Source organism: Filicampus tigris, chromosome 3, assembly GCF_054856515.1.
Source record: "Filicampus tigris isolate MCC_2025a chromosome 3, RoL_Ftig_1.0, whole genome shotgun sequence".
NCBI classification, from domain to species: domain Eukaryota; kingdom Metazoa; phylum Chordata; class Actinopteri; order Syngnathiformes; family Syngnathidae; genus Filicampus; species Filicampus tigris.
The window spans coordinates 12,063,635-12,497,114 of record NC_141219.1 but is presented as its reverse complement, the minus strand read 5'-3'; the positions used below and the strand labels follow the sequence as shown (position 1 = coordinate 12,497,114).

The 433,480-nt window shown below is 39.9% G+C and overlaps 4 protein-coding genes and 1 long non-coding RNA gene across 16 annotated transcripts; 4 read left to right on the top strand and 1 right to left on the bottom strand.

Annotated features, from left to right (window-relative positions):
- Positions 1-4,661: 4,661 nt before the first annotated feature.
- Positions 4,662-413,450, bottom strand: LOC147149930 (uncharacterized). Of its 2 annotated transcripts, XR_015086294.1 has the most exons (7): positions 413,051-413,450; positions 315,079-315,165; positions 246,600-246,716; positions 94,710-94,863; positions 93,548-93,624; positions 4,995-5,089; positions 4,662-4,739 (listed from the first exon to the last, which is right to left on the bottom strand). It is a non-coding gene; the product is annotated as an uncharacterized LOC147149930 (long non-coding RNA). The 2 variants fall into 2 exon arrangements; XR_015086293.1 differs by lacking the exon at positions 4,662-4,739 and having other exon boundaries at positions 4,945-5,089.
- Positions 42,508-103,047, top strand: spon1a (spondin 1a). Of its 2 annotated transcripts, none has more exons than XM_086026717.1 (16): positions 42,508-43,047; positions 44,172-44,278; positions 52,207-52,340; positions 61,205-61,278; positions 61,624-61,746; positions 65,230-65,378; positions 83,993-84,057; positions 89,706-89,907; positions 94,693-94,833; positions 96,703-96,778; positions 96,877-97,059; positions 97,480-97,650; positions 97,745-97,912; positions 98,145-98,309; positions 100,860-101,129; positions 101,985-103,047. In XM_086026717.1, exons 1-16 carry the CDS (start codon positions 42,816-42,818, stop codon positions 102,146-102,148), a joined length of 2,424 nt encoding a protein of 807 aa, XP_085882843.1. In that variant the 5' UTR covers positions 42,508-42,815; the 3' UTR covers positions 102,149-103,047. The 2 variants fall into 2 exon arrangements, with proteins under 2 accessions (XP_085882843.1, XP_085882842.1); XM_086026716.1 differs by having other exon boundaries at positions 96,874-97,059.
- Positions 122,765-143,812, top strand: syt9a (synaptotagmin IXa). The gene is made up of 7 exons (XM_086026693.1): positions 122,765-123,231; positions 131,361-131,859; positions 132,158-132,713; positions 136,372-136,492; positions 136,587-136,758; positions 136,917-137,046; positions 141,838-143,812. The coding sequence occupies exons 1-7, from the start codon at positions 123,084-123,086 to the stop codon at positions 141,904-141,906; spliced, it is 1,695 nt and encodes a 564-aa protein (XP_085882819.1). The 5' UTR covers positions 122,765-123,083; the 3' UTR covers positions 141,907-143,812.
- Positions 151,009-173,479, top strand: ppfibp2a (PPFIA binding protein 2a). 9 transcript variants are annotated; one of them, XM_086026707.1, is made up of 23 exons: positions 151,009-152,096; positions 153,771-154,952; positions 157,141-157,227; positions 158,652-158,765; positions 160,585-160,716; positions 162,999-163,181; positions 164,324-164,416; positions 165,674-165,785; positions 166,332-166,393; positions 167,009-167,087; positions 167,216-167,340; positions 167,427-167,491; positions 167,576-167,633; positions 168,725-168,836; positions 169,385-169,505; positions 169,621-169,788; positions 170,004-170,154; positions 171,065-171,176; positions 171,261-171,349; positions 171,425-171,547; positions 172,174-172,299; positions 172,399-172,587; positions 172,720-173,479. In XM_086026707.1, the coding sequence occupies exons 2-23, from the start codon at positions 154,905-154,907 to the stop codon at positions 172,942-172,944; spliced, it is 2,574 nt and encodes an 857-aa protein (XP_085882833.1). In that variant the 5' UTR covers positions 151,009-152,096; positions 153,771-154,904; the 3' UTR covers positions 172,945-173,479. The 9 variants fall into 9 exon arrangements, with proteins under 9 accessions (XP_085882833.1, XP_085882835.1, XP_085882837.1 ...); XM_086026709.1 differs by having other exon boundaries at positions 151,009-153,945; positions 154,424-154,952; XM_086026708.1 differs by having other exon boundaries at positions 151,059-151,153; positions 151,917-154,952.
- mafa (MAF bZIP transcription factor a) lies at positions 238,144-315,351 on the top strand. 2 transcript variants are annotated; one of them, XR_015086292.1, is made up of 4 exons: positions 238,144-239,679; positions 246,656-246,721; positions 309,648-310,081; positions 310,587-315,351. XR_015086292.1 is itself a non-coding variant. In XM_086026719.1 (3 exons), exons 1-2 carry the CDS (start codon positions 238,658-238,660, stop codon positions 246,681-246,683), a joined length of 1,050 nt encoding a protein of 349 aa, XP_085882845.1. In that variant the 5' UTR covers positions 238,144-238,657; the 3' UTR covers positions 246,684-246,721; positions 309,648-315,351. The 2 variants fall into 2 exon arrangements, 1 of the variants encoding a protein (XP_085882845.1); XM_086026719.1 differs by having other exon boundaries at positions 309,648-315,351.
- Positions 413,451-433,480: the final 20,030 nt, after the last annotated feature.

The following is a 433,480-nucleotide window of genomic DNA, read 5'->3' as shown; positions in this document are numbered from 1 at the left end:
TCCTGGACTGGTTTCACAAAAGACATATCAAAAGATAGATTTCAAATGACGAGTTTTTCCCTTCCGTGTAATTGCCCTCGAGTAAAACTGACCTCAGCTCTCTGTAGCCATTGAATTTTTTACCTGCTTTTTTTCCTATGCTTTTATTCATAAAGTCTTCACACCCCTATTCAAATGCCATTTTTATCACATAAAAATGAAACCAAGACACATTATTTTAAAACGTTTTCCAACATTTATATGACCTATAACCTGTACAACGCCATTGATTTTTTTTTTCTTTTAGCCTGAAGTGAAAATAAATAATAATCAAGTTGCCCAACTGTGCACATCCTCTACTCGGGGTCAAAGTTCTGGTCAGAATGAACTCATCACATTCAAACTCAAAATGGGAGTCAGCACAGACCTGTCAAGATTGAAATGGTCTCTGATTTACCCAAAACGTTCTAGTAGGTTTTTCCTGACATTTTCTTTCCAGTTTCATTGAAGCAAAGCAGTCCCAAAGCATTTCTAACCTTGATTTAATCAGTCAGAACATTTTTCCCACGTGTTTGTGAGGTTTTTATTATAGTTTGAGGAGTCTCTGAACGTTTCTAACCACACATGGACAATTTGCGGAAGGCTTTTTCAATTCTTAGAACACAAATGAATGAGTGTGTGTGAAAGAACAAGAGAGCCCTGACATTACACCCTTACATTTTAGGACTGACGTAAAATGGTGATTGTGACCCTGTGATGTCCAATGTTATATACGATTAGAAATAATGATGCTCGTATATTTCAACGACACTGTTCAGGAGGGATTCAAATTACAGTAATTCATTCAAAAATAGCATATATTACGAGACAGCATAACAATAGTGGTGAGCATGCATGCCTCACAGACTCAAATCTCAGCCACTGTCTTCCTATGTGAAGTTAGCATGTTTTTTCCTCGGGCTCGAACCCACATCCCCAAAATATATATTTCGGTTGAAAGAAGAACTTGGCTAAATTGTCCAGAAGGGTGTGAATGTGAATGTCAATGGTTATTTGTTTATATGTGGTAACCAGTCCAGGCAGTACCCCGCCTCTCACCCAAAACCAGCTATAGGTTCAAACTCACCCATGATCCTCATGAAGAAAAGCACTACTGAAAATGAATAGATGTTTTAGTCATGCTACATTGAAGCTCATAATTTAATACATTATAATTTCCTTGCAATCCCATCAGTCACATCATTTTCTCTTCATTGTTTACGTCCATTTATTTTGCAGGTCAAAATGGTGCACAGTGAGCGTGGAGTTCAGCATCTGTCCACCAGGGCTCAGCATCGCATCATACAAACCAATGTCAACATGCGTCCTTGGTAATTATTAACTAGAGAAGTTAGTGCATGTCGAATTATTACATTTAAGATTAACATTCAATATTTTCTGTTTGCTTTAGTTTGTAACATGTGTTTATTCTTTGTGTCAGTACAGTACATGATAATTAACATGTATATGCATTTGAATAATCATTTCAAACAGCCTTCTACATCTGGGTGATCCATGTTAAGATTTTGCAAATCAAAACCACTAAAGTAGAGTGAATTTAATACCTGTTTTCTTTTTTTAATCAGGTACCGCCCAGGCCCACTGTGAGAAATTAAGGGTTCAGTGTCTTGCACAGGGACACTTCCACGGTGGACATTGGACGACCTGCGCTACCAACTCAGCCACACCTACTAGCAAGTCCAGCATGTTGCTGTTGCACTGCTGGTAGCTGGTGACACCAGCAAAACCACCACGAAAACACAACAAATACAGTTTTCTGGTTATGTTGGGGAGAACCTATGCTAGCCTACTATGCAGTTTTTTTTGTGTTTTTTTTTTTTTTTTAACAAGGATTTCACTCTATTCTCCCGCCGTTTGACTTTGGGCTTTAGAGGGATCATCGGAGCGGGATGGTCCATTTTTCACTAACAAGCTCAATTTATGCATTTTTTTTTTTATTTGAAAATGATATATGCTTGCATTTTCAATGTTATCAATTCATTTCGGAGAACTCGTGAAATAATTAACTATTCTCAAAACACCCCTTTCTTGTCAGCAATATAGTCACTTCGATGTAATGTATGTGGACATCTACTTAATATCTACTTAATATAAAAAAGAATGAACTCTTCATGGCTGATTTATAAGAGAATAAGGAATTGAGCAGCTTACATGCAGTCTCTTTCATGCCAGAACTGTTTTCTTTGATAAGTCACCAAGATATGGCTTGCATGAAAATGAAGTTGTGCCAATTTTTATGCCGAGTGCATGTGCGCCTGTCTACAAAAATAGAGCTCATAGACTGCACTTTGCGTGCTAGACTTGCGTTGGGCACACAATTAGGGCCGTTTGTGCTTTTTGCAGTTGAGTAACTAAAAATCCCCAGTAACTAAATTTTGTGAGGAAAAATGTTGTGTACGCGCCGATGCTCTGTATTTTGTTATCAAGGGCATTCCTAGTGGGATGTTATGGCTTCAGTTGACACTTGAATTCAGAGTTGCATTCATTTTCATTATGGTGACTCTCCACTTTAATTCACTGACATAGGTCCCATTGTGTCTTTTTTCCTCCCCTCCCTGGTAGAGCACTGTAATTGGGCGTGATCTTGCTCTGAAGGCCAATTATCTTTAATAAAAGCCACTTAAAGTAATTATCACAGACATTTGAGCAGACATCAGCGTAGAGCTTTAGAGAACTAGCACAATGTGGCGCGCAAGGACAGGTCAAGGGAAAACAATGGATTTGCAGATAGCTCGTCGACTGTAAAAAAAAAAAAAAGGTTATCTTAGGCTTTATGTTCCTCTGGAGTGGGACTTTCACCTCAGTGTCTAACTGTATTGTGATTGAGGCCAAGCTTTAATAGCTGAAGGTCGATGTAATTCATGAAATGAATCTATGGTATTAAACCGAGTCAGTGGTGGGAGTGGTGGACTCACTTATAACTTAACACTCAAGTGATCTGCTCTTTCTTTTTATCAATTTGCCTTTGGGTTGAGAAAAGTTTTAATATCCTCAGTAAGGACACCATTCAAATGACATGTTAATTCTTTATCTTCAAGAAATTTAGGACAATTCCATGCATTCAACTCACCGAAGCAGTTTGTAGAAGGCTGTTTCCCAGTGCACTAAAGCAAAGGCTATTAAGACATGCTTGAATGAGTTTGATGTGGAAGCTGTTCAAGATGAGACAACGGTTCACCTTTACCAAAGTGATTCTCAAGGCTGAAGCTTTGAGAAAGAAACAATCTGCTCATACATTCAAGCCCACAAGCTCATCTGTGAAACCGTGGAGGTCATGTCTTGGCTTGAGCTCGCATGGCTTCTTCTGGGATGGACTCATTCATATTCATTGATGAGTATAATGATGGTAGCTGCAAAATGAGCACAGGAGTCTACACAAACATGTTGTCTGCCAATATATACAAAGATTAAACCAAACTGTTAGGGAGTGCGTTCATCATGCACCAAGATAATGACCTGAAGCACACTGCCAAAACAGTGACTTAATTTGGGAATGTTTGAGACTGGTTAAGGTAATGCCCAGACTATAACCCATCACAGTATGCATTATTCCTGCTAAATAAGAGGCTGGGGGGAGGAAGCCTTCAAAGCCAACAACAACTCAAAGGTGTGGTGACAGCCTGGCAACGCATCAGAAAAAAACAATGCAAAGGTTTGGGTGTGCCACAGGTTCACCGGATCGAGGCATTTAAAGCAAGAAAAAGATCTGCAAAACAAAAGATTAACCCCCCTCCACACACACACTTTAATCTATTATCATGCCTATCGAACGAAAATGTGTTCCACTACAAATGACACTATCTAGTTTTCATCCAGATCCAGATATAAATACCTCAAAATAAAAGCTGCAATTTTGATTTCTCGACTAATATTCCTGCTTTCATTGTCAAACGCAAACGTTCAATCTACAACAATAATGCAAAAAACGAAGTGGAGGGCAGTGGTTTAGCTTGGGCCACCTCCCTATGTGTTCTGTTCATTTCTTGTAGCTGTAATGACCCGGTCTCTCAAGGCTTTGCATGTTCTCCCCATGCCTGCGTCGGTTTTCTGCGGGTACTTCGGTTTCCTCCCACATTCCAAAAAACATGCATTTAAGTTAATTGAACAGTCTAAATTGTCCCTTGGTGTGATTGTGAGTGTGAATGGTTTTGTTTGTCTGCGTCTGCCCTGTGATTGGCTGGCAACCAGGTCAGGGTGTACCCCGCCTATTGCCCGATGTCAGCTGGGATAGGCTTCAGCACGCTCGTGACCCTCATGAGGATAAATCGGTTCAGAGGAGGTATGTATGTATGTATGTGTGTATGTATGTATGTATGTATGTATGTATGTATGTATGTATGTATGTATGTATGTATGTATCTATCTATCTATCTATCTATCTATCTATGTATCTATCTATCTATCTATCTGTCTATCTATCTATCTATCTATCTATCTATCTATCTATCTACCTATCTATCTACGTGGGTGACTGATCTGCTAAAAATGATAAGATGAATCATACGTTTACATTCAACTATTGAAACGTTCATGTCTGAGTTTTATTTCAGACATTTAGGGTGTATGTGGTTAAGCCTGGTCCTTCATATAATTCTATTGATCGTTTCTCTACCTACACTGGCTGGTGCGTCATATCCTCCAATCCACAAAAGTCGTCCTCCTCCTCGAAAAACGATCACTCCGCTTCAGTGACCTGGTTACTGTAAGAGCAGGTTTTATAGATTGTACATTTAGTGAGACATCTCTTGGCGCTTTCACTGTACCTCCACACTTTGCTGTTTCACTTTAAATTTGTATTTGGCAAAGAAGCGGTTTTTAGATATAGGATTCACACAGAATAGAACAAGCTCGACACTAAACATCAACAGACAACAAATTAATGGCAAGCTCTGTTTTCAGTGTTTTAAAATAACTCTTCACTTTTAATAAAATAACCATTTTATTTTCATTTTTACCTAAAAACACTGTTGTGCTGGCTGGCGACCAGTTCGGGGTGTAGTCTGCCTTCGCCCGTTGACGGCTGGGATAGGCTCCAGCAACTCCCCCGACCCTGTATAGGATAAGCGGATTGGAAGATGACATGACATGACACTGTTGTGCTTTAAGTGCGTTGAATACGATTGGGAACACAAACATCTAATGAGGAAACCCTACTTTGAAACCTTAAACCTAGTTTGAAACCCTACTTTGAAACCCTAACCCTAGTTTGAAACCCTAACCCTAGCTTGAAACCCTACTTTGAAACCCTAACCCTAGTTTGAAACCCTAGTTTGAAACCCTAACCCTAGTTTGAAACCCTACTTTGAAACCCTAACCCTAGTTTGAAACCCTAACCCTAGTGTGAAACCCTACTTTGAAACCCTAACCCTAGCGTGAAACCCTAACTGTGTTTTAAACCCTGACCCTAGTTTGAAACCCTAGTTTGAAACCCTAACCGTGTTTGAAACCCTAAACCTAGTTTGAAACCCTAACCCTAGCTTGAAACCCTACTTTGAAACCTAACCCTTGTTTGAAACCCTAACCCTAGTTTGAAACCCTACTTTGAAACCCTAACCCTAGCGTGAAACCCTATTTTGAAACACTAACCCTAGTTTGAAACCCTAGTTTGAAACCCCAACCCTAGTTTGAAACCCTACGTTGTAACCCTAACCCTAACCCTAACCCTAGTTTGAAACCCCAACCCTAGCTTGAAACCCTACTTTAAATCCCTAACCCTAATTTGAAACCCTAACCCTACTTTGAAACCGTACTTTGAAACCCTAACCCTAGCGTGAAACCCTAGTTTGAAACCACAACCCTAGTTTGAAACCGTAGTTTGAAACCCTACTCCTAGTTTGAAACCCTAACCCTAGTTTGAAACCCTAGTTTGAAACCCCAACCCTAGTTTGAAACCCTACATAGGAAACCTAACCCTATATTGAAACCCTAGTTTAAAACCCTAACCCCAGCTTGAAACCCTACTTTGAAACTCTAACCCTAGTTTGAAACCCTAATCCTAGTTTGAAACCCTAGTTTGAAACCCTAACCCTAGTTTGAAACACTAGCTGGAAACCCTAACCCTAGTTTCAAATCCTAACCCTAGTTTGAAACCCCACTTTGAAACCCTAACCCTAGCGTGAAACCCTAACCCTAGTTTGAAACCCTAACCCTAGTTTGAAACCCTAGTTTGTAACCCTAACCCTAGAGTGAAACCCTAACCCTAGTTTGAAACCTTAACCCTACTTTGAAACCCTAACCCTAGTTTGAAACCCTACTTTGAAACCCTAACCCTAGTTTGAAACCCTAACCCTAGTTTGAAACCATACTTTGAAACCCTAACCCTAGCGTGAAACCCCAGTAGGAAACCCTAACCCTAGTTTGAAACCCTAGTTTGAAACCCTAACCCTAGTTTGAAACCCCAACCCTAGTTTGAAACCCTACATTGTAACGCTAACCTTAGTTTGAAACCCTAGTTCGAAACCCTAACCCTAGCTTGATAGCCTACTTTGAAACCCTAAACCTAGTAAGAAACCCTAACCCTAGTTTGAAACCCTAACCATAGTTTGAAACCCTAGTTTGACACCCTAGCCCTAGTTTGAAACACTAGCTGGAAACCCTAACCCTAGTTTGAAACCCTACTCCTAGTTTGAAACCCTTACCCTAGTTTGAAACCCTAATCCTAGTTTGAAACCCTAGTTTGAAACCCTAACCCTAGTTTGAAACACTAGCTGGAAACCCTAACCCTAGTTTCAAACCCTAACCCTAGTTTGAAACCCCACTTTGAAACCCTAAGCCTAGCGTGAAACCCTAACCCTAGTTTGAAACCCTAACCCTAGTTTGAAACCCTAACCCTGGTTTGAAACCCTAGTTTGAAACCCTAACCCTTGTTTGACACCCTAATTTGAAACCCTAACCAGTTTGAAACCCTAACCCTAGTTTGAAACCCTACTTTGAAACCCTAACCCTAGTTTGAAACCCTAGTTAGAAACCCTAACCCTACTTTGTAACCCTGACTGGAAACCCTAACCATAGTTTGAAACCTTAATTTGAAACCCTAACCCTAGTTTCAAACCCTAGTTGGAAACCCTAAACCTAGTTTGAAACCCTACTTTGAAACCCTACTTTGTAACCCTAACCCTAGTTTGAAACCCTACTTGGAAAACCTAACTATAGTTTGAAACCCTACTTGGAAACCCTAACCTTAGTTTGAAACCCTAACCCTAGTTTGAAACCCTAGTTTGAAACCCTAACCCCAGTTTGAAACCCTAATTTGAAACCCTAACCAGTTTGAAACCCTAACCCTAGTTTGAAACCCTACTTTGAAACCCTAACCCTAGTTTGAAACCCTAGTTAGAAACCCTAACCCTACTTTGTAACCCTGACTGGAAACCCTAACTCTAGTTTGAAACCCTACTTTGAAACCCTAACCCTAGTTTGAAACCCTATTTGGAAACCCTAACCCTAGTTTAAAACCCTAGTTTGAAACCATAACCCTAGTTTAAAACCCTACTTTGAAACCCTAACCGTAGTTTGAAACCCTAACCCTAGTGTGAAACCTTACTTTGAAACCCTAACCCTAATTTGAAACCCTAATTTGAAACCCTAACCCTAATTTGAAACCCTAGTTTGAAACCCTAACCCTATTTTGAAACTCTAGTTTGAAACCCTAACACTAGTTTTGAAACCCTAACCCTAGCTGGAAACCCTAGTTTGAAACCCTAACCCTAGCTTGAAAACCCTACTTTGAAACCCTAACCCTAGTTTGAAACCCTAGTTTGAAACCCTAACCCTAGTTTGTAACCCTACTTTGAAACCCTAACCCTAGTTTGAAACCCTAACCCTAGTTTGAAACCCTAATTTGAAACCCTAGCCCTAGTTTGACACCCTAATTTGAAACCCTAACCCTAGGTTGAAACCCTATCCTTATTTTGAAACCTTAAACCTAGTTTGAAACCCTACTTCGAAACCCTAACCCTAGTTTGAAAACCTAACCCTAGTTTGAATCCCTACTTGGAAACCCTAACCCTAGCTTGAAAACCTACTTTGAAACCCTAACCCTAGTTTGAAACCCTAATTTGAAACCCTAACCTTAGTTTGAAACCCTAACACTAGTTTGAAACCCTAATTTGAAACCCTAACCCTAATTTGAAACCCTAGTTTGAATCCCTAACCCTAATTTGAAACCCTAGTTTGAAACCCTAACACTAATTTGAAACCCTAGTTTGAAACCCTAACACTAGTTTTGAAACCCTAACCCTAGCTGGAAACCCTAGTTTGAAACCCTAACCCTAGCTTGAAAACCCTAATTTGAAACCCTAACCCTAGTTTGAAACCCTACTTTGAAACCCTAACCCTAGATTGAAACCCTAGCCCTAGTTTTGAAACCCTAACCCTAGCTGGAAACCCTAGTTTGAAACCTTAACCCTACTTTGAAACCCTAATTTGATACCCTAACCCTAGTTTGAAACCCTAGTTTGAAACCCTAACCCTAGTTTTGAAACCCTAACCCTAGCTGGAAACCCTAGTTTGAAACCCTAACCCTAGTTTGAAACCCTAACCCTAGTTTGAAACCTTAACCCTACTTTGAAACCCTAACCCTAGTTTGAAACCCTACTTTGAAACCCTAACCCTAGTTTGAAAACCTAACCCTAGTTTGAAACCTTAACCCTACTTTGAAACCCTAACCCTAGTTTGAAACCCTAGTTTGAAACCCTAACCCTAGTTTGAAACCCTAACCCTAGTTTGAATCAATACTTGGAAACCCTAACCCTAGAGTGAAACCCTAACCCTAGTTTGAAACCCTAACCCTAGTTTGAAACCCTAACCCTAGTTTGAATCCCTACTTGGAAACCCTAACCCTAGAGTGAAACCCTAACCCTAGTTTGAAACCCTAACCCTACTTTGAAACCCTAACCCTAGTTTGAAACCCTAACCCTACTTTGAAACCCTAACCCTAGTTTGAAACCCTACTTTGAAACCCTAACCCTAGTTTGAAACCCTAATTTGAAACCCTAACCCTAGTTTGAAACCCTAACCCTAGATTGAAACCCTAACCCTAGTTTGAATCCCTACTTGGAAACCCTAACCCTAGAGTGAAACCCTAACCCTAGTTTGAAACCCTAACCCTGCTTTGAAACCCTAACCCTAGTTTGAAACCCTACTTTGAAACCCTAACCCTAGTTTGAAACCCTACTTTGAAACCCTAACCCTAGATTGAAACCCTAACCCTAGTTTGAATCCCTACTTGGAAACCCTAACCCTAGAGTGAAACCCTAACCCTAATTTTAAACCCTACTTTGTAACCCTAACCCTAGTTTTGAAACCCTAACCCTAGCTTCAAACCCTATTTTGAAACCCTAACCCTAGTTTGACACCCTAACCCTAGTTTGAATCCCTACTTGGAAACCCTAACCCTAGTTTGAAACCCTAGTTTGAAACCCTAACCCTAGTTTGAAACCCTAACCCTAGTTTGAAACCCTAGTTTGAAACCCTAACCCTAATTTTAAACCCTACTTTGTAACCCTAACCCTAATTTGAAACCCTAACCCTAGTTTGAAACCCTACTTTGAAACCCTAACCCTAGATTGAAACCCTAACCCTAGTTTGAATCCCTACTTGGAAACCCTAACCCTAGAGTGAAACCCTAACCCTAGTTTGAAACCCTAACCCTACTTTGAAACCCTAACCCTAGTTTGAAACCCTACTTTGAAACGCTAACCCTAATTTGAAACCCTACTTTGTAACCCTAAGCCTAGTTTTGAAACCCTAACCCTAGCTGGAAACCCTAGTTTGAAACCCTAACCCTAGTTTGAAACCCTAACCCTAGTTTGAAACCTTAACCCGACTTTCAAACCCTAACCCTAGTTTGAAACCCTAACCCTAGTTTGAATCCCTACTTGGAAACCCTAACCCTAGAGTGAAACCCTAACCCTAGTTTGAAACCCTACTTTGAAACCCTAACCCTAGTTTGAAACCCTAACCCTAGTTTGAAACCCTAGTTTGAAACCCTAACCCTAATTTGAAACCCTACTTTGTAACCCTAAGCCTAGTTTTGAAACCCTAACCCTAGCTGGAAACCCTAGTTTGAAACCCTAACCCTAGTTTGAAACCCTAACCCTAGTTTGAAACCCTACTTTGAAACCCTAACCCTAGTTTGAAACCCTAACCCTAGTTTGAAACCCTAGTTTGAAACCCTAACCCTAATTTGAAACCCTACTTTGTAACCCTAACCCTAGTTTTGAAACCCTAACCCTAGCTTCAAACCCTATTTTGAAACCCTAACCCTAGTTTGACACCCTAACCCTAGTTTGAATCCCTACTTGGAAACCCTAACCCTAGTTTGAAACCCTAGTTTGAAACCCTAACCCTAGTTTGAAACCCTAACCCTAGTTTGAAACCCTAGTTTGAAACCCTAACCCTAATTTGAAACCCTACTTTGAAACCCTAACCCTAGTTTGAAACCCTAACCCTAGTTTGAAACCCTACTTTGAAACCCTAACCCTAGATTGAAACCCTAACCCTAGTTTGAATCCCTACTTGGAAACCCTAACCCTAGAGTGAAACCCTAACCCTAGTTTGAAACCCTAACCCTACTTTGAAACCCTAACCCTAGTTTGAAACCCTACTTTGAAACCCTAACCCTAGTTTGAAACCCTAACCCTAGTTTGAAACCCTAGTTTGAAACCCTAACCCTAATTTGAAACCCTAATTTGTAACCCTAAGCCTAGTTTTGAAACCCTAACCCTAGCTGGAAACCCTAGTTTGAAACCCTAACCCTAGTTTGAAACCCTAACCCTAGTTTGAAACCTTAACCCTACTTTCAAACCCTAACCCTAGTTTGAAACCTTACTTTGAAACCCTAACCCTAGTTTGAAAACCTAACCCTAGTTTGAAACCTTAACCCTACTTTGAAACCCTAACCCTAGTTTGAAACCCTACTTTGAAACCCTAACCCTAGTTTGAAACCCTGACCCTAGTTTGAATCCCTACTTGGAAACCCTAACCCTAGAGTGAAACCCTAACCCTAGTTTGAAACCCTAACCCTACTTTGAAACCCTAACCCTAGTTTGAAACCCTAACCCTACTTTGAAACCCTAACCCTAGTTTGAAACCCTACTTTGAAACCCTAACCCTAGTTTGAAACCCTAACCCTAGTTTGAAACCCTAGTTTGAAACCCTAACCCTAATTTGAAACCCTACTTTGTAACCCTAACCCTAGTTTTGAAACCCTAACCCTAGCTTCAAACCCTATTTTGAAACCCTAACCCTAGTTTGACACCCTAACCCTAGTTTGAATCCCTACTTGGAAACCCTACCCCTAGTTTGAAACCCTACTTTGAAACCCTAACCCTAGTTTGAAACTCTATTTGGAAACCCTAACCCTAATTTGAAACCCTAGTTTGAACCCTCGTTTGTAACCCTGACTGGAAACCCTAACCCTAGTTTGAAACCCTAATTTGAAACCCTAACCCTAGTTTGAAACCCTATTTGGAAACCCTAACCCTAATTTGAAATCCTAGTTTGAACCCTCGTTTGTAACCCTGACTGGAAACCCTAACCCTAGTTTGAAACCCTAATTTGAAACCCTAACCCTAGTTTGTAACCCTACTTTGAAACCCTAAGCCTAGTTTGAAACCCTAACCCTAGTTTGAAACCCTAATTTGAAACCCTAGCCCTAGTTTGAAACCCTAATTTGAAACCCTAACCCTAGGTTGAAACCCTAGTTTGAAAGAAGGCATTTTGGGGGAAAAAAATGAATATGAGATGTCGACAATGTGTAATCATAATTCATTATATCGAAAAATATTAAATGTGACAATATGAGGTAACAAGAAGCTCAGATGAATACTGCCTCAGGCTGGAATTGAACCCTGGTCATCCATGTCACAGTCACCTGCACTAACCTCTCAACTACGGTCATCTTGTTGCTGACAAGCTCTGATAACACAAAGTGTTAGCATCATGTTGAATGCTAACGAACATCAAAGGCATTGTTTGATAGGAAATGAGATGACCATGTAAGGTGTTTTTGTGAAAAAAAAAAAAAAACGACCATGTAACGTAAGGTGTTGTTTTATGAAAAAAAACAACCATGGCGTTGTGAAAAGGCGTTTGTGTGTAGTACAACCATGTATTGTAAGGTGTTTTGTTGTTTTTTTTAAAAAGGCAACCATGTTTGGTAAGGCGTTTTTTTTTGGTTAAAAAAAACGACCACATCATTTTTTTTTCAGGCCCCCTAAAGCAAATCAAGTGTGTTCTCTAAATGACTATTTTTGAGAAAAAACGAAAAAAACTACCATGTAGAGTGAGGTGTTTTTTGTGAAAAAAAAAACGACCATGTAAAGGTAAGTAAATGTAAGGCATATTTGGTGAAAAAAAAGACCATGTATAGGAACGCATTTTTAAATAAAAACAATTAAAAAGCGACCATGTATAGTAAGGCGTTTTGGGGGGGAAAAAATGACTATGAGATGTCGACAATGTGTAATCATAATTCATTATATCGAAAAATATTAAATGTGAAAATATGAGATGAACAAGATGCTCAGCTGAAAGCTGGAATTGAACCCTGGTCATCCATGTCACAGTCACCTGCACTAACCTCTCAACTATGGTCATCTTGTTGCTGACACGCTCTGATAACACGAAGTGTTAGCATCATGTTGAATGCTAACGAACATCAAAGGCATTGTTTGATAGGAAATGAGATGACCATGTAAGGTGTTTTTGTGAAAAAAAACCCGACCATGGCGTTTTTGTGAAAAGGCGTTAGTGTATAGTACAACCATGTATAGTAAGGTGTTTTTTCTTTTTTTTAAAAATAAAGCAACCATGTTTTTGGTAAAAAAACCGACCATGTATAGTAAGCCGTTTTTTGTGAAAAAACGAAAAAACGACCATGTATAGTAAGATTTTTATTTTTTAAAAGCAACCATGTTTAGTAAGACGTTTTTTTGTTAAAACCCTAACCCTAGTTTGAAACCCTAACCCTAGTTTGAAACCCTACTTTGAAACCCTAACCCTAATTTGAAACCCTAACCCTAGTTTGAAACCCTACTTTGAAAACCTAAGCCTGATTTGAAACCCTAGTTGAAAACCCTAACCCTAGTTTGAAACCCTAACCCTAGTTTGAAACCCTACTTTGAAACCCTAACCCTAATTTGAAACCCTAACCCTAGTTTGAAACCCTACTTTGAAAACCTAAGCCTGATTTGAAACCCTAGTTGAAAACCCTAACCCTAGTTTGAAACGCTAACCCTAGTTTGAAACCCTACTTTGAAACCCTAACCCTAATTTGAAACCCTAATTTGAAACCCTAACCCTAGTTTGAAACCCTACTTTGAAAACCTAACCCTAATTTGAAACCCTACTTTGAAACCCTAACCCTAGTTTAAAAACCCTAGTTGGAAACCCTAACCCTAATTTGAAACCCTACTTTGAAAACCTAACCCTAATTTGAAACCCTACTTTGAAAACCTAACCCTAGTTTGAAACCCTACTTTGAAACCCAACCCCTAGTTTGAAACCCTAATTGGAAACCCTAACCCTAGTTTGAAACCCTATTCAGAAACCCTAACCCTAGTTTGAAATCTTTGTTTGACACCCTAATTTGAAAACCTAAACCTAGTTTGAAACCCTACTTTGAAAACCTAACCCTGATTTGAAACCCTAGTTCAAAACCCTAACCCTAGTTTGAAACCCTAACCCTAGTTTGAAACCCTACTTTGAAACCCTAACCCTAATTTGAAACCCTAATTGGAAACCCTAACCCTAGTTTGAAACCCTACTTTGAAAACCTAACCCTAATTTGAAACCCTACTTTGAAACCCTAACCGTAGTTTAAAACCCTAGTTGGAAACCCTAACCCTAGTTTGAAACCCTAGTTGGAAACCCTAACCCTAGTTTGAAACCCTAGTTAGAAACCCTAACCCTAACCCTAGTTTGAAACCCTACTTTGACACCCTAACCCGAATTTGAAACCCTAGTTGGAAACCCTAACCCTAGTTTGAAACCCTACTTTGAAACCCAATCCCTAGTTCGAAACCCTAGTTTGAAACCCTATTTGGAAACCCTAACCCTAGTTTGAAACCCTAATTGGAAACCCTAACCCTAGTTTGAAACCGTACTTTGAAACCCTAACCCTAGTTTGAAACCCTATTCAGAAACCCTAACCCTAGTTTGAAACCTTTGTTTGAAACCCTAATTTGAAACCCTAACCCTAGTTTGAAACCCTACTTTGAAAACCTAACCCTGATTTGAAACCCTAGTTGAAAACCCTAACCCTAGTTTGAAACCCTAACCCTATTTTGAAACCCTACTTTGAAACCCTAACCCTAATTTGAAACCCTAATTGGAAACCCTGACCCTAGTTTAAAACCCTAGTTGGAAAACCTAACCCTAATTTGAAACCCTACTTTGAAACCCTAACCCTAGTTTAAAACCCTAGTTGGAAACCCTAACCCTAGTTTCAAACCCTAGTTGGAAACCCTAACCCTAACCCTAGTTTGAAACCCTAGTTGGAAACCCTAACCCTAGTTTCAAACCCTAGTTGGAAACCCTAACCCTAACCCTAGTTTGAAACCCTAGTTGGAAACCCTAACCCTAGTTTGAAACCCTAATTGGAAACCCTAACCCTAGTTTGAAACCCTATTCAGGAACCCTAACCCTAGTTTGAAGCCTTTGTTTGAAACCCTATTCAGAAACCCTAACCCTAGTTTGAAACCCTTGTTTGAAACCCTAACCCTAGTTTGAAGCCTTTGTTTGAAACCCTATTCAGAAACCCTAACCCTAGTTTGAAACCCTTGTTTGAAACCCTAACACTACTTTGAAACCCTAACCCTAATTTGAAACCCTACTTTGAAACCCTAACCCTAATCTGAAACCCTTCTTTGCAACCCTAACCCTAGTTTAAAACCCTAGTTGGAAAACCTAACCCTAACCCTAGTTTGAAACCCTACCTTCACACCCTAAACCTAATTTGAAACCCTAATTGGATACCCTAATCCTAATTTGAAACACTACTTTGAAAACCTAACCCTAGTTGGAAACCCTAACCCTAACCCTATTTTGAAACCCTAAGCCTAGTTTAAAACTCAACTATGAGATGAACAAGAAGCTCAGCTGAAAGCTGCCTCTGGCTGGAATTGAACCCTGGTCATCCATGTTACAGTCACCTGCACTAACCACTCAACTGTGGACATCTTGTTGCTGACAAGCTCTACTAACACAAAGTGTTAGCATCATGTTGAATGCTAACATCAAAGGCATTGTTTGATAGGAAATGAGACGACCATGTAAGGTGTTTTTTGTGAAAAGAAACAACCATGTATAGTAAGGCATCATGTCATCATCATCTTCCAAACCGCTTATCCTATACAGGGTCGCGGGGAGTTGCTGGAGCCTGTCCCAGCCGTCAATGGGCGAAGGCAGACTACACCCCGAACTGGTCGCCAGCCAGTCGCAGGGCACACATAGACACTGTCACTGAGCGGGAATCGATCCCACGCTGCCCGCACACAACTCAGGCGTGTGTACCACTACACTAGTATAGTAAGGCGTTTTTGGGAAAAAAACGACCATGTAAAGTAAGGCATATTTGGTGAAAAAAAAAGACCATGTATAGGAACGCGTTTTTAAATAAAAACAATTAAAAAGTGACCATGCGTAAGGCGTTTTGGGGGGGAAAAAATGACTATGAGATGTCGACAATGTGTAATCATAATTCATTATATCGAAACACAATAAATGTGAAAATATGAGATGAACAAGAAGCTCGGCTGAAAGCTGCCTCAGCCTGGAAATGAACCCTGGTCATCCATGTCACAGTCACCTGCACTAACCTCTCAACTATGGTCATCTTGTTGCTGACACGCTCTGATAACCCAAAGTGTTAGCATCATGTTGAATGCTAACGAACACATCAAAGGCAACCCTGATTTGAAACCCTACTTTGAAACCCGAACCCTAATTTGAAACCCTAATTGGAAACCCTAACCCTAGTTTGAAACCCTACTTTGAAAACCTAACCCTAATTTGAAACCCTACTTTGAAACCCTAACCCTAGTTTAAAACCCTAGTTTGAAACCCTAACCCTAGTTTGAAACGCCTTGTTGGAAACCCTAAACCTAACCCTATTCGGAACCCTACTTTGAAACTCTAACCCTATTTTAAAAACGTAGTTGGAAACCCTAACCCTAATTTGAAACCCTAGTTGGAAACCCTAACCCTAGTTGGAAAACCTAACCCTAGTTTGAAATCCTACTTTGAAAACCTAACCCTAATTTGAAACCCTACCTTGTAACCCTAACCCTAGTTTGAAACCCTAGTTTGAAACCCTAACCCTAGTTTGAAACCCTAGTTTGAAACCCTAACCCTAGTTTGAAACCCTAACCCTAGCTTGAAACCCTAGTTTGAAACCCTAACCCGACTTTGAAACCCTAATTTGAAACCCTAGTTTGAAACCCTAACCCAGTTTGAAACCCTAATTTGAAATCCTAACCCTAGTTTGAAACCCTAACCCTAGTTTGAAACCCTAACCCTAGTTTGAAACCCTAAGGCTAGTTTGAAACCCTAGATGGAAACCGTAACCCTAGTTTGAAACCCTACTTTGAAACCCTAACCCTAATTCGAAACCCTACTTTGAAACCCTAACCCTAGTTTGAAACCCTAATTTGAAACCCTAACCCTAGTTTGAAACCCTATTTTGAAACCCTAACCCTAGTTTGAAACCCTAACCCTAGTTTGAAACCCTAATTTGAAACCCTAGTTTGAAACCCTAACCCCAGTTTTAAACCCTCATTTGAAATCCTAACCCTAATTTGAAACCCTAGTTTGAAACCCTACTTTTTCACCCTAACCCTAGTTTGAAACCCTACTTTGTAACCCTACTTTGTAACCCTAACCCTAGTTTGAAACCCTAACCCTAGTTTGAAACCCTAACCCTAGTTTGTAACCTTACTTTGAAACCCTCACCCTAGGTTGAAACCCTAACCCTAGTTTAAAACCCTAATTTGAAACCCTAACCCTACTTTGTAACCCTAACCCTAGTTTGAAACCCTAACCCTAGTTTGAAACCCTAACCCTAGTTTGTAACCTTACTTTGAAACCCTCACCCTAGGTTGAAACCCTAACCCTAGTTTAAAACCCTAATTTGAAACCCTAACCCTAGTTTGTATCCTTATTTTGAAACCCTAACCCTAGGTTGAAACCCTAACCCTAGTTTGAAACCCTAACCCTAGTTTGAAACCCTCACCCTAGGTTGAAACCCTAACCCTAGTTTAAAACCCTAATTTGAAACCCTAACCCTAGTTTGAAACCCTAACCCTAGTTTGTATCCTTATTTTGAAACCCTAACCCTAGGTTGAAACCCTAACCCTAGTTTGAAACCCTAATTTGAAACCCTAACCCTAGTTTGAAACCCTAACCCTAGTTTGAAACCCTATTTTGAAACCCTAACCCTAGTTTGAAACCCTAACCCTATTTTGAAACCCTAACCCTAGTTTGTAACCTTACTTTGAAACCCTAACCCTAGTTTGAAACCCTAATTTGAAACCCTAACCCTAGTTTGAAACCCTAACCCTAGTTTGAAACCCTAATTTGAAACCCTAGTTTGAAACCCTAACCCCAGTTTGAAACCCTCATTTGAAATCCTAACCCTAATTTGAAACCCTAGTTTGAAACCCTAACCCTAGTTTAAAACCCTAATTTGAAACCCTAACCCTAGTTTGAAACCCTAACCCTAGTTTGTATCCTTATTTTGAAACCCTAACCCTAGGTTGAAACCCTAACCCTAGTTTGAAACCCTAATTTGAAACCCTAACCCTAGTTTGAAACCCTAACCCTAGTTTGAAACCCTATTTTGAAACCCTAACCCTAGTTTGAAACCCTAACCCTATTTTGAAACCCTAACCCTAGTTTGTAACCTTACTTTGAAACCCTAACCCTAGTTTGAAACCCTAATTTGAAACCCTAACCCTAGTTTGAAACCCTAACCCTAGTTTGAAACCCTAATTTGAAACCCTAGTTTGAAACCCTAACCCCAGTTTGAAACCCTCATTTGAAATCCTAACCCTAATTTGAAACCCTAGTTTGAAACCCTAACCCTAGTTTGAAACCCTACTTTGTAACCCTAACCCTAGTTTGAAACCGTACTTTTTAACCTTAACCCTAGTTTGAAGCCCTACTTTGTAACCCTAAACCTAGTTTGAAACCCTAACCCTAGTTTGAAACCCTAACCCTAGTTTGTAACCGTACTTTGAAACCCTAACCCTAGGTTGAAACCCTTACCCTAGTTTGAAACCCTAACCCTAGTTTGAAAACCTAACCCTAGTTTGTAACCTTACTTTGAAACCCTAGCCCTAGTTTGAAACCCTAACCCTAGTTTGAAACCCTAACCCTACTTAACCCTAGCTTGAAACCCTAGTTTGAAACCCTAACCCTACTTTGTAACCTTAACCCTAGTTTGAAACCCTAACCCTAGCTTGAAACCCTATTTGGAAACCCTAACCCTAGTTTGAAACCCTAACCCTACTTTGTAACCTTAACCCTAGTTTGAAACCCTAACCCTAGCTTGAAACCCTATTTGGAAACCCTAACCCTAGTTTGAAACCCTAGTTTGAAACCTTAACCCTAGGTTGAAACCATAACCCTAGTTTGAAACCCTACTTTGTATTCCTAACCCTATTTTGAACCCCTAACCCTAGCTTGAAACCCTACTTTCAAAAACCCTAACCCTAGTTTGAAACCCTAGTTTGAAACCCTAACCCTAGTTTGAAACCCTAACCCTAGTTTGTAACCCTGACTGGAAACCCTAACCCTACTTTGAAACTCTAGTTTGAAACCCTAACCCTAGCTTGAAACCCTGACTGGAAACCCAAACCCTAGTTTGAAACCCTAACCCTAGTTTAAAACCCTAACCCTAGTATGTAACCTTACTTTGAAACCCTAACCCTAGGTTGAAACTCTAACCCTAGTTTGAAACCCTAATTTGAAACCGTAACCCTAGTTTGAAACCCTATTTTGAAACCCTAACCCTAGTTTGAAACCCTAGCCCTATTTTGAAACCCTAACCCTAGCTTGAAACCCTAGTTTGAAACCCTAACCCTACTTTGTAACCTTAACCCTAGTTTGAAACCCTAACCCTAGCTTGAAACCCTATTTGGAAACCCTAACCCTAGTTTGAAACCCTAACCCTACTTTGTAACCTTAACCCTAGTTTGAAACCCTAACCCTAGCTTGAAACCCTATTTGGAAACCCTAACCCTAGTTTGAAACCCTAGTTTGAAACCTTAACCCTAGGTTGAAACCATAACCCTAGTTTGAAACCCTACTTTGTATTCCTAACCCTATTTTGAACCCCTAACCCTAGCTTGAAACCCTACTTTCAAAAACCCTAACCCTAGTTTGAAACCCTAGTTTGAAACCCTAACCCTAGTTTGAAACCCTAACCCTAGTTTGTAACCCTGACTGGAAACCCTAACCCTACTTTGAAACTCTAGTTTGAAACCCTAACCCTAGCTTGAAACCCTGACAGGAAACCCAAACCCTAGTTTGAAACCCTAACCCTAGCTTGAAATCCTACTTTGAAACCCTAACCCTAGTTTGAAACCCTAATTTGAAACCCCAACCCTAGTTTGAAACCCTACTTTAAAACCATAACCATGGTTTAAAACCCTACTTTGAAAACATAAACCTTGTTTAAAACCCTTCTTTGAAACCATAACCCTCGTTTCAAACCCTACTTTGAAAGCATAACCCTAGTTTAAAACCCTACTTTGAAACCCTAACCCTTATTTGAAACCCTACTTTGAAACGCTAACCCTAGTTTGCAACCCTTATTAGAAACTCTAACCATAGTTTAAAACCCTACTTTGAAACTCTAATCCTAGTTTAATTAAGACACACTGTATAATTATCTACACTGATGAGGCACATTCGGTGAACATGCCGCAGCACCAATGGACAGATTCCACTCTTCACGCTTTGTTTTTTCTCACTGCTGCTGTCAGGAATAAGGGAGTGAAATGAGAGCAAGACGCAAATGAAAGCTAGCCAGGCTTATTGAACACGTAAATCACTTGCTGGATAGAGGGTATGTTATGTCATTGCTAATGGGGCTCAGCCACTGCTGTGTAAATCACACAACACATACGCAGGCATACTTCGGTGAGTGAGGAGACTCATGGAAGAAAAGGTGAAGGATATTATTTGCAGTTTTCCATTTGTTTTGTTGCTACTAAAGACATAGGGTTCAAGTAAAATTTCAGAACATGCCCTGTTTGGGTAACTGCATCATCATCATCATTAAAGTTTCACTTGAACGTGTAGCCTAAAGTCTCCGCTAGTTGTTTAATGAAACTCAGAAAAAAGGTAGTCTGATTTAAATTCATGTTGTTTTTTTCTGACTAATGTTCACAGTATGCAACCCGGCTGTGAGAGGTTTAAACGCCACAAATGTAAGGACGTGTGCCTTTTTATATGCTAATGTAATCAAGGTTGACTGTGTGTTAAATGACAACAATACAAAAAGAGCAACAGGCCTTCACAAATGTCCAGCTTTCACATTGATTTTTCTGAAGAATAAAAGCTTTGGTTCCATTATCCCTTACTTTGGAATTAAATGCAACGACAATATATCCTCTTTCCCTGGACCATTCCACTATTTGGGAAGTACAAAAAGCCTCCAGCTGGAATTGTTTTACTTCGGTCAACGTGTATTCTTGGTCCACTGCTTTATGGCCTGATTTTATGTTTAATCCTGCCTTCCTGCATGATCTGAATGCATCGCCTATGGTCGACTGTTCGTACTGTCATTAGGCATTTCACATGTCAATCAGAGTAACAGAAGGTGAACGTGCTATTAATCATTGCTATCGTTGGTGTCTTGTTAAAGGGAATGAATGTAAAAATGCTAAATGTCATATTTACTGCCTATATAAGCCTCGGAAATGAATGTAAAAAATAGGCCTCGGAAAGGTGGACTTTGAAACTCAAACTGACTTAATTTGTCTGTATTCTGCGCAGGATGATTTTGGCTTGGAGGTTCTGGCCCGCTGACTCCTTACACTTTGCTGGCCTTAGTGCAGCAATTGATAAAAATCACTCAGCTGGAAAAAGCTTCATTAGAAGAGGAGAAGGATATTTAATGAACTTTAACCCAATGTTCACATCTGACACATTTCCCGTACTCCCAGTTCTTTCAAGTTAGCATTTCAGCTTTGGCTTTCACTTGCCCTCTGTTGGAATGTCACCACGGTGAACATGCACTGACTATATTCTAGTCATACATTATGAGTAAGGGATCGGTCGTGTTTTTTTTATTGGTGGCGACTTGCGATGTCACTCAGTATGTGTCATTGCATGCAGCTTTTAGGATTATCATCGGGACCAAAGCCATGTTGTGGAAGTGCATAAGTGAAGGAATAAAAGTTATTTTTAAAGAACTGGCAACTTGGTTTGAATTTTATCTTATTTTGTTATATTATCTATTTTTGTGTTGTGAAAACAAATGTTGGTTATCACTCAAACATTTCAAATATAAAGAAACCATGGTGTGATTTTGTCTGATTGCATCAGGCTATCACGGCTTTAATGAAACTAATGTTTGATGCGCAGTCCTGTACGTGACGATTATGTCAGTGTTGGTGTGCGCGAGTTCCGCTCATTTTTAAGGTGAACCTATACGTTTCTTAGTGTGGCATTGCGTAATATCAATCAATCAATCAATCAATCAAAATGTGCCACTATAAAATTTTGCAGTCAACTAACAAAAGCAGCGCTGTAACACATTACAACTGAGGTGGTCATTTTGTATAAAAAATTACTTTCAAAAAACAGTAGCTTGTGAAATGTTGGTGAAATACCATTTGCCGTACCCCAGATGTATGTTACTGAAATGGCAAACTAGTTTAATAAGCACAGGGATTTGACTTCATGGTGTAGCACTAAAACAATGATGTGCATGGGCACAACTACAGTGATAAGCTTAGACAGTCTAGAAAAAAAAACCTTCATTCTTTTATGGAAATGCAATTTTGCAAATTACCACTCCTGCGAGATTTCAACTTGGCTCTCGCAACCTGCTTGTGTCTACAGAGCCCCATAATTATCTTGTGGATTCAAAAAGACCATATAATTGGACTTGCTGTCCATTTTTTGTATCCCCGGCAGCTGGTAATGTTAGTGCCTAAATTGTGACAGGGGCACATATTCTGCTTTGTTGCTTTTTAAATTATGTTATATTACAAAAGGAATTCATTTTGCTTGATTGGAAATCTGAGATTCTGTGTGTGCTTTGTTTTACTAAGATAGACAAGCTTCTTCAGAGCTTGCTAACGATCATCAGGTGCGTTGCAGCAAAGGAGAGCTGGAAAACAGGCAGGGCACCGGCCCACGAGGACCGATTTTGGACACCCCTGATGTACAGTATATTATGTATGACATGGTGACAAGAAGCGCAGTAGAATTCAGGCTTCAAATTAAGACTCGTCCATTTCTAATTACAAGGGATAGCCATTTTACCAAATTTCCTTTATAGATTATGGGGGAAATGATTAATTGATATATTTTCAATGGGATGGGAGATTTGCTATCCGAATGTTCTGAACACCTACTTCCTTGGCAATTTTAATTCAATTTGAACTTTTTTTTTTTTTTACCACCACAAACGTTTACATTTTGCCTCAGTTGCGTCTAGACTCGATTAATCAACAGACCCGCACAATAAAGTTCTTAATAATGAATTAATCGTTACTTTATTATAATACAAATCATATTAACGACACCCGCACATTTTCCAAGGATATTTTATTCAACTACAAACCAGCAAGGAAATTGCCAAAACTACAAAACGATCACAACCAAAAACGGATACGGTATACACGTATATAATGTCCAGCCCAACATGCCCACATGCAAACGAGCCCTCACAGTTTTCAAACGTTTAACAGACCAATGCTGGTGGGGATATTTACCATTGATCTATTTCCCATGGGTAATGCAAGAACTGTTTCTTTCTCAAAGTAATGTTTCTTACACATGGCTGCCTCCCCTTCTTTATTTCATATATTCCTTTTATCTAAATGGGATCCTAAGAGCCCATCATCTTAATCTCACACAAATTCATCCATTTCCATTTCTTTCGACTTTAGAAAAAAAAAAAAAAAACATCAGCTCCTCACCATGTGTCCCCCCTACCCACTCCCCCCATGTGAATAAATTCATTCCCTCCGTGCAGCTCACCCCTCGGCGCAATGATTCGTACAATAGGTGGCCTCCTGCCATTGGGGAGGGGCTGAGTTTTCATTTCCAGAGAGTCCACATGCAGCTTGGAAATTGCAGCTGTATCACACCACCCATCTTGCTGGTGCATGCTGACAAGCCCATATCTAACACTCAAACAAACTAACCCCGCTGAATAGCGTAAAGACGAGGCAGATGCAGATCTGGCTTGAGATTGCGCCGTAGGCAGTTTTATCAAAAGAATGGAGGACACTGCCATGTCCTTGTAAAGCTCGGGATGCTGGCATTTTATGTGCTTCACCTCAATATCTAGTGACAATGTAATATTTTATAATGTATAAGTCCCTCTCAGACTTTTGATAAGCAACTGCCCGTGAGACACTGGGCAATTAGAAGAGGCAAAGTTGGGATTTTCCAGGTTTTACTTCCAGTTGTTTTTTTTTTTTTCTATGCACATTTCCATAAATCATTTTACCCTTCCAAATGGATTTCTCAATGATCAGTCAAACACAGGATAGAATTTATGGCCGCATATGAGGACAGGAACCATCTTGACCCGTGGTCTTTATCAGGTGCTGTATAATCACTCACAATTCTGCACCATTTAGTCATGTTGGAAATATACATATTTTCATGATGGATTTTTTTATTGCCAAATGGCCCTATACCTCAATGACATTGATGGTTGACACATGCTCATCTATATTTTTGATTGCTTTGCAGGGATTTGGAACCTGATATTATTTTTGAATATGGAAGAGATTGGACTGACATAGCAATCCATTCTGACAGCAGTCAAGGTCACTGCTTGATTGGCATACCACCCGTGCTGCTCTACAAATTAACCTGCGGCATACATTACCTCGACTAGTTAGTATGGAACAGGTGGAAAATAGATTACTCCATCTTCTCTGCTCATTTTCTCACGAATCTAATTGAGTATCTTAGAGGTGAAAGGGAGGGAGGAATGAGGCAGAAGAAGACAGTTCACTTACGGCTCATTTGCTTTCTTTGTTTCAAGAATCCATCCGAGCGCAGCCACCTTGACATGGCCAGGAACCCTGAGCTTCAGGATGGTGCAGTGAAGGTAATTTGCTCCCAGAAACTTTTGTGAAAGTTACAACACTTCATCTTGGTGCTGTAAAAACTGTGTCAAACAGCGTTAGGCGTAATAATTGCGGAGTCAGCCACTAACTCATTCACTTCCTGCTGCTTTCACAGCAGAGTTCCCAATTTTGCCAGCTGTTTTAAAATATTTTGACGAAACTTTTGTGACCCACAGAATATTGTGCTCTGTGAAAATATAAGAACTGTAACTACCAGAAGGAAACGTAACCTCCCTTTTTTCACCATAAAAATAACAGAAAAAAAAAACATCTAGGTTTTTCCACTCTTTAGTAATCAGCAGTAGAACGTGAGTTGGTTTCACCAAAAACACCAACTAAAAAGTGGAGAAAACCTTTTCTGGATATAAGAATGTCAAGCTTTTGTGACAACTCATTCTATAAAAGAACACAACCAAAACTGAGAAAGGCTTTAAGATAATTAAGTAATTCATTTACAGGTATACAACCATGAAACACACCATGAGCGACGTTGATTCAGCGCATGGCTCGAGTGTCTTTTTCACATGCAAACTCCATTCACTCCATGAACGACATAAGTTTTCCCTCATCATTGGAATATACTCTTTGTACTAACCACTATACAAACTCTGTTCTGGTGTCAGGTGCCTAAACTTGTCCGACTTCCGAAGTGTTGGCATTTTTCTCTCTAATAATTGACGTGACGAGCTGATATTCACCCCCATAATCTACCTTTAACTTAAAATCCGTGCAGAACTCAAATCAAATGCGATGCAATGCCGCCATCTACATGGATCTGTTAGTCATAACAGTGATTCACAAATCTAAATTTCACAGACAAGCTTGGCAAGACCCTCTTCGATTCCGAAGCCCGTTGAGAAATATACTTGCCGAATAGCATATGTTCAAGCTGTTTTAGTAAACGGAAACGTCCATGGCAGTGAATGCAGTGAACAACAAAAATAATAATTGCTTATAGGGAAAGAAAGGTGATTTTTATAGTTTGCCAGCCATTCATGTGCCCACATAGGGAACATTTAAAAACACGGATGGACCGAGCAACTTTCTTCCTGTCAGGATTCTCTTTTAATAGTGATAGATGTTTTCTTTTTTTTTTTTGTAGTATAAACTCTCTCAACAGCCCCCTGTTGTTTGAGCGAGCGCTGCCTACAGCAAACCCAGCAGGACCACCGCAGTTTTCCTCCAAACAGGATCTATAATGACCACTTAGCACTCCAAACATCCTCGAGTACCACCACTGCAGGCACTCCAAAAATAGATTTTGCATGAACTTTCAAAGTTAATTCCGTTGATTCATTGATGTGTTGTTCATGGGTGGTCACCTGTTTTAATGGCTTGTGTTTTTAATGACGTTCATTACTTGGAGGCATGCTCTGTACAACACTGTAAAAAGCACAAATTGTATTTTTTGGGGCTAAAACAGCAATTTCAGGTGGAACAACTTCAAAATATAAATTATTGACATTTATGGCTACAATGTTAATTTGTACAACAAAGCCAGAAAGTTGTTTGTTACAAACCAATTTGCTGGATTGTTTTTACTTATATGTTTAAATTTGGGGGCAACATGAAGGACTATTTGTCATTATGATTGTAATTTATAATTATTACTCATATTTATTTGTTGTAAATTGTGGGAAAATCACTTTTCACAACAGCAAAACTTAAAAATATATTGTTGAATCGCCCAACTTAAAATTTTGATCAGTTTGTTGCCTTGAAATTTTGAGTTCACTCAATTTTTTTTCCTTTACAGTGTAGAAATATCACTATATTCATTTCACAGGACTACCCATAAAGAATTGGCACAGTTTTTTTCATATTTAGCCATCCATTTGCGAATTAATCAGAATAACTTCCCATTTTTATTATTGTGAAGGGTTTAAAATGTAGCACTTGAATAAGACATACAGTGTAACGTCGAAGGTCTAATGCAGTCTGTTCTGGGATGCCGGTTGCCATACTGTATGTGTTCGAATTTGGAAACAGATTTTCCTATTTAACATTTTTTTAACACATCCCTGTAGCTCTGTGGCTGTTTGGTCATGCAGTAGAGTGGCTCTGTCTGCTTTATCTTTACGAAGTTACGAGAGTTTGCTATACTACATTAAATCTGGATTCACACTTTTTTTTTTTAACCATCGCTGGCGTTATTTGCTGATAACTCAATAACAGTATTGCTTTGGAGCCATCTGGTAGCATCTTGGTGCCAGGGATCTATGGTGAAATAAGATGAGGATCTTAATTTAGACAAAAGTAGACTTTTGCCACTATCTTGTGGCAGCATCAATAGACAATTATGAAGCCTTTTGGGGAGGGGTCAATTAAATGCAGACCTTATTGTGGCGGCAGGTCTCTGTTCCTATCTCTAATAAATAGAGGGGTGTTTACTCACTGTACTTAATCTGTTGTTTGTTTTGAGACAAGGCTATTCAGTGGAGATGCAGTCATACAGAACACAGTTTGAGAGGAGACAAACGGAGCAAAAAGAACAAAACAATCTAGAAAAGCTTGATAATAAAATATGACAACAATAACAATACATACGAGTTGTGTTTTATCTATATAGGAAATGTCTTACACCCTATAAGGAAGAGGTGTGATGAGAAGTAAATAGGACACGACAGCACAGCACAGCACAGGACAGGAGCAGTGAGCCAGGTAGTGCTACCAGTGTGTGGTGGCAGTCACTGTCCAGTGCCAAGCACCCCTTTATAGGATTTGAGTGTAAATGAGAGCACAGACCAGGAAGATATAATTAGAAGACTGTGATTAGCAGTTTGAGAGTGCACCCACAGCAAGCAACTCAATCCCACATTTGTGTGTCTTGGAAAACATGCTCGTGAAAACACTGCAGCACATGTACGTTAGTTATTGTACGTGCACAGCCCAACACCGTCTACCGCAGGGGCGGGCAATTAATTTTGAAAAGGGGCCACTTGAGAAACTGGAACACTTGCAGGGGGCCAAGCCAACATGGTAACCTCAGCTTTGTCTAAATTATTTTTAATGTGGTTGGATTTATTTATGTATTTAAAGCTGTCTGTTTTGTGTTTTATGTCGTGTTTCAATAAATGACTACGTGTGTAGATATGGTATGTATTGTAATAGGAAATACACATTTTAAACAAAATGATAAGTGGTCATCAAAATTACATCTTTAAGAATTCTCAAATTTTTGTGCACCAACTGCCAACTCATATTAGCGGTTTCCTGGTCAGGGAAGTATATTATTATTGACAGCAATGATACAGTGATGACTTATAATACGGCCAGTACGGAAAGTATATGACACTGTATATTTGCGTAAAGAATTATGAGGCCAAATCTTCTTTGCCTTCTTCCCTCCAAGGTGCAGGATATAATAATTTTGCTGGCATTAGGACCACTGTCGTCATTTCTGCTAGTCTCTTTTTGGGGAAAAATAGTTGCTCGAGGGGTCAGAAAAGATGCTAAACATAGACGTTTTAGACGTTGCTAAATTGGCAAGACTTTAGATACAAGTTGTAGCTCTTGCTCGCTAACTCGCTTGCAATGGCGTCCACACGTGTGCACATAAAAATCACAGCTGTCAAAATAAAAGCAGTGCATGTTTGACATTTTACTTTGGCTCATGGTCACTGTGAGGGCCGCTCACAGACTATGGGCAACACGGCGGATAGACGGACGGCGGACGGGTACCCCGGCTGCAGACGGAAGGCAATAAATGGAGCCGGAAATCTTCGTAAAATGCCCAGCTCTGACAAAATGTGTCTAAGCCCTGAAAGTCAAGTACTGAAAACCGAGTATTCTCATTAATGGATTCAGCTCCCCAACAAAGAAGCAATTGATTGTTTCGTGGTGTCACGGTTGCTTCCACATGCTAAATTGAACAAAACAAACAAAAAACAATTGTAAATGAAGTCGTGCTGTTTTACGTTCAAGAACAGGCTTTTGGATTAACCAAGGTGATCTTAGGAACACAACTTTGAATAAATGCCCTCTTTTTCTCTTGCTTCTAGTGAGTGAATTATTTAGTGAATTATCAGCCTACAAAAATCTGTAGTAATAGTAACAGCAATACATTGTATAAATAATATAATCATATTATACAACATATATATAATACAATAAATATATTATATATGTAATATAATAAATAAAGTATAGTAGTGGTAATCAGAGGACAACTGATTGAACTGTCTCAAAATACGGCATGTATCAAATAAATGTTCTCTGTTGTTAACCTTCACCCCATGAGGTGAACATCGAAAAAGGTTCAAAACATCATCATTACAGCTGTAGGTGTTCCGATCAGGTACTTTATTAAACATCTATCCACAGTTTAGAGAAAGAGAGTGGTGAGTGCATAAAGCGTCACACCCTTTTCTAGATACAGTACAGTAGATATCCTGCCATATGGCCCTTTTTGATATGCTAGCCCAACTTTGTGTTGCGTCATGTCACCTTGTAGAACATGATTCAATATCGCTATGACTTGGAGATAAGTGCACCTCATTAGGGTAGAAAATGACATCGGTGTTACCAAAGGACCGTACCTCTGGTTTGATGGGGAGTGATTTTGTCAGCGCTGCTGTGATGAGCTTCATTATAGGAAGGACAATGACTGAGAGAGCGACGTGGAAAATTGATGTAATTAATAACGATTTTCATGGGATTGATCAAACTTTGTCCCATCACACTGTCAAAGTGTGAGATTAAAATGTTCTCTTTGTACTTTCTCCATTGACTGTTAGTATGCAGTTTGCAGTATGCAAAATGTAAAATGCAGAAATGGACTGATGGTGCTTGTCATCAGATATTTGAGATATTTGTCTGCCTGACTGCTTGCCTGCCTGTCAGTCTGTCTGTCTGTCTAATCACACATTGCTAATCATAATCTTACTTCACTGCAACATTTGAACACTGGAATACCCCAAAGATGTATCCTCTGGCCCATTTTATTGTCTTACAATTGTAAATCTATGGTTGCATAATTGTGAAAAGGGCTATTATGGCCCTGTGATGACCGGCTCGCAAACTGACTCTCATCCATAACCAGTGAAGCCAGTAGCGCGTTAATAAGTAACGCATTACTCTAAAACAGGGATGCCCAACCACCGGGCTGTGGACAGGTACTAGATCCATTATTAGGTCAATTTTTGACCCATAGTTGTCTTATTTTTAACCCAACTGTTTTTAGAGTGTTGTCTTGTTATGGTTGATAAAGCACCTGGGCTGCAATTTTTGTTCAGATTTCGAAGTGAATCAGGCCTGTACCAGCATCAATCTTGACTGTCATCAAACTTTGATGTGCTCAATCGTGCCCGATGCTCTCCAGTGTAGCAACCATCAGAAGGAGTCAGCGTAGCCAGCAATCGAAATCCACATCAAACATCCATGCTAGAGATGCTGGCATGTTTCTAAGCAACACACAAAAGCTCAAGCACTCACAGCTCCTAAGGTTTGGAAAATATATCTCTCGTATCATACCTCAGCTTCTTCTGATCCCCGAAAGTTTCCAACTATAAACCATCAGTAATGCTCCCCCACAGAGCTTCACTCCTCCAGTCTCAGGGGGGTTCACTCAACCACACGTACACTTTCAGTTTAGCATCTGGCGCAATCCCTCCTGTTCCACTTTTAGCAGTGGAAATAGAAAACCTGTCGTATATGTTGTCAGGAAAGAGCAATATTTGTTTAGGCTCAAAATAATTCTAGATGATTAGATTAGATTAAATCATTATTATTGACTGTCTTCTACTTCTCACTTATTTGTTCTGCCTAATAAACTGAAGTGAGGCATGTGACATCCATTTTGTCTTCAATTTCAGATGCCAAATATGGATCCTTGCATTTTAAATGTCTAGTTTCCAATCTGCGTGTCTTTTTTTGTTGTAGTAATTCTGAAAACATTATGAACTTGGTAATAGTGATAAAATGATGAGGTATGGATGGAAAATTTGCTGCAGTGGAGAGCTTAGAGATCTACATTCCTGCCATCTCAGATCATTTTGTCTGTGTTTTGGTCCACATCCCACACAGTGACCCGAATCTGCGCAGGGAACCGTCTCACTTGCCAGGATGCTCAGTTCAAACTAATGACACAAAGAATTGAGGGTCAAGTCAGCATTCAAGCCTCCAGGGCTTTTTAGTCCCACCCACTATATATGAGGAAAGAGAAAAAAAAAAAACCAACAACTTTATTTGAAATAAAACTAAGAAGGTTAAACAAACTGCTGTACTTGTGATTGCACTGGCAGTTCACAGGCTTGAAATATATAGATTACAGACTTGAAATATATATATATATATATATATATATATATATATATATATATATATATATATATATCTCCATCCATTATCCATACCGCTTATCCTCACAAGGGTCACGGGCATGCTGGAGCCTATCCCAGCTGTCTTCGGGCAGTAGGCGGGGGACACCCCGAATTGGTTGCCAGCCAATCGCAGGGCACACAGAGACAAACAAACGTCCGCACCCACAATCACACCTAGGGGCAATGGCCGCGACCTTCCACCCTTGACCTGGGTACCCTTCTGGCCTCGAATATATATATATTGTTGACAAAGTATCGATACTTTCGACACCTTATGTTATGTTATGTTTTGCACGTTCTATAACATACTTTTGGAACATTTGAGGTCGTTAAAGTGGAGCTTTGTGAATGAAGTTTTATTTATTGCACTCCTGTGTATCAAGAACAGTCACTGGAACAGTTTATGCACTTTTCAATTGTGACACTTGAATTAATGTCAAATGGCACTTAAGTTAAAACTTTGGAAACACATGCCTCATTTTTTTGAATATATAGTTTTATAATATTTAAGTATCGCAATACTTAATATTGGATTGCAACCTAAGTATCGGATAGAACAGGCATTCAACACACCACTGGGAGATGTACACCCAAACTAACGATGCATCTGATCTGCGTCTCAGACACTACACACACACGCAACCCCCCTCCACACAAAATGCCCCAAGCAGGGATTTTAACACAAAGTAAGAAAGCGGGGGAATGGTTTAATGTTTGATGATCTGTGACAGTAAGAGCTACCCTGACATTTATGTAATAGAAACTACATATTAGTATGAGAGATATATTTCCTGCCTGAAGGTTGCTGTAAACATGATTTTTTTTTTTTTTTGATTTACGTTTTTGACAATGCATATCCTATATTGGCTGTAAGAGCCATGCTTTTTTCTGTTGTAGTAGAACTGCTTTTTAGATGGAAGAATGTTGTAGCATAGAAGTTTACATTTACAGTTCACATATATAATTACCATAAACATCTCTTCTATCCTCAAAGGAGACAGTTTCGAAACAGTTTCCAGGTGTCTTAATAAAATGACATGCTTCATGTATCAAAGTATCCCAAGGATCAATTATTGCAAACAGTTCTCCTTGTACTGTATTTCAGGGTGTACCAATGTGAGTATAGCTATTTGTAACCATGATGACTGCTCTGTGTGAATCCCATTAAAAAAAGAAAATGTCAGATCTTATCCACTGTCCGAGTAGCTGCTGCGCCATAGGTGGACAAACATGGGTTGAGACCAATATTATTTAAATTAGCCCAATTGTTACATCACAGTAGGGCCAAAATCAAAAGAGCTTGCTTACAGACACCTTTTGTGACATAAAAAGTTCACAATGTACAAACTAGGTTGTATAATGCACTCCAGACCCAAATAGCACGTGATGAAAATTGACACAAAAACGTATATTTTATTCATGTGTTTTTTAAAAACATAAAGCGGTATTATTGTACATCAATCATTATGATTTTTGTACATGCATTGGTTTTGAAAGTGGGAATGGTTGCTCCGAGAACCTCAAAGGAGCAATGGTCTCATGAGTTCGCCTCAAAAGCACTTACTTAGAGCATCCGTTTGCTGACTGACCTTGATGTCAATCCCATGCTGCTAGGAGACATTATACACTAACCCTTGGCATGATATGCAAGGATTGCTATTGGGTCCTCTTAAATCTATCTATATTTCTTTCTTTTGCATTTTGACTTGGTGACAGCTTCCCTCAATATTTTTTCATTATTTGTGTGCATTTTTATGCACTTCTCAACACAGTGTATATGGTATATGTTTCACATTTACACAATATTGTAATCACATCCGACATGTGTGATAATGCTTCCCAAAATGCAATTTTTTATATTTAGCCTAATCATCACAGTGATTTATTTACAGCTTCACTGTAAGACACTGAAAAGTGTTTCTTATAGTTGTCCCTTTTAGTGTAGCAACATTTCAAAGTTTCTCACTGTGCATTAAATGCTGTGTTGAGAAACTCGTTTTATTTAGCAATTTTGGCGGAGGGTAGGGGGTTTTGATGTAAGTTATTGTGGCATTGTTTTCAGCGGTGCGCGCAATTAGATGCGACATGCTGGGCTTCCACTGCTCTTAGGCATTGCATTTAAATATTATGTACCGGTACACCAAAGCATCTGAATCTAACGTGTGCAGCTCCCTTGCTAAAGGTCAGCTGCAAAAGGTTGAAACCGTCCTCCAAATGCCCGTAACAATAGTCATCATGAACAAGTGGAACCTATCAGATCCTTGAACCACTGATCACCGGAATTACACCATTAGTTCTGTGTGAAATTTGATGTGCTCCAATGGGAGCCTTTGCAGTGGGATGGAGGATTTTTACATTTGTTCTCCGCAAGTCTGTGAGAGAATGTCAAAGCACTTATGGCAAAGGCAGCATGGATGTTAATGTGACATTTAAGCCAAACACACAGTTGGATGTCTTGGCCTTCACGTTTATATAGCCACTGTGTCCCACTTATGCGTAACCGATCAAAACTAAATGTCTGCCTTTACAAGAATGACGTAACTTACAATCGCAATTTGCTGAATATATTGGCACATATACACATACAATATACATATTACCTCTGCAACCAGTAGAATTTCAAGTATTATTTTAAGTACTGATTTCAATCTGTTGAAGTGTGTTGGGGAGTGCTGGGTTTATTATCAAGTCATAATTAAAGTTACAAATGTTGGGATATTTAGCTTCCTAATTAAGCTAAAAAAGGCTAGAGAGTTCATTTGATGCTAATATATATTTAATAGTTGTCCTCAATGGACCACCAAATAAATGTCTAAAATAATAAATTGCACAAATAAATTCCAGTTTTACAAGCATTGTTGAATGTTGTATTAAATCCACTGAGTTTTCATTGCAACATTATTTTCTCAAATTAAAGTCTTGTGTTTGGGGGTACAATATTTTATGTATGCCTAAGGGAGGGTGAGCTGTTGCACTCTGCTTGGTTAAAAGTAAAACTAACCATACTGATGAGTTAAAGCTACCAAGAAATGGGTTACCATGTCATCAGTATAGCTGTGGTAATAGTAATACAAATTTTATTTTCAACATTTTCTAAGAGCTTCCCCGTTAGAGGTCACCACAGCGAGTAACTCATATGATACGTTTGGCACAGTAATTTTGATCTGAGATGCATAGACAAGGACTGGAAAGGTCTTGCCGAGGGACCCAAATGGATGTTACTGTTGACCTGACTGGCGTTTGCCCCACATGTCCAAAGTCAGCAGTGTTAACCACCGAGTGATCCAGCCACCACAAATATTTTCTAAAAATACAACATTAAATTGACTTCACCATCAGTACACAACTGTCCAAAAAGGCGACCTGCTTGGCTATATGTTTTTCCTGCACCTCAAAAAGACATCACATGACCCTCTGCCTCAACCACAAACATTGAAATGCTTCGGACAAATATAATAAAGATGATGTTTATTTTTGGAATGATGAGCCCAATAACTGCATATTTAAAAATAATCTATTTGTATCATAAGTTTTCTAAGTTTGTTCTAAACTTAAAATTCTCCTTTTATACCCAAAGACCCAATATTGTACAAGCCTGTTGCCTTGTCAATAGTGCTTGAAATTGCTATGGTGGAGTATTGATCTGAATTCAAAAATTTGTATTGATCCCATTGTAGGCTTTGTCATTTTGTTTCCCTGCTAGCCTTGTTGAAAAAAAAAGGTAACAGAATGGAAAAATATAGCTTTCAAAAAGAGTTGGAGGGAAAACTCCAAATTCACCCTAAAACGTAAAATACATGGACTGGTTGCCAGTCAGTCACAGGCATAGGGAGACAGACACTCTCAAATGGGCACTGAGTGGGACGTGAAGTCACGCGAATGAACCACAACACCATCAGTGAGTGGATTAACTCCACAAGTATCTTGCTGCTTCATCAAATGGAACATATAAGGATGTAGCTTTGTGATAAAAGTGATATAAAATTTCTGTCCCAAAGCAACAAATAACTCACAACAATTACCAGAGAAGATGCATACTAAGTATGTAGACCGTTAAATCAGTTACACCTATGTTTAGCGTTTATGCTATGACATCACAGTTGCTCAGGGCTCAGGTAACGACCACTCACGGCTCACCTGTTTTCTGAGGCTTAGCCATGATTGGTCATTACCTGAGCAGTTGTGATGTCATTTTCAGTCGACAGAGGTGACAAAATGGCCGCCCCTGAGATGGCTCAAAGGGGGTGGATTTTGCTGCTAAACTCATATTCCCTAAAAGCAATGTAAATCAGAATGCCATGTTTCAACTAGTGGGCCTGCAGGGAACATATTAAAAAAATATATGTTTGGGTTGAGTTCCGCTTTAAAATCATTCAAAAACCAAAGAACTAAAGATGTTTAAAAACTGTTGTTAAAAAGGTAGGCTACAGAAAAAAAAGATAGCTTAATAAAATTACTAAAATTTGATTTTAAAAATATTTCAAAAGACATCAATCATAGTATAGGGAAAAGAAAGCATCGTTTTTAACCTAGATTTAAAAACATTCACACTTAGGACTGTCTTTACTGCTGTTGGCAGCTTATTCCATTTGTATAGGCTAACCGCTAAACGCTGCTTCACAATGTTTAGAATGTAAGCGTATTGTTTTAAAATATGAATAACCAACACTGTGTTAGAGCTTTCACTCTGTAACCTTTATTTTTTTTTAAAAATGTTATAGCTAAAAATCTTAAGTTTAAAGTTTTTGTCGAGGTTGGTCTCATGCTATGGTAGTCCTTATCTTGCTGCAGTGACAAGTATTTGTTAGGAGGATCAACAGCAACTGTTTTCATAATATATCATAATTTGCGGGGAAATCATGCAGACAATGATTGAATCGCAACAATATTGTCGATGGCGGGTTTATGGTTGTGTGGCATCACGGATTAGCATACATCATCGTCACGCTGGACCAGACGAGATGTACTGTATTGAGGAGGCAGCTATAAATAATGGATAACTGTCAATGTGCTTTCAAGGCATTGGTGAATAATGTCATGATAGATTGCCTTTCATTGTTATATTTATCCCTGTACCTACAAAGCTTTGTGCTCGCTCACCAGTGAGCCTGTTCTCACAAGGATTTAGTGGGTTCTAATACAAAATGTAGGGCGTTGTTACAAAGACGTATTGAGGCCACAGTTGGAAAAAAAAAAGTCAAAATATAACTAAAATAAATAAAGTTATATTTTTGTGAAAAAATTTCAAATGTGCAACAATGCTTGGGTGGCTTGAAAGTAGTCCACTTTGAACATAATAACATAATCTATTAAAGTGACCTAATATGATTCCCTGCCTTGTATTTAGGACGATATACAGAATATGCCCCCCATGAACAATCATCAATTTTGCAGCATTGCAGTTGGTCAAGGCAATACTCCTGTGAGTATGTTTATGGATAAGAAATTTTTGACAATAAAATCCAGATATTATTTTGCCTTTGGTTCTCTCTCAAATGATACAAGAATGGTAGAGTTCTGTGTTGCCCTGCGACTTGGTGGCAAAAAATTTGTTGTCTCGCACCTCATCAGATGGGATAGTCTCAAGCTCACCCGTAAACCTCGTGAAGATAGGCACTACAAAAAATGGATGGATAGAGTTCTCTGTATATTGCACAATGGCATGGTTAATTCAGCATTATTGACTCAGCAGCAGGGGGCTCACTTGTTTAATCAGCGCTCTCTCCAGCTTCACCCTGATTAAATTCTGGCCCAATATGATTTTCCCTTTTGACCTCTATTTCTCTCAAAAACAAAACCGTTTTTTTCTAATAATTGCTCTTAAAGGACTGACATTTTCTTCAAGAGCGTTCTATTTCAACAGAAAGTTCTTTGAAGTTGCTAATAAACACTTGCAGGAACATAGATGATTGATGTTGTGATTCATTAAAACAACAACGTTTACATATTTTATTTCCTTACAGTTTATTTGACAAGGGTTGAGATTTGTGCAGAACTTGGCTTCTACTCATAAATCTCTCATAAATAACAATATATAAAGTTCTATGATTGAGAACAGTTGAATCTAGGAAAAGGGTCAACCTTTGTTTAGAACTCAAAAAATCACTGCCGTAAGAAATATTGGGAAAAAAAACAAATATTCTCTTCCGTGGTCAAGCTGTTGCCATTATACATCTTGTAATATAAAACATACATAATATATTATTACTTTGTAGATCACATACAAGTGTAAAAACAGATTAATTGACAAAATCTGCGTGTCCGATTTATCTTAGATTAGCACTTACTCTTATTTGCCTAAACACATGCAATAATAAATTACCTGCAGTTAATGGGATGCAATTGAACATCTTAACCCTAATAATCATAATAATGATGAAGTGAAAAAATCCCTTGCTGATATCAATATGAGTCCGCTTACCTCACATAACTTCACATAAACTGTTCAAGTGTCGAATTTATACATTTTTTTTCTTTGCGGGAGCAGTTTTACTATTCAATGACTTCATTTGAGGAGCAAAGTTTTGATTATGAGGAGCAATTTTTTGCAGGTTAATCCCAGGGACTTCAAGCAGGGGTTCTATCAAACAAAAAAAAAGACAATATAAAGAATGTTGACATTGTTATTATATTTTAATATACCGGTCATTAACTGTTTTATTCCTGAAATTCACATTGTATATTGCAGCAAACTGTATTTTTTTAGTCAAAAAACATTTTCAACATGACGCAACTTGTCTAGTCAGATTAGAAGCAGCCGAAGCTCGTTGCTAGCTAGCTGGTGCGGCGTACATAGCAAGATTTTTCCTTGACTTCCGACTACCCGCGGTAGGTAACGTGAGTGACGCACGTGCGCCCAGCCCAGGGAAGCTTTTTGGGACTTTTCAACAATTGATCTCAGTTTGACTATTCAATGTGTTTTGATGGGGCAAACTGCGATGCAAAACCGCTTATTTAGAGTTATGACTGTTTAGTCGATGTTTTTGCACTCCTCAGATGTTATTCTTCTCTTAATACATTTTGCCCTTCTTTTAGGATAAATCCCCAAAAGCCAAAAAAGCAATCAAAAAGCAACACACACACACACACACACCCCCACACACACACACTTATACTGTATAGAATATGCTTGACATAACAATCCTTGTCAAATATTAGGTTTTGCTTTTCAGTCATCATAGCGTGAATTCTGATTATTTAATGAGACTTTTTTGACTTTGTTCTTTTTTAACTCACTCTTATCAACCTAGCCAGCCCCAAACTTTTCACATTAAGCCAATGTACTTTTGCGTCATCCTATTTTTGTCCAGTAAAAGGTCAGCCAAAAGTGAAGGCGATTTCCAGCACTGCTGTGGTCTACAAAAGTGCACACAGACAGCTCTGACACACTACAGTGTCAGTGTCGCTGCATCTCAGTCGCTCCCCTGGAGCTGTCTGAGACTAAGTGGACCACTTAATATTAGCTTTTGACATGATGCAGGATCATAGCTGCTTCAACTCAACCGTGTATGTGCATATTTTGGGCTCAGAAATCTTTTGAATCTGACAACTTCTTACACATACTGTATTAAACAACACTGTATCATGCCAGGAGTAATTTTCCAATAAGACCATAAAACACTCAGTCATGAATCATTTACTCATTTGTTCTGGATGCTGGATATGTTAAGTGCAAAGGAACATTTTGCCCATTTTAAAAGTTCTACTCCACAATCACCTTGACAAGATCAGCAGTTTTAACACAGTCATGTATGCATTCAATTCAGATGACTGTGTACAAAATGTACCCTGTCTGTTCTACACAAAATAACACAGAGAGAAAGTAGGGTGTCAAAGGCAACGCTCCCTACATTACAAAGATGGCATCTCACTGTCAAGATCCCTAGGAGAACAAAAAGTTGCAGCGGTGGAAAAGCTCACTTATGGTCATTTGAAGTTTGGGTGTATGTGACACCCATTTAACATTGTTCTGTATGTTCTTTACATGAAAACGGCCATCGCAGCGGTACTGTGTTGACACATTGTCAGCAGTGAGTGACAGCAAGGCAACAATGTCCCATTTACATTTTATATACATATATATTTACATTATATATATATATATATATATATATATACACATATACATATATATATATATATATATATATATATATATATATATATATATACATATATATATATATATATATATATATATATATATATACACATTTTATCTTTATAATATTCAATTCCTATTAATATGACCATCAGTGTCAGAAGAAATCTTGGTTTGATGGTCGTGATTGTTTGCACGTTGTGTGAGCTTCATCCACACCGTGCATCCCTGGGGTTTGAGGTCCAGTTTGAAAGTAGAAGTACTGCAGTACGACTGCTGTTGTTGTAGTAGTAGATGACATTGTTTTTTTTGGGCTTAATCTCTCCTTTTTTTTTTATATTGTTATACAATGAAAATAAATTACACAGTGTTCAGTGTCGATGCCGAAGTTTCGTCATTAGTACAAGGAAATGCAACAATACATATACTTATATTCTGACAACAGCAGGGAATAACCTGAAGGCGTAAAAAAATATTAGCTCAGCGTGGGCTTGAAGACAAAATGCTTTCATGACACCTGCTGGTATTGTGTTCTACTACCAGGAACCTTTTTCAGCATCTCTCCATCAACCCAGCAGTACAATGAAAGAGTGCACACGCTACACATTTATCAGAGCTCACCAAGAACTGCTTGCTTTGTCATTCAACACCCACTGACCCTGTTCAAGACTGAAATAAACTGCAGGGGCGCCACAAGAAAATGTCACCAAGGATAACATAGTCCACCTCCCAAAGCTGGCTATAAACTGAAGGAGATTACTTCTGCACAGTGTGCCACATTCTTGTGCGATGGTTTTTTTTCTTCATGATGATACAAATCATGGTGAACAGTCCTATATTTGAAATGACGGGTAAGTCTGGAAGTCTTACTTTCTCTTCATGTAAATAATAAAGATAATGTCAAAAACCAAACATATTGAACAGAATAAAACTAATAGTTTTGACACATGTATTGCTATTGTTTTTACTGTGTGTTTATTGGTGGTACTGCAGCTGAGACCAAGTTTTCTGACACTGGACATCACACTTTCACAAAGAATAGTCTTGAGATTGTGTATCCTGCACAGATTCAAGACACCCTGCAGCAAATCAACGCCAGATGCTAAACAAGCCAATTATATAGTGTTCATTTCTTTGCAAGCTTCATTTCATTTTGCGTCTGTAAGCACTGAGCTGTTTTTAGACGTTTAAGAGATGAATTCACTTATTTTTGCAGATTGATGACATGGCGGAGGATGACTGTATCTATCATTTTCCCACTCTTGCCATTTTATGGACAGGTTGACCTCTGCGGCACTGGCCAAATGCAAGCCAGATGGCACACTATCATGGCTGCTGAAGGACGACGATCAAAATCTGGCTCCCATCGCTGCGCACATTGTGAATCACTTCGATGCCCCTAAAACTCCTTGAGCTGAACGGAAAGACTCCAATGTGCCCCAAAATGGATAAACCTGGCTGTGTTGAGGAGTGGAGGCCCATCTCACTCACATCAGGCCTGGGGAAAATAATAAAGTCTGCACGCAACAACCAGTGCACCTACCTCCCCAAATCCAGCACCACACATGGTACAAGTCTTGTTGGCCAACTTGGTGGAGCGTTGTCTACTACTATAACATCTGGACAACATGAAGTTGTGCCTTAGTTACTTGGCCTGGCACATGGCTTCTTTAAATGAAGAAGACAGAGGGTTACGTCAAATGGCTTACTTGGCGAACGTTGATGTGAGGGGCCACTCAGGGAAGCGTGGTCTTGTCAGCTGTGTTTTCCTCCTATACATCTCCACTTGGTAGATGGCTTTCACAACACTTTGGATAATGGGTACAAGGACAACATAGGGCTAACTATCTATGAAGGTGTAACCTTGGTGGGATGCAGCAAACATCGAGCAGCACTCCTGAAGAAAGTTCAGAGGAGAGCTCTAATGATCCTTTCCAAAGGCTCCGCTCCAACCACGGCAAATCCGACCACTGCTAAGCAATATGGTACATGCGGGCATCCAACTGATCAAGAGCACGACACACAACCATCACCCACTACACCACGACACCCTCAAACAAGGGCAACCCACACACAAAGACTGCCGAGAAGTCAAAGCAACAATACTGAATTTCCTAACCGACAGACAAAGAGCCCCTACTTTGCCTGCAGCATTCAGACTATACAATATGTCCAAAGACTTGAAAATGTGGCTGTGCTTGTTTCTTTTCTGTGATTTATTTCAATGTCTGTATATGTATATGTATGGGTGCATGCAGATGTTCACATTTTACAGTATCTTCCTTTTTTGTTTCGGTCTTGTTTTTATTATGTTTCTCACAAGGGCATCACATCTTGTGATGTATTTCTCATCCCGCTGTGAAAGCATCCCAAATGCATATATGCTGCAAACATGTGCAGTGTATGTCATTATGCCCTCCCCGAATGTACTTTAATCTTTAGGCCCATGTTAGCCAAGTATGTATACTTGTGAAAATAAAAATAGAACAGCAAAAATATATCAAATAAAGACGATAAAGATAGGAGGGAGATACTTATTCTCGGTTTGAATTTGTGCAAAGTGCAACACAGCAAAGGAATGGATGTAGCAGAATGAAAATGCAAGAGGCATGAATTTCACATTATATTTGCAAGGTTAATTTATACTTGACAAAAAGAATAAAGTGAGTGAGTTTCAACAATTAAATTTTCAACATGCAGGGATGAATAGGCATGTTGCACATCGAGTAGTTGTGTTTTGGTACTTGAATAAGTACTACGTTTTAAAATCAATGAATAATCAATATATATTAATAATGATTTCAATAGCACTTCCTCAGTTTGTGTTCAGTGACTTGTAAACTTCTGGTGGGTGCTGTCTGCTGGAATTACTGAAAGTTACCATTAATGACGTAGGAAGTATGCAGAAGTAGACTCTGAGTAAGCTTGAAAAGGGTTTCATTGTTTTATGTCTCATTGTACCGCTGCAATATTGAAGTTGAGTTTGCTAAAATTGGTTGCTAGCTTACTGTAATACTGCAGGCTGACTTACCGGTGTTGTGTAATATTGTGTGCAGAGACATATGGATTTGTTCAGATATGGATCAGTGGTTTACTGCTGTCTCTTGAGCCATACAGACATGAGATCTACATCTATTGTTTTCTGTAGAGCAATATGGAGACATACTGTACAGCAATTTACAGGTTGATGTTTTATACATGATGTCACTGTGTAACAAATGTATATATATATATATATATATATATATATATATATATATATATATATATATATATATATATATAAGTATATTATATATCGTATTAGTATATACTATCATTATTATATATTAGTACATCGTTGCTGTCCAGTGAAAAACACGTCAAATTTTTCTGTTTCTTTTTTTAAAAATTCACGTTAATAGGATGTAACACGGAAACCCCATTAACTAAAAATAAAATAAAAAAATATAAAAAATGGGCATGAATGTTTTTCCCAGGACAACGACATTATGTATTATATGTATCGAAAGGTGTCAATTCTTTAAAATGTTATAGAGATGAAAATTAAACTTTTTTTTTTTTTTTTAAGAAAAGTACTTTTTTAAGAAATGTGCGCGTGTTTGTGTGTGTGCGCCCCACTTGTGTGTGGCTGTGACAGTCAGACACGCGCGCGCGCGCGCGCGCACGCACGCCGAGTTCAGCATGTCAAACGCATTGCCTCCTATGTGGGAATGTTTGTCTTTGCCGGTTGGTTGGTCAGTAGGACGAGCTGTGGTCGTGGAGAGAGCCGCTGAACACTCATTCCACGCTCGACATTTCCACGGACCCCTGCTATCCTCTTTCCACTCTCACCAGACTCTCCAGTGTGTGCGCCTTCCTCGGACAGTGCACATCGTCGCGCCCCATTCGGTCCTAGCCTTCTGCCGCACACCAAGCATGGATCCAGCCACCTAGCAGACGGCACTTTGTTCACATTTTGGAGTAAAACGGGTCTTTGTTGGAAGTTAGTTTCCCCCTCCCTTCACCCCCGCAAGTTCTCCAAGATTTAGGATGGCAAAGCGCTGGCTGCAACCGCGCGTCATGTTCCTGCTGTGCCTGATCTCCACGGCGGCGTGCAACACGTTCATGTCCACCGAGGAGCCCTCTGACACAGGCGCTAAATCGGACGGCTACTGCAGCCGCATCTTGCGGGCTCAGAGCGCCCGGCGGGACGGCAACAGCGAGTTCAGGCTTCGCGTGGAAGGAGATCCCGAGAGCTACCAGCCTGGGAGCACCTACAGAGGTTAGCGTGCGTCCTCACCTTTAATAGCGTTACACAGATCCTGCGCGGTTTTAAGTGTCTTGATTTCAAGTAGATGACATCAAATCATATGTTATTTCATACTTAAAGGCAATTAAATGTGATTTAAAAATAACAAAATAAGGATAAAATACTTTGAATACAATTAAAAATGTAAAGGTCAAATTAAAACAATATGATTTAGATTATTCAAGAAAATGCAAATTCAACTCGAGCACGATTCAGTCAGTCAACACAATCTGGTTTGATCACACAATTTTGTCGTATCTTTATTCTTGTCTTTCTTCCTTTTGTGTATTAGTCCTGCAAGGGCTTGGCCCAAAATTGTGACAAAGGCCAAAGCACATATGTTTCAGTACCTTGCTCAAGGGTACCTCGGCATAGTGCTTGGAAGCAAATTGACCTTTCTCTTGTTCTAAATTTCATGGTTGGGATGTATAAATATATGGCCCCCATAATTCCCAATTTCTCAAATTATTATTATTATTATTATTATTATTATCATTATTATTGTTGTTGTTGTTATTATTTTTACCTGGAAAGAAAAATCAAATATTAATGTATTCATTGGACAGTGCCAATGATTTTTTTTTTCAAAATGAGTGCATTTTGGGCAGTCCGCAGCAGGTTTTGAACTTGTGACTTTCTACCCCATATTGACAAGTTTCTCTTTCATGCTGCTTCTCGCGCTCCCCTCCCATTTTCTTGTGTTTTTCAAATTTGTATTAGAATTTTAAAATATATCGACTGAAGCTCAGCAAAGCTTGGTGTTGCTCGAAGGTAAAGCAAAGGTTACAGTGTGTAGGGGTTGAGCCATTCTGCTTCCTTGTTCCATTGCTGTGTGGCTGCTTGATACAGCCAGGACACATTTCACATTACAAACTGAAATGAATTTGCATCAATTTGTTTTTTTAACTTTGGTTTTCAACTTCATAAAAATTATTTCATCTTGCACATCTGGAAATGTGAAACCTATTTGCATACTGAATCCTCAAGAAAAGTTTGGAATGTCAGCATGGTGCAGGTGGATCATGTTCCGACGGTTGTGGCATCTGAATCTAAGTTTTTCTCTCTTTCTTTGTGCTGCTTTTATTCACATCATCCAGTGACCCTGTTTGCGACAAACCCCTCCTACTTCAGAGGCTTCACCCTCATTGCCTTGAAGGAGGGTGCAGCAGGAGACAAAGAGGAGGACTACATTGGAAATTTCCAGGTAAGATCCTCAAAAAGTCCTCAAAAAATTCCCATGACAGTTTTTCTCTGTTGCTTTGGTACATTTCTCAGATCAGAATTGGAATTTTGCAAAACAGCAAATGCATTCCTCAAAACAATTCATACAAGTTGTAAAATTTAGAAAAAATCATGGTTCTCCTGCAAAAGCCATTTGCTTTCTCAAAGTCCTTGGTACGTCTCAACAGTGTCGGTGCCATCAGAATAGCAAATCCTTTATGTAATTGCGTACGGATAAGACAGTCAAATTGCTTAGTCATGTTGTCAGTATAACTTTGTACCCTGGATGCATGTTCTGATGTAAATTGACGCTTAAATTTTGACGACAAATTCAGTATTCTAAATTGGAAGTTCCACCTTTGTGTATGTGGAAGGTTGTTTGCAAGAGACTGGGCAAGATTCATACGTCACTTTTACTGTTTGCACTGTAATTTGTTGGCAAACAATTTCAGTATGATACAGAAAGGAAATGACACCACTACGTAGCACAGAGAAATAAAAATAGTCAAAATGGTTGAAATGTGAACATGGGACAATCTCCTGAGGGAAAATTGTATATGCAACTGTAACAATTACAGTGCAGTCAGAAATTCTCAACCGCATCCCAACAATTATCTGCACTTGCTATGAGCTATTTCGGTTGATCGTTGGTTGATCTAATGCTTCACACATTTCACTTTGATAGAACAAGTCAAGATTCGCCTTGGCAAAAAGTCCAATCAAAATGTATACAATTGAGACTTGTTCATCCATTTTGCATGTCAAGACGTACATATGAACTAATACCAAAATGTTGTGGAGTGTGAAACAGTTCAACAGAGACCCATTCTAATAAATTATGACCAACACGACATAAGCAATTGATACTGTCAGCAGAGAATTGGACAGCATCATTTGCATGCATGTGCCAACTTGTTCAAAATTGATGTGACACAATGATGTGAAAATTAAAAAGTTGAACAACAGAGAAAAACTGTAATATAGTCACGAGTCAACATTTCCAAATCGTCTAACAAGCTGAATGTTTGATGTCAATGCCTCCTTTTACTATATGCTGCTCATATTTCCTGTATGGTTCTGTGAACAGGGGGAACATATCGAAGTAGTCTCGTGTGTCGTTTACTGTACACTCAATTGTTAGAGTCTAGATGTCAATTAGCATGTTACTGAGGCACATCCAGCCCGAGGAAGAAGAGGGAAAGAAGAGAAGTGTTGAGCTGACAGAGACAGCGGGGTGCTGTTACACACACCTGACGATGGCGAAGGGGCCAAATAAGTCTTTGCAGTTCTAATGCAGTGCAAGTAGCCGAGGGGAGAATCAGTATTGATGGGCCTGGAAATGATCGTCACGGAAAATGCCCAAATCACTTTTATCGTTCTGTCTTCATTATTAATTTCAATTTAAAATTATATGCATCACTAGCAGTACATGCTTCGTTAAGTACACTTGTACACTTTAATGAAATGCAAACGCTATATGAACATTTCCGCACAAAGTTGTGATTGAGTGGTGGTGCGCAAGGTATTGTTTAACAATGTTTCTTATTGTGCTTACAGTTTACAGTGTTGTCGAAATGCACTTCAATCTTTGGGTTGTTTCTAATATTTTGATTGTCTCTATTAGTCAGGAACTGAGCTAACCAAAATATTACTCTCACACCATATGATTCAATGGATCACTGCAACCACTATATTAACCTTGATATAAAATAACTCTCCGATAGTGTCTATCAAAACTAGGGATGTTCCGATCAGGTTTTATGACACCGACACGAGTGAGATCGGCCGAAAGAAATACAAAACCGTTGCTGGCACAATATCATTACTCAGTCACAAAGATAACTGAAAAACTTAAATTTACCAGCTTTTAGTAACACAGTTTTTAACAGATCAAAATAATCAGCAGTCTCAAAAGACTTAATTATGCAAAAAGTCAAATAAATAACATGCCACCTAAACATTGCATGGTTCAGAATATAATCAAAGTAGAAAAAATAGTCACATGCAGGCTTCACTTGAATAAAGTATTCAATGAGTTCTTAAATTGAAACGACTCAGGAACTTTATTGTCTTGTGCATAGACAAACAGACTTGTGCATTTGTCAATGAGAAAAAAGTCACTGTTAATCTTTTTGTGAATTACAAAATGATATAAGGTATGTTGCCCACAAGTGATCTACAATGTGTCTCCCTGCATGTGGCAATAATGCCACTTATACCGCGCTGTGTCCTCCTTGGCTTTATTCAATGCAGTGAGCCTCGTTAACTCACCATAGTCTCCCAATTGCTTGTTCTTCAAATGTCGGATTAAGTTGGTTGTGTTGAAACATTTGGCCACGAGGTACCTTTTCATCGACAATAAAAGGCTTTGATCGAATATTCCGATCACGTAATTTTTCACGAAAATCGGCCGATCGTGATCGGTGCCCGATCGATCTGAACATCCCTAATCGAAACTGATCTTTGTAGAGGAAGCTTTTAATGATACTGATTAAATTGTGCAGGTGTACCTAATGAAGAAGCCAGTGACTGGAGAACTTAAAGTGTGTTCAAGCATGTGAAAAGATAGAACACATGGAACTGCTTTAAGATAAATCAAAGCAGCCTATCACGCAATGTCTTTGTAATCTCGGTTAAAAACACAATTAGAGACAACCACATGTTTGTGCGCTGGCATGAAATCATTGTTTTGTCAGGCAGAACAGATTTAGCAACATATTCAGAATTCTTTTTTCTCTATTTGTCGAATCTGCAGCCCAATCTGCTGTGCACAATGTGACCACATATACCAGAGTTACACTGCTCTGCGGTGGCACTCTCTTTGAACTTCGCCTCTAAATTTTGAGGACATAAAAAGTAGAATAATCTATTTTTGCCCTGCAGACTGCTCACATCTCATCGCAGGGCTTGTTTCTATTCTCTTACATCTCAGCCTGCAGTTGCTTGATGTGAGAGGACGCTAAAACGTCATACTGAAGAACGCTTCCACATTGATGGGCACAAAGGAACATACGTTGGCCCACAGGGAACAAAAAACATTGAGCTCGGCTTTTTCTAAACAGTGCATCTGCGCCTTGGCGCAGATCCTGAATTTCGTATCACCGCAAGGCTCGCTGCATGTACTTTGTGTATACCGATTTGTCAGACGAGTCTACGCCAAGCTGGGTGGGCCAGCACAGCAGAAGGAGTTTCTTGGAGATGCATCTGATGGAGTGACAATTCAGTGGCAGAAAGATGATCTAAATCTTACACCTGCTCAGACCACATCAAAGTGGCGGGCGCAGGGTGGACAGCTGGTCTAATGTGACTAATCATTTTAAGCATAAATATGTGAACAGAGGGCATCAAACATTCTGAATAATTGTTTTAAATATTGTTATACATTTTAAATCATCCCACTGGCGGCAAAGCATGTGTGTGCATAAATGATTGGGGGTGAGGGGCAGTCTCCAAGTGCCCACCCACCACGGCGCAGATGTGCTTCCGCCACGTCGAGACACTAGTATGCGACTAGTGCCTTTTTGATTGGCCATGATTGAAATCGGATGTGACCACTCCTACAGCGGCGTCTACAGCCTTCCCTCTCACAGGGAAGTTACCAACATCGGGTCAAACCCGCCTCCGAGAGACGCAGAGATACGCCACACGCAGCTTTATGCAGGATTAACTCTGGTAATTAAATAGAGCGCAGTGAGTCTGCAAGTATTATAAAAGCTGTGATGAGTCAATGAGTTGTCATAAGCCAGGTATATTTCAGATGTCACATTGGCATGGGTAATTGAGTTATGTGTGTTGACTGCTTTATTCAGGGTAAAATGTTTGACATCAAAGAAATAACCCTAACCCTAAACCACATGCTCCACCAAGATGGTTCCTTACTGTGCTTATCATTTCAATCAAAGTAGTTATTTCATCCAAACAAAACAACAACCTTGGTTGGAAATGGAATTGGAGGAAGCCGGGCTTTCATTCAACCAATTCTTTGGGGGGATTTGACTTGCGAGCAAGAGTTCAAGATACTAGCGCTGTATGCTCACTTCAACTCACTTCTGCAACAAGCCGCTAGTTAGGTTTTTTTTATTATTAGCAATTAAATGCTTTCTATAATCAGTGTCAGTAGTGACAATTTTTAAATGATAAAAAATAATATAAATTTGTATATTTTAAGATTCAATTCCTATACTGGACATATGCAGACCAAGGTTATTCTAGTTCATGAAAACTAATGTAAAAACTAAAACTAAACTGGAAAAAAAAAATGTGCGTTAACAATATGAAAAAAAAAATGTTTTTAAAAGAAACAATAACTAACGGAAAATACGTTTTATGGTCATAAAAAGAACTAAAACAACTTGTAATTATAGCAGAAATGCCCTTCATCTTCATCCTTGTCAATTAATATCATACATGAGCTTTCAGGGTTCATTTTAAATGTATTTATTTCGGTATTACTGTACGGCTTTCAGAAGAAAGAAGGTCGACCAGTCTTGCACGTTGAAAATACTAAATGACAATATACCAAAACAGAGCATTTAAAAAAAAAAAAAAAAAGGCTAATAAAAATGAACAAACCTACTCTAAAAGCCAAATAAAATTAATATAATTCAAAAAACAAAAGTCAGACAAATAAAAACTAACTGGAGCTGGATTTCCCATTTCTGATTATATCGCGGGTGCAGACCGGTAACAGTTAGAGCTAAGGGGATCAAATTAGGGGCCGGACTTGCCACGGGTTCTGGCAATCCACGCTTCTTGACTGTTGTTTTATCCCTGACTTCATGTGAACAAGCGGAAAAAAAATAAACTGCTATCAAAAAATACAGTACAGTATATTCCTCGATTGTCACCATGTCAGTTAATCTTTTGTGTTTATGCCTTTTGTGAGCCCCACACACGTCTTCCCCAACTGAGCACATAGTTAATTCCTCCATTCATCTCTTTTTACATGGGCGGGCAGGCATCCAAACAAAGAGAAAAAGCAAAAAAATGTCTACACAAGATGGTATTTGACGCACAGCTCTTTGGAAATCTCAGTGTGCCCCGGCTACTGACTTCATGAGAAGCACTTTTATCCAACCCTCAACTGCCATCGTGTGTGTGTGTGTGAGTGTCTAAATCGGTGGGCGGTATCTCACGGGACAATACTTTTCATGAAATGCAGTGTTGGGGGTGACGGTGTCAGGCGGGGGGCATTGGGTGACTTGGTCGGTGGGGATGCTGGGGGGAACGGGGTTCAAGACAAGGCAACATACCCTCAGGAGGCTTTAGCGTAGCATGGATTGACATTAAAATAATAGAATGCACTTGAAGCCGAACATCTTTTTCCCTGATTGAATTGTTCCACTATGTGTTTTTGCAACATTTGGCAGGAAGGAGTCTGTAAACAGAAAAGGTCAAAAGTCCCTGTTTATCAATTGTTTGCTTCTTTTAGTGTAGACTTTGTTTAATTGATACCCATGAGGCTTCACCGATTTTAAAGTGCTGACATCCAGTCAGGTCACCCTGACAGGAATCCTGTAAGGAACCATGGATATGTTGAGGGTGTGTAATCTGACAGGACACAAACGCACGCACACGCACCCACACACACGCATGCACACACAAACTACATATTACTGATACTACTGGGATTGTTGAAAATGTCTTCGCTTTATACTGTTTACACTCCAACGTTCTTTAAGGATGTTCACAATGCACACATTACCATCATCGCCCAACAAACTACCGCAACACAGTGTTGTTTTAAAGATATCCCCAGCCACAGATTCCATCATGCTCACATTAACATCATCATCATCACCATCACACAATTACACACTTATGGCGTGAAGTGGGGACCCAACCAATAGTCCAAATTTCCTTACTTTCTCAAATACAGTTGTCCCACCCACGACCACCTAACACACGGTTGTGCACGTAATTTCACACACCAAGAGCCTGATTCTCTAACAGGCCAAATAGCGTGTTTATTGTGTAGTTTGTCATTATGTAGTTATTGTCATGGCTTTCACCATGGAACATTTGGAAGAGAATCGCAAGCTCAAAACCAAGTTTGAAGTGATGGAATTGGGAGAGTTAGTGAAAGACAAACAACATATCAAGAAATGTATTGCTCCAATAATGTTGGGGAATCCCGCAATAAAGGCGCTGTTTTTGTTTTTTAATTAACTTACCCAGACTGCATGACACTTGGATGTATTTGCCCATGCTGCGTAACAACACGCTTAAAACTTCGGACAGCACCGCCAACAAACTGCTCTGGGACAGGTCAGCATCAATTGTCACAACTGACCTGAAATGACTCAGACGCATGGATAATGTAGAGTTGAAAGCCGTTTAGTCATAGGTGATATGAAGTGACTCCTTCTTGTGACTGTCTCCAAGCTGGCACTTATGTCGTTAGTGGAAGCTCCGAAAGTGCATTGCCGAAAAGTCGATATGTCTCAATAATTTTAGTTTCCGGCATTCTAAAATGTTCATTTGAGTGGGAAAGTTCTCTTGGCAGCCTCTCATTTTGCCTGCATTACATTGGACCCAGAATCAGCCATCACACTTGGTCTCGGGTTTGTAAATCACATTGTGCGTGCTTAATTCATCTCTTTGCATAAATGCTTCCTCGGGCGCGCAAAATGAACTGTGCAGCCAATTGTCAGACACAATCCTGGGTGTGCTTTTTAGTAAATCAGGCTCTAAGTGAGGGCGGACATAATGACCTCCATCCCTCAAAATGTGCTTCTCTCTGTCGTTTATGGAATATGTCCTTGCAAGTCTGCTATGTATGCATACAGAGACACACGCTCAGATATATCAGTCCACATACACACGGTCAAACACACTTTGCACCATCTTAAAATATAGTCTCCAGTGTGGTTTGAAGAGTATGTCCTGTCCTCACACTGATATAAGTCCACTACGCGTATACATGCATATGCGGCCATGCACACACACACACACACAAATGGGCACACCCACATTAAACCTTGCACCATCCATTTTCCAAGGGAATCAGTCATAATGTACACTGACAAAGAACATTCCCTGATGACAGCTTCACGGCAGCAGGAAGTTCTTGCTTTTATGGCCCTGATGTTGCCTCCTCTAAAAGAAATGTCTTTTTTTGCCTTCAGTCAATATTGGATTTGACTTTTTTTTTTTTTTAATGTTCTATACTGATATAGTAGGTGTAATGAATTGGGAATATAGGGCACCGTTCATGTGCATGCTGTCTTGTGACTGTCTTTTTTTTTTTTTTTTTTAATGACACTGAGTCAATAGTGATGATTGAGAACGTGGGAGTTTATTTTCTGATGGAGCTTGTTATTGATCTTTGCAATTAAATTTACTTTATTTCACCAGTAAAATCCATGGAGGCCCAGGAGTTGTTTTCTATTGAGTGTAGCCAACTAGAACAACATGTCAGTACAAATATAAAACATTATATTTCTGTTTCCTCATTATTCCCGCACAACCAATCTTTGGCACATGGATGGGAGCTTTACCTTACGCTTGACTTTTGAAGAGCATGAAAATGAAATGACTGCAAATGTTTCTCCCATTGACCACACTGGTTTTAAATATTCAAATATAAGGATACTTTTTGTGACATGAATCATCTTTTACAAGACTGATGGGCAATTGAACTCACCTCAAGAGTGGTTATGTGCCTATATCGTTTGTGCAAGTAACACCTTCCAAGGGAATAAAGCTATCATTACAAAATGAGTCAGGAAGTATTTAATGCAGACATTAACCTGTATGTTAACAAAGTAGTTGAAGGGCTTTAACGGCAGCTAGATTTATTAACTTCTGTTTAAAGGCTGAAAGTAAATTTAGATGCAACTATTCTAAAAGTGTTCAGGTCCAAATCTGAGTATTATTTTCATCTCATTTCCATGTGTGTTGTTTCTACAGATAATTGATGAGGAGGAAACACAGTTTATGATCAACTGCCCACCTGCGGTGACAGAGGGGACACCTCGCCGACGCACCAGCATCCAGGTGTTCTGGACCGCGCCCCCGAGCGGCTCTGGCTGTGTATTCCTCAAGTATGTATGTCAAGTCTCAGCTTAACTTTATTTATGGAGCACTTTGAAAAACAACCACAGCTGTAACAAAATAAGAGTAAAAGCAAATAATAAATAAAAGGTTATTTTCCCATTCAAGTATAAAGGTAGAACACTTTTCACATTTTTTCCCATTCAAGTATAAAGGTAGAACACTTTTCACACGGGTATTTGGCATACAGAAGATCATTTTTTTTTTTTTTTTTTGTCTTTTGTTGCCCCGTCTACATGTCGGGTGAAGTTATTTGCCCATGAGAGAGATGATCATGAATAATGCCTCCACTGACCACTGACCAGTACGAGTGTGTGCTTGACATCACTTGTGATGGCTGCAAGATGGAGTTTGAATCTTAACAATCAACTGAAATTTTTGAACAGCCGTTTGTCCGTTGCCAAATAACACACATAGGAATGTACACCCTGTAATGGTCACCAGCCAATTGCAGAGCACACTTACCTGTAGACAAGCAATCATTCACACTCACATTCAAACCTATGACAAATAGCTAGCATGCAGTATGTGGTGAAAATTTACCAAGCACGGAATGAACATGCAAAATCTACACAAGAAGGTCTGTACCGAGACAATAACTAAGACATTGTTTTGCAGATGATATAACTTATATGGTATAACACACCATACCACACACTAATTTATTAGCACAAAGATGAATAAAAGATGCAGCAATAAAGAGAAGAATGATATCTACAAATCTAGATGATTTTCCAAAGTTAAAAATCAAAGTGGCATGTGACAATGTCATGATTCACATAGCACATTTTGGCCATGGTTGAATTTCACTTCATTTTTAGTACATACGGCCTGCATTATCCTGCCTGAGCTGAAGTATATGATGTGCATGTAATGTGTTCATTTCTTGCGTGCAGTGGGCATCATTATCTTGACCTTAAAGTTAACAGATCCTTCAAACTATGTTATCATCCAAAGTGCCTTGTTGGGCAAACAAAGAGGACATTGTCCTTTTATTTACGTTCTCTGGTGTTATAGTATTCTCAGGGTGCAATGTTTGGTTACTTAAGTTCTGTGATGTGATGTGTGTAATTTTGTGTACTTATTGTGCGCTTTCAACCCGTCGTAATAATGTGGAGCGTTTGATGGCTGTGTTCTGGTACCTTATCATTAATAAGTCCATCCATCCATTATCTGAACCGCTTACTCAGTGTTGTTACCTATTTCATCCTCGAGAGGATGTTAAGTTTATATTCCTCATAGTAGGTGCAAGCTCTTGGTTGCTTTACATATCAAGTTACGTCATCTCAATACCCCCATCAAGCTCGAAGGCAAGTTGTAATATTTTGATTGCAAAATCAACGTGACTGGTTTTTATGGAATACCGAGAAGTCACTTGTTTTTGTTACAAATCCGGACAAAAATTTGCATAATGGAATTTCGCCATTTACTGTGTAACTGTTCCCTCCCTTGCAGAATGCAAATAGAAGTGTTTCATCAAAACCCAACATCTTATTTACTTCCTCTCCCATAATGCAGACAGTACCATGTTGACATGCCAGTGTTTTTTTCTTTTCACTTTTTATTCTTTTTTTTTTTTGAGCAACAATTCATTTTATCTTATTTTATTGACAGTGAAATCATTATCAATGCCCCAGAATTAAAAAAAAAAAATTCTGTCACATCTGTTCATTTTTAATGTCACCCCACTATCCCCCCCTACTTTTGAGCACTGCTATTAGCACATATCAAGACTTGGTAATAATTTTGTTTCATTACATCATTCCCTCAGTTAAGATGAGTGAAAAGCAGAATGTCATTTTCTTTCCCGCATAGCCTTTGAAGCTGTTCATTAACCTCTATTGGTTTTTACAGTTGATTGACACCAATAAATGCCTCTGTTGTGTGCCTTCAAGGCCCACTCAGAAACAATGTTATTCTAGTTCATCTGAAGACAGATTATGGCAGATATCTTTTTATTAATCTGCGGCCATGGGGAAATACTCAGGGGAAGTTTGATAAAAGATACCTCTAAGATGAAAAACATCTTTTTCGCTGATCAATGGATTTCATAATTGTTATTTTACCTTTTTATTGCATTGTTCTCATTCCTGCTGTTTATTTTTTCAGGAACGGTAGTGATGATAAAATGCATCGCTTATCTCAGCATGACAGGTGTTTCTTTATCTTAATAAATTGGCCTCGCAACACCCATCCATCCATCCATCCATCCGTCCGTCTGTCCGCCCATCCATCCATCCATCCATCCATCCATTTTCTATGCAACTTATGCAGCTTTATGGATATAAAGGAAAAAAACTGAGCCCTGACATTGTGGAAGGAAAGAAGGACAGAGTGAAAAGCTTACAGTTCAAAAAGATACCGCTGGAAATCATGATTACAGGCTGGCAGTGGGTATTTATCACGGCTTCTTCCCTCACTCTGAGATGTCGAGATGAAGGTTGTTGTGTGCCTCTGGGCTGCAACACAACAAAAGTTTTAATAAAGTTGTATTGATCGAAAAGGTGCAACATATGTAATTGTCCAGAGCTGGGAATTTTACTACAAATTGAGCGTCTGTCATTCATCATCTGTCATCCTTCAGCAGCGTGGTACCTTTTCGTCATCTGTCATTTGCCTTTTTTTCTGGGGGGAATAAAATTGTACCCTTCTATAGGCTAGTCCGACTCTAATTTTAAACGGGCTTCCGTCTGCAATTGCAACTAAACTTTCACCAGCACCCCCCTCCCCTACTTACCGCAAAATGCAGTGAATAAACCACACAGGTGCAGTCCACAATTAGTCACAGGAGGATAGTAACACCTCAGCCAACGTTGAAACATGCAAAAAGTATTCCTGGCAAAGAATGGTTTAGCACAACAAGTGATGAGGGTTCATCAAAATAAATATGTTTTTGTTATGCACATGTAACACCTTGCCCCAACACACAAATCAAATAACATTGGCGAAAACAATACAAACATTACTTGCAAATATTGCAGGTTATCTATGGTTAGCCAAAGTAGGGTGCAATACTTAATTTGCTTTCAATTTCGTTTCTGAGCGGAGCTGCACATCTGTCAGTCTAAATGTAAGATGTCATTATAAAAGGAACATATGTTTTTGAAATTAGAAGCATGTCTGTTAAAAGATCCTGTGACTCACATGTTGCCCCTCCCGAGTGGTTTACAGCAGCATAATTGGTGGGCAGTTGCTGCGTTTGAGATGGAAAGATTGAGCGTGGCGGTTTGGTTGGGCTTAAGGTTGCTTCGTGATGACAGAGTCGGACTACGGTGCTTATTCTTGTCCTAACTCCTTTGAGCGACCAGCTATAGTACCGTGCATCAATTTCATATCTGCTGATGCAATATAATACTGTATTTGCAGTTGGGTTTTGTAGACTGCATCGGTAGAGTGGATTAGTTGAAGTGGAGAACTGTCAACATGAATGAAATGTTCACTGAACACTGCCTTAGCAGCAGGATACTCTTCAAACTATGTCGCTGTCATCAGCAGACAACAAAGTGTCCTGACGTTTGTTGTTCAGATTCAATACATTCTATAATAAACATGACCTTAACTGAGTAACTGTGAAGTGTTTAGACAATTTGAGACAGGTGTTAATTTTCAGCTCATGCATCCAGTGGTGTGCTGTAGTATTCAAGGTTGGTTTTGGTCTGTGGACTACTTTAAGGGTGCTCAATTTTATTACTTTGTCTTGTCTTGGAATCTCAGGATTTGGGATTTATTCTCAAGACCAGTCTAGACCAAAACTGCTGGGTCTCAACTTGATTTTCTGTTTTGTGCCCAGTGTAAGTCAAGCACTAAGCGGGGTCCAACTGTGCGCATGGTTAGAGTTTTCTTTCTTTTGGTATTTTTGGACACGCACGCAGGCATAAATGGGTGTTTGCGCAGTTATGGGAGTGAACACAGCTGGCTTGTTTCCAAACCAATGGAAGCAGCTCCCATCATTTTCTTTAAATTCAGTACAGGAGAAGCTTGCAGTCTATATGACAGAAGCAGACTCTCTGGAGTCTATGCGGGACATCGGTGCGTGCAAAGTACATTTAAAAATTACCTCAAGAAGATTTTCATTTGCGGTTGATGTACAGTTGGCCACTGTGAAGTGTGCACTCTGAGACTGCCTTCCACCAACGATTGTGTGTTGCAGTGGGGCATATCTCAGTGCCTCAGTCATGGTCTTCATTTATGTAGCCTATTGGTATGATGTTTTGTATTGTATGTCCGTGGTGTAAATATTGTTGGTTGATGCCCTTACTATTTTGTATAATGCTTAGCGGAGCCTTTACCATCAGACTCATGCTACCTGCCAAAAAACAGACTGCAGATTGATCTGGTTGATTGTAAATGAGGCATTGAGTTGGAATCGGTCCCATGCTAGCTGCACGGTCGGCAGTTAATGCATCATAGTAAGTCATCGCAACTCCCAGATACGAAGCACAGAGCAGCATAGTGATGACAGCTGAATGAATGCTGTCGAGCAATCATTTTCTGGTCATGATGTCAAAGCTGTATTATTGCTGATGTGAAGTTTCATTTTATAAGTGTTAATGTTCAATTATTCAGAGAAGCTGTGACCTACACAATTTTCAGTTTGCAAAATTGAAGCCATTGAAATAAGATTATGCTATCATTGAGTTAAAAAAAAGTCTTAAGATAAAAAGAGATAGAGATGGAAAGCATGCGTAGCAGGTTAGGGTGAGTAAGGATAGACATGGAAATGTGTTAACTGGTGCCAGTTTGTGTGCTGGATAGATGGAAAGAATACTTTGAGGAGTGTAAACTTTAACCACGAGTGGCATTTAAGAGCTTGAAACTATTTTTTTTTTAATTGTTGACAATCTGCGGCTTTTTAAAAAGTGATTTGAGTTGAGTTAGCTGGCACCGCACGTCACCCATATCTCAAGCACTTGCTAGCAAGTCAAAGCAAGAAAATAACAGCTCATATCTTGAAAAACCCAAGCTGTGTCACTTGTATCTAACGGCTCCACTGGACAGTACATCGAAGCATAACCTAAATGACATTCTATTCACTGTCAGAAATAAAGCCAATGCTTCTCTTTTATAAGTCAATGTACTTGGACTGTAAATAATTGCCTTCTACGCATTTCACCAGGAGTCACCTCATCATAAAACTGAATGTGACCTGTAAATGCCTAAAGTGAAACTACTTTACCACAGCTGAACCTGCGGGCTTTATTCATCTTGGTCCTTAAAGCCATAATATGTCATATGTGAGTACAGCAGTCGCTTGTGAAGTTTCCCCCATCAATTTTCTCTCCATTTGTAGGTAGGAGGCAATTTATTCCTCATCTCCGTCTGGTGTGAGATATGCGGGGTCGTGTGTTGCACTCCGATGGGCGGTATTAGTGAGACAGTAAATCAGTGAACATCCTACCACATGCAGGTGTCAAACTCTATACCTCTATCAAATACCGATAGGACAGCAGGTCTCATTAAAATGTGCGTTTTGTGCACTGTTCGCACAGGATTGTTGCACAGTTGTTGTTTTTTTCTTTAATCTACAGGAGGAGCAAAAAGAAAATAAATTAATTCAATTAATATCTGGTTGAAGCCAAGGCATGGCGAAATTAGAATTGAATTTTTCTTCTTCACATCTCTTCAGCTTGTAAAAGGAAAGAGTTTTGGAAAGAAATGATCATTTTAACTCTCTCTCTCTCTCTCTCTCTCTCTCGGTCACACACACATGCAGTCTTTCAAATCAATGCACTTGAGGGGTGATGGGGATCGGGTGCGGTGTGGACCGAGCAAAGTGAGATAGAATTTAAATTGGATGTTAAGTAAGCATTACTCCAGTTGATTGTCTGGCCAGCTCAGTAAAATGGGCGAGGGTTCAGCAGTGTATGGGACTCTCAATGAGATATCTGAAACTGGGATGAAATTGAATTAAAGTATGAACAATTAGAGGAGCGTCGGTGGCATCACTTTCCTCGAATCGTTTTATTTGCATTATAGCGATCTTTTGCATAGAAACTAATTGGGTCACAAACAAATCAACCACAATATTAGGTACACTCGCAAACTCTAATGAGATTAAAAAAAATATATAGAAGTACTTCATCAGTACATGAGTCACTTAATGGAGTTTGCTGTGTCATTCAACCAGTGTTGGAGTAACACAGCACAAAAGCAATGCAATTTCAGTTATCACTTTTTGCTGTCTAACTGTACTGTCACTGGTCAGATTTTGACTCACTCATAATGCATCATTGGCTAAGATGTTGTCAGTTGTTGTAACGGCAGAACAATAATTGTGAAGTCACTTAATGTGTCTTTACAGGTTAATCATTACACATGTTGCAAGAATTACCATCTGGACCTATCCGTCTATAATATATTTACTTTTGAATGAAAACAGTGATTGTGAAGCAGTGAAAACAGTGACTAATAGTTATATATTGGAAGTAGCCTATAAGGAGGACTGGAGGTGACATTTCAGTCTTTGGCCATATGTAATTAAAAAAAGGTCATGATTAGTGTTTAATTTGAAAACAAACGGAAGTTCATTGACAAGTAGGTCTATTGAATATGCCATTTGAAATGTCTTTTATAATTTGTTTTGACATTGTTGTCTTCTTATAGGCCATTAATGTCATACTTAGGAATGTCAATGCCATAGTTCTGCAGCTGGACAAAGTAATTCAGAGAGTAATATACAAAAGCAGTTTTACCATTATTACTAGTATAATTGCTGTTATTTCAAATGACAATAATTACTGTATACTTTTCACACATTGCATTAAACCTAACAAACTGCTGTGTGTATGCAAATGAGTATGTCATTTATGTGGGAGAGATGGTAATTCCTCGAAGAAATGATTAAAATTAATGTGCAATATCAGTGTGCAAGCCCTCTGTCTATTAGGGAAGGAAGTTTATTGAAAGAAAATCCAATATCTTCTCGACTTAATGGAGGAATAAGTCAATATAAGAAAGGTCCACCAATACAGCTTTGCTCATTTTCTCGACGTAGAAAACTGGAATGTAACCCAAAAAATACATGCATATGATGTTTTCACTTTCCAAATGAATATCTCCAAAACACTTTATCAACAATATCTTGGTGTTGTTAAGGATTGAATCAAACAGTGAATTCAGACAGGAATCAAGAGAGGATTGCAGTATCTGGCCATATGTATCCACTTTACTTTTCAAATTTCATGCACTGTGTATATTCTGTCCATGAATGTGAGCTGCGTACAGCTAAACTTAGTTTGGTACTCCGCTTTAATTGGTATGCGACCAGTCCAGCTGGACCATCCAGCCCTTCCATTCACATTCACACACCACATTGTTTGGGGTTCATCCCCATGGAAACGTCCCGGCAGCCATCACTGACTGAAGGGCTTGTGTTAGAATGTTAGATGGCAGGGGCCTTGTGTTCAGTTTGGTCTCTCAAAAGGTTTGTTTGGGACCGATTTACATGTCAAGACCCTACCAGTTAGAGGAACAAGTCTCTTTGACAGCTCAATTTGCACAAGGTCTCGACTTCCATCTCAGAGAGCATTACTGTTGCGCCGTGTATTTACTGCCGTGTGCTTGTATCTCAGGGCAAATATGAGCAGGCATTTTATTTACTGGCATATGGTGGATGCTCAAAACCTCAATGTTTCTCAAATCGAGTACTTCAAACTCAATCTCTAATTTCAAGGTGACTTGGCTACAAAACAAAAACTCAGAATAAGATCAACAGGCACTTACAAATTGATCTCCTTCACCCTTACGTCCCACTGCCCATTTTGTATCCCGCCAGAGTATACATTGCTGCAGATTGTTTTGTGTGCAGAAGAGGTTGTAGCTTTATTTGGATTCTGATCCGATTCAATGTCATTCGAAAGACACTGAACAGCTAAGTTTGAGTTGACCTTAAAATGATTGTTTTAATGACAAACTTGTCTATATATAGACAGGAAGCCCCCAGGTACGAACGCAATGATTTCCAAGAGCCTGTTCGTAAGATCAATTGTTGGTAAATCGAAACACATTCAATTTCAATCAATAATTGCCTATTTGAGGTAATTAAAAAAATACTGTAGTATGATGTCGGAAAAAAAATCACGCTATAGGCGTGTAAAAAATTAGAATCGTTGCGCCAAAAACAGGAAGTCAACTGGAAGTCATGCATGCAAAACTACCTGGGCCCGATCAGACCATTAAACTATTAGCTCGTTTGGGGAATTATGTACACGAGTGCCACAGTAATACCACACTGTAACTTTCCTTTCGAGCAAAATCAATGTGCATACATTACATAGACGGTGGAGGAGGGCGAAGTTATTGTTGGTGAGAGGCAGACTTGTCGTCGTCACCAGAGATTTTTTTTTTGCAGATGTCCTCAATTGACTAACAACAAGTTTTATGGCAGCAAAAATTGGATATTTTTAAGTTCTCAAATATTTACTGAAATAATGGACAAAGAATTTTTGTCCATTATTTCAGTAAATTTTTGAAATCCCAATAGTTGGAAGATTGGACAGTCGCAAAGAAGGGATTTTGTTTTAGAGTGGGCCCACATTTGAGCTATTATTCGTACCCCGCAATACCCATGGACATTACATATATTTTAGGTTATTTTTTAAAATTATTATTATTTTTTTTTTAAATGTACAGATGGAACATTTTATACAGCTTTTACTGTTCTTTACTGTGCCATCTTTTTGAATTCTGCATTTGCCTCACTAAAGTTTCTCTCACAGTTCCTCCAAATATATTTCATAATCCTCAATATCTCTGAATATATGTAATTTCATTTTACACCCTAGTTTTATAACTGTACTTGGTGACGCTTCTGACAATCTTCTCACTGCCCTCATCTCTTGTTGTGCTTGTGCAGGGCAAGCATTGTGCAGAAGAGGATTATCTATTTCCAGGATGAAGGCTCACTCACTAAGAAGATGTGCGAGAAAGGTAGGATTCCCCGCCAGTTCCTGGATGCTTCAGTGTACCTGCGGGAATTCACTTTGGCTCCGCATTTCACTCTGCTTCAGTCTTGCTTTTGATGATGTTCCACTCAGCCGTTGGGCTTTGGCGTGAATGACTATAATTGGGATTGACCCCATGGAGATGTGTGACATTGGATGCTATACTGCAAAAACAATATAGCTCCTTTTCTCACGCCCAACTTTTCCCTTCCTCTGGCTTCCCATGTATAGTACTTAAATTACCAATTTCCTGTATCAAGTATAATGGTCTCGCTGAGTGCCCGTCATTCTTGCTTCCTCGACGTTTTTCCAATTCCTCATTTGAATGCAGAATCCCTGTATGGAGATGCTACAGATAAACCACTGCTTGAATGCTGTGCCTGTGGAACGGCCAAGTACAGAGTCACCTTCTATGGGAACTGGTCAGAGAAGATTCATCCCAAAGACTACCCACGTAAGCGAAAACTAATCTGCTCTTCATCATGTCGCCTCTGTTTTATCATCTTGATCATGAGTCCGCTCAAAAACTGCAAGCTTGCCAGCCTAAGATGTGTGTGTGTGTGTGTTCATAACCTTGTGCCTTACTATCAGGATGTGAATGTATTCAGGGATTACCGCGCCTCTCGTTAAAAGCGGATCAATACACTGTTGGGAGTGGAGTAACCCTCAGATCGAAGCGAACCCTAATTCACTCTCTAAAAGAGAGACTAGTCGGTATGGAACGCATTCTCACATGTATCTCACAATTAGTTTTATTAGGTGCACCTATTACCAAGTTCTTTATGGGGAAATTGTGAACAGGCAGTAAATTGACATGAACCCTATTGGCACAGCAGAAAGCTTCACTTCCCTGAAGCAGTACAGCCACTTCAAAAAGACAGATTTTTTCCTCTGTGCTCTAGTTTTTCATTCAGGCATTTTAATTTCTCACATCTCCCTTTTGTGTGTTTTCTTTACACGCTACCATGCTATCTGCTTTTACGTGCTGGGAGGGTGTTTACTTATGCTAATGGCCCAGCTGCCACATATCTGCAAATTGAATGGAATTGGATTACAAGTGCAGGTGCGCAATTAATTAATCTGATGTAGAGTTTTCTGAAGGTATTATTTAATTTAGTTAATAAAACAAATTCTGAAAAAATCACATTCTCAAACGGTGGTTTCAGTGCTCCAGAAATACTCTTTTGTTTTTCTAAAGACTCAGTAGAAATCCATTCTTTAATGCCAGTGTGTGTGAAAGAACCACTTGTTAAAACCATGAATTTAACATTTGATATATCTCAAGATCCATTAGCTACCATCACGACTGTCAATGTGTGCTCGTGGCGACGGTGTTCAGGTTCCAAATTTGGGCCAAGCCTGATGAAATACAAATTCATATATTCTTAAATCAACAACTCATGAGGTAGTGCTAAGAATAAGGGTTAAACGTCACCAAACAATCTACAAGGAAATCCTTCAAATGGTTTGCTGCAAGCACTAAACTGCTACTGAGTGAGTCAATTTGTGTAAATTTGCATAATGTGTAACTTACCACCTTGCATAGCAGTCTTCCCCATCCACGTGCTGACGTGAAGCAACAAAAAGTGCTCGGAGCCGGGGCTACATAAAGGCTTCCCATTAACCCAGTGCTTTGCAACAATTATTTTCTATTACGCCCCCATTAGGAACAATAAAACATTTTGCACCCCTTCAACTCTTTGCCTTGACTATAAACAGTATCATTTTCTAAGAAATTGTTATAAGTACACCTCGGCAGAACATTTTATCCTTATTATTATTATTAAAATCAACTTACAACAGAGAATAACGTTATTACCATTGTTATTAACAGCAAAAATTTGAAATGCATCAAATTGCCTGAAATAAAAAAAAAATACAATGTGATTGCCACTGCCAACTACTGTAGTGGATGTGCAATTATAACTCATTCTAGTAAGAATATAAAAAGCATGTACCCCGGCGTCAACAGACCCCCCCGGCCGGCATCACAGTGTGCCCCACTAGGGGGCCCACTCCACTATTTGAGGTCTGTATTAACCCATACCCATAGCAGTACCAGTTTGGTTACATATCATTAGAAATGCCACGCGTAGTTGAAGACCCACCAACTGAAGTGAATTAAAACCCCAAAGCATGTGAATGCGCTCAAAGGACAATAGGAACCTGCAGCAGTGGGAACTTGACGTACGTTAAGAATATATCCCAGATGGACAAGTCTCATCCATTTGCAATACTGCTCATCCTGTAAAGGATTGCTGGAGGCTAACTTAGCTGACACTTAAAGTAGCAAGCGCAAACCGTGAACAGTTACGAATCCTTTTGCTTACAAGGTGACATATTTAGTAGAGTATGTCGAAATACCTCAAATAAAAAGAATGTTTTGCAATCTGAGCCATTAATTTTACATGCACATGACAAAAGTGAAGAATTGCAGTAGCCCAACTGAGAATGTCCATCCATTTTCTATAATGCTTATCCTTTTCACGGTAGCACAGACCTGGAGCCTATTAAAGCGGACTTGGGTGAAAGCCAGACTACACTTTGGACTGCTCGTAGGTCAAGAACAGCACACATATCGAGTCAGACAACCATTCACACGCACACTCACAGCCTCAATAAGTGAAACCTGAACCACTACCAGTTTTGCCACAGTTACTTTGAACGAGTAATCTGATTACTCCTTTGAAAAGTAACGGTTACTTTACTGATTACTTGATTTCAACAGTGACTACAAATGCAAAAGGCACATGATGAATATATATCAGACACAGCAAAGGTGAACCAATATGAGTCCTACTTATGGACATGAAATCACAGCATTCGCTAAGCTAACAGCACTGAACTATTCATGCTAACTTAGCATGGAACCGGTACTATCGCCGGTAATACTGTGTGAAAGTGCTAGTTACAAATTAACAAAGTAAGTTAATCAACTGTCACTTTCAATATCAGAACTTTTCGCTCTCCATTCGCTCTATATTTAATTCATTACCAGTATGCTGTCAGTGAACAGAACTTGTCATAAATGCAACGTTTGCGGTGTCACACCCTAACTATTTGATTGGAAATCAGATTTCTACAAATAATATATGGACTGATTGGCCTAAATTAGAGCCTTCTGTAAATAATAACAGATTTGACCTGAAAGGTGAATACCATTAAGATTAGAAGAGGATGGTCATGGCATGATAAAAGCTACATCTGTTGGTACTTTTTTTCAAAATATGCAACATTTAGAAGTACCATAAGTGAATGGCGGGGAAATGTGCAGCGCTCAGCCATATGAAAAGAGAGGCAGAAACTAGCAGCCTTTACTAGACCATATTTGGGTTTAAAAAAAAAAAAAAAGTGGACAGTTGTGAGGTGTGTGGGTCAATGGCCTTGATTCTTGCAGGTACTGTGATATGCTTGATTGTAATACGTACGACAATCGTTTTTGCAAGACACTAATGCATAGGCATGTCTGAAAAAAATGTCTGGTCAAATGATGATGCTATGTCTAATGACTCAGTAGATGTCACGACGAAATGTAGCACAGACAAATTAACGTGATGTACCCAATGACATTATGGAGTAAGAGACCATGTAAGAATGTGGGAGAAACGTGTTGATGATGAAATGAATAAATAATACATGCCAACTGAGTTGTTGAATTCACGTTGGATCATTACTTACGATGCTAAAAGTAGACTAACCTGGGAAAAGAAGAAATCTGGTCTGCTACCAACTACAACAAGGAACATATCCTGATGTCACGTAATTGAGTAAATGGAAAAGCCCATGCTGTAAGGGTGACTAGTACTACTATGACCGTTGCAGAGGCATAAAACTGAACAAATCTTGTTTCTTGAGTTGTGGCCCAGCATGCATGGAGAATAGCTAGGGACAGACCCCGTGTCTGTATGCTCAGCTAATGAGATGACCTTCTTAACAGGTCGTGCCAATCACTGGTCGGCCATTATTGGCGCATCCCACTCGAAGAACTATGTGCTGTGGGAATATGGAGGCTTGGCCAGTGATGGGGTCAGACAGGTTGCTGAACTTGGATGCCCCATCAAAATGGAGGAGGAGATCAGACGAAAGGTATGTTTTTTTTTTTCATGACAAAAATATTGAGACAGCTGTACAAAAAGTGATAATGGAAAAATGTACAGTAGTCTACTCTTACGGCTATGATAGCTTCCACTCTAAGAATAATTGATACAAAATGTGGCAGGCTGTCAGTGGGATATGTTTTCTTCTACTCACCCAGAATAAGATTTGAGAGGTCAAATGCCATTGACCATTGAGATAGGGTTGGGGTCAAGGCTTTGAAGTGTTTCCACACCAAGCTTATACAAGCAGGCCTTTACGAATCTTGCGTTGTGCGCTGACAACAGGAAAGTGCCTCCTGCAAACTGTTCACGCAAAGATGAGAGCATAACATTTCGATTTTGGGAGAAATTGTCCAAAGCACTGAGCCAGTAATTAGGAATTGTGTCCAAACGTTTCCATAAACTTTATTTAAATTCCTCTACAATATTACATATATTTGGTTCAGGTTCAGCTATTGATTTGCTTGGTGCTAAACCTGCTGTATCTGAAGTCAGTATTGAATTAGTGTGACACTGTTGCCCAGACTGGTTAGATCATTGAAACAGCTCCGGTATGCTATTCTTAACCTCCACCTGTGGGTGGGTTAGGGTTAGGGTTACCCAACCCAATGGATATCAAGAGAATATCTTTGATGAAAGGTCTTTTGAATATTACAAAAGGGTACACTCAGCATAAATGTTTTCAAATCAGACAGCCATTGATGAAATTCATGACTGGGCATCTTGACTTTGGACGTAACAAGGACTGGCAGTTATTTTCCTTGATGGGGCTCAAGGACCACTTTTATAGTCGAGGTCTGCATGCATTTTCAAGTCTTGTATACTCTCCTTTCTTGGCCTCGTGTCTTTTTATTATCTCCACAAATAGCACGTTATGTTCTTTCTCCTTTCCCTGCTCTCCGCGGCTGTCTCTCCCACCCAGTTCTAAAATAACTGGAGCTGGCAAAGCAGATGGTCCTGCAGAGTGCTTATTGTTGGCTAATATGGAAGACCTGAAGTCACAGCAGATAATGAGAGTGCAGTGTGCAGTGCGGTCTCTGCCAGTGCTGACTTGCCGGCTGCTATTACTTTTCTTTCAAACAATGTAAAGGAGGTGATTAGGCGCCATATTTAAATGGGGAGCGCAATGGGGAGTTTGGATTTGACAATCTCTGGCCCAGTTTTATTGTAGAAAATAAACTGAATTGATAGAAAAGAAACGTGACCTTTTTCGCTGTATGGTCTGTACCTACTTTTAAAAGTGCTGCGTTGGTGGGGTAGTCAGGAGAAATGTTACTGTTGTATGATGATTGCAGACTGATGATTAGACACTAGAGCCAAATACTGCAAATGCTGATTGGTTCGATATTTGAGAATTCTGTGCTATTATTCATAACCTGAAAGTAGCCATTGCACAATCAACCATTTTCAATGCTCTTTTAATTCAATGCTTTAAGTAGGAGTAAGGCATAATTGTGTGAATAATTTGAAATTTTTATGTAGTTGGTGTTCATGCTCTGATTAAAAAAGGAAAAAATCTGAAGTTATTCACTAGTTATTCAGGAGCTGAGTAGTAATTTTCCCACATTATTTGGAGAACTACTTTTCACTTTTACATGAGTCATATTATTGTACAGTAGACTTTCTCTTACCATAGTTATTGGATACCATAGCCACCTTTGCTCAGTACACAGTAGAGAAGAAATGAATATACAAAAAGTGAGTGTGTGTTATCTTTGAGGAATTTTCATTTTTGACCTTACTGGGTTGGATCCACTGCATTTCACGGGACTCACAAGTTTATTGTACAGTTGAGTGTTTATTTAAATGATTTTTAATTGTTAATCATTAATACTTAAACCATTAATATTTTTAAAATAAGGAGTCCTCTGAATTTCGTCATGCAAACATGTGGCTTGACAAAGAAATAGTTTAGCTATATTACCGTGTCTGATAGATTTGATTTAAGTTGTAACGTTTTAAAATGAATTACAAATAATTAGATTGTTAGATTTAAGACATATCCTTATGAGTTGTAATTGGAATTAAAGAATTGATAGCACTATAAGCTGCTGTTATAGGCTGCGAATGCTGACACACACAAGCTGATTGGCTTTTGTGTCAGGTGTGCCGTCCGGATGGGTTGGGTGGTCGCATGGTCGGTAGTGGTGGTGCAGTCAATGATGAGTGCAAAATTGATATTCATAGCCATGCTTCATTCCAGCCATGGGCCGTGCGAATCAGAGTGCAGACACGCAAAGAGTGCAAATACACACACACACACATACAAAACACACACAAGTACAGACATACACGTCTACTAGACAGAAGGCTTGATTAAAGTCTTTTAATTCAGTAGTTTCCCAGTAGTGCTGGAAGAAGGCTGTTGGCCATACTATTTGCCTAGTCTTCACTTCTGCATGTACAGTATTACTTATATATCTAATACTATAGCCTGGGGCCTGACTGACTATGATAATAAAATACAAATGAGATACACACGTTTCTTTAGATTTTACTCTACGAAAGACAATTTCCCTAAGTGCAAGAATTCTATTTCCGGCATACGAGCTTGGCCCGCTCATTTAAAGCGTATACTATAATGTGATGGCCTGGTAATAAATATAACGTCGCATGCCAGCACCCTCTTACATTTAGCCTACCTATCACATTCTCTGCAATCCAAGTGAGCAATCATGCCTCTGTGCTGCGATTTCCACTGAACATAGCAGACAATTGTGACTTCAATTTAATTCACAGCAGCTATCCACCAGAGATGCTGCTCACATTTGAATTGATTTAATATATCCCATTGACAGTAATGTATGTCAAATACATATCGTACAGTAGGATGCAGTAATGTCACATTACTAGGTGATTTACATGGGGGGATTTTTTTTAATTGTCCCAGCTTACAAACCTCCATAGACATGCATTATTGTTCAAAGACTCTAATCAGAGGACTTGGCAGCAATGAGATTGCCTGTGTACGTGGCTGTCATACCCCCTTTCATGTCTGAGGCGATTTGTAAATGTGAGCAGTCATTACAGGAGCTTGCTGAATCTGTAATGAGAAGTCTAATGAGACTCTCTCCAAAGACCAGACACCTAAGACCTCATGTGGACTATGAAATCTCCCATTTCCTCTCGCAACATGCGACAGTGATTGCAAAATGCAGACGTCGACTTCCTCCATTAAGTTCAGATCCACAGGTGGAACGCAGAATGGGTCTGGCTTAGGATGGAAACTAAACAGAAATTGTAGAATAATTAAATTATTGAATACTGAGTACATATAGGGACGTTGTGTCTGTCCATTAAAAATAATTTCCGTGGTTAGTAAGAACTACTGTTGGGTGGCACTAAGGAGCATATTTTCCATACTGTCCAAACAAAACAATTTACACATATAGGACTCCAAAGTCAAACATAATAAGCCTCTTGACAACCTGCAAATTTGTTTGACCTTCCACCGTAAATACAAATAATCCATTCCAAATTAAAAAGTACATGCAATGTTTAGGCAATGTACATACGAACAAAAAGAACATTGCATTTGTGTTTGGTAGTAGTAATACACTAGCTTGTGCAAAAAGAAAAATATGTATATAATGTGCAAGGATACAGGTGTATTCGACTCTTCATGTGTTGCAGGTTGCAGAGGTATTGCACAGTGTAAACAATGGCTCTAGTAGTTGTTGCTGCATGTGCTGGTGTAATGTGTCGACGCAGGCATATTCCTCTTACTGTACAGAGCACCACCATACTTAATTACAGCGGCAATCTTAAACACATCCCAGTTTGTTGTATTAAAGCTGTTCAGAAGTGCATAATCAGTTGCTAATTTCAAACTGTAACAGTTTTGTTTACTGGGGGGTTCTGCTTGAGGAGCTGCCTGTAGGTGGACAAGAGCAACACGGATAAGTAGTCAGCCACAATTGGTGACTGGGCACAGCCTTATAGGCATCCTTCACATAAACTCGGTCCAGTGTGTTAGTTCCCCTTGCTGGACTTGTCACACGGTGGTGGTATTTTGGAAGAGCAGCTCTGAGGTTACAGTGGTTGAAGTCTCCCGCTGCAATAAACACGGCGTTTGGGTGCGTAGTCTCGTGATTATCAGTGACGCAATGCGGTCAAGCTAGCGCAACATGAAGAGCAGCTCTGAATTCTCTTGGTAAAAAAAATGGGCAGCACTTTACCATAAGCTACGGATGTCGTTCCAGCAGTATTTCTCCATCACCTGAACGTCCGCACACCATCTGTTGTTGATGAAAACGCACGTTTCCCCACCTTTGTTTTTGCCGAGGTAGCTGTGCGGTTTACGCGGTAGATGGAGTGCATCTAAAGCTGGGTAGCTGAGTTGGACGCTTTGTTATTTATCCAGGTTTCAGAGCACAGCAATCCTTGATTTCACGTTGGGTGCTAATCCTCGCTCTCATCTTATCCTTATTGTTCGGCGAGTGGACGTTGGCTAGCAACAGGCTAGGAAGCGGTGAACATGTATCTCTAGCCTTTAGCCTATCATATAGGCTGCCTCTCTTGCTACATCTTCATCGCCTGTCTTGCCAGTTTTTCATCAGACAAAATTGTTCTGCTAGTTGCCACTCTTTCAACAATGTGCACCTTATTTGGACTGAGAAAACATGTAAAGAATTGTTTCGCTGTTCATAAGACAGAAATACAATAAAAAGCTTCCTTTGGGCCCTTAACTGTCAGTGAGCTGATGTTTATGTTTTGTTTGTGCTTGTACACTGATGGTGTAGTTTCACAAGAGCACTACAATGTGCATCCCTAGTGTATCATATTGCTCCTATGTGGACAGACAATGGTGATATTATACAGGTACTTTACATTTCTCTCCTCACCTGTAAGGAGAGTAAACTAAGGGAAGCATGAGTGACCAACCTCACATTGTTTTGAAGTCTTGTTTTATTCCTGTTCAGTAATATAGTAGTAGGAACACTCAGTTACAACTAAAACTATTTGGAAGTATGTTCAGTGCTTTGCATAAAAAGTCCAAACATTTAAATATGAGACTTAGAACTTGCAGTCAAAGTGCAATGTTGCATTGTCAATGACACAAAGTTGCCCATTCCAGGATGATGTCTCTCTGAAGGTTAAAATGTTGAAGGATTGCTTGAAAGTGAACTTCTGTCTGTGGTTTAAGGCTGCCATCATTGTTTGTCTATTAAAAAAAAGAAAAGAAAACGAGACACGGGATGGAATAATTATTTTATCTGAGCTGGAAGACTACTGTGCTAACTTGCCTCATGAGCCCTGCAGATATTCCTGTTTAGTATAACAAAGCACTCCAAAAGCCTACGTGCATGCTTTGGATCCCAGGACGGTCATTATAGTCACTCAAATCGAGCAGTGCAGCCAGAGGCGAGTACAATTTGAAACGGATGAGGGAGCCAACATGTGCAACGTTGGCACATTTAACATTCACGTGTTGTTTCTTTTTTTATGTAGACTATAATAAATAATATGTTTTTCTCATTAAAAGGTATTTTGCTTCCAATCCAGTAGATTCCCATGTATGTATTTGTATGTCAGTTTTCGGGTTGGAGTATGATTTCAGGTATGTGTGTCTTTGGCTGGGTCTTTCATTTGGACTTGGACTTCGGACTAGTTATTAGTGTTGCTCAGGTCTAATGAACATCATAGGTAAAGGAAGGTCACAGGCACCCAGCGACAGCTAGAAGGAAAATGAGTCCAGGGTTCGGAAAACTTGAGGAGCTCAAGAACGTATGAAATGTTGTTTATAAAGCATTTATGTGTAATCCGTGCACTTTTCCTCTACATTGTGTCCTGGGTTATAATAAAGTCGAATTTGGTCTAACAGTTCCTTTATTCTACAGCCACATGAGAATCTTGTCAAGTTCAGTGTTTCGGTGAACCTTTGCATTGTTTTCATTGGATTTCCTTTGTTAAGTCTTGTTTTCCTTGTCCCATACTCATAGGTGGGCTAATGGATATCACTGGTGTTATAACCCACTACGCCATGGATAATTGAACACATACGGTGGAACAACACATGTTGACAGATAATACACACTCACACGCATATATTCTTTATCCTTTGCAAATAAATTACTTTTGTCATTGCTGAGTCAGTTGTAAAAATCCTTCGTGTCATGTCTCTGTCTGTATTATACTGCCCTCATGAGGTCAAGGCCCATACATTAGCAGGAACGGCACGATAATCATGGAATTCAAGCAAAAAATGAAGCTTGCATACACTCAGTGTACACTATTATAAAGTGCTATTTTTTTTTTCAAAGTTAGTAATTTGGGGGTACTTTGGAATGGATTAAAGGCATTTCCACTTGTTTCAAATGGGAAAAACATTTTCAGATGAGAGTGTTATGAGATTGTGTGGTGAAGAAAAGAATTAAACTCGTATCTCATGAAAACACGCCTTAAATTAAAGTAAGTTACAAAAAGTAAATGTTCATTCAAATCAATAAACGAATACCGGTAACTCATGAATGATTTTTCCCACGTGGTCAGATGCCTATCCTTACTCATTCTGAAATCTTAGTAACATTTTACCTATTTTAAATCCTTGAATACGCGCAATACCTACGAAAATGGGGTGGAAGACAGTAGCAGGATCCATTTTATTGGTGCAAAATTGGCAACTTTTTAAGAGACATAGCCATATGCTGTAAATGAGCGTGATGAGATGAAAGAAACGATTACCGCATGTCATTTCCAACCCATCTGCTAGCAACTGTGCTCGCTGCTTAACATACACTTGGTGTGTTCGGCACTAATTGCAGTATAATAAAACGGTCTGTTGGGAAGTTCTTGCAGCAGCAATCCGAGAACAGGCAGATAGAGATCTCAGATTAGACACACTGATTCTGCAGGACGGGCTACTTAAATATGGAGGAGATGTGTTCTGAATATTTGTCAGATCTTTAAAAGATCAAGGCCAACTAAACACAATAAACCTTCATTATAAATCTCTCTGATCTTTTATTCATGAGCTCGACCTGATAAATCTGTTTCCGGTAATGACCGGCCTTGTTATCTTGTCCTTATGTAAATGGGACCATGGCCATGTCTCCTTCCGCTCAATGACACCCCTTCAACTCAGTTTTTTTTTGTAATTTTGATGGAGCCTAAAGTCATGACCAACTGCAAAGGTTCACGCCGGGATATTAAGTGGTCAAGTTTAAACGCACACTCACTAAACACAACATTGTGTACACTTTCACCATCTAATATGATCCATTCACTTCATCAAAAAGTCTTCCTTTACACACTGCCCCACATTTAAGCGTGAATGTGAGTATACATGGTTGTTTGTCTATGCGCCCTGCGATCGGCTGGCGGCCGGTCCCGGGTGTATTGAAGCCAGCCTCTCGCCCGAAATCAGCTGGGATAGGCTACACCTCGTTGCCGACGCAGAGGACGCGCTCTACAAGAAATAGCTGAAACTTCTTTTTACACGTGTAAAACTGTTAAAAATGTTACTGTTAATCATATCATTCACGTGTGCCTGTTCAGTTGACAGTGGTTGACAATTTAAGGCTGGATCAAATTAGTCCACCAAACTGGACTTCCTATGGGGTTAAAAAAAGGTTTGAACCTTGAAGTAAACTCACTTTGGATGTTAGATTGTATTATGAAGAGGTAGTTTAGTTTAACATTTCATTTATTACATTGCATTTTTGGATTTTTTTGGTCAAATTATGATACAAATATATGATATCATTAATTGTGTATATATATATATATATATATATATATATATATATATATACGTTTTGCATATTTGTGCTCTTGCATATGTTCATGCAAAGTAATGTATGCTTGTTTATGCTATGCATATTCTCTCTTCAAGGTAATGTAGAGTTTATGTCTCATGTGAGCTTTGGACTTAATTAAACTGTTATGTATTCTGGTGCATGGTGCTAGAGACTGCTTTTCACAAGGGGCATCCCGTGTGTGATACATAGATGGAATAACATAGTAAGGTTCAGTCTGGATTGGTAGGAAGGACTTTTTGCTGCCCCACAAATAGTCCGTGACCATCGATCTCCCCGTGGAACAAGGATTGTGGACGATAGAAAGGAAGTTATTAAATTGGGGAAAAGGCACAGAGAGTGGCAGACAGTTTAAACTGGATCATTAAAGGTCGTTTGATCAATTCTTCTGGAATAATACCTCACTGCCCTGGGCCTGTCTGTCTGTCTGTCTGTCTGTGTGTGCCTCTGTGTGTGTGTGTGTTTGCGCACATGCGCAAGGCCTCGCGTTGTGTGTGCGCTTCTATGCGTGTGCGCCAGGCAGCACTGCAGACGTCCAGACTGCACTTCAAGGCTCAGCGATCGCCACCGAGGTAGACCGCGGTCAGAAAATCAATTCCCAACTCTCCAGAAATGTAGCGGCCGCTTACAAACCGGCCTACTTCAAGCTCTGCCGATTCCCTTTGCTCTCAGGAAACATTCTACCGTCTCCTCTTGAGCGAAAATCGGTGGGATGAGAGCTTCGTTGCTCGATTCAACTGCAGCCGATTCTGCAGGGCAGCATGAGGGAATGTCAGTGGAGATTTAATTAACACCTGAAGGCTGTGCAAACCTTTGCACGAGGCGCAGATAACAGCCAGCTTGCATCCCGTTGGAATTTTGCACCAATTGGCCGTCTATTAATAGGAGAATGTGCTGCGACAAACGGATCAGAGATGCCTGAACAGAACTTTGATCACAACATCACAGGAGCTTCATCTCATCCAGAGAAAAGACGTCTTTAGACCAAGTTAGACCTTGGCTTATAGGCAGAAAACATCCAATAATTCCAGATAATTGTGTTATCCGTAGGGATATTTGACCAGTTTGGATAAGTGCTCTGCTATCTCAGGGCTGTTCCAAATTCTTTTAGTTGTCCTGCCAAATGCTCACAAATCTGCAGAGTTGTTTACTACTTGTCTTCGGGGAAAACTGAGCATATTTTTTGGGTGTTAAACCACAAAGACAGACAGGATGTCAGGACTTTTTAATCCAGTGATGTGTTACTTAGTTTGGGGCTGATTTGCATAGTCCAGTGCTCCAATGTAGTAAGCTCTCCAAATAATATTAATCGTCCAAAATAAATAACACCAGCATTTGCATGATAATTAGCACTAATGATCTTATTAACATGGTGATTATATGAGGATGTGCTGAGGAAGATATTCCACGGGGGATGTGAAAAGACAAAAGCTCCAGCTGCTTCTGCTTCTTGAGTATGTCCTCAAACTGTTACCACAGTGTTCATTTCACACTGCAAGTCGCAACTTGGAGCTCGAAACTGTTATGTTTGGGCTTTTTTAGTTTTGTTTTCTCAGTATTTCTGCGTCCATCTCGTCAATGATTGTGTCCACCTGTCTGCATTCCACCCCCTTGTATTAGCCAATCAGCTCCCTCCTACCTTGTGTGTCTCGTCCAGGTGTTTGTCAGTATGCTTGTATTTAAATTCCTAGTTTTTGTTCTGTCCTTGTCGGATCATTGTCGTTGTCAGGTTGTTTTGTTTCTCACGGTTTTATATTTTGCTTCTTAGTGTTTCTTTGCTACTTTGAGTTTTGGACTTTTCAAGATTTGTTTGTACTCGTTTTTGTTAATAAATATTTTCTTCAGTACCCCCTGCTTCTCCTGCCTCCCTGCATTTGGCTCCTCCATCCCGGAAACGTGACAGGAGCAACATCATGCCAAAGTTGAGCGCGCTAACTTCGGTTAACGTGATAAGCAGATACGTTAAAAGTTTAACTCGTGTCATTCATCCGATTTTTTTGAGTTTGAGCCTCCACTTCAGGGGGAATGATTCTGATTAAAATTCTATCTTGGAGCTTGGAAATGCCAACATTCATGAACAAATTGAAGGCACTGTTGGTCATGGCACACCAACATCAGGCTCACTTTATGCTCCGTTGTAAAGGCTGACTAACGAAATACTCCTCCTTTGAGGCGGTGTTGGTTGAGTGGGGCATTTCCCTTCCAGCCCCAGTGCTATCTGTGCCCATGACCTCGCTGATACGAACAATAGTTCCACAACTTTTATAGTTCTGATTGACATACACTGTATGAAAATTCACATTTTTAACCATATCTAATTTTCTATACGGTGGTGCCTTGGGGGATACGAGTTTATTTCGTTCCGTGAGCCGTGACTAACAACACTATTGAAATGAATGGAAATCCTTTTAATCCGCTTCGGCCTCCCACACAAATAGACGGATGTTTTTAACAAGGAGGCTTGTGCATCTTTCCAATAAAATACAATTTGGTCCGTATATCAATATATGCGGTATGATACGATTCAATAACATTACATTTTCAAATGGAATGATTTGATTTGACTCAGTAGGATTACGATTTGATTTGATATGGTCCGGCTGCAGCTTTTGTCACATTTATTAATATGTAGCAACATGTTAAAGTTCTCCAAAATCCAGATTATTCAAATTAATTAAATACAAAGGGACAACAAATCATCAGTAACATGAAACTGATTTATACCCGGTGTGCATCTCTCAAACAAGATGATATGATACGTATCTTGACACGTGTTGTGATATGATTCAAGGACAGTCCATTTTAAAATGTAATGATTGGATACGGTTGATTAAATGGATTGATTTTTGATTCAAATCGGTTTTTGTTACACCCCTAAAAAATTGCACTATCATGTACAAAGTAGTAATTAACAAAATAACTATAACTGAATAGAATGTGAAACAAACTGTTGATGCATCATGATTTAATTCTGTGATCCAGCTCAGATTTGGTAATATTGGTAATTTTTCATAGAGGATAAAGAATATATTCCGAGTATTTTTATCATCTGTCCACATGTGTTGTTCCACTCTTTGTGCTCAAATATCCATCCATCCATTATGCAAACCGCTTATCCTCACAAGGGTTGCGGGCGTGCTGAACGGAGCCTATCCCGGCCTGTCTTGGGGCAGTAGGCGGGGTACACTCCAAATCTGTTGCTGAAGGTGTTGTAAAACCCTGATTATTGAGTTAAGGTTCTGACCTTAAAAGGGCTACAAATGAAAATCCGTGTCCCTTCCCAATGAAGCAGGAGGAGAGTCATGAGGACATCTGTGTGACTATTTATCTTTTGGTGTTCGCTGATCTTGCATCAGGATCAAGTGATACTGTTATCTCCTACTTCAATTGCTTTTTCTTTTTTTTTTTTTTAATTTAGAGAAGCATTATCATCTATGGGTGATTAAAACACAAACCTGAGAAGTGTCTGTTTGAAGTCCGTGTATGTTTTAAGGCTAGCAGATATAGTCCAGGCATCTTGTAAGTGCTGATTAATTCAAAATTGAACTGCTCAAGTGAAGCAACATATTCGATCCACCCACCCACCCACTCTCACAAAAGGTGCCATCGCCCCTTGCAGCGGATTTATATAGCCAAAATGGCAACTTGTTAAGTAGAAATAAGAAAACATGAACACGGGTTGTACAATAGAATTCCATTAACCATTCAAAGATAAATCACAGCTCTTCTTTATGCCCCACACAAAGCAGCACAAAGAACAAACAAGCATTGTGGCATTCTTAGCCGGCAGCCATGGTTCTGAAATAGAAAATTTATTTGTACTCATTCTTTGTTGGTAAGATGTGCACACACTGATAAACTATTTGTTAGCATTTCACACACTGAACAACATGCATGAGATGGAAAGGCGTGACAGCTTCATGTTTTGGGATATTTAAAACATACAGTACTTAATGTCATGCACAGTCTAAGATTAAACTATACAATTGTTTAGAATAAACCTGCCGTAATTTGTGTTGTTTGTGTTAGCCTGCTTTTTGACCTTTAAATGTTAGACAGCTTTTAGTGTTAACATTACTTTCGGCATACTCATGTATTTATAGAGTTCAAAACTCTGTTTGAAACAAATAGTTAAATGTTTATAATTACAGTTGTTCTTTTTGGTGCTTAAAGGCGACACAAGTTTTGTCTTTAATGTCGCTGGTCAATGTAAAAATAGATAAATATATGCCTTTAGATAAAGAACGTGTGCCTTACCAACCAACCTTGATGAACAACGGGGAAAATTAGTAACCAATTAATGATTGCTTTTTTTTTTTTTTTACTTCAAATATTTTAGTGGGGTGGGAAAATCCTCTCAGTATGTTCTAAACTCCCATTTCAATACCATCTTGGAGCTGCACTGCCATACTTGATGCTGTTAACTTCTCATAGCTGTGTCATGTTACCTTCCTTCCTTCCTTTCAAAATAGTAGAGACTGATATTTGCATATTTTTAGCCTAACAGCATAATTACCTGAGTCCTATTTGAATGTTTTCAGCAAATTTGGTATTTTTAGCACATTGGTGTTTTTCTTTAATTGATTTGTTAAGAGTAGGTTGAAAATACCATTTGTGCTATTAGGCTAAATGATTTGAAAATTGCACTTAGAGTGGCTTCAACACAAGCGTTTTAGATGTCCTACTAAATTCTCACTGGGAAACACCTTGATTTTCAACTCTGCTCGACAAATGGCTTCCTTGTCACCTGAATATAATATTAAGCTATTTCGTCTTGTTGTAACAAGCAGACATTATTAAACCACATTACCACCACAAATCTGTTTTTGTCATGATGCCAGTTTGACTGCCTTCACTCGCCTAAGAGGGAATTACAAATGTTAAATCAAGCATTGCAAATGAAGGTTCACTGCACTTGTCAGGACTGGATGGAAATTCATGCCATCTGATTTTTTTCCCCCCTCCAAGATAATCGCGTATCCTTTTTGTGTCTCCTCTAATGTATACAAGCAGTTTTCAGCCCTGCATATGATTCTACTGAAGTTTAGAAAGACATAATTATTTGCATATACATTATACCACTCTGCTTAATGTACAGCATACATCGCATGCATGTAAATGGATGTCTCATAACTCACTGCTTAAGACAGCTTTCCCATTAACATCCTTAATTAATTAAAAGTGCCTTGTTATGTTGATTTTTTTTTTTAATGAAAACATTTTTTTTTTAATGAAAGTCCTCCACTGTTAGAAAGGTTGCCTCAAATGTACATATCAGATAAGTAATACATCGAATTTATAAAGCACAACAGCAATATCATATATCCAGTATATCATATGATAGCCTAAGTATATGAATAGATTACCACGTTTTCAGCTTTTTGTTTTTGGTCACAGTCATTGATCTCTCTCAGTAAGTATGCATTGTGATTGCAGCATGCCTGCTTTTCAATGGCCACATAATAACCAGCAGGCCACATCTGAGCTCTTTATTTCTAAAGTGCTGCCTCTAGCTAAAAAGGGGTGTTGTTTCATATTTTTGGTCCAAGTGTAATGGTAACACACTTTGATTAGTTTGATGAACTTAGACTTCTCACCTTCCCAACCTAGCAAATGCAAACATTTCCATCACAAAGGACTGCTTTGGTTCTAAAATGCAAGGTCATGCAACGTGGATGTGTCCATCTTCTTCTAGTCACGACAGTTTGATTAAAACCCACTGACTTGACGAAACATTGGTAAACAAAGACAATATTTCCTAGCAGTTACAACATTTAGTCAATAAAACTAATCATGCTCTCTTTCGGACTCTGCTCCCTGCCTGTCTTGTTAGTGATTTGTGTCTTGTGCAAATATAGCTTGGTGTTTTGATCGCTACAGCTAGGCCATCCTGTGTTGATAATGACCTAACCAGAGGCATAAATTGCTTAATTGAGCAAGCATTAAGCATTGTTTCGAGTAGGGTTGGGCATCGGTTGAAGTTGGGCGATTCCGATTCCAGTTCCTAACGATTCTCGATTCCGATTCCTTATTTTTTATCTTTCTTTTTTTTGGCGTCAAACACCAAACATTCTAACAATGCTACCCCATGTAAGCGGAGGTGTTTAATCATATTAGACGTGCAACCTCCTTTGCACGAGATTATTTTTGTGCGTGTTGCACTGAGCAGCTTGGTCTTTTTTTGATGAAGTGCGGCCACACTTTTGACCTTTGTCGAACATCCATAATTATCACACCCCGCATTATCCTGTAGTCTTCGGTTGCTGTCTGTGCGTTGTCGGCACTTGCTGCTCGCCAGCACAGCGCACTCACATTTCCTATTGGTTGTACTTCGCTCGTGTCCGTCGTTTGCTCCGCGCCGCACGCGCACTATTGGTACTTTGTTTGTTTAGGGCGGCTTCCTCCGCGAGACGGATTAGGAGTCGAAATGTGGCACCGACATTTTAAAACCTGAACGATTCCAGGAGAGCCGAAGTGCTAGTCCCAGTTCCACTCCGTTCCCCGTGCCCAACCCTTGTTTTGAGGCCATTTCCCCCCAAAGATCTCCATCTAATAATTATTCTGTTAACATTGTGAGCTGTGATACAATAACAAAATGTTCTTGTCACGGTGACACAGCTCACGCGCTGCAAGTCTATCTGGTTGGCACTGAAACCTGGCACATTGCTAGCACTGGTATGGTTATACAAGTACGGTAATGAAAGGATATTATAACACAAATACATATACCAATTCAACAATCAGAGATGGTTTTATGTGTCCCTTAACAGAATTTTGACAGTTGACTATTTAAAAAATGTGAATAATATCAAATGGTAATTGGCGCTATATGCTGGCTGAACTACAGTAAGGGTCAGTTTCCCCGAGGTCTGGTGTAATATGCTAACATTTGTGTGATGGCTTTTTTGAAGCAAAACACATACCCAAGCTTAATCAATTGATTGATTCCCAACTACTTTTACATCACATGATGTCATCTCATACATGTATCCATGTTTTCTGTGATTGGTGGAATTCAAACACTCTTCACTTCCCCCCTTCAAATGTAATGGACCATGAAAAGATGCAGAAGGCATGTAAAAGGGTTCAAAGGTCATAAAAGTACACCTACCGCTTACATCATCCTTCAAATGTTTGAGATGAGTCTGTTTGCCCTCTAGCTGTTTTTGAACCACTAAGATCCCTGAGACTGCATAAAGAGTGCATTGCATCAGCGACAAGTACACACACACACACGTAAGCTCAGAAGACTTGCAGTATGTGACACAGTAGGCATTGGCAAGGCCATGCATGCACAAGCATGCATTTAATCAGCCTTTGTGTCAATAAAGGACTCAGGTGCATTCGACACAATTCACATCCATGGAAATGTACACATGTATTGCTTAAGGCCTATACAAGTGAAAGACCATTTACCATCATATTTCTTGTGCAATGCTAGATTTTCACTAAATCCCTCTTTTAAAATATACGCCGAGTGACGAGTATCCAGATAATTATCCTGGCTGAATCACACACATAAAATGACTCTGTTAAGGTCTCAGCAGGGCTCCGGTCAGTCACAAATCCATTAACCAGATGTAAAAGCTGCCACAGCCATGCCAGATGCTCAGAGTAACTATTCTCAATTTGATCTTGCTCTGAATCCTAGATTGAGATGTTTTAAAGCAGCGCTTCAAAGCAAGACTGAGAGGCAAAATGGCTCCCTGTTGGCTTACTGAACAACCACCCGGCACTGCTTTTGTGACTGATGATGGGAACACATGCATCTGTCTGTCTTGTCTTTATATCTGTGTGTATGATGTTAGACTGTTTTATAGTGATATTGTCTGGCTTTTAGGCTGCAGCCCTGCTTTAAATTGGTCTTGAAACGTTTTTGTATAGTGGGATAATAAAATATCGCAAACTATGCCTTGATTGAGTATGGCTAGTCAGGCATTCGCTGTATTTGAAATCCATCACAGATGCTTAATGTCCAAAACATTGTGATTCATTATCAGCGTTTTCGGGTTCCATTTAATTGCAGTAAAAATGAATGTTGGCTTAGTTACGCAGCACATGATGTAATGTTTGGCTAAAGATGTTGTGAAATGTGCTTATCTTAAAATATGGAGCCTTGCTCACAAATTTAAGATCATGCTTCAGATTGCCGGTGTACATTTAGATAAGTGATTGAAAATACTCAGTGTTCTGGTCTTGACAAATAATATTTTATTACTTTGCCTGGTATCCTTGTTTTATTGTACAAATTAATGTGTGAATGTATACCCAGTTGGGCAGATGCATAATGTGCTTGAGCCTAAAAAGTATTCATGCAGATAGCGGACACAACATTTTCTCTTTTAAACACAGTGAAATAGTGGTTAGTATGTGTCTCAGAGTCACGGGATCATGGATCCAGATCTTCAGGTACTCAAGTTTCCTCCCACAGCCTCAAAACATGTTTCTTTGATAAAGTAAAGAAAATACATTCACTTAATGTATTTGCTTTGTGATGCAGTGGAAAAAAGATCAGATTATATTAACCAGATGCACATTTTCAAGAGTGTTAATTATGCAATATAAGCAACATTTAAAAACAGCTCCAAAACCCAAATAATTCTTCTAGTACTAAAAAAATTAACATTAAACGAGTAAAACTTGCTGTAATAATACAGACAGAGCTTCTATCTTTGGAAATGCAACCAAGCAATGTATTCACTTGGCTCAAATTCACAAACGCTGATAATTAAACCCGTACAGCACAAAGCGCTAGGGACATCACTGTAGGCCTCTGTCAGCAGTGAAGTCAGCTTACTTACTAATCACTGAAATTGTATCCTATCTTCTACTTGGCTTGTACACAAGAAGGGGAAGAAATGCAAGGCTTCAAATAAAACAGATAGTAGAAATTCAATTCAATGGGATTAGTAGTAAGCCTTTATTGTCTTTCAAAACTGAAGTAAACCAAAGTAAACAGCCCGACAGGGACAAACGAAAGAAATGAAATAGTAATAGTCAATATATATATATATATATATATATATATATATATATATATATATATATATATATATATATATATATATATATATATATATATATATATCACAATCCATGCCTGCTTACATGTATGTAGCATAAATATTTTAATGTCGCAGCTTTAATGATGTAGAAAAAGAATTGAAAGGCTTGCTTGTTGTGGCTATTGTCATTGGGTTATCGAAGTACATTTTATGAATATTTTATTACTATCGCTTTTTGTAACTCTTTATTGAAAATACGAAGCAATACAAAGCAAAGCAACTATAATGAAATATTGTGATGCTTGTTTTAATTCCAGATGTTTACTGCTGGGAGGTATAAGATGCCATTTCTATCACCACCAGTTTCTTGATATTAATGGTTTTAATAAAAACAAGGGAGTCGCTCAGTAATACTTGTTAAATGGCCAATGCGATCAGAGGCTTGACTGTGCAAAGAAGGTAATGATGTGTTGTATAGAGTCATTAAGTCCATAAATCTGCATGATGCAGGTCATTAAACGCATTAAATGTCAAAGTTGTGCCAAGTAGTAGAAGTGAGTTTATATATGACTGTATATTACACATATACAAATTGTGTCATTTATGTTAGACATAAGTGAAAACTGTGAATACTTGCTGGAGTCCATCATTTCAATATTACCAAGCAGGGAGCTTTTTGTATTATTGTATTATTTAGATGAGCAATTAATGTCTTGTGTAAATGCGGTAAGCGAGCATGACAAAGTACAACATGTTGCTAACTTCTTGACCTGAAAAGGTCGTGTGACACAAGTGCAGAACATGAAATTGGTCCCTTTTAGCAATTGGATCTTCTCTTAACATTTGTGCTTATTGCGCAACAGGCTAGTAGAGGAAGAAAATAATTATCCTTATCATCAAAGCTTTTGATGGCATTGAATACTTAATTTCCTCTCGGGGTGTTTTTGTGTCACACCTGGTTGGCTCTCAAAGCATTATCTTGTGCAGCATAACTATTATCTCTGCTACTGTTAATTTAATTTGAACCCCAAAAAGCAGGCAGTGGATTCACACTAACTCCCTTTAGTTAGTTTTAATTGAACTAAGCTCAAACTTCAAGTTTTACTCAAACTGTTTGTTTCACCCTCATCTGGTGTGGTCAAAATTGTTGTTCCAAAGTAACTCTGACACAGTTGACTTGTAGTGTAAAATGTCATCAAATTGGCAAAATAAACAGGCTGACTGGCCAAATGAACAATTTCATCAAAAAAAAATTATGAAGCCATTCAGGAAAGCACTTATAAAAAGTCTTTGCAAAAGGGCAGGTATTTTGTAAATTTGGCGATGCAAGATACAATCCACTCCAGCAGTGAATGTAAAGATGAAAAACAATCATTCCAGAGAATCATTCTGCACAAAACTGTTAGCAACCTGGTTAGCATCCTAGTGATGAACCCTGTTCTAAACTGTGCTTGTAGCTGAGCGGTGCAGACATGATGGGCCATGATAACATCAGTTCATAGCGTGGTTAGACGGATAAGTGGCATCACCTCCCTCTAGTCTCAGTAAATTCAGATGCATCGCAGGAGTAGTGGGCCTTCAGTAAAACCCTTCAATTTGAAATAGGATTAGTCTTCCATGCTTGCTGCAACCTGTCAGATTTATTGCAGTGGAATTCAATAAATCAGAGCATTAGCAATTCTGGTGATGTAATATTGTTTTTTATTAGGGTTTTATTTCAACTTCAGTCCACTACAACTGACTGTAATTGCTTTGCATTATTAATAAATCGCACTGATTCAATTTAATCATTCGCCAGAGAAACTGAATCGTTTCACCCTGTGTTTCTTGCTGTTTTTTAGGGTGATGATGTCCTGACTGTCATCAAGATGAAGGCGCAGTGGCCGGCTTGGCAGCCACTTAATGTGTAAGTATTGTGTGTCATTTACACTTCTGCACTTAAATAGATTGATCAGTAGATTGAATCTCAACATGCTCGTGGCGGTTTGTTTTGTCTCAAGGTACTTACTTGCCCCTCAAGAGAAAGCAGTGAGCCACGATAACATGAAAGAGTCACATTATTACCTGAGGGGTGTGATATGATGAGGTGGCGGTATGAAACTAACAACCTCTCTTGAGCTTTCTGCCTAAAGATAGTCAACAATAGAGACAGTTGTTAAGATTAGCCACCGTGCAGAAGTAATTGGTCAGTGCACTTCTGAAACGGCGTTCTACTGTACAGGTTGTCAAAGAGCTACAATACACTTGCCTCATTCGTCTAATGATGATGGAAGATGTTGCTATGGACAGAACGGCTCATTCAAACAATAATGACACAATAAAAGAAACTGTCGCTACGGTGTTCTTTTCAAGGACTTTGGACAGAGGAAAACATAGGATTGCTAAATGTCCACTTCTGAAACATTCGTGTCTTCATTCACATTAAAGTCAGTTAGTCTGTGATGTATTTCTTCTGAATCAAGTAGGCTATTGTCAGGGATATAATGTACTTCACTTTGTAGAGAAGGCTTTTGGAGTTTGTTGTTGTTTTTACTTCTTGTTGATTTCTTTGTGACATAGACTCCAAAGGAAGAAGCAGTCTTATCAGAATAAGAAAATGCAAAGAATTTACAATGGAAGGAATTCAAGCATGTGGCAACTCATGCAATATTAAATGGGTCAAATTTTCGGTGCAGTGTTTTTTTATTTATTTATTTATTTGTTTAAACTGTTTAGCTTATAAGACAATTTTATTGTGTTTATGTTTTATTGTTATACTTTTACGATTAAAACCTGTTGTTTTAAATGTTAGGTTAAAAGATTTTCTGTTATCGACAGTTTGACTTTCTATTATTTCTCGTCCAAAAATAAATTGCAAATTTAAAGTTGATCCATGTCCAGAAACTAATTGCGTTCTAAATTGGATGAATGTGATGACCATGGTCAAATCTTTGTAATTATACTCACTGTTCTCAAAAGCCAAATTAATGAATTGTTAAATGGACTCAAACAATAGGCATACTGGTTGGACATCCTACAGTATGACCTATATTTTTGAGGCCAGTTAAGCATCTTCCAAGTTGGACCCAGTACTTGCTGATCAGGACAAACTCATCCCTGAAAATGCCGTCTACCGCATTCTTCCGAGTTCATTAGCTCCTGAAGCTATTTAATCTCTTATTCATGAGAAAAACAAGATGCTTGTTGGCTCAGCGTGCAAAAAACTTCAATGGTAACAACCTGTGCGATGTTGTTTACTCCTCGACCAAAAGGCCAGTAACTTTAATCTCCAAAGGGTATTGCATAGCCAGGAATAGAAGTCAGGATATCCACCAGGAATAATTAGCTTACTCCAGGCTGTATATGCAGCCAATGTGACTGCATTAAGAAACAATAATGGGTGTGACAGCTCGGTTATAGCGGATGGAAGAAGAAAAGCGATGTCCATCTAAAAGAAAAACTGAACCGTCAAACGTATATCTTTTACTCAGACAACGGAGAGATGCGCTTGTAAACCCCCAAGACTTTATATTATTTTTGTTTGTGATATATATTGATGCATTTAATGTTTTCTTTCATGTTTCTTTGTGCATCTCTAAAAAGGAAGGTGGCTGTTTGTTTATCTGTCTGTTCATCTGTAATGCTGGACATAAAAATAGCAAATAGCAAATACTGTTTTAATTCATTTTGACACATTCTAACCAATTCAGCCAGTGTATGAGAAATATTTACTATACCTAAAATATATATATACAGTGGCTGAAATAAGTAATTAACACGTCACCATTTTTATCACTAAATATGTTTTCAAAAGGGGCTATTGACTTGATTTCACCAGATGTTCGGAACAGCCTAAGTAAACCATACATGCAAAGACATCAGAATAAATAATCTTAGAAAAGTTGTGTGTAATAATCTGAAATGACACAGGGAAAAAGTATTGAACGCATGAAGAAAGGGAGGTGCAAAAAGGCATGGAAAACCAAGACAACACCTAGAATTGATCAATAATGAAACAGCAATCTAGCCCCTTATCAGTGCAAATGAATATCAGAAGGTGCAGTCCTAATTGATAGCCTCCAAAAAGGTCTTATTGCCAAGGTGTGAGTAGACACATCTCATAATGGGCAAGAGTAAAGAGCTGTAGCAAGACCATCACAAACTGTAGGAAAACATAAAGAGGGCAATGGTTACAGGCACATATCTAAGCTTCTGAATGTTCCAGTGAGCACGGTTGGGCCCATAATACTTAAGTGGAAAGCCACTCATACCACCATAAATTTGCCTCGATCAGGTGCCCCTCATGAGATTTCTGACAGATGAGTGCAAAAGGAATCCACAAACTAGCGCCACCGTCAAGACACAATCTGAGACCGCTGCTGCCTCTTCGTCCGCCTTGTTTGTGAAGTCACGTTTAATCTCCAGGGGTTTTTGTGAGACTTTCCATCTGACGTGAGAATAAGCGCGAATGAATCGGTTCATGTGTGATGTGTTGATCTTGCCGTGTGGCGGCACACCACACAAGGTACATTCAAAACTGTTATACGGTACCCGTGATTTTTTCTCGTCACGTGTGGGGTCTCTCAGAGTTTGTAAGTCGGCTGACAATTTTAAAATCTTGTCGTGTGAAGTTTAGTTCACAAAACCAATCATTTTCCTCGTCAGTGAAATTCACGGTGTTATGTGTTGAACCACTAGAGGGCAGGCTATGCCTGTTAGGGCAGACTATGCCTGTGAGTGTGATATCTCAATAGAGAACAGTGGTCTTTCTTTTAAAAGAACCCAAGACGACACGTCAGTCTGTACGTGACCCGGTTAGGGACGATTACAGGGACGGACGAAAACCACTTCCGTCCTTGCTTAGTCCCTCATTTTTAAAAAACTTATCGTCCTGTGTCCCCAAAATGGGCATCTGGTTAGGATGGATGGACCATTCCAATCCGTGGGACAGAATGCCCATCTCTAATCTTTAGGATAAAAAAAAAGAAAATCCAAGCAAAAAGTCTTAGCAGAAGAGTGGCCATGTATTGGCCAGGTGCTACAAAATATATAATTCATATGAATTTACGTCGGTGTGCCTTGATTGGAAGGATAAAGTCTTGACGGCGAATACGATGAGAAACCCAACTATGCAATTCATTGGGGGTCACTCCAAATGACCCAATGTGTCCTAAAAAGTTGACTGTTGAATAATCAGTGTAGATTGAAATGAACTTCAATTTGCTGACAGTGTTGATGTAGAATGGGAATTTTATTCAAATCGTGACATTTGAATTCCTTTCCACGCACAGGTTTTTTTGTTAGTCTAGCACTGAGCTTCTTGAATAATCAAAGTAGAGCACTGAGGAAGCCGCAATGAATTTGCGGGAAAGTGCACCATCCCTCTCTCACCTTTCAGAAACAAACTGACAAAACATTTTCACCTGAATCTATACACGCTATATCATTTTGGAATAACAAAAGCAGTTTGCTGAGGTAGTCTGCAGTGATTAACGCCCTACTCCTGTGCTCTGTCTAGCTCTGTCTTGCTCTGTCTCTCCTTTGCTGTCAGTGACTGCTTGTGGAACCCAGGTGGTGTCGAAGATAAATGTCAAGGTTCCTGTACTTCCTGAGAAAAAGGCAACTGAGTGTAGACTCCGGTTGCACGTTCCCAGGGGATAAAGGCTGTTCCTTGCCTTCAGGGGCCTTCATTAGCAAGAGTGCTCAAGGACAGGATTGAGAGCAATGAAGTCAAATGCATTAATAAAATGACAGAGAAAAAGAGTGGCTTGCTAATAAGTGTCTATATGACACTGGGTATTGTTTGACTTCTAATTTGTACATTGTTCTAATTAGTTTAGCTGCCAATCATAGATCAACAGAGACAAGCAGATGTGTTTGTTCCCCATCGGCTAGAGTACAGAGATGCAACAATAAGATGCCATTAATATGTTATGTCTCATAAAACACTCTCGGAAACTGTATTTTTAATCAAAAGGGAGAGAAAATATTTGGAAAGTCTCATTGGATGTGTATTTTGCATTGTCGAGCGCTGTCTTTTTGTCATCTTCAACATGGATCTTGTTATCAGAGCCCTGCTGTGAGAGTACTTCAACTCAGTGTGATGCCAGAATCTATGAGAAAACTATGACAGACAACAGCATGGAGTCTCTGTACAGCAGTTACTGATTGTCAGAGGTTGTGAAAGTGGCAACAAAGTCGTAACCTTCAAGTCTCAAGCAAGTCCGATGTTACTTTGGGGGGAAAAATAATTAAGCAAGTTGAGTCACCACTATATTTCAAGCAAATCGAGTCAAGTCATTACTTGGTTCAAGCAACTCGTACGCTAAGTAAAACAATAACATATGGATCATAACACAAAAAACTACCTTATCTCTAAAATTTAAACTAACGCCTTCAGCGTATGAAATGATTGTACATACCTAAATTATTCACACAAATGCATGTTATTTTGTACTAATCTTTGTGTGTGATGATAAATATTGAAATATGCTGAATGTTGGAGTAAACATTTATAGTCATCTGCTTTAAAAACTGTGTGTTGTTTTTTTCATGTCAGTCTGTTTCTCAAAATCATTTGTGTGTGTGTAAATGGGTGAATGAGAGGCAAACTTTGTAGGTTGTCACTTTATTAAATTCACTCAAGTTGACGTGCATTAGTTTACGGGGCCCTGCCGCAACAAATATGGCGGATGCACTCACAACCAGAATAGTACTCAAAGTGGAGTTTGCATGTCTATGCTTGGATCGCATTTGTAGTGGTTTAGTATCACTTACACCCTCCATGGTTTTCTAATCTATTGCTTTATTGTTTTCTCATTAAATGCATAAATTACCAACATCAAGTTTAGTTATTATTTGACCAGCTATTGGTGAGCTAAACTGTCAGGCTAGCTGGCTTAGCTTCACAGTTCACAGTTAGCTTACTTGCATTTTACAGTTGAAAGTAAATGTCATAGCTGTTGTGTCTCTTATCTTCGAGTTTCAAACCTTTTTCACGGTTTAATAATAATGACAACCCTTGAATCCAAATAGTATATTCCTCTTTGGTGACACTTGCTCAACAAGTCCACCTCAGTCCTTGTCTGTGGCCGGGGCAAACCGTGGCCACCGTCGCCTGCATTGCCAGATTGGTGGCAGGCATGACATGAAAAAAAACCAAAAAACTTTACTTTCAAAAACAAAAGGCAAACTGTATTAACAACAACAACAACATATCTTCAAACAGAATGACTTGACATTCGTTCAAGTCAAAGTCAAGTCAAGTCACATGAATGCCAAGTTCAAGTCAATTCGAAACTTTCAAAGGTTTTTGCCAAGCAAGTCTCATGTCATAAAATGAGTGACTTAAGTCCACTCATGTGACTTGAGTCCTCCACCTTTGCTAATTGGTCACTGCAGTCCTGATTAAAAACCTACATACTTCTTCATTCTGACATTTGAAGTTCTATTTTGGATTTTGACTTTTAAATTTCCTATAGTGGGTGTGGTTGACTGGGTCTAAATCTTATTGAGTTACCTTCTGGGGTTATAATAGAACATAATTAAATCATCATTTCTCATTTTCTTCCGCAGGCGAGCTGCACCGTCCGCGGAGTTCTCGGTTGACCGGACCCGTCACCTCATGTCCTTCCTAACTATGCTGGGCCCCAGTCCCGACTGGAACGTGGGTCTGTCTGCAGAGGACTTGTGTACCAAAGAGTGTGGATGGGCTCAAAAAGTAGTCCAGGATCTCATCCCCTGGGATGCAGGCACTGACAGTGGGGTGTCATATGAGGTGAGTGAGATATAATTGTATGTATTTAAGATAATTATGATTGTTATTTTTGTTGATGTAGTCATGTGAATGATGATAATGATGAGGATGTTTTTTTTTCTTTTTACACGTCCTGTTTAGCTGTTTATTCAAGCAGTATGGTGCCTCTTTTTGCCTATTTAATCCAAAACAGTTTTGCTGTGCCACAGGGAATTTTGATGTACTCCCTCTGTGATTATTTGCATTGTGATGGATATTTATTGGAACGCAGTTGGACAGAGCGAGGTTTGGGAGGGCATGAACAGAGAGAAAATAGTGAACAGAGGAAAAAGCAACAGAGATCTATCAATCTATCTATCTATCTATATATTATATTATATTATATCATATTACATTATATTATTTCCTGTGAGGAAAGGATGCAGTGGGTCGCAAATAGGACAGGAGAAGACAGGACAGGGTTAATGAGCCAGGCAGTGCTACCAGTGTAAAGTGGGTGTGGCCATGCAAAGCAATTTGAGTACAAATGAGATCACAGTCCAGGATTGAATATAATAAGCAAGGCTGTGATAGCAATTAGAGAGTGGCCCCACACCAAGTTACTGAATCCCATACTAGCATATCTTTAGAGATATTCGAGTGAATTAACACCGTCACACATGCACATTAGTCATTGGAGGTTGGGTAGACCCCCCACCCCCATCCCCCACCAACAACACCACATGCGAGCCAATCACCACCGCCACCCATTATCCAGCGCAGCCCATCACCACCAAGCCCCCACCTACCCCCAGGAGATCAACTAGCCACCTTGATCTATGATCATCCACCTATGACCACCAGGTTCCTTATAAGAAATGAAGGGTCCCTGCACTTTGTGTGGCCCGCAGTGTAGTGTGGTGCATTAAAATCGGAGACATGTGAGGCTGGTGGGTTTAAGGTGGGAGGGCTAAAGGTCATTGCTGACCTTCAACCTACCCCACAATTCGAACCACACAGCCCCTTAAAGCATTACTATTATGTATGTTGTGCATTAAGAACTGTAGGATATAGGTGGAGCGGGCTGATTTGCAGTGACTTATTTACTGATTTTCCCAAACAGGAATGTCAATTCTCATCTATTCCAAGCCTCTTTTCAACTCAACTCACCAAAATTACATTTACTGTTCATGAATTTTTTATGTTGAAGTGGGAATGGTTCAATATTTTAAAAATCAAATCCGCACACATGGAAGCGTCCGGGTCGGTATTCTGATCCGCTCTGCTTCAAGTGGACACTCATTATGCCGAAAGCATGACGTAATGCGGCCTTCAAGCTGAAGGTGATCGAACCGGCTCGAACTGAAAAAAGGCAATCGAGCCGTTGCTCATGAGCTTGGAGAAAACAAATCAGTGATAGTTTTTGTCTTCTTGTATTTTTAGGTGTAATATGTGCATCCTATAGACCCGTGCGCTCTCTCAAGCAAATTTTAGAGCAGTTGGATATTGTATATAATTACTTTTACCAGCAGTACAATGGCATATATATTACCAGCAAAGTAGGGACAAAGGAACAAATGATTACATATAATATTAAGTTAGAGCAGATTCCCTAATATATCATTGCGAAAGATCTGACCCATAAAAGATATTATTGCCACCGATAGGACACTGATGTTTGGCCTTTATGGCCTCTACACTCAATTGAGTGCTCTTGTTTCACACTATTTCAGACCTTATCAAACCACTGAAGTCACAAAAACTTCCCCACTCCAATTCTTCCCCCGAATAACCCTGCCCCTCCTCTCCCTCTCTCAGAAGCATTCTGACCTTGTTAGTACATCGTCTTCTTCCACCCGCCAAATATTCACATTCACAATCACTGCCTGCCTCACTTCTTCATACAGTATATGCATTGCCAGTTTGCAACAAATCAAGACAAATCTTTACCCATCAAATTCTCCAAGAACCGACAAGGACACCTTCCTCTCCTGCACTCACCTTGAGGTGCCGTTTACTAAGTGCCTTATGTCAACACGGAGAGATGTCTGTGTGTGCGTGCGTGAGTGCGTGAGCAGGTGTGTGTGAGTGTAATAAACCCTATCTTACCAGGTATGAATTCACTTCTTTCATCTTTCAGCTACTTATATAGTGAAGAATTGAAATTCCTGAATCAATATTTTATTAAGTGCTCAACTTCAAGAACACAACAACAAATTTGTACTGGGCTTTGTTCATACACATTTATATGTTCTGCAGGGCACAGTTTTCGGTTAAGAGAAGGTAAGATAACCCTGAAATGTTAATTCAAGATGTGTTTCTAAATAAATAATCCATGTTTGAAGGTAATTGCAGAAAACGTGCTACGACCTAGAACATTTTAGTACTGAATTGTTGAGACATATCTGTTGACGCAGTTGTGGGATGGAAGATTAACACATTTTCAAAAATCTAAATCAAAACCCAGCTTTATGTTCTATCAATTTCTGGTTTTCTGGACGGCTCCAATGTAATTACAGTGTATCTTTCTACCATTTTCTTTTTTTGTTTTTTGTTTTGCTGTCCAGAGTTGGTTACTCTCTGCTGTGATCTGGCTCCAGTCAGACTGTGAAAAGTGTACTGTCTCACCTAAACTCTTATTCCTGTGTTTCGTATTCGGGTGTTGACTACCTTTCACGATAGCTTATCGGTTAGCATAGCTTCTCTGTCTTCTCCTGTTAATAACTCCTCATCCTCTTTTCGTGGTAATGCTACTTGTCATAAGTGTGATTTAATCGTATTTATTAATTAAATTTGTAGTGGCCTGGTCAGGCCAGCATTTGTAAAGTAGCCTAAGTGGTGACCTGACACAGTGTCATACTGGCCCTGAGCTACCGGGTCACCATTAATGTCGGACCCTGGGCTCTCTGTTAGTTAAAGCAAAATAACACTTTATTTTCTTTTCATTAGTCTTTACTCGTCTTCATGGGATCCTGTTTTTATTAGTTGTTGATTACAATGACCATCTTCAGTGTAATGATTTATTCACAGCTGCTCTCCAACTTGCACTTGTCGTTGAAAGCGTCAGTGCTTAATATACTAGAGTTGTGCTTAGAATAATAGCATTGTGTTTGAAAATGTTAGTGAAGCTCAAAATCTATTTTTTAACAATGGGACTTTGCTGGGTCTTCTTGCAGATAGCTCTGCTTTAGCCAGGCTTCACAAGAAATACAGAGAAATTGTAGAATGCAGTCCAGTCGTCCTTGGTGCAAGTTTGTAAGTGCCAGCAGTTACTTGATTCCATCTGTCGACAGCCTGTTTACCGTCCGTCATCCATCAATCCATCATTTTTTTCAAGCCGAACTAAATGGTAATCATCTGTCGGTCAATCCGTCATGTTATTTTAACCGCGCTTCTGCCAGTAAATATTAAAGCTCCGTCAATCCGTCAATCGTCAAGCCGAAAAAAAAAGGTCCAACAGAAATCCCCAAATCCATCCATCCATCCATCGATGTGATTAAAATGGTAAATGGAGTGCACTATGTACATCATAAATGTGTTGGCTTGCTGGCCAAACAGCTTTACACTCACATACATTTGACATTTCACATAGCCAACACTGATTTGTCAATCTATTGAACTGTTAAATGGGAGCCTGCTGTCGCTTTAACTCTTAAAAGTTATACTTTAAAGATTTGCTTACCTTAACCAGAATCCCTTATCTCATTCTTGCCAAAGGTACTATCCTGGTGTATTAAAATGCTTCATAGCTCTTGCAAACTGAAATAAAGTAGAAATGACAATAAATGAATGTTAGCGGTTGGCAAATAACTCTTGGTGCATTACTGCAACATTCTGAAATGGAGTGTGGGCCTGAAAAACACCATTTCACAACCTCCTAACCCCATGCTTTCCAAAACTAAAAATAGAAATATAAAACTTAAATCACAAGAACTTCTCTGTAAAACTGTCTCTGTTTTTCAAGCTACTGGTGCTTTATTACTTCTTAGATAAGCGGTTTGGATAATGGATGGATTACTTCTAGTCAGCCTGACTAACACATGATTCTCTTTGGTGCATACCGCCACCTGTTGTACATATACAGTCAATGCAGTCTGGACCATGTTTCCGTCTCTCATCAGCAAAACGGGTGTCCGTCAATGATAGATTGTGAGGTCCGTTCTGACTTAGCCAGGTTAGTGTTGATTACACAGATGGCCGAAAATTAACTTTCGTCTTTTTTTCAAGTATCCCGTCTATCGTCTGTCATCATTAAAATGGTCTTCCATCGGTGACGGATAGACAGACTGGTCCGTCGGTCAGATGGAATGCCCACCTCTGGTAATTTTGTTAGTGAAATAGCGGCAGTGAACAATACGTGTCTTTAAGCCAGATTTAAATGTAGCAACAGTTTGAGCACATCTCAGGCATTCCACAGTCGAGACACTCTAAACTTTAAAATGTACTCACACAGCTGTTTTTGTGCCAGTCTTTTGACAGGATTTTGTGGTATGGTAGACCTAATTACATTTTAGAGTGGATTTGGGTGAAGGAACGGAACTTCGAAGTACCTTTCACTTTTCACCGTTATATTCTTCTTGCTCTGGACACCAATAGGTAGCATTTCTGAGAAAAAAGCTTCCAGTGTCTTGCAGTTAACATTTACCATTGAATGCACATTACTGCCACATACAGAGTGCTGTATGCACGCAGTGGCGTGGAATAGCATCTCCTGGCAGTTAATGCAACTCGTGTTCAGCATTGTTATACCACAGCAGAAGTCTAAGATGTAACAAGTGCCACTCTAATTATGTATTTATTTAATTTCCATATGCATGTCTTCTTTAGTCTCCAAACAAGCCTACCGTGCCTGAAGATAAGATCCGGCCTCTGACCAGTCTGGACCACCCTCAGAGCCCTTTCTATGACCCTGAAGGAGGAGCCATCAGTCCTGTGGCCAGGGTCTTAGTGGAACGTATTGCCAGAAAGGTTGGTTGCCAAGCAAGTCACACGGCTGTTCTAAAACAAAAAGAATGAAACAGCGTTATGATGCTACACATGATGAAAGCATTGAATTTCATGGACCAAGTCGTAAATATTTGATTATGATGCTATATATTTATTTGTTATGTGTAATCATTGTGTGATGTAGCCTATTTATGTTCAATAGAAGCTGACTCACAACCTCACTGATTGTGTTCTACCTTAAACAGACCTGATGTAACTTTACAGACACCTCCCAAACATTCTTTTTTGCAATAATCATGTGACCTAACAACACAGCTGATATAAGAATGTTAATTAAGAGGCGGCAGGATACATACATCATTTTTAGTTCTTTCTTGCAACTAAACTTTGTACATTTTGTACCGTCTTTCAAGTTGGTGTGCATTTATTAACACGGAGTTGGGCATTTTAAAACGGCAGTATTTACGACTTGACCATCACAGGTACATCACAGTATTGTTTTATTACCCAAGCCTAATGCACTATCCCGCTCCTACTAAAAACAAATTAGAAGTCACATAAAAGTGGAATTGGCTTCCCTTTATTGTACTTTTTACACCATCAACGAAGAGGTGTTACGTGTTGCACTGGTCAAAAAGCAGAAAGTTAAACTCAGGTGCATGACTAAAAGTGGGACGCCCCACTCTATTGTTCCAATTGAAAAGAAATGTTGTAAGTGTTGAAAGACATTATGAACAGCCAATATATGCTGTGGTGTCAGTATTGAAGTAAAATAAACAACTGCACATATAAAGAAAACGTTGTTATACAAGGTAAACACATTCCCTTTAAAATTGGTAGATTTTTCTAAGTCAATTTGATTTCGTATCCTGGATAATTACTGAGTTCCTACAACTACCAGAGACAAATGGTTTGTGTGTTTTTATGTAATTGTAAGTGGTTTGGATAATGGATGGATGGTTAATAAGATGATTCTGATTCTGACAGTTTCTGGTGATTCTAAATCAAAGAACACTTGTCAACAGCAAATTTTAATCAGAGATGGCTTTATGGGTATTTTTTACGCTGGTTTTTAAACATTCTTTACTTTTTTTCTAGCACATCAGATTTTTTTTTTTTTTTACATATTTTCTTTTTGTTTTGTTGTTTTTTTTTAGTTTGACCCATAAAAGCTTGTGCAATACAGATTTTACAGTGCGTTGTAATTTATAGCTATGATGTTTTGGCAAACAATTACACCTGTTGCTGGACCTAACCCTTCATTCATAAATATTACTTAATATATTAGTATATTACATATTATATTATTATTATTATGACAACCCGATGTGCTCGAGAAAAAACATGGTAAGATTATGAATCAGTGCAAAAAAAAAAAATCCCCTAGAAAAGTTTACTTGCATCTCTGATTTAAAGAATGCATATACTTATGTTGACCAGTATGTTTAGGTAAACAAAACTGAAATGTGAATACCTGACAGGTATTACCTGCACAACATTTGTTACATCGAAGCCACTGGAGGTGAAATAATCTTAAATCCCTGACGTCTGTGTGGTTTACTCACCTGCATCACTTTCTGCGCAAGCAGAATACATTCAATTCCCACTCAGGAAAGGTGTGAATGTGAGTGTGAATGGTTGTCAGTCTCTGACTGGCAACCAGTCCAACAGGATAAATATTGCAGAAATGAATGGCTTGATGTAACAATAAAAGCCCTTGAGTGGCATCTAGAGGCAGGTCTGGGGATTTTACATGTCATATGTAACCACATTCCAGTCTGCTTACTAACAACTTTATGCTGCCATATTCAGCGTATCCTTCTAGTCATAGCCTAGATTACAAAAAAGGAAACGCAAAAAGAGCAGTGAGTGTTATGTTTGAATCTACAGGGGGAGCAGTGCAACATTGTGCCAGACAATGTGGATGACATTGTGGCAGATATTGCCCAGGAGGAGAAAGAGGAAGGTCTGGCTCCAAAGTATTTCTCTTTTACACTAGGCTATCAGTATTGCTTTTGAAGACAGTGTTTACAATGTCTTTTTTTTGTTTTTGGCACCCAGCAGACGACACCCCAGAGACTTGCATCTACTCCAACTGGTCACCATGGTCAGCCTGCAGCTCAGCTACTTGTGAAAAGGGCAAGCGGATGAGGCAGAGGATGCTCAAGGCTCAGCTGGATCTTAGCGTTCCCTGTCCTCACACACAGGATTTTGAGCCTTGCATGGGCCCGGGATGCAGTGACGAGGGCATGTATTTGACATTTCAAGGTCGCTGAGGAACAGAAAAAAAAAAAAAAAAAAAAAAAGCTTTATCTAAAATTTGATCATGGAGTCCTCATTGCAGACACTCAGTCTGAAGGATGACACCTGCCTAAGATGCTTTACAACCACTTAGATGTATCAGTCATTTTATTGCGAGTTATGGATTATTACTTTCTTTTTACAGTTTACAAAGTGAAGAGTTACAACCTTGGTTTATTAGTGTAGTGCTATACATAATGTCAGACATAAATTAGAGAGATCCAGTTGTTTCGGGGGGAACCTTTTAAATTTATGGCAAACTCAGTTAAAGAGACTGTTAAATGTGCTTTGTGAAAGTGACTCATTTTGCAAAGTTTGCCCTCTGTTTGTTCAAAGTATAATTTCACTTTCCGTTTGACTCTTTAGATGCATCCACCTGTATGATGTCAGAGTGGATCACCTGGTCTCCTTGTAGCGTGTCGTGTGGACAAGGCACACGTTCCCGGGAACGTTACGTTAAACAATTCCCAGACGACGGCTCATTTTGCACTCTGACCACGGAGGAGACTGAAGATTGTGTTGTCAACGAGGAATGCTGTAAGATGAAAACACCTGCTAGTTTTGGTCACGCAGTAACATTTCAAAGTTAGATGTCCGTCATTTTGAACACATTTGCCCCGCTTGTCCTCAGCTCCGAGCAGCTGCCTGGTAACTGAATGGGGGGAATGGGATGCCTGCAGCGCCACCTGCGGTTTGGGAATGAAACGAAGGGAGCGCATGGTGAAGATGCCTCCTGCAGATGGTTCCATTTGTGGAGCTGAGGTTCTTGAAGTAGAGAAGTGCACGATGCCAGAATGTCGTGAGTAAATGAGCAAAGCGTCACGGCAGGGCTCCAGACAGCTTTTTTTTTTTTTAAATATTACAAATCTAAAGAATAATCCCGTAAAATTCGGATCCTCACATAGTTTCATTATACATTGCCGACAACATACATACATTTCATGATGGTCTATCGATGAAATATGTATATTTGGTCCCATCAATTCTTTTTTTTTTTTTTTGTAAGATACAATGTGTCTGCCTGTGTATAGATACAATCCCGTGCATGCTGACTATGTGGTCTGACTGGAGCGACTGCAGCGTCACATGTGGGAAGGGTCTACGAACACGCCAGCGTATGCTCAAGTCGCCTGTTGAGCTTGGAGACTGCACCGAAGAGTTGGATCAGGTGGAGAAGTGCATGCTACCGGAATGTCGTAAGTTGGAAGTACTTCACATGCAAGCGCATTATACACTCACTTGGCACTCATTGAAGTTAAGTGTACCCAATACCAAAACAGAAGTCAATGACCCCAGTTGTTTGATGCATTTAAAGTGCATTTATATTCACCTCTTTATCACGTTACATGAGTTACTAATTGAGTTTCCTGTAATAAAAACGTTCATTAACTTAATTTGTATTTCGCTTAATGAGTCATTTCAACAACTTTATTTTTCAGCTGTGAAAGGAAGAGACAGAATCAGAAAAAAACCCAATATACTCTCTATTGCTCCTCTGGACTTGTTCAAACTATCTAAGTCTGCTCTCTCTTGACTTGCCCTAAAAACATCTAACATTGGCTGCCCCTCTGATGAGCTCATTTCGAATCCTTTACAACCTGGTCACTCCTGAAGAAAAACCACAAACATTTGAATTTCTGCCACGCCCATCTCTGCTTTCTGATGTCTCTTCAGTGCCACTGTCTCTAAGCCGTACAACATGGCCGGCCTCACCATAGCAGTGAAATGTAACTAATTTGTACAACACTCACATCAACACATATCTTAAATCTGTGAGAGTCGTCAACTCACCAGTGGCGTGCCGCCGCAAGGCCTTCTCTGCAGGCCCAAACACTATCAGAAGCACAGACCTTTACAGACATTTACAACTTGCATGCAATGGTAATATTTTATTTCAAACTGTCTTTTGTCTTCATTTCATAGCGTGTCTCTCCAGGCTTTTTTTTTTTGTAATTTTCTTTGTCCAGTCAGATTTCAGCGTCGATGTGTTGCCATGCACATATTATATTTTGCAACGTATTCACAATCTCGAGTGCTGGCCTCGACCACACGCACATACACAGTGAAATTGTTGTTTCTTCTTTAAACCAGTCAGATTTTAAATTCACCGCTCAGCACCTTCTAGAAGGCCCGGTGATGAGTTAATTTCTCCGTCCTCTAATTGGTTCAGCTGTGTTTAGCTTCTGATTGGTTGAGTTCTTTTTTCACAGTAAGTTTATCTTACCATGATTATTTTAGAAGTTACAACCGTCAATGTGGGAGTCAACCCAGCTGGAGGTGTGTTTTATACAACCAACGTTCGCAAACTTGCCTGAGATGTAAAACTCGAGATAAATGCTGACCCACAGAGCACAGACACAGGAAGCATGAGAGCAATTCTAAGACCAGTCCAGAGGGGTACTCCACCAGGGGGCACAATTTTCATATTCTAACATTGTAATATATTGTGGATTGGCCTTTTGTACCATTTCCAAGAGTGTGTCAGTCTACTGCAACATACTCAATCAGCTCTAGTTTATCTAGTCTATTTACTAATACGCATAGATTATAGTGACACATCATACCATTACACAGGGAGAGGGTGGGGCATGTTGCCACCCCACCCAGCCACGCAACTCCGCACATGCCAATTACCGCCACTTCCATACGTATTTTAAGTACTCCACCCTTGCTATATCTACTCCTTGTTGCCTCACTTTCCCCACTTCACCCCACTCATCCACGCACATATATTCTGTCTTACTTCTGCTAATCTTCATTCCTCTCCTTTCCAGCGCATGCTTCTAAATGTTCCTCCACCTGCTCCCTGCGTTCACTGCTGATAACAATATCCTCTGCAAACATCATGGTCCACGGGGATTCCAGTTTAAACTCATCTTGTCAGCCTATCCATCACTATACTGGAAAGAGGAAGGGGCTCAGAGCTGATGCTCGATGCAGTTCCACCTCAATCTTAAACTTCTCTGTCACATCCACAGAGCAACTCACCATAGATATGCAACCCTCATACATCCTTGTAGCATAATTATGTACCACGCCAGACTTGCTCATGCAGTACCACAGTTCTTCTCTGGGTACCCTGTCATAGGCTTTCTCTAGATCTGCAAAGACACAGTGCTGCTCCGTCTGTTCTTCGCTGTACTTCTCCATCACTTCCCTCAAGGCAAAGTTATTATTCTGTTAAGCCGGAAGCCCACCCAACACAGGGGGTTTTATCTACCAGTCACAATTTCAGCTTTCCAATTGTCAGGGATAACCTCTCTGTCAGATATGCTTTAAGAAATATTTCATTTTAGATGTTTGAAGTAGCTGGCATATCTATTTTAATGTCTTCAAATTGGTAAGTAACCTTGTGGTGAGATCTGTTAAAAAAAAAATACGAGATGGAAAAACTTACTCTGAAAACAGTTGTGTGAAAAATAACACAATGTGGGGTCAAAAATGGACCCAACCACTATTTGGGTCAATTTGACGCATGCGTTGTTTTGGACAAAACTGCCAAATTCTTTGACTTATTTTGTACAAAACTACCTATTTTTGTGTTGTTTTTGCAGAAAACAACCTGGAAAGTTGGGTCAAATTGACCCACGTATAGTGGATCGGTCCATTTTTGACCCAAATATCAACCCGACATTTTTTAGAGTGCATGTTAGACCAACATTCTCTTCTCTCAACCTCATGTAAATGTAACTTGTTTTCTCGTAGTCAGCTATGCTTACACCAGCTTTGTATTGTTTACTTGTCAGCCATCGACTGTGTCATGTCCGATTGGAGCGAGTGGTCCGAGTGTAATAAGTCCTGCGGGAAAGGCCACACGATCAGGACACGCACAGTGAAGTTGGAGCCTCAGTTTGGAGGGGATCACTGTCCTGAGAGCATCCAGAGGAAGAAGTGTAAGATAAGGAAATGCACCAGAGGAGGACAGGGGAACAGTGATGAGAAGAAACGACGCAAAGAGCAGCGAGAAAAAAGGAGGAGCAAACAGGGCAGGACTGAGGTCGCCTCTGAGCATCCAGGTTGGTGTCTCTCTTCAATTCGTTACCATTTAATCAACTCTATTCATCACAGAAGAGCACTTCAGCTTTAATTTGGTATTCAAATCGTTTGTTAGTAAACAAAGAAAAAAGCCGGCAGCTCTCAGGCATCATCATGTTACTACAAACAGATGTGTTACTAGATTGAAAGAATGAATGAATGAATAACAATTACAGGTCGCTCTTGTACAGAACATTTTTCTAAAGTGTTTGCTTGTTGATGTCTGTAGTCTAAATAATAAACTCATTTGAATATCTACTAATTTTCCTTGGAGGAACAATCTCAAAATGATACTCAAGAAAATTCATTCCCCATGAAGGTCTTCATGATTAAATCACATTTCTCCAACTGAAATCAGATGTTCACAATGTTGTTCAGACTATGGAAGGGCCCTCAAATAATTTTGATGATGTGGAATTTGATTGTTCTGACGTTCATGTCATTGGGGTTGTTGAAGACAGTAGTACAATTTTACTACAGCAACCAGCAGAGGGTGCAAGCATTCAAGAGCCAAGTAGTTTACTAGTTAAAGGCTTTCCGAGTTAAAAGGTTAGACTGGTATTTCTCAGAAATAATCAGCACAGTGCGTTTATTTAATGCTATAGTTTGGTTTTGCATTTTAATCAACCTCTGTTGTTTTGATGACAGTTATAGCACTCCGATTGTTTTGTTCAAAAACCTTCATGGAACACATCCAAAGACAGAATTGCCAACAATTGGAGAAAGTTTGGTTGGATTTGTTGGTCATTTAGGAGCATGCATTGATGTTGTTAGCTGTTCACATCCTTCAATGGCAAACACCTGTCAATCTGTGCCTCTTCCTGTCAATCGTCTAGGATGTAAAATGCGTCCATGGTCAAATTGGACGGAATGTACCAAAGTGTGCGGCGGAGGAATCCAAGAACGGCTTATGACTGTGAAGCAAAGGTTCAAGACTGCACAATTGTCCAGCTGCAAGGACAGGAAGGAGATCCGGGCTTGTAACGTGCACCCTTGCTAGGAAGGACGCATGGGACGGCATTAGGGGGCTGAGAACAAGAGCAGGCATTGTATGTTGTCACACAACGCCCCAGTGCACTCTATTAGGGCTCTGATGGCACTCTAATGTCATATACTATACATCTACTAGTAATAAAAGTACAATTCTGTTCATTTTTGATGATTCTGACTGGGGAAAATGACAGGGCTGCATGGGTGGGATTTGAAGTTCTAAAAATGTCCTCTGCTGTCCACTCTACTTTCCTCGGGGCTTTGCCCTGAGGTGTTACAATTCTAGCAGCGCAATCATAACGGTTTTGTTTTCATTCCATCATCCCGTCGAAGGCTAACAGAAGTTCGAAAGAGGCTTTTGTGTCTTATTCTTATTTTTTTACTTTATCTTCAGGAGACAAACATGATGTGCCACTTCAAACAAGACTTGATTCTTCTGTGCTGTAGCTCTGGTACATTTTTGCAAGATTACTGTGAATGTGATGTGGTACAATTTATCTTGGAACTATTCAGAATTGATTTAATAAATAAATACTTATTATATCTTGTAGATTCTTAGTATTACACGATAGTAATTTAAAGCACAGGTGCCCAGCCATTCCGATGTTTTTCACTGCCCTCTGTTGTTGTTTTAGTCACACAATAATGACTTTTTACCCGACAGTGTTGTTAAGTAGATGCACCACATTTGGAATGGATGTTATTTGACATTCTTGAAGATTTAGATTTTTTTTTTCCCTGTGTTTTTTTTTTTTTTTTTTTTAAATAATGTCTCAAGATTCTTACCAAAGTGTTGTGTAGATGTTTTTAAAATGTTTTCCTCACCCCTTTTCTCTTTTTTCCTCTAACATGTTAATATTTTGGAATAACATTACCTTTACAATAAAAGTAAATGTGACAACTTGTCAACTGGATCTGTGGTTTTACTGAAAATGTTAGTTAGAAGATTTAAAATCTTCTGGGAGTTTATCATAAAACAAGACAAAGTGGTACATGAACACAATCTTATATAAAGTACCTGATTGCAATTCTTGAGTAGTAGTACACGTACCTTAACAGAAAAGAACTTTGGTGGAAGTCACCGTGTAGAATATTACTAGAGTAAGTCAAGAGCATCTGATACTTTGTGTACTTAAGCATGACAACATATTTTCTGATATTCAATTCATTTAGGTATTGGAAGTAAAAGTGTTTTTTTTTTTTACAGTGAATGGTCACAACATTGATTATGGTTTCCTTTAAGTTTTATTTTTGTTTATTCAGTTTACTTTAGTCAAAGATCTGCACGCTGGTGCAAAGTTAGCCTGGCCATTACAAAATGATTAATGGATGTCTATTTCATTTTTGTTAACATGACCTAACCAGATGTTTTTTTGTTTTTTTTTGATGAAAGGTTAAGTTATGGTAATTACTAGGCTGGAGAGGTATATTGATCTTGAATCTTTCAGATACATCTATTCACTACATCTTTTCTTTGTGTGTTGGTTTTAAAGCTTTTAAGCTTTGGACTTGTAATTATTCGTTTCTAGCGGGTTGGATTTGCTCTGCATGTGATCACTTGACCCATGCAAGAAACCAACCTTGTAATTTTGTTTATGACCAAATCCTCAAATTGCCCACATCACGCAGTACATTAGAGCGCTTTCGCCAAACACAACCAGGTTCTTGATATTATTCTTTATTATATGTCAAGTGAGGATAAGCGGTTTAGATGAATGGATGGATGGATACTTAGGCTACTTATATCACTATTATGATTCACACAAAAGATTTGTGAATATGTGCACGCCACTGTGTAGTTTCTTTACTCTCTTTTGCCCACCAAAGGTCCAATAACTTTGTTCAAACATGCTCGCAGAGAGAGAGAGAGAGAGAGAGAGAGAGAGAGAGAGAGAGAGAGAGAGAGAGAGAGAGAGAGAGAGAGAGAGAGAGAGAGAGAGAGAGAGAGAGAGAGAGAGAGAGAGAGAGAGAGAGAGAGAGAGAGAGAGAGAGAGAGAGAGAGAGAGAGAGAGAGAGAGAGAGAGAGAGAGAGAGAGAGAGAGAGAGAGAGTGGTAGGGTGGAGGGGGAGGAGAGGGAGAAGTAGGGGAGAAGTAGGAGAGAAGACAGACAAAGGATAAATATAGAGACGCCTTACAGATTTGAGTCGTTGTTTAGGTATACTGTATACAGTATATGTCTGTATAAGACTGACAAATGTTTCGAATTTATCCGGTCTCATCAGGAGATATGAGTGTCCAGTGCTTATGTCACAAAAAGCCCTTTTCAGATCACACATCAGTCTTGCAAAAGATCTATGGCACAATATCAGTCTGATTCATCAAGGTTCATTGAGGTAGCTATGTGGTTCATAATCTTCTTTCTTGACCCTTATTTAAAGGAATGCAAATTTAAAAAGTGAATTGCAGGCAACCAATTAAAAAAAAAAAAAACAGCAGAAAGGAGAAAGAAAACATTGATCAGGGGCCTATCGGGGCCCCCATATCCCGTCCCCTGATGAAATATAAAAATGTTCCAGGAGCTGCCACTAATGGTGCTCCTGTGAAGTAGCTGAATTATCCTGCTCCCTTCACCTCCTTAAATATTGTATGCTTTGTTTTTACTTAATTTATTCACAGAAGAGGTTTGAAAATGTTTTATGATAGAATATTTTTTTGCACTCATTTATTTGATTACTTGGGTTTTACCACAATTGATTAGGCCATGATGATGTGTTAACAAAAGATACATATTTAAGATAAACGTATCCTCCTGTGATTTATTTAAATTTTCGATGGGTGCCCCTTTTTTTCCCCGCTTGAGCAAAAGCGTTAAAAAGGTCTGCCCACGTTCCTGCAAAGTTCAGTACCTGCTTTTTTATTGGATACATTATTAATAAGCCAGTTGCTGTATTTTCCTTGTTTAACCACTAGATGTCACTAAGAAACAGTATGATCTTATAACAGTCGATTTGTCTGTCTGTATGACGATGATGGAAGGTAATTAATACATATTTTGTGTAATCAGTTGTTTGTTTTGGGGGTGAATTGCACTCAAATGATCCTAGAGATGATCTACTATCTGGTCATTGACTGTGAAGGTTATTTTAAATTTTTCTTACATACACATTTTTCTTACACACAATTCAGTCACCTCTTGTGTCTCTTAGATGAGGGACTATAGTCACCTTCTTAAAAAATGGAATGGTCTTCCTCCTAATCATCTACTTGCTAAAGCCCAACCACCCGAACACGCCCCCCCCCCCCCACACACACACACAACTCCCCACTCCGCTTCATGGCGGAATAGCTTGGGGGGAAGGGATGGTGTCATGCATTCTTCAATGTGGAACTGGGGACTCAGGGTGAAAAATTCGATCCATCGTAATGCCAATCCTGTTTCCATGCCAACCCCACCACACATGTGAAGCCTACACACTCCACACGATTTGGAAACATACAGGGTGAATTATTACAGTCGTGATTGGGCTACTAAAACACACACTGCTGTAAAAATGGAAACAAATCTACTGAAAAGAAAAAAATGAGAATGCATGTTCTGACTTTGCATGTGTTTGTGTCTTAGGGAGTCTTCCTGTAGGCAACTCATTTCAAGCCCTTGCTTGAGGCTGCAGCTCCAAACTGTAGTCTCGATCATCTCAAAGATGACCAAAATCGCAAAAATAGCCACTTACATAGAGGGGAAAAATGTGCTTCCGACTATGCTTAGTTATGTATGTATTTATATTTATATTATATTATAATTAGAAGTTATGTAATTCTATTTTTATACGTTTCCCGTCAATCATTCATCGTCTACAAAATGGGCATCTATCATTGGCGGGTAAGCAAACCGGTCCGTCACATAGGCTTTGTGGTTTAGTTTATAAAATGTGCAAAAGGTGAAAATGTGTGTTTGGCTGTCAGACGTTTAGATGTTTTGGGACGACGAGACGTACAGGGAGAGGCGGGCTTTTGGTGAACCAGTCGTCTTACTTCCGAGTTAGAAAAAGAGCCACCAAAATAATTAATCTTCCCTAACGAATTTGATTGACCAAAATGTGACTTATGTTTTGGCCTGCTATCTGCTTTTTGGTTGATGCTACAGAGAGAATGTCTATCCTCACATTCAAAACCACACAAAAACTTAACATATATCAGTGGACTTTTGTAGACATTACTAATCATTAATGTACTATTAGGCGGCACGGTGGGCGACTGGTTAGCTAGTTCGCCTCACAGTTCAGAGGTCGTGGGTTCGACCCCGGCTCCGGCCTCCCTGTGTGGAGTTTGCATGTTCTCCCGTGCCTGCGTGGGTTTTCTGCGGGTGCTCCGGTTTCCTCCCAGATTCCAAAAACATGCATGGTAGGTTAATTAGACACTCTAAATTGCCCCTAGCTGTGAGTGTGAGTGCGGATGTTTGTCTCTGTGTGCCCTGCGATTGGCTGGCAACCAATTCAGGGTGTCCCCCGCCTACTGCCCGAAGACAGCTGGGATAGGCTCCGGCACGCCCCGTGACCCTTGTGAGGATAAGCGGTATGGATAATGAATGACTGAATGAATAATTTACTATTAGCTTAGTATACTGTATTTACCTTTTGTGAGATCTTTGGTTTGGTGGTGCGTTGCAAGATTTTTCTGATGCAAAATACTATGTGCCTTGGCTCAATATGGGCTGGGAAAAACTGCTAAATTGTTGCGAGGACAATGCTGACTGAAACTAACTTTCAGACAGATAAGCGCACAGATCACTGATATTAAACAAAAAAAAAAAAAACACCTCTCATCCACAAAGGTTAAAGACTTTAAAAGATTTTTGTTTGTCAACTGGCATGTGTCACTTGTTATTAGTTATTGCCTACAAGCGCTGATTTAATTTCATGGCCAGATGGTAGAAAATAGATGAATGCATATGTTAATCAGAGATGAAACGATATGAATATTTCATATCACAACTAGCGCGACCAAAATTATCACGGTTATCAGTTTCAACACAGTACTGCTAAATGAAATGTACGCAAATAAAATATAGATACGTGCACCTAAAGCATGTGCGTGTGTTAGCTTGTTTTTTGATGTTACTGCGTTTGGAACACTGATGTATTCGCTATCAATTTGCCCACTCCTCTCCGTCCAGATTGGTTTGGACTCCAATGAATCAGAGCAAAATGTAGAGAAAACCAGAACATCACACGTCCATCTGTTGCGCCTGCACCAAAGGTCCCTGTGATATTTCCTGTGAAATTAATGATGATGGTGATATGGCGCCTCACTGAACAGTGCATTCGCTCCGTAAACTGGAACTGCAATTTGTAGGAGTAAGATATTCCCTGGTTTTTAATTTCTGTCTGTGTACTCTTGTTACTAGTTAACCACAATTACAGCACAGCACATTGGGTTTTATTTATTTGTAAGGGCAATTTATTTGATGACATCAATGTTTTAGAAGCACATTTTTAATAGACTGGAACAGCAGGTTTTTAGATCACTGCATTATTATACTGCTGATATTGGCTGAGGACCAGTCCAGGATGCACCTCGCCTTTCGCTTAAAGGCAGCCATGGGATAGGCTCCAGCTCACAGGGAACTCTAATCAGGACAGGCAGAAAATGGATGGATGGATGGATGGATGGATGGATGGATTTTGTTTCAGTCAATGTTATAGTGTCCACCCATACACTATAACATTGACTGAAACAAAATCAATAACACAAGACAATTCCTCGACAGATGCGCATGTGATCGTTGGATAAAAGCAGCCCGCTAATGAGGCATGTACACAAAGGAATCCAACACCTGGTCCACCAAACAAAAAAAAACAATAACTGACAGGATACCCATGCTATAATGTTTCCATGGTTGCAGTGTTATGGGATGTTTCACCCTGAATTACTCTTAGGGTTTATTGTCAAAGCCAATTTAGTACAATGGATTAAAACGTGAGATGAAAAGAGGAGCTTATAGTCTTTCGGACTTTACATACATGATCAAAAGCAAATCTTTTTATATGAAAAGGACTGGTCCGAAGTGATGATCATCTGATTTTAAGACCAATTCCCCATTTTTGATTGAAATTAACAAAGCCTGATAATCGGATGTCTTTTAAGATTATCTCGATAGATTATTCTGAGGAGTGACATGTTTTAATGAGCAAGTGCTATAAAATAAAAATAAATCTGCTGTGGGGTCAACACAGTAAATATCTGAATCCAGGTCTCCGTGCTTGTAGTGCGGAACGGAGGGCATGACCAGCAATCAATGAGTGACTGAAATATAAGCACAAGAAACAAGTAATGGCAAACCCCGGTCTCTGGTGTTAGCCAATCAGCTCCCTCCTATCCTCTGTGTCTTATCCAGGTGTTCCTTGTTGTATTGTCAACTTGTCTGTATTTAGTTCCCCGCATACTTTCAGTTCTGGTTGGTTCATTGTCATTTGTCAATAGTCATCAGTCCGTTAACCCAAGTCCTGTCCTAGTGTTTGTTTAGTTTCTTTTTCATCCTTATTTTGGAATCATTCCAGTGCCTTGTGGCCTTTTTGCTTTCTTTAAATTAAGTACCTCATATTACACTTAATTTTTGCCTCCTGATTTTGGGTCCTTCTCCACGCATTTCGTGACATGCTGCCTCTTGCCCTTTTGCCTTTGCAAAAATCGTTACTGATTGACAGAGTTCAAATCATTTTTTACAGGGTAGGTAATAAAAGTGTGACCGGTCCTTGCTCAGTATACAGTAATGTTAGCCCAAAGAGCAACGACAGATCAGTAAATCAATGAACGGAGCTCAGTGGAGGAAAGAACTGTTGATACAAGCTAATGGCTCCCGCACACGACCATGTTATGGCTCCTACCAGTGCTCTCTAATATTGCCTAGTGCCAACCCCCACCCTGCATTTCCATTTTAATCCTTGGGGTATTCTTTACATCAGGCTTTATTACTCCCACTCCTTCAAAGCCTGTTAATTTCTCTTTAACTGACTTTAGTGGAATTCTATTTAACGGCGTGACTCTGAGCCATTTTAGCAATCTAAACTGACAGAGTTGGATAAGCCTATGAGGTGGGCCATCTGCACATACGTTTGTGTCATATGCCGTATAAGAAGCATTGATATAAAGCAGCTGGCCCATGAATACTACCGCTGATTCACTGAACGCATGCAGTGCTCCATTTTATGTCGATAGCTAGAACTGAACCAGATACTGCACACTAAAGATACAGTTGTATAATGGAATGTTTTGATAATTCATACAGTATATAGACTGCATAGCTTTCTGAAAAAGGTGGTAACCTAGATGACTTTAGCCTCTAGAGTTCTACGAAGTCAAAATATTGAGTGCGAATGACGCATGGGCAGAGTTTAATGGAGTCACAGATGATGGCTTTAGAGCACAAATGTTTCACTTGAGTCGTTAGGATCAATTATTTAGACATTGATCATTCTTAGAGCAGGGCTCCAGATGAATATTTATTTACTTGGAGCACATTATGCCTTAACTTAAAATTTTAGGAGCGCTGGGAAAAAAAATGGCGAATGTAGGGCTATTTATTGCTCAAGTTCCATCGCACCATAAACCCTAAGTCGAAGTTATACATCTTAAACTACTGAAACGACTAAAAAGGTAAAGTTAATGTTTAGATCGGCAGTGAAAGTATTATCAGCGCATTTCGCACACACATGTATGCGGGCATCTTGGGGCATTTGTGGGTATCGAAAAGAATATTTGCAGTTCAATTGAATTTGTTTGCCTGATGAAGGTGCAGGCATTGTCTGTTGCGAGTGAACGGTTGTCTGTCTATATACAATATGTGCTCTGCCACTGACTAGCGAGCAGTCCAGGATGTGTCCCCTCTGGCACACAAGGTTTATTGGGGTCATCCTCGTGGCTATTGTTTGTTAGAGTTATGCGGGGTCCGACGTTGAAGCCTTTTTGGGTGGTAGCCCTGTCAGATGCAGTACTGGTCTCATATATTCATAATATAATACTTTAAGTTGACTGATTATTTCATATGCAGCGTCTTTATACTGTACGATTGCATTCATGGCTGTGTGTACCAGCCTAACTCAAATCAATACATTGCGTTTGCCCACATTAATATTGATACTTCCAAGAATAAGTCAATACTAAAAGTATCAAAATATTAACGTTGCACTGACATTCCAACAATGCACAAGCAAAAGGTAGATTTTTTGGGTTACTTGTTTATGCCTGACATTTGCCCCTGTGAAAATGCGTAGTTTTTTGCTCACAGCGTTTGCCTGTCATATTTTTTCTTGTGTCGTCACAACATCCTGTTTCTGCCGGCATTGTTTCAGTGATAGCGGCAGCTGGGCATTTTATAAAAAATTGAGGGTCGGTTATTTGTCATTCGTCTGCAGCCTGGGTACCCTTCCGTCATTCGTTATTCGCCTTTTCTTCGGGGGGGGGGGGGAATAGTACCCAACTATAGGCCGGTCCGCCTCTGATTTTAAACGGGCTTCCATCAGCGATTCTGTCTGCAAGCCTCTTTGCATTTGCATTAATTGCTCATTTTACTTAACAGTAGAGCACATCCGCTACTCTTGAGGGTTATGGTTGCTGATGTGATGCTGCATGCATACGCAAGTGTCAGAATGATCACAACAGAGTTTGTTCTTATTTGCTTCGCCCCCTGCGACAAAACACTGTCTTATCATGGCTGTACAATTTTGCAAACACACAGCTCCTTAATTAGCTTCTGTGTTGCTCGCAGTAAGCCGCCTTAACCGTTCCAGCAGATAAAGTGGCCAGGAAGTTCACCTCAGAAATGCGCACTTCCTGTTCCATCAACTGAAGCATTCTGGCTTTTGAGGTTACGTATATAATCATGCCGTACAGGCTGAGAATATAAGACACATTCTTCCCTTTGCAGTGTGACAGAAAAATATGTTCTTCTTCAAGTAGTCCATTTTGGCACATAAAGAGCAGAATGAAAAGAGAAAGTGGTTTTATCAGCTTGTACAATTTCAGGCCATTACCAGGTGTTCTGCATCGGTGCCAACCCGTATTAGACATTTGGTGAGCAGAACAGTGATCAATCTTTACACCCGAGAAAGGATCTGGACAGCCATAACCAAATACAAGAGTGCTAAAGGTACTCGCGACATTGTTACCGTGGCAACCAATCATGCAGGGCTGTGTGTGTGTGTGTGTGGCTGTGTGTCTGTGTGTGTTGTTTTCGACTGTGAGATGCAGTGTTGCAATGGTGTTGGGAAAGACCAGACACCTAAAAGGCAGGGGTGTGGGGATGTGGGTGATTAGTCACACAGAGCCACAGGAGATTGAGAAGGAACCTGTATGATTAGATAACGTACTACACATTGAGTGAAACATCCATGTTAAGCTTTTTTACTACAACTATAATCAAAAATGTATATCAAATCAAGCACAGAATTGTACTATGACTTCAACATGACGACACGCAGCTAAAATATTTATAAATCCATTACTTCCGGCTATAGTGGCTTGCTCCCCCTATTGCAATACTGTCTGAAGGGAATGTGACTAAGATAGCTATGTTATTCCAAACCCCAAGGACACACATGAAATAACGACACAAGGACAGGTTCCACTTGTTGAAATACTGTCAACATGGCAGCAACGTTTCAAACATAAGGTGGCGTTGCTTAGTGTCCCCTGGTGCATCCAATACAATCCAGAAACATTTAAAAAGCAGCAGACAGCACACACGTTAATGCAAACATGACTACTTGCATTCACGTGAACGCGTATAAACACCACAGAGAGGAGCTCCGACGAACCCTCCGTTCCCCAGAGTCTGCGTTCTCTCTTTCTAATATGCAGCAAGCCAGCTGAGGCTCTGCGAAGAGAAGATGGAAAATGCTATATACACACTGGACCACAAGCCTCATTTGTGTTATCACTCATTACTCAATCAACAGAGGCCTCATAAAAGGAAAACACGTTCACTTTGTCAGGTGAATCGCAATTGTCAAGATAAATATTGCATTTGCACAGTTTCCTTTCAACACGTTAATGCTATGAGCTGTAGAAGGCTAAATGAGTGCACATTACCATTGATGTGTTTTGGATTCAGCTCAGTTTTAAATGACGATGAGTGACTTGAGAAACCTCTCAACTGCGGCTCTATGAAAAACAACAAATAGGCTGGTCTCATGCAGAAATTGACTTTCATATGAATCCTTGTTTCCTTCTGCTTACAGCGGTGCTCAGAGATATGAGTGACCCGACTTAGAGGGTTTTCATTCCCTTTATTTGCTTTGCCTTGAGAGCAAAAACTTGAACAACAAGCGTTGTATGGTGGCGGGAACTCAACTGACTTCACAACAAGAAGCAAATGGGCAGATAGTGAACACTTCTTCAAGAAAGATGCTTCAAACTGTTTATTACCAGCCCATGTTGAAGAACAAGGATAATTAAATGTTGTGTATTCAAAACAACCATTATACATTTGCCTTAGAAAAGTCCACTTAGATGAATGCAAAAAGGCCACAGACAGACAAACGAATAGCATCAGTGTCACAGTGTTATAACCCATTAAGCAACAGATATTTGAACACAAATGATGGATAAAAACATGTAGACAGACAACGCTCACTGACATCTATCCTCTGCGAAGAAGGGGTGACATTACTGCAGCTTACTGAGGCAGGTGTGACAATTTCCTCCATCTACATGCACTGCATGTCTGTATTCTACTGCCCCCATATGGCCAAGGCCTGCACAACAGAAAGAGCCAAACAGTCACAACAAATTATTCAAATTATTTATAACTGTATAATTCATCCATCCATCCATTCATTATCCGATCCGCTTATCCTTACAAGGATCGCGGGCGTGCTGAAGCCTAACCCCAGCCGTCTTCGGGCAGTAGGCGGGGGACACCCTGAACTGGTTGCCAGCCAATCGCAGGGCACACAGAGACAAGCAAACAACCGCACCCACAATCACACCTAGGGGCAATTTAGAGTGACCAATTAACCTACTATGCATGTTTTTGGAATGTGGGAGGAAACCGGAGTACCCCGAGAAAACCCACGCAGGCACGGGGAGAACATGCAAACTCCACACAGGAAGGCCGGGGTCGGGATCGAACCCACGACCTCTGAACTTTGCGGCGGACGTCCTAACCAGTCGACCACCAACTGTAGAATTCTTTACATTCTATTTAACTATGTTATGTGTATGTGTGGTACAAAACTATAGAGTGCTATTTTCCTCATTAAAAACACATGACAAAAATAGTTTTTGGATGAATAGAATTTCCATTCATTTCAACGGGAAAGGTTGATTTGAGATGCGAGTGTTCTGTGTTGTGCGTGGTCACAGAATGAAATGTATCTCAAGGAAGTATTTGCCACCAAGACATAAACCGCATAATCACAACCATATAGATGTAATTTAAAATTTGTTGTCACTTGTAGATTCAAGATTTTCACAACAATGCTTTTAAAACGACAGTAAAAGCATGCTTCTGTACACGACCGAGGTCATGAAATAGATACTCTTGTTTGTTTGTCTATTTTCAGCTAGGATTGGTAAAAAATGAAGAATAAAGCCTTCCTGAATCTGCGTGTGAACATCCGTCCGTCCTCCTCTTTATCTTTCTTTGGCCCTGGCTAAATCGTCTTGAGAAAAGAGCATCGTCCCTCGGGCCCCAGCAGGTTTAACAGGTGTTAACCTTTTTCTGGAATGCTCCTGCATGAGGCACAACAGTGTCGCAGAGCAACACATCTCATTCCCCCAGCAGCTTGTCGGCTGCCAATCACACAGGTGGAGATGATGGGTGGGCAGATCAGGCTCCCTCAATCCCAAAGCAATTTGACTTTTTGCTTCTGAAATGGAAAGAGATCAGTAAAACACACCTGGATAAGTCTTCATTACAACTATTTATTTATCTATTTTGACCGAAGACCATCCTTACCATACTGTACACCCTGTATTCATTTACTGAACGAGCATGCCAACTAGTAGTAGAAAAGTTGTCCAATTCAGACAAAAGAGCTGTTACGGCAAATCCTTACATTTTGACTACCATGACCATATTTAATTTTTATAGATGCATCCCTCCCACACCAGCTGCCTTGATAGGTTGTATGGATTTGGGTTGAGATATGCATTTTTGGTTGATGATTACCATGCCACGCAGCAACAAGGTGGCTCATCATCTTTCCTTGTGGCTTTACTTTGTCGAGTTTTCAAATTCCCCACTTGCGTCTTTAATTTTTTGTCCCGGTACTTTGGTTTCCCCGGCAATCAATACGTAAATATGGTGTTTATTTTCACTCAAACACTTTGATTGATTTACTGTGCAAGGAGGTTCGCTGTGCACTGCTGCATAATGGCTTCTTGTTGCTCCTCAGGCATAAGTTTAACGGAGAATATATGGTTATCGTTGTTAATGTAACAAAACAAACATTTTCTTGTAATACATTGCCGTAACAAAAATTGTCCAGCACGGTAAACGTAAAAAAAAAAAAAAAAAGCTAAAACATGATGGTAGGTTCATTAGACTTTGGGCTTTTGACTTGCTTGTCTATACATGACCTGCAATTAACTGGCGATGAGTCCAGGCTGTACCCCGCCTCTACCGTGATGTCATTAGGCTCAAGATCACCCTAATGAAGATGAAGCAGTCAGAAAATGGATGGAACTGTTGTCCTTCTTTCTTTTTCATTCATGGTTCATCCATCTATCCATCAATCATTATAGTCACATTGATACCTATGAGCAATTTAGAGTCCTTCCTTAACACAGCATTGCATGCTTTTGGGATGCGGAAGGAACACGTGGAATCTGGAGAACATGCAAACTCCCCACAGAACCTTTGATTGTGATGTATGCACCATGCAGATATGTATGATTCAATGGCTGTGTTTATATGCACTGTACAACATAAAGCCGAGCAGTGCGCTGCCACACCAATTGTTTCCGCTGTGTGTTATTTCCCAACAGTGTTTATTTTTTCCTCAACTGGCCCACTGGGCCCACTTTGGCACACCTGTTTCCACTCACCAGCTGATTAACCCAGTGGCATGCTATTTCCCCGCTCAACAGATGCTTGCCACTTGTCTTGGTTTCAACTCGATGCAAACGAATCCCTCCTATGTGTGGCTGGTGATGTTTTGAGGACAGTATGTTCTTAGACAGAGTTGTTGTATGTGGACCTCATTGTATTTGTAAATTCACAATAACATTGTAATGTTTGATTGACACTGTCATATATATTGCATTTAGCAATGTGTTTATTTTGTCTGCAGGTCCAAAAGTGAACTACATCATACTAAAAGGTGACAGACAAAACCTCTCCATTATCTCTTTATAGATACGTATTTTTTTAGATGCAGTGCCCTCCTTAATAAGATGTGTTAAAAGCCTTAAAATGAATTACATTGGTGCAGAAGCATACTCTGAAAATTGTAGAAATGTTTCATCAGACACAGACTCAAACTCCTCCAATGTACGTTCCAGACCTCAACTCCATTGAAAACCTGCAGAATGAGCTAAAAGGGAGAATGCAGAGGATAGGACCCAGGCCGCGGGATGATTTGAGAAATTGTACAGGGGGGGATGGTCAAAGATCCCTCTTTCTGTATTCTCCCATCTTCTGAAGCATTATACAGTACAAACGAAAAGAGTGGGTGCTTTGGGTTTTTTTTTTGGCAAAAGGGGGTCGTCAATTTACATCTGCTAATAATTGTGGCACACATGATTTGATGTAAAATAATTAGTTCTTAATGTGGGATTTTCCTTCTTTAAAAAATATTTATTATTCATATATATATATATATATATTTTATATTAGAAGCTAGAACACATCTTAACCAAGGGTGCCAATAATTATGGAGGGCCGTAGCTATTGCACTGGATTCCAGAAGATTATTTACAATACAGTATATCAGATTTTTTATTTTTTCAAGAACTCTTCACAAAAGCTGCTTAAACTGCCGTACAGGCCTATGCTCCCCCATGGGATTCTAAAAAGGTAACAGTCTGCAGTTACAAAGCCCATTTCCACCTTCAAAGCACTCAGTGCATATTACACAGTAAGTCATTCATTCAGGGATGCCGGTCGCTAAAATGCTCATTCAGACACATTCATACACTGGCTGTGTTTACTTGCACATCCATAGCTCAACAAATGGATATAGTCAACATACAGTATGACCTTGTTTAGATTCTGTTATTTACATGAGTAGCTGATTAAATTTTCATGTGGATAGTCAGCACCAATCTACATTACACTATACATTTCCTCTACAATTTAAAAGTGGCAGTTTCTCCGGAGAAATACTATTGTTTGCCATTACATAGATAAGACTCAGTGTGGATTGACATTAACATTCTATTTACCCGCCATCAGATACAGTTACAGCTTCGCTCCATGTTTCGTCCTTAATAAGTTAAAAGCATACTCAATTGGGCACTGATTTGGCCAGAGAACAGTATTTCAATTATTTGCCATATTATTTTGACATTGTATTTAGGTTCATTAGTGCCATCCCATCAGATTTTTTTAGGCTGAATCTGAAAGTATTGCACAATATGTCTCATGTAATGTTGTCACATCATTGAACTGTGGGCCATCCGTGTAGACAAGCCAGGATTGCATGGCACTCATCGGTGAACAAGATTGTTGGAAAATGGTGACCGAAAAGGTTTACGCGTAACTGCAAGCCTCTGGAGCACCCTACACATTGACCTTTGCAGGCCACCAGAGGCAGCAACAGCTTCAAATACCTGTTTGCTGCTTTGTAATGGCATTTTAGCCACTGCTCTCTTCATGTGATGTATTCGCAGAAACATTCCTTAGTGGGCCTTTATCTGCACCCGCCTCTATGTGCACCTCCATCAACTAGAGAAAAATCCACGTAATTCCGCAGTGTCAGATACAATAATAATGCTATCCTAAATGTAGTGTAGAGTTTATCAGTGGGGTTTATCATCCCCCATGCTAAAGTCCACCTCTTCGGAACATAGTTGTGGTGATATTCCACAAAAATCCTTTCCTGGGAAACATCTATTGGCTGTTCAAAATGCATTTTTCCAGAGTGTATTTTTTTCTCGGACTTAGTCGTCCTTCTTCTCCCTTCCCCCAACACCAAGACTCAGCATTATCTTATTCTCGATACACTCAGTATGATCACTCCTGCAGACTCCCCTGACGCCCTCTGTCTCTGATGCACAAGTGTAACGCACACACGTTCGCATGTACACACTCACAGACTCATATAATGTATGTCTTTGTAAGACCTGTCACTCTTTTCTTTCCTTTCTTTATGCCATTGAAATTGAAATAGACATAGAAAACAACAACCAAAATTTGAAAGAATATATAAATATTCTGTCCATCCTCCTTCTCTGCTCTTTTACAAATGCCATATTTCATATTGAAAACTAGCGAATGATGAAAAATGTTTAAATTGGAGAAGACACGCATTCTATAGGAAAAAAGTACAGTGCACAGTACTCTAAAATCAGTTGGGACAAAAATAACAATTTTGGGGTTAAATTTTACCCAAAAAGAACCGACCCAGACTTGGGTCAATTTGAACCAAAAAAATGGGTTATTCAATGAACACAACAAATTTGGTAAAAACAATGCAAACAATTGGGTTATTCCATTATTTTATTTATTTATTCATTTTATTTATAATGCTAAGGATACTGCCCCTTCCTCAAAAATGTACTGATAACAACGACTGAAAGTTTAAAAAAAAATGTATCTATCTTCAGGTACATCACTCCTGACGTTGACATAATTTCAGCAACAATAACAGTAGAGGATGATGTATATTTGGTCAGAGATGGGCACTCCGTCCTGGGGCCAGACCGGCCGGACGCCCATTTTTTAGGGGTGACACGTTTGAAGGTCTTGATTAAGCAAGGGCAGAAGAGGATTTTAGTCTGGCCCACTAATTGGTCCTCATGCGTGTGACATGGTCACGAGGCAGTCAAAGTTCATCTCAGCCTACTCAGTGTTATGCTTATGTTAACATGGTTGGGAGGTCATTTGTTCTCCTTAGCTATGGTTTCATAAAGTAGAATGCATACGTGTTCAGAATTTTGTTCAGCACATTTATGGTGGAAGTGAGAACAAATCTAAATTAAAAAGTAGTGTTTAGAATTGCGGCAAATTCAAATATTTTGTGTCATGGTGCTTTTTAGATATGAATTGAATGAAGACACGGCAGTCTGCAAAGTGGTATGATTGACAATAAAGTGACAATAACGCTGATTGGCTGTCAGCCAGGAAATGCAAATCATTGCATGAGATATATGAATTTGTAAAATGGTATCCAATTTATTTCAGTTCTTTAAACCAAGCATTGCTTCCTTGCGGTCATCACCAGACAACTGTCTCACACTTTCACACGGGCTGTGATGAGTTGTGGGTACATCTTGAAAAGTGTGTTGAGATATCTTGACCTCTTGAGGAGAGTTGCGCTCAGTTTTCAATCACCCTTGCTTGGAGATTAAAAAGCCGCATGGATGTAAATAAGAAATAACCCAGAATTTTGACCCAACACAAACAATCCAAAAATTGGGTTAATGATATAACCCAACTGTTTTTAGAATGTGGAATCTTATTTAACGGACTAATTGAGGGAAAGGCTTGTCTGTTAGAGCGGGAAAAAAAAAGCAAAAAAAAAAAAAAAAATACGGACTTTTGCGTTTCTGTCTGTGGACAGAATAGTGCACTCATTTCTGTGAAACAACAAATTGTGGAGTTCTTGGTTCTGAATGAGCTTGCTGCCTCCGACACGCTCAGCAACAATTTTTATCCCTCTCACTGTTGGCAAAAAAATGAGAATTACTCACTCGCTCATGACAAGCTACATGATAAAAAAAAAACATCCAGCTTGAACGGAATCACTTTAAACGGTTTGTTAGAACGCCTACAAGTATCCCTATTTTCTCTTCGTCTTACCATGGATTTCCTCTAAAGTGGATTGATGGCTTATACTAATTCCATCCATCCATTTATCTTCTGCTCTCCACAGGGGCTGGATCGAGCCTGTCCCAGCTGACTGAGGGTGAGCGTGAGAAGCAGGGTAAATACAGGACCAGTCACTCGCCAATAACAGGACTGACATATAAAGTAAGCCCTTCACATTCAGGTCAGAAACACTCTAAACTGCTGTTGGTGCCCTAATCGGAATAAATAAATCACCATGAAAATGTCAGAGAATAATGAAATTCCGTGGTCCTATGATAAGTGGCCAAACATTTGCACAGCACAGTTACAAGTCTCATAAAATGTTTCTAATAACATAAACTGTTATTAAACTGAGGTGGGCATTCCAACAGACTGAAAGAAGTCCTTTTGATTCAGGTGAGAAGCTCAATTATTCAGGAGTGGCTCTGCTCCTTCGATTCCCCCGGAAGAGCTGGACAGAGGGAAGTTTGGGCTTCCCTGCTAAATCTACTGATGCTGATTCATATTCACACTGAAATGTTTGCATCGTATTGCAAATTTGCACACAGTTTTGGGACTACCGTAAGAATCTGGAGTATCTAGGGAAACCGGCACTTTCTTCTGCAACCAAACTCACCAATAGACAATTGTGGTGCCCCCTGCCCCCATTGTAAGAAGTGATAACTTGCCTCCAGTTAGAAATCAAATAGACTGCGATTAAACTCTTCTAATCCCGTGTAGAACAGTGAGAGCCAGTTGGGAAAGATATGATTATAGAGACGCTACTCATGCAGTGCCAAGAGGGTCCGCAGGCATCTTTCACAATGGCCTTTTAAAACTCCGTGAACACTGTGCGGTGAGCTTGCTGCATTAGTTCATGACCAAGACTGTGGGTTAGACAGCGGATGAGGAAAATGAGACACCCAGGGAGATGAACAGGATCTCATTACAATTACCATATAACCACTATTACACACTCACCAACCTCACATATTCATAATTGTCAAAGATGGATGGCATATTTTGTGTGATATTGGCTGTGCTGTCACAATTACGAGGCGGAGAAGTTTGACAGTGCCAACAGAGGAGCAACAAGACAAAAAGCACGCAGGGTACAGCTCATTAAACGTGCTTATCGTTGATGGGAGATGGCTGCTGTTTTTCTTTCTTGGTGGAATAAGCATGCAAATCAGAGCACTCTATCCGCTTCTTCTTGTGAGGAATTCAAACTCATAATGTCCCGAAGCTACTATGAATTAAAATTTTGCAACACAAAATCTCTCTCATTCTTTTCTTTTTTTTCTAGGGATCAGAGATGGACTGCATTGTACGTTTATGTGTCGGCACAGTAATTTGGTAGGAACTGGAAGAAAACATTTTGCAAGTGTTGCATTTCTTTGCAAAGATGCACTCCACAAGCATGACATGTCCTGTGACAATCAATAAATGGAAATTTTATGGAGACATACTCCACAGCACAACAAAAACTACAATAATATGTGTTCTTGTAAGAATGGGTGCTATATGTTTTTTTTTTTTATGGAAAGACTGTTTTAAGACAAATGACACACAGCTTTAAGGGCTATACACTGAGACTACCGGGTATTCAATTTGAGTTTGATCATTTGTACTTGGAGACCACATGGATGTTCATCGTATAATTACTAGGAAGATGTATATTTATATACGAGAAAGCTGCACGAGTGGTGAGCACATCTGTCTCACAGTTGTGATAACCGGCCGGGGTTTGACTCTTTGCTTTGTCCTTCTTGTGTGGAGTTTGCATGTTCTGCCCATGCTTGCGTCGGTCCTCCAACATTTTATTTCATGAGCTTGATTTTTATGACAGTGAATCAAGCTGTCATGGTTCAGCTCATTCAGTTAAATATAAGTGAATTCATAATTCATACACTGTATAATAAATTAAGCATCACATTGCGTGACGTTTCTTTCATGTCAAAAGACAGGCACTCAGCAGCCACAATATTAGGCACATCTGCATAGTCTGGTAGTAGTACACAGTACATTTTGTATCTATTATTGGATGGCATACTTCCATGCCACTGATGAGTTTTTCTGTAATGGAAAATTTAGGAAAGGGGGAGCACCTTTGAGTGTCCAGAAAAGCGCTATATACATATGATGCAGTATTATTATAATTTTTATTATTATTAAATGTACAAGGCTGGAATTTATGACAATTGCTGTTGGAATGTAATATTTTTGTTTGGTTTCATCACAGGATTGTGACACTGATGAGACTTGGGCAAAAGTATCTCTTGGAGTGCTGACTGTTGTCAGCGAGGATGAGCAACTCATTTCAAATCAGCGCCACCTGCACCCAATTTCTCTGCCATAATTGTTGAGGGAGGTATTGAAATGGATGACGTCCAGAATCTGCCTGAGGCAATTGAACTTTTGTTTGGATTGTCACATGCTTTACAATGCCAGTCATTGCACTCTAAGATTTTTGCACTCACTGTGAATTAAGATACATTGCACTTGATGACATTGTATTTAACAACAACAACAACAACAACAACAAAAAACATGTATAATTAGAGGGATTTTTTTCTTGGGTACTTTTAATACATCCTTTTTAAATATTTTGGAGTATTATTATTTTGGAAAATTGAAGTGCACTTGTTAACATGTTGGTTCTCGTGGTCTACAAACTGTTATTATAGTTTGAAAGCTGTTTACTGTATTATTTGTACAGATGTGTTTGTTTTAAAAAGTTGAAATGGAAGAAAAATAAAAATAAAAGATTTTGAGTTGAACTTTCAACTGTTATCTTGATTTATGTTTAACTGTAATTCAGATTGTTTTAAATTGGAACCTGCTTTTCATTCCTTTATAAATATTTTTAAACACTTAGATTGCTGAAGTCAAGTTTGCATGTTTTTTTCCAACTAAACATATACCTTAGTCAAGTGAAATAAATACAAGTTAGTGAAACTTAGATAAGTATGTTATATGAACAGAATAGAGTAAATTTAACATGCAATCATTTAGTAGATTAAAATAGTACTTCGAGTAGTCTTTACTACTCTACTTGATTGTTTTAGTTGCTCAAACTCATTTTTAAGTGTACTCTACAAAGAAAGTTTGAGTTAGTACAACTAAAATTAACTCGTTTTTCTTTCTTCATGCTTTTTTAAAGTAATGATAACTAATGGGATTTTACAGTGTATGTTGTTAAGCAAGTTTCTATCTATATAATTATTTTTGCTGTTAAGATTGCTACCTAATGTTTTCGGGTGTCCTGAAAGTATTCATGAAAATAAAAAAAAATAAAAATATAATTCGGCAACGAAATCATGTGTTACACTATTATAACCCTAGTTCAGGGTGAAGTCATCTTGGATAGGCTTCAGCTCCCTCTGACCCTGGAAAGAATACGAGGTAAATAAATGTGATGACTGATAATTGAAGGCTGTTGCATTGTGCAATAGGCTTGCAGTACGATCCCCTATAGACAGGCGGCCCTAATATTGGGTCACATATTTTACCGCATGTTTTAGATGTAGGCAACTGTATAGGCCAAATATGCAAATGAACCCAATGAATGAGCGTGTACAAAGTACAACCCAAAAAATCCCAAATCATCCTAATATAATGTTATGTCATATCATCGTGGAAGCATATTGACACACTGCTCTACTTTCCCGAACGTATGAACGCACCACACGGTTAGCCCGCGGAGGCGCGCGCACGTTCCAGCACCGTGAACAGAGCGCCACGCCGCAGTGTCAATGCGTGAATTCAACCGGTGGCTTTCCAGTGTGCGGCGTAGAGTGACGGCCACAAATGAGTGAACGTCACATACGAGATGCGTTTATTGCACACACGGGACACGCCAATCGCTGTTTGGCGCACTTTCATTTTTAGTGCGGGGGTTACATTTGTGATCCTCCATAGCGTGGGTAGGCGTGCCGCCAGATGAGTGCTCGACTGGTCTGCGTGGAAAAGCAGAGTGTGAGGCGAGCGGTCCACTGTGGTGGTGGTGGTGGTGCCTGAGAGAGCCTCCATGATTTAAGGATGCTGTTGGGAAATGCCTGGAGACAGAGATGACGAGATTTGTCGAAAGGCACTTGAACTCCTCTCAGATCTTTGTTCCAAAGGGGAAGTGCAGAGTGAAAACTGCCTGGATTTCATTTACTATTTCCGCGATTTGGCCAGGCCACGCTACACGGACTCAGGTGAGGATCAGCTCCATTAACGCTATCAAATGAATTGAAATAAAATGCGACTTCTTTAAATGTGTACATTTTAAACCTGAGTTAATTAAGTGTCCGTTTCCGTCAGCAATATTTCTCCACACATTATTTCAATGCATTCATTTTTCTGTTGCATATTACATGTAATAGGGTCATTTCTCAGTATTGCTTTGAATTTTCATTGTATTATAAGGGGATAATCATAATCTTATTAGTCCATGCTGCGCACAGAAGGGTGACATGTTTTAAGATCACAGTGCATTTTCCTGCCTACATGGTGCCGCTTGCAGGAAAGCCGCACTTGAGGTGTTCTATAAAAGTTGGATTCAGATTTGTGTGTGTTTGTGTAATCAAAATGGGTTTATCACTGGACTTCATTGAACTTGCTAAAACGTGTTGCAAAGGAAAAAAAAAGAGGTGCGAATTTTCTCAACATAGGCTCACACATTCAGTCACGTGGGAAAATGAATGGCACGTTTCGAGCACCCAAGCTGCGTGTGTGTGCGTGTGTGTGGAGAATGGAGGCAGGGAGAGTGAAGGCAGGGAGCATGCAGTGTAAGTGCACATTTTCAACAAGTCTGTTTCTCATCATTTGGTTTAAATTATTGGACATTATTCAAGTATGAATTCATTATGGATGGCTGGATATCTGTACAGTATCAGTAGGCTCGACTGATTAAGTTAACAGAACATTTGAATAACTTTATGAGTTTCCGAACAGAACGTTGTTAAAAATGCCGTACATTGATTAGCGCGGACGAGACGGGTGAGATACAATAACGGATATGCCGGGTGATGCCGTGATGATGATAAATCCACCCACGCTCTCATTTGTCGATCTCGCGCCGGGGCCTGGCGAAGTTAGTTTGTCGAAGTTGGTAGTCGGAAATGCTGCCGGAAGCCTGTTAAAAGGACAGTCGGACTGGCCTATAGGCGATTACTATTTGGTCCGGCCGGACAAGGGTAATTTTTTTGTAAAATGCCCAGCTCTGGTTAGCTATAGGAAATTTACGTGCTAGCAATAAATAGCCATTAACTTGATAGTTCGCTATTCCACGCTGACACGATCAGCCACGCAACAAACTCAAGAGTACTGTATAAAGAAAAAACAATGTGATGATTGCAAACCGCAAACACACAGTTTGAGTAAACTATATAGGAAACTGCTTTAGAAAGACCAGTAATACTGCAATGCTTCCCCCAGAAAACTTGCTTAGCCTGGTTGTTGAGAAGCCGACCGGCGTCATAATCGATATTTCATTTCCGTCAGTGTGTTGCCACAGCGGTCCACACATCCGACCACATAGCATACAAGTGTACAGTATTTACATTAGTGCTAATGGTCAATTTCATGTGAAAACATTTTCAGTGGCCAAATGAAACAGGTGATTAAAATATTGCGCTTCAACAAGCCGTGGCCGTTTGAACTCCAAAAATTATTAAGTATGTCAGTAACGACACAGTGCAGTGGCATAGCATTTGCTATCCACCCATCCATCCATTTTCCGAACCAATTATCCGCACCAGGTTCGCAAGTGTGAAATAAAGTTTACTTTGTTTGCTTTGCCTCCAGTGTGTCTATGGTGGCTGCCAGATCAGACAACAATACACGCACGTCCTGGAATCTCATCCAGGATGTGCAGTAAAAAAATCGCTCGAACTTGTCACTTTGTACTGTAATCCAGTGTCGATTAAATCCGCACGATGATCATAACCAGCAGCGAAGTTAAAATCACAGTTAAACAGGAAATGCACAGCTCATTCATCATCACAAGACGTCTAAAGCCGCTTCCTCAGAGGCGGGGCCACGACCAAACTCTGCCAGGCTTATATTACACTGGGTGAAACCCTATATGTGATATTATCGTGTCATTTTGTGTACATGGCAATAGTCTCTCATGATCATGTAATAGTTTGAGAGAAAAACGAGATTCCTGTCCTTTTTGTTGAGTTGACTACAGTGATTGCAAATCAAGTCAGAGCGCGATGCTTGCTGTAACTCAGTAAAACAAAATCCCTGTGCAATGTGCATAGATGTATGAGTAGATGAAACAATACAATGTGAATAAATGAATGCATAGTAATACTTTCCATGAGAGACTGAACTGTATATTCGTGTAAATAGTGCATGATTGGTATTCAAGCAATGCAGTTCCGTCAGGTCGCTGACGGAGGACGGACCGGCAAAAAAGGGTCAAGTGCCCAGCTCTGTTGTTTAGACACAATTAGATTCACTGCATCATCACCATTCATCGTAAACACAGCCACTAGAAACAGAAATGCAATTCAGTCCAACTGCAGGCGAGCGAGAGCTCGGAATTTCACCACAGTACACTATGTGCTGTGCCGCTGCAACATGGTTGACTTCACTCAAAACACTACCGCTTTTGTCCACATGGCCCTGCCATAATCAACGACAATTTAAAGTTACACAGTGTTGCTAAAGTCTTTAAGTGCTGTCAACATATATTGCTGTCAACTATGTTTTTTTTATTATTTTTTTTATGGAATGGGCGGTGAAAGGCCTTGGCCAACTATGGTTTGATTAATCCGGGAAAGTAAAAATAAATAAATAAAATAATAATAACTATGTCCAACAGACGGCAGCATATGATTACTTTTGGAGGAGCTCACCGTGACACAACAATGTGTTAGCACCTAAAATATGTGTCAGACTTTTGGAAATGCAACCACAAGAAGCAGTTTGTAATGATCGTGTTTTTCACATTAACGTGACGATCAAAGTGTATGTCATGTTAAATCTACCTCCCATTATTTGGCCATGAAAAGCACATTTTCATTGTTCTTGGTATTTCATAGAAGAAAAGAATTTCAGATTTCTGAGGCGTCGCGAAAGCTCAAATTATTAGCATGAAAGTAACTGAACTGTTGTGAATAAAATGTAGCTTTTCACATCAAAAAAATGTTTGTGTGAGAGACTGTGACTATTAATTATATTTGTTAAACCCATCTATGGTGTTTTGCAATGTGCGCGAGCATTAAGATGTTAGAAGGCAAGTTGTGTGGATGCTTTAAGCTGAAAAATGCTCAATTTAATTAGTGAACTGCAATTGGGAGTGGAATAAGTCTGATTAATAATGCTTATGAGTCAGCTGTGATTATTCAAAGATAATCAAAGTTGATTTGTGAGATTACACCCCAGTGGTTGTCGCCTACCTAGAGGCCTCACAAGGTTTAAAGTCTTGACGTCAAGAAAACCAAACAGGAGGATGATGCTCGATTCATAGGAGTAGCATGGATGATGTTACCTTAGGTGAGTGAAGAATCTGAACTGCAGCTACGCATTACTTTATAGTATACCATGACCCACATGTCCAGTTTTGTTCTCTTTGTGGGTTTTTATAGAGGCAAACATGGACACATATCACACTGAGGGAATCTTCAGACAAATAAGATCTCAAGAGGGAGGCGTTCTCAGATTGCCTTTTCAGCACTCGGTTGCCTCCTACACTCTTGCATCTTTGAGGGCCCCATGCTCTAAAATTGTTTCACTCTCTTTGTTGTTATACAGTCTCTGAATCCTTCCAGATGCCGATAGATTTTTCTCATGCCGCTCTCTGCCCACATGACGTTATCTTCACATGGCAGGTCTCTGCATTTGTCTACATTCCGCTTCCAAACCTCTCATATTCTGGTCGTATTCACAGGATCTCTGAGTGCAGAAAGGACTCTTTGTCAGATAGTGTGTGAAGCCTTCTGACGGTGCCCACACACAAGTCTTGTTCGCACTAGCCGTTGTGATTTAGTAGGCTCAAATTACCAGAGCTGGGCATCGGCCCTCTGTCCCCGGTTTCCGTCCTGAATATTCAATAGACCCACGTGGTCCCGGCCTGTCCTTCGCCGGCGGCAGCCAATTGGCGTCGATTACGTAATCTTTACGTCACACGCAGGTGCCGCACGAGCAGACGCGCCTCCGAACAAAGAAAAAATATCAAACAAAAACAACTGAGACAGACACACGTGCAGTGTTGTCAGCAGTGAAATAAAAAGAATATGGGACACGTCATTGCGTCTGTTGGACCCTTTTATTTTTTATCGTTTCCTTATATGTGACGCGGTATCGGTAAAGTAAATTCTCGAAGCCAGTTGGCTGACTCCGACCGACTTGGACCATGTGGGTTGATTGAATATGCAGGACGGAAACTGGGGACGGAGGGCCCATGCCCAGCTCTGCAAATGACCTTATGCAATGCTATCATGCTGAAGCCCAATCTTATACTCTTAATTCAATCTACATGCTAATGATTTAACGCTGTCTAGTGTATATCTGTGTCTATCAAGGGTAAGGCAGGAGAGGGTGTTCTGAACAAATTTAATCGTTTTAAATACACATTTTTATTTTTTATTTTCTACAAATAAACAGAGCTGGGAATTCCGTCCCAGGGACGGAACGGTCCGTCTGTCCGTCCCGGATGGATGCCCATTATGGGGACGGATGGATGGAGGATGAGAAGTCTTTTAAAAAGGACGGACTAAGCAAGGACTGAAGTGGGTTTTCATCCATCTACTCGTCCCTAACCGGATCAAGTATAATAATAATAAAAATAATAATAATGCATTCAATTAATATATTTTATTCAGAGGGTATGATGCCCACTGTTATACAATGACATCCATGCACTTGTCTGCGAGGCTCAGAATCTGTCTGTCTGCGCCCCGATCAAATTTACCAAAATCGCATTAGACTTAGACGTGGTCCAACAGACATATGGTTAGACATACTTTCTGCCACCAAATTGTCAGATGCACCGGACACATGTCAAAGAACTCACTCTTGTTGCACCACTACCCCCAGTATGGTGCAAAGCAGTTCTGCCAAACTGGCAAACAGGCACAGCGTTCAGTGCGCCTACACAAAAATAAGGATATACCAGGATTTCCGCATGTGCCGTCTACAAAAACAGAGCCCAAAGCTACCATTATGTTGTGTGAAAGGTAACAAGTGGATCCACAGGTGCATTGTCTCATAGGCCACCCAGTGAAGCAGCATTTTATGGTGCCTGTCACTTTACGTCAGTTTGCATCGATAGATTAACAAAAATACATGATCTCTCATAAAATAAAGATTTTTTGGACCAAATACGTGAAAGTGGATAATTTCATCCACATGGGATGGTTTGAGTGGTTGACAAGATTTCAGGTTTTATGTCAAGCTATACACTGTAGATCCTGATCTCTTGCAAAATAGCATTATATGTAACAGAAGACCGAATGTGTAGGAGAAGATAAGTATTGGAGCAGACAGTGTGACTTAATACATATATGCAGATCCTTTGCTTGCAGTACAGTATCAAGCGTGTGACCCACTGACATATGGCAAATGTTTGCATTCTTCTTTTGGGATGCTTTCCCGGGCTTTCGCCACAGCCTGGTTCAATTGTTAGTTCCCAAGGTTAGTCCCATGAGTTTCGACTTAACAGGTAAATTGCATGCGCATTAGCGTTTACAGTAAGTCTGGTGGCTGCCCTGACCAGTCAAAAAAGTTCCACTGCTTGCATCTTATGAACACATTTGTTGTTTTGAGAATGAATTTTGGTTAGTTAGCCAGCGTAAGCAATAACATTACCTGTACCTATATAACATGTATTACCGTAGTTCTTTTGTTTTATGAGCAGATAGATCCTCTTTCCCCAAACCTCAGCCTTTCCATCACTAAGTAAGGTTAACCTTTGTCTCGTTAGTAATAATGGGCAATAAAACACACTTGGCAGTCACATGTTCTAATACTTTGCTCATAGAAAAAACAAAATGTGCTATCTATTAAGCTTATACTATCTTGATCCAATCTTCATTTTAACCTTTTGATGTCAAGCCCACATGTTTTCAGTCTACAGCAAAAATAAAGTAATTGGCCTCACTGTTTCATTCCTTTTTGGGGGGGGGGGGGGGGGGCGCGGGGGTGGTGTATAGCTTCCCTAATTATCCCAAATCTCTTTGCGAGAAAGACATAAATATGAGGGACAAAAGTAAGACGTTTCCACTAAGATTTACCATTTGACATTGGTCCAAATTAGGATAGTTTGGACTTGACAGACGTGTATTCATGACAGACAAATGACTGAAATGTGGCTCATTATTATGGTAATGGATATCTTTATCAGCATGACTGGTCAAAAGGCTGCTGCTACTTTGACACTTTGTGCCAAACAGTGTACAATAAGTTGGTGAATGCCTCATTATTCTACCAGTGAAAGTGGATTTCACCACTTTGTTCACTATGATTTGGTGAACTTCAGTCATTTTGATGAATTGTTCTTTAAAAGTGGCCTCTTGAAAACCCCATACAAATCTGCTCCAAAACTGTAACTCTATAAACTATACCGGCTTTAATGACCAATAGCATGCAGCAGAGTCAAGACACTACCTGAGTTCAAGTCTGCGCCTCACTGCCCTCCCACAGAACGAGGCGAAACAAGCCAATAATAGGTATTGTCAGAATGATACAGCAGACTGCTTTTATTACAAAAACTGGACAGGAGAATATGTGTGAGCATGAGATGGGAGATGGGAGGGTCAGTTGCCACTTCATCACGATCGCTAACAATTGCCAGCCTGCTTTTCCCAATCATTAGAAACAAATAGCAATCATCTTCACATATACCCAAGCTAGTTTTCCCTGCTGCTTCTCAACAGTTGTTGCCGGGCAACAGTTGAGTCCTGCACATGCAGATTAAAATTGTAATAAAACAATATTAAGAGCCTTATTTATTTCATCCAATAATAATTAAATAGCAATGCTTGTGAGTCCCAGCGAGAGCGGACACAATCTTTGAACAGCCATAGAAAGAGTATTAATAAAGGAATGACCACACAATGGAAAGCAAGCTACCTATATAATACTGCATATATATTATGTTACTCTAGGTCCAGAGGTACCATATGATTTTGCCTTTATACACCACCATAATGGATTTGAAAGCTCAATAAAGCTCAATATCCAAAGAATACCACATCACATTATCACAGACAGTGGAGGTGTTAATGGCGGATTCACATCATTTATGTTACAGCATGATATATGTGCTAATTTCATGTCTTGTGACTATATTTTGCCTGCCAGTGAACATAAAAGGTGGTGCTAAGACATAGCAACCATCATTCTATGCCAACTAGAATTATATGTTATTTTACAAAGACAGATGCTAATTAGAAGTTTTCTTTAAAAGCTGAACAAAAAGTGGTTTTATGCGCAGGAATAAACCGTAGCACTTGTGTCTTGATGCAACAGAGATTTTCATTTTGAAATTACAATCACACTTATGCAGATAACATACAATTATTGTATGTGACAGCTTGTGTTTCAGACTATTATGATTCAGCAATTTCTTTTGACATATTTTATTCATCCCACACAAGACATTTAAGAGAAGAAATGATTCAGAAAACCTTTGATGAATATTTGTTCGCATTTCATCTTGCTGCATGGGGACTAGCACACCCCCTGTTGGTGCAAACAAGTCCACCATTAAACAATGTCATGCTGTCTAAAATAAACAAAGATGAAACACTGTTTTAAAAACATTACTGGTAAGTGTCTGGTTTACTTTAGGTAAATGTTAGTGTATCTCAACATGAATGATAGTGTTTTACTGCCATTTGTGTTTTTGTATAAGTTTTTGATTTTTTTTTTTCTTTTGTATTGATACATGCTGTGAAGATGACAAGTCATTCGTTGTTTGGAAAAGTATTGAGAGTAACAGAGCATATTAACTTCATCTTGCTTTTAAAATTAATATCTTGCAATGCACAAACAAGTTATCAATGGAAACATATTAGCAAACTATCACAAACAACAATGATCTGCAGGATTCCTCATATTACATAATGTGGCGAAGGCTCTGTCCGCAAAACTCAATCATAAATCCTCACTAGGCCGATGAAAAAAGTAACAGTGTATATCAGTCACTCACGAACAAGAAAGGAAGTCAAAAACACAAGCACTAAGGGCACTGAAAAAGAACACCCCTGCATCTGGTGGGACACTGACCCATGCTCCTAATGCAGAACCGCCATTGTACAAGAGTATTGCATAAAAACACAAATAGTCACCTTTTGTTTAAATTCCCGTCACTGCTCTTTGTCTTGAACAGATGTGTCGGTGAGTCTGCTGTCACTGGTCGTAACAGCCTGTGGCTTGGCTCTATTTGGGGTCTCCCTCTTTGTGTCCTGGAAGCTCTGCTGGATACCATGGCGGGAGCGTGGTCTGTCCCCCACGACCAAGGAGCCCCACGGGGGGCACCTCAACCCAGCCATGAGCCCTTTGCCCTCACAGCCTGTGCCGAGGCAGCCAGTTTACACGGCCGTGGACCCCCCGACCCACACCCGCCGTGAGTCGTCCCACTGCTCCATCGCCAAGGAGCCAACGCCAATGGCATCGGTTGTATCTGTGGAGGCTCCAGTAACTCCTGTATCCCCCCCTCCTGTCGCCCTTGCCCCACCGGAGGCAGCCATGAAGATTAGTCACACGTCCCCAGATATTCCACTAGACGCCCAAGAAAAAAGCCGTGAAAACGGGGTTCATACCAACCCTCGCATTCAGAGACAGACTACAGAACCCTCACCCTCCGGGCACTCCATGTCAGAAATTGGGTCAGTTATTTTAGCAGATACTGTGTAATTTTTATTTGTAACACTTGTGTCACTAGTTCTCAATAAGCTATGTTTTATTATAAAAATCATAGGATACAGGAAAAATCTAGGTGAAAGAATGAAGTGTGAATCTTAATGACAAAATTCAAACATGTGTTCAGTAGGAGGTGGGAATGACTATTTATGAGCGTGCGCAATCCGGCGAGTATCTAAATTAGGAATGTTCAGTCTTGGCAAATTAGTCCTATACTTTGCCTTCACTCTAATGATATCTACTGTTGATATTCTTTGCCCACAGACAGGGTTCGATACGCCGGCATATGAACCTGTCAAACCCCGACTTCAATGTAGCCCAGTTCCAAAGGCAGGACTCGCTCACAGGAATGGGACTGGGCCTGGGGCGCCTCAAACCTGAGCTCTACAAACAACGTTCTCTAGAAGGAGATGACGGAAGTCACAGAGGCGGAGGATGTGGGTGCCTCCACTTCATCCTCAAGTTTGACTGTGACCTGGAGCAGTTGATTGTTAAGATCCACAAAGCAGAGGACCTCCCAGCCAAGGATTTCTCGGGAACCTCTGACCCCTACGTTAAGATCTACCTGCTGCCTGATCGGATGACCAAGCATCAGACCAAGGTGCACCGCAAGACACTAAACCCTGTGTTTGATGAGGTTTTCTTGTTTCCTGTGGCCTACTCAGAGCTTCCCACACGCAAGCTGCACTTCAGCATCTACGACTTCGACCGATTTTCACGACATGACATTATTGGTCAAGTGGTTGTGGACAACTTCCTGGATCTGGCAGATTTCCCACGGGAGACAAAACTCTGCCGGGAAATCAAGTACGTCTCCACGGTGAGTAACCCTTTAAAAATATGAAGCGGCTTTAGAAATTCCAACTCCCTTTTACATTGAGATCTAAAAAACTTCAATTCATGATCTTTCCAGCCACAAAATCAGTCTTTTAGATACAGTGCAATCTACTGACACTACTCAGGAAAATCACCAATAATTGCAGACATGAAAAATAATCTTGAATGAGAAATTATTGTGACAAGATCTAGATTTTGAAGTCCTGTGTCCAGGAGCTCAAGTTCGAACTTGAACAAGGTTGTGGCAAACTATGAACCTTAATGACAGTTGGACTTAGAAATCGGGCGTCGGACAACTAGTCTGAATGTAAAACCTGAAACATTGAATAATCTATATGTCGTCAAATTAAAAGGGACTGAGAGAAAAGAGAGAAAACTACCTCTAAAAAGTAAGTCAATTTTTCATTGATTACTGCAGATAATCAGTCTGTGATACCAAACGAATGAAGCACTGATGTTCAAATTAAAAATTGACTAATTTTGCAGCTCTCAGCTGCAAACTAAGAGGAGCAATTTAGAGGTGGCTTTGGATAGATGCAGAAGCACTTAAGCTTCTAATGTTATTTCTTCCTCGCCTGGAGTTTATTTTTTCTGTTTATGATTGAAGCAGTGAAGATTTACGTGTCATTGTCTGTCATTTGTATCTGATAAATCACATTTGGCCTGAGAATTCTCCATCCCAGCAATGACAGCAGTCACTTTAACAAGCTTGTAATAGACTCCCATGTGCTTGCAATACTGTATTTGTATTGACACTCAGAGAGGTATTGATTGAACAGTGTTTATTATTTGTGTTGGTATAGATATGCACAACATCACATTGAGAGGGCTTTCTAATATTTTGATCACCTTATTTAGGTACGCGAGAGGGTGGAAATATCTTATATCTATATCTCTATATCTTCTTTTTTTTAATTGTTCAATGAAAATCTCTCTGCCAGTGTCGATAAAAAACTACATCACGAAACATTACAAACATGAACAAATAGGCCAGTATTTAAATCAATTACGGTCTATTTTTATGCATTCATTTTTCAGTAAGAATAAAATGTCCACTACTGAGGGATTGGTTTCCTCAAACAATTAAATCTCTGAAGAATAAGACTAGCCACACAAGGACCAGAGGAAGCAATGCTGCTCTGTAAAGAAGTCATTAGCAACTGCTTAAACCTTCTTGTGCTTTGTCTCACTGGAAGAAAAAGGAGTAAAAGCTGCCCCGTGTAATTGCAAGATCTCATTTGTTGGAATTACAACCTTTAGCAAAAGCAATCACACTACAATACAATGGCTGAGCATAACTTCTCAAAAAGCCATTGAATGCATTTTATATTTACACAGGGAGCTGTTGCTGGTTCGGAAGTGCCAGTCAAATATTTTGGCCTGCTTAATTGGGCCAAAACAATATCAGTAAGCAGTTGGTGCAATGATCCTAGTAGGGTTTTCCCCCTCAACCGCACTCTTTTCCGAACCATCCAAAACGGAGGGTGTGCTGAAGGCAATTTTAGTCACATTTGCTTACATACTGTATTTGGATGTTGATGCTGATATCAAGTTTTACGAGTAAAACAGTTGATTTCCTGGCCTCATATTCATCTGAATCCCATTTCCTCTACCATTACAGCTGACCTCTAAGAATACTGTTTCTTTATTAGTGCCTCTAAACATAATCTGCACACTGTCAACTTTGTGCTTTCTCCAGACAACACATGAAAGTACGATGCATGCATTTGTGTTTACTCACAGAGAAGCGGCGTAAGAGTGAATAATTATAGCGCGAGCACAGATGGGTGTCAGTGTCAGCTACATTTGTCATCTTCAATTCTCTAATATGACTTTGTGATGGCGGCTGACCTTTCCCCCTGGTGGAATCTCATATCCCGTATTTGATTTATATTAACCTATTGGCTTTTGTTCATTGGAGCATCAATGATATAAGCTCCGACCGATTGGGGGAAAAAAAAAATTGACTGAGATGTTGTTCTGTCAGTGCATCACAAAGACTTGAGTGGGTATTATATTTTGCAATATTGATTTCTGTGCAAAATCTGAAATGATGGTTGCTTATAATGGGTGCTGCCATTTCCCCCATATTGATTGTTAATCAGCGCTACAATAGAATGGCATGCATGATGCATCAGTAGAAAATTACTAGTAGTCTGGTGCTCACTAATCATATGTTGATCTGTTTTCTTTATCACTGCTGAGAGCATATCTCCAGCACACACACAGCACAGCCTGTTGCACACTGTGCACAGTTTGCTTTGTCGCAAAAGCCAACAATTTTTGTAAATACAGGTCATCTCAGCAACGGAACAGGTTGCAGCCATCAGCAGTTTTTGCGTATTCAGTTGAATGGAGTGAAAGTAGAGGGTAATTGCTGCTTCAACATTTCCTGTGACACTGACCATGTGTTTCATTGCCACATTTTACAATTTGTTATTGCAACACGATTGGAGAAAACTTACACTAAAGCACAATTTTAGTCAAACGATAAATGCATGAATGGCATTTTATCCATTTTATTATGACATTTCAGGTGTATCGGTAAAACAGTATGAAATAATAACGTGCAAATGTATACCCCTCCCCCACAAAAAAACTGCGAATACAAAATACAACAAAATTAAACTGCTTTGTTTTGCACAGACCATGACATTTTAAATATTATTCATTAACACAACTTCTTAAAGTATGTTGATGGATTTCTTGTGATGGTGAAAGCAATTATTTCCAACTGCTCATTTAACAAATAAAAATCATTAACTCCAAATTTGGCTATGTTATGTATACTTTTGGACCTATCTGTACAATCTTCAGTCATTCAAACATCTATAGGGCATGTTACTAAACGCAGCCCTCCGTAACTTCATGTCAAACCTCATAATCTATGAACAAAGGTCACACTGATGATGAAAAAGAGATAATAGTACAATGAAAGATGCTGATATAGATTTTATACATACAATAATGTTTAAACAGGTCTTTTAATGTGCTGCAATAATTCAGTGGAGTTATTTAATAAAGGGCCATGAATAATTAAAGCTTATTAAATAACATTAGCTGCTCCTGCAGTAGTCATCAGCACTAGCAATACTGCAAGTGCCTTCTCTTCCCACTTGATTTTGCATCTTAACGGAGAAGATACAGTCCTTTTTGCCTCGTCCATTTAAGCAGGTAGCGTGCCCATGTGATTAACCACAGCAATGCTTTGGCTGAGACTCAAACATCTGGCCATGCATTACTCAACTGCCAAGTGTGTAGCTCCTTGAAATGCCCACTTGCACAGGTGAAATTCCACCTCAGAAATGTTCGGTCTCGTAACAACAATGGTTATGTGAATCAGTTCAAACCAAATCAGACGACAGTTTTTCACCACACATTTTTTGTGAGCTGCTTCCTACCTCTTCTTACAGAGTTATTTTAAGAGCAAGTGATAAGTGGGCTTCTGCCTTTCTCCATTCAAGCAGACTGTAAGTCTCAATCTGTGCAGAAGCATGAACACGCCTTAATTAAAGCACATTCCGAGCCATTGCCCGACACACTTAACCCATGCCATACAACAGTAGTGACAAAGTAATGACCATTTTCCTGTATTCAATATTCATCCTATGAGTGATTAAATTTGATTTGTCTTCTTTTAGGACAATGTGGACCTGGGTGATCTAATGTTTTCTCTGTGTTACTTACCAACTGCTGGAAGACTGACCATAACAATGATAAAGGCTCGCAACCTGAAGGCCATGGACATTACGGGTGCATCTGGTAATTAGAAGTCTAACTCTGAGTCCCAAGCCTTGACTTGTGTCCTGAATCTGTTTAATTATGGCCTGTTTTCTTTTACCCGCCCACCCTCCAGATCCATACGTGAAGGTTTCTCTCATGTGTGACGGTCGCAGACTAAAGAAGCGAAAGACCTCCACAAAAAGGAACACTTTGAACCCAGTCTATAATGAGGCCATTGTTTTTGATGTTATCCCTGAGAACATAGAGCAGATCAGCCTGTTAATTGCAGTGATGGATTATGACCGGTAAGAAATGCCTCCATCAATTCTCACTCTGGTTTCGACTGCTTTGGCTATCGCACAACACGTTAACCTGCTTTCCTTGTTAGTCATATTCGACGTTATGTACTGCAATGCAGTTGTTGACCATAAAATATGCCTTGTCTTTCCTCCTGTGTGCACAGAGTCGGTCATAATGAGGTCATTGGTGTGTGTCGGGTTGGCAACGATGCAGACAACCTCGGTCGGGACCACTGGAGTGAAATGCTCACGTACCCCCGCAAACCTGTCGCCCACTGGCATCCTCTTGTGGAGGTGATGACTTTAATAAGATGTGTCTGTTATGTGTCCCTTGTACAGGTAGGAGGATTGACATTTTCAATGTTCTGCCATTTGTCGAATACTGAAACGGAAAGTCAAGCCAAACATATTTTTCTCAAGAATATGTTCTATGCAGGCCCACTAGTTGAAACATAGAATTCTGATTAATATTGTGTTTGCGGTACTATAGAACATCACAATTCTGTACAAAAAGGTACAAAAGGTGTACAACCTTACCAAAACATTTGGGAGAATTACGCCTCAAAACGTGTACAGAAACTTGGGAGGTAAACCCATTATCACAAAGGACATCATTCATAAAACCACAGCGCAGCTCTCTGTAAACTGTCAAGACACAATATGCTGCAGTGTAAGAATGAATGACATTAACCCATAACAATCTTGCGGCAAACACCCTATAATGGCTAACAACAAAACACTGTTATACAGGTACTGAAGTGTCTTTCAACGAGCCCTGATCTGGATCCTGTTGAACATCTGTAGAGGAAGCGGAGACGTGCAGTCTCAAGAAGGCATCCTTCAAAACAGAAGGAGAGCAGGAGACAACCAAAATAGCTGTTGATAGATGAACAGGTCTCAGTGACAGTTAACAATATTTTTTTGATTGAAAAGGTTGTGCAACAGCACGTTCAGTTTAGGGTATACCATCAATTTTGTCAAGGACAGTTTCATTCGTTTGTATTGTCAAATGATTTCATTGGCCCACAAAAGTGCCCAACCGCCGTTCGTTAATTTTCAGCAATATTGCACAGATCTACTATTGCTTTGGTCAGTTTCACGAAAAACTCACAATGGTCCTTGATGTGGAAATTGTTTTTTTTTTTTTTTTTTTTTTTTTTTTCCTTTCTTCAATTGGCGAGTACCAAAAATCATGCCTAAATGTGTACTATAAATTGTCAGTTTTGATTGACACTGTCAATGAGGTATTTATCTAACAGTTATGTATTGTATATGATTGTTAATTGGCCTTCCTGTTTAAATTTCCAAGTCTGGGATTAATGATAAAGAAACACCGTCATTTCTGGATGATAAAATGCACCTGATTAAATGCCACCAAAGCCAAACTTAGCCATATAAACATGGGATATTTGCAAGGAAAGACATCACAAAAATACATTTTATTTTAAACTTGTATCTATTTCAAACATGTTTGATTGGTAATTTCACTGGTCAGATGTGACGAGACTATGGGTAAATCTATTGACGAATTGAAGCTGGTCAGTAAAAATGAATAAATAAACATCACATTAAAAGCCGCAGCTTTCAAAAAGTCGAGAAAAGGTTGTGGCTTATAGTCCTTAAAATACGGTACAAACGGTACGGAGACTTTCAGTCTTTGTAAAGGTAGATTTTGAATGAATAAGGGCCAACCCGTATTCATTATTTTGTTGGTGCACCTAATGAAGTGGCCAGTGAGTCCACATTGGCAATGTGCAGAAAATGTCCAAGTAAAACAAATTGGAGCCTGGGCTCCGTGGACGTATTTTGGAGTCTAACCTCAGGGAAAACAGGTTCAAGTGTTTTGGCTCTGGGGAGACAGTTTGAAGTGGAGCGAGAAAAATAGCTTTCTCTGCCAGGCTTGGCTTTAATTTGAGAGCCCATGCCTTTGAATTAATTATCTGCAAAATCGTGGAAGTCTTTTGTCAGAAAGAAAAGAGGGCATTTAGAGAATTCATCACCTCATTAACTTGCTTAATGAGAAAGGGTACACTGCTGGTCAGATTCTATTGTCATTGTGAATGGTGGCAAGTGGACCCAAGTACAGAAAAAGCAGGCATGCACTTTATTTCTTAACTAGAACTTTCAACTCAACAAATTTCTCAGAGGTATTGGGACTGAGCTGAAAGTGCCCCAAAAAACTATGGCCCAAAGACTCTAAAATAATGCTTGGTATGTCACATCATATCATTGTGAAGAAAGACATAATGCATATACACCCACTTCGGAGCTGTGAGTGCAATATGGATGGCACCAGAGTAATGTCAATTGATGCTTTTGCTGGATTTCACAAAAATGGAAGGCATACATTTTAGACAGCTGACAAAAGTACAAAAGTACGCTACTAAGTCACAAGGCGCTGCAGGGCACACGCAGACAAACAAACATTCACACACAATCGTACCTAGGGACAATTTAGAGTGTTCAATTAACCTACCATGCATGTTTTTGGAATGTGGGTCAAAAGCAGTGTACCTGGAGAAAGCCCACATGGGGAAGAGGAAAATGTGCAAACTCCACACAGGAAGGCCAGAGCCTGGAATCAAACCCTGCACCTGTGTACTGGGAGGCGGATGTGCTAACCAGTGCTCCACCGTGCCACCCTGGAGCAATACATTCGTTTAAATAACTTGAATATATTATTGTATACTTTTCATATTCCGTTTCAATACATATTTATTTAATTTAATATTAGGAACAATAAAGACACCAGTAATGATAAATTGAGTACACACCTTGGTTGAGCATGTCACTATGGTCAAATTATTTCCAAGAGGTACCATCATTTTTGTCAAGGCACGTTGCATTATTATTATTATTTTTTTTTTTTTTTTGGGGGGGGGGTGGAATAATTCTGTTGGACTATAATTAAAAATCAATTTCAGATTTTGGGGGATTTATTTTCACTTTTTTTTTTTTTAAATAGAGTGGTACCAACAATTTTGTCCACGTGTAGTGTGATATTTCAGGCCAGCAAGTACCATGGTTGAAAAAAGCACTATACCTCACGTATCTGAAAGAGACACTTACTGTATTCGATTGAGCTTAAGTCCTTGAGAGATGGCATGTGGTTCTTTCAAGAAAATGTACAGCAAAATGAGCAGTAAAATCAAAAGAAAAAAAATGAAAGTGAAGAAGACTCACTCCTATAACAGCATTAGTTTGAATGTTGGTCCCATACCAGTCATTCAATAAAAAATGGAATTAATTATAGCTGAACTTGAAACAAGCAACTAAACCAGCTAACAAAAAACCTGTGTCGAACAAGCAAACATGGTAAGACAAGAAGACCAAACAGGGGAGGAGACAAGCTAAAGGGTGTTTGAGCTAATGAAGGGAGCTCAGTGAAACTAGTTGAGACCATGCTCTCAACATCATTAATAGCTTCTCATGTTTTGTCCTGATCAAAAGGCTCCCTGCTTTCCTTGTGACTTGTACCAGTTATGTCATTTTAAATCGTTATCAGCATTCTTATTTTAAATAGCACAGTGGGAAACTAATGAGAGGGAAAGGGGAAGACAATGCCTTGTCATGATTTTGGCCTAAGGCGAGAAGAGATGGATTTTCTTCCACTGGAACTACATCAACTTCCTCTGGTCAGGTTATATGGCTGTTTAATAGAAAAAAAGGTGATGTGCAACGCACTTTTCTGGAATAGTCACACTTTCTTTGGATTAAATATAAAGAGAAGGAAAAATGGAAATATACAGTACCATCTCAACATTTCAAAGGCCTCCCCATCCAAGTGGATGGAAGGTCGGTTTGCGTTAATACAGCAAATAACCAGCAGGTAGCAGTACGGATCCTTCAATTTTGTTGACCTCAACGGTGGCCTAGCAAATGAGGGAACTCTGTGATCTTGTTCAATTATGATGGCATTAAAAGTGCCAGGTTAAGAAGGAGAACCATCACATTCCTCACCATTAATTAATGTTTTAACACTTTTACATGCATACTGTACTAAATGCCATCACAGTACTGAACATGGCCAGTACAAGAGCAGGGGGCACAACACACACTTAAGGGCACAACACAACAAAATATTTGACAAATTCTGTCCTATCAGTTTCAACAAGGCCACATATTTATTAAAATGATTGGCTTGAGACAATAGCCAGCTACTTCAAGTTTGCTGCTCTAATTTACAACCTTTGCTAATACTTGTGGTGGCCAAATTCTGATTGTTGCTTATTTGTAACAGGCACCTTCAGTCTAATCCAACTTTTTCTCACGATACAGTTATGGAAAACCTCTTGTTCCAGTAACCTTCAAGTCTTACCATAGCAGGTTAGCTCTTTTGATAACGCCACATGCTAACAAGCTGAGCCCAACAACGGCATAGAACACCAAGATCACTGGGACACACAAGTTACTTTTGAGCTAAAATATAAGTGGAAAACAGCTAAATGCTGAATGTCTCATGAATGTAAACAGACTCGACCCTACAGCACTGCCTAGGAGCACCTATAGTATTCAAAATACCAGCATTAAAACATGAATTGCACATTTTTCTGAAAGTCATTGATACTTGCACTTAACAAAATCTTCTCAATAAAACACTTTGTAAAAATGCCTTTTCAATTATTGACGCGCAATTTAAAACCTTGCTTCTTGTTTCTTCAGTTTGTTGACTACGCTTTTTGAAAGAAGCATCTCAAGATGTAAATATAGGTACAAAACAAATGCATACGGTAGTTGTCAACAATCACAAATGTGGCCACAATTGTTTTTTTCTGTATATTTACATGGATCATACAGCACATGTTCAGCAATACAATCATCTTCCAAAATATAATAATAATAATATATCTATGTAAGAAAAAAAATGTCAGAACATTTTCAGAGCTAAAGTACTGTTTAAAACACAATATTTGATAATAATCCAAATGCATTTAAAAAAGTATGAGTGGTACCACCTTGGTTGGGAGTTTTATTCAGAGTCTGCTTTATTTAAAGTCAAGTGTTATCTTTGGGGAGTCACTATGTTTGCCTTTGAATATCACAACACTTATACTATTAATGTTTTCATACTGTGCTTTTTTGCAGTACCAGGGGACCACAGGTAGTAGCCAGGGAGGTTCCTGTAACTCTCTGAAGGCACCTCCCTCTCCATAACCCAGAATAACATTTTACGTAACATCTCGACAGGCCCTCGGCTCAGCCTTGGGCTGCTGTGGATTACTGCACACGCACAATGAAAAGAATGGTGCAGCCATCTAAGTTATTTGAGGATGGAGAGACACAACTGGATCAGTTGCATGTTGAATGATCGCATTGACGGATTTTCTTTTCTTTTTTTTTTTTTTATAAAGAAATTTGATGTCTGTCTTCTTGGGTTTACATGAGTCCCAGTTTTTACATTGTCTAGTTATTTGTCTTTATCTGAGGTGAATCTGTAATTGCACAATGTTCTTTACAACCAGTCAAACTGCCTTTCTCCTCTTTCATTTGGTGGTGATTGGTGCATGAGGTCTTGCTTGTTGAGATATCTCCCCTGGTCTGTTTGTTTGTTTGTTTGCTTGTTTGTTTGTTTCCCTCTAATTTGGGCCTATTATGTGTTTGTTGCTGTGTAGTGGAAGTTGATTTCTCAAGAGAGTGTTTGTCAATGAAGAATAAAAATACTAAATATTGTCAATGAATATGATAAAGTCAAATACAGCCATCGTGAATCCAATTTTACCAGCATAATTGTTCTCTATTAAAATGTAAAAAAAATATATATAGATATTGACATTTTTTTTTTCATTCCTTGAAACTCGTGTCCTTGTTTTACCTTCAGAGCAGATTTGAATATCTGTCAAATATACTGAGGCGTATTAGGCCCACACTGAAAGAAAAACAATGATTCAAGATGAACAAATCAATATGAAGTTATTATCCTTTTTAGAGGAAAAAATGTGGTATTACAAGCATAAATCTTCATTAAACCTCAAGTCAACCCCCACAAATTATTCACAAGAATATGTTCTATGCAGTCGCACTAGTCTAAACACAGCATTTGGGTCAATATTGCCTTTGTGGAACATGACTTGTACAACAAAATGCACCCGTTTCCCATCTCAGGAGGCGGCCATTTTGCCACTTTCTGTCGGCTAAAAATGACATCACAGTTGATCAGGCTCAGGTAACTTCCAATCACAATCACCTGCTTTCTGAAGCTGAGTCATGATTGGTCATATATGTATACACACACAGGCATACACAGGCTATATCCAGGCTCGAAAAGCGGTTTCACATTGCAGCTTGTGAGGCATTTTGTACTGCATCAAAACACATCGAATGTATTGCAAAACTGAGAATCAACTGCCTAGTCAGTCTCCAAAAGCTTCGGTGGGTTGGACGCGCACACGCTAAAGTGGAGCAACATGCCAGTCGGAGATCGAGGTTTGCTTCAAATCCCTGGGATTAAAAAGAAGAAGAAAAAAAAAAACTCCTCATAATTAGAAAGTTTCTCCTCAAATGAAGTCATTGATTCGCAAAACTGCTCCGCAAAGAACAAAACATATTTCAAACATTGTGTGTGTGTATATACAGTATGCATACAGTGAACGATTTATCTAAAACGTGGAAACACATCACAGAATACAAACTGACTCATAAGGCTATCTCTTGCAGTGTGCCATCAGATGGATTTCAGCCCTGGCACAATGGACGATATTAAATGTGTTATTCATCATTTGTCAAGATGTTGTTCAACTCTAAAATGACTGGCTTATGGAGGACTTGTTCTCTTTTGCATGCAAACATGAAATGGTTGAAGGTGATGCCGTTGTTGGTCTGGAAAATAATAGCAGATTTTTTTCCATTGTAATCAGTTCAAGGTTGACTGCATATTTGAACATTAACACATTCTTTTTTTTTTCTTCCAGTTCCTAGACATGTGGCCAAACAAATGTTCTTTTATCGTTTTGAGATTGCCACGTCTTTCTACTGTGCCTATGTGGATGTCATTTTTAGGCTAGTGCTGTTCTGTTTTACCTGTTTAACGGAGAGCGATTACAGTAAAGCATTGTAATTGCAATCAGATGGCTTTCATTTATATTTGTTCACACACATCATACGTTTACACTTAGTCTTCGTGACTCATGAGGGTTGGAAATGAGCAAACATATAGTGATACTTGTTTCACTACAGTAAAATGCCATATAAACAAATATTGACTCTTAATACTGCGAGGGACATTTTCTATTTGTTTGATGAGGTCAAAAAAACTTTCACTGACCATAATTAAAAAAAAAAAAAAAAACTATAGGGTAAAGGATACTTTTTTTACAGCATACTGAGTACTGAAGCACTCATGCAAATTAAAATATTTACACTGTAAAATATCAACTAGACAAGGGATTGTGATGAGACAAAAGAATAAGAAATACAAAAGCTATCCTTTGAAAAGTACGAGTTGGGAAATGCATGCAAGAGGGAGTTGACATGTCACTGTTAAAGTTAACAATAACCTTAGAGTACAGCACGACTGATGCTAGAATGAAGCTTGTCATATTCTCTGAACATGTTATATTCACAGACTGTATATTTAAGATACTTTATTAACTGTGGCTGTGGTGCAGAACTACGTTGTAGTGAAATTCGATTATAGCAAATATGATATCAGAAACTCTCATACAACACTGCGGATTACGCCCTCACTTCATACCATTAAATGAATAACTCTTGAGCAATGTTACTTGGTGTACAGTGTTGGGATCACACTGGGACATATAAACTTAATTTCAGAATTAATTCAGAAATGACACATTTCTGGAAAAGCAAGTAAAATTATGAGGAAAATGTCTTAAAGAAGAGGTCAACCCAAACATGTTTTTTTCAAGAATATGTTCCCAGCAGGACTACTAGTTGAAAGGGCATTCTGATTAACATTGTGTTTGTGGAATATGAGTTAAGCAATGATATCGGTTTTTAGCCATCTCTGGAGGAGGCCATTTTGTCACTTCTGTCGACTGAAAATGGCATCACAACTACCCAGGAGCTGTGATTGGTCATTGCCTGAGCCCTGGGTAGTTGTGATGTCATTTCAGTTGACAGAAGTGACAAAATGGCTGCCCCCAGAGATGCCTAAAAACGGTTGGATTAACTCTTATTCCACAATCACAATATTTATCAGAACGCTTTGTTTCAACTAGTGGGCTTGCATAGAACATATTATTGGAAAAAAATATGTTTGGGTTAACTCCCACTTTAATGTAATGGGATGAAATCACAATTGTAACTTGACAACCGTCCTTATTTTAAAGATATGATATGTTAATGCTCATGATATCAAGACTTCTACCTTTAAAAATTGTGCAGGTGCACCTAATGTTGTGGCCAGTGAATGCAAATCCGAGTTCAATTAAAAACCGAGCTTTTTCATCTTTGGCTCGCATTGATTTTAATTATCACAGCCATATCTCTGTGAAGGTATCTTTCGATAGCTGCTTTAGTGCGTCAGATTTCTACATGAATAATGTACATCCCTCATATGAAAGTCAAGGGTGTCTTTATGCCGTGGACAAGTGTGGCCTTTATGCGTCCGCACGAGCTTGTTAATAACCATGAGCTTGACCTCTCCACAAATTCCCGCTTCTGATTGCAACTTTGCTTGCGTTTTCAAAGGGGATAACGTGCAGAACAGTAAGCAAAGAAATAGGGTTGGACGATTTTTTTTTTTTTTTCCCACCACAGGTGGTGTGTTGGTTGTTTGTGAACTTCTCATTAGTGGGTGCTGCATATGACACCCGTCTGCTTTAACAGAAGACGAAGTGAACAGAGGTGAGAGTGTTTCTTTACAGAACATCTCTTTTGGTGTTATAATTATCTGTCTGACATTTACAGTTAGTCAAACACACTGCAGTGGCAGAGAAGTCAGCATGGCCTGTCAAATGTGAAAACTATTAATACATATCATCGCTGTCCCGTGAAAAACACTTCTGTCCATTTCTTTCATTTTTCTTATTTTTATGTGAGTGATGTTTCTGCGTTACAGACATCGCATTAACGTGGAAAATAAGAAAAATGAAAAAAATGGACATACGTGTTTTTCACAGGACAGCGACAATATGCTACATGTCTGCTTACTGACCTCTTCCATTCCGTTTCATTTCCGGTTCTGTGGTCATCATATTGACATAGGCAGTGACATTTTTTTTTTAATTATTGTGTCATGCATGCAATCGAACGCCCAGCCCGCAGGGTCTTATAAGACACCAAATAATCAGGATAACCTGACACCAGGACCAAGAACAACAACAGTAGGAGCAGCAATTTATGTCAAAAACAGTCTTCTTTTCCAGGCATTTGATATAAAATGTGTGATTGTAAAAACATCAAAAATCAAAATGCCATTTAATCTTTTCCTTATCTGACCAATAGAGCATATCAGGGTTATGTCGTCTTCAAACTTAAGAAGAAGCTTGGGCTCCTGTTCCAAAGTTGAAACTCATAAATTCGTCAAGAAAAAAAGCCTAAATATTCATATTCATGAACATATTCTCAGGCAAATTAACTGGCAGCTTATTTTCATATATCCGTTTCCTGAAATGCATTATTTGTGTTTTGTTCTGGTTTATGGCAAGTCTCCATTTATGGCACAATGCGTGTAATATATTTAACATTCTTTAGAGCAAATAAAGATTCAGCCCCCCAAAATTATATCATCTGCATACAATAACATGCTCACTCACATTAAAGACATTCAGCCATAAACCTAAATTGGCTTCCTTTATCTCTAAAGCTAAATAATTCAAAAATAAAGCAAACAGGGTTGGGGAAAGTACATCTCCTTGCTTAACTCCAAACGGTGTCTCAAACCAATCAGTATACATATCATTAATTTCAACACAATCCATTGGATTTCTATAAAATGTCTGAATTGCTTGGTTAATCTTCCTTCCATTAGTTTAATGGCAAGCAAATCCATGTTTACCCAATCAAATGCCTTTTGAAAATCAAAATCAACAAAAGATACAAATATGGGTTTTCCCTTCAAGCCGAGTACTTATAATAGATATTAGAGAATGTATATGGTCAGTACAAGCTCAACCTTTTCGAAACCCATTTTGTTCATCAACATCATATTGCCCCCTTTCAACATAGCTTATAAGCCTATTATTTAATACAGAAGAGTAAAGTTCGTAGATGGTACTGAGTAGACTAATCCCTCTCTAATTGAAAGGTATTCTCAGGTCATTTTTGATGACTTTGGGATTGGCTTAATCATATATTTTAAACATACAGATGGAATTAAATTATACTCAAAGCATTTTTGAAGAGATGCAAAAGAACATCTAAAAGTTTTCATGACTTTTGGATCTCATTTGGAATACCTTCAAGTCCGGAAGTTGTATTTAATTTTGCTTTGTCTATAGCCTCTTTTACTTCCTCCATGGAAATATCACAGTTCTGAAAGATATTTCAACAGTATTCCGATGTCTTCATATTCATCCCCTGCTTATATTTTAACTGACATAAATCATATAAGTCATATTTTCCATCAATGATTCCCATCTTTGGTGCCACACAAAGCCAAAGAAAAGGCAAAACATTTTCAGATCCTGCCAACAATGCCATTATGTCGTGGAAAAAAACAAACAAACATATATACAGTATATATCATGTACAAAGGAAGCCATCACCCTTGAGGCGGTAGATAAAAAAAACATTTTTCGTGCCAGTGGTTGATCGCGACCTCAGCCAACTCAGATAAAGTTAAGAATTAGTTCTCCAGTGCACTTGTGGAGATTTTACTCCTTTAGATGTTCACTGAGCTGAAGTGTCTCAAGATTTGCTGCCCTCAAATGTTTCCCTCTGTGGCTTTAGAGGTGCAATTTTGTACAAAATGTTTAATATGAGAGGCGGCACGTTGGTCGACTGGTTAGCACGTCCGCCTCACAGTTCAGAGGTCATGGGTTCGATCCCGGCCCCGGCCCCCCTGTGTGCGGATGGCATGTTCTCCCCGTGCCTGCGTGGGTTTTCTCCGGGTGCTCCGGTTTCCTCCCACATTCCAAAAACATGCATGGTAAGTTGATTGGACACTCTAAATTGCCCCTAGGTGTGATTGTGAGTGCGGATGTTTGTTTGTCTCTGTGTGCCCTGCGATTGGCTGGCAACCAATTTAGGGTGTCCCCTGCATACTGCCTGAAGATAGCTGGGATAGGCTCCAGCACGCCCGCGGCCCTTGTGAGGAGAAGCGGTATAGATAATGAATGAATGAATGAATGTTTAATAGGCAGTGTATAAATAAAGGACAGCAGAATGTAATAGTGGTTTAAACATCGGCCTCACAACCGGGAGATACGGGTTTCAAGCTCTGTTGAGACAAATGAATTGCATAATTGCCAGGACATAAGGAGAAAGCCTGAATAAGAATGAATTTGAAATTATAGCTCATAAATACTTTTATCCTATCACAACCAGCACTTCTTTACTAGTTAACCTAACGAGAAGTGATGGAGTTTGAAGAAAATGTCTTTGAGATGTTTCCCTTCACATGATGAACATAAAAGAGGAGAGACAATGTTTGTTAAAGATAAATGTACACCCGTTGATGTAGTCAGTAGTCAGTGTTGATAAATCACAGATGTAGAGATCAAACAATTCCACTTGCGGTTCTTCCCATGTCCTGGTTTCCTTCCTTCGCAGTTATAATCGTCTTCTAATTCTCCCATTTGAACTCACAGGTTTCACTGCAAACGTAATGACTGCTGCTTTTAATCTACAGAAACTGTTTTTTTTTTTTTTTTTTTTTTTATGTGGCACGGCTGGTTCATCACATTAACACGTTTCAAATCATGATCTGTAATATTAATAGTGATAACAATCTAATAGTCTGTATCTGTACTGGATCATTGTAAAGCACAAGACTTTTTAAAAGTAGTTGACATTCGTCCAATGATTGTACATACAGTGGCTATAAAAAAAAAGTCTACACACCCCTGTTTAAATGCCTAGTTTTGGGTTTTGGCAGAGAAATCATTTCAAAAGTGTTTCTATCTTTAATGTGACTTATAACCTGTACAAGTCAAATGCAATTTTGTAATGTTTTCAAAAGGGGAAGAAAAAAATAAACGATTTTGGTTGCAAAAGTGTGCACACTCTCATACTGTAAATGGTGCGCACTATTTTATAGTGCCTCTAAATACATTTCCCCCAAATTCTAGATGTTCTTGTGTGCTTTGTTCTTTTGATTTTTAGGAGAAGTCTGACGATGTTAGAAAACTATTGTTTGAAAACTGACTAGTATTCAGAACTCTTCATAATTCCTTCCACCTTGACGAAGACCCTATAAACAATGATGCTACCACCACCATGCTTGTTGTGTATGCATTAAACTAGGACTGTCACTATTGGATATTTCTTTAATTGATTTTTTTTCTATATTTTACACTGGGGAAAAAATAGAAAAAAAAAGTGCTGTATTAGAATTTCATGCTAATTAAAGCTAAAATTGGCATGCTGATTCCAAAATTGCAGGCATTTTTCTAATTGTAAATCAAGTGTTATTTCCACATGAGCTTACCCTCCAGATAAGCAAAATTATACTGATTAGCTGTAATAAAAAGAGCTGATTAGCTACGTGGCAACTTGTTTGTCACAAATGAGACGGTGCAGCAGGGCCGGAGCCTGAACGTGGCTAATGGGTGGGACTGGAAAAATCAGGGTGGGCCTGAACGTTTCTCTCCCTGAGCACAATCCTCCTGTCTCCACACATGGCACATTCAAATAAAACGACAAACTGAAGAATATGAAGTTCAGATGTTCCTTAGACAACCACAATTATGCCATTTTTAAGATTCAATAAAAGAAAAATACAACGAAAGACTAATTAAAAAATAATTCAATAATTTATTAACAATTTAAAACTATATATTTCTTTTCATTAATCCCACTGGGTGGGCACTCTGTCAATCTGGGTGGGCCTGTGCACACCCAGGCCCACCCGTGGCTCTGCCCCTGCGGTGCAGTGAGAGGTGTGTGCAGCCCCCAATAGGTCAGTATTATCCATATCTGCAAATGGATAGCTAGCATAGCAGGAATTTTGAGGATTAGTGCTGTCTTTTCTCTTAACCTTGTAACCATGGGCATACCGTTGTAAGGTATATTTTGTTTTATGCTGTTTTTTTAGTTTTCAAAGTTGTAACTATTCCATATTAGCGTTTTATTTACATGCACATTTATTTTCTAATGTTTAATGAAACGGTCATCCTATAGCTCAAAAAACGTCACGTGGAAAAACTGACATCAGTTTTGGATTCCGCACCCAAAAATTTGTTAAAAAACAGTCAGACCTAACTCAACAAAAATTGTGTTCTCCAGTTCGCCATCGATTAATCAATTAATCGCATACAATTTTATTTTGCATTAAAGTGTACAGTATTACAAAATGTTTTTTCCAATTACCCATATTGTTTATTAACCAATTATTGCTGTTTATTCGATATTGTTTAGTGATTAAAAAGATCTACGAAACAACAATCAAGCAGTAGCCTACCACATACTAGGGATTGATGTAGTACTCGCCAACCTTTTCGAAACTGATTCAGTTACTTTTTCGGTTATTCTTTTCCAAAGTATAAGCGAGTGTTTGCAAATGTCTTACTCTGATTAAACACAAAACATCATTAATCAGCTTTCTTGAAGGACGTAGGAAATCAGAGAATTACTGATGAGAGACTTAAATCGAATTTGAAATATTTTAAGTTCATTAAACAATGGTTCTAAATCATTACACTATTGTTAAAATAGTTGTTGTCCAATTTGATAATGGATTAGTCGTCAATTAATCTATTGAAATGTTGACACCTTTACATGAAACATAACTTTCTGAATTATTGCCAAAAAGCTCAACCTTGGTTTCATCGGACCATAATAAAATCTCACACACATAGAAAATCAGTTACAGTCCGATTTATATCCATTGTACGTGCACTGCAAATGTGGGCTGCATTTTCCTTCAGTCTCAAGCAATAATATTAATATGAAATAATTTAATCGCAAAGAACATACCGGTACTTTCGCTATAACGTGTTTGATGTGCTCTATGAAGAAGAATAAATCCAGTCCATGACATCAGACATTTGTTGTCTTTGATTGTATTATGCAGAATTAAATGAAGGCCAATGTTTCATGAGCCAGAAATAGACGATTTGTTTGATGTTGTTTTAGGTTGTGAGGGACAAAAGCATTCAAAAGCGACTGCAAATCACTCTGTTTCATAACTGTTTGACCGTCTTGTTATACTTGCATGTGGCCTTGGCATCTGTAATGTTGTGCTCTGTTATATTGGTTGAACACACTGCTGCTCTCTGATTACTTCTGGAAATCGTCTCGTGTAAATTCTGCACGTGCACTCTGCAATATTACAAGTTAGGTAAGTAGCACAGTTACACGTGTAGATGCAAAGAGGCTCATGTGAAGATTGGATAGTCTGGTCCCTCGGCCACATATCATCACATGGTCGCCTTATGCTGCTACCCATGACTTTATTGGAGTTTGAATATTATATAAGACCAATGTATGTTCCACAGAGTATTTTGCTGCAGTGTTGCCATAACTACAAAAGGCATCACATGAATTTGCTGACTGCTTAGTATCGATTATGTTTCCCCTGCGTTCATGTTTTTATGGTCATGGTCGGGGAACCAATCAAACTCAAAGAAGCACTCAACAAACGATAAAAAATATATACTGGTTCATAAATGTCCAAAATATTTGATCTCTAGCAACTGATATGTCAAGCTCTTTGTACAAACACATAATGTAATACTCTAACTATGAAGATAAAACAAATCCAACATTTGGACAGATTCATGATGGTGCGATCATAAAAAGACATTGGAGAAACTGTTAAGCCAGATGCTTTGTTTCCAAGTTCACTGTATTCCATTTATGTGATGGAGTCAACTATCAGCATAAAGCAACACAAACTTAAAGTAAAGTACAAGAACAAACAATTCTAAACTTAAAGGAAATACAAAACCAAACAATTCTAAATATGACAATTGGTTTGGCACTTGAATAAGGGCAATGGCAATGGGTTGAGAGTTTGGCCCGCAAAATGAGAGGAGTGTTTAAATCCAAAGTGAGAGTCAGGGTGTTATTTCAAGTGGGGAGTTAATCAGATGCCTTGACAGCCTTCAGAACTTAGAGTGAAGTTGTCTGAGGAGAAGCGCTTCCTCCAGCTCAAAGTGACCACTTAACGCCACTAAATGAGCATCTCTTCGTGCCACTTTCACTGACAACCGGTTGCCATGGCATCAGATGCCTGCAATATGTTGGGGGCTGCCTTCGACCAATGGATGACATTAATGCAGGTAAGAATTTCTACTTTATTATCTCACGCCTCCACTTGATTTTACTTTGGCACACCGCAACAATTTTGTTAAGTTGTGACTATTGTGTTTCATTCAAGCATGTTTCAAACAATTGAATAGTTCTAAAGGTTTACAGAGGGTTTTAAGTGACTCAATCTAATGAGATACAACAGAACAGCTGAATCCAATTTTTAGCATTTAAAAAGATAATAATATGTTGAGGTTAATTAAACAATATGATCTTAGTTTCCTGCATTATGCCACGCTCAGAACTGTTTATATTTTTTTTTCTTGTGTAGCTGAATGAGGTAACCAAAACATACATCTCTCAGCAAGTCCCACACCATAGCAAGTACAACTACCATAATAATGTTCGACCAATATCATTTTTTCTATTATATTTTCATAATGGTGGCCTTTTTTATCCAGCTCTTGTATCCATGTTATTAGACTGTATTGGCGTACCAAACATTGTGACTTTGTATCTTTCACTGCCCATGAACATGCACAGTTGGTCCCCTTGCCCTACTTTCTCAAAGAGGTGATAGATTTTTGGAATTACAGGCTGTTATCTTGAATGATCTCATAATTTAGGGTCACAAGGCACACTTTTAACTATTAGAGACCGTAACCCAGCCGTTTACAAACTGCTGAGACCCTAACATACCTGATAACAGGTTATCACTGAAGATACAACAGGTTGCGATGGCAAGTCTCATCTTCTTTCCTGCTTGTTTAATTTAATTTTAGGATTGGAGCAGCGAAAGCTCTTTCTGCTCAGACGCTGTTATTAAAGCGGCACGCAAATTAGACCTGTAATTTGAGGGCGCATGAGGTGCAAGTGAACTACACTCCAAACAAGCCATGTGATGCCATTTATTTTACAGCTATAGGAAAGGCCACGCTGTTGTGCAATATTGCTACCAACAGGCAATCTCAGGAACTGCACTTATCAAAGGCCGCACCATTAGGTACACCTGCAAAATCCCTTCCAGATGTAAATATTTGAAATAAATAAATTAACACACAAATATATAAATAAATGCATGTACTGCACAAAGATAAAAATGATATATTTTTCTTTAACACAGCGAGAACTAATCTATTATTAATTTTATTATTGCAGATGTCTTATAGAAGTACAACACAGTGCACTGCATCATACTGGGAGGTGTTTTTTGTAAACTGAATACTGGGAATACCTCTCAGTATGATGCACTGCAGTATATACTTGCATTGCCTTAAACAAGATACGGCGGATCAAATTAAACAATAGGACACAATGGCGGTGGTTTAGACTTGTACTGTGTGCTAAGTGCATTTTTCGTGTCAATTGAAGTACTCTATTATATCGTTACAAAGGTAATCGGCATATTAGAAGGAGCTCTCTGTATGATGCAGTGCCGTTCTACACCACTGCAAACTACAACCTCATCAAGTATTGTTGTAATAGCTTCACTTCAGTGAAACGAAAATGAAAATGGAGCATTTGATAAAATTGTAAAGATTTTTTTAAAGCGCTTATATATGTCACTGTTCGATTGTACAGTGCAGTTGTGCCTAATGAAGTGTCCAGTGAGTATAATGCTGTATTATCAATTCGGTATTGACGCGGACAAAAGGAGCTCTCAAGTTACACTTCTGCTCCCCACCTCCACTGTTCCTTTACTTCAGGTCAAATAAAAGAATGTCTCTGTAGTGCCCAGACCCTTACAGCACAAATAAAGTCCTCTTTAAGTCCGAGTCGACCGACAATTTGGGAGCACTGCAGGAGGTCGAGGGAAGGGATGAAGAGCATGTTTTTACTGAGGCCGCAAAGGCCGTCCCACCACAATTGTATAGAGGAAAAGTGAGTATACACACACACACACACACACACACACACACATGCCTATATGTACAGTATATCATCTAGTACAGGAGCAAATCTATCAAATGAAATCATGAAAACCACAGACTACAATTGTAGTCTTGACGTCTCATACTTTTGATTCTGATCATCGACATCTGGACCATCTGGCATGTCCTGAGGAAGTTTAGTGAATGACGGCCCTAATGAGAACCAGAGGCTCCGTTCAAATACAAGCAACCCTATTTTGCTCCCACTCTTCCTTAAGTCCCTTCATCTTTATACCTGTATTTTCTTGCTTTCATTTGCCGCAGCAATTGCTGTGTCTCCAAAATTGGCTTCACTTCACAGTTGAAGCCATATTTTATGCTTTGAACTGTTGTGAAGTCTACACTCGCAAAGCTTCCTCCTTCCTCCTCCTCCTCCTCCTTTATGAACCCCTTCGCTCCACACCACATCTGAGGAGCATGTGCTGCAGAGAACTCCCCCTGAGACGCTCCAGTTTAAGACCAGGAGGTACGTCGGCCGGCGTGGCAGGCTGTGAAGAACAGCAGGAAGGTCTGGAGAAGATGAGAGCAGGAAAAGTAGCGGTATTGTGCATACAGAGGCAGTTTGAGTCGTTTTTGAGAGAGGGAGAGAAAAAAACTCAGGAGGAGGAGGTAGAAAAGAGGTAGGAAAAGAAAAGGGAGTCGAGCCAGTTGGCATCATTTGAGGTATTCAGCTCAGCTCAAAAAAAAAACTGTCCGGACTCAAAAACCACCGAGGGCCTCTCGCGGTGCTGTCAGCCCTGTGGATGGTCTGCGAGAGGAGCGCACAAGTCTACAAGCGTGAGGATTTATCGCTGGGACTCATTTATGACACTGGACTTTGTTTTCCTTCCCGGCTCTGTGCAACACGCAAACTAAATTCTTAATAGCATCCAACAATGACAGCCAGGGCTGCTACGATGGGCCTGTAGAATGGAGTATGATATTGACTTCTACAAACACTTTGCTTGGCTTAGAAAGGTAAGATACTCTCCGGGCGCATGTCTGCCTTTCGTGCAACTCTAGCATGCAAGAGCTATGCTGTCACACGCACACGCGCAAAGACGAATGTATGTGCATGTGAGTTTCCTGCTACTTTAAAGTTACAAAGTCAACATGAAACCATCTTGATGTCATTCGGGAGCCGTTAGTCATCCAACAGCGCCCATTGTTGTAATTATGAAAAGCCTGTAGGAGGCACAGAAGACAATCTTTCACACAAACACTCATTTGTATTTACATTCATTTAGAGTTGCGATGGAAACCTTTCACTAAAATATTCTAATCATAAATGTGACTTGTTTGCTCATGATACACTAACACTGCAGTGGAACTCCCAAAGTTGAATACAAACTATTCTGAGACACTAAGTGACCTGTGGTTTGAAAATTATGGAAATTGAAATAATCTGTTCCATTGTCAAACTGTTGCCTTCATAAAGCCTTTATGAAACGAGCAATGGGAGGTAACGTCTGCGAATAAAAACTTCAATGCAATCATGTGTGCACTCAATAGTAACTTTGATGATGCGTAATGGAAGCACGTAGTGTGTGTGAATCTATCACTGTATAAAATTGCATATCACAAAATGTTTACATTTTTCTACGCAATTTATAGAGCACTAACAACAACCGCAGCAGAAATAAAACCTAAAATAAAAAAATAAAATAAATACATAAATAAATAATAATAATAATAACTAATTACATAAAAATAAAAAAAATAAAAAATAAAAAGCACAACATTAATAATAACATTATATTATTAATAATAGTAACAATTTGATAACAACAATAGTGTGAAGTTGCTGGAATAAAAGAGTGAGGAAGATGATGGAAGTATCCTCTGACCAGTATGAAGGTGGCGGGATGCTAAATTGTAATCTCGCGATCACAGCGTGCATTACGTCACACACGTTTGTTGCAAGATGACGTCTGAATGGTAGCAAACAACTACAGTTTTCTAACAGTGGTTAGTTTGCCCATTAGTGAGTAACACACATACGGAAGGAACGTTTCAAATCTTCTGTCCCGTTTAGTCCGCTCGCTCGCTCGCTACATTTTACTTTATCGACGGTTCTTGTCCCTTTCTGTAGCTCCTCTGTGATGCATTTCTTGCTGAGTGGATGCCGGCCACCTCCACGTTGGGACAAAGCTCCTCAACGTTTCAGCATTGTAGGACAAATTCCAATGGGCAATATTCTCCGATAAATGAAATGAATCTTATTGTGAAAACGGTTTAGCTCCATGAAAAAGAATAAAAGGTGGAAAGAGCAATAGACGAGAAAGTAAATCAAGATGTTGTCTCGAACAAGTTGGCACAGTGCAAAATGAACACTAAAGGATAAACCATGTTGGGAACGTATAAATAAAAGAGGAAATTAGCGGCACTTTTGTGACATGCTGCCGATTAAACTAGAGTAGTTAAACCTTGAGGCAGCAGTTTGACATCTAAAACATTTTTTAACTGTACTGTACATGAGGTGGCCCTTTATTTTGCGTGCTAAAAAGCACTGAATTGAATTATTATGCAAGGTTTTAAGGAGTGTATCAGACTTCAAAGTAAGGAAGCATATAATAAAACTAGCAACTTAGATAAACACCATGTTTGCATTTGGGAATTACAAAGCCTTTGGCTACAAAACGCTTTGCACAGATTATCTACTACAATGATGCATGTTAAAATAAAATACATGAATTTTGTTGTAATGCCTCTTGGAAAAGAGTCTGTTAAAGCCCTTTTTTGGGGTTTCAAACAAAACTATTGCAAACCACTTGGGATTCTTGGCTCAGGCTTGAGGCTGAACTACATAATGTTTCCACAAGTGTGGTTTTGTGAAGATTTCTGAGTAAATGTAGCTCATTGGGCTGCAATCATGCATCCCTTTCCAGTGATCGCTCTAAAATATCCCGAAATACACAGGAAGCCCCGAAGCTTCATCCAAGTCCCCGCTAATCAGATGGAATAAAATATATTGTACAATTTGAATAGAGGATTAGGAGCAGTAAACCTCTTACAGGCGGTGGCAGTGAGAAGCTCTCCAAGTACATTTTTTACTGCAATTTGCTGCAGCCTCATTTGAAGAAAACCAGATTTGACCTTTTGGGGAACTGGTCTTTTTCAGCAATGCATTAACTAAGGTTAACATTTTGACCTGTATATTCCGAAGGTAAACCACCAGTCATCAGACAACACTGAGTCCTACCAGGAGCGTTTATCACGACTGGAGGGAGACAAAGAATCTCTCATATTGCAGGTGAGATGACGTCATCAATGCTTGCAATTATTCCTAGTTTCAATCTTAGATTGCATCTTCTTGACAAATGATTAGTTTTCCTGCCCTCATTGTAAGATTGAAACGACTTCTACAAATAGTTGACTCGAAGCAGGTCAAAGGGTAGAGTTTGAGCTCAGTGTTATTGTTGCATAACTGTTTTGTTTCTCTTCCAGCAGCAGGAACAAAGCTCTATAGTGTAGGTTTGATTCTATTACAACACTAGAATGTTGTGCAAACATTGTAAGATGGAGTTCCGGGAAGTGCTGAATAAGTGCATACCTCAGACAGGTTAAGGCTAGTACGCAACCACTGTACTGTAGATGTACAGTATATGGTTGAGAACAGTTGCCCTATTGTCAGGGGTGTCGAACTCCGGTCCTCGAGGGCCGCTGCCCTGCCTGTTTTCCATCCCTCCCTGCTGCAACACACCTGTTTCAAATGATCAGCTCATCAGCAAGTACCGCAGGAGCCTGATCTTGATCCCGATCGTTTGAATCAGGTGTGTTGGACGAGGAAACCTCTAAGACATGCAGGAGGGCGGCCCCCGAGGACTGGAGTTTGACTCCCCTGGAGGTAGTTCTCATGTACAACCGTCCACTGGGACATCAGCTCCAATTAAACATTACAGAATGTGTTCTAGCTTGCATGATTCAAAACAACAAAATTGTTTATACTCTACACACAATGTCACCACCTAAAACTACACGGTCTGCTGCAGCCTCGTTCCCATTTTACATTCTCTACAACTTGCACAAACAATTCCAACAATGCTCAGGCCAATGAACTCTTGACAGCTTGCACTGAGACACTATGTGTTGTTCAATGAAATATAGGGGTTGACATTCCAACACAAATGAACATTGAATACACACAATAGATGACACACGGCCGTGTGAAAATTATGAGAGGCAATCATCTGTTATTGAGTTATTGAGTTTAAATTATGAATATTTGCAATGAAATATGAAGAGGAAAAATGCATCGTAAATTCTCAAACCAAACTATTCTGGGGATTTTTATTTATTTATCTCTGAAACAGGAAATAATGTAAATAAACGGCTCATATATATATATATTACAAATATGTCAATAAAATGCTAAAAACAAAAATAAAAAATGTAACAAGTAACGACTGGTGTCTTCAACCATTATTGCCTTGTTGAGTCTGGCCCTTCTTTTGTAATACAGCAAATAGCCAGAACAAACAAAAGACACTTCCAGAGTTAATCTTTACTAAATGTGAGTGAGGTCGGCTGTCATCACTTGGTATGATCTCAGAGGTTTCTTCAGAAAATGTGGTTCTAGTCCAAAACAAACAAGCTGTCAGTCATTTCCCTTAAGATGTTCTACTGTGTTGTCCTGGTGAAGTGATCACAACTTGTTTTGATTGCTCACACACACAGGTGGGTGTGCTGACAGACCAGGTGGAAGCTCAGGAGGTAAAAATCAGTGACCTGCAGAGTTCGGTGGTGGAGCATCGGCTCAAACTCGTCGCCACAGAAGAGATGCTACAGCAGGTACCATTGAGCTTAGCTTCCAAGTCTTCCTGCAGCACTTCATTTGACTGACTTTCACATTTTTTTAACACACATTGTATCGGATCATAACATGTGTGAAATGTTGCCCACTTGGCATCCATTGGAGCCTGATCATCCTGGAAAGGGGATTCCCCCATCTGTGGTCCCTTATCAAGGTTTCTCATTTTTCCCCAGATGGGTTTTTGGGAGTTTTTTCCTTGCCCTCCTGGGGGTTAAGATCAGGGGATGTCATTAATATGTTATCAGCTATGGGCATGTGAAGCCCTTTGAGACACCCTTGTGATTAAGGGCTATATAAATAAATTTGACTTGACTTCCACTCATTTTACTGGAAACTTTGGTCAGAACAGAAGCTTTTATATCAACATTCTTGTACTAATGAATGAGCATAAAGATGACCCCAATCAGTCATTCACAACAGATCCCTCCTGCAGTTTCAGCCTCTGCTAATATATTTTGCTCCCTGGGAAGAAATTCCTGTTTAAAATTCCATTCTATGGAGCTGCAGATTACCTTGGAGACCAAAATATTTAGGATGCCCAGACTCATTCCAGGACAGTGTCTCTGAGCCTTTGCCTGATTTTTGCTGGGCTCGACTGGTATGTCTGGGCAGGTGATTAGAGTTGAAATAGCCACACCCCTAACCTTTAACCACAACTTACTTAGTCAGTGCATGCTGTCTCACTCTAAGAGAGCGAAGAGAGAAATAGAAAAGAAAGGCAAGACTGACTAATGGCTTAAGAAGGGAGGAAAAGCTGAAAAAGGTGGCGAGATGGGCGGGAGACCGGGTAGGGGTTGTGCTTCTTGAAGCGAAAGAATCTTCCACTTGCAGTTACTTGCTCTTCACTGGAGCTCTACAACTTGCTAAACTCCATTAAACACACCATGGAAAAGGATATATGACATTGAAAGCGTCATGAGCCTGGGAACTATTCACTACCATGCGGGAAGCACACTTTGCTCTGCTGCAGGCAGACGTTAAAGTACAAGGTAACGCATTGCACACGTGTCTCTTATTTGAATGTTCCTCTGTTCATCTTAATTGTTCATATATTGCCAACCTGTGATCTTACCTAATAACATAATTTCCTGGGATGGATCTCATTGTTGGTGGTTAAATGCTTTGTGTGGAGCTGTATGGGTGCAGTGTATCAAAGGGCAGCCAGGACCGGTTTGCTTGGGACGTGGTCATTATGAGGCTTTGGACCTGAGCCGTAAATCTCTTCCTGGTGACAAAGCTCTAATATTTTCCATATGCCCTTGAAAAAGAAGGGCAGATATTTTCCAAAGTCAATGTTTCAAATACTCTTGTCCACATGGGCCTGCTTCAAATTCTCATTTCGGGGCTTTGAATGATTTAGCACCTGCTTGGAAAGAACCAAATTAGCACCACATCTGCATGGTCTTGTGGAACTCTCGAGGTTGAGAATCACCCACAGTCGCTCACAGCTTTGGCTTTGATTAGCAGCAGTTCAAACCGACATGCTAATTACCTGTTCAAGTCATTTTACTGTTGTTTTTCAGAATGGTTTGCATGTTTATGCCCCCTCCCCCGCTTTCTGCCCACCAATCCTGCTGTGGACTTAGAGTGAGCTGTGAAATAGGCATTATAAATAGTGGTCATGCGTTGTGTATATTTAGCCCCCTGAAAGCAGTGGGTTTGTCCAAGGAGACTGTTATTACAGCCCTTGTAGCTGGCTGTGCCTCGCACCTAATGCCGCCTTTGTGGTAAGTGTCGCATAGCACTGTGTGTATTCTGCGCTTTTATTTGCAGCATGTGTCTTTTGCTGTATGACAGGAGCTCCTGCACAGGACGACGTTGGAGAAGCAGAAGCTGAGTCTTAAGGGGGAGGTGTCCTACCTGAAGCTGAAGCTGACAGACATGGAGGAGAAACAAGGCCATGGAGGCGAGAGGCAGCACAAAGCAGAGGTAAGGCTTTTCAATAAGACGTGCATGATATGTAGAGAAAATACACATTGAAAATAAGAGTTAAGTAAATGAGGATGAGAGAGATAGTAGTTTTTCTTAGACTCAAATAGGTCATTGGGTTCTGTGAAATTCTTAACTGGAGACATTTTTGCAAGTGAAAGTGAGACTGCCTCACGTACAAAGAACTTTATACCCTATTTTCACTGAGCCGTATTTTCAAGGAAGAGCGACTTTAGCTTTAATCACCTGGGACACTTTTGTTTGGAGAACCTTTGGAAATTTTAGCCCACGTCTGCCAAGAATGACAAGGCAACATACGGAAACATGTACCATACGGTGGACTTGAAGTCAGCTGCTGATTTTATGGAAGTCCATAAACACTCTCTGGACAGATGGGAAGGAACATTCACAAAAACTCTGGCACAGGTTGATGCTTAGTAGAAGGAATACAAGTATCCAAGAGGTTTAATTTTTGCTCTCATTTCTAACTGAATTGCGCATATGCTTAAGACTGTTGTGTCTGGTTACCAGTGGGTAAATTGTGCTTTTGGTCTCTGCTATGAAACTGAGAAGAAGTACAATTAGAGCCAGACAGAATGCTGGATGTAACGTTACTGTCAAAACACGGCCAGTCAAAGAGCCTTTGTGTCCTCAGGTGAAAAGAGTTCAGGCATAGTAGAACTGGCATGATAGATGAAGGAACACGTGTGTGGTTTCACAGCCCAGAAGATTTTGTTCCTGGAGGTTGGCAAAGATTCACAAAGTCATTATGCAGAAAGGAAGCTCTTGGGGAGGGAGCGGGGAATCCAATTTGTTCAAAAAGTATGTGAACAAAAGTGTGTTTGACATTCAAGAAGAAAAACAAATGCATAAGTCATAACGTAGAAGAGGGCCACACTTGTCAATGCATTTTCATCTTATACACGTTTCCTTCCAACATATGTTTGGAATCAAGAAGAGGGAGAAAAAAAAAACTTTCTTTGAACACTTACAAGGCCTCTCATGTGCTTTTTACTACACAAACACACACATGCTGAAGCGGCCCCCACCCCACTTTTGAACCAGTAAGCTCAGAGTTAAATTTAGCCATGGAGGGGCTTCGTATCATCTGTCATATCCTCTACACTGGACCCCATGTGAGACTTCCTCTGTCGACAGTCCCGGCATAACTTGAGTGCTGTTTACAAGCACTCTGATGGAACCCTGGCACTAATTTCTTTGAAAACATGTAGAAACTAGTCAGCCCTGTTGCATTAACCACGGCAAACAATTTGGAACGGAACGTCTAAAGCTGGTTTGCTGGTCGATTAATTGATCCGGCCAACATTTTGGAGAAAAAACAGGGGTTTAAGTTTGACCAAAATGCAGAGCCAAGCTACAGTGATGTGTCTTGTCATACAATAATTCTGACATAGATACGTCACAGTCCAAGCTGCTCAGCACAAAATTCTATAAGTGAGGTGTGTTTATGTGTAGCAGGAACTCCTATGTGACCTATCTTTAAAATTACGGTAGGTCTCATGTTTTATTACTTTTAGATTTGACTGTTAACTTTTAGTAACTTTTTTACACTTGTATTACGTCATTAGTCGTAACAAGTTGGATAAAATACCCATCCATCTTTAATACCGCTGTTCCTTATTAGGGTCAGAGGTAACTAAAGTCTATCTCAGCTGACTTTGAGCAAGACGCAGGGTATTAATCACCATGGACCGGTCCCCAGTTAACTGAAAGGCACACACTGGCAAACAACTATTCACATATAGTGACAATTTAGACAAAGCAACTAACATGAATATTTTTCCAAAGTGGGAGGAGGCACGTGAACAAGGGGAGAAAACTTAAACTTCATACAGGAAGGCCAGATCAAAGAGTCAAACCCAGATCTTTTTCGACTGCATCACAGACGCACTAACCAGTACCACAATCTGTGAACTGACAAAATTAATAAACATAATTAAGAAAAACAATATAACCAAAATAACGTACACTGAATCTGAACTAAACGGACATTAGGATTAGAGCCAGTGTGCGTGGATTAAACTGAATGACAAGAGAATGATGGTAGAAAGAAGTGGTTCTAAGAGAAAATGCAACATAGTGTTTGCTGTTATCTACAGCAGATGGATGTTTTTCCACCTGAGTAAACCTCATCCGGAACGTGTCTCCCTTCAAACAATGCGTGATTCAAACAGATGAACACGAATACAGATAACTGCATCTCCTCTATTCCTTCTAAAACGTTCTTTCAATTTTTCTCTCTCCCACACTGCATCCGGCAGAGTGTTGTGAATTTCATTAGTGAGCTGCAGGAGCAGATGTGTAGGTTTCAGAAGGAGATCAATAGCAAGATCCAGGAGAAAAAAGCCTCTGAGAACCCATCTGACAGCGGCTCACCGGCACCATGCTCCGCCCCCTCCACGTCCCCCGAAGATGCCAAGCCCTCATGTTGCACGGCTGCAGAGGTGAAGCCCGAACTAGAGGGGGCTGCAGACGGAGTTGATGAGAGTAGCGCAGATGCAGAGCAGCTGCAACACGGAGGAGAGAGCGTACGCAAACAGTCTGATGCATGACTTGTGACGTTGTGCACGGCATGCTCTGTCTCACTTTGTTGTGTGTTTATCCCTGAGTTCAGACGGAATGAGGGATACGCTCACCAAACAGCAGTTCAGGCTCTTAGGAGTCAAGACACTCATTGGGCCTCATTCAGCAATATACATAGGCAGCGGTGAAGCCGCGCACTCCCAACATGCTTTGCAGCGCTCATGTAAATTGTCGTAGTAGACGAGGCAAGATTCAGCCTTGTCTGCTCTTTATTCTCTTTGCTTTGAGTGTGGCTTTGATGTCTTTGAAGATGAAAGATCAAAGGACCAGGTTAATAATTGTTTGTGATTTTTCATTATATGAAAGTTCGTTTTTATTTTTTAATTTGTTTTTAAATTCATCCATACATTATCCAAACCGCTTATTCTCAAGAGTGCTGGAGCTCTTCCCAGCTGTCTTTGGGTGGGTAGGCAGGGTAAACCCTGAACTGGTTGCCAGGTAATCGCAGTTCAGTTTTAATTATATTTTAGAGCAGGTTTGTTATGTTTTTATTAGTTTTTCTTTTTTTTCGAAAATGCCTTGTCTTAGTTTAGTTTTACTATTTGTAGTATTAGTTTTAGTTTTTTATATATGGAGTATATGTTGAGTGCAGGATAAAAAGAAAAAAAAGGAAATTACAAATCGCAAACGACTGTTTGACCTTCCTTCTTTTTTGCGGACATACAGCAGGGCCAAAATTAATATATTTAAAATGAACTCTGAAAGCTCATCCATATTAAGTGAAAAAGACAAAAACGAGCATTTTTTAAGCATTGTTGTTTGCATCTTAGTTTGTTAACGAACATGTTTTTTTTTTTTTTTTCAATTTTAGTTTTAGTTGTTCCATGAGTTTTCGTTAACTATAATAACCTTGCAAACGGAGCAAATGAACATTTCAGATGACAGGACAGACGGGACTCACAATGAGAACTTGAACATTGGTTCAAGGGAGGCAGTCAGTGGCTGGGCGCGAGCTGTGGCCAATAGCAGCTCTTGAAATAATTTGCATTACAATATGTTGCAGGGCTTGGTGCGGGAACTCAAGACTCTAAAAGACAAAGTGCAACACTTGGAAGATGAGAAGATGGAGTATGAGAAAAGACTCAAAGCAAGCAAGGTAAATCTTGTATTTCATAGTAGAGTCTACACTAGTGATTATCAGGTGATTTGTTGGCAACTGTTAATGTGGTGATAAAATAATGAAATATGCCGAATGAGGGCTTACGTGTCGAATCATCAGATTCAAAAAGGACATACCGGTACTTTGTTTCAGGTACCATTCTGTTACCCAAATCTAATTGGTGTGTGTTAATGGGTGAACGAAAGGCATTCACTTTGTGCACTTTGTAGGTTGTGGCATTTTGAAGATGAGTCAAGCTTGGTTTTCAATGTTTTGTTTTTGAACAATACATTTTATTCACCTCTATAAAAGTGTGTTGCGAACTCGTGACAATAAGAAAATGTGGGTACCAGTGTGACAACATTTGAAAACTGCTGGTCTAGACTATACAGTATTAGTGTCCAAATTCCTTTGCTAACTGTCCACTCAACTTTCCTCAATGCTATCCAACCAATCCAATGTGCCAGGCAGCTAAGTGAGTCACTCTCATTTTATGTGCACACAGTTGATTATGTTTTCTCAAGAACTATTTTAAATAGGCTGTAAAAAAAAAAAAAACATGGCAATAATGATTTCATGACTTTTCATAACGTGTAACTGCTACATTATGCTTTACTGCTGCATTTTTCTTTACTCTCACTCATTGTACACTTTAAAAAAAAATCCTCACTGGTTACCTTTCCTCAGTTATTATGTGTTTTCTATTTATACAATGTGTTTCACGGTCTAAACATAGGAAGCCTGTTCTAAGCAGGCTGAAACAGAGTATTTAATTTGTTATTATGTGGACAAAGATACAGTATATTGAATGCTTTGAAATTTCTACAACAGACTTTTGAGCTAAGAATGCTTGCCCTCTTTCAGTCGTGTGGAAGGGCAGGACTTTTTAACGTTGACATTTTCGGTACTGTTAATACAATATAATAAAATACAATTGTACTTATATAGCGCATTTCATAACAGCTAGAGCTGTAACATAGCACTTCACATACAATACATTAAAAAGACCTTAATACAACAAGTGGAATCAATACATTAACATAAAACACGATCGACACCGGAAAAGAGCAGAACATTTCAGGTCTGAGCAAAAGGCGGAGGACAAAACAAGTGGATCAACATTCTTCCTGCTTAAAACACACTTATACTGTTAAAGTACTGAAAAACGTGTTGTGTGTGAAGGCACATAATGAGCTGCAAAACGTCTTATCTTCTGGTAAGCTTAAGAATCTAAACTGTTGGCTCTACTGACAGGTGGAGATCAGCAGCCTTCAGCAGCTTCTCCTGAGTAAGAATGCTGAGATTGAGAGCTTGCACACTCAGCTTCTGGTCAGACCTCCACTAGCCACTGAGAGCTCTGACAGAGGTAAGCAGAACATCCGGCCCACCAATCTCCAATCCACATATGGATTGAGTAAATAAGACCTATTTGCATTTAATATCTTTTTGACAGTTTTGGAGTCGCTCTTCCTAGAAAATGAGACCTTTTCAGTACAGTATTAAATAAAACTCACTTTGGTGAGATCAAGCCAAGATGGCATCCAAGAACATACACTCACTCTTCAATGATGCCTTCATGGCGCCTGAATCACAATGCGCTGTTTATCATTCTTATTTTATTTACATCCGTCATTCATGTCTGGAGTGCTCCACTTACAAGCCAGTGTTCCCTGCTCACCTACAAGTGTTACTTGGCCAAGCGGAAAATGTCTCAGCTGACTTGAAATGACGCCCAGTCTTTAAATGCCCAAAGATCAAACATTTTGGAATTTCAACCGGAAAATATGCTTGAAAAGTAAAATAAAATACTGGTAGTTGAACCATCACCTTTAATTGTGTTCATTTAAAGTTAAAAGAAGACAAAGCAATGTCTTATGCTTGATGATGTAAAATGTCTTTCTCGTCACTGTAGACCAGGAGCTGCAAAGACTTAGAAGTGAAATTAAATCCTTGGAAGCAGCCAATGATGAAAAGGTAAGTCTCTCTTCTTTATACATCTGTTTGCCATTAAATTAAACAGAATGTGCTAAGTTTGCCTCCACACACTATAGATGAAGCATCACTAGGAAGCATGGAGACTTGCACTTTCTAAATGTTGTCATTGCTCACAGGCACCTCCCTCCACCCAATTATAGTACAGCATTGCTTTTGTATTCTCACTCGTGGGGAATATTGGAACTTAAAGACTTGCAGGCGTGGATCTGCATGCGGCAGGGCTGGTGAACACACACATACACGCCCCAAGGAGAACCATTTCAGGCAAAGCCACACTTAAGTAGGCCTCGATCTGCCAAGCCTAATTTGGGAGAGAGCTGCAGTAAGTGAGCCCCGATGAAGCCAAGCTCGGGCACCACTTCAAAAAAAGACACGTTTGCTGCAGCTGGTCACCACAATTAAGTTTTGAAGTCAGGCCGATGTCAATCCCCTCCCCGGATGCTCTTTTCATGGAGACCATATGGTGAAAAGGACATTGGTGTGGCCTAGTGATCCAGAGCAGCAGGAAGCAGCCTCTGTGTGTTTCTTGAGCTTAGATAAAAATCTAAATGGGTTTTGTTGACCTTGAACACCCTCTCATTCCTATTTCTGGAGGACCGGCGCGTTGAAGAGCTCACTCTGCTCTTAAACCAGTGCAAGCAATTCAGAGATCTGACACACAACACGAGGCAAGGTAATCAAGCATTTCTCTGCTGCATCATTCCCTTCACCGTCTATCATTTTTTGAATCAAAGGCAACCTTTGGAGATAAGGAAATGTCAACACAAACAAAATAGTTCCCACGTTCCTATGTCACTGCAGCTCCACCTGCTGGACGTTCACTTTCCAACGGTAGGACAAATTCCAGCAGCAGTGAGGAAGAGGAGCAAGGTCTGAGGAAGAATGCTGATTCTGCCAGCGCAAAGTCTGAGGATCTCAAGTCTGATGTGGGTAAAAACTAATCCGCCTCGTTTTTTTTCTCGTGTAAGATTCGCTACCGGTACTTATCTTTGTTTCTTTTTTCATGATTCAGGTTTCCGCAAACAGTGCCTCCTCTCATCAAACATCAATTTTGTCTCAGAAGGACAGTGAATGCAGGTATCTCAAGCTCTATCACCCCATTGGTAGTAAACGTTTGGCATGAATAGTTTTCCACTAATAATGTTGCTGATGTCTTTTCAGGCCAGAGACACAGACATCATCCTGTAGCATGGCTGATTTAACACCCGGCCAGACAAAGGTATTTCCATTGTTTGTTTTTTTTACTTCTCATATACATACACAAACTTGGGACACAATCACTCAAGGGCCTGGTTAAACAGTTGGGGCGCGTGGCTCACACCCTTGACTGGCTGCCAGGGAATCACAGTACTAATTGTGAGAAATGCATAAAGAATGAATACATTCCACAAAAGTTAGCTTTGTAAACAACGGCACTAGCATGACTCCACCCCTAAGGTTTCTTTAATCATTCATATCTTCTATCTAAGTGATGCGCATTTCAGTCCATTTCTGTTCCGAAATGTACAATAGTGAACACACAAATGTACCCAACTGGGCTGATTAGCATTATAATCCAAGGAGATGGTTTGTACCTTTTCCATGGTTAAGTGCCAGACTGACCCACACGGAGTCCTCACACATCTGATGTTAAAGTCTATTATATACAAGTAAGACTATGACATCATGAGTTAGGGTCATGTTGTTGAAAGTCCTCCGAGAAGGATGGGAGGGGTTACATTCTCTTGTTTTTTTGGGGGGGCAGGGGGTCATTTTCACTTCCTGTAGCAGTAGTGAACATAACTTCATAGAAACCATATCCAGGAGACCCTTCATATTTGCAGGAGATAGGGACCGAAGCCTGTCAAGAACATAACAAAACAAAAAAAACCACGAGTATTTGATGGTCCTACTAAAAAGTGTTTATTATAGTTTAAACTGTAAGTATACCATTATGATCCCAAATCAGTTTAATATAATTTCAAATCCATCGTACAACACTGCCCTTGAAAATAAATGCTTTACAGATTATTTGATTTTTGAAAAAATGCACCAAAGTGTACATTTGTGGTGAAGACGCTCTTAATTTCTACTACCGACCCAGGCTAAACTTACACAAAGCTTGTCCTTCAGTCGAGATGTACTTGTACTTCACCCTATTCTTGACACCAATTACTAGTCATATATGATAGGTAGGTTTCACAGGAAAAAAAATAAATAAATAACGACTGATGAATTTTACATTGATTATGACCCCATAGCATGTGCACATACAATTAGAGATGATATGTCAGTTCACCATTTGTTTGTATCCGTGGGGCCTACAAACAGAGCGACACCGGAAGTCCGATGCTGCCTGTTCGTTCGTCTCCCACGGAGAGCAGCGCTGAGCTCCAAAGTGAACAATCTCCAGATGACAGTGAGGACGGAGACTCCAGCCAAAGTAAATACACAGATATTAACAATATTATATTACCAGACAGAACTTATATTTGGAGCAAGCCGCTCCCCTCTAACCAGAGGCACTTCTGTACTTTTGATCATGAGTAATTGCAGGGACTTCAGACTGGGAAGGATCAGTGGATGGACGTTTTTTGGGTTTTTTTTTTCCCTAACCAAACACACCCTTTCCTCTTCTCTGATGACCTCAGGCAGCCCGGCTCCACACACCACTCACCATTATAACTCACCCCAATTGATATTGCTGCCTACAAAAATAAAACATACACTTTAGAATGGCCACCCGACACATGCGGATGTGCACACATATGTGTAATAATTACAACCATCACCTGAACACCGTTAATACCTTTTTAAGTTCAATATGTTAGCTTTTTAAATATAGCACAGTACCTGTATATGGATGTGTTATAGTACAAACTTGTAGCCATTTTTAGCACTCTAATGGCGATGCTGTACAATATTACAATAGTTGCTCTTCAGTGCATTAATCACCGTTTGTTCGGATATGTGTTGTTACTTTTTTTTCAGCGAAGTTGGAGAAAGTGAACAACTGCACAGAGACAAACAGCCCACTGGGCCAGCGAAATGTGGGCTCGCCAGAATACATGAAAACAAACCGGAGCCTTAAGAGACTTTGGGGAAAGTGGGTGTGAGAAATGTTTTGCATATGAGAAATAATGAATGATGCATCAATGTGACTTTTGCAGTCAAGACACTTAACTCTTTCTTCATGTGATAATGAATTGGTGGGTGTGATGTGACAGGGGCACTGATGAGTGGGATTTTAATGATCCTCTACCCAGACTTCGAAGAACAAATTCTGGAGGAGCAAATGCAGGTGATCCAGAGACTGGTCCTTTTAGAAGAGGGGGCTTCCGTGCAACAGCAGGACCCCGACTGACCCGTACCCCCGAATCTGCTGACTCTGTACGGTAAGAGTCCACAACATAGTGGGTGTTCTACGCTCTCAGCCACAAGTGAATACTTGTTGTTGGTTTTAAATAATCTCAAATCAACTCAACCCATCTTTATTTACTTACACAATAGCTGCAGCTAGGACAAAGTACTTTACAGATTACATTGAATGAAGCTACATGTTATTTTAAATACTAATTCATGTGCCCATTTGCTCCTTTTTTTCTGCCAGTGACATGAATCTCCCATTCAGCCAGTGGACCAAGGAGCAGGTGTGTGGCTGGTTGGAAGACTATGGTCTGGGCCACTATGTCAACCTCACAAGGCAGTGGGTTGAATGTGGTCAGACACTACTTTCTGCCACACCTCAGGATCTTGAAAAGGTTAGAGAACAGAAAAAGCTAAGATGATTAAAATAACTATATCAGTATCCGTGGGAATAAGGCGAAAGTCAACACAGACATCAGCTACCAGAAGAGTTCTCCCGCCGATGTGACAGACCAGTCCGTCTATCCTCCTATGACAGACGCCCATTTTGTAACTGATAAATGAGAGATGGGAAATTTTAAAAAACGGACTCAGCATAGTCAGAAGGCCATTTTTTCCATCGATCGTCTATTTTCGCGGTGAGGCTTCAATGGCCACGGCGAGGCTTCCGTGGCCCGTTTGTCGGGGTCCTCAAAGGGCCATAAAGATCCAAAAAGTTCCTAAAAGGAGACGCATTTAGTCTGGCTGCGGTGGGGCTCCCATGCCACTGTGAATCTTGCGTTTCAAATATCGCAAGGTGGGAGGTGGTGCTAGTGGTAATTTGTCGAAGTTGGTACACTGATAGGAGGAATGGCCTACAGGCGATTACTATTTGGTTCAGCCAAACAAAATGGCGGATAGACGGACAGCGGAAGGGTACCCGGCTCTAGGCGGAAAGCAATAAACGGACTGCATTTTTTTAGTAAAATGCCCACCTCTGCAGAATAACATTGAGGTAGGTTGAAAAACTAAATAACAAATCAACAGACTTCTTTGTTGGACTGGTTTTACCTTTTACCACATCGACGTTGGTGGCTAGCATCAACCTGAAATTAAAAGGGTTCTTGCTGGGACAAAGAAATCATTTCTAGAAGTTTGGAAAATTTGGCAGGGAATTGGTGGAAACAAACAAAAAAATGTCTATAATGTCTTTCTATACATTGGGGACTGCAATTATTGATATTACTGGTCGTAAAATATGTTATATATAACATCAATAACCATACAAACAGAAATATTGAGATCAAGTGTGCTTTGCAACCTCAGGAGATGGGTATGAAGCACCCTCTGCACAGGAAGAAGCTGCAGTTGGCATTGAAGGCATTCACCAGTAAAATGACAGAGAAGTCATCGGAACTGGACCACATCTGGGTCACCCGTAAGAGTCTTGCTCGTATTTGAATAAGTTCAAAGGCAACAAGTGATGTGTATGTTACCTATATGATACACGTGACTCTCATAGGATGGCTGGATGATATTGGCTTGCCTCAGTATAAAGACCAGTTCCATGAAGCCCGTGTGGACGGACGCATGATACAATATCTCACAGTAGTAAGTCGTGATGAATAGGCAATTCCGCATTTGCACGTTTACATGAAGCTCACGTTGTATTTTATAATTTCCTAGAATGACCTCTTGAGCCTAAAGGTGACCAGTCAACTTCATCATCTCAGCATTAAATGTGCCATCCACGTCCTCCATGCTAACAAGTTCAACCCCCATTGCCTCAGACGCAGGCCTGGGGAAGAGGTAATCACGTTCAGATAGGATTGTGCTACTATTATCGTACAAATGTGTTGTCACATCTCAATTTCAAATCTAAAGAACTGTGTTACATATTGACTGTACTCTCATGCGCTCACTTTTCACATCACAAGTGACAGTCCATTTACCATCTTTCTCAGAGGACATTACTGCGTGTGCCCACAAGATGGAGACACATACATTTTTATTATTGCTACTCCTGACTACGGTCATACAATACGTTTGTATCACTAAGAGTTTCATGGTGCTTAGTCAGTTAAGTAATCACGAGTTGTACTGCATCTCTTAGTCACAAATTAACCTGAATTACGTATTTTACATGGACATTTTTTATATATTTTTTATAATTTTATCCATTCCCAGTGTACAAAGCAAGGTCCATAAATGCATGCTGGTCATCAGTTTTGTGCAACACAAAAATCTTCCAACATCTTATTGAAAGTCTTTCAAAAAAATGGAAGCTGTTAAAAATGAGAGCTAGTGTCTTCATTTTACTTACCTTAAAAGGTATAATCGCCAAGTGCCCTTTAAGTTTGCCTTTATAGCATATGGTGAAAAATAAGTATTGTATAAAACCTCAAATAGGCCTATCCGTTTTTCTTGTTCTTCAGAAACAGCCTTCCCCCTCTGAAGTGGTGCAGTGGTCAAACCACCGTGTGATGGAGTGGCTTCGAGCAGTTGATCTTGCAGAGTATGCACCTAATCTACGGGGCAGTGGTGTCCATGGAGGACTAATTGTGAGTCATTCCCATTTTCACAAATGCTTACGACACAGGCATGCAGGCCCTAACGTAATGTAGCGTAGTAACCACGATTATCAATATGCATCTCTGTAGATCCTGGAGCCTCGCTTCAGCGCAGAGACTTTGGCCCTGCTCCTAAATATTCCCCCACAGAAAACCTTGCTCCGTCGCCACCTGGCCACAGCCTTCTCTGCGCTGGTGGGGACTCAGGCCACGCAGGAGAAGAGAGAGTACGGCAACGCTACAGGCCATGTGCCCCTCACAACTACATCTAAAGTGAAGGTAATGTACAAAGGGTCAAAGGAACAATGAAAAAAAACCACACATTTACATAACGCATAGCAGTCAAAGAGTATATAGTACTGTACATTGACGAACTCTAGCTGAAATGTGTTTGGTTCGTGTGCGTTACAGCCCAAGAAGCTAGGCTTCACCCAGTTTAGTCACCTTAGGAAGAGGAAACCTGACGAATCTGCAGACTACATCTGCCCCATAGAGGGCGGGTTGCTGACTGTGAACGGGATTTCAAGGACGCCCTCTGCCGCACTCAGGGGTATCAGCCCCAACTTGGACAGACAGCCCAAGAAGCACGAGCACGGCGAGGGCAAGTTATGGCGGACTAACACAAACGGCTGCTAAGGAAATCACAGTGGTTATGGACGTGGACAATTTGAGCTCAAGAAATCCAAAAATGTGCATTGCGGGACAGTCTGCAACGCACATCATGTATTTATTAATCACAATCAGATAATTGATGGATGGATAATGCGTGCACATATTTTCTATGAAATGAATATGTATAATGTTAAGTGGAATCTGTTTTCTTTGCATTCCTTTGACAGTTGTTCCAAATATTCCATAATGCTTTAAGGCCTTTTTAAAGGTGTGTTGGATGTATATCTCGAGGTTATGATGCTTTATTCATATTCTACAGCTTTTGCATTAAACTTTGGTGAACATGGCTTTTTCATAATGACAAGCACGCATACACCATCTTGTCTATGTTATCTATAGCATGCTAACTGCAACTTCCCAAGAGTTTTATGCTGAAAATGATCTTGCCGAAAGCCTTTGAGAAGGGGGAATGAAGTATTTTCCCCAGAACTGATATTTTGTGTTGTGTACATCAATCCATGTACGGTTGTAAATAATAAATTATTTCTCTGTTGTTTTATTGGTTCCAACAAGTATTTGTTGTGACTGTGATTGTTGATCATAATATGTTAACATTTAAGGTCAGTACTGCACAAGCCTAGAATATTGGAAGGATTGAGAGTTGTTTTTTTTAAAAAATATATTTATTTAAAGGCCATTTTAAAGACAGCATAAATGCTGCTAACTCAACATCTGGACAATTAGCACTATTACAATAACAGGAAGAGAAAATAGTCCTTCAAGTGGTGCTTTTGCCCCAGATGCAATATTTCCACGGAAAAAAAACAACAACATGTAGTCGTATTACTAGAAGTAGTGGTCATAAATCATCACATCAGAATTGCAGCAGACACGTTGACATTGTCTGTTTTGCTCCCCCAGCCGCTACCTGTTTAAGAGTCCTTGTCAGTCATAGCCAAAGACAGCTATGAGGTCTCCAGGGAAGAGCCAGGGCATTTTTCTTCCTCCTTAGACTAACATTAGCGTTATGTGTGTTTGTAAATTGACAGAGTGACTTGTCATGTTGCAAAAACACGCTGACTTTGCCATGTTTATTTTGGCGCAATTAGGCATCGCACCGCAAATAACTATATTATTCCAAAAGTTAAATGATAATGATTGGCTCCTTTGAGGACAATATCGGGCTGCAGACCACACTTTTAGAAATGCTGGGTTGGAGGAGAGGATCACTGACATGCAACCTGCGCTATGCCACTATTGCCACTGTCTTGCAATTTTAATTGCCGTTTACTTCAGTACATACATGTGTTACGTGAAAAAGTTGCAGCCTTTGAAGTTGTTGCCATCTTAAGTTTAGTCAGTACAATATAAAGCAGTGATTCTCAACCAGTGTGCCGGGGTATATTTTTGACATATATATCCACTTGGTGTAACATGTTTTGTTTGGTGTGCCGTGAGATTTTTCAAACTCAAAATATGTGCCTTGGCTCAATAAAGGTTGTGAATCACTGATATACAATACGTGTTGATACGTTTGAGTGTACATTTTTCTATGGCCAGCAGACGTCAGTGTTGACTGTGAATCTGCCTTCAGTCAACCGGCCAAGCATTGAACGGGGCTGTCCAAATATCACAAGTACACAATTGATGTTTCCATTTAAGTTGTAACATTACGTTTACGTTTACTTTAGTATATATATTTAGCATTTTAACCCATTTTTTTGTTTAGTGTATATTAGTTTGAATAAAGACAATATCAATACAGTATTGTGTTAGCATGAGAGGATGTTTGATCACTCATAACATTCTTTTTCATGAGACTCTTATACAGTATTAGGCTAAATTGTACAAATGGCTGCCTGCTTTTTAAATCCGTATAAATATATATTGCTAATGTCTCATATTATTGCTGCCTATACTCTCTTGGGCGTTTATGTGGAACTATGTACTCTATGTACGTGTTGAGATGCAGGCATTGTTTATAATAGTGTATCTTGGCTAATTTCACTAATGTGACTCAGCCCCCACTATCTGACAGCTTAACTGCTATTATTTGTGTCACCCTCTCTCATAACACTTAGCAGTAAATTGCTGCACGCACGAGACAGCGCTATGAGTGACATTTTACCTTTGCAGTATGATATCTATTGTCTTAATTAAGTGAAAGCGATTGTGGCATTTATTGTTTTCTAAGGCACTTGCTAATGGCAGTGTGGGGGGGGGGGAAGTGGCAAGTAAATCATCACGGTTTACAATACATAAATATTTTTCAAAGCATTTGCTAATGATTACACATTATCCTCCGCTGTGACTGTCAATCATTGGGAATAAATCAAAAATGAAATCCCTGTCATGCTGGAGCCAACTCTTTATTTATGCTGTATCACTTTTGTGCTAAGTTAAAATGAAGGTGGAAATAAACTGTGATATCAAAGCTTCAGTTATGAATATGATGAACATTTCAGTCATCCCCCCACCTGCGTGATGTATGGACTTACTCAGATGTCTTAAGTGGAGCCTAATCATGCTTTTCTATGATGTCATCGCTTGTTCTTGTCATTAATTTGCCACCAGCTTGCCACTTCGAGGAACATATTCCATGGAAGGGCGGTGCATGTGTTGCATACTCCCCATCCAGACACTAAAGCTGGATCTCTCCCCCAGCACACCAGTTTGTTCTGACAGGCCCGCCACAATGATGACGGCCATCACCCTGATGAGGCCGAGCAGCATGCGAGCCGACTCTGACGCGCCGTCAAAACGAGCAGCCGGACGTCAGCGTGGGCCTTTTTCTGCCCCGTTGAACTTCAGGCCGGCCACCCTTAATGTTGCGATGTGCAGATTGGATGGTGTTTTACAATAGATAATCAATAATTAAGGGACTATAAATGTAATTGAAATAAATGATCTTAGCCTTAAGCCCCGCCCCTGCTGTCATGCTGAGAAATGAGTGTTATTCACATATTTGAGGAGCGCCACAACCTTACAAAGGTGGGGATGAGGCAGACACTTTTGTTAATGTATTGGAAGATAGAAGAACTAAACACTTATGTTACAGAATTAAGTGAACTCTATATTAAAGACCTTTTCTAGTGGTGTGTTTCGAATTGTATTAAGACTACACTGAAAAGAAATAAAAAATGTAAATTAAAAAAAAGTTAAAACATGAATTGTAATATATATTAATAGACATAATTTGTTTTTATTATAATAATATTACCACAGTAGCATTGTATTGCACAAATTTGACATTCTTTGTATTTAGTATTTAGTATTTTCCCTTAGGATTCCATAGTAAAGTTTTAACTGTATTCTAGATGAAACAGAAAATACATCCAAAATGGTAGAGCTTTAAAAGCATTTGGGGGATATAAAACATGCACAGCTAAAGTCTCAACCGTCCAAATGGTTGTTGCAGCTGCCAAAACTATCAGAAAAGTGCTGAAACACAAAACAGTTTAGATGTCAAATGAAAGGAAGCTATTTGGTTTCCTGGGGGCATCATCACAGTTGATCAAGACTGACATGCATCACCAGAGGCTTTCATGTCCAATGAGAGCACCTGTCCGACTCTCTGAAAGTGGACAGAGGCATGCCATTGCAAATAACATTTCACATGCAGCGCAAAGCCTTTAGTAGACACAGTGGGAGTGCAGATTGTACAGTTGTACAAATGCAGAAAATATTTTAAAAGATTTCTTGTTAAAAGGAAGTGATTTGAGCTATAGACACAATGTGTGGTCATTACAGGTTTTAAGTTTCTTTTCTTTCAAGACATTTTTTTTTCAGAAAAAGAAAATGTCTTACCGTGCTAAGAGTTTTAGCTATCACACCAGCCTGCACCTGACTGTTAACCGTTTGCCTGTCTGACATGTCAAAAAGGAGATGTTTTTCTTTACCGGCGACTATTGATCTTGTGCCTGTTCTTGTGCTGCTGCAATGATTAGCACCTCTGTGCTGTGTTTCCAGCCACTGGTATATGTTCTCAATGTCAGCGACTTCAATTTGATGGTGGTACATGCCATGCACGGGTTTACAGTATATTTCCATGACAGTCCATCTGGCTCCTTCTCCTTACTGGGCTTCTGTTGCCCGAGGTATTCACAAAGCAGATCGTCCCAGGGGGCTGTCATCTTAATGTATTCTTGGACCGTTTTTTTTACAGCGTACGAACCTGTAACATGTCCTAATTGACTGAATGTTTATTTTGTAGTGCAATTCAGCATGGTGTTTTTTACAGCAGACAAACCCCACATTGTACTGTAGACTCATTTGAATGCATCTCCTCTGCGCCATATCTCACACCCTATGTGTTTGGCTTACTGAATTTAATTTAGTGAGGTAGAAGAGGAAGAAGAGGACACAGGTGTCAATAAAGATAGGAGGATGAACTTAAACTTGATCGCTTGGCAACTATGGGAGTTGCACGGGATCCGGGACCTTCCATGTTTTTTTCTGACAGTATTCAAATCTAATCGAAGGTGGCAAGTCACTTTCTTTTCATCTTCTCGCCCAAGAGAGAAAAAATAGGCAATAACTACCTATAACTATATTTTTCTCTCAGCAAAGGAGTGTAGAAAAAACGCCACAGCGGAGCCGCCCTCCACCTCCAGTCGGGGTACCCTTCCACCGTCTGTCTATCCGCCTATTTGTCCGGCTGGAACAAATAGTAATCGCCTATAGGCCAGTCCGCCTATCATTTTAAACTAGTTTCCATTTGTGTTTCCGTCTATAAACTTCGACCCCACTCGCCTGAGACATTCACTTTGCAGGTCATCCCTGCGGCCCATCCTCTTGAAGTATTCATGGAGGGCTGTTGTTTCCTCCTGGGTATTGCCTGCGCTCGCTAGTCCTCTGCCCCATTATTTCCACTTTGTGTACAGCCTCAGAATGCTGGACATCGGGTGGGACCCAGTGTAAGGAGATTCCTTGTCTTGATGTCAGTGACTTGAATATGTTCCATTGGCCAGCGTATTTTGACAGCGAAGTATCCAATTACTGGCATGGCATTGGTGTTAATGGTCTGGATCTTCTTCCTGCCATTCAGCTGACTCTTCAGGATCTCCCTCACCTTCTTTAGGTATTTGGCTGTATACATAGAATGCAAGCTATATTTAGCTTTTCAATTGAGTCTTGCTACTAGATACAAAGGCTTTATTTGCAGTATTTCAGATAAGATAATAATCATGAAATTGGACAAATCATTAGAAGTAAGTACTGTATGCAGATGTTCTGTATCTGTGGGCAAAGATCCCAGTATGTAAACACACACAATCCATGTTAGCCCCCAGCTGCTTTCGGCTTGAGGAGAGTCTGTGAGTCCCACACTGAACATTCACAAATCATGCTGAAGACAACACTTGGATTACAACCAGAACAAGTTGAATTGCAGCCATTGTTACATTTTTTTCTCATTTTGGCTCCTCTTGGTGTTACAAGTTTGGACAATTGTGTTATAAATTATTTCCGGCCTTATAAAGACAAAGTGAGTGCACCTCTGGTAGGGGAAAACTGTGTGTATCACCCTTTTGTAGGTAATCATGCAGCAACATTGTTGAGGATGCAAAGTTACTATGACTTTAGAGGTGTATTTTTCCTCAAAACGTTGGTCAAATTCTGAACTGTACAACCTCAGGGATTCCAATTTAAGCATTTCCACAGTATGTGCAGTAGTCATGCACACTATGGCTTGGCATACTACTGCTGACTGTTTAGGGGGTCAGTTCTTCCTTTGAGCTATCAGCCCTTGTTTTATGGCACATGAAGTATAGGAGCAATACAATAGAGTGCTATGTACAGTGTGTGCATGGGGGTGTGCATGCGTTTGTGCATGTGTGTGAGTGAACCTCAATCACATCCAGCAAAGGGGCTGTTTGGTGATACGTGAGCGCCTTACCTGGCAAATATTGCATAAGGAAATATGCAGGAAAACAAACCCCAACAGCGATGCTTGATGAAATTAACAGACAAAAAAGGTCTCTAATGAATAGGCACTTAATTACTGCTTGATTAGCATAATTATGCATGTTAATAGCTTCTCAAATGAATTGCACTTGTCAGGAGGGAGGAAGCATCTGTAGCGGCGTCAGTCTGATACATATTTTCTCCTCTCCAACAGCGTTGTCTAACTCTTCCCCTTAAGTGTTCACCATTAATCACCGCACACTCCTTTTCCTTTAGAGTAAAATTTGGCATTTTGGGATAATTGGGCTATTATCATGTGCCTGTCACCTTTACACTGGTGAGCTGCCATCCTTCTTATGTGCTGGCATTCAGGGAAGATGGAAGAGCAGGGATCTTGGACGTATGCTAGGCAAAGATAAGACCAAGTAATCCAAATAATTATTTTTAACCATGACTTATATAAAAACTACCAGATATTGTAATTTTGCACAATGGATTACTAAAAAAAAAAAAAATACAACCAAAGTAGAACCCAATGTGTAGCCATCTACTGTATTAAGAGAAAAGCAATGTGCTGTACACCACTGACTCCTACTGTGAAAATAACCTTCAAGTGGTCAATTTGCATCTTTTATCCCGCAGCAATCGAAACACCGATAAACCAGCGCTCGACATAAAACAAAGATGAGACAACCATGTTGAACATTTCCTCTTGCTGCCACTTAATCGGACTTCTTGCTATCGGCGGACCCAAGAGTAGAGGGAAGACACGGGTGAGACAGGGCAGATCTCAAGGTTGCAGGTGTTAGCCAGGAGCACTTATGGATTGAGGCAAAGGGCAGGGTCTGCGATGAGCTACAACCGCATCATCGGGAATTCTCCTCAGGAGTATGTGGCATTTAAAAACATTGCTAATCACTTTTACTTGGAACACTGTCCCAGGCACCAGCGCAAGAAAGTGATATGCTGAAATTGGCTCAAAGCAAACAAAGAGAGAGAAAATGTCTATTATGAATATATATATATATATATATATATATATATATATATATATATATATATATATATATATATATATATATATATATATATATATATATAAAGCTATGCTGGGCTAAAATGTTAAAATGGGCCATATTAATATTACAGTAATGTTTCTGTAGCCATTGGGGGTGTGGTGGTGATGGCTGTATTGGTTATTAACTCACTGACACTGGGTGGTCTGTCATTCTCACAGACAGCCTCTTAAAGGCCTTAATGGCTCATTTACATTATTGATGAGCCAACCCTGTGTCACCTCAAACGCAGACCATTTAAAGGATATAATTTTATGCAAACTACATATTGATGCACTAATGATCCATTGGCCCTGGTTTTGTACGTTAATAATAGCCAACTGTTGCAGTGAGATGTGCATCTCCAATGAGTGTTACCCCTTCTTCAGCCGCAATCAAACACAGACAAATACGGTTGCAACTGCATTTACTTCTCTGGTTCGTATCATAGTGTTTCGATTCACAGGGAGCCTTCAGATTGAAAGGTCCGGCTGATGAGAGAAGCTGCGGTAATCTTTTTGAACTGAATTAAACTTTTTGTAGTCTCCATGTGCGGCTCGCCATCATTGCAGTAGTTAATAGTATTGCATCACGCAAATGTTTCCTTTCTGGTTTACTGCTGGCATGATAAGATAAAGGATGCAGGTATTCATTACTGTTATGAGGACATCTGTACTTTATATTTAATGAGATCTTATGTTCATGTTTTGTCAAGCTTTGCACTAATAGAATAAGTAATACAGTGAAAAGAAATGTAAAAATAAAGTCTCAATTGTGAAAACCAGAATTTTGAGTTATAAAAAAATGGATGTTATGAGGTCATAAGGTTGTATTCATAATTATAAGGGGAAAATGTAATATGGGAATAAAGTCTACGCACATATTACAAGACAGGTAGATAAGTTGTTATCGTCGCTGTTGGGTCCTTGCATCTCCACAACCACTAATTTTAAGGGTGAAAAAAAAGTTGGTGAAAACCGCATAATCCTGTTGGCATAATCATGTTAAATCACTTATGATTTAATTTGCTAAATGTGTCCACTATTTTATTAAGCTTCCATTGACTAGAATGTTGCATCCATCAAAGTCTTGAATTGAGTCCCCAACAAGAGAAAAGGCTTTAATACAGTTTAACTGCTCTTGATAATTTGTCCTATTGTACCATACTGTAGATGCTTCTTAGATACTTGTTAAGTCCTATCCATCACAATTGTCCATAACAAATATCGAATGATATTCCCTTCTAACTACACAACAGATCTAAAGACAATGGCTCCTGAACATGGGCGGCTGTGAGATGTTTTTGCATATTTTGCTAATAATCAGACTTCATTTTCACAATATAAACTCTTTCTGAGGGTAAAATAATTACATTAAATAAGACATCTCCCAGTGATTGAAACTCATGTCATGTGTAACTGCTTCTCTCTCATTTTTCTAGTACTTTTTCTCAGTACGGATACTGTATTATCCTGGCTTGTTCCTTTAGAAAGGTCAGAAGATACGTGTAGAATCTGATTGTTCAACTGCTCCCCAGAGACATCCCTTTCCTTCAACAAACAATAATCAATAATTTGATCAATCACATTTGTTGCTCACACAATAATGCAAATGCGACGCTATTGTGTGCCTGACAAATTGGGAAGCTTGTTGGCATGCAGGGAGAATGGCTGTCTCACACAGAATGGCGAAAGCGCTGAGAGCGACACGGAGGTATTTGTCTTCCTGATTGACTGGCCTCATGCTTAAACGCTTATCAATCTTCTGATTTCGGAGGCGGCAGTGAAATAATCAACCCCTGGTGGACACACCAAGGGAAGCAGCATTGTAGTACTGTTAAATTCATGTACATCAACTAAAGTGTGCACTTTTTCAAAGTCTTTGGTATAGTGATTGATTTTACATCCTGGACAGAGACACTTGGATCAGGCCTGTCGTTATATGCTGTATATATGACTTACGCATTAGATGGATGTCTCGAGGAATCACAGCTAGATCATCACAATAGACAATTCAAGACCGCAAATACCGCTCACGGTCTCATCCGTTAGCACCAGATTATCTCCCACTGTCCTGAACGTTCTCACGTAAATGTTTCACCCATTAATTCACATGCCCATGCACAGAGGGTTGACATTGTTCAACCTGTGGTCAATCATTGTCGCCCTTGGAGGTCAGCCCCCTGACATGTCTTCTATGGCGGAATCTGCCTCTCTAAATTAAGAGGCCCATAAAACAGCTTCACATTTAGGATCTCAATCACAGGGTGAAGACCCATCACCACCCCTTAGGGCTCCTGTAGCCAGCCGAGCCCCCTTTTAAAATGAATTATTACCTTCTTCCCCCATGTCCACGGATACCAGTCAGATTGATGGCCTAAATTAAAACGTCCCATTTTACTTTTGCTCCTTCCACATATATCAGTCGCCAGAAAAGCCACTGTCTAACAGGCCCAATTCTTGTATTGAGTATGTTATGTTGATTGCTACCTCGAGGATAACGTGTTTTATAATAACGTAAAATAGTTTAGTAGATGTTCATGGAGTTAGAGACGTGGAATTAGGCTTAGTTAGGGGAAGTAGAGGGGATAAAAACAGAATTACCGTTTAACACTACATAGTATTGATTCAATGGTCTTGTCACTGTTGGAATGTAACAGAGTACAACTGCTTTGTTATTTCACTATAGTCAGATGTTGGCGTATCTGTACTTACAACCTGAAGAAATTGTTCGTGGACCATGGAGCCCAAAGCAAGAAAAAAATACTCCTGCCTGTACTAATGTGGTAGGATACCACTAGGTGGAGGTCATGAAAATGAGATGCAGGTAATCTCAAAGTCAAGAGATGGCGTGGCTAACTTGTTTTTTAGCCAACAAGCAGATCTGTCACACACCACTAGAGTGAACTAAAATAAAGTGCATTTAAATAAATGTCTTTGTCTTCCAATACTTAAACTGGAAGTCAATCCAAACATATTTTTTTTCCAGAATATGCTCTGTGCAGGCTCACTAGTTGAGACAAGGCATTCTGATTAATATTGTGTTTGTGGAATATGAGTTCAGTGTCAAAATCCACCCCTTTATAGCCATCTAAGGGGGTGGCCATTTTGTCACTTCTGTCGAATGAAAATGACATCACAGTGTCTCAGGGTTCGGATAACGACCAATCATGGCTCAGCTTCAGAAAAATGCTGAGCTGTGATTGGTTGTTAACTGTACCCCGAGCAGTTGTGATGTCATTTTCAGTCGACAGAAGTGACAAAATGGCTGCCCCCAGAGATGGCTAAAAACGGGTAGATTAACTCTTATTCCACAAACGCAATATTTATCAGAATGAGTTATTTCAACTAGTGGGCCTGCATAGAACATATTCTTGAAAAAAATATGTTTGCGTTCACATCCTCTTTAAGTACATTTGACATCATAAAATGATTTTTGATAGAATGGTGACAGTCTGACTCTGGAAGAGTTTATTTAAAATTCCATTCCATGAATTCTTATGTGAAAATAAAAGTGAGAGTTTAAATATCATCCCAGAAAGAAAAAAAGTTCAACCTTGGTAGTTCCAGTTATTCCAAATTAAACTGTTTTGCAATTTGATATTCACACTAATGGGAGAGCGTGATTATGCAATTTCCCACCATTTCTTGCATTGTATTCTGACAAATAAAAAAACTGCTAGCCTATACTTAGGCAAAGGGGGGGATTGCTGTGGTTGCATATGATTAGAGGCGAGAAAGGTCTGCATAGCAATCACATATTAGAATAATAAACCTATGTCAAAGTTTGTATAAACACAAGAACTGCTCTAACATTTCGAGAAAACTAATACAAAACAGCGACCCCAAATAGGGAAACTTTGAGAAGAAGATATACAGTATATACTGTATGTATTGTTATGCACAAAGATGGCATTGTAAGGTATACTTTGTGGGTGTCAGAGGAGAAAAGGGACTCCATATAAATAGGAAATTAGTGGGAAAGGTGGTCAAAAGTAATTACCTCTCCTTCTTACCACTGTCCATTAGCCCTGACACAATGACACAGGAGGAAAGTAACATCCATGTCAGCTCTGGCAGCCGCCCGTTCTGATCAGATAAACAGTTTTTGTTTTGTTTTGACGCCTGATTACAAAATGATTAGCCAGCGTGCCTGTCTCCTCCTTACCCTTCACCTTCCCTGTTGTTTGATTGACAGATGTGGTGATATGCTGTGGGGTCTCACACCCTTTCAGACACAGACACACGTGCATGTGTAAGAGAGAGCGGATGCATACATTGCGGCTACTGAATTTGTTAGTGGCAAATCGTATATTAAGCTCAAATTGAACAGTCATTCAGGAATATCAATGTCATTGTGCTTGCAAAGTTTATTGCACATACTGCAACAACTGATGTAAAAAAAATGGTCAAGTCAACACCACTTCTCAACAATCCATTGTGAGACACAGGTCAACTGCAATTTGGTAATATTTTGAATCAATTATTACCATATGGAAATAATTCAAAGTTATAGCAAATAAGCAATTCCAGAGTCAAACTGTCATGATCATGAACCCTTTCTTAATGGGGGTGTTTACAATTTGCAAAAACCTTACTTGAATTAGAGTGTAGTATAGAATCTTTATACATCTTATTTAATATATTGGTTATTGGCCAGTGTATCGGATATCGGTGGACTTAGTATTGGCTTTATTTTTTTCCCCCAGTATCAGTATCGGCCCACAAAAATAGACTCTACAAAACTGATACACGATTGTATGGAGGTAAAATAAGAGAAAGTAGTAAAGAGGACGTTTTTAACTTAAAACCTAGAACTTAAAATATGGGGTTGGACATAAACACAAGCGCAGACATGTCAGGATGGAATGGCAACAATGGCTAATCTTTTGAATGAGTTGTCTAGGAATACTTAGAGTAGATTGGTGTGACAACAATAACACCTCGTTTGAATTGGTGTGTTTTAAAGTGGAATGGAAGCGTAAATATACCAGTGAAAGTCCACTGAGTCAAAGCACCTTTTGCGATTAGTGGCATGTCCTTTGCCAAGACATTTCTCTCAGTGAAAATTCTATACACAGTAATAAAAGCACACTTTTGTATGGGTTTTTACAATTATAATTATACTGCCACATCCTTGACGTTAATAATTTACCTGCACCTGATGTTTGACACCAGCTTTACACTGCCATAGATAACAACAGCAGATAAGAATGTCATCAAGTATGTTCATGTTTCACGCTCGAGGAGTGACCCTGGCATTTTACAAACCTACAATGAAAACCAAAGGCTTGATTTTTTTTTTTTTTTTTTAAATAGTGTCACTGACACTTTCCTCTGATTTTTTTGGCAAGCTTTTCAAGATGGAATGGCTTCTTATTGAAAGACATGTGAAGAAGATTGTGACCACTGATGAACTAATGGATTATGGCCATGTGATAGTTTGTTTCGATAAAGATGCCTCAAACACAGGATGTCCTTGTGTTTGGTTCAGTAGCAGTAGAAATGTCCGCTCATCCATGGGGGGTGTAGGAGCTCGCATTTTGATAAGGATGCAATAAAACATGATAAGGCCACTATCTTAAATCTTTGCATGTATTGATTTACTGCTGTTAGTAAAAATTGGCGAGCACCACCATGACCACCGCCACCTTTCATTCTTGGCTAACACATTTGGAGGTATTTTTGAGAATGACATATCTTCTCCACTTCTAGGTTTGAAAGACGTATGCCAACACACAATTTTAGAAAATAAATATTGCATGTACATAAAAATGCATTTGGGTTGGGAAGTGTCATTTAGCCAATCAGAAGCCTAGATAAGCAACAATGATTGTGTATTCTGAGACTTTCGTTCCTCAACACAGTGCAAGATACATTTTAGATTTATATTTGCAAATACTTGTCTGCTAGGTACTGCACAAAATGAAATGAGCTGACATAGGGTGTGAACATAACGCTACTGTATTTCTGGTACATCAGCCTATTTCTTTTGTAACCTATAAGTTACAACATCACGAATGATTTTTAAAAGAAATCAATCCAAACATATTTTTTTCATGAATATGTTCAGAGCAGGCCCACTAGTTGAAACACGGTATTCTGATTAATATTGCATTTGTTGAATATGAGTTCATCAGCAAAATCACCCGTAGCCATCTCTGGAGGGCGGCCGTTTTGTCACTTCTGTCGACTAAAAATGACATCACAACTGCTCAGGGCTCAGGTAACGACCAATCACGGCTCAGCTTTAGAAAACAGGTCAGCCGTCATTGGTCGTTACCTGAGCGCTGAGCAGTTGTGATGTCATTTTCAGTCGAGAGAAGTGACAAAATGGCAACTTTAAAATTGATTTCATTGCTCTCCTACTGTTATCTTTGGAGTATATATTACAACAAATGTCTATCATCATTTCCACCTTATTAAACTCATAAAGGCAACACTTTAACTTTGGACCCAATCAACATCCTTTCCCTGTCAGGATTTTTGTGACCGGATGGCTGCACGGTGCCAATTATTGTAGTTGCTCATTTCTAATGAGGTACATTCATATTTTTTTTTAACTTGAAATATGATGAATGCATGTCTTTAGAATATAGAAATGCATGAGGTTAATGCCTCCAAAATGAAACTTGAGCAGGTGTGGTGTCTGCTTTGTTTTCCTTCTCCCAAAAACATCTCGGAGCATTGCAGTGGTTGTGATAACAAGTGTTGTGCAATCAAACAGATGTTCTTGACGCCCTTAGCCGACAGAATCATGTGTTTCCACACATGCTGCTGTGCCTTGGCCTTTGATCGCTGGGTGACTCAGTAACAGCAGTCACATTTCACAGCATGCTCATGGACGTGCAAAAAACAATTAACCGACTCACTTAGACTTAACCTACTACAGTAATGTTAGAAATCTACAAAACTCTCACTGAAACAATTGTTTTGCCTTCACAAAAGTATATGTTTCCATAACTTGAAATGTGTTTGGTTTACGGTATATTATTTAAAAAAAAAACAGAACTGCAAGTCCACTTGTTTAATGCCGAGGCGTAATGAGAAATGCCATTGGCAGGCTAACGCTATCTATGTGGCAGTGTTATAATAATGCTTTAAGTAATGGATGCTTGAACACACAGTCCAGCAACACATCTAGACATAAAATACAACAGTACTCACAGGCATATATGTTTTATCCTCTGCAAAAAATAACAAATACCACTGTAGATTATTGAGTCACTTACAGTAGAGAAGTGAAACTCTTCTTTGTTTTTCTGCAGGAACGAATTATACTGCCGCCCGGTGGCCAATGTGCACAGAACATAAGCAGCTGCAATTGATTCATTCTAGTTCACAAACTGTTGAATTATTTACGGTCTTAGTTACAGTATGCCATCACTATATGTGTTTTTAAGTACAATATTAGAGAATGTAATGTTCCTTATTTAAAAAAAAAACATTACAAAACGTGTTCTTGTTTTGTTTTTTTTTGGGGGGGGGGCTTTTGGGGATTAATGACATTTCTATTCATTTCACCAACTTTATGATAACAATATGCTTCTAAGCCTCAAACATCTGCCATGCATGAATTCATGAGAGGTCACCAATTCTCATGAGATTTAAATTGAGTGAGAATTTCATAGATTAACTATATGCTATGGGCAAGCATTTTTCTTGCAATTTAGTTTCATTGAAGAGGCGTCAACTCATTTTTTACACTTGTTTGACCTCACGGGTTCTGTCACAGAACCCTGAATATGCCAGTTTACAATGACAACATTGCCTTTTACATACAAAACACACTGATTAGTTACAACAGGTGAACTGGCTACCTGTGTTTTTGGTTCTAGCCATCTGGTGTGCTAAAGAATGGTGTTGACCTATGGTGATTGCTGATGGAAATAAGAATGAGCCAAGCCCCTCTCCCTGTGAAGGCTTCCTGTGGAATCTTCAATATTCATGTTGAAATGTGATGAAGTCATAGCTAAGTTCAGGACGAGCTAAGTTCGGGACCTTCCATTATGCCACAACAGAGACTGGACGCTTGGCTGATTATAAATCACCTTGGAAACACACGCTGATGCAAAATCCATAATGCGAACATCATGCTCGGAACCATATTTAAGTATTCAGGAGCATTGCCGCGATTGCCTGTTAGCATGCGTTTTGCATTTATTTACCAATTAAAAATGCATTTGGTATGGATTTGAGACTACTATGCAAAGCTGCAGTGCTCCTGTAAACAGATTATGGTCCTGGGGGACAGTGTGGTATTGAATGTCTAAATAGGCCTGCTATGATTTATGATAATGCAAAAGAGAACAGGGCCCATAACTCCAACGGGGAATTGGAATATTAACATATCACTACTATTATATTTTTGTAGTTCTTAGTAAACTTGACTTAAATGTAATGCACATCTATATAATTGTATTAGCCCTAATACATTTGTTATAATGACCATTTTACATACAGAATGTGATGCCGTTGATGTGACTTAGCTTGCAAGTGGAAAGAGAGCCATGTACGAGAGCCAAAATAGTTCAAGTTCCCTTCCCTCCAAAGGAATATGGGAATCGGGGCCAGGCTGCACTTCAGCGAGCTCTGATCTCCCAGCTTTAGCATACAGCCATCGCGAGAGACTGCAGCCCATCTTAAACAGCGAGCCCACGAGTGGGAGCGAGGTGTTCATTACGGTCTCTTTCATTTCATTTGACGGCTTGAATGCTCAGAGCAAAGGGAGATTTGGGGCATCACTATATGTGACAGAAGAGCTTACAGAGGTAATCCAGCCTGCTTATCGGGGAATCATCTACTCTTCAAATTGCTCTTATTAACCGGTTTGCGCTTGCAGTCGGTGTAATTAAGCAGTCTCTTAATTTACAGCTATGTGACTTAGTTTCTGTATTCAGCAGAGCAATCGGACTAAATATCTTTTATTCCGTGGCTCAGCTATGTTTCAGTCTTAGGCAGAGCTATTATCCGTTTAGCTGTGGGTTTGCAAAGACTTTAGGAGAAGTAGTCTTGTAGTTTTGTATTACAATAGGCCTCTGCAGCGGTACACCTCATTACAAGGGTTCCTGGCAAAGTCAAAGGGTTTTTCTTTTCTTTTTTTTTTTTTTTTTTTTCAACCACAAGCGGCTTTAGAGAATCACGGGTCAAATTAGTTCTATTATATTCTTATTTGGCAAATATAAGGTTATGTTCACATCATTTTTTATTTCTTTTGGCCTCCAACCCACAAAGAGGGATACATATAGGTTGGAACAGGGGTCACCAACTGCGGTCCTCGAAGGCACCTGTCCTGCAGGTTTTCCATCTCTCCCTGCTGTAACACACCTGATTCAAATGATCAGCTCACCAGCAAGCCTGATAACGATCCTGATCATTTTAACAGGTGTGTTACAGCAGGGAGAGATGGAAAACCTGCAGGACAGGTGCCCTCGTGGACCGCAGTTGGTGACCCCTGGGTTGGAAAATGAAAAGGTTCACATTTAACTGTGGGTTTAAAAGCCTGAAAACGGCACCATTTAAAGCAGAAAAAGGAAAAATCATGTGGTATTTTTTTTTCCTCTAGGTCTCCCCCTGTTGTTATGACGTAGTATGCGTTCAAATAAAAGACTATGTCAGTGGCACAAATAAATGTGTGTGCTGACGAAGAAAGTTTGTCTGTTATAACATCACGTCTGACCATTTCAGGGGGCAACTTTTGTTGTATATCCTTGAAAATCTAGTCTTGACCTTTGACTTCATACATCATGTCTCAGAGTGCAATCAAAATGAAAAGAGCTTCCAATTGGCTATCACTCCATTTTATGGGTGGAAGCTGGAGAAAGGATCTCCTTTTAAGATCCTTAATAGTAAAATAAATAATTCTATAATGGCTCTTTTATGTATATTTGCAAAATGTGAAAAGCAAATAGTCAGTATAAAATGCAGGAGTCAGCAAATGCAGGAGATCACTTCAACAGAGGGCTCTCTAATCCTTACACCATCAATAGAGGAAGACAGAAACACGTGTTACACTATCATGATGGTAGCAAGGGTGTTTCCCTTTGTTGGGCCTGCTTTAGGAACCTTTGAAATGTAATTAGATTTTATCAGTCAGTAAAAAAAGCCTTGTGTCGGGGTCAACTGTATATGTCATGTGATTACGGCATTATATTCTGATAAGGGAGGTATTTCAGTATGAATGAACATGTGGCCTTTGGCCTTCTGTGCTCTTTAATACACCCTAACTTCCAGCTTGTAAAAATAGTGACGTTGGGTCAGTGGCTTAGAATGTCAAACAGAAAGGCTGCAGGAGCCTCTCAAACATCAACGTGAGTAGCCGTAACTGAAGTACCTTGTGTCACAGGCTGCATTTCAGTGAAGGTGCAGCAAGACATTTAGGAACACACGCTGTTGGGTGTTCAAATGACAAGTTGTAACTCCAAAGAGTGTGATAGTTGAGTGAAACATTTGCAAATGTAGGTGCTTGTGGGAAAAAAAAATGGTGTTGGTGCGTTCCTAATTTATAGTAAGATGGCATAGTCAGAGAAAATGTAATGCCTGCATTACAAATTCAAATTTAACTTCTGGCTATCAAATGAATCAGTGGACTGCCAGTCATAAAATACAAGCCGTCTAACCATGCGTTTTCTGTACCACTTGTCCTCATTAGGGTCGTGTGTATAACTTCAGCCTATCCCAGCTGTATTTGGGAAAAAGCCAGGCTTCACCCTGGTCGCCAGTTAATCACAGAGCAGATATAGATACACATATTTTCACACACACATTCACATGCATGGCCACTTTTAAGTCTTTAATTAACCTAACAAACATGTGTTTAGGATGTCAGGGGAAACCGGAGAAACCCAATCCAAGACCCAGATCTGATTATGAGGCAAACATTGCTGTACACTATTTCATCTTGTTGCTTCTCTGGAAAAATATCCTTGAACAATATAGAATGTTCTGGCTTCACCATTTTGGAACCGATAGCTTTTGTGTGGTTGTGCATCCATGGAACATCCTAGCAACAATAAACATTTGTTTTTATTTTTTTAAGGATGCTGTGGCTGCTGTGGTGAATTCACACTTAAAGAATGACTATGTACAGTAAGATCCAGCTATGGTTCATACATTTCACCAGAGGTGGGCATTCCGTCAGACTGACTGACCGGTTCATCAGTCCGTCACTGTAGGCTGTCCATTTTGCAGATGATTGACGGATGACGGGACGCCTTTTAAAATAGACTGAATGACAAATGTAATTGTCACTAACAGTGCTACCGACCATTAGTCCGTCACTGGCGGACGTCAATTTTTCGGACTTTTATGGGGGGAACGACTTACGGACCAATGGACTTCTGACAGACTAACTGACAGACTTAAATGATGAACTGACGATATTTAGTTTGTCACGAAAAATGACAGACTGACGAATGACGGACGGGTACCCTGGCCGCTGACGGATGACGAATGATGGACCAGCAAAATTGACTAAAATGCCCGCAGTTCAAATTTAATATGGAATATTGCATTTAACATGTTAAGGCTCCTTTATCTTTCTTCATCACTTTGTAACTTGTACTTGTGTAGTGATATGTTGGATTTTGTGCTCGCTTCAATCAAGAAGACATTGTGAACCTGGTTCTATTTACTTTCAACTTTTAAGATCCTACATCAAAAGAATTTTCTCATTCCTTTTGGGAAAAAAAAAAATATCTCTAGAGACGTTCTTGGAATCAATCTGGGTATATATGATTTTTATTTAGTATTTTTGGAGCTTGAATGCTAATTGAGAGATAATGTAGAGAAAGGCCAAACTGTAGACTACAGAACCATGAACCAGTCAAAACAAGAGTGAATTCATCAAGAGCAGCTAAAGCTACCCTGCTGGCCAAAGAATTGGATTTGAGCACTAACAACCAAGCAAGAGAAATCTGGTCGCCTCCTGTTGCTTGGAGGACCTTTGACAGTTTTCCAAAGTTCCAAACTTTTCAGATGGGTTTAAGAGTGACACACACATACCTTTTAAAGAACGATTCTTTCATAATGACAATATGATTCATGGCACTACAATGCATTAAAAATATAACAATAAGTCCTCTTTTGGGCACCACAAACCTAAAGTATCATAATATAAATCTGGAAAGGAAAATGACTGAATTAATAGAATTCCATTTTCTCTTTTATGATATTGATCTTACCTACAAAAATGTCCTTCTCACTGGAGTTTGTTTTTCCAAATGTCTTTCTCTAAATTCAAATGATAGGAGTCTCACTGCTTTTTATGCCCCAATAACCATAAACACTAAAATCAATACTAAGAGTTTAGAGGCATTAACAGAAATTAAATCAGACAGACATTTGGTATAGAAGAGTTAGCTCTTAACTAAGATTGTGAGTTTTGCTCTGCAATCTTTTGTGAAGATTACAATTGACTTTGGTTATTAGCTGTATAGTATGATTAAAAGTATCCTTTGATAACACAATTTCACTTGGTTGTTAGCACTACACCAAGTCTACAGTGCATTCTCTGACAAACAACCTCTTTCATTCATCTGTTCGACAACATTTTTGCCCCCTTTTCAGACCTTAATTAAAGCACACTACCCAAGCCTACTTTCCAACCCAGTTGTGGGACCCCTGTGCGAGGGGATTATGGGATTATACCAGTAGGGTCCTGCCTGTGAAAGCCCTCGCTAGCACCCAGCATACAGCTATAGCATCCCCGTGGCAAAGCAGAATCCTGTGCGGAATTCTTACAGGGGCTAATATAGCTATGGCCTTTGTAAGCAACACAGCAGGTGAGCTTCTAAGAGTATGTGTTCATATTGGCTCACCTGCAAGCGTACAAAAATGATTATCCATATATTAAGTGAATTAACTCCACTGAACTGGAATGTTAAAAATGCCCGCGGAGAGGGTGTAGTGTTGGAGCTCAATTCATAATTGGAACATCACTAGTACAATTACAGCTCTTTGCAGGAGCCAGAATTCACTTCCATGGAAGTTCGATGCGTCTAATTAAAACTGCCGTCGTCGCTTTGGCCTGAGTGTCTCAGAAGATACATATCCCGTCCAATTACAAGGACAGTTATATGAGTAAGAAAACCGAGAGCAATTATTCTATCTAGAATAAAACACTTTCTATTGAGTGGTGGCCGTGGCTGATCTAATATTAGTGCTTGTATATAAGCAAGAAAATGAAGAGGAGGGACAAAATGATTGTACTTCCTCAAAGGGTCGTAAAAACAGAGGGTGTCCACCTCCTACTGCTACTCCATGTGTGGCCAACACAGTAAGCATTTTCATGGGATGCACACGCACACACACACACCCACACAATTACTAATGCCCAATATACTATGCAGCGCATGATCATATGGAAAGAGTGTTCTAGCATATGGAGTACAATAGTTTTCATCTGAGATACTAGAGATTCTACCTGACACTGTCACAAAACTACAAAACGTGGGAAGTTGAGTAATGTTCTTATACAACTCTACTCTTATATACAGGACTCAAATTCTCTACATGTGTCCATTTGGCCATTGAACAGATTAGTGATACCGTTTTTACATGATTTTCTTTGGCAAACATTGTTTTCAATTCCAACCAGCTCATTGAAACTGACTTTTGATGATAGGTGTTCAACAAACAGCCTTGTGGCTTTCTAATGTGCTGATTCTTCCACTTTAATAGCAATTTAATTAAAGTGAAATTGAGGTGAATGAGATTTTGACATGCCCTAAATGCACTCACACCATGGCTTGTAAACTGAACGTCGCAGAGTGTTCAAACACATCTGATATAAAGTGACCTTTCTCAGAAGACCTGAGTGCGATGCTGCCTGTCTGTGCGAATGTGCAATGAAACTCCTCTACATTTCCAGTCCACACACATTCATCAGGCCTCCCACTAAGTACAACAGCATGCCTTCACCTTACATTATATTCCCAATTAGTGTGGTCTTCCGAATTAAAATCATTTTCTCTTGTATTGCATTATATTTAGTCTACCACTGTGATTGTTTCAAGTCTCTAAAAGTTGTATTATTGGTTACGACATTCATTTTGAAATGTACACGAAACGAAACTACAATGGATGGTATGATAATGCAAGCCGTATGGTCACAAAAAGCAGTTTGGAGCATATTCAAACTGAAATGTTTTCTAGCAATGAGAATGCCACAAAGCAGCGAAATAGGCCACATTTTAATGACAACCAGTAATTTATTCCATGGTAATCCGTTTAGCAGCCATGCTACATACAAAAAAACAAACTCACAGGACCAACAATGTTCTGTTTCATCACTCATGCTGTTTTTCTATGAACATTTCTGAACTTACCCCCAAGAATTATTTGCCGTTTGGGCAATCTCTTAACTGTTTAATCATTTTTTCAAAAAATCCTAATACATTTTTGTGGAACCTAGACTTACTTGATAAACGATGTATTTTTTAATATTTGTATATTTTGGAGGCCTGTTTTGATGCCAGTTTTATACTGAGAAATTGCAATGGCGTATATTAGTAATTTGTATGGCGTAAACTGAACTTCACATTAACGTTAACATTAAAGTTAACATGATGTTCTTATTTTGGGATTAGACTGAACAACAATGCTTCAGTTGGTTGCAGCAAAGAAGTAAACTCAATTTTAACAGTTATTATCTACAATCAATTCCACAAATCAACACATTATTACATAATTATTCATATTTTTTATGCCCATCAATAATAACCCATTTGTACCTACAACCCGAATGAGATAATGGTATAGAAAATCGAGGGACAGAGTTGGGATATCTGAACTACCAAATCAGTTTCAACCATTCAACCACAATATATTTTACTTACAGCACAAACACAGCCTGCAGCAACACGAATGCTGACAATTATAACCAAACCCGTAAAATTACGCAGTGATCATTATAACATAACCTGATATTCAATATTATGCTCTGTATTCTTAGCATCATATGCCCATTCTAAATAATTTGCTGAGACCAAAATGAGGAAAATGGGTTTCCACGTAAAACAGTATATATAGAGAAAAACAAGAATGTAGTAAGCTGTATATCTGACTAAGTCCTCAAGTCTCCTGTACATCTGGCCGTTAAATTACAGCTGCTGAAAACGAGGAGAAATTTATAGTGATTCTGACAGGGTCTCAGACTGGGCACAGCGCCCAGTCGCCCTACCTCACACAGCCTTGGAGCCCGGAACACACATGGGGGCTATTATTTGTAAAGTAGCTGCGGTGGCATCAGGGAATGATTTGAAAGGGGCACGTGTATGTGTGCGGAACATGCTGCCTGGGTATATTTACTCACCGTTATCACACCCACATATCTCCAATAAGTGGTGAGGAGGGAGTGTGCCCATGTCGGGGAGAAGGTATGAAGAGATTATGATGCTTAAAATGTAAACTCTCCGACACTGCGGCTCTTCTCTAATTGAACAAGGATTATCATTTCAATTATAGTAAAGCACTTGAGTAAAATATCCCACACACATTTATGTCTCTTGACATTTGCTTGTGGGACCTTGTTTATTTTTGCGGGAGGTAAAGCGCATAACTGCAAGTATACGCGTAGCAAGTGAGGTTCTGGAAAAAAAAAAAAAATGTGCATACAGTATATACACAACATATATACAAAAACACCTATACCCGAACATGTGTTAGAAGAATACTCAAAAACACAACAGTTTAGAGACAAATACAAAAAAGAGGGAAAGGGGGATAATATCTCTGGCATGCAACTCTCCACAGTAAAGCCACTGCTTGGTCTTGGCTCTGGGCTGCAGACGGGCCGTCTCCTCACTGTGCCGGCTGAATTAAACTGTGGTTCGGCAGCAAACCTCAGCCAGCCTCAGCAATGTGCTAAACCCAGACGTGACTTATGGCTACCCACCATAAATTTGGCCTCCAGACTTAAAAGTGAGATGTATCCTCACAGACACCACATGAGGTAAGTGAGACAACGTACGGCATAGGTACTGGTGGGATGTGATCTATAGATTTCTTCTTTAGAATCCAGATTGAGCATGGCCAAACCTTGCCAATGGGCACAGCTCACGACTGCAACGGCAGTGCGGTGAGCACAGACCTACGGGGCAGAGATGTTCCTCTTCAGTCCATGACCGCAGTTCCGAGGAACACGCCCAAGTAGCATGGACAAGAACTGTTTAGGAATTTGAGTTTATTGTTAGATAATGTTACCATTTCAAATGCTCCCATTGCAATAAAATTCCACAAAACCCTTCAGATGGAGTTGTAGCATACAATACATCAAGATTGATTTCCATATCTTGTCATTGTTTAGCTGTATTTTTAAATACAGGAAATTAAACCCGCTCAGACTCTGTAATTTTGCTACGGGACACTTCAAGCTCGGCTCATCTCTGCTTATCTCTAGTTAATGCTGCAGTGAAACTGCCAAAGCCCCACTGCATTGAACGCATCAGTCAGAATGAAACACGTTGCATGTCCAAACCGGTCACATATTTCCAGATAAAAAAAGACACATTTTCAAAGATAAGGCCAGCCAACAAGTATATGGACTATTTAGTAATGCTGCGACATGTCTAATGTATCTCCGCCTCCAAAAGCAGAGCAGAGATCCAACTCTAGGTTCAGGCTGATTCAGCATCCAGAGTTTAATCCAACACAAGTCAATCTCTTTAAGTCATCATAGGTTCATCCGTGCTCCATCGTTTACATTTTCCAAATAGTTCCACATCATTTATAGCATTTCACCCAAACACTTTCATCAGCCATCATCGGTCTTGCTTAAAGCTCGCATGCATTTGCGATGGGGTTCGACTTCCTTAGCTAGATGATGAAGCCTGCAAGAGGTACTGTAGGCAGGCCGGTTAGTGCTGAGCTGGCTTGGGGAAAAGACGTGGTAATTAATTCTGTGCAGGTGATTCGTTTGAATATAGGGTAGCAAAAAAAAATAGAATGACAACATAGCAGAAAAGATGAGATTTCATTAAGAATGCTCGTTGAAATATGTCATGCCAAGGTGTAATCTGTGGGACCCAAAGTGTTTGTGTATTTGCTTGACCAAATACAGTAAATAAATACATGTGACTACTGGAACTTGATATGCATACTGATTTAATTTGCAGTCACTAAAACTACAATTGGTGTTTTCGGCTTCTAGGTTGTCCCTTTAGTTGTGAAATGTCATTTACAGTGGACCGTCTATGTAGGGAACACAACCTTTATGCCGGACAGCCAGAAATTTGCTCAGACTTCTAAATAATTTTGAAATAATAATTCCCAAATGAAAAAAATAGAGAAAAATAATATGTTGTACTTTAAAGTGGACCCCCACTGTCTGTAGAGTAAGGGACCAGGCGGGACCGCAAACAGCAAAATCAATGCAAAATTAACAGCAACTATAAATGAAGAATATGAAGAATAAATGAAAAATAAAGTCTTGCAAAAACACCTACTGTATAAACCGCCAGAGCGTGTTTTCCATGAAAAAAAATCAAACAAAAGTAAAACAAAACAAAAAAATACATTCGGAAATATTTTTTTAAAACCAACTAATATTGGAAAAAAATATCTGTGAAAATCTGCAGCTGCCAAGCATGTGTATCTTCTTTTTTTCTTGCTTTTTCTCTTGGCTACATTGTGCATGTGGAATATTTGATTTTCTTGTCTAATCAGATGTCAGACTGTCAATTATATTCACCCAGGGCCTTAAGCATTAGCAATGGGACTGTTTCTTTGAACGAGCAGATTTCAAATGTTTCCTCACTGGGCCAGAGGCCTGGCCCTTGATGATGTCACCAATTGTTCTTTAATCGCTTCATCTGACTAGCGAAACAGGTCTGCAGCGATCTGGATATATTAATAGCATAACAGGTCTGCAGAAATCTGGATATATTATATATATAGATATATTATCTGCTGAATATGATGTATTTTGTTTAAATGTTTTATGTTTGTTTGGCATGGTATTACATAATCGAAGTGATGAACTGCTCCACATGAGGTGTGTGGCACTTGTGGCTGTTATATATAGCTGTATATAGCTTTTTTTTTTTAATTTATTTTTTTTTATTTATTTTTTTTTTAAATAGTATTGATGCTTTCGATAAATTCAATGTGATATTGGTGGTATTAATAGGTGGGTTGAGTTGGATAAGTCCCTACTGAATGCCCAGGTACCAAATATCCATGTCCCGCCATTGAAAAAAAGTCAATTTGATGCGCGTTGAACTGTGGTCCAGCATGCTGATGACATCACACTTTGAGCAAGTTTGATGTCCGTCACATTGACGGAAAGCCCAGCTCTGGGATTTTGCAACATATGGCACCAGGTAAAGGACTTAATAGCTAGTTATATGTATGAGCATGTTATTTCATGATTTTTTAGGATAGAATATGATTTATAACGTATTTTGATTGATATAGTCTGAATATTATGTGTAATTAAACAATATATACAATATTCACCATGCTTTAAAAACGGTAACATTGAGGAAGTTTTAGCAGGAAATTAACAGTAAAATGCAAAGATAACTCAAAGACCCATATGAAGTGACGGATGAGTTTAATCCTTTATCAAACAGACTGCACAATGAAAATTCACTGGCCATTTCTAATGTTTGGTCAGAGAAGATCCACAGGGGTCTCCAACTCTATCGCTGTTATAACCTTGAATACGGAACGTGGCTCTTCCTTATACGCTAGTCGCTCATATTAGTGAAAAAGAAGTCCACTCTGTACTTATTTCATAATCACATGAAGACATTTCCTAACTCCGCTATGTTGAATTAGTTTGTTCTTCACTCAGACCTTTTCTTTAACAGCTGGCTGAAGAAGATTGGATTCCCAACTTATACGCCCTGTTAGTTTAGTGGCCATACTTTTCTGCTGATAAAAAATGGTAATGAAATAGTCACTATAAACAACCAAATTAATAATTAAAGTAGATTTAATTCCATACTTTTGCATGTGTAAGTGGTCAAATATATTCTGGACAAAGACATAAGTGGGCTCATTCCAGAGAGGAGGGTGGGGTGAGGTGTTATCACTTCTTTTTATCTGTGAATAATTAATTCTAGAAGCTAAGAAAATTTAGCTATTCATGACCTTGATAGTGGGCACATTAAAGAGGGGAGCATTTGTTAAACGTGAAATTATATGCAACTAGAAAGGCGTAGCTACATCACCGGAGTCACCCCAGAGTAAACAAATGAGTTCAGCAAGCAGAGGAGGGATTACCATATCTCCACTTAACTTATTTTATCCTGTGAGAATCATCAATATTAAAGGGTAAGGAGAGGGAGAGAAACTGCTGAGGTTGGCTTTTAGCAGCAGGGTGAACCACTGTTTAAGGAGAGAGATAAATGAGAGATCTCCCTGGAATCTACAAAGAGCGTAAACATAGTCTTTTTATCTTTTCACCGTTCATGCTGTCTTCAGTTTCAAATAGTTCAACAAGCAACCATTTTCCCATCCCAACATGTTGCTGAAGTCGTCGGGATTGTTAACTTCTTTATTCCTATTTTCTGTGACCAGTTTTTCTTGCACACGGCAACAAGTTAGAGTTCAATATTGACTCAACAGTTTGTACTCATGTATTGTCATTGCTACGTTTTAAATTATTCAATCATGGCTTTATGACTCTGATGCTAAATGACAAGTGACCTGTGTTTGTGTGCCGTTGGGCTAAGAATGAAGTGCTGTGTGTGCTTGTCATGCCAAAGTATAACATTGTCTGGAGATGGAGTCCGCCGCAGGGCTGCAACAATCAGCAGAGTTTCTGAGTTACTGAGTCAAGGTGAGTGACCTTGCTTGGCAAGAAGTCAACTACTGATATGGACTGTTTACCTCACCTGTCACTGAGGAAAACCAGAACAGAAAACCAGAAAGAATTTGAAAAACTCATATGGCGTATAGTACCAAGGTCAATGGATCCTAATTTAGATAAGTACGATATACTGTACCATCTGACATGTGCCTGAATGTTGCCAAGGTTTCAGATAGTGAGAATATGCAGAAAACGTTGAAAAATGTCTGACGAATGTTTTAAAAACAAATATCGTCAACCTTATAATAACCCACTTTTACATACTTTTGCGTCAGTCTGGCCAATGTATCATATCACTGTTTCCATTGGGCAGGTCAGTTTGGTTGAGTACTTATCTCGTTACCCATACATCCATTTTATATATCACATGGGTATGCTATAGCCTATCCCAAATGACTTTGGCTGAGAGGCATCAGGGTACCTCCTCATGGGTTGGTTACCAGATCTTTGGTGGGCATATCTACAGTAGGCTACATGGGCTTGCACTTCTGAAGCACCTTTCTACCTTAAAGGCGCTTTAAGCATCAGAAGAAGACATGGCTCAGAATCAAACTTTCGGTTGGGGGACGAGCACTCTACTACCTGAGCCATGATACACTCATTTACAATTAAAGAAAAAAAAAACATTCATTCACACCCATGGAAAATTTAGAACTCAGGATTCCCGAATGGCGCAAAAGCGTTAATCAACCAGCCGACGCCACGAATGTATTGCCATTTTTTAATGTAAATGCGAGCGTGACCCTTATGAGGGTAAACCGTTCCAATAATGGATGGATGGTCCCAAAACGTTGAACCGCAACAGTCCCACCACTCTTGGTTGGGGTGCCAGTCCAAGTGGTTTGCTTAGATACACTCCTGTAGAGTGGAGCTAAATGCAGTTCTGAATGGTTGAAAGAATAGATACTGTACTTCAATGAGCTGGTGGACTTTTATGGGAACAAAATACTATGACACATGCTGACTGTTAAAAAATGATGGATCATCTCATCCTGTAGATTTGTTTTTTAGGTCTTTGCTTGCACCAGAAGGGTTTAAATACTACTATTGTCCAAAAAACTATATGGAGGAGGATGGAGATTGGGAATGGCTATTACACCGACACATATTCTCTTCCTGTGCACTTCTAAATTGAATGACGTAAAAAAACACCATCAAGGTCACAACATGATTTTCCTGCATCCGAATTTTGACTTTCTTGTCAAATCATTATCTGTGGTTTCTGCTTGTTTCATTTTGGTGCAAAATACCTGGACCCTAGAAACATCTGCTTGCTCATAGACATATGCCAGTTAGGGCAGATGCAGCCTGAAAGGGGGACTCTTATTATCTGCCAACAACTCAGCCCAACCTCCAGGTGTTATCAGTTATCGATAGTTAACTGTCGTCTATAAAACATTTTAAGAGACTGTTATTACACACAGACACAAAGGAGAGCCTTCATGCAGTGGGGTCACAGGGTATTGTAAAGAATACTTTAAAAGGCTAGAGTTAATGATAGAAAATTTGCCCTCGTGTGTGAAACTGTGGGGTAGGTAGTTGATTCTATGTTGTGGTCAACAAGCAGTCCTCAATGCCTCAAGCCACACGCTGTATGTGTGTGTAGGTGGGATTTGAGAAGCTTTGGGTACAGAACTATTTACAGTGTATTAACCATCATTAAATATTACAAATATGAACCCGCCGATTCTTGTAAAACATGTTTTTTAAGGTTTACATACAATACTTTTAACATACTGTTTGATGAATACAAGAGAGGTAAATGCTTATTCCAGTCAATGCCCTGGTGTGATTATTTTAATTTACTCATTCATGGGGTTTGTGTGTGGGTTTTGTTGTTCTCAGTGTGTGGGCCTAGTCTGGCATGGACACAGTAGAGTGAGGGTTCCTCTATGGCCTCGTGACAGGGAAGCATAATTGGCAAGGTGCTTGATCATGTTGGTTTTTAAACCACTTTAACTACTTTACACCCCATTCTTAACTTTGCATTTGCATGATGTGTTTGAAATAGAATTACGACGTGAACAACTGTTATATATTAAACGGTTAAAACGTATTTATTGTGGTTAGTATTGCATGTGAAATCTCACACACGTCTCCGTTGTTGCACTGACATTCATTTTGAAATGAACTCTACAGAGAACTATACATTTCTTTACTTCTGCGTTTAAAAGCAGGTCAGCTCCCCCTAGGTAACCTCAGTGTATGCACTGATTCCATCAGACTGAAGCAAAAGTATGTTAAAGTGGGTTATTACAAGTCTTGGGTTTACGAGTTTGTTTTTTTGTGTGCATGTATCGAGGGAACAGTGTTGCTGAACTTGCATAAATGCGCATGCAAACAGTACATACATCACACAGAATGCAGCACATTTCCTATTGTTTTATAATAAACATTATAGAAATTCCTCACTAAGTACCATACGAAGTAGCCACCGCCTATCCCAACACTTGTTGGTAAACTTGAGACTACTGTCTTCTTCCACAACCTCTTTCACAGGTGCCAAGTGGCATTTGTGGCCAGTGTATACTACAGAAAACTACTACCACAATAACACGAACTCCATGGATGTACACAACCGCGTTTCCTACCTGTTGAGATCTCATGCTAATAAGAAAATGTGATTTTCTGTGGACAACGAAATCCATGTGGCAGATGGATGGATGACTTTGAATCATATGGGAGACTCCAATGACAGGAATAAAAACTGTTAAAATTAAAACCTTTGTGATGGCGTCAATGATGTCGGGAATTATAGACAGAGCTCATATATTGGATCTCCTTGAATTGCAGGGTTGGGTAGTTAGGGTCTGACCGCCTAAATGTTTGAACATGCAAACCGCGCACTAACTTGATTTCTCACGCAAACATACTGTTTGTGGAACCTGATCTACCAATCAGGCGCACACAGGAGTGCGTCTCCCAAATGCGCAAAATTGATGCGCAGTTCGTTTTGTGCATTTTAGAATATACAAATAGAGGAATTTAGCACCATTGGTGGCGCTAAAGGGGAAGCTAGAGGTGTGTGTGTGTGGGGGGGGGGGGGGGGGGGCAATATAAAATATTATATTCAATATAAGGATAAAAGGGTAAAAGTCAGGCTCCACCACTGTTTAGCACTCAATGTAATTTATCAATCCTGAAGTGAATTATGATGGCTGATTTTACATTAACGTATGTAAAAGGCACACGCAAACCAGTATGTGGTGCCAGGGAAATTGAGAGGAAGTGGTGAGAGCTTTTCTGCTCATGTAAAAAAATGTTAAAATATCACAAACAAAAGTTATTGCAACATAATGTCTATTCAACAATGCAAATTCAATTTAGGAGCTTCTAAATGATCTAAGGGCTGACTTGGAGCAAGTCGCAAGAAGGTGTCATCCATATAATTTATGCCAAAACTGCTTCCAAATCCCAATTTCCTTATGTCTGGGTCATCTCGGCACACAGTGATAGCTGGTCCTGGTCTTGCCAAGATTATTTTTCTGGGCATGCTGTCCCAAGTTTGAAACACAATGTTACGCAGGATGGGGACAAACATCCCTTTCCCACACATTCAGGTTGACTTAAATCAAATAAAATGTGGCTTTTATGCAGTTGCTGGCTTCCCCAAAATTATCACAGTGATTGATTTATTTTCTGTGTGTTTGTTTCTCTTCCACTAAAATTTCCAATTCCACACTTCAAGTTTTGTGCTTGTGGTGTTGTCCGGAATGTTTCATGGTTAAAACCGTCAGAGCTACCTAAAGTGTAAAACCCACCTTTAAATAGAGCAGACTGAGCCACTTTTAAACCTGTTGCCAAGCACGTGCAATCAGTGAAAATGAACACGGAATTCAGAATTTTCGGTTCTTAGTAAATTAGGCCCCGAATGTTCTACTTCTCTTGAATGAAGTTATCTCTTTTTATGCCTTTCTCCATTACACTCCTTTCTCGGTAATCTTGTTTTCACCACTCTTCCAAGTCTTCCATTAATTGCATGGTTGTCAATGTGCCGTTGCCATTCCTGAGGGAGAATCTACCATGAATAGTCTGCCTCCAAGGTCAGTTCCCTGGGCTGTCACCATGTCCCATTTGGCCTGGCTATGGCGGAAAAGCCGAGTGGCAACCACATAATGACTGGTGTCTGAGGGCCTGGCTAATTTTTCATGTTCAAACAGGCGACTGACTCCTTGGCCCAGACAGAGGCTAATATATGGTTTGCAGTGCCCTAAAGGTCTTATAAAACATGGCACAGCGCAGCTGATCTCTTAACACAGATCATACCAAGATGTGTGTGACTGACAAATTTGAAAACTTAGTCCATACACACTTGACTACTAAAACAAAGCGTAAACAATTGTCATCAAAATGCTGACAATGAAATGAGTTATTCTGTCATTGGAGTGCGGTTGGTTTCTTCACTGTAATCCGGATAATATGACCTCCCCATAGGATAGTTGTTCCAGTGTTTTGCTTTAGATCATCCCATGCCCCCTTCAGTAAAACACAAGCTATTTAGATTTTCCTGTGACCAGAGGCAACCAGAAACCCACAGATCGCACTGACGTTCTGCCTGTTGAGGTCTTTATCGTTTCCCATTTCTTCTTCCAGCATCATGACTTCATTCTGCGCTGCATTTCTACAACACCACTCCAAATAGTCTGAGTATGGAATAAACTAGCTTCAGTTTAAGTGATGGGTGGTATCAAAGAAAAGGGAAACATTGGTTTGGGGAGGCAGTGCATCACAATTTAAAAAAAAAAAAAAAAGTTGGCTACAGAAAGTCTTTGGAACATCAAGGATAAAGTAGGTTAGCAGGAAAAGAGTTGCTCGCACAGATGTGTTGGTGCTGTCTAGATGCACTAATTATTTGGTGGTACATAAAGAATAAGACACACATATGAGGAAGAGTAAGAAAAATAGACCACCTATTTGCTGACCCACATAATCCATTATGCAGATGAAAGCAATATGACTGTCTACATCTGCCTGTGTGTGCTGGACCGTGTGGTACAGGTACTGCTATGTGATGTTAAGCTCCCATTGGAAAAAAAAAAAAAAAAAAACTTTCCGTTGGACTGAATGTAAAAACACGTTTCAACATGTCTTATAGCAAAAACTTTACATGACTGCGATTATGTTTTAAAGATCGATGGCATTTGAATATCACTGAGTAAATGTGTTGATGACGTTTCTATCATGCAACGGGAATGGAAGTGGAAGAATACAGATGTCTGAGGGTGAATAACAAGCATAATTTACATGTAGGTGCCAACAAAATGTCTAACTGCAGACATAAGATTTGGGAACATGTGGCGCCTAAGTTGACAGGCAAATACAAAGAAGACTAAGTAACTTTGTTATTTACGAGCAAATTACTAAAAAGCTTCTGGATCTCAGCCTGTTTCCCATCACAGCCTGTCTTGCGCATGACCAAGCCAGGTGCTCACATCATTTTGGAAACATGTAAGAGCTGCAGACGATTTCCACTAATCAGAGTAAAGATGAGCCAACCATCTTTTTTTTATTAACTGTTGAATGACTTTTGCATGAATGTAGCTTTTCTTAACTGTTATTTAACACTAAGACTACCAGGCAGGATTCTGAAACTATTAGAACTTTAAGTGTTGTCATTTTGACGGATTGCGCTTTGTTGCGCTCTGACAATTACATCATTGACTCAATTATTATTACTCGCTGCTTGAGTGTCTAATACAGGTATTTTGTTTATCACAATTCTGTTGTGTGTATCTTTTAATGTAAAATATATCATGTAAATGAATGAGAAACATTTGGTGAAGGGCCTATTGTCCCGTGCGGCTCTCGCGCTGCGTGCGGGTCAGCTATTAGAAAATACAGCTGGTTTGGTTGGATGTGTCGCAAACGGCTTTACTGCACTTCACTTCGAAGAATAGAATTAAATGGGAAGTACGGCACACAAAACAACTCCGTCCCGAGCGCATCTCAGAACAGTTTTTTTCCATGGGGAAATTATGTCAACAAGCACCACATAAGATCATTATTGTATTTATTTTGACTGCCTGGCATGTGCTACTCACAACGTCATGACTATCGCATCTAGCATCCTATTTTACCACACACAACACGGCTCCTCCTCCTCCACGCCAGGGGGATTTTTTTACACAGACTCGCTGCGTGTCAGTCAAGCAAGTCATCCTCAGACTCGTCAATATATTAAATCAGATGTTACACCTCTTCCACTGTATAAGATTTTTTTTTAGATTTAGATCATGGTGACTACCAGCGTTTCTCAATGCAACCTATAGAAACCTGGTGGCGCCGTCCCAGCGCAACGTGCATAAGATTAAGTAGAGCCGTCAAATTGACTGGGACACCGTATTTAAAGGAGTAATGGATCGTAACTATTTTTATGTTGTTTAGTACCATAAAATAGCACCATGGGAATTAAATATACACAGAACTAGGAAAAGTCAAGAGGCCAGGAGCATTTTATATCTATATACGCAGAGTAATAATACATAAAAGTTTGAAAACAGTCAAAATGACTGCTCTTGTACTCCTAATGTTAACAGCTGTTCCCCTTTTACGTTGCTTACACTGTGTTAAAATGTGATATAAAAATATATATTTCTAAGTAAGGGCCTGGTTATGAGGTTTCCGCACAAATGTTACTTAAAACGACAATGATACAAGGCTTTAAAATTGTGATAGTTGACATTATTTAAGTTATACGCGCACGTTTTGTTGCTATTACACATTTCTATACACGTACATGATGTTTGATAAGGAAATCAACCGCCTTTCAAAACCTGAACAAACTGAACGTAAACCATCTTGCTGGAACCACTTAGAGATTCCAGTGCACGTGCTTGTCATTTGATTTGCAATAATTATATAATTTGCATTCATTGATGGTATTTTCTTTTGTGGTCTTCCTCTCAGGCCAAATGGAAGTATAAATATCAGAAGCGCAAATGTAAAGCACCAAATAAGGCAACCAGGTTGATTCATAATGAATAAATAGTAGGTTGGATGGATGGATGTAATCGGTCTGCTATTCAGTTTTCAGAAAATCTATTCAGAACGCTGGAAGTGCAGACGGACATATGTGGCCGGACTATGGGAAGAACAGGTTTTTCGTTGGCAATGCTTGTGCATAGAGACCCAGTAATAGAGTCGTGTTTATGCCAGTGGCTGGAAATCTAATGCAAATGTGACGCAAAAGAGGGCAACTTAAAGAGGGGGTTGGAAAAAGAAAGGTTAGTAACTGTACTTCTGGGTTTGTGGCTTCTTGGTAGCTGCCAACCCAGAGACAAACACAGTAATTCACCCACATTTTAGTCTGTTAATTCACGGTATCTGTAACAGATTGTTGTAACACACATAAGTGGGCTGAAAGAAACTCACACAGGCATTTACTGCAAGAGATTGAAAAGAGGGAAAAACATAGTGTACGGAATGATCAACCAAGAAACAGGCTAGTTCACGATTAATTTATTAAATGCCCTGCATGAATGTTTTATGGCTGTGCAAACCTCAATAGGAACACACTCAATAAATCTTTACTAGTGTGTATTTGGTATGGAATTGCTTTCATTTGTATGAGAAAAAAAAACACCCAAGGCAAAAAGAAACATAATTGCAAGCTGTAAAATGTAATTTAAGGGCCACCATTTTAAGGCCAGATTATCCCAAAGTCTACCTATTTTAAAGTAAAAATGACTAAGTATTAGTTATAGTTTATTTAATGGTCATATATATTGTGCATCAATTTTTTTCAAGCGTACGTTATGTGAATTATACAGAAGAAAGACAAGGAACATTATTAATTTAAACTTGAAGAGAATGGCACACAATTCGCTATAAAGCAGTATGATACATTCATTTTGTGGCGCTTGAATTTTCAAAATATTTCAACAATTGTCTTCTGAAGGGTTATGTACTCTGGCCTATAACAGTGCTCGTTACTTCCACTTAAGCACACGTAACAGAGAAGTCTGAAAACTTGTCATACTTCACTCATTCTTGGTAACCATTATGTATACGTGGCTTGATTCATATTTTCAAGTTAAACATTGGTGTTTAAGTTGGATTGTCTTTTTGTTTTCCTGTATGAGACAAAGTCAGTGGCTTGTCTCATCTACCGACAAGCCCTCCATCCGTCAAGGCTTAAGTAGTTTTCCAACAGTACATTGACCTTGAGTGCATGTTATCGATTTCCTGTGGTGTCACACTGAGAGGGGTCGTTACCACGTGGCCCCCACTGTGGGCTGTGATCAGGAACAGATTCGTGAAATCCCGATGCAATGGTGATAGATTGCCAGTCTCTGGAGACCATCAATCCTCACCTACCGTAACCGGGGTGTCACCTGCACTGAATTTATCATCATACAAGCCACAGATGCAGCAAAGCCTAGCCAGCAGTGTGTAAAATAAACTTTTACACAAATGCATTTTCCTCTATTCATACAACATAATTATGACCTCAGCTAAGATCAAGCCAGTGGTTTACCTTCACCAACACAATCTCGACATCCAATAGGATATAATTTAGATTTGTGATATGAGGATGATATATATCAAGGTAAGACTGGGTTCAAAAACGGATATCAAACCACATATCAAACTTTCACACTGTCTGTCACTGACACAAATGTCTTTTTAATTTCAGAATCATCTCAGGGCATGTAATCAACTGAAGCTCGCTGTTTCAAACATATTTGTCATATTTTCTCCTATTCTTTTACTAGCGTTCTTGTTTCAGAAGCAGAAGTTTACAGCCTGACCACAGTTATAAGCCTCCAAAGCAGCCCCATGTGGAGAAGAACGGCTTACAAGCTTTGCCCACCAGGCACACTCTCCCACAACACAATGCTCCTTTTCACTGAGTTCCACTTGGGGCGTCATACAAACTACCCATTAGATATATAGTAAGAGGCAGGACTCAGCATACACGTGCACGCACGCTCACAGCACAAAGATATATTGCACTTCAAAAAGAGCATAACAGCCAAACTACTCTACTCTGTGCTGCTATCTATAGTGTGATAATTATTTGTCACTCATATCAATGGGAATTACATTTGTAAAGATATAATTGGATGAAACTAGTGCCTTCGTTGGGCAGTGTAAATGTTTTTTTTTTTTTTTTAATGCTACATCTGCTGTAGCAGGGCCATTTTTCCTAATACCACACAGAAATCATCACAAAGATGCTAAAGGTGTATATAATAAGATTGTACTAAAGTATAATTCTTAACAAAAAAAACCATTCTGAACAGGCTGCTGGGGCAAATTAAGGTTGGCCATTTGTCTAAATGTCTATAATTGACAAGGAATGCTGAAGAACTTTGAATGAATGTGTTAACTATAGATTAAAATAATAAGTATATTGGACAACACGAGGGGAAGAAATACTATAAAAATATCAGAAAACCAGCACTTTAAGATATTATGGCATATGTGATGTCAAATACAATAATCCTTGCCATGATCTTGCCCATATCTTTAATGGGTTGAGATTGTCCTCATAAATAGAATGATACCGACATTTTCATATTTTCCTTCATATTTGTGGCTTTATGATGGCACAGTGAATACATAAATGAATGCATGGGATTGGATAATTTGCCGTGGCTTTTCCTGTTTCCACTTGTGGTGTCCTCTCTGCGGATTATTCTTAGAACCAGTGTTCCGCGTATTCTCCATTAATAAAGCAACAAGTCCTTACTCATGTTCTCCACTCGAGCAGCATTTGCATTTCTCGATCGTATCTATCATGGGGAGTTGATAGAAGTCATAAATATGCAAGTGTTTTACTGTGCAAACAGAAAAGCAAATGCTTTGTTATACAGTATTAAAATAAATACAAAATCAAGTTCAGTTCAGTTCCCACTCAGTATGAATGTACTGTGAATGGTTGTGTTTTTGCAATTGACCAAGTCCAGGGTGCAGTCTGCCTGCCGCCGAAAGCCAGCTAAAACATGCTGCAGCTCACCCGCGGGCTTGTGCAGGATCAGCGGTATAGAAAATATATAGATGGGTGAAAAAAAGAGAGAAAACTGTATCAGCTTCAGCAAAGGATCTTTGCACGGTATAACATCTTAATTCCTTTTCTGTAGTTCTGTTCCATTCATTTAACCTATCATAAGACTACAGCAATTGGTTACATTTTCTCAAGGGTCTGAATGTTGACTTCATACCTGAAGAAAAGGTAGCATTTATTAGTTACCAAACCCTGACTGGAGTGTAAGATGGTTCTCTCAAAGAAAGGTTACAAAATATAACAGAAATGGAAGGAAATGCAATATAAAACATTTCGGTTCTGGCCACACTTACCACACTGTGCGAGCATGGCGCAATGTGTGGCTAGACTGTTAATGGCCACTCAGAGGATGGTGAACATATTTTCCTCAAGAGACATAGTGGTTTGGAGGTTTCTTGACCCAAGCTTTGCAGTGATATTCTCTGTCTCTTGATATCCACAAAGTCAATTATTCAACATGTTGCCACTCTCCAGTGCATCTACCCTGATGCTTGTCATGCCACTTAATGCATTTTATAACATTTTTATATTTTAGTTACAATACTTTTCAACCGTCAGCCTGAGTGTGACTTCTACATTACATTGCGTTGGTCCTTACACCCACCTGAGAGTACATACCTTTCTGCTCCATTATAATTCATTCATTCGTTCAATTCCATTCCTTTTACATGGTAGTTGGCAGAAACTCACAACCACTAGTCTGGTTACTGCCATATGTGCGGTGGTTCTTAATTCAGACGAGCGTTTAAGTGTTTGATGATGGATACTGGCTGTGCCCCAAGACTCGTGCACTGTACAATCCAGACATTTTAGAATACTGTGTAAGTCTGGTGTTGCGTCGGGCTAAGCTAGAGTCGGCTGCACATTTTCCGAACTTTTATTTTTTTCACCTTTTTAACTGCATTACTATGGGGCTGTCTTGTTTCCGTTCACACCTCATATAAGTTGGGACCTGGCTTCTATGCACAATTGATTTTACTGTCTGTATTTCCAAGACCATGGTCGTTTTTTACCACCTACAAGTCTTGGATATTGTTTTATAATATGCAGTATATTGAATATTTTTATGTGACTGAGGCCAGGTAGGAAATGGACCAAATCACAAGCTTGAAATTGATCAGCCTCCAAAGAGTACAAACAACACATAACCTTATTCAGGTTTAAATGGAGCAGCATACTACTAAGGAGTCAGATAACCAGAGCTGGGCATTCCATCTATGTGACGGACTGGTCTGTCTGACGGACGCCCGTTTTGCTGACGGTTGACGAATGACGGGAAACATTTTAAAACAGACAGATTAATCATATATGGAAACCCATTTATTTAGTCTGCCATTCATCTGCAGTCCATCAGTGGTTTATTTTTTCACGGCGAGCCTTTGATGGCCATGGCGAGCGTGGGGAAGAAAATAGTGAGTTGTTGGGTTAAACATTAGAGGCAGACCGGCCTATAGATGTGTACTATTTTTTCCCCTGGAAAAAAAGGTGAATGAAGGACGACAGAAGGGTACCCATGCTGCAGACGGATGTCGAATAACGGACGCTCAAGTTTTAGTAAAATGCCCAGCTCTGCAGATAATGAGACTGTAGAAATGGCTTGGAAACATTAGTTGGCCAAATGTCCTTTCAAATCCGTGACACAATTAGAATAGAAAAAAGTATTGGACAATTTAAGGGTCAATCCAGTCAGCTAGTAGAAATGTAAAATTACATAACACTAGCAGACATTAAAACGGACAAGATTTTTTCTTTAGGTGTACTCAAAGGACCCCTAAAATCCTCCCCGTTTCACCCACTCACAATCAATTCTTGATGATCAACTTAGGTTTCAGCATCTTTCACAAGAACACTTCTTAGAACTGAAGTGTCTGGCTGAAGCCAGTTACATCAAAATAGATTTTGCTATTATCATTTGATGGTCTTTTAATGGCAAAACTCTCCAAGGGAGCTGACTGGTTGGTACAGTCTGCAAAGAAAACATGTTTTTGCTAAACAGGACATAGCTGTGCAAGATTGCTCCCATTAAAATGGTACCTTTTAGTTGTAAAGGTTCAAAATGGTAATTGAAGGAGCTTTTCCAGTGCTTAATGGAAGAAAACAGTGTCATTTGAAATACAGAAAACTAGAAAGGATTCAAAGCAGTTTGTGTTGCTTCTTCACAGGTACTGTCAGGACTAGGAGTGGAACGTTTTTTTTTAAAAACGTGCAGTTTGTCAGTTTCAGTTCGGTTCATCTATGTCGCGTTCGGTCCGTTCGTAAAAATCTTCGCTAAGCGATGCTGGAGCCAGTCATATTGCAGAGGGCGTGTCTTGCCACAATAGGCCTCTCCAGTTGGAGTCATAATTGACGCTAGTGTCAACATCGTAAACCACCGCAGCAGAGTCTTTATATATGAACGGAAGAGTACATGCAGTAAAACGAAAGACTTAGAATTACAACTCGCTGGAAATCGTTATGTTCATGACAGAAGTGTTTTGATTATCACGGAAACTTGGCTTAACCCGAGGATATATGATGCTAGCATTCAGCTAGCTGGCCCCCAGAACTGGGAGGCATATACACAAACCTAGACCGCTTACCTGATTTGGATGTAAATACCCTCAAATTAAAGCTGAAAGTCAGCACATCTTGTTCATTTCATTTCATATCCATTATGATGGTGTTTCGAACCAAACATAGAGAATTGTGTACGTCCATATCAATGGGAATGAAGAGATGAAGAACTTATTTTATGTATGAGCTCAGCTCATTCATGTATGATTATCATCATTACAGGGACGGACGAAAACCCACTTCTGTCCTTGCTTAGTTCGTCCCCGTTCAGCCATCTCTGCTTTTAACCTAAATATATACTCTAAGACATACATGTTTTGAGTCAATACATACCAAACTGAACCGAAAACCATGAGCACAAAACCAAGATACAACAAAACCGTAGATTTTGTTTACGGTTCCGCAACAGTTAGGACCCTCCACTGTTTCGTGTTTTGCAACTTTGTTAAATTCACTGGCGAAATACATGCTGCGCTGCTTCTAAAATGTTACACATTGTCATAAATCTACAAAGTTGTGTAAATTTTCTAATGACTGCTACTTCTCTGACCTCATACACTGAGTGTTTTCTGCCACTGAACAGATTACTGTTGACGTGTAGGTGCTAGTGAGTGAAGGATCTGTGCCTGTGGGAAGGAACAAATCTGCAATGGGAGACAGAAGTGTCCAAATGTGAACCCCTCAGCAGAACCCTCTCTAAATGCTATCTAATTAACTGGCTGGTGCTCTCCTGCTTCCGTCCACCTCCAGTCCCTGTAGATAGCCATCAGATGGATTGTGTGAACTTGCCCCTAATCAAGACCTATTTACCACTAATGAGAATACGCTTAATAGTAAGGTACTGTGTATGCGTGTGTTTGGATTTGTAGGTCATCAATATAAAACAGAGGACATTCATAAACTAATCCAAATTTAAAATAAATAAATAAATAAATAAAAAAACATTGTAAAACAACTTTCATTTAAAAGATGGATACATCTATCTATTGCAGTCTGACAATCCAGCCATCAGATTCTTCAAAGCAGCAGAATTTCATGGGTGGTTATGTTTTACATTTATAGGCCTTCTGTTATCATAAAAAATGTATTGTACATTTCGTAACCATGTTTCTCATAATGGCTTGTTCAATTTCTTGGGGTAAAGTCTATACAACTCAAACATTCCCTTAACTAAAACACTTGGCCGCACATTGTATGCTATATGGAAGTCATACCTTAATCAAAATTGTAACCTCAAACAGGCATGTTTAAAAATGCCATGTGTTTATTAGACTGATAGTCAGTGACTATGAGTTTTTAGAAAATGCAGGTTATGATTCGAAGTCAGATAGTGTTCTTATCTTAACATGACAACGTAACATTCTTCGTTGAACAACATTCTTCTGTCACATTTTATATCACACAGTTGCCCTGGGAAAAAAAATAAATAAATAAAATGAGTGATATATGACCGCTATGTGGTGGGGGTACAGGGTTGAGGGGTATCTCTCACAATTGCTTCCCCATTCTCAGAGGATCTCTTATTATCTGTTTAAAATGGAAATATGGGATTCAGTGTTTGGCTCAACCTTAAGTGGATGCTGCAGAGTCTCCTTTCCTTGCTCTTTGTGCACCCAAGGTAGCATAGAGCGAGATGGCCATTGAACTTGCTCTGGACGACCATTTGTCAGTCTCCCTTGCTTGTTTAAGAGTACAGAACTGTCCTTTGAATAGAATTTTCCCTATGTCATCTGTGGTGTGTATTAGACAACATGCATTGGATCCATGGAGCGGCCAAATGCCACAGGAGAAACAACCAAGTCATCCATCACAGTTTTTTTTAAACCCTTCTGCAAGGGGATGAGAGGCTAATGACTGTTTTGCTCCGTTCAGTGATAGAGCGCTGAGGTGAAGAACAACTTTCTCTTGAGCCACAGATTTTTTTCCCATGTATGATTTTGTGTACTAAATTGAATGTGGCTAAATTCAAACATGTAGATTGTGGATAAAGTCTTCGTATACTGCGGTGTTAAGTAAAGGCTTGTGCTGCAGTGCATTCTCTTCCCTCAGAGGCTACTGTGTGGGGGCCAGGAAGGGGGAAGAGAAACGGGAGATTTATGGCCTTCTGTGACGCATGCTGCTCTCAGTCTCATGTTAATGGAAAATGAGATGTATAAGAATCTGGCAGATATATACAGCTCTCTTTAAATCCTCTGCTTGGCAGACAGTGTTTTAATAGCATTACAGTCTACTGTGATAAAATTAAGAGCATACTGCATACAATACAGTATGTAACATTTTCATGAGACTTTCACAACTTTAATACACGGAGCTGTGCATAAAATGAGATTGGGAAAATGGGTATACTTACTGAAAAAAAATGGAGGACACAAGGCTCATCAAATAAAACTTTTATGACTGAGAATTCCTAACTATTCAGACAGACATTATAAACAGTGCACAGCCATTTTTCAGCATTCTCTTTCCACTAAGCATGTACACAGAGACAGCTGTTATGGAAATGGCCTCACAATGCTTTACCTAAAATCTGTGAGAAAATAGCTCGGTTCAGTCATGTAAGTGTTCTCAAACAAGGAGGGACCATTTCAGTTTGCAGCCATCACAGTTGCCCTTTGTCCATCCAATGTGACGTCGACATCATTCCCACATGTTTCAGATGCCTCCCTCTTCCTTGTTTCTTCAATTCTGTGACTGTTTACTTTCCAAAGAGATTTTTTTTTTCTGCCCTCTGTTCTCAGCCTCGCTGCCCACTGCTCTGTAGGAGAGGAATTGAGACTGTAATAGCTTCACAAATATGTGAATGTCCAGATTGACCGTGGCATTTCAGGTGGTGGCATGTAGGATGCATGATGCTGTTAACCCTGACATTTGTGTATTTCGTCAATGGATACAGAACAGTGGGCTCTTTTTGTGCATCTACAATTATTATTTTTTTCTCTCCTGGGGCGAAATGGGAGCTGGATTGACACATATGGAGGCTGAGAAAATTATTTATTATATTTTATAAATCAAATAAATGGTGGAGGTACTTAACTTGGGCTACACAGATTTCTGACGGGGCTATAGAACCCCCTAGCCGAGTTATAGAGACATCACGGTGATGGATATTTAATTGATGATCAATATTTAATTAATCTGATCCAGGGTCAAATTATCATCCTTATGTCATGTCTGTCAAATTAGACTACACACACGTTAGCTGCTGCTCAAAAATACACTTTCTCCTGTCAGGCGTCACATGTAAGATTAGTGGGGGCAACTTCACAGGCTGATGTGAGTCAAGTAAACACGTTAGTGAGTGACCAAGAATATCGCAAATCCATGAAATGAATCAAGTTGACCAACACTACCGCAGACCCCTTGTACTCAACCTGAATAACTGCAATGGGAATCCTCCAAAGGTATGCTAAAATAAAAATAGAACTACCAGAATTTTGTTTTCAAAGTGCGTGAGTTGAACTGCACGCTCATTCAAGATAGCAGAACTCAGCAGGACCAGCCCATTAAACTGATTGTCTTAGTCATTAATCATCAGAACAATGTATCAATAATATAACAACAAAAAACAGAAGCAAACAGTAGAATGCGTTGTGACAAGCTTCTAGGTATGTATATTTCACAATCATTGACTTTTAGGTGATTTCCAATGACAAGTTTCATGTACTGTATATCAAGCTCAGATAACATGTAGCACATAACACGTAGCATACACCATTGCTAGATCAAATCAAACCAAAGAAATGTTAAAAAGAACAGCTACTGAATGATGACAGAGGCCTTCTGCAATGGCCTCAGACTTTATATGGTTATCTTATCACTACCGGGCATCTCTGCTCATCACTCTGACCCTATAGCTCAGCCTCATCAGCCGACCAATCCCTAAAACAACAGAAGGGAGGATAAAAGAGAACTGTGTAAACCGCAACAGCCCTTCTTCCTCCGAAGCACAAAAACCATTGGCCACCGCTTCCCGTTGCAGAGATGGCAACAGGATTTCATCCAGGAAAGGATGAGTATTCGCTTAGCTAATCCTACTTCTGCGGTCTTGGTGGGATTAGAGAGACTGTGTGGCTAAGACCACTATGAGACCGTCATACAAAGAGATAATATTAATGGAAGATACACTGACATCTTGGATCACTAGTAATTTGGGTTTTAAGTTAAATGGAATCATATGCACAACTATCAATCTGTTGTTTTATATATATATATATATATATATATATATATATATATATATATATATATATATATATATATATATATATATATATATATATATATATATATATATATATATATATATATACACACACACACACATACATGTGTGTGTGTGTGTGTCATAAAGAAGGATCTAGTGTTCTTTACAAAGTATCCAAAGAGTAATTTGTTGCATTCTAGACCACAAATTAGGCTGCGTGTACACTGTACCATATGAAATCCCATCAAATATAACAGCCCAGATCATGTCATCTCAGTCTGGCACTCCATGGAGACGCCAACAGCCTCGTCTATCAGGTCTGGACTGGGCTCAAAATGCTCAAGCAAAGCCAAATTTGTGTAACAAGATCTGGACCTTGAGACGCATGCCTGCCACAACAAATTGGCCTCATGCGGAGAAAGAGAAACGAGAGGAGGTAGGGGGGAGGCTGAAAAGTGAGGGACGATGCTAGCTAGCACGGGGAGGTAATCTTACAGCCTCCATGGCCTGGAGGGATCTTGCCCCCTGATGGTAAGCATTTGGCTTGGGCCCAAATTGCGAAGACAAACCTTGTGTCTTCTTTAATTAGACACACGTCTCTCTTGGTGGGTTACACATGATGCTCGACCGAGCAGAAGGCCTACAACGTGCAAACTCATATCTTGATGAGGATTATATATGTGTTTTGCAAACGTTCATCGACATGTCATTGTCTAAAGGCTGATAGCTTTTACAAGGCGTAGTTGAATTAGAGTAGCTATGGGTTGTGAATCACACTCCTACGCTAAGTCACAATCATGTTTAATAGTTCAGTTTGTTCTTTCATATTTCATCTTAGAACAGTATTTCCATGTTGAAAAAATGACATTTTGGCTATGTTCACACTGCAGTACGGTCAGGTTCACACCATTTGAGACACTAATAAACAACGCACACAATGAGGAGGGAAGACAAAACATGCTTTTATACGCGGTATTTCACATTACATACACGCGAAACACATTTTTGTACTCAGTATTTGACATTACGCTGACATAATTGTGGCATCAATCTAACGCCATATACGCCGTTTCATAACTGTATTTTCTTCCGTAAACACCGCGCCATGTGGGGCTGTTCGAGTTTGCCTAATGAGAAAATCCTCATTATTTTCTCTCAAACCCAATTTTATAATTACGATTTCTTTGTAAAATAAAAAATAATGAAAAATGAAGTATTTTGAATGTATTTTATTTAAACTTAATTTTTCTTTCTTTAAACTCAAAATGCCAGTCAATTTAACTTAATACACACAGAACAATCCAATGGGATTAACCATCATTTTACTCACACAATAGATTTCACATATGTTCTTAATTAAACCAATAATGAAAGAAGAAAGTGCATATACCATCTGAAACCAAATCATCAACATGAGAGAAGGTAGACAGTCAAGTCTGGAAACCAAACAGTCTGTCAGCAAGTCATTTTGCCAACCAGCTAGTGACCAGCCTTTCACCTTTCTCCCTGGTCTTACTTAAACATAAATCAATGATTAGTGCAAAACTGTCAATCAATAATACAATTCACTGTCAAGCTTAAGAACGGATGCATAGTCCTGCTTGACCAGAGGTCCGTTGTAAAAAAAAGGGACGACTTTCAGATGTTGAGTTACTTTCTCACGGGTTGTATTGTACATGCGGGACACAAACTACACTACAGATCTATTTTTGCCCGATTTATTAACTAAATGCTCACTTGCCTGAGCAAATAGCAGAATCGCCGGTAGCCATGGATGTTGTCGTTGTTTCGGACTGCGCGCTCGTGGGAGGAAGCAGAAGTGCAGAGGTAACTACGGTGGCTTAGATACACCAAAAATAACAAACTCGAACGTGCCGATGTGAACGTTTTTAACATTGTTTAATCCAGAAAATTCGGTTACGGTTCAAAATAACTTAATCGAGCAGCCCTAGCGCCATGTGACATCTTTTTTTAGTGTATGTCACTTGACTTTGTTCGCATGCGTGTCACATAATGGGTGTGTTGTATTGACATCACAAGTTGCAGTATTTTGTAATGTGAACAAGTACACAAAATTGTATTGAAGAAAAAAATCCAAATTGGGCATCATGCCCTGCAGTGTGAACGTAGCCTTTGTCTGCAGTCCAAATTATCTGTTCTCTCTGTATAATGTTTATCATTCATAGACAGTAAAATAAATGTTTACATAAAACAGTTCCACATGCCGAAATAATTACAGCTGTCATATCAATAATCTACTCGCACCTATTTGTTTTGTTGTAACTGGAACTTTTTTGCTTAGGAATTTTGAGGAAATATTGGCAATGGCTCAGTGACTGTCAGCATTATGTGACAAGAACGTTGTTCAAAAATCTACCTTCAGTGGTGCATAGATTCAGAAGCAAGTTTAGTCTTTATTGATATTGCAATATTATCAGGCAAGGAATAACACATTTGATATTGAATCTATTTGGGGAAAAGTATTTGTAGGATGAACGATTTTATAGCCTGAGCAAACTAGCATGACTCTACACTCCACAAACAATTACTGTAGATTTGTGTATTTTAGCTATACAAAATGTTGTATTTTGAATGCTCAAAGTGAAGGAACAATTTAATGCAGATTTAACTCGAATCTTCCTCTTACCCAGTTTCTCCTGATCATGTGCAATACAAAAGATATTGACTGTACTCTGCACTCCACAACACAAAGGGTTAAAGTGACAACGTCCCATCTTGGCAGCAGTCCCAGACTAGGACATGCCTCTGCAGACAGTGAGTGCATGCACATACCTGTACATGTACATGCACTGTGACAATAGATCATGAGCAAAAACATCACCATAAATCCTCATTGTTTTTGACTTCGCTCTCATTTTAACTTGTCTGACCTTTCAAGTCAAAAGAGGCTAAATGCCGTCTTCAGGAGACAACAAGTAGGTTCAAGTCTAAGTATAAGAACATAAGAACAAGTTCATCCGTCATTGTTAATACAACTGCTACCCCCCCTTTTAAATTAGCTGTAGCCTAACTTAGATACTATATACTATCTCATACTTGCATATTTGTACTGCACTGTACAGTTTGAAAAGCATTATCATACTAAATTATCAAGAGTGTATTAACTATAGTGTAATACGCGCATTTAAAATTGTAATACATAAGATTTCCCCAAAGAATATAAAACTGCTGCCAGGTCTAGTGGAACTTTGTAGAAAGCACAGCATAATACATGTTAGCCACTCTGTTGCGCAAAATGTTTTGGCTCCTCTATGTGAGGTGGATGGTAAACCATATGAGAGGATCATTTTGTTTTTGTGAGGCCTGCTATGTCAGATGTGTGGTACACCAGAGAGCAAAAAGTACAGTACCCTGAAGCAAAACATGACAGAGGCTCCTGCTTGTCCAACAACACATTTGAAAACACCAGAAAAGATTGATTGAGTGCCAATGTGATATCTTCCTCCTTCTATGATATATTTGATGTCTGACACATCGCCTCTCCCTGATACTACCTGCAGGCGGTAGTTTACAGTTTACAGGTGGAATTACTACCCTGACAGTGCCACTTGCCTCGCTCATATTCTACAGCTGTGTTGTCTGTCAGGTTTATTCTTTCTTCTCATCCCCCATTATGTGGTCTCTCTTGCTGGAAAGGTACGCCCTATGATTCCAGTAAAGAACCATGAAGGGGTGTTGCGCTGCCATCCATCTACACAGGTTATGACACTCTTCTAAACGAGGTTATGCATACACTGAGCAAAATGAAAAATAAAAAAATGTTTACGTAAACATTTTACAGTGCACAGCGAGAAAGATAAAAACAATACAAAAGCTGGATTTTTTTTATTTTATTTGCACAGGCCCACAGCCAATGTGTAAGTTTCTGTCAGTATAATGGAACCTATTCCTGCCTTTTTTTTTTTTTTTTTTGCGGGTAGAGATGCAAGACCTCAGAGAGCATCGAGTGAGTTAAGTTGGCATTTGTTTTGCTTTTTCTTTGGCTCTTTATGGCTTATTTGTGACACTTCCAAAACAAGGACCAGCCTCAACAAATGAGCTCACTGCATCATATCCCTTACTGTATGTCCCAATATATCACTGATTAAACATATACTTCCACTCACTCTCTCTCTCTCTCACACACACACACACACACATACGATATTCTTCTTTCCAGCATTTTCTCTATTTAATGAAGCTTTAACGAAGATTTTGATTTTTTTCTACATAGATTTAGTTTGACACTGATAAAGTTGCCGCGCATTTAAAACATGGTTTATTTTGCCATCTATTTGCAGCTCAACTCTGACCTGTATAAGAATTCATCTGATAGAATTATGCGTAGTATGGAGCTGTTCTGGTTTGGTCTCTAATGGCATGCCTTAATTTAATATTGCTGAATTAAGTAAGGAATTTAAGGTAACGGTAACCTCAGAGAGAGTATGGTTTTGCAAGTCTCTGACTCAGTGTGCAGTGTGCAATAAAGACAAAGGTAAAACGCACAGCAGCGGGATAAACTCTCAGACCCTCCATACACTCCTCTTCACTCTAATTGACAAGTGTAATTTGATGGCACTGGTAACAGAGTTAGAAAGCAATTAGCGTCATGGCCCATCGGCACAAAAAGTGCAGCGAGCCCACCTGTGGGTCACTTTTTAATTTGGTTAAGTGCTTAGTGCTTAGCACAGGACTCTGCCTTTGATATACTCAGTAGATGGTAAATCCTGTTAGCGCTAACTCTACAAACTATCCCACTGACTGATATCCATCTAATCCACTGGTTAGAGGCTCACCAAGCCCCACAACAAATTATTAAGGTGTCATCTGTCCATCGAACAAAAAAAAAAAAAACACACCTATCCATGATAAAGAAACGTCACGGAAACACAGATGAAAGAGAGCGCAAGGATCGGCAGGGAAGAGGCAACGATGGGGGAGGGTGTTTAATTAAAGCAACTGATCCATGCTGTTTGCTGAAGGACTAATTGTCTTTCCCCCTGATGAGGCTGTTTCCTCCAAATTACACTGCAGACGGTAAATCCTTGTTGGCTGTTAAGACAACTGCACAGACTGGAATAAAGCGGGGAATGATTACTGAAAATAAGTTATTGTCGAAGAAGTAGCTTCACAGGAGAAATCCACCTTTGAGAGAGGTTTAGTTGGTCTATTGTGGCTTGCTTTGTTCTAATTAGGCCATTGTTGTTGATCTTGTCAAACACCATAATGTCCCCTTTTCCCCCCGGGCAGCGTGTTTAGCATGTCATCCGCAGGGTGGGTCCTTGACCCAATGTGACCTTTGACCCCTCATTAAGGTACCTTTCCTGCCCACGCTGCGCCATCAGACAAATTATTAGTTTGCTCCATTTGACTGTATCTAGGCATGGGCAGTTCTAAAATTAGTATTTTTAAATGCTTGGGTATATACTGTTTTTCTACTGAATGCCATCTATATGTTTTAAACGTGTTGAATTGTTTGTAATTAATTGGAAATATTAATAAAGATTTTTGGGAAATAACATCAACATTTAGTACAGCTGTAAAAGTAAAAGAAAATGTGGAACTACTTATTTTCGCTAAGTCTAGTAGCTGGTTGCAAACGTTCATTTCAATGACAGCATTGTATTAATATACTCGTTAACTTGAATGTGTCAAAGCGTGATGGATGGCGCTCTTGTAAGTGTGATACTGTGTTGGAGGTATTGCCTCCTCTAGAAGCTCCTCTTTGTAAACACATTTAGCATATTCTTCCTGAACCAAAGCTTTTTTATGACACGGGGAATAGTTGCAGGGCTCACTGACACTGCTTGCGCCTACCAACAACTGGGGATAAAGGGGTCATGTAACTTTGCCTGCATTGACAACTCAAAACCAAAAACAAAAACCAACACAGCTCATACCGCTGATGGAAACCTTTAGTGCTTTTGAATCCCAACTTTATAAAACTGCCGTAAACCTTGTAACCGGCCCACGCCTAACTGTGATTCATCTTACTGTTGGGCAAACTTTATAGCCCAGGCTAACTGGTGCAGGTATGGTACCAGTGTCATAAGGTTAAACTGATGTGGATATGCCATTTTGGCAATCCTATTTGAGAGTGATTTGTAAAGTACTGTGCAAAAGACTTGGCCCACCACTGATTAGTTGTTTTACTTCTTTTTTTTATGTCAAAGTAACGGAAAAGAAAATGGGACAGATCAAGTTAGCAGGATTGTACAAAAACTGTAAACGCAATATCCACTGAATGTTGTGCAGAATTGATGCACAGGCCAAGTTAGAATCCCTCAAACATTGGTGAGGATCAGGAAAAAAGTACTAATACAAGGATTTATTATCATTTTAAGTCACCAAGGCATCAGAGAAACCACCCACAACACAGAATCTCAATGGTAGCTTCCATTCTTCCATGAACGAAAAGACGGACGAAGAAATGTGACAATGCAGTTTAAACCTTTTTTCATGAAACTAAATAAACAATAACAATTCACCAACTTAATCAAATAATCAATATACTGGAGGATAACTGACCTTTGGTTGTTTGCTTAGCTTATTCACATATCAGCATACCTCACTGATACGACTTTTAAAAATAAAAACATCAAACATTGTACAATCCAGACAAATAGATTCCTCTCTCTATTTTCTCATTAGGTGATTTATCCAGTATCATAGCTGGCTTGCTCACATGCAAATCCAGGCCCTTGACAAGTTATAGCTTCTGATTGGGTGACTGTAAGCAGTCCTTTGGTAAAACTGGTCAGAAATCCCCCCCCCCCCAAAAAAAAAAAAAAAAAAAAAAACGACAACCGCACAAACAAAGCCAAACACGGGCCCCTGCTTGAGCAAACAAAAGTGGAAAGCCACAAACCAACTGAGAGCTCCCACAGCACGGGACAATGACATAGCATCAACTGGACATGTGTGAGCCTGCTGAAAGAACGAGGCAGCATGTTAGCTCTTTGTATTCATGCTACAATAACATCACTAATCACAGTCGTAAAATAAAACAACTTTCCTTTACTTATGTCTTGCTCTGACTGCAACACTGTACTGCAGTCTGCACGTTGATTTGTATTGCTAGAGTTTGCTGCAACCTTTTACATGAGGTTGTATACTGGAGAATAAAATGCATATTGAGGTAAAAGCTCCCATGTCTTCTGTATTTATTGCTGTTATAAGTTAAGATAATATCACAAATAAATCAACTTTTAGGGCTCTATTCAAGCATCCAAAAGTGAATAGCCTGGATAAATAAATGTGTGTGTGTTTGTTTTTTTTTATATCAATAATGGACCCTTTTAAACTGTAGACTAAGGGCGTATTCACACTGTGACGGTTCTATCATGTCTTGCTTTGGCCTCCCATGTCCCCGCTGACCCCTACTTCAGCGCATTTACACAGCCATTACATGATACCACCCTGCATTAAGGCAGCTTTCCTCATTTTGTGTTGTTCTGTTTATCATATCGAATGAACATTTGCTACTTAAACATTGTACACGTTAGTGGTGAAAATAATAAGTTGCTCATCAGAAACTAGCAAAGGCACCTGCACTGCGCCTTCTGCCTGGTGTAATATAGAATCTGAAATCAGGAAACCCGATTAAATAAGATGCATTGGTTTATGCACTAAGTTGTGTGACTATTTGGCATCTTTGTAATATTTCCAGTCTGGGATAATGCCTCTAACAGCCAGTTGCAGCCTGAAAGGAACACAACAGGAAACATACAGCTGTCATCCAAACTCTACCAGCCAGAGTTCTTGGTGATGACAAAAGAGTTCAATGTATGCTATAATTATTTTTTGATTTATAGTTTTTATTTCATATTGGTTTGGGAGAGGGTGTCTGTTTAAAAAATAATAATAATAATAATAATAATCTCGCAGCAACCTATTCTGCATTATAAGAAAGTGAGTTGCCCTGTGTCTTGGCTTTAGTTCGGTATGGAGTGGGAGTAGAAGACAGATGGTGGACAAATATTCTTTTGAGGGAAAATTGTGAAAAGACATGGTGGCTGAACAGCAGCAGTAGTGGTGAGCAAGCGTTGCCGCAGACGGCTCAAATAGCAGCACAAATTGTGTGGGGGGGATCTTCCATCTGTATAGTACAATTTCCAATGTCATGCAACTGAAAAGGGACATTTGGTTGATTGTATTTTTTAACATTTATGGCCAAAAACTGTTCACCTAAACATTGGTTTAAAACAAGAGTGTCCAACTCCGGGCCGCGAGCGCCCATATCCACAGTGTTTGAGATGTCTCCCTCCTCCAACACACCTGATTCAAATGATCAGCTCATCAGCAAGCTCTGAGAAACCTGATAACAATTCTGATCATTTCAATCAAGTGTGTTGGAGGGGGGAGACATTTAAAATGTGTTGCGCAGGGGCCCTCGAGGACCGGAGTTGGACACACTTGGTTTAAAACATTCAGCCTCAGTAATTCAGCATTATGTTTTTCATTCTTCACTGGAGGTCCGAAGGAGGAGGAGTCAGTTTCAAGCAGTTGCATAAAATAGAATCATCTGGCTCCAGGTGCATTTTTTAAGTAGATTGTAAATCTACATCTAAATGTTTAAGTGGACTATACAAAAACCTCCAAAAATATATCTCGATCCAGATAATTGTATTTTGTGCCCACTTGACAAAGTTAATTGAGTAAATTCAACACACCATTTGTTTTCAGTATATAACTAGATATTAACAGATTTTCATTCACAAAAACGTTCACCAAGCAAAACGGCACTTTGTGAAGTTCATGTTCACCCAAAACATGAAGAAGTTCATGAAGTTTTGTTCATTAAACTCATTCAGGGACAACACTGTCTGGGTAACATCCGAATTGTTCAGACATGAATAAATAACTCATAACTGCTGTGAGTGTACATACCCCATGTTATTGTGGCTGGATCAGAAAACATTAAGTCAATATACATCATTTTCTGGATGGAAGATTTTCAAAGAATAAATACTGTATAAGTGTAAGCATACTTTAGGAGGATTGATGCTACTTCCTTTACATACTGAATATTTCATTTCACACCAAATTACAAACCCCATTTCGCTCCCCAAATTCCTTCTCGGGCCATTAACACATATGTAGTATGGATAATAGCTGTATGATACACAGTGCTGGACGTGTTGGACTTTTTTTTTTTTTCTTTTCAAATGGGACTTAAAGAAACAGAATAATAAGGGACTATGTTGGGAAGTTATCTGGTCAAGAAAGGTGGGCAGTGGCCAAGCGTATTACAAGGGAAATGTGACATAGACATCTACACATGCACATATACTCACAAACACACACTCTGTAGTAGTATTGTGCAGATTGACTCCAGAAATGACTGATAATTTTAAGACAAAGTAACATTGTATTAATTGTCAAATATGTATTTGTTCCAGACAACAAACATACTGCTTGACCTATTGTCAATACTTTTACATTAACGTGAGAGCAATGACTGACGATTGCTGTAATGATCCAGTTAAGTTTGTTATCAAGACTGGAGCAGAACAACAATGTAGAGCGTTTCTCTTGTATGCAAACAATGGTGGCTTTTGTCGTGATGAGGAGGTGTATTGGACTGGATTGGTCAGCCTAGTGCTGTAATTGCTGGCTGGAATGTCAGACGGGTCCAAGGATGTGCTCCGACTACTGGGTGTCATTGTCCATGTGAACTCTGATGCCACAGCTCTGGAGTCACAGATCATAATACGGACGATGAGCATTTATTAGCCAATTGAATTGTAAACGCATTGCAAAACATGTGATGTGTGGAGAAAGAATGTGATTCTCAAGGCAGGTGACATCCATTTGTTATTTAGTTGTTTGGCATCTTAGCAAAGGGCCAGTTTTGCATGCCTGAAAATATGGTATTACGGATATTTTTGTCACAGTGCCAATAAGCGTTATCTTTACAAGGCTTACGCCCATATTGGTGACCATTCTTCATTCAAAATCGCATAGAACAGCATATGTAAAGACAGTCAAGCTATACCAAAGATTTAACTACATCTTAGTGGTTCTTGTTGATTAACTTCTAAAAACGAGCATGTCAATCAAAGCAGGCCATAAACCCTAAGTTCAACAAATGTGAACAAATTTGAAGTTAGGCTAAAGTAGCTAGCTTGTGTGCTAATTGCCTAGATGCTTGAACATAGCATTTTCACTTTATTTTTCCATTTTTGATCACAAACTAAAATATCAAGGACACGAGATGAAGCCATGCGGGCTACATTTAATTTACATTTTGTAATCAACAATAGACTCCACTCAATCGTCAGCCTTCTCAATTATGATTATCAATCTAATCGACTAATTGTTTATTATTTCCATCCGTACTACACGCTTCAGTAATTTACATACATGTTTGTTTAATCTCACTAACTAACCACTTTGAAAACATGAAATCCTATAGAATTTATCATAACACAATATTATCAAACAGTATTTGAAATTTGGACACAGTGACTTTAAAAAATGTAATATTATTATTGTTATTATAACATTCATTTAACCAGATAAAAACCTATTGAGATCAAGATCTCTTTCACAAGGGTGACCTGGCTAAGAGGTCAGCAGCACATGTCATACAACATTTACAGGAGACACATAACACATACAATTTTAAAGTGCAAAAGTATTTTACAATATGTCTCCAAATATACATAATATGTCGCAATCTGTCAACACACACACAAAACACGCGCACGCACACACAGTATGCCCGGCTGTGTCAGAGAAGCTTGGAGACTCATTGTTCTGCCCTCACCATACAAACTGTAGGTTTGTATACTCTAGATTTAACCAATGGCGTCACAGAATTGAACCATATAACATCTGTTTGCTTTACATTGAAGCCGTTACCAACACAAAATAGAATGGGTAAAGGTTTGTCGGGGATTAGACTCGCCAGACACTCCAAGCAAATGTAACATTTGGAGAGTTTTAAAGAAACATTGTGTATCTTTGTTTTGACACTTTTGCCTCAAGCTAACATGCTAAAATGTACAATTCTATCCTCTTCTACCTCAAGGCCAATAGTTTTCCAGGAAGTGATCTGACTAAAGGGATACAGCTGCTCCCTCTTGTACTCATAGACTGACATGGGTTTACCCTACTTTGTCTCCAACACACAGCTGGGGTGCAAAGGGGTGAATGCAAGATTCCCATTATAGCCAGTACCGCAGGTGTGAGATGGTAGGGATATTTGGCCCACCTTAAAAAAACAAGTTTCCAAATTAAGATGTTTTTCACTGCCCTGGCAGGAACAATTGCTTGTAACTATTGCCTCAATTCAGTAGTTTTCCGATTGATAATCCATGTCATCACCACTTAATGAATTGGTTGTACTATATGGAAAATAAACAACTCTGCGATGCCAACTGAATATTGTGCGGGTTTTAAAGATATTTAAGCACCTATTAAAGTGGACGACAATGCTGATTGACCAGCCAATGTCATCAATGACTACGTTTGCATGATGACACTATTCGGGTTAAGGTCAAAATTCTGGTTTCTGAAACATTCTGAATAATTGCTCATATACAATTTCTAACCTGAAACATCCATAGTAATGTTTGTCCAAAAATGTGTCCGTAGACAAGACACAATGAAATTTGCCAAGGTGCGATGTCACCACGTGGGTTAGATTATAACGCGGCGACACCGGGTTTCTCTGCCCATGAATCTGCAACAAGGCCAGGCAAAAATCTTGCCACTTCAAACAATGTCCTGATTATACTGTCTGAAACACTTTCATGTCAAAGTCAAAAAGTAAGCAGAGGTGCATTGAGATGGGATGAATGCAAAGATTAGCTAATAGTGTTAGCTTGTGATGAGTGGCAACATACTTGATTGCTCAATGAAGTCGATGCACTGAGGCTGGGGGGCCGTTGGGTTTGGCGATGTGTTTGTTGTTGAATTCTCTCCCTACCTCTTCACATTCCATTAGGACTCACTCAACACTTCAGAGATGTCTTGAATTATGCTCAGAGTGTAATTAAATGATTTCCAAACAAGTTAATTAAAATCATCTTCGTAAATTGAGTCTGGTTTTAATGCTCAATGTGGCGCTCAGTGTTTTACCCACGGGAGGGTTTTAAAGGGCCATGTACACACTCACAATCGGATGACACTTTACCATCTTAGCCAATGTAACAATGGAGAAGATATCATTAACAGGGATAGATACAGACTGTGGGACTGAAACCGACAAGGGCCTTTATAATGCTAATTATAGTGGCAGCACAGAGATGGAGGTGATGCACATTTGCGGGTCAGATGTCTCTGAATAAGATAATTCCATAACCCTGCTGTTTCGTCATGGTTGTTACTCTTTATGCCACTGGACCAAATATGACATTAATTGTAATTACTTAAATCACAATTTTACTTCGTAGATTAAGGGTGATTAGATGAAGGTAATCTGAGAAAGGACAATCTACTCACGTTTCATCAGGGCAAAGGTTCACCTCATAAAATTAAAACATCTACAACAATGTAAGTCTCAAATGTCATTGCGAGAACTGCAATAAGGATAACATTGGATAACATTTTTATAGTTGCAAAATATTATGGGGGTTGATTAGAGCTGAATGCTAAATCCTCTCTGTGTTTAAGGCAACAGTAACTGTATAATATACTATACGTTTCAGGGTTCATAGTGGCCATGTGAAACTGTGCTCTGATTGGGAAAATCAACTTTTATTCACGCGTTTGTGCACTACTTGGTCCAGTCCTAACCCTGGACACTCCCAGCATAATAAATGCAATAATTATGCATTTGTGAAATAACTGTAAATCATTTAATGACCCTACATGGCGAGAGTTATTTTTAAAAGGGGATTCATCAATATTCTCCAGGGGTGCTCAGAGAAAGGTCAGAAAATCTCTCATTAAGATACAGGCATGCGCATGTGCATTTCCGAATGAGCATTTACGCCGGCTTGGATTCAGCGCACTTGCGTCATTTGCGTGGGGATTGTCGTTTCTTTGTGCAAATGTAAGGCGGATGCACACAAGTATAGGTGCCATGCAGGTTACCAGTTCACAAAGGGGAATCCATCTCATACCACATAATGTAACAAATGCATCAAACCACAGTGAACAAAATTGTGATGTTGCCAATTATGGCGCAGATGTCCACCAAAGCTGCACAATCTTAATTGAGTTCAGAACCACATCATAGATATCCACCTCTAGCAGACTTTAGAGGTGAATTTTTCGAGCTAATCTGCAAAAGATTCTTGGCAGTAACTCCTGTCAAAAGGCGCCAAAAATGCTGTATATCTTTCCCAAGTTAATCACCTGTATTGGTATTGTATTGTATTGGTCTACAAACACTGTTTTGAATACAATGAAGAGGTGGTCCCATTCAGTGTAATGACTGTGAGCGGTGATTAATGCATTTAGGGAATGAAAGCCAAAGATATCATGTCTGTGAGTTAATTGTTCAGCAGACATTAGTACAATGGACTCTAAGGTTAGCCACAATGAGGCAATGAACAACCTCCAAATTGATAAGTTTTCCTTATGACAAACAAAAAAAAGTTTAAATAAATACCTTTTTCACTTTCATATATAGAGACCTATAAAAGGGAGTACTGCTTGTGCTACTTAACCCATCAAGGGGCGGGAGCGCATATCCGCGTTTCTACCACTACAGCTGGGAGAGCTGTTGCCTCTTTCTACCTTTAAAGCTGGGAGAGCGGATAAGCCATTTTCATGTCATTAGATGTTTTGAACCACTAAAGGGCAGACTATGTCCGTGAGTACAATGTTACTGTAGGAAATGCACATAAAACATTTTAAAAAAGGACTCTAAAGTGTTGTGTAGGCAGTTAATGGCAGCTCCGTGGTATCGCAGAAGAGAACAATGGTCTTTCTTTTTAAAAGAACCCAACACAGCACGTCAGTCAGTACTTGACCCGGTTAGGGATGATTACAGGAACGGATGAGAACCCACTTGTGTCCTTGCTTTAACAATACGATATGATGTCGTTATCAGTTATGCCAATAGGGGGCAATGTTGCACTGTCATGGGCAGTTGAAGCCAAATGTGTGACAAGTTATTTTCGGTGAGTAGCTGCATGTTCAAATAAATGCCAACCGAGTTGGGCCAGAGCAAAGGACCTCGGAATGTTTTTTTATCATACAGACCGACACTTTAACACTTGCCTGGTCTGTCCTGTTTAAAAAACCTTCTCATTCTCCATTCTCCCTATCGCCAAAATGGGCGTCCGTCCAGGACGGGTGAACCGTTCCGTCCTTGGGACGGCATGCCCATCTCTGGTATACGGCAATGCATTTTCAGATGGGCGCTCATAGCTGTTGTGCTTTTGTTATATTTGAGGATGGATTTTCATATTTTGCAAGTGTTCGTAGTGTCAGTCTCAATTTTACTAAAATGTTGTCACACGCTGGAGGTACCATTGCTAAACTTGCTACACGAACCCGCCACTTGTTGATTTTAGAGAGGCATCCGAATCGTTTTCAAAACACTTTATTGGCACTTAATGGACCTCAAGCTATAATCGCCATTGCATCAATCCCTAATCAAAACTGAACATTATTGTCTCTGAATATTTGTCACAGTTCTTGTGTCTGTTTTCATCATATTGTGCAAGTGAATAAGTCGCCAGGCCTCTATGTCTGTTTTTTGTGGTTGGTTTATTACCATAAGGCATTATTTACAAGTTAAAAAGTCTTAACTGTATGTGTGTATGTACCGTGATTACTGGACGACAAAGCACACCTGATTATCAGTAGGACAACCAAAATTTTGAAATTATCAGACCTACGAGAGCCATCATTTTTGACGGATTCCGCTCTGTTGCGTTCTGACAAAGATGTCATTGACTAAAATAATTATTACTTGTTGCTTGAGTGTCTAATAATGCTATTTTGTTTATTAGCTTAGTATATTTTAATGTAAATTATGAAATATAAATGAATAAGAAAAGGTTGATGGAACATCAACATTGTCCCATGCCGTGCGGATCAGCCATTGTAAAATATATTACTTTGGTGCCAGGAAAGGAGGCAAATGTTGCAAAAGACTTTACTGCAATTCACTTTAAAGAAAAGGAAATAAATCGGAAGTACGGCACCCATAAACAACACTGTCCACAGAACTCTTTTTTTCCATGGGGGAATTATGTCAACAAGCACCACAAAAGCTCATTATTTTATTTATTTCCACTCTCTGGCATATACTACCCACAACGTCATCATTATCACATCTAGCAGCCTATTTTACCACACTTTGGCCGCTTTGTATTATTAGTCGCGAATCTTCACATTTTAACACAGGATATTTACAAAGAAAGAGGTCAAACAGATGGATTTTTAAAAATGGTTATTTACCTTAAACACCGCTAGACATTCTTTTCCCCCAAACAATATTGAATGCAGCTAGTTACACAGTAGTGTCCCAGAACTTCTACACCTTAGTGTCCCAAAAGTCTCTCTTGTTGTCACACGAGGCAAATCCATCAATCAGTTTGTACAGTCATCTTCATCACACCACAGTGTAGCCTTTGGAAACCCGTTTGTTACATGTTTGGACGTTGCTCCATGGCCGGAGTTGCTGTCCCCCGGGGATAGAGCCTGTCGATGGGTGGAGTTAGTCACCAAACAAACAAAAGAAAGACGGGGATCGCACTGCAAGAGCGCTGTATTTATGGCAATCGTTCCCTATACTCATTAGACTCAAGATTCTTCTGTTTGCTATCAAGTGCTCCTTACACAGCCGCATACCGCTTCACACAAACACGCATTTCTCTCTCAGGCTGCCGGCCCCTACCTCACGCATGAGCACTCTAACAGCAAATACTTGATAAATATTTAGTATAAGGGTGGACTTGGACAGTTTCATTGGTCGACTATGACGTGTTCTGATATTTCATTGGTTAGATGTGACGAGACTATGGGTATATATATTGGCGGCTTGAAGCTCATCAGCAAAAATTCAGCCCATACTGCTAGTAGCAGCCCATACTGCGAGTATCAGCCCATACCTTTACCTTCCGTATCCTGAAATTTCTCTCGTAACTAGAGGCAATATTTTCCTGTTGAGGCGTTTCGTAACTTGAAAATTTCGTATTTAGAGACGTTCGTAAGTAGAGGTACCACTGCACATATATATTTCCCTTGGTTGTTGTTCCCATCGTACCGAGTTGACTGTAAATCAGAATTGCCCTTATAATAATGTATTCTGAATCTGAATCTGCCAAATTCCGGGGTGCGAATTCTGTATTGTTGCACATAAACAATTTCCTCACCCCTGTTCTGTCTACAAAAATATTCCAGCTGGTTGCTTCCTGCAAGTACAATGGAATCCAAATCAATTTAAATGTCTCCTATTACAATTGAGTGATCATTGAATGACATGCACACTATGGGTTTGATTTAACATTAGCACACACACATGAATACGGAAAAAATAATGCACAAAGACAAGACAGATACACGTGGGTAAACGTGACAAAAAACACACACACACACACACAAATGCCTTATTGGTAAGTGTAGGTCATGTGAAAGCACGTAGCACCTGAGGTGATAACCTTGGAAATCTATCCAACAGTTCATATATCATTATGTTCCATACACATTAACTTATACATGACAGTAAACCAATGCTTTGTGTTTATTTGAATCTAATTATGGCTAATTTGTGCAGTATTGACTCCTCGTCTTTGATTATTCAACACGTGATTGGACTGGTCAGCCCACATTTGTCGTCAACCAAATAAATTAACAACTACATAGTTGCTCGTGGGTAAGGGGGATACATGTGTAGCATTAAACATCAAAACAGTTTGTTACTGCAGATCTGCTCCCTTGACATGAAGATCTTAAGACAAAAGACAAAGTCCTCCTGTCACACAGAGGCCAAACACTGACCAAATACTTGCCACCAGTGTCTGAGAGGCCATCCAAAAATTCACTTCAGAGTCCAGCATCTGTTTTCCTTGGAGCCTTTTCTGTCTGCTCTATCCTTTGTTGAACCCCCCACAGTCTCACCCTGCCTCAAACTAATGGATCAGGGTCATTATGACATGGCTGTGCCCACATTCTGTTGCTCGGGTGAAAATTAATATTGCAGCTTTGTTGTTCTCACTCGACTGCTGATGAAATTGTACGGGCAGGGAGCAATCCTTGGTACAGGCAGACATGCAAGTTGTGTCTTTCTTGAGAGATACACAACAACACAACAGCGTTTGTGTACTTTTCAAAAGTTGTGTGACGTTCAATCTTATATTTGCTGTGGTATTATCAGCTCGCAGGTTGTCTTCAGAACTGATACTGTAATGGGCTCATGTTAAGGCCTGAATGCAAAAGTGAGGGAATGCAAAGGAGCTGATTAGATAGCTGTCTGGACATACACACACATACACGCATCTAAAGTAGGAGTCATACAACAAACAACTCAGTGACCTATGCTCTCTCCACTCACTCACGTCTGGCATCGAACACTGTGGAGGAGTGCAGGGCTCAAAATCACATTTCAGTGACAGCCTTCACAGTTATAGTGATTAAATTAGTTTTATATTCACTGCAAACATTATCCGCACATAATGGATAAAAACTGTATTACATAATTAGCATTGTGCGATGGGCATTTGAATGTTTGCCAGATCGCAAATGTAAACTTTATTCCCTTAACTTGTTTTATTGTTTTTAAAATTATTTTTAAAGGGGTAGGCTCTCCAAATGTTATGAACTCCTATTTCCATGCCAGTGCTGGGCTGAGCTAATACAGCAATATTCCCTGGCAGAGATAGCAGAAGTCTGCAAATGGACTGTAGCTCACCAGCCCACAGTTGACATCATGTTGGACTTCCTTAGGCAGCACACTGGTTGGGATTGAAGCAACACAGTGCACCATGAAGTACATTCCATTTTCTTCAAATCTACACAAGGTACATTCTTAATGATTCAGTAGTCCATTTTTTGCCCATTCCTCTGAAATTGAGAAGACAGGAATTGTAATCATACGTGGCTACTGTCAGAAAGAAAACAAAGCAGAATACTTCTATTCAAAACTTTTAAGCAACGAGCTTTACCTCTTTTCATTTTTTTCATCACTAAAAAACAATGCTTAAAGAGTTCATGTGATTTAGAAGTCACAACACAGCACATTTGTGAAAACACCATTCTTTAGACAAAAGTGTGTACCATTAAACAGGCTTTAATTCCTTTTGTTTTGAGTTTTTTTTTCCTAATTTCACTTTGTAGATGCTTTTAATATTTTGCATGTTTTTTTTCTGGAATAAGTGACAAAAAATGCTTGTGAAAACAATGACAGAGTACATTAATGAGGCCATTGGAGGGGTAAATTGTGAAGTGCTTTAGTAATGTTCTCCTATTTAATGTGGTTGCTATGGTTTCAGAGGTACTTGAATATCACAGATGGAAACAGCATGAGACGTTACTACTGTACATACTATTACAATGTTAAATCTATTTTTCTTTCACATTGTACGGATTTAGTGGTATGATACCATTCCTCTCCTCTCCATGCACATCTCACTCGCCCGGCATCATCAATAACTTCAGCCACACAAAAGCAGCTAATTTAGGTCCGCCACTTTCTTCTGTCATGACTAATGAGCTCTCCCTTCGTTTGTATATTAGTCTCGCTCTACTGTGGTCGTACCCCAGGGAACGGTCCACTGCTGTGCAGGTAAGCCCAAACAGATGACAGGGCAACTGAGTGGAAATAGAAACAATAGGCTTCTATTGGAGATCGCGTTCTAATCCAAAACTCAGAGTGCTGTATTGACGAGCAAACAAACAAACAGCAGTTATGTCTGCACCCATTCTTGATTAACTTCAGTGCTGACCTGCTAATGAAAAGCAAGGTGCCAAACTTTACAAGTGAAGGAATCCTATTTACAAAATAAATGCATTAATAAAGATAAACTCAAGAGGGCAAAAATGGGAAATGTTAGAATAAAAAAAATTGTTACGCGCACAGGTTTTCCCTTCAATAACAATGCCATATTTCCAAGTTTTCTTCATCATGATCAATATGACATTGTTGAGATGATGCATAGCATCTGTTGATTTAATGCAATATACAGTATAAACGACACCTTAAAATTGAACTTGTATTGACCATAAACTAACTGAGTATTGTGCATTGTGTGGTCTAATTTGTACATTTACTGAATGGGTATAATGGTATGAATGGTATTCATCTCTTTCTCTTCTATTGTGGATGTTGTAACTAGAACATTTATTTTTGGTCCATAGAAAAATGACAGTTATTTTACTTATATATTAGGTATGGAAGCTAAAATTATGAATTCATGGACATTTGGTGAAAAACATTGAAACAGTATACCGTATACAGTAATCAAAATGTAGTCATATGTCACAAACAAGGGAGGAAGAATGTATAATGTTTAAGGACTAAGAAATAAACTTGAATTGTCTTGGAAAGCTATTGGCTTGCACGGATTTAACAGGTTCAGCCAAATTAATAGACTTCAAACTTTGGCCAGTAAAGGCCAAACAATAACTACTACTACTTTGGATGAACATCAAATTGTATACAGTATTTAAATAAATACCAACCTCATGTTAATGACTGGATTTTGACATTTAGAAACATGCATTATGCACTGAAAAACAAACAAAGACAGAGACAAATGTGTTCATACAATGTAAGTAAAAGTAGTGAAAACGTTTCCTAATGTCGAAAGAGCAGTAGGTAGCTTGCTTAACTACTTAAAGAAACAAAAGTCAGTGAAATATTCTAAAATACAAATGGCTACAATAGTGAGGGGGTGACAAATAAGGCGTCTCTTCCATCGTAAAGAAATAGCAATTTGAAAGCTCTGTCAGTCAGTTCCCCTCTCTTATAGCATTTTTACTGAATGCACCTTGTGCCCGCCGTTTATTGCATTTTTGCCATTATGGCGCACACAATGGGGAACTCATGCAAACGGCACTAAATTCCACATGAATGCGGTGCCTTCCTGGTCCTGTTACTGCGTGAGAATGAACATTATGGAGGAGGAACTTTATCGGACGTTATACTTAAATTCCTTGCACAAGATAGAGCACCACGCCAGTGTATTTAATACCAACCAAGTTAAGACTTAGCTCCACTGAAATAAGCGTACGATATTAATAAGACAAAGCCAGTTAAGGGTTGCCGTACCTCCCAACTGATAGAATAACTTCAACAACAACAACAAAAAAAGACATAAAAAGCTTGTTTTATAACGTCTGGGCAAAATTGTTGGTGCAGTACCTGTCTTTGAATGAAAGAAAAACATAACTAAAGCAACTTGAAACTGGCCAAAGTAATAAGTATAAATTATTGAAACTAAACCAATGTAAATCAGGAATTGTTTTATTTTTTGTGGTCCAGTGGTCTGTCTTAAACTCATGAAGCAGGCCTGGAAAAAAAAAAAGAATACCCTGAACTCAATATTTCACTCCACAATCTTTTGAGGTAATCACTGCGATCAAATCATTTCTGTAAGTCTCAGTGAGGCTTTTAGCATGTCTTGACAGGTATTTTGGCACACTAATCATTAAGTGCTGTAACCTTCTCAGGTGTGATAATTGAGTACCTTCTCCAAACTAAATGTTTCAGCTTCTTTCACATAATAGTATTTATTGGACTTATGTATTTACAGGACTCTCTGGAAATAGTTCAAGGTTTTGTTCTTAGCCATTCTTGTTACTTATTTAGCTGTGTTTGTGTCGCTATTGTGTTGGAAGACCCGCATGACCTACACATTTCACTTCCCTTGACAACTTTGTCCACGTGTGTATAATGATCAATTAAAGGCAAAGGACATAGGGGTGAGAAGGTAACCAGTGTCACATATTGTAAAGAAGTCGTATGGCTGTGTTGTACACAAGTCAAGTCAAAGTAGGAGACCTCTGAACTGAGATAAAGTGCAATGAAAGTGAGCAGATTATACGACCGCTCTGCAACACGACGAGCCAGTGCTTAGATAAAGCCAGTTTATGGCAGTGGGACATGATATCAGTTTGGATGGAACACTGGGTTCATGTTCATGCACAACAACATATTCATCTTAGACTGTCCAATAATACAAAAGTGTATGCATAGTATATAACTAAATATGGATTTTGCATTGAGAAACGACAAACGTTGTAAGATAAACCTTTTACTATACTTTTTTTTATTTGATGATTATCTGAGAGACTTTGATTGGAAGATTTTAATCCCCGGTATGTCCAAAAGGTGGCAGTGTTGAGTTTTATACTGGTACACAAGCGCATGAAGCTGCTCTTGAGTTAACCGTTTTTGCTTTTTTCACTCATTTTCTTCAACGTGAACAATACAACCGGTGCTTCTAGGTCATGTAGGCTATTATGTTCAAAGATGTCATTAATGCCAACATTGTAAAATATATTCAGAAATGTATGCATTTACTGTAGCTTACAAGTTACTAATTGACAACAATCAAATAATACACAGTAGCCTTATATGCATATGGAAGTTAATTAAAAGTGATCCATCGGTTCAGAAATAAGACTAAGAAATGGAAATGAATCAACAGCATGTATTTCCACTGAGATAAGTGAGACAACTGTCATTCATGCAAACATGAGTGGAGAAAAGAGTTGGGAGATTCGGCTTGCAGCTGAGTGTCAGCTGACGGCATTTGACAGTTGACACGGGAGGAGAAAAAAAGTTTGGTTTCTGCAGTCGACTAATATGCTAATTAGGTATCGGAGTGTGCGACCCCATTGGCTCCTCGTCCGAGACAATTTCCCACTTGCAGCCTGACGTCATGTGAGCTCCAAAGCTCTTAAACTCAACTGCTGTGTGATGCCTGCCTCAAAAAATCGCTCCCGTGTCCAGCCCTCGCTCGCTCGCTTGCAGCCGGCTGCTTCGGGTGGCGATGTCTCCGTGAGAAAAGGAGCGTGAAAAGTTGTGTTAAATGTTTGAAATACAACGCGCGCGCCGAGAAGGGACTCCGCTCCTCGTGTGCGCGACACCCGGCCGGTGTGTGTGCGCGACAGCCTCCTCCGAGCGACGGCCAAAGTAGTCCGAACCAGGACGCAAAGAAACTCTTGTTTGTAACGCTTTCTACAAACTCTCTCAAAGTGGCTCACGTTCTCGTCAACCAGCCCGGCGCGACGGCTGCTCTTCAGCCCGTCTGGAGGACTGTGAGCAGCAGCAGCAGCAGCAAGAGGATGGCATCAGAGCTGGCAATGAGCAACTCCGACCTGCCCACCAGTCCCCTGGCCATGGAATATGTTAATGACTTCGATCTGATGAAGTTTGAAGTGAAAAAGGAGCCGGTCGAGCCCGATCGCACCATCAGCCAGTGCAGCCGCCTCATCGCCGGGGGATCCTTGTCTTCCACGCCGATGAGCACGCCCTGCAGCTCTGTGCCCCCTTCCCCGAGCTTCTCGGCGCCCAGTCCGGGCTCGGGGAGCGAGCAGAAGACACACATAGAGGACTTCTACTGGATGTCCGGTTACCAACAGCAGCTCAATCCAGAGGCGCTGGGCTTCAGCCCCGAGGACGCAGTCGAGGCGCTCATCAACAGCAGCCACCAGCTCCAGTCGTTCGATGGCTACGCCAGAGGCCAACAGTTCGCAGGCGCAGCCGGCCCGGGAGGCGCCATGGCCGGGGAGGAGATGGGCTCCGCCGCGGCGGTAGTGTCGGCGGTCATCGCTGCGGCCGCCGCTCAGAACGGGGCTCAGCACCACCACCACCATCACCACCACAACCACAGCGGGGCCGGGGGAGGAGGAGGAGGGGGCGGCGGAGGCGGAGGTGGCGGTCACCACCACCACCAGGCGCCGGGCGTCCAGTCCAACGGCGTCTCCGGGACAAATCACCACCCGCACATGCGCCTGGACGACCGCTTCTCAGACGAGCAGCTGGTCACCATGTCCGTGCGGGAGCTCAACCGGCAGTTGCGGGGGGTCAGCAAGGAAGAAGTGATCCGGCTCAAGCAGAAGAGGAGGACCCTCAAGAACCGAGGCTACGCGCAGTCGTGTCGCTTCAAGCGCGTCCAGCAGCGGCACGTCCTGGAGGGCGAGAAGACGCAACTGGTGCAGCAAGTGGAGCACCTCAAGCAGGAGATCTCCAGGCTGGTCCGGGAGAGGGACGCGTACAAAGAAAAGTATGAGAAGCTCATCGGCAACGGCTTCAGAGAAAGTGGCTCGAGCAGCGACAACAACCCTTCATCTCCGGAGTTTTTCATGTGAGTCTGCACATATTCGCGCGAAAAAAAAAAAAAAAAGATTTGACGAGTTACTCAGCCCGGCTTTAAACGTTTCTGTTTGAACTTTTTTACACCTTTCCCCATTTGGCGCATATGCCTGAAAAGAACTATTTTGTCCCCCCCCCCATCTTCCAAATTTTAAACAGGTTGTTGGTTTATACGTGGAGCGATGTGTTTGAGTTGACAGAACTCTCACCTAGTCTACTTTTCTATTATAAATGACCAATTTTGTCACTAGTTCTCAACCCTCATTAGATTTGCAGTGTCTGATTTGGATCCAACTTAGTTCAGCAAGTGCATGCATGTACTTTAACTCGCCCTTTGACATGGTTTTTTTTGTTTGTTTTTTTAAGTTCGAAACAGTGTGCAGATACTTGTTAAAGTGCATTCATGTATTTCTTTTGTTTTGTTTTGTTTTCCAAACTTGGAGGATTGCCAGCCATTTCATGCATTTGCTTCTTAAGAGACTTTATGTATTCATTGTTTTTTCAAAGAGTTATTGAACTATTCAGCATGCTGGACATGTATTTTCTTTTTTTAAATGCTGTTTTATTTCTCTGTGCTATGTCCTTTTTTTTTTCAAATTTGTATTATTTTAGGAGGTGACTCCAGCATGGCATTCATATTTTTCATTTATGCCTCCTCACTTTTTTGGGACAGCTGTACAAAAAAGTGACAGGACTTCCCACCTGTGTACAGTGCGATGGCGTTTCAGCTGTGTTGAAGTGCACCACCACCCAAGGTCTTTAGGGTGCAATGAATATGACGGAAGTGGATCCTGCATGGTTCATGGTTCAGGGGTGTCGGAAATCGTTTTTTTTAAACTGTTATTTAATATTATTCCTCTGCATTTGACATAAAGATGAAAGTGTAATATAAGTACAAAGTTTTATAAATTTAAGTTGAATAGACACAAAAACAAATGCCACTGTTTGAATCACATAGATGACTAATACAGCTCACAAGCAAAAGCATTTGGACTCTGGTGGAGTTAGTGAGCAGGATTGTACAATACATTTTCAGCATATACGTGAGGTCTCCCTTTGGCACTACTTTCAAAAAGCTAAACTGTTCAGATTTTGAGCTTTTAAAGGAGTTTTGTGAAGAAGCTGAAGTATTGTGAGTGCAGTGCACTAAACACTCTGGCCTGTCATCACGATGTAGGGAGATAAGAACAACTGTTTTCCACAGTTATTTGGCCCATATTAGGTATTTGTGACATGCAACAGTTTCAGTATCACTTCATGAAAGAACATGTGTTGAATTCAACAAACTCAATATTTGCAAAGAAATAATTATTATAATTGATAATGTCTGGACATTGTTAGATAGTCAGGGATTCATACCCTGCAAGTATAAATAAAACAAAGAATAAAAGGGCGCTCCTTTTGAAAATATGTTAATTAATCTTACATCATGCATACATCCATACATATAAATATATATATATTTTGCTGTGCAAAATGATTTCACTCACTAACCATATGTGATGTTCATATGTGCTCGTTTTGTCATTTCATACAATTAAATGATATGCAATAAATGTATAATTGCCTTCAATACGTTTCTCACTTTTTTTTTTTAACTGGTCCTCGGAATTTTCACTGTGATCCCCCAAAAAATAAAAAAAGCTGAGAAATCCATCATGAAAAGTTTTGCAACACGAAAAAGACAATTATTTTCTTCATGTATTGTTTTCCTATAGACCACCCAAGAATATGGCTTTACCAGCTGGTATTTACCCCTAATGATTAAGCAAAAATAATAGGGAACAGACAGCATGTTGAAATTATTAGAAGCAGGGATTTCCTGCATTTAAACATTTCAATACACCTACAACAGAATCACATACCACATTGATTAATTCATGCGGTGTGGCTTTTATGTTTGTTTAACGATACAGTCTCGACAGTTTGATACGGACGTTTCCTATTCTACATTAACTCGGAAAAACGCTTTCAACCATTTGGAATTAGAATCATAACAATGTGAAGGGTCCATCAATCAAAATGAAACTGAGGAAAAATATAATTGTACTTGTAAGTATATTTTTTATATTTGGAAATATTTATTTTTCTCAAATCGGGTGTGTACATTCTTTTAATTGCATGTTCCCGTCAATGAGGGTGTGTGTGTGTGTGTGTGTGTACATGTAATGTGTTTAAGCGAAACATGTGATATGTGCATGTCCCTTATTCCCTCTCATGTCATATTGCGTGCTGCTTGATCTGTTGTCAGATTTTTGGGACAATGTGTGTGTGCTCACACTTTGTTATTTGAGGATCTTTCAATTCCACCCCACTTCATCCTGTTTGTCAGAGGGCTTGAATGTTGGCTCGGGGCAGAGTCCGAGCTCGGGGAGGGTAGGCTGCAGGGAGGGGACGGTCTTGTCATGTGAGGGGGAGCTGCAAGAGGCGCCAATACCAGCCAGCAGAAGAAACTCATTCCTGTAATGTGGTCGCTTTTGGACATCTCTTTTAGATTTTTGGGAAAAATATTTTGTCCCATAAAAGTCACAACTTTTTTTTTTCCCAGCAAGGACTTCTTCTCAAAAGCAAGAAACTTTTGCAAGTGTGGAAAAAAAGAATGTTTCATGGGCAATGTTTTTTTCTCCATTGTTTCGGGACAATTAGTTGGACAATCCAACAGACAGTGAGCCTTAATTTTTAACATAATTGTGCAAACTTTGTGACCACTTTGGGTCATGCACTTTTTCATGAAAACCAGCATATGTGCCTGTACAAAGCTGCCAATGAGGCACCGTTAGTCCCCATTTTATAATACAAACCCATCACACGTTGTAATGTGCAACACATTGGGTCATTTTTTTGTTGCTAACCAACACTCGCCTGTCTGCTTTTATTCCAGTGATTTCCTCAGAGGTGTATGCTGTTTTGCGCAGCCGACAGAGGGGAGAGACTGAGACAATAGTTGGGCTTGTGCTGAATTAAATGGTTTTGCTGATGATTAATAGTCATGTGGCCCACTAGCTCCTGCGATGTAGGGATGATAAATCGAGAGCGTAGCTCCGTGCAGCTGTGCCGCTGTCGGGTTTTTGCATGCGTGCACATGCTAGGCAAGTCACGGCCAAGCCGCTCTCCTTCTTCCTCACTGTATCTAATTACATCTATTTGATCAGAGACGGAATACTGCTGTTTTCATATTCGGTTATTGAAAAGCTTGAGAATGCATGGGTACTTGTTTGCTTTTGTTCCCATTCAGAGATTGTAGTCGCAAACTCAAAGGGAATCTTTCAAATAGTTGGGCTATTTTACAGCCAAGTGTTGTGGGTTTTTAGTGGCATGTAAAAAATTAGCATATGGTTTCTGGTTAAGATGTCCTCTTTCAACTCTTTTTGAATGCTCATTTTGATTGTTTCCTTGTTGGCACACATCGATTTGAGCTAAACTAACAACATACAGTACTTGCATGCTTTTTTGGAACAGAAAACACACTCTCAAACATTAAGTAGACATGTGTTGTTCTGCCCAATGTTCCTCGTGTCGTTGTGGCATTTAGGTTTTTAACTCATTCACTGCCAGACATTTTCAGAACCTCTTTTACCCCAATGTTTAAAAAAAAAAAAAAAAAAAAGAAAGAAAAAAATATATAATTAAGTTCCCGGGATTGAATGTCTGGACTGTGATAAGACATAAAAACGTTTTTGGAAGTGAACGAGTTTTAAAGACTGATCTTCACATAAGCACCATTCATACCCATAAAGAGTTAAATCTGTGGCATGATATTGTGGCTTGCAGTCAACTCGCGGGTATAAAGTCTTTAAAAGCTTCAGAAGAAACGAGAGTAGCTGGGGACGGATCTTATATGTTGCTGCTTGTGTGTGTGTGTGTTCATGTTTTTTTTGTTAAACGTGCATGTACATGATTGTACAGTAGGTGTTAACACATGAACATTTGTCTACCCATTCCCGTGTGCATGCACACTATCACCTTGTCATCTTCTAGAGTCGAGGATGAGTAGAGGTCAAAAGGGACAGCGCACAAGGCTGCTTTCAAAGTCATTAGAGTAATCTCTACCCCGGGGAGTCCGCACTCATTTCCTCTGCCCACAACGCACCAAATGAGATGGACGAGCACATCCGACATACAACACAACTCAGTCAATTCCAAATAATTTAACCCATTTTCGGTTTTGCCATTGTCTTCTTGAAACTAAAAACAAATTGTTTATGAATAAAATGACATCATTACATATACAGTGGATATCAAAAGTCTACGCACCCTTGCTCAAATGCCAGCATTTTGTGAAAAGTGACTGAAAACTGAAGATAATTCATTTTAAAAAACTTGAACCGTTAATGTGACCTATAACCTGTACAACTCAATTAAAAATGTGCACAGTATTTTTAAGGGAGGAGTAAAAAATTACTGAGGGAATGTGGTTGCACAAGTTTGCACACCCGCTTAGAGTATCACGAGGAATGTGGATCACATTTGAACTCACCAATCACATTCTAAGTTAAATGTGAGTCGATATACACCTGCAAATATTTAGAGTGCCTCTGACTAACCGCAAATAAAGTAAAGATGTTCTAGTAGGCTTTTTTTCCTGGCAGTTTTTGCTTTGTTGAAGAAGCCTGAAGGTTTTGTGCTAATGCTGACTTTTATTTTGCACTCTTCATGAATCCATCCATGTCGTTTACATCCCCAGTTCCAGCTGAAGAAAACAGATTCAAAGCTGATGCTCCCCCATGCTTCCATGTTGGTGTGGTGTTCGTTTAATGATGAGCAGTGTTGTGTTGGCACCGAACCTACCTTTTGGAACTATAACTAAAAAGTTCAACTTTGGTTTCGGACCTTTATCGGACCATAACACATTTTACAAAACGTGTTTGAGATATTTCGATTGTGTTTTTGCAAATTGTAGCTGGGATGTTTTTCTTTATAAGATAAAACTTCCGTCCTGCCACCCTCAGATGTATAAAGACGGCGGACGAATGCTGTCATGTGTCCTAAACGACCAGTGCTTGCCAGAAATTGCTGTAGCTCCTTCAATGTTGCTGATGTGCTCTTGGCAGCCTCTCTGAGCAGTTTTCTTCTCATCTTTTCATCAATTTCAGAGGACTGTCCAGTTGTGGGTCATGTCACGTGTGCCATATTTTATACACTTGATGATGATTGTTTTCACTGTGGTCCATGCTATACTTAATGCCTTAGAAATTCTTTTGTACCCTACTCCCGACAATATTCATTGAACAATGAGATCCCTATGATGCTGTGGATGCTCTCTGCGAACGATGACTTTTGTGTAAGATGTGGCTACACAAAATGCCAGGAAAAGCATACTAGAACATCTCAGCCTTCCTGGAGGTTAATCAGAGGTACTGTAGTGGCAGGTGTGTGCGGACTCACATTTAACATGAGTTTATTATCTCAGTGTTTTTTGGTTTTTTTTTCTTTTACGTCACCTCTCAAAAATACTTGTATATGTTGTACAGGTCATAGGTCACATTAATGACAGAAAAAGTTTTCAAATGATTTATCTTGGTCTCATTTTTTGTACCACAAAAAACCAAGTCATTTGAACAAGGGTGTGTAGACTTCATATAACCACTTGAATTGTTATTACATATATATAATAAATACAGATTGTAACATGAGGTAAACCTGTTTGATACCATTTTAGATTTTTCACAGTGTCTCAAATGCCTTTTACATCTGAGGATGGTATTTACAGATTTCCAGCAGATGAAGATAATGAAAATCCGGTCTCCTGTCATTCTATATGAGTGAGATAGTGTGGAAACACTAAACTCCTTCAGAATTAAACTGACATCAGGGAGCCATTAAGGTGCTTATTCAATCCGAGAATGCTTTTGCTATTTCTATAAATCCCTGCTCCTTTTTTGTTTTTTTGAAGAGGGAAGTGACTGTGTGCTTCAAATAGACATTAAGCGGATATGTGTGGTGTCATTAGAGAGTTGTCCTTGAAAGAGACTGGCTGCAGGTTATGTTGGTAATGAGGTGCTCTGGACCTGCTGTGGTAATTCTATATGTCTGTAAATGGACACAGACCAAGAGACAGTGACTTTTAAATAAATGCAACATCATCCCTCAGCAACCCCTTTGCACATACTAAAAATGTGGCGAGAAAAAAAAAAAGAAAATCACACTTGTAGCAATCCCATATTTGTTCCAGAACAAATATTCAGATTCTAATGAAAATGTCTATTAATAAATATTTTCAAAGCAAAGACAAAATTAAGATGGTTAATTTGTTTGTACACACTTTGTAAAAGTGATTTACACTTATTTGAAAATGCAATGAATTTATTTGTCTTTTAGAGTATTCTATCTTCCTCACCTCGCCTGTTTGGCATCCCAGCACAAGGAGCGGCGATCTAAGCTAACATTTCCACACCACATTTATTGAGCCACGGAGTAACTGCACCACACCTTCTCTACTACTTGAAAATGAAAGTGTCTCTAACGAAGTGTCAACGGCAAAGGCCAGAAATGCCAAGCACCACAGTTCATTTCTCTGTGTGATGAATTGAGCTCCTTTTTGAACAATTAATTGTGTAATGTAATGAGCTGAGCAGGTGAAAAAAGTATTTTGTCTTCTCTGTGCAGCGACACACTGCAAGCTCAGATATTTTGTCTCTGGTGGTTACAGTGTTTTGATGCATGAGGCTCTGCCTATAAAGTCTATTTGCATGCAAATTTTTACATTTCCCTCTGCATCAAACACTTACCGTGATCCATGTACTGTATTCAAGCAGACAGACAAGGCGAGAGAGAATCTTGCTCGGAGTGGAACTATTTGTTTCTTTGTGATTGTGTGGTGCATTTATTTGTGTGTTTTTGACAAGGTGGCAAAGAATGACACATGCTGGAGGAAACAGAAGAATGAGAGCAAATGGCACAGTGTGTATTTACCTTGATAGTCATTTATCCTCTCCTGTGTTTTTCTCCAATCTTATCTGCCTCTCTAGGTCATCCAGAAAATTCCTCCATCTGTGATTTCAAGCCCCATTCCTCTGCGCCCTTGGTTCCCTGAGGTAAAAAAAAAAAAAAAAAAAAACGTCTTTCAGTCAGCTTTTTTGGTTCTTTTTCTTCTATACAAACAGAGTGTAGAGTCCTTAAAAAGTCAACAAAAGTTTCCTGACAATCCGGGATATCTTTGCCATGCTCAGTAATATTCAACCCTTGCAAAACTGTTGCTTGAGTATTTTTAACCTAACGCACAGAGTGTCTGTGCGTACTTAAATTCCATCCATGTTGAGAATATTATTGAGTCCGTTCCATGAGAATTTAGGAAGATTTAATAAGCACATGAATGCACTCTAGGTGGAAGGAAACAAACAATATATTTTGTAGGAAGAGGTAAAATTTTTAGGACCCAGAATATTTTTAGGAACCAAAATATTTTAAATACTAAAATATTATTGTCATCCATACATTTAAAATATATTGTCATACAAAAAAATTAAAAGACATTATTCAAGTTTTTTTAAAAGAATTTTGTAGGAAAGAGTTGAATTCACGTCGAAACTCACCACTTCTGCTCCAAATGGTAAGAGTGTTGAAGTTAAATTGAGAGTGTTAACATGAATGCACATTGTGATGCTGGTTGGTCTGTTCTCATTTTTGTCAGGTGGTCTAAAAAATGTCTTCAGAACCGTATGTGGTGTGTGCCCTTGCAGTACTCCTCTAGTTTTTTTTTGTTGTAATGAGCTTGTTTTGGTTTATACATGGACACTAAGTCAAGGACGGACAAAACCAATTGATCACATTTGAATTGTATTGAGTGGAGACTTTAAATGTGAATTTAAATTTTGGTTGACTTAACGATGACGTTGACTTGACGAGAAATGGTGGCTGAATAATGAGATTGCCATTCCACAGCAGTGTGTGACCAGTGTGAGGGGGAAGTGTCAGGCTGTTGTGGCTGTGTATGGATCTTCCACAACCTACTGAGGCTCCTAAAGGTTAAATGAATGAATTGGTCAATTGCCATTACCCATATTGTTTTTTGAAAATTAAAATCGAATCTCAATTCAGTGGAGACTTTTGGAGATTCCTGAGACTGCCTCCTAGCTGCAGCCAGAGCTGGAGACCTTCATCCCTGTGAACACAATTGTGCTTGTGCAAAGCCGCCACGGGTGGATTGTCCTCGTGATTCACACTTAAAAGGGGACCTTGGTTTATCAGATCAACCAATAAATATGGTATTTGAAGAAAAAATTGCATCGAAACACGTTTTGGTAACACTGGTTGTATTTGATCTAGCAAGCTTTTAATAAGCTTGTGGGACCAATCTCTCCGAGACGCCTTGGCAGCTAACACATGCAGAGTTGTTCCTTCTTAGTCTGCAGGAAGCGGAGGCATGACGTAGTGTCATTGAAAGGCGAATCTGGATCAATATTGGCTGCCGCTGGCAGTAACTGCCCGCACAGGATTCTGGTCTATGATGTGGCTATTATGGCGGAATGCAAAAAGTATGGCTATCTCAATAATTAAAAAGACAAAAAAAAAAAAGAATAAGCACGAGGGCTGTACTTGTACCAGTGGTGTTTGAGTAGCAAATGAGTATTTCCAGATTTGCGTCACGTCCCACACACACATACGCGTCTCACGGCTATATGTATTTGGAAGAAGTAAATGCGCCGTGTGATACCCTGCTACATTTGAGAACAAAATATGGAAATGTTTGCATGTGTATGGGAATATTTAGCAGGCTATTGAGCATTAAAAATCAACTGTCAAAGATGAAGTCAACCCAAATATTTGTTTTAATTCTAGAATATGTTCTATGCAGGTCCACTATAGTCTAAACACAGCATTCTGTTTAATATTGCGTTTGTGGAATATGAGAAATCCACCCGTGTTTAGCTAGCTCAGCAGGTAGCCATTTTGTCACTTCTGTGGACTGAAGATGACATTGAAGTTGCTCAGGGCTTAGACAACGACAAATCATGGCTCAGCTTCAGGAAACAGGTGAGTCGTGATTGGTCGTTATCTGAGCCCTGAGCAACTTCGATGTCATTTTCAGTCGACAGAGTGACAAAATGGCCGCCCCCTGAGATGGCTAAAAATGGGCGCATTTTGCTGCTCAACTCATATTCCGCAAACAAAATATTAATCAGAATGCCGTATTCCAACTGGTCCTGCATAGAACATATTCTGGAAAAAATATGTTTGGGTTGACTTCCGCTTTAAGCAGTCAATGAAGCCCAGCTACACAGTTTAGCAAGGCCTATGTATTAATTACTTCATTGCTTGCCTCATGCCATTACAATGGCAGATGAAGAGAGTTTGGCCGCTTGCAGGTCTGAGAGGACAAGGAAATGGATGGATGCTTGGAAGAACACACTTGGTTTCGGTAGGGGATCCTGGTGGTTAAAGTAAAATACCTATCTTAAACTAAAGATTTATGCTTCACTGCCATTCGTACGTATACAAATAAGCACTGGTATGATGCAACATTCAGTCATTAAAATGTCACTGATTAAAATGTCACCGCAAAATAGCAACTACTGGGTTGGTGTGACTTCCTGAGATCAATTCACACAGGCATAAGAATTCAAAACCCAAATTTATCTCACCGAAATAAAGTTATAGGCTTGTTTAAAATCAAACCTTCAGGACGCGCCTGCTCATACCACATAAAGGGTGGAAGAAGCTTTGCGGTACTGGCTTTACATATGGATGTGTTGTATGTTATATGCAGGGTTATTTACTTGATTGTGTCTAAGTGGGCCGTGTGTTGTATGATGGGTAGCTGGCCTTTCTCCAGCTCTACTTGACTTCGAAAGGGAGGTAGGACAAAAGCCATCAAAAGAGACAAGGACACATCTTGCACAGATGAAGTGTTTTAAGTGATGCCCCCCCTTCCGCACGTCATCACTGTGAATTAGGCGCCCTGTGCTCGCAGATGAGTGGTAGGGAGTATAAACAATGCCAAAGGAACGGATGTTAAACAAATTAAAGTGGAAAACTATGAGGATGTCTATCTAAGGCGGCCTCGTAAATCTCTGCTCCCTGGCTCTGGCGGCGCTCATTGCCGATGCGGCGCTCTTACAGCGGAGCGCAGCGTACGGTGTGGTCTGTTCTTCGTGCTCTAAACCATTCAGGAGGTGCATCTATGTTTTATGGAAATCCAAGTATATGAGGATAGGGGAGGGCCTATGAGCAGTCTGACCACGTAGCTCCAGGGGGACAAGCAGAGTGATGGAGATGGAGAGGCAGGTCTTGGTGTCCTTGGTGCCCGCGCAACGTGTGTCTGACTCTGGCCAGGATCGCATATATGTCACCAAAATCACCGCAACTCTAAGCCACGCAGGACTGTGAGTCAGTTCGATTTTGAGGCGATCACCTCAGATAACCTCACCAACTGGCCAATATTTGTTATGCAAGTAGACACAGTAGACAAAGAAATGCTAGAGTTCAGAGTCCCAGGAGAGCTAGGGACCCAGGATATGCTGACACAGATAAAACACCAGGTGTGTGCATGTATATATATATATATATATATATGTATATGTATCAGTGGGTGAAAAAAAAGGTGAGATGAATGTGTGCAAATATAGATTCCAGCAGGCTGGAGTGTGATCACATAAGCATTTTGTAAGGGGCAAGCTCAAGCCGAATGGACGTTAACGAAATAGCTGCAGGGGTCCAATTGCTGCTTCACCTCACATCATCTGTGTTGCACTTCAACACACCACAAAAGCCAGCAGACATCAACTGGTAAATACATGACCGAGACGCACCACTTACTCTTTGCAAATATTAAATCAATCGATATACAAACTCTTGCCTCCTTCAGAAGCTTTTGGACAAGTGTGTGCTTCCAACCTCCATGTGAAGGCCTTTCCTAGTGTACAAAGAAGCATTCTTTGACATACTTTATGAATTTGGTATGGAAAAGGCTGAGGTGCCCATCAAAACTATGTTTGAACAAATGAGAGAAAAGATTGTAAACCGGGCCCCGTCTCATGTCCTGACAAAATAAAATCACACAGTCCAAATGTTGTTTGGTCTAATTAAGCTACAGATGGAACACTGAATCAGTTCCATAAAACTAACCACAGAAAAAAAAAATGCCATCCAAAACAATATAATTGTCCTGGGTCAAACTGTTACAATTAAAAAACTGTTGAGCTGTTTAGGATTTTGACAATAACATTTTAACCTTTAACTTTTTTAACAGACAAACAAGTGTAAAGTGAAGTAAATCGCTGTATTATCAAACTAAATAAAATCAAACTTACAAAAAAAATACGTAAAATACTTAACATTAGATGACATGACAAATGCTTAGGAAGAGGAAGGCGAGTTGAATTCATGCATCATGCGTTTTAGCATTCTTTACTGTCATACAAGTGTAAATTAAAAAGTGGAAGAAAAATGCTGTAAGATGAAACTTAAAAACAATCATTTCTGGATTTACTGATAACTTAAGTTGTAAAGTAACGAATAATGTAAAGAGAAGTGAGTCACCTTTAGACTATGGGCCCTATTTTCATAGAAAGGAGCGTGTGCGCTTGGCGTAAAAACTGGCACCTTTTAATTTCCGTGCAGGGGTAATTCTAGGTTACTGTGTTTGGGAATTTGGCAGACCGCGCTATTTCATGCTGCCGCGCTGAATTTAAAGGGAATGAGATGAGCCACTTCGATTAGCCGGGAATCAAGTCGGCTGTGTTCACTCCCACAACGGCGCAAACATTTCTAACTGCACCTGTCTACAAAAGTACCAAAAGAAAGAACTCATGGACACAATTAGACTGCACTTAGTGCTAGACCTGCTCTGGGCATGAAAATGGGGCCCTAAGTCTTTGGACTAAGGTTGACGATGTGGTGGACATTCCATTTTTCTTCTTTTTACTTTTACATATTTTGATGAAGACTTGCCAGGTATGCTGATGACTCACAAGATTGGCAGACATTCTTACAGAGCAAATGGCTCTATATCAATCTTTTTCTCTGACCAAAATGTATTTGCTGCCGTTTTTGCTTTCTCACAAACTGGTTTACCGAAGCTGACCAGCCAATTAGACCTCAGTTGCCAAATCATCAGGCCCAATCGGCTGGAAAAGCACACCACTCAGACCACTGGTCGATGAAAAATGGCCAACCCTCGGCCCTTTGTGTGGATGGCTGGCCCAGGTTTCAATCAAATGCACCTGCCTGCTGGTTCCTGGGTGTCACATTACGACAAAATGATCCGGTTTCCCTTTTCAAAACTATCATTCGTGTCCTTACGTGAGTGTTTTGCCCACCATAACAGTTGGTTCATGTCAGTCACACATGCTAAGGGCTGCATGTAGTTACAGACAGGCTCTTCTATCACAGCAAGGTCTATTTCTGGGTCCCAGGATGTTGCTCTCCGCAATGGAGGGCAGGTGACATCGATCCAGATTGACCTCTCGTGTGGAGGGGAAAATTAATGAGACAGACGAAGGTGCAGAGGCCTGAGAGAGACAGAAAGGGGGCACGCAAAAATAAATAAACAACCTTCTGGATGATTAATCCAGGACTGGGTGTGATCCCTTGCCTCTCCACCTCCTTCTCTAGGTGGGAGGGAGAAACTGGACACTTCTCAGGAGGAGTTCACTATGTTTAGGGCTGATGACCAGAAGACACTTGAAAGTTAAAAATAAAGACAACCGTGTACAGTGAGACGTGAACAGTTTGCGTCACTACCACGTATCAGGCACACGTATCAGTTTGAGTTTGAAAGGAGCCAAAAGGGGTGACGCGGGGCTTCATTTGTATGTGAAGTGGTGCTAGATTTAGTGTAGCGTGCTTGGGCAGCGCTCCACTCTGCTAATTATTTCCCTGAGTTCTCAGCGACGAGCGCCTCGCTCGCTCAGACGGGAGAGGCTCGGCAGTATGTGCTTAGTCAGCCGACTCTGGGTTTGAGATACTGTTGGGTCTCTGGTGGACTGTCAGGGAGGCGGAGCAGCCAGGGACTTTGGGGAGAGGGCATCATCACCCATCAGTGAAGGGGAGGGGAGTAAAATGGTGCAGTTGGGGACATTGTGTCTGCATTGGCCTGATTTGGTTGGTTCCTACTGGAGAAGATCCCAAGATCTTGTTTTCATAGCATTAAAAAAGAAGCACCACCACTTTTGAAAAAGTTTTAATTAGAAAACAGTGGTTCTATTTGGGCGGCACGGTGGACGACTGGTTAGCACGTCCGCCACACAGTTCAGTGGTTGTGGGTTCGATCCCTTTAACCTTTGCATATTCTCCCTGTGCCTGCGTGGGATTTCTCTGGGAACTCCGGTTTCCTCCCACATTCCAAAAGCATGCATGGTAAGTTGATTGGACTCTCTAAATCGCCCCTAGGTGTGATTGTGAGTGCGGATGTTTGTCTGTGTGTGCCCTGCGATTGGCTGGCAACCAATTAAGGGTGTCCCCTGCCTACTGCCCGAAGACAGCTGGGATAGGCTCCAGCACGCCCGCGACCCTTGTGATGGATGGATGGATGGTTCTATTTGCTAAAATTAAGCCAGAGGTATGAGCCTTTGGCAGATATATATTTTTTGCCTTAACTTGATTGAAAGGTGATATATGAGCACCCATCTCAACTCACTTCACAACAAGCAGCAGTTTGGCAAATAGTGAGTCATCCCTCGAAAAAGAGGCTTCAAAGTTTAATTTTACTCACAGTTAGAGTTTACTGTCAAACTAAATATTAAAAGGATGATGATGATGTATGTTGTGTATTTAAAAAATAAAAATAGCTTTTCCTTAAAGTCTTTTAGGTTAATGCTCACATTTATGGGAATATATAGTATGTTTGGATACAGTAATTAACGACTTAATTATTTGAACACAAACGGTACAGCAACACATATAGTCAGACACTATAACGATACTTCAATGCATAATACTTTATCCTCTGTGAAAACTAAAATTAATATAACTCATCTTACAGAGTCACACAAGTAATTTTGGCACTATGACTACTTTCCTTATTACAAATAAATTACCATTTTTTGGGGGGGTTGTTAGGGAGGTTTGAATGGACAAATGACATTTCCATTCAATTCAATGATGTGTTTAATAGCGTGGTCACGGAATTGGAAACAATCTTAAGGCTGTAAACTTTACTGTAAAGGAGTAACGAACCAAAGCAATGCAAAAAATGTGAACACAGTTCACTCTCCGGTAAATACATTTGCAAAGCATTAGACTAACCAAATAAATGATTTGATCATAAAAATGTACACATTTGTTCCCCAAACTGCACTGAACTGAACTGAAAGCAATGCCTCTCAACCCGCCTTCTAAATTCATTTAACTACGACAAACATCTCAATACAGCCCACATGCCCTGTTCCTCCCCCAAAACAAACTTCCTACTTAATCCTTTCAGCCCAAAATCAAGTGTACCTCACTTCTGACCCGTGCTCGCCACATTGCACCTGCTTGCCTATGCTTCCTCTTCCATTACACACACACTAACACGCTCTCACAGCCACACACAGACACACACCCGCGCACACACCTTCGCCACTTCCATTCTCCCCCTCGTTAGCTTGATGAATGGCTTCACTGCAGGGAAAGTGCTGATTTTCATCCCTCTGTCTGATTTCTGCTGGCTGTTATTAATTTCAAACACTCAGAGAAAAGCAAGCGAGTCGATAAATAAGGAAATGAACACACTTCATCCTGCCATGCAACAGCATTCGCAGTCAGTCACCCTCTGCAGATGCCAGGCCTGCATTTAGAGGGTTCAGAGCCACGCTTGAATCACTACAGGCTTCAATATTTTTTTTATTTCTAAAAATCCAACATGAAAAAGTATTTTGCTGCTGCTGTTGCATACTACACTTGTTTCTGGAGTAAAAAAAACAAAACTAAATAGAAATGAAATCAACCACCAAATGAATCAGACTGAAACCAAATGAAAGAAACAATTCAGAGGGGTGTGAGTTAATAAGTGTATACATGTACGATGGAAATTGGGTGAGGGGATGCAAGGAAACATGGCAACAGCAGCCAAAAATGACATAAAACGCATGTTTAACTACATTGTCACCCGTGCAGTTGTAAGGTATTAGTCATAGAGCTACAAATAAACAATAATTCCCTCAGAGACATTGCGTTATCTTTCTTTCTGATGGGGGGAAAAAAATGATGCACTTTTTGTATGTATTTAATTAAAACATTGAAGCTTATTTCAATAAGCAGAGTTGGCCCACGTACTCAAACCTCAAATATTAGAAAAGAAAAACGAAAAAGCGGTCTGTTGAGTGCCCAGTTAATATACAGAGTCTTGAACACATATTAATACATATCATCATGGTTTATTATTCCCTAGGCAAGATGAAACAATCATAATAATAAACAGAGAATTCTTTGGAAGAGAGGAACATAACATAAATATTAAATGAGCGGAGGCTGACAAGGAAGACGGAATGGAGAGAAAATAAAATGGGAAGAGGGGAGGAGAGGAGGGAGGCGTGGAAAGGACTAAAAAAAAAAGTGGAAGAAGCAGAAGTGTGGAAAGAAAAGAAAAGGAGCAGTGAGGAGCAAAAAGTGGAGTAGATGGCCGGGAATGAGGAAATGAAAAAAGGGAGTAGAGGCGAGCTTGTAGTGCAGCGGAGCCTGCAAGTCTGCTGCAAGGCTCTGCGTGTGTCAACACAACTATTGTATTTACAAGGCCGAGTTGCTCTTATTGTTAACTCGTAATGCCGGGGCTGTGTCGGAGGAGTAGAAATCAAGGGAGGGCTGGGGCTAGTAAATATTTGTATCGCTCAATTTCTCTCATACTTCTGGTTAACCAGACAGGGAATGTTCACGTTGAGGTTTTACCAGTACAGTCTGGACAGTGTCAGCGTGAAGAGAATATGCCTTCACAAGCCTAACGAGGAGGCGTACAAGTTAGGAGGATGTATGTACTGCCGTATAATATGAGGTTTATTCTGTGAAGCGTCACTACACCGATCTACACCTTGACCTCTCTTGGGCGGCATTGATATTTACTTGGGGACAATATTGTGTTTACAAAAATCGACTTGTCTTGTTTTGCTCACTTTCATTTGTATGTTACAAATGTGTATGTTCAAACAAACATCCCTGCAACAGTCTTAACTTCTTCTCAGTGCATATGTGGTCATGATAAAAGGAAGGTGGTGGGAGCAATGAGTTCCCAGCTGATGGTCTCTGGTTGCGAGTAGCGGACAGCAGTGTAGGATGACATTATCGGAAGCAACTGCATATTGATACCAAATAGGAAAAAAAAAAGACACAAACAGTGTACATCATTCAATATGAACTCCCAGCTGCATGCATTACATCAATGACATTGGACAAAACATAGTAAAACACTTTTTTGTTTTGTTTTTTTACTAATAGAAAGGTCAAGGCTTGAGAACATGTTTTTCGTTTGAATGACTCTGAAGTGGTACAGTGCACAATTTAAGCAAGAAAAAAAACCTGGCTCACTTTATTCAGTGCATTGCTATTTACATTATCTGGTGTGGAACCAATATTTTTGAAACATGGTCAAATGTTGACCTTGAGATTCAAGTAACCTGACTGATTTACAGGTTTTTCGAGATGCAAACCATCTTTCTGACATTTTTCTTTTTTTTGCTTTGTTTTGTGAGCAAAACGTTGTGATACAAGTGATGTATGGTGGTAGTGAATGCAACTCAACTCACTTGATCACAAGCAGCAGTTTGGCAGATTGTGTAAAATTCTTCAAAAAGAGGCTCCGACCTGATTATTGTCACTCCCAGTTGAAGTATACTGTCAAACTAAACGTAAAATGATTACATGTTTTACATTTAAAACAACCACATATAGCATTGCCTGACAGTAGTCCATTCAGCCTAATGCTAACAAACAACGCAAAACACCAAAGATGAGCAAATGAATATTATCAGTGTTGGAGCACTAAAAGCCATTAAGCAAGGGATTTTTGAATACATATGGTGGAACAACACATGTAGACATTTAAAACAATACTCAAAGGCATATATTGTCGCTGTTCTGTGAAAAACACGTGCAGTATGTCCAATTTTGTCTATTTTTTCATGGGATGTCTGTAGCGCGGAAACCCCATTAAAGTAAAAATAAAAAAAAATGGACATGTATTTTTCACAGGACAGCTATGATATTCTTTCTTATCATGTGCCCAAAAAAGGATGAGTATTACTGCAGCTTACTGAGTTAAGTGTGAAACTCTTCTTCGTGTGTATCTCTACACGTGTTATATTGTCCCACACAGACTCAAATGAACAGCACAATGTCCATTGAACTGAAGCAAAAACTGTTATTTTTTTAGCCATGATTTGCATTATATTTAATTACAAAAGAAATCAAGGCAGAATTGTTTTTTAAAAGTAGATACAGTCTCATTCATATCCCAAATTTCTTCCGAATGCAAAATGTAAAAATTGTATGAAGACAAGCAAACATAGGATATCCAAAAGTTGCATCTAAACTAATCCAACAAAATTGCATTCATTTTGACATCACTAATTATTACCAAACAAACATACATCAAACTAGGTTCTGAGCATTTATAAGCGGTCAATTCTGCATACAAATTGCTCTGATGTGTGTAATAGGGATGAGCTCTGGATGCAACTTTTGCTTGACTTCAAAGCTTCTGACCCTTGCATGCATACAGCAGATTGTATGTATGATGAGTTGTCTTACTGTGTGGATTGCCACATTATATCCTTACAACAATAGCAAAGACATCATACAAAAAATGTCCAAAAAAGTGGAACATTTTTTTAAAAAACATTACGTCCATGGCAGATGTAAACTAGGGAATTAACAAATGACTTGGTCTCTATGCTTTCATAATGTGTTAGCCAATAAGTACTCATACTGGTGCCATGACTTGATCCCTTGAGTGATGATGAGATAGATATCAAACACAAATGCAATTCCAAGATTTGATGCACATATACAAACTCTCATTTCCCTTCCATGTCTCTTGATAGTAACCATAATAGAGTTCCTTCCCTGTGGCACGCTGCAGTTGCAAACACTCACCTTCGATGGCTTTAATGAGATGTCTGTGCAGTTGGTGCGTGCGCGTGTGTGTGTGTGCGGGTGTCACTGTTTGCCTGCTTGAGAAAGATGTTAGTGATCCTCATGGCCCTGTTTATCTCCACCCTTGTGTTGGAGTAGAGGGAGGTCAGAGGCAGGGCTGCCTGGATCCTTCTCCATTCCCACGGCTGCCGTCTCACAGGCACAGTGGCCACAGGAGGATGAAAAGACTATGGATTTTTTTTTTTTCCTTTTTTTTTTTTACCCCTTCTTCTCTCTACACTCACCGAGAAGAAAGATTACATACAAGATGAGCACATCCTGGCTCATTCAAAGCAGCTTTAAGCCCAACATTAGATGTAACTGACCCGAGCGCTACGGTTCATGAAGCAAGTGCGCACACACAAACACACACACACAATAACGTAGAAAAGATACCGAGGTTCTCTGCCTCGTCATTTACAGTAAAGCTTTGTTGTTTAACACTGATGTGCTGTTTACACAACATAGGTAGAAACAGAAAATGTGATTTCAAAAAGAAGTAGACGCCATCATCACTTCTTTCTAAACAACGGAAAGGGGAGTGTCAAAATGAAGGACATGCACATGTGTGTGTGTGGGGACCTCAGGATTATTACTATGTATTGTATGTTATGTTCTATTGATATATGAAAATGCCATAAAGCTGTTCCAGCCTAATTAAAAAATTGTGTAAGTTATTTAATAGGAAAGAAAGCTCTGAATAGTATTGTACTTTATAAAAACAACAGCCAATTAAATACAATGTAATGAATTTAACCATTTTGACACGTTTTTTTTTTTTTTTTTAATTCAGCTGAGTAGACATTGTGCTGCTCCTGGTGTCAATACAAATAATACAAAGATACCGACACACAAAGAAGAGTTTCAAAGCTGAGTCAGTAAGCAATAGTAATACTCCTAATTTAAAGCTTTAAGAATGAATATTATCTGTCTACTTGCGTTGCTCCACTGTTTGTGTTAAAATATCCATTGTGTAAAGGGTTAAAAAAAACTGACACCAATGCTGTTTGCTAGCCCATCTATGGCATTGTGAAGAATTGTTCATCAACTACCAAACTGCTACTTGTTGGCGTGAGTTGAGTTCACTGCCATTGTATTGTCTAACACTGGTATCTCAATATTTTGAGTCACCTCTTCTTGAAAAACTCATAAGTTGGATCACTTGCATCTCAAGGCATTACTGTAATCAGTAAGGTTATGAAACCCCACAGGAGGATTTATTTATTTATTCATTTATTTTTAATGAAGGGACGTTGCTTACTATTGGTATGCTATATACATAATTATCTAGGTATCTATATATTACAAAGTATGTGTATTCTATATTACAATTGTATATAACAAGAGTTGTCCGTGTGCACATGATTTTTTGAGCCCAACGTTGATGCAAAATAATTTGTATATTGAATGAAAAAGGAATCTTCTGCATGCACATTAATTTCCTTTGCAAAACTCCACTCAAGTCTTGTGAGAGTATTAGCCAGTATATGTCACAATGGTTTGCTTCGCCTGTGAGGCAAAGTCTGATGGTCATGTCCGGCGCAAACAAGCAATTATGGCATCTTATATCGCATGCATCAATTGTGAGGTTTGCTACTTGCAACCGACACCAGAGAGTGAGGGCAACTTTCCAGTAAACAGAAGGCCTACGTCATGACACGAGAAGGACACAGTGCCTTTACCATAGTCAACACTGTCACATATGGAGTGGTCAAGGTCGTACACGCACACACGCACACACGCACACATACTGTATTAAATTAGCAGAAAATACATTATAAGACACTATTGCCTGTATTTTAAAGAAAAAAATGTCCGAAAAAAATCCAAACTGTCCTTTCGTTTTCCAATTCCAGTTCTTCAAGTCAGTTTATGCTATACCAATCACAATGCCTCTCTGAGATGACACACCTTGGCAGCATCTTGCACTTGCACTGCGTGTGCTGTAAATAGCCAGAGTGCGCGGAGCATCTCTGCTGTGTTTGGACCTATTTTAGAGCTGACACAGGAAACACGGCCATCCTGACAGTCACCCTGCCAACCGGTACTGCACACAGCAGCCCCGGAACCTTCTGTCACGCGTGCATACGTACACGAATTCAAACAAACGGCTGCTATTTTTTCATAGAGCATGCCATTTATTAACTTTCCATCGCATCATTCGACTAGCAAACATCCAGGGATTTTTTATTTTAGTGCATCTTTTCTTGTTCCACCGTTCACTTCGTTATTCCACAAACATTCACTGGAAAGACAAGCACCCCGCGGTGCCACTCCGTGTCCACCACACATCCCCCCCATCTTGTCTTCATCAAAACTAAAAAAAACAACAAAAAAAAACATGCTGTGCCAGGGTGATTTCACATCCGATAAAGCTAAAAAGAACCACACTATTTGTGTCTACAGCATCTGCATTGTAAGCAAAAGGTAAGCAAAGGTTTACTTGAGCAGAGAGCTCAATTACTCACAACACTGATTTCTGCTTTTAGCTGCTTTGGACAGCTGGAGGGCTCGTGCTGAATGGACAGTTAATTTGGATCTAATTGAATTATTGTTTCTTTACTGGACTGTATTTTTGCCGTGAGTCGATTATTCATTAACATTTTGGTCAAATTAAGCGAAGCTGCACGAGCAGGCTCATTTAAGCATAAAGACATAAGCACTGCTTCAAACACCTCCTCAGCAGCCTCTCATATTTGAGCTGGAAGATAAATGTTGCAGACTTCTTCTGCTTCCCTGTGTAATTATGCGCGTGGTGATGTGCTTTTACAGCCTGCCTAACAGTCGGAAATGATCTCCTGGAAATGAACTCCAATTAATTGTGACACTTTGCAGGCACACGAGTGTGCAGAAACACTGTAATGACACTTAACGGGAAATTGGCTCCAGTTAAAATATTTAATAAACGCGATTGTGAGTTCGAACTACTGTACCTTGTATGATTCTGACAGCTTAATCCTGTAACACGGAGCCTCGCAAAAAAAAAAAAAAAAAAAAAAGTAAATGTAATGCAGGGGCTCGACAGATGGCAGAAATGTCACACTGACCAGACACAGACAAAACTTTTTTAATATAACAGGTTACATCGTGACTGAGGAGCTCTAACTTTTAGCCACCTATCCTATCATCTATCCCTGCAAAAGGAGTAAAATGTGAAAGTAAAAGTGCACAGATTAGTGCGCAATTGCTTTAAAATAACAGACACGTAAAATGTTTTGGAGTATTTTTTGTTTTGAAATAGGGAAGTCTATAAAAGGAAACAAAAAGAGACCTTTGGGTCTTTTAGGGTCAGCGCCATACTGTGCCATGCCACGGCTGATACCTTTTGTTGCACACATTTTGATGAGCTGGCACTTTTGCAGAATAGCACCTTTTGTTTTGCGAGGACAGGGCATTATGGCAGAATCTATGAAGGCAAAATCTATTGTCCAGACAGAGTCCATTCATGCATTATATTTTTCGATTTTCTAATAGAAGCGATCTCCTTAAATGGCTATTTGTGCCAAGAATCAAGCACTGACAATTTGTGTTTTTGGAAAATGGTTATCTATTAAGTACTATTTATGTACTTATTTATTATGACAATAACATCAGACTAATTAATTAATACTTCAATCCAGGGATGTTGCTCCATCATCCGAAAATAAATAAGACTTAAAGCGCTCCGAGCAGCTTAAAGATGGAAAAGTGCTTTTCAAGTGAAAGTCCATTTAGCATTTGTAGGTCCGTTCTGCAATTCTCCGTTTTAACCCCTTTAAAATACAACTTCTCCTCAATTTCAATTGCTTGTTTGTTTTCCTTCAACAATCACACAGCTTTGCAGGGCTTTATTTAAACAGATAATCAGCTACTAGAGGCCCCTAGCATCCCCCAAAGTGGTACCTCATCTTGCCTCCCAGTCTTTGCCTCCTTCTTTCAAAAACAACAAAATGGAAAAAAAAAAAAAAAAGGGAAAGGAAACTCCTCCAGAAATTATCACTATTTTGTGCAGACAATGCAGAATAGGATTACCCTGCAGTGGTTCACTTCCAACTAGCTTAAAATACTTTCCTCCAGTAAAACAACTCCAGAGGAGGAGGTGCATCCTTTGCGTGCTCGACCTAATCTGCATGAATTATTCTGTGCTTCATGCTGATATTTGGGGACGTTGCTACCAAACAGCGTGAAGGACTGTGAATGGCAAAGGAATCTATTTCACATACAGATGCACAAGGCTTGGCGTACAGAAATAGGATGTAGAACAAGGAACTGATGTGTTTTCAATTTCACTCTGTCAATTTTGCAGGTTACCACACTTCTGCGCAGTCTAATTGTATTTGTTTGACTGCTTCGTCATTATATATATATATATATATATATATATATATATATATATATATATATATTTTTTTTTTTTTTTATTTATTTTTTTTATGTTGTTATATTTTTATGTTGTTATAGAACAAATGAAAATACATTTTCAACGGGCTTCCTTTTGCGTTTCCGTCTACAAATTTCGACCATGTTCCACTCGCACCCTCCTCCCGCTGAGCGATATTTGAAATGAAAGACTCACCGTGGCATGGAAGCCTCACCTTGGCCGGACTAAATGCATCTTCTTGTAAGACCCAGAAAGGTTAGGGTTAGGGTTACGGGAAACGGAAGCCTCGCCACGGCCATTGAAGCCTCACCGCGAAAATAGGTGTGGGGGGGGGGGGGTAGGGGGGGTACTATAGAAGTTTGCAGTCGGAATCGTTGACGGAATCCCGTATAAAATCAGAGGCGGACCGGCCTAAAGGCGGGTAATATGTTTTTCCCCCCTGAAAAATAGGTGAATAATGGACGACGGAAGGGTGCCCACGCTGCAGACGGATGACGAATAACGGACACTCAATTTTTTGTAAAATGCCCAGCTCTGTTGATACGTTCTAAATACAGTGCTTTACTTTTCTTACAAAATCCTAACCAATTTTGACAACGGATTTGATGTAACAGATTCTCGTGTGTGTTAAATAGCTGGTGGGCTTGACTTAACCCCAGCCACAAAACCAGAGCGATGGTTGTACAGCACCACAAAAAAACACACAATGAGCAGATGAGTGTTGCAATCGAAAAAGCCAAAGACAGTTCATTCAGAAGGGGCAGGAGTACTAAAGCACCTGACTTGTGAATCCAGGAAGTATCATCTGTTATTGGTAATCTCACATCATCGGATTACAGATTTAAAGTAAAAATATGTTATGTAAAGACACATTACGAGTTCAGATCATAGTTATGTGGGTTCACTGGAGAACTTAAGAATTGTCAACCAGAGGTCAAAATCTGAGTTAGGTTGACTTATTTGACTTTTAAAATTCCTGCTCCCTTATATCCACCCCATATCGGAGCTATTCCCACGTGTTTCGCTATGTCATTGTCTAATCCATCTCAGGTACTCTGCCTCATGAAGCTGTATTTTAGCTGACCATTTGAATGACAGACAGCTTTACAGCAGCAATCTTTTCTTACAGGCATCCGAATCGTTCTCAAAGAGAAATAGGAACTTGCTGTTGCAATTAATGTAACAGCATATATTTGAACCTAAAAAAAAAAAGTCCACATGCAACATGTTAAATATGATCTTCCAAAGCTAGGGAGTTTGATAAGCTCTGCTTTGACTGAATGTGTGTGCGCTTGAGGGAGTGAGCGTGGTTGATTGTTGCACTGAGAAAATGTTATTACATAAATGGACTATACAAGACAAAGACGTTGATATTATCATAATTAAAAGTGAGCCGCACCATATGGCGAGGGAGAGGAAGCGCTCATAAACAATCAAACTGAAAGCCTCTCAGTGAACACAAGTACATGAAACGCTCATTTTTCAACCACGACAAGTGTGAGACTGTGATCATATGCCTTGAGTAAGCACAGCACAGGTGTCTTTGCAGGGTGGTCGTTTGTTTGGGTAGCAAATGCACTAGCGCCCATGGGCGTATTCGTATTAAAAGATGTGGTGAGATGCTTTACTGCTGCTCCCGGAGCTTGATGGTCAGAACCGAAATACGCTCTGCTATCAGCTACATTAAAATAGCAGCTTGGAATTAATTGTGATGGTACGCCGTTAACCAATGTTAAGGATTATTATTTGACTCACCGTGTCTGTCACCTCAAAAAGCCTCTCTTCTCTTATAGATGTCCGACTGCATGCATTCCGGTTTGAATCGTCAGTCCAAAAGCTGTCAACTCCATTGTTTATTTTAATTTCCCAACACACTGACGGGATTGATTGCGATCTAATGGTACCTTATGCTCTGCTATTCAACTTTGAAAAGGACAGTGGAGACACACTGGGGGGGGGCAAGATTTAAACATTGATCCTATGGAACATTGCTTTATAGGAGATGAGTGAGATGACTGACACCCCACCTCACCCCCACCCCCCCAAAAAAAATACCTCTGCGCCAATTTTATGCACCATTTACATTTCACTGCATAGTACGCTTTGGATAATTGAAATCAGGCCCACGTCTAAACGGCTCAATAACCCTCTTTTCACTCATCCCATATAGGATGGTGCGTGTCTTGGACCAGCTATGGTGCTGCAGGTCCAGAAATAGTTGAGTCACGTGGCTGCTCAGTGGGATCTGTTCCCCTGGCAGGAAGCTGTTATATGGTTACAGTTATTTCTGTTGTATGTCTGGGGATAGTTTTTACTGTGCTCCAGAGGATCAATATGTGTCATAAAAAGACTGCGTCACCCATAGTCCTCCTTAATCAGGACAACAAGGGTGTGTGTGTGTGTAGGTTAAGGAGGTGTGCGTATGTGTACATTTCTGACTGCTTGCATGCATAAATAAGTGCACACAGGCATGGGAGAGCAGGGACCTTTGTGTAAGTACTGACAGTGCATTTACAGATAGGCTGTGTGTGCTTATACATGGGTTTAATTTATGGAATCTAAGTAAGATCTTTGACATGAAAGGAAATGAGTCACAGAGTGTGATATTTGAGGTGATTTGAGACGTGTTAAAACATTTAGGGCAGCAGACCCAGGCCCACGTGTGAATGGTGTAAAAAAAGACACGTCTTCATTTTCGTGCAAGTCTAGTTTACCGTGATTGGGAATTTGGCAGACCGCTCTACGCCATGCCGGGCATCCCGACAGACCGAGGGCATTTTCTATCAGACAACATCGGCGCACCTGACCATTTGCTGACAGAAAGTAGTCGAGACTTTAGACCAGCTCAGAGCAGGTCTAAGTTGTGGCACAGGTGGTGTAATGCGATTTTGGTGAATTTGATAGAAGAGCAGGTAGACAGATTATGAGCTCTGCTGATGGGTGCTGGATGTCATTGTATTTCAGTCATGAATACAACATCATCATATTTGATTATGATATAATTACATTTTTTTAAAAGCACCCCTTTGGTCACAGCACAGCAATGGGTGGGGTGGGCGATTGGGAAAAAACTGAAATGGGAAAACTGAAATTGTGAAACACAGTTTAGTCCTATATCTCCAACATTGAGTACTACATTGTCCTTTACAAATTTTTAGCAGTCATCTTCAAATATTTATAATATATTGAGAAACAAATATTTGAATTCACTTTACATGGTCTTCAGTCAATTTAGGTAATGATAGTCAATTAAACATGAACAAAATCCCCTAGAAACTATACTATGTGCTAATTTATTCAGCCTCAGGGACCAACAACGTTCTACCTGTCCGTGAACAGTACATAGCTCAAACTTTAGTTTCAAAAGAGCCAAAACAATTATATCCTTTTTTTTATTCAGGCAGGGAAAACATTGAATTGATTACACACTCTGCTGGTTGATGCAATTTACTTTGTATGCCTCCATTGCTTCAAGTGTACGACTATACTGATATCAATGTTATATTGATCAAGATATCAAGAATGTATCACTTGCTGAATCAATTTGGCATGCCCTCCTAATTTCATAGCACACTTGCAGAGTGCCTTTGCTATATGTGCCACCAAAGTTGCAGTCAAGGCCTGGGGACTCCCAGATGAGGTCTTGTAACAGCACAGGCAACGGAAGCTGGCTTCCAGCTAATTGGTTCCTGTGTTAGCAACACAGGGATGGTGTCAGAGTCAGCACTTTCCCTCTCTTTCCTCTTCCCTCTCAGTCTTCCCACCTCCTTTGCCAACCACAGATGCTTTAGGTCTGACAAGCCTTAATGACGCACGGCCCAAGCTCATATGTTCATAGCTGCAACTGTACACGTTGACAAAGAGCAGTATTACCTCGAAGGTAAAAAGCAGTACATTCCCGGGAAGTTTGGGGCAGATTTGGAAACGGCGGTTCAAATTGTTGTACGACTTTAGAAACACTTTTTTTTTTTTTTAAAGATATTTCACAAAGTCTGAATCATACGACCTCGGGGGGATTCAACTTTAGAGGTTACACTGTACTTCTTTCCCCCACACTACCACTATCACAGCAGCACTCGGCCCTTTGTACTATCCGAGCCCTCCAACAAAAGCCTACAGCACCGGCGCTTCAGCTGAAGGTCACTATAAAATTGTGTTTAGATTGACCCTCCCCCTTCAAATACACACCACCTGATGACCACAATGACAGTGAAGGTAGACCGTTGCTGGTAATCACAGGCTGTGGGGGCGCAACTGACTGTACTCTACTCTACTGTTCCTGTTAGCTTTTGTCTTTTCCAACTATGAACTAGGAGAATGTGAAGTGTTCCCCACTGTGACGAGAGTGGACCCAAAGAGAGCAGACTTTTCCTGCCCTGATCGCAAAGCAGACGTCTGTCAGACCGCAGGCTGCTGTTGCGTGTTTATCATGGCAGGATGTCCTTTCACAAACAGCCTCAAATTTATGAGGCTTGAGCTCCCTCATAAACTTTATCAACACTCTCTTGGCTTTGACAGAAGACACATGGCTGGGCTGTATTTTCTTGACAGTTTAGGATGCTGGGGTGATTTGTGAACAATCTGAATGAACATTTGATTCAGCACAGTTTATTGTGGTCAAGGATCACTGGCGCTTCACTACTTGACTTTGCCTCATGCGATGTTTAAAGAGCCTTGAAGTAAGGTCAGAGTGGCCATTGCTATATTTCTGCATTTGGTGTTGTTTTTTTTAATTCAGTGAGGTGACTTTGGGACAGTAAGCAAACTCTTGCTTGTTTCTAATTTTTTGTGTTGTGGACAACGCATGCTCAGGAAAGCAAATGATAACGCTCCATCGGTTGTTGAATTCTATCTTAACAAAAAAACATATCTAAGGGCCATATTCTCCCCTTAAGTCATTTCTTCATATGCTTGGTACTTTCAAGGTGAGGCTATTCTCCCGTCCAGACTTCTGACACACCCAAAATGCGTAGCCTGGCTGGAACACACTCGGAGTTATGCAAAATAAACTGTGAAATACAAACACAAAGGGACCATCAAGAGGGTATAACATTAATGTTTATTTTTATTTTAGGAGTGGCAACAGTTGGAGTCGACTCACTCAAAAGATCATTAACAGCAGGTTCCCTTGCTTTTCTTCTCTCCTCTCATTGAACTAATGGGTAAACGGTATACATATGCTAAGTGTAGGTTTGCGAGCCTGTTCAATATATCATTTTAATTTTGAAGTCTGAACTCTGTCCTCGAACTATATATTAAGTTTAAAATATGGCCAAATGTTACTGGGTTTTTTTTCTCGACACTTATGTTTTCACCTTAGCTGCTTCCAAACTCTCACTGCTGCATATCTGTAACGTCCACTTTTCCCCTTCTGTTTAGTGTGGACACTCAGAAAATGCACACACACGTGAAATCACAAGTGGCTTTAACAAACAAAAAGACGAAAAAAAAGCAACAGATCAGCTCCGATCAGAAACCGGCCGACGTCGTTCACTTCAAAGAGCCGACGAATAATAACCGGATCGTTCGTGGCCAACACATCACTAGTGACAAGAAAATATATTCTATACCATAAGTTATTTTAAGTGACTTAAGGCTCTGCAGGGACCTACATCATTAGTTATTAAATTAGATTACTCAATCATTTCCTGTCATCAACTGTTTTTACACATCCCGTGACGCTAAACATGTTAAACAGTGAGAATATCAAATCCATCCGTAACGTAAATTACATTTGCATTATACAGCTGCCATTAAAGACTGCTTTATCGTTTTTAGGTTTTACCATTAACAGGGTTTAACCTGGTACGACCACTAAGAATCTTACATTTTGTTCATTAAGGTTTGACAAATTGGAGGTCGACCACCATCTTGGAAGGGATTGCGTTATCCTGTATAGATGAGTGTTGTTAAAAGAGACCAGGCTACTGGACCAAGTCAAACCCTACAAAAGATTGTAGACTCTAATGCGTTTGCACGGGGAGCTTCATGTGTCTGCTGCCGATCCTTGACAAGACCTGTGCTCACACTCCAACCTGACGACTCCACTGCTGACCTCCTCTATGAGGATGACAGCTCAGGCTTGGCCCCCTGGCTGCCCCACTACATTAAACATTGATGGAGCTTAAAGCGAAGGCTGGAGCCTGTCTCGCACTGTGGTCTGGCTATAGCCTGCAGTAGCCAAGTCTTTTCTCTGGTGGCAAGTGATCTCTTTTTTAAAAACGGAATTCCCTTGTTGAAATGATTTGTCCATGTCCTACTGTAGCAGTTATTTGCACGTGGCCAGTAAGAAGCTGCCTGTGTTTTCAGTGTTCATTGAAATAACAATTCTGCAAAAACGGGAGCGATAAGAGCCCGCTGTTGCTGCCTGCGGCCCGTTTCACAGCAGTTAGACGTGGCTTCCTGGAAACGACTATGTGTTCGATTCCTGTATTTGCATCACTGTCGATTTGAGGTGCATTTATGCTCTGCATTATGACTCTTACCACACGGCTCGGCTGCATGAAAGGAAGTGGTAGGAGACACCACTACTTTCCTTCCTTTATCAGTGTGTATATGCCTGTGTAAGTGTGTGCGTGTATGTTCCAGTATTGCTGCATAACATCCGAGCGTGATCATAAACCCATGGTGGCTCTATTGCTTCAAAATCTCAAAACACTGAAATATGCATCATTGTGTGAGTCAGTCACAATGGAGAACGGATAAGAGGTATTTTCCTCGTAAGAATGTTTTCTTTCAGTTTGGTTTTTCGAAAAGTGGCAAGCGTCCAATAACCATGAGCCTGTTAAGGATCAAAAGAAATTATTTGTTATATTTGTTGTGTATTTTACTGCATTTTTTAAAAATATGCCAAATCAAAATCAGGATTAAGTATAATATTTTGAACATATTTGTGGAGTGATTCAAGTTGCTACTAAATTATTTCACCTGAAAACGTTGAGAGATATTTTTGTGGTCCTTTTTTTTTTTTTTTTTTTTTAAACAACATCAAATTTTGTTATTAGGTTGAGGCTTAGCAGCATACCAGACTGGATGTACAGCGTCCTGTTACGGCTGTACATATCAGAGCAATGTGTGGGTATTTATAGAAGGAAATATGAGCTGTGTGGGATCAGGAACGTGTGCGAATCAAGGGTCATATATTGAATAATGTGTGTGTGTGTGTGTGGGGGGTGTGAATGTGTGCGTGTGTTTAAACTTAAAACATCACATTGTTATTTAGTATGCATGTGTGTGTTTATTTATGTGCTGTCGGTTAAATTTGTGCTCAGAAATTGAGCAAGATAAACAAGGCCTAACTCACGTGAAACCTGACTTGAAAGCTCTCGGGTTAATCAGTTCTGGATCTCTAGTCATCTCTGTTTAGGATGTTTTTTTTAAATATAATAAATAGATATTTAATTAAGATATAATATGGATGTAAAAATAGGTGAACCCGAAGCACAACTGCAAAGCTCGTTTGATGAGGGACCATGGAAGTGGAGTGATTGTTGTTGATGACTAAACAAAACAATTTAAGTGCTGTATACATTAAAATTAAACTAAATTACCCGTTGGTGATGCATCGGGTGTACAGAAAGGGAGTGAAGGGATCTCTGAATGTCAGTGGCTAGAAGGGGAAACTGAAAGACAAAACACAGCTGAATTGGCTGTTTATTCAGTTCTTTTATTATTGATGTAAGCATGCTGCACCTTGCACACAGGACAGAGATGCATGTTCCTATTTTGTTGCTAAACTACAATGAAACTGAGATACATTCCAGTTTCAATTCTAAGGTCATTGTCACTTATTCTTCACAGATATTACAAAAACACAAGAGGTTCTGTCTATTTTTACAGAAATATGTGATTAAAATTCTACATTGTACAACTTTAGGAGCATTTTAATTTAGGGGTAATCTAAATTGATTTTTTTTTTTCCCCAACCTGGAAGAGTCCAATTGACAAAATCATCTATATTGGCAAACTAAGCTTAAGGATTTGTATTAATTTGAGGAGCTCAGAGCAGTTTTTCTCCTCAAGGTAGTAAAATCACTTGAGAATAATCCTTGGTGAGAAAATCGCAGCTCTAAGCAACAGCAAACGGCGATGAATAAATAAGTCTGTTTAAATAAATGATCAGTGATTGTTCGGGTCTAAGTGGCGTAGCTGTAGCGCAGCATCCTGATTTAGTCGAAGCCCTCAGCCATCCCTCAGTGAGGCCGTGGTCTTAGCGGAAGAGAAACAGCTAAAAAGCCTCATTCTTCTCCATACCTTCAATATTCATTGAGAGCACTAATTGTACCTCACAGACAGAAAGAAAGGAGGAGAGGTGGGAGGTATCTACTGGTTAATAGTCCGTAGGGGAGGAAATAAAGGAGAGCAAGAAAAAAGGGAGGCATTTGGGAAAAATATCCTCAGGAGGTTCCTTCGTCTGTCTTTTCACCTGAGCATCTCTTAGCTATAATGTTAATGCTCATTAGCCAGTCCGTGTGATATTTCACGTACATGTATCAATGTTATGGATACATATTCAGTGCTCTTTTCTCACTAGCCCCACTCATCCGTTAGTTTTTTTTTTACTTAAAAATTGGAGAGATATTTAGGAATATTCGCTCAAGGTGCACCAGTTGGATGGTGTGTGGTGCATGGCTTTGTGTTTACAAACTACAAGCACAGCACTTTTCTTTTCCCACATTTAGTACCTCTTATTTTTTTCCCCCCTTTAATCTTTGCCGGGGTTGATACAGTAAGTCTTCATAATCACTGGATCTCTGTCTTTTGACTTACTTGGGATGAATGAAGGGGCTTAAACAGGTGGAGAAGAAAAGACAATTAAAATGAAAACTAAATGAGGGCAAAAGAAATGCCAACATTGTTTTATAGTTTTTCTGGGTAAATGTGCTGCCTTTGGCCACTAGGGGCAGCGTACGCAGGCGCTCTGTTGTATCCCTCCTCCAGTGAGCCCGCTCTCTGTCCCCATGTTGGGGGCACCTGAAATACTGCTGATGTGCAGATTTCTAATAAATCCTGCCATCTCCCAAACAAAGCAATATGTTTGTTTGCATTACTAAAACTATTGTCTAAGGGCAGCTAAACAGCAGTGTGTGTGTGCGCGTTCGTGCATGTGCAAGAATTTACAGTATTCTCTAAAAATAAAAAAGGTAAAAAAAAGACAATTGTTTTTTACGTTTGTGTTAGTGTCGATATTTCAGAATTTCCTGGCAATCAGCTATTAGCAGTGTGTATGAGACACATAAGATTTACACCACATTTATTTCACTTCTTGCTGGGCTTTTGCATAAAATTTCGAAGCCAATATTTTGCAGATTTATGTTGTAGGATCATTAGATCAATTCTCTTTGTTTGTATCGATCACACAAGCTGCTGCAACATGGATTTTTTTCCCCTTTTATGTTCTCTTTCAAAGAAGACCACCTATTCTTTGTGGTTTATCCAACACTTGGCTTCTTATACACATTCATAAAATCAGAGTGAGATTAAAAACAATTAGATTTGGGATGTTGGTCAGGTCATAATGTCACCATTATAAGATGTATATTATCTTAATGGTAACGATCTTACTCTGGCAGTTATAAGATTTCTTGCTGAGCTACACAAAGCCAAATAAAAAAAGCAAATTATACAATCAATATTCTGGTGTTCAGTAAATTTTAAGATTTGCTGCCATCTTGAGTGATGCCATGCAGGACAACAGTGAAGAATCCAAAGTGTTATGTGACTTAAAATGTCCCCACAAAATGTTGGTCAATTTCCAAACTGAAAGTTCAGTGATTATAAATTATATGCATATCCATTACAAGAGCATAATTGTTTCATTAGTTCACTTAAATCTCAAATGTCCGCATTGAATGAGCTCCTTCTTTCCTCAGAACTACATGCATCGATATAGAGGTTTTCTTGTGCTGTGCAAAAAGACAAATTTACTGCCATTAGCTCTTGTAACATAAAAGTGCCTTCGTGCATTAACACAGAGTCTTAGCAAATGTGTGTGGTATTGTAGTTTCACTGGATGAAAAGAAATATGAAAGGAGGCAAGTATGGCAAGCAGATCAGTTTGGACACAGCTGTGTACACCCCCAACTCATGCGTGTAACTTATATCTAAATCGGATGGGCATTAATTGATGACGTCCGCACTCACTTCGAGCTGCAACGGCATCTGAACGTGCTTGTAAAAATCATGTCAGACAAGTCATTGTCAAAGAAACATCAGCCAGGGAGAGAAAGTGAGAGAGCCGCTCCATCCAACCCACCGACACGCATGATCATGGTATACTATGAGGGGCCGTTAGGGACATAATTCAGGAATACCTCTCACGCTTACTACTGAAATGCTTTCTTGAAATGGCCGAACTCAAGCAACGGCGTAACTTGGTGACATACTACATAGCATACACATGATAATAATCCATATAGTTGTTATATGCTTGTTGATTATCATCCTAAAGTAACGATTTTACTCATTGAGTTAATATGAATGCTTTTAATTTGAAAGTTGCATTTACTGCGTGGGAGATGACAATCTGGATAACCTGCGACAAAATAAGGGTTAAAAAGATAAAATTGGAAAATATATTGAATGAAAACATCATCTTATTGCTTTGAACATTTTCAGTATTTTCTCTTCAATCGTTATCTTGAGAAAAAAATCTGCCAAAGAGATCGAGATGGAACCGGATGTCCCTCCTACACTGGATCTTGATTGCCAGGACGGGGTCCAGCGAAAGGGAGCGTTTAGACACGATTTTAAAAAAGTGAATAAAAACAATCGTATATACGTATCATGGCGATGGGGACGGCTGTTGGGGTCCGGAGAGGTGACCGGGATACCTGTATTTCCAGCTTTATTGGCCTCGGTAAGCGAGTAACTCACTTCATGCAGACGAGCTAAGCTATGCTGCTATGCTATATGCTATGCTAATGTCACGACTCGCCAGGCCATTTTTAAGTATTCCTTCAAACGGAATTGAGGTTAATACTAGAAGGCATTTGTGATCACCACTATTTTGCTTGTTGAATAACAAATGAAAAGATGCATCATACATGGCGAACCCAAATGAGGTCAAACACTATATGTTACTAATCATACATTCTTTGAAACTAAAAGCAATTGAAACTGCATCTGCTTGCATTGAATCCTTTTTTTCATTTGCATAAATACATTGTATATTGAATGTGTACAATTTTCATTCTATCTCCCCTAGCGTTATTGTCATTTGTATCTGTTAAATGTGATTTGCCCTTTTCTTGTATATTACATCCATCCAACCAATATCCGAGCTGCCTATCCCCCTGTGAGGGCCGCGGTCGTGCTGGAGTCTATCCTGGCCGAAAACCGGAGGCCTCGGAGAGAACCCCCGCAGGCACGGGGAGAACGTGACTCGGAAAGGCCGGAGCCCGGAATCGAATCTTGGACCTCTGCACTGTGAGGTGGATGTGCTTGCCAGTCAATCACTGTGTCGCCTTTCCGCCCATCCATTATATGTGAAATTAATTATTTTTTTCTAAAAAGTGTTGGATTTATTCTTATTGTCCTAGTGTTTATGACAGTGTTTTCAACAGTATGTACGAAAGCATTTCAGATGTGTGTATGAGAGCGTTTCACCTGTGTTTATGAGCAACAAAAATGTCAGTAGTGTTGATGAGAGCGTTTTACTTGTGTGCATGAAAACATTTCAGTTGTGTGTATGAAAGCGTTTCACTAGCGTGTATGAAAGTGTTTCAGTTGTGTGTATGAAAGCGTTTCACTAGCGTGTATGAAAGTGTTTCATTAGCGTGTTTGAAAGCATTTCACTAGTGTTTATGAGCAACACATTTTCAGTAGTGTGTGAGAGCGTTTCACTTCTGTGTATGAAAGCATTTCACTATAATGTATGAGTGCATTTCACCAGTGTTTATGAGCAACAAAAATGTCAGTAGTATTTATGAAAGCGTTTCACTTTTGTGTATGAGAGTATTTCACTAGTGTGTGTGAGTATATTTCACTAGCATGTACGAAAATGTTTCACTTGTGTGTATGAAAGTGTTTCACTTGTGTGTATGAAAGCATTTCACTAGCGTGTATGAAAGCGTTTCAATTGTGTGTATGCAAGCATTTCACTAGTGTGTATGAAAGCATTTCACTAGCGTGTATGAAAGCATTTCACTAGCGTGTATGAAAGCGTTTCACTAGCGTGTATGAAAGCGTTTCACTAGCGTGTATGAAAGCGTTTCACTCGAGTGTATGAGTGCATTTCTCCTGTGTTTATGAGCAACAAAATTTTCAGTAGTGTGTATGAGAGCATTTCACTTCTGTGTATGAAAGCATTTCACTATAGTGTATGAGTGCATTTCACCTGTGTTTATGAGCAACACAATTTTCAGTAGTTTGTATGAGAGCGCTTCACTTGTGTGTATGAAAGCATATCACACTAGTGTTTATGAGCAACATAAATTCCACTAGTGTGTATGAAAGCATTTCAGTAGTAAGCGTGAGAGGTATTCCTGAATTATGTCCCTAACGGCCCCTCATACTGCTGCTGCTGGGCTTACACCCATTTAGATCTCCTGTTGTGTTTGATTTGAATCATTTTAAGTTGGATCTGATTCACATGGCATCCACCTACTTATGGGATATACTGTGAAAGGGTGGGGGGTAGCAGTTGACGTTTGCCATCCTTGGTCGGGAAGGGGTAAAATCGGGACAAAAGCAGTCTGATTGTCTTTATATGTGTACCCTGCTTATCAAAACTTGGAGCCGGTCCATAAGGGGATGGTAAGCTGTTGGCTATTCCCTGACATCTCACAAATCCTTTCAAAATTGGCCACGTTTTGCCACGCTTGGTGTATATTTTGTCCTGTTTGGTCACGGCTCTCGCGAAAGCTATGGTGTATGGTAACAATTTTGTCTGGTTCAATCGCAGTGTGTCCCAGCATGTATTTATGGGCCCGATATGGTGTGGTGTGTTTTGTTCGGTCTCATACACCACGTGCAGTCTGAGGATCCATACAGAAAGTGCCCACCACTCATTGCGTACAACTTTTCTAAAATTAGGCCATGTGCTTAATTGGCCTTGCAATGCCCACCGTGGCATACCTGATTGCAGTGGTGGGCATTCCATCAGACTGACGCACTGGTCCATCAGTCCGTCACTGATCAGTCCGTCCATCAGTCCGTCACTAATGGATGCCCGTTTTGCTGAGGATTAACGAATGACAGGACACCTTTTTAAAAATGACGGACTGATGAATGACGGAAGGTGGGTTTCATGTCATGTTTATGTCAAAGTTGGTAGTCGGAAACGCTATTGGAAGCCCGTTTAAAATGATAGTCAAAGCTTCCTATAGGCGATTACTATATGGTCTATCCGGACAAAATGGTGACTCAATGGATGGCAGAAGGGTACCCTGGCTGTAGGCGGAAAGCGATAAAAAGACCGCAAATTTGTAGTAAAATGCTGATAATTGTCATCTATCATTGAGGGACTGTTAGTCCTTCACTGACGGACGCCAGTTTTCTGACATTTCTTCAGGAGGACAAAACTGACGGACCAACGGATTTCTGATGGACTGACTGCCAGATTTAACTGACGTACTGACTGAAGGACTGGAGATTATAAAAAAAAAAAAAATGACGGACTGATGAATAACGGACGAATACCCTAATGTTTTGCTCAAACAAGTCTGCGATGGCCATTGTGAACTGTATACATGCATTGCAGGGCACAGTTTACATTCTAATGGTAGGTTAAGATTGGTAAGTCACAGACTAATTGAGCAGGATGTAGGGGATCACAGCAAGTCTATATGGTATACTTGCTGTGTGTGAGGCTGGTAGTGGTCGGACCCAGAAGCAAACAAACTTTATCAAATAAAGAAATAAGCAACAAACAAACTGAGGGCTGGGCGTGGCAACGGCTGAGCTCTCAACACTTGGGGCTGTGAAAGAACAAAGAAATGAGTCCAAACAAAGCGCTGAGAAAACCCAGGAAAGAGCTCTCAAAGTAATTTAAAAAACCATTAGTACACACTAGATAATATCATAGTACAACTGAGGAAAATACCCCAAATCGTGGAACAAGGAAACGAGTCGAGATAGTGGTTTGCCAGAAAATGAAAACAACCTGTTCTTGAGAAGTGACAAGACGTTCTGACAAGGAATGGAAATCTGACCGCAACCTAGATACCGGATGTGATGAGTGATGGGGAACAGCTGTCAGAGAAGCTCAGCACACCTGAGCACACCCAGCCCTGAAAACAAAAACTACAACCAGCAGAGGAAAAAGAACTGCAAGTACTTCAAAATAAGAGGGCATAGCAAACGACTCACAACAACACTTGCTATTATGATGTCTTCATCTGCTGGCTGACATCTGCTGGTTTCCATACATGTTAATAAGAAATAAGTCACTGCAAGTCTTAGAGCAAGCATTCCAAAACACTTTCTCTCTGTTGTCTGCCTACTATTACGACATTTTATTGTCCTGTTTACTCACATTCGTTCCGCTTCATTCATTCCCCGTTGTAGTGAAAACTTAGAGTAAATCACTTGCCAAAGTAAGAAGGTAGGGCATTACCCTTTTTTTTTGTTATCTTAACACACAGCCGCGCGAGACAAGCATCAAACATTCAGCATCCTTACTTCACATGAGAACCCTCAAAAGGAGGGTGGGCAAGAGCCCCCGGTGACATGGTCAGTGGAGTAAGTGTGTCCTGCATCATGAGCCAGGCAGCTTTATGTGCCCTGGGGGACCATTAAGATACTGGCTTCCAGGCCCTCGGCTGCTCCCAGAGTTGGGGTTAGAAAAGCATGGGGGACAGTGACAGGATGCCTGTTTGTTCCTACGTCATTCTTATCTAAGATGTGTCTTCCCGTGCAACAAAATGTGGGTTATCCAACTACTAAATGTATGATGGAAATGTAACCACTGTATAATGATATACAGCAATAGGTAATGTGATGCCTAAACAGTACGTGTGCAAAGACACATTTTGTTTGAAAAGAAAACAGCTAGGTAGAAGTAGCGGCACACGTGAAGAATGGATTACTTCCTGCTCTGCATGTACCTGTGTCACTGACAGATGGATGGGTCAGTGTTTGTTTTAGCAGTGAGGTCTTTGCAGAAGGAAACTCCGGAATCACTGTATCAGTGTTTAGACAGATACTGTTTGGCCTAAAAGATACACATGCTTTTTGCCAAGTCAAAAGGACACAGATATTCCCCGCGGCAGATGCAAAGAAAAGGCCAAAGATACTTTCTAAGAATATGAATAAAAGGTTATTTTTTCTGTATTACTTTATTGATAAATGTTTTATACGAGGCTTCGAGACCGAGACAAGGTGAGCAGCACGGACAGGTTTGGACACAATGGGAACACTTGCAAACGTGTTTGGACTGAGATGACACTGGTGAAGATCAGGGATGCGGACTTCACCATCTGTGATGGTGGCATCGATAAACTCATACATAAAGTATGCTCTCAAGTTCAAGTCTCCAATAGAAATCAGCATATGACAAAATTGCTTAATCGGCAATCGTTAAAATTAATTTACATATCACTGATTTACATCTTAATCGTTATTGTTTAGAATTATGAGCATAAAATACATATGGCAATCTTGTGCCATAATGGAGCCTATAGCCTATAGGTGATTTCTCCTTCAGGCCACAAATGGTTTGGGGCTGAATTGACAGATCCACTACTCAATTTTGACGTTCAACAACAGGCACAACAACCACTTCAGAATCCAGATCAATTAACCAACTACCGGTAATTGAATTTTATACCCCAGTCTCCAGCAAATAGCATAGTTGAAGTCATCATTTTCCTCAGTAAACAGTGATACCGTATGTCTTGACTGTGGGGTATGTCGGCAGAATAGCTGCGCTAGCTATATATAAAGTGTAACAGAATATGAGTGTACACTGTGTTTGTTTGTTGATGTTTTGCACATACTGTATCCCCATTTTTCCCTTCCCAACCTGCATAGAAATAGAATAAAATGTGCTCTCCCATAATAGTACCAATGATGGGATGCCCAAAAATGGTATGGTATGGATTCTGTAAAGGTGCTCAACTTTTGACAATTGACTGTACCATACGGAACCACTCTACGCTGTTTGATGGAAACATGGATGTAATAATCCACATAGACGTAATGTACACCAGTTAAACACAACTAATGAAACAACATTGTCAGAGTCTGAAACTGATGGCCATAGGAATAATAACACGGTGTGTTTCCCTGCTGTCATGACTAAAAGCCAACTGCCAAAGCGACACAGAGGAGGAGACGTGAGTCAATAGAAGCCTGAGTGTTCGAGCTGCGCGCTGTTTTCTTCGAGGCGTGAGCAAGTGTTCCCTTTACAACCTTTGACAGTAAAATGTGAATCATCCGGCATTTCATCATCATCACACTCTACCTCCCTCAAGAACACAGCATGAGGGCTGTGACCGCTACGGCTCTGGTTCTAGTAATGCGTGAGCAATTCGTTATTTCGCCTCGTTATCGCAAACCACCACCCTCTTTGCAGCTGCTAAACACTGCTCAGTAAAAATACATTGATAAGTAAAATACGTTTTGAGTAATTTTCTTCTTAGTTACATCTAAGTAATAGGATTTTGCATCTGTGTCAAAAGTGCAATTAGGGAAAGGAAAAAGCACTAACCACTGCGTTCCAACGAAAAATCTGTGGTTTAGGTGGTCACACTGACGTTTCACAGTTATGAGTGTGTGCTAGAATGTGTTGAGCGCGTTTGGTCACACCTTGTGCAACCTTTAGCGAGGACATAAGATAACACGGTTGGTCGTTCTATCACCACAAAGTGACAAAGTGAAACTGGGGGAAACTGAAAAGCAACTAAGAAAACTGTCTAGAAAATTAATTGAGGGGGTTTTATTGTAGTATTAATTTACAAGGCTGCTCTTAATACATGTACTACCTGTATACCTGTGTGAATAATGATTTTGTTAGATTTAACCTATCAAGGGCGGCACGTGGTTGACTGGTTAGCACGTCCACCTCACAGTTCAGAGGTCATGGGTTCGATCCGGCCCCGGCCTTCCTGTGTGGAGTTTGCATGTTCTCTCCGTGCCTGCGTGGGTTTTCTCCGGGTACTCCGGTTTCCCCCCACATTCCAAAAACATGCATGGTAAGTTGATTGGACGCTCTAAATTGCCCCTAGGTGTGATTGTGAGTGTGCGTGTTTGCTTGTCTCTGTGTGTCCTGCGATTGGCTGGCAACCAGTTCGGGGTGTCCCCTGCCTGATGCCCGATGACAGCTGGGATAGGCTCCAGCATGCCCCTTGTGAGGACAAGCAGTATAGATAATGGATGAATGGATAAACCTGTCAATAAAAGAGGGTGTATTGAATTGCTCTGAATGTGCTGTTGTTAGACCTATAAAGAAATGTGGACGGATGTGAAGCATCCACACCAACGCTGTCATGCTATACTTAAGAGAAAGAGCAAGTCGTTTCGCCCTGCAAAGAAGAAAATAATACTTAAACAAGTGCAGTGAGGTCCACCAAAAGAAAAGTGTCTGTGCAGACAAAGTAGAGGCAAAATAAAAGTCTGAGAAAAGTTATGACCAAAATAAATCTGACTCAGAACTTTCCTCTCCTTATGTTACAGTGTTTCACATTACAACACGGATGGTCCATAATGTGTGCAGTCTTAGCTTGTAGCTTGTTATATACTAGGCAGAAGACGAGAAGAAAATCAGATCAAAAGAAAAAGTATATGCTCATTAATTTGTTTTTTTTTTCTTAAGAATTATTTGGATGACTAAGTGAGAGCATGGCATGTGCCCTCCACTTGGGATACGTCTTACAGTTGTATTTGTTTTCTTTTTAAAGTGATTGTACAATATGAGCTGCACCTTCCCATCCTTGCAAAAAGGATGGTATCTATTTCTGCTCCTTCCTGCAGTGGCATCTCTTTCTCACTATAACACCACGGTAGTTCTCAAGACTCATATATCTGCCAGACTCACACATGTGAAACTAAACTTGTTGTTTAGTTTGCGTGACCGCTGCCACTGCTTAAGTGATCTCCTTTGGTCTAGTTTCAGTGAGACACAGCAAGTCAGTCCAAAGTGTGATACTAGGCAATCAGACAAAATTCTAATCCTAAATAATGGGGAAAATACCTACCTAAAAATGTTTTTTTTTTTTAAAAAAAAGAAAGAGGACAGGACAGTGATAACTTGCATGTATGGACATTTGTCAAAGGTTTATATAAAAGAAATCAAGTTTAAGCATGTGAATGAGGTACGAAAAGCAGACCATCATGTCTATGCACCATTGTCATCTGAATTAACAGAAGCATTGCTAAGTCCATTAAGGTGAGGCATTTGGGGAATAAATCATCTAACCTCCTCCTGTTCAAAGCCTTACCTTGTCAAAGCTAATCTAACCTACCTCTGTCTGCTCCCTCCCATGCCACCATGGGCCCCACTCCTCCCTCCCCAAATGAGCAAAGCCGTTTGCAGCCTCAGGCAAGGGCTGGGGAACATAAGAGCAAAGTCACAGCGGAGCCGGAGACACCACCGTTGTTTCCATGCAGACTCCACTATTTGTATCACACGCAGGGTCATTCAATGTGACCCAAATAACTTCTTCCGTTAGCGTATTGTCACCCATCAGTTGTACCTTTTTTCTTGTAAATTAGCAAAAAAAGACAACAGTAACAACTCTGAAAAGAAAGCAGTTTGAGGTGAGCAATGCTGGAATGAACATGGATAACAGCGACCTTCTTTGTGTCTCCTCTGTGTCTGTCCACAGTGTGGTTTTCACCACAAGACACATCCTCTATTCTTCAGGGAACTATAAGGACAGCCTCTCTGGCTGTACGGCAAAGCAACAAATAGACTCTGACCGCGACTAAGGAGTTTGAGTAAAAACCTACACACTGATGGAAGTCGTCTTTCATGAAACTATGGCAGTTATAACATGCTCTATCTATACTCAGAAGTTTGACTGTGAGTAGCCAGGTTTACATTAGGGCCATGTGTTCCGATTAGAAAGACTCGGGATGACCAAATGGAATGAAAGTGCTCCATATAAACACCCCAATCAGAATAAAAAGATAGAATCCGAACTATATTTGGATTCACAGGGGCTGTATATTCCTTTTGACAATCCGAACAAGCGTCATGGAAACAGTTCAGTCGGAATAGCCTGGCTGCATCCGGTCTGCACATGCTGTATGCTAAATATATGTATACCGTGCTAACTAGATGAATGAACTCCATCTTGATAGATCACGCGATGTTTACATCGATCTCCACGTGTCACACGGCTGTAACACGGCTGATCTGATTAAGAGGGCGGAGCAAGTAAACGGCCGATCGGAATATATCACATCATGTAAACAGGTGATCAGAGAGCTTCATTACGAATGACAAAAAAAACTCCATGTAAACCCGGCTAGTGTGAATGCAAGTTGGTCTAGCAAGGACCTATAGTGGTTTCCATTTCATTGCATTTAGGGGTCACAATTGTCACCCAAAAAAAAACTTTCAAGGGGAATTAATCAAGATGCCACTCAGAGGGTGGTCACAGGCCGCATTACTGCACATCACTGTTTTAGAATACTATTTCACTTTGGTACACAGCTAAATACAGGTACACCTAAGATTGGTTAGGTTTGTAGTAATAGTACTGTTTTACAATGGCTCCTCCCACGCTTAAGTATGCATCTATGATTTAGAGCATTATTCGGTGCTGGATAAGGGATAGTGTATCCCCCCACAGTGCAAGCACAGCTAGAAGTGATGAACACCAGCAACCTGATCCAGAGACCAGCAACACCTCTTGACTCTGATGGAGTTCAAACTCAATGTTCTTCTATTCTTCTTTGAAAAGTCTTGATCTGGCCGGGCTCCAGGTTGTAGTGGTCAGTTTGGTATGCTTGTGGATGCTAAAGTTCAATACTGCAGTCTAATTGAGACAAACTGATACGCTTGCTCCAAGTGTAGCTTCCGATGAGTTAATGACTGAGTTCTACTGTCGATCACACTTCCATCATAAATCAAATCTGCAATCTGTTTGCCGCCTCTCCTTGATAGCTGCTTTCGGTCTCTATTATTCCCAAAGCTACCACTATTCAAAATTCCTGTTAGGCCAAGAGAACCTTAGCATTCTTTATGTTCTGGAATATTTATGGGAAGTTTATTTTTATCAGTATTTTATTGCTACTCTTGTGCAAATAAGGCCCCAATGGAGCGTCTAGCCCCTGCCCTTGCAGTAATGGCAATGTAAACATGGGAAAGTAATTTGAATTCTAACAAAGTGGAGATTAGCGGGTGACAGTTTGTGGCATGGATGATTATTTCTAAAATAATCCTGCTTTGATATGCATCTGCGGCCCGGCAGGAATTTTCAATTTGTTTTCCCATTGCTGCATGTAAACAAGCTCTAGTGTCTCCTTATCGTGGCGTCGCATGGATGTGGAAAATGCACGTGTCCTCAACCGCCCACCCCCGCGCCCCTCCATCTTTCGTTTCGCGCAAAGCTCGTCTCTCCATCCTGCTTCTGGCAGGAGGAGTCCGAGCAGTCGTGCTTGCCTGGGTTTCAACAAGTCGCTTTATCAGGAGCATGTAGCAGGTTTTATGTGTGTAGTTGCAAGTCATTTGCAAACATGAAGTCCTGACAACGGGCCTCCCTAAATGTGTTCTGCTTGAGGAATTTGGGCCATTCCCCTGTCTGAATGGGCGAATATGCAACATGGCAGAATAGACTCCTGTGTGCCAAAGGAGCAATCCCAACTACAGGCCTGAGGCCTGTGATAAATGTTTACACTTCTGATTGTCAACTTGGGAGTTACGGAAAGAGCTGGATGCTTATTTGAATGACTTTCATAGGACATACACTTCAATTTAAAGTTCCAAACTTCATCCCAAATATGGATGAAAATGCAACATTTTCAACGTGCATTTGGAGTTAACACCACACATGTGATTCGGCGCTCATTAAAAGAGATTGTAATGTATTTCACAAGGTGCCAAAGGTGGTAATGAAAAATCCAAGGTAAAAGGTGGGTATTCATTCATGAGGATGGAAAGCCGGGGGGCTATTTATCACTCTCTGATTGACTGCTTTTGCCTGAAGCTAATCAGCATGTAGCTCGCTGTGTCTTAATGTTTATGGGGATTATAGGAGGATAAACACGGTAATCCCCAATGCTGTGCAGGACTTCCAATTATCACACTGCTTCACCAAAACTAAGGTCACCATAGATTTAACCTATTAATACAATATAAGCCAACCGACATCCCTTTGCTCTTAATTTTCACCAAAGTTACACCTGACTTTAAAGACGAACTTGGCTGGGAGTCAACGCTGATTCATCTCGGCAACAGTAGGTTGTGACTGGAGATGACGAGCTCGGGAAAGCTGCGGTCGCCGCCGTGACCGAGGCAGGCTTCATTACAGATAACAGGCAGAGGTGAATGTCTGGTCTATACTGACAGTCTGGATCGATTCGGGGTGGATCATTTACACAGAGCGATCATTCCAGCCACACCCCAGTGCTCAGGTGGAGCCAGGGAGTGACTCATGTCGTCACAGGGACTTGACAGCTCTGACTTCTGTGGCGTCCTTGTTACAGCCAACTACCTGAGGTAGTTTTAACTTGGATATCATGATAAGTGTTATCAATTTCATATGATCTTTAAAATACAATGTGACAAAATAGTCCATCCATCCATTTTGGTGAGCTGGTGAGCTGGAGCCTAGACTAAACGATTGATGATGAATTTTCCTGATCATTTATCAATTCAAATTCTTCAAACACCGTCTTTTGTTTCAACTGTGTCACCCTTCATCGGCAACATAGCTGCTGGAGACTTGAGAACAACTTTTTTTCATGTCATGTGAACATTTTACTTGGCTGAAACAACCCAACCATTAAAATAGTCCACCCGTTGTTTTGGGTTGACAGTTAAGTTTAATAATAGGGATTTGGTCAGTCCTAAATGGTATATGCTTCAACTGTCAAGCTGACTACCTCGTTAATTTGAAATATTGACTTTGAGTTGTCCTGTAAGTAGATGGACCAGCAGAGACTGGCGAAGAATGTTAGGCTTTAATGCAGTGAAAAAAACAATTATACTCATTCTTCATACTAAGGCTTTACACAAATCGGTGGTTACTCGAAGAGTGAAGCAAATTGGTTGTAAAAAATGAACGCCGAGTCAAAATCTTCTGATATGAATTATCATAGCATATTGTTGCCTGTATTGTCACAGAGGAATGTTTGAATGGCAACACAACTTCTCAGTATGTGTGACAAGTACATATTAAGTGCGGAGAGCACATGGGTCATGAGGAAGCAAGAGGGGTTCCTTCAAGCGACGTACCCAAAGTGTTTTTGTATGGCAATATTTAACTGCCTAATGATCATTTCATTCAAATGTTCGGCAGTCAGTCAATCAAGCCCATCAAGGCAGTGTTTCCATGCAAAGATCCATGCTTGCCTGATTGTTTGCCCACTGCCAGTCGCCGTCTGCCTCCAAAGAGTTGACACGAGTTTAGCGTCGCTAAATGTCCGAAATATAAACCAGTCTGGGTTCGTGTGCGCATTGATGCTCTTGTCTACTTCAGCTTGTGAAAGTGGAGGAGCAATCGCCAGAGTATTTTTAATTTTGTGGAGGTGATCATGATGAGATCACGTTTTATGTCAATAAATCCAAACTATTGTGCAGAACACTTTTAGACTTTCACAGGTTGAAGTGGACAAGAGTAGTAATGTGTATTTGCATTTTGGTGGCGATCGGTCGCCGTTTTAGACAACAAAACTGTCAAAGAGAGCAATATTACCACGCTTGCCTTCCTCCCGTGACGTAGACCTCTGAGACCGAAAACATAACATAAGCCACGGCCCAAAAAGAGCGGGGCAATTTGTCGTAAACCTAATCACAAAAAAGCCCTTAAATCACGAGTCTTTTGGGGTGGGCATTTTAGTACTGATGTCATTTTTACATGCAAACCTATTATAAAAGTGCCAATGTTTAAATGTCAACACGACTAGTGAATTGGGATTTTGGGTGTGAGTCTGAGCTCTACTTCACACTTATTCTTGAAAGAAAGCAATGGGAAACAAATCTGATGCAGGGAGCGATAACAAGCGAAACAGAGGGTTTATTTTAGGAGCTCTGTGTGTGGCTTGACTCATGTCGACGTTGAGCCAGATGAGGTTGCACCTGCCATTAATATTTTATAGTTTTCTTCAAAGATGTCTTGCTGCACATACTCAAATCTCAGTGTGAGTTTAAGATTTTGACTTCCTAACTGGTATCTTGGACATGTCCAGTGGTATGCTTCACTGATCTACTTCCTAACACAGTTTGTCTCCTCGGAACAGTGCCTACACAATGAACCAGGACACATAAGGCAAGGGGGAGTATCAAACTCTCAGACATATGTTTAGCTTGGTTAGAAGATTGTAGCTTATTGAATTAATTTTCTTTTTTTTCCCCGCTACAGGTTGACAACAGTCTATTTTCAACTGATCTCTGTCAGACTATATACTGTAAATTATACTTGGCAACAGCTGGATTTAGCATTAAAGTAAAAGGGTGAACTACAAAATAACCATCACACCTGCAGGCATTAATATTCTGTCAAACAAAGTATATGATGTGATTCATTTAGATGATTACAAAATACGGTTTTCTGTAAGTATCTCAATTGGAGCTCATATCATGTTAATGTCCAGTGCTGCTACTCTTAACTGGTCAATTGGGATTTCTTTGTGCCATGGTAAAATCAGTAATGAATGACATAATATGCATGAAACATCTGCAAATCATAGCTGTGCAAGTTTTCATTTATGAAAGATACAGTAGTTTCTTAAATGGTGAGCTCTTCCTTGATGTGGCCGAAACCGACCAACCGTCGGCCACTGATTTTGCTACAATGCAGTGCAACATCGCAGCTGTAAATGTCAATCAAAATGTACATGAACTGGAACAACAACAACAAACCCCCCAAAAAACATTCCAGGATTTTAAGCGTAGAGTATATGTTACTGAAAGGCATGGGTACAGTCATTGAACGGAGCAAATGATCACTGCTAACAGCCTCTCAAACCACACTCTCGCCCTTATTGCCGGCCATTGGCTCAATGGAAATTTGCTTCTTCCTTCACAATTATGCCATGTTTTTGTGCTTCTATGAAAGTAATACATTATAGTATATTGTACGTGGAGCCTTAAAACCCATTAAGGGTTCGCAGTTTTTCTGTTGCAGCGATCCAGCAGCTGTACGGTGCTCATTGCTCAATCTCTTGGTGTGTGCTGAAGAGTCACCAAATGTGATTTTTTCACAATGGTCCGCTGAAGTCGTGTTTGGCCGCAGCGCTCGGTGTGTGGGGAGCCATAGTTGAATGTGCATAATGACCACACTGAGAATCAAAACATCAGGCTTGGCTCAGCAGACTGAGCCAAGCTGTTTGACATTAACACATCACATTTCCACGTGTATATGAAGACTTACGTGGAAAAACCCCAGTGTCCAGTTACCATCAATGGGCTGAGGAGTTTTGAGAGACAGATAAATCTGATATTACTTGAACTTCAAAACCAGGGAAGGGTTTACAGTTCCAAAAAACACTATGCATATTACAAACTGAAAGGTTACTCTTTCTGATCTATGGCAGAAACTTTTTGAAGTGGTCCAGCCTGACTCACTCGCCGTTTAACATGTAGTAGCTCAGTGGACGGCTGGACCGTTAACTGTTTAGCTGTGCACAAAGATGGGAGAAGGGGTGGCCAGCATTTTGATGAAAAGTAGCTAGTGAAACGGGTCCTGGTGGGTCGACACTGGTTCAGATTAGCATTGATGTATTTCATTTTTTTAAAGGCATGGCTATGATTTAAATGTCAACATCTGTCTTATTTTTATGTCCTAGTACTCATACTTAAACACCCTTAACCAGATGTGAGGTGCATTGCCTCCCTATAGGTCTATGGTTTTTTTTTTCGCCCAATGTCTCAGTTCTCAAGAATGACAAAATGCTGCAAAGTCCCTTTATGTCTGAGTCAACACAATCCAAGTTTTGTTTCTTGGGGATAGTGGTAATGAGGAGCACTGCTTATTTAAACTCGTAGAGGCACTGTCAAAAAATGGTCCAAAAACTATGTGTGCTTAACCGGGGACATTCTACCTTTGAGATGACAGATGGAGAAGTTTGAATATATTGCTCCTTCAGTCAGCGTTGGCACCTAAAATAGGGTCGTGGGCGACATGAGTAGGGATTGCTGAAAGCAGTCACAGCTAACCTTGAATCTTGGTACCATATGTGGCAAAAATATGGAACATACGTTCTGCCTGGATCATGTCTCTGGCAAACAATCCTTGCAGTATTCTGTAGACATTTCCATTTGTTTACAACAACACGCCAATACTAAAGTGAAGAAAGTTTGCAAATGTCTAAGAGACAAGGGAAGATCTCTGAAATCAGTATCTTAATACATCTTTAAAGCTAATTTGGATTCTCAGAAATCTTCACGGATGTCTTGGATCATTAAAATAGTATTATTTCATTACTGTCTCTACAAATATGAAAGGCTTAAAGTGTATGCCTCCCTTTCATTTATGTGTACATTGCCTGTGTCAAGGGTTATTTCCCCATGGTTTGAAGTTCACTTCCCACATTAGGTTTGTTTGAACTTGGTCTTACTCTTAGCACAACAGGAAGCCATTTAGCACGCAGGCCCCACCATTGTTCCAGTCTGTTTCTTTCAAAAAGCATTTATGGCGAGTCCAAAGCGTTCTGCCAAGGGAGAAACAAAGATTTGTTGATCATTTGGTTCAGTTAAAATTACACACGAGGTTCACACACTTAACACATGGCACATGGAATAATTTACGAACTAAGTGGGGCAAACAAGTGTGACAGAGGACATCAGTGAGTGATGACAACAGGTTCATATAGTCTAGCCAGGACAGGTAACTTTGGGGACACCGCAGCTCCCTTTTTTGTTTTCTCTGAAAATTCACTTGACCTTTTGCTGTCATTCCTATGCATATCCACGCTCACCTTTTCTGGTTCTAAAAACAACCGTCTATGTTCACAAAATGTTTGAAACTAACTCTGCTATATTTGCATCCTTGCTAGAGTCAACATGTATCCCTCAAATTGTCTCAGACATTGTAGTGATCACAGAGTGGTCCACAGGTAAATTGGTGGTTGAATTTAGTGGCTAACTGTAGAGGTAATCAATGGTCTGGGATATGTACTTATCACATGAGTGCAAAAACAAATTACATAAGTAAACGTCAAGAGCAAAAATTTAAAACAGTAAGCTTGGCAAACCTTAACTTTGATCAGTACCGCATTTGATGCAAAATCTATTTTTTTTGTTTTGTTGTGATCATGACCAATGTCCTTAATGGCATATCACCACTGATCCATTGTAAAAATAAAAATCATAGAGAATATACTGTACAATATACAGTACCTTATTTTATGCAGTAAAGCAATTAAAAAATAAAGTGGTTGCACAAAATAAAATCATCTAGCGTTTAAAAGACGTATAGTTTACTCAAACGTATAGTCTACTTAAAATATATATCTGGATGCAGCTGATTATATTATGTGCAATTGAGTAAAAAATAAAATTGAGTAAATTCAACAGATACTTTTTTCAGTGTACATTACCTATTTTATATCAGTAACAAGCACTACGTTGAACAATTTTGTAAAATATACTTACACTTTATAAAAACAACAACTATATAAGATACTCAATAAATATACATCGTAAACAACTACCTACAGAATCTAAATGTAGGGTAACAATGTTGAAGACTGTTGAAGAGCTTTCAATACCTCAAAGGTTGAAAAGCACTACATGAGTAAAAGCCCATTCACCATTTTCCTCATATTAATTTTGACTAATAATTATTAATTGAAAGTAGTATTTGAACAAAAAATCATGAGTACCTTTACTACATTTTTAATATGTAATTTACTTGTTGGATGTTATAAAGGTGAGGTAAACTTTACTCAATTTATGTAAGTATTTCATAGCTTTTGAATTCAAAATGCACTCTTGACTCAACATATATGATTTACATTTGCCCATTTAAAATGGGTGCAAATTGTTACCCTACATTTATTGGGTCGATTCTATCAGTTGTAGTTTTTTTTTTTTTTTTTACAGTGAATGTATTTGTGAAAGGTTACAGACACTGAAGGCCAGACCAAATGTGATTAGAGCTTACAGGTGTCGGAGGTGAGGGAGCAGTGTCGGCGTCAGAGCACATCGACCTGGGGGGAATTAGGTCAGCGAAGTGGTTTTGGGGGCACATTCTGCCACTTAATACACTGCAACTCATTGGTCACTGCCCATAAATGTCTCAATGACACCAACAATGTAAGAGAACAAACTGCAATATATTTTTTGTCTTAATTTTACTGGCTCCATCATTCTGACATCCCTGCATGTGGCCTCAGTGTGTGATCTAATATATATATACTGTATAGCAGAGTATACACTGAATTTTGCCTTGAGGGATTTCAATTTGTACAATAAATTAAATGTACACAAATTGATATTTCCTGAAAATGTTGAGGAAACATTGGTCTCGGAAATAATTTTGCAGACGGCACATTTTGGGGCCAAAAAAATCAATGGGAAACCTGTATTTCCACCAGTTTTTTTTAATTAATTGTGTTGCATACATGTGTTATTTTTCTTTGTGTGTGTGTGTGCATGTGTGTGTTAAGTGTGCAACCTAAGTCAAAATGCAAAGCTTGAAGACCGTGCTGTAGAGGCGAAGGTCACACGTTTAAATTAACATGCAAGGAGTAAGACTAATTAACCTACACATCTGAAGACAATGACCGTGCTGTTGAAAGTCAAAATATACTGTAGCTGGCCTTGCCAACTGTGAGTGTCACAGGACTTTTGAATTATTATAGTATGTGTCCACACACTATCACACAATTTGTCAGAGACAGTAATATTTTGCACCACATAGTCAAATGGATGTGATTGCCCCTTGACCTATCTTCCCCAGTCTTGTTGAATGCTTAAACTTAAATCTGTTCCTTGACCCTTGCTGGTGTAAGCTGCTTTTGGGTAGTCAATGGACATAAGTTAAAGTTAATTTGGCACAATGTCAGAGTCACCAACGACTTACCATCAACAACAATGTGTGTGGGCAATTGTAAGAGGATTACCTCGACCAGATGTCTGAGTGTTTAGTTTGGGCTTTAGCTCAGACAGGTTCAGGTCCGTGCCTTTAAAAACTGTATGTTTATGCTGTGAAAAAAAGCACACTGAATTCACAGTGTTTACTCGGAGAAAAACTGTGTTGAATTTCATAAAAAACATTTCTTAAAACACGACTGCTAATTAAAATGTGAAGTAGTGGATCTCACTGTAAATAGCTATGAACCTGTGTCAACTCCCTCTTATTTTTTTTTGATCCACTATACTCGTGTTTCTCGAAAAAGACACTTTTGTACTGGTTTGTTATAATATTTCCAAATCGGTGTCCAGTATACAAAAACTCTGAGCTGATGACGCTCTGGAAGAACATCGTCTACCATTAGTAATGCTTTTTATAGTTTAATCTGTAGCTACACTCACAAAGCATGCAAGCCAGTGGTTGTCATCCTCTCGAGTCACAAATGATTGGGTGAAGCATTTCTTATGAGCGCAATGGCAGCTGGGGTACCACAAAGAGACAGCGCAGAAGTGGTCCCAGAGAGAACTCCCAAACCTCAAGACATCAGCTTTTTAACATCCATCAAAAAGCCACCTGGTCCCCCCCCACCACCACCATGTGATGTGGCGAGGGGCTGGATATGAGCAAGGATTTGAGGCAGTAACACATGTACCCAGGGCATGAGTCAAACGGCTGTTGTACACTATTCCCACTCAGTCACCATCTCTTTTCACTGTCTCCGTCTGTGTCCTCGCGCACATGTGGGACTCCATTACTTCTGCGTGTATGCTGGGAATGTCAGGGCCTCCCCAAGTGGAGAGCGGAACTTCAGCCGTCACATCAGATTGATGGATAAAGGTCTGAGCGCGACCTGGCTGACTTTCACTCTTGTCACATAGACATATTTAAATAGGGGACATACATTACATTGAGTCACGTCTGCCTGAGTGCAAGTTGTAACAGAAGGAGGTGAAGGTAACTGATTTACAAAAATAAGCTTTATAAATGAACAGCATTGTAAACTGTAAATATGAACTAGGAATTTCAATTGACACACATCCGGACATTATTAATGGAAACAGTAGAGTTCAGGATTAAATTGCACAAAAGAATCGAAAGTCTAATGGGAATTTAAGGGCATAATTGTACCCCAAAATGTCGGCAGAATTCCAAATTCTACAATCTTAGGGGTATTGTACCCCTTTATTTTATTTTATTAGATTGTAGATATAATCTATATTCACGCATGATACATACTTTATATTTTGCCATAGACAATTGTTTTCAGTTCAGTTTGAATTGTTAATGATCTGTGACGAATGAACTGGATAAAATGCATCCCGGGTGAATAATTATAAATTCAACTGAATTTGTGTATTTTACATTGATGCATCCTCAATCCATATTAACATCACATGCTCCGGTATTGGCATTGGTTCCTTGGGAAAAATTATTATATTGACACAGGTCCAATATCAGTGACCTCTGACCTCACAACCTCATTCCTTCAGTTTGAACGAACAATTATTCCAAAAGACCCTCACCCTAAAACAAAAAAAAAAAAAAAGTGGAGTTTTTTTTTGTTTTTGTTTTTTTTTTACAATATAGTTGTTCATATAGACAACCATATTTAATGCCAGTAGTCTTTCTGCTGTCGCAGTTGTTTGGGTTCAGAGGGTACATACGAGACCTTGAGCAGATTTATAAAGCTATGCCTCTGGCTCCTTCTGCATCAGTGACGTCTGTTGGCATTGGAGGTGACGGCCTCTCAGTAGAGGAAGAGCTTTGAACCTGAGGGCGACTCTCTCCACCAGAGGCTAAGCACCACTTCAGATCAGGGGGGCTTCCCCTAAACAAACATTTACTGCAGTAAAGACAGGGTCGGGCCCTAACGATGTAGGTCAGCGGGGCTTTTTACAGCAAGGCCCTTTATGAAGAAGGAGGCCAGAGATGGACAAATAGCAGGACATTAGCGGTCAGCAGCATCAGCAGGAGCCAGATTTGGACGCAGTTTAATAGCTGTTTGTTGGTGCAGAGGAAGAGGCTCATAAAAGCGGAGACTCTTATCTTTTGTAGACCCCGCGTGTTTGTGCCACAGTCCATTCTGACCACGGTGAAGCGTCATGGACCAGCCCAGAGCAGAGATGGACTGCAGGCCACATACTACTAACAGCAGTACAGCCTCTTATTTTGTGTGCCACTTGGCTGATTTGCCAATCGTCTAGCCATCATAAGAGCAAACATGATGTGTAAACACGGTAAACACAGACTATGACAATGGTGTAATAGATCTGGGGGTTTTTTTCTGACGCCATAATCAGTTCATTCAACAAGGTTTTATTTGGCGAGTGCTCAGAGGGTCTTTCTCTGCCTGAGGAACTCTCCTCTACATGCTGACACCTTTAACGACTTCTTAAATGTCACAGAATGTCAGGCGGCGGGATAAAAGTAGAGGAGCACCTCTTGCTTGCCGCTGAACCTCTGTAGTTTTTACTGCGCTACAGCGCTGCTGGCCAGGACACATGCACTCAGGTGTGGCACACATTTTCTCACGAGTGACATGATTTAATGCACTTGCTACTAAGCAGGCGAACGATAAGAGCTTCTTGTCAGTGAAGGAGCACTGATTGAACACAGCATGGCCTTACAAATGTGTGCTTTGAGCATGTTTCTTATGAGACGCTCATCTATCACACCCAGTTTCATATAAAACCTTACATGATAAAGCTTTCTCTGTAGTGCCATCTAGCCTCCACCCTCACTGCATTTTTTTCCACTTTCCTCTTCCTTTCAAGAGCTTTAAAGTCAGTTGTATTCCCAGGGGATCGGACTGCTGCTGGGATGAAATGAGCATCAACTCTGCTCAATTTTCCATTGAGCTAACCAGGCAGCTCATCTCCATTAATGTCCGCCTAACCAGCCCCACTCTGGATCTCCTTGGCTGTGATCTCGCCACAAGCCGGCTGGGTGGACGTGCGTGCGCGTCTGCACACGCTTGTGCGATTTTTTACGAGAGCTCCGAGCCCTACAGCTGTGCGAGATCTGAGCGTTAGGCCGCAGCGAGGCTCCGTTAAGCTCAACAGCATGAGACTGTATCAATTACGCTGCAACAGCGATATGGACGCAGCGTGCGGCCTTCGAAGACAAAGACTATGATCGCACAACATCTCAGTTCCTTTAGCCACAGAGTCAGCAGGATAACCTTCACACAAGTCCCGCATCCTGAGAGGAGGATGTAAAACTGACAAGTTTTGTTTTTGTACAGAAGGTGCAACTTATTTGGGGTACAAAATGACACTATGTTTACAGATAACATAGATTAAGCACGGGCATGGGGAGGTTTTCACACATTTAATGTGTATATTTCATGTATGTATGTATATATATATATATATATATATATATATATATATATATATATATATCATTTAAAAAAGTGAAATGGCAGCAGTGAAAGGACATTGAATTGTGATGTCACACACGTCTCTGTAAACGGAAAATTGAATTGTTGCAATCATAGTGGATCAATACGAAAGCAACTGAGGGATTTAGCTGTGAGTGCACCACCGCCACAGTACACATGTGCTTATGGGGATTTGATTAATTAATAATCAATTAAAAATATATTAAAAGTTCAACACTACTTTTTTCAAGTTGATAGCATGTGAAATATGCAAGAGCATTAACATTCTCACTGGGAAAACACTTAATAATAGGCTACATAAATTGTCTTAATGGTCACACACTACAAAAATACATGTTGCTCTTTTTTTTTGTTTTTTGTCTTTTTAATGGAAACTAAATTATTGGAATAACAATTAAAACTACCAAACAAAAATTAAAGCAAAAAACTATGTTGATATTCTGCTAGTTGGAATGTATTTGTTCCAAGTGTGCGAGATGTAAACATGCACGTCGCAAGGTAGGAACAGTAAGAGTACAAAACCAAGGATGCGCCGGAAGATGAAGCTGCACTAAGTGGAGTAACTAGGCAATCCAAGGAACCAGCACAGTACTATGGGGACAGAGAACTTGGGGATTCTAAAATAACAATACATTTACAGGCTGGAAAGCAATGGCAGCAAGCAAGTGCAATAATCCAACAACTTCTTTCCATTACTGGTGTCCTTAAAACCACTCTCGATGGCAAAATGCCTGCAGGTGCCCCTCAGCCGACTCCGCCCACCAGTGATCACCAAGGAAACTGCCAGACAGAAAATAAACAGCAACAGAAACCAGGAACACAGCAGTATTAAGTTACCATCCGACATGCTGCAAACGCCTCGTGAGAACAAAATGTACCACCTCCAGTCAGTTAAGAGCTAAGGAACGCACCGGACATAATTTACTTTGTAAAAGATTGATTAATGTATTGTTTTATGGGTCTAATATATATTCAATAGACAGTATGCCACAAACACAATTACTCTCGGCGTACATTACAACAACAGTCTCTTTGAAAACTGGAGATGGACAAATTGACTTATTGTTTGGCTCGGCACCAAATGACAAAGAGCTGGAAAGTATAGTAAGATGATAATGATACGAAAGATTTATAGTGAATACAAAAAGTTATTACATCGTCTGACGCAAAACGCTGATAGAAAGAACCGTGAGTGATCACATCAAGTTGACTCTATTTGCAATGTCCAGTGAGTTGTACATGGCGCGGTGAGTACGAGTGAGCGGGAAAACAAAAGGAGCGAGTGGAGGTAAGATGTGAGAGTCGTCTCAGGGGACCTTAAACAAACTGATCGGGTGCAGGGAGAACACTTAGCACTGCTAGAGACACTCTAAACAGCCACTGAGGAATTGGGCTCTTACTGGGAAACTTCATCTCTTCCAAACTAGACATCCATATCCCCTGCGTGTGTGTATACATGCATATGTGGCTGCTTGTATGCTAGTAAGAACATATGTCTGCCATGTAAACAAAAGCAAAAGTTATCAAACATGTGACTGTATTTCTCATAAAAACAGCTTCAGTATAATAAGAAACGTTCCGGCGTTCCGCTCATGTTTTCCGAAAAAGTGTCGCAAGTGACTTGAGAGCAGGCAAAAAATACTTTCCACTTAGGAGACGCGGTGACCTTATTCCTTCTTCATGTTCATGTAAAGCAGCATTTTGCCTACATCACCACATTTGGCGAAACAAGATGAGCTTAAATTTAGGCTGCGAGATGTCAACACAAACACAGCATAGAAAGTTCATGTTTAATTAAGTACGCCCCACCACCCCATCCAACACACGCACACACACACACCCCCACACACACACACACACCCCCACACACCCACACACACACCCACACACCCCCACACACAGACACACACTCTTCACTAAAGTTCATTTCAATTAGTCCCACCTCGGCCCCACTTCCAGGTCTCAGTGATTTGTCAATGCCTCAACTTATTTGTAGCGCTGCAAGACACAATGCAGCATGCAAATGTTGTGTATGTTTGTGCACGTGTGTTGTTTATATTTTGTGTGTGACCTCGACATGAGAGGGAGGGGAAAAAAAAAAGGAACTCCTGTGCCCTTGACATTTTCTTTGCGTTCTTAAGATGAATTACCTGCGTTATTTACGTTTTCAGGAGAGATTCATATATCCCTGCTTTGTTCCCAAACACTCAAATATAATACACGACAGCCATAAAAATAACCACTGTGTTGAATGATTTAGTTGCATGTAAAAGATTTGTGTGTATTACAAACGTATTTGTTTTTTGTGACTTGTAAATCAACTTTAAGCACTAATAATAGTTGACAAATTATATTGTAATAAGTGCAATCAATTTACATAGTTTTATACAAATGTGTTCCTATACATTTTCTTTTCTTCCGTTTCAGAGCTATCAAGATATATTCTAGAAGGGTTTTCTTCTAATACAGTAACACATCGTTGCACATCAATACATTCCACCATTACTACACCTCAAATTAAATAGTTATTGTAAATCCGTTGATAAAATCTTACCAAAAAGGCGCCATTATTTTACATGTATTTCCCAAAAGATTTTTTTTTTTATTTTATAAAACAAAACGACTACACGCATGGCAGTCCCAGGTATCTTAAATCTTAGACGTCCGGTATATATGCTGTGGTCAGACGGCCTATACTGTACGTCCTTCCAAGGATCTCAAAGGTGTTCTGTGTCTGCCCTGTCCATTTTGTGCCACCCTCACAAACACAAGCCGATCAATCAGCTGTAAGTGAAGCCATCAGGTCACCTTTGAAATTTATCATTTTTTGTGTGCGTGTAAAATGAAACGCCCCCGTGATGGTATGGCCGCTAAATTTAGATTACCTATATGCCAACATCCTCTCCCCTTCCTGCCTTCTAAAAAAACAAAACTCCTAAAAGCTGCTGAGACACGCAGTCCTGAAGACGCAGGTTTATGGGTATTTAGATTTTTTTTTTTTTTATTATTATTATTTTTAGCAACGCTATAATGGCCCCAAATAACTAAAATGTCAGTCAGTAGTGCCGATATATGCCAATGCCAACTGTAAACAAAAATGATTCAAATCACAAACGGCGCTTCATATTTGTGTTTCTGTTTTTGATAGTAAGTGTGCTATTTCACAATGCAAGCATAATTCTGAAAATTTAATGTGTGTCGTAAATACAAAATGCTAAAGCTTTTAAGAAGTTGGGATGAGCAAAGTGTTTAGTGTCTAATCAGCAAAAAAAAAAAAAAATCAAAAATCACCTGCCTGAATTACTTTCCAAGCATCTGCAAGTGCCTTTTTGTTGCTTTCAGAGGTGCTTAGTAGCTCTTGTTTGCACACAATCCATTGGTGATTATTTCCCGCTCCTGGCTTCATGCGTGCTGATGTGTCTTTTCACAAAGCAGCTTCATTTGCATAGATTTGGCGACGTACCTCTCAAATCTCCAGGAGTGTGCTTGAAGGAGAGTTTTAAAAAAAGCAATCACGACGACGGATCTTTTTGTTTGTGATAAAGGTCGACGATATGCCTATCAGCTTGCACTAGAACAGTTCTTTAAGTTACTTTTGAAGCTATCAGTCATTTTGCCAGATCATCGGGAGCAATTTTGGGGAATAATTAAGTCGAAACACTTAAGTCTGTACAGTTTGGTCCCATGAAAAACTCCATAAGCTTTGAGTTGGGATGTTTATGTTTCTTTATTATGTGCTGTCGTTTTTTTTTTTTTCTGCTGAACGCAGCTGCTGGGGTTCTGCCATGCAGAAAGGCCCAATATGGCTCTGTCTGTTAATCAGAGTCCGGAAGCCAAAAGACAGAGAACAGCGGAGAACCACCCGGCGAAATTTAGCACACGATGGCTCCCAGCGGGCATCATTTGGGGACCAGGGAGAGTTTTTTCCCCTCCTTCTCCCTTTCCTTTTTCCTGCATGGTTAGCAGGTTGGAAAGCTCAAGCCTAACATTGCTGCTGACACAACCACTCAGGGACGGCTGTAACAGCTCTCTTAGCATGGCACCTGTTATTGAGCCGTCAGAGAGAGAGAGGAGGAGGAGGAGGAAGAGGAAGAGGCTTTGGAGGAGGAGGAAGAACATTAGGGGAGGTCGGTGCGGACGTCCAAAACAAAGTGAAGCTAACTTTTAAATTCTCCGGCTTTCTAAGAGGCCAGTAAAACTGCGGCTGCACCCTCTCCTGTACAAACTCCACATGTCGAGAGTGATCAGTCCTGTTAAGTTTCAGAATGTTGTAATGTGATCATTCATCCAGCATCTGAATAAACCACCTGATTATAATTGGATTCACCGCAGGCTACTTTAGAAACAGAGCAGTGCGTGTGCCTGAACTGCGGTCACTTAAGAAACATCACAGTGACTTGTAAGTTGTATTATTGAAATTCATAGAATCATGTTATTTTCTTGGTTATTCACTTATGTACTGTTTTCTTTTGGAGTCTGTTTTTGACTGATGTAAAGGGTTCTTTCTTTCTACAGTATAATATACATTTGAGCCGATATTGAAGCTGTACACAAATACAAGCGGATCATAAAGCATAAGCACATCCAATGGTTAAAGATACAGCATTTAGTCACATATTATATATATTAAAAAATATCTACAAGTCATCAACAACTAAAGGTCAGAATATATTTAAAGGCCATTTTGTCTTCTGTCGACTGAAAATGACATCACAACTGCTCACAACGACCAATCACGGCTCTGATTCAGAAAACAGGTCAGCTGTGAAAATGGCCGCCTCGAGAGATGGCTAAAAACGAGTGCATTTTGCTGCTTGACTTATATTCCACAAGCGCAAAATGAATTCCGCTTTACGGGAAAAAAACAAAGTCCTGAAAAAATCATAAAGGATTAAATCCAGATATTTGCTGTCCTTCACATATGACAGTAATCAATTGTAAAAAAAAAAAAGCATCAAGAAACATATTGGGTTGTTACAACACATAGATCAAAATAACTATGCATTGAAATGATTTATGGCTTTTAAAAAAAACAAAGCTTCATCAAGCCATACACCCTCTTCTGGGGGCCAGCCAATAATACCATTAACGGCATTGTTCCAAGTCATTATGTGATGAGAAACACAATAATAATTGCCGGACTACTGATGCACGATTTCTTTTATTGAGCTAATCACTTTGGTGAGCATTATTTGTTTGCCTTCCTCTTTCTCTCCGCCCGTTCTTTCTTTCTTAATATGCCATCAAACCCGCGAGAGGCTGCAGTATAAATCTCTGGTGTAGACTCAATATTGTATTTTGTGCTATGTGGCCACGTACACTTAGGAAGCAGAGACCTTGCAGTTATTTGTCGGGGGGACTGTGAACTCTACACTGGACTTGATGCTTCGCAATCCAAAAGACTAAATGCATGTATTTTGTACTAGTACAAAGGCTGGCCTGATGGACTGTTGAATATAAAACTACAAAAATATAATTTTTATATTCAATAAGCCTGAAATGTTAATGCCGCTGTTGTGTTGGCTCTCGTTTGATTGTGCAGCTGTATCTAATGTCATGTCTTGGTAAACATTTAAAAGTCAAATAACATATTAGCCGAGAATACATGTTGCCAGTTCTGATAGGGAGCCTTTGGAGTCCCACACATGATATCGTGTAGTTTATGGCATTTTCTGACAGAAAAGCTCTTACACCGCACATATGGGCCACTGACAAACGTGACAGATGAAAGACTGTGTTTGCTTTTGTTTAAGCACCGGCTCTTCTCCTAATACAAGCCTTTTAAGTGATCAAAAGGGCCCGGCGATATTTGATGTTGTCTGCGGGGCGATGGAGGGTGGTGGTGGTGGAAGGCAGGGGGTTTTACAGGCAGAGGAGGTGTCATCTAGTGATATAATGCTCCAGTCCTCTGTCACACTGCGCAGTGTCTGCTGGGAAATAATCTGACAACTTGCGCTCAACGCATCGCAGCGACGAGTGGAGAAAGAGATGGGGGAGCAAAACGTATAAGGCAGAGAGTGATTGGACAAAGAGAGGAGGGAGAAGAGAAAGGGAAGTAGACGCAATCAATTGTGCAGTCCTGGCACCGTCATGTCATCACCTGTCAGCTTGGATTTAAGAATATAAGGTTTGAGAGACCTTCCAGTGCAACTGTGCGATCGAAGCTTGAACAACATGCAACGGTGCCTCATGAATGGCACAAAAAAAAAAGAACACAAGAAAGAAAACCCTTTTTTCTCCTAATCGTGGAGAACTTCTTTAGGCCATCACTTCCAAGTCTAAGTCGGGACATATTTGCAGATTCAAAAAGAGTTTCCATGTTTTGTTGAGAAGAGAAAACAAGAGCTTGAAAGTGGGGTTAATCAATTGGCGAAAGGAGAGCAGAAAAAATGAAGAGATGGCGGCAGAGTGAATAAATCGAGTCATTAAGCATGTGTTTGCGGGAGCCTGCCTTCCATATGACAGTGCGGGGTGACAGGATGCTTCTGTTTCTGTTCACTGCAAACAGAGCAGCAGATTGACTCCTTTTCCGCTCTCCTCGGCACAGCTTTTTCCTCCTGCTTTCAAGGGGAGGCTCCGGGAGCTTTCAGTTTATGATTTATTTTACATATTACAGATATTCATTAACCTATGTTAATTTCCTATTCAAATGGTTTCAAAATATTTTGAAAAGCAGTCCCTAACCTGGCTAAAAACGGCACTGAAAACATTCAGGCCATGTTACATAGCAGTAAAGGGAGCGGTATCCTAGTAAATAAAATGAAATGTACAGTAAATTACAGTACCGGTAATCCCAGAATTACAAAACTGTGTTATTTCTTGTTACATACTGTATATCACTTATAGTAATTTTAATAAGAACATAGTGACATCACGATTGGTGCATGCTCAAACTTGCAAGTGGAAAAAAAAAAAAGTAGTCAATAATCGAATATTCCTTCCACTCTACGTTCCCCCATGTAATAAATAACAGCATAACTGCAGAAAACATCACGATAAATTAGCAAGATATAACCAGATCTTTTGCTCCATTTAGTTGGATTTGGTCTAATACTTCTGTTGTTCCGTAATTGTAGTCCGCTATTATGTTTAATGTCACCAATGCAATGGAACAAATTATTCACCGGCCAGTGAAAAGACACAAGACCAATGATTCCACCTCCTCACGCGGAAATGTTAGCTCAAAACTTTCTGACAATGTTGAAAAACTGACATGATACATTCACACAAAATTGAGATGCACTTCCTGAACTTTTCAGTCTTGCCTGTGTGTGTGTTTTTTGGACACAAACTGTATTTTGCTTTTCGTTTATTTCCTTCTCCTTTGCTCTGTCGTATTTAGATTTCAGTGCAGAGCTCAATCGTTACTGAGTGATGGTACCATCAGTATAGTGCATATGTTGTAAAACTGTCAGCTTCTGACAGATTGACAGACACGGACGGTCAAGCCGTCGATCATTAGAGGGAGAGAGAGAGAGAGAGAGAGAGAGAAAGGACAAGATGCAGGAGGGTACTACAAAATACTAATGTTGGATTGTTATCAGTGCCAGAAAGATTGTTTTTTTTAGCATAATTTGTAAAGTGAAATAATGTGGTTGCATAAAAGTGTGCAGACCCTCTTAAAACAAGGACATGGCTGTGTTCAGAATTAACCAATGACAGCGACTGACGGACACGGTTAGTGACAATTACTCTGACGGACGAATATCGGTCAGTGCTTAGCCCGTCATTTTTAAAAAGTGTCCCATCATTCGTCAATCGTCAACAAAACGGGCGTCCGTGAGTGACGGACTGACGGACCGTCACTTACGGACACGGTTAGTGATTATTACACTACGGGCGAAAATTCACTTCCGTCAGTGCTTAGTCTGTCATTTTTAAAAGGTGTCCCGTCATTTGTCAATCATCAGCAAAATGGGCGTCCGTCAGTGACAGGCTGACAGACCGGTCCTTCAATCTTATGGAATTCCCACCTTTGGTAGCCAACAAACACCTGCCATCAATTAAAGTGTTGATTAACCCCAAATTAATTCCAGATCTTCTCGGAGGCATTTCCTGACATTTGCTTTATTTTTTTTTGTTATCTACGGAAGCAGAAGCCTGAAGGTTTTGGCCTGACTCATTGCTATTTTGAAGTGTTTAAGTGTATAATTCCTGTGACCTGATCTCTGTATTTTTACTTCCCCTCTCAAAAGTTAGATTTTTTCTGTCGAGTTGGACAGGTTAGAGGTCACATTAATGGTGGAAAAGGTTTTGAAATAATTTAAGATTCAAAGTGTTGGAGAATTGGGTTTCTATTGTCAATGAAAGTGTACCATTTGGTGTTCATTTTCTCTTTCCGTGGCAGAGGGCTATACACTACAGTCGTACCTCTACTTACGAACGTCTCTTCATACAAAATGTTCAAGTTACGAAACGCCTCAACAGGAAAATATTGCCTCTAGTTACGAAAGAAATTTCAGGATACGAAAGGTAAAAGTATGGGGTGATACTCGCAGTATGGGCTGATAGTCGCAGCTCCGGAGTTTCCTGAACGCAACATACTCATAGCTGCTCTGCCATTGGTTAGCCTAGCATCTTCTTGGCATCCCATTGGCTAAGAGGGACCTCTTCCGTCTGTCTCTATGTGTGTGGATAGATAGATAAATAGATAGATAGATAGATGGATGCAGCGTCCTCGTCATTCGCTCCTCGGGCCATGAGGTCTTCCGATAGCTTTACGTGAATTAGAAACGAGTAAAAGTAAAAAGGAGAATATCTTTTTTTTGTCCATACAAACAAAGCAAGAGATAATAGAAAAGTATGAAAGGGGGATGCGTTTGTTTGATCTCGCCAAAGAATATGACCGGAATGTATCGACAGTCGCCACATTATTAAATCAGTTGTTTACAAAACGCCAGGCAAAAACCACTTCTGAGAGAGAACATGAACCAAAGAGGGCAAAAAGCGATGAGGACAGCAATTAAATGGTAAACCACCATCATTTTTATTCCTTACTCTATTCTTTGTTTTTTTTTTTACATTATGCACAACTCTAATTTAGTGTGCAATAATTTAATTGTAACATGTATTTGTTACATGTTTTCGTGCATTTTTATGCGTTATAAAACATTTATGTCTGAATATTTGGGGGGTTGGAACGGATTAGGGCATTTACATGGAAAACGCGTCTCTACTTACAAAATGTTCTACTTAAGAAATTTCTTCCAGAACCAATTCATTTCGTAAGTAGAGGTACCACTGTATACTGAATGCCCTTATTTTTTCTGTGATCAAATCTGGTGTAAAAATTAAACTGCACAACACACACAGTTGATTTTAGAGCAAGTGCAAAAATAAAAGGAGGACTATATAGAGATTAAGTGTTGCTGTGTAATTTCCAACAGATGTTGATTCAAAGGGGAAAAACTTTATTTGGTCCAGATGGTCTCAGTCAGAGGCAGAATGCGAGAGTTGACTTCATTGACTCCGGCAATGTGTTTTCCCTCCTGATAGGAATTAAAATGGTCGTTCGTTTGTCACCGCTCACTACACAGTTTAAAACGCGGCAATGAAATGTTCCTTGGCGATAATGCACCATAATTACTCAAACGCCTGTTCTTTATCTGCAGCAGAGGGTGGACATAAGGAACATTTCCCTCTGATGAAATTTTAAATGCCACAGAGCTTACTTGATTGAGAACACAGAGAAAAATCAGCCCTTTTTTTTTGCCAGCCGGAGCCATAATGCCTGTCATCATCTTGCTCAAAAACAACGCTGCGTGTTATGTGACCAGTTGAAGAGAAACGCTTGAGCACAGTCTGGCAGGAGCGTCTCCAGCTGCTAGATGCTGCTCGGTATCTGGGCCTGCAATCAGATGTAACATGCTGTAGCAGCGAGGTGTAGTACACACCTATCAGGCTTTGATAAATGTATTTGTTTTAGCAGGCTGATGGGTATTGATCTCCAGAGGCGAACATTATGGGACCCTGGAAGATGAGAGGACAGGCCGCCAGCATATACCCCACACGTGACAGCACTCGCTGTGGAGGAGTGGGAAGGTTAGCAGTGGTCTGTGACCGCCACTTGTTTATTGTGGGCGAAAAAGTGACACTACCTTAGAAGGGAGATGGAACATGCCAATTAGAGAATAAATGGACGAAATGAAATGTGGTTATTTGAGCCAAAAATTCAATAGAAAGTACCTCTTATTTTTTCTTCTTGAATCGCTGCAGTATAAAATTGTGTGTACTGTCCAGTGGTCACAAAGCTATTCTCAATACTTGATTTTGTCCGGCCGCAGGCTCAGAGCAGTCACAATGCTTCATGTAATACAGTATATCACAGACACGCTCGTTTCAGCCCTAGTTTCACCTTTCTATTTTTCCTTTGAACACGTCGTCTTTGTCCGTCTCGCTCAACCTGCTCTTGTTTAAAGCCGACAGATGATCCATTGAGCTTTTGAAATGCCTGCTCAAAATGTCACCTCTCCACTTTCAGTCCCATTTGTCACTTTTCTCCCTGACAGATACCACAATGTTTTAAATAATGTATATGTATATGCACTTGTAGGAAAACTACGCTTAAAGTGTATGCGTAAATCTAATGAATATGACGAACATTATAGTGGATGGATGTAATATAGCTTAACAACTGTACAGTAATTAAATGTAATTCTTCAAAATACACAGCTGAGTCATCATTAGCAGACTTTTTTTTGATACTTTGCTGTTCCTATTTTACTCACAATAAAAGTTCTTCAAGGTCAGAGTTGTGAGACACGAAATGAGGAAATTGCTGATTGCTTCATGAGATAATCTAGAAACACAGGATGTGAATGGTGCCTCCATTCTGGGTCTCTCTACAGTCTAACTCTCAAGCATATACTCTAACTAGTAAAACCCCTTGATAGGGAATTTCTTCCGCAGTCCATCATAATGTACACATTTTATTATCTATAATTGATAAATTACGATGTGTGCGTGGTGTATCTGATTAGAGTTTCCACCACAGTGCTTTTTACTCATAGATGAAAGAAATGATGATGACTACTTTCCGCAGCGCTGCACTGAGTCACAATCCACTTGACCTAGTGGCCTGTAAAACTGTGCTTATCTGATGTAATGATCACAATGATTTTTGAGGTCTCTGAAGAATAAAAAGAGTAAAGTGTGTATATGATGTGGAATAAATAAACAAATTATACACCATCAGGCATTCAAACTGCATCTATGAGAATTCATACGTTAGAAATAACATTTAACCACTTAAACTTTTTTTCAGTATTGCACAGGGGCGGAGCCATGGGTGGGCCTGGGTGTGCACAGGCCCACCCAGATTGACAGACTTCTCACTCGGTGGGATTCATGAACGAATACATACTTTTAAATTTTTTAGTAAATGATTATCAAATGATTTTTGAATTTGTGTTTAATTTTTTTTTATTTTATTGAATATTAAGAATGGCACAATTGTGGTAGTCTAAGGAAGATCTGTACTTCATATAATTTGGTTAAGCACACATGGACATCATTAAAATATAATAATGGACTTTGCGTTATCAGTTAAAACACTTTAAATTAATGGATGATGATAATATTTTAGCATTAAACATTACAGACAAGTACTACCAGTGTTGTTAGGCAGCTGTGGCATAAACTTTACATTAGGTGGTGGTCTCGGAACTGTGGTATACACTTTCCTTTTTTCCACTTTCCTCTATTTTCTTTTAAGATCTCATAAAAATGTAAATTTTTGCTTATCCGCTTTCATAATTCCATGAACCAACACCATTTGTAAGATTCCCATTCAAACTCAGCTGCACAAACATGAAGCAACAAAAGTTTTCCTTGTCTATCAATGTATTTGTCATATTAGATCAAAAGCTATTGTCAATTCTTTTACCCGTTTTTTGTTGTTGATTTTTTACTATTCTGCGAGCAGACTACAAAATGTGACAAAGGACAGAGATTAACTAGTTGCAGAGCAATAAATATTTGTATCTAATGATATGTGATGTGTATTTCCTGTTTTTTTTTGGGGGGGGGAATACATATGATTCAAATTTTGTGCGAAATCCAAGATTATTTTTACGAGCAGGACACTGCCCTGAATTTATTGGGGAAAAGTAGAGTTTTTGGAATGTACATTGGAAAATTTTATTTTAGAAATATTACTACTTTATGCTATCACAGCTATTCACTTTGTTTAAACACAAAGGAGTGTATAAATCACCGCGCTAAACATGTTTCCTTTGTTTTCGTCTTCCCATTATGGCTGTCAATGAAACCATGGAGCTTCCACTTCCTGTAATATTGTATTAGATTTCCAATATCCCTGACGTGTTTTTCCATCTTTCACAGATCAAGACTTTGCAGGCTTGTTAGATGAAAAATTATCAATACAAGATAACGCATCAGCAAAAGAGTAAAAACCCACTGCCAACATTCTCTTGTGCCCAGCATCAATTATTAAGCCACTGGCTCAGAACTGTATTTTCAATGCATGGTTGAGGTCAACCAATGTTTGATTCAGCTATGTATTTGTTGAGTAAAATGTAAACAATAAAAAGGCTACTAAAGGTTTATATTCTTTCCTTTTCAATCTCTATGCTGCAATATATATGCTGGAAAATATGGAGGGTGGAGCTTTTTTGTGTGAGAGGTTGTTGGTGTCTGTTTTCTCTTCAGAGCATTATAGAACAGTTTAAATTTGGGATGTGTGGTGGACAGATTAGATTTAGGAAAAAAAGTAAATATTCTAGCAAAAACATAAAAGGAATCAGGGAGGGCTTTATACAGTATCCGATTTCATTTTATTTGTTAAATGTGTGTGTGTAAGGGGGCATGGGTGTGTGTGTGTGTAACCGTGTACACTTCAGGTGCGGCTGATAAATGATTTCTCTTGACAGTTAAACAAAATCATCACCTATAGCAAAAGACCGAAACGCATTATAACAGACTTTTATTCTCCTTTTTTTTTTTTACACCACTGTTTAATAAATATGAATTTACTATTTTAATTACATGTTAATCTCAAAACACAAAGGTGCCAGGGTTATGACTCTCTCAAGTCATCCTCCAAATTTCCTGTTTTCCCCAACGGCATCCGGCAAGGGCGATAAAAGTGGATAGCAACTATTAAAAAGACAAGTGTCAATATCAGCAATACAGACTGACCTAGCTTCTTATCAATGATGTGCAGCAGACTTTTAAAGTCATTCAAAATGCAAAGACAACAGAAATGTAATTTTTTTATTTTTCTATTTGTTTATGCAATATGAGAGGATAATCTCTTTCTGAACTCCTGTTCTAATACCAGCATTGGCATATAGACAGTAGCTACTTTTTATCCCAGTGGAGGTCTTTGTGGATGTTATCCAACTCCTTAGAGCTGATATGTTAGTCTTCTTTTGACAGCAAACTACGCTGGAAACAGTTTTTGCTCAATTTTATTTCATCCAGTGGTTGCACAAAATAAAATCATCTGGATCCAGACACATTCTGTTGAGTAGACTACATATATTTACTTTTTTTTTTTTTTTTTTTTATCAGATCCAGATGATTATATTTCGTCTAACCACTTGATGAAATAAAATTGAGTAAATTCAAGGTACCATTTTTTCTTTTTCATTGTAGTTGAGAGTAAATACGGTAAATAGTTTTCCAATACTATAGCAGCTAAGTAGTACATTCTATATTTACTGTCACATTGTTGGAAGGCATGATTCAACAACCAACTTCACATAACCATCTAAATTATTAAGAAATAACCAATCAACAAATCCTCAAAAGATAGCCATCTACCGTCCATTTTTTCCGTACTGCGTGTACTTATTAGGAATGTGAACTTGAGCCTATTCCAGGTGACTTTTGGGTGAGAGGTGTGGTATATACTGTCCTGATGTGGGGTGTCAAATTTAGAATCCATATATATATATATATATATATATATATATATATATATGTTCTTGTTTTTGACAGGGACGTTAAAACTAAGAGCCTATGATTCGCTAATATCCTTGCAGCAATTTGCATTTTTAGGGTTTGTTCCTGAGATCAAGGTTGCTGGTTTAATTGAGCCTGTACTAGCCCCATGGCTGAGGAAGCAGGCAGAGGAGCATTGATAAACTATAAAATGGTTCCAATATGGCCGATCGATGAAGCTTTGTGAGGAGCTCCCTTGGGGCTTTGATTTTCCACTCAAACAACAATCGGGGCTCTCTGCTCTTCAAAGGCAATTGTCATCTTTGCTGTTATTGTGGTTGTTGTTTCTTCCCCCATGTTTGAGTGATGTCACTGAGGTCGATTTTATCCATGTCCATGGCTCTCCCACACTTGAATCACCCAGGAGACGGCATCTGTTGGTCTGCGCGATGGTAACAACCGCCAATAAAGGTCAATCTCCCATGGTAATAGCCAATTGGGTTTGTTCCCATTATTGGCGCTCGGAGCTGTGGTCAACAGATGGAGAACTGGCACCACCGCAAGTTATGCTGCAGTCTAACGTGGCTTGATTCAGTCTTGAAGCAATCCTGTGTGTCTTTATTTGCTTCAGCTTGCGTTGGCTTGCACATCACTCCATCATCCGCAGCGCCAATACGAGGAGACTTATCGCAGTTGCGTCACAAGAGCGTTGCCGGTGAGGGCGAACTGTCTAACCATTTCTGCTAATTGCCTCATTAATGATTCACCAGTGTTAGGCTGCTCTAGCACTTCGCTGTGGGGAGCAAATTGTTCTGATTGGTTTGCCTCTGTCAATTATTGATGAGGCGGTGAGCTGAAGTGCTAACACCTGGCTTTGCAGGTCCAAATGGCCCTGCATTCCCATCACATACTCTGTTATCACACACCCTGGGACCACATTGACTCGTGAAGAGCTGCGGAGCCCTGACTGCTGCTGTTTCTCTCAGAGTGGCTGTAGCATGCCCGGGGCAATGGCTGTGATCTCTGTGGGGAGGTTATTGGCTCACTTGGCTCTCTGCTGTGCAAACGGTGGACAATGCAACGATGTAGTGCTTGTAGCAATTTGTGGTTGAAGTGGTATTGTCACATGGTGAGAGGCAATTGATATGACTGCATCTATGACACAACGACAACTATAAGTACGGGGGTCTCCACGTCCGATCCTCGGGAGCCCCAGCCTGTTTCATATGTTTCCCTGATCCAACACACCTGATTCAAATGATCATCTCATCAGCAAGCTTTTTTTTCACCAGCCTCTTAGCGATCCCTCATTTGAATCAGCTGTGTTAGAGATAGGGAAACATCCAAAACAGGCTGGATAGGGTCTCCCGATGACCGGACTTGGAGGCCCCAGTATTAGAATGTCCCTCGATAAAGTGCAAACCTCCGCCAAGGTGGATAGACCATCTGAATATGAATGCAGAGGATTCATAGCAAGGAACGGTGTCAAATGTTACAATAACTGAAACAAACATTGGTGTGAGGCAAATACACAGTAAATGTTGAATATCTATTTTGTGTTTTTAATAAACATGTACGTAACGTATATGTGTAACAAGACCAAGTTTTCAAAAAAAGTTAACATGACAGACAGACACCTTGGAGTAGCGCCAATGTTAAGATCGCTCGTCTACCTTTGGCCTTAATTGAAGCTGATTGAAGAGTCAGCCCCCATGCAGACGACACTGTCACTCTGAATCTCTGCCAAGTGGGCTTGCCGTGTACACTCACAGGGTGGTCACTCTGCCTTTGTTTTTACACTGGCATCAGTGACAGCAGAGCCCTCCCCACCCCTTATATAATGTGACCGTGACTCAGTGTGTGTCACCATAAACCCTGCATGCTGAGACAAATGTACCATACAGCTCGTAATGTGGTCCCCAGTTTCTCATGCTCGACATTATAGCACTTGGTTGGAAGCACTACACGCATGTGTGAGATTGTGGTTGTCTGAATCACACTTGAATAACTACACTTTTTTTTTTCCTGTCTGTTCCCTCCCTCTCCATTCTTTCTTTTCTCAGACAACTCCACAACTGAGCAGTTAGGACATCAGAGCGGCTGGCCAATCGCATGAAGACACCAACAAAGCACAACATTCAAAAATGTCTTCAGCGGGGGACGCAAGACAGACCTGCTGAAATCCCTCAAAATTGCTACTTTTGACTCTTCCCTGATATTTTACCTCCAGCTTTTTTTTCTACAAAACACAAAAAGGGGAAAAAAAAAAGACTGAGCTCAAGAGACAGTGACATCAGGAGGACTATTTTCCCTTCAGCAGGAACTTCACTAATGCATGCTTCTGTAAATAGATCATAATAAAACTGTAGCCACACTCCTAATGCAGGCCACATACCAAGTCGTTCTCACCATCCCATAAACCTTCACGACTGTGTATAGTCCTCATGGCCCACCATTTTCCACATGAAGCCACTATCCTTCTTGTTCCAGACACCATGTAATTATCATTTCCAGTATCATTTCTCGTCAGCTTATTGCGACTGTAAAAAAGAAAAAGTTGCTTCCAATTATCACCGGCCTGGTCTTCCCCCTCCAGCATCCGCTTTAATACATGTAAATAGAAACGGGCGAAGACAAAAGCATGAAACACTATACACTACGTAGTGTATCACTGCAGCTCTTCAGTGCTATATTGTAGATCCCAACATTCATACGTGGATATTTTAGAAATTGTTTCCAACAAAACTTCAACTTGTTTTCTAAAATGAACATTCTAAAACACAATTGTGTGTTTTTGCTAGACTGCATTAAGATCGTAGACGGATAAAACTATTTGTAGATAAGCTTGTGACATTAAAAAGGTAAAATCACAAACTATTTCTACCTATAAAAATGAGAGGGAAACATCTCTGAAGTGTTCAACATGGCTTGGAAAAAGTTTCTACATACTGGTGTTAGTCAGATGTGTCCTTCATTCTTGACCTATGTAACTGTTCCTGTAGGTGCTGCCCACCTCCTCATTTGAGTGGCAACTTCTTTCTTTGCATGGTTGTTGGTACTCGTATCCTGATCGAATAAACGGGGCAAAGAACACCTCATCGATTGCAATCCAAACGAGGACACCTCTGACTTCTGTGGATCACTACGATAACGAAATGGACTGACAGATAAGACGGCAACCCGGTGAACAGACAACCTCAGCGGGAACGAAAGACGGCCTTTACGTGGTCAACAGGGAACTGAACACCGCACGTCCATCATATAACACCCCCTACCTCTCAGTGAGTGCTCTGCACAGAGGCTTCTGTCACTTATTTCCGACTCCTTCAATCTGCTTCTCTGCTGCATGACACGAGGAGAACCATGCTGGTTGTTGAATGCTACAGGTGAACATTTCACCCGAGGAAATAAAACAATTGTTCACTTTGACGCTCAGTGAAATAAGATGGCACATGCTAAGAGGTTCACAACCAAAACACAGCACTGCTCAAATATACCACTGTATATATGTACAGTATTTCCACAATGTATAGCCAGAGATGCTGCATGTTGAGTTGGAACTTGAACACTAAATAGGTCTCATCACTTCTCCTCACAGGTAACACAACTCATGTAGTTTTAGCTCACCTATTCCAATAGTGAACATTGCTGCGCAGCCAAATAGGCAGCAGCAGAGTCGATAGGTCTTTTAACTTTTTTTTAAAGGACACGTAACCTCACTTTTGATGTCCCACAGAACCTGGCCAGAGTGAGCGTGGGTGGGGGAAGAGAAGAAGGCAGGCAAACTGGGGCGCGGCAATTAAATGGCAGCTTACAAAGTGGTACAGGGCATCCTGCCAGCAGCTGTCCATTCATCCAATGTCAAAGAGATTTGTACATCTCAGCGAGTCGACACGCTGCCAGAGAAGTCCAAAACCAAAGTAGAGTTCTCAAAGTAAACAGCAGCCAACTTTTGGTCAAGTGCACTCTTGGTCTGTTCACCCTTAAAAGTAATTGTTTATGATCAACAACAACATTGAAGAGCTAAACTCCTCCCATTGACCTTAAATTGTTAGTATGTTATGCTGCTAACCCTCCAGGCTGTCATGACCATGTCCTGCCTAATGCTTGCTTTGTGCTAATGAGCACTGCCATCAGCTCAACCAGGAGCTCAGAATTGAGGCTACATATATAATTACCTATCTACAGTGCTCTGTTTTTCCTACTACTATTTAATTAAAGACAATGCTTTTTAAAATTCAGTATTTGCAGAGGGTTTCTTATGTGACCATTGGGCAGGACTCCCTAACCAAGGCCCTGGCCTGCCCAGGATCAAGATGTATGTAAACATGCAAAGGGGGCGAGTGGACAATAGATAAAATATACACACCAACGCAGCAAAATCTGTCATTTTTGTTCTCACACACACACACACACGCACTAATCTAAAGAGCAAGGCAGTATGTAAACAGATCGTCGACATAATGGGATTGTTCATTGTGCAAACAATAAGCTGTTAGCGTAATCGCAGGTCAAAGATATATTACCCAGTTGGCCATGTTGTAGTTATATTAACATGATGGATATGTGGGTGGGAGGGGGTGCTGTCGGGATGTAAATGACAGGGAACTCTATGGATGTCGAGTCACCCACTAGTCTACATTTCTCTCTGTTCGCCACTGAATCAGCTTCTTCATCCATCTGTTTTTGAGATGTTTCTCCTATTGTTTACCACTTCTACTCTTTCATTTTCAATGCAATTTACATAATTCTTGACTATCAGTAAATCAACTCATCGATTTATCTTCCCATCAGCCCAGCCCAAGTGTAATCATATTTACTGTAGATGAATATACTGATAAATGTATCTGTACTTTTCTGTGCTCAGAGCACATACGTGTCAGTCAGGATGTAGGATATTGTCTACCCCATGCAGTGCACTTTCAGCTAATTAACTTATGTGGCCTTTATTGGATTGATTACCTTACTCATTTTTTTCAACTAGTTGAAAAGTATGTGTCTATCTGACTAAACACTCGATCAATGTCATCACTGCCTCTGAGGACCACTGAAGCTGATTCACAGGGACACAAGGAAGCCTTTGGTTGATTTATAACAACATTATTTTTGTTTCACCAGCAATTAAGAATAATTGTAAAACCAAACTCGCATCGTAATGAAAATGTGCTTGCTGTCTCGTTGACACAAAGTGTCTGATGGCTGGTGGTGTCTCACAAATAACTGTGACCTCAAGCCAGACATGTTTGGGGTAGTGGGGTCAAAGGTTGAAGGATTACAGTGAGACAATTCGTGGTAATTGCTCTGCTCCTAACCCCCACCCTTGGGCAAAAAAAATGTACTCTTCGGAGGCTATATACATGTGTTGGAATACAATTCACTATATATTCATTGCTTTTATTAGTATTCACTTTGTCATGATATAAACAAGCAAGCGCTAGAGCGACAGTAGATGAGCTCTACGAAGTAGCTAAGACTGAGCATACTTCCTTATGCCATACTGTACAGCTAATGACAAGGATGAATATTAGAGCCCATCCCCCCTCCTTATTCTGGACAGCACATACGCTTGAGCTTTGTATGAACAGTTAACCATCAAGCCATTCACTGGGATGTGATCGCCCACAAGAAGATTTAAGGAGGAATATAGAGAATCGGATTATCTAAAAAAAAAAAAAAAAAAAAAAAAAAAAAAAAAGCTCCAGGCGGACCTGTGAGTAATGCCATTAATACATGCTCTAAACCAAATCTTTAGCCTCTGATAATGGGGGGGAAAACAGATGCTTTAAACATCCTTTAAACCCCTATAAAGGAATCCGACAGTATCAAGGCAAAAACATATTGACTTTGTTCAAAACAAGAAAGAGACGGATTTATGAATATGTACAATCCTGCTGTTGGTATAAATAAATGGCCAGAAGGTGTAGACAGGTGGTGTTCCATCCTGCAAAGTTTAGCTATACAGTCTTCTTTCTGACAGGTTTGATTTACTATGCTATTTGCATGCTTTAAAGCACAATTGATGAAGCTAATGTATTTAAAAAAAAAACTCAAATGGACTTCCTGGTGGCTGAGACAGGCTTATTTAAGGCCATGCAAAGACAGTTTCCGTCTATTCAGACTGATGTATCAGAGGCTGTTCGAACTGCTGGCTGGACATCAGGGTTCACAATGTAGAGTCAAGTGGTATAAGAGGATAGGGTAGGATGCATGCTGTTCTTCCTGCTGTGAACAAGTTGTAATCCTTCAGTTTAAGAGTAGAAAACGTTTGTATTATTCAAGACGGTTAGTTGTGCATATACTGTATCCCTTCATCCTCTGTGATACAGCAGAAAGTGTGGGTCAGCAGGGGATGACCATATGCTAAAAAAAGCGGTCCACTTAATTACCATATCATCAATGGACCTGACAAAAAAGTGTTTCAAAGTGTATAAAGGAATATACATTCACACAGTAATATGAATACCACTTTGGCGTTGCTTTGTTCTCACAGCCAGAGAGTTGGTTTCAATATCAATAATGATAGTTTGCCAGCAGAATTACGCAAACATGACTGAAACAATTTACACGGAAATGTGGAGGGGTGGGGCTATATTACATTTTGTTGTATATCCAGGATGTTGTTGTTTTTTTAAAAACACTGTTTTGTGTTCCACTCTATTTTAAATTTCATTAAAACACTACAATCTCACTGAAAAGTAAAGAGGGTCAGTGAGATCGCGAACTTTATTTAATGTAAAAACTGCTGCTGGTCGACAATTACGTCTCCTCATATCACATCACAATGGCCCCCCATCTCAGTTAGCAGAGGTTAATTTGAGTACGCCCCATACTGTTGTAAAGGTGGATATTATTTCCCACATGGGCTTGAATGAAGACTTTGATTATTCAAAAAAGTAGGCCCTGGGCTGACTCCGTTATCGTCAGAGGGGTCGTAAGCTGCACTAACAGCTTCTTGGGTCTTATTGCAATGGCGATCAGCCCCTTGCCACTTGGCCTCTGTGACCCCAGTCTGAAATAAGCTTCATGGGAAAGCACATTAACATGCTCCTTGAGTCACTTGCCTCCTTTATCAAAGGCGGTTATGTGAAATCGAGTGTTTATGGACCCCAAGTGAGGACACAGTACTGCCTATACGAGAGGCTGAGCGTGGACAATGGACCTGTACTTGTGGGGGGACCTGAGAATAGGATGCTGATGTTTTCCTTACTAACTGAGCAATACCTTTTGTGACTGCAATACCCCATGAGGAGGTTACCTAGCCATGAATCATAAACACTGTCTGCAGACTAACTATATCCATGTCTTCCTTTTCTTATCAAGATGGTAACCTATGCTTAAATGTACATATCAATATAACGCACTGTATAATAGTTTCCTGTTATTGTTGATTAAATGACGAACCTTTTTTCCTCCATTTCTTTTGTAAAGAAAACTTTTCCAAAGGATGCCTTTTTTTCTTGCTTTACGAAGAAATACGGTGTCATAGGTGTGTACCTGCCAACAGCCGGATTACCGCTGAAAGACCCTCTCCGTTTGTCCGTGATGATGGATGGTGATGTGTCTTCTTACATGATGTTTTCACTGGACAGAAAGAGGGAGAAAGATATGGCCTCAGCTTAATGTCCTTCCCTGGTGCTGTGCATGCTCTTTCCTATTTGCTTTTCCCTTCACGGCACAGTTAACATCATAAATTAACTTTTCCAAGTAGCCTGTGCACAGAGACCGGCGTGTAATAGAGACAAATAAAAAAAAAAAAGGGGGGGGGGGGGGGAAATCTGTGTTATGCAATGTTGTGGCACTGGTCAAATCCATAGCTTGTAACAAAATTAAGATATTCCTTTGTCACAATGGAGGATTAAGAACAAGTTTATAGGTCATCAAAGCATTCTATTTTGATGAATGTGCATGTACTGTACAGTGTACGCTACAAACCACATTTGTTCTCCATTTTAAAACCATAACTGAAACATAGAAAGGTAAACTAACAGCAGATCACTCTCTTCATAGTTCACATATGTAAATAGGGTGTAGATATCAAATACCTATGCATGCTAATATACAAGCAATTTGTTCAGGTACTTTTGTAATCCACAATTCTCATATGGCATGGAAGGGGAAAAAAAGAAAAAAAAATATGAAAAAGCCTATGGTTTGTAAATGATTAAAACAAAAAGATATGTACTATTTACTGTTAATGTTTTCTTACTGATGCATCGGTCTGACATTTACAGTCCTCTGCTTGTATTATTAATCCATGTTTGTATGTTTCGTAAAGGTAGGACTGAGGCAAGAAAGGACCGTTCATCATTTTGGGGTTGGAAATTTGTGTGGAGGGAAAAAAAGCCACATTTATCTCCACATGCTTACAATTGATGTTTAATTGTGGGTCCTTAGAGTCTTACAAATGATAAAATGCCATGGAATACAGTTTAGCTCTAAAGCTGAATACTTTGGTCTGGCAAAAATGATCACCAGCTGTTTAGTGTGCTGCTATTTTTAAAAAAGCAAATTCTGAAACAAGAATGCAATACTACAAAACAAAATTGAAGCCACGGGTAAAGGCAATTTCACAAAATGTCTTCAAGAAATTTCACGACTTCAATTTCTATTCAAAAACTTTTTTCTGTCTAGGTCAAATTTGCCTCCGCCCTAGTAACTTGGATGTAACATTTTATTATGATTGCAATGAGGGATGTTGGGTGAAAATGTCTGATTTCAAAGAGTGTTTATTTTCAACCATGTTAAAACATTAAATCCCAAGGCGCTCATCGTGGAAGGAAGTGTCTAATTTTTAACCAGTGCTAAAGATATTTTAACTTTAATAAATAATTATTGTAACAATAAGACTTGTGGTTCTGCTTTATAATTTCAGGTAGCACAAATGTCACTTGAGTGTGCAATGCAGATGTGAACAGTAAAAAGCCAAAGAGACAATGAAAAGCTAATGACATTCTTAAAGCCTCTTCATACACAGGGCCAGTCTTCGGAAAGTTAAATCTCTTCATCTTTGTACCACCTTTGCTTCACCATGGTGGAAAATGTCATTGAGTCAAGGCGAAATTAAAAAGGTGCTTCTTTTTGAACACAGGGAAAGACCGCACTGTTTCAAATTCAGTCAACTCCACTTTTCCTAACCGACATCATCTAGCATGAACTTTACTAAGATGGACTACAAAAGCGCTCCTTGGATCGATGGGTGCTTGTCACATTTTGTTCAGTCAAATTGAATTTGGTATTTTTGTTTCTCACGGTGTAGGTTATCGGCCTTGAATATAATTGTCCAGTGTCATCATTACAAATTTTCAGCATACATTATGGGGAAATAATCACGCTCAAGATTACTTTTATTTAGCGTCTGAACTCTCGAGTGTCTTTGTGTAGAGTCGGTAAACTTAATCGGTGGTCTTTGAAGGATTATGGGTAACATCCTCTCGTAAAGACTGGTCAGAAGTAACATAGTATATGCTAAAGGTGGATTAAAGAGAACAAAACGCTATATTTTTCTTTGCAGTAACGATATGCTCGCACTAGTCTGAACGTGGTATTCTGATTAATATTAAAGTGGAAGTCAACCCAAACATATATTTTTCAAGGATATGTTCTATGCAGGTCAACTAGTCTAAACACGGCATTCTAATTAATATGGCATTTGTGGAGTATGAGGATTCCACCTGTTTTTTGCTAGCTCAAGGGGCGGGCATTTTGTCACTTCTGTCGACTGAAAATGACATCACAGTTGCTCAAGGCTCAGATAACGACCAATCATGGCTCAGTTTGGGAAAACAGGTGAGCTGTGATTGGTCGTACTTATGTTGAGAGACTGAATGTAGCGCGCGCATACAATCAAAATGGTGAAAAAAGGGATAGGCAGTAGGGGGGGAAATATTGGAAAGTATACGTAGCGTTTCAACTCATGCTACATTGCTAAATGCAAAGACAGTAGCTGATTAGCAAATATGGTGTGTATCATGAAACAAATTTGTTACGTTAAGTTCTTTTTGGAGAATAGACCATACTGCCCTCTCCCCCACCATCCAGGAAGCAGGTCCATAGTATAATAGTCTTTTTTTTTGGAGCAGAGAACAAACCCACATGCACATAATGCCTACGTTGACATGAGTGCACAGCTGCTTGTCCCGCGTTTCGACGGACCCACGGCAATGGATAGAATCTTGACGGAAGCAGGCAACTGAGCGGGGTCTAGTCGGCGACGGACTTGTAGTGTGAGGTCTCGCCCGGTCCAAGACACATAACGATATTATCTGGTAGTCTTCGCAGCACGACCGTCACGAAGGACAAAAAAGTCGTGTAGACTGAGAAGGCCATAATTCCTTGATTTTTGCTTTTCAATTGATAGAGCTCCAACAGAAACAACAAAAGACTAATCTTTTGTGTTGTGTTAAAAAGAGAGAATTGGTTTATTGAATCGGATGTAAAATTGTGGCCATTTATCCCATCCGTTCATTTAGTCCAATTTGATGTTTTGATCACTATCTTGCCCCAAAGAGCAACAAAGGAACTATCCCTCTCACTACGACGTTTTCCTCACTTTCATCCGGTAGCGCAGATAAACAATGCAGTGACAGTCTCTCATCACTCAGGAGGATAAATCTCTGGGCTGGACCCGATAACATCAAGTGTACTGTGTCACCTGTCAAGTGGAGTGTGTCACAGTTCAACGGGAACTCAAAAACAAGAATGTGTGGGTGTGTGTGTGTGTGTGTGTGTGTGGATGATGGGGGTGGGGGCTGTTGTGGGTTTACGGGTGCCTCTTGGCATGCAAGTGCAGGCCTCTCCAGGCAAGAGTGGAGTGGAGAGTGGTGAACGGGGGATGGTGCTTATGAAGGTGTATCATGAAACAGAGAAAGAAAGCGGGAGGCGTAACGAAGCAAATGAGAAGTACTTGTGCAGACACTGTGAAACTATGCCATTTTGTAAGCTCCGCTAGTCTCATTCGCATGCTAAGAATAGGTAGGGGATCTAAGAACACAATTATTTTCACCTATAAAAGGCAACATATGCCGGGATCATAAAAGTTCTTATTAGACAGTAATTTATTAAAGAAAGTCATATAAAAAGAGAGAGGTAGGGAAGATCATTTTAAGTTGTCGTTTCTTCCTCTCATTAAGAGCCATAGTGTCAGAGAACTCCAATACTCACGGTAAAGACAGATGAGTGAATCTGAATTTTATATGCCAATTCTTTTTTTTTTTGTACTTGTACTGAGTACATAGTGTAATTAGTCCCTTGAAGGTGAAGTCTGCAGTTTTAAAACTTCTAGAAAGATTTGAATGTAGCTTCATTTCATTATTCCCTCCCCACCTTGAGTCTCTGCCTAAAGCCCCTCTTGGACTTGGAAGAACAAGCCCACGTTAGCCACGACTGCTATACTGGTTAGGATGACTTATTCATAATATTGTGTTAATATAACGCCAATGTTATTGGTTTGAAGTTTTATTATTTGAAACGCACAATCAAAACTCAAAAGGTGGTGATAAACGTTCTTGTCAAGTGGTGTTGTTTTTGGCAGGCATTTTAGATTCAGTCTTAGTCCTATGGACAAAAATGCTTATTAGTTAGTCACATTTTAGTCACTGCTATTCGTGATAGTTTTAGTCTCGTTTTAGTTGACGAAAACTCAAAAACGTTTTTAGTCTAGTTTTAGCCCATAAATACTCCAAAAAGATTTTAGTCTAGTTTTAGTCAATTTGAATTAAAAACAGACATACGTTTCCACCCAATAACAAAGACTTTCGGATCCACTAAGGATTATGCATTACACATAGATAACGTGGTAACAGTGGAATCAATGCACATTACTCCGAAATAAGCCGAGAACCAAAACATTTTCTTTGGCAATTGTTGTGGCTTTACTTCCACCTCCACATTTACCGTTACCACTGTCTGCAATGCATCGTGTTGTTCTTTCTGCTTGGATTTGGATGATTCCGGTTCCGGTCCTTTGATTCGATTATGGTTTCTAACGATTCTCGATTCCGATTCTTAACAAAAAAAAAAAAAAAGGAATTACTTTTGGACAAATCGCATGAACTTTTTACTGTTTGTGAACTTTACAATGAATTACTCAAAGGGTTGTTTTTAACTAGTATATATGTTTTCATATTTGTTTGTATTATTGTTGACAAGAGCTTGATTTGAGAAGCTCAAGACAATACGATAATGCAGCTGTTACTGAAAGAATCCTATTGAACACCAATTTATGGGCTAACCTAATGTCTGTCTTTAAAAAGAAACATACGACAAACAAAGGTGCATTTTAATGGCAAGCAAGAAAAGTTCATCTAATCTAAGCAGTCTGTGGAACCATATGCTGTATGTACTGTATATGCTGCAGCTGTGTTACGGGCTGTGTGTGCTGGGTTGCTTGCAGAACTGTCCTTTACGTGCAATTTCTGAAAAAAAAAAAATCCAGTAGTCTCTGAGCCCTTCTTTCAGCAGCCACCGAGCAGAGCTATCATCCTCCTTAATGCCGATCCTAAGTAATCTGAGGCCCTTTCTCTTCTGAATTGTCAGTGGTTCAAACATTGTTATGCACTGAATGAGAAATAATATCCTACAATTGTAATCATTACAATACTGAATATAAAGGATTGGCAATGAAGAGAATAGTTTATTGTGAAATTTATCAGCATCCTCTCATTATCTATTACATAAAGAGCAAGGGGAGATGTTGATGCATGTGGCACATTTTTCTCAGAACATCGGAAGCATGCGCATTCCATTCATTTGCTGCACAAAACTGAACAAGGAAAACATGCTATTGTGTACGGTTATTGTAATGGTAAAATACAGTTTTGTTAATGTAGATGATTGTAAATGACTCTTCTTTCAGACAAGAGCATGGTATTTGCATCCTTTAGCGAGATGAATACCATCGCAAATGAGCCCTCACAAAACAAAGGCACAACAGGGAAAAACATGCAATTGTAATAGGTGGAGGTTTTATGGGTGCCTATTGTGTTAAACCTGGCAATAGGCTTGCATGTTTGCTGTTTCTTTGACTCATTCAAGAGTAAGAAAAAAATAGAGCAAAATATCCTGTATGTATAGTATTTGTGTACATATTCTTATACTGTATGTAGCTTTGTGGGGCACTCTGACAAACAATTGAATATCAATTGCATCGTATCAGTGATTATTTGTCACAAATTGTAAACACAACTGGGATATAACATTGACAGGACAGAATATTAACTAAATACCATGACTTCTAAAAAAGGATTTGAAGTCATTATTGTATTTCAAATATGCTACAGTTACTCTATAGCAGAAATCATGCAGATGTTTATATTTGCGCTCGTCGTGGACACGACACTGAGTCACTGTTGTGCAAACATCGACTCTGATCGTTGATGTCTCTCCAGAGTTCTTTACTTGGCAATCGAGAGTCAGCGGAGCATGAAGGAGTCACTGTTCATGGATAAAACAATCACTCTCTAGGGTTCTACACTCGGTAACATCAAGGTAAATAAGAGGATGTATGAGTGACTACGGTGTGGTTCATATTGTAGGGACACAATTGGCAGGCAAATCAGATGAAATGTCAAGCTTTACCCAAATGTTGAATAAATATCAAGTGTCACCTTAACTTAAAGACAATAGCATTTCCTTTCAACAAAAAGAATCCATTCCCAATGATTTGGAATGTTTGCATAAGAGAGCAAATGATGATCATTGACTTGAATGTGTATTTAATGACAGTTGAAGGCCAACATTTGAACACAATCCATGTAAGGATGCAGGTTACACCCAAGTTTTTTTTTGCCATGTTTGCAATTAAGTGATGGATAACCTGTCGGGGAACTGCAAGTTGCTCTACATAATGTAAAGGCAAAACACATCACTTTTTGTTACATCCCACTCTCCTTCTACAGTATTATCATTGTCAACTTCGCCACATAGTTCTGAGTAACCTAGTCAATGGCATTTGCAAAAATGCCTACGCGCAGAGTTGATCAGTTGCATGCTCACAAAAATGGTGAGGGTCCTAACTAAAACTGAATTAGAATTTTGGTTGAATTCAGAATTGTGCGACATCATCATAATGTTAACGGGTTCGCTGTGCGTCCTCTTTTAAAACTATTATTATTTCAAAGAAATGGTCTCAAACTTGCGGCTCGAGGGCCATTTGCAGCCTGCATGATGAAATGTGGCCACCCCTTACTTGGAATCTGTTAAATGTCTGTCGTTTTGTGTGTGTTTTCGTTTTTGTTTGTATTAATCACTTATGGGCTACCACAGCTCAGGGTCATGACAGCTTTCAGTGAAACATAACTCTGAAGTGATCAAATGGAAGGAAAAGCTATTTTGTCATCCAGTCAGGTCTTTTTCAAAAGCTACCGTGAAGTGAAAGGTTGGCAATGAGAACGGCCAATTCCAAGAAATACTGAAAATGGAATTTTTTTGTTGTTTTTGAGTACAGGGGCACCGAAACATGTCTTGAATGCACAGAGCAAGTTGCGGTACTCAAGATATCAGATGTCAACACTCAGCTAGACATGCTGAATTGTATGCAAATTACACTTCCGACAAGCTCTCCTTGAGATGAATCTTGTTCACGTTTCAAAGAACCATTCTGAAATGTGACTAATAAAGATTGAGAACATTGGATTTGTTGTACTTTTTTTTTCTTTTTTTTTTAAAAATACTTGAATCCCTTGCTTTTGTGGACGGACACACTCAGACTCTTCAGTGGCTCTTCATAAATTGAGTTTGAGACCCCTGCTTTAGATTATTTATTTTTATATAATTGTGAATTATTAAAAACAAATGTGAGTTGGCAGTGAGAAAAAGTCATCATTTCTCTGTATTTTAAACCTCTAGCTCTTTATTTTCCCACAGCCTTTTAGTTCTTGACAATCACATATTGATGTAAACTTGGTCAAGGTTGCACAGGTCAGTTGGCCCGCTTGTCGAACATGTCCAGATCATGAATGTTGAACTGTCCAGAGGGCAGACAAAGCTCTAATCTCTTGTTTGTATAGTAATCAATACCATATTGATCACAAACTAATTATATAATCATATTTTTATTCATACCGTATACAATTGATTTCAGAGTACAGATACTTGCACTCCAAACTATTTGAATGAACAAGTACAGATTGTCCTTCCTTGCACTTTAATGACATTTGAAAGCAACAAATTCGACCTAGCATGAAACGATAAATGCTACTCAGTGTTTTTATCATTTCCTTCACCGGACTCAAAAAGGGGTGTCAAGAAAAAATGAAAGGGAGACGAAATGATACATTTTAAGTTAAGCAGCCTCATATTCAATGCAGCAAAAATCAAGTGTCAATCATAGGTGTGGTCACCTACTAGAACAAACTGGATTCACCCTTAGAGGTTTCACTATATCCCCACTGGCTACCAGTGATGTCCAATAAAGCAACTACATTTGCAAGACATTGTTACTTTGCTTAAGATAGCTATCCCTCAATCATGAACTAAATGGTTTGGCCTTCCAATTGGCTGTGTAGGTTAGACATATGAAGGAGTAAAGTAATGAGAGCAAACAAGCAATTTTAATATTTTGTTAACATCAATTCAAATGTATTAATGTTATCAATCAGATCCACAAATTGAAGATCTACAGGAAGTGGGTTTAGTGCTTTACAAATGTATCTGGCCACAACACATTGTAAGGTTAATGTCTCTGCTTAATTAACGGCAACCACAATAATTTGATATGCCTCCATAAAAGTTCATAATATAGTATGTGGAAGCTCTTTCACTGAAATGATTTTTTTATGGGTTTTACAGAAAAATGGTAAAGCAGATGTGAAATTATAATAATTTACTTGTGTTCCTGACCAGGACAAAAGTGTTTTATGGTTGAAAGTTACGCTTGATTAATTTCTTCTTCTCAGTACAGTGAGGCAGCTTCAATTTGGATATATGAATGTGAATTTGGTTTGAAATTCCTCAGTCGTGTTCAAAATGGTAAAATATTACAGCTCACGGCAATTGAAATACCCTTTATTAAAGCACTACTTGATGCTGAATCTTCCTTCTAACCGTTGGTCTTATATACTATACTGTATATAAATATGCACAAACAACTGAGGGTTGTTTAGTTTGTTTGGCCTAGTGTCATTCTAGTCACTCATGGAAAAACTTCAGAGAGGTGACATGCACAGAATTTGATGAAGCGATGAAGGCAAAGCCCTCACATCCTCCTGACCTTCACCTGTTGTAGAGACAAATTGCATTAGAGGATGACATGTCATTCATCTGAGCAAGCACTTGGAGGATCATTTAGTTAATTTAATGATTAATAAGTTTTACACCTCTTAATAATTTCATTTAGCCCAGTGATTGAAATCCTGGTGCGCTGGGCAGAGCACAGCGGGAGGCAGATGAGGATGAAGACCGACTGACTAGGATATGTCAGAAGGAGAGGGGTGTCGAAAAGAAAGGAATGGAAGGAGAGAGAGAGAATCTCCCTGAGGACTACAGATCAGTCTATTACCACCATGACCTTTTCTCTCCATTGCATATGCCATTAGAAGTGGGGGATGTGGAAGTAAAAGCCTTGATTAACACAGTGATCCAACATGTTGAAAGAGAAATGGAAAAGAAAAAATATGTTCCTTCATTAGGAAAATGTTCTGCATTATTAATGTTAGAAAAGCTGGGCTGAAGGGACCTTGGCACATTAAGGATTCTTGGTTTAACCAGAGGTGATCTGTGTAGAGCCTCAAAGTCTGCGTTGAACAGTACAACACATTTCCACAGACGTCTCACTCATGGAATTACAGGGATCCTCAGAAATGAAACATCAATGACTCATCAACAATATTACTGCAGATAATAAGTAGATAGAGAGAATATGAGTGGTATGCTAGTATTTATGGTTATAGAATCATTTGAGTGGCAACAAAAGCTCTTTCACCATATGAACGATGTTCAACTTATGGTTACGGGCTTTTACCTAACTGGACAGATAGGACAACACTAGACAGTAACAAAAATAGTGTATACTTGCTATGTCTTGCTATGTAGAAGGCACTCTCATTTCTCAAATCATTTGGCAACAATTAATGTTTAAGATGGGGAGAAAAAGAAGAGAAATCAGAAATTCGATCATAGCATGGACTTAAATGCGCCCCCGCGATTTCCTTATTATACAGGTATGTTGTTTACGCGATCTGACCTGACCTGGCAACCGTCTTCAGAACATCTAAAACACACAGTGACCTTGTTGCTTTCTGTCCAGGGCCCACGCCTTGTGACCCCATGTCACACAAGGTCACAACAGATCCGAGCACATTGGTTTCCAAGCATGCTCTGTGGTGTTTGTTTGAAAGCAAAGCTAAACACAGAAAGACCTCTAGACAACCTTCGAGGGCCTTTTCCAATCTATACAGCCAGCAGCTGATGCTTATCTGTGCTATGGCAGGAAGGAGTCCTCTCTAATTGTGTGAAGCCACGTATTGTTACGGAGGACAAAGAGGCTCTATTAAGTTTGTGCTATGAGAGAGGTGACGACACGTAAGCCAAAGAGTAGCTGGCATCAACTGAGTGTGTGCACCACGTATTTGCCAAAGAAGAAATCTTCACAATTTTCCACCTCCGTGACCACGTGTGGTTTGCGAGTGCGTGGGCAACGCAATGAACCAAATTGTCCTTTTCTGTTTTCCTTTTTTGAGCCTAGCCAATTAATGCGTGACTTAATTGCAACAAAATTTAACGGACGAGTGTGGCATGTGCCAAGGGAAAATCTGGTGCAGATCAAGTATATCTCCCCTCACTCCCTTACGCCATCTTATTCGTCTTCACAAATGGAGAGTAAAATTTGCCACCCCCTAACCTCTGGTTGATCTAAAGCAGGTCCAAGTATCGTATAGAATATTGTAGAATAATTCAAACACATGTAAAATAGCCATTTTCATTCACTGCTAAGGTGCTCACTGGGTGACGGCTTAGGTCACAATGGAGTAATGATCTTGGTAAGCAACTTAGTCACGTTCCTGCTTGATGCACTGAGGAACGCAGCCCTAAACAAGCTAATGTTCTTGAAACAAGTTGAAGTCTGCCGAAACGCAGAGCAGGGCAAATAAGTGATGTCAAATGACTGATGAGCATTTGGCTTGGACGCCTGACTGCTTTAAGGCATTGATGAAATTCAAACCTGTCCAAAAGCTACTTAGGAAAATAAACTTGTCCTCGTTCCAAAGACATATCTGTTTGAATTGAAATGTCAAACCAATATTACAGTTCTGGTTATTCCTGAGAAAAAGGAATGGAATACATCTACTAAATGAGTTTTTCAGAGAGGAGAGGACTCGAAGGAATGTCACTTTGAGGGTGGTGCGGCTCGAGGTTTGTGCACTGGCTGTTTGCGAAGGCAGGGAACCAACAGCCACAAAACTCTGACAGCAGCAGCTTGCCTCAACAGGGTGCTCCCGGACAACATTGGGGCCAGTGTTTAGACTGAAGAAGTCTGTACTTTCCCTTTCAACACCTTTGTCCCCACTCAGGACTACACAAAAAGCTGAAAGTCACTGAAAAGTACGGAGAAAAGATGTGCATGCAAAGATGGACTCACTTAAAGAGCTACACAACCTCTGTTAATTACTACCATTTAGCCAGCGGTAATAATTGCTTTTGTTGAAGTGACGCCAAGGGGTTAATATGCATTTCATTTAGCAATTATTATTCAATCAGCAGCTTTTCTTTGAATGCGTGGTGTTTATTTGCAATGTACTCTACTTGGCATGGTTGCCCTGGGTGTTTTTAGTTACTCAGTCACGTTTTAATTGCCTGCTTCCACCTGTAGAAAGCGGAGCAGGGAGGTCCCCCTCTCGCCGGCAAGCGCAGCAGGCTTTGAGATGTCATCTGTTCTCTTTAACAGGCCAATGACTGCTTCCTCCTGTCACAACTTTGACTTCCTGCACAAACATAACCTCATTAAAACTGCCACCGCTGGTTAGTGGGCGGGCCTCCTGGCCCTCCCCTCCAATTAAGAGAAGCAAGCTCTGTTGCTGTGACAATTCCCACTTTGAGTTAAAATCTGAGTGCTCTAGGGGCTAACGCCATGTGTCAAAACATAATTATGATCTCAGCCATGCCTCCGTCCAAAACAGAGTAGGGAGTAACAGCAAGCCAGAGCATGAGGACTGAGAGAAGAGGGGCTGATGAATGAAGCCACCGAAAGCAAGAAACAAGTAAGAGGGATAATGAGGATATTTGACCATTGTGCATCATCATATCATCACCCTTCCTCTCATGTCTTCAAAATTATGTCCTACATTTTGTATGAGCCAGAGGAAGACACATCCATCATACTTTATCTGCTGACAATGGATGCATAGACGTCAAAAGATCAGCTAATCCTATCCGTTGTATAAACAAAAGTTAACTGCAATATATTTAGCAAACCCTCCAAAAGACAGAAAGTTTCTCCCATTTAGGCAGCGGGAAGGTATTATAACAGAGGCTGATCCCAGGACGCTAGGCAAAGGAGGCTCGGGGTACACAGAGGGCAGCAGCAGTGTGAAGCACAAACACTTGACTGCATGCAGCCAACACGCTGCAAGCTGTGCCCTTTGTCACAGCTGCCAGTCAGCCACATCTGATTGATACTCAAACTGTCAAATGTTACTAATGTAGCCTTCCATGTGAACCCCTCGCTGATAAAGACATTTTAATTAAACTTCAATTCTGGCAAATTAACAATGCAATTACTGTGAGGTATAATCTACGGCATGCTAAGATCCAAATGTGGCTTCTATGTGCTACGCAGGCACAGGAGGAATTTTCTTCCCCGTTGCAAATTGCAATAAGGCCCTCCCCCGACAGTGCCCTGTAAGATGGGGCAAGGTAACCAGACAGGTGTTCAGGTGTGTGATGTTTGACATGCTCACACAATGTGCGCTCATCGCTGGGAGGAGGCTTGCTTGACAGCAGCAACTCCCCAACCATGATTACATTATCTGCTTTTGAAGGTCACTCCCTGTTGTCGAGACAAACCAAACAATTGAGAGACAGGGATGTACAAAACCACTGATGAAAAATTATATCGATGATTAATTCAAGTGGTTAGGTACTTAGTAAATTACTAGTGTGTGAGGTATACCTCATGACATAAATTAGTTGAGCATTGCTCTCTCATTTGTTTTTAAAAAAAATAAGACGTTTAAATAGTCTTTTGATATTAACAGCAGTTAAATAGTTTCCTTCATATTTTGACTGATAACAATAGTGCATTCTGTCCCTTAAGTGTAATTGAAAATGTTGGTTCTTTTATATCAGACAAACGATTTTCTAGGTTATCATTTACCTGACATGCTTCGGCGGAAACGTTTGCCTTCTTCAGAGTGTCACATGATTGTGTGTGACATGTCACACCATCACCATCATGTGATCTGTGTACGTTTTGTAAATATATTTTATTAATGGAGGTGGAAATTAAAATTAATAAAGCCGAGCAGTTAAACAATGCTTAAATAAGTAAGAGGTAAATTGCATAACACATATCTACATTATCTCCCAGTGGAAAGATTGCTAAGATTACCGTAAATACACAAGAAAAATGTGTCCGGCACAAGATGAGGAATATTTTTGGAGTATTTATTAAGGTTTGGTATTTTTTATTAACAAACCAAGAATAATAAGTCATCAACCAATCTTTTGGGGAACAGATACATCCATACAGTTTGCTACAGACCTATTTTGTGGCTTTCCCCCTCGGGGGAGCTGTGCAACTAAAGGGGGGCGCGCTGGATAAATGGGCCCAGTGTTTGTAACGGAGAGGAGTGTGGCTTCAAGCCAAGGATTTGAGTTAGCGGGCCTCGGTCCTGGCGAGGAACACTTCACAGTCTGCCAACTGGGGCTGCCCATGCAGGGAACGGCATTGAGTAGTGGCGGGGGTGCGGTGTGGGTGCTGGGCGTTCTTTCAATCTCCTTATATGTCTGTGTTTGGATGTTTGAGGGCGATTAAGGGAAGTCCTCTGGAGCATGCCCGTCCACCTCCCTTATGTAGGCTGGCAAAGAAAACCATGCTTTGGCCTATTCTCAGCATTTGCAGCTAGCGCTGTGGGGTAGCCATGGCAAGCATGTGCTGAAATGCCACATAGTGGGAGTGTAGACATGTCTCCTTGGACAGATGATTGTGGCTATTGTCGTTCTTCGAAGCAGGCAAGCTTATTGGACTTTACATACGAATGCAAGCAACAGTGAAACATAAACGTGTACACACACTAATTGCTGTAAGTGAGCGAGCGTTAGGAGCGGGTGGACAGGTCTGGCTGAGCGTACAGTTTCACGCGTTCATGCACTGCTGCTCTAGCAGCATAATGGGGTGTGACGCATCAGACTAAGTGGCTAATGGGGTGTGAAGTCATTAGAACACTGCCTGTCTCTAACTCCATCTCACCAAGCAACTATACCTCATTTGTTTGCAGCATCCTATCCCTGCCATTACATATACTGTCCACTTTCTTTTTTCTATAACTTTATGAATGTCTGTTTCCTTCAGCAATCAATTTTTGCAAATAGCTCTTCAATAGGACCACCCCCACATTTGAAAAACATGTCTTTCTGCATTCCATGCTGACATTGTTTGCAGCATGAAATGAAGAAATATGAGAGCAGAGCGTTTTTATTGATTGAAACATATTTAATTCTATTTACATATTTATTTCCACATTTATTTTTCTTTTTGAATTTGCTCTTATTTTTGTATTTGCCATGTATGTATTTATATGTAGATTTTTGGTTGTTTTTATTCCCATTTTAATATTTTTGTAATTAATTTGTCTATTTATTTATTTAAGCAGGCAGTTTTGGCCCTCCATATAACTAGGATGTGTTTGCACGTTACTAGCACCACCAGGTCATTGGCATAAAATACGACTTAGGCCATTATTTTAAGAGGGTGATGAACACTGCATAGAGCATTAATTATCCAGTGCAAATTTGTGTCAAAACATTTTCACCCTGATAGTGGCCGGTGTTATAAGCAAAAGAGGCCTGAACTCACAAAGAGTACAATTTCTACTGCCATGTGCATTCATTTGAATTACGAGGCACTTGTCACATAACCCACAAGTGAAGACAGCAATGTCTATAATAGTGTTGAATGGAAAAGGGTCAGGAAGTTAGGTATGCTACCAAAAACATATGTTAATGGCAATTCCAAACTAAAAAAAAAAAACTTCAGCATATTACCATACAGTAATTTTCTTACATTGAGTGCAGTGTTCTTAGCTTGTTTTTCACAGGGCAGCTGTGCTTTTTTTGTATGAGCCAGGCATGTTGGAGTACATAAAGTCAAGACATGATTCCCATGCATAAGCATAAAACCTCCTCACAAAACAAAGCCAATGTCATTTTCAGTCCAATGCACAGTCTACTACCAAGGGTAGAAAACATGTCCCACAATTGCGCAATGTATGACATGCTTCACATCAGCAAGACATTAAGTGTCATTTCTATGTCGTCTGACAGCTCATTTGGACGGCAAAGAGGGCAAAAACAGTCTCTCATTATCCAAACTGCTTATCGTTACGACGGTCATGCTGGAGCATATCCCAGCTGTCTTTGGCCAGTAGGCGGTATACACCCTGAACTGGTTGCCAGCCAATCACAGACATTGGTAGAGGTGGGCATTTTACTAAAATTTGCCGTGGGTTTATCAGCAAATTTCTGCAGCTTTGTTGCTCTCCTGCCATCTGTCTATCCGCCTTTTTGTCAAGTCGGATAAAATCGAAATCACCTATCGGCCGATCCGTCTTATCGTTAGTAACGCGCTTCCATTTGCGCTTCCGTCAACCAACAATTATTTTATCTTCCACAAACACAGAACATAGTACCGAATAAAAATATGTATATGGGCTCTTACGCTGATGCCTATGCATAACGACAACATCAACTGGGTGCTGCATGCAGAACAGTGAGAACACATTTAATTTGAGGGCTCTCGAGAGCAATCCATGTGTAATTAGATCAATACCCACATTTTCCCATTTTAATACGAAAAGATTAGAGGTTCCCCGAACGGGATTAAATGTTCATTGGCGGACCAGCTATTATAAAAGAATTCAAGAGAATTTGCATCTCATACTAAGTAATAATGCTTATCTTACATAGACCAAGCGTGCCTTATACAGTTATAAAGACATCATTTAACTGACAACATTTGACTACATATCATTAATCATTAATCTACCAAGGGTGAAATTGAATATCTTGTGTCAGGGAAGGAAAGTTTTCTTGAAAGTGGTTCTGTTGGCCTTGTCCACCATTAAAGTATCTGCTCACCTGTGAACAACCACTGCTGTGGAGCAGGTGTGACACCATATGCACACGGTAGCAGCAGTGTGGCCTGGGAAGAGGCAGGACGGGAAAATTGTTTCTCATTGAACTGTTTTCACATTTACTGCCCTTGTGGCAGCCGAACATTTGAAGATGGCTGTTCTAATATACAAAAAGCAGGAAAATGTTTAGAGTGTGAGTGCAAAATATTTACAGCTACACATTACTCTAGTGCAAACTAGCAACAGATAGCAATGATGGCAAATGGCTTGTTCTTGTGGCACCATTAGACCAATGACTTTCCTTTCTATTACATGTCAATCTGTAACATTCATGGCCATAGCATGCGGAGTGATATTCACTTGTCATGACCGTCCAACCGCATTCCATATGTCGAATCTATTGCCCGGCCGTCGGGAAAGGGGCAGTCTCTCAACCCTAAGTGCTCTCTTTGGGTCATGTGACTGCCAAGTACTCTGGAACACTCGTTATGGAATACAGGAGCAGGAAATGATTATCAGGGGGTCAATTTATGCGAGAGAGAGAGGCAGCATGACAGAGTGAGAGGTCAGCTCCCGTCCATATCTCCAGGCATTAAAGATTGACATGGCGAATCTGAGAAGGGCTCCTCTCCTGCCTCAGTCCTTACCACACACATGCACTTCCCCATTTAAATATCTGACAGACGATGAAAGTGCAGCCATTAAAACGTCCAGAGCGCTTCAGGAATGAAATGGGGGAGATAAAAGAATTCCCCTGGGTAATCAACGGGGCTATGAATTAGCCCTGAGTTTAAGACGGGGGGAGAAGGTACAGTTTAAAGGACGGCATGCATGTTTAACACATTTGTGGTTCTTTTTTTTTTTTTCAGTCAGTCCAATCAGTCCAGATAAGACGCTCAGAACAAGCTCATATACAGTAAGCACCAAATTGCCCTTAAAGCCAATCTATTATGTCGTGGATGCCCTAGATAAATTAATTATAAATGTTCAGGTACTCGAACTCCTTGTCCTTTGGTCAGTTTGCCAAACCACAGTCCAACCAGGGATGCCAACCTTTCAATTTCCCAGATGAATAAGGATGTGAAAATCAGCACGAAACATCACAATATGGATTTAATAGACTTCCGATTCCAAAACAACTCAGATTATGAAAATTACTTTATGCCTTCATCATATGGCATGTCTATGTTACATGCTCATTTATTAGCAAGCATATTGCAGGTTTTGTGTGTGTGTGTGTGCGTGTACTGTAGTGTGTGAGAGGCAATGTGTATGTACATTAATTTACAGCAGCAGCCAGATGTACCAGATGTGCACAGAGTAGGAAGGATCGCTACATGAAAATCCAACACATCTACTATTAGACTTCGTTAATATTGGAAGTTATACAGATTTCCTTCTTTTGGGCATTACAGAAAATGTGAGGGGGGTTGGCATCTCTGGATAACTGCTTTCTAACTAAATCTACCCTTAAGAGACAGCACTAACAGAGTAGCTGTACAGTGTGACTGAAACTGACTTCGGACGTTTGAAGTTTAGCTAAGTTCAATTACAAAAAAAGTGGGCAAACAGACGGTGGATAGATCTGTTTGATGGACACTATAAAATTTGTTAAAAGTGGTTCTCAGCTTTCAATTTCTGTCTTTTCCTGTCTGGCAATGTAGTTGTGTCGTGAACTAAAACACTTGCTCAGCCCCCCTTTTGGTCACTGAGGAGGTTCAAAAAAAGAAGACCATCTTTATATTCATCTGAAGACACAACCATGGACGTAGGCCATGGACGTAGTCTGACCGTTGTGGTTGGCATGGCTCCTCAGCGTCGGGAAGGGTGGGAGCACATAATTTAGGATAGTTCAGAGAATGGGATTTTACTTGTTCTTTAACAGTACAAGGTTGACTGGATCATACTGTGGGTTCTATTTTTTAGTTGAAAGATGAGTACGGGTGGGATGGTGGTGGGTTCCCCATCCAGTCCAAGCCTTTGCAAACCGAAATAAAGCAGAAATTACAATAAATGAATGTTCTCTTTTCTTCAAATTTGTCTTTTCCATCTTCTTCTGTCTTCTGCGGTGGGGGTGTGGGGGCGGACCGACGAAATGTAAGGATGGAAGCGCTTTAAAAGAACAAGGAAGGACGGGAACGGAGGATGATAATTTTATGGGGGAAGGGAATTTTAAGGACAGAAGGGACGAGCACGGAAGGGTACCCAGATCGCGGACAGAGGACGGGCCGGCAAAAAAGGGTAAAGTGCCCACCTATGCCACCTGCTGTACATATAGAGTCAATGCAGTCTGGGTCGTGTTTCCATCTCTCTTCAGCAACATTACATTTTAACAAATACGCTTTCGTGACTATATTGAAAACTCAGTCCTAAATGAAGACTGAAGTGAAATGACAAAGCTTCACGGACAGCATACTGTACAGCAGGATTTCTATGTTGCCATACCATTTTTATGTAGTCGTGCATTGAGAAAAATCATCCCACCATCAGATAAAACTGGCTGCGAGGCAATTTGGACCAGACGTGATATCATTCAGCTGTTTAAGAATGAACACATTGTGTGTCCTAAGCAGCAGTCGCTTTATGAACACCTTGCATTGGAGACTTACAGAAAACAATTTGTCCTGCTGGTGTTCCATAAAATGACATTAAAATTTGACTCACCACGATGTATTGGCTGGAAGAACTCCAATGTTTAAGCTATCATCTGTTTGAATGTTACTGTTGATATAATTTCCCTTTAAAGCACTGAGAGCTCAGCTATACAGTAATGACTAAAAATCAGGGATCCATGTAATAATTGCACAATAACTAGCCAGTAGAAAATCTAGGTCATTTATTAGCAAAAGTCATTTGATATTTATTGCATGAATTAAAGAAAACTAAGCGTTTAAAACATTGATAAAAAATTACCTGCACCTATTGCAATGTCACAACAATTCAACAACTAAAGTGGTTTGAGCACCTGTGCCCTGGCATTTCAGTACAATATGTCTACATCAGTCATACTGTGACATTAATAATAATGCTACTGCCTGTTTTTGACATAATCTGACCCCACGTCAACTCTCAACAATCCCCCTGCTGTAATATGGCAAAGAGTTGACCTGGCCTCATATAAAAATCATACATGCACTCACTCGTTCAGTACACACATGAGGCCTAGGCTTCAACAAAGTAGCCAAATAACTTGCAGTAGCTCAAAGGTCATATTACTTAAAGAATCTCCTGTGCATAAAACAAACAATAATCACAATTTGACCTTGGACCCTCAATTCACATTTTTTCCTATGGGGGAAAAAATAAAATAAAAACAAACCAAAGGTCAAACAGTTTATATTTGGAATATGTGCTTTACAATTCATTGCGAAATTTTTTCTGACCTTGCCAGTAAATGTTATGGGACGTACTATATGTTCAACAGCGGTACAAATATCCCCGTAGTTATTTTAAATGTCATGAATTTAAAGCCCATGGCGCCAACACATTAACATCCAATTTAAGAAGCATTTTCAGAGCCAGCCGCTAAGATGTTAAAAGGTAGAGCTCGTCGCTGGGGTGGGCTGGAGCGATGCTGGTTGAGGTGAAAGGGTTAGGAGGGGAACGAGCACAGCAACAAGGGCCTCTGTCCCGGGCCAGGCTGTGAGCTGCAGCCTTGTGCTGATAAGACCGTAATAGTCATCCTTAGAGGACCCAGGGCTCTGCTCCCCTTATTAGTCATTTATCACACCTGGCAGCCTCACTGAACCATAATTACTCTTCCCTTATCCCCCCGCACTGTCATGTCCATGAGAGCGAGCGGACTAGAGGGGGAGGGAAAGAAATAGCTGTGAGAAACAGTGTTTGGAGAGACTGGATGGTGAGAAGGCAAGAGGACTTTGTGGGAGGTCATGTAGAAACAGAAAATGCTGCTGGAGAATGGTTGTGAGTGGATACAGTCCAAAGTAGACATGAATAGCATCTACTACATACAGCCATGTACCAGAGTAGGAGAATGAACAAATGATGGCCATTGTTTCTTTATTTGGTTATTTGAAAAAAAAAAAAAGGGTGGTGGAACAAAACGCCAAATTCAGTAATTCAATTCACTGTATGTAAAGATGGAAAGGAATGTAATCTCACAAAATATATCCCTTGAAAACAGAGCAGTCATTGTGCTACAAATGAGAACCAGTTGTTTCTGACCACAGTGCACCCACTTAATGTTTGACAAGACAGGAATTACGGGGTGGAGAAAGTAAAAGTTATCCGGTCCAGTCCGGCAAAAACAACTGTTTGTAATAGTGAAATACTTAGCATTGAGTGCACAAACAAAATAGTTGGTTGCACACATCACTTTTAAAAATGACTTTCCAGAGCTTCATGATTACATTCTTAGACAATGTTGGTCAACCTCAATTTCCCCCCTGAAAAAAAATCATAGAAAATCATCTAAATAATCTCTTCGAATGTAAAACAATCATTAAGGACTATTTTCAACCGTTAGTGCATGTCTCTTTTTTTACACGCCTGCGCTTACACACTTTTCATCTTCTCCAGTCCAGACTCTTGAAAAACCTGCTGAGCGTAAACTGGGCTTGACCGCACAAAAACAAAAGAGATGTAATTCATTGAATTCTGAGACTGGCTGTAAATCATGAAGCGAGGAATGTTTCCCTGAGACTTGAGAATGTAATTTCAATTCCGGAAAACAATACGGCACATTTTAAATTTGAAAAAAACTTTAGTAGCAGATGCAGTGTTGCTGGCCAGTGAACCGCTCCAGCTTCCTATAATTTGTAGGAAAGTAGACTTGACACCGATCTGATCGGCTGGATCGGATCGGTCGATATTTTGCATTACATGCAAAATCTGTGATCAACTGTAATGTCATAATTTGCCGATTGATCAATAACGTCATGAATCGGGTGCATGAAATAAGAAAATACAGAAAACACAATCCCCGGTCACCACGGGGGTGTTTCGTGCTGCCATTGTGTACGGGTGAGCTCGAAAGCAAAGCTATTTTTATCCTTTTCGCGTGTCGTGTGAACAGAAAGCGTTTTTTGCGCTGGCAGGCTGAAGTTCCGCCTCCGCATCCTCAAGCAGCTAATCACAAAGTAATAGCGTTTGTGTAGTTTTGTGATAGACATGGTAAAATTTGGCCATTTTGTCACTTCTGTCGACTGGTAGCCCGTTTTTTGAAGCTGAACCGTGATCGGTCGTTACCCGAGCCCTGAGCATTTGTGATGTCATTTTCAGTCAACAGAAGTGGTAAAATGGCCGCCCCCCCAAAGATGGCTAAAAAAGGGGTGGATTAACTCTTGTTCCACAAACAGAATATTTATCAGAATGCCGTGTTTCAACTCGTGGGCCTCCATTGAACATATTCTTGAAAAACATATGTTTGGGTTGACACAAATGGACAGAAAAATACATGCAGCCAGGAAAGTGCGTAGCTGTGTGACTTTTTTGACTGAAGCACATGGCAGAATATAGCCCTAAAGAAATATTAACTGAAGGTGAAATGTTTCAAGTAACATTTATAACATTCCGACGGGTCATAAACATGTCGAAATAAGTTAAACACTGTTCATAATGAAATCATAAAAAGTAGGATTCTTGTCACAGGTGTCAAAAGAACTTATAAATGTTATTGTAATGGTAATAGTAAAACATGATTACAGTAACTCAAGCTTAACTGATGAGACCTATGGTGAAAATTGAGTTTTACTGTTGTCAGGTAATTTGAAACATTTTTATATTAGCACCAGAGAGCATGTTCCGTGGTTGAACCTTGCACAACCTCTCCTTCGTTTTTATGTTTGGTATACAATTATATGCTTGTCAAAATTACTCTGCAGATTTACATTTCTTTCACGACTGAGTTACAAAGACATTTCTCTACAGATTTCATGTTGTTACCACGTGCCTGGCTGTCACGAACTTGACATTGTAAGCAGAACCAGATGTGAGCTACATGCTGCTAATCTCATGTTGTGTTTCTGCATACAACGCCGCAAAACACCCCGTTCTTAACTGGTGGAATCAGGTCATACACTCGAGGTAGTGGTGCATCATTACTGAAGTGGTTTCAATTTTCACCGGGAATAAAAACGAAGCAATTGTGTTATTACGCAATTGCATTTAGGTGGAGTTCTGTTCATATACAGTTACATGCTGTATTGACACACAACAGTCAAGAAGGAGCACAGTGCATATGGGCTTTCACAGGGCTTGAATGAATTGTGCCAACATTAGTGTCCCTCACAGATGGGGACAACACCAGGGCTCCCCCAGTCACTTCCAGATGTGTGATGTTCCAAAGAACAGAGGGAGCGTAGAGAAAGGGAGGGATTGCATGAATTTTGCTGCTATTAAAAACTCAACAGATGTGTGAATCCCAGAGGAAAGACATCTGGGTTACACATACTTTTTCATCACCACGCTAGGTGCTCTTGGATTTTTAAGATCCGTATTGCTGCCTTCCTCCATTTTAACAAGCATTTTATGGAGCAGCTTCCTTAATAGCCACTCACTTATAAAACAAAGCTGTAATGACATGCAAATGACTCATGGAAACACTGTAAAGAGGACGTGATGGATAGACCGTCTGTGCACTAAAAACACTCGCGCGCGCACACACACCAAAACAGTGATAAACAAAAGAATGTGTATCTCGTGCAACTATTTTATTTTATTTTTTTTACACCTCTACCATTGCGCACTCATTTTTAGCCCTAGATAGACCAAAAAGACGCTGGCCAACAGTGTCAGACGTTTACCCCCCGTGGCGTCCGGCCGGCTGTCAGCACGTCGCGCTGGAGGAATACACAGCAACGACAGACAGCGACGCTGACCATTAAAGTACCTTCTGCGCATGTGTGAGATGGAATATCCTCCCATACCATCGGCGGCGAGCACTATCTCTCATTGTTAGAAAAATTCAACCGGAGAGCTGTTGGCCGGTGGCGGATTATAAAAACGTAAACAATGCATTCAGCTATATTCTTCGCTCACGATGAACTCCCACGCGAAGTAAACCATCACGTTCTTGACACGGTATTGTGAAATACATTGTCAATCCTCGCTCTTGTACTTGTAAGATTAAGGCAGCGGAGGCGTGCTCACTGTTTTTCCGCATTTGTCACTTCCCCTTGGTGCTGCAAGCACTGATTTGCTAGCTAACAGCCAATCAGAGTGACCAAATGTCACGACTGGCGACGCCGAGTCAACATACGTAAACGCCCCCAAGACGCTTACAGACGGGTTACGGCACTACGACGGTGGCCACTACACTAAATATTCTGACGCCACGATGCTTCACAACCTCTGACGTCGCTTTGGTCTATCAGGGCCTTTAAACAGCAAAAAGTAACGGTTGACATTTTTTGTAAGATACAAAATTACCTATTCCCTTAGGACTGTTGGTGGGAAAGATTATGAAAAAAAGGTGGAGGAGTTACACAAGAACCCATTATATTTTGGTGCAGACCCAGGAAGTTATTTTAACCTTCTTTTAATCTTAACATGATAGATAAATATAATACAAACATAATAACATAAATCTGGTGAAATATTTCAGGCCTTTGGAAGGGGTGCGTACAAATGAATGCAGAGAATTTTGACCTCTGCATTCTTCTGCTCAACTTAAATAATTCAGTGGAAAGAACCTCAAGTTGATTGCTCCTGTAGTCAGAGAAATCATAATTCGACCCCAGAAAAAATGGTTTAATGATGGCAAATGTTGAACTCCTTATAACGTAATAGGTTTTCAGTTTTCATTGTCTTATTTCAGAATAAAATGTTTATTGCAAAATAACGCAAGGTTATTTTAGGAGGAAACGAGAAAGACTTCCACTGCCGGGTCGTTTAAGAGTATGTCAGCGCCGGCAGAGATTTCTACAGTCTAAACAAAGTGTTGTGCAGGCATTTAATTAAGGCAGCTCCGTGGTATCGCAGAAGAGAACAGTGGTCTTGCATTTTAAAAGAACCCAACACCACACGTAAGTCAGTACTTGACCAGGTTAGGGGTGAACAGAGGGCAGGACAAAACCCCACTTCCGTCCTTGCTTTGTCTGTCCTTTTTAAAAGACTTGTCGTCCTCTGTCCGTCCGTCCGTCCACAAAATGGGCCATTCCTGGGACAAAATGCCCATCTCTGATTATTTGCACCCCAAAAAATGGGGGAATTATCATTATTTATAGCTTATTAGGCCGTAGAAATATACTGATCTGGGCCACTTAGGTTCAAATTTGGGTGATTGTGCACCCCGAACTAATGAGTTTGGCATCAATGGATTAGACATATGAGCAATAGCCACCTCATCACTGAGTTAATTATTGCACTCTATTTGCCTTTGTCTTTTTCTTTCACTTCAACTGACCTCCCTTAGTCCATAACTGTGTTGGTGCTAGTGCAACAACAAAGTGTGTATACAATATATGGACCCTCAAGATGCAGTAGCATCTGCACACCAACACAAATTAGGAGAACAAACCACAGGGAGGCTTGCCCACTATCAGCAGTTCAAAGGTCAGCTGACAGGAAGGAAGATAAAGGGGAAGCAAGTACATTCGAAGTGCAGCAGAAGGCCTTCCCTCTATAGAAAAAAAATGACTTTTAAAAAATCAGTCAAAATAACTCTCTCTCTGCCTCTCTCACACTCTCACTCTACATTTCCCCACCAGCCTTTCAGTCTGTTTCCTCTTCCCTCCTGTCTTCCTAGGTTTTGTTCTATTTATGACTTCCTCTGGCATCGCTACACTTGTATGGGCCATAAATCAGCTGCTGAAAAGGACAGTGGACATGAGAGAGAGAGAAAGAGAGAGAGAGAGAGAGAGAGAGAGAGAGAGAGAGAGAGAGAGAACAAGAATGAGAGAGAGGAAAGAGAGAGAGAGTGAGAGAGTGAGAGAGTGAGAGAGAGAGAGAGAGAGAGAGTGATAGAAGACCTGAATGAGGCCTTCAACAATGTCTGAAAAACAATGTAAAACTCTATTACTTTAAAACTGAAACCTGCTGGAGATACCCGCCTGTAGGTCTGGAGTGGATGCAGCAGCAACATGCCACATTGTTACAAGTATCAGTTAAATAATTGGATAATTTGGGGACAGCAGAGTTGGGCAAAAATTTCACACATTTTGTTTTACATGAAGTAGTCATTTCATAGGGCGGCACGGTGGGCGACTGGTTGGCACGTCCGCTTCACAGTTCAGAGGTCGTGGGTTCGATTCCGGCTCCGGCCTCCCTGTGTGGAGTTTGCATGTTCTCCCCGTGCCTGCGTGGGTTTTCTCCGGGTGCTCCGGTTTCCTCCCACATTCCAAAAACATGTATGGTAAGTTGATGGGACACTCGAAATTGCCCCTAGGTGTGAGTGTGAGTGTGGATGTTTGTTTGTCTCTCTGTGCCCTGCGATTGGCTGGCAACCAATTCAGGGTGTCCCCCGCCTCCTGCCCGAAGACAGCTGGGATAGGCTCCAGCACGCCCGCGACCCTTGTGAGGAGAAGCGGTATAGATAATGGATGGATGGATAGTTATTTCATCAGTCTAAGGAAGTATCACTGACCCCTTCAGTAGGCTGTCGGTATTCTTTGTACAAGATTATTGATGCAATCGTGTTTCTGGTTCGAGTCAAGTGCGCAGGGATGAGCGACCCTCTGCTAGGCCTTCTTCAATTTCACCCGCTTCAGTCACTCCGACATTCATAATAGATGGCCATTTGCTAGTCTGTTGTCACAAAAGATCAGTCACTACAAATCCACCAATAGGGCACAAACCTCTGACATCAAACATAATCCATTACAGGATAGTGGTCAGTTTGATCAGTTTGGAAACAGAATGACTCAAACTAATACAGCAATGTTAGTACGGAGCTTATCTTATGTGGTGTATATCCAATGTGGGACATCTCATTCCTACGTGTCAAACAAGTATGAAAATACAGCATGTTAATGAAAGTAAAAGTGACAGAATACCGTTTTCACTTTGATTAAAGTGATGCATTGTTAAAACCAGAAATGGGCACTTTACCCTTTTTTGTCCTCTATCATCTGTCCGTGACCAGGGTACCCCTCCGTCATTGTCCCTCCGTCTTTAAATAATAATAATCGTCATCTGACCCCGTCCGTCCCTGCCCTTTTAAAGCGCTTCCGTCCTTACATTCCGTCAAGCCGCCCCCACCCCTCCCCCGACAAATAAAGTAAAAAAAAAAAAAAGCATCTGTGTACTCATAAACATTATTTGATGCTCATTAGCTGGCTAATTTCCTATGCACATCCGCTTACCGGCTGGGAGTATCGTAAGTGGATTGAATTGTTTACAACCTGTTTAACCAAGATAACATTTAGCAGCCAACACAACCACGGCCATGTTATGGATTCTGAGTTAAGCAGTAAAACCCACTCATTTTTGTCTATCTCTGGGGGCGGCCATTTTGCCAGTTGCTGTCGACTGAAAATGACATCACAGTTGCTCGGGGCTCAGGTAACGACCAATCATGGCTCAGCTTCAGAAAACAGGTGAGCTATGATTGGTCGTTACCTGAGCTCTGAGCAACTGTGATGTCATTTTCAGTCGACAGAAGTGACAAAATGGCTATAAATGTGTTGATTTTGCTGCTTAACTCTATTCCACAGACGAAATATTAAAGAGCACTTGGATGAGCTAAACATTGGCACAAGAGCATGAATGCGCACACGAACCACGAATTGTTATATTTCGAACATTTAGCTACGCTAAACTCGTGTCAACTCTCAGGAGAGAGACTGGCAACGGGCAAGCAATCAGGCAAGCATGGATCTTTAAACAAATCAAAAGACAACTTCATAGTCTCAACTACACTCCATGAAAGGTGGAAACACAAAAGTTAAAATGTGTTCACAGTTGGGAAAAAAGTGTGACATTTTATGTTCTTTGTTTTGACCATATACAATACACTTTGAACATTTGAAGAACCAGTAAAATGCTGACAAAGAAATTCAAGCAACTCAGTGACCCATCATCATCATCATCATCATCTCATATGTAGTTCTACAGTATGAAATAAAATGAGAGATTGCCCAGACATCAGGTGTGCTCCTGCTCAACAGGAGACCTAAAATGGGACTTTCTCCCCAAAAATGCTCATTGTGGCGTACATCCGTGACACCTCTGGAGAGCCATCAGCTGCTCGACACTAAAACTTCAAAAACTGATGACACTGCAGAACAATGGCACACAAAAAAAGTGACAACAAAAGGGATGTAAACAAGCGCAGCACATACACAAAAACAATGTGTAAACAAAGAGCGGTACGTGTTTGTCCCGAATTCGAACTGTGGGCAGGAGAGCAGAGGACCTGTGCACAGCTGTTGTCCCTGTGCTGTCAGTAGGCTTCACCAGGCTAGGCTGGTCCCAGAGGCCTGGACCGGGAGGCCTGCACACAGTCTGACATCTGGACTACACGGGCGAGAGGGATCGGTTCTATTATGATTTTTTAAAATTCTTTCTCACTTCATCTCTGTCTAGGTTTCCCTCTCTTTTTCACTCCGCTGAAGGGTCCACACATTGCAGTCGCATGGGAGAGGATGATGAACTGCTTGACTACTATAGGCCAGCTGACTCTTTAGCAGTAGGACTGTCCCCATGCTCCCTCCAATCCACTTCTTTTTCCTCCTTATCTATGTTTTCCTCCACACTTCATTTTTCAACCTTTTTGGACTGGCAGGGCCACCGAATGAGGTAGAGTGACACATCATCATAGCCTAGTGTGAACCACTTGTAGGTTAGAATTTTTATCAGATGTCATAAAAGCAGGTCATTGGTTCATAGCTGACTTTCTGTGCAGCTGGCTTGGTAGAGATTCGCTTTCAATGCCCACTTCAAAATCGCAGTGCGACTGACGGGGTGTAGTTTTCCTTTTTCCTCAAGTCAGCTGGGATACATTCCAGCCCCTTCTGCGAAGTTAAGTGGTATAGAGAATGGATAGCTGGATGATATAATAGAAAGCATCAGCCACTCCCTTCAAAAATAGTGTTTTCATTCGCCTCTTGTGCTGCCAGCAGTCCCGTCTCCATATGAAAATGAGCACACTCCCCCGGCTGAACCCGAGAGCTACATTAAAGTGTGGAGACCTTCTGAGGGAGCACGGTAGTGATTAATGATATTCAGATCTGTGTCCTTTAGTGACCTCTCTATAAAGGTGCACAATCCTCAGCCTACATCTTGGCATCACCTAATGAGCTCAGCATCACTGCATACACTGACTTTGTATTCACTCTTATAAGAAGACAGAACTTATGCTTGAGCCTGTGAAATGCTTTAAAGAGCTGCCATAACCTTCTGTTATTCTCCTCGTTCTTTGTTCTTGTCTCCTGCTTGATAAGGCATGCCAGACGCCAAGGTCATAGAGACATGGGGAGAGGAGAAGAAAGGGGGGTTGGGGTATTTCTCTGGTGTAAATGAATAGAACGCTCTCTGATGATGAGGAAGAAGCTCATCAAAATGTTGTCTCTTCTCTTCACAAAACGAGTCCAAGTCAGAAGAATGAGAATTGTCTCACGTAAAATCATAATTACAAGCACAAATATTCCCCCCAGTACCGTGGAATTACTTTATCAGGCACCCGATGGTCGCTCTTATGTGTTAGCGAGAGAAGCCTCCTCTAAGCCTTTCTCTTGTCTGCAATCTGCGATTGTTGTATTCCGAGGGGGGCACTGGGGCTGAAAGGACCGAATTTAACAAACCTAATTATCATGCTTTAATTAGCATCAGGGGTAAACCTCGCTGGGACACCTGCAGACTTAATTTATATCCTGACAAGGCAGGAACAAGTGTTAATGTGCTGTATTTATGATAATGCCCCAAAGTGTGCAGGAAGAGCAAGAGGAGGTTCATCTCAACTCCTCCAGAACAATGTGAGGGGAGGGTAATTACAGGGGAAGGGTCTGCACTGCCCTGGGATCAGCCCCGTCTCAATGTTGATGCATGGCAATAAAACCATGTCACGATGGCATAGAGATGACTTAATAAGTGAGTTTTAAGTTGTTTATATCTCAACAGAGCCTCTTAATTACATTGATTGCAGTCAGAGAGTACATAGTGCAAACGCTGGAATTACAGCAGATAGCAAAAAAAGCATTCGAGTATTGTTAAACACTTGGTGCCTCATATCGTTTCGCAGGTGAAACATGTTCCACGACCACTAATAAATGGGCCGGTTGTTACCGTATTAGTCAAGAGTTGACGTGCAGTTTGTCTGTCGGAAAACCACAAGTGTACCTGCGATCTGCGAAATAGGTTAACAGGACAAATGCTGGAATGTGCATATTGTGTACAGTGCTTCTGTACACTATTGTAAACCACTAAGGATTTCCGCTAGATCTTATCACCACTGCAAGTATGCAAGCACTAGATAAATTATTTCCATTCATCTACAACACTTCCATGAAAGACTTATAATGTTACTGATGACATAGATGAGAAAATGAAGAAGTAATCATTTGTCTGTCCGCTCTTTCATCCATTGATTAGTTACATAGTTCATCACTATTACTATGAAGTTTTGCTGCTGTAATTTTACTGGCAAAATGCTGGTAGGCATCTATTGATGTGTATGATTTTTTTTTTTTTGGGGGGGGGGCTTTGGTAAATGTCTTTTCACGATTTTATATGTCCTACTGCTTTCTTGTTCTCCTATGATTAATGCAATTTAGCTATTAAGGGTACATTTTCTGCTTTTGAAGTGATTACAAAGCTTAAGGAAAACATTTTATCAAAACATTAATTAAGGGAAACCTCTCTTGTATAATTTTAGGCAAGCTGTGAAATTGACGAATTGCGGAGGCACCTTGAAAAAACATGATAAACAATTTTCTGAGCGTATACAGCCTACTTTGAATGCATTAGAACTTTGAAGTGAGTCGTGTGTGGGACATGGTGATACATGAACAATACTTGGTAGAAGTACGAATTAATGTTTTCGGCACACGGACTGTGATAACATTTCAAACAGTTAGTATTACCATTTCAAATGTTAAACGTGGTTATTGTTTAAATACTGTTGCTCCTGTATTTAATGTGTGGTTTTGTGGCCTCTTTAAGGCATGTGAGTGAGTGAGTGAGTGAGTGAGTGAGTGAGTGAGTGAGTGAGTGAGTGAGTGAGTGAGAGAGAGAGAGCATTTTTGATTATGTATTGTCTTTTTACATTGAGACTATCACCATTATCTTAAGTAACACGAAGAGGTGATTGAGACACAACCTGTAAAGATTGAAGTAGTCCTATATGAAACCACTATGACTAAGAGCGAGAGTTGTCATTTGTGTGAAACTCAAAGACAATAGTCAAACAGTCACACACCAGCTCCAAATGCCAAATGTCCACTGCTGTTGTGTTTTACTTTTTGTTCGTATGTTCATACATTACCTGCCTATGTTCCAAAAAATGTCTGTAGTTGCTTAGGATGATATGCAATGCAGTTGTTGGACATGATTAATCTGGCTATTGAGAAAGAGCTTCTATTTTGGTTGTCTCTTTCATTTCTCTTCTCATATGTGAAACCTCACATTTCAAGGTTGACAGACAATCAATTTCATGTAATCCTGCTTTGTATATTGAGCTGCTCCTGCAAATGAGCATGAAGGTAAGACAAACGATTTGAGAAAAGTTAGCGATAAAAACAAAAAAACATTCCTCAGAGGTTAGTTTTCTATGATATCACAAGGCAAAGGCAAAGTCTAAACATGTTATGGACATAGCCAATGGTGTCTTCATGTCTGCCTACAATCACAGGAGATATAGAAATATATGTGTAGCCCCTTTTACATGGACATCGCACAAAAGAAAGGCATGGCGAGGTAGAAAATACAGTGCAATGTAGGGCTTGTCAATGTGGCCTCAAAATAATATTTTATGCTCTCTCATGGTCTTTGGTGTTGTACTGGTGGGGGAAAGTGACCTTGTGGCAAAATATTTGCAGCTTGGAAGCACAACCTTCAGTTCAAAAGTTTCCAACATGTTGATAAATCACTGCTTTTGCAAAGTATAAATGGGCACCACGTCTTTGGAAATGTTTAGTGCAAGTGAATCTGTGATTGCCTTCCTCTGGGTTTCTTTGTTATATAAAAAACAATGTGAAGATGATTTGCTCATGTTGTCTGTTTCTTAGCAGGACTACCTTGTCACTTTTTTTTAATAGTCACTACAATGGTCAGAAAAGTTGCTAACTTGGCAACACTGTCACTGATTGTGCTTTTGCTAAATAGCTCATCTCTATTTGCAGCCAATTGTTAGTGGAAGTGTGTTGTTTGTTTGTTTGTTTGTTTGCTTTTAAACCAACCAATCAATCACCCAGTCCTAGTGCAAAGCTATCTTTTACCTTTTACACAAAGCCCAGCGATGGAGGAATATTGCCACAACAGTCAACAATTGCACACAGCAGTCTAATTATCTGCGTAATTAAATAAGATGCATGACAGTGTTAGCATGAGTGTCTGGTGTGACATTAGAAATATCCGTCAGACAGCAACATACCTATTGTCTCTGTTACAACTTTAGTACTACCTCTGAAGTCAGGTTGACTACAACCGCCCTGAAATCCCCCCCGCCCACCATATTTTGTGTTTAGCGAGCAGTGTAAGAGATGAAAGTTCTAATGCTGGAACAGATGGTTTGACTGAGGAAAAAAAGCTCACCATTTCTAATAAGGTATTGAGCTTGAAATTCTACAAATGTGTGCTCACAGGAACATGCCATTCACCTTCTTTGTGGAGTAGCAGTACTAATGCCTGAGTATCAGGTATTGACAGGTAGCCATGAGGCCCAGTCCTGGGAGCTGTTAGGGCAGATTGTGAGCAGCCGAAAAGCTGGATTGAGTAATCAGACTGTTGGCAGGCTGACAGAAGCCCTCCAGTCAAGCTGAACTGCTTTAAAAGCCCTATCTGCTGTTGTTCCCATCTGCGCTGGCAGCTTATCACCCAGACAGATTTCAGGGGGCCTTGAATGATGCAGAGAGTCCAACCACGTGTGAGAAAGCACAGGCTCTCGCTTAGACTGTATGACCCCTTCGCCTCGGAGAGAAGGAAATAACTCTTCAGACCACGTCACCGTGAGAAAAACAAAAGCTCACCATCTTTGCAGCTTCTGCTGGTATCATCCAAAAGTCTGGGAGAGAGAAAGGGGGGGGGGGAAGAGTGCCTCTCTAAACATCGAGGTACTCAAGTGGGAGAAGTTTACAATTTCAGCCAGTGGCTCCAAGACAATCACTTGGGAAGCATTGCCAAGATTAAGATCACTCCACTCAACATGACTGCTTCCATATCAGTAATATATTCACAAGGGCGTGTCAGAAACTCTCCAAGCATCACATACATGTGCTCTGAACTGCCCTCAAAAGGTGTGCGCAGTTAATACCAACATTAATTATTGACTCAGAGTTTGAATTAAAGGCTGACACAAAGTAAGCCAGGGGACACTGCTTTAAATAATTCATGCAGCCATTCAAGAGGTAATCATATTGTCATTGATTAATATCCATCGGTGGTGTGAAGCATATGTGATGCGTGTGGGAGTTGCAGGTGCAGTGTATGACAAAACCTGGTGCTCTGAGCTGGTATCGGGCAGGGGCCATCTCTGGGGCCCCTTCCTCTTTGTGTGATGTTTCAATCACATCTTAAGATTTGTGCACGCAGATAAACATTCTGAGCTGAATAATATGAGGAGGCCCAGACAATCTTCAAAGGCTGAGCAAGACAAATGAGTGATGTACTTGTATTTGGAGATTTGAAGATAATCAAACTGAAGCTATGGAGAAGATGCCAAAATAAAATGAATACTTCTAGGTAGCTCTAGGGTTGGCCCATTGTAATCATTTGATGCTAACAGAACTGTGGTCTAGGGGTATTCACTACCACCATACATAATGACAGTTCAAACCCCAAAGTTTTGAGTGACCTTTAAAGCCTATCCCTCCAAATTATACAAGCTCAGGGGCAATAAACTTTAGAGGTATCAGTGGACAGTACTTGTTTCGGATTAGTAAATTATACTTATTGGGGAAAGAACACCAGTTATTTAGAGTAACAGCAAAGTCTATGCTTTTGTTTATACAAGCTTGGCCTGCATCAAGTACCCAAAGTTGACGCAGTCAGGATGAGAGTTTGAGTGGTAATGAACCGCCAAACATTCACACCTATGTTGACACACAGAGGCAGATGCCATGTCATCTCAAGTTAAGTTTAGACAAACACAGATCTGCCCGGAAAGTAGAGCGAAGCCGGAGCTGCTCCGTGCAATTAAAACTTTATTCACTGTTACCTACTGTACATAGCATTCAGATTGTTCAAAAACACGAACCAATTACTGTTAGTCAACGTTTAGAGCAACTGTGCGGACAAAACACGTATTCAGATCAATATCAACTCCAGACACACTAATAAAGGCTGTGGTACATTCTCCAACCTACACCCAAAACCCCGCACACACTCACAACAGGCACGCACAAGTGGATAGATAAACAAATCCTGTCCAAAACTCTCCTCCTTCAGAAGGTTGTGAAAGCTTTGGCAAGCTTGAGAGAATATGTTGTTTTTGTTAATACATAAAGATTAGGGAAATAGTCTCCAGGCTCCTCTCCCTCTCGCTCTCTCTGTCTGTGATGCTTTCATCCTCTCCCACCTTCTACTCCAAGTCTGGCAGGAGAGGTGGTCTCGTCAGACAGCTCTTCTCCCACATAACCGCGGCACTCTGAGAGGTGTGGAATGAACGGGCTGAACGCTGGGAGGCTTCTGTCTCTCTTCCTTAAAACCTTCAGGCTGGGGGAAAATGCTGTCTGACAGCAGGCCGATGTGTTCTGCTGTGTGTTTGACAGGAGAGGAAGAACAGACTGCGGCGGATACAAAAACAGCACTACAGGCAGATGCTGAGCCAAAGCCTCATGAGTTGAGCAAGAAACTGAATTCTGTAACTGATGAGGGACAGTCGGTTATATGTGGTGTGGTTACAAGTCTTTTTCTGGCTTCCCACAGTGACATAGTATGTAAGTTCCTGAGAAATGTTAAACAAACTCAAGGGAGTAATTGAAAGTCTGCTCTATTGCATACTATTTTGTATTATACCGTATGTAGGAAGGAGCATGTGAATGTAGCAGTGGTCGTAATCTTCAAATTTCAAATCAAGTCGCCGCCAAATTTCAAGCAAATCCAGTCAAGACATTATCTGGTTCAAGCAAGTTCTAAGTTAAGTCATACAATCTTGCTCGGTCACAACAAATATTGGAGCGATAAAAAAAAAGTTCACTAATCCTAACACTAAACAGTATATTTACACCTTACAAAGGTAAACAACAACCGAGATTGATTGAATTCACTGCATTGAATTGTTTTGAAGTTACATTTCAATCGTAATTTAACTCAACTTGATTTCTAACCAAACAATACCATTTCAAAATGATACAAGCACAGAACATGTACTTACTTTTCATCGTGAAACCAGTGCTGAGAAGAACATCAATGAGGAAAGTAATGAGGAGTTATAAGGAAACGAAGTTCTTAGTTAGCTATACTGCTGCGACAGGAAGTGAAATGTCCACTACAGCGGCAGACAACTTATCATTTGTAACATTAGACACTAAATATCATGTTAGAATGTAAGTACGACTTTATGTGTGTATGAGGCCTGATATGCCTCTTCATCAAATAAATTGTACGCCACACGGACAGTGACAGCAGGAACAACACTAAATTATAACACAGCCAGTGGCGACAAAACAAAACCAAAGTCAACTATCATGTCTGTTCTGTCAACTTCTGACAGCATAAACCAACATGACTAAATAAGTTCTGCCTAAGTCCAAATCGCAATTGCTGCAAACAACGTTGCATGAGACTCCACAATGCGCATCGACTTGAGCAACCACCCCAAGTCTTCCGACCGCAATCTTTGCCCTAAATCTCTCAACGGACTTATGAGCCTCTTGCGGCCGCCCCACACAGAAACCTTTTTATCAGCCAAAGTGAGGATGGGAGAAAGGCCAAATCACATCAGAGGCAACACCAGCTGCACATCAAGTTCTCCGCTGAACAATGAGGCTGCCATGAGCACCACCTCTGTCTCCCAGCTGAGCCACGCTGCCAGATCTTAACCAATCATTTGGGTCACAAGAGTCGCATGGATGACCAAAGTGCAGCCAGCGTAATCTAATTGTCATTGTATTGCCTTCCAATGTAAAAGGCATCTCTTTTCAGTATTGTGAAAGGAGTGGAGTGTAGATGAATAGGTCTGGGGCTTGTGTAGGCAACTCTAACTGATTTAAAGCAGTCTTGTATAGTATTAAGACGCACTTTGGAGTAGTGGCGTTATTCAGGCTTCACAATAGAATGCTGTTGGTATGACGCATCACAGTGATCAAAGTCGAGCATCATCTAATTCCAATTCAATGGAATCACGCTAATAGGGTGTGCTAAGAATATGCTAAGAAGTAGAAATACACCATTTTGAAATAAAACAATAAAACTAAAGAAAAAGTAGTCACTGTTAAAGAAGGGGGAAGAAGAGGGCAATTGACCCATTCAGTACCAGACTTTCTCAGACCCACTGTGAAATGACGTAAATACGTCATTGGGATAGAATGAGTTCATGTAAAAACCTTTGAGGATATGGAAGGAAAAGGACCAAAACAGGATATGCTCAAAGAAATACAATTCGGAACACTAGGTCATTATTCAATGACATTTCGAGGGAAAGACAGGTCCGCTTTTACTTCCATCTTTAGAATGTTACCAATTGTCCGGTTTTGAACGCGCATAACTAAGACCTGACAGAGTCTTTTTAAACTTTACTGGCAGTTTAATTTAAATGCACATGTAATTGTTAGAGGCGTTGATTTACTCAACAGCAGACAGTACTAGGTAGGGCTATGGTATTTGCAGCGGAGTATGTCTTTATTTTGTCAAACGTATGATTTTATAATAGTATGAATTAGTTACACAGCAGCACTTTTCTCTTTACACGCACAATACACTTCAGCTTTACAGATGCCAGGTCTGCTCTGCAGGCCGTGGGTTATGGTAACTTCCAAACATTTATATATTTCAGGTGTGGCAATTATTTTTAAATGGAGTGGATGGCACACCCAGAGATTCATTGCATTAAAGTGTCAACTAGAGTAGAGACTACTACTGCACTGTACTGCACTACAGCATTCTGTACCTCCTAATAAAAGTTATGGTTAGCCGTTTTTAAAAGGACTTGAAAGTGAATACTTCTCTTCCTATTTTATTCATTCAGAAATAAACTGTTTTATGTACAAATCAATAAAGTGCTACCCGTCTTGCAAAAAAAGTAACAGTGTCAGTCTTCTCTCATATCTTTTCAAAATATGCTCACATGCTTATAGCACGCAGCATTGCTGATGCCAGCATCCATCTGCAAGTAGACTCCTTCATTAGCCAATGGCACCTTTACCTTGTGGTCAGAGCTACAGTAGTGTCTACAGAGTAATGAAATTTACAAAGACGGGCCACTTGGTATGCTAGCGATGCGGCAGCCGGTCCCCACGCTCACTGAAAACCACATGCTCGCTTTTATAGATTGCATAACGGCTTGCATGAAAATGGTTTCACACAAACATAAATCAAATGTCAAAATACAAGTGGAGCAAGACAATTCCCATGGTGCAAAAGCACACCCACACACAACATAAGGAGTCCACACACACACACCCAAATGGGAGACGCATGTGTGTGAAAGATAACACATATGCAGAGACCTGTAGTGCTCACATATGTGATAATTCATTACCAAATGTTAAATATTCATCATTGGTAAATTAATTATTTATATTAGATCTTTAAAGGGCACCCTTGAAGTTTTCGATGTAAGGCATCTTTTTAGGAAGATACAATCCCTTGCTGGCTTTTTATATGGGTGACGTACAACACGTCAACGGCCGTTATATGGCTTTCTACCGGGATACAGTCATTCACAAGGGAGAAAACTAAAGTAACCAGCAAAAAAATGACTGTTGGCACACAGTGGTTAAAATATTTGAGTTTCATGCAAGTGGTGTGGGATCAATTCCCATTCAGTGCCCCATTCACAATCATCCGTCTTACTGACAGTAGGGTTTAGTTTGCCGTTTTTTGCCCAGTCACTCGCTGAATTAACAGTGCCTCAGCTGGTTGTAGCCAATTAGCGCACCCGCTGTCAAATAATTGCCGAAAACCTTTAAAATCACTTAATCGATTACTCTGCCCCATCACTAGTGCTAACTCAACACTGTTGAATTGTAATGTGATACAAAGTACAGTATGCGCCACCTTGAATTGAACTATTAACTCCTTTAACCTCGTTGTGTGGCTTGACACTCACACACTGACACTCACGCACACGCACACACCACTTATCAATATGTGGCACACTTTTCAAGACCGTGGAAGACTATTTTTTCCCACCCGGATCAATAACATTATGAGATCATATTTAATTACACACAGACGGCAAGAATTAAGTCATCACACTTTATGTGGCCACAAAGGCAAGCAGGAGAGGGGAAGGACGCGGCTCCATGCCAGGGCACACCGGCTGGTAAGACTGCATGAGACACGCTGTTACACAGCAACGCTGTGCCAACCACACCTGTGCCCGCATGGGTTTCGCACTCTCCAGGGCACGCCGAGGTCACCTGAGAACCTCGGCGGGCAAACCTGTCCCTCCTCCTCCTCAAGTCCTTGTGCATAGCCCCCAGATGGAGCATCACCCAGTATGTCCGCTGTGAATAGTTGGTCTGTCAAGGGCAACTGATTCAAATAATTACAATCCTCACACAAAGTCATCAGGAGAGAATGATTTTTTTTTTTTCCACTTTGAACTGCCCTCATGTACATTATTCTCGTTCTTTACACAGTATTGTCCTTATCAGATCAGCCGATACCCCCGAGAAAGAGAGCCTCAGGTCATCCCATCAGCGCTAGTAAAGCAAAGGTTCGGCAACTGGTGAGGCAAAAAGGCGGCTTACAAAAGATTAGGCTACCATGATAGCATATAATCAGGAGCTAATTCGTTGTGTGGCTCTCTTTCATTGCTTGCTAAGCCCCCTTATTAGGCGGGCTTACATCTACATTTTCAGCTGATGAGGAAGCTTCTCCACTCTTATACTCAAACAGTGCATACCAGATAGAGAGGACGACACACAAATATTAAATTCGACCAGCAGATTTCAACTATTCATAATAGTTGAGAAAAATAGATTCTCACACTTAATCCAACTCCTAAAAGATTTAAATGGTCTACATGTGAAATGTACAGGGATCAGAGTGTTTCATCTCCATCTGATTATTTTATTGGTGGCAGGTCTATCAGATAAGGGGCTAAGCTGTGATTCATCCGCCTCATGGAAATCCCTCACCGCAGCATGGGTCATTTCAAGTTTTACCATTTGTCTTAAGCATGAAGCGCAACTAAACACTTTTGTATTTCTTCTGTAAAAGTGTTTCATATATTATAACATGATAGAGACTAATGGACAGAGATAATTTTTTACAAATCACAAAACTCCATATGTGCCTAACTCTAATTACTCCCTTTATCATGTCAATGACCAATTCTGAATGGTGTGCCAACAAATTTGTTTATAGCCGCACATGCATGTATCATATCAGCAGGAAAAGCCTCATCTAGCTGCTCGGACTTCACCATAAATCACACTAAATTCCCTAGAAAGAAGAATGTAGGAGGACACTAAAATAGTATCACCCAGGGCTACCTCTGATTGAATGTTTTATCACAGACAATCCTGAGTGGTGTAAAAAAAGAAACTAATTCATTTCTCCTGCTCAAGTAAAGAACAGTAACAACCATGTCATTCCTCTGGGAATACGCCGTTTCAGAGCACTTTGATTTGTCATGTTATTCATGCCTTTCATCCCTCTCTCTTCTGGCTGTTGGCTTCACAGTGTGGTGGGTATTATGCCTTATGCTCATTCAACTATTGAGTATCTGCCTCTGTCGTCGCAGGGCCGTCCGGGTTCATTGCTCCACCTCAGTAAAAGGATACAATAAGTATGTGTCCAGAGCAGCTTCGGAAGGGCACAGATATCCATCAGCAGTGCATATGATGGATCACGGTGGTGTTGGGCATGAATAGACACGCAACACAAAATACAGTGACCAAATCAGGCAGGAATATACATTACAGCCATTTAATCATCCGCACGTGATAGGGGGGCGGGCAGGCCAAGCTTTTCTATATTCCTGCTGCCTTCAAAAGCTTTGCGCGGATTGATTATGTACAAAGACACACTGAGCATAGCTGTAAAGCACCTGCCAAGAAGAGGAGACCCAAAGCTTTTTCACTCATACACAAAAAGCACGCAAGGAGACAATGAAAAAAGGCAGAATGGATGAGCGCGGTTAAAGTAGGAGATGAATAGCTCGGAGTATGCAGATGTAAATTTAACTTCCGAGCACGGCGGCACAAAAGTCGCATTTGTGTACCTGCCACTTGTTGACATTGGGTCGATAAAAATAAGTGCAACCTTGACAATTGATCCTTTTTAAGGGAACACTGGAAGCAAAGGTCTGTCAGAGAATTAAGGTGATGTGTCACAGGATATCACAGTTTTCACAGCTGAGTTAGGAAGGAGGTCATCAGGAAGGCATGCCAAAACATGGGAAACTGATAAGGTTTTCACTGGCTTTCACATCTCATTATTTGGTTCAATCATGTCTCTGTCGTTGCCTTAGGTCTAATTTAATCACCAAGTTTAAAAATTCAACAGCGTTTTACATCCATGTGAAGTGAAACACTGCCTTTAAGGTCATCCTGTTTCAATATATTCATGAATTGTGATCTGCATGACCAGAAAAAACAAGCATCATGACAACGTTGCCATAGATGTCACATGTTGTGATTGATGACGATTAGAGATCTTAAATCAATTTTACAGGACATCTGCGCTTCAATTACAGAGCGAGGTGCTACACTCTCTATAGACTAACATGCTAAATGATTCAAACGCTGCGGTCACACTTGTAGTTTGGTAAATGACAATTTATTTGGTCTTATTCGCTTTATGTTCATACATTTTACAGCAAAGGTGTTGAGGTAAAAAAAAAAAAAAAAAAAAAACACAAGTAGAACAAAAAACATTTGTATAAAATCACAACATGATTGGATTTGTGATAAAAAATAAAAATGTTCAAACCAAAGGTGATGACTGCTAGTTACAAAGTCACACAAAGCTTTTAAAAATGGTTAAAAAAATTAAAATAAAAAATGCACCCTATAGCTCAGTACTACACATTAGTGCTGGCTTTTCCCATAACCTTGTAACCATGGGCATACGGGTCGCGGTTGTATGCTTAGTCCAACTATTTTTCCCATCTATCGTTTATCGCCTACAAATTGGGCGTGCGTCATAGGCGGATAGGCGAACCGGTCCGCCGCATAGGCGGTATGCCCAGCTCTGCCTACAGCTCAAACACTTGACAAGATAGAGTAATACTGAGATCAATTTTGGATTCCGCAGCAAAAAAATTGTAAATAACAGCTGCCAGACCTTACGCAATCAAATTGTGTTCCTCCGTATACTTGCACAGGATTCTGGCAGACAGTGCACATGTCCACACTCCACACTGACACAAAATGAGGTTGACAAATGGAAAGGTCTGACAGATAAGCTTTTTTGTTTTCTTTTTTTCTTTACGTTTTTGTTGTTATTTTAACACTGGTCCGTGCAGGATTCACACAAGTAAACCAGACCTAGACCTACCGTAGTTCTTGAAGTTGTCCTGTCTGTTTGTGTGATGTAGACCAGGGTTTGGATTATAGCTTTCAAACTTGACTTTTCATTTTCTTTCAAGGCAACACACATTCTCAAAAATGTCCAAGACAACTGAATTACTATTGATGTTGTATTCTAAATATTTGTAAATCTATTTCTCTCACCCTCTTGATAAAAGTGTTCAAAAGATCCATGCCAGTACTCCTAGCTGATAATTTTTTTGATTGGCAAGACAACGGAAAGTCTCTCGCGGCGAGAATAGCAAGTCCATCTCACCTCTGTCTCAAGTGAGAGCCCTGAGGTTAGGCTGAGTGGAGTAAAAGGGCTGAAGGCAAGGCCAGTTGAAAAACGAGGGTGTCACAGCATTGTTGCAAGGTTAGCACACGCGTTAATGGAGCCGTGCTGGGGCAGGGCACCCTGAGAATTGACCCTGCCAAGGGGGGGCATGTACAAGCCCAAGATAAACTACTGCAGGGGGCATGGCACTGCCCCCAAGCCCCTCTATTGCCCACTAAGCAATCACACACACTCAGACTTAAACACCTCCACGGGCACCCAATCAACATTTATAGCTGACCATCAAATTCAATGCTTTGCGATCCCCACTGCTTCTCATAAAGCATCGTCTTTCACCCAGCACCATTCAGTGTCCAGAACTGCTGAGCAACACTGTAATTTTACTCTTTAAGGTTGCAGTCACTTTAATGCTTCGGTTGACTTTAACCAATCACAAATGACGTTGCATTATGTTTAGGAAATTTTAGCTACGCGGGCAATGCTAAAAAGATCCTTTATTAGCTTAGCTTCATCTATTCAAACTGTTGATTCCCAACTGAAAAATTCTTGGTTATTTTTTATTCACTCGAGCAGGAATGATTTTACCCATTTAAGAAAATTGGCATTAACTCAACGATCCGATAGCAGCCACCAGAGAGCGGGTGAAAATACAGAATGAGGCATATGGCTGAATGGGCTTCTCCACTGAGAGGTCAGGGTGGAAAGCTTCAGACAGGGGGGGATGTGAAGAATGACATGTCCTGGATGAGCTCGCGTCCACAGGGGACTCGGTTGACAAAGACAGTTTTATTTGGCAGAACGGCGGCCATATTAATGACAGTTTATTATGATCATTTGTCTGAGAGAAGACAGAAAAAGATGGAAAGAAGGAAAACGTTTCCCAGCAAGCCATTAAGGAGACTCCCTGCCTGGAGAGGAAAGGAATGCTGATGTCTTCCTGTTTGCTGCTCACTGGCACATTTGATTGGTGGAGAGGGAATATAGAAATCAGTGGGCAATGTTGTTTTTTTTTTTTTAATTGGAAAGAAAACATACCCAGGACCATTTCTATAGTTCCATCAATCCATTCATTTTCAAAACTGCTTTCACGGTCGGGGGTAACTGGATTTCTATCCCATCCCAGTTTGGGCGAGATACAGGGTACACCCTGCACTGGTTGACATTCAATTACAGGGAAATATAGACAAACAACTCTTTCACAATCGACATACCACTTTATCAGTCTGACATAACTTTCCGGACAGGTGGAGTTGGAGCCATGAAAAGATGCTTTGAGGTAAAAACAGATGACAACACTTTGTTAGCTAACTGCAAATCACTGTAAAATGGATGATCATCGCCCTGTCAGTGTGGTGGCGGGGCGTCCGATCAAACACCAAGTTTCTAGACCATCATAAACATCTGTTCCGCCCGCACTGCTCCGCTCCTGCTGAGCCAGCCGCACTCCTGTCACAAAGCTACTACAGCGTGGTACGTCGAGTAAAGAGAAGTGATGGTGTGATAAAGTATCACTTCAGTTGGCCTGTTGGTTTTATTTTACAACTTGAGGTATTTTCAAAAAGCAGTCTTGTATGTCTTCTTATACACTTTTTTTGTTGTCAACACACAGAGGTTACATGGTATCCAAATTCTCAACCTTCAATTCGTTTGCATTTGAATTACAATTGTTTTCCCTCTTGTGAAATGACTGAAATACAGATCATTTGAATCAAACTGTTGCCAAAAGAAATCTTTATTACCAGCCAAATGTTAAGCAACATTTTAACTTTCATATCTGAATAAACATGTAAAGACTTTAAGAACTGTTAAATGTTCAACACTCACCAAGCAAGTGACAGATAACCCCTTTGTTTTGTGGGTCAAGCCCTTGACCTGTGACATCACCGCTGTTAATCACAGTAACATTAACATGATAACAACTCAGAGACTGCATGTCCTCACTGTCTGTTTCTGTCAGTGTCAGTCAAGAGGTGAAGTGGGCTTGTTAAAGGCTGGATTGAGATCTATGTAGAATCCAACAGAGAAAGATCTGGCCAACATGCCTCACCAAAGCCTCTGTCGCCTCTCGAACAAAGCCCCTCTTATTCAGGACAGCAGACAGAGGCCCACGGGGAGAAAACCTCAAAGACTTTAACAACACCTCAAACCCCAGCCTCCATGACGGCGTGTTCCTTTCATTACAGAGCTCAAACGGGGGGCTCCGTGTGTGCCAGTGTAGGCATGCCCATATTAAAGTGAAAATAAGCCTCTGCCCACACATTATCGCTTACATGGCACAGACACCCGCAGGCATTATTGCATGGAATTTTCCAGCACCAGCATCTCATCACCCATCATAATACTGCGTGTTTCCATGTGTGGTGGCAATTAAAGCACCCAAACCCAAGAAATAGAAGCCACACTTGCTCCTGTGTGCAGAGGCCACCATGTGTCTCTACATGAGGAGCTACACAAGCCATGCAAGTAGCGTTAGAGGAAAAATGTGGCATGAAAACCCCCAAAGTCGAACACAATCTGTTCTGAGTCACTGGTTCACATCCAAGTCAAAACAAAACCATTTTCAAAAATAAATAATGTCGTGACAAATTAATTAATTTGTTCCAGAGTCAAAGTGCTGTCATCAGAAAATTGTCACTGTACAAATAATGTTTTGAGGAATCATTTGACATGACTGTTGCACACAAAAATACAAGTTTGTAACTTTATAATAAGACACAAATTAAAATAAGTAAAAATAATCACCCTTTGAAGATGCCTTACAGACAGCTAATGGACTAGGAACAGGAAGGTGTTTTCAGAGTGATACTAGTACCAAGTGGTATTGTTAGAATTAATTATATCACGTAATGATTAAATTAATTGTAGCCTACTACTGAAATTGCAGCCAGACACTCTCTTTAGTTAAAATTTGTCTTTTCCCCATTTACCATTATTGGTAGCCTACACTTTTCACAGAAAGCAAAACACACATTTGTGGATTCAATACTTCAAGTGCTCAGTGAGCTGAAGTCTCATGAGATTTGCTGGTCGATGATGGTATGAACCAGAGGTTTTATTTGACTTCTGAAACGTTCTTTTCCAACAGGCCAATTGACTGATTACATGTTCAAAGTCATCTGTGATGCTAATTAGAGGACACAACTAGGTTGAACATGTCCCTATGGTCAAATTATTTCCAATCTATTCTCGGGGTACCATCATTTTTGTTCAGGCCTGTTTCATGAATGTGTTTTTTTAAATAATTCTGTAAAACCACAATTGAAAATCAATTTCTGATTTTCAATTTTTAATGTAAGCAACATGGTCATTGACAGCTCACAGTGCACCTGGATACTGAACTTCCTCAACAACAGCCAATAGAGGGATACCTCAGGGTTGTGTCCTCAGTCCCCTCTTACAGTTTTGAGGGACTCATTTGGGAGAACGAAATGCCAACCGACATGGAGGAGGTCCGGCATCGCAGGTGATGGTGTGAAATCAAGGAGGCTGTGTGCTGTCATATGACTCTGCTATATGACTGCCTCAGTTTTAATGGGGGAATGGAGTCAAATGCTACCATTGGTTTGGTGAAACTGAGTCAGATTACATAGGTCTGTCTGACAAACCAAAAATAGATTGTGCAAGTAATAATAAAAACAAATTGTAAGCAGAATGTAGCTCAATGTAACAGAGCAAAATGATCATTTCTTCTTATCACAGTCAAGTAAAAGTACTTGAGTAACTTAAGAAAATTCCATGAATATTCATCAAAATAAACATGTGCTGTTGTCATTCCTAATATCAACAACAAGTCTGTCAAGCTTTCAAAAAGCAACCTCCCACGAATCTGCAACAGAGCACATTCAACCGTCTCTTCCTTCAAAGTGTTGCCATTCCGATAACCGAGCGCCCACTTGCCACCTCATGAACAATGAGCCTTAACAATACTGAAAATGAAGAACAATCTATCATCAGCAAACATATTAAGTTGAGAGCACTACACACCTACTGTTATCTCGATGTGTTAACTTCAATCGCTTGGCACTATTGATGGCATAGTGGCATTTCATCTTTGTGAGAGTGACATTAAATAAACACAGTTCACTCGGCCCAGTACAATAAAATGAATGACCCGCAGAGAGTTTTCTCAATAACTTTATGGCAGACTACAGAGAGGCTTAGATGTAGAGTACAGTGAGTTGGAGCTGGAAGGCGATCTGGTGTTATGGTTTTGGGGACCAGTAAGGAAGTGCCTTGGGGACAGTGGGGTTAATAGTCCACGGAGGACAGACCTGGCACCAGCATGTTATAATAATACACTTGGCAGCTAGGATAGTGTCAACCCCTTAATTCCCCTGGGGAGAGAAGGACACAGCCTAATCTGTATTCAGTCCTGACATTGTCCATATCTGATATGGAACATTAGCCCCCAACTCTCTCTATACACTAGTGTCCTTCAGTTTATACTACTTTATGTTAATAGAGAGAGAGAAAACTCCATGTGCTGTCATTTGTCATTGTTAGCGGGGTGCTCCCTGAGCTGGTTTGAAATCCATTTGTTTAGAAGAGAAAATGCAGGGGCAAACCTAACTGCTTGGGGGAACCCATCCGTTTTTCCCTCCCGTTTGAACTTTGAGCCAACCTGGATTCTTCTCACTGTCTATTCTCCGTCCACTCTGCAAAGATAAAAGCACTGTAGTAATTCCCCAAAATGGCTACTACAGTACTGTTTTCTGCAGCCAGGGTAAATTTGTCTTAGTCCTGGGATGTCACTATATGTGCCCTGGTCGAGATCAAAGTTAATTAAAAAGACACATGATGTACATACTTTGCCTGGTACATGCCTAATTTCCCCACCTGATTGGACAGTATATGTGACAGACTGAAACAAACCACTGTTATATGTTCTATATTCGTTAAATGCGCAACGGTATTTGTATCAGCTGTCTCAAAAGGCTTCAAAATGTAATTTTGAAGCTGTTGAGCAGATACACACATACAAACAAGACAGAGAGTAGGCAGTTGGTGCATGTGCAGATTTTTACAGTGCGGTTGTGTATACTTTAAATGCTTTTTCCTTCCTTTTAAGTGATCTGAACTGCACAAGAGTTCACTTGCAAGCAAACCACCTTTTCTCTACAAACTGTCCCGGTCGTCCAGGTCGATGCATATTTGGGTTTTTGCAGAGCAATCACACCAGCTCTTTAAAACTGAATTAAACCTGACATGTGTAAGCAGTTTTAGTTGAAAATCAATTACAACAAAGATTCATGGCATTTGTGATTACAATACAAAAAAGATGTCCCAGTCAATTTGAATGGACCTCCAACAAACCTGTCATGAATATGTCAATGCTTACCATGACTACAAATAAAAGTGCAACATTTAGTTGATTAAGCGACAACTAATCAATTATCAAGTTAATCGAAAGTTATTTTAATCATCAATTCATGCTTAGAGACATTTACAAACCTTTGGAATTTCAGCTTCTCAACAGTAAATATTCTCTATTTCCATAGTCTTCCATGAAAGCAGATTATTGCTTATCTTTGTGTTTAATCCAAATATGACATTTGCAAATATCTACTTTTACTTTGGAAAACAATGAGCCGAATTTATGATGGATGTAACGGGCTATACCAATTCATCATTCGTTTTTCTATGTGCATTTTCTGCACTGTCAGTTTGAAATGTCCTGTTTTTGAGTAAAAGAATAGAAATTAAGATAAAATAATAATAATAATTCATCAATCAATTGAAAAGATAATTATTCAACTAGGCTCTAAATACAAATCAGTGTATGTAGTAGAGCAACAAATGATGAATCATCTTCAGGTTTCTGCCTAATGTGCCATCTTAGTTGAATTAAAAAGGTAACATCTGACAGACAGCTCTGGCAAAGGGAAAATTGTTTAAATCTGACAATATTCTCCCACTTGTCATGGAATTAATTCAGCTAATTGTCTCAAGTCCAATTAGCGTATATTGCTTCAGCATTGTGGTGAAACAGAGTCGGACTAATTGGATTAAGTCTTTATCATTTCCCGGGAAATGACAGTGAAGGAGTAAAATGAACAGAGAGTAGTCACTTTTTAATTGAATCCAACCTAATGACTGTACTTTTATTAACATCCAATGTTGTCATGCTTACACACTGTAAAATAGGGATGAAAATTAGAAAGCAGAAGCTTACGCATAGCCAATGTATTGGCTATGTATCACAAAAGTATCTATCCCAAGGGGTTATTTCTTTTCTTCTGTTTAACTCATCTAAATTTGTCACTGTGAGCCGCTGCAGGGCGGAAGGAGAGCCTCTTTGTAAAACTGAGTGCATAGTACAGTAAAAAGCATGTCCCTGCGTACACTTACCAGCCCTGCTCATCCTCTTAAATGCCAATAATTATTAATGGTATTATAGCAAGATACTTCTGAGCCTCTTAAACTCTGCTTTATTAGTGGCCTTTAGACAGCACTGGCAGGGATGTCTGCATGAAGACAGCACATTGCCATCCTTACAGAGACATAAAAGGGCACTGATATACAGCATGTACTCTATACAGTACAGTATATACTCGGGTTGGGGCAGTAAAGGCAACCCATGGTACAAGTCTGTACTGAGGTGTTTACGCCACGGTTCGGCAGAGAACTACGTTCCACCTCACAAAAGGATCTCTTTATTTTGCTTGTCAACTTAATAGTATAGTAAATTGTATTTATCTGATTAAAAGTCATACTTTTTTTTCATGCTTTGGCTGGTCCTGCGACTTGTGCGTATTAAAATTATTGCTCCGACTGGCACTCCTCAGATACGGCTTGTAAAATTAGAGCTCGGACTGGCACCAAATAATCCCAAATCTGAATTGTGTTGACTTTTTTTTTCGGTCTTTGGAAAATGACACCTATCCTTCATTTATATGTTGGATTAGAGGTCAAGGAGGGATGGAAAAAGTGTTTCCTTTCGAACACAGTAAAGGACAGTACTGGTTCAAATGTATTCGACTCCACTTTTCCCGAATCAACCTCATCGCGCAACGGCGAATAATGCTGATGTAAGTCTCTTGCTCGTGGACAAAATATTTGATTAATAATCAAATGTAAAAGATACAAATACTAATTGTTGTTTTTGTGAAGGATCACTGATAATGTTTTTCATTGATTTAGGAATTGCCCATTCTCTAATAAATAATGGAAAGGTGTTTATAGTTTTATTTGTTTGTGTGGAACCACACCTTTCTTTTTGCTTTGAACATATTTCTGGGACTCATTGAATATCCACTTGTAATAAAAACTTTCATACCATTTTTTTTTAAATGAGTTTCTTTTTTTTAAACATTTTTTAAAATCTTGGGTGTGAAACCCAAGTGTCTTTGCGTAGTCTAGCAACTACATCTGTAGCCTGTTGCTTTGAATATTGCTGCCGGAATCACGGTATTGGTGTCACGGTATGATTTTTATTGCAATATTGTGTGAAAGCTCACACCACTCGCGGGAGAAACGTCATGTGCGCCAGTCAGCCAATCATCAGTGCATTTCTTCAGATGTGTCAAATTATCACATGGGTTAAATACCCAATCGGGTGCCTGTATTGCAAATACAGGCAGTCCTCGTATTACGACGTAGGCGACCTACGATGTTTCGACTTTACGCCGCCCGTACCTCCTCCTCCATTTTGTATTACAGGAAGCTGGGAGGATTCCATGGAAGTCAATGCAGTATGTTACATCAATTTCCAATCTAAAATAGGTTCAGCTGAGGTGAGTACATAAGTCTGGAGTTATATGCCCGTTGTCAATATGTACTATGCATTCACTTAACTTCAGAACAACCATATATGCAACAATCTCTTGATCACTCAGCTACTTTACAGCAGATTGAAGGGCTCCTGTATTGATTAAGACAAGCCCAGCCACTTCCCTCTCCTTATCAAGAAGCGGAGCCTGGTCTTCTCTCAGAATTGTTTCCTTATAGTCTCAGCGGGAGAGACAGACCGAAGAGCTGCTGGAAAAACAAACAGGAAACCCAGTGAGAGGGATGTTGAGGATGATACAGAGCCTGTAGGGAGTACCGTAGCTCACCGTGAAAGTGAATTGGACTTGAGTGGTAATAGGGATCATAGTAAAAATATTATACACTTTATATTGTACGCCTCAAGATAATATAATGAAAAGGATCCAAGCAACCAACATGTACAGTAATTACGTATACACTCACAGCTAGGCGTGGGTGAAATAATTTCTTGGATGCGTCACGATGCTGATGTAAATAATTCTGAATCTATTCATTTCAATAAATCAATTATTAAATAAAGTAGTGGTGGAGGAAAGCAAAAAGTGGAACGTCAAAAAGCAGCACCTGTCGGAGAGTGTGGGTGAGTGACATATCGTACCTTTCATACGTAGATGTCCTTGCACAAACATCAAAAAGTCACGCCATAACACATGACTGAAAGCAAATAAGTAGATTAGACATACTTTTGGAGCTTTGGAAAATGGATGCCTGTTGCTTAAGGAACAAATGATACATTACACTGTGATGATGCAGAGGAAAAGCGATCAATGCAGATCATAAACAAAATACAATAAAGTAATCCATTGCCCTTACTAGCAAATGGACAGCATATCGGAGGCTTTGCAGACCAAGACATGCATTACTTCACTTTGCGAGAAAATATGGATGACGGCTTGGAGAAGAAAGAATGGCCGTACGGTATGTGTCAATAGGCTGTGGGACAAAGCGAGATGTGTATCCATACTTTCTGGACTTTTAATTTAAATAGCATAAATTCGAACGTCATCTACAGTAAATTTCCTTTGCAATTCTATATAAAACAAACATGCACACACACGCACCACATCGTGCAGCCCTGCATGCAATGCTTCGCTATGCATCTGTGAAACTTGAGTCCTCAGTCGCACACCCAACATCTGGCTCTGCTCAGAAAAGTAACAGCCTGTCTATTCCACTGTCATTTAAGATTCGAGAAATTGAGCATGTGTTGAAAAGTCATCTTGGATGCTCAGAGGCCCGCTTGGAAAAGTGCCTCTCATCATAGATCACCCAACTCCACCACAGAATAGCGGTGTCTTACTGAAAATGTATTCTACAAAGTTCTGTTAATGCACAGATTACATTGTGGGATCAGCCATCACGTGATTGGAACGCTGTGAAGATGTTTTGGAATAGTTACAGTTGATAATGACTACTGACAAAAATAATGTCTGAAATGTTGCCTGGGTTACTTTGGAAAACTAGTTAAGATAAGGTCTGATGATAATATTCAACCAATGAAACATGTTTTAGGCTTTCATAATAGTCCAATAGCTTGGGGTCTAATGTACGTTTACAGTGTATCAAAATAAAGCAAACTCTTGGTGAGGGCTCCATCTTTCAAAAAAAAAAAAAAAACTCAGTTCACTGATCATTTCTCTTTGGACACCTATTAAATAATTCAACAAAACAAGCAGTGAGGAGGTGATATAGCTGTGGCTCAAGTAACTCAATCAGAACTGACCAACTGACGTTTCCACCCTTGGCCCCGGTATTCATGCAATAGATTCGCCAGCCATTCTGTGAGGTCAAAGGCTGTTTGTTGACCACAAACCACATCAAATTGGCTGGTCTGTAGCCACGGCCAGGGAGAGACTAAGGCTGGTCAGTACAGATATCAGATGTATAATCAAATCAGCAGTACCTTAACACAAAACTACTTTTCTCAAGCGAGGAGATCATGTAAGGGAAAAACATTTGCCTTTTGTGGTGGTGTTATGTTATAGAAGCACTATGAAATGATCTTAAGAATATATGTGTGTATAGATGTACAGTCACCCAGGTCATTGTAATCTGCAAAAGATGAATTGAGTGCCTCGATTCAACTTTTGCAGACTATAGACATATACAGAAATAGCCATAACTGAAGAGTAAGCACTTCTCCTGCCAGATGCCTTTGACAACTTTATCACCAGTAGAGAACATCAAATACGCCTGCTGACAGAACAATGCACAACAAAGAGGAATAAATCAACACACCATCACCGCCAATTAAAACAAACCTCCTCAATTAATAGTAAATACAAAAATGTTACATCATTGATGTTTGGTGTACATCACTGTTTTATTTTTTATTTATTTGGCTGCATGTCAGGAGTGTGGCACCTGCGTGTGACGTGATACCGGTAGGTCCGTTCTCTGCGCCGTCTGGCTGACTCTGACCAACCGGGCGGGCCTGGAATATAGACGAGAACTCATAGAAGGACTAAAGCATAGATGAATGAATTCCCACCTCTGTCAATATGTTGTTCAGAATCATACTGTGGATCACCCAGCAATATAACAAGTGATATGACAACCAGAGCTATTTACACATGTATTTTTAAATGGAAAATTGAGAGATACCCGCAGCCAGTCTCAGACACAGACCTCGATCAATTAGTCGAGCTCTACAATAGCCGGAAATCTCATATTGGGGTCATGCATCCCTTATCAGCAAGTGCATTTTCACATGCCAGATAATGCTCTAATGATTAATGGAGTTGAATGAATAATGGTGCAGAAGAAAAGTGGTATTTTTACCCCTTGGCAGCTGGTAGCGAACATAGTTAACCTAAAAAGTGAAGATCACACTTGAGAGCACTCTCTGAAGTCTTCCCACACATGTTGAGCGATAAGAAGGCCTTGTCAGTACAATTAATCTACTTTGTTACAGATTGAAATAGAAATCATTTTGCCATGTGACAGTACTAAACAGACAAAATTCCTGAACAAGAACTCTTTAGTTAGCAGACTAGAATTTAAAACAGCAAGAATGTGTAGTGTCTTTGTACATTTGTCCAGCATGACTGAGTTTCAGTGCTATGCCTGGTATTACCGGTTTCATTTTAGGAGATTGCTAATCACTTAGCTACACTGCAGTATGTCAGTCATTCCAAAATTTTAAGAAATAGTGGAACCTCTAATACTCACACCCAAATCAATCTTTTTTGTGTGTGTTTTTTTTTTTAGCTACTTGTGGACATTTCATGTAAACCAATCAGCTCCGAGCTGGTTAAAAAAAAAAAAGCCTCGCGTCCACATAACACTGTGACACATCCACCCTGGCCAAAATCTGTGCTTTCAGAGCGGATTGCCGATGCTAGACGCTAGGCTAACTTGTTCTGCACAATGCATATGGGGCAGATAAACAAGCTGCGTAATGCGGATCCTACAAGTAGCGCTACCGCTAATGGCGGATGAGGAATCACTAAGCATGTAACACTGATCAAGAAGAGAGAATATTAGAAGATGGAGAAGCTAATGCTAATCGTTAATGTGAATTGCAGGGTCGGGAAAGACCAGAATAAGTGCTTGGGTGTACAGTACATTTTTCACAGAAAGTCTGGCAATAACCACATTAGCGTGGAGAGCAAGCAGCCATGAAAAGAAAATTTGTATTACAATTGATAACAGATAAAATAAGACAACAGCTACAAAGTAAGCGCACGCTCGAAAACCGGAAATGAATCCGTTATTGTTAGTGTATAATACTTATAACCAGAGGTGGGCGCGTCACCGTCATTCGTCGTCAGTGGCCAGACCACCCGTTCGTCATCGTCAGTCGGTCATTATTTCAAAACGACCAAATCTGTCACTGTCAGTCCGTCATTTCCTCAGCGTTATTTTAAATGCGCTTCCGTCATTGCCAAATTACAGTTCAGGAATTCAAATTATACCATGATATGAATTTCAAGCCACATCTCCAAGCCCTCCGTCTCCGTTTTAAACTGTTAAGTTAAAAATATCTAATCTTACATTTTTGTACAAAGAACATGTACTGTAGTACAAAACATTAAATATTTTTGGTTAAAAAATATTTTTTACAAACACACTATTACACATACTGTAATTGCGTATAATGGCAAGCTGTAGGTCTTGCTTTATTGAATAGCTTTTAAGGTTTTGTGAGTGTGGTGTAATTTTCTGTAATGTTTGTAAATGTTACAGTCACATTGAGAATATTGCATTAAAGCTTGATTTGAAGAAAACGGTGAATAGAATCAAAATCTCAATATCTGTCAAAAAAATATTTTCCTAAAATCGTTCAGCACTACTTGCTAATTTCACTGACGTATATGATCATATGTGTCATAGCTGCCAGGTTTATCATAGGCTGACTGCTGTATTCATGTTCAACCACATTAAACAGGCATAAGGTAGGCTGTGGTCCTGGTCCAAGAATTCTCTCCGTTAAAAAGCCCAGAGGAACTAACTCGTCAGAGGAAGGTGGATTTTAACTCCCCAACACCAAGCCGCTCACATGAAAATTAGAAGATGTATCATACGCAAGACTTAATGCGAGTATGCAGAGTTTGAACAAAATCTGAGTCATATGCATACTTATTGTATATTTACAGCTGGTCAACCAAATCTCTGCCAGTAGGGGGCGCCTATGAATCCCATGAGGGCGTGGACATCCTCACACAGATGAGATGCTTGGTCAAGCTCTGACGTGGTGGAGCTGAGTTGTTAGAGATTGTGTTTTATGATGAGTCATTAAAACTTTGCTACGATTCTCTGGCCACACCAATCAAGTTTATTTTTAAAGCCCTTAATCACAAGACAAATATTGACAATATTGACAAATATTGGTGACACGATCCCTTGATTTGAATCCCCCAACCATACAAGGAAAAACTCAAAACCAGTTTTGGAGACAGAGGACTGAATCTTGAGAAAAGCCCACAGAGGACTCGACTGCAATGGATGCCGAGTGGACAACATTTAACACATATTATGGCACTATACAATGTTAACTAGGACAATGCGAGAGTCCATCTAATGAGATGAAGCGCTGCAGGAAGATGCCTTCGGGGGAAGTGTTACGAAGTGGACAAATTTCCTGCACAAGTTTGTCTTTGAAGGGCCCCAGGAAATGACCATAAAATGGACCCTTTGAACAAAACTAGCATACTTCCTGTGTCTTTTTAGGCATGGGGTTTTAAGACTTTTTTTGTTATTTTGTTATGCCTTCCAAAGTAGTTGTTTTTTTTTAATTCCAGGAGGGACCTATTGAGCCCATTTTCAGGACTCACACCCGCAACCTGCTATGACACCATTGATTGAACATTTCATATCACATGTATAATGACCAATATTATCATGGTTATTAGTATTAAGATACTGTTAAAAGAATGCAAATAAAACAGTGACAGATACATGCACTTAACCAACTGTTTAATTTTGAACATTAAAAAAATGCAAACAACAGCCACTGATATTAATGTTCATGCATACAAGACCACCAAATTGCATAACATTATGAAGACAACAATGATAGAAATCACAGCAATTGGTTAAAAGCCTTAACAAGTGGCCCAGCAAAATATGGAGCTCTTACAAATATAAATCATAATCCAGAATGATGTGAGGCTAGTTGAGCGCTTGTGAGACAGAAAGGCTAGGAAAACAACCAATCTTAGTCTTACTGAAGATACTGCTCCGCTTTCCTATGTGCCTGCCTAAACAAGGTCGGGGGAGGCATGGCTGTTGCACTCAACAGGAAGGTGGATAATTAATAGTACCTCTGGGAAGTTCACCCAAAAATTGGAAGCTCAACTTGTTCCTGGAGTACAGAAGAAAATCCCCCAGAGGGAGGGGCAGGAGGAAAAGAGGGTACAAGGGACACAGCCAATGATTTATAGACCATTGTTGTGTTTTTTTGGAGCGTGTTTGGTAAGCATTTCTGTGCTTATCCAGCATGTCAGGTTTGGTCATCACCAGTGATTCCTAACCTTTCAAATCCTAAATACTTTTACTTTAACAGACAACAGGCGTTTATCTGTTTTCTTTAGTAGACATCTCTACATGGATTATTGTGGAAAAGAGATTAGATGAATTATACTTGTATTAATTTGATCCAGGGTTAATCATTTTGCCATCATAAAATCTACATCAACTGTACAGACATTATGAATAAATAATTAATAAAATGGCATATTATAATACTTTATAACCCCCCCCCCCCAAAAAAAAAAGAAAATGTGAAAAAGAAGAAGAAGGAGGCATCACAGTATGGTAGGCCATAACAAAACATGTCAGGATCATTATCAGGCTAAAGATATGATTAGAGCCACATCATGCCGTGCCCTGCACTCCTCTCTCAGGAGGAATATTCTGCTCCACTCCTCTTGTTTTCTCTGTCTTTTAAGTGGCGATTATAATTTGGTTGTCTGGAGGGGTGCCAGGATATAAAGTGTTTAGTGTCACAGCCATGCCTGAGCGAGAACGCCCAGGCCCTGCCTAGGGACAGGTGCTAGCACAATGCTCCATTTACCACAGCAGCCATGCAAGATCTGTGTACTTTAGCTGCAGCAGAGATGCTGTTCTTAGACGTTTTTGAAGAATGGGTATTTTGAAAGTTCGCTTGGCCACAATATGGGTAATTAAGTAGGCTGTTCCCACACATTAATCTCTCTATTGGATGAAATGAATTTACAAGTTAGCTGTTTTCTATATACCAGTCCAAACGGACCGATTGAAAATGCTAAAAACTGCAAGAGAGCGCGAGCAAAAATTAATGTACATCATCTCTCTTGGCCTCTGAAGAGTTTCACCTTTGTTAAGGATGAACGCGAGGTGAACACAACAGTACGGAGACAAGAAACTTTTCTTTTGTATTATTTGGATTGCATAAATCCCTTAAATTTCAGATCCTTACGCAGAAGGCGTCTAGCACCAGGTTATGGACTTTGTACAGACTGGGCAGATGGTAATTTCCATCCATCCATCCATCCATCCATTTTATGAAATGCTTATCCTCACTAGGGTCACAGGAATGCTGGAACCTATCCCAGCTGTCTTCGGGCAGTAGGCGGGGTACACCCTGAACTGGTCGCCAGCCGATTGCAGGGCACACATAGATGAACAACCATTCACACTCTCAGTCATACCTATGGACATTTTACAGTGTTTAATTAACTTACTATACATTTTTTTGGAATGTGGGAAGAAACCGCAGTACAAATTTACATACATTTGAAGATTCGATTGTGCAAAAATAACCACTTCCATCCACTCATCTTTTCTCCACTTTTTCATTCACCAGGAAGCCCAAAAACTGAAGTGAGGTGTGATATTAAACACAGGAATTAATAAAACAATGATTTTACATTTCTGACAACAACGATTTTACAGTTATAATCAGTTGTTATCGGACAACCAATGATCAAGGACTTAGCGTTTACTCAATCACATCGATTCGATTTTTATTTCATCAGTTTCAATTTTTTTGTTTGTTTGTTTTGTTTTTTAGTTAGTACACCGCGTACAGTAACGACATGGCCGTCGCAGGGTCAGTCGTGCTGAACACTGCCAAAGACATGTTGCCCATTTATACTACACGTTGCAAAAGCAGTGATTTACAAATGTGTTGAAAACTTTTGACCAGAGGTTTGTGCTTCATTGCTTCAAATATTTTGCAGAGGTCTTCTTCACCTGTACAACTGAATTATTTTCATGGATTGTTTTTACACATGTTTTGACAAAAGGGTTATTTTTCCAAGGGTGAGCCAAAAGAAAAAAAATGCTATTATTTTTGTGGAAATTGATGCAAGTAGATGCTGGCAATGAAACTTGAAACGCCAGAGATTTTATTTCAAGGCCATATCGCCAAGACAGCTTGGAAGTGGTTTGAGTCCACAGAGAACCTATTTTGTGACAAAGGGATGATTGTATTTAACCACAAAGATTTTCTCATGTAGAAGTCAAGCTATAATATGCCTGATGAGGAGCACAGAAATGAGGAGACCTGAAAGGGAGATGGTCTTTAGAAGAAAAAGAGGTGGAGCAGGAGGTGGAGAGATGCTTTAAGCTGATTTATATCAAAAGGTAATAAACTGAGCGCCCCCACCCCAACCCATGCCTGTTTAATATGCGAAAATGCAGAGCAGCCCCTGCTCTGACAGTTCCCCATTAATAAAGGCATGGCTGGAAGCGCAAGTAGCCATAGCTCATCTATATGAAAATACATGATGATGGTTTTACACAGAGTCATCTTTTAGGATGAAGTTCATGTGCCGGCGCAGGGATAATGCTGTGAAGCAACCACAGTCATAATTCTACATGTGTACTTCATTTCCTCTCTCGACTCTTCCTAAGCTGCAGTGCAGCTAAATCGGATCACAGTGCGACTTGTGTGAGTGAGATGAGATTCTCTCAGATGGCTGAACATCAGTTTCCAAGTGCCCAAGATGGTGGCGGACCATATGGTGTAGTGCCCTTTAACCCTTCTAACTGATGAAACTCTTCTCTTTATGCACCAATAATGGATGCCTTTGTTTGAAAGTGTTCCACCCTAAATGGCCCAAACATTTATGCCATCAGTCAAACATGATAGCAGTGCCAGAATGGATCTAAAAGGTCAAACATTTATTTATTTATTCATTTATTTAGAAACAGAAATTATGTGTTTACAGGAAGTTCATTTTAAGTGTTTTCTGGAATTTTGGTATTTACATTTTGTCCGCTTTGATCCTGCAGGTCAAACGAAAACAGAAAAAGAGGAGTCCAAGAAAAAGCACCCCCCCCAAAAAAAATAAAAATAAAATTAAAAAAAAATAATAAAATAAAAAATAAGGAAACACAAGGAGGCAGTGGACCTGATATGTCCAACCCTGGAGGCTCTCGTAATAACCACTCTTAGTCCATGTATTTTACATGAACAATCCTCACAGGGCACAAAGAATAGGAATCTTACACTATTTAAATACAGGATTTGGGACATCAAAGCCGGGCTGATATTGGAATAACAGAAATAATTAGGGATATGGAAGTTGCAGAAATAGCCACATTTCCATAAGATGATAATTAGTCCCAGGGCTAGCTGGGTCAGAAGGAAGCCTGTTTGTTGAGGCTTTGTATTAGCAGGAGGCCTACAGCTGCCGTTCCAATTAATTAAAAAGGAGTCTGGAATATTACAGCTGAAAACACTGATTGAGAATCAGGTTTAATTTAATTTCATTGCATGTATACTGAATTGAGGAAAGAAAAGGATGTTTTCTATTAAAGAAAGAGATCAAAGCACACAAGCAACACTGGCTTCCGTAACCGGTAAGTAGGTTAACATACTTTCTTAACGTGTTTTTTCTGTTAGTTGTACAGAAAACATGACATGCACTCAAATTTAGAGCAACATTTCATGAGATCACAGAACTTCAGATGGTGAAGCTTAGTGACTACAAAGACTTAGACAGTATCATAAGTGTGTGAATGACTCTTATGATACCGCAAAATGAAACCTCCATGAAGCTTAATCTTGGATCAGAGGCCACAGGTCTGCTACTAAACTTGTCTGTGCATCATTTCCTTTGTCTTGTTCCATTTCCACTCATGAGGGGAGGAGAGGGAGGGAGTAAAATCATTTCATTTTCTCCTGCTGAGAGGGATGTTAAAGAGGGGCCAGAGAGTCTGTCTCCTTATCTAATAACCCTGCCACAAGCGTGCCAACATGGGAGCATCCAGGCAATGAGCAGCGAGTGATTCGCACAGCCATTTGCAATCCAGGCTTGGCTGCGCGAGACAATTCCACGCCGTTACTGCGAGAGTGATGACGAGATATCTACGCATTTTCCTTAGCATAAAAAAAAGGGAGTATATCTGATACATCGGTACAACTGAAGAGTACAGTGGAGTCTCCAAAGTCGAACACAATCAGCTGGTTGACATCCAACTTGTTCTTATTTCAAAATATTTTTACCCACATAAAATAATGTAAAGGCTATCTGAGGGCATCAGAACGCCTTTACAGAAGAGGGAATGTGACATTTTACCATTCTAAACTGCCGCACAGGTCAAAAGAGTACAAATTCACAACAGAAAACTAAAGCAAAACAAAGACCAAAACTTTACGCAATTAACCGACTTTATTGATTAATTCGAGCCAATTTGCCAGGCCGCTATTTTTTCTAAATCATCTTTTTAAGTGACTTCCGTATTTCAGCACACCTCCCCGCTAAAAGACAAGGATGCAATTTTTTTTCTTTTTCTAAATCGTCTTTTTTTTGTGACTTCCATATTTCAAAGCACCTCTCCGCTAAAAGACAAACAATATGACTGTGTAAAGAGAGGGGCTAGTTTACAAAAGCAGTCACTGTTGCCAACTTTGTGATTTGGTCGCTATGTTTTTTTTCCATCCCAAAAAATTTACTTGCAAGCTTAATTCCCACAAAAGAAACCAGACACCATCATTAGAATCATTTTCATATTGTTCTGAGTAAAAGAAATGAGCCTGGTGGAAGGCAATCACATGGAGTCAATCTTGTTAACAAAACCAAAGACGAGGTGCTCGGTTGTAATATTTAAAGCTAAACTTGTTTTGTATCATGTCACTATCATGAAAAAAAGAGTTACTGAAGATTTTATCTTAAGGCCCTATTGCCCATCTAGAGATTCCACTGTCATGTTGTGATATTCAGTTTTGTTTTGTTTAAAAGGCCATGCTCAGCTTGCGCAGTAACCGTCATAAAAACCTAATTAATTTATGCCATTAAAATGACTTTTTGCAGATTTGTTCCCACTTTGAATTAGCTCAAAAGCTAAGCTGTTTAAGAAAGTCAAACTGGATGAAGAATTGTGTCATGGCTCTAGCTCAACAAGATGTTGACATGAACACTGATAGACATTTAACATAGTGTAAGTGATTAGCGAAGTGAAAAAGGGCTTGATTTATTTTTCTTCAATGTCACACGTAAATTCAAAACAGTCTTTTTTTCAAGGTAGGTCACAGAATTTGGCAGGCAAAAGCCTCATGTTGTGTGGTGGTAGAAACTCTTCTGGTGACCTCGGCAGCTGGTGAGACAGTGTCCCCTGCTGTCTATAATGTTTCATCTATACTGGAAATCCAGCATCAACAAACCAAATCTTGCGCCTTAAAATCCCTCTCATCTATATGCAGGTGGCTGCCTGTCAACACTTTTACTGGGGCTCCTGTCACAATGTTTTACACTACTGTTGAATGGCGCCTGTGTCTTCAAGCCAAACATCTTGGAGCAATTAGAATTTCGAAGGGGGGTTGGACTACAACATTTTTGCCAGAAAGGGAGCAATTTATTTAATAGGGTACTAAAAATCCATCTCAATTTTGGGCAACCTGGGTGCTCACTCTCTTATCTTAAAACGTGGTTCATTATACCAATTTATTTTTGAAGGTGATTTTAAAATACTCAAGGCAAGCACCCTGATTGGAGAAAAATAAATCCATGAGTCATGGATGGTTTAAAACATGATAAAAGTGTTCAATTGAAATGCAGCCATCTTGTCACAAAGCCACCTGTTGTCCAGCAAGAGACCTGGATGTCCACAGAGAGCTTTCTAGTCCTCTGTGGGCCGAGGAGCAGGCCTGGACACAACACAAACTGCGGATGAAGCACAATCTTTGTTGCGAGGTGTGTGCACGTGACATCAAATCATCCCCTGGGGCAGTGCAGGATCTAGGAGAGGCTCAGTGGCTTTTTGTGTGCACAGCCACAGCACCCTGCACACGCGTCCTGGATCATCCTAACATGTCACCACCTATTGTCCGGGGGTCTGGACACTCTGCCATGACATTCTTCCATTATGAGATCATTTGGGAGAAACATTCCCCACGTTCAATGATTAGGATTGAATGAAGTGGAAACCGCATGCAAATGAGACACTTCAAACGCAGTGTAGTACAACTGAACCTCCAATGTTAAATGGCCCAAAAGTCATCAGGGGTTGAACCAAAATTTCCCCCAAAAGTCAAACAAAACTTGAAACTCAAACCATCCTCATGAGGTGCATCATGCAGGACGTTTGATCACTGTTCAAATAATTAACTTTATGTTGCGTGTTCACGGTAATCAGAAATGGTAATACAGTATATACATTGGTTCTGAGTGTCTAGGCCAGCGGGTTCCAAAGATATGGAAGAGCCGGTCAACCAAAATGGGCGCATTACCACATATATCCGGAAGGAGGCACAAGCCCTGGAAGGTTGTGGTTAGTATTAGGGTTTGGGTGAGTGGATATTAAGTGCTTAAGATGAAAACCCATCCACAGTGAAAGTGGTAAGAGTTAGAGTAAGCGATAGGGTTAGGGTTCGGATGAGTGGTTGAGGCGCCCACACCATTTCGAGGAGGCCAGGAGGACCCTGGCTGGTGAAGCAAAAAGTGCACGGTCCTGCACACCCAACCCCTAGTCACCCCCAGGACCACCAAGCGCCACTAACCATTACATCCAATTTTTTGCTTAAGTTGTCATTAATTTAGGTTTCTATTTTCTTTTCTTTTTGTGTTTTTTGGCCGGATCATTTTCATTTAGTTTCATAGCAGTTTCGCCCTGGCTATATTCACTTTTTTTTTTTTTTAATGGTTAATGGTTGACATATCACATTTCACCAGCAGACACTTGCCCAATGCAATGATCGCACATATACGCTTTCGGCAAATTCTCAAGCTGACAAATCATAGCCACCTCCATCATTTTGTGTGCCTTGTGCTCAATCACACTAAACCCTGAAGGGCCTTCTGTAGTCTGATTCTGCGGTAAATCCACGGTGGCTCTAAAGAATATAATGTGTGTTAATCTTTGAAAATCATTTTATTAGCCAGAGGCTAATGCTTGCCACCCACCTCCACTCTGGCAGTCCTTCTCCTGTCATTTTCTTTTGGTCTGCTGTCAGAAATACTGCACTCTACATGCCCATGAATAAGACATTAAACCTCTTCTTGGATCTTTGTGAACGGACTTCATAAGGTAATGCCAAACATGGAGCCCATGGGTAGTGTCCCCTATTAGTGGTGGGCAGAAATTTCTAACAGGAGCCAAACTGCCTGACGTAGGTTCTCCCCGATGCAACATCTTCAGGCACCGAGATATACAGTACAAGCAATGATAAAAACAGCCAAATCCCACGCCGTTAAGCACACTTAAAAAGCTCTTCTGACACCAGTATTTTGCACGAGGATGGCCTTTCACTGTCCTATTTTCCTGAATCTGTTATTTGCATAACCTGGCAGGTGCTATAGCCAAGTTAGATAGATGCGATGTCCCATACGAGATAGAAGGGCTTTGTAAGCCCTAAAGGAAAGTGTGCAGTCTGAATAACATTAAAGAATCATGTACGGTACCCAACTCTGCCTTATTGAACCATGGCTTTCAGCTATTAGCCTGATGCATGACATAGTCACCACTACTTTAAAAAAAAATGGATATTTATCTTAGTTTGCTTCAAAAGGAGAAAAAAGCAGGCAATAAAAAGCAGGACACAAATCCAGTGGAACCCCCAAATTTGAAAGCCCGGCAGCAGCAGTCACCAATAAGCAAGCCGCGGACTGGTAGCGGTATATGGGACATTTTGTGCCACACTGAGGGAAAATAAAAATATTTTATTGACCATGTGAGTCTGGAAGAAGTTTTATTTTTAAAATCCAGTTCATCTGCTGTTCCTCTATACATGTCAAGGCCCTGGTCTTGGTCACACACTTACAAAAAAGCCATACAGTTTGGAAACGGTCACACATTTTCATGACTATTAAGCTTCAAATTCAAATAAAGAACTCACTGTGTGTGACATCATGCAAAACGTGAGCTTTGCGTGCAGGACAGTGTGTAAGATTAAATATGCTTTAAAGAAATAAATTCAATGGCCGTAGTGAGGTGTATGAAGAAGGCCTCGATTTTAGGAGACCAGAGCGCACAAATTCCTTGGTCCACTTAATAATTAACCGACCTGAGATGAAGAAGCATGGACCACTAATGAACAAGAGCACTCAGAAAGTGCAGATCTGTGCCAAGACTTAAACATTTGTCACCTGCTGAATCAATAACAATTTGAATGGCTATGATCTAAGATCTTAACACCTAAAAGGAGGAAAATATTTCATCCAGACACAAATCAAATATATTTTGCTATACCATCATTGTATGGTTTTTCATCAACCCGAACCTTTAAAAAAAGATTTAAACTACGTATTTACAAGGATGTTTTGGTAATTTGTTTTATAGCCTTGCTTTCAATAATAACTGTGGCCAGAAAGTAATTTTGTTTATTTAGATAACTGATTCACTGCCAGACATGTTCAGACTCTCTTTTACCCTAACGTTTGAAAACATTTGAAAAAAATATAAATACGTTCCTGGGACTGAATGGCTGGACTGTGAAAAGACAAGTAAATTTGTGAATGGCAGTGAATAAATTAAGCATTCGACCAATAAAAGGATACCATTATATATGTATCTGATTTATTCACCTCTAGATTATTGTTTTTGCCACCATAAATAATTGTCCATCTGTTAAATGTTAAATTCACTCAGCATTATGTCTGTATAATGTAAACCTTAAAGTCTAAAATATATATCCACAATTCCTTGAACAAATGGGGAATTGAATATGTTTTCTATGTGTTCTCAACAGAGCAAAGTGGCAGCAAGACCCACAAACAAGAAGCAAGTGAACATTAGGCATTACCTGAGACAATTCAGAATGTGGTGGTCACCATGCTAGATTTGTTTAGAACAGTGTCACCGCTCGATTGTGCTTGTTGTCATCATAAGTAAAGGAAACAAGCGAGCATCATCTTTGCATATTATAATAATCTGGAGTCAGTGCCCCTCTACCGCTATATCAGCATAGGGTACTGTTCAGGATGCAGAACATAAATGCATGCTGTATGCACGTCATACTCAGGGGATCACTCAGGAGAAAGTGACATTTGATTTACAACAATGTCAATAAAGGCTGACAGCTAAGAGTATAAGTGAATGTTGGTCAGTGAAGATATCAATCACAATGAGTTTCCGTGTCAGACTGACGACAGTCTGGTCTGTTCTAGGTTGTCATCTCTTGAGCTGCAGTACCCACACACATGAACCTCATCCAATTGTTATTAACAGGTGTGCATCAGTCAACAGGAACCTAATCAAGAGCCATTCCAATCTTGACAAAGCTCCAAATTGCAATAAGAATCATTCGTTCAAAGGGATTATCACAGGAAGCTGTGTTCCAATTCATTGAGCCACATGGGAATAGTTTGGAGTTAATTGCAGTCCATCTTTATTTATTTATTTTAGATAGACTGAACATTGTGACAATCATACCAGATTGGGATTTGTTATTGCTATTCTTTTCACTTTACTCCTCTCATTTTCTCTCCCCTGGAGGACAGATTGAGAGAGTCCCGTTGTTTTATTTTAATTGGGGCAGTGATGTAATTGGCCTACTCCATGCTGCTGTCTTCAATTAAGATGTGTGTGTATCTGTGTGTGTGTGGGTGGGCGTGTGTGTGTGTGCATGGGTGTGCACGTGTGTTTGCGTACGTGTGCCTGTGTCTGTGCGCACGTGTGCCTGTGTCTGTGCGCAAGTGCATACGCGCTTGTAGGGGTGTGTGTGTGAGTACGATTGATTTGCTTTAGAAAACAGGGGGGAAAAAAGCAACAGCTTGATGAAAAATCTGAATTAATGTTACACCATCTACTACTATTGTGTATAGCATGTTAGGAGTTTGTGCAAGAGATTAGGTCTTCATAACTGCCTAGTTGGTTGGTTTTTTGGTTGGCTGATTAGTTCAGATCAATTAATTTATTTCCACCTTTCTCCATTACAATTTTCTTTGCGCTGGAGTCACATGAATCAATGACCCAACACATCCAGCAGAGGGAGCAGCAATGACAAAAGCTTGGCAATGGCGATCTAATTTCTTATGAAATATGAGGTATTTTGGTGGCTATTTTTCTAACCCACAAGTAAGACGCCTGGCTCACTAAAATCCCACCTCTCCCCGGGTGGCTGCCGCGCCCCTCTCATGACGTCGTCCTAAAACCGGCTGCTGCACGCAACGGCCACGAAACAGTAAATAGTCCAAAGTTAAGTGCCAATCTTCTATACAGCGTTGATTTACTATTCCTCCATGCACATGGTAATGTAAGTTTATTTTTTATAAGAAAATACACCTGTCATATCACGCTTGACAACAAAGCTAAGGAAATCCGCCCATTCGCTCCACTAGCTGCGTATAAACAAGTCAACTTTTTTGCCATTCCGCCTCGCGGCAGCCAGTCGGCTTCAGGCATGCTACTACTACGTCACACACAGCGTCCTGTTCACTCGGCGGCTTTTTTTTTTTTAACAGTTCTTGAACTTTACCAAGACAGCAATATTGATAGCATTAGCATAGTGTGCAAAAAAGTTGGCTTGTTTTATACGCGCCGAATGGAGCGAATGGGCGGATTGTTGTTGCTGCAAATCTGCTTCAGGCTGGCTATCAGCAGCTACTGTCCAGACTATGCGTCCCTGGCTGATTCCATTCGGTGCAAGTCATCAGAGTAAGGTAATTACAAAACATTTTTTGGGTTGTATTGTGCTATATAGGTTGATGCAGTCACGCAAGGTACACCAGCATATACGGTACATATAAAAAATAATTCTCAATATATTTATAAATAATGTGTTTTGCATTTTTAGTAGGTGGTAGACCATGTTGACTCGGTCATGGCATAAGTAGCTCTCAGGCTGAAAAAGTGTGGGCACCCCTGGGTTAAAGAGTTAATGTTATTATGATGTCATCATATAGCTAGCGGTTTGCTTTACGAAAAGCGTTGGCCTTTTAGCAGGTTTGTTTGTGGCAATTGCGCCAGTTTTAAGGTTTAATCCCCTGGCCAATCCACTTTTGGCCAAGGTTCACCAGGCAGTCGTTTGAGGAATGACAATCACAGACAAACAGCTGCTGAATGATCCATCACCAGTGAGGCCGACGCCTTGGCCGAAGTGACCGCTCATGGCAGACAATGGCAGACTAGTTTTGTTATCAGGACATTGACTGCAGTGGCATATGTTTTGACAATTTAAAGATCAATGGCAATCACTTCCTGTCACATTTGCCCATCCTGTTGTTGTCTCCCAATTTTGTCCATAGTGGCCTGAATTGGGGCTGTCATGGTGCACCGGGAACATATCTAAACACTATTTAAAAAGACCTGGCTGCTACTCCCTGCAGTTGAATAATTATACCCATGTGGCCACTGCATGAGCAAATATGATAAGTCACGAGTATTGGCCCATCGTCTAGATGACTGTTCTGATTTGTGCTAGACGCACAGGACTAATTTGCAAATGCTGTGATTATACACGTCACTCTACTCCGGATAAACAGAAGATAATATGGGTGTAGCAGGGGAATCGTTTTAACAATGTGTTTCCACCGCTTTTGATATGCATTGTGCTGGTTAACATGTCACGAGTCAATGGGTGTACTATAATCTCAGGGGAGAGGTTGGATGACAAGATTCTTTCCACCTTTTACTCCATGGCAAGTGGTGTATGTGGAAATTTGCTAGACTTGTAAAGCCACACTGGAGCAGAGAGCAAGTGGATTTGTGTTGAACCTTTTGCAGCTGACCTACAGCATGTTATGGTTCTGCACACATGCGGCATGCCTTTTATCTATGTGAGCAGTGTTTAGTGCCTCTTTTACACTCATTATAGTTACAATGTGCAAACAGTATTGTACGCCAGTGCTTTTGCACGGACCATTTATTTAACCACGTGTCACACACCATGAACAGGTATACAAAAAGATTACCGGGAGATAGAGGGGAAAAAATGAATGCTGCTTTCTTTTTAAATTGTCAAAATTGCAGATTAAACTGTGCTCCTTTGTGCAAATTCCTTGGCATTATCATGGCTGCTTACATGTTTTTTTGTTTATATAGTATTAGGTTCAGATTCTTGAAACTGCTTTGCTTCTGCAAGCCCCGTGCAGTGGCCATTACTAATGTTACAATATATGGATTATACCAGTGACCGTTAATGCAAATGTTACATTCACTCACAGTTATATGCCAGGCAAAACACAAATAAAGACATTTAACTGTGTAATCAAAATTCTCTAAACAGAGAGAATTTTTGAATATTCTTCAATTGTCAAGTAAGTGGCCTTATCTCAAGAGATGGCGATTTTCACGGAAAAGTGAATGAAAATGAACATACAGCTGCAGTAAAGGCCTGGCAAAGCATCTCCGCAAATTAAAACTCACAATTTGGTCATGTCAATGAGCTCCTGACATCAGAAGAAGGAACAGTGGTGCTCTGCTTTAGAAATCCATGTTTCTGTGTAGATTGTAGCCACAAAAGAAACATCATTTACATTGAGCAACTATTATCCATTTATATTGATCATTTTGAGTCACTTATTTATGTGAGTGACAATAGGAAAGGCAAGGAATCTCATTAATGTAGGCACATAAACAGAAATGGTGCTTAAGTAACATCTTGGCTTTCAGTATTTATGTTCCAACAAGAGAATGTACAGGACTAGGTACGGAGAATGTTGCATTGTTTTGTCGTTCTTTAATTCTTAATCAAACCTAAGAGTAGCGGGAAGATGATGATGATGTAAATAAAGTTAAATCTGATGTCAGATATAAAATCTGAAGCGAGTGGCGGCGAACACATTCCTGATGCAGTTTGCCTATAGCTGGTGCTCGGTCTAAGATTTGTGTACTATTTTAAGTCTACTGTAGTTCGAAAAGAAAGAGGGAGGCCCCTTGGGAGCCTATTGTAAACAAGTGGATATGATGCACTGAATACAATCCCACTTTTTGTTTTATAAAAAAAAAATGATGCTCCTTTCATCTGAGGAAAACAAGTAGATAAACCAGCACCTACACACACGCGTTAATTACCACATTCATTTACAATGTTTAATCTGCGTGCAAACTGAAAATACAACAAACAAACAAAAGGCAGACCAGAAATTTCCTGTTGCTTTGTTTGTTTGTTTGGTGCTGCATTTTGTCGTGAATACTTTTGTGCTCCGTATAGGAATGTCCTGGTTTTGCCTTCCTTATCTGTACTACAGAAGATATGGCTGGCTTAATTATCTGGGTTACATAAAACAATGTATTCATAAAACTGGGTTACATTTTGAACATATCTGTGAAAAAATAATATGAAGAAGACTTTTTTTGTTTTTATCATCACAGATTTTAGGTCAAGTAATATTTATGCCCAACAACTGATCAAACATTTAAAACTGTGTCCTGGTCAGTGGGCCTTGAGAGACTTTAAGGAAATGTAACTCTAAATAATTCCTCTTCTTTAACACTGGAGTGCTTGGATTTGGTATACGTACTAAATTGCAGCAACAATGACTGTTCTTACGGTCTCACCTTAATTGCCCCACTGCAATCCTGCATCTCTCATAAAGCGCATTTGAAATCACATGGAAACATGATGCCTGACATTTGCACACAGCCCTGCACAGGAAAAACTAGCTGAGGATTCACAATTACTGGCGATAAAGCAAAATACAAAATAAATAATTATAAAACCTCTCCTATCAAAGCACAATTCGACACCTTGTAGACGTTATCGATCAGTCTGCGGTCAGCGGGGTACTTCAAGGTAAGGCAGCGCCTGACCCTCACTGAAATTATTCATTGCAGTCGTTTACTCATGTAAATCTTGTTGTAAGCATGGTTTTGTGTTTGAAATGGTGGTTCCTAAATAGTTCCTGCCATGCCACTTGGTGTGCTTCTGGTATCAGGAAAGAGAAAACAGAAACTGTTTAGAAAAGAAGCAGGCACTTAGAAGCTGATTTGATGAACTTGCACTGATGTTGGAGTATAGGAAGAATGGAAACATCTTTTCTAGGAGGAAAAGCCTTCAGTGTTGCTCTTTGATCTTTGAATGAAAACATGTTGTCGAGTGCTGGAAAAAAAAAATGCTACGATGGCAGCAATTGTTAACAAGCTTACACTTTCTTGCCGATTCCTTCAAAATTGTGTGGGGGGGAAAGTGGGGCATTGTATATGATTTTACAAAAGGACAATTTTAAAAACTTTGGATGGATGGGTGGATGGATGGATGGGTGGATGGATGGATGGATGGATAGATGGATAGATGGATAGATGGATAGATACAATATAAGGTTTTATAAGTGAAATTATTACAAAATCATAAAGTTGAGAGCACTTATTCTGTCAAAATGACACCTAATAGTCTGGAAAATGTGCCACAAATATTTACTAGAAAGTTGGGAAGGCCACGGACACACACAGGTTCATTGTCCTCAATTCTAATCTTTGATCACAGTACCAAATGACAGATGAAAAGGCAGCCTACACATCTGGAAGGAAGTCCCCTTTTTACGCTACTTCAGAAACAGGAAAGAGCAAAGGAACAACACAAGAGAGCCCACACACAAATGACACAACATGTCAATCAAAATGGCACAAACTTGACATTTCCGTAAAAACAGGACAGTTGGATTAAAAGAGACCAAAGGTTCTTCTTTTGTCTGAAAAAATGTTTATAAGTCATCACAAATTGGATATATGGGGACAGTGTTGTCAAATAATGGGGTCATTACCTCAAAGACTTTCAATTGACAAGGATTTTTGTGAAATGATAAAATGTGCTCTAGATACATCGCCGACCCTAGAGAAATTCATTCATCTGTACTGTACATAAAAGTTAAAACCACTTATGCCTGTTTATACTGTGGTTAAATATTTTATCACATGATCATGTTATATTACACTTAACCCATTTCTCACACTATGGTATGCATTTAGCTAGCCTGCTATGCTTAACCCTTGGGCCGGAGAACTGTCACACAAACAGTTATTTGTCCAAAAAATGGCTCTGCTTTTGAGGTGTTATAACTTTGTCATTTCTGATTGTTTTTTCACTTCCAGCCACTCAAAATGTTCAGGGTGATTAGAGCTACGCATACATATATAGTTTTTTGGCTGTTGTTTTTTTTCTTGATGCCCTCTATGGAAAATAACAGCTGTGGTATGCTAAGAGCAAAAACTAACTATGCTGTATATATCCCCCCAAATAAATTCAAATTGGAATATTTCATATGGCATAATTAGAGCTTTGAATAAGTCAATAAGTCCTAACAAAATATTTTTTTTGGAATGTCCCTATTTTTTACACACGTTATTCAGCCTAACGCTGACAGCCATTTGAGCACATACTGTATGAACAAGTGAGCGTGTTCCCACCAGTGTGCACGTGGGCATACACTCACGGGGGGGTTCATTATCCTAACTCCTCCTGAGTTCGTTTAGACAAGAAGGAGAGAATCCCTGACACATCTGTCAGCTGCACTGAATTCAACAGATATTGGAGATGACCTCGCCAATCCTCTTCGCTCTAATTTTATAGAGTAACATTTTCTTTTGTAGTCACAAAGTGAAAAAAAAAAAAAAAAAGGAACAATTTCCATCCTAATATGTACAGTTCTACTGTCTTATTCACCAGCACTCGAATAGCAATTAAATTAATTCTCTCTTTCTTTTCTGGTCAAAGCTTATGGGAACTTTTGTGTAAAGTGGAATTGAGGGAGGAGTGACACATCTAATCTTGCACAGCTTTGTATCCAGTGGAAGACGCATGAAATGAGAGGAAGAGGGATCTTTATCAGTGGGGAAATATCGCCTCTTCGTATTGCAACCAGAAAGAGTGCGGAGTGATTCCATTATAGAAGGAAGCGGGGGGGCCTTCAAAGAGGCTCGCACAGCCAGAGGACACCTTGGGAGGGAAGAGAGGACCATGCTGAGGAACAGGAGGGAACCTTGCTGAAGCAGCACATTGTGGAGGGAGAGATCACAATCAGGAGTTTGTACAAATTACCTACCAAATAAAGGTCATTTCAAAATCACCCCAACACTTGTATGGGAGGGAAAATGAATTCTAGTCATTGTAAAAGTCATGTTCATATTTGCCTAGACCTACTTGTATGAGTTACGATCAGACAGAAATATGAGGCTATTGAAAGAAGAATCTCTACTTGGTAAAAGTTAAGTAAAAGTGCGTAAACCAGGGGTGTCAGACTCACTTTTGTCGCAGGCCACATAGTAGTTATGATTTCCCTCGGGGGGCCATTATTACTGTGAACCCATATACAGTATATTATATATTAGGGATGTAACGGTACGCTAAATCACATTTCGGTTCGGTTGGTTTTTTGGAAACTTCGGTTTGGTATATTTTCGGTCCAAAAAACAGATTTTATTTTTTTTTTTTTTAAATATGTTTATTTTGAAAAGATGACAAGTAAATGGTACATTTTTTAGAAATAAATAAATAAAAGCAAACCATTTGTGTGATATTGTAAGAAATTACACCAGAATAAAAAATACACGAACAATAAAGTTCTCTTAATTTTGCAAATTATTAAGACACTGAAATCTTTAAGCACTCAGCAGAAACAGCCTATGACACATCAAAGTATTCAAGTTAAAGTCAAGTTGTCATTACAGTACATATATATACAGTTTTTGCGATGAAAAAAATACATACAATAACAGTTACAATTATTGCCAACTATATTAAAAATATTTTTATAATGAAAAAAATACAGTAACTTTATAAAATTGTATACAATATTTAGGCATTGAAATCTTTGAATCTTCAACAGCATATTGTAACGAATTGGGTTATCTGTGTTGTGGTCGGATTTGTGTTTTGCTGAGTTGTGATGTTTCCGAGGTTCATGAATGCATCGTGAGGCAAACGAGAGGAGGAGCGGAGAATGAAGAAGAGCGCGTGTAGTTGTACTTGGATGAATAAAAACGTGATAATTAAACTACGTCTGACGGCGTGTTCCTGGAAGAAGCTACAATCTGACCAATCTCGCCATTTAAGTTTGATGTTTTTGGCTAAAACGACTGCTTGCTTCCTCGTCGAAGAAACATTCACGGTCGCATGATGTCGTGCATGTTAGACGTGCTACCTGCAACGTAGCCGCCGATATCATCTAGCAATGTCGGTACACAACTTTGGGACTTATCCACGTACCTTTCCCCATCAGCGATTTTAACAGGAAAGCCAAAATGTTCCCAAACAGGCTTAAGGACCACATTACTGCTGCCTAATGATGATGCCTGCTACAGTGTTTGTCTCAGAGCCGAATGAAGATTCTTATTGTCCTTAATGTCTCTTCCATGGACATTCATGTATGATAGGTCATACATTATAAGTGGTCTTGTGCATCTTATTTGACATTTGAAAGAAAAAGAGAAAATTTCTAGAAATATGCCACTTTTACAAGGACATCATGTACAGAATACATCGGCAGCATTAGTAGTACTTTAATACTGCTGTTTGCACAGTCACCAGACTGTATTCATAGCTGAATAAAGATCAAAGTGAGGGCTGGGGGTCTATTGAAAGGGGCCTATAGGGGCTCTAAAGTTACTGGGGACTGGCATTGTGGTTTAAAGTGATCTGGCCCAGCGGAAATGTAGGATTTTACAGCTAGAATGAGAGTGAGAGGAAAGTGCATGGGAAACATTTTAAAGTTTATTGGTGTCACAGAGGATTGTGATAAAATAAATTGATCTGGTCTGGTATATGGTATACATTGTCTAAATCAGGAGTGTCACTTAGAAAAACTGACGAACAAGCGTAGCACTATTTTTGCTTTACTCACCACAGATTTAGGTGCAGAAAGAAAACAGTAAATACAGTCCAATTATCGGCTTCGGTTCCTCAATGCGCTCTCAAAACAATACAAAAGGGTGAGAATGTGCCGTGTTTTAATTCATTGTTCAGGGTTAAAGATAAAAGTAATATCAGGAAGCTTACATTACGACTATAAAGTTGGTGGTAACTTCCTGAACCCCCTGAAACCTTTAGTGGACATAAAAACATCTTTTCCAATAAGGCAGCAATTCTGCAGAAGATCTAAAAGCTTCTTAATGAGATATTTCTGCTTTCTGCGTGCCAACTAAAGCCTTCAAGTGGTTGTAAATAAGGGTGATTTAGTCCCGGTGTCGGGTGGACTGCAGCCCTTATGCTTTATTCATGCTCGGGCATCTATAGGAAGCGAGCACAGCAACTGACCGGACAAAGATTTTATTTTCATATCCTGCAAAAGGTGCTGGATGGATTCTCCATCTCTGACCCATGTTATCAGGACACATCACAGAGCCAGCTCACATACTGTAAGTGGGTGCCTGGGCCTAAGACGGAAAAAGTGAAAGCTTTACATTACAGTAGGTATGCACTATAGCATAAGTAACGCTATATGGGCAGAAGTCTTAGGACACAACTTTTAATCAATTAATGAATCAATCAGGGTTAGGCTAGACCACTCAATCCACGTCGAACTTTGTAAGAACAGTTTGTGGAAGGCCCTTTTCCATTTTCCAGTGCACAACGCAAAGTCCATTGAGCCATGTTTGCATGAGTCTGATGAATAAGAACTTGAGAGCCCTGGCAATAATCCCATCAAATGCCTCTCAGGCTGAACTTCAGTGAATTCTGACCTCAACAAGTTGTCCTCTAGATGTGTTTCGGTCTGGATTTTTCTTGGATTTTGGTATTTTCAGTGTTGGTCATAGTCAGGTTTCGTTGAGTTTTTGGTTTTTTTCCTTTCTTTCTGCAGTGTATATATATATATATATATATATATATATATATATATATATACACACACACACACACACACACACACTAAAGGTGGAAGTTAAATTAATTAAAGGTGTCGTTTTGAAATCATTTATCCCTGGCATTTGAACAGGGGTATGTAGACTTTTTATACCCACTGGAGATGAGTAGAACTTGTGTGTGATGTATTATATGAACATTAGAACACTAAGAAAAGCCCAGACGCGAGAGAAACTATTTCCAGTCTCCTTAAGTGCGCTTCTGAGGGAATAACCTGAGCGATGGACCCACCCGTTTAAGTATAATGGCGGCTAACTGTAAAAATGGCAATAAAAGTCTGTCTGTGCAAGGATATGAGAAGAGAAGGTGTGTGAAGACAGTTGATTGACTGCCTCAACTGCTTTGGGAAGATGGATGTAAGTTTATTGAAGGACCACAAAAAAGGTATGTTGAAGCCACCTGCATCACCGCAGTTATACATGTTTGCATTGAATCCACTATAAAAGACAGACATTAAAACATCCCCACACAAAGGAACACATATAGATACGCACGTATTCATGCATGTGTGTCCGCGCGCAGACTGGCAAACACCATTTCCATATTCACTGTCAGGCTTGCAAAGGAAAGGGAGGGTAGGGCAAAAATAGCTCATAAATAAATGACAATGCACAGCTTGCCCTGAAAATAGAGGCATAATTTTGTGTTTGTATTATATTCAGCCGGCTAAAATTTAATCTCCCGTTTAATACCCACTATTCTATAAACAGGAAAGAGGTCGCTGACTTATAAACATTAGGAATGTAACCTCATGAAAATCGAAATTGCATTTAAAATATTATCTCTGACTGCATGTTTATTCATGCGATGTCAGGGAAGTAGCCATACGTTATTGAGGAAAAGAGCCATTTTATTCCTAGTGTTTGTGGAGTTAAATGTTAAATTTGAATCTGTTAGTTGAAAATTAGAGCAGTAAATGTATAAAAACACATTTGAACACAAACTGAGCGGATGGCACGACTAATAACATGAGTACGCACATTGCTGAACATCCCAAGTGACAATTGTGCTAGCAGTGAACAGAGGCCTTTTCCCACACTCTGTTGTGCCCTTAACACAGTGAAAAGTAGAGGATTGGATGTGCTGCTGTTTCATACTGTGAATGATTGAAACCAAACAGTTCTGCCAACAGACTAATCACTTGGGCTGGTAAAGCAATCCTCGGCAGACATGCACCGCAAGTACGAAAGTGTGTCTGCAACCTCGATTATTTATTCATTTTGTTTGATTCAGGATGATGTTCCTCTCCTGGATAACCCGTTTCCTATCTGGCAAGAGCGCTGGCACTATGCCCTCTGTTTAAGATATCAAAGATTTGCGGCATCATGTTTCCTCGTGTTGGTTCGCCTGGGGAGTTTCGCCAAACATGAAATGGATAAAGCCTCAGAAAAGAAGAAGAAAATGGAGAGAGAGAGAGAGAGAGAGAGAGAGAGAGAGAGAGAGAGAGAGAGCAAATCAAATGTGTTGGGAGGAGTTGAAAAATGAAAAGATGTAATGGGCATCTTGTGTTTCAGGGAGCGAGAAGCCTCCGGAAGTTGCTCTCGGTGGTCTCGGGAGATCACGTCTGCGGTGGGAAAGACGGCTTTAAAATATCACAGCAGAGGACAGCCTGGGACTGTGTGTTTCTATAATCTGTGTATATTGGATACGGCACATTAATTAATTTTCCAGTTTTTTTTATTTATTTTTATTTATGTGTGGATCCGTGTCACTGAACACAAACAGAGCAGCTAAATCAGAGAAAAGCAGCGATGGTCATGCCTCTCACATTTATTTTAGCTTAACCCATTAAGCCCGGGAGCGCATAACCGCGTTTCTACCACTAGAGCCGGGAGCGCTGTTGCGTCTTCCTACCTTTCAAACCGGGGGAGCGGATATGTCACCGTCCTTTTTTAATCCAATTCTCAGTCTCTTAGCCAACTTAATGCATCAGAATATACACGTGACGGTTGAAATTGACATCCCTGTGTTAACCCTTTAAACCCCTTAAAGTGAGGACGGCCCACCGAGGGGCCCTAGTCACCTATCCCACTTAAATTCTTGGCAGGACATCTCCTGCTGCAATATGATTGGCTGCTGCATCTGCATGCAGCAGTGGCAAATGACCTGCAAGATATTTACTTTTAGAGGTATAAAATGAATTTTAAATGATATTAAACTGTTTTCAGATGATAGCTTGTGGTATTTTTATGGTCTAAGCTATTATTAGAGGCAATTCTAAATATTTTTAAGTGAATGGAAGTGAATTGCTGGCGGTTTTCCACAAACTGCTCTACAATATCAGCACTAATGAAAACAAAATCTGTATCCTCCAAACGGGAACCAACATAAGATCACCTTTGCTTAATGGGTTGGGGATAACAGAAGGAGATATTTGGGTTAATTACTCACGAGGTTTCTGATTTCCTGTCTAAATCAGCATAAAGCATCACAGTTTCAGATGGATTACCATGTCAGTGCATTAAGTACAACTTAGACCACATCTGAAGCCACGAGAGACGCCGGCTTGATGCTTCATTCGCGGCTTCTTCGAAACCACAGAGCTATTACATCTGCCTGTTAAAAGCTTTGAGAGGCATCCAGTCAAAGTCAGGGCGCAGTGGGGAGCTTGTACCAAGGTGACTAAAACTCATCCTGGCCTGTTCTAGTCACAATTGTTTCAGACGCACCCCAGGGAGCCTCCCTTGTCCTTGCGCTATACCGACATCAGCAAGAGCAGACCCCATTCGACATCAACAACTGCTTGAAACTACATGAGTCGGGCAGGGAATCAAACAGACAGGAAGCACTTTTGATCAATGGCCCCGATTGAGAGGCCATGGATTTCACATTATAACCACCCTGTTCATTATTGGCTGAGTTAGCGTCTGTTTGCCAACGCCCCCTATGTCCTTTCCTGTTGATTTGCAGGGATCAATTTGAAAAAATAAGTTCCCTTTCATATGCACTCGCACAGAACTTGCAAGCAGGCACGCACACACACACACACACACACACACGCACACGCACGCTCGCACATACACATCCGAGCGAGAAAATCACACCGCTTACATGAACAATAGCTCAATTAGAGAGGTGTGCGCATGTTATGGGACTGCTTTTCTTATGCTAATCTGTACACTTACTGTAAGTAAATGCTCCTTGAGTAAGGGGCCCTTATGCACTCCAACTTAGCTCACGATTCCATTATGTAGCCATGTGCAGGCCAGTGTTTTTCATCGACTGCCTATATAAATCATGCTCACGGAAGGATGGATACAAGTGCCTGGCTGATTTAAAAGTGGATTTGGTGGCATGTGAGGGGGGTTGTTTTCCTATCCTGGTATTGACAAAAGCTTTATTAATCAATCATACATTTCTTCTTATTGATGGCAGTGATGAAGTGCAGCCGATTTGTGTCCATGTTCAGATGTTTTTTAACATGAATGCAATCTCAGCCTGTCCAGTTTTAATGTTGTTCTTCACGAACCAAACAGAAGATTGCCACTAAAAAAAATTTTTTTTAAACATATTCACGCAGTGCTTGTAGGCTTACTTCAAAACATGTTGTTTTAATCAAAACTTTTGTGTTGTGTCTTTTAAAAGAAGAGGCTTTTTTCCCTCAAATTCATTGCTGAACATTAAAGTCTTTTTTTTCCATTTGAATTGTGAAATGAAGTATCTATATTGTCAACCAATCAATTGACTGTAGTGTGTCAACCTACCACTGTGGTTGATACCACAATGGAATGCTACTAAAAAGCGAAATGATTTGTCAATTATTTTGGTGACAATAGAAAGACCCCACAAATTGAGCACTGTTGTGAACTGAACTGTACTGAATAGTGGAGATGTGATTAAAAGTGCAATCAATTCAATTTAAAATATGTTTTCCATATTATATATGGATTATTTATGATAAGGACTTGGCAAAATTGGAATGATCATGTGAATGACAGTCTAATGAGAAGAAAGGGATGGGAAAGAACATGTATCAAAATAGTGCAAGTTACAAACGCTTCAATGGTAATGTTGACCAAGCAAACACTGGCACAAGTGGCTCTGCTGAAGGATGACCTGCCAAAAATAAAAGACACTGAGGAGGAAACGGAGCCACGACATCTTTCATCCTTCAAAGCTTTGAAATTCCCAACACTGCCGATCTTAATTATCTCATGAATGTGTCTGACACAAAAATATTTATTAAAATATATATAACATTATCAGTGCCGTCTGCAATAAAGTCTGACTCATTAACAATTGACTTCAACAAAGGGCTTGTGAGGACATAATCCCAGATTCTGGATTCTGGAGCTGCAAAATCACACTCTGAAGCCCAGTGCTCCTGGATTGTATCCCTTGGCTTTGACACGGAAAATAACTTGAATTATAGCCTGACTATCTCCTGTAAGAATAATCTCTCTGATAAAATAAATTATTTCAGAACATGGTCTAAAGATTATAAGATTTCATGGTGAATGGTCTCTGTTGAACATACATTCACTCCATTTTGAACAACGGTAATATGACTTTCGATTTGTATAATTTTTTCACATTTTGATTAATTTGACGGCATTCCATTATGCCTCCTCTTAGTGGAAACCATGAAGTTGTCCTAAGAAATGTGTTTGATTTTGTGCTGAATTTTTTGAGCAAGTAAAAATATTGAAAAGCAAGTTTTTTCTTTGTGTATATATTTTAAGATCTCTCTCGATTGCACCTGAAGACCTGCCATACCTTCTTGCAAAGGCCAAGTGAAGAGAAAGGGATTAACTAAGCAGACATTTAGGACTATGAAAATATGGATGGGTCCACCGTTTTATTGGCATTTATTATGGTCTTGTTTTAAGCATAAAACTCCCTTATACAGCAACATTGAATGGACCACTTCTCAACCTCCCACTAACCATTAGTTGGACAATTTATGCATTTAATGCATTAAAATACAAGATGATTTTTTTTTGCGGGAAATGCCATGAGGGGTGACATTATTTCCTATGTCTGCACTTTTCTGGTTCACCATTTGGCAGCCTTGTCAGTAAGTGAGAGAATTATTTCAATTATGGTACAGGCATTAAATTATGGTTTGTGGAGAAGGTGGTGACAGGTCTGTAGAGCTCCAACACTTCCCCTGCCTCTGGCTTCACTGTCATTTTTAATGAAGAAACATTGCAAGACCAAGAGACACAAGGCTCGATAATTCACAAATTTGCTGCAGTGACTGTCAGTGGGCTCTTTCGGTCGACGAACCTAGACTAAAATAAAATAAAAGGAACTGCACTCTTAAAACAGCCCCAAATCGTTTGCCTTAAATAGCAAGGTCAAATACACTAAAACCCTGTTTATGTTTGTTTTACCACCTTGTTAGACCACTTCTAATTTTTGTTATCGTGCAGGCAGTATCATCCCCTCAGCAAACATTACAGACGCCATTTGTGGAAAATATAATCACAATTCAAAGACGACACCGTGGGGCAAGCATTTCCTCCAAATTTAAGATGTCCCATAAAGCACATAAAGCCATATAAACATGGTCTAAAAGCAAAGGTCCCTTTTTTAAAGAATCACCACCCATGCACACATCAAACACATGACCCTTGCTAACTTTAACCAAATTAAACACCACCATAGCAAGTCAAGGCCTATTATAGAAAATACCACCTGCCCCAAGGACACTGTGCCAAAGGGACTTGCAGAGTTAAACACAGGCGCCCATACCACAAAAACAAGCCTTCATTTGTATGTTCTTAATGTGGCAACCTCACTTACTCAACATGTCCTGCTGCTACAAACACATGGTGAGTAATTGTTAACACTTGACCTCAATCCTCTTCATCAACACAGGAACACCGTAGGGATAAATTCCTAAACAATACTGCCGGAATAATTCATAACTGCAGAAGACACTGGAAGCTGGAGTTCAGAATTTGATATACTGTACAGTATAAACAGTGTTGTGAAAAAGTGCTTACACCCTTCCCTGATTGCTGATTTTACCTTTTACCTTCATCACAGTTTCAGATCATTAAGCCAGTTTTGAAATCTCACAAAGGCAACCTAAGTAAATATGAAATACAGTTTCAAAATGATGACTTTATACCTCAGGGGGAAAAAATCCAAACCTATCTGTCCCTAAGTGGGAAAAAAATGTTTCCTGGCCATAAAAACTGGTTTCTTCAATAACTAAAATCAAGCATTTGTGATAACTGGTGATTAGGCTTTTGTATCGCTGTGAGGAATTTTGTCTGTTACGGTAACCAGTCTAGGGTGCAACCCGCCTCTCGCTAGAAGTCAGTTGAGATTGGCTGCACCACATTCGCGACCCAAGTCAGGATAAGGTGGCGCAGAAAATGCATGGATGGATGGATGGATGGATGGAGGAATTTTGGTTCAATTTTCTTTGCAGAATTACTTCAACCTAGTCATGTTGTTTTCTTTATTTTCTTTTGTTTACATGAACTCCCCAGTTAAGGTCTTCCACATCATCTCAATTGGTCTTGAATCGGAACTTTGACTTGGCCTCTCCAAAGGCTTGATTTTGTTTTAATTAGCCATTCAGAAGCGGATTTGCTGATGTTTTTCAGGTTGCCGCCCTGCCGCACAAGCAAAGGGCGTTTTGAGCTTGATGGGGAAAATTGTTGGCTGAACATCGAACTGCAGTATTTCCTGGTACACAGCATCATTTGTTGTTCTATTAATCACAGCAAGTCACACACCTTGCAAAATGTTCAACGTTTGTTTCTTGAGTTTACAAAATATCCCTCAAACATCATGAGGATTAACAAAATGTTTCTTGGCAAAGGTGGGACAAGCTTTTGTGTTCTGTGTATATTAACTATAACTCTCCAATGCATGCCGTTTTTTTCCCAGTGTGGTTAGGTTTTCTCGATTTATAACTCGAGCATTGTTTTGCTGGAGTCCCATCACTTTGGAAATGTAACCTTTTCCAGACTTCTAGATTTCAATCTCTTGGTTTCTCATTTGCTCTTGGATGTCTTTGGATCTTGGTCTGATGTTTCTTTTTGAGATATCGTAGCCTACTTCATTTTTTTTGTGTAAATTCAAGTGATTTTTGATTCAACAAATGATGGTAATCAGGCCTGGGTGGGGCAAGTGAAACTTAATCATTAATTCTAAAAGTGGTTAATCACAGGTGACTTATTAATTAAAAGGGGGGGGGGCAGTTACTTTTTCACATGGTGTCACATAGGATTTGATCCCACCCACCCTTAAGAAACACAATCAAGATTTTGAAATTGCATTTTGTAATTACATGGGTGATCTTGGTAAGATAATAAAATTGGCTTGATGAACAGAAACATTCATGTATGCTCAATATGAAATACTGAAAAAAAAAACATCTGAATGTGGGCAAACACTTTTTTTACAGCACCGGATATGGATAAAATATAAAATGTTTTTTTTTCTGCGAATGTTTTCAATGTGTAAGTTTTAGTTGTGGATGATTCCAGGCTCGGAACACCCAGGTTAATATTGTACATCATTTGTCTCCATTCTCACCTTTGACCTGCAGGAAAATGGTGATAAAATTACCCCTCATTCATTTCATTGGACAATGAAAGCAAAAGGCAGTTATTGAGTCAAGCTGCTCTGTAAACAAATATAAATACAAGAGAGTGGGAATCAATGACAGTGAAAGCATAAAAAAAAAGTAAGAACGGATACACAATATCTTGCATTGGACCATCAATACAAATGAATACAATATAAATAGCAGCGCCCAAAAAAGCAAATGTCATACGCAGAGTAGATTGGAAAATCTTTAGTTTAAGAACACAAATTAAGAAGGACCACTTGATTATGCACAATAGCTGCTGTGTTGGCTTGTATCGATTGTCACAACAACTTTCTGACATGGAAAATAAAAACAGCAAAGCTCGACCTTCCTCGTCTATCATCTTTCCTTTCCTCTGGTCCGACCATCCACCGCATAACGGATTAGCTCAGAGGAAGACCCATTTCCTCCCCGAGGCTGCTAAAATATTAATCAAAACACAGAGGAGTGAGCAGCAGTTCCCAGGATGCATGTCTTCTAATGGCAATACATGGGCAAGGCAGGGAGGGGGCAGCGCTTCTTGTAATAGCCTCACAGAGGGGGAGGAGAGGAGGAGGGCCAGAGGTGACAGGGGCTTTCACGAGGGACAAAGGGAGCGGGAGCTAGCGCTCGACAGGCAGCAGGCGAAGACATGAGGTGAGCGGAAAAATCGACAAAGATGGCGCGCTGATACAGAGCTCTTTGGAGATCAGACAAGTATCACTGATGCTCACCACCCATGTATCGCACTTAGCAAGCTCCAAAACACAGTGAAATAATTCAGTATGAATAATACATAACAATTTATACTAATAGTCCATTTAAACAAATACATTTTCTTTGTTTATCAGTGTGTTCAAATAATTTAACACGACCATAGTCCATTTTGAACCTATTGTCATTTACTCCTGCTTTGAAATAGCAGTCAGGAACAATTTATATGTAGCAGTTATTCAAACTGTTATGTAGATTAGGGGTGTGCATCCCTCCCAAAAAACACATTTCGATTTGTATCTCAATACATGAGGTACGATACGATTCAGCGAACGTTACCTATTCAAGTGGAACGATTTGGTTCAATGCAGCGGGATTACTGACTTGATATATGTTACGGCTCTAGATCGATTTATATCAATTCATACCTGGTGTGCATCTCTACTATAAAAGACGGTTCATTACGTATCTCCATATGTGGAGTGTGATACGGTTCAAGGATGGTACATTTCAAACTGTAATGATTCAATTTAGTTTGGTAAACTCAACTCAAACAGATTTTCCGATTCAAATTGGTTTTCGTTGCACCTCTAATAAATACACACAAAACACACATACATATACATATATGCATATACATATACATATATACACATATATATACATATATACATATACATATATATACATATATACATATACATATATACACATATATACACACATACATATATACACATATATACACACATACATATATACACATATATACATATATACATATATATATGTATTTGTTTTTTTATTTTTTTTATTCTTTGTAAGCCTCAAAGTAGCCACACTTGCCTTATTCAGTTTCCTCTCTTTGTTACTATCTGCTTTTTCCTTCCCTATCACGCCATATTTCTGTGGTTTGGTAAAAAGTGATGCAGTATACAGGGTCGTAATTTTTCCCATTGCAGCATGCTGCAGCTCATTCTCTTGGCTTGCGGTGCGATGAAGAGTTGACAATTGTAACTTAACTTTTTTTGCAATGGTCCTGCAATCCACGCACGTACAGCCACATCACTCGGTGCGTGGTGGGCCAAAGAATATGACAAGCCTGGTGGCCTGTATAAGCAGTGATGGCCAAATGAAAGCATGTCTGTGAGCCGCTCCGAGTGGCCGGGGGGCTGACTGCAGCATCCATGTTGTCATATTGTCATAATGCAACTGAGCTTTGCTGCCGCCGTGGAAGACTAAAAGGCTTATTTCTGCTCATTTCCCACTCATGTTTGCCATTCCTTTTGCAATAAACACTATGACAGGCATCATGTATTATTTATTGTAACGCGTAAAGCATGTGAGATTACCGAAAACTGTGAAATCACAGTGTTCCCATACTATATGAGGCATGAAGATGGCACTTGTAGACAGTAGTAAGAGAAGGAATGCATACTTTGTTCAAAATACATTGTTTTTACGGACGGGATTCTAAACTAAGTATTCTCAAGGGTCATCGAAAGCCACCCTGCAGACAGCTGTGACAGTGTTCCGCTAGCTGGTAATTAGGGAGACGTAAGCCCGCACCCTCCCTCATTGGGGTGGACGCTCCTAGCGTATTGCCACCCTTCCCCAGAATCCAACAGGAGTCCCCCAGAGAGAGAGAGGTGGTCATTTTGTGAAAGGTGACACACATCAGTGACCTCTGTCTACCTGACCATGTCGATAATGAGATACAACTGGAGCTTCATTGTATTCAAATGAGCCTGTGCGTGACCATCATGTTGAAGTGATGTAAGTGAAGGAAAACTTTCTAAGACTAATAAATGCAACCCTAAATGTGTGAAGGTAAAGACGGGAAAGAATATGTTGACAATATCCCTGTGTGTTATGAAGAGTGATGTGTAGGGGTTAAACCAGCACGTCCAAGTCACAAGCCTTTGTCTATTGTGTTGCTTTGCTTAATATAAACCGATAAAGCTGGCTAACCTTGTGGGCCCAATCAATGCTTATTTAGAATACCATTGATTAACAGTTCTGATTATTGATTATGTCATCCTGCTCAGGATATGCCAATGGCTCTGAAAAGAGGTTACCCTGGAGCAGAAAGGCCTGTCCACTAGGCGACATCCACAATATGGGTCCTTCTCCGTCAGTCGTTGTCTTTTCACACGCACACACACACGTTTTGCCCCAATACCGTCAAGGCAGCAGCATAGCTTTCTTTTAACTGAACATTACATGATTGTTCAAACAACAGCTGTTGCCAAGTGGTTGCTTTCTTCACATTTTGTCATGGTACACTAAACACAACGTCCTGTGAAATATCAGACAAAATTGGTCAACAAGTCCTTATTTTACATGTTCCCTCTCTTCCAAAATATCAGAATCAGTTGAATTTATAGCAAATCACATTTAGGTATGGGTACCTTTTACATTTTAACCGGTCTTCTTCTGATTCTCGATACCGGAAGTTAATGGTACCAATTTTCTGTACTTGTTTTCTGTTATTTGCGGTAATATTAATTTATTTAACATTAAAATCTAAAATGAAATTCAATTCAACTCTTATTTTTCATTATATAAGATTTGACAAATAACAAAATAACAATCATTTAAACAAAGTGAGCCAGACAGAGGATGGAGTAAATATAAAGGTATAACATATTACAATTACAAAAGAACAAATAATGCAAACAATACATTATAAACTACAATGTGTGAACATAATATAATATAATATAATATAATATAATATAATATAATATAATATAATATAATATGTACATTGTCAACCAAAACAATTCTACGGATTCATTTCCATCTTGTGGCTGATTAATGATGTCACATTAATGAGGTCATCTGCCAGTCATGTGACGGTCATATGAATGTCATAACTGAAATGTGAACAATTTCAAGGTGACATTTTTCCCATTTGGCATAGGTACAGAACACATTTCATGTTAACGTTTTAGAGAGGCTAAAAGTTGCCTGTACAGTTAATAAATGTTTTTAAATGGTACAGTTTGACCCTAGAGCAGAATGTTTAAAATTTTAATATTTCCTATGAGTAAAATTACGATAAACAATCACCCAGCAACCTAAAATCCTTAGACCCTTACAGTTGTGTTTCCATCCACAACAACAACAAAAATGCTTTCAAGCCTGCGGGGTGGTTGTTCACCACTGTGAAGCCTGAAGATAAAAATATTTACAGCTTGGCCAGTACTAGAGACAGAGTGAGCCAATCAAAGCTATCAATAAAGCACTATGCCTTACGATTACCTCTGCACATTGGGGAATGCCATTCAATTTTTTTATAGTATTGAAGATTTACAGACATCAAAACGCGGAATAATAATGCAAGTAGGCATACCTCTTAGTTTTCTTAAATTTGTTGAACCAACTAGAATAGAAATGTGGACTATTTGTGAAATGCACTGCAAAGTGTAAGCTTCTGCTGAACTGTGCAGCTGAAGCAGCCCTGACTAGGCATTGTTTTCAAAAGGCAGAGGAGAGAACGTCCCGCTGTTGTCTTATTGTTCGGTCAGCAGTGCTCGGCCAGACGCTTGCGAGCCGCCCGGTGTTGAGCTCGGCACTTTGCATAAGGGGGCTCTTCCGTAATGAACCGCTGTGTATGGGTATCGTGTGAGATATCTGAGCTAACGCTTACTCTTCCACGTTCAAGGTCAAAGCTTGCCCACACCAGCACCTACTCCCCGAGTCTATCCATCACCTGAGAACACAGACCGCAGCCAAGCTCACATTGCAGCCCCTCCGGACACCCGGACTGTCCTTTTTACGGTGACCTGTACAGTGCATGTACTAACTTGAATGCGGCGGTGCTGCCAGCAATTTGGGGTCCCGGTGATAAAAATGTCACTTTGGACCCCTGCGCACCATTCATACGGCTATCCACTTCCTATACCGCTTTTGCTGTTCAGGGTTAAGGGGAGCTGCGGCCTATCCCAGCTGAGTCCGGGCGACAAGTGGACTACAACGCAATAAATGAGTGAATGTGAATAGTTGGTGGTCTATATGTGCCCTGAAACTGGCTAGCGACCAGTTCAGGGTGTACCTCGCCCCTTGTCCAACGTGAACTAGGATAGGTTCCAGAACACGCATGTCGCTGCTGGGGATGAGTGATACAGACAATGGATGGGTACTTTATTTTTACTTGAGTATTTCTATTAAGAGGAGATAACTACTTTTACTCTATAATATGCGTTCGCAACTTGTATCTTAATTTACAAGTATTTATAACTGCTCGTGCAGTCTATTTTTGGTTGCGTCAGATGTCTTTGGCAAATCCAATATAATCACTAGTGACGTTTGATTCCATTTGACCAATTAAGGAAATCATTTGTCATGATCAGTTTTGTTGATTTTCTTTTGATCACATTTTGTTTTGTCATGTTTTCCTTTTTTCCACATCTTGCCTTTAGGTTTTTGTTTCTACCGGTTCTCGTCAGCCGGTTCCTTGTGTCTACCAATCAGCTCGACCAACCACTCGTGTTGGTGTACCTCAACAGTTTACTTGTATTTAAATCCCTGGGGTTTTTTTCTTGTCATTGTCGGTTCATTTTTGTTGTTGTTGTTGCTGTCGTCGAACACATTTCCCCAAGTCACGTCTTGTTTCCTTTTCTGGTGAGTTTATTTCCAGTTTAGGTTTGCTACTTATTATTGACATTTTATTGGGCTATGATAAATTATTATTTCGATTCCTACACGCACCTTGTTTTCCTTTATTGAATAATTTGAATTTAAATAAATACGTTTTCAGACTCCTGTACAAAAAAAACTCCCAATCATGACACTTTTAAAAGTGACAAATTGACATGAAGCTTAGCACAAACCAACGGAGGAGGAATGCAACAGCATATGTCACATAGTCAAACGAGGCACAGTCCCCTTGGCCTCACATTCAATGTATGATAACCTTACACTTCAATTTCAATTATTTTCCTTTGGAAAAATTGCTTCAATTTCATATATATTAGAGGCTGACCATGCAGCCGTAGAGTTTCCATTGTAGTAATATACATTACACTGTCCAACACTGTTGCTTTGTCAATCAAAATTTTTTAAAACACAGTTGAGGCTAATTGTGGTGTAACATAATAATGTAGTACTGTATATTTATCTTGTCTTTCGTACATGCATGCTTGATGTTGCCCTCTTCCAGTGGGCGCTGCTATCAACATGTCAAATAGTGGATACTGTATGAGGCTCAGTATGGGTAAGACGGGGGGCTTAAGTGTGCAGGACCATGGAACAATCTGTCCACACACCACCGTACTCCAGCTTAAGTCCCCACAGTAATCAATAAAAGCCCCCCTCCCAGATCACATATCAATTGCATGCTGAGCTCAGGGTCAGGATAAAATGTGTGTACCCAATGAATGAATGACCTCGTATGCACATCTTGTCAGCATCCCCTGCAACTTGCTCTCGTGGTTGTATGAGCCTGCTTAAATGATTTATGTTAATACAGTGTATGATGGACCCTATGGGGTATGATGCAATACATACACTAAGTTTCATCACATTTTCTGCAAAATTGTCCCAAATTTTGGAGGCTTTTTGATAGATTTAACGATGAATTGAAAATCAATTCACAATCAATTATTCATGTTTGCCATCAAAGCAACATGTGAATTAGGCCTCCACCCCAATAGTCAAACAACCTTCCTCTCAAAAGACAGAAAATCCATATGAATTGCCACTTAGGCTCACACAATAAACTTTATTGACAGTTTTTGTGTGCCAATGAAAAAAGTCAGATGGTCGAAAACAGGCCCAGCCTAAGTTTCAACTGTTTAATTTTTAAAGATACCCTTAAAAAAAAAGGGGGGGGTAAATGAATTTGCAGATGCATCTCCTTCCATTCGTGACCTATGACCAATTGCCTGTCTATCCTCAGATTAACTGGTTTAAATCATTTCTATAGTGTATTCCTCTAAATCAAGAAATTGGCATCCATTAGACTGAACGCTCATCTATTGTGTTAAAATGAGGGTGGATGCGTTTTGTCCTTTTGACCAATGGCTTTGTTTATCAGTGCATAATGAAGCTTCACAGGGATTCTTCTTCTCATTTGTCACTAAACATACGATCATCTTATGAACCTTTTTAACCTTTTTTAATTGAACTCCCTACTTTGTGAAAATAGGCTTGTTACTGTACTTTCAGTCTCTCCAGACACAACTTAAAGACAGAGAGAGGTGATGTCAAATGTTGTTGGGATCTTATTTGCTTGAGATCTTGGAGTCTTATAATGTGCGGAAAATCAGGGACAGCAGCGGCACGGAGAAACGACCTAAGAAGCAACAATGGTGACGTTTACGTACCCGGAGACGCAAGACATTCTCGATGCATGACCTTAATTAAGAAGCGTTTGATGTAAGCCTGCTGCATTGTGCCTAAAACCCAAAAGCTTGTGGTATTCAAAAACATAGGCCTATTTATATTATCTGAAAATACACATACAGACAGGTACGGTGTATTCATCATAACTTGTTTTAGCATTTTTGTTTGAAAAGTCACAACGTTACCAAAGCTATGGGAACACGTTGCTTTGGCAGCGTGTTTATTGGTTTTTCTTTTCAGTATGAGCTCTGTGCAAATCAACTATTGTGTGTGCAGATTTTTTTTTCATTGGGTCCAGTTATCAAAAGGGAAATTGTAAATAACTGACGGGGGGAAAAAATCACTTGAACTGTTTCCCTAATAACATTTTGGAGTCTGTACATCCTTACTTTTAAGTAAAGGAGTTGAATCGGTGGCTACGTGTACTTTTTACACTAGTACAATTTTGTTCTACTTAAGTGTGAGTACTCTGACCACCTCTGTTCTATGTGAGTCAAACATAATTGTTTCCTTTGAGAGCAGATGGAATTAATATGGTAGGTTTATTTTTTTTAAAACGATGGTTTGATGCGCAAATTTGAACATATTGCAAAACCATCAGCCTGAGTGGAGGTCAAGGGAAACAAAAACCCAGCATCCATGACTACCTGCACAAACATGGACGAAGCCTCGGGTGCCTGCGGTTACACAACAATGCCCTCTATTGGTGGCACACTGCACCTGTTCCTCTAACAAAGGCCTCTGTTCTCCCACCACACTGGTGCTTTCTTCCAGCACACTCAGCAGAAATCCCATTGAAGTACAATCACCTCGAACCTCAAAGACTAACCTTATTAACCCGCTAACTACCACAGAATGGTGTAACATTAATTTACAAATGTTATTCAACTATAACATTGGTTGCCGCCATAATCAGGGGAGCCGTATTAAGGCTTTAAAGCTTTTAATTAGAGCAATAATGAATGAAACCACAGTAGGTGAGTGCAAGTGGAGCCATCACGCCTCCAGCCTTTGGGATCTGCAGACTCACAGTCAGCGTATCTGTGTTAAGGACATTGTATGTGTGGTGTGTGCCCGCGTGTGTCTGTTTACAGGCCCAGTGAAGGAGTTCTTGACAGGAAGGCACATGGAGTCTTTCGTCTCCCTGTTGCGCTCTCTACTGAACCGGAACAGTGGTGTAGACAAACAGGGGCGCCCCGGAGAGAGGGGCGAGCTAAGTGAGTGAGCACAGAGGTTTAATATGACAGCTTACACCCCTCAGCTGCTGTTTCAGGGTGAGGAAAGGGCCCGCAATGTACATCCGATACACTAACACTATGATGCTAAATCATATACATGCCACCAAGAGAGAAACGAATGGATAACAAGACGTGAAGGCGTTTTAAATTGTGCCTGATTTACTGAGGTTGACATCTTCTATCGAATGCATGTGAATGGTACTGTATAAAGCGTGTGCATTACATGCAGTAAGAAGGACTTTGAGGGCTGTTTGAACATGGGCTCTTGGTTGGAATGGAATGGAGATTTTTTTTTTTTTGTCAATCAAGTGAAGTTATAATGGACAAACAAAATTCAAAGTATTAAGTGGCTCTATAAGAGACATACTAATTTTGTTTATATTATTGTACTTGCATTTTTCATCTGTACAGAACTGCATTGTCCATCTTTTTTTTTTTTTTAAGTACCTGTAAATAATTTATATATCACTCCCACATTGTTAGACGGTGCACCAAATGAAGTGTCAGTGGTATAACTTACCCCATAAAGGGAAAATTAAAAATAAATAAAAATAATAATAATAGTAAAAATGTTTTCTATTGTTGCATGAAATCAAAGTGAAGAACAATTTATGCATTCATTATAGATACATGAAAATACAACAATTGGAAAAATGATAATTTATCAATTACAAATCATAAAATCAGTTTCGTTGTTAGCTATGTAAATTTTAATTTATGACTTATGACATATAGTATTGAACGGTTGAGGAAAAATTTGTCATGGTCATAAAGAAAACACATTTCTAAATTGTGGTAGTTTTAATCAGTTCAATATGTTACAGAAAAATATGTGTATATAAAGGACCAAAACTGAAACAATGACTCTCATGTGATCATACACAGATGCAGAACCAACAAAGAAAATGACAAGACATGTAAAAAGTACGCATAGAACATAATCTTTTGTAAAAAGACCTCGTTACTACAGAATGCAATCAGAAAAAGAGAAAGAAGCGAATGACTTGCACCACTGACTTTAATGTTGGGTTTGTTGTTGTCTGAATCTATTATTTGCGGCAGAAAAATGGCATTTCCAAACCTTTGTTGCAAGGAGAAAGGAATGAATAGTGTAAATTCTTTTTTAGCCTGTTTTCACAAGAACATAGCATGATTGCATTCAATAAGCTATGATCTGATATGAGCCATTGATATAGCGCATCAATATCTCGCAATACAGCGACACCAAATATCAATGCTGAGGCTATCCTACATCAGAGCATTTTATGATGATGACACCATCAAGAATGGAACTGATTGTCATCACTTTGTTTTAATAAATAAGTGCTGACAAGCTTGGATAATGATCACGATGGTGAATACAAATATTTGATGGACTGCGATCAAATCAGAAATGTTTTGTTTATGTTTTTTTAAAAACATTTCCTCTCTTTCTCTAATCTACAGGACTTTTTTCCTTCTTTATTTCCATTGATATTACGATGTGTTGTGGATATTTTTCTTCCAATCTACTGTATCAATTTTCATGATTATAGTTGATTTGTTGCATTATTATTGTATAACATATCTATACTTATATGCCATATGGTGTATGTTTGCCAACACAATGGTTGTATTGCGTTGCTGCAATATAACTGCCCTATATTTGTGGAAGGACTCCCCATTTTTGCGGAGAGAACTTCACCTCAGGGTTTGACACCCATGTGGCTGGAAAACAGTCCAGTCTTAACTGTTCATAGAATTTATTTAAAATTCTGTCAAGACCATACTGAATATTCTGACTACAAAACATTTCCTTGTGCAGTTCTTCATAGCAGAAGGTCCGCAGGGAGTAATACCAAATTATGTTTGTCCACTCTATCCCACTTTCAGCATTTAATTTTGTTTCCCTAGAAGTTTTGGAATTGCATTTAGTTATTCTGATCAATATGTGTTAGTATGCTTACATCATCTTGGATTGCAAGCTCTCTGTCAATGTGCAGTAGGCCATAAAGCTCTTTGCTGACATAATCAAGCAGACAAGGCATGGAAGTGCAACATAACATTCACTACAAAACAGCAAAAATGTTTTTCCAATATCTCAAGTCCTGGAGAATAACGTTGAAATAAGCCAGAGAAGGCCCGCTTTTTACATATTCATGAATAATTTGGTTATGCTTCATTTTCAAATGCCATGAGGAAAATTTTAGGTATCTTTCAATTGCACTTTAAAGTCTTAAGAGGGAAGCTGAGCAATGCATCCATTATGATATACAGCATACCTGCACCGAGCAATAACATGAGCCCATCCCCCTTTTGGATTTCAATCAGAGCTCTCGCTTTGATTAAAACACATCCAAAGCTAAAGTGCGTTTGATCTTGAAGAGGAAAATAAGACTCTGTTGTTGAGGGGAGGAGGAATCCTGCAGCAAGGGACAGCTTCTCTCCCCGCTGCGTTTAAGTATTTGGAAGAACTCATGCCTGGTTGGTCATTTGTGAATAAAACCATCCACAATGAAAAGGGGGGGAAAACACACAGCCTGTAAGGAGATGACAGGCTTTCTGTCATTCGGAATCTCTACCCGCCTAAAGCGATTAATCAAACGTCTGAATATGCGCATACAGCGAGAGGAAAACACAGACAGGAAGGACAGATGGTAATAAGTGGTAAGAGCACTGGCACATCATATACATATACATTGACTGACTGACTAACTGTAAATTTTTTACTGGTAGAGAGGTCACAAATAGGGACGTTCCGATCAGGTTTTATGACACCGATACCGATACCAATCATGCATGAGTGATACCGATACAGATTCCGATCACATGGAATATCTGTATATTTTTCCATTTATTTATGGTGACTGCTCTTCTGCCATATTATCTGAAAAAAAACCAGCCATATTATTGCAGTAATTTTGACAAAAATCGATATCTATTTTCAAAAGCATGAAGAAATACAAAACCGTTGCTGGCATAATACAATGAATTATTCAGTCACAAAGATAACTGAAAAACTTAAATTTACCAGCTTTTAGTAACGCAGTTTTCAACAGATCAAAATAATCAGCAATCTCAAAAGATGTAATTATGCAAAAAGTCAAATAAATAACATGCCACCTAAACATGCATGGTTCAGAACATATTCAAAGTAGAAAAAATAGTCACATGCAGGCTTCACTTGAATAAACTATTCAATGAGTTCCTGAATTGAAACGACTCAGGAACTTTATTGTCTTGTGCATAGACAAACTGTCTTGTGCATTTGTCAATGAGAAAAAAGTCACTGTTAATCTTTTTGTGAATTACAAAATGATATAGGGTATGGTGCCCACAAGTGACCTCCAATGTGTCTCCCTGCATGTGGCAATAATGCCACTTATACCGCGCTGTGTCCGCCTTGACTTTATTCAATGCAGTGAGCCTCGTAAACTCACCATAGTCTCCCAATTGCTTGTTCATCAAATGTCGGATTAAGTTGGTTGTGTTGAAACAATTGGCCATGCTCCCCGCGCGAGGTACCTTTTCATGGCATAAACAGTATTACAAGACACAAACTCCACACACACAGCAGACAATGCTATGTTCGTGATCGGAATATTTGATCAAAGCCTTTTATTGCCGATCAAAACATCCGATCACCCGCAGCTCATGCTTCGCAGCCTTGTGTTGCATCCCTCCCCTCCGCTCGCAGCGGAGGCGCGGCTGCGTTAGGGAGCCTTTCTGGCGGCGTGTTTCGCGCGGTTGGGTGCAGGGCGGCGCGAATGATGATTTTAGACGGAGGGGCGTCGTCCCATATTAAACAAATCAACTTTTTTGCCATTTCGTCTCGCGGCAGCCAAGTATGAGGTGCGGGTGATCGGATGTTTTGATCGGTAATAAAAGGCTTTGATCGAATATTCCGATCACGTAATTTTTCACGAAAATCGGCCGATCATAATCGGTGCCCGATCGATCGATGTATCATATATCACATTATATCATATTTTATATTATATCATACCACACCATTTATCATATCAGATATACCAAATCATATCGTATATCATATTATTATATATTCATCCATTCATTATCCAAACCGCTTATCCTATCATAAGATGTCATCTTAACACATCTTATCCTATCTTATAAGAAATCATATTCTACATCATATATATCATATCATATCGTATCATCATATCATATCGTACCATATCATATCATATACCATATCATATCAGTGGCATATGCAGCAGACAAACCAAACAAAAATACCCCACTCCCGTATCAACAACTCAAGCAATCGAGTATGCTGGAACTATGCTCTTTACTTTACAGATCTCCTTAGGCTCCGGCATTGACATGATAGTGCTTCCTAATAGTCCGGCCATCGCTCGAAGAGGCGAGAAACTTGGTGTGGGGAACAATAGACTGTCTGTACTATCACAATCCATCAAAATCAGAATTGTGAAGCAGGCAGCTTACATATTCAATACTGATCTCTCTAATTTCTATTTTCATTATTTCCACATGAAAAATTGCTTATAAGTCACAACAAATTGGATCTGGCGAAGACAGGTTGACCTCTGAGATTCTACTGTATGTTACACTGATGGTGATATGACAGATTATTAAACCTCCATCTATGACCTGCCACCAGATGCCTTCTGATTCTCTCTATTGGCCACAGGAGCAGAACCACAAAGCAGTGTCAGCATGAGGGATTGTGGGTATTTTCTCCCTCTCCTACTGAAGGATTACGAGCTACTAAGTGCTTTTGTATGAAAGAAAAACATTAGCGCGCAAACAGCAGTGGCTTCCCGGATGCCTGGGTGTGCTTTGATGCTGGTGAGCAGCTCGAGGCCACACGGGGAAGCGCGAAACACAATCAGGCATCTGTTGGAAACAGACAAGAAGGCCTGACTCCACACCGGCCACAGATGCAGTTAGAAAGAACTTGATTGAGGACTTCAATGCTATTTCAGACAAACCATTCAAATATAGTCTCTCCGTATGAGCGCCGTATACTATATAGAGATGAAATCCAAGCAATCTGGTTAAACACTTTGAGCTCTTTATCATATAATATTCAAGTTGAAGGTCATGTTTGGCAGTCTCATACTTTATTAACCGGATGGAAAGTACACTAATTTCAAGGGTGGGGGGTCATCTCACTAACTCAGGGCTGGCGTGTCTGTGATGCCTGCCCCTGCTTTGTGACATGGTTGTTGTATACTCTGAGGCTACTCTGGTCCCCCTGACTCCAGGTGCTCATTGTGTGTATCAGCAGCCCTTGGATCCTTGGGGTTGTGGGTAGTTGCCTACTCCTGGGTCTAACGGACTCGCGGCTACTATGTGGCTAAAACAGGGTTGCTGGGTGGGTTAGGTGTTTTCTGGCGGCATGGGGCCTGCCTTGCACCTGACCTGTGCACTTTAGTGGCTCCGGTTGGGGCGAGTTCCTCGGCTCCCTGTGGGTTTTATATGGTGGGGTCCTGGTATTTTGTTGGATTATTTATTCGAAAGCAAGGATGCCCAAGTCTGATCCTCAAGAGCACCTATCCAGCCTGTTTTAGATGTCTCCCTCCTCCAGCACACCAGATTCAAATGATCAGGATCATTGTCAGGCTTCTGCAAAGCTTGCTGATGAGCTGTCCTGTTCTAGGGGCTTGCCTATAAGGCATGTACGCTGTACTGCAGTAAACCTAATGCTCAAATGTATGTTTTTGTGCTTCTGCCTGTCTTTCTTAGTCTTGGCTTGCTCCACATAAGGTCTATCATTGCCCATTGTTCAAGTGAATGATTTTAGTCTCAAAAAGAAGAAGCAAAAGTGTTCTATTTATTTGCTTTGATCTGTTTTTTTTTTTTTTTGGTTTGCTTTTTAGGTTCAGAGAGGGCAGTGACAGGTAGCCACAGTAGCACACACAGAAGTTAAACTTGTATGCTGTAAGACATATTTTCCATCGTTAAAGATACAGACAAAATCAACCCCAAAAAACTGTCACGTCGTTCCAGTTCATCCCATTCTCTCCCAAGAGTTGCACAAAAGTGATGATTCATTCTTGACCAATCAATGGACGACATTGTAGCTCTCCCTTTCCACTACCTTAATACACTGTCATAGCGTCGCTGTCAAATGCAAAACACTTATCTCCATTTTTTTTCATTTTCTTATTTTTCCCTGAATCATGTTTCCGCGTTACAGAAATCGCATTAAAGTGAAAATTTAAAACGTTTCCAAAATTGGAGATTTGCTGTTTTTTACAGGACAACAACGATATATGACTGAAGTCCAAATAGGTACATAGTGGAATTTTAGACATTTTATAACAATTTAAGGGTGAAACAATTACTACATTATTGTAAAATGTGTGTCTTACAGCATTCCAATAATTATTTTGTCTGTAAGTAATATCTGTCAAAATAATCAGTGTTCTGTGGCTCTTTTGTCTCATTGTTTCTGCCAGCGTTTCGTATGTGAGCATGCATATTAAAGCAAGGCAGCCAGCTGTGAAAACATCTTAATTGCCAGTAATCACTTCTGATGGAACATGTTTCCACTATTTGCCTCCATTAAGGATGCCTTCTTTCTCCTTCTCCATCAGCCAACTGCTGCTGCCACTTGGTGCCAGGTGGAGCTCGTGGGATGATGAACATGCCGTTGAGCGGAATTTTGGTGATTACAACATTTTGTTTGCACTTTACTTTTACACTTGGGCCAGACACTTCAAGTGATTTTCAGATTAGCAATGAAAACAAAAGAGAATAACACAGCAGACATGGTCATAGAGGCGCCTGATCTTGATATAATTTTTTTTTTATCATTTGCACAAAAGGTGTTTCAAGGGTTGTTAATAGGAGAAAACTGACTTTTTTGTTGACATTTTTTACATGGCTAAGTACTATTAGGAACACACGTATTCCACATTTGCTGTCACGTGACCCTTCTGTCATCGTACAGGCAAGAAGATGCGTTAGATGAGCTTCAACTACTGTATGTCTGTCCATTTTCAGCCCCAGGTCATCGCGGGGCTTTCCATGCCACAACAAGAGGCACTAGACGCCAGCTAGCTTGCCAGCAAACAGGCGTTCAGGGCTCCTCTCGGCCAGTGTACAGGTCGCCTCCCAGCTTGGAAATTTAAAAGGATGACACTGAGCTGTTCTGTAAAATGTGGCAAATTCTCATTCTTCGCTACTCCTTTCATGTGGGATACATTATATTTCTTTTTCAGTAAAAGTGTTTATGTTTAAAATGTGCTTTACTCTCTGCTATATGCGTTTTAATTTTTCAAAGAATACACAGACATAAGTTAATTTACATATTTACCCAAATTCATAACATATAATGCATATACAGTAATGATTTATCTCATGAGACCACAGCACCAGAATAATTTTCATATTTGATTAATTGTCAAGCAAGACACTGAATCCCTAATTGCTTCTGATGAGCTGCTTGGCACCTTTCATGAGAACTGCCATCAGTGTATTAACACCAGAGTGAGCCACTGAATGATCAGCAATATTGTAAAGCACTTTAGACACGCAATGATAAATGAAGTATAATGAAAATGCAATGCATTCACTATTTAAATCACTCAAAAACACTGCGTTCCATATGTAGCGCCTCTCTAGCATGTGTAACTATAATAAGAGATGGCTAACCTGAGTTCTTTACTTGAATAAAGAATATGCCAATTTTTACCAAACAAAGTCCCTGTGATTATAGTATGTGCATCTATTTAAGGTTTGTCAAAACATACTGAATTGCAATTTAATTATTCAACCATTGATTTTCTGTGTAATTTACTTCTCACTAAGTATAACCCTAATAATGCCTCTAAAGCTACTCTTACTCTTCGAGGACACTAATATCGAACGTCTCTTCATACGAAATTTTCAAGTTACGAAATGCCTCAACAGGAAAATATTGCCTCTAGTTACGAAATAAATTTCAGGATACAAAAGGTAAAGGTATGGGGTGATACTCGCAGTATGGGCTGCTACTCGCAGCTCCGGAGTTTTGTGAACGCAACATACTCATAGCTGCTCTGCCATTGGCTAGCCTAACATCTTCCTGGCATCCCATTGGCTAAGAGGGACCTCTTCCGTATGTCTCTATGTGTGTAGATAGATAGATAGATAGATAGATAGATAGATAGATAGATAGATAGATAGATAGATAGATAGATAGATAGATAGATAGATAGATAGATGCAGCGTCCTCGTCATTCGCCCATCGAGCCATGAGGTCTTCCGATAGTTTTACGTGAATTAGAAACGAGGAAAAGAAAAAAGGAGAAAATTGTTTTATTGCCATACACACAAAGCAAGAGATAATGGAAAAGTATAAAAGGGATGCGTTTGTTTGATCTCACCAAAGAATATGACCGTAATGTATCGACAGTCGCCACGTTATTAAATCAGTTGTTTACAAAATGCCAGGCAAAAACCACTTCTGAGAGAGAACATGAACCAAAGAAGGCAAAAATCGATGAGGGCAGCAATTAAAAGGTAAACGACCATCATTTTTGTTCCTTACTCTATTCTTTGTTTTTTTGGGCTTGGAACGGGTTAGGGCATTTACATGTCTCTACTAACAAAAATTTTCTATTTAAGAAATTTCTTTCAGCACCAATTAATTTAAGTAGAGGTACCACTGTAGTACATATAACACACATTTCCAAGTAGGCAATAAACGCACTTACTTATATAAAAACATTGAACATTAAATTATAAAAATAGAAAAATATAGAAAATAAATGGTTCTCTCAAGTTGCTTTGCTTCACAAATAAATGTATAGTCACATACCCCAGTGTTACGTCACGTTGCTAGCCAGATCGATGCTTGTGTACATAGCCTAAAAATAAAAAAATAAAAATGTCTCCTTCACCCGAAGGCAAAAATAAACACAGGTACCTTTCAATTAAGCAGGTTCACTCCTGTGGTCCAAACGGCAGGAACGAGGAAAGCAAGAGATGAGATTCCACATCCAACACACGAATTCAGTCAAGTCCTCCCAGTCTACAACGCTGTGCTGCTCCGGCCAGGTCCTTGTCGTCCTCGGCAACGTATTAATCCACGCAGGCCTCACTTGTTGCGTTAGCATGTCGATAGCGGTGTAGCAAATCCATGCGCACCGATTAGCCTCTGTGTTAGCGGCTAATTCCACGAACGGAAGTCTTCTGCTGAGTAGTCCACTCAAACTGACCAACTCTATCACTGCTAACATTTTCAAAATAGTCCTGGTCGAACACTTTCGCCAACAGTGATAAAAGTCCACCTTTCTGTACACGTTCCTCCACTCATTAGTGGTGGGCGGATCGATCCAAATATAAATATTATCGAGACTAAACAAGTGCTTGGATTGGTTCGATACTATTGTCCTGATATCATACCTCGCTCAAAGCGCCGCTTCTCCCCCACACTCTCTCTCTCGCCCTGCGCCTCCTGCTACTCTCTGCCTGAGTGAGTGACTCGGGTACACTTTTACGAAACGGTTTTTGTAGAAGTATTTTATTTTTTTATACTGTTAAAGTTTGCATTGTAGTTATTAAATTATTTATTTAATTGAAAATAAACAATTTTATATACATATATTAATAAAAATAAAACATTCTATATACATATATACATATACACCTGTATATAGGGGATCGTTAACATTTCCAAGCAAAACGTATCGGTATCGGCCGATACTACCCTGTATTTACTTGGTATCGGATCGATACCAAAATTCCCAGTATCGCCCACCCCTACACTCATCGGGCGCCGCCGCCATGGTCTCTCTCTTTCGTTTCTCGATTTCTCCCGCCTTTGCGATCTCAGTCCTAAACTCACTTCCTGTTGCCTGACCCCGGATATGATTCGCTCATTTACATAAGAAAAGAAATAAAATAATTTACAATACAAACTGTATATCATTTTTGTTTTTTTCATGTGCTATTATTATATAAAATACATTTCAGCAGAAAATATTAAACAATAACAACTTATTTGCTTTTTTATAACATTATCCAATATACAACCTTCCAATATTGAGAAACCTCATAACCTTATTGCTGGCAAACATATTTTGACGTTAAACACAATACCCATTTATTCAACTATGAATTTATTAATCTATATTCACTTTTAAGCCACTTTAAGTCAACAATTAAGTAGTTTTTAACTTGGTTACACCTAATGATCAAAGCAAGTTAATTGAGGAAAACTTTGAATACTGAATGCTGAAATTAGTTAATTGCAAAGATATAGAAAATTAAAACTCAGGTCACTTTTGACACATGTTGTGCATCAAAGAAAGGGACACAGCTATCACTAATATGTATTATGGTTACTATTTACTTACTTATCTTAAAGCTGATTTTTTTTCAATATATTGTTTTGGGTCAGCTATGTTTTAAATAATTTTACTTTTCATTGATTTTTGTTTTCATATTTTTTTAAGTGTCATTTTACTTTCTTTAAAAGAAGTCTTCTTAATCTAATTAATCCTAAATTTACACATGTGGCTTCACTGGTAGCAATTAATCATCTTAGAAAACTGATTAATATTTTTGCCTGAAAAAGCAGGTAACCTTGTTTAATAGTAAAAGCAATATAATATAACACTCTATCTTAATAGATTAGTTTGTTTACTATAAATATAACTTGTTTGGTTCTCACAGTCCTGCCTGGCGACCAGTAAATATATTCACCATGAAGACATTTAATTCTCCCTGTTAGTCCACAGCGCGGCCAGAGGTGAGCTTTAATAGGGATCAATGGCACTTTATCTGGGACAGGACTCGGGCCGTGCATGCACATCACAAACAAAACAGCAGTGGATTTAATTAGAAAGAGAACTTCCAGTGACTGGCAGTGGGAATTAAATTAAAGGATTAATGCAAAGGTTCACTGGCCCTTTTTTTCTTTTGCAGTTTCTGTTTATGTAATGAGCTTTCCATATCAGGAATCAATACCTAATCTGGAGTGAGGTCATGGGGAGGGTGGGTGTAGGATATTGTTGTTATGCATTTGGGGAAAATTGTTAAAACATATATTTTTGCGGGGATCCCAAGGCAGAGTTTGATTTCTGGACACTTTCTTTCAGCTCATGAGTCACATCGTGTCTCCTTACACTTCATAAGCGCTATCCGCACATCAGGTGGATAGCATGTATTCCCTGCAACGTACCGTACTGTGGAGTGATCCTCAGTAAAACCACTTACAGGACTCCCCCATCTGCCTGGCAAAGAGGCTAAAAGGCTGGGGCCCCCGGTGTAGCCCCAGTGTGCACCCTGAGGTGTGTGTTTTAGCCTAATGAAATGGGATCTCAATAGACAATAATCCTTGTAACAAGATTGAACGGGGACACCCATGTCAATATTAGTAAATAGGATTGCTGGCTTTTGATGCATGCATACACGCACACAAACACACGCACGCACATGCACAGACGCACAAGCTGTATGTATGCTCTCATACCTGCATGTCCATTTGTGCCTCCACCCAGGCTTTAAGTGTCTTGGCTACACCTCAAGGCTCTGGGTGGGGACCCCTTAACTTTGTCCCACACCTCCTCAAGTAGATATTTAAGCCCCCTCCCCCAAAGTTGCTCCAAAGTTGTTTTTTTATTAATCTGTCGCAGATGTGCCAAAAAGGGTTGCTCTAAGACAGAGGTGTAAAAAAAAATTGTTGCTGTGTTGGCAAAATAAATGCATAATCTAAAAAGCCTTATGAATGACCTACAGATATTAAATACCATAATACAGCATGCCCACAGTGGTTGTCTAACATAGAACAACTTAATAAAAATCATTGACCCGCAGTCTGCCTTGTAACCAGGAGGTAAAAAGGCCACGCCTACTAGCAGATTGCCTATGACGGCATCCTTTTATGGAGCATTTCCAAATCCTACAAAATCAAACAACTTCTACTTAAAATTTTTTGAAAATAAAAGTTGAATTGCAGAAACTACCAAGTGCCATTTACACAGTGGTATAGTCCCCGCCTATTTAATCCAATCATATGTATATGTTCACTGGGAACATAGCTTTGATTGTGCTTGAAAGTGAGCACAAAATTCATTTCTCTCATTGATGAACAACTTTACACACGTAGACAAGAGAGAATACAACGCTGGACCTCCTCCACCAACAGATTCCTAGTCATCAATCACACAAACATCATGAAAGAGAGCTCTATCATACATCCCACTTGTGATGTGTCGAAAAAGTTGACTAAAATAACCTTTTGTATTAAAAGTGAACCGAGAAAGACTATTCACTTCCTGTCCTTGCTCAAAATAGGCTAACACACACAGCTAATGTGGCGGATTAGAAGCAGGAAGCAGACAGGCAGTCATCACAGCTCTTGTCCTCCGTGGCCACTGAGACCCGAATCCCAACAGGCGTCACCCTATCTCGCAAATCACTATCAGCTGGGGGACTCATACATTCACACACACAAAACAACAACAACAACAACAACAACAACGGCATTAAACAGTTGCAAGTGTGACAGTGTCACAAAGTAGACAAAGTGTCTGGTTTCATTTGATGTTGATATTCAGGATGCAACTCCCCTCTTTTCTTTTTATTTCTCCATATGGCTGTAAGCTATACAAACGTAATCAAAATAAAAACAGAAATTAATTCACTTTGTGTGGAGTCAATGTAAAGTATGTAATATATGAGTTTCACTTTTTTTAGCTACTAATATAGTTTTCCAACATATTCAAATTTATTCACAATCCCAATGAAAATCCCAAATTCAAGATCTCAAGTTATGAGAATAAAACATAAAAACTAGTTAGAAGATTTTTAATAAAGAAATGATTGTTGAATTGTCCGCCTAAAAAATAATTTGTTGTGTTTATTGAACATGTCTGTGAATTTCACTTTTTGGATTGAACTACTAAAATAAATTAACTTTTCGATAATATTCCAATTTATTAAGATGTAGGCTACATGTAAAGAATGTGTGCAATTTTACACAGGCAAAGACCACTATTTTCATACTGGTAAAGACAATCCAGAGATGTGTTTCTAATTATGTTGTACATTTTTGAAAATAATTGCTAATAACTGAATGGCACCGTGTGACGCACTTTGGCTAGAGCATGAGTTCCCCTTCCACCACTATTTAAAGACTTCTGCACCTTCATTAGTTAGCTAGCTAGCTATGCCTACACCGTGAAAATGCATCTTCCCTTTGGATAGTCCACTGGTGTAGCCTCTATGGAGTGCGCCCACGTCACAGAGAAAAGGCGGAAGAGTGAGAAGGGGAAAAACTCAGATGTGACAGCCTGCACGTGTAGAGGAGCTTCACTCTGACGTGGCTGCTTAGTTCAAGAGAGCCTTGTTGTCGACCGTAAGTGCGCACACGTCACTAAGAGAAAGCGGAAGAGTAGGGGCATGGCAGACATGTTTTCATGGCTCAAACATGTGTAGGCATGAAAAGAATCCAGACGAAGTAGCAGCCATCTTTTTAAGACCATGATTTTTCACACTTTTGAAGCCTCATTTCATATACTTGACGATTTTGTTTATCATTCAAATTTAGCAGGGTAGCTAACAACACTCTTCTCTGTAATGTGTTACATTTGGATGACTTATTTTCACCTTTTAGGGACTAAAGAGAGCATTGGATCACAGAGTCAAAGATTTTAGTTTGCCTTCAATATTTACATCACATATTTTTAAATTTGAATAAAGCCTAAGTCACACATTAAATCTTGACCCTGTCGCACTCCACGTCATTGTCAACTATGACAACATATAACTGGATTTAAACACACATGCTTGTGGTAACTGAGTGGGCCATTGGACTTGGCAGAGATTTGCAAGTGTCTTTCCAGTTGCTGCTGTCCTGCTAACTGCAGTCAGCTTGTGCATACTCCCTCACCTTTCCCTCTCGCCTAATCACCAATTAGGACTCTATTAGTTTGGCCTGGCAGCTCATTTGCTCTGGAGGCAGCTGAGGAGAATGTGGGACCTCAGCTCATTGTGCTCAGTTCCAGGGAGGTACCACAACCACATGTCCAAAACAAATTCCCTTTTCTGCAACTGGGAAGCAAAGGGTTGTTCTACTGTCGGACATTCACCACAATTCTGTCAAGCCTCCTGTCTGCCACTTCATTAAATATCCATTCCCTTGGTGAGGATATGATTTGGGATTCCCGCTAACCAAGCTCAGAGGAATTAGTCAAGATGCCTCTTGCTGTAAGAGATTCAATGCACTAAACAGTCCCTCAGTAACGCTGCGAAATGGCTCCACCGGCATCAGAGCTGAGAACGAAAGCTCTCAGGAACTTGTTAAAGCAAACAGCTCCCTCTGCCCCATTTTCGGGCTAATGTCATACCAGAGAACCTTGGTTAAAAATTCAGCTTGTGCATATGTAACAAGAAATAATAGTGCCATATGTAACATAAAGGGGATGAGTAGAGCAGAGGGCTGTGAGTGGAACATTGTATTTGCTCATTTTATTTTTGATCCGCACTCGAATGTACTGTATATGGAAACCAAAAAGGTTCAATACAATCTTTATTCAGACCCGAAAACTATTTTTCGAGATACAAGTTGTCGTTCTGATGACTTTTTTGCTTTGACGTCTGTGTAAAATCTTGAGATACTCGTACAAGTTATGTGTATGGAGGAAGTCAACTCAACTCACTTGATAACAAGCAGCAGTTTGGTAGACAGTGAACAAATCTTCAAAAAGAGGCTTCAAGCAAATAGCAAATGGCATTGGTGGTGTAACACTTTAAGCAGCAGACATTTGAACACAAATGGTGGAGCAACAAATAGATAAAGTGTAACAATACTTACATTCATATATTGCTTATGACAAATAGGAGTGCAGCTCATTGAGCCACCTGTAAAAATCTTCATTGTGTATTTCTGTTTTATACTCCCCCTAGGTGGCCAAAGTGCACCCACCAAGGGACATGCAACAGATGGGGCTGTCCATCGAGCTGAAAATTGTTTTATTCGTTACTTTCTATTTATGGCATTACTGTTTTTAAAAGGATAATTTTATAAAGTGTGATTTTCTTTCCTAAAAACACATTACAAATTGTTGTTTTTTTGGGGGGCGGGTGTCCTGGAATGGATTAATGGCATTTCCATCCATCTCAATAGCGCAAGATGATTTGAAATGAGTGTTTTAAGTTGTAAACGTGGTCACACAATGAAATTAACGTGTATCTCCAGGCACCACTGTACAGTATTGCATTCCACAACAATATATCATGAAACCTTATTAAACATAATCATAAAACATGAATTAACTGGACAGTATTTTTATAACGTTCTGAAATAATCCAAAAATAAATTAACCACCACTATTAATACATTTTAGTCCATTTATTCTTGAACTGAGGTTTGTGCAATTACCGATTCTAAGACAGTGCTAAACAATCCACTTGTATTTAAATCAGGCCAACCCTACATAATCCATGGAACTGTTGTTTTCCACATTATATGATACACTACAATGTTTGTGTTGCGGGATATTGGCTAGTGTCAGTGTGTTGCGTTTTATTCTTGTGAGATGTGGGAATCAAAAGACACTTTCACACTGTCTATCCAGTAAATTGCCGTATCCAAAACCTCATCGAAGCTGGACATGGGACATTGCAGGGTCCGAAGTATGCACACTTGAACAAAATCGTCACAGTCACAATGCGATAGATACGTGGCGACAGCAACAATCGCTTTCAACTCAAAGGGGCCAATCAAATATAGCTAATGTATATTTTGGCTTTGTCTTTAGTTTTATTTTGTTATCCCATTTCCAATATGCTGGCATCTGCAGTCTCTGCAATCTCCATGGATCCCAAGAGCGTGTACAAGCAATTAAAACAATAGCATCTTTACGCCCCTGCAACCAATAAACAAGCTAATGTCACCGCTCTATAAAGACACTGAGCGTCTGGGGCAATACCCCAGCTGGATTAGAACACAGCTCTGTGCTTTTAATACCCAGCCATAAAGAAGGTTTAAAGAAATGCATGCACTTTATTAAAGAGACTCTAAGGAAATAATATCAAATACATAACCAAGACAACACACTGAAGTTGGGGTGTAAATGCAGACAGTATTATTTATCAACAACCATTCCACATTGCTAGTGTCTTGGGGCTGAAAAGTAATGTTTTTTTTTTTTAACAGAATTTTAAATGTAGTGACGCCTATTGCTTAATTAGCCATGCATATTTAGAAAGAAGCACAACCTCTTGAGATTGTATGCGTACATAAATCCAGCCAGCCGTTTTGGGCCCCTGTGAGAGTACATGCCCATCTTCATGCACAACATCGAAGTGCTTAATTTTGAAACAGCTCAGGCTCATAACATAACCAGAAATTATCTGTTTTGTGGTACCGGTGCTGTCACAGCAGAAACTCCAGTCCAGTCCGCACAAAGTGAGTCCCAGACAGCCCAGGTGCCATCTGGGACAAAACCTGAGAATTCTATTTTGCTGAAGTGCACCACAAACCAAAAAGCAAGGTTCACTCAAGCTGTGCAAGGCCTTTACATGACGGTGTACATTTTTCTGCTGTAAGAGGAGAAAGGTACAGGCAGACATGCGTAAGGAAATCTATGTGGGGAGAAAAACATTTTGGACCTTTTTGTCTCTGCTTCCAATCATTACCCATCCAGTACACCTTTTACTTTTACACACACTATGCAGAATTCGGTCCTCATTTTATTCTGTGTTATAGAAAAAGTCTAATGGGACTTTCTTCTAAATGAGCCATGCAGCTGGGCAAATATAAACCCCAAACCCATGCCAGGGTCAGTGTAAAATATGGTAACAGTCGAGAGAAAGATGGAGGGAGGGAGAAAAGTAAGTATTTGGGAGAATGTAGAATAGAGCCCAACATTATTGAAGGATATTTTATGTCATTTTAAGGTAAATGGTCAGAATGAGAAGGTCAATGTGCGTATAAAGGAAAACCTAAATTGAAATAATACAAAAGAGAAATTTAGACAAAAGTATTGTGACCAAAATACTTATTAATACTCCTCAAATGAAAATGAAACAAACTGAAAGAATGCTCATGTTTCCTGTCCACATAAGCAGACTGGAAGACTGCAGGCTGTGATGCATATTTGCAAGATGAAATGTGTCTCCTTGGTGATAATGTTATGTTTTCTGATTTACACTCGAATTGCATTTCTGGTTATACACACTAGTAGGTTAGGAGACAGAATCAGATGAGTATTTAATTGCCAAAAAAATGCAAAAGTGGAGTGCCTAACAAATATAAGACTTCCTAGGAGTCATTTGAAAGCCAAACCTTGACATCTTAAGTATATAAAAATGCATTATGATATTTCCAAATGGCAAAGTGATACTGGATGTATGTTACTGTCAATCTTAATTATGCATTTTTATCTTTGGAAAGGCAGACGTGCGATATCACGCTTGGCTATGATCATGTGAGATGGTGCAAATGTACCTAATTATGTGGCCATTGAATGTATATCATTCTAATTATGCTCTGAAGCAACTCTTGGATCAATGTGGAGGTCCAGAAGTGATATTTTTGTTTTGCTATTATAATCCACTTGCATTGGGGCCAAGTGTGTCAGTGACCAACCGGATCCAACATGGATGGAGCAGCATAAGATCTGCTGAGCATCTTTCAAGTTATTTCTAACAGATTAAATAGGACAGCCATTCCTTCTTTAAGTCACAATCATAAAATCAAGGAGTCACAGTGCAACAGATGGATGTGTCCAGTAGATTTGGGCTTGTTCATCACTTTATTTTGCCCGTATTGTTTCAATTTGCAAGCCTTACAAACCGGCCCCTGGAAGACACAAACGATCAAAGGAGCCAGTAGCAGTGCCAGAAAGACTGAGAATGAGAGCATTAGGATTGCACCGGGATGTTTTCCTAACACATTATTCTTGAGTACACATCAAACATGCCGCACGTCAACTGTTGTCTCCTGACAAGCGTTTGACCGTATCCCTTGGTAGGAACGCTATAAACACACACTCATTGTGCACTTGGCAAACAGATGACAGGAACCTCCCTGATGATGTTCACATAAAGTTTATGAAGGCAAACTGTGCACTGTTTGTACAGTTTTCTATTAACTGCATTCATTTACAGCCACTGTATTGGCCTCTCAAGGCAACGTAAGAAACAATCGTTCATTTTTTGCTCATGTGTCCAAACAAACTCGCTGAATTAATTGCATGTTCATGTTGTGTAAAATATTGTCTTATTTTAGGGTGTCAAAACATCAGAGGTGGGCATTGCGTATGACCAACGGACCGGAAATTAAACAAGAAATGTGAAGTACTGGTGGACACAATTTATTTGCTTTAATGGGCCACAAAAAAATAGGGCTAGCCTGATCTGGCCCACCGGTCTCGAGTTTTACACGAATGTGGAAAGTCCAGCGATTACAACACTTAGGCACTAGTGTCTTTCTTAAAGTGGAAGTCAACGCAAACATATTTTTTTAAGAATATGGTCTATGTAGGCCCACTAGTTGAAATACGGCATTCTGATTAATATTGCGTTTATGGAATAAGAGTTAAGCAGGAAAATACACCGTTTTTTAGCCATCTCTGGAGGCGGCCATTTTGTCACCTCTGTCCACTGAAAATGACATCACAAACACTCAGGGTTCAGATAACGACCAATCATAGCTCAGCTTCAGAAAACAGTTGAGTTGTGATTGGTCGATATCTAACCCCTCAGCATTTGTGATCCACCCGTTTTAAGCCTTATGTGGGGTGGCCATTTTGTCACTTCTGTCGACTGAAAATGACATCACAAACACTCAGGGCTCAGATATCGACTAATCAAAGCTCACATGTTTTCTGAAGCTGCGCTATGATTGGCCATTATCTGAACCCTGAGTGTTTGTGATGTCATTTTCAGTTGACAGAAGTGACAAAATGGCCACCCCAGCAATGACTAAAACCAGGGGGATTAACTCTTATTCCACAAATGCAATGTTTATCGGAATGCCTTGTTTCAACTAGTGAGCCTGCATAGAACATATTCTTGAAAAAAATATGTTTGGGTTGGCTTCATCTTTAAGGCAAAGGTATCATCAAATAAACTTTCATTTTGTGTGAAAAATTACAGCATTTTTGAAAAACGGTTGTTCATCCACCATGTTATAGTGTGACGTGCTTCTTCGGTGACAACAAAGCTTGTTGACATTTACTTACAGTTCTCAAAAATTGAAAGCTACTAAATGGTTGTACTCAAAAGTTAATCACAATTGAATTGAACTGTACTTGTGCAGTGATTCTTTCACAAAGCACTAGTTGTCACACTTTCAGAATCGCTGCTGTAGTAGTATTATTCGTACTGTATGAAGAACTTTAGTGAATGAATAATATGTTAATGTAAAATGTCTTCGTGCCTCATGCTGGTCCTAGAGGAGTGATAAAATTACTCAATTTTTTTTTGTTCACTGTTTGAAAATAAACATGATGTAGATGAATGTTTCTGGATGTCTCCAATGCTGTGACATAACATGATCCATTATGTGGCGCATGACTTTTTGACAGTAGTTAAATAAGGCTGCTTAGTTGGTTCATGTGTGAACCCTCTTCTTAATTTTACATCCCTAATCATGTTAACATGCTTATTTTTAAAGCGTTGTCTAAGCTTTTAATGCACATTCAATGCAGAGCAAGGCTTTCATGGAAAAGACACTGCTGAATATGGTCTTCACTGACTCATAGTCATTACTGAAATCAATCAGGCTTCTAACTCTGCACATTTGAATATACAGTATTAACCGAATATATGTAGGCCTACGCTGGTTTTATGCATTCTGTACAGACAAAAAGTGTCCTTTCCCCTTTCCAAATAAGGTCATCATTAAAATGTTCATTCATTCCAGGCATAGATGTCACAAAGATCAGTTGGCTCCTCATTTGTAAACAATGACCTGACTGCGCCCCTTGTCATTAAAGTGAATATTTTCTTCTGGTCATCCATCACCTTCAAATCCTCACCCTTGCAATCTATTGTATTATAGGTCGAGCAGCCACTACACTCCAGTTTACACATTTTTAAGTGAAATAAACATGAAAAGAATTGAGGTCTTCAAGGAAAGAAACTGGGTAAATGTTCTTTTTAATGAAGTGATGGAAAGCCAGAGGAAATTATTAGAAGCTGTTTAATTGTGATTGCATTAAGCTACATTTTCTAAGGCAGACAAAAAATGTGCTCGGCCCAAAGCCAACACAAACATTGTCTTGAATCTATAACACCGAGTTCTCTGGAAAAACACTCGGTCCCCAGAAAGCAAAAGAAGAGGGCAAGACCAGAAGAAGAAGCTCAGTCAACTCCCAAAAAATTGCTGACACTACAATTATCAAGAGTAAGAGACATGTAAATTATTGAAGATCTTTTTGAAAAAAGCTATGAGACGCCAAGTGCCATGTAACTAAGACGCCAAGTAACTATTTACAGCAGAGGCATACTGATGTTGAACTTTGATTTTCCTTTTCATGATTCCAAGCTCACAAGCTTTCTCTAATCTTCATGCATCATGGCATTGCAGGTTCACTGACAGCTAGGAATGACGAAGGCCAGGGTGTATTTTCCAAAATCAAATAAGTGTACGAAAAAAAAAATGTTTTCACATCCAAGTTCAGAGTTTCTAAATTGACAGTGATATTAGTTTAATGTTGTGTATGTCCATTTTAACCGAAGGAGAATGCTAGTTAACTCTCAGCCTAAACTGAGATGAAAGAAAATCCAAACTCTTGTCATGGCTCATTGGAAAAGCAGAACCTGGTAGCCCTTGTGGGTGCTGCTGAGTTTTTGACTTGCGGGTGTGACTGGATGCTCTGGATGCCAATCTACCAAAACATTGCTTCAAGAGACACTCCTGTCCTCTATTTCTTGTGTTTTGTCTTCCTGAGTTTTTTTCAGTGTGCACAACATAGTTCTTGTCAAAGAACAACAAATAAATGCTCATTGTCAGTACTCAGCCAGCAGGAAATTTCAACAAATCGTCAACATTTTAAAGATTATTCACACGTGTTTTTGCATGAACTCGTCATCCTTTAAAAATTGTCGTTGACGGGCCATCATGCGCCAAAATGTAGTCGTGATGGGGTGTGCTCGCCATGCCCTGAAACGTAATCGTTGACAGGGTTTGGGGGACGCGATGGTCCTGAAATACACCAGCTGTTCGGGAAAAATCGAATATTTTCCTGACATTCCTTATGGCCACGATTCCTCTGATAGGTGACAACAGAACATGACAAACCAAACCAGGAAACAATATTACAACGCTTGCCTCCTTCCCTCAATTACGTCGTCTGGCTGAGATGTGAACAAAGGAGTCCACTCCCATAAATAATGGGCGTAACAACTTTTGCTAAAAGTCGTCATACAATACGTTCTCAGAAGCGTGAATTTTAGTGCTGACAATATTTTTACATACAGACCTATTACATAAGTGCCAATTTCCAACCCAATCAGCGGTCCCTTGAACACTGAGAATCAAACTCCTCTCTTTGTGTATGAACTGCTAATGTGTTTGTACAATTGATTTTAAACTAGGGTCTTGGTTTCACTTTGACTTCCAAATCCTTCGGCCTTGATGGGATAAATCTCTAAAAGCCCGTTCCTACCCATCCATTACCCAATTAGAGACACTTACTGGAGCAGTGGTGCTAAAAGACCAGAGGAAATGGTTTGGATGTGAACGAATGGCATAAAGCATCCAGTGACACTGAGTTCAGCAAAGATAACTGCTGTAATTCTTTGAAACAATTATAGACCTTGGGAAATATGACCTTGTGATGACAAAATAATCACTGGTTAACAAATAATAACATGAAGCAATAATAATCCTGGGCAGAACGCCGAGTCCATTGGATTTAGTTCACCGTGTCTTAAACATGCGGACCCCTGCCATAAGAAACAAGCAGTTTCCATTGGGTTTAAACACTGTCTAGGTGTTTATGAGCTTTGGCCGTCGTGTCAGACTCAAACATGCAGCCTTCTGCAACAAACTGAAGTCATGAACAACTCATTTTGAAGGCTAACCTCTCTCACTTTGTGTCCTACTGGGCTGTCTCTTCTCCAGGAGTGAAGACTTAACAAATGGCTTTAATAGGCAGATCTCCGTTAACCGAATGTCTAGCGGGACACCTCGCAGCTTTGACCACAGAGCAAATATGAGTAATTTGTATACAGGTCTGCTGGGAGCCATAACGGCCACAATGGGAGAAATTACTTTATGTAATTACTTGAGAAAATATCCTAGTAAAACACACGGGGATATGTCGTACAATGAAAGGGAAAACAGAGGCAAGAGATGATGTGATCTATTCCTAGTGGTAGTTCCAGCATTTTGTGGAGAGCTTTTGAGGCAATACCAAAGACTCCTCAAAATCATCTAGTAGATTTACTCACATGGAAAATGAAGCCAGCATTCAGTCCCCCTAAAGACTTTAAGATATATGGCTGCTTTTGTAATTATCGCGGGTCAGTTCCTAAATTGAGACGTTCATATACCAGTGATTTCAGCCTAAACCTTCCACTGTAAGACTCTCAACAGCACATTTGCTTGTATGTTTGGCATTTCATTTTGAATAATCAGATACCTATAGGTGTACATTATGTGTGCACTTGTACTCGGTGAAAAATGAGTTTCAGGTGGGATCGAGAGAGCCTCGTCACCAGCTGCTGCCTGCCATTCACACCTGAGAGGAGCCATGTCCTGATGAGAATTAATGTACTCTGACGTCCTGCGGGACGTCGGCAGCCTCCAGAGGGCCTAATGAAGAAGTACAACCTTGCCAAGAGAAAGGGGGGGCACATCACAAGATGCCCTTTGGCCCCAGGGGAGGGTATCTTGAGAGGGCAGTCGATGGCACAGGAGGCTTGGAGCAAGGATACGCAGGGGTTAAAACAGAAGGGTCAGGACTGTTTTAGTATTTACGTAATTTACAGCATTTAGACTCAGTATTGACAGTTAATGTTGACTGCTTTTGTACACCTATGGACTGATTATTTACATTTTTGGTCACCACACTCTTTGCTGTCACTCGTATCGTTTTGTGATGGTTTTGCCAAGAAAAGCACATTTACGCAGTTCATCTTTCATTTTTCGTAGCTTAAGTTTCACAAGATATCTCATGCTGACATCGCGCGTCGCGATGGCAATATATGCCTTGATGAGAGAAGGCATAGTTTCCCAGAGCATTTTTGGTTCGGACCAAATGTAAATTTTAGAATCATTTGACTTTAGTAGGTCCACTGTTGTTCTGTCTTCAAGGCTGTTGTAATTTAACATGCAGAAATTTTAATTTGCTCATTAAATACAAATAATCCATCATATTTTACAGGACTCCAGAGAATTAGCCAAATTACCAGAAGGTTACCTTTTCTGACCTGAAGAAAAGCCCATGATGAGAAGGTCGTAAAGGTTAGAGGATTAACCTCTTTGTATCATCCCTGTCCTGAAAGAGGTCACATTTATAAAAACTGGATTCATTCAAGCCATTATGTAAAATCCATTTGGGTCCCAGTTGATCCATCATGCAACAAACATGTGTAAATGCTTCTCTTTGAGCACCAGTTGACTAAACTAGCAGCACATACTTTATATAATGCCACTGTATTTGTTTGACACGCCAACTGAAGTGTATTCAACTGTATTAAATTCTCTCATGTTTAAGTGCTCTCATAAGATCACTTTTCCTGCATTATTTGTCTGTATTTGCCGCTCAACAAACAGGCAAATAAGAGACACATTGACAATTTAAAGTGGTCCCCGGTTTGCAAACATGTTGAGTTTATACTCACAGAGGGGAAACTAAAGCAGGGTAAAAAATTGAAGAAAGTAAAGCCAAGAGTTGCTGAGATTAAGTGAAACTCAGGTGATTTATTTATTACAGTTATTTGGAATCCTTTTGGATAACTTTGGGCTGAAACATTCAAGGCACTCCTGTTGCTTCCATAAAGATCCAAATAGGGGCCTGTGTAGCCTGGGCCAGGAGCGTCTGGATCTCCTCACAGTGTCGACTAGCCAGCAAAAAACCACCAGGAAGTGGCGGCAAAAGCTGAGCCAGATGGAATTCTAAACGTGTGGCCGTGTGACGTCAGAGAAACCAACATGTATCATTAGCTCGACCACAAGCTTTACCCACTGGTTCTTCTGTCCATTTAACAGCGTCAGCCAGGGAATGTGACAATGACCAGATTGTCCAGAAGAGTTCATTAGAAGTTCTCTCATTTACTTTTCGTTAGATGCACTCGCGTCCAGAGTATCTGAATCACAATTAATCCTGAAAATTTCAATGTAGATTTATTGAAGGAAAGTCACGACGACCACTTGGATCGTGTTGGGACGAAAAGCCTATAGATGAGATTATACTCTTTGAATTGGTACGAATTTTTAGTATTGGTACTTTATACACTTATTTCTTTGCGCCTAATACTCTTTCAAAAAGTGCATGCAACCCTTCTATCATCTCATCCATCTGTCAAAGACTGCCAAAAATGAGGGTGAAAGGTCAAGGCAGAATATTGTGGTAAAGGGGAAAGAAAGTGTGAAGCAGAGGCTTTCTTCTACAGCTCTGGTGTTTGTACAAAAATTGCTCCTTCTTCCTCCATTAAAATGTCGCACACATTTGTGTCAAAACGGTCCCTTCAAAGTGGCTGTCAAAGACGTATGCAGATGAGAGCCACTCTTCGCCGGCCGTCCTGTGGGCAAACATTACTTCCAGCTGAGCAAACATGCTTCAACCGAACAAGCTATGCATGACAGACGGCTCGAGTTTCTGGTCAAACACCATCAAGCATAAACACATACTGTAATAGCAGGCCCTTTGATGGTATAGAGCCTCTATAGATGAGAAGCGGTAGGCTAATATGTAGTGTATCTTAAAGACACAAAACATCTAAATTATAGGTGGAAAGAGCATATCAGGTACTTAATGAGACTTAATTAACACAGGCGTTAAGTTACTGCTTATGATTTATGTACTCTTCTCTGTATGGATGTTAATGAAGAAGCATAAAGTTAAGGTGAAAAGAAAAAAAATGTCTGCGTCGTTAAAAGAGACACAACAAATCTTAATCAAGGTTGTGTTTTAATTGGCGTGAGTGCAGGTTTATGGAAGACTCAATTAGCCTCTCGACACCAGTTTGATGTGCTCATTTTGCCGCTGCAGCTCAGCTCCACTCTGACCCTTCATCCCTACATGATCATCATGAGGGCAGACCCTTGGCCTCTCATTATTAAACCCTTTATACTGCTCGCAATGGACATATGCAACATCCAATCAGATTCTCCGCTGTTTGAGAAAAAGTGGCAATATCACATTTTGAGTAGGCAGTTTTTTGAAAATAAATTCATTTGAAAAATATATGGCGGCACGGTGGTCGACTGGTTGGCGCGTCCGCCTCACAGTTCGGAGGTCGTGGGTTCGATCTCGGCTCTGGCCTCCCTGTGTGGAGTTTGCATCTTCTCCCCGTGCCTGCGTGGGTTTTCTCCGGGTACTCCGGTTTCCTCCCACATTCCAAAAAACATGCATGGTAAGTTGATTGGACTCTCTAAATTGCCCCTAGGTGTGATTGTGAGTGTGGATGTTTGTCTCTGTGTGCCCTGCGATTGGCTGCCAACCAATTCAGGGTGTCACCCGCCTACTGCCCAAAGACAGCTGGGATAGGCTTCAGCACTCCCCGCGACCCTTGTGAGGATAAGCGGTATCGATGATGGATGGATGGATGAAAAATATATACTTTCTATCATATTTTTTGTAATACTTAGTATGACCTGACAGAGGTAACCATGCTTGAGTAAAATGATCTGATCTGGAAAAAAAAATCTACCCTGTGGATTTTTAAGCAAACATCATGCCCAAAGAAAAACAACCAGTCTGAGACAGAAGGCGTGAGTTGACGAGGTGTCCAGCAATTGCTATGCACTTGTCAGCACACAAATAGTGGGCCCAGCTTCATGATTGATTTTGGGCTTCAGGAGCTTTGCAGAAACTATGGTGGAATATTTACCTCAGGAAAATTTTACAACTGCCTGTCCCTGGGTGGCCAACAAGTGGGCATATGATTAGCACATAGAAGCGCTGACTGGGAACTAGTGTAAATATAAAGCCTTTAGGACTGAGGACTAAGAATTTTATTTGTAAAATAATTTCAATTGGGAGCCAACTGTTTGACTTTGGATGTAACACATATACATTTTATTGGACAGCAGCAAAGCAAGCAAACTTATTTTGTTTCTCATCCCCAAAATAATGCATAAATCATCCAGGTTTTCTCAGTCTAAAGGACACAGGTAGTGTGGCGTATCCCTTGGCAGCATTTAGCAGGTGACAAATAGACTTTCCCAGGCTGAAATAGCCCAGAAGGCTCACTCAGACGGCTTGATGAATGGAGGAGTGAGCCACATCAGCCATGTTTTTTTTGTGTGTGTGGAATATATATCGTGGATGTCATTGCACCTTTGCGATGTCCACTGAGCAAACATCCAAATAGTATGGTGACTGAATATGTTGGGTTTTTTTCACAATAACTGTTCCAGATTTTTTTTCAGAGTTCCATTTTCCTTCAATTAAACACCAAGTCAACCCAAACATATTTTTTTCAAGAATATCTTCTAGGCAAACCCACTACTTGAAACAAGGCATTCTGATAAACATTGCGTTTGTGGAATAAGAGTTAATCCCCCTGGTTTTAGCCATCGCACCATTTCGTCACTTCTGTCGACTGAAAATGACCTCACAACTGCTCAGGGCTCAGGTAAAGACCAATCACGGCTGACCTGTTTTCTGAAGCTGAGCCGTGATTGGTCATTACCTGAGCCATGAGCGGTTGTGATGTAATTTTCATTCATTCAAGTGACAAAATGGCCGCCTCCTGAGATGGCTAAAAAGGAGTGGATTTTGCTGCTTAACTCATATTCCACAAACGCAATACAAATCAGAATGCCTTTTTTCAACTAGTGGGCCTGCTGGGAACATATTCTTGAAAAAAATATGTTTGGGGTGGTTTCCACTTTAATGCAACAGATATCACTAAGTGACTTTCTACTCTACAGTACACAATGAGAGTGAGAGTTATAATTTACAAACGGACATATGAAAGGCAGTTTATCTGAGAGATTCTGCCTTATCATTTCCAGTATTTCAACAGCTCTGGGGTGTATTAATAACACGGATTTGGCATGGGTTTGTCAAAATACACTTTACTTCGCTTTCCATTTTTTTGCCTCGCTGAAATAAACATGTCTTGACAGGGTGGTATTGCCCCTTAAAAATGAGCCACTGCTCATCCTGCCCCCTGTACTGCAGCACCAATGCCGCGTATGACTCTGTACCATGACAACCAGGCCCAGAGCTTTAGACTGGATTGTATTTTCACTCATGGACTCAACACTTCATTAACAAGCTGCCGAACTCCACTTGTCAATTAGTGCGTGGATTTGTCTATGTGGAACATCTAACCCTAAATTTGTGAAGTCCTGCTTCAATGAAACAAATGTTATATGCGTAAAGACTGGACCCCGTGCACTAATGACCACTTGCATGTCTGTATACGTCCATGAGATTAAGTGGTAACAAATGTTTCTGCTTGTGCTCAAAATTGTTTACTTTGTGTCATTTTGCTTTGACTCGGCTGCTGATGGTTTGATGTGAGGTTCACGTGGAGTTCAAATGTAGCATCAGGCATTGTTCAAGCCGTCTACGGCTGTGAGGTGTCTGTATAAGGAGTGGCCAGGGAGGAATACATTCAATTAGAGTGATTTATGGGAGACTTTATGGAGCTTATTACACATGGGTTAAGACTGTGACTTTTCTGCTCTGTTACAGCGGTCATTTGTGTGTTGATTACATGAAGAAGAATTGGACGTGTGGCAAATATCCCCAGTGACGTCAGATCTCATCGTGGCTGCCATCAATCTAAAGTAACTTGCATCTCATTAGTATTAATGAACCTCATCCATAGGACTATTTCCTCTCCAATTGTCCACTAATAAAAAGTCAAATGACAAATTTATTTTGCTACCATGCCCAAGGGATTTGGACTTAAATTTTGAAAATGAGAAGATTAAAAACAAGTAATGTACATTACTGTATGTTGTCTTGCATCTACTGCCTCCGTGACTTGATCTCAGTAATGACAATATTTCATTAACTGTACCAAAAGTGAAAATTCTTTGTCGCTCAAAATGTGTCACAGCTGCCAATGAGTGACACGATGTATGATTTATTGAGTCATGTTCCACATTAGGTAGGTAAACGTTGGATAAATCCAAGAAACAGTAAAATGAGATTCTGAAGAAACTACTGTATATTACACTTTTTTTCTGATGGCCTATTGACTATTGACTATTGGTCTATTGACTATTTTTGCAAAACTTTTCACGCAATAAAACCTTTCATAAAAACGGCAAAACGGCATTGTTCTCTTGCAATAGCAAATAGGTTTTGCTTAACTCTTCGAACCTTTGTAAAAAAAATATTTTTGTATCAAATAATCAACACAAACCATTGTACTCCATCCCAACATCTTTGCGATAGATAATAATGGTTTTACAAATTGCGCTTCAAGTAAGCGTTAGAGTTTAAGCATTAAAAAAAACCTGTAAAAACAAACGTTGCTCCCACCTCACAGATGACAGTTTACAATCGTGTGTGAAGATAATAGATTAAGATATTTTGAGACTCTCATTTGGTAGAGGTAGAGTTCTGTTCCTTCGGTGGTGATGTAAGCCGAATTAGTATGCAAGTCGCAATATGCCACAGTCTATTATTTGCTCAGTAGTAGAGTAATAATTACAGTCAATATTTGTATGAAAACGACTTCTACATCATAAATATAAAACAATTAAATGAAAAGCCACCCTTTGTGCTATGTCTCAATGCAAACTAGTTTATTGCAAGCTGTTTATGACTTCAAAATGTTGTATGTTGCAATCTCCAAACATAATAGAAGTGATTGTGAATCAGAATCAAGCTTCTGTGTGATGCTGCTTTGAATCAACTTTGCATTGGCTAGAAATAGTTAAATGGGCATTGGATTTAAAAGAAAGCAATCAAATCCAACACTTTTCATTGAGGTTGTCATTCACAGATCCAGAATCCCTAGTCTTTCTTCCCCCACAATAGAAACATTGTTTCATTTGCCATCTACACGGCTGAGCCGCCTAATTTTACGCCAGGCTTTGAAGGCAATTTCACATCGCCTGCGTCCGCTCTGATTTCAACTTGGTATGCATTATTTACACAGACACGACTGCATGGGGGGTGTGGTTGGTCTATCAGAAGACTCCTTGCCCCAGGTAATTATCCAGACGTCTTAGTGTGGGTCGTTGATGAAATGCGCGCAT

Bases quoted from the DNA above. Each gene is read 5' to 3' on its own strand.
- spon1a (XM_086026716.1), top strand. From the start codon at position 42,816: ATGGCAAAGCGCTGGCTGCAACCGCGCGTCATGTTCCTGCTGTGCCTG. The intron at 96,779-96,873 runs GTCTGGCTCCAA...TTTGGCACCCAG, and splicing joins CCAGGAGGAGAAAGAGGAAG to CAGACGACACCCCAGAGACT. The intron at 101,130-101,984 runs GTTGGTGTCTCT...TCAATCGTCTAG, and splicing joins GGTCGCCTCTGAGCATCCAG to GATGTAAAATGCGTCCATGG.
- syt9a (XM_086026693.1), top strand. From the start codon at position 123,084: ATGCCTGGAGACAGAGATGACGAGATTTGTCGAAAGGCACTTGAACTC. The intron at 132,714-136,371 runs GTGAGTAACCCT...GTCTTCTTTTAG, and splicing joins AAATCAAGTACGTCTCCACG to GACAATGTGGACCTGGGTGA. The intron at 136,493-136,586 runs GTAATTAGAAGT...CCCACCCTCCAG, and splicing joins GGACATTACGGGTGCATCTG to ATCCATACGTGAAGGTTTCT.
- mafa (XM_086026719.1), top strand. From the start codon at position 238,658: ATGGCATCAGAGCTGGCAATGAGCAACTCCGACCTGCCCACCAGTCCC. The intron at 239,680-246,655 runs GTGAGTCTGCAC...CTGCCTCTCTAG, and splicing joins TCATCTCCGGAGTTTTTCAT to GTCATCCAGAAAATTCCTCC.
- ppfibp2a (XM_086026707.1), top strand. From the start codon at position 154,905: ATGGAGTATGATATTGACTTCTACAAACACTTTGCTTGGCTTAGAAAG. The intron at 158,766-160,584 runs GTACCATTGAGC...GCTGTATGACAG, and splicing joins CAGAAGAGATGCTACAGCAG to GAGCTCCTGCACAGGACGAC. The intron at 163,182-164,323 runs GTGAAGCCCGAA...AATATGTTGCAG, and splicing joins CATGTTGCACGGCTGCAGAG to GGCTTGGTGCGGGAACTCAA.